The 576,716-nt window shown below is 36.1% G+C and overlaps 1 protein-coding gene and 1 pseudogene across 1 annotated transcript; one reads left to right on the forward strand and one right to left on the reverse strand.

The window, feature by feature from the left end:
- Positions 1–2,641: 2,641 nt before the first annotated feature.
- Positions 2,642–3,280, reverse strand: LOC146545536 (uncharacterized; annotated as a pseudogene).
- Positions 3,281–117,480: 114,200 nt separating this feature from the next.
- Positions 117,481–377,782, forward strand: NCAM2 (neural cell adhesion molecule 2). The gene is made up of 18 exons (XM_085241440.1): positions 117,481–117,806; positions 243,539–243,613; positions 244,349–244,555; positions 246,798–246,941; positions 250,137–250,274; positions 253,602–253,719; positions 259,303–259,463; positions 268,468–268,613; positions 289,351–289,501; positions 301,273–301,460; positions 304,505–304,601; positions 313,708–313,881; positions 331,017–331,136; positions 332,677–332,798; positions 339,836–340,016; positions 364,113–364,317; positions 367,476–367,595; positions 371,645–377,782. Exons 1-18 carry the CDS (start codon positions 117,755–117,757, stop codon positions 371,754–371,756), a joined length of 2,511 nt encoding a protein of 836 aa, XP_085097566.1. The 5' UTR covers positions 117,481–117,754; the 3' UTR covers positions 371,757–377,782.
- Positions 377,783–576,716: the final 198,934 nt, after the last annotated feature.

Raw genomic sequence — 576,716 nt, forward strand, 5'->3', positions numbered from 1 at the left:
TATGTTCTCTCATACCAGCCTGGAAAGAATTCTGTACAACTGGCAAATCTGAAAACCACCGAGTATTTCAGGAATAGTTTTGACATAACTTTCATCATTAAAAAAAAAAAAAAAAAAAAAAAAGAGATTCTCTTAACAGAAGTGAACCAAAAAGGAATGTTGATATTATAGACTAGCTGAAAAGTAATTCACAAGTAATTCACAAAACAGTAAAAAGCAATGCTTTTTTCTGAAAGCATTATTTGTTTCAAAACGCTCATTCAGCATTAATTACAACTCAAGCTGTTGGCTTCCAGTCTCGAGTTCATACTCCTGCTTCCCCTGTGCCACACACTGGGGCCTGTTATTCCCATTATAAACACACGTAAATCTCACAGGCACTAATGGGCTTATTGCAACCTTGCATATGCATTGAGGGAAGGATAAATGTCTCTGCTTTTGCCTTCTGATAACCGTAATTGTTTCACAACTTAATGAGATAATGTTTCTAAAACAGAAAAAAATCAGTGGGTGTTTTTCTGTGCCCTTTTACATGATTTAGCAAGATTTTCAGTTGAAATCATTCTAGATTTCAAGCATTTAGTAGTCACTTTTACAGGCAAATAAAAGGCTATGCTCTACCTGAAGACAAGATAGCTGGAAAGTGAGGGACAGTATTTAAGCACTTTCTCTCATTCTTTTGTGGAACTGACAACAACAGCAAAATCTCAGTTACCCTTAACACGATCATATAAATGGGTAGGTGAATTCAAATAGGACAATGTATAGCAAAAGATCATCCACAAAGGATTTTTTTCTCATGAAAGATAGACAAGAACTTGTTTCATTAAACCAGAAAAGGAAAGGCTGAGAAGCGATAGGATAGGCTCAACAAGAGAATAATACAAGGGAGAGAAAGTAACCACTTGCGGTAAGGGAGAATAATGGCACAGGAGCAAATGGACATAAGCTGAACATGAATAAATTTAGGTTTAATTTCTAAAAAAAGTCTTCCAGACTGTCAAAATTTCAAGCAGCTTGTTCCTGAAAATAAAGTAGATGAGAAGTAACCGTCTATAAGAATCTCAGTACATCTTCAAACTAGTTGAACATTATAGTGCACGCAAGGGACCAATTTCATAACCTAGAAGCCCCCTCACTATTCTATCTGTGATCCTATTGCTTCTCTTGTTTTTTTCCCTCAACATGGAGAGCACCAAAACTGAAGATATAAACCCCATAAGGCAGTTAAGGTAATTTCCCTTCACTAAGCAGAATTCAGTAACAGACACATATGTCACAAAGCACAGTGGCACCAGATGACTGCAATAAAGATGTTGTGAATTAATAATACTTTTGTTTGACCTTCATATAGGTGTGCAATGAAATACTCTTTCCATTTTGTTATTTATTTATTTACTTTTTGTGTTTTGGTAATCTCTCGGTATGAATTTACATTGTCTCATTTGCAAACTGTGGCAAACATTGCCTGAATAGCAGAAAAATTTACTTTGAGGGTCATTAGGATCTGGTTCAGCATCATTAAAATAGAATATACATCTGAATGAAAAACAAGGGTAAATTGTGCTTGCAAAATAAAATTTGGGAAGAACAAAGGAAGGAAAGGGACCTCTGCAAAACAAGATGTAAAAGAGTGGAGAAGAGTTTCAGTCAAAAGGATTTGGTTAAAAAAAACCTTACCTTGCAAACATATGGCAGGAGATGCTAGCTTAGCATCTGCATGTAAATCTTGTTTGCTAGGCAGAACAGAGAGTGATAGATTTTACAGGATGCAAAGATAGTTCTAGTTGGGCAAAACAACAAACTCTGAACCCAGATCACAAAGTATGTATAAACAAAGGAAATGAAGGGTGTTACCTACTGGGGGGGTGGCTGATAGGAGAATTGAGAAGACTGTGAACCCTGAGTACCTCAGTCAATGCGGAAAGGTGGGAGGGCTCGCTAGTGTCAGGGTACAACGGATAAAAGAGGGGCTGTGTCCCCCAGTAATTTGAGAGACTCCACAGGGACACATACCTGTGGAATCTCTCTTTATTAGAATAAAGAAAGCTGAAGTCTCACTTTTGTCTCTTTTTGGGATAAAGATGATTGAGCAAGCATACTGGAGCAGAAATTTTCCTAACACATCTCATTAGGCAAGCTGATAACAACAGACAAGGAGAAGGCTGAGGTACTTAACTATTTTGCCTCAGTCTTCTCTGATAACTGCTTGCCACAGAGTCCTGAAATGTTTGCTTTGGAAGGAGGAGATTGGAGAAGCGTCCCTCCTGTAAAGGAGGGACAGTAAGGTCTATGAATCCCGATGAGATGTATCCCAGAGTACTGAGGAAATTAGCTGATATAGTCACCAAGCCACTTGCAATTAGGTGAAATCCCTGGAGACGGGAAAAAAGGCAATATCACACCCATTTTTAAGAAGGGTAAAAAAGAGGACTTCAGGAACCTATTAGTCTCACCTCTGTGCTGGGAAAGATTGTTGAGCAGATCCTCCTGAAAGCTATCCTAAGGCACATGAAAGACAGGGAGGTGATATGGGAGAATCAGCATGGCTGCACCAATGGCAAAGCATGTCTGACCGACTAGTGGTCTTATCTGATGGTGTCACTGCATCAATGGACAAGGGAAGAGCCACTGATGTCATCTATGTGGACTTCAGTAAGGCTTGATACAGTATCCCAGAACATGCTTCTCTCCAAGTTGGAAAGATATGGATTTGACAGGTGGACTGTTCAATGGACAAAGGACTGGCTACAGGATCAAGTCCAGAGAGTGGCGATCAATGATTCAACATCTGGATGGCAAGTGATGAGTGGTGTCCACCAGGGCTCAATGTTGGAACGAAAGCTCTTTAATATCTTCATCAGTGACACTGACAGTGGGGTTGAGAGCACCTTCAGCAAGTTTGCTGATAACACCAAGCTGTGGAGTGCAGTCGACACATCAGAGGGATGGGATGCTATTGAAAGGGACCTAGACAGGCTTGAGCAGTGAGCATAGGTGAACCTCATGAGATTCAACAAATCCAGAAGCAAGATCTTGTTCACCTGGGTCGAGGCAATGTCACTATCAATATAAGCTGAGGGATGAAAGGACTGAGTGCAGCCCTGCCAAAAAAGATCTAGGGGTACTGGTGGATGGCAAGCTGGACATGAGCCAGCAGTGGGCCCTCACAGCCCAGAAAGCCAACTGTACCCTGGGCTGTATCAAAGGAATTGTAGCCAGAAGGTTGAGAGAGGTGATCCTGTCCCACAGGATTATTCCAAGAAGGCAGGTGGATCATTTAAGCAGTGTAACACGTATAGATCCTTGATGCAGATTACTTTGCTAAAAAGGTGTACACAAAACAAGAAGTTTTATTATTATTTTTTGGTTCACCTTAGTTATTTTTTGACAAAACAAGTTGCCTGTGAGGAATGACAATGGTATTTTGTTGTTTTTTTTTTTTTTCCCAATAAATTACATACGTAAACTGATGTCAAAATGATTTTCTCTTAATCTTCTCCGATAATTTCAGAAGATAATTGTTGTTCATATTATGCAATGACATTAACTTAATGGCAAATATGCATAATCAATTTGTATTTGAAACTATTGTTAGATAAATAATAATTACTTGGTGAAGTTCTTGCTGAAAATGTAAAGTCAATTAACTTGAGCATTATTTTATATTCAGATGTAATTTATAAAGGATCAATAAGTAGTTCTTAATGGTATTTACATATATTCAGGCAGCTACACTATACACTAACATAGAAACAAAAGGAATACTTCCAACTCATTGTAACATTTATTGTTTCCAAATGCTAACTATCAGCAGTTTGATGACATCCAGTAAATGCAGCAACTGACACCAAAATACTGCCAATTTTGATCTGCTTTTAAATGTATAATGACAAAATCCTTAGAGTTGGAAGGGACCTTTGAAGGTCATCAAGTCCAACTCCCCTGCAATGAACTGGGACATGCACAGCTAGATCAGGGCTTGATCCAGCCTCTCCTTGAAACTTTCCAGGGACGGGACTTAGTTTTCCCACTTTGAGAAAGGTGGATCTCATCAAGCACCAGCAGACCTAGTGCCGTGTAGACCATCTCATGATCAAAAAACAAAATTTTGCCCATAATGCTAGTCACAAAATCAGTTATTAAGAAGCTGGGTATGCCTGTTTCTTCCAGTATCATTCCCTGCAACTGGAAGGATAGATGAAAACACTACCTGTGTTCTCGGTTCTTTAATCAATTGCCCAAAGGCTCTGAAGTATCTTTTGACCACCCTTGAACTTACTTCTTTGCTGCCTACAAGAAATAAAACAAAGCATAATAATCTGAGGGCCATATCAGTGCCTTTAACCCAAGCAGTCAGTAATTTCCCTAAGAGGTGGGTCTAGTTAGCACATTGAGATTTGCTACCCTCAGAAGGGAGTCACTGTTGACAATAGCCCATATACTCCTTTTCTTATTGGAGGTGGTCATAACATAGAGGGTAGGCTGATAGTGATATCTTCAACCTAGATGGAACATCACCTCCATCTCTGTTCAAGTTCCAGAGCCTTAGACATATTGTATGAGGGCACCTGGGAAGCTGAGATGGGCAGAAAGGTGATTCATCTGCCACTTCAAGCAGAAACGTGCTTCCCTTTCCTCTTATTCTTAAGCTACCACCTTCTGTCTGATGGTGTTCTGTCTGATGATGAGAAAGCAGAGGACCCTTCATTTCTTGTGCTATGGTGGTTGACACATCTGTTGCAGGAATAGCCCAGTATGATTCCACCAGTCAATTTCCAACACCTTGTGCTGCTCAGCCTATCCACATCCTCCCAGATCTCTGTCCACAGGCTGAGCAGTTCTGCTTCCTGGTCCCAGTTCCCACAGGTGTGCACATTATTGCTGTCAGACAATGACAGAAGCTCGGGTACATCCTGCAAACTGAGGCCTGGATGTTCCCTTGAGAGTTCTGTCTGGGTTGCATGTTCCTGTGGGTGCAGAGTTCGCAGAGGACACGCCTTCCTGCCAGGCGGATACCATGATTGGAGTACCTTGTATGCTAGTTTTACAACAGCACTTGAAGCCGGCCAGGTGGCAGCACCCTCCTGTGCACATTGCAGTGCCATGCCCTGCACTCTTGAAGGCTGCCCTTGTGCATGAGGGCAATGGATGCCATTACTCCTGGCCCCACCCATGTTTTAGCTCTATGAGAGCTGCAGGCCCTGGCACACTGCACACCCCAAGGGTTTCCCCAGTTCAGGATCCCTGTATCCACTGTTTCACTGCAAAACATGCAGCAATGGAGTGATCAACCTTACAGTCATCTGTTTGTAAGATACAAACACTCAGAGTGACTGGACACAGAATCACAGAATTGCAGTGGTTGGAAGGAAACTCAAGAAATCATCAACTCCAACTGCTCTGCTAAAGCAGGTACCCTACAATAGGTTGCATAGGTAGTTGTCCAGATTGATCTTGAATATCACCATACAAGAAGACTTCACAGCCTCTCTGGGCAAGCTGTTCCTGTGCTCCATCACCCTTACTGTAAAGAAGTTTTTCCACAAGTTTGTATGGAACTTCCTATGTTCAAGTTTTAGGCCATTACTCCTTGTCCTATCAGTGAGAAGAGCCTGGCCTCGTTTATTTGCCTTCCGCTTCACTTCAGATATTTATAAACATTTATCAGTTCTCCCTAAGTCTTCTCTTCCCAACGCTGAACAGATCCAGGTTACTCAGCCTTTCTTCATACAAGAGAGTTCCAGGCCTTTTATCGTCACATGGGAGTGTTGTCCCAACAACCACACTATTGGGTATAGGACTGTATGTGCAAATATCATGAGTTGTCTTGTTTTGCAAGGTGAAATCTAAGAACTCTGTGAAAAATACAGAAGACAGAGCATCATATGCAAGCCACTAATGTAGTATAAGAATGCTGTCACAGTTTAGCTAGCATCACAGACAAACTGTTAATTAAACTCTAATTTTAATGAAGCAACAATTGGAGAGACCTCAGTATGAGTACTTCATTAACATTTCTGATGAGTGCGATCACTGTACAGCAAGCAGGGACAAGGAGGTATTTCCCTCCCTCTCACTTGTCTCTGTACAGGCAGGGCTGAATGTGGGCTGAGAAAATCCTGATTGAAATAGTGCTTCAACAAAGTGGAAATTATTTTTTGTTTCTTGGTCTTTCATGCTGTGAAGTATTTAGTACTATTAATTTCATCCTAGTAAAGAAAGTTACTCTCAACTGGAAATTTTTAGACATTCATGCTTTGATCCCTCAGCCAAATTCACTGCATATAAATCTTGGATTAAAGTTTTGTTTTCTTTGAAAAGATTTCTTTTTCTCTTAATAGTAATTCAAATGCATTATATTAACTACGGTGCTGGACCATCTCCCTGGCACTAATGCATACAATATTAACTTATTTACGTGTCTACTGACATACACAATTCAGACTAACCTCTACTGTGCACAGCCTGGTTATCTTTTAGTGCTGTGGATAGGGTACTGATCTACTTTGTGGCCTGTTAGAGATTGTGGGTGGTATTAATCACATCATATCAAAGAAACAAACAGCTGGGTTTTTTTACAGTTACAAAGATGAAAGAATTAATGTATCTTCTCATTTTGCTCAGAAACTGGTTTGGTATCATCACTGAAATGATTTAGAAATAACGACAGTATGTGCAGAAAATATATAATCACCTTAAGTGTTGCCTAAATCTCCTCAAGCTTGAAAAATCAGTTATGTATCCATCATGTAGAGAATTGACTTGATCTATGCAAAAAGAACCAACTTTAATCATAATATAATTGGCGCTACGCTGCTGGATACTTCATCTGGTAGTGATTTAGTTCAATGACAGCATTATGGGGAGAGATTTGATTTGGAGACTGATTTTTTTCAGATTACACTTAGGAAGGTCTACAAGACCAAGGACATAAAGAAATGAAATTTTCCACCTCCATCTTTACCCGCATTCTGTTTGGATTCTTGCTCTATTTCTATCATATCTGTATAAATATCATGATGGTTTAATGCACTAGAAGGCTGTTGAAGCAAATTATGTACAGCACCATTATCCTCTCTTTTTGCTGTTCAGTTTAACTCCGCTGAATTGCAGACCAGATTTCTGCTTTGTTAAAAGCATTTTACTGTATGAAGCCATGGGGGTATTATTTGTAAAACTTCCGTGTTAAGATGTCCTCCTAAACTTTCATATGCAGAGAATACCATTCAGTTTCTTACTAATGGCGTAGCTGTGCTTCACAGTTGTTCTTGAAACAATCTCTGTAATGCTTATCATCTGTAAAGCATGTCTTTCCTGAGCTTGTGATGAACTGGTTGATTATGAATTGTTTCTAAAACAGAAATATCTTGACTGTCCCTAAAATAAGACAAATCCTGTAACTAACTTTTAGTAGCACATTCCTCATTCAGATTTATTTGGCAAATCCAAGGATCTGACATTAAATCTTGTAGTTATAAGTAGAGCTGTTGCTCTGTTAAAATAATCTGAAATTCTGTTAGGTGGTTATCTTTGTTTGTCTTCCCTTCTGTAAAACACAACCTTTGGTTTAGCACATTTCCACTCCATCTTCATTATCGGGATGTGGCTAAGTGTGACAGGCCAGCTGGCTTACCCACAGTGAGAATTTTCCATACAGCTTCAGAAAAACGTCTTAGTCTAGCAGCTCCCATAACAGTTCTACTAGCTCTAGGCATTTCCAGAACTTTCTCACAAGAGTGTCTCTCCACGTACTCTGAACATCTCCCTGTTTGCAAAGAAATTAAGGTGGTCTCTAGACAGACATTGCTAGTTCCTGGTGTAGTACCTAACCTATATATTGTATTAGGTTTTCCAGGAGAAAAAAATCTATGTGTCTGAAGAGTGCCATGACAGATAGCCACAAACTCCTCTGAAGGAGAGAAAAGAGACTGTGGATTTTATTATACTAACCATGACAAGTTTAGGCTTAAAAGTATACTCCAGATAAAATCCATCCTTTTCCAGCATTTATCTCCCTTTTGGGCCAACAATATCAAATGTAGGAATGTAACTCATGCATGTTACTCTGACGTGAAAAGTTTATGTAAAAGCTGTACATTACAATTAAAAAAAGAAAAAGAAAAAAGGTAACTAATAGTACAGGAAGACAAACCAAGTACAAGAGATCTGCACATGTAATTTTTAGTACTAGAATTTGTTAGAAATATCTGATAACTTAAAATAATAATAATAATAATAATAAAAGATACTCTTCCTATCAATGACATCTACTGGTCCCAGAAAGATGTTACTGCTGTACATGGAATGGATGTTTCACAGAATCACAGAATCATAGGGGTTGGAAGGGACCTCTGGAAATCATATAGTACAACCCCTTATGAAAGCAAGCTCCTTACAGTGGGTTGCACAAGAAAGCTTCCAGGTGGGTTTTAAATATCTCCAAATAAGAAGACTCCACAGCCTCTCTGGGCAGCCTGTTCCAGTGCTTTCACCCTCAAAGTAAAAAAAAGTTTTTCTTTTTGTTCAGATGAAACCTCCTATGTTCCAGTTGGTGCCCATTGCCTCTTGGTCCTTCGCTGAGCACCACTGAAAAAAGCCTGGTCCTATTCTCCAGCCCTCTAGATATTTGTAAGTGTTTATAAGTATATATCTATACATTTCATTATAGTGTATGACATTGTATACATACATCCATATGTAAGAACACAAACATATACATGTTTAGAGTCTTCTTTGCTGGTTTCATAAAAAGGAAGCACCAAAAAAGGGATTATTTTCTTTGTCTTCTTTTCCTCAGAAAAACAGCCAAGAATGGCCAGTAGCATAGCCAGGAGGTCATTAAAATTGGGAGCTGTAGGAGCTGCAAGAGGAGTGTGTGCAGGAAAACCGAAGCGTTAAGAAACCATCCTGCTTACAGGCAACATCAAGGCTACAGGCATGAGTGCCCTTGCTGAGCTTAGCTGTCATAGAGATACATATCTTTCAACAAAATAAACATTTCTGGAAGGCGATTAGACTGTTTCTCTACAGAAATCAAGCTGGTTTGTGGTACAGATTTCATGATGCATTATCATTAGACAAAGTGAGCTGATTATAAACACCTTTTACAATTGTGAAGAGTGCAGACTCAAAAAGGGTATTTTGTTTATCAAGAAGTCATTCCACAAAGCAAGTGTCCTGACAACCTAAACATCTTCTGCTTTTAAAAGTAATTCTTGAAGATTTAAATTACAATGGTACTATTTGTGTTCCTTTCAGTCTTCCTAGACATCTGCATCATGGCAGGTAGCATGTCTGTAATAATTCTAATTCAACCTGTCACACAATTGCTTAACTTAATTCTGGATATTGTATCCTGCACACCAAAGAAATAATCCCAGTCTGTAGAATTCAAAAGAGAAAATGAGATTCACCTCATTTCTTGCCCTTTGAAACACAGTATCCATGGAAGCTTAGAAATGAACCAGCATGGTGTTCAATCTTTAGTCTTGTTTTATTCTGCATTGTGCAGTCTTTTCTTTGAGTCTTGAGTGATATATGAAAGCCCATAAAGACAGAAGATACACGTAAGTGGCATTTCGGTTTCATTTCTAAATGGGAACTTTGCCCTTCTGTGATTCTGACAAATGTACTTCTCTCTCTCTGCCAGCCATTTCCTCTGGTAAAGCTTTTTAAAGGGCTTTTACCAATCACTACTGGCATTCCTAGAAAAGACTTCCGTGCAGAGTGAAGGAAAGCACTTGAATGTTTCAGTGGCATCTGCCTAAAGGTATATGTCAAAGAAGTAATATTCGAACAACAAGATTTATTAAAGCAGATGTCCAATTTCTACTGCAGAAGGTGTGACATCCCTAACCACAAACCATCTGGGAATATTCTGTTGCTTTCTCACTTTGTTCTTCTAAATCTGGATTTATATGTAGAGGGAAGGCATGATGACTTGGGTCTGATATGACATTTATCTTCACAAGTGAGGAGACTAATAAATCGCTGATGACATTAGCAAAAGTGAGTTTTAAGGTCTCCTCACAAGTGAAGATAAATGGCATATAAGACCTGAGCCAGCATATATTACATGAAAAGCCTAATAAGTCTCACTTTCAACATGGCTTGATATGATGGAGATGACTGAACTTATGTTGCATCTCAAATCCACCACTCTGAGCAAAAGAAATTAAATTTGCTGGCCAAATAAGATCACTCACCACTGAGACAACCTAAGTACATTTTAGCCTTTTGCCATGCTACTGCTCTGCAGTAAAATCAATTCAAATATGCTTATGAAACAGAGTATTAGTAATTCACCTTTTTACACCTGGCTTTTTGGGTGGTCCTGTGTGGAGCCAGGATGACAGGATTTGAGCTCATTGATCATGGTGGTCCCTTCTAACCTTCTATAGCTTACTTTCATGCCTCTAGCAATTATACAAGCTTATAAAGCATCACTTATGTATGTTCCTGTGTACAGTTCCATACACCTGAAATATGTATAGCTAGACTCTAGCCTGTGCTTTTCAGAGGGCAGTAAGTATTCACGACTTGTTGCCTTTCTTATGCTTGCTACTGGTTCCTTAGTTCAAAAGCTAAGAATTTCAAGAATTTGTAATAAATTTAGGAGTATAATATTCTTCTTCAGATGTGAGATCTGTCAGACACAAATGCACCAAAAGTCTACCTGAGTCAGGAGCGGAAGCCGACAGTAGGTGTTCAGGACAGAGTATAGTAATAGACCAGGTATACAGACTCTACTTCCTCTAATTTGGGGATAATTAATCTGTAAGTGACTTCCAAACTGGACACAGCATATGTATCATCATGTTAAGGAGACAGACATTTAATCTTTGAAATCCAAAGTCTAATGCTGATCCTAGCTTATTTTGGTGATCCTTCCAAAATTCTGGAAAGAAAGTCCATCCTGTCCCACTTAAAATTATTATAACATTTCCAGGTGTATTCCTTTTTTAATCTAAAAATCTCCTGGGGTCATGCTGTACTTACAAACAATTTCTCTGCAAGAATATTGTATTTTGCATTAATTTTGTGTACTTGTAATCAACTCCCTTCACAGCAGAAGATCACCAGAGTGGTATATCAAGTAAAAACTTGTGATTTTTACATTTTGCCTAGAATGAGTGCAAAATGAGCGAGAACCCAGGTAACTGCTAATCAAGGCATTCAGCATCCTGTGAGGATAAGAAGAACAGAAATGGTCTTAGGCAGTATCAGGGAACATCACAGAGTTGGCTAGGGATACCAGGCTAGGGGTGGCTGGAAGGCTATCAAGGTGGTGCTGTGCCCACCTCCCCAGCTATCCCACAGACCCGGATATAAGGTGCAGAGATCACCTGACCCACAGGGAGTTTGAGTAGGGTTGTAATAACAGAGTTTTGGAGACAGTTGTTTTTTTTAACATAGACTGGTCAAAACATTATTTTCATCTTACTTATAAAAGACTGAAAGGACATAATGCAGCTAGATAACTTAGCTACTATCAGAGAAAGAACTCAGTGTTTTTAAAACTAACTCTCAGCTCTCAAAAAAACTACTCCTTTACTCAAATTAACTTGCTTTCAACTATATTTATCTTCTTGTCTGTCATGCATACTAAAATAGTAGACATTCGCAGACTTTAGCCTAGAATTTAGATTTTGCAAAGATGATCGAAAACTCAGATTAATGAAAACATTTGTCATTTGTTTTCACAAAGGGCTCTCAAAGACTTGAATAAATGAGGTAGAAAGCTGAAGCAAACTTTAAATCAATTGAAAACAACATTAAAAAAGATTTATCTGTATTCATTACGAAAATTAAGAGACATGAAAGTAGATGGGAAAAAAAAAGAAACTAGGTCAGACTTTAAAGGAATATGTTTTATCAATCTTCTTGATTTCTAATATTACTAAGAATTATTAAAGTAAACTTTTCTTTCTGATATCACTTGAATAGCTGCACAGAAGTTTTGCCTTAGAGGAAGGTGAGAAGAAAATTGTTTGCGCACGATTATTTTGTGAAGGCTTGTGTAGCTAATGCTAAATATTGAAAATAAATAAAATCAACTAATAATAAAACTTGTGAAAAGAAAATACTTTCCACTTCTCTTTAATGATTTTAAGATATTAATTTGTGTTGAGGTTCTTGTTTGAAATTTGATTGATCTTTTTCGATAAGTTTGACAGTAAGAAATGCATATTGCAACCAAATCTTTGAAAGACAAGAAATATCAAGAGACTTCTTCATCAAACAAAACAGTGAGCAATATTCAAAATTTAAGTGGAAAATTGCTAAATTTCTTCAGCTGAAATTGTCTCTGTATGTATAAAGATCTGAATTAGCACATATTAACATATATTACTGCTTTTTCTTTTGAAGACTTTTTTTTTTTTAAACTTTGTATTTCTGTTATGGAAACACTACCTAGTTGATAAATAGTGGAGTTCTGGGGCAACTGAAAAAAAAAAGAGAGGCTGTTCTGGAAATTCCAGATCTCATGAAGGATAAAAGAACGGGCCCTGTGAGAATTTTCATTATTTGAATAATAATTTACAACTTTTTCCATCTGCTTGTAAAAGTAAACAACAGAAAGCTTAAAGATATTGCTGAATCCTTTCTAACATTTCCTCACTTGTGGGAGTTAGACTAGGGCTTATAGTATCCACTGAATTCAAAATACAAGCTAAATATATACCTTACCTTTAATAAAGACATTTTCTCCTGTTAATTCTTCAATTTCTGTATCAGATTTTTATTTTGACATGGCCAGTACTTATAGTAGGCTTCTCTGAAAGTAATGCCTCTTGTTTATTTCCATGGAAATTACAGCAGATAGAAAGAGCACACTTGTCAGCTATGAAAAACTATTTTTTAACATAGTCACCACCATTAGCTATGCACTTTCACCAGAGCCAGCAGAGATAACCAGCTGTTGCTGTCACTATGGCTGAAACACATCACTCACCACCTCACTGTGCTCACATACACTGTTTGGTCTCTAGAAACATTCAGTCAGCACCAATGAATGTCAATGGGTGCCATTTTTTTCACATGGAGGAATTCAGTGGTACCTCTTTCATACACACTTCCATATCAGATGCCCTTGTGTCAGACTGTCCCTCTGCTGCTATCTGTCACACAACAACAAAATGTAACAGAATATTTGGTGGGAAGGTTCAGCCTCTACTGCCATACTACCAATATCCACCTCTGATGTTGTGGGTCAACATATTAAAGTAGGAGACATTACTTTCTGATTAACCCTCATAAAATATATAACATAGTTAATGCATAAAATAAAATAAAAAAACTTATTTTTTTAATTAAAACACATAAAAATGAGAACAACAAAAAGAGATCACTTCTATTAAATGATTGTACATTTTATTCAAGAAGTTTATCTTGAATTTTGCTAGGCACATTTCTAGCATATTACACTATTGCTGACTCTTTCCCAGTTCCATTATCACTTGTCTTATAATTTCCTTTTGTGGTACATTTTGACAAACATACTCTTGTTTTAGCCAAACTTCATCTAATTATTTGCCTAAATAATGGTTACTAATAGTAAGTTTGAAATATAATAGATTTTAAAATTAAATAGGATAGTTTGAGAAAACTGAACTTGTAGTAATTTCCCAAAGGATTTGCCACTTCATTCTTTCATTCTCTGCTGTATTGGGCTTACCGGCAAGTAGCAGGGGGGAGCAGGAGGGACTTCTGTGTACAGAGTCCAGTTAACCCACCATGCGCACATATATATGCTTTGCTACTATGTGATTACAGGCATGGACTAGTGTGGTTTTTTTTTTCCTCTTGTGAGTCATCTATTCCAGCCCAGCATGGCAGAGGTACTGATTTGGTGCCTACACACAGCCCCAGCATGTGGGTGTCTCGTCTAGCACTAAGCAATCCACTGTCGACAATTCTACAACATGCCTTGGCTGGCTTTCCAACAGACTATATATACTTATGGTAAAAGGTCCTTCTTTTACCTATTACCTAACTTAAATTTTCATGTCCTAGAAGGAAGCTATGTTAATTACATAATTCAATGAAACAGTAAAAGCAAATACTGAGTTAAAATACCATCAAGTAATACTTTGAATGGCATTTGACAGATATAGAGCCTTTTTTTTCCTTTCAAACTAATGATTCATCATGAAGTAATTGAACAATTAAGCAATGTACATGGATTACATGTATTTTTAAAAGGCGTATTTTCTGTACTTAGCCAATAGTGTTGACCAGTATATTCTCATAATTAAATGTCTCAGCACTAACACTCCCTCTGGGTCACTTTTAATGTGAAGGAAACTATTCATAGACTGCTTAAAGTTTGAAGGGACATCTGGAGATCATCAAGCAGGGACAGCAAAAAGAGGTTGCCCAGGACAGTGTCCAAATAGTTTTTGAAGATCTTCAAGGAAAGAGACTCCACAGTCTCTCTGGGCAACCTGCACCAGTGCTATGTCATCCACAGCGTACAGAAGTGCTTCCTGCTTCATTGCTGCAGAGACTGGCTTCAGGGCAGGTAAAACTGCATTGGGCAAGGGATCTGAAGAGAAAAGAGCTGACAAAAAAGCTCTTCTTAGGGCTTTTTTAAGCCAGCAAAAGTGCTGTGCCTGTGCCAGGGTGCTGGCAGCTTGAGGGCAGGCTGCTGAGCTAGCAGCGGTGGAGATGGCACTGCCCACCCTTGGCCTTAACCTTGACCCAGTTGCAGTTGCTAGGCTATAAGCAGCCCCTGAAGGCCCTCAGAATACATAGGGCAAGCAAAGGATGTTGCTGCCCACTGAGAACAGGGAGGGGAAGCCCACACTGCTTATACCGTACTGCAGCAGCAGGTACGGAAGGTGGGTTGGGCGGCAAGGCAGATAAGTGCTATCCCTCTTTGCTCAGACCTTTTCTATTGGCAATCTCTGAGACCACAGGCTTAAACATTGTATCCATCAGACAGCAGGCTTGCCCCAAGAAGAGTGAGGCAACCCAGAAGGAGGGTCTGCCAAGAAATGTGGCTGCTCAGGTCTTCGGCTGCAGGGTGTGCCTGAGCCTGCTGCTACTGGGGGAGGGTGGCAGGAGTTCCACATGTGTGAGGTGTGAGCAGGTGGATGAGCTACTCCGCACGGTGGTAGAACTCAAGGAGGAGGTAGAGAGACTAAGGACCGTCAGGGAGTGTGGGTGGGAGATTGATTTGTGGAGTGATTCACTGGTGTGCCAGAGGGAAGGGTACCAGGGAGATGCCCCCTGAAAAGTAATGGACCCTCTGCCCTGTCACAGTCAGACAGAAACCTGACAGATGAGGAGGTTTGGAAGAGGGCCCCAGCTCAGCATCACGGGTGCATCCCCTGCCTGCCTATGCTGTTTCCTCAGGTCCCCCTAAACAATAGGTTTGGGGCACTGGAAATTGAAGGGGAGGAGAGTGAGGAGGTGAGTAAGGGTCCACCTAAGAGTGTGCCTAGGACAGGGCGGTCATCCCCATGCCTTGAGACTGTCTCTGTCAGGAAAGGCAGGAGGGTAACTGTGGTAAGTGATTCCCTTCTCAGGGGAACAGAGGGCTCCATATGCAGACCCGACCCATAGGGTGGTGTGCTGCCTTCCTGGGGCCCAAGTCAAGGACATCACCAAAAATCTCCTGTGTCTGATTCGTTCCTCTGACTAATACTCATTATTAATAGTTCAGGCAGGCAACAATGAAATCACTCAAGGAAACCTGCAAGCTATCAAAAAAGATTTCAGGGGCTTAGGGCGGTTGGTTAAGGAAGTGGGTGCTCAAGTGGTATTTTCCTCTCACCCTCGTGGGGTGGTGAGCGACATAGAGCTAAGGCTTTGAAAATGGCTGAAAGGTTGGTGCCACCACCAACTTTGGGTTTTTTGACCATGGAGCAGTTCAGTTGGACCTGACCTGATGGTTGCAGACAGGTCTCACCTGTCTCCAAGGGGAAAGCAGATCCTAACCCAGGACCTGGCAGGGCTCGCTGAGAGGGCTTTAAACTAAGTACGAAGGGGGAAGGGGATAAAATGATGCTCACTAGGATTGAGCAAATAGTTCAGAGTTTTCAACTAGATTTGACTGGGGAAGAGGTCAATGGAAAAGAGAAGGTCTTGCAGATGTCATTTTAGGAGATTGCAGGGGAAAAACTCTGGATTGTCCCGTAGGATCTTGTGAGGACTCCTCAGAGGAGGTGCCATTGCAAATTCCCCACCTGCAATCTTCTTGCATCCTTTAGGGATACCTGCTTCTGCTTCTTCTGTAAAGTATCTATATACTAATGCAAGCAGTGTGGGAAATAAACAGGAAGAGTTGAAGATCTGCGTATGGTCACAAGGCCATGATTTCATTGCGATCACGGAGACATGGTGGGACAACTTGCATGACTGGAATACTGTCATGGATGACTATGTACTTTTTAGGAAAGGCAGGCTGCTCAGGCAGGGTGGTGGAGCTGCTCTTTATGTGAAAAAGCAGCTAGAACATATCAAACTCCACCTGGGGAAGAGTGATACACCTACCAGCTTATGGGTGAGAATTAAGGGGCAGGCTAGCATGTGTGACTCTGTTGTGGGTGTGTATTATATGCCCCCTAATCAGGAGGAGGAAGTTGGTGAGGCAACTACTACAAGCAGCCTTGTGATCCCAGGTACTGGTTCTTATGGGGGACTTCAGCTGTCCAGATATTTGTTGGATAAGCAACATGGCTAGGCATGCACAGGTGGTTCCTGCAGTGTGCTGAAAATAACTTTCTGATGCAGGTGGTAGAGGAATTGTTGAGCGGTGGGGTGTTACTATACCTTGTTCTTACTAATAAGGATGGGCTTGTTAGGGAAGTGAAGGTTGGGGGCAGCTTGGGATGTAGTGATCTCAAGATAGTAGAGTTCAAGATTTTGAGTGGAAGAAGAGACCCAAAAAGTAGGATTGCCACTCCTAGACTTCAGGAGAGCCAACTTTAATCTCTTCTGGGACTCACTTAGAGCTATCCCCTGGGCTAGGGTGTTAGAAGGTAAGGGGGCCTGTCAGCATTTAAACAAAACTTCCTTCAAGCTCAGGATTGGTGCATCCCTATGAGTAAGAAATCAGGGTAAGGTGGCAGGAGACCTGTGTGGATGAGTGAGGAGCTCATGCATAAGCTCAAAGGGAAGAAGAAAGCCCATGACATGTGGAAAAAGGGTCTGACCACTTGGGAAGAGTATAAGAATGTTGTCAAGCCTGCAGTGATGTGATGAGGAAGGCTAAAGCCCAGCTGAATTGAATCTGGCAAAGGAGATAAAGGATAATAAGAGGCTTTTTAAAGTGTGTCAACAGTTAAAGATAGACCAGGGAAAATGTGGGTCCTCTATTAAATGAGGGGGTTGTTCCCGTAACAGGGAATGTCAAGAAGGCGGGGACACAGAATGCCTTCTTTGCTTCCATCTTCACTGCAAAGACGACCCCTTGGGAATCTTGGACCCTAGAGGTAAGTGAGAGAGTCTGAGCAATGGAAGGCTCCCCTTTGGTGAGGGAGGGGATGGTCTGAGAGCATCTAGATGACATCTGTGTGCATAAATCCATGGGTCCTGATGGGTTGCATCCATGCATGCTGAAAGAGCTATGCAGAGGTGATCGCTGAAAACTCTCCATCATCTTTGATAGGTCTTGGAGAATGGGAAAATTACCTGAAGACTGGAGGATAGCCAGTGTCACTCCAGTTTTCAAAAAGGGCAAGAAGGAGGATCCAGGAAACTACGGTCCAATCAGCCTCACCTCTGTCCCTGGAAAGTCAATAGAACAGCTTGTTCTGGATGCCATCTCCAAGCAATTGGAAGAAGTTTATCGGGAGTAGTTAGCATGGGTTCATGAAGGGGAGGTCACACTCGACCAACCTGGTAGCCTTCTATGATGTCATCATTGGCTGAGTGGATGGGGGGAGAGCAGTGGATGTAGTCTGCCTTGATTTCAGCAAGGCATTTAATACTATCTCCTACAACATCTGTAGGGGAAGATGTAACTGTGAGCAAGTCAGCAAAGAGTTTATCAGACTCCTTGATAGACCCTATCACTGTGAAACCTTGGGAGTCTGGAGTGTAAGACAGAGAGCAAATGGCAGCTGTCTGCATCTAAGGGTAAACAGAGGGTCTTTTTGTATGCATTGTTAACCTTATCACACTTAAGAAACCTTTCATCCTTTATCACTGTGTTCTGGGAAAAGCTAGGCCAATTAACTGATTAGAGGGACAGGAATTCCTGGCTTGTAAGTGAATGATATATAAGATGTATGTTGAACACAATAAAGCAGAACTATTCTGAGAACTATTCTGATGCTACAAGAAACTGTGAGAGCTCTCTAACTCGACTGAGCACCGACAAACATCCTTATTAATGAAACTGAGGAAGGGTGAGATAGATAAGTGAATGGTGAGGTGGGCTGAGAATTGGCTCACTGGATGAGCTCAGAGGGTTGTGATCAGTGGCACAGAGTCCAGCTGAAGGCCTGTATGTAGTGGTGTTCCCCAGGGTCAGTGCTGGGTCTGATCTTGTTCAACATCTTTATTGGTGACCTTGATGGGGGAATATTGTCCACCCTCCACAAGTTTGCTGATGATGCGAAGCTGAGAGGAATGGCTGACACACCAGAAGGCTGTGCTGCCATTCAGCAAGACCTTGACAGGCTGGAGAGTTGGGCAGAGAGGAACCAGAAGAGGTTTAATAAAAGCAAGTGTAGAGTCTTGCACCTAGGGAAGAATGACGGCATGCACCAGTACAGGCTGGGGGATGGAGAGGAGCTCTGGAGAGAGGGGCCTGGGGGTTCTGGTGGACGACAGGTTGGCCATGAGCCAGCAGTATGTCTCTGTGGCCAAGAAGTCCAATGGCATTCTGGGGCACAATGAAAAGAGCATAGCCAGCAGGTTAAGGGAGGTGATCCTCACCCTCTACTTTGCCCTGGTCAGGCTGTACCTGGAGTATTGTGTCCAGTACTGGGCTCCACAGTATAAAAAAGACAGGGATCTCCTGGAAAGAGTCCAGCAGAGGGCCACAAAGATTATAAAGGACCGGGAGCATCTCTCTTATGAGGAAGGCTAAGTGACCTGGGCCTTGAGAAAAGACTCAGAGGGGATCTGATCAATGTCCATAAATATCTAAGGTGTGAGAGGCAAAGGGATTAGGCCAGACTCTTTTCAGCAGAGCCGGTGATAGAACAAGGGGAAAGAACCACAAAGTGAAGCATAGGAAGTTCCACACAAATGCACCTAAGAACTTTTTCACATTAAGAATGATGGAGCACTGGAACAGGCTGCCCATGGAGGCTGTGGAGACTCCTTCTCTGGAGATATTCAAGACCTGCCTGGGTGCCTACCTGTGCATCCTGATGTAGGGAACCTGCTTTGGCAAGAGGGTTGGACTTGATGATCTCTAGAGGTTCCCTCCAACCCCTCAGTTCTGTGATTATGTGATGTTTAGATGAAAACTCACTTTCCAGTTTGTGCCCATTGCTTCTCATCCTTTCACTGGACATCACTGTGGAGAGTCTGGCTCCATTTTTGGGGAATAGAACAGCTATTTTTCCATTAATACCTCAGGCTATCTACTGCTTCTGGAACAAAGTAAGCATTACTAGGCTTACCAACACTAGTAAAACTGATGAGTCCTTCTTGCCCAGGCTGATTTTAGTCAATTCCTTTTAAACTCTTAAGCTGCTCTTGTCTTCCCCTAGACTTCTCTGTCTAGGTTTTAATGTATGTTGCATTGTTTTGGCAGATCTATTTTCTCAATCTTAAAAACAGCTTCTCAGTACATACCAAGGTTAAAAATTGATGCTGCAACAGACTAAGCCCCATATAGCAGGCAACTGAGTCCCTGTGTAGAAGGTTATTTAGTTGCCAGCCTTTTAAAGCAGATTCTTTCAGCCTAACTCATTTGCTTTCATTAAACATATGTAAAAAATAGCATGCATTACTGTCAGCACTTAAGATATCATATGCTGTCTCTATTATAATAAATCCTATAGGTTATGCTTGACATTTTGTCTAGTGATTCCCCCTCTGTGGAACTGTCAGATGATGCTTTCCTTTTTAGATGAAGCATATCGCTGTAAGTCTAATTTTTACTTCAGCAGATTACTGTTACAGCCTCTGCCTGCAGGTCATATCCCACAACTTGGAAAACATTGCCTGCTTCCAAATATTCCATACCATCGTAAATCCTGTTATGACAGAAAAAAAAGACAAGACAAAATCCAATCTTTTTAGTTCTCAGAACAAATTAGACATTGAAACTGCACAAGTAGTAGAAATTCAGTAAGCAAGATCTTTCCAGACTCCTTGAAATTAAACCATGATCAGGAAAGTTATCTGCTAATTGGGGCTGAAAGGAAAGGCAGAGGCATTTTTACACCTAACCCATTAAACCTTCACTTGCAGCTAAGTGCTTAATTGAATTTCTTATTAACACAGTCTCTAGAAATCAATTAATCAGCGGACAAAGCAACTTTATTGTCTAGAACAACCTCAATCCAATGCTCTCTACCTCTTGTGAAACAAAATATTTGATTGCTATTACAAACTCTCCATAGTTTTTGCAAGCTCTTTATACCTTCTGAAAAATTTTACTCAGTGTGTGAAATGTTTTCCCTTTAATCCAAAGAAAGGAAAAATATGTTGGTGGTGGCAGTGACATGTAGGTCAGTAGAGTCATTTACTACCATCACTACATTATCTATTGAGATTTGATACTTTGCTGTAGAAGATCTTTTTTACACTTGCTCTTAATTTCGGCAAATGTTTTCTCAGCATGTATTTCTTCCTCTGTCTGGATGTGATGCTCTCAAAAGTATATAAGAAAACTTCATTCACAAGTATTTAGCTTATTCAAGGAGCAGGAAAGGTATAGAATGGAATCATAGAATCATAGAATGGCCTGGGTTGAAAAGGACCACAATGATCATCTAATTCAAATCTCCTGCTATGTGCAGGGTTGCCAACCACTAGATCAGACTGCCCAGAGCCACATCCATCCTGGCCTTGAATGCCTCCAGAGATGGGGCATCCACAGCCTCCTTGGGCAACTTGTTCCAGCGTGTTACCACCCTATGAGTGAAAAACTTCCTTCTAATATCTAAATCTCCTACCTAGATCTCCCCTGCCTCAGTTTAAAACCATTCCCCCTTGTCCTATCACTATCCATTCTCGTAAATAGCTGTTTCCCCTCCTGTATATGCTCCCTTAAAATACTGGAAGGCCATAATGAGGTTTCCCCAGAGCCTTCTCTTCTCCAAGATAAACAATCCCAGTTCCTTCAACCTTTTCTTAGAGGAGAGGTGTTCCAGCCCTCTGATCTTAGTGGCCCTGCTCTGGACCCGCTCCAAGAGCTCCACATCCTTCCTGTACTGGGGGCCCCAGGCCTGGACGCAGTTCTGCAGATGGGGCCTCACAAGAGCCCAGTAGAGGGGGACACTCACCTCCCTCTCCTGCTGGCCACCCCTTTTTTAATGCAGTCCAGAACACAGTTGGCCTTCTGAGCTGCAAGCACACACTTCTGGCTCATGTCCAGTTTTTTGTCTACCAGGAAAGGTAAATCATGCCATTTGCCCCTTCCATTCCTTCTGTAGCAGCTAATATATCCCATATACTTCAGAAATCTGGCATAACAATTCCTAGATTATCAAGATTCCCACTTCAGCATTTGACCTGAGTTTTAACACATTCTGCTTCTCCATTACTGCTGAAATACCATGCAGATCTGAGTGATATGCATAGGAGGGTCATACCTCTGACTGCTGGGTGAAGCTGTGCTTTCTACCACATTCCATTCATCAAATTGACTTCACTTTTTTTGGAAGGTAGGAGTCTAGTCCCTTAGTTTAAATTTACATTTAGTTTATTAAATGTAAATTAGTTTACAATAAATTGACATCAAATACCTGAGATAACGATCTCTGTTACATAGAGTGGCAAGCTGACCAACATGAAAGTCAGACTTTCAATCTGAGAAAAGGACGACTGCTCTAAATAATTTCCACATTGGTCCTGCAAGTATAAGAAAGGAAGCTGACCACTTCAAACACACAGAGTGGAAAAGGAAAGGGAAGATGTACAGTGTGTAGACAGAAGAAAGTCTAGAGGTTCATAGGATTAGGAGCTTACCTAGAATGAAAATTTTAGGGAGAGAAACCAGCAGACAGAGCAAATCACCCATTGAGAAATATTGGGAATGGGAGTTGGTAAGGTCAGAGGGAAGGAAAGAAGATGGAAAGATGATGGTGACAGGAAGAACAGGTTTGATCTCTGCTTTTATCTATAATCCTCTGGCCTCTTCAGTTACATAGAATGGTAGTGGGAAGTAATTCCATCATTACGAAGTATACACTAGTACTAAATTGTGATAAATAGTTAGTATCTCGCTGTTGTGTGGAATGAAATATTCAGAGATAATTACACTCAAAAAATATCCATAACATGGAAATGTAATGCAAAATAATAGCATATTGTATCCACCTGAGCACATGCAAGTCAAACAGGAACAAAGTAAAACATTTTAATATTGCTGGAACTGCATTTTGAACTGAATATTGTTGTTGAACTACTTTAATATGTTTCTATATAGAGGATTAAATCTTTTGACAAACAGTTCTCAAGTCAGCTGCCTTCAGCCTATTATACCTAATGCAGCGTCTGGCTTCTTTCACTCAGGTTCTGAAGTCCTTCCTCCAGCAGAATTTTCCATTCAAATGCTAGAAGGTTTTTTGCCAGCTGGATGTTAACAGAGTACACAGAAAGGAACCAGCCAATTCCTTACAATATTTGCTCTAATCTTTATACTCTCTTTCATATTACTTCCCTTCCTCCCATTCTTTGTCTCGGCGGAATTCTAAATCTTCATACAGGTCTCACTGTATTGATAACGTGAAGTTATTATAAAGCATAAAATCCCTTTTCCCTAGCCCCATTTTCCAAAGAAGATTGACTTAATAATCACTACATTTCCAAAAAAGAAAAAAATGATAAAAAGGAGGAAAAAACACCACACACATCCACACCTTAAAACTAACAGATGTATAAGAAATTAGTGTCGTTTTTTTGGCTTTTTTTTCCCATAAATTTGTTTTCACTGTTTTAAAGTCAGTTTCAGATTGTTAGCAGTGCTGGAACAATTAGCAGTTTACTTCCTTTTTTCTTACTCTCGTTCCATGATTTGAGTTGTAAAGAACTGCATCTTGGGGGTGGGAAAACAGCACCATGAAAAAACGGGAAAATGTGCAACAAAATCTCACAAAATCGAGCTCTGTAATGTGCTTCATTTTCTACAAATGGCCATTTTTGCTGTTGTCATTATCAAATATTTAGCACTCAAGTGGTATACTAGAAGCATCTGGAAAATAAGTAACATTAGCATATTGGGCATATTAGGAGCTGTTCAGAAGATGAGCTAATCGTGCATGAGGGCTGCAGCCAGATCAGTTTTACAGCAGAAGTAGAGCAGGATTTAGTTATTCACCGCCTGCTTAGCCCTGCTGTGCTTCTTGGAAGGACGCATCGTGTCCTGCTAACATTTCTGCCTATGACCCTGAGCCTTCCTATGGTGCTATAGATCCAACAATCTCTCCAGAATAGGCATCCCAAGTACACACGGGGAACAGAAGGTTTACCATAGCCTCAGAACCTGGTCTTTCCACACTTGTGATACCCATGGTTTCTGAGCACACACGGCAAATCTGTCTCCTCACTTTCACTCACATGAAATGAGGCTTCATACTTTCAGTACTCCTTGTTAACACAGAGTAATACAGCCTACAGTCATAAAACCCATACCGAAGGCAACCTTTTAAAATGAACTCAAATGGATCCATCTGAAAGTTTAGCCCTGGTACCTTGCTTTCACGGAAATGTTTGACTGGCCACCAGTAAAGCAAATTTCTGCTCTATGACTGAAAGGGAGCGGTACTTATAAAGGTAAAGGGTTAGTGTATCTTTACTAGGTTGGAGAAAGGGAAAGTTTTTCTCCTGATGAGTTATACAAGTAAGAGCTCCTAGCTTCTTTCATGAGCATATCAAGGTATAGAAATCTTTCCATTAAGCTTGAAGCCTCAAATAATTATTTTCTTGAAGAAAGATATAACTTGTAGTAATTACCATAAGTAACTTTTTATGCCTGCTGCTGAACTCTGTATAAGGTAGGAAATATTTGTAGGTTTGTGGTTTTTTGAATTAGCAATAGACTTTGTTTTTAGAATTGTGTCAATATTTTATGCAGCAGAAGCTACTCTGCATGACTTATTTAAAGATTTAAAGTTATGAGAGAAGTCCTTGTCAGTTTTAGTTTTTCATATTAAGTACTGTTATTTTTGTGTTATTATATCTGCCTATTCCTTTGGAAATGGAAAGAGGATATAAAAATGAAAAACTATTACCCAAAATTTCCAGAACAGTAATGTTTTTCTGTGTTCATTCATTTTTGAGTTCTTGATTATCTCCAAGTGTAAATCCTATTAAAAGTGTGAAATTAGAACTATCTTTTTTCTTTAAGAAATGCTTTAAATAGTAATTCTGCCTGCTTATTCCTTTTACTCTTTTTTTTTTTTCCTTTTCTCTTTTTCCAAAGCACTTGTTCAGACCTCTAGACATCAGTTATCATAGGATAGTAAAGCATAAAAAAAAAGTAAAAAACAACAAAAATCAGTAGTGCTTAAATTTAAGGCAATAAATGATAAATAAAGAGAAAGCAGATTGAGAGTGGGAAAAGAGGGCAATGAGAGAGCATTTAGATGGATGTATTTACCAAAGCTAGTCACAAATGGCCATTAGTCTAAACAGTCCCATCTGGCAGAGATTTGTAGGCATCGCAGGGAAAGCACATTTTAAAGAAGGATTTAAATGAGGATAAAAATGGTATGATCTTCAGGATTACCAGTGACGGATGAAATAGGCAAGGACTTAAAGCGCTAGGGAAGTTTTTTAAGACTCTGTACCTTTTCATTTAAGACTTTTAGATGCTAACTAATAACTAACTTATCATCTCTAGTAGCTTGGAGTGTTGGCATGGGTAGCAGTCTGGAGAGGTTCATTGGTGGTCTAGAGAACTACGTGGATGCTTTATGAGTATAATACTTTCCTACTGTACTGAGAAACAAAATGCCTGAGGCTTTTTTGGACAAGTTCAAGTCACGTACTTGTAAGGCAAGCTCCTATCTGTGTGTAAGGGTCAGAGAAAGTCATGTTCACTAACAATATAAAAGCTTGTTTCTCATTCACTGGTGTACTTATCCACTGAACTAGTACTTTGTTGTAAGCATTGTGGTGTGTGGTATCAAGTACTTTGATAAAAAGAGTGTTTCAACAATGCCCTCTTCAAATTTTCCTTTTTTTTCCTTCTCCACTTTCTTCTTCATAATCCTATCTGGAATCATAGTGAATTCTTCATTTAGAAGGTAAGAACTTTATGGCATAGCATGTCAAAAAACACAACATAAGAATGGCTTTGCTTAAAACATCATATGCCTGCATGCTGCTCCAGTACAAAATCGAATTTGTGAACTTTGTGTTAAAATATCTCTTAGTCGTGCATAAATTTAAAGGTGGTTTGGTCCTAGTCTTGTTCTTTTTCTCCCTTTTCTTTGCCCTTCCCTCTTGCTGACAACACAAGTACTATGGCTCTTTGATAAGTATCTCATGGAGTTCAGTGCTGACTAGAATTTGTTGCAGTACACTGCTTTTGGAAAAACTTTCTAAAAAGTAGATTTTGTATTAAGAAGAAAAGGGGAAGGGGGGGAACAAAATCAAAATGCAACAAAAGCACTCTTCAGAACAGTCTAAAGAATTGAATGGTGTGCTTAAGGTAAATGATACCATGTAAAAGTTCAGCATGCTAAGGAGATTTCTGAAAACTGCTTAAGGGGAAAAATCTCTGCAATGAAAACCTGGCTAATCCAAAAATATTCTGCTTTCTTCCTTTTTACATATGAGCTTCAATAACTTGTTTGCTTTCAGCAACTTACATGCTGAAAAAGAGGACACTATAAACAGGTCTGCCGAAGGTTCTGGGGGAAGGGTAGGGAAGGAGTTCATTTTTAAAGAAAACTAATGCTCTTTAATGGTGGAGCTGCCAGTGCAGCAATCACTGCTGTTCCATTCTGCCTCCATTTGTACTGTTGTTTTCTGTTTGTTTTATCTCCAGCTACATAATTCTCCTTCTTACCTATTCAGTTCTTCTATCTTACCTGTTAAACTTTACTCTCGCAAGGAATTCCTGCAAAGACTGTGTAATTCTTATCATAAAATGCAGGTTAAAATACTAGAAAAATAACAGGTAACATATAGCTGAAACCTACTTTAAATAGGAAACATCCCAATTGTTATTTTCTGGCTGTGTCTTTGACAATATACAAAATATTCTCATAAGAAAAGGAAAACTGTCCTTTATTCTATTGTAACCAAAGAAACAGCACTGCTAACTACAATGGCTCTTGAAATTCTACTTCTTTATAGTGAGTTTCATCTAGATTATCAGCCTGCTAGATCAGAGCACTCTGATGAGTGTATGAAGCTAAATGTTAGCAAACTTTTTCCATTATTTGCTGCTGTAACTCTTGTAATGCATGTGTGAAGTGTGTGTGGGCATCACCTCTGTCTTAAACAGAGGTTCTTTTAAAGGAAAATACAAATGCTTGTCCTTGGGATCGTGGGCCTTAATTAAAAACTCAAATGCTCACAATCATAACTGCAAGCAATTAAGAATCCATATAACAGAAATCCATATAACTTTTAGAATAATTAGCACGTTTACTTGACAAACAGCAGCATTGTTGTATACAGACTCAATGTTAAAGTGCCATGTAAAGAAATGCATGCATTAGAGAATAGAATATAAGTTCAAAGTATTTTTATATTGTGAGCTCAACATCATAACATAAAGTCCAGAGGAAATTTTACGGTAACCTGTCTACTTCTTTTGCAAAACAATATGCTTTACAAATTCTAGAGAAGAAGTAGATAAATCTTTTTTTTTTTTTTTTTTTGTTTTTATTTCTCCCCTCCCCACATTTTGCTTTCCTCTGGTAAGCTGCGAAAAAATAAGAGGTGAGATCCAAAATTTCATACTAAGTGGTTGGTGTGAAACACTGTTCTAAGCAATCATACTCTTCCAGTTGTCCCATCTCAGGGTACTGTTGTATTATACAGCTTCAGTTTCCTTCCAAGGAAATCAAATTCCATTAGGAAAGGACATACCCTTATGGGCTCTTGCAAACCAAACTTGTTTGCTTGTCTTACTGTAATTCCTGAAGGATCAAAATGTGCCTGCAAAATTGATAGCTGAGTAAAATTAGAAATAACTTTTTGAAGCAAATAATAAATCATATATCTGAAAACTATATGCCTGCTCCAGGTTATTTGAGCTTAACTCTAGATTTCCCCCTACAATCAATGAGAGATGATAATCGACTCAAGACAGGAGAGTCTAAATAACCCGCGTCAAGTAAATCATATACTATGACTACCCAGTTAACTTTGGCAGTTTATGTCAGATGATGCAGTTATCTTCCTGCTTGTCTGACAATTGTACCGAGGGGTTAGCAAGTATCTTACGCACCTCAAAACATCTAGTTTCAAATACAGTCTTTGCAAGCCTCTTCAGGGTGTTGATAGTGGAATATATCTGAAACGTATGGGGTTTCTGGGCTAATTCTCAGAGTCGTGCAGTCATACTTGTAATGCTGTCTGGGATCGTGTTTAAGCTATGTGACTGTGATTGTATTCTGAAAGGTGATTTGGTGAGAAGCTGGCTTTTCATTCTGCCTCGCTATTACTCTGCTCTTCATTATCAGTCTCCAAACTCTTTAAAAAGTTAAAACAAGTACACGGAGTTCATTTGCACTGCTTATCGTTATACTGGAGAGAAAAGCGTTTGGTTTCCCACTACTGTGATGTCAATAATAAACTGTAGTAATGCATACTTGAACTGCATATGGGAACTGCTGAACCACAGCCAGAACCTCTGATTGATCACCTGAGGCGAGCAATGAGTCAGCCATGGGAGCACAGATGAAGGCAATTTATCTGTGCTGCCGGAAGGGGTGGAGCCTGGCTCCACCTCTCCTAGACCTATTTAAGAGCTGACTACCAGTGAGAAAGGATGTCTTCTGGAGATCCCTCTGCTGGAGTTTTGTATTAAGCCTACAATGTGGGTAAGTGTTCATCTATTCTCTTTTTGTTATTATAATCTGCTTTGCCAAACTCTCTTGTTTTTTTCATAATTGTAACATCTTTATGTTCATTGACTATACAAACTAGTAACTGGAGAAATATTTGAGTTGAAATTCTCTGAGGTATGAACCCTTATTCTACTTAAAGCTTTGTTGTATTCTCACATAAGCAAAAAGATTAAGAAAGCTACAGAATCTTCATGAATGTTGATAATCTGTTGTTACATATACATATACAGGTGAAATATCAGGTAATATATATCTGTCATGATGCTACTGTGGGCTTTCATGCAGTGGAGAAAAAAGTAGTAGTTAACAATAATAGCTGTGTAATGTAATTTAGTAACTTTCTGTGCTTCAGCTAAAATTTTGCATTTGGCGATACTCAGATCATCAATCATCAGCAGATGCTTTTCACCATCATGCAGCTTTTTGTTGGGTAGAGAAACTGATAGTTGGTAGGAATGAAAAAGTTTGTGGAGAAACAGAACTGATTAAAGTAGGGGAGGAGAAAATATACTAATTGCGGGGGGGGAGGGGAATGGGGAAGTGAAGGAAAAACTATTGCTGAAAAGAATAAAAATGAATTACAATGTTAGGATTTGTAGGATTTGTAATGAGGATGTAGTATAGCTATTGGTCTATGTATGGTGTTGTCTATGGCCATCTGCGTAAACGCAGTGAGGAGCACAAGTATCTAGAATTTGAGAGAAGACTATTTGCAGCAACAGTACACTAGAGGCAGCAGCAGTATTTGCATCTGTCTTTCTTGATTTAATTATTTTGGGTTTTATATTAACAATTTGCCTTGGTGTTTACCCCAACCCCTGTATGTCACTGCCTATTTCCACTTTGTCACAGTCAAATCAGAACTCTTTGTTTTACCCTTTCTTCTGGAAATCAGTGGGTATAGACTGTACATTTACCTACCACCTAATCAATTATTTCCAGTGTAAGGAAATAGTGAAAATGGAAGAACATTTGGAGTAAAGTTACTTAAAAGGACCTCTAATTTACCTCAAAGCACACTTTGCTGGGGTGTGGGTTTTCAGAAGAATATAAAATTAGCCTGTGGAGTTGGCTTCTAGAGAAAACTGCTTAGATACAAAGCTCAATTCTAATGCACAGTAGAGAGGAGGAGAAGAGGACAAAGACCTCAAGCAGAGGGCTAGAAGAAGGATAAGCTGATGAGGGAATATTGCTCTGAAGAAGTAGGTTAGCAAAAGGACGTTTTCAACCTTTCAGTATGCTACAGCTTTTCTGTGCACTTCATATACTGAATGCAGACTGTGCTAAAGCTCTTACAAAAATAGAAGTAGGCAACTTATGCTGCATCCTACACCCTTGGTCTTCTGAGAGACAAGAGTGACTGAGGTCATATTCACTGGTAGCTTCAGCAGCTGCATGTTGCCTAGAGTCAGTGGAGCTGAACACCCACTCCTGGCAGAAGTAAGTTATCCTTGTAGACTCTTCACAGCAAGAAAATAAAAATAAATTGAAAGTGTTACTATTGATAACGTATCCAGGACATTACATACTGTATTATCCCCTTGCTTCTTTGTGTAGATCTTGTTTATCACCTGAGATGAAATAATATACTCAAGACAAAGAAAACTACTTTTGGTTTTAGAAAATCACCTTGTAAATGCTCTTAAAGAGGAAGTTTTGGTTGTCTGTAGAACAAATTCCTCTGTATGGACCATTTTCATTTTCCCTTTACTGTGATTTCAGCTCTGCAGAAGCGTGACTCTGGATGGCAACAGGGATTATCTAGTGATTATTGCATAAAGGTGCGTGCATATAATATTTCAATGCTATTATGTAAAGTGCAGCTGCTGCAAAAGCACAGTTACTGCTTTTTTTTTTCCTCCTTCTTTTCTTCAAGGAAGAACACCTAACACAGTGCTGAACTTGCTAGTGATTATATCCAGTCTGGTTTTTTGGGAGGTAAGGTTAGTAAGTGTAGTGCTTCAGTCTCTCTGAAGATATATCTTCAGATATACAACATTAGCTGCACCAATCTTTCAAACACTGTACCTTCATTGGTAAAATGTGGATATTTCAGAGTGTTTGAGGATGGTTTTGGTTTGGAGTACAGATCTGGAGGAGTGAGGGCTTGGTTTTGTGATAGGAAAAAATTCAATTTCATAAAAACAAGAAAAGTCATGAGAACAGGGAGAAGAGTAGGAAAGGGCTTATAGGTGAGAAGAGTCAGAGTAGGAGAAACTGTGAGACGTGCGATTTCAGTTCAGAATAAAGCAGGAAACAAATTAGTGAAGATAGCTGATGGGAAAAGGGTGTGGAGAGTGATGAACAAAGCTAGACATGAGAGAAAGAAACTTCAGGGAAGAGAAGTTATGGCTGCACAGCCTTAGAGGAGCAGACTTGTTCTTCCTTCTTCATTCTCATCAGCTGCTAACTCATCCTAGGTCTTCTTCCATGACAATACAGTCACTGAACTAAACTTCTGGTATTAGATAATGGCAAATAATCAGATTGAACACCAAATGTCTTGGGAACAATACAAAGAGCTTTGAGCGTAACTTAAGTGTTCAATGAAGGTTGAATAACAGAATCTGGAAAATAAAAACCCAACTCAAAGAGAAGTCACTAATAAGTATGGTAACATAGAGCAGGTAACATACTAAACTTCTGTATGTTAACATTAAATGTATTCAACTCTGGATGGGGGTGTGCCAAGTTAAAATAGGTTCAATGGGCTGTGAAAGGAAAAATGATAACACTTGAATTTTCTTTCATTCTCTAACAACTTAACTCTTCTTCTAGAGAAAATGAAGTGGAAAAAAAAAAAATGAAGAAAATGATGTGCAAGGTGTTAGTAGAAATGACTTATTTTAGCAACACAAATTAAAATAAATGAAATGTTTCAGTAAAATGTTCAGTTGGAGATTTGTTGGTGGTAAGTGCTTGCTTAAATAAATTCTACAGATCTGAAGTCCTCAACTGCTAAACTTCATCTCCTACCAAGATAATCTGTGTTGATTTTTTTTTTGTATATAATGAATATGTTAGATTTTCTTCTATTGTCTTGCAATAGAATTGTCTACAAGCACTGTAGAGAGCATAGAAATTATTGACACTACTATGCAAAGATCATATCTACAGTAACTGAGTATTAAATATCAAGCTACAGCTTGATATTTCATGTTTAGATAGAGAGGGGGAGCATGCAAAATGATGCTTCAGGTCAGGTAAGCTGGTAGAAACAATATCTGCATCACAGTGAAGTTGAGAGATAGTCATGTGAGTTAGAATTAGAAAGTGACTATGAAGCTCCTATGCCATGATGTAAAACCTTGGAAATATTACTGATTATCTTAGCAATTTAACTGCTAGGGAGGCAGCGAGAAGGAGGATGGCAGGATTTCTTCTACCTAACTGTAGCATTATACTAAATACGTGTAAGTCTCGGTAAATCATATTGCAGGTGAGGCTTATCTTGACCTGTTTCAGCCCTCACCTGAAATAACATGGATCTTGTCCATGACACTCCTGATTCTCTCTCCTAGCTATATGGACCAGTATGATTACATCATAGATGTCAACAGCTGAGTTAATACACTTCTAGCCTATCATAGTCTAATAGGGTAACAGAAATGATGATTTCTTTGAGATTTGGCATCATGTCAAAGATGGAATAATGTATGGCACTTCTAGACTTAATGTTTCTTGTCTGCAAGCTACTGAGGATGAATTCCATGCTGAAAAGAATTTAGGCGAATTCTTCTCTCCTTGCATGATGTCTTTGCTGATGTGTAACAGTTTATGAGCTCATGAAAAACAGTATGTATTTTTTGTTGTTGCATAGTCTTATAAATCATTTTCCTTAAATTATTTTTTCTTAGAAAGAACTATAAAGGGTTTTTTATGAATGAAATACAAAATTAAAAACAAAAAAGCCTTGCAGCAGATGCAATTAGCTAGATCTTCAGTTATGCTGATGGAATTGCAGATATCCTTAACATGTAACAGTTGATTTGCACATGTACAGTAGACACCTGCATTTGTAAACTGAACTTCCATAAATTCTAGAATGCAGCATTCAAATATCTAGATGAAATGTTTTACATTTGTGTGAATTTTCTAATGAAACAGTTTATTTGAGAGGGTAGAGAAGGGAAATGTCTTTAGAGTCATTCTGTAATCACAGAACCATAGAATATCTTGTGTTGGAAGGGACTTTAAAGATCATCTAGTTCCAACCCCCTATCATGGTCAAGGCTGGCCAGGGCCCCATCCAACCTGGTCTTGAGCACCTCCAGGGTGAAGCTCCCACAGTTTCTCTGGGTAGCTGTGCCAGTGCCTCACCACTCTTTGAGTGAAAAAAATTCCCCTAACATCTAAAATAAATCTCTTCTCTTTTACTTTAAAGTTGTTCCTCCTTGTCCTATCACTGACAGACCATGTAAAAATTTGATCTCCCTTCTATTTATATGCTCCCCTCCACGGTGATCAGTATTAGAAATATTTAAAAAGGTATATAGTAAGTTCAAGTACATGTACCAAAATGAAAAACAAAAATCAAGTGCTCTCTCGGGACTTTAACCAAAGCTGTATAATTCAGAGTTAAGCCTCTTATTTACTTCTGTAGGATGGAACCAGTCATTTGTACGACTTCATTATTAACTGGGAGGAGAAATGTAGTGTTAAGGATATTCAAAATTTGTCATAAATTGAGAGGCGTTGGTAGTACTGACTGAGAAGATATTATAAAAACTGACAAATGCAAGCCAAGTTGCTTAAATGTAAACTAAAATGGGCAATCACTGTGAAAGAGGAAGGAGGTGAAAAATGTGCCTTAAAAGGGGTATGAGCTGGTGTTAGTACATCCAAATGAGTACTGAAAATTCTCAAATAATTAGAAATGTGGTTCTCTACTGTAGCCACAGAAATAAACTAGTTTTAAGTAGGAGACTGCAGGTATTTTTACAGATTCAGTCTTTATTCTATAGTTTTGAGGCAGTGTGCAATAATTATCAATTATTGGAAGAAGTTTGGATAAGTGATGAAATATGGGAACTCTGTAAACGTGTTTTAGGGTTAAAACCTAATCTAAAATCCTTTGAGGTCAGTGGCTCCCAGAAAGCTTACTGAGGGGGGGGGGGAGGGGGGAAGTAATTATTTCCACATACCTAGACAAGCCATAGGATGTTTGGTAGGTATGTAGATAGGTCAAGCATCAGAAGGATTATATAAAAGCACAAGTAGGGAACTTAAGAAAGGACAACTTTTAAGTACTCTTTTAAAATATATATGTGTGTAAATATATATGGAGAAGGAAAAAAAGATAATCATAAAGTACTTGAAGTTAGATCTTTAGCTCTCATTTCACTTGTTTGTTTTTCTAAATTATGATTAAGACTTGAGCAATAAAAACAAGACCAAAAACCTCAAAGCTCAAATTCATTTACTGTTCCATGTTGTCAGTTATGTGTTTGAACATGTTAGATCCTGATTTCAGGTTTTCAGTAGCTATTGAGGCCCCTGGTAGGGCCTCATCTGGAGTACTGTGTCCAGTTCTGGGCTCCCTAGAACAAAAAAGGGATCTCTTGGAAAGAGTCCAGCGGAGGGCCGCAAAGATGGTGAAGGGCCTGGAGCATCTCCCCTATGAAGAAAGGCTGGGTGAACTGGATCTGTTTAGCCTTGAAAAAAGAAGACTGAGAGGGGACCTGATCCATGTCTATAAATATCTGAGATGTGGGGGGGCGGAGTGGCAAGGCCAGATTCTTTCAGCAGTGTGTGGAGACAGGACAAGGGGAAACGGCCAGAAACTGCAGCATAGGAAGTTCCACACAAATGTGTGCAAGAACTTCTTTACGATGAGGGTGACGGAGCACTGGAACAGGCTGCCCAGGGAGGTTGTGGAGTCTCCTTCTCTGGAGATAGTCAAGACCTGCCTGGACGCCTACCTGTGCGACCTGGTGTAGGGAACCTGCTTTGGCAGGGGGGTTGGACTCGATGATCTCTGGAGGTCCCTTCCAACTCCTACAATTCTGTCATTCTGTAAACAGTACGATTAGTAGAACTTAATTTCCTGAATTTCTAAAATGGGAATATTTTCTTGGTTTGCTTTCTGTGCTGCAGGAATAAACAGGGTTCTTGCTTTTTTCCTTCTTTAGTTGAACTTTGTAGGTATAGTGCCTGTTATTTGAAAGTGATTAACTGAATCAAATTGCTCATAGAAGACCATAGTTTAGAGGTGTGCCTTTGGAATTTTAAATGAGGTGGAGGGGAAATGTCTTCTAATTATCTATGTGAATAGTTATTAAAAAGCTGAGAAGCACTGCTATGCTATATATTCAGGGAAGTTCTAATCAGAAAAGTTGTATGCAAATTTAAGTCTTTAGAGCTCTCCTTACATAAATACTTAATTCACAATATCCTTATACAATTTTTTAGTAGAGAAAATGCATCTGTAAAGCACACATGAAAGGTAAAATATTAGCATTCAGTCTCTAATCCACTCTATCTCTTGAGTAAGGATCAGGTTTCCTTGATCACAGGAGGGAAAGTAGTCTTGATTTCCCAGTCTGAATATTCTGTGAGCTTTCACAGCTGTAGGTTCTGTATCTGGACTAGAGTTTTAGAACTAGCATTCATAGATAACTTTTGCTAAGCAAATATATTGGTCGTTACACTGATATAGTGATCCCTATTACTAAACAAACCAGACTATAACAGTTTCATTTTAGAAATGCTATTTTCTATCAATTAAAATCTCATCATGATATTTAGGTAATTCAGTGTAGGACACTCACCTGGTAACTAAATCAGAATTGAAGACTTTAATGCTGTCTTTGGCAATGTTGATCTCTGGATTTATAATCCACAAAATGAAAGAATTCAGGCAATGGATAGGAGCTCCTATTGTCCACAGTTGTAAATGTTTTTATGTAATAGGTACTTTTTATCGAAATAGGCACACTCAATAGCTCTGGAGATTGGTTAAATCATAAATAGCTAAATTCACGTTAACCATTTCAATTATAACCTTTTAAAAATCCTCAGTATGGATTCCACTATTATTTACCTGTCTATCATCCAGTGAGGCTAGAATGGCTGCCACTGAATGCTTGTTTCATAACCTTTTGAGATTTTGTAAAGTACATTTTGTATATTGACATTGGACAAAAGAGGAAAGTCACACTTGGAGCATACAAACAAGACAAACCACAAAAGCCAGAGTATTCAAATTTAAATATGTAATTGAAAAGATGCTCTTGCTTTAGAATTTGCAGAGTTTTGTCAGCACATATCTGAGCCATAGTGTGATTTAAATGCAGGTTTTTGTCTACAACAGGTTTCTGATTGAAATAAGATAAAAAGCTCTTTGAATTCATTGTTCATGTGCATTTGTAGCAAAAAGCTATCCCACACAAGTGTCAAGATAATTTTTTTCCTTCCATTTGATTCATAAGACATAGGGATTGTGGTTCATTTTACGTTTAAGACACAAATTCTCTCACTTGAAAATGACATTGTGAAGATCTTTCTTTGGAGCTACTTAATAGCATGTTTTTGACTTTCAGAATATAAAGTTTTCTCTAGAAAGAATAATGAAGACATGCATAGTAGAACTAATTCATACCATTATATAAATATGATATGCTTTTATGTAAGTATATAAATTTTCCTTGGAGAGGTCACTGTAGAAAGGTCAATTCTTGCCATATCAATTGAAGTTTATCCAGAAGGTGTGCTTGTATATCTTCTTGTTAAACGCCTTGATGTTGAATCATTAGAAATAGCAAAATGCAAATGGAAATCTCTGAGTTCAGCTGCTTCCTTGAGTTGCTACCTTTAAACTGCCTCACAAGCATGGTATGTTTAACTCTTCAACTCTTTCTGCAAAATTTTTCCTGTCTCCTTGCTTTCATGTTCTTTGAAATCAGTGCGTAAAGCGTTTACTTGAAGTTTTTTGATTTCTTACCTATTTTTATAGCCAATGCAAAACACTTTCTAACAGCCCTTTCCAAATAATGTGCTCCATAGCATCTCTGAATTCTGTTTAATAATTCTCCTTAAATTTACATAGTTAAAAAAGTGAACAGACTTCCCTCTACTGCCTTTAACTTCTCAGTTTTTTAATGTTCCTTTTCTCATTCTTACTTTGCAAGATATAAAGTCTTAGATTCAGACTTCTTCCTTAATCTTAGTGGGAAATCTCACATCCACAAGTGGTATTACTTACTAAATCTTTGCCAGTAACCTGGTGCTCTACATCTGCCCTCCGTCTCTTTTCTTCTGCCCTGAATCTCATTCTGTCTCTGATGTTAGTCCTGTATAACTGACTGCCAGATTAAACTCATCAAAGGTAAACCAAATTAACAGTACTCCCTGGAGTTGTTCTTGTTTTGTTTTACTTGTTCTGATTTCTTCACACACTGAGGTGGTGAAAAAGGGATGTTTTAGAGGTGGAGATTTTGTTTGTTTCAAACACTTTCTTGAATAGTTATGGACTATTCAAGAGCAGTGGAAAGTAATTCCAATGCCTCATCGAAATCAACAGATTATTTGACAGAAAGGCACTTTGCAATAAGAGGCAAAATCAAACTGTGTCCTCATCTAACTAAAGTCTTGCTATGCAAAACAACCTTTCCTTTAATACACGCTTCTGTGAAGTAGAAGTATTTTTCTCCTTCTGCCCTAAGAACTTGAATCTTGTGAAGGTTTGCAGTTAGGTATTGTTCAGTAAAGTTCATTAAACAGCTCTTCTAAGGTAAGAGACTTGTGGACAGCTGATCAAGGAAGCTCAAGAGTAGTAAGATGTGAGAGGAGGCTTAAACTACTATTTGTATAATGTTGTCTTATTTTTTTAATAAAGGCAACTGCTGTCAATGAAGTATGTAAAATGTTTAAAGCTTAATACTGTTCCCACCTAATTGCTTTTTGAAAATCAAGTGTGTATCAGTAAATAAGAAACTTCCTTAGCACGTACCATATCTGCAGATCTGCTCGTGCTGTATCTCTAGCAGACTTCCTTTATTACAGGATAGTAGTTTTAATGTGGTGTATTGAAAAATGCCTTCTGTCTCAAGGATGGTAAAGAATATGCAGGGGATAACTAAAGTAGGGTAGAAAATGGGTGGAAAATGCTTTTTTTTTTTTTTTTTTTGCTGCTTTATTTTAGGAGGAAAAGAGGTAGTGCTACGTAGAGCATGGAATGTACTGTTAGCTTAAGAAGCACCCAATACATAATTTCCTGCAAGCTCCTTCACCTCTTTTCAGTGGTTTGTTCTGTGGCAGACTTAGTTTACTCTTTTTTTATTTGTTTTACATTACCAGTGCAATCTTAGAGTTAATAAGCTTAGCTTTCCTAGAATAATCAAAGATCCATCTGGAAGAAAAATCCTCCTGGATCTGCCCATTGTGGTTGATTAAATGCATTGCCAAGGAGAAAAGAGAGGAAATCCATCATATCCACCTCCCAGCCTGGATTTTTCCTTAGTGGGTTGGCTGATCAGATACAGAAAGATTTTTTTCCTGTTCAGTAACAGTAATTTAATCTTTAGCTCCTTAGAACTTATTGGTAAAAACATTATAAGGAGCACTGGTTTGCTACCACATGTATTTGTTCGAGATTGCCTGATGGGGGAAACAAACAAATTTAAATTCAATTTGAAGCTATTGTTGTATCCATCAAGTATCTTCTTGCTAAAAACCTGACACCAGAACTAAAGGATAAAAAGGAAGGCAGGTAAGAATGCCAGGAGGCCTCCATGGATCAACAGGGAGCTCCTAGATTTAACTTAATGCAAAATGAAAGTCTATAGAAAGTGGAAGCAGGAACAGGTTACCTGGAAGGACTATAAAGAAGTTGTTCAAGCAGCCAGGGATCAGGTTAGAAAAGTTAAACCCAGATGGAATTAAGTCTAGCCAGGAACATAAAGAGGAAGAAGAAGAAATTCTACAAGAATATATCATTGATAAAAGGAAGGCCAAGGAAGATATGGGCCCTCTCTGGAAGGAAATTGGAGACCTGGTCATGAGGAATGTGGAGAAAGCTGAGGTGCTTCTTTGCCTCAGTATTCACCAGCAAGAGCTCTAGCCACACCACACAAGCTGCGGAAAGCAAAGATAAAAACCTGGAGAAGGTAGATCTACCTGCTGCAAGTGAAGATCAGGCTCAAGAACTGAACTGAAGGTGCACATGGAACCCAATGAGATCCATCTACAAGTTCTGAGGGAACTGGTGGATGAAGTTGCCAAGCTGATCTCCATTGTATTGGGAAGGTCATGGCAGTCTGGTGAAGTTCACACTGATTAGAAAAGAGGAAACATAACCCCTATTTTCAAGAAAGGGAAAAGTGTATTTCTCTGGATCTTCCCACCAGTTAGTTTCACTTCTGTGTCTGGCAAGATCATGGACCAGATCCTCCTGAAGGCCCTACTAAGGCTCATGGAAAATAGAGATGAGGTGATTAGTGGTAACCTACATGGCTTCAGCAAAAGCAAATCATGCCTGACAAACTTGGTGGCCTTTTATGATGGAGTTACAGTATCAGTGGATAAAGGAAGAGCAAATGTTGTCATCTACCTGGATTTGTGCATAGTGTTTGACACTGTCCCGCATAACATCATGGCTGCTAAATTGGAGAAAAATGGATCTGATGGATGGACTTCGCTCTGGATAAGGAATTGGCTGGATGGTTGCGCTCAGAATTATAGTCAACAGCTCAATGTCCAAGTGTAGTCCGGTGATTAGTGGCACTCCTCAGGGATCAGTGCTGGGGCCACTGTTATTTAGTATCTTCATAGGTGACATGGACAGTGGTATCAAGAACACCCTCAGCAAGTCTGCAGACTGCATGGCACTGTTGACATGCTAGAGGGAAAGGATGTCATGAGGTGGGCCTATGCCAACCTCATGAAATTCAGCAAGGCCAAGTCCAAGGTCCTGCACCTGGGTTGGGGCACTCCCAAGCACAGATACAGGTTGGGCGGAGAATGACTTGAGAACTGCCCTGAGGAGGAAAACTTGGGGCGCGTCAGTTGTTGAAGACTCAACATGAGCCAGCCATGTGCACTTGCAGCCCAGAAGGCCAACGGAATCCTGGGCTTCATCACTAGAAGCGTGACCAGCAGTCAAGGGAGGCTATTCTACCCCTCTACTCTGCTCTTGTGAGACCCAACTTGGAGTACTGCTTCCAGTTCTGGGGCACCCAATATGAGAAGGACGTGGAGCTGCTGGAACAGGTCCAGAGGAGGGCCATGAAGATGATGAGAGGGCTGGAGCACCTCCCCTACAAGCACAAGCTGAGAGAGCTGGGGGACCTTATAGTGGCCTTCCAGTACCTGAAGAGGGCCTACAAGAAAGCTGGAGAGTGACTTTTTATAAGGGCAGGTAACAACAGGATGAGGGGAAACAGTTTTAAACTGAAAGAAGGTAGATTTAGACAAGATAGTAGGGAGAAATTCTCAACGGTGAGAGTAGTGAGATACTGGAAGTTTGCCCAGTGAAACTGAGAATGTCTGCTCCCTGGACACATTCAAGGCCAGGTTGGATGGGGCTTTGAATAACCTGGCCTAGAGAGAGGTGCCTCTGCCTATAGCAGGAGAGTAGGAACTAGATGATCTTATTAGTCCCTTCCAACCCAAACTGTTCTATGATTCTATAACCACGTTTGTTGTTTGCACCAGGCTCTATCTGGAGCCTGCAGGCCTATTCTGTGAGGTAATACACTGCTCATTCCAGCAGGCTCCAACTGCAGGGCAGGGCCCAACAGCTGCCCTGGAGATAGCCTGAGAGGGGATGGCGGGGCAAGGAGAGGTGAGGGTAAAAGGATGAGGAATGGCCCTGCAGGCTAGGTAAGGCCTAGAAGCCAGAGGCCAGCCCAGGGCAGTGCTGTAAAGCTCTGTGTGCTGAGGTTGAGGGCGGTCAGCAGAAGGGTTACATCAGTATCCCTGAAAGAGGTATAACTGGAATAGCTCTTCTAATAAATTACTTTCTCTAAGATGCTTTCACACGCTTCTTTGTTCCAGATGCATTCTTTCTTCTCCTTGGTATAAAGGACAAATAATATAGCACCAGTATTATGTTGTTCCTTGTGTAGCTGCAAATGCCCACAACATCCCGGTAGGAGAAGATGGGGGAATGGACAACAGCAGGTGGATTTGTGTAACATAGTGTCTTCTAAAGCTTTAATTAACATAAATAGACCAGATATTTGAAAATGAAAAACAATAAACTACTAGAATACAAACTATTGGTCTCTATGCTTTTTTTTTTCTTATAGCTTTAAGGAAACTTTTGATTGGGTTTGAAGCTGAGGAGGTGATATGAAAGCTGGACTTCCCAAGTCACCATAGTTCGTCCTCTCTGGCATTTGCAGGTCTTATCTATAATTCCTGTTTATTTGGGCTAAGCATCACAATATGTTCAGTACATGTCCAGCCATGTTTGAGCTTGAGACAATTCCTTTTAAAGTCCTTTCTCTCTTTTATTTTTTCCTTTTCCTTCTTTAATAAGGTTGCATTCTATATCATGGTGTTCCAGAAATATGTAGTAGTGCCTGTATCTGTCTTTGTACTGGTCTGTTAGCTTCCCTGTCTGCTTGTCTGCCAGGCTATCAAGCAAGTTTCCACTATGAAGATGCTGAAATTATACACTTCTGTCAGTAGAAGAACACTTTATTCCCATTACGCGTAGCCTTAAGTATACACATTACTCATACCAATACTGTCACTTATTGACAGTGTTGAACCGTCAGTGATCTAGTTAGCACAGTTAGGTACTGTAACTTCGGTTGCTAGACAGAATGACATTTTCCTCATGATGCTTATTATTACTTTCTGATTTTATATGCTGGGGGGAAGCCAAAACACAGGCTGGCTCGTGGAGGAGAGTGGTGTAGGAAACAGGAATGGTTAACTGCATGACACAGAATTCAGTGGACTCAGTTTGCAATTTTCTTTCTCTTCTTTTGAAGAGGCTTGCATCTATTGATGGTGAAAGTAATATTAGCTTCAAATTGCATCATTTGAAGGTTAGAAGGGAGTTCATTCTGAATTCAGAAGGTAATTCTGCAGGAGCTAGTGACAAATTTGAAGATTGGTATGAATACAATATGAATAGGATGATGATGTGATTAAGAGAGGTTAAAAACGGTTTGTGTTGATAATAAAGAACACAGTTCCCAGTGCACTGTTACTGTTTCAAGTAATAAAATGTAGGAGTGTTGCCTGTATTGAGATGTGTGGTGCTACCTAAGCATGAGCTTTCTCTACAGAATATAAAGCAGCAAAGGATCTTGCACCCCAACACCAACCTGACTGCCACAGACTTGCAGCATAGTACAGAAACCGTTCCTTTTTTGTTGACTGCTCCAGTCAAGCAAGAGATAAGACTGCAAACAGCAAATTGCCTCAAGTTTATGGAGACTTAGTAAGCAAGAGTCTGAAGCAAAAAGCAGCCTACTGTTAATTTCCCATAGGGAGGACCTGACAGCTGTCATCTTCTTTTCCTTGGATGTGTGAACCTTGCCAAACACATAGATGCATTTCCTGGTGGCTTTTTCTGTTCAGAAGCATCATGACTAGAAGACTTAAAATATTTTTAATTATTTATTTATTCTTCTTATATATAAAACAACCCATAACTTTGGAATCCTTGATTGTCCATAAAGACAAATTTACTGACTGACTTTAATGTAATTTCTAGATTTCAGGAATTCTAAGACATAAGACATTTTGTTTTTACCTGCTTGAAATTTTCTGGCCTGGCTCTTGTTAGACCACAGCAATGCAAATGGATTTTCAGCCGGTAGAACTCTGCACTGGTAAATTACAGTAGAGCTAGAGTTCTGAATGTACATTTCATGAATGATGGAAGGAATGCCTTCTAAAATTAATCTTAGGGTAAGAAACAGTATCAATTCAATCTACTTCAACTGAGTCCAGACAATTTGGTTTGTATTGAATACTTGCAACATTGAACTATATAGTGCTGGTAAAATAAAATTTCTTTTGTTTTCTGCCTTAAATGTTAAAAAATAAATAATATTAATAAAAAAAATTAGGCTGGTCTCTAAAGGTACATTCACTTCCTAAAAACAAGGTGCAATTTATTACTTGTCTGGTTTCAGAGTCTTTAGAATATACTTGGATCATGATTTTTGCTATACCTTGTTTGCTAGACTCCTCGTTATCAGAGTGCAGTGTTCATTTTTAATCTGAAATGCAAGCCTTTAAGGGAAATACCAAATTCTGAAAGATAAATTGAGCTTTCAAGAATGTAAAGCATAAATGCTTCTGTATGCTACAGGAGAGTCCCTTTGGGTTTCTTATTGCTTTACTGGGACTTGCGACTTAGTGCATGAACTGAAGCTGAACACAATCATCACTCGCTATTTAAATTTTTAAAAAAATACATTTAAGTTTTGGCTCCTGCTATATATTTTGGAATAACATCCCTGAAGTTACAGCAGTTCTTCTGTTGTTTCCCACTGTGCTCCTGCAGTTCTGTTGAGTGGTGAATATCCAAGACTTAATCTGATTGATAGGAAGGGACCTGAACACACAGTCCTCTCACATGTTAGACATATCCACAAGAAGTGCTCATCATGTCATTATAGTCAATCATAAAAGCTACATTCATGTGTCATTTTTCACTCTACTCAAATCAGATATGCAATGACCAAGATACTCTTAAAGATTTACGTAAGTGTTGTGAGAAATATACATAGTCTAACCAATGTATTTTCATATCAGAGTCTCCTCTTTACACATATGCTATTTCTCCACTGAAGATACATGCATAATTTAGGACTAAACATATCAAGTTGGATGCTGCATCTCTTCTTTAGCCTGTTCTTCATACTCCTTGTGCAACTGTAACTGTCTATCTTCCAGAAGCTGTTTTTTCAGCAGAAGAAGGGAAGGCTCTCATTACAGTCAGCATTGCTTTAGCTGTTTGAGGATGGGAATAGAAAGATTTTTATATCTTTATTTAGGAGTTAAATCTTCTTTTCTTGGCTACATGTAGCCATAAGGAATACAACCTTCCCTGCCTGCGATAAGACTGCTTACTCTTCTTAAAACTGTCTTTGTCTTCCACCATCAATACCACAAAGCAAAAGAGAGATAAAATAAAAAAAATATTTTCTGAAAATATATGGGAGCTTAGTGAGAAGCTCTAGATAGTGGGGGGAGGAGGGAGGGTGGAAAAGAGAGGGAAATTAGAGAGTTTATGAAGTTTATGAATTCTAAGCTCCATCCTAGCATGTTATTTGATGTTCTCTAATTCATTTTCCATGCATGTAATGTTCACTGTGTACCATCATCCTTCTTTAAAATGATAATAAATGTTGAAACACAATATGAAGCACAAGAGTAATTTTTTGGCAGGTTGTAATGTCATAACATTGTTGGACACTGCACATTTCTGTTCTTCCCATATTTGTAACACATTAGGGGATTTTTATAAAGCTACAGCAAACTTGATAGCAAAAAAATGCATTTTCTTCCAAAGCCTGCATTTTGTGGTAGAGCTGCCTTTCAGGTTGGGAAAGGATGTGCTAACAGCATAGTGTGGGAATGTTTCTTTGCATGCATTTCTATCAGCTGTCCCTTTAAATATGGCAAAGTTAAGAAATTGCAGCCATTAATTAGCCATCTGGTAGCTGATGATTCATCTCTGTCAATTAGATAGTGATTTGTTTTTCTTTTCCTTAAAACCTGAGTTTGCATGTAATCACAAGAGAATAAATATTCAGGGTTTCATCAAGTTCAAGACCACTATCATCCTTGACATACTCTCTCTTTTGAAAGAGTACTGACAGAAGACAGGTGTTTCTGGAGCAAAATTGCCTCTTTGTGTTATTGCCAAGACATTGTGGTTTCAGCCAGCCATGGATTTCAAAGTCCTGACCCCCTTGCTGTTAGCGCTATGGACCAGAAGTTCCCCTACCAATATGCACACCTATAAACATCCTGCATATATACAGTGTTGCTAATTCTTCCGCTCTTCTTCAATCTTGTTTAAAGACTATACAGGAAGCCGAAAAAGGGGTTGACTTAGGTAACATCCTCTGCCCTGTCTTGCCTGTTAGTCTTTGAGAAAATTAAATGTGTATAAGAGAGGGCAGCGAAAAGAATCATTGCTTAATCTCTACAAGACTTCATTTTACAGGGAAGTGACCTCTTGTTATTTTAGTACCACTTCACACACACACACACAAATAATTGATTTGATTATAAATGTTCTGGTTCTGCATTTACATAGGAATCTGATATTTGTATACTGAAAGGTGGTAACTACTGAAGTTATAATTAGAATGTTTGGAAAGAGGGGGGAAATGGTATAGTAATTAAGGTTGAGCTGTCCTTTAAATTCATCTCCATAACATTTAAATGCATTCATTATCTCAATACATAATTGGGAGGCATGCCATTAATGCAACAGTTCTGAATGTTTATCAAATTACTTCCAGTCATCAGTGTATCTTGATGACACCTCGAAATCCGGTGTATGGACATCAATAAAATACTAATTATGAAATACTAATTGTAATCACTCCATAAGGTCTAAAATGAAGCATCACTGTTTAAATTAAATTAAGTTAATTTTATTGATTTAATTATTGAAGGATGAGCTGTTCCAAGCTGTAAAATTCTGAAGTGACATTTCAAATTATTTCCATATTTATAATTAATGCCAATTCTTCTAAAAGAAAAGACCACAAACAAATAGATGCTGGAGATATTAGGTCATGCAAATTAACTCTTGCTCACCAAGTGTTGAAAAATTATTTGGTTTAAAATGTTGTTCGTTTTTTTAAAAGAAATTGAAATATCTACAATATCCAGGTGTTTTTTTTTTTTCCAAACGAGCCTACTGTGTTTGTCATGTAGTCAGATAACCTACAATTGAAATAAGAAGTGTGCATTAACAGCTAGGCCAAGTGTGTCTGGTAACTTGCAGAACCTGATTTTGTTTTTTTCTTTTTCTTCTTTCTGTGCAACTCATTGTCCAATATCTGGGTTCATAACTAAACCAAAGGCAATGTACTCAATTAATCTTCTCATTCATAAATTCTAGAGCATTAATAATGTAACAAACAGTCTGAGTTGGAGGAAATTAGGAAATGTTGCTTAGATATTTAGAAATTAAAAGATATTTCAGTAATCCTAGCATTATTTTCTACTGCTTTAGGAATTATCTAACCCACATTTAGGTTTCGGTTGTAATAATTAAGCAATTATTTATAAACATGATTTTATAGCCTTTATTAGGAATTGTTAGCATTTAACCAACTTTTTTTTTGTACAATAATTGTGCAAGTAAATAGAATTCAATATTCAGATATTGTTTTTGTTTGACACAGCAGAGAATAATTGAGCAGTTTTGTGGGGATAGGATGGATATACAAGGTACTCTTCTGTGGGGCTGTGACAAGGTTTTGGTGCTTCTCAAGAGACAGTAAAGGCTATTAACTGCAGACTACTTAAAAGGCATAAAGCTGGGCTCATGTACAGGTTTGTCCAACCAGCAGCCCATGGGCTGCATGCAGTCCAGCACAGCTTGCAATGCAGTCTCACCATCATGGTGCTGCTGCAGCTTCCTGCAGAGTGGCCTGGCCCCAGGGCACAGCCATCACTCAGCACCAACCGCTGTTAACTCTATCTGGGCTGAGATCAGGGCACGGAGTGCAGTGCTGTGCTAATTCAAGTTATAGTAAATCAATTTATGGATTTTGGTACATTGGCTAAACACAGTCCTGTGAATGGTAAAAATCATGCAGCTGTGCTTTCTGTTTTGGTGAAGAATCTTGAGAAGAAATTACAAGATTGCAAAAAAAAAAAAAAAAAAAGAAGGTTATAATTTTTTTGGTTTATTTGCAACTCCATTTTCAATCAACGTAAATACATTACTTGCAAATTTTTGAATGGAATGTATAGAGTTGCAATCTAAAATTTGATCGTGTCTCTTTATCAGACTTTTATAAGCCGTCTCTTACCAAAGAGAAATAACCCTCATCTCACAGTCATACCTTACTCACGTCACTACTTCTGGCAGAATGTACATTTGCAAACGACTGCTTTCAAGGATGAAGCACAGGGAGACTAAAATTTCATCAAGAATCTCTGATGAGAACCTTGAGAATTCAATAAGAATTGCAGACACTGCCATCAAACCAGATTGATACAGTAGTTTCACAAAAACAATGTCATACATCCCACTAATTTTGTTGTTTTTTTTTTTTTATGTTTTACTTGAAAACCCATTAAGAATTAAAACAAGTTTTATTACATATATACTGTCTGTATTGTATGTTTTATAAATACCTCCTGTTTCATTATGTTGGCCTATGATATTAGAGACAGGTGTTGGTGGTACGGCAGTAGGGGTTGAACCATCCCACCAATATTCTGTTACATCTTGTTGTAGGCAAATACAGAGAGCAGCAGAAGTGCACATGAACAAAAAGTGTGTTGTTGAATTCCTCCAAGTGGAAAAAATGGCACATACTGACATTCATCAATGCTGGCTCAAGATTTGTGGTGACCAAACAGTGGATGTGAGAAAAGGGAGGCAGTGGCTGGAGTGCTTCAGCAGTGGTGACAGAGGTAATGTGTCACTTCTGCCAGTGCAGATTGTTGTAAGCCAGGCTCTTGTTCATTACTGGTGAAAACACATAGCTAATGCTGGTGAATATATTGAAAAAAGAGTGTTTTGTACCTGAGAATTTGCTCTACTAACTAGAGATACTGTGCTCTTTGTATCTGTTGTTTCCATGGAAATTACTATTAGGAGTTACTTTCAAAGCAACATTTGTAGATGTGGCCCTAGACAATTCCTCTTCACTCAGTGTGGACCAGGTAAGCCAAAAGGTTGGACATAAGTGCTTTACACTATGAGAACTATCACATATGTGCTTATGAGAGGATTGTCTGTCAGATCTTCTTTAGCATAGAATTGAAATCTAAGGTTTATTCTCAAAGAATAAATACAAAACATTCCCTAGAATACTAAGAAGGAGAAATGGAACAGAGATAAGATTTCTCTGGTGAGCTAGGATATAGATTTCAGCAGAATGGGAGTTGAGGATAACTAGAACTTTATCTGTTCCAGAGTATTTCAGAGATAAACTTCTATGTGCATATAGCTTGTGTCAGATATCTTGCAAAAACTTTGGACATCTTTAAATCTGTATGAAATGTATTTCAAGTTCTCTGGATTTTCACCTATAATTATTAATAATTGAAGCAAATGTGAACTTCCATTACTCTGAAATAATGAGGTAAAATTATATTGTGAGAATGTTTTCCAGGTAAGAGCAATCAGTTATGACTGCGAAAGTAATATCTTTCAGAACTTTTAGTATACTTCTCTTTGGAGAGAATGTCTTCAAACTGCAGAAGAGCAAAATGTTATTCAGAAGCCCCAACAAAATACCATAAGTTTCAAAATCTTGTATTTTTTAAGTGAACAGTTTACTGTAAAATCTATTCCAATAGAAGCATATTTGTATGCGGAATTGGATGTGTACAGGTTCAAGCAAGCATCATGAAACTTTCTACAGCCTTGTAATGAAATTACAAGCTTTTTTTGGACAGGGTCATAAAGTCAAGTCAGTGTCTGATCTCATAAGACTCTCAGCAAGGCATCTACCCAGAAGATGAAAGGACAGAGCATAGCCCAACTAAAAAGGACTTGGGGGTAGATGGCAAGCTGAACACAAGCCAGCAATGTGCCCTTGCAGCCCAGAAGACCAGCAATATCTTGGGCTGCATCCAAAGATGCATAGCCAGCAGGTCAAGGCAGGTAATCCTGTCCCTCTAATCTGAGCTGGTAAGACTTCATCTAGAGTATTGAAGCCAGATGTGGAGTCTTCATAACAGGAGATACATGGATTTATTGGAGTGCATCTTAAGGAAGGCCATAAAAATTACCTAAGGGATGGAACATCTGCCGTACAAGGTCAGGCTGAGAGAGATGGGGCTGTTCAGCTTGGAGAAGAGAAGGCTCTGGGGAGACCTGGTAGCGGCCTTTCAATATTGAAAAGGGGCTGTGAGAAAGAAGGGGACAGACACTTTAGCAGGATATGCTGTGATCAAAAAAGGGGAAATAATTTCAAACTAAAAGAGGAAAGATTTAGATTGGATATAAGGATGAAGCTTTTGTTGCTTATTTTTGTTGTTTTTGTTTGTTTGTTTGCTTGTTTATTTTTGTTTGTTCTTTATGGTGAGGATAGTGAAGTACTGGAATAGCTTGCCCAGAGACTTGATGGAAGCCTCATCCTGGGAGACATTTGGGATCAGGCTGGCCAGTTTGATCTAGCTGCTTCTGTCCCTGTTCATTGGTGGGAAGTTGGGCTATATGACCTTTAAAGATCCCTTCCAACTCAAAAAATTCTGTGATTGTTCTTAAAGAAACCTAATACCTCAAAGGAAACCGCAAAATCCACAGCCATCACAAAACAGAATTGTTATTACTACCTTAGTGTATTGTTCAGAGTCAATGAATAACTTTTTTTTTTCTAGGTTTACAGTACATTTTTCAGGGCAGAAAACGGTAAGATCTTGGGCTGAGGAATTCCCTTTTTATGATATAAATACACATCTTTGTGTAAACATGCAGCAGTATTTACCTTGTGTAGGTTGTTGTTTTTTTTTTGCATTGTTTCCACATCCTAACCTCATTTTTGTAAGTAATTATTGATTACTAGTCAGTATCTTTTTTTTCTTTTCTATCTTTTTTTTTTTTTTTTTTTTTCATAAGAGATACACCATCTTGCTATACTGTATTTCTGGTAGATTATTTGCATTCCAAAGCTTAGTAGTTGTTTAACCTGGGGATGTCTCATGCTGGGACCTAGTCTAAGAACTATAAGACTTTTTCCTGGATCATCTCATTCAATTCCTTTTGTGTGAGCTATTTTTAAACTGCCACTGAGCTGTTCCAACAGGTATTGATGATGGAATGGGGCTGGAATTGCAATCGTGACAGTCACCTTAAAATGGAATCAGCCCAAAAGCATATTTCTCACAACTTGGCATAGATTAAATCAATTACTTTAGTACAGTATTCCCAATCGTCTCTAGCTGGAAGGCAGTGGACATCTTGGCCAGTCACCACTCAGTCCAGAACTTCATAGTGGAATAAAAAGTACAAACGCTTGCTCTTGTTTTCATCCTGCTATGGTGCTGGTGATACATGTACTGTCTCCAGCCTTTTTATGCTACTAACATACTTAGAGTACTCACTGTGATTTGACATCTTGTTACTTGAATGACTTCAGTGTCCTTTTTCTTAAGACATTTGTTACTGTGCTGATTGTTCAGATTTCCAGATGTGCAGAATATTCTCTTCCTCCATGAACACAGGCATATCTAAACTTTCCTTCAACTGAAATCTGAAGGTTTTCTCTGTACAGTCTTCTGCTCTCTATGAGAAAGTTTGCCACTTTATCACACTCTTGTAACAGATTTTCCTTTTTTAAAGTCCTACTGCATTGTTGCAGAAGGAATTCCTCCCATAATGATGCCACTGAGACTGTACTCTATCTTCAGAGTTATCACTGGGTAGTTTCAAGATCTCCAGTTCTATCAGACTGGACTGACTACAAAAAATGGATACAGATAACTAGAAGTCAGCTTCCACAAGAATTTGTGCAACTGTTGAATATAAATTTTGTCTTAACAAGCATGTACTTTGAGAGAAAAAGAGTGTGTGTGAGAGAGGGAGAAGGAACAGAGTAATAAAACTGCATTCTAGTAATTCATCTGCTCTAGTTTTTCAGTATCCTTCTCCCTCTCCATGCTTTCTTAATCAAGACTAATCAATGGCATCAAAGCTGGTTTTCTCTTGTAAAAGATCTTATAGCAGCCAGGCATGCAGTGTCATCTAACTCTGAACAAAACAGTTACTTAGGCTACATTTAGAAAGCATGCGTATGGCTTTCTTAGTGCCACTTGGCTGTTCCAGCTGGAGAAATCAAGGTAGGTGAGATGCTGATCTCTGTGTCCTTTGTGACATGCAAAAAAATTTTATGGAATGTGCAAATAATTACATGATAATTACATGAGTCGAGTGGGAGCGGGGAAGATGGGATTAGATGCGGTAGACAGCAGCAGTCCATATATAAGGATCTTGGTCCTATCGCAAACTCTGTACTGCATATAACTGCACTGGCAGAAATGTCTAGGGAAGTACTTTGCTTATGGTGTATGGGGGAGAGAGAGAGAAAGAGAGAGAGAGAGACAGGGAGGGAAGATGTGCTTGTTTTTATTACCACATTTGAGCAAATTTGGGGATAAAACAGAGTCTTAAGGAAAGTACAAAATCAATAGAATTAAGAGTGTCTTCAGGTGTTTATGGATAGCTTTACAAGTTCATAGTTCTTGGATTAAAGTGAGGACATGTTTGGGAACTTGTATAACAATCCTCTGACTTTGTAGCTCAGTGGGGTCTGTTTGTTCAGAATGAATCAAGGCAATGCTGCTTACTGTGAATTCAGTAGTGTTGCAGATTCAGTGATACTAATATTACAAAGGGCTACAAATATTACAAGAGCAAGAGAAAAATAACAAATGGAAGTTTTTCATAAACTAACAAATAATGAAAAATCGGAAATTCATATTCATTGGTTTCTTAATACTAGGGCTTCTGATATTACTCTTGTTCTTTGTAATTGAGGCTTTTCTTGTCTTCCTTGGCTAGTGAAATATTTTAATGCACATTTGAGTAGATGAAAAGTTTATTGTTCTATAGTCCAAGCAGTTTTAAAATCACAGTATACACCTGGAAAGCAGAAAGAGAAAGGAAATATTTAATTGCCATAAAAACACCAAGCAATGTCTATATTGTATTGTAGGAGAGTACTGTATTTTGTATGATATGGCATATCATTTTGTACACTGATTGCAGAGACCCTATTGTATTGAACCTTTCCTCATAAAACACTGCACAATTTCAAGTAAGTTTTCTGCAGTTCTCTATGACAACATATGAAAAATTTTTGATGAATCTTCATTTGCTTCTTAGGAAAAATACTGCTTAAACAACAGTGCACATGCTAATGATTTTAGATGGACAAACTATCTGTCAGAATATGAAAAAGCAAAGCAAGTCACGTCTTGAATAGTCACATAATAAAATGGTTGAAATTTTACAATATGAGAGTCACACATACATGCTTACATCAAGAGAAAAATGAAGACTTAGAACTGCAGAAACTAGTCCTTCCCTGTGGCAATGTCATCTCTGAGGAACAAGGTGGGAGTTCCAGAACTGTGTTTTCATCATCCTAGGTCATAAACCAGGCTTCTGGGCAAAGACCTGTGGAGGAAGCTGCTGCAGAGTTCACAGTTGTGCTGAGGACACAGCTGGACTGTGACAATACTGGTACTTGTGATGTTCGTGGAAAATATGTTTTTAGAAAAATATTCAGCAAAATCATTGTCTTAGACCTGCTTTTGCTCAGTCCCTCATCTTCTCCCTTGTCACCTGACTCTCTTTCTTCGCATCAAGGCTTTTTTTTTAATCTTCCTAGGCACAGAATGGGAGTATGGCCCCTGAGATTGGCTGAATGTTTTTCCAATCAGACCAGGAGTTTTCTGGCTTTGGCTATTAGTGAGACTGAGCTTTTATGTTTTTAGAAAAGTTGATGATATTTAATAACGAGTTATTTCACCTCTTTCAGTTTCTATGGGAACACTGGTAAAACATTTCACTTCTTCCATAGCATCTTCTTGTTATCTTCCAGAGGATAAGTCATCAACTACCTAATTTTCTGGTCATCTTAACACTTATTTCAAGTAATGAAGTTTATTTATTTATTTATTTATTTTAAGATAAAATTTGGGAGCTGCCTGTGTGCTGCTCATATGTTCTCACCACAACTGACTGTTAGAAAAAAAGGATGAACAGAAATCATAGTTTGTAAGTAGAAATTGACATGAAAGTAGAATAGAATTAGGAAATGAATTGGTATTCCTTCTGGACTGGAGTGAGAAGCCTTTCCATCAGAGATGTGTTATAAGCAACTGAAGGGACAGGGTTATTCATGCATTTAAAGGGCAGAGCAGAAGAGCATCTCGTATTTCTGTTCAGCCCAAGAATGCTATGGAATTTTCAAGATCCTGAGGTTAATAATAAGATATGAGTTGTCACTGTTTCATTGCATTTGGACAAAGGTGAATCGCTTTGGTTGTGAAGTAAACTCAATTCCAGCTGACTTTTCTATAACAGAAGACTTATGATCATCTTGGCTGATGGCTAGCAGTCTCCAAAGTACCACTCCAAGAGAAGTGAATGAAAGATCTCCTTATATGCTAGGCCATGCCAACATCTACTCTTTAAGTGTTAACTTGCAGAAATTAATGTTTATTAATGCCCTTTGGAGAAAGAAAAAAAAAATTGCTATATCCAGCTTCTTCCTGTTAGGGCAGCTATCTACCTGGATTGCTGTCAGAAAATCTTATTTAACTAAGTGGATCAAGAGTTCTGTCTTTGCTGCATTATTGAGTACAGTCTAGAGAATGTACGTTTTTCCAGACAGGCTGTTTTTCTACAATACCTATTGTTGTTTATGCAAGTATGTATTTTTTCTTTCCTGTACCAATGTACAGGAAAGTGTATCATAATCATAGAATCATAGAATTGCTCAGGTTGGAAAAGATCATCAAGTCCAACTGCATCCTAACCGAACTACCCTAACTCTAACAAACCTCCACTAAATCATGTCCCTGAGCACCACATCCAAACGGTCTTTTGTCTTAGAAGATGTGAAGGCAAATGTGCCGTGATCATCTTTTTCCTATCAACTCTGGAAGAGAAGAGTTAAAATACAAAATGAAGGAGTAATATAGTCAATTCAGGAAAGTATCTGGAAGACTGCCAAAATAATACAAAAGTTATGCATGAGCTTTCCTAATACTGAACTAACAGAAAGAACTTAATTCATTTTAAAAGCCCATTTGAGGATTTGTACCAACTGGCCAGATAGCTCACAGTAGGGACTGTGGTATATGAGCAAAGGGAATTGCAATTTGAAGGGGGAAAAAAAATGGGTTGATGTAAAATTAAATCTGTCTTGATAAGATCTTAAACACTTGTACCTTCCAAACCTTGCCTTGACTTTGTGAGGAAATATTGATAAATTAAATATAGAATAGGACATGTATTTTTTTATTAATGATAATATTCGACTCTGAAAGCATCTCTGAATATTTAAAAGCACAGATTCTTTCTCCATTCCTACCTTCATTTATTTTTCGTTGTCATTATTCTTCAGCAATTGTTTCCAATCTCCTAAAAAGATTATTCATTTAAATGATCCATGGTATGGTACTGCAACTGCATATGACCAAATTGTACTATTTGTATTTTGTTTACCTTCCTGTACTTAAATCTATTTAAATACCCTATTCTGTTCTGTTCTGTTCTGTTCTATTCTATTCTATTCTATTCTCTTTACTTTCATCTTTTGCTTTATTTTTCCCTGCCAATGACTTCATCTACACGTACCTGTGCAAAACTTGACAATGTTCTTAAATCCAGACAATTCGCTACCTGTTCATTCTTCAGAAAGCATTAGAACTGTTAAGTTCTGTGTTTTCTCCTTGGGACTCATCCAGCAGGAGTTTTTGGAGTACATTTAGCAATATTCACATCATTCAACTTCTGAAGGCTGTCATAGATGTCTTGAATCTACATCACTCTATTGACTACTTAAAAATAATGACTTTAGTAAAAGATCTGTTTTTTTTTCTATTTATACATTTTGTATTTTCTTTCACTGTAGAAAGTGATTGTCCTAAATACAGCTGTAATTTCCATTGTGGATATGAAGTTTAAAGGATTATGCCTTTGTCTTATTCTGTAAAGTTCTGCAAATTAAAGCATTGACATAAGACTTGAATCAGCTTTCCATAACACTGTTATGGGCTATATGCCACTGGAATCATAATAAAAAGTGCTTCTACTTAGAAACAAGGTGAAATACTGGGTCAAATTCTTGTAACTCCAACAAAAAACATGAAGATAAACTAATGAGATGATAGACACTAGACAGTTATCTATATAGATATATCTATATTGACATATTAATATAGATATTAAAAATAATAGGTATGTTGTTGCTAAATTGATACAGAAAATGGTTTGTAAAAATACTGAAGCTTTTAAACACTGCACAACTTCATATTCAGAGATCTTTTTATTCATTCAGCATAGTTTAACCTTAAGTCTAAAAGTTGCAAACTGCTCAGTTCTCCAAATTGCTACTAATTTCTTACTGGCATTTTTCCAAGGGTCCTATAAACATTGGCAGTCATTAGGATGTATTGCTCCCATGAGTTTTCATCCTCTTTCCTGCGGGTTTGACACATAGCTGGAAGCCTTCTCCCTAGTCAATTGACAAAGATTTATTTCTGTCTTACAAGCAGAATGTCATCTCACAAGAAATAAACGCATCCGCTACGTGCTTGATTGAATGGTAGGCAGCATCTGAGCTGGCTGTGACTGAGTCCATGGGATGCACTAGGCAAGAAAGCAAAGGACTACAATGGGAGGCTCCCTGCCATTAGGGATGGAGGTCACTGTCTACCAACCAAACCTGCAGCCCAGGGGAGTTTGTGCTTTTCAGGGATCCAAAGGGGATATTGTGGAGAGGTTAGTGAGGCTTTACCAGTTGTCTGCTACCCTCACTGCCATGTGAACACCAACACTATACAGCCAAGGGAAGGGATGAAGTATATCAAGCGTGTCTACGTGGCTGTAGGGTAGAGAGTCCAGGGCATGTGAAATTAGCTGGTGACTTGATTTTGCTATTGAGACAGAAGGGATTGAGGAGAAGTGAGCAGATCTTGTGGGTCAACAATTGCTTTCACAATTTGTCAGCAAAAGAATTCTGGATTTCATGACTATGGGGACTTCTGATAATTGCAAACTGCAAAAGAGATGAAATCCACCTGTGGCCAAATGCAGCTGCGTACCAATAAGTTGATCAGCCTTGTGAGGACAGATTTAAATCAGGAACAATGAGGGAAGGTAAAAAGATAACCAATGATCAATTGAGGATGTTTGGAACTGAGTTGACAAACCAACCGTCTGGAGTCAGTTGAACAGAAGGCACTCCATGATCTACCAAAAAAAAAAAAAAAAAAAAGGGTGAAAGGGATCTACTGCCAGCAAATGCATATGCATTTCAGAATGCTCTGAAAGTAATGCCTCCAATTTTATTATATTGGCAAACAATATCAGTAGTGGATGTTGGCAGTATGACAGTAGAGTTTGAACCTTCTCACAAATATTACATTATATTTTATTGCTGTGTGACAGATGGCAGAAGAGAGGCAGTCTGACAAAATGGAGTCTGACATGGAAATGTGTATGAAGCAAAGGTGTGTCACTGAATTCCTCCAAACGGAAAAAATTGCAACCACTGACATTCATCATTGCTTGCTGAATGTTTCTGGAGACCAAACATTAAATGTGAGCTTGGTGGATGATGTGTTTCAGCAGTAGTGACAGCAACATGAAAGAGAAGCCACCTTCTGGATGTCCATGTATATTGTTATGAGCACAGCATGCAGGCTCTTGTTCATCGCTGGTAAAAGCACATAGCTAATGGTGGTGACTATGTTAGAAAATCGTCTTTTGTAGCCGAGAATTTGCTCTATCAAATAGCATTATTGTGCTCTTTGCATCTGTTGTAATTTCAGTGGAAATAACTAGTAGGGATTAATTTCGGAGTTAAAATTCTGACTTTGAATGGTAGATAAGCATGCTGAGTTCTGTTGTTTCAAACGTAGAGCTCAGACTAGTGTGGATGATTCTGGGTGGCTGTCGGCTACAGAATACCTGACAAGAAGCAGAATAGCTGAAGTAAAGACTTAGAGATAGAAAGATACTGGAAAAGCAGTTGTTGCAAAGGTATATTTCAGATAAGATCAAGGTACTGTTGTAAAAATTTGACTAGGTTCAAATGAGAGAAGAAAATTTGTGTTGTTTTTTTTTTTTCCTTTGATAGTCTCAAAGTACTCCTAGAATACAATACATCAACTTTGTTGTTGTTACAGCCAGCTATGTAGTTACTCCTCAACACTGTACACTCATGAAATGTAAGAAATAAGTTCCATCATTCAGCTTAGAGGAATAAAAGATGGAGTTACTGTTGATTTAGCCTAGCAAACTCTTTTTTCCCAAGCTTGAATTATTTAATTTATTTAGAGAGTTAGAGAAATATAAGTATACAAGGCATAAATGCGGTATTAGCATTGAGCTGCAAGTACCACATAACTTTAATAGCCTGAAACACACTTTCCTTATTGAGATGTTCTGTAGCAAAAGCAAATAATAATGGTAATAAGGGAAGAAAAGGGGAAATTAAGTGAAAAAGCTGCTTCTGATAGATTTGAAAGCGGAGTTGAAAATACAGCTAAGGAAATTCAAAATGTGTTTTGGTGGTCAGATTGCTAGTGCTGTTAGAGGAAATATTGTTTCAGTGCTTCTTTTTTCAGGCTGTGTCCCACTCTGGCAGCAAGCAAAGAAGGGACTAATGATTAAAAATAAAGCTTCTCTTTCAGCTACCTGTATTGATGTTAAGAAGTTATTAATATTTATAACTTATCAGTTATAACAGTTATCAATATATTAACTGTCTATTTCTACATCCCTGGGAGAAAACTTGTGGTGATTATTTTTAATTCCAAAATAGTGTAGCTTAGATTGAAGAGCAGCACATGCTTCAAGAGGTGCCAAATGACCCGCTCTTGTGATGCAGATCTCTTTGGAGGAAGAATAACAAAAGTAATCCAATTCTTAAATCACAATATCTCAGCTAAATTTTCTTGTTATAGTAGTGATATCATTTGGGTATCATAGAAAATGAAAGGAGTAGATAGGTTTCACAAATAATGGTGAAACCATTTTTGGAAAAATATATCTCAGACCATAAACAAACAAATACATCTGAAGTTTCTTTACATTACTGTACCTGCTACTTCAGTTGTTTCCCTTTACAAACTTTTTTTCTTGATGACTGTTCTGCTTCTCTTTTATTTTCTCTCACATAAAATAGATAACACCAAAATTACTCAGATATTATTTATTTCTCTGCAATGGAAATAAGCAACAAAAACCTGTACTTCATAATTATTAAACATAGTAGAATATCTGACGTTTTAGAATTAAAATGGGAAGTTGGTATCAGTAAGTTAAAGGTGAGTCAGATTAGTGTCCTAATTTAACCACTGATCTCAATTCTAGTTTTACATGCCTGAGAGAGAAGAAGAGTTAATGATTGTTTCCTCCTCTTGGCATTTTGGATTTTCCAATTTAATTCTCTAAAGGTCATTTGTTCAGTTGTATGTATTGTTTTTTCTTGTTTTTTCTTTTGTTTAGGCTTGAGGTTTTTTAGATGATATTTTTTTGATTGTGTATCCTGATGACTGTTCAAATTCTCCTCCAAGAAATGAGGTAACTGGAAAACAATTTAGCAGTGTTTAAGACTTATCAATATGAATGTATCTAGGCTAAAATACTTGTTTAGATAGCTTTGCACTCACCAATTTTTAAGAGCAGGTATTTGAATAGTTCTCTCTGAAAGTAGTGCCTCCTATTTATTTCCATGGATACAAAAAGCATAATATCACTATTTGATAGAGCAAATTCTCAGTTACAAAACACTGTCTTTCAGCAGTTACCACCATTAGCTATGTATTTTTACCTGCCATGAACAAGAACCTGCATGCCGCAGTTATCAAAATCTGCATCAGCAGGGGAGCCCCGCTGCCACCACCACTAAAATGCACCACCCACCGCTTCACTGTGTTCCTCTCATCTACTCCATAAACATTCAGTAAGTGTCAATGCATGTCAATACCTGTGTTTTTGTTGTTTTGTTTTGTTTTTTTTTGCATGGAGGAATTCAATTACACACCTATTCTTCATACACACTTCCATGTCAGATGATGTTCTGTCAGACTACACCTTTGCTGACATCTGTCACACGCAACAAAACATAATGGAATATTGGTGGGAAAGTTCAACCTCTCCTGCCATACAACCAACATCCACCTGTGATGTCACGGGCCAACATAATAAAATAGGAGGCATTATTTTCAGAGCACCCTAATACTAGCTTGTTTATCCTACTGCCATTCAGTTAAGCCCCTAATACAACTAGTGCTTTAGGTACTGAGAAAGTTCCTCATTAAGACTCTCACCAATCTAAAATTCACTTCATTGGAGTATGGGTGTGGAAAAAAAAGAAGGGTAACAGTTCTTCCAATTACTGATAAGTCTGTTGCATTCAATTCTTAACACCACTGGTTTCCTCAGTGACTTTTGTGACCAAAATGAAATCTGCAATAAGTCAACGTAACCCATTGGTTCTGACCATGGCTTTATACTGTCAGTCTTGGCTATACTCAGTTCTCATCTCTTTTATTTCAGTATTCTTATTAATTTATACTGAAAAGAGTTCTCCTTTTTAGTGGAATTAAAACTAGCATTCATACATTACTTTTGAGCGTAGTAGAAAAGGGCAAAATATCTAAAAAATTGAGTGAGGAAAAAAAGTAAAGGCTTTTAAAGAACTGTAAACACAATTACTGACAAATCACATAACAGTGTGTTTAGGTGACTCCCACATACAAGTAAGGGACTAAAGAAAAAGGGAAAAGAAAAAATCACAACTAGATTATACTTTAGAAGTGCAACTTAACAAAACTTTCCCTTTCTTTCCTCTGAATAAGACTGGCTAGTACTAATGCCCATGGGCTAACTCATCTGATTGTTTTAATACATCGTTGTCCTTATGCCTCTAAAAGACGCTAACTCTTATTCTTCCTATAACTATTCCTATATTCCTATAACTATTGCTACCTCATCCGTAGCCATAGTTACCCTCTCTTCCATGCTGTGAAAGCAAACGACCTAACATCTCACACTCGGACTAAATATTTTTACTAAGGGTCAAATTTGAGATGGCAACAGCAGGCAACACTGCACTAGCAACAGACTTGCCATAAAAGCACACAGCATGGTGAAGGCTACCTTGCTTTACTTCTCTGATAGTGTGCTATGCTTTAAAATATTCTACAATGTTATTACATGTTGTCTCATGACAAATATAATTTAAATCTACACACAATTAAAACTGCACTGCTGTCTATGCTTAAATTCCTGTATTATAAAACCGGTACAAAACTAGAGTTGGAACTTTAAGAAACAAAAGTGCAGTCTTTTGAACAAACTGCCCATCCAAACAGGGCAAGTCTGACTGCCTGTCCATCTAATTATGTATCTTGCCCCACTTAAACAGTTTTTAATCCCATTGGAAAATGTATCCAAGGCTACATACCTCTGTATTATTGGAGAATACAGTGCTTCTGTATACCTTCTCCAGCTACTTACAAATTATTATAGCTTAATCTACCCAGACCTTCATTTTACTGGCTGTACATTTAGCCAATTAAATCTTACACTGATAGAAATTTCCATTACTGTTAATGGGAGATACCTTTTCATAGTCAGGAAAGACTAATGCTCTCAAAACTTTTGTTTTGTGGAAAAAACTTTTAAATGTATTTTTATATATGTACTGTAGCATTTTCTTTTACAATATTTGACTTCTAGTTTTCTACAGAGCTCAGTCTGATGCTTTGGACCTTTCTGAACCTGTAGTTACTGGCATTTGGGTCTTATGTGGTATCCAGACCTGTGATTTGTGATGTAGAGAAATCTACATTTTATATCTGGAGCCTAAATCCTCCAAGGCTTTCAAAAATTTACTAGCCAAAACCTCAGCAGCATGTTCTGATTCCAGAGCTGAACCAGCTTTGAGCAGTGGGTTGGATCAGAGACTTCCAGAGCATGTATCTTATTATATAGCAATATATAACAAGATATATAACAATATCTTATTACACAGCACATCTTGAAAAGATGCAGTTCTCTAACAAGCAGTTTGTGAACAAGTGTTATTGAAGAAACAAATTCAAAGAATGAATGGCAAACATGAGCCTAAAATCCAGATTCTACCATATCAAAAGAAGTGTGCTAAACAGTGCTGCATTTCTGAAGGCACATGAAGTGAAATTGTGGAGGAACTTCTTTTTAAAGCCTGTAATAAATGTGCTTCACTTTAAATGGGATACACTGGAATTAAGATGCCAAATCCAAAACGTGTCTATGAAATACTCTCTTCAGCTGCTACTTAGCCTTTGAAGGGACTCCATTAGGTTTACTAAGTATTATAATACAATGGCTTTGCCTGTCAATCATTCCGATTTAATACTTTTGAATTCAATGGAAAAAGAAATATCAGAGATATTGAATATCTACAGATTTCATTTAAGTAGAAGAAGTAACTGTAGAATGAAAGCCTAGTAAGTAGATGCTTCATCTCACCATGCAATATAGGAAAGTCTATCCTTTGGTTGTTAGGGGATTCACCCATATGAAGTGCTCTTGGAATTACTCTTCATTCAGGATAAGCACTGAATATAGATAGACTGTGCTTAAAATCAATTGACTGCAAGCCATAAATCAATAGGAATTATAATCCTTTTATTCTAGAACCCACTTCGAATCTTATTTCATTGTTCCATTAAAATTCACGATGTCAGCTGTATTTGAACATTTTAAACATTACAAAAGCATGTTCCAGTATAAAAGAGACTGTTGTAGAAAGTAAAAGTGAGAGGAGAAAGAAGCCAACACCCTGCATGCACAGCTTCACTGGCAATTGTAATGAGAATATACTTTGCAATTTTTAAGTATCTCTCTGATGATTGCCTTTATTTTTATTGTTCATCTTCATAAAAATGTCTGTTTCCACAAACATGGAATGTTATTATGGAATATTCATCCTCCCTGCAAAAAGTATCAGTAGCGTGGATTTATTTGGTTTTCAAGATGAATTTTCTATAGGAGAAAGTTTTCTTTAATAAGTCTGCAAATATCAAATAGAAAATGAACAGATTAGATCAGCAACATTATTTTGAATGAATGAATAACAGCTGATCCCCTTTGTGGTATTTTTTTCCAGGAGCTGTAGCTGTCTTTCAAGGCAATGCTATTTCCATAGATTCCCAGTTAGAGAATAAATCAATAGCAACAACTTAAGTAGAAGATATTCAGTGAGAAAGCAGCCTGAAAAACTTAAAACACCATGAAAGGAATTTTTTTTCATCATCTTTGTTAAGATTTTTGGAAAAAAACAGTTGAAGTTGGATGCACTAACTTATGGAATAACTGTTGTTGTCAGCACTAGGTAGTGTATTAGCAATGTATTGCCCAAATGAGGTTTTGAGATTAGAGCATATTGTTTAAAGTTCTGAGATTATTTTTTTTTTTCATTCCTTATCAACTCTTAACTGCAACCTTCGTTATTGGTACTATCCATGTAGATACTGCAAACCTGATCTGAGCCTGCTTTTCCAAACTCCCATCTCCTCTTCACTTCAACTGAATTGTAAAAATCCTGTCTATCTGGAAATCATGGCTGTGGAGACAATGCAGATGCTGACAATTCTTATGCAAATGGAATATAACTGTAGCCGCACAATCTAGCAGTGCTCAGAATTACCTGATTTCTCCCAGCTGAAGAATCACAAAATGGAAGTATACTTCTTTTACTCTTCTTACCTAGATATCAGTCAGTAATGAGTCTTGTTTTCATTTTGGTGGCTTTTATCAGTTGATTGGTCTTTTGCTTTTTGGGGGGAAGTGAGGAGCCAAATCTAATCTAAATTCTAGATTACAATGAGAGTAAGGAGACAGTAGACATCAATAATATCAAATATATGATATGGCATGCTGAAGCAGATGTTAGTATAAATGTCAGTAGACTGTGTTTCTGCATCACTTTGACAGTAAGAAGAAATGCTTAAAGCAGTAATCATAGAAATACATGCCATTGCTCTAATTCTTATAAACAGTATAGCTATGACTTCAAGAAATAGCATTCATGTTAAAAAAAATAAAGTGACAAATTGAAATAATAGAGCAATTTCTTTGGACCGTAAAGTAAACAAGTGGAATTTTTTTCCAATTCCCTTGTTTCTGCTCCAGAATTGAAAGTACATGCAATATAGAAGAAAGTGTTTTCTGCAAAACGATGCAGAAAAAAAAAAAAGTGGCAAACCTTTGGAATTGGAAATGAGATGAAAGAAAGTAATTATTTGTTATTTTCCCTAGTCCTGCAATATATTTTTCTGTATCTATTTTACATGACATTCAAGCATTCTCAAGCAAACTTGTTTGACACCCCAGCAGTGACTAAAGGCTCTTTTTTCTTTCAGTACAGCAATAAAAAAATATATTGTAGTAAGGTAAAAATCTGGTTGATAAATGACCTTTGAAATAAAGCATCCACAGCAATACTCCATAGATCATGTAAAATAAACTCTGAAGTTTTGTTTTTATTTTTATTTTTATTTTCCTGGAGAAAAGTGTAAATGAGCACAGTAAGTAAACTGTACTGCTGCTGCTCATCTCCAAGAGTACCCAATGTTTAATTCAGTGACCTAAGTTTTCAAAAACCTCAGAAAGTAAAGAGGAGCAGAGTGTGATAGTCTGCACATGGAGCTCTGCCATGTGTGGGTTCCTTAGTGAATACCCAGCTGAAAAGTCCTTTTTACAGCTCTTGCATAAGGCCTTCACATGACTGCTAAATAAATCTATTGACAGAAAAAGATGTGAGTCTCTTCCTTCCTCCATTAAGAGAGATGATAAAAACTTGTTTGCAGCTGCTTTCATTCAGATACAACTTCTGGAACAGTATAAGAAGTCTTCGATGTTTGTAATTAGGCAAAATATAAAAGCCTGTTGCCCACCCCAAAGGAAGAACTGAGCTGAAGTGCCTGAGGTGTGTGACATAGTCAGACTGTTTCCTTACTAACAGAGAGCTTATCTGTTGCCCTGGAACTACAGTTTGCAATTGCAGAGCTGTTCTTGCTGCCATTCTGCCAGCAAAGCTTACAGTGATGTGCAGACTGTGTGCAAGACTATGATAAAATACATAATGCACAGATTTTGCTGGTGACTCTGAGGAAACCGGGTACAAAAAAGCACATCACAGAGACTTCAGAGATCATCGTGTTTTAATTCAGAAGTGATATTAAATCTGCAAAATAGCATTATTATTGAATCAGTTATATCTGTTCCGGTCTTAAATGTAGTACTTTCTGTCACAGTTCTCATTCTTGAACGTTAGTTTAAGATGGGAGATGAAAATAATTCTAGATGCTGATATGGAAGGATGTGTCTAAACAATAAATGTATCTACCAGCATACATCATCTGCATTTGATTTCTAGCAATGAATTTTGGACCATTTGGTGTCTTGTGATTGTGATTTTTTCCAGTGGTTCCTTTGCCATTGTTGATTTTGCCATGTATTATTACAAGCAAATTTATGCTTTGAGGTGTGTTTCCTAAAGAGATCTCTTGTGCGGCATGGTAGCATAAACTGCAAATAGTTTGGACGGTGAAGTACATTTAACTTGAAATCTGCCTTACAAGGAAAAAGATGCTAAGTGCGTCATCACCTCTGCTCTGATAACAGACCTTTTCACCCCAGTAACTGGGGGGTCAGAAGCATGTGATAGAGATTTCAGTGTTCCAGAGTACGGCAATCTACACAGGTAGATACCTGACCATATTTCTTTTTTTCTAAATTTCATATCTATTTGTTTATTTCAAAACATTTTATTTAAGCTAGGGGTTACTTTCAAATAAATATGTGAGAGAGATGGAAGAAATAGCATGCATAAACACTTTTGACTTAGATATTTCCTAACCTCTCAGAAATTGCATTTAGAAAGTTGTTTCAGGTTTATTTGTCTGTTTTGAGAGGCTTGGGAGTTTTCTTTTTTTTTTGAGAGAGAGAATTTCTTAACATTATGGATGTAATTCATATATGGAGTTACCTTTAATTATGACTCCGGGGGAGCATGAGTGGAGAGCATGAAGAGGAAAATACTCTCCTCATTGCTTCCATTTTGGTTTATAAATGAGTCTAATTGATATAGCTGGAATCTTTTTATGATTAGGAAGAGGACCATTTCTCATAGAAGAAAAATAGCTGAACTTTTCATTAAGATTATTCAAAATGTTACTGTGGTGATGGATCAAAAATAAAAAAGTGCTTTAAGCAGTGGATTAGTGCCCTAAATTGCATGGGACTACGTTTTAGTTCTCTTATCATGTAAATAATTATCTTATCCTGTGAAATCTCAGCATTTCAAACTTTTTCCTAGTGCCGTAGTTAAAAATAAATAAACAAATAGAAGTTGAGGGGTAGAAATCCGAACATGTCTAATCTGGAGGGGGTTGGATCACTATAGACTCAATCTCTGCCTTTAAGAACAGCTCCCAAGAATGAGATCTGCAAGAGGACAGCAAATTGGCTATTAGTGTCTTCCACGATTTTTCCTCTCTCTTTTTGATTGGAATTTCCATCTTTCTCAAGAAAGGCTTTCCAAGACAAAAGTTTTTACGAAATAAATAACTTCTCTGTAACAGTAAAGACAGCCTATTTTGTCATAAAGTTTCTGAATAGCTCTGTTTTTTAATAAAACTCTTATTTTTAAATTCAGGAATGATTGGATTAACAGCAGGTGAAAATCTTCAAATCATTTCTGCTTTAAAATGTAACACTCTATCTCCTCAAGGAAATAAATTGGAATTCTGGTTCTGAAGTCAGAAGAAATAATTTCTACACATTTTTCTGTGGAGCCAGAATTTCATTCACTTATACTTAAAATCTTATTATGGGCAAAGAGGAAGCAAACGTAAAGCCAAGAATTCATTGCTAGCATGACTGACATCTTAACAGTCTAATAGTTATTAGTCCAGTTGTATCATTACACAGAAGAAAAAAGAAAAAAAAAAAAAAAGCAATAATTATGCAGTTTAATCTAGTGCAAACCTTCTCTACCCCTTCTCCTGGAACTGTGTTCACCCTCCAACTTCTCCTCTATGCCCTGAGGTCAGGGGTTTCAGGCTGGTACTGAAGGGGGGGGAAGTTGGGGAAAGAGAAGAGGAGTGTTAGGGAGCATCCTCAGCATCTGCAGCTCTTTTTTGGCAGGAGGATGAAGCTGATGTTGGCCATTGCTAGGATCCACTTTAGGCTCCTAGCGCACTTTGCTAATATACTTTTACAACATTCTGTTTCTTCATGGGTTTGTGATTCCATATTACATCTGAATTTACTGTACAGGTTGCCTATTACGTAGGTTAGATGCTTTGTCTGTGCTGTCTTTTTTACCCCTACAACCAGTTTTGACAAGTAAGAGATGGTGCATGAGCTGCATGTAGTCATGGGGCCTCCAGAGCCACCTGGCATCCCATAGCCAACCATCCCACCAACAATCCCACACTCGTGTGCTTTGCTTCTCCACGCCTCCGTTGGGGTATCAGGGCTGTGTCCTGCGTCTTTGTGTTAGTCATAAATACCTCATTCTGTACAGAATATGTGTGACTGCCATCTATTTAAAACCCCATTTGTACCACACAAACAGAAGAAAAACAAACTATACCAGTGAAGCTGCTAAACCAAGTTAAACCAAACACAATGAAGCTGTAGGCAAGTCAAGAAAAGTTTAGGACTGACAAATCTCATTCCTGAGGCCTTACGAACTCAGCACAGTGCTTGTGGCCCATTACTAGCAATGGCAATGCTGTGCTACAGGGCTACAATACTACGTGATAAGAACACATGCCATAAATGTTATGAGATGTTGAGACCATCCTGTCAATCTGCTGCTAGAGATGCTTAATAGCCAATTTAATGCACAGATCATAGGGATGCTCCATATTGTGAGAATTGATTTTCAGGAAATTGCAAAGACCAAGTGCATTACAGAAAAAGGGATAAGAGACTTGAAGCCAGAGCCAATAATGCCTTTCTTGGCTCTGACCTCCCTATGGAGTTCAACAGTCGCCTTCTAATTGCTAGCAGATTGGACACAATTTTCAAAAACCACAAAGAGAATGAAGACCCTGATCATCACAATCTTCCAGAAGACTCTTTAATCTTGTGATGTTGGAGAGCAAGTCAGAAGTGGAAGAAACATTGAAAACTTTGATTAATTAACACTTGCAGTCTTGAGCTTTTTCCAGGTGAAAGACTGCTAAGTAGCTGCTCTGTCCTATAATTGAAATGAAGTGTCAGTTGCCATTCCTCTTGGTAAAGGGAGCCCAAGGCAAAAACAATTAAATTGCTGTTACTTCACACCTGTTGTTGACAATGTTCATTCATGTGTAGCTGGCTACAGGTGGCTGGTGTTACAAGGTGTACAACATTCACAAGCAGGGGCAAATAAAACAACATGGCAGTAGCTCCCTTTTGCTATTCTGTCTGAAGATGTCTCATTAAATCACTGTTACATATAGTGCTACACCTGTGGGGAAAACAAACAAATCAAGTAGCATGTAAATTGCTTCAACTGCTGTATGGAATAGGTGTTGTTACAGACGTACCTACATTCATATTTGAAGGTTCAGAGACAAATTAAACAAATTTGATTTAAGTAATTTTTCTCTGCTCATCATTAGAAAATCCCTTTGGATTTCATATGGAACTCTGTGGCTTCTCTGTCAATGAGTTGAAATTTTCATATTCACATCTTTTGGTAGATACTGCGGTATTTATAATGGAGAAGGCATCAATTTTTTATCACCTGGTTTTTCTATGCAGGAGCTTGCTTGCTTTTACAGATCAGTATGTTTCATACTCACCCAAAATGATTGAGAACTTACAAAACTTGCATTAATCTAGAGATTTGCCAGCAAAACTGGGAAATGAAATCATATACCACAAGCTGAAGTTTGTCTTAAGAGTCACATAGTCATTTGCTTCATACTTCCTTTGTGAACAGAGAAGCATTAGGTATACTGTGAATCTCCATAGAAAGTAAGTAAATAGTTTATCTCTCTTTTTTTTCCATCATGATTACTACTGGTTATATCCTCACAGCATAAGAAAAGACTTGCTTTAATTTTGTAGCTTACGTTTTTAAATGTGTAAATATTTCCTTTTCTTTTCTTTCTACATTTCCCCAGACCTCAGACTATTGGAAAAATTGACTGGCAGTGCGTAGTAGTATTCAAAAGAAATCTCACAGAGATAGTGCACACATACTTTTGAAACGATTAAGCACCGTACACAAAGAACATAATCAATATAGAATTATCATAGTAACTGCAGAATGTATAGTACTTAGTACATTCTTGTAGCCTTTGGGAAGGAACTTGCGTGTTCCCTCGACTTCTGCATAGCTCCAGGGGTCAGTAGATGTTATCTGTCAGGGAAAATCATGATGACAGTTTTCTAAGGTTATTATCTCCTGACAATAACTATGCACTTTTCTTACATGCATACTACAGTGAAGTTGTGTTGTATGAGGGAAGGGAAGATCTTGTAGGATTAATATGGGATTTTTAATCATTACTTGGTACTCTCTAAACTACTTTCATGTTACTTACTATTTTCACATTTTATAGACTGTCATTATACTATTTTCCAAGATAAAGATAATTCTGAATAATCTATGCTCCAAACTTTTCTATTATTTATATGAGAAAAACTGCTTTTCTGAGCTTTCTTTGAGAGTGGCTGCTTGTCTGCTAGGAGATACACAGCATCACTCAGCCTAACTCTAGAAAAATAGGACACCAGAAGTACCTTATTTCTGAGTTTGCTAGAACAAAAGTTTCTAGAAATCTCTCTTCACCAAAGACTCTGAGTAAAATGAAGCAAGAAAAATCTTTCATAAATGTAGATCTAACAAGTTAGACAGTAGGGTGAACTGAAGAAGCCTCCACAGTGTAGTGCAGAATGGAATGCCAGCATGAGGGAGCCATTAAGCTCTGATTTTATTCCCTCCTCATTTATTTCTTTTAAGTATTTAGGATGCTACTGATAGTGACAGAGTGCCAAGCCTAATGGTTGAATGCTTATCACTACGGTGTTTAAAATCTATTAAGAATTGTGAGGTTTTTGTTTATTTATTTATTCCTACCCCGGAGAAGATATTTTTTTTAATGGTACGCAGAAAACTATGCCAGAGTGTGTTTTCTGCATTGTATCCTGAGAGTAGCAAGATTACTAATCAATCTGAATTCTGGTGCTAATGAGTTATTTTCATGTAGACCAGCTTTGGCTAGGCATGCTTTATCTTAACATCTTATTTGTGGTCAGACAGAAAAAAAACAGTACTGAACCTGGAAAATACAACGTTGGTTTGCTTGACAATAATAAGCTGATAAAATTCAATCAGTAATCAAATTGACATTGTGTCTCACACCAAACAAGCACCACCAAAAACTTACAGCTGACCTACTTTTCAAGTTGTAAGGCTCATGTAAGAATGGCCTGAAGCATCTTCTTTGCGGATTCAGATCCCCATCAACCAGTTATGAATCCAGGAAGATATAATATGAAGGAAGCAATGATTCATTGTCAGAATTCAATGAAATAGAATAACTGTATCTCCTTGTAATATCCAGCTAATGTTTTTTTAGCTTGCGTAATGCATTATTAAACTCTTATTAAGGCAGATGATGAGAATTTAGAGTCTGATGAGTGTACAGCCATTATATCAGTCACCTGAACTGGTAATTCTCAGAAGTGATATTCAAAATAAGTCCAGCACTTTTCTTGTCCTTTTGCCAGTTCAGATTTCTAAACAGGCAATAAACAGGTTATTCCTGATTTCTCTATATCTTGGGGGAAAACCAAAAAGACATGTGGACACTACAATGTGGTTGAGCTTAAAAATAAAATAAAATAAAATAAAATAAAATAAAATAAAATAAAATAAAATAAAATAAAATAGAAAAGGACAGAAGTGCATAGATCTGAAGAAGGTCTTTTGGCTAAATGAAAGATAAACATGTTACACATAGACACATTTGACTCTCTTCTGTCTTTTCACCTGTTCATACAGAAAAAATCTGCTCCTACTCTCACCCTGGCCACAAAGAAAAAAATATTTTGAGCTTGTCTGTGGCATTTACAGATGACCTAAACCAGAAAGAAAATTTACTGTCTTTGAGCTTCCTAAGTTCTTAACCTTTTCAGTGTTGAGAAGATAGCAGTAATGAATGAGCTTTAATTGTAGCCTACAACTTATTGCAGCCATCTCTATCAGAGAAGTTACAGTGGCTGCCATCTTACAGTGTTACGCTTAAAATTCTGTCAGTGCTGATGTAATAAATCCCAACTGTCTGCTGTTTGGAACTTGGCTGTAAAAGATGTGCTTCAAAGTGAACTGTGCTGTGCATGGCTTTAGACTAAGAGCTTTTCTACTTTCTTCATGAATATTTTAAATTAAATGGGTTTTCAGTAAGAAGGAATAAAAGAAAGCTATACTTACGAAAATAGGAGTTCTCAGATTAATTTATTAATTTTGTCTTTATTGCCTGGCCACTGAAGAATAAATAGATAGATCATTAATTTTCCTTCTTTCATATGCCACTTCTCTCATGTATGAGTTTATTTATCACTACCATCAGCCAGACATCCATCAGCCAGGATCTCTTCTTTTTCCTGACCATGTTCACATTTTTTTTGTTTGTTTTTTTTTTGTTTTCCATATCTTCTCAAGACCATCTCTGTTTTTCCAAATGGCTTCTTGGTTATATTGAATTACAGTTATACTGCTGTCACAACAGAAATCTTGGCAGGTTTTTAACTACTGCAACTACTTCCTTCTTTATTTATTTTTTTCAGTGTTTCTCACGTAATCTGACTTTTGGATTCTCAGCTTTCTACTTCCTGTTGTCATTATTAAGACTGCTGATTGCAAATCAAACAGGAAATCTCACTTATTTATGTCTTCCTGTGTAATGTAGATTAGCAACACTTGAAGCAAAATTTATATTGCCTGTTTTTCCCTTTCTTGAAGGATTTCTTCCCATTTCTAAAATACTATCTCCTGTGCAGGTATGTTCCACGCTGAAAAAAATCTAAACATCTCAGATTGCAAACATTTATAAAACTTATATTCCCGGTGAAAATCTTGGCTCACCAAGAAATTCCAGCAAACTTTCCTAAAGTTGTTGCTACAGTCTGATGTAAACACACTTCAAAGTGGGCAACAGATAAGAGGAAAATAATAATAGTAATAATAAAATAATATCAATTCTACTTACAGACGGGGTAAAATTTTTGTTTAGGCAATGTTGCAGAAAGAAATATTTTAACACAGATGAATAACTTAAGACCAAGAACACCTATACTTGACAGAGGAACCATAGGAAGTGACTTACCAAATCTGTGAATTTGTGCACAAGCACTGAGATGTTTCGTATTTTTTGTGCATTGTATAGGGAAAACAAGTAGAAAACAAGTAAATAACTATCAAAATACATCAAGAGTGGCAATGATTGTACCGTAATATTAGAGAATTCCTTGGGAACTGTCAGTGAATTTTACTCACTATAGACGAATTGCACCTCTGCTATTACAAGTATAAGGAGATGGAGAGGGAGTAGAGAAATTAAAAAAAAAAAAAAAAATCAAGAAGGTTTGTGAGAAAACAATAAATTGAGCTCAGTTCAGTCTTCTTCATTAATCACATATATTTGAACAACATCTTAGAGTATAATATGATTAAATAAAGGAAATATTCTCAAGAAATGCTAATATTTTAAAACATTTTGTTTGTTCTTCAAGTCCAAGTGTATATTAGTGTCCTTTTGCTCACTGTATTAATATCCAGGTTTTCATGAAAAGGTGAAAATCAAATCCCATCAATGATTCTCATAGAGGCCCACTCTTAATTTTATCTCCTGTGCCTACATTTATAAAAGAAAGCTGAAAACATCTTGTGATTTGCCATTTACATTTATCACCCACAATGTATTATCTTCATTACTTTGCCTTATAAGTGCATTAGCTGAATGATTTTTAGAGATTAATATTTACTCTGAAAAGATTTTGACTTCTTCCAATTATATCTCTAAAATATAGTAGTCTGACTACTGACAGAAATAATTACTAACCTGAATTTTCAGAAATGGACTTTATTTAAAATATTTCCCCAAATGAGCTTTAATTTGGTGATCGTAAACTACACCTAATGTATTTTGCTAACCAAATGTTTCAGTTCTAGCATCAATTACTAGTTAAAGTACTGTATAATATCACTACAAATGATTACCATCTGTCAACTTGATAAGTATCAAGTTTGGTTTTTCAAACAGGTCAGCTTTTCTTCTACTAGAGTATGTGAGAGAGTAGGCTGGTTGAAAATAAGTCCAATTTCAGTAAACTGGTTATTGGTACATTATGAATAATAAAAGGACAGAATTCTGCCTTCAGCAGATAATACAGTACAATAGCACAATAGTATAATTAAATAATGTGTTAAGTATGCCTCCATATATATTTTTTTTTACCACTTTTAAAAATAGCAATCTATTACAACTATCACAGATGTATTTTTGTTTAGTAAAGGTCAGTTGTTCACCATTCAATTTTCTTGTGGCTACTGGTTGGCCATTCAAAGGTTACATATGGTGTCTTTCCAATTTAGTCTGAAATCAGGAGAAAACTACCTGTGAACAATCTCATCTACTCTTGTGCCTATCAAGAGTGATTTTTCTCAGCTGTAATAATGGGAAGAGATACAGGAAGGTATCTGGTCATCATAGTTGCAGTAAGCCTGTGAGCATTCCCTGCTCTGGCAAATGTTCTATGGAAGAGGGTGTACAGAGGAGGTTTTGGCCTGTGTGCACGTTTTCTTTTTTCTGTCTCTATTCAATGAGTCTAAAACACAAAATGAAGTTGATAAAAGTGAACAACATTGTTGTTTGGGGAACTTTAACCGATGTCTGCCACTACAGTATATGACTGTTTTGCCCTGTACTGTGACATCTGACTTAAGCAGAATAATAGGCACAAAACTGAAATAATTATGCTTAAGAATCAATTCAAGAAATTTTAAGTCATCCTCACCCTCTATATTTGAAGAAATATCTGAGTTATACTTTTTAAAGTTTGGGCTAGTAGTTACGATGTACTGAATGATAGTTCTGAATAATAAAATATATTAAGATTTCCTGCATTATTTCAGTATTACTATAAACACATACAGCAAAGAAAAAAGATTTTTCCAGTAACTTAGAAATGGTCAGAAATGGTCAAATATGTCTTCTTTTGATTGTCTGCTAATGTGTTTGAAACTGTCTTCTATCTCCATCCATGTGTTTACAAAAAGCAGGAAAAAAAAGGTAATTGGTGAAAGAAGAAGGTTTCTCAGACTTCTGCACTTGTCCCACAGGAACAAACCAGAATAGAAGAGAAAATAATGTAATATTCTTATCACAAGGCTGCATTGTGCATGTATTTGAAATGTGAGGGAGCTTTCTCCTTATGTGAAATGAGAATGTTGCCAAAACAGGTCGAATTAATTAGTTACAGTATTTGCCAGTTGTGATGCCAAGACATCCCCAAATTTTATGTGAGGGAGGAATCACAATGAAAGTGCCAAGGTCTCAAAACATTCTTCTTGATCTCATAAGCATTTTTCATCTACTGACTTATATTTATTTAAATTCACTTTGCAACTTCATAGAAGAAAACATTTGACAACATGCATCATAAACTACATGGCTACAGTTTAAACCCCTGATAGAGCAGGTCAAATTAATTTGCAGAATAAGACTATGTGTTTCAATGTGTTACTTCCTGAAGCAACAGACACTGAAAGAACACAAAAAATATTGATTCTAGTTCCCCTTAAGAGTAGTGGGGTCTCATATAGTTCAACTGTTAATCACCTGCTGATTCATCAGAAGTGATTTTCAGGGAGTTCAGTCTTTCCTGGGAAAAGAAGATTTTTGATGCAGTGGGAATTATATAGTTAAGTATTTATAATATAACCAGCCACACATGATCTTAATGCTTGAATGTATCACTGGCATTTCTTTTCTTATTTCGTAAACCAAAGTAAATGAGAGTATTTTGATTCTCTATCTGTGAAAGCAATCAAGCTGCCAAGCATTGTGGTAATGATGGGCAAATTTTAATTTATTTTTTTCCCCAATGAAAAAAAATTCTTTTCCTTGTTGGAAATTTAAGGATATACTACTGGATGACATCAAATCTTCCAAATGTTTTGGACTTGACATTATTCCAATTATTGTGCCATAATTTTATCTGTTTAAATTTACAAACTTTAAACATCGTCTTTAATTCCTTATTGGTCAGTACAACTTACCATTGTGTTAGATCATTGGTGGAATTGCAGTACTTACCATTAGTAATTACCATTGAGTGGAGTCAGGTGAATAAAATAACCTAGGAAACCCATACTTCCTGATTTTTTTCCAGTGGCAAAAGGTCTGTGTTGAATCTAGGATGAATCATTTATGTATGTCACCATCATTTCGTTTCTTTTTGGCTAGAGTGTTATTACTCACTTCCATAAATTAGATTAGAGTACAGTTCCCAACTGACTTATTTTATTTTGGAAAAAAAAAAAAAATCTTTTAAACTCCTTGATACTCATTAATGACATTGCTAACTATACTATAATGTCCTTGATTCTAATGATACATTAATTGTACTTTCTTGTTAACGATACTTTTATTACATCTCTTCGTACTTTCTCCTTACTTTGTTATATCCTTAAGTCACAGCTAAAGTTAAGATCACATAACTTTAACTGGAAAAATATTCCTAAAGTCAGTTTCAGGAGTCCAAGACAAGCCAGAAGTAAATTAACTCTATTCCAGCTTCCTTTTCCCAATAACTTTATTTATGTTTTCCTATAGAGAAATTAAAGTCTTTTAACTTTCTGAGGACAAAAAACTGTATTTTGTTGCTGTTAGCAACTTGCAAAAAATGAACAATCAGAATGTTTTATTAAAAATGTATGCAGTGTTACTCTCAGAGTCATATCAATTAAAATTTATATTGAAAGTTATCTAATAGTACACGAAACAACTAAAATACTTTAAGATCTAAGCATAGATTCAGTCCTTACACAAAAGAGCATACAATCGAAAGCAATTTTTAACAAATCCAGGCAGTGAAGTGAGAATGGGCTGAGCTGTAGAAGTGGTACAACTCCCCCAGCATCCTCATCTGTATATAAGATTTACTCACATTTCTTATCCAAACTGAAGTAGGAATTAGTGCTTATTACTTGCTTAGGCAGAGGTGTTTAAAACTGCCACTTCACTGAATTAGAGGGATACCAATGGAGAGCAAGCTGGGAGTTTAGAATGATTTGTAAAAGCAATGAGAAAAAGGAATTAAAAAAAAAAAAACAAGATATGAAGAGTAATGAACAAGTATTTTGGTAATCAACACTCAAGAAAAACTTTGTGGTTGACTAATGGATAAAATTCTACTTTTGAGACTTTAAAATTTACATAATTTATGTTGTCTACATGTCTTAGGACGATACAGGAATATTGAGTTCTAATGCGACTTGGTGGAGGGTGGTGTGAGGCACAGAGCATCTTTTCATCTCTGTATCTGCAGCTAAAAGTTAGTACCCTGCTTACAGACCTAAGAACTGCCATGGTTACATATTCTTCGTGTTTCCTGAGCCTCTTCCCTGTGCCATATATCCCCTTGGTTTGCAGAGGAACCCAGAGTAAACACGAAAGAAGAATGAATGGACGCTCCATATATGAAATGGGGATGTTAATTAGGCAAAGACAAGCCTGGTCAGACATGTCAGGTTTGTTCTTAGTGTATTTGTAAGGTTACATTGTAGATTGCAGGGGCTCTTGCACTACTGCTCTGCTGATTTTACAGTTGTTGATGAGATACATGCATTTTTCTTTACAAGGAGCAAATCTATGTATATTTAACTGGATTCTTTTCTTGCTTTTATATACAATTTTCTAGTAAATTCTCTTGAGGAGCTTTAATAAATCAGATTTGAGACTGGAAATAAACTCTTTCAAATACAAAAGTTTATGGAGTATATTTGAAATGTAAATGTGTTTTTTTCTACATTTTATGATATACTCATGTCTGATTTTGTGGCATTGTGCTGGTGCATGCTGCTTGAGTTTCCAACAGGACATACTCTTGATGAAATCTTCTGAAAAGTTATCACTCAAGTTCTGTTCACTTGGAGCTCTCAGTGGGTTTGTCAGCAAAGGAGCAAGCTGTGGATAGGGAAGAAAATGATGGAATGCAGAGAAACAACATCCCAAGTTTGAAAGTCTGAAAAGATCCACCATTGCCAAAGCCTTACAGTAGCATTGTAAAGGTACTTGGGAAATGTAAATGGTCACAGCGTGAAAGCCAAAATTGTCACCTATTTAACTGAATTAGAACAGTGGAAATTGTGTTGTTTGGTGTTCACGGTGGCTGTGAAAAGGAGAAAAAAAATTAAAAGCACAAACCAGACCCATAAGATTAAAATATTTATATGATAGACCAAATAAAATATTTCTGAAAGAACATAAATCCTTAAAATTTTTCCTTTCCTTAAGGTAGTAATACCGTAAAAAATGCATATTAATAACACTCAGAAACCAATTACTACCTAGGTAGATCTGTGCCGCCCGGATACATATTATCATTATCTAGTCCTTCCCTGAGAAATGGAAAAAGATGGGGAAGGGAGGGGAATAAATATTCCCTTATTCTATTCCTCCTCTTTACAGTGATACCTTTGGTAGCTGTTGTGTAACCCCAACAGGCAGCCTAGCACCACACGGGAGTGTTCCATCACTCTCCCTAGGTGGGATGGGCGAGAGAATTGGAAAGGTACAAGTGTGAGAACTTGTGGGTTGAGATAAAGACAGAGTACTGGGTGAAGCAAAAGCTGTGCATGTGAGCAGAGCAAAACAAGGAATTAATTAATTAATTAATTGGCAGGCAATTGTTCAGTCACTCCCAGCAAAGCAGAGCTCATCATGTCGTTTCTCAGGAAAACAAATGACCTGCCCCTCTTCCTCCTCCTTTACTCCACCTTTTGTTGCTGAGCATGATGCCATGCTGTGTGGGCCATCCCTTGGGCCAGTTTAGGTCAGCTGTGCTGGCAGTGTCCCCTCTCAGCTCCCTGTGCCCCTCAGCTCCTCGTTGGCAGTGTGAGAAGCAAAATGGTCCTGGGCTTTGTGCAAGCACTGCTCTGCCACAACTAAAACATTGGTGTGCTATCAATGTTTTCATCACTAATCCAGAACAAAACATCATACAGGACTCTAGGACGAAAATTAACTATTCCAGCCAAAACCATAACACTAAACCAAACTATGCTTTGAAAAATAGGTCTGCCATCATCTAATCATTTGGAACTAAATGAGTTTTCATAACGAAGAAATTGCTTTTTACTTTTTTGTGCAGGTTTACTTTGAGGCCTGCAGATTTACTTTTATGCACTTAAATGCTTTAATACATTTTCTTGTACTGTGAGATTGTATTGCAATCTTTGGAGAGGATCTTATTTCTAATTGACGCTGTAAAATATAACAAACTGTACAATGAATTAAACTTCGTGTGAGAGAACTATCTTCTCTATGAATAATGGATTAGGCTTTGTTTAAACCATATAGATTTTATTTGCTTTTTATTGACTTATTACATTTGACGCTGCTTCTGCATTTCCCTTCCCCTCCTCTCCTGGGGAATGACTTCTAATAAGGCATTTCATAAATTCTATGTTTTCTTTCCTTTTCTTTTTCTTCTTTTTAATTTTGTATTATTATTATTATTTTTATGCTAATAGCTCTAAATGCAAGGAAAGCACTTTGTTATCATAGAAGTGGTATGTTTATATCCCCTGGGTTGGAACTGCTTGATATGGATCACTTTCAATTCATTTGTATTTATATCAAATATCACATAATTTTTAAAACTTTGGACGTAATTTGTAAAACTTATTACTGCACATAATTATTTGCTATTTTACGGACCCTCTCTAGATTACTATTACTGTTTTGGCTTGATTTTGGTTTTTGTAAGTACAATTATGCATAGAAGTTTAATAAGAGGAGTGTGACAGGGTGCAGGGGATGTCCCTTGTCACGTGTGCACCTATGAGAATAGCTATTGTCGTCTATTATTGTTTTATCCAATAGCACACTGATCTAACTGTGGTCTTCTGCTCTGCTAAGATAACACTGCTGGGTCTATCTGTGCATTTATCTGCATGCTACTGCCTGAACAGTTATGTCAGTGCTTGATTTTGCTCTCCCTATCTGTTGTGGAGAAAAGATCTACTACCTCGATTTTAGAGATATAGAATTGATGCATATGGTCTTTTCTGAAGTTAACAGAGGCATGTGGTTAAGCCAGTAACTAGAAATTTTCAACTCTGGTTTCATGAGTTCCTGAATGCTAATGGCCAAACCAACTCCATTTAGGTATAGTACCATTCATGAAATAGATGGAGTACTAAATGCACAATGCATCAATTTCAGTGATGTATTTCAATGACCAGTACCGTATGGGGCTTCGTAGAAGATTTGTGTGAGGTCAGACTTTGCAGCTACTAAAATGAATAGTAACATCACATACATTTTGCATATGGTTTGCTTTCAGCTTGGGAGCATTAGTTGCCATACAGATTGAAAAATTCTGGTGTGTTAGAATCTTATTTCTGCATTTTGCAGTGTCTCTAGATAGGGCACATCTCAGTTGACCTAAACAAAATTGCAAACCTCTGTTTTTGAAGATACTTGTTTTTTTGATGTTCTTATATCCATTGAACATATGAGCATTTCTGGGGCACAGTCGAAAGGGCATCACACTGTAAGAGTGCCTCTTTCATTCTACTGATTATAAAGGCAACCTTAAGGTAATTCATTCACATACTGATGTCTACTGAATCCTTTGATCCCTACGTCTATGCACTTCGAGCTGATAAATGGCTGACTGACTTTAAGAAGAGTGACTCCCTCAAGGTGTTAGCTTGGTCCTTATTTGCTCCCATGGAAAGCCACATGCACATCATGCCTGCCAAAGCAATGCTTACTCTGTAGGAACAGCACTCACTCTTTAAAAAAAAAAAAAACAACTATATATATTGTTTAGCTTTTTTTACTTGACTTTTTATTCTTCATATTTACTTACATTTTACTTCAAATCATCTGAGATTCCAAGTTCAAACTATGAAAGAAAATATATATAGTGGTTGAGTAATTATAGGAAACAGTAAGGAGATAAGCAAGAAACATGAACCACTGCAAATATAAACATTGGTGTATTCTGTTCTGTCATAGCACTGTGTGGATTGCACAGTGTATCCTCTTGCACTGCACATTACATGTGCACACAGCTTTGTGCAGCTTTGGTCAAAGTTGTTGAAGGTGCAGTTGCAGTTAGTCTTTAAGATAAGAGTCTTACTCTGAGCCCTTTTACAGCCTGATTCAGCTGTGTAAGGACACAGTAGTACCCAGTTAGAGTACTGCAGCATCTCTCCTTAAAATTGTCTGTAAGTGATCCTCACCCCTTCTTTTAATCCTCACTGCCTACATTCTCCTGTCTTCTTTAAAAGATTCATGGGAGATATAAAACTATTTTCCTGCTGTTGTATTTCTAATTCTTATTACTGATGGTGACTTATTTCACCTCTCTATTCTTCCTCTCTCTCTGCCTATTTGGTTTCAAATGCCTGCTTCTGTGGTGTCTTCTTGCTTTCTAACCCTTCAGGGAAGACTGGGCACTTAAGTCTATCAGTCTGATGAGCTAGAGGGTAACTTTGGAGGAACCAGAAATACTGGATACTAGCCAGATTTCTTTGATGGGAAGTATATGCTTTATTTCCTTTCAATAATGTGCAAAGACAATAGGTGTTAGACTAAAATGTACACCGATAATGTGTTTCAAAATCAAGGCATGAGAATAAAGGCATCTCATTTTGAAGTTTTATTTTCCTTGCTCATTGGACAGTGTGAGAGAGATTTGAAAAAAAAAAAGAAGAAGAAGAAAGGAGAGCAAGCAAGCAAATTGGAGGGGGAAGTTTTTTTCAGAGATTCCATAGAGGTAGTGGGAACTTATCTCCCAACTTCACATGACTGAAGATAATGAGGTAATTAGCAATGCTTATCCATTAGTTCTCAATATCCTCTATAGGAACCAAACAAACTGAAATATATAGTAATTCATGAGTCAGCTGATGCTCGCATCTTGGTTTACTTCATTCCTTATTTTTTTTCTTAAATTAAAAAAAAATAATAAAACCAGCCAGAGTTCAGTCTTCAGCATGTGCCTGAGGAAATGTGTGCTTTATCCTACATATTAGCTCTAAACCTGTCATTGAACTGATTATTTCTTTTTCCTTGCAAATTATAGTTTTGTATATCTACGTCCAAAGTGCATGGGTACAGCAGTGCCTTATGCAGTAATTACATCAAATACAATAATATCCTGACATGCAACAAAAAGATAGGTCATTAGCCTTGCAGTGATATTTAGACAAAGATGATACTTCTTGGATTAATACTAGATGATATCAACACATTTCTAATTCTTCCCTACAGGGCTGAATAATTTGTTTATATGCAGAGGGATTTGCATCTTTAGAGTTGTTCTCCACCACATGTTTCAGTGTAAAATCTGGCACCAGAACAACACTGAAAGGTTTATAATTGAACCTATTTGAAAGCGTGTGAACTGAGATACAGAAAGGCTGTGACATGTCCAGGATTATACAAGTCAGTCTGAAGAGCGAGAGCAGAACTAAACTGGTAACACAGTCAGCCTTGTCTTCATTTTATTCCCTGCTGTGTTCCAGCTGTCTAATATTTGAGATAAATTGAAGCCTGGAAGAAACCCAGAGTTTCAAAGTGGATGTGAATAAGATATGGTGGGTAGAGAAGAGAAGGAAAACATTTGAGGAGCAAGCTGAACTTATGACTTTATTTTCTTCTGAGGAGATTCATCTTCTCAGTTTTGTGAAAATATCTCTATTTTTCATTCTTTAGGAAGACAAACAAAAGATCCAGTGGAGTACATTTTTTTAGCTCTTACTTCAGTGGTAGGATTTTTGTCTTCCATTTTCCTGATAATGACTTCATAAAATCTGCAACTCTAACATCATCTGAAAGTATCTCAATATCTGCCATATGTTATGTTTCCTCTTCTCAGTGGACAGAACTCTTCAATCGTGCCTGCAGTAAGCCTCAGGAAAATGATGCTTCATTGCAGCTTCACAGGAATGCTGTTGTCATCAACTTCTTTGGGAACAACCATGGATGAGGTAAATCCAGTCTTTCTTCTGAGAAGTGCCCTAAGAGACGCAGGGTCTGAAAAATTTTCTTTTTTTTTTCTTTCTCTTTTTTTTTTTTTTTTTTTTGCAAGGATGATTGATTTTCTGCTTTGTTTCTTTGTTTGTTTAATCCACTTCCACTTCCCTAACACTTTTTTTCTCTTTGGAAAAAGAACAGGATTTGCTCCCAGATTTATTTATCTTCTTTACAGTTTGAAGCCTTTCTGAGTTAGGTCCATTGCTGCAGCTTATGAGCATTTCCAAGTACAAATCATATCCATAACAGCTTTCACCAGCAAATTTCATTGGTAAGGATCATAAGAAACTTTGTAATCAATGGAGTGCTACTAATCAAAGTAAGGGTACATATACCATTAGATACTGCTCACAGTACAACATAAAGCTGAATCTTGCCACTGCTTGGATATCGCATGACTACTCTTCTTTGAATGTGATTGCTCAAGTGCAAAGCTGCCAAACTGTGCAAAAACAGTACTTACCTACCACTATGGTAGATGTTCTGCAGTGAGCTTGATCATGATCAATACCTGAATTCCAGCCCAAAAGAGATGTAATTCAGGTATGCTCTGCAATGTACCTAGCAGTCCTTCTTCCAGGGACTGCATCACAAGTCACTCTTTGTTGTAGTCAATGATTTCTCTCTAATTGAAAACATGGGCATGAATACGAGAACAGTGTGGAATCCCCTGGAAGGATGCAGTCAGGACACAGCTCAACATGCACCTAAACTCAGCCACTGGTAAGCAATCCAATGTCCTCCAGTTTAGGAGTAATATCATGCTACAGAGCACACCATCGTTCTTTTTCTGTATCCATGAGGCCACTGTCTAGCATGTGACATTTTCTATTAAAGACCTATGGTAATATTTAGTAACCATTGCTAGCAGAGAATAAGAAATGTTCCTGACTCTGAGGCCTGGATTTAGACTTCATTTCATAACGTGGACACTTCAATTCTTTGCTAAAATTCTGTATGTTGAAACTTGTGAGAAGAGAGCAACATGCTGGTGGATGACCCAGCATTAGTTTGTTCTTCTGTGAAAGTAATGGATTCTAATCAACATGAAGTACTATGGATTGCCACAATAGGGTTAAAATAGTGTTGCTAAGTACTGCTTAGAATAAGTAGAGACCTGAAGTGTCACTGCAACAGTCAGGACTGTATTCTATATAGGGAAAGCCTTGGACTCAAAACGCTGAGGATATATCCGAGTTCTATAAATTGTTCTACTCAATAAATAGATTGATTTGTGAGATAAAATATTATTATTACATCATCTCTGATTCATCTTTCACTACTGTACTTCCACTTAGAAATTAATTGCTGTCTTGGGTTAAGATTTGTAGTGTCACTGACAAATGTAAAGAGACATTGCAAAGACTGAGGAGAACTATTAACAATTGTTATTTTCTCCTGATCTAGCTTTTAAGAAATTGTTTTATTCTTTGGTACAGATAGTCTTGCACAACAGAACTTTATACAGGGCCATGGGTTTTCTATTCAACTCCAATACCTGTAAAATTATTTCTTTAAAGTTTTTGTCATGTTAAAAAATAAGTTATGCAAGAGGAAAGCAGCCATCTGTGGGCTGCAGATAAAAGGTAGTAATATGCACATAATGACAGTGTTAAGCAGCTACGCTACACTAACTGCTATATACAGTCATGCAGTTGCAATTACACATGAAGTCATATTGGGATATGCATTTGCTGCCTAGTTATTATAGAAATTTAACTTCTGCACAAGGTCTGTACTGACACTTCCACTTTTAATGCTCCTGAGAACAATCCAGAACATAATAAACTTAGAACAGTGGAAGTAGAGGTGCTGAGAGGAGAAGGGAACTTATAGTGATTTCTGTTGATTCATTTGAATTACAACTTTGTGAGTGAAATCAGATTGCAGACATGGGACAGAATATAGCTACGGAAAAAAAAAAGTAGCTGTAGCTTGAAATTCAGGATGAAGTTGTGATACTCAACTTTTTAGAAACTTCTGACACAGGAGCAAATAGCTAAAACAGAACAAAAACAATTTATTACAACCCTCTAATTTTTTTTAAGAGTTGTATGATAGCTAATAGAGTATTTTAAAACGAACTTAAAAGTGGTAAGTTGTTGGTGGATGAAAATATGTTGATATAGGACTTCTTCAGAGCTGGTACATAATTATAAAATTTGTTACCTTTTAGGTCTGTAGTCAGTACAGATCTAATTAAAAAAAAAATAAACTCCATTAATTATGTACACTAAGAGGAAAAGAAATTTTTCCACAATAGTCTGTTAGGACATTCTTACACTATCTTCTTAATTATTTTTTTTTAAATAAATGTTTAATTCTTTTAGTTCTTATAACAACTTCAATTTTATAACTGCTTTTTTTGCGTTAAAAAATGTTGAAGTCTAAATATTTTTACTCTTTGAATACATAGACTACATAAATACTCCAGTTTTATTGCTGAAGAATAAGGAGTGACATTTAAAATTAAATTAACATTTTTATAAATGTTCACAAGATGTAAACATCCATATTTATTTTTAATAGATGACATTTTCAATATTTTTATAGTGGTTTTAGTGTTATATAGTTTTCACTGAAAAAAAAAATCCACAGAATAGTAAAGCATTCTGTATTATGACAATTTTTATGTATTACTGTTATTGTATTGCTGTTAGTAACAAATTGGTTAGTGCTACCTGAGAGAGTGAAAAAGATCATGCATACTTGCACATTCTCACTACCTACTTAATTCTCTCCACTCTCTTCTCTAAATATCTTTTTTTTCCATCATACAGATGAATTTGCAGAATTGGATTATCAAATATATTTGAAATGTGAACTGAATACAGTGTAGTTAAAGCCATCAATAATCAGCATCTTCCATTCATGCAGTTGGAAATGCCAATGTGGTGATAGGAGAACTTCTAGTTTAATTTCATGATTGTCTTAATCTCTTACAAAGATCTGTTTGCTTTTTTTTCTTTTTTTTTTCTTTTTTTTTTTTCTTTCTTTTTTTTTCCCTTCTAAGGGGGTCTCGTCCAACTCAGTGGGTTTGGAGGGAGGTGAATCTTTCTATCTCCTGAGTCACACCTCCTCTTGACAGCGAGGGGTTGCTACTGTGATGGAGGCATCCAAGACTCAGAGGAATAATATATATCCATTTATTGAGAGCTTTCTTAACAACTAACAACAACTACTTGGAGGTAAACTTGGCTATTTGGCTAATTACGATTAACAAGCATTACAGGTAAGACAACAGAAAAGATAGAAAACAGGGAAAGAGAAAAAGACAGATATATAAATACAGTGAATCTGTTCACCACCCTGGGACCAGCGATGTTTTGGTGTCAGATGCTGATCTTTAGTAATGATGAGTCGCCGCAGGTTGTGTTGTTCAGCTGACGATGACTAACGACTACAATGCAAACACTTACAGTCTAAAGTGACTGAGCCAGCTCCTTTAGAGTGATAGCTCCTGGCTTTGGGATCTCAACAGGAATTCCTTTGTTCCCATCTTCCGAGCCTTGCAAATTTAAGTCAGTATTTAAGAGAAAACAGGGAGATGCCAGGTTGTACCTTCTCTTGATAGAATACACCAATATCACCTCCCAGTCTCCCATACCAAGCTGGAGTTATTTGCTCACTGGCCAAATCTTCAGCCAGTTAATACTCCTGAGCACTCCCTTTAGAAGGCAAGCAGCTCCAAAGAAATGCTTTCAAATGTAAAATTGTCCACAAAGTGATGTTGATGTCTCATGTTGATTTGAGATTCTCCCTCCAGGTCTCCGACAAAGGGTTTGTGGGTGAGGAGGTTGGTTTTGTTCTTTGTTGTTTTGCTTTGTTTTCAGTTTGAGGCAGAAATAAACCACTAGTATTTTTCCTTCCCCTTCCAAAGAAGAAAGTGTAATGAAAATTTTTACAGTGTAGTGAATGAATCATGTTTACCAAAAAGTCATCACTGAGATTAGGTCTTTCTCAAAACAAAGTCTTTTACTTTGTAATACAGTGAGTCTGTAAACTACTCATAAGTCCTGTGTCTTATGAAGATGCAATCTGTGAATCAGAGCAGACTGTAGAGCTTGTCTCACATTAAGTTATTTTCTGAATCAGCTTTCCCTTTCATAATTTGACATTTGTATGTTTGACATTTTTAAGGCTGAGTTTTCATACAAATCTCTGTGTTCTTTGGCATCTGAGTGGGAGGTGATGTTTCACAAGGGACCCAGAATATACTTAATGAAATGAACTTCATAAAAGCATTGTAATGACAGGTTTTGTTTGAGGGTAGTGAGGCAATTTTAACAACAGAGTTAACAAAAGATATATGTGTGGTTTACTATCTCAGAACTTTATTAATAACAGCAAATAATATACTATTCTACTACTTTGTGCTTTTTTAACAATACGTAGATAGATGTGCTAGTTCTTCAGATTGGGCTTGAGATATCAAGAAAACCTCAGTAAGAAACATATATAAGAAATTATCAGATGGTAATGCTTGTGGAGAAGTAACAGTAGAAATATTTGTAGAATATTGTAGGAAGATTGGATTTTGAAACTCAAGTATAAGGCAACAAATGAAAGTGGGCCTTGTGTTTTATGAGCAAGTACACAATTTTTACAGTTATGTCTTTTTTCAGAGTAAGGATAAAAGTATTTTAAATCAACGTTCTAGGGGAAGATACCATATATGACCTGCTGTGAACAGTACTTTGGAACAACTGATCACTTTGATCATTCAGTTTTATTGTAACCAGACCTTCTATTCATAGATTATTTATAAATGGTCTAACAATTTCAATACTATAAGCCTAATGGGAATGTGGCTGAGAGGGAGGAGGTGATGAACTGTCATTTGGCTATTCGATGTTTGCTATTCATAAATCATTATGTGCTGTCAGTCACCTAAATCATATGCTTTTGCTCTGCTTAATAATTAATTGAAAAAAAAAAATTTGCAACTGGAACTTGATGAAAACTCCTATTGCCATAGGGATAATGTTGTTCATGTGGTAGTACACATATATTTACTTAACAGCAGGTTTTTTTTTTTGTTAAAACATTCATGCAAGCAATAATCCATTCACACATGCTTTCAAACAGCAAGAAACAAAAGTCATAGATAAATCAAACTGCCATGTGGTTATCAAATATTTTTTTTCAGTTTTGCTGTACTTAAGAATTACCAATCCAAGTTTTATAACTGATTAGTCCTGTGTCACTGATAAATTGTTTATTATTCAAATTTCAAAAGTGCTATGAAAACTGAATGACAGCTCGTTGACTCAGGAAGTTGTGAACACCTAGCTTCTCTGAGCCTCCCACACACCTTAACTTTTTTTGCTTTTTTGCTTTTATCTGTAAAGGGAGAATAATCTTTTTCCTAACATTTCTTAAGGCTGGTATAGTGAATAAACTGTTATTTATTATTACACACAGATCTGAAAAGGTATAGGTAAGCCTAGGTAGCAGGTCTTCCCAAGGGAAAGAAAAAGATCTCAGACCTAATCTCTCTTTTAAATGTACCTTCTTCATTAAGTAGATAAGACACTATAGAAAGCTCTATAGTGTCTTAACTATAGTAACTTAACTTAACTTCAGCTACAGAAGTTAAGTACTTTGGTTTTGATATACTGAAAGCATTTCAAATTGTGATATTAATGGCTTTGCTTTTATGACCTATACACGCTAATAAAAGCTGAACAAGATCTTTTTTTTCCTGTGACGGAGTCTGGTATAAAGCAGAACCAAACTTTCAAAACAAAATATTCTTTGCTCTATACAGTATCTCTGGCTTCCAATATATGCTATACTTACAAAGGGGTACCTCAGACTATCAAACGTGCAGGTGAATTGTGTATCAACTGTGATAAAATCTCTTAACATAACACTGAACTTTCACAAACTTGCCTTATTTGCTTAAATTTTACTAGTGTTTGAATTTTCTTAGGAAGTTGTTCAGACTGTAGTATTTTGTCTTCCCAAGCTTACTTGATATTTTCCTCTATTTGCCTAATTAGTCAATGAAATATTTCTTCAAGCACTGGTCAGAACAACTTCCTATAGTGATATCCATCCAAAATTTAACAAATTACATTTCAATAGTATGCTTTTTTTTTTTTTTTTCAGTGATGTAACATGATGATATCAAGCAACTATTGTTGTTATCCCCCTTTGTAGAGGGTATTAAGTCACAACAGAAAGTTGAGTGACTCACCTTGAGCAGTGCTAGTGATCTTTGGAAAGAGCTTGTATAGTTTTAGTAGTGCTAAATCAAGGGGCAAATGAACAAGAATAGCTAAGCTCTTAATGTCTTAATTTCATACAGAAATGTTCTATGAAATTTTGTTCACATGAACATGCATGCTCAGTTGTTGGGAAATCAAAAGGGAATTAAAATTTTGGCTATTTACAGACTACTTTCTGCGTGTAAGCATAGACTTGTTATGGAAATAGGTAACTACATAATTTCTGAAATTCAGTCTGCCGTCCCCCATTTTGTAAGTCAAAGAGATAATTTTTGTTGTGCAAAAAAATCACTTGATACCTTTGTTTTGTTTTTACAAAGACGTGTAGTGATGGGACAAGAAGTAACAGTTTTAAACTGAAAGAGAGGAGATTTAGATTAGATATGTGGAAGAAGTACTTTACTCAGGATGATGAGGCACTGGCACAGGCTGCTAGAGAAGCTGCGGATGCCCCATTCCTGGAGGTGTTCAAGGCCAGTTGGATGGAGCTTTGGGAAACCTGAACTAATGGGAGGTGTCACTATCGATGGCACGGATTTGGAACTAGGTGATCTTTAGGGTCCTTTCCAACCCAAACACTTCAATGATTATATGATTGATTTTAATGAAGGAGACATATAAATAAGTCTGAGCCTGCAAGTTTTCTGGCCTGAATTTGATGTGATAAGTCAGTTCTGACAGATTCCAGCACAAGCTGGAGATCAAAGAGCTCCCAAAAGGTTCCTGTCCCATGCTCACTTGGTTGTTGCTGATGGTTTATTCAATTCTGAGAACCATAAGATCTGACTAGTGATAATGCTTCTGCTCTCTTTGGCAGCAATCACTTGAAATCATCTTTGCATGAGACCAAGACTTCCTACTGTTTTCCTAGCAAAAATCAATCCACTGTTTCCTAACTTTCAGGCTACAAGCTCTATTGCACGTGGAATGATGGATGACTTCTTGTTATACACACAATTAAATATTTTACCCGTAGGCAAATCTTTGTTTTGACATTCCTAGTACAATTCAAGGTGTTTTTGTGACCTTTAAAACACTGAATAGACCACAAGACTGTTACTGCAGCTGAGATAAGCTGGAAGAAAAGTCATGTCTGTGTCTCAGTTTGAAAGTGCCATTCAGAAGACTGCTTCTGAAATCTGCTTCCTTTGGCAGTTTATCAGAACTCAAGTCTAGTGACCTTCAGATAAAAAAGAAAAAAATGAAATGCTAAACATAAAAAAATAAAAAGAAAGCAAACCATACCTACTTTTTCTTCTGAACTTTGTAGTTCAACTCTTGATTGCCATAACAATAGTCAGAGTTGATATTAGTAAAAATACAAAGGGCCTCCCCCCTTTAGATTATTTCTTTTCCATGTCTTTTCAAAACAGAACTTGTTTACAGTACAAAATATTCTAGTTTTTCTACACAAGGTAATGTTAGCGGATATGTTTTCTCAGTAGCTTTATTTTTGTTTTCCCATGGCTGAATATGTTTATTCTCCTCTTTTCCACTAGGAGACTAGCACTTATATTTTAAAATATTGTGTTATTAGTGCCAATCAGACTGACTGTCTTAAACAGTAATAGAGAATATATTGTTCCTACTTGCTCAAGAAACTAGGCTAGTGAGTATGGCATATCAGTAACTAATGGACTGAGTTGCTTCAATGCTTCTGAGAGTTTTGACAATTTCACTTGTATTTTTCACTCCAAGTTTATCATATTATTGTTAGAGTTTCAATGATCAAGAAAGTTGAAATGTCTGAGAAAAGAAATATGAGACCATTGCAAAAAAAAAAAAGCATACTGTAAATATTTGTAACATATGCAGTTTTGAGGACACATATCAGAAGTGGATAATGCGATACAAATCTTAGGACCCAAAGGAACATTTACTCAAACTGTTAAACTGTCAGCTGCTTTGTGGCCCTCTGTTTGTATGCAAGAAGTGTTTTAAAGCTATTGAAAAAGATTAGATTCTTTAAAAAAAAAATCTATATCTATATATAAATATATATGTGTGTATGTGTGTCTTTCTTAGAAAGGTAGAAGGACAATATAGGAGGATTTCGTCTGCCCTTGGGATTTTGGAAAAACTCTGAGCATACAACATATTTATAGCAATAAGATCATGAAGTTCTTATATAGTCATATCACCTCTTGCCTTTGACAATGCTCCCTCAAAAGCTACTTCAACTTCCTGAGTCAGTAGAAAACCTTCTAGTGATTTCAAGAGAATTGGATGAGGTTTTAAATGCAGTTATCCAGCTGCACAATTAACAGCCAGAAAAGCACATTCTATAAATTATTTCGCTATTTAGGGATACATTTAGCATGTCCTAGCAATATCAATTAACTGGGAGAAGAGTGACTCATCCAAGCCTTCTCCAAATCCATTAAGTCAATATCTGACTCACTTTTTGTGGTATGAAAAATGGGTTGTTCATGTAAATTCACTCTGGATTTTAATCAGATCAAGCAAACTGTATAAAACTGAACTGCAATTGAGGCAAAAATTTGTGGTCAGAAAGCACCATGCTACAGTAGAAAAATAAGAGGAGCAAATCTGGCATTTTGCTAGGATTTGCCTTGCTGTTTGGCTGAAGACACCTTGGCCCCAAGCAGTGCAGGAGCTTTAGGAGGATCACTAAAGGCCAGGCTGTGCAGCAGTGCTTGCATGATGCCCTGGTTGCAGATGCAGAGTACATGCAGTCACCCTCAGCCCCTCTGTAGCAGTCATAGCAGATTCCTTGCAGCAATGCATTTGTGAACTCTTGACAAATTCCTAGCAATTACAACCCACTTTGAGGAAAATGTCTTCCTTCTTCTTCAGAAATTGAGGACAACCAGATGCCCTTTCCTGATGGTCAGATTGATTAAGAATAGCTTGTTGTCCGATGTCAGGGAACTTTTGGAAATAGGTTTAAGAAAGCAAGAGGTTAAGGAAAACAAATTCCCTACAGCAAGACCTTTTGGAGAGATGATTGTTGTGTTAGGGCACTCAAAAAGCAGATTTTTGACAGATAGCTTAGGAACTTTAGCACCATCCACTGTTGCTTAAATACACAAATCTTTTCAGCACATTCCTCATGACAAATTTTATGAGGAGCGGCTGAGGGAATTGGGATTGTTTAGACTGGAGAAGAGGAGGCTTGGGGAGACCTTACTGCCGTCTACAACCATCTGAATGTAGCTGGTAGAGAGGTGGGGGTTGACCTATTCTCCAAGATAGGATGAGAGGTAATGGCCTCAAGTTGTACCAGGGGGATTGTTCAGGTTGGATGTTTGGAAAAATTTATTCTCCAAAAGAATAGTCAGATACCGGAATGGGCTGCCCAGGGAGAAGGTTGAGTCAAGGTCCCTGGAGGTTTCAGGAAATGTTCTGAAGGACATGGTTTAGTGGGGAAATATTGATGGTGGATGGTTGGATTGGACGATCTTTGAGGTCTTTTCCAACCTTTGCAATTCTATGATTCTGTGATTATCCACCCACATTTGTGTTACGCTTAGAGAATATGACCATGTGTTAAATATATTCTACATTTTTCAAATTACTAATTGCAAAAAATAACTTAATATTGATGTCAAAACATGCAGAGACAATGTTTTATTAGTCAGCTGAAAAATTATCCTTAAGGAGGTAGGTTTACATATCATAATTCACTAAAAATATTCTGCATGGATTGTTTCAAAATTAATGCCTCCTATTTATTTCCATGGGAACAACAATGATGCAAAGAGCACAGTAACAGTATTTGATAGAGTTATTCTCAGCTACAAAATACTATTTTGTCAACAGTCACTGCCATTAGCTACGTGTGCTCATAAAAATCTACATGGCTGTCTTGAGCATGGCTTCTCTCTCATGTCGCTGTCAACACTGATGAAACGCAAAACTCACCACCTCACTGTATTCACATCTACTCTTTGGTCTCCTTAAATGTTCAGCAAGCAGCAATGAATGTCAATGGGTGCCATTTTTTTCTGCATGGAGGAATTCAGTGAAGCACCTTTGCTTCATTTGTACTTTCATGTCTGATGCCATTCTATCAGACTGCCCCTCTGCTGCCATCTGTCATACAGCAACAAAATGTAACAGAACACTGGTGGGAACCTCTACTGCCATACTACCACCAACATCTGCCTCCGACATCATAGTGCAGAAAATTAAAATAGGAGTCATTAATTTTGAAGAAGTCCTTGAATAAGGTAGCATTTTGTGTGCATATTCAAATAATTTAAATGCACAAGCAAAGTGAACTTCAGGCTATAAAGTTATTTCAGTGAAGTTTTCTTAGGAAACTGTTGTGATTTTTTCCCATTATTATGCTATTGTGTTCCTATGTTATCTCATTTTAGTTAACTTTCCCCTTGAAAATCTGAAGATATTATATTGAGACTCATTCACTAGGGACCTAGTGAATGACAAAGTTCAGTTAGAAGTCCCAGCAATTTTTCGCCTTATCAAAAGCACATTGTAATTCTAATTTATTAAAAACAAAACAAAACAAAACAAACAAACAAACAAACCCAAACACTTATTTGGTCCAAGTAAAGATTTCATGTCACACATAAAGATTGTATTATCTGTGTTATCATTTTCATTCATAGTTCTTTGTCACACAAAACTTTCATAGCCTTCTATTTACTCTAATGTAGAAAAATATCTTTTGTGTTCATCTCAGTCCAGTATTCTGTTTTCACCACAGTTATTTTTCTTTTTTTTTTTTTTGCATATTTCTTCATTAAAACTTTCTTCATGTGGTAGAAAACACTTTATTCTCTGTCTTTGTGACTGCTTGTGATCTTATTGAAGAATGCTTTGGTTTTTCTGATTTGATGGCACTATCTTAAGAAAGGGACATGTCTGGATCATAGGAAATAGAGGGAGTTAAAACTCTAATATGTTTCTTTATTGTGGACATAAGGAACAAATTATCAAATTATTTTCTTTCTTATAGGAAAACCTTTATGTATCATGTATAAGATTTCCTCTTTTTTTTTTTTTTTTTTTTTTTTTTTTTTTCTCCTGTTAGCTCTACAAACTCATTTTAGTCATTGTCTGTAAATGGTGTCCTTATGGTTTTCTCTGAATTCATTTTAATGGGTGCACTTCTTTTTGGACTTCAAAAGTCAAAAGGCTATAGCATTTTTTATCTGCTCCAAGTCTTCTTTATACTTTAAGATCATACTAATGCAAAATTAAGTAGTGTTAATATAAGTTTACATTCTTTTCTTATTGTCCCCAGTTTGCCTGAAATAGTTGGTGATCAGTAATACTACAACTCCCTAGCTTCTCTCTTAAGAAAGCTAATGGCTGCCACTTATACTCAAGTATCACATTCTTTCAGGTGAACAGTGAAAAAATGTGTTTTTTCTTTCATTCTTCAAATATTATTTTTCTTTTTTTTTTTTTTTATTTAAATCACTTCAGCTTGTAAAGATTATCTTGATTTCTAATCCCAGTCCCCAGAATTTTGCAATGCCTGTGAAGATGTGTACTCTGAAGTCCTGGAAGTACCAAGAGTAGGTAAATCAAGATCAATTTAACTCATCTTCATGGGGAAGAAAACATTCCCTAAAAATGCCACAGAATGCACTGAAATTCAGGCCACAGGAAATTCATTCTTTGCCTTTGTGCAGTGCAATTTATTGCCTTATGGTACTATATGCAGTTCATTTTCATCAGAAGCAGAATGGATATATTTGTGTGTTAATTATTGTGTACCTAAGTATATTTATTAGTATGTCACCTGGTATCTGGTCATGTGTTAGCTGCTCGCAATTCTCTTCAGCTCATTAGAAGCCTGTAGCATTGCATTTTCCTGGAAGCCAGGAATGAAGATGGCATACACTTCTGGCTAACATTTTATTGTCTGGCAAACACAGAAACATGAATGCAAGCCATACATTGGTTTGCTAATACTTCTTTGAAAATGACTTCCAACTGCTTTGAAACAGATTCTGTTTATAAACAGAACTTGCTACTGCTGGAAGCAGATTACTTCCAGTTCATCCACTCTCCCACTTTTTTGCCACGTTATGTTTCATTGATAAAGCACTGCAAGCAAAGAAAGTCACAGGCTGTTTAAGCAACATTTAAATGTCAGCCTTTCTTATTTGCTACATTTTTTTCCTTATATTATACACACTACAAACCCAGGAATTTCAGCATTGTTCCAGATACATTTGTCTTGAGATTTATGATAAAGTCAATGATTAATGCATCATAAGAAAAGTAAATAATTTTATTTTACTTCCTTTAAAGTGCACAGTCTATTTTTCACTAGGAGGACTGTACTAGCTCCTGAACTATGAATATTACACACTTTATAATCATTCTAATGTCTTACTTGCTTTGCCAGGATTAAAATACTGGCACATCCCCATTGTGAATCATTTTCAGAATTAAAATAAATCTTTCAGGCTTAAATTGAGAACACTCTCATAATTTGTTTTGTTTTTAATCTAAAATGCTTCCATTTGAGAAAATGCATGGTAAAAATAATAATTCTTTTCCTTTAAGCACTCTTGATTTGAAAGTGGTGCTTTCAAGATTACTGCAACTACATATGTATATATATATAAATTATAATTAAAGATAAGGTGGTAAAAATTGCCTGGAAAAATATCTCTAACAATGACATTTTGATTCAGCAGGAAGAAAAATCTGGTGTTGTGCTGAGATGGTGGAACTTTTAACTGTCTTAAAGCAAAGTAGAATTGCATTTCTGTGATTAGTGTTTGCTCTGCCCTCTTGTGGGTAAAGAGTCCTCTGGGGCCTTGACACAACTGTCTAATTTTTAAATATTCATAACTCCTTCAAAAAAAAAAAAAATAAAATTGTATAGTTCAATTGATGCCCTTTTCCCAGTATCTGTGTAGACCATGGACACAAGGAAAACATACTGATAAACAGAAGTCTTCAGACATGAATAATGGATGGATGAATGGTTATAATTCAAAGCAATTTTGCAAAATAATTTTTTTAGGTTATGGAAGAAAGCTTTGAAACTTTAAATATATGCAACAATTTCTTCAGAATGTAATACTAATGGAAATAAGATCGAAATAAAGAGTAATTTCAGCTTTAAATACAGCTTTTCCACTGTGGTTTTACTGATATGACTCAGCAGTAGGGTTGATTTTCTTTCTCACAAGAAAAAAAAAAGTAATTACCTTTGAAGTCAAATTCATCTGGAACCATAATTCATATTGTAACACCATTGCATCTACAAAAGTGCATGTATGTGTTCAATATTTTCATTTATATAGATAAATTCTGGAAATATTTCACTTAATTGTGAGGAGACTCCACAGTTTTTTTTTATTACAGGTTAATTCTTGGATAGCAGGTCAGACTTTAATATCAGGAGATGATGTAATAGACAAAGTTAATGTCTCAACATCCTGTTGATGATGGTTCAATGTAATTCAAAGACTAAATATTAGCTGTTCTTAAAGAGAAGTTTTCTTAGACTTTTCCTGTTAAACAGAAGATATGGCAATATTACTACTTCATTTTCCTTCAAAAATTCACTAGAAAATTTGTTAAAATACTTTATTTTTATAGGGTAATTTTTTTTATTATTATTATTTCCAGAATACTGACTCAATCATTACATGGTATTGTTTCAACTTTTATTTGAAGAAACAAAATAACCACATTTATTAGTCTTCATTGTTTCAAAAAATTCCACTTCACTTGCCCTGAAATCCATCCTTGTTTCAATGTAGCTTAAAAATACCTTGGCAACCTAAGTTCTGCCTTCTTTATTATTGAGTTATAAGTACTAGTAAACAATGTAAGAAGAATTATAATGTATAGAAAGTTAAGACAAGCCTCTCTCATCTGTACACACTCATAATGTATATAATGTTATACTGTGTGTAGCTGAATTTTTGGAATTTATATTTTTCTTTATCTTGTGGCATGACTGTAATTTTGTAACCATCAGCTCTATCTCAAATACTTCAAGCCTTTACAAAGAGGGTACATTGAAATAACTCCACAGATAAATCACCTCACTGAGTGACTCAAAAAGAATCTGAAATAAGGGAAACAGAGATTTTGAAAAGAAGTGTGTTCTTGACAAATCTGTGTAACACAAATGTATTTACAATAAGAAATCTGTGGTTTCTTTTGGAGAAATGTATGTGTTATATGTGAATGTTAGAACACGGTACTTTCTCATATTCTCCATGGAAAGCAAGTTGAGGTTAGCTAAGTTTAATAGCCACTGCAACTATCAGACAGTTGTGAGCCTTACAAAGCAGTTGCACAGCTTTCCTTTCTCGCTGCTCATCCATCACCATACAGCATTCTGGTGCAGAGCATGTAGTTGTTTGTGCAGTTTTGTATTCATCTAATCTAATGCATTTCTAATGAACCCTTCACTGTGAAATTGGTGCATTCTTGAATATAAAAAGAATAAATCCTTGGAATCCTTGCCTGATTTTCAGACCAAACGGAGGCTATGTACCATTAAGCATTTGTATTCATGAATATTTAAACATATTTGTTCTTGTATCGATTTTGTACAATGCCTTTGGGTGTTTCCTAGTAGGATTTCCTATGTAAACCTAAGCAAGTGACTTATTGGAGGCTGGGTTTCAGAAATCCATAAATACGTACTTACAAAAGTAAAGGATATAGTCAGTATGTTAACATTTCATTCCCTTCATTCCCTTGCTGAGTCAAGTACTAGTTTTTCTTTTTTCTTTTTTTTTTTTTTCATGTTCTTGAAAAGTCTGATATGCCTACAAAGACACCTGATGTTCTACATTGCATAAAGTATACATTCTCAGTCTTTTAAATCCATTCCTCCAGACTTTTTTTTTTTCCTATTCTTTTCTTGAATCTTTTATCATGCATTAACCTTGTGAAATGTATTAATAGACTTCTGTGGAATAGCAAGTACAACAGGCTCCCAACTTATTTGGAAGGAATGTAGGAGTGAGGAGAAACTTCTTCCACTGCAGTATTCATAAAGTTATATAGTTTGCTCTTACTGATATGTTTCCACTTCCATTTGTAATATATAGCTTGTATTCAACTCTTCACTGTTATGCAGGATAATCTCATCACATTCCTCTTCTCCAAATGTTTTAGTGAAACATACAGTATTATTTACAGATGTCAGATTACAAGATATTCCACAACCTATATGCTGTAGTTTTGTTGTAAATTAATTAGTTTATTGTCATTTTGTTTACTTTGGTTAACACAGAGCCTCCAATGACATAATGGATGGATTAAAAAAAAAAAAATTATAACATGGAAGGTTACCTCCTGTATGACTGTACATGATGAGTGCTTACCTACATCTTTACAACACATAGCAGGTGCTCTAGAAACAGCTGGCAAGAAAGAATTAGCATAACAAAAACACATTGCAATGCTATATGATATTTTCTTGAGCAGTGGGGGGCATCAGCATGCAGCATCCAGATGATGTTATGTATTTAAGCACATCATTCTGAAATCTTCTTTCTCTGCACATTAGCTCAGATGGAACTCAGATGATAGCTTCACCAGCATAATTGATAACATAAGTGATGGAAATTATTTTTATAAGGTTGAACTGTCAGTGGTGTCACTAGCTGCCATACACAATCTCTCCCCAGGTAGCACATCCAAAAATCTTTGAATTCAACTTTTCTGCCGATACCTTCTGTGCTGACTTACATACTTGGAGAATAACAGGCTTACTTTTCCCTCGTGGGGTGAAAGATAAGTTTCAATGTTGAAGAGAAAGATTAAATATTTTGGAAAACATGAAACTGTTTATTTTTACACCTGTTATTGAGATGTTACATAAAATACATTTATGTGTTCAGAAGAGAAATTGAGTGAATCAGAGTCATATTTACATTCTAAACACTGAAGACGCCTGTTCAACAATTTTTTTTCTGTTGAGAAAGCTGTTGAGAAACATCACATGTTCTTTTCTACAAGGAATAGAAAATGATTCAGTGCAAGTTACATGAGTTTGAATAGTAAAAAGCAAAGACTGTCTTCCTTTCCAACTATTTTCAGTCTTTCCTTATACTTATCCTTGAAATCTTGCTCTTTTCTAACTAAAGTTTTAACAAGCAGTATTTAATATTACAGCACCTTCTATGAAGATGTGACACTTCTACTGAATTTCCTAATGCTTTATTTATGTCTAACAGTTGCTGATGGAACTGTGGAGATGCTAGATTTTCTTAGCCAGCCATGAGAACCTTATCCCTTATTTGAAAGTAGTTTCTGAGATATATTTGGAATATCACTTCACACTATCTGCTAATGCTGCCACTAAAATGTTCAGCAAGAGTCACAACTTATGACTTAAGCTCACCAACTCTATCTACGCTCCTGAACATTCATTTCAACTTCTCTTGAATTGAAATTATCCCAAAGTACAAGGCTGTCTAGTGTTAAGCATCTAAAGAATCTGATGATGTTTAACACTATCTGCAGCTAAAATAGAAATGATCTGTACTTCCTTAGGTATACATTATCTCTACCATCTATGGAATAAGATTTCATTGCAGAACTTTCATAATTCCTCCTCTACTTCTTTTCATTTCTAATTTGTTTAATAAGAACTATAGTACAGTATCCTTATTCAGATCATAAATGTATTATCATTTACAACTGTGCAAATGCATTTTTATTTTCAATTTTCAACATTTTATCTGTAAATAAAATGCCCCAGAAAAGCTGAAGAGAATCTTTCTTAGGCACTATATGCAACATTAAATCCAATGTCATCAGCTGATACTACTGAATTCACTCAACTCTATACATACAAACTGCATGAATATTTTGATAGAATTTTGCAGATATTAGATTGTGAAGCTCTAACACATTAGTTTCCTGAGAGCTTGAAATACATTCACTTCTTCTAATGTATTTTAAAGTCCACTAAAAATAAAGTATTGTGAGCAGCAGTCTAAGAAGTACTCCTGCTTTTGCAGGGAGACTAATAAAATAATCCAATAGGCTTTCCTCATCAGTAATTTTTGTGATTCAGTTAACTGGGATAATGTGGTTAATTATATAATTTTAAATTGATTAAGCCTGTAAACATTCACTTCTCAAAGAGCTTTTGTGCTTTTATACTCTGTGACAAATTAAACAGGCTACCATCACTAAAGTAAAATCTATTCTCATATGTTTTTGTTAAATCATTTCATCAATTGTTCTTGAAATCAGTTAGAAATGCATACGAGAATTGCAGACTTTGAAAAAAAAAAAAAAAGAAAGAAAAAAGATCCTTTTGGTGAGTTTTTACTTGCAGGAAAGCCATGAAGAAAAGAAACACATCGCAAAGGTTAGATATTGGCACAGCATCTTAAAATCTAACATAGCATGTCATAATTTACAGAACTGAGTAGTTATAATCCCCTTAGCACAAAACAAACATGTCAGTATGGAAAGATTAAAAGGTTTAGCACTTACAATTGGATAGAAAGCAAAGTCTCTTGCTGGAGAATAAACTGTAAATGAATTGCATCTGCATTGGATTCAGATGAATTTTATCATCCACAAAACTACCTACAGTGAAGCTATTCTTGCACCAGTACAGTCTAGAGAAGATGTACATTGGACACAGAGATCCATCTCCTCTGTGCCAACCCAGTGCTGCACAGGATGCTTCACTCTCCCACAGCTCCTCTGCTTGGGGACATAGCTCCCTTGCCAGCACCCACCTCCTGGCAAGGATGCATCTCCCCCAGGCCCACTGAGAAGTCCTCACAATCCCCACAATGCCAAACCTGCAGAACTGTGTCCTCCCTTAGGAGCTGGATTGAGTCACGGACTCTGACAGGCTGGTTAGATGGAGTAAGGGTGTGCTAGGGACTGGGTCCTGCAGGGCCTCACCTATGCTATTGAGTGTAGGGACATAGGGATGCTGCCCTCGGCAGAACTGCTTGCTTCTTTCTATGCCCCCTCCAGTGCCCCCCGCTCCACACACTGCTGCATCTTTTGGCTGCCTCGGCTCACAGTGCAACAAATTGTAAAGGATTGTATAGTTTCCTGAGATGTGGTATAAAAAGTGACTTCAGATGTTAGCTCTTTTCCACAAAAAACCCTAAAAAAATAAAAAAAAAAAATAAAAAATCAGAGATTTACTTTCTTATATACTGGATCAAGCTACCTTGGATTCTAAAAGCCTTAGTCCTAATGCTATAAAGCTTTAGGAATGAAGCTTCACAACTACTTTTTGCTCCATTTTTATTCTACTTCTTTGCTAACATGTTATATTAGAAATATATCAAAAGCAGTAACACAGACAGGTCAGGACCTGGTATTTTTTCTATGGCAATAAAAATGAAATAAATGGATTCTGAGGGTCTTTTATTACGATAAAAAGTAAAGCAAAAGCTAATGTAAAGATTAAAACTAACTGTCAAGTGCCTCACAGAGTTGGATATATATCCATTTTGCAAATATTTACAAATAGGAACATTTTAATTTACTGAATGGTTAAAACTTGCTAAAATTATGTTTGCTTACAGGAATAGCTAATGGGAAAAAAAAAAAATCGAATGCCTGAAGTGCATAGTCACTAACCTGTTCAATATGGCAGCATATGAATCTTATGGCAATATACTTCTACAACTATGTAATATTTGAAAGAAGTAAATAATGTTATTAGGAAAAGCTCTACACATTCAATTTATTAAAGATAAGTGGAAAATCCGTCCAAATGAATGGATTTTTCAATCCTTCATCTCTTTATTCTACCTGTACAAATAAATCCAGTGCTGCCATAATTGCTCGTTATCACAGATCAAGGAAATGCTCTGCAAGATACCAGAAACCTGCAATAATTGCCAGCTTATAGTCATGACTTAGCAAGACGTCATTAATATTTTAAAACAAAATACAGCCTTCATTACAGAAGTACACTGCTCACTTGCTAATTTCCCCCCAAATACCTCTTCTTTTTCCTGAAAGAATTTAGCCGTGAACAACTCTTTTAATATTTATAAACTCAGTCATGATTTGATCATTTGATCATGAATAAAATTACTTTGTTCTCACTACTAGACGAAGTATGATTCCAACTATACACCTTACAGAAGATAATTTTGGTTTTTCCAAAACTTTAAATTTGAAATTTTATTTCTATATTTTAATAACATAATCTGGGTAGTTCTGGACAACAACAACAAATAGTAATTACGTTTTAATTGTGTCTAAGCCAGTTTACTCTTTAGGTGATTTTAAGTAAAATTAATTCTTCTCTGCAAACTCCCACATTTCCTCTGCTGTCATTTTGCTTTCCCTTTATAATTGGGAATAAACATAGCATATCTCTTCCTCAGCATAACAAAAAGAGTGGGAAATAATACCAATATTTGCCTTTTTCAACTGTCACATATATCCAATTTCTGTCTCCTTCCTACTTATGCTATTGGTCTTTACTTCTCAACAAAGCTCTCTGTCCTTATAAGCTGCATGTATCTCCTGCAGTACCTCTTGACCTTCGTGAAAGTCTTCTTAGGTTGGTCATGCAATAGTGATTTTATAAATATTTTTAAGGCTCTAGAGTTTGTCCAAAATTCCCCAGACAAATCCTGTCTGTTATTCGTTCATACGTACCTGTATGTTTGTCACTCCAGTCTTCTGTGAAGCCATGCTAATAATACTCAACATTGCTGCTAATTCTTTACTGTTTTATCTTTAATCAGCGTGATCTTATTTGCTCTTTGTACCTTCAGACTTGAAAGTTTTTTTTTCTTTAATCATTACTTCTTACAGGATATCCCTTTGGATGACTCCCAACATCTCATTTATTACTTTTTTTCCCTGCTTTCTAATGATTCCTATTGATTTTAGTGTCTTTCTTACATATACTTATTTTTTTCCAAACTGTTAGTATTTTTCTCATGTAATACAATTTTGCTTCAGTTCCTGGGATTTCCCAACTATTAGTTCTCTCTTCAGCCTTTTTTTTCCTTCTTTTCTTTCCTTCTGTTGTCAGATATTGATCAATGGAGATTTCATAGAATCACAGAATAATATAATGACTTAGCTAGGAAGAACTTTAGAGATCATCTAGTTACAAATCCTCTGCTGTGGGCTGGTTGCGATTCACAACATCAGGCTTCCCACAGCCCTATCCAACCTGGCCTGGAACACCTTCGGGGACATCCACAGCTTCTCTGGGTAATCTGTTCTAACACTTCACCACCCTCTGAGTAAGGAATTTCTTCCTAACACCTAGCCTAAATTTCCTTTCTTTTAGTTTAAAGCTATTCTCCTTTGTTCATCAAACTGTGCAAAAAGTCAGTCTCCTATTTTACCCAATATATAGGTTTTCCCTAGATCCTTCCAATGCTCTCAGAAATTCCAGTTTTTTACACAATTGTAAAATCTAGTTCTATCATCTTCTGCCAATCCAGAAACATTTTTAGAGAGTCATATTTCCATACTTTTAATATAAATCAGTGCCTGTCTCTGCATAAAAAATTGTGCATTGAGCAAACATGAAATACTACATTTTCTAAATCTGAACTTGTCCTCTTAGCAATTCAGTTTATTTATTTATTTAATTATTTATTTATTATTTGCCTGAGAAACTACTCTTCACTTTTGGCAAGCAACGTTGCTTTTATAATATTTTTATAAGTATTTTCTTTGGAGAAGTAAGGGTGATGGAAAGGAAAACAACATTGTTTCTTGGATCTCTTCTTACAACCAAAGCCATGACACAAAACACCAAATAAACTCCCAAGGTGTTTCTGATGAGTAAATATTACTAGGCTTAGTTATGCCATCTGTATGGAAGAGATTTTCATCCTCACTGAAGGGTAAAATCAAAACACACATACTTTACCTCAGAGTGATTAAGGGCATCAAAATGTAACTCTTAGCTCTTTCCTTTTCAGACAAAGTCTTTCTGAAAAGATGATGAGAGAAAAAGAGAAGTAAATGTTGTCATTGAAAGAGATCTAATTTTAGCACCTATCTAGCTGAATATACTTCTCCAATAGTTGGATTCAGCTGAAGAAGTGTAGACTAAGGTCTTTACTGAGCAATTACGGCATCCCTACTGTAGCTTCCCAACAGTTGATGCATACCAGTGATGTGAATCATACACAGGTTATTGGTGCACTGAAACCTAAATGTGAAGGCTGAAAGAAAAATAAAGGAGAAAAACTTAGTCTCTTAGTCTTAGTCTTTTTCTTAATCATATTTTTATGTACACTAGCTTGTGGCATTTCCCTATACTTGGAAGAATTGTAAAGTAAAGTAAAGAATATCACAGAATCATAAAATCATAGAATGACTTGGGTTGGAAGGAGTCTTAAAGTTTCTAACCCCTGCTGCAGGCAGGGTTACCAGCCACTAAACCAGGCTGTCCAGGGCCTCATCCAACCTGGCCTTGAATACTATCAGGTATGGAGTGAATATCTGCTATACAGCCAGAGGAAAACTACAGTATCACATAGAACAGAAGAAAAAAAAAAGAAAAAAAAAAAAGAATTTATTAATCTTTAATAATGACCACCCTTAAAGAATTAATTCTTCTTCCAGTTGCTGCAATCTTTCTCTCATCCACTAAACCTATCAAAAGCTTTCTTAAAGATAACATAGCAGATGAAAATCAAGAGAAAATCTAAAATCTACAGCTATGTTTTAATGTGAGTTTAGAGTTCACACACAAAGGAGATATCTGATTGCTACCTTTGCTGGCAAAAACAGTTCTCTCATTTTGCTTGAGTTTGTTTCCAGGGAAAGCATCACATGCCATTGAATTCTCTGCCAGACTTGGGGAGATGTTCCCCAAGGCCACAAATCTTGACTAGCTTTTCACACAGAGCTCTTACTCTTAAATTATGAACATTTTGTGTTTGAATTTCTTTTTGCAGTGTGCCAGTTTGAGGCTTGGTCTTTGTATCTGGCAGATGGAAATAGCATTAAAGGGACTGTAAACTGACTGAAGATGGAGTTGGATCTTTCTGCCTTTTCATCTGACTTGCACGGGTGTCTTCCCAGTTACGGTTATTTTTCCCAAATCAAAAGAAAAATGTGATGTTTTGTATACAAATTTCATCAAAACAATGTCTGAGAAACACTTCTTCTTTTAGTGAGAATGCTCCAGTCTTATAAGAATGCTTGATTTGTATTCTTCTCTTCAAAACTTAGAAGGGAAGTACAGAGGAATACTTCACTGTTAGATAACTGATTCTAAAACTGTTACCTCCCCATGGCTATGCTACGAAATAATAAAGCACAGAGAATTGTACAATTGTAGAATCATAGAATAATAGAATGGTTTGGCTGGAAAGGAGCTTAAATACCACCAATTTCCAATGCCCCTGCCATGGACAGGGTTGCCACATCCAGATCAGGCTGCCCAGGGCTCCATCCAACCTGGCATTCAAAGAAGCATCCACAACTTCTCTGGGCAGCCTGTTCCAGTGTTTCAACATCCTCATCATGAAGAATTTCTTTCTTACATCAAATCTAAAGCTACCCTTTCATTATCTCTTGTCCTGTCACTACACTCCCTGATAAAGAGTCTCAACCCATCTTTTCTGTAGGCTCTTTTTAAATATTGGAAAGCCACCACAAGATGACCGTAGAGCCTTCCCTTCTCTAGGTTCATTAACCTCAGATTACTCAGTGTTTCTCCCTCGGAGAGGTGCTCCAGCCATCTGATCATTCATGTCTTTCTTAAGCTGGGGGCCGCAGCAGTGGGGTTTCACCTGCGTGGAGAAAATCACATCTTTCAGCCTTCTTTTGATGCAGCCCAGAATACAGTTGGTTTCTGGGATTGCAAGCACACTGTTCTAGCTCATTTTGAGTATTTCATCTATTAACACTCCCAAGTCCTTCTCCTCAGGGCTGCTATCTATCTCCTTGTCGCCAAGACTGTATTTCTGTTTGAGACTGCTCTGACTCAGGTTTAAGATCTTGCACATGGCCTTGTTGAACTCAGTGTTGTTCACAAGTTATATAGTGCCAAACCAATACTGATCCCCTGAGGAACACTACCTGTCACTGGTCTCTACTTGGACACTGAACTGTTGATCACAATTCTTTGAATGCAAGTATCCAACCAATTCCTTGTTTAATGAGCGGTCCATCTATCAAATCCATGTCTCCAATTTGGAGACAAGGGCATAATGAAGAACAGTGCCAAATGATTTGCACAATTCCAAGCAGATAATGAAAATTTGCTCTTTCCCTGTCCAACAATGCTGTCCCCCATTGTAAAAGGCAATTGGAACAGAGGTTATTGGTGATAGTCAGTACAGTTACATTAAAAGCAAACGATTTAATAAATCCTGTGATATTCTACAGTGGGCTTTTTTTCTCCTTTTCCAGTCACAGTTCAGAAATAAAGTTGTGGAGTAAGGTGGAGAAGAAAGTGAATGTTTCTCAGCATGGCTGCTGAGGCAATGTGAATTGTTTAATCTTTTGCATGTGAGACTTGAGCTTCAGTGAGAAACTCTCTAAAAATCTAAAGCAGAATTTGCAGGGTTCTTAGTGTCTCTGACTCCATAGTTCTCCTAATATCTCTCAGTGTTCATCCACAATTTTATATAGAATAAGACAAAGTTTATGTATATCACTTTCTAGAATACAGGATTAATGTATTCCTACATCTTGAGAAAGTGTAAAGGATGACAAGTATAAATCATTTTGGACTTTGAAGCTGAATATCTCTGTCCATGCATGTCTTGGGGTATCTGTTAGGATCTGGGATGGTTTACAGGGTGCTGTGAAGAAGCTGAGGCGCAGTTTCCATATATCTGACTAGTAGCTACACCAAAATATGGATATAATCCTGCTGCAGACTTTTCTCAAAGATGTAACTGTTCAAAGAAGGTCTTTTTCAATAAATCCACCAGAAGCATCTTATTGTTTCCAGAAACCAATCTACATATAAACAGGGAGAATGTTCATACAAATATACTCTTTCTTACGTATGTACATACAGAAATACTATCTATGTAAATATAAACCTGCAACCATATCATAGAAAAGAACACGGAGCCACAAATATATGTACACAATTCTCTCTACCTAAATATATCAATACTGAACAGATGTAGGACTGAAATATATCTGCACAGCTATGTTCTAGACATGCATTCTGTTAATTCTTCAGCAATAGAAGGAATAGGCAAATGCAACTTATTTCTACTGTTACAAATTGTGCTTTTGAGTGTCTAATGAAATATTGATATGCTACTTAAAATGAATCATTCTATCCTGTATCAGATAAACACGAAAGTACATAAACATGTCTTGTCTTTTCTTTCTCTCACTATTCTATCCACTCCTTAAAACAACTTTAATTCAGATTTTTACTGCCAAGAAGAAATTAAAGAAAAAGTAACCTTTATGGAGTGCAGTTACTCTTTCAAGCAGTCAGTAAACACTTTGCTGCTTTTAATATTTTCATGCCTTTGGCAACCACCTGTTTTGTTTGTATGCTAAAGCCAAAGAGAGTTCCAAGAAATAAACATTCAGCGCATAGTTCAGGGAATTCAACAGATCATTCCTATAACTGATAATTGAAGAGCACCCTTAAAACAGAATGTGAAAATTCTGTGTGATGGAAAACAATGTTGCAGTGCAACTAGGGAACTTTCTTGAAAATCACCCCAACAGCGAGAGCACTTTCTTACTCAAGCATTAAAGACCAAATATCTTGCAGCAGCTTCTTTTTCTCCCCCTCACGATCAGTAATCCAGGATTTGATTATGTTTGTTTCTTTATAATTTATTAATCTCTTCAATTAGAGGAATGTAGTAGAGGAGTAGGCTTATTCACATGTAATAGTAAGAATTGTTAAAATCAGTTACAGGGCACAAGCAGGCCAAATGCAAACAGAACTTGGTTTTAATAGACTATTTATTGTTTTCTTCCTGTTTCTTTCATCTCTGAAAATGAAATCTGTCTTTGCAAATGGTATGTCACTTCTGGACAGTCAGTCGAAACGGAAAGTATCTCTTTTTTTCTTTGTCGTATTATTCTTCAGAGGAAAGACAGTATAATAAAGATTACAACCCGACATGGACATACAGAATTCTCCCCATAATGTTCGCTGTGCAATTGATTCAGGTTTTTTTTTTTCTTTTTTTTTTTTTTCCAAATTAAATATCAACTTTTCATTTATAATGAATTAATATCCTGGAACGAAAATAAGCTTTCATTTGCACAAATCACATTAGGTTAAAGCCCCATTTACTGAATCAGACAGAGGCACTGAAATTACGTTGGGTTGCTATATCCTCATGAATGGTGGGCACTCTGTTCTTTTTGTTGCCTAAAACAAAATGAAGTGTTCCAGCTCTTCAACATGCCAGTCTGAACTTTTCGTGGCCAAAGTGTGTATTATAATATTTTGTAGATGTAAGGCATTCAATTAACACTGTTAATTGAAATAAATTATTTTTTACTTAAGTTTTATATCTGTTTTATTGAAATAACATTCTTACGTCAATTTTTAAAATAAAGTTGATCTAATATTTAAAAAATTGCTTATAATTTTTTTTTCTCTTTAACTTGCCAATTACAAAAATATTTTCCTGATTTTAAAGACTTAAAAAATACCTCATCTAAGACTTACTTGCGTTTCATCAGACTCCTTTTACATGGTTGCAAATTCCTCTTTGATCATAATTCTGGAGTGCTCGTTTCCTCTGTTTGTCAGACAGTCATACCCAAAGATGCTCTCTAATAATCAACCTTACTTAACATGATGCTGTTTGAGATTGTTTAAATCTGACTATTTTATCAATATTCATACCTTTGATTTTTCATAGGTCAATTTAAAAACACAAGTAATTTCAGAAAAGAGGAAGTATACTGCCTTTGCATTAGAACACATTATAGTGGAAGGCATTATAAATCAGAGTTAAAGTAAAGTTAGGCTTTAAAGATAATGTTATGTGTGATGCTATTTATATTTGGTAGAATTTGATTCATGAAAATTCTGAATGAATAAAGGAAATATTTTTGTGCACAACTTTGTAAACTTTGTTGTCATAAAGATTTGCAAAAGCTGAAAATGTAAAGAGACTTATAAAATGAATTAATCTTTCAAGGATATATTTAATTATCAGCTATTGCATTTGTAGTAGCCATATACCAGGCTACCAAATACTGGCTTGGAGGTCATCTGTTGACTACAGGTGGATAAATAACAAGGAACTAAATGGACAAATTTTCTGTTTTCCTAGGGCAATTCCTTTGTTTCTACATTAAACTATATGCTCAGATGTTTCAAAATTCGTTTCTCTTTACAGCCAAAAAAACCCCCCAAATACAAGAATATCTTTCCTTCAACAGCGTTCTGATTCTTACTTAAAGGAGTATAATTCTATTGAATGCCTGTCTTCTGTTTGCCACTCAGAAGAACGTCAATCCCTCTGTAGCACTGATAAAGTCCTAAGTAATCTAATTTGATTTTAAAATTATAATTTTTGAAGTAGAAAAGGGTAGACAGACTAAATGAGCTCCAGAGGGCCTTTCCAACCTAATTGTATTTTTTTGCTTGCATAATTTGCAGTTGTATTCCAAGCAAACTACAAATAAGCTGCTCAAGCTAGAAAAGATAGAAAACGTACAAAGTGGACTTTTTTGATGAACCAAATCTAGACTACAGAACTCCATATTCCAAGAATAAAACTCATAACAACCTGACAACAAATAGAATCATATGAAAGGTCCATTTCCTTCTTAAACTGTTTAAAAGTACCTCCCTCCTGTAAGTGAATCGACTTGTTAGTTTTCAAGGGGAAGAGTATCTCTTTTCCCATATGAGGGTTTTTGAACACTAAGATGGCAAGTACTTAAATTTAGTTGTTTAAGAGTAATTTGTTCCTCAGCATATAACTAGAAGTACATGCAGGAAAGTTAAACAGTTGCTTTGCTTGAATTGTAGACACTTAAGGGAAAATATTGCAGCAGTTCCAAACATACATAAAAGCTTAACATTACAGAGTGCATAGATCATGGATGTACTGCTTAAGAAATCCTATTATTTTGTTATTTAAAGTTGTATAGCTATAAAAATAGAGATGTACATCTTTGTACTTAAAGCAGTTAGATAAAATGTTTCAAAACTAATGTAAAAGGAGGGGTCTCTGCTTGGCTCTTCCCTCCCTCCCTTTTTTTCCATGAAGAATGTACAAATTAAAAGAAAACAAGTACACTAACAGTACTCAGAAAACAGGGGGGTACATTGTTTTACATACAAGTCTTAGTAATACATTCTTGTAAACATTGAAGGAAAGAAAAAAGCAAAAGCAAATTCTCCAACATTTCCCTTTTCTTTTTCTTCTAAAAGCATCTGAGGACAGAGGATCCCTCAGAGAATGTATGCTTTGTTGACACTAGTAGAAACAGTTATGTATTAAAAGGCCCCTCTCAGCTCTGCAAATTTTCTTTACTGTGAGTAGCAAAAAATCTGAAATCGCACTGTGGAGCATAGGAGGTTTTGCTTGATCACAGTAATCAAAATCCAGACCCATATTTCCAAATCACACTTAGAACAGAATTAAAACACTGATCCAAAATAACTCTTCAAGCTGACTCCCAAAAAGAAATGCTGAAAACCAGAGCAATAAAATAAACAGGAAAGGCTATTTTATTTTTTTTTTTTTAAAGTAATAGTGCTATTGTACAATGTATTACCATCTGTCGGGATGGGGATTTTTGAAATTGTTTAAATAAATGAAGTGTGATTAACAGGAAGTTTGGCTTAAAGTCATACATACTATTAATCAGATTTTAGCAATCAGATTTAGCTGCAATATTCATTAAAATATTTTGACAAATATTAATATTGTGGCCAATTAAGATTTCTAACATACTTTTTATGTGTTCGTGTGCTACACATCTACTCAACATGTGAACAGGAGCTGTATGAGAATCACCATGCTATCTTCTATAAATGTCAGCTCAGTGAGATTCCTATCTGTTCTTGTTACAGAGTAAGAAGATGTTTCTTTGCATCCTGAGGCCATTAGAAGTTTTTTTTAAAGGTGTATGCTCCAGTTCAGTAGCCATTTCAGCACTGTGGATGATATCTTGGGGCACAAAAATATTTTCTGCACCCTGCCAGTGTTAAAGTCTGCAGAATTAAAAAATAAAGAACAAACATGAACTGCAATCACAAGTAGCAGTCAAATTATGTATTTTATGGGTATCAAAGGCTGTTAAAGCAACATTATAATAGGGACCACTAAAGAAAAATACCATGAGGACAATAAACAACTCATCTAAAGAGCTTAAGAAAAAAAATGTGGGAAAATTAAAAAACAATACATAGAAATAATGAAAATGAATTGTGATATCGATATCAGTGTCAAGATTGAGTGTAACTATTGGCTTGGAAATCACCCTGAAAAGAGTTTGATTACAAGCATACATGACACAGGATAAGGCTGATTGCCCTACCTCATGCAGGTACTGAGCAACTACTCTGGTTAGAGGTATCTCAAGAGGTCAAACAAAAAGTATTGGATATTGGTTCTGATATCTCATAATTCTGCTTAGGAGTTTCCCCAAGTTATTCCAGTATTGATGCTATGGACAACCTTAACTGATAACAGTAACTTTTTAAAGTGATGCTCCTAATACATAATACGACTAGTCTGTATCAGAGTAATTCTTCTCTACCTTTAAAAAAAAAAATAAATAATAATTGCCAGTTTTCCTGGATCTTATTAATAATTATTATTATTTTTCAAACTCATTGTACATACAAAAGGTAACTCAAGACCTCATGCTGGTCATTACATACACTACTGTTTGTAATTTCACAACAAGGATTCTATTAAGAACTAAAAAAAAGGAATAAACACTTTCATGTTTCCTGTACTTAAATGTTTTCAAGTGGAGATTTAGTTGGCAAATAATGTAAATGAAAAAACTAAGAATGCTTCTTAACACCCTACATGGCTGCTATCTGTAGCTTCATAGAAGTCAGACAATAGGAGGGAAAGGTTCCCGAGGCAACCAGAATGCTGAGAGAAAGGAAAAAACTGCAGAAAGATTTAAAGCTTTCTTTCTCTTGTATCTGCGGAGTCATATGATAGTCACATAATCACAGAGTCTATGAGGCAGAAACGGACCTCCTGAGATCTTCTGATCCAACACCACTGAAAGGAAGGGTCAGACAGAGCAGACTGTCCAAGACTGTGTCCAGTCATGTTTTGAATAGCTCCACGGATGAGATTTCAAGTTTCTTGGACATACTGTTACAGTGTTGGAAATTCATCACACAAAAAGAGACTTTTTTTAGTTTGAAGGAATGTAATTTGAAGAAACATAGGAAATGGAATTTTCTATGTTCAGTTTGTTCACATTGACCCATCACCAGGCACCAATGGAGAGAGAATGACTTCATCTTTTCTGTCCTCACTTTCACACACTGATAAAATGCCCTAGAGCCTCCTCTGTTCCAGGCCATATACTCCCAGTTCTCTTGGCTTTCCATCACATATCAGATGCTCTGAGTCCTTAATGGATCCTTGTGTCCCTGTGCTGGACTCACACCAATATATCCTATTGTCTCAGCGCAGGACACTGCACTCTGGATGTATCTCATCTGAGTTGAGCAGAGGGAAAATTCACTTTTCTTGGCTTGCTGGCAGCTCCCTGCCTAATGCTGCTGGAGGCTGTTGGCCTTCTTTGCTGAGAGTACATTGCTGTTCCTGACAGATTGATGTCCATCTATTTGTGTTGTCACTGCTGTAAATTTCTCATCAGTTCTGTGAATTAAACTTTGACCAAAATTTAATGTAGGATCCTTTAAGAACTTTGCTAACAGAGATATTCTCAATTCAAAAAATAATTTTTACTTCAGTCAGTACCCTTGGTCTAAAGCAGACGGTGCTATGGAGTTACATACAAGTCTTTATTTCCATATACCTCCCATCGGTTTTATTCCCTTATATATTTGAAAGTATAGGGAACAACCTAGTCCTGAAACAGTTTTGAATTCTTGACATAGGTTTTGGCTATGTTCTGCTGATTTGCAAAGATAAACAAATAAACACAAAGCCTTAGAGAAAAGTAATATTTAAAAACAAAATAAATGCCTTATATAATATTTCTCCCTTTCTAACTCTCATTCTTCTAACAAATATTGATCATTCTCAAACCTTCTGCCTTTTCTTTCTCCTATGAAGTACAAGACAGAGCAGCAGTATATACAGTACACTGATTCCTCTTGCTTGTCAAAAACATAACTGATGACTTCATCAGTGTTATTGGCTTAGTTGTTGAAAAAGAAAGCTGTAATGTAAGTATTCTACAGCATAATGTGGTTATTGGTGGCAACTATGAGATTTTAAAATGTTCTTTTTATTTTCAAGTAATTTATCTAAAGCTTAGATGCTTCTACCTACAATTTTAAAAATAACGTTTAATGCTGAATCTAAATTACAGCAGAAATTGCTAGAAGGATGACCTGAGTTCAGTTCTCTGTATTCATCTCATTTCCTGTGTTTCTATCTGATTTGAGGCACAAATAAACTATCTCTGTTGAGCAGATCAAGTTTAAAGAGTCTGAATATATGCACAGGCATCGTGTGTACCTGAAAACAGAAACTGGAACACCTGGAAACTAGACCATGTTTGAGGGCCTTGTTTTACAAGCATTTCAGTAGAAAGATATAATTGTGCTTTCACAGAGTAAAATCTGCAAAGGTTGAGGTCTGCTCACATAAAACAATCAATTAGGAATATTTAGGCTTTCATATATTTTTAAGATCATTCTTTAGCTGGATTATTCTCAATTTTTCATCTTGGTAATCCTATGGAACAGGATTCCCTGTGTGATAAAATTCCCAGATATGATGCTTCTGAAATTACAAACCAGCACATCATAATAGTTATTCATGTAGTATCAAAAGCAGACAAATATTAGCTCTGCTAAATTTGGTAGAAAAATTCTCTTTCAAAATTTATTTTTCACACTGTTGTTTACTTATAACTTTACAAGAAACAGATTATAAAAAGGTACAAGCAAATGTGCAAAAGTATTGTGAAACTAAGTATGCTATTATTTTGGGTATTTTCAATTTTAGTATTTTTCTAATCAATATGTCTTATATGTCCTTTTTTTTTTTTTTTTTTTTTTTTGCTATCCTGTCTTAAGTTCAATATCTCTTATAATCTCTTATAATATAGATTTGATTAACAATACAAAACTTTCCCCCAGTGTTTAAGACAGTCTTCATAATACCTTAAGGTTTTCCAACTTGAGTGGTTATTAGAAAGTACTCATTTTACACTGAAAATCTAAACAAGAAAAAAACAAAAAAGTATTGTGAGCAGGATGCTTATTGCTATAATGCAGTGTTTAGAGGAACCAAATTGAGAACTCCTATCTTTCAAAACTCATCAATTTAAAAATACTGAAGGAAATGCTGTGTAGCCAACATAGCTAGCCTTCTAAACTGTTCGCTATATCAAAATGCTAGAATGTGTCAGGAGCTTAGAATATTTCAGAAAAGGAGCAGATGTCTGCTCATGAATAAGAACTTCTGAAGTTGTAGGTCTCAAATTAAATTAAAAGGTAAGCGCTGATATAAAATCTGCTTTTTAGAATACACTCCTTTGTAACAGCTTGGAGACAAAATCTACAATCTTTTGGCTTTTACATAATTGTTTAGTTAATACTCTCTACCTAAATTCACAACTGAACTCTTTTAGCATGACCTTTCCTATGTGTTGACAGCTGGAGCTCTGGACCCAGTTCTTTTAGCACATGGATAAATTAATAAACTTAAAACAACTTATCCTTTTTTCCTAGTCTTATTTACGTATTTCTAGGTCCTCCACAAAGATTTCACTGGCTGCTGACATCCTTCATTTTGGCCATCATACCTCTTTTCTTATTTGTATGTGGTGTAAGTCAGCAGTTGCTTGGTTCCAATGAGAAATGGGACAGCGAGATGGATCTGGGGTAGTTAAATTGCGAATCTCATATATTCTGTTTAACCCAGACAGTGCTTTAAATGTGAGGCACATTTAGCATCAGGACATAGAAGTGTAACTCAAACGTATTCATAAACTTTCTAATTTCTATTTGAGCTCTAATTTCACATTCTGGAGATAGCTTTTATTTCTTTGGTCTGGGTTTTAATATCTTTTTGGTGTTTGCTGTTAATGAAAGAATGGATGGCTGAATAAGTGTGATTTAAATTTTGTTCCAAATGTCTCTGAAATTTATGATGATTCCAAGCACTTCTGGAAACAAGTTCCACAGTCATAGAACAATGGTCTGTCTTTTGCACACACAATCACTTTAAAATCATCTGTTGTTCAAACTCTTACCATTCTTTGCTACTCCACATACTGAAATATCTTTTGTACATCTCGTTTAGGGACAACAATCTTCAATGCCACCATAATTAAATATTCATGAAGAAATGTCTACCTAATATTAGAAAATTGTGCTAGCATGAAAAAAAAGGTGGCAGAGTGGTTGTAAATAACAACCAAAAAATAGCAGAGGTAAAGTACGCAAATGCTATGTTGCTGAACATGTGAGCAGTTACACTTGAGACAAGTGGGGCACCACCCCTTGCACTGGCAGCTTCATTCTCAGGTGAAATAATCAAAGTCTCCAGGACCCCGCCCACACATCTGAGGCTGGCAGTGACTGTTGAGAGTTTGTAGCTATTTGAGTGACTGAATGGAGACGAGCAATGAAGTCATACATCTAGAAATGTGGTAACCTGGAAGATACAAAGATTTTACTTCCAGAATTCAGACAAGTTACCTTTTCCGATCTCTCAAATACTACTTTTGCTGCACTACAATATTTCCCTCAGACATATAAATTCATTGTATTGATTTTTTTTTGTCAGCACAATGTTCTATATTGTGATCAAATTAGCACACTGTACTTCAAGCAACCTTGCTATCTTCTAGAATTAAAATTAAATCATCTTACCTGGAAAAATAAGAATAGAATTAAAAAAAAAAGAATAGAATTATAATTAAATCATCTTACCTGGAAAAATAATTTCACACATGCACTTGTCATTATTCAATTCTAGGAGTGGTACAGGAATTTATCCTCTTTACACAAAATCCATGAGTCTCTTCTTAGCATCTGAGTAATCTCAAGATCTTTTTATGTTTCTCTAACGGGAAGGAGAATTCTTTATTTAAAGCCACTTGAAAGAGAATGGAAACATTTTTTTTTACTTTTTCTCATAAAATTTTAATCCAAAATGGCAGTAATTTTAGATCTTTATAAAAGTTTTTATAAGATGTTAAGAACTTGAAACATAATAGTGGTGCAAACACTTATGAAACTGCCTTTTGTTTATTGTGCATCATTTCCTCACCACAACAATGCTGTTATTCACTGTTGTATAATTTATCCTAGTGCCACTTTAATTGTGCTTTCAACGTTCGTAGGAACGCATTCTATTTGGGATAATTACTCACTTTGGAGATGATCAGCAATTTGGTTCAATGAGCACCTCTGAAAATTACCCTAAATGTCTTCAGAAGGCGTTTTCTTGCAAGCTCAAGATACTAAGTTTGTGAGAAGGTTGTTGTTTTCTTTCTCTCTTTTTGTCTTTTCCTTTTCTCTCTCCTTTCCCGTCCAGAAAACATCTGATGGCTGCCCTAGAGCATTCTGTTTCTGCTGCTTACCAGTTATTTCTTTTTGTTTCTTTTCTTTGTAACTGCGGCACAAACCTATGACCCCCCCCAAAAAACTCAACTAACTTTAAGGGGCTTCCTTAACATTTAAGTTTATTTAAGACAAGTAAGCAAAACCAGATGGATCCATCGGCAACTTGGGTGTCCGCAGGGAAACATGTATTTCAGTATAAATATCCATTATGAAATCATCACTAAGATTTAAATTTCTCTATCTAATTACATTTGCATCGAACATGCAATCATCAATCAATTTAAAAATAAAGTAATCCTTGCTGTTCCTGTTTAGACTGCAAAAACACCATGGAGACAGGTCTTTATAAACAAGTTCAGTCACAGCAAGTTTATGGATCCCATTCTTCTAAACTGACTTAAATGCAGTGATGAAAGCTTAAAACAGTTTTGTTGCCAGAGCCCATTTCTGACACAATTATTCATGCCAGCTGATAGGCTACCAGGTAGGCAATCACTTTGAGTTAAACAAGTAACTTACATGGGGAAAAGGGCATTCTTGGTATCTTTCTATCTTTTTGCTAACTTCACAGGTAGTAAAACTTTTTAGTAGAAAAGATGTGTATGACAGCACAGTGGTGAAAGCTGGGGAATATGGCGTGAAAGAAAAAAAAAAAAAAAAAACCATGGAATTTACAGATAACTCTTTGATTCTGAGTGTGGTATAGATCTCATAGTAGATCCGAAGTATATCTGTATGTAATATTATGTAATATTTTCCCTTCTCTTCCCTGAGATTCTTCCAGCAAGGCTTTTCAATCTCTGTATTTTAATTTGCTTCAAGAACACGTCAAAGTTAATGCCCCCACCTTTGAAATATCCGCCTGGGTAAAATCCTCCTCTTGAAGATACATCCCTTGGTAGTTCATCTGAGATGCTGCTCAATGCAGCTGATTTCTGATATGGTAGTTCTAAAACAATCATAGCATGAAAATGTATTTGTTTTCTGCCATCATGTCTGATGGTCTACTCCAACCTAACTGATTCTACGTTTATTATGCATGTGCTATTATCCATAAATGTCTTCTAATTCCCTAGTTTAAGCACAGCCACAAAACTTCTTGTCAGGTTTTCCCCCCAGTAAACAGCATTCTCTTTAAAGAAAAATACCATTGTACAAAGAATGGCAAGAATTACAGGCGTATCATCGACACGGATTAGTGTTTCACAGCACTTTGAAATGCTCATCTTTTGATTCATTTAAAGTATGGTCACAAATACAGATTATTTGTGTATTTTGTATGATCTATATAATATAGATTATAGAGCCATATAGATAAGAATGGCAGAAAACCTGAGCACATCTTTCTAATCTCTGATTGCATGACCTCAGTGTGATCTGCTGCTCTGGCTCAGTGTGATACATATTTTGAAATCCCTCTTCTGTAAAAAATGAGTTTTCAGTAAGAAATAACGAAACCCCACATACTTACATATCTTTTCCCCTGTTTCCCTCCACTCCATAGTCTTAGGATCCTTGCAACATATCCACTAGGTGAGAGAAGATATATATGAGCATACCTAGACCTCTTTGTCTACTGATGGACAAAACAGCTGCTGCCTCTGGACCTGTGTGTCCACTGATGGCCAAACCAGCTGCTGCCTCTTCCTTCAGTGATGAAGATTTATCACAATACCATTCTTTCTATTATGTGTATTTCACATGGGAGAACAGTTTGCCTGCTTCCTTTTATATTGTCTGTGGGATGCCTGCTGTACATTGATTTCATGTCTACGTACACGTGGAAACCAAGGTGCTTCTGCATTACTTCTGGCCCTTAACTAAAGCAGACTGGTTGTCTTGGTTAACACTGTATTTGTTGCACATCTGCTGGATGATAATGTTCCAAACACATTGAAACTAAAGATAAATTTGACAATAGCATCTTACATACTTCATAGTGAAGGTTTCTTGATTTCTGTCCAGTAAGATTTACATTTCATTAAAGGTTTTTTGCATGATACTTGATTTAATCTTTCTGTATCACTTCATTAATGATGTCTATTTCTGCAGTTGGGCACTGTGGCTGACATACTATTTTTATCTGATGGGAAAACGGTCATCAAAAAGCCTCCTTTCATTGTGCTTTCCTGAACCTGGTATAAGGACCCTAGCCAGAGGTGTCTGCAAGACATCCAGCAGAACGGCTCCAAAGTAGAAATCCTTTTCTCAACTATAAGTTTCAACCAAAGCTGACTCATTTTGGATTTCCAAAACTTAATGAGGAATTACAGTACCATGTCTGCTTACAGGTACTTGAAAACTAATCTGTTCATTTTAGAATAGGCTGAAAACACTTTTACTTTCAAGGGCAGGGTTCCTTGTGATGTCATCAAGCCATAAAGTCCTGATGGACATCCCACAGATTCACCAAGAAATGGCAGAGAGCTCTCAACGACTTGCAGTGCATGTCTCTAAGTATCCTAAAATGTCTCCTCCAGATGAAAGACTTCCAGTTTTACTGTGTGCCTTGTTCATCCCAGCAAGACCTGCTGAGCGTCTCATTTCTTCCTCCTACATCTCATAATTTTGTAAGACTACTGCGCAGCAAGACTCAAGCTGACGGATTTGTCTCCCTTCCCTCCCTAAACCCAAATCCTGTTGAAAAGGGGAAAAAAAAAAAAGGAAAAAAAAAAAAGAAAAAAAATTATTAGGGGTACGCTAATTTGGATTAATCTTTTATTAACTGCTACCACTGCTCGACATTAATATAAATCCACTTCTGTCTCCTCTCACGTATCACACAGGTGGCACGGCTGCAAATTTATAGAAGCTGCTCTGGAGACTGCGGCTTAATTAATGCAAGGCAAAGAATTACCTCTGGATGAAAATCCATCTCCTTACTTTAAAGCGGGTTTTTATTTGTTACCGAGTAAGATTCTCAGTCAGATAGCGCAAAAGTACAGTAAAGGTAAGCGAGTTACTTTTTATTGGCTTCCTTTCCTACGCAGCCGTCAATAGCAGAGGCATTCTCCCTCTCTCTAACTAAAAAAACTCAAAACGCGCGAGTGCCAGCAGACCACAGAACGGTCTGAAAACACGGCGGCGAGGCGCAGCCACCCGCACAGGGTCCCGCAGCGCGCTGCCTCACGCCGCTCAGCGCCGGGTGCCGAGGGTGGCAGAGCCCCGCCGCACGCCACGCCGCCCCGTGCGGACCGCCCTCCCTCTGCCCGCCGCCCCTCAGGCGCGAGAGCAGCCCCTGTGGGGCCGCGGTGACCAGGCTGCCGGCGAGCGGGGAAGCAAGCAAACAAGCAGGCAGGCGGCAGGCTGCAGGCTGGCTACCATCACTTAGCTCAGCGGAGGAATCGCCCGGCGGTTCTGCGGCCGTGCGTGTGCCGCGGAGGGATCCGCGCGGGCCGTCGTGTGCCCGCCTCCTGCGCGGTGCCGCTGCCTCCCGATATAGTGCGGCGCGGCGCGGTGCGGGCAGCAGTTGGCGGGCGGCGCTGTGCGGTGTCGGCTGCGAGCACATCGAACTTGGGACTGTCCGCCGGCGCCAGCTGCTGAACATGAGCCTCCTGCCTCTGTACCTGCTCGGATTGCTCCTCAGTAGCGGGCAAGGTAGGAGCGGGATTTTATTTTATTTTTTATTTTATTTTTTATCGCTGTCTTCGCGCTCCGTCACTCAGCGTGCAGCTGGGGAAGGAGGAAAAATCAAAGCGGTGTGTCAGCCGGGAACCGAATTAAAGCTGGTCTCAAAGTTGTTCCATTTCCTCGCCCCTCCCTTTCCTAGCGGTCTTCGAGGTGCGGAGAGAATCGCTTATTAGAAGGGGGAAAAGCTGCGAGGCGCTCCGCGCACTTCGCCGCTCCAGGTTGCGCTTTTTTTTTTTTTTCTTTTTTTTTTTTTTTTTTTTTCGGAGATAGATGTAGGAGGGAATTCAAACAAATTAAAAAAAAAAAAATAACCAGTTGGGGATCGCGCTTTAAAATCCGCGTCTGAGTGAGGCAGAGGCAGCGTGGGCTCCGTTCTGGGTGCGGGCGGGGAAGCAGCCGGCCGCGGGGAGCCGCTCCCTGGGGCAGGTGTGCGGGGCGGCCCCGTGTGCCCGCGGCTCCGCGCTGCGCGGTGGTACTTTTATGGGGGGGGGGAAGCAATGGGTGGCTGTCACCTGCGTGGTTACCTAGAGCTCAGCCCCGCCTGAGGAGGCGGTGGAGCGCGGCCGTGCGCGCGGTGCCCTCTGCCAAGACTGCCCGCCGCGCTCCGAAGTGTTGAGGCAAGTTTGAGCGCTGGTTTCGGCAGCCGCCGAGCACCTGGGAGCAGAACGCCCGCGGGAAGGGCGGGCGGCAGCTCGCGGCTTTTTTTTTTTTTTCTTTTTTGGAGGAGGTGTCAGGGAAAATAATTAAAAAAAAAAAAAAAAAAAAAGCGCTCGATGCGAGCGGAGCTCCGCGTGGGAGCGGCGGGGAGCGCCCCTCGGGCCGTGCCGGCGCCCGACAGCAGGGGGCGCCAAAGCTCCACGGCGCCGCGCGGTCGTCGGCCCCGGGCACTGCCCCGCGCTGAGCTCCGGGGCGCCGGGCCGGGCGGGGGTTCTGGGCGGGCGGCGGACCGTGGCTAAAAGCCTCGGCTGGACACCGCCCGGTGCCCTCCGGAACGACGGTGCTGCCCGTTGCGCTTGGGCGGGGTGGTGAGGGGTTCAGCCTGAAGGTATAGAGGCCGCTGCTCCGAACGTCTCCTCCTTCGGTGTACTTGCCTCCGAACCTCCTACCATGCAGACATTTTGTCTCGGTGTTAAGTAGTGAGACGCTACCGGCTGCTCACCGTTTGCAGTGAAATACTTGTCCGCTTTTGTCACCTCGGGACGAGCTCGGTGTGTTTCCAATTAGGGATTGAGAAGCAGTTCGGAGGCTTTCCAGCGCAGCTAGCGCTGGGATGGCAATGGAAATGCATCTCCGGGTCTTTCTGTCGATCTACCTGAGTGTAATGGTTATAGGGACGTGGTCTGTGGTTCGTCTAACAGAGGAACGGCAGAAGGGTGGTTCATGAAGTGTGATTATTGCAGCATAGAAAGATCGCATAGTTTCAGTGTCTTCCTATTGCAAATGTCAGGCGTTAAATAATGGAGTGTAATTCGAGATGCCATTAAGCAGAGTTCTAGAAATGATAGCAAGACAGATACGGTAGAGAGACGAAGAGGATGAAATCTGATTAAATATAATACTGATAGTAAGTTGTAAGTGTCAACGCAATGAAATTAGTCCTTTTGTAAATTGATTTTTCTAATGAATGGAGCGCAGTTATTTTAAGGTGGGAAGAATTTTTGGAGTAGTTGTGGAAATAGTCACACAGCCTCAATGCACAGTGAGGGGATAGTAAATGCAAGTGGGAGATACATCTGCGTGTGGGAGATATTGCCTTTTAGGTTGGTAGGGGACAGGGATGTTCTGCAGTGATTGCTTTGAAGATAAGCATAGTCTTGGTTAGGGTTTTATCATTGCTTTCTTTATTTTATTTCTTGGCATCTTCTCCAAGTCAATCTTGACATATCTTGAAATCATTCAAATAATCTTAGAGGCTGTTCCAAATTCTCTAGGGGCTTATCCTCTTGATATATTAATGGAATTATGATAGCTTTTTTTCTTTATGTTGAAGACGAGATAAAGAAGAATTTGGATGGTTAAGAAAAACCCAGTAACGGGATTTGGATTGTTTGCTTCAGAAATATAGAAAATCATAGGCTGAGGGTTTGTATTTTTAAGTATGTAGCTGCAGTAGATGTCATGAAAAATGACTGAAGCTTCTTCAGTGTGAAGTGCTGTTGTCTAAGACTGAGGAGAGGAAACTGTGATGCGTTTGTTCCATTTCAGAAAATTGAAGCAGTTTGAAAAACAAGTGGCTGACAGCAGCCCCTTCTCCCAGCCCCCTTGCTTTGAGAGCTTATGAATGTCATAATTATCTACCAGGGCCAAATAGTCCTGTTCCTAATTTCACCACAAGGGAGGAGTTTAACTGACGATGTTATTATGCTAAAACAAAAGGATTTTTCTTTCCTTAACCTTTCCAAGCTGTCCAGAGTGAAAGGCTCAAATTTAATTAGCTTTGCTTTAATAAATAAACAATAAACAAAACTCTCCCCTTTTACTATGTATAGTGATACAATGCTCAGAAGAGCGGGCTTCATTAGTGTTTTTTTTTTTTACCAGTGTCTGGGGACACTGACTTAGAGTGAATGAAATGGATACCTTCTGAGATAGCGAAATCCTATTTCTTCTATTGTTCTATGTAACATACAGTTCTTCAGGTTAACAGAAAATTTGTATTTGTATGCTGCAGTGTAAATTGCTTCACTTGCAGAATTTAACCCGTTTTGTGTTCATCCTCAGTATTTGTTTTGGTGAGTACTTGCTCAGTTATTGTGCTCTAGGTTTCCTCTTCTTTTTGCATTGATACAGAGCTCATTTTTGTTTTTAATGAAGCATTCCTCTTTACAAGTGCTTATAAGGAACTGTTTGTTAATAAGGACTGTTCCCTAGAAGAGATACCAAATCTCATTTACCATGGTATAGTCACTTCCTAGAGACTTGCAGCTTTCTGCTTTTTATGTTGGAAACACATGAAATCTTGAATTGTCAAAATCAATGACGGTATGTCTGCTGGATTAAGTGGAACTGGTATTATAGCTTGAGATGTAAACTGAAGTCTGAAACCTGTCCTGTGACTTCAGCTAGCCATTATTTTTTGTTACCAGTTGATTCATAGAACTGCAGTAGAATGAAAACAACTTGTCTACTGTCTTCTCTCCTTCTCACCCTTCAAAAAAAAAAAAAGTATAAAAAATGTTTTGATTTGCTTTTTTGTTAAGCCTTTGTAACTTTGTAACTTCGTGTATAAACAAGAATCCAAGTGTTTGCTTGAAAATAAATTGGCTGAGGTGTTCTAGCAGATTTCCTTCAGAATGGATTCTTAAGAAGTATGTAGCTTTGTTTCATGCAATCCTATACAAAATGCTTTATTTAAAGAGATTTTTTTTTTTTTACCACTTTTGGTGGCTTCAAATCATGAAAAGTATGAGATAGTCCTGGAGCTGAAGCTTCAGTCTTTTGTTAGAAGTTGAATAGGGTCGCAGTTGTTATCTATGGGAGTGTTCCTGAGGTGTTATGCCCAGTTTGTGTATTATTTGCCTTTAACAGGTGTTTCTTACAACATTCAGAAAACAAATAGAGATTTGTTTGCCCTTTCATTGACCTTTTGAGGTACCCATCCCAGATGATTCATGTTTATTTGCTGGTTTCCTTCCAACTTACTGCAGTAATCCTCTAGTTATATTCAGCACGTGGCATTTGATTCCAGGATGAGATCAATTTAAGTTAGTATGGTATTTTGGAAAACACATGTTTTCCAAAATACCATATACCGTATACATGAGTCTTCAAATCACAGCCATCATTATTGAAAGAGTAGGACAGACTTATCTAGGTAGACAATATGGGTAATACCTCATATTTTGAGCAGTTTAGAGTAACTAATTTATACCAGATTCTTTTTTCTAAAGAGCGTGCCTTAGTTCTTATAAAACAACTGTAGTATACTAGAGGCGTGCTGCAAGGTATTGCATATTGCAGGTAATTTGAAATTGGCTTGAGAGCTCTTGAAATTCAGAAATAGAGGAGGGCTTATGAATAACCTCATAAATGGGCCTTCGGATTGGAATTCAGTAGATTAGATCCAGGCATACTGGTATCTAGCATATCTTCACTTATTTATCATTAATTATTATGACCTAATAATTGTGTAATGTTCCCCTTTTTTTCCTACCCTTAGTATACTTAGGTGCTTTCTAGTGTATGTAGTTGACTAAAATCATCCAACTTCTGGTATCTGTTTTAAAGCTCAAAATAGTTTTGAGTGATAAGAATTCAAAATACAGTTTACTCTTATTTCAATAATATCAGTAATCTAAGGATGTCCAGCTTCAGTAATGTAATTCTGCATTCTCTAATAAAATCTTTTTATTGCTTTTAAGCTCAGTTTAACTCAGTACTGTGGTTGTGATTTTAGATACTTTTAAAGGATGTCAAGAAAATTGCATTAATTGGAGAAGGTATCTTTTTTTTAATTCAATGTAGGTGAGATAAGAATCTGACTCTTAATTTTTTTTTGAAAGGAAAGCATAAATGAACTAGAGAAGTAAACAGGAAGAGTCACTTACCTGATTATAGATATTTGTATTTGCAGTTATGTTATTAAAATCTTGTTCTACAAAACAATGGCCCTGTAAAACCTGCTTAAATATAGTATGGAGAGGGAACCCCAAAGAATGCATGTATGCATACAGGAGCCTTCTTTTTAGAACACTTTTGTTAACAAGAGCCTAATATAAATAGCCTGCATTTGGGTAACTATGAGCAGTGCTGGTTGCAGTAATGCAGAAGCTGCTGTGCTGTGCAAGAGTCAGTTGTCTGCAGTGGGCTTTGCATCAGGCTGTGGAGTGTGAATGCATCACTTGAAATGGCAGGTGTTGAATAACTTTCACTTGTGAAAAGATATGGGATGGGGTAATGTTATCCGTTCATGGTGCTTTTACAATTTAGGAAATGTATGGTTTTTCTAAGTAAAGGAAAATTTATCTGTGTGTTGGAACTTGGGTTGTTAATAACATGAGATGTCACAGGAATGGTGGCTACAAATGAGATCCTATAAGAAATTTGATTCTACAGGAAGTCTTAAAGGCAGCTATTAAATGTGAAGATGACTGCAGGCTTTGTGGCTGAGCTCTAATACTTCCAGTCAGTGGATAATTTCCACTCACTTAAGCTTTTGTTTGCTTGAGAATGACGCAGGACCAGTTCAATTATTTTATTCTCTCATCTAAGTTAATTTGCGGTGAGGTAGATGACAAAGGGTATCAACTAAAAATTCATTACGTGGCTTCTGTCTACATAAAAACAGCACTACCATTTGAAACAAAAAGTTCTGAAACATTTTGTGACCCCAGTTCTTAGAAAAGGAATCATCATCTATTTGACTTCATTCCTCCTTAATGAGGTACACCAGAAGCACTGAAAGTGGGATGATTGAGTCTTTTAAAGACATATTTCAAGAAATAATTCCAGTGAACCTGAAGATCTGCTAAGCAAGGTGCTCGCATACCACCAGTCTCCCTGCTGTAAGTATGATCTGATACGATCAATTCGTGGATGTAAACTGTCTCAATAAACTTGCAAAGCTACATTAAATATTATAGGTATTTAGTCAGCTTCTTTACAGCTGTGGTAGGTGGGAACAACAATAAATTTCCTCTTATCCACGTCCTACATGTGTTCCTTCAAGAGCTAGCTCTGCATAAAAAGCATAAAGCATCAACATATTCATTTAAGATATAGTAGTGCTTTTTTTTTCCCCAGAGAAAAGGGTAGAGGAGAGCAGAAGCAGCCATTTTTCTATCTTTTTTTGTGCTTTTAGAAGCATACACTGCTTTCTATTTACTATTCTAATCATTTGAGTAGTGTTGCTAAACAGCAGACAAAGGTTGATGAATAACTTCACAGTCCAGAAATAAGCAAAGTAATACATAATAAACTTGTAGCACATGAATAAAATATTAGGATGTGAATGAAAATTTCCTTCTCAAAATGACTTTTCCAGTGAGCTACAATTGCAGCATAAATATTCAGTTTAATATTAGCTTAAGTAACAAATACCAATTGTTTGGCTATAAGCTGAAATTCTTACTTGGAATTAATGTATGAAATTCATAGAGTTGCTGTCCTCATGGCTTTGCCCAAGTGGTACCATTTGAAGCATAGTCTGAATTCAGTTTTAAAATAAAATCGTTGCCATCAATTTTCTTACTACTACAATGCTTTGCACAATATTCAGTCAAGCTGCAAGCAATTGCAAACCCATTAATTTCACAGACCATCGTGCTGCAGTTGAATTTGACTTGTTTGAAGTCAAGTCTATACTTAAAATGATAGAGTACTGAAAAGGAAGCATAAAGCAGTGCATGAAGAACCTTTTAGCATGTGTTGTAGATGGGTGTGAAGAGATAAGAGTTTATTCTGTCTCTTGCTGTGAAATAGTGTCCTGATTGTATAATGTGAATTTTCTTCACAACACAAAAGATGTAATTGTAGTGGCAGTGTTACCGTGCCGATTGTTTGTCTTTTTGTTATCTTATTAATCAAAGCAAAATAAACTAAATATCAGAGATTGGAGGAGAAAGTAGAAAAGAAAGGGTGTCTTAAATGTACTTTTGGCCAGTTAGCAGAAGTAATACGATGCAGCTTTGTTTTTGAAGTTATTAAACAAATTTATGTGCCTACCAAGTCAGAATTGATATATTCTGACCTTGTGATCTGAGGTACTAAAGACAATGTGGAAGGAAACAGGATAAGTATAGAATGAGTAGTATGTTACTTCTGTTGGTTCACTCTATAGCATTTGGGGATTTCTCAAGTTATGTCTGTGTGATTTTCCTTAATAATCTCAAAAAATCTCTGGTGTGTGAATTTGTTTCTAAACCTTTTGATACTCTGATCTACTTGGTGCCTTGTCAGTGACTCTTCAGGAAGATGAAGAGAGACTGAAAAAAAAAAAAAAAATGCACATTAGGTTGCTTAGTTGCTGTGTTTAAAGTAATCTAAGGAGTAGATTATGCAAATGAAGTGTAATGAACAATAATTCTTTACTCACCTTTTCTGTGACATCATACGTACCATAGAGAAGCTCTACTAGAGAAGCTATTCTAAGAGGCGTTAGGATTAAGTACTGTATTTGTGGACTTCTTAGAGGCTTTAGTACGCTATCTAGTTTCTTTCCTAGTTTTCTTTTTCCCTTAGTACTTAGTTTCCTAGCGTTTTGGTAGTGGTTATCTTTACATTACCATTTGTTAGATAGTTAAATTACTTTAATCTCATCTGCATCAGACTAATTGTAAGCAACCTCTTTGTTTATAAGACTGTATTCTTCTGGGGATGGGAAGGGCTGTAATTGATGTTGTGGGGGCGAAGGTTTCTGAGCAGTTAATGTAGTAAAATAAATGCTGAGAGGCTTAATTGCAAGGAAGAAAACTCCAGGAATGAATATGTGGAAAGCACGGAGGCAGTTAGAATCATGATACAAGAATAAATGTCTGAACAGACCAGAGAATGTCCAGTACAAATATAAATTACTGGTCAAAAAAGCAGCAACTCTGGAGCGTTCCAATAGTGGGAAGGAAGGAGCATGATTATTCTTAAGATGGTCTTTATTAATTTATTGAAGTATTACATGCAGTGAGTTTCTGGAATGTCCCAGGAGATTGTCTCAAGAGACATAAATGTTCCATGTGAATGTTGTTGATGTAGAGAGAAGTGACTTTCAGACTGCTGAATGATACTTTGTAGACATTATTATTCCAGTGTTTCTCATCCTTTGTCGGTTTTCCATAGCAGAAACTATTTCTGAACATGGTACGAATTGCTGGAGTTTCTTCCTTACTACCTTTTGCAGTTCCTGCTGATGTGACTAGATGTCTGAATGTTTATAGAGAACAGTTGAGCCCTACTAAGCCATTTCTAGGAAGACATTAAAAAAAATAAAATAAATCAGATGCTTGGCTATCTGAAACCTTTTTTCTGTGTCTTTGAATATTTCTTATCACATGTTCAAAAGTGAAAGGAAATTGATCTTGGGAAATGGAGCCTTAAGTTATATATGTGTTTACATGCACAAAATAATAGATAATTACAAAGATAAAAATGAAGAACACTTTGGCTTTTGCAGTTGCTTAAATGATTTTGTCAGACACTTGTATTTCACAGTAGAATTAAGTTTGTTTTTATTAGTTTTTAGTTTTATTACTTTTTGCCCCTCAATTTTAATAATGTGACTCTAGTCTTGGATTTGAAATTATAGGTGAATTATACTTAAGTGGACATTATCACCAATAATAATTTGAATTTTGTGAATAAAACAATAGTTCGTATACTCTGCATTTGCAAAATAATACTCTAACTTCAGATTTATGAAGAACTGCAGGCTTTTTCCAGTAGGCAGCGCCTGTTGTGTAATATGAATGCAGAGTTTATCTTCAGCCTTCACCGTTTATTTTAAGAAAATTATATTATGTGAGGTGAGTTCTGCTGACAGAATTGTGCATACCTGTGATCATAGAACTGAAGTCGGTGGGAGGCTTGTGTATCAAGAGTGCTGTTTCAGGGGTTATACTGATTGCAGCTTTCAGGGCCTGATTGAAGCTTTTGGGAGTTGTGTAACTACTGTGTGTGCGGGAATTTCAACTTAGTGAAGAATAGAAAATCAAGCTCTGACTCCATGTATATGTAAGTAGTAGGCATGTTTATGAAGAAGCACTGATAAAGCAGAGCAGTAATCCAACAGCAGAGAAGAACTAAGATCTGAAATTATGTTCTGATGTAACCAGATTCTATTCAAGATGTGAGACAAAAAAAGATGGCTTTTATTTTAATAGTTAAGAAAAAAGTCTTATTGTAAGGCCCTGACTTTTGTTTCCCCCCTCCAGGAGCATATGAGTAAGTTGAGCCTTGTGCAGTTATTAGTTATGTGCCATTAGGTTGTTCCTGTTCAGGCATAGCTGCATTGGGGAGTTTACTGTTCAGTGTAGAAATAAATAAAATCACCATTTGTTTTTGTTCTTTTTTTTTTTTTTTTTGAGAGATGTGATTTACTTGTTACTTTTGTTCTGTGACTAGTCAGAATTCTTCCTTGGATGTTTAGTATTCAGAGCATGCCTGTAGGTCTGTAAGCGTTCTGTCTGAATGATAGATATGAAATGGATTTCTGCCTGTTTATGGCAGTTACGGACATTGGGTTCAACAGCTTTTTAGCACTTAGTCAAAATAATCTTCCCCAGCACCTTTTGCATTACATTTCTGTGAGGAGTTTTGCATTTTGCAACCAGAATACGCATAGATTCATGTTACTGAGTCTGGGAAATATCGTGGTGTTTTCCTGTACAGTTCCCCTAAAGTCACTGTAGACTTATTTGAAATTTTAACCTTCTTAGAAGTAGAATTACAGGTGTTCATGTAATTTGGTGATGGTAGTAGTAGATTTAATTTGAGTGTATGATGCAATTGAAAGAACATGGAATTGTAATTTGCTTACATGCTGCTTATATTAAAAATGAATTTTGATATTATGTTTACTTTTTCTGTCACTTACAAATGTTAATGTTAGTTAAGATTCTTGTATGTGTTCTGAGACCTCAGGAAAGAACTATCTGTGCATGCAGCCTTTATAGGTGCCATGTTATATTTGCTCCTTAGATGCAGTAGTGAATTTGAGCAAATTTGGTTGGGGATATGATTGCTTCTGGGGAGGAAGAAAAAAAAACTTTGGAAGAAAATGCTTTCCTATGAATAGTAAATGTTTCTCTTTTAGCTATTCATGAGTAAATAAAACTGAGAAATAATTCTTTACAGAGAGAGTTTCTTTCCTGTTGGATGGGAGTTTTGATACTGGTTTCTTTATCATTAATTATACTGCATAAAATGACTGAAGTCACTGAATGGACTGAAGACTTACAAAAAATTATTTTATTTTATGAATATTATTGTAGAACACTATTCTGAGTATTTTTATATTTAGTAAATATTGATATTGCTTAATGCAAGTTAAGTTTTTGATTATTTTAGAGACTACTGAGTTCACTGGATTCAATCATGTAAAAATTTTTAGGTATGTTCCACTTTGAACTTAATGAAAACCAGCCCTGTGGAAAACCTTTTATACTGTTTATAGATCCACACTGGATCTATTACACGTGCCATGCAGGTTTTAAAGTAATATTTGTATTTGTCAACCACTAAAACAATCTATCTGCACAGCAGTACTCTGTTTTTTACCTCTGAAAATAGTGTAATGAATTTTCTAACTATATTTGTAGACATTTAATTAGAAAAATCACTGTTTTAATGAGGAGGAAAATGGATAACTCGGACAGCAAGAAGGAGATAACACCAAACGCTTAATATTTATTAAAGATGTGTGCTTTAATCAAAGGAGAGATTTTTTTATATTTTTTTCTGGGCAGTGGGAGATGAGGATGTTTTTCTTAAAAAAAAAAAAATCTATCTATCTATATCTATATCATGTTTTGTTTGCATAGCTCAGTTATTTTCAGTTTCTCTCACGAAATTTCACATAAAAGCTCTGGAAGGCTTCAATCTTAAGACTAGAAAACAGGCTTTACTTAGAGACAATGTTGGCGTTTTCACAACTGTTAGATGGCTTATTTGACCTGTAACCACATGTGGTATTTGTGAATGTTCTGATCTTATATGATAATTTGAGCAATAACTTTTTAAAAAATAATATTGCAAAACATGACCTTCTTTATAATCTTGCAACTCTGTCCTAGAAATAGCTGCAGATCTGTGACAAGGAATTATTAAAACAGGAAAAATGAGTAGGAATTTTTTGAAGGATTTATTAGGGAAAAAAAAAAACATAGCAAAGCAAAAGCTATTTTTGACAACGCTTTTCTACAAAACAAACATTCTTTCAGTCTAAGTTTAATCATTCATGAAATATTTTTGTGTAAGGCTTTATTTTTTTTATTACTTAAATGATTCTGTTTTTTAGTCTTTAAATTACAGAAGTACCTCTGTGATCCCAATGCCTTACAAGAAGGAAAATAAGCATGGGAACAGTTTACTTTCTCAAAGATTCATTCAATTAACTCAGCTTTGCCCTACTTCTATTGGCAGGATTTCTCTTCTCAAGCAGTGCTTCTTTTCAGTTACGTTGGATGGTGTAACTGCATAATCAAAGCTGCATTTTTGAGGTGTGATGTCATAGAGGTAAATATTTTTGCGTTAAAACTTTTGGTTTCAGCCTTTTTGCATTTTGTAGTGTCCATGATCTACAGAAAAAACCTGGCAAGATAAATAAAAAAAAAAAAAGCTGATCTAAGGAATGAAGTATGTGACTTGTTGGTTGTGATTACCAAGTAAAATGCATTTATTATCAGAATACAGATTTCAAACTGTGTTCCTAAAAATACACTGTCCATCTGTAATGCAAGTGTAAGCTTCTGTGTAAGGTTTGCTGATCCTGAAGATAGTAGCAGCTGCAAGTTAACATGCAACTTCAGTAGAGAGGTACTCTTGGAACCAGAGGTGGCTGGCCAGTCAAGTCTCTGCCAAGTTCTTAGTACCAGTGGTGGCTGGCCAATATAGCATCTGCCCTGGGGTTATCTCCAGTATATACTGGTGGTGTCAGCCTGGCAAAATGTCTTCTGATCTCCTCTTAGTACTGTAGCCATATGTATAGTAATGGAAAACAACACATCCTATATCAGGATATGCAAGGTCATTCATAAAAAGCAAGGATACTTATGGCTAAAGAGCAGTTTCTCACAACGCTCTCACATGCTGAAGCTAAAGGCAATTTATTTGTGTTCCCAAGCTAACACAAGTTTGTTTTTTTTTTTTTCTTCTCAGGGGCTAGTCACCTGTTCAAGCTGTGATCTTTACTTTTCCACTTGTTCCTCTCCTTTGTGGCTTGAGCTGGGATGTAGTCTGTTGGAAGATAGCTGAAGTGTGCTGCATTCTGATAACACATAGGCATTAGAGAGTGCAGCGACAAATAAGACAGAATCCAATAATACTGTACAACCACTTCCTCCAAAATGAAGGTATGGAGGCTAACCAGGCAGATGAGATTATTCTTTAGTTGTCTGATTTGAGTAAGTTGACTCTTCATCTGTGTCATCGTAAGAGATTTTTTTTTTGGAAACATGAGGAATGTATATGCACTAATTGGGCTTGATGATTCCACAGTTACTCTAATGGGCAGTGATCAATATGTCTAAAACCATGTGATTCTGTGATGCAATTTTTCATGTTTATTCTAATTCCTAGTTAATCAAGCCAATGGCTTATTGGATTAAATTTAGTCCTAATGCAGTATAATTAGCTAATGCTGATACTTGCAATAGCAAAGAACTAGCAAGCTGTCAGCTAATAATGGTGGAGTTCATTGACAACAGCTCTGGTTTCAGTATTGGACAGACCCACCAGAAATGAGTGTTGCTGGACCTGTTGCTCACCAGTGCAGAAGAGGTCATAAAAGAGGTTAAGATTAGAGGCACCCTGGACTATGATGAACGTGGCCTAGTGGAGTGTGGTCTTGAGGCTTGCCAAAGAGTAGAGTCAGGACTGTGAACTTTAGGCTGTTTAAGGAATTGCTGGATGAAATCCCTGGGAAACTGTCCTTAGGGACAAAAGAACAGAACAGAGCTGGCAGTGCTTTAAAGATGCCTTTGAGAGCGCAAGAGCTCTCCTTCTCCCGGAATAAGAAATCAGGCAGATGAGACAGGAAATCGGTGTGGCTGAGCAAGGACCTGCTAATCAGACTGAAGAGGGAAAAATGGAAAAGTATCCCTGCTTCCACTGCTTATAAGTTGTCAAGGAAAAGCATAGGGATGGAGTCAAGAAAGCCAAGGTACAGATGGAATTGAACTTCGCAAGAGATGTGGAAAAACAACAAGAAGGGATTTTTTTTATACATATTTGGTAGAAGAGACGGGCAAAGGAGAGTGTACCTGCCTCTGATAAATGAAAAGGCAGAGCAGACCTTCTCAGGCATGGAGATGGCTGAGGTACTTAACAAGTTCTTTGCCTCAGTCTTTACAGCCAGTAAGGCTTCTCATACCTATCATTTTCCTGAAGTTCTAAGTGGGAATCAGAGCAAAATCTCTGTAAGACCAGAGCATGTCTGAGATCACTTCATGGGGCTGAATGTGTACAATTTATGGGGTCAGATGTCATGCACCCCAGGGTTTTGAAGCCACTGGCTGATGTGGTTGCCAAGCTGATCTCCATCAAACTTGAAAAGTCATGACTGTCAGGTGAAGTCCCATGTAACTGGAAAAAGGGAGACATCACTCTCATATTAAGGAAAGGAAGAGAAAAGAAAACCTGAGCAGCTATAGTCTGGTCAGCCTCATGTCTGTCTGGGAGGATCATGGAGTGGATCCTTTTGGAAGAGATGTTAAGATACATGGCAGATGTGGAGGTGATCTGAGATAATCAGCACAGCTGCATCAAGGGCAGATCATGCCTGACCAATCTAGTGGCATTAGTGATGGCATTAGTGCCAAAGAAAGACAAAGAAAGGGCACCTGATGTTGTCTATCTGGATTTGTGCAAGGTGTTTGACGTGGTCTCACACCACACTTTTATCTCTGTGTTAGAGTGAGGTGGATTTCAAGGCTGGACTACTAAGTGGATAAAGCAACTGGTCATAGAGAAGGAGTTGTTGTCAGTGGCTCTGTGTTCAAGTGGAGGCTGGTGATGAGAGTTGTTCCGTGGGGGTCAGTGGTGAGACCAATGTTCTTCAACATCTTTCTCAATGACATAGGTAGTGGGACTGAGTGCACCTGTAGTAGGTTTGCTGATGACACCAAGTTGTGTGGTGCAGTTGACACAACAGAAGGGAAGCACACCATCCAGAGGGACGTGGACACATTCAAAAAGTGAAAACGTGAGACTCTATTGAGGTTCAACAAGTGCAGGGTCATCCCAGGTCTCTATACAGGCCATGAGAAGGGCTCACAGAGAATAATCCTGCAGAGAAGGACTTGAAGATCCTGATGAATAAAAAGCTGGTCACGAGCCAGCAATGTGCTCTTGTGATCCGGAAGGTCAGCAGTATCCTGGGCTGCATCAAAAGAGGGTGGTCAGGAGGGAGGGGGAGGTGACTGTTACCCTCTATTCCACCTTTCTGTAAGGCCCTACCTGGAGTACTGTGTTCAAGCCTGGGTCCCCTCAGTACTGTAGGGATGTGGAACTGTGTGAGTAGGTCCAGAGGAGGGCCATGAAGACAATCGGAGGGCTGGAGTATTTCATTGCAAACTTCTAGTACTTGAAGGGAGCTTAAAGGCAGGATAGAGACTGACTTTTTACATGATCTGATAGTGATAGGACAAGGGGAATTGCTTTAAGCTAATAGAGGGTAGATTTAGGTTAGATGTTAGGAAGGAATCCTTTACTGAGGGGATGATGAGGGTCTGGAACAGGTTGCCTGGAGAGGTTGTAGATGACCCATCTCTGGAGGCATTCAAGACCAGTTGAATGGGATCCTGGGCAAGCTGATGGAGGGGCTGGCCACTCTGCCTGTGGCAGAGGGGTTGGAAGTAGAAGATTAAGATTCTCTCCAGCTGAAGCCATTCTATGAAGATAAATGTTGTCACCAGCTGCAGTAAATTCACCTTCCGTGGTAATATACAGGCAACACTAAAATCTTGAGTCAATGCTCCTGCTTGAGTAGGGGCATTACCAGGTCTGTTATACCAGAGTTTTTGTTCTGATAATAGGTGCTGCACAGATAGATCTGGTAGTAAAAGAGGGACCTGTATCTGCCATAATAATATAATCAGTGGTCTGTGTAAAATAAAAAATCATTGCTAAATATTTTTGTGGGCCAGGTACCAAGCACCTGGAGGGTACCAGTAGGCAGTCACACTGTTATCACTGCTTTGCTCCAACCTCTTTTTTTTTTTGCCCCATAAAAATGTGAAGGAACTATTTGTAAGAGTTCAGTGTGTACAGCATGAACAGTGTGGATGATAATTGGTTGGTTTCCAAATTAGCTTTATCTTCAGAAATTCTACACTGTGCAGCAGCAGAATTTGGATACTTTGGCACATCTATAACTTCAGCATTAAAAATGTAAGAGTTGTGCAAACTGTGAGTACCTGTACAATATATATTCATGAAGCAAAAATAAAACCATATCCTTTTAGAAGACAGTTCAGTGCTAGATTGAAATTGAACTAGTAGTGAGAAAGGAAAATCAAGCTTCACTAAATCCTAGAAAATATTCTGAGTTATTATTTTATTGTTAATCTTCTGTCAAAAAGTTTTACTGTTCTCCATAAAAAAATCTGTAGGTCAAATTTGGTAGATTAAATACCGTTTCTAGATAATAGACTAGATACCCATTTAAATAGGGAAGAATTATTTTTATGATGTCTAAGGCATTCTAGTCTTCTTGTTAGAAAACCTGTTTCCTCTTGTTGGGAATACTTGTGATTTAGTTCAGATAACTTTATTTATGCCTTGGGATTTTACATATTGGACCACATAAACATGTACTCTGGATCAACTAATTCAAGCACTATAAAGAGATGGTGTTGCACCTTTGCTGATAATTCTCTTAATGTTGTGTATCTTGCTTTAGTTCTGTCCTAGCCTGTAAAATAGAACTGTTTGAATTTACTTTCATGGTTTTGGTTAAAAAAAAAAAAAAATTGTTTTTTTTTTTTCATTAAAGTGAGCATGTGAGTACTTCTCAAAATGAGTGAAGTCATACTCCTCTCTTGGATTTTTCTTATTAAGATTTCCCAAGTTACTGGCATGAACTGAGTCACAAATGTTTGACCTTGTTCATGTTCAAGTCCTCCGTGAATCCAAAATTGAATTAGCTTTTTTAATTTCAGTCCAGAGCTTCAACAGTCATCCTGCTTTTCTTCTGTGATAAGATTTAGAGTCAACACTGGCATGAAAATGTGTTGACTGTAAGCTGATTTCCTCTGTTCTTTAGGGGGTATACACACTGATTGCAGCAGCTGCCTTAAATAGGTTTAATCTGTGGCTAGTGTGATTGGGGTGGTGATTTGTCCTTTCTTACTGAAATCTGCAAATTAACCAATGGAACATTTCACTTTAGAGACAATAATGAAGCAAAACGTAAGTATACTTGTTGATGCTTTTCTGTATTCTGTGTCAGAAATTATTTTTCTTTTTTAGGTTTTTTGTAGTTTTGAAGTAAAAGCACTCATGATTCTTTTGAAGAATGAAAATGAGTAACAACACTGTTTTGTTTCTATGGCCAAAGAGGCAGTTTTGGTGTTTCAGGCTGGTTTTGAATGTTAAGTGGCTATCACTGCAAGTGATTGAAATTGGACAAGAAAGATGCTGTCAGTATCAGTAAGATCAGAATCTGACAAAATTTTTTTCCTTTGCTTACAAACTCAGCTTACTCAGCCTGAATGTGTTCCTGTGTGACCTGATCTAGGTGTTCCTGCTCCAGCAGGAGGATTGGACTAGGTGATCTTTTGAGAGCCCTTCCAATCCTTGACATCCTGTAATTCTGTGAAATTGCCAGACTAGACAGCTGTAGTCTTGAGTTTTGTTTCTAGTTTTGAAGTTAAGATGAACCTTTCTTTGTCTTATGGATGTTTTTTTCCCCTTTTAAATAAAAGTGGTACAGTGTGACATTGCTGTTTTGCAGTAAGTTTTAGGGTCATACAATACTAGTATAAAAACACTAAATAAAACTATATGAATTGAACAACTGGTGACATAAAAGCAAGCAATAACATTATTTATGCAAACGTTTTGAATTGGTGTTTTACAGTGTACTGAATGCTGCTACAGGCTACGTAGATGCTTTAATCCACACACAGTAAAAGTAAGGACTGTAAAATGCTCTCTGGAATACATTTTCCCTGATTACAAGACCAAAACTTGTGTATTCCCTTTATTGTTTGTACACATAAGTGATCATCTATTGCTGTAAATGGGATTAGCTATTTGAACAGCAGTATAACTTATTTAAAGTCTTGAAGAAAAGTAGTACAAGAATGAGAAGAAGGTTGTAAAAAGCAAAGAGTGAAGCTGTAATTATGAGACTTACTAACTTCAACAGGTTATTTGTTCAGCTATAGCTGAATGTATTGGATTATAGCAAAATTCTTAACCACTGACAATGCGAAGAGCTTAAGGCTCAAAATGTCAGCAGAACCTTTAAACCTGCATCTAAGGACTGTTGAAATGACACTGAAAACCAGTCATATTCACAAGTTTGTAAAATCAATTGCTGCTTTCTGCAGAGCACATATTCATGCTTACACTTTTTCCCCAAATGGCTTGGAGAAATCATGATGTGCCTTCCAAATGCATTTGTATAGTTGTCAGTGAAGTCAGTAAACATTTATTTAACTTTACTTGTGCTTTGATTTTGTTTTTAATGTGTTCTTGCTTAAGTACTGAAAGGAATGTTTTTGGTATCTTCCTAACTATGACAGTGATGATAGCATGAGAGCTGTGGATATGTGGCACTGATGAGGTCCATTAGAACATGCATTATACCTCTCCTGGGTTCCACAGGGCTGGAAAGAAGAAAATATTTTTCTTCTTCGGGGACTACTTTAATGATGAAAAGCATAACTTATACTAACACAAACAAGTTAAATCAGTATTGTTGTTTATAGTGTTTAAGCATAGAGTTACTCTGCTGGTAAAAGCAATGCGACTGGGTCAGCATGCAAGGACATTGGCTGACAGAACCATGAAAAACACTCGCATTAACCCATTTTGCAAATAAAATGGATTTCTGTTTTGAGCATCCTTTTTGGTATTTTTTTTTGGGGGGGGAGGGAATAACTTATCTGTTCAATTAGATCTTTAATATCTGTTTTTTTTTTTTTTTTTTGAAACTGCTCCTTATTTAGAATTTTCTCCAGTAAGGTACACTATGTTTGAGGAAATTTTAGAACTGAGTGCTTCTAATTTTTTTTGGATTTTTTAAATGTGTATATATCTCTTTTGCTAAAATATGGGTGTTCTAGTAAAAAGTGTCCTTGCTGTTTCTTAGGTGAAAAAACCTTTTTTCATGTGTATTTAAAATAAGCTGCTTGATAAAATAACAGCTAATCTTATTAGATATTATTGTTTCATGTAGTATGTACCTTGTTTTTTGTAATCTTGATTGGGGATCTTGCACATCAAGCCTGTCAGTTTGGTAAACTAGAAGTTGTATTTAATCTGTAGCCTTTATGCGGTTTTCTAAAAGAGGGATCTTTCTGAGTGCAAAGTTCGTTGTCATGTTGCTAGTGTGTGTTTCTGACCAGAATGCAAAGTAGTTTCAATCCATACATTCTTTTTTCCCTGGACTGGGATAGCTGCCAAAACTATGTCAGTAGATTACCTTCTAAACGTGTCAGCTTTTACAAAATACAGTTCATTGTTTTTTTGACCAGTTAGCAGCTAGTTAAAAGGCAAAAACAGTTAAAATAGTTGTGTATCTAAAATACTCAGGGGTTTAAAACTACCAGAAGAGAGGGGGGTGAAAAATCAATTATTGGAGTGATTTTTAGGTAGACAAAAATACTTAACAGACTCTTCAAATCAAAACATGTGAAATCACTGTGTAAGGAAGATGACCAAATTATGACCAATTGCCTTCAATACACTATATTATTCAGTATTAAAGACTATGTTGCCTGCGTGAAAAGCAAAACAAAACTATCCAGAACAATTAAATTTGTCTGGAACGATTTAAAAAATATCTGACATTAGGTAGAAAAAAGAATAATACAAGAAACAAAATGCCTGAGCTTACTTAAGGAACCAGAGAGTATGAAAGTTACCTTTGTGCAAAGCAAACTGCAAAATAACCTTTTTATGGAAGTGAGGTAATGATGCTCTTCTTCCACACAGACATATATACGTGTTCACATTGGCCATGTCTCTTTTTGCTTGCATACTGTTTACACCAAGACACAACAATTGGATGTTAATGCTTTGTATTATTTTCAATACATTTTGTTCTGCAGGTGGAAAATGAGCAGTTGGCTGTAAATACCTTAAAGTTATGTACTTTGTTATTTAAGCTTCATGTAGACTTTTTTCTAAATTTTGAATGAACTGTCCCAGCAGGAGCTAAGCTTTGCAATGCAAACTGCGTTTTTTGACTTTTTTTTCATAATTAGATCTTAAAGTTTATTGTCTCTTCTGTCTTGCTGTAACACATTAATAAATATTACCTGTAAGAAAGCAGATTTTGTTATTTTATCATAGTGATGACAGGTGCTAGGTGCAAAGAGGCAGAATTATTTTTGTTGACTGGCTGATTTGACCTCTGTTATTTTAAGTTACATTGACTGAAAAGTTTGAATTACCTGTTAGGCAAAGCAAAGACAGGAGGTGGTGCAATGAAAAGTCAGTAACCTTAACTTGAAGTGAAAATTTATATTGCTATATAAAAAGAACAGAAAATCTCTGGAAAACGTATATCTGTAGAATGTTGAATATTAAAATTACTTTACGCATTGACAGCCAGCTAGCTGTACTAAGTGAGTTGTTAAATGCAAGGAGTTGGGGGAGGGGGAGGGGTGAGGAGGCGGAAATCATGTGCTTAACTATTTTTAAAACAAGTTATGTAACTTAAAAAGAAAATGAAGAGGGAAGATGCGTAATGTTTCTGCGTAGCTAGAGAATATAGACTTTCTGTATCAATTTGTGGAATTGAATCTTCTCAACTGATTGACAGTGGAGTAGATTATACAGTAAAGTAGTATTTATACCTACTGTGTAGATTGTGGATCTGTAGATTCATTCCTTTGGTACTTATTCAATCTGTTCTTCCAGGACCCTACTCTGCCACCCCATTCCCCTCATTCTCTTCTTACAATGGAGTACTGTTTGATTTAATAAGAGACTTCAGACAGTGACTTACCCTATGCATGAATCACTAGTTTAATGTTCAAAATGCGTAATTTTGCGGAACAGTAGTATTTCTATCTGTAGAACAGTAGTTATGAGTCATGAGCTGCATTTGTTTATCCTCAACTTAAGAACAGCATGCATGGTGGAAGACAGGCATGGCTCTCTCCTCCTGTGACACATCTTTTTTTTTTTTTTTTTTTTCCTTCCACCCCCTTCATCTTCTGGTGGAAAAATCTGTGAGTCTTAAGATACAAAAAAAAAAAAAAAGTTGAGAGGAATATATCAAGAAATGTGGTAATGTTGATTTGGCATCCAGACTCTCTTCCAATAAAATTAAATGCTTCTAGCTCACTTCTTTCTGAAAGCTCAACTAGCTTCACCATTATTTTCTATCACTACGTTTTGTAACTCTTCGTGAGATGCTGATTATAGTGGAATTAGTTCAAGGGTGTCACATGCATTCATTTTCTTGAGTTCAGGAGCTCAGTACTGTTTTATTCCAATATCAAGTTTTTTGTAAGGAAAAGAAAGAATTAAAAAAAAAAAAGGCATTGGAATGTGGAGATAATGGTAGTTTCTGCAATGTAAGTGAAGTGAAAATGAATGGGGAGATATAGTGGAAATGCTAAGTCATGGCCTGATGCAGTGATTGAGCACCTGGTGAGAAGCTCCCCAGGGGAGCTCAGGTGCAGCTAAGTGACTGGAAGGGATAGAGCCAGGATCCATCCCTTCCCTGGGGATCCATTTAAGGGCTGATAGTGGAGGTAAGGGATCCCTGCATACCTGGAGCCCGATGGTAAGCAGCTTCTTTATTTGTGTGTCCACAAGTGTTGCATTTAAGCTAATCCTCACTTGCTGCAGCCTGGGGCCTTGCTACTCTGATGCTACTGCTGTGCTCTCTGTTGCATACAGTGAATAATCTCCTATCATATTGAAATCATAATCCATAGAATGATTTGGAAGAGACCTTAGAGAAATGTGCTTTACTGTGTGTGGGCAGGGATGCCTCTCAGTAAATCAAGTTTCTCAGATCCTGTAACTGAAATGGAACAGGATTCAGTGGCAAATCCTTATACTTTTGCTTGAAAGGTAGAAGAAAAGATGTCTGACTGGTTCAGGCTTTCTGTTTGTTTTGAAACAGTGTGTGAAGCTGTATTTGTGTAAATATGTATCATATCATGCAATTTTCACAGACAATTTCATTTGTGATTATACTGTTGTCCCAGATTCCAAGGAGGATTCCAATGAGTTCTATTCTCTTAATAACTGTATACAAATCTAGTGATTCATTTGCAAGAGTAAGTGCTCTTGCAAGATGAGGAAAACATAAGAAAATGGACTTATATCCTTTAAAATAGAGGGTGATATGCTTGAAGACTGAAAATTCTGGAGCAGTATGTGGAAGGGAAAATTATTCCCTCTTGAACTGGAAATACGTGCTCAGTGCAGGGACAGATGATTATGGACTGACTGAACAATTTTAGTCTGAAAATGTAAAGACTGTTTTCATCTATGAAAACAATAGAACAGCCTTGGAAGTTTAATGGTTGTATTAAAAAACAAAAAAAAAAAGACTTTTAAGGAGGAAAAAACTGAGTAATACAGTGCCTGCGGTAGCAGGTCAATAGATTGTTTCAGTTAAAGTTGTTCTGTTCTCCTCAAGAACTCCTTGATTTAGTTTTGGAATTTAAAATTTTTCCTCTTAGATTGCATTTAGTAAATAAGTACATCTAACTATTTAATTATGTAATAGTTTCAGTAATCCCTATTGAATAATAGCATATTTATTTGTTCAGGAAATTATTTCTGGAACTTCAAGATGTGTAAAATCTGTTCAGTGAATTCTCACGCAGTGAGAATTACTTCTGTTTTCATACATGTCATGATCTCGTTATGAATTGGTGATGATTAACTTAGTCTAGAATTTGAGATTAAAAGTAGTGTTTTGGTAGTTCTTTGAAAGTATGCCTACAGAGTTTACTCATGGTCTGAAATAAATGTTTTCTAAATGCTAGAGAGAGAGTAGAGCAGGAATTGTAATGCCTTGCAAGTTGAGTATGTCCAGCATGTTGAAGGCTCGTTCTGTCAACTTAAAAGGATGAACAAATGAAATGTGGGGGTCATCTGCATTGTTTTTAATATCCTCTTATGAAACAGCAGTAACCTTGCCAGAATGTACTGTCCTGATTTTGAAGTTTCCTTCTTTTACTGAAAGATGCTCTTCTCACCTTCATCAAATTGAAGCTATTTGGGCTCTAATTTAAACTTGCATTGCTCTGTCACTTGTATTTTAGTAGCTATTAACTGTATTAACATAAGCTAGATATCTATGTATATTTGCCACATTTTTTCTAATTGGGAAAGTCCAATTTCCATCGCTATTATCAGTGAAGGAAATAAATTTGTTTCTACTAATGTTGAAGTTCGTATTATATGAAAGTCTATCAAAATATCCATCTTTATCCAAGTGCATTATTTATAGTTACAGTTTGTGGTGAATACTGATTACCTTTTATCATCTTTTTTTCCCCCTAATTCTGTTGAATCCTGTTTATTAACTAGTAATTGCTTCAATGCCTAGCCTTTGTGTTGGAGCACGTCCCAGCATGCCATAGAAGGTCCTGGATTATAGCTTGGAGGGCTGAACTCTTCCAAGTTCATGTGCTTCGTGTAATTGCTTTTCACTTGACAAGAATGTCTATCTATGGAACATTAGTACAGATCTGGAGTTCTCCAAATGCTGGAGATACCTGGATTCTAGCTCTGGTTCATGTTCACGTGGTTTTCTAGGCTGATATTAAGTCAATAACTGGCATAACATCTCCAGTTTAGTTCCTCCTTACTCAGTACAATCCCATCAGCGATCCCTCAGTAGAAATAAATCTTTCTATTAAATGTCAACTGAATTTCAAATGAAATCTCTAAATCTTTAACTCATTGAGAGAGCTTCTATTTTAGAAATGACTTGCTACTTGAAATTAAAAAAAACACCTTCAAGATGTGCAGTTTTAGCTTTCATAGCTGCTTATTCATTCTATGACCTATTAAAACTTGCATTTAAGGAATACAGTGCAGATATTTTAACGTAGCTCATCTTTTGTTTATCTCTGCTTGCAATGCTATAATTTAGTTTTTTAAAAAAAGTAGCAGTGTATAATTAAATATCATATGCCTCTTGATATCACTGTTCTGTTGTGCTCACTGCCTAGAGAGGAAATTGTATGTTACAGATTGAAGCAAAAAGAGTGCTCTTAAGTACCTGCTTTGAAAAGATGAGCATGAAGAAAGGGTAAAGTGGGTGTTCTCAAAAATAACTACAAAGGTGAATATTTGTTTACTTAAAGGCCTGAAGGTCTAAACCAAAAAATAATAGGAAATGACATACTGAATAGGAAGGAAAGACTGATAACCAGTTAGTTGAGCTTGTTTGTTTTATATGGCATGGGTAATAGTAAATATTTGAAAATGTATGCAAATCTGCAGCTGGGCATAAAAATCAATGAGCATTCTTAGCATGAGCAGTGCTCTCCATCTTTGCTTGACTATGCATCTGAAGTAAAGATAAATTGAAAGCTTGATGCTTTTAATTTTGACTTGGAGTGAAGTTTATTATCAGCTTTTCCACCAGCCTAACTTCTTATAATCCTCATGATAGCTTTCACTGCTGGTATCTACATATTGGCTTGTGAAGTTGCAATGTAACAGTGGCTCAGCAGGCTTTGGGAGGGGGGGGGAAAAAAAGTTAGAGAAGCAGCCCATCTGGTGCCTCAGTTCTATAATGCTAAGCGGTTATCATCTCCCCTCTCCTCACTGGGATGGCATATCATCACAGGATTGTATTTGGAGTGGTTCTCTGCTTTGTTGGCAGTTGCTGAGCTCTTGTAATGAATTTGTTCTAAACTTATCAAATCAGAGAACTTCCAGAATTTTTTTTTTGTAAGATACAGTGTCTATTAGCTTGTATTTGAAGTAAATACAGGATGTATGCCCAAGTTAAGCAGTTTTAATTGAGGTTGTTTACACTTCTTTTACAATAGTAATTTTAGGTTATGAAATTCCCTCCAATGTCACAATATGTAAATGGACATCTTCCTATGAAGTGATCTCCACCTGGTGGCAGTATGTCATAACTAGCAACAGACTAACAAGCAGAACTGGAACACTTCTTATTTTGCAGAAAGATAACATAAAAGTTAATTAAATCAGATGAGTCATTTCTTGCTTAAAACAACCTGTAGATATGCATGAAATATTTTAAAACTGAACTGTGGTATGCCTTGTATGTAAAATGAAGTACTGGATGGCTACTTAACTTGTAGGTATCCCATGTTGGAGTGCCTTCAAAGTGAAGTCAGTTGCAAAAAGCTCTTTTAGCATAGCTGCGTTAATGCCTATATTATTGCATTTTAAAAGGAAGCAATAGAAGTATTTTGATGGGTAAAGTCAAAACTCAAAAGCGTAAGGTACGTTCTGCTTATTCCTGTCGTAATAAAATATGGATGAGTTTGTGCAAAGCTTGCATAATGTGTTTTCTTCAAGCACAATTTTGTATTCTCTTGCAAAGTGTTCTTTCCTGATGTGCTGATTTTCCTCAGTGAAGAAAGATTTTTTTTTTTTTTTTTTCCCTCAGAAGAATAAGCACAATATCAACTTAGCAGAATATGTAGGTTGCTCTGAAAGTAATAATACTTGTTTATGTCTATGGAAACAACAGATACAAAGGGAACACTGACACAATTTGATAGAACTATTCTCATCTACAAAATGCTTTTTTTCCTCAACTTAGTTACTGAATTTAGCTATGCATTTCACCAGCAGCTCACTAGTGCCACTGATGGAATGCACCACCCACTGCCTCACCATGCTTACATGCACTGGTTGGTCTTCGTAATTGTTCAGCAAGAGTCAGTGAAATGTCAGGGGGTGCCACTTGGAGTTCGGTGTCACGCCTTTGCTTCATACACACTTCCATATCAGACACTCTTCTGTCAGACTTCCCCTCCGCTGCCATCTGTCACATGGCAATAAAATGTAAGGAGATGTTGGTGGGAAGATTCAACCTCTACTGCTATATCACCAACATTCACTTCTGATGTTGTGGGGCCAACAGAATATAATAGGAGCTATTAGTTTCAGAGCAGCCCTTTTTAAGAACTTAGCTTGGCTTTTCATATTCAGTTGTCAGAAGAACAGAGTTTACATAAAAGCTGTACAATCAATTCCATATTAAGAAGAGCCATCTATGATTAAGATTCTTAGAGGGAAAGCAATTATTTAGTTATCTACAGTTGAATAGTTGTTTTGTCACACAAGTAGTCACCTTTCAAGTGGTGTTTACATATCAAGTTTCAAGAGCACTCCAGAGTGATTCTTGTTTGGAAAGGAAGTTAGAGATTATGTTGTATTTTCAATACTTCCTATGACAAAAGGAATCTCCAGCATCTCTGGGTGTTAGAAATTGCTTTGACCAGCTTAATCATTATAGGGATAGTTTTTATAGTATCAGGGAGTTTTTAGAAAACAATTAAGGTTTTTCCTTTGGAAAATACTGTGGTGTTGGTTTCTTTTCCGTTGTTGATATTGTCAAAAAATGCTAAGTACTTATGGTAGTCTAAAACTGACTAGTTTTGAGGAAATTGTGAAAAATATTTTCTCCCAAACACATATGTAGAGCTAGTTAGCAACTAAAAACTTACAGCAAGTCATATGTTTAATGGTTTAAAGGCTCTTAAATACTGAGTGAATTATTTTGTCTTGTTACATTTAAAAACAATGAATCAAATACAACCAACTTATTAATATAGTAATTTTGTTTACCTTCACAGTGCTGGTGGATACAGAGACTTTGACTTTAATATTTCCATTTGCTGTCTGGACTAAAGAAGAGGGAGGTTTGGAAGTGATGTTTGAGAAGTGTTGTATATTTCTAGAATGATCACTTCAAGTCTAGACTAACAAGATTTTTTAGGGTAATACTGGAGAAAATTTGATAGCCCTTTGCCTCATTTTTATAAGTTTTCAAATATTGGTTAGTAATATAATCTACCACTGTTGTAAGAATATCTGGAGCTTGTGAAGTCCTTAGGAAATATGGAAAAAAGTCTTTTGTAATTGGCTTGGTAATTTAATACCATTGGCAATGTTTACTTCAACTTTTTTTTACTTTTAACTTTGCTCAAAACTTTGCACTGAACTCTGTTCTTAGGACTTTTATTGCTTAGAGTAGAAACAAGAGATTCTTTGAGAAAAAGACAAAGGTTTTTACAGAAAGTATTTTTCTTCACTAAACTATTTTAACCCGAACTAGTTTATTAAAAGAAAAATGCAAAGAGGAGAACAGCAGAAATATGGCCAAAAATATATGTGGTTTTTGAAGTGACGTTCTTGCTTTTTATCTATGGGTTTAGACTGAGGTGGTATAAGAACTAATTCTATAAATTAACTTCTAAGCCCTAAAGTAACAGTTGTCTTTGCTACATGGCTGTGGTTATATGGATGCTCTTTATAGGTGTCTGTGTAGATTGACCTTTAATGAAGTTTGGGGCTATGACATGAAATTTTATTTTTCATAAAACCATTCATTAAATTTCTTCAATATTTAGTAAATCTAAACAGAGTGATTATAAGAATTTTTCGTAATGCCTGCAGAAATTAGCAAGTCCTGTCTGACTATTAAAATGGACTTAAGGTAGGTATTTTAATTTGTTTTATTTGAAACTTCGGTTATTTTGAAAGCATGAGTGCAATTTGGTTCTGAACAGTTAATGTATTTCTGAAGGCTTTAAACATTGTCAGCCCTGGGTAGTGCTAAAACTTATAAGCTACTATCTCCCTGTTCTTTCAAAATTTGAATGTAAGGGGTGAAAATTGTTAGCGCTAGCTTTTTACGGTAAACTAAATCAGACTTGCAAGACTAAATTGCTTTACAGTGTCTTTACCTGATGCCTTCAAAAAATTCAATTAATGAGTTTCCTGGAAAATCTTAGGATGAAGTGCTGTATAGTTTAGGTGCAGTAGATCTTACCACATCCCTCTGGAGTTCTAAGGAGTTATTTCCTTACATACTTGAAGCTGGTTTGTAGACATCTGATAAAGAAAACCACTGCAGTACAAAAGCGCAGTAATGAACTCCTGTCCTCTCCTCACTCAAATCTTTGAACATCTTGTGCTTCTCCTTCTTCCAGTATGGGAATGAACTGAAATTACCATGTGGTGTCCTTGTCTGGTACTTCTTGTTTGTATTCTTGCATTTTATGTCACCTTATAGGAAAAATGTTGAGTTAGATTAATGCTTTTAGACTAATAAAAAGCAACACCATAAATTGTGCATTTATTTTGTACCTTTACTTAGCATCTGAAGCACTAATGAAAATCTTATTTTTTGAGTAAAACTAGGACTGCTGACTTACTGCTGATATTTCCATGATGATTTCATCTTGAGGAGATAAAACTAATGCAGTGTCAAAGATAAACTATTATACACTCAGCTTTTTTGTTAGTTTTCAATCTTGAAGCTCATCTGAGTATTTCATGGGCATTTCAATGTTTTCTGGAACTTTATGGTGAAACTACTTTTTCTCGACTTGCAATATTATGCAATACTGAGAAGCATTTCTTGCTTTCTTGTCCTAAAGCTAAATAATTCTAGCTTTTGTGGGAATTCATCAAGAATACACGGTATTGTAATTAAGTAGCTACAGTGTCGTAGGTAGAGACATTACTTTCAATAACAGTATAATCTTCAATTTTTTCTGCCTCTGATTTAGTAAAACGCTTTGACAGCTCATCAATTCGTAGAGGAATAACTACATTAGACCTCCCAAGAAGTGTTTGTGCTATTTCTTAATTAGCTTTGAATTATTTGTATGCATTTGACTTGAGTTACTGAGGAAAAAGTATTGTTTGCATATGTAACACTGCTATTTGACAGTTAATATTGGCTGACTATGTACGAGTCTGTGTAGAAATGCTGCATATTTTGGCATTCTTTACTCAATTACTAAACATTTGAGAACTGTGAAGGATGCATAAGACAAAGGCTAATGCATGTATATCCCAATGTGAACTTTTTCAACTTGTGTGGGGCCTAAAAATGCTGAAATCTTTGTTTTGATAAATCTCTACTTCAAGAAATTTCAATAATATTAAAAAGCAGCTACAATCTTGAGCAGACCAGTATAAGATAAGATTATGAAGGGAATAGCTGCATTCTAGTGTTGATAAACATACAAATGTCTGTGCCTGTGGAGGCTGTATGTGCAAGGGAATGTGACATATCTGTAGCCAGTCTCCTGGAGTACAGCTCTTCTCCATAGGCATTTCAAAGTAGGGATTTGAAGATTTTTGGAAACCAAATGGTTTGGATTCTTTAGATGATGGTGTGGTGTTGACCTCATCTGAATATTCTGGGTGGTGGTGGGGGGGGGGGGGGGGGGGGAGGAGGGGAGGGTGTGCTACAGTGCTGAAGGGGGACCTCTTATAATAATTATCTATCATATAATCACATCTACATTCAGTAAGTGAAGTGTATGCTACTTCAATACATCTGTGATTATAATAAGATATTTATACTTTTGCTCCAGTGGAGGAAAAACTAAATTGCTGAGTTCCAGCTGTCTTCCAGACTTGTCATGACATAGGAAGGAAGTGATGGAAGGAATCTTATCCTTCCTAATAGCAGGAAGTAGTTTAACTTGCAGTCTGCATATGTGTTGAGTTTGGGGATTAAAAAATACCCATATACCCATCTCTAGCTTGGATCTGAGCAGCCATTGTTTATATTCAAACAAGATCTATCTCTTATGTATTAAAAAGTTTTTAATCTGTCAGTCATAGCACTAGGAAAAACACAGGCTTAAGAGGATGAACTATGGTAGTTTTCTATATTACTGTCTGAACTGGAGATGAAATAGGTGAAAGATGTTTCGAAAGCCGGAGAAAGCCTTTTCAATATGGAAAGTGACCAATAGCATTCAGTGTAAAGAAAGAGAAGGAACTTGATTGACTCTGAGAACTATTATCTTTTCCCTGTTGGAGGTTCCAGACTTGAGTATCACATCCTTAGTTCTTAATGTCTCCTGCACCTCATGCATTACATACTAGGAACTAAAGAGCATTTACTGTCTTAAACAACTACATGGGAGGAGTGTGGTTATTCTGTCTGATTCAGATTCTTCTCAGGCAAACCATACTTCCTCATCCCTCATTAACACTGGGGATGTGATTCTACTGTGTCATCAGGGGAGGACAAGTTGGGACACTTCCGTGTTGCTGTAGGGTTCGGTTCTGTTACTCACTGTAGTGATGTGACTAATTATAAAGCCGTTACCTCAAAGACTGTTTCTATTCTGTGAGAACTTCATGAAGTTTGGAGATACAGATACTACTGACTGAGTGTTAGACAAATTTAGGTATGTTTAATTCTTACAGGTATACAGTAAGGGGGAGGATAAGGAAGAAAAGTAATAGTTGCTTGTGATGAAGTCTCTGCCAACAATATACATAAATCTGCTGTGTTTAAGAAATTCTTTTAATGCAGGACAACTGACAAAACAAAAGATATATATTTATACTCTTGTGTAGTTTTTTTAATTAAAAAATGTCACTATCATATTGTTGTTTTTATCAAAAAAAGTTATTGCTGAAGTTTAAAATGTTCAGTTACAAGGTAGGCTTGAATGTAGACTTCTGGTTTGGCACTTCTGTCTCCAGAGCAGAAGATACTTCTGCCCTTCAATGCTGAGTTCTGTCCTTTGCTTCTTTAAATGTCACCTGCTAGAAATTTTAGAAGACTGGCATTAAAATGTGTCCTTATACACACAATTCTGTTAAGGGCAGAAAAGAATCATGTGATATGTCAAGTCAATTTATTGTTAGTTCAATAATGTTTAATGATGTAGTCTTTCCCTCCAGAAACTGTAGCTAGCATTTATTAAGGTTGACAGCTTACATCTTCCTTAATACTGGTGGGAAGAAAGGGTTATGAGAATTAGTCAGCATCCTGAGGTCTCTGTCAACCGTATGCTTTTCACAGTAGTGTTGTTTATTTCATCTGAAAACACATAGATCTGCTATTGTGTTTTTTCAAGTTTACTGATGACTTGATCATTAAAGAACAGAAGATCTGTCTGAGATTTTAAAGAAAACTTTTTTTCTGCTGAAATGCATTTATTTTGAAACTCTTTAAATACTATCATTGCAAGAAGTGTTAGCTAGTGGGTGCTGCTTGACATGAAATGACAGGTCATTCAGAATATAGGAAAAGATTTTCTTGTTCAACATGAATATTTCATAATATTGAACTTGCATCATTCTTCCAATACGGAAGGTTTATTCATCTGAAATTCACCTCAGTGTAACATGTATTGCATTCCAATAATAAAAAACATAAATAACTGAAACCTCATAATATCCTTCTAAGACATTTTAAGCAGTGTCATGTCTTGGTGGGGAGGGAAAGAGTGATGGGGTTCACAAATACTTCTGATTGTATCAAGGTAAAATGATATGCAGAGGTCCACACACATTGTCAGTTTCAATGAGAGCTTATATACTACGATTATCCCAAAAAATTGTCACTCTAAATCTTAAAATCTACCCTAAACTGAGAAGCTAAACTATATAGCAGTAAAGAATGGAAGTAAGTCTTGCAATTGCTTAAAATTACAACAGTTAGAACTTCTAAGAAACTGAAATAGATCTTGCAATTGATAATTTTGTGAGAGAAAAAGAATGAAAGGGGAAAGCTGAGGAAAAGGCAGAAAGAACAAGAGTCTGATTCTGTTTCAAAGGCCTGTTTTGAGGAGTTGCAGCGTTGGCCTGCAGCGATGGAGAAGGGATGGGGCAGTGAGTGTGTTGATCTGTAGATTATGGTTTCAGGCCAGCAAGTACTAAATGATGACCATAAAAAGATGATGATATGAGGTAACTTTCAGACATTCTTTTATGCCTGCTAGGTTTGTAAGTGCACAGCCCCAAGGTTGAAGATAAGCAAGTTTGCAATAGTAAGTTTCTCAAAAATAAATTTGTAGCAAAAACTTTCCTATGGGAAAATTAAGGCAAGTTTGTCAGTGAAGCAAGACCATCATGTGAGAGAACAGGATTTCATACTTGATATTGGCCTTCAACTGGTGGTCATGTCAATGACCTTGCCCTGCAAGAGTTTGAGACATACTTATCTCACCCCAAGAAATCGAAGTGTTTTGTTGGTCCTTTACACAGAGTATTTTAATTGTTTTCTATGCATTTCTGCTTAATTATATTTATATATGCTTTATAGTAAGAGCAGAGGCTTAAGAAAAGGTCTATTCTTGAGAGAGATCTTTTTCACTTAATTCTGTAACTTTGAAGACATAAAAATCAAACTTCAATAGTCAGGTTCACATTATGGCTTAGAAGATTAGATGACTGAATACAAGCACTTCAGCAATCCTTAGAGATATTGTTATTGGTTTGACCATCAGTTTTTTATGCTTTTTGTTATCAGGAAGTGACTGGAAATATTTCCTTGTTTATGCCAGGCAGTAATTCATTTTACCTTTCCATTTAAAACTTTGTTTACACATCAAGTTCTGTGTGAGGTTTTCACCTAAGGATGTAGTTTGTAAAAACATTGTCTAAAGACATGGAAGGGGAAAAAATGTAGCTTTCGGAAGTGCTAGAATATATTACTCATTTAGTTTTCTGGGTATTTTGTATAGAGTAATTCAGATACATTAGTACTTGGCTACTTTTTAGGTAGCTAGATCCCTTGCAAATTGAATTTAATTTATAAAGTAACTATCGAAGTGAACTAAGAGTGAGCTGTAAGAAGCAAAGTTAGTTTTCTGTGTTCTGAACTCTCTTTTGCACATCCTGCAGAAAATTTACTGGTTTGTTCAAACCATCGCTGTGCTCTGTGGAGTAGGTAAAATTAATTAGCCTATAATGTTACCTCTTAAAACGTGAAGTATTTCAGCTACTCACTTTTTCTCTTTTCTTATTCTGGGTTTTCAACTACCTTTCATTTCCTTTTTGCTGTGATAAAGGTAACTTCATTGAATCATAGAATTGTTTGAGTTGGAAGGAACCTTTTAAAGGTCATTTGGTCCAACTCCCTCCCTTGCAGTGAACAGGGACACTTCAGTTAAATCAGAATGCTCAGAGCTTGGTCCAGCCTGACCTTGGATGTGTCTGGGGATGGATAATCCACCACCTCTCTGGGCAACCTGTTGCAGTGCATCAGCACACTTACCATTAAAAAAAAAAAAAATAAAATCTGTTATATCTAATCTAAATCTCCCCTCTTGAAGTTTGAAACTATTTTCCCCTTATCCTGTCACAGCACACCCTGCTGGAGAGTCTGTCCCTTTCTGCCCTCCTTTTAAGTGCTCAAATGCTGCTACGAGGTTTTCCCAGAGCCTTCTCCAGGCAGAACCATCTCAGCATGTTCCTGTAGGGGAGGTGTCCAGTCCCTTGAATTATTTTCTGTGGCCCTCCTCAGAAGGCACTCCAGCAGGTCTGTTTCTCTTGTACTGAGTACTTCACATCTGGATGCAGTACTCAGATGAGGTCTCACAATTGTAGAGTTAAGGGCAGGACCACCTCCCTCGACCTGCTGGCCACTCTTCTGTTGAGGCAGCCCAGAATACATTTGGCTTTTTGGACTGTGAGTGCACATTGCTGGCTCATGTCCAGCTTGCCAAACACCAGTACCCTCATGTCGTTTTTGGTAGGGCTCTGCTCTATCCAAATGTCTCCCATCTTATGTGGGTAGTGGGGGGTTACCACTATCCAGGTGCTAGACTTGGCTTTTTAGAACCTAATGAGATTATCCTGGGCCCACTGCTTGAGCTTGTTTAGGTGTCTTTGGATGGCATACTTTCCTTTGGTTAGGTATAATCTACAGACTTGCTGAGAGTGCACTTGCACTGATAGTGACATTGATGAAGATGTTAAAGAGTACTGGCCTCAGTACTGATCCCTCAGGGACACCAGTTGTCACTAATCTATGTACAGACATTGAGCTCTCCGGGTACGATCTCTCAACTGGTTTCTTGTCCAACGAACTGCCCATTCCTCACATCTGTATCCTTCTGATTTGAAGGATGTTATGGGGGGGCCATGTCAAAGGCCTTATTGTGGTGCAGACAGATGATATCATTGGCTCTTCCCTTGTCCACTGATGCAGTTACACCATTGTAAAAAGCCTCAAGATTGGTCAAGCAGGACCTGCTCTCATTGAAGCCATACTGATTATCCCTTATTACATCCCTCTTTCCCATGTGCCTTACTGCTTCCAGGATTGTCTGCTTTATGATCTTCCTTGATACAGAGATGAGGCTAACAGGTTGGTAGATCCCTGAGTCATCCTCTATTCTCCTTAAAAATGGGTGTGATACTGCCTTCTTTCCAGTCTCCAGGGACTTTTTCAAGCTCTTGAATGGCAATGTTCAATTTAGACTCATAAGCCCAAAATTCTGTTTGTAATGTGTTTTATCCTGTTAGCCAGCTGTGACAAAAATACCATGATAAATACCATTGTAGACCATGAAGATAGGGATTGTTCTTTGAAGACTGCTGAATTCTGTGCCTATGAGTGATTGGTAAGCTCCCTGTTTGCGAAGGTGGAATAGGCATATCACAATGCATTTTATTTCCTCACTCTGATAATGGAAAAAAAAGGTATTTTCAATAGAAACTCAGCTGCTCCTGTGATGTTTGAAGGTGCATTCATACTATCATTTATCTTACCATGAGTGGTTTTGAATTGTGCTCTTCAACATCTTTATCAATGACATGGAGTGGAATTCAGTGCACCCAGAGCAAGTTTGCTGATGACACCAAGCTGAGTGGTGCACTTGGCACAATAGAAAGGATGCCATCCAGAGGCACATGGAGAAGCTCGAAAGAGGAACTGCTGTGAATCAAATGAAATTGGACAAAGTTGTTGCAGTTGTGTTTGGGAAGTTCCAGATAAGTATACAGACTGGGAGAAGAACAATTGAGAGCAGCAATGTTGAGAAGAACCTGGGGATCATCCTAGTGGAGGAAAAGCTGAACATAAGCCAGCAGTGTGTGCTTGCCAACACTTGTACAATTTGTACTCTTTTTCATTAAGACAAGGAGCTTCTTAGTGGTACCCAAGACAGAAACAATTTTCTTTGACTTGAGTTTTTAAATTCCTAAAGCTCGATTGAAGAACTCAAACCAAACAAGCCAAGTAAATACTTCTTAAATGTCATTCCTTTAATAGAAAAATCTCTTGGAATGGGAACAGAATTCTTGTTTCTTACTGCCATGTAAGCAGAAAGCACATCTTAGTTGTTCATATTGCTGTATTAACTGTCAGATACTGGCTTCTTTCTGCAAGATTTCTGATAACTTGGAAGGGTCCTTTTTTTTTTTTTTTGTCTCTAAGGTCCATTTGAAATGGCAGAAGAGCAGCTTCTCTGAGTCAGTACTCAGCAGTCTTTAACCCAAATCTTATCACAGCTAACCACCAAATCCAAGTTGCTGTTTTTTTTTTTTCATGATGTGCTGGCTAGGAAAAGGGGGGAAAAAAACAAACTTCAGTTTGCCTCTGATGTAATGGACTAACATAATAAAAGGTATTACTTTCAGAGCAGCTCTCATATATATTCCTTTGGTCCTCAGGAACGTGTTTGAAAGGGAGCAAACACATAAAACAACCAGTTTGAAAAGAACTGCTGAAAAATGTTATTTGGAAATGAAATTAATTAACACAATCTTACTAGAAATGTAGCCTCACTAAATTTGTAAGAAGTAAAGTTTAAATAAGGAAAAGTAGTTTTTTAGATTCCGCGCCTGGGGAAGGATCTGGAAAGGAAGAAGCCTATACAGTAGATTACATTCTGGTAGAGATCACTAGACAGAAGTGATGTAATGAGAAAATCCACTTGTAGCCCTTAAATCCTAATACTAAAAGGAGTCACTAGTATAACGATGTTTCTTACCATTTTATTTTAAATCCAGGGCTTCAGAGTACTGTAAAATTGCACCCAGCTTAAAAAAAAAAAAGTTCAAGGAGAATAAAGAAGTAGTTCAAGTCATTACCTTGTAACTCATGAAGAAATCTCTGCTTGCTCCAGGTTCTTATTGATGGGTTCATCCAAAAAATTGATTATTTGTATCTACTTTTCCCTGCTTTGGTGGACTGGGGTGGCATCCACCAGAGTAGTTCTAGTTTGTCTACATTGTTGTAGAGTCCAATTTAGAAAACAAGTCTTTATGGAGTAGGAAACCCAAATATGGGAGTTCTATTTTGCTTTCATTATTAAAAAAAAAAAAAAAAACGCTATTAAAACAACCTTCACATTTAACTGTCTTTTTAGTGTAATAAATATGGAAACATCATGATGGTTTAAATCAGGTCACATGTTGTGGCTGTGGAAAAAAAGGAACAAATAAGTTTAGCTGGTTTAATATACTTGAGAGATTTCTAATGTCTAAGAACTGTACAGCATAAGGTTCTGTCTATGTGTTTGGAACAAGTGTTTTTTTTTTAAATGTCAGGGCTTTATGCAGTTGTCTTACAGAACTTATAATATGAATGCTACAGTTTTTGTTGTGGAATCTTAAGGCTTAAAATACAAGTATACATTGTGCCCTCTTAGGAGTTTTGTTTTGTTTTTACTTTCATTAAGTGAGTTGTGTATTCACAGATATGCTGAACTTTCTGTTTTTTTTCTTTCCAAGTTAAAAGATTTGTGATGAAATCAGCAGAAGGCTCATGTGGTTTTCACAGAACCATGATAAATCATTCTTTTGGATACTTTCTCAGCAGAAAGCCAAGTCCCTTTAGAAGATTTGATTCCAGTGGCAGAAATATGTTCTTTGAATTTAATATCCTGAAATGCAATTTTGTCTGTCAAGCAAATGTCAAAGGAAATAGAAGTTATATTCAGTCTAGACTCAACTTTGACAGTAGTTTAAGAATAAATCTTGCAGATGAGTTGCACTTTCTCACTCTAGCTAACACTGATGTGAAATTCAAAAAGTATATTCTTTGCTTTTTTTTTAGTTTGTGCTACTGTAAAACATCGACTGTAATAATGTTCTTAAAATATACAAAACATGTTTTGCATTACCTTTTATTTTTCTGCAAGAAGCTGACATCTTGAAAAGCACGTATGTAAGATTTAAGTAGATTATACTTTTTACTTGTATTTTTAGATTTAAAGTTCAGATTTTTAACAGGGTGTTATTTCAGTTTGAGATGCCTCATGACTGGAGATGCCTAAAGGACAGAAGGTTGAGAGACTTCTCTGGAGAGTTAAGATGAATTTACTTAACTGAAAATGTGTTCATACTGAATTACATATATTGTTTCATTGTAAATGTTATGACTGAGCACAGATCTATATCAAATGTTTGTTCTGGAATGTAGGTGATTGGAATGTTCAGTATACTGGACAGTATAATCTAAACAATGAGATCATTTTCCTTAAGTTAAGGTGATTCTACTTTGGACTGAGAATTATTTGGTAGTATTGTAACTCTTTTTTATTTCTTTCTTCCAGAGTTTAATGTTTTCTTGTTGATTAAGGTATTAGTATAATTGAAAAGATTATTTTCAGATTGGAGATAAGGAAGACAAAATAAATTTCTCAGGTAAATTTATCATTTCAGTGTATGGTGGAGTTACTGAACATTTAAGGTTTTTTATTTTAAATACGAATGCACAAGTCCATAACTAGGCAGTGTTTTGTTTTCTTTTACTGGCTACGCTGATTGGAAATGCGCGCAAGTGAGATTTGCTGGAGTCAACATGGTGAGTGTAGTGGGAAAGTTTGACCCTGCATTTTCCAAAAGGGAAGCTATGGAACTATTAGATAACAGTAAAATTGGAAGATTTTTTTGTAATGATAGTTTCTGAGTTTGTTGGGACCAAAAAATTGGTTAGGGTTTGTGTTCTAGTGGTCCTGCAGGCTTCCATGGAAACCTAGAAATCTGTTTGATATATTTCTTTAGGTGGGTAATTATTTTTTCAGAGATATGTAGTCCTGCTTTGTGATACTAAAACGGAAAAAATATTTGTTATGCAAAAGCTGTTGGTATTAAAGAAAAACTAATACCTAGGCAACCTTCTCGAGCAAGGAAGCCAGACGAGATGATCTCTGGTCCCTTCCAATCTCAACTGCTCTGTAATTCTAAGGAGAAATCTTGACTGGTAGTTATTTCTGGTCTCCTCAGGAATTTGTTTTGTATATAATTATACACTGTTAGTGATATGTCAGGATGGCTCTTGGCTGTCAAAGTTTTAATTTGGATTCTGCCTTGTTGATCATTTGAGTCATATTCTGAAAATGTATAACCTGTATGTATACCATCTACAGAGGAAGACCTGAAAGTTGCTTTGTATTTTCTTCTCAGCTCACTAACCTTTATCAAGAGTAATTGTAGTAATAGAGCTTTTTTTACAAGAAAATGTTTCTGTCCAGTTGTCTAGACAAATGAGAGAAAAGATGGAAATTGCTTTCATAATCAGTTTTCAGGCTTGCAAAATTAAATTTTATTGCCACAATATGTTCTCAGATAATATGGGAAGGGGAACTTAAAATAGAATGCATAATTGCACGGCCAGTAGTAGGCTTTATTATTGTTGTTGTGACATCATGATGAATAGTGCTTTGTAACCTATAAGACTGCTGCATACAAACAAAAAGCTTTAATGCTTCTATATGTATTTCATGTTCTTGGAGTTGACTGAAGATACAAAAACCTTACAGCCAAAACATGGAGTCTAGAAGCTGTTTGTTATTGATGGACATAAAAGTATTATGAAAAGTCTCATGGTTTTGTTCTGTGGAACATATGAAATTGAGAATGGTGGAAGGAGGAGAAAGTGAAGGGTGGATCTTGGTGGAACTTGATGCATCTGAGAAAGCCAGAAGGTGCTCTTAATGGTTGATAGTGTTCATAAAAGCTGCAGTTTTCGTAGGTCTTAAGAGGAAGGGAAAGAAGAGGGGAGTGGGAGGAGGAAAAGCTGATGCCTAATGGTAGATATTCTGTTGTTCAGTTAATTCTCGTTACTGCTCCCTTATAATTAAGGGAGGGATATGTCATACCATTTCCGCACACATTGTAAGTTTTTCTATAACTGGAAGAGTTTCAGCAACAAGTACATTTGTTCTTGAAGTTTTTCTGCCTGTTTTTATTGGACTCCAGTAGGTTTCTGAAATCAAACTTTGTCTATTCATTTTCACAGTTGTTTATTATTTAGGAAATTGACTCTGCTCCAGGATAACCTAATGGTAAGAGAATTTAAAGTACAGTGGTTGATACTTAATAGATTATAGGTTAACTCAATTCACTGAGTAGAAAGTGAATTTTAAGCATTAAGTCCTTCTGCTTTATCTCTCAACTGTTTACCCTATTAGTTAGTATGGCATCAGTATGTATACATATGGAGTACAAGTACATGCATGATATGTCTGCATAACCAATTAAGAGCAAATGTGGAGTCTTACACCCAGGGAGGAGTAACGACGTACATCTATTCAGGTTAGGGAATAACCTGGTAGAGAGGACCTCTGCAGAGAAGGGCCTGGGTGTTCTGATGGACAACAGGTTGACCGTTAGCCAGCAGTGTGCCTATGAGGCCAAGAAGGCCATTGGTATTCTGAGGCGCATTTAAAAGAGTGTGGCCAGCAGGTTGAGGGGGGTGATCCCATCTACTCTGTCCTGGTGAGGCCATATTTAGACCACAGTGTGCAATTCTGGGCTCACCATTCAAGAAAGACATGTATCTTCTGGAAGTCCATTGGAGGGCCTCAAAGTTGATAAGGGCCTGGAGCATCTCCTGTATGAGAAAAGACTGAATAGCCTGGGTCTGTTCAGCCTGTGGAAAAGACTGAGAAGGGGACGTGATAAATGTTTATCTAATAGGAGATGGGAGGCAAATAGATGAGGCTAGCTCTTTTCAGTGGTATGTAGTGATAGGACAAGGAGTTGTAGTAGTTACTTGGGAAGATGAACAATTCTGAATGTTTTCCCCCCTCTTCCGCCTTTATCACAGCTTTTACTATTCAGGATGACACCATATGGTGTCAAGTAATGCTTTGGCCACTTCGGGTCAGCTGTTGTGGTGTGTTCTCTCACAGCTTTTTGTGCACCCTCAGCTTCCTTGCTGGCAGGGCAGTGTGAGAAGCAGAAAAGGCCTTGAGCTGAGAAGTGCTTACACAGCATTAAAACATCTGTGCGCTAACAATGCTGCTTGGGTCACAAATCCAAAACTCATTGCCATATGGGTTGCTGTAAAGAAAATCAACTCTATCCTGACCATAAAATCATGACTGAAATTTTATCAGGAATTGTGAGCAGTAGTGTTCTATTTTTCTTCTTCCTGAAATGCAAAATAAATACGTAGCTGATAGTTTGATTTCATGAAATATCATCACCTTGATCTGCGCATCCTAGAAGGGTGTTGTCAATGTTCTTGACTGGACTTGAGGAATTGATCAGAGCTGTCACAGTTGCCTGCTCCTTAGTTTCCCAACCTGCCATTTCAAAATGGAAGGCTTGTACCCTTCAGTGTTTTCAGAACAACTATGTTTAAACATAAAAGTAGCAGCACTGTGTTTTCTAGCTATAGTAAGTAAAGTACACTGAGAAAAGAATCTGGTGGTATAAAACTAACTACATTAAGCTAATCTGAGAGTTTAGTTGCATAAGGCAGAAGATGACAGTGTTTTGTTTCTTCACCTATTAAAAAAAAATTCAAGATTTACAACACTAAAATAGTTCTGATACTACATATTTCATGGATATTTATATTATACCATACTATTACACTACTTACTATACCTGCTATGTATTATTTGATGTTAAATTATATAAATAGCCATTTTCCAAAACATGCACGTGAATAGAAGTGACCACACATGCATCTTTTGGAAGGACAAAGAGATAATTAAGTTTGTAATAGGACATAAGGCTTGAGAATGTGGATGAGAATGCAGAGCTTTGCTCTAGATCTGTCCTTTATGTAGTGTCAGATAATGTGCATAAGTAGAGAGTATAGTAGAAAATGGAAGCTATGGAGCATGCACTATTAAGGAAATGGACAAATTTTGGAGAATAAAATGATCTATATCTTAGTGCTGCTGAAATCATTTAATTTGGATAGTGGATGTGGAATTAACAGTATAGCATTTGCTTTAAAACTGATACTGTCAGCAAGTACGCTGAAAACACTGACATCATTTGTACTGTGAAAACTTGCACTTCAGATATTTCAAGTAAGATGCTGATCAATGTTTAATGTACAATACTTTGCAAGATATACTTAATGCATCTTCCAGTCTAATTATTTAAAGGTTAAAACTTTTCTTTTTAGTTGAGTTAATCTGTCAACAGAATCAAATTCAAGATTTGTAGTGTTTATGATAGAACATTTCCAATTTTTGTACATGGCTAGTTGCCAGTAAAACATTAGTGTTTTTCTGTCTGAATGATAGTATATTAACTGAAAATCAACAAGAAAGATAAAAGGTCACTTAAAACAGAAATGAACAAGTATGTACTGAACTTCATATTTGTTTAGAGGATTTTCATTGTAAAGATGGAAGCAGGAGTGATTCCATCTATAACAACAAGAAGAAACGTCTGTTACTAATTCAAATGCTCCATTTTTAAGGCAATAAACTTTTTTTAACCATTCTTCAACTTGTAACTTTTCTTGTAACTTCTTGTGTGGTTTTTAAATGAATATCACTTCCTGTGATACCTGTATCTTCTGGTTATTTTGGAAGGAAAAACCGTGGGGTGTTGCTCTTTGAAAACTGAGGGGGAAAATGGTATGTAAAGAATAATCAGGGCTTCTACTTTAGCTTTAGCTTGGGGGACTGTAGAAGAGATTGTGTATTTCACTTGTTTTTTGAAGCCCAGAAAATTGATCTTCCGGACTAATAGAGAAAATACCATCAATAGCATGTATTATAGCCCTTAATACTTAAACTGTTTTCTGAGAAGACTAACCACTGTCAAAAGGTTAATACTTAGTATTTTCAGAGACCTAGACAGGCTTAAGCAGTGAGTTCCAGAAAGCCTCATGAGGTTCAACAAATAAGTGCAAGATCTTGCACCTGGAATAGTGGCAACCCCTGCTATCAGTATGAGATAGGGGATGTATGAATAGAGCACAGCCCTGACTAAAAAGCCTGGAGAAGTGGTGGATGGCAAGCTGGACGTGAGCCAGCAATGTGTCCTTACAGCTCAGAAAGCCAACCGTATCCTAGGCTGTATTAAAAGAAGAGTAGCCAGCAGGTTGAGAGAGGTGATGCTGCCCTCTCCACTCTGCACTGGTGAGGCCTCACCTGAATACAGTGTCCACATGTGGAGTCCTCAGTGCATGAGACACAAACTCCAACTCAAATGATTCTATGATTCTAAACAATTTTGGTGGTAAAAAATGGAAATGATTCCAAGAGTTCCAAGGAATGCTAACTTTCTCTGCCTCTTAATGCAGAGCTTAAGGGAACACCTTAATGTGCTGAAAGAAAGCAAAAGACTATAAAATCAAGTCATTGCTCATATAGTGTGTCCATACTGCATAAGGAACAGCCACTGGGGTTTCAAAATGCATGATCTGATGTACCAGACTTTCAGCTATCTCTAGGTTGTTTACTGGCTTCTTTCAAAGCTGTGTTTTGGGAGGAGGAGGACTATTACTGGCATGATGATCTATCTGACTGCTGGTGCTTCTTGTCTCTTTTTTTTTTTTGTGCTGCTCATTGTTCTGTAGTTGTGACAGATTGTCATGTTTACAGACTGTCACCAGTAGGAAGATGCACCTACTCAGAGTGATGTCTCAAATCATAATAGTTTCTGCCTCCCTTTTTGAGATCATTTTCAGTATTAGGATTGTTTGCTTTTTTTTTTCTTTTGATCTGATTTCTAGTTCTTGTACTAAAATAGTAGTTAAAAGCTTGTTTATTGTTTTTTTTTTTCTACCTTCTTCCAAAGTGTTTTTTGTTGCTGTAATGACCTGTGTGTGAACACTATGGAGCTATTAATTATCGGCATTTGTGAGAGGTATTTGGACAATGTCCTCAATAATATGATTTATCTCTTGCTTACCCCGGTGAAGGTTGGGCAGTTGGATTCTTATCTTTGAAAGTCCTTTCCAACTGATCTATTCCACTATTCTAAACATCTCTCGTAATTGAATGTGTGATATCAAACATTTCAATTGGCCATTGCATCGGTTTAAGTGGAATATATCAATTTTAACTTGTATGCAAGTTGGATACAACTGAAGCTGCTCTAGTAAACTCAATGCATTTTTCTTCACTCCAGGGTTATTTCTGTATGCAGTGGTTTCTAGGGTATAATAGTAAACTAAATGTCAAAGGAAAGTGATGTATAAATGTATTTCACAATATTACCCATATTTGCATCTTAAATGTATTAAAAGATGATAATGAATTTTAAGATCTAGATTTTAAGTTCAAGATCACACATCTTGTGTGCAATCTTAAACATGCTTGTAACATTTTCTTAATGTGATTTTTATTAATACTTTCCATGTAAAATTGACTAAGTACACGTAACTCAGGATTTTTCTATAATCCCCATGTATAACATTTTGTATGTTAGCTGGGTGTGAAACTATATTGCTGCTTTTCTTTAACTGTCTTCCAAAATGTTTTGAAGTCTTTTCTAACTACTAATTATATATGTATGCATATCTATATATAAATATTACAATTAAATGTATTTAAATTTACCAGTCATATACGTGATACATGCACAAACTACATTCCTTCATCCTTAAAATAAAAACTTTGATAGAAAATTCTGTTCTTTTTGATTTTTGTTACAAAAATCATTGCAACTATGCATATGTAACTCATACATTATATGGTTTGATAAAAAAATGTCTTAAATACACTTTTAATATTTTCGTATTGCATCAGAAGTTATTCCACTAACCATACAAAACTTTTGATAACTGATTATGGTATTTTAAATGAATCATAAAGGGTTGGATGAGATCATAAAAATCATCTTATTCCAACCCCTTGCTGTGGGCAGCATTGTCACTTCCTAGATCATGTTGCTCAAAGGCCCATCCAGTGTGCCTTTGACCACCTCCAGGGATGGGACATCCATAGCTTCTCCAGAAAGCCTGTTCACTGCTTACTATCCTCTGAGCAAGTAATTTCCTCCTGTCTAATCTAAATCTCCCTTGGTCTACCACAACCCCACAGGTCATTTTCCACAGGGCTGCCATCAGGAATTTTTTTCTCCTGGTCTGTACACGTGGGATTGCTCCAACTCAGAGGCAGCACTTTGCTCTGAGTTCACATGGGCCCACTACTCAACCTTGTCCAGAATTCATTAATGGTATCCCTTCCTAATAGTATGCTGGTGCCATCAGCAGACTTGCTGTGTATACAGTTACCTTATGTCTGTGTCACTGACAAACATGTCAAAGAGCACTGGTCCTGGGATGGATGTATGAGATACTCAACTTGTCACTGTCTTCTACTTGGATGTAAAGCTATTGACCACAGCTCTTTCAGTGCAACCATCCAGTGGTTCCTTGCCCCTGAGAAGTCTACCCTTGAAATCCATTTAGAGATAAGGATGTTGTGTGGGGCTAAGTGAAACACCTTACACACTTCCCTGTTTTTGCTCTAAGAAGGGTGTCCTTAAAGAATTTCCATCTCTGCTCTGTTCCTTTCTCCCGAAGGACAGTGTCCCGGGACTCTCTTCCACTAATTCTTTTAAACAGGCTGAAGTTTGCCCTTCAGAAGTTCAGACTCCTGACTTTGCTTTTTGCTGGGCCCATCTTCCTTGATCACAAACCCAACTAGGGCATGGTCACTATATCGTAGGTTGCCTCTCATTTGTAACCTTTTTAATGAGCTCATTTATGTTGGTGAGCACCAGGTCTAGTTTTCCTCTGGTTGATTTTTCTATGCTCCTTGTGAGCTGAAGCAAGGAGGCCTTGTCACCAAGTTCCTCTTGATCAGTGGCCTATAGTAAGTCCTGGCTACCAGATGACCCTGACTGGTCTGATCCCTAATTATTACCTCCATGCTCTCAACCTGTTTGTGGGTATTTCTCAGAGGCAGGTCTTAGCAATCTGTTGATTTATAAACGTGGAGGGCAACACCTCCCACTACACACAGTTCCTGGATGGATCATGATGAAACTGTTAGATTTATTAAGTAAAATATATCTGATATATATCTTTTCACTGTCGGTAAAAGAGAGCTGATGTGTGGCTCAGTTTTTAATTGGTGCCTACCACCCATCCTTTTTCTAGAAGTATAATCATCTAATACTATACAAAGCCAGGTTGTTCCATTATAAAACAAAAAAACATCGTGTGCTTACAGAGAGAAGATAAAAGAACATTGGTAGTGTACACCCCACCGTATTTGTCCTGTTGAATCAAAGATGCTAGTGTCTACTGTTTTTCTAGAATTACATATTTTTATAATTAATCAAACATTTTATATTTTTATAATTAGGTTATTTCAAAACTTGGTATCAGCATTTTTTTGGTGGTAATAATCCAAGTTTGCAAGTCTGATTAATCATTATCTGACATACTTGTAGATACTTTCAGGATTTAAATTTACCATTTTAGTTACATCTAATTACTTTTAATAGTAAAATGTGCTACTTGTGTTATATGCAAGTGGTTTGCAGTAGTAACAGTAATGCATTTCACCAAGCTCTCTGTGACCAGTATAGTAGCACAAAATTAATTCTGGTGAGAAAAGCTTTCTTTCAAGTCTGTGAAACCGTTAACCAACCATTGCTTCCTCTATCTTTAGCAAACCCACTACTGAAAAACGGAGAAAAAGCTGTGGAAGCTGCTCAAATTCTTTGTATAATTCCCTGTAATTCTTGGCTTCTATTAGATATTTTCCAGCTTGGCAGCTCCATTTGAACTTGCTTAACTGTTGTTGGTTTTGGAAGACTTTTTCACTATTTGGTAGTAGCGTCTAGACACAATTGTTCGGTACCTAAATCCAATTACATGTAAAGCTTTCTGAGAGTTCACTCCTGTAAAGCGCGCGTACTGAATCCCTTTATCCCTGTAGTAGGGATAACTATTAAATTTAGAGATACTAGAGCATCAAATAGAAAGGATACTTGATTTGCTTTGGAACTGAGGGAAGCTAATTCTCTAATTTGTAAGTATTACAGCAGCATCTGTAACGCTGCTTACTAGGCTTGCAGTACTTCTGGGAGAAGAGCAACTCTTCTATTATTTACAAGCTCTTGAGATTTCTGAGCATGTTTGTTGCTTTAAATGTCCTTGAGTTCCTATATTGCCCTCACACAGAACTTTTAGCGTTAATGTTAAAGACAAAGGTTGCTAAGAAGCCATGTCAGCTAAGACCAGTGCTGAAAAATTCCAAGTGAAATACAGAAGTATTTAATTGTCCTTCTGCAAATTGATTTATGGAGGAATGCATGTGAGATATGATAGTAAGTGGGAAATGTTGTATCAAACAAATATGTCTAAGAATCTTCCTGTTTGGAGTGCTGACAAAGAGCTACTCTGTAGCAGTGTTGCTTAAAAGAATGTGTAACAGTTAATTTTGCTAACAACAGTAGTAATTCTTACATACTCAGAAGCCCTAAAAGCAATTTTAGGTACCTTAAGTTCTAGTAATGCTTTTATGGTATTAAATTTGGAAGCAGTGGTGTCCTTGTTAGCTGAAAAAGTATGAAAGTGATGTTCTGTTACTTAATTTACAGTGGCAAAAAATGTAATAGATTGTATTAGTTGTGCACATAGTGGATTGCAGTTTTAAGATTTGACCTTTTTCAAAGCAGTGTTTTCTGTACAGTACATTGTTTTGAACTCCAATCAAGAACATAATCAAATGATTTATTTTATCATGAATTTACAATAACATAGTGTTATTGTATCTTTATATACATGATCTTTTTAAATATTGATACTGCATGGGAAGAGGGGATGAACATAAAGAAAACATCTGCAATGGAAGTGGTAGTGTTATATTTCATAGTGGCAAAACGAGATGGAACGAAGTTCCTACATGAACTAATGCAATGTGGGCCACTTTTTTTTTTTTTTTTAAATTAAATCTGATTGATCTCTAACATAGAAAGAAAGACATGTTTTAATAAAAAGCTTGTTTGTTCACAAGACTTAACTTGGTGTTAATTAAGAAGAAGCTTGCTAATTGGCAAACAGGTCAGATTCTAAAACTGACTTCTGGTGCAAATATTACCAGAGGGATGGGGAAGGAAATTTGATAGTTTTTGATAACTGTTGCATTGAATCAGAGAATTTACTATCATAACGTGGGATGGCTCTCCCATTTTTAGGATTGTAGTCCAGGAATTTATGAGAATATTCATCCTGGCTTTTTGTATATGGGTAAAACTGAAGTTTCAAAACAAATAAATTAGAGGCATTTAGTCAGGGTAATTAACATTATTATATCATGAAGTTTTTAGAAGATACTGTTGTAGGACGTAAAAGTATATAGGAACTTAAAACTTACTTGTTTATAACCAAGTGATCAGGAATTAAATTGTATTGTTTGCTTTTCCATCTTGTGGAAATGCTAAATCATGACCTGGAAGAAAGACAGGGTAGATCCAGGGGAGCTCAGGTGCATGGAGTGCAGCTGAGTGACCAGCAGGGGTAGAGCCAGAATCCACCCCTTCCCAGACCTCATCTAAGGGTCGGCAGTGAAGGTGAGGGTATCTTATCTGAAGATCCCTTCCTGCCTGAGGACCTTACAGGCCTTCCAGAGGTAAACAGCTTCTTTCCCTTATTTCTGTGTCTGCTGCTGTTGTGTCTGAGCAGATCCTCACTTGCAGGCTGGGACCTTGCTATTCTGCTGTCTTGTTACGCTTTCAATCATGTTACGAACCTGTATTTCTTATATAGTTGTTGCTGATTGCTTTTTCACTATGGGTGGAATAATAGGTTTGGAAATGTACTTCAACTTTGTCATTGCTTTTCTTTCCACTATGAGGAGATATCATCCTTCACTCCCTTTTTCTATACAACTTCTCTGTTTTTTTTTTTATCACTTCTAACTGCAAAAATTTCGTATTCTCCAGAAATAAATTATTCTGAACTTCATCAAATAATCTTGATTTTTTTTTTCATTTTAGAATTTAAATTCTTTAAATTAGTCTATGCTTCTGTAAGCAAATAATTATGGTCATTAAAAAAAAAAAAAACATTCAGAATTTAAAGTCTCTTATTAATTACCATATTATACCCTAGCAAGCCTGAAAAAGTATTAAATTTTGCTAACTCTTTTTTAGTGGAAGTATACTTTTGATTTTACATGCACTGTGTCTTAATGTCATAATAATATATCTGTAATATGTAACTAGGTGAGAAGATTTATGGTATGTGATCTTGCTCTAATTTAAGTTGGAAGTGAGAACAAAAGTAGTTTTTTTTTGTTTTTTTTGTTTTTTTTTTTTTTTTTTGCTATTGAAAAACCTAAAAAGGTAGAAAAGACTTGTGTGTTTTCTACCTGTATCTCACAGCTCTGTAACAAGAAGGGTTAGGAAGGGGGGACTGAAGTTAAAATTTTTGTATCTTATAGTACAAAGTCACCAGAGAAACACACTGCAATGTATGTCTTCCTTCTGTAAAGATGAGAATGTCTTCTGGATAACCAAGGCATCTGAAAATGGTGATGTTTTCATTCTGGATCACTTTATTGTTACTGTAAAATAAATGTCTTCTGTATTTTGTGGAATTCTGAACTTATTAGGCTTTTTCCATTTGCTTTAGGTATTTAGGAGTGCCTCTGCATTTGTGTCTGCTGGGTTTCTGACGTACAATTTCCATTACTGTTAATGGTAACTCACTGCATAAATTCTCATTGGTGAGAATGTGTATATATTTGTTTTCATTATTTTAGCATTATTTCATTTATGGAACTTCTTAAGAAAGAAAATCAAGAAAAATTGAGTGCTAGTAACTTAAGAAATGAGCATAAACATGCAGAAAATATAAAATATAATAAAAATCCATTTAAAATATTGTAATGAAAATAGGGATCTGCTGACTTTCTTTTCCCTAAGTGGTATGATAATGTAAAACTGCTGCCATTGAGACCTTTTTTGTAACTACTCAAAAACAGCATTTCCTAAGAACAAGACTGTACATGTGATCTTAATATTTTTCACTAGGTTCTGTTGACAAAGATTTGTTTATAAAGTGTTCTGTATGATTTTCGAGAGGGAGGAAATTTCTCTGGATCTTTCTGCGTTTATTATGATTATATACTTCTGCCTTTTTTTTTTTTTTTTTTTTTTTTTTTTCAGGTCAAGTGCAAAGATTCTCAAGAGATGTCCTAATAAGCAATAGCTTTGTCAACTTAATCTTTTGTATAATGTATTTTTCTAATGTTACTGTTCTGGAGGAGCAAGTTAAGATCTAGTTTCTTTACATTTAACAAAGACTTTTTAAGTTGAATAATTTTTATGAGCATTTTGAATGTTACAAACTGTTCAGAAAAATAAGGTTTGTAGATTTTGCAATGGATTTGAAAGTGTGCTTGTTCATTTTAAAAGAACAGGTATCATCTCTGGCTTGTTCACAAGTCATAAAATTTGATGAGATAGAATTTATTAGTAAAACAAATGGGGAAATAATAGAAATGTAGCTAGTAAAACTTGGTAATGCTTAGATTTCTATGAACAAATAATAAAATCCAAAGTAATTCTGGGCTCTTAGAGGCTGACTTATGAAGCTTAGTAATTTATTGGCATCAAAGGTGGAAAAATCTTAAAGGAGTTGATGTAATGCTGATCTGCACTTCAGTCTTCTGAGCGTTGTTTCAAGCTGGCTTAAATTGGTCACTCAAGAGAGGACACAACAGAGTTTTCTGTTCACCATATTAAAATTTTGACTATCTTAAGAATTTAGGAATGTATTTAAACACTAAACTTTGAAATGTGAGCACTGTGCAGTTGTTTGTACTTTTTTTTTTCCAACCTGAACCTTTAGATTATCTAAATTTCATATAAAATGTGTTAAATAAGAATAGAATAAAACTTAATTCCTGAAGTTCTAAGAGAAGCACATGTGGACTGATGAAATATTAGCCTACGGGATATGCTGTCATTATATTAGCTTTTACATATTTACATTCTAATGATAGATCTAAGTAATGAAAAATTTTTCAATTAGAAAATTGATTGAAGACAAAATGGATTATTGGCAATCTGAAGATGTGTGAAGCGTTGTAGAAATGGTTGTGAAATGTGTAGCAGTGGTAAAGGGAAGCCATGCAAGGAGTCAAATCTTATTTAAAGTTGAGAATTAAAAGTAGAACATTTTCATTTGCAGTTGGTTTTCTTGATAGTGTCTGGTATGATTCCATATTTTGACTTTATGAGAAAAGCATTGTTGATAACACACCAATATTCTGGTAGTTGCTGAGCAATGCTATACAGAGCCAAGGGCATTTCAGTGTTCTCAGTTTCTCATACTGTCCTTCCAGTAAGGGCTATGGTGCTGCAAAAGGAGCTGGGAGGGGACGGAACTGGGACAGTTAAACTAAACTTCCCAAAGGGATATTTGATACATGTGACATAATGTGAAAAAACTATCTGTGAGCATCAAGCAATTGTTTCGTGCATTATTTTTTTAAGTGTATGTGTGTGTATATATATTATAATTACTGTTATTTCTCTCTGTGGTATTCAAGGTCTGTCTGGATGGCTATCTGTGCAACCTATTGTAGGGTATGTACTTTAGTACAGGGGTTAGATTTGATCTCTAGAGGTCCCTTCCAACTCCTCCAGATCTGTGGTTCTGCAACTCTGTCATTTCTTTAGCAAAGAAAATACTGAATTCAGCATAGTGTATACTTTTTATATAGAGAAAACTGCTTATCTAACTTGCATAAATCAGAAGTCATTTCCACAGAAGTTGAACAAATCCTAAGACTGATTACTCAATTTATGGATATAAATGTAAGCACCGTGGTTACTTGTAGTAGCATTGGCAATATATGGCAAAAAAGGCCATGACAGTGCCTTCTAACAGGATACAAACACTGTGGAGCAGTAGTGGGTAATGAAGAAAAATTGGCTCACCTCTTCTTACAACCAGTGAAGGCTCAAGATGAGTGCAATCTGTATTCAGGGAAATGCTGCTCCTTTGACTGCCAACCCTGAAATGAGAATGAGGAAAGGTGGATCCAAGCTCCACCTCTTCTGGTCTCTCACTGCATTGCTTGCACTTGAGCTCCCTGTGTTGGCCATGCCTTCTCAGCTCAAGCATTGGTTCAGACCGTGATCTGGCCGTTCTGCTGCAGGGCGAATCTAGTAAATTGTGTTTTACCACAAGCTTTTTCATTGTGAGAATTATCAGCCATTACTGGCTGTGGTAAGTGAGATGACAATTTCTACTGGACAGGCCTTCTCACTGCTTCTGAAACCCCAGAACCAAGAATGTAAGACTTCACTAATTAATTATAGCTTCTTTGTACAGAAGCAGATATAATCACAACTCGTTGGCACATACATGATGCGGAGAGAAATGTTGACCGTCTATTAGTCCTAATAATTTCTGAATGTGTGCAAGCTGTCTAGGATTTGGCACTGTCCTGGAGTTAACCAGATCAATCTATGCCCGTGACCGGGGGACAGTCAACCCCTGCCCCTGTCACCTGGCTCCAAGTAGAAGCTGTGCCCAGGGAGTGGACTGAGGGACACGAGCAGATGGTAGAGGACATTGCCTTCAGGGGCACTCCATCCTTCGTATACACAGGCCATCCCAATGTCCGTCTGCAGAAATGGCCTGAAGGTGTGGCAAGAGAGTCCTCGGCAGGCCTGAAGATTGTCCACCAGCTCCTCTGCCATGTACGGCGCCTGCCACTGGGTGCTATAGCAGGCACTTAATGGCATGGCCACTGAAAAGATCAGGAGCTGTTTATACTAGTTACACATGCATGTGTGTTAGTAGGTATGAGATATCATTTTTGTGGTGTACTTTCTTACTTTTTACTTTACAGTCATTGTCCTAACATAGTTCTTTACCGCTACTAGTTATTTCCAGTATGTAGTGGCACAGCCAGTGCACAGTACTGTTGCTCTATGATATGTGGAGTTAGGAAATTGCTTTATAGTAGGTGAGAAAGCTCTCCACGTCTCTGAATGTTACGTGCTAAATATCTCTCTCTTAATCTTATGTGTTGCTAAGTACCTTGTGGTTACTTGTCCAAGTGTGTTACTTGGAAATGTACCGAGTGAATGAGGTATAGCAATATGTGTAAGAGACACTTGGTTAGTTGTGGAAAAAAAACAGAATAGAACAACTATCTTGGGATGTAAGCAGCAGTGGTACTACAAGACTTGTTACTGTGGTCATCTTGTATCAGGAAAAACAATATAAGCTTCTGTCTCAAACTGCTCTGAAAGTAAAACTTGTATTATGAATCCCTACTACTTTCTTTTCCTGTCATTACTCTTTGCATACTTTTTGGCTTGTATCTTTGAATATGTTTACAAGGATAAGTACTTTATATGGTGCATCGCAGGAGGTTCTTGATTTCTGCAGTATTATTTTGTTAGAAGAATAAATAAAAGAAAAATATTTAGGCTTATTGTAATAGGCTATATTTTGGCCTATGAAATCTGCCATTTTGGGGAAAATACTGGGAGTCTGGAACCAGATGTGCAATCTGTCTGAAGTTTTCTGGCTACCTCTTCCTCCATTAGGACTTTTAATGTCTGATCTTAGCAGTTCACGGTACCATTGAGTTTCTCATTTATTTACTCCAAGTCTAAAATAATTTATTAAAGTAAGTGTTTTCATATATATGAACAATCATTATGCATTGTTGGTTTAATGATTACCTCATGGACCTTGATTGTTGGCTTTTTTTTATGGAGAGGCCTGTGCTATTTATTTATGCAGGTTTGAAGCCTGAAAACTCACGAACGTAAATGAATTAAGCTTCAGTATCCAATGCTGCTTGTCCGTTTTCATCCAAGAGATTTCTAATCTTCCCGAAAAATTTGTAGGTTAAGATATATATGTTCCTTTAGTCCTTCATTTTTCATTTTCAGTAGTAATGTAAAGGCTGTGTGTTGTTGCCAGGAAAATAAAATACCTATTTTTTTCCCTCAGAGAGATGAACTTGAACCTAGTTTGAACTTTTCCAAGCTCATCTTGTTCACCTCGAAATCTTATTAATGCATGACCTTCAGCTATTGGGTTAAAACGTGATCAAAAGTGAGTAGACTTGGGATTACGTAAGTTGTGAAATCCATTGAACTTTCTGCAGCTTCTGTTGCATTTTCTGTGAGATGTACTATTCAAAGAGCAAATTTAATTTATGCATTGATATTCAAATTCAGCAATTAAGATTACGCTCATCTGGGCTCAGTAGCAATACTTCTGTGATCTCAGTCTCATGTTATGCTTTGCTCTACTTACTCAACTTGAAGTGATTTTAAATCACGTGTGCTAGTTAATTCACGAGCATCTAGTGATTTGTTCTTAGAAGCTATGTCATGATCTTGTGTTACAACATTTTGAAACCTTAACCATCCATTAAATCTGCCATTATTTTCTTGAAACAATCTAAACTTCACTTACTATTCCAATTTCCGTTTCTGAGTAACTTGTGTCCTTGTTCAGAGATAGCAATTGCTACAAAGTTTTCCTCTGACAGTAGTGAATGTCTCACTCTCTACAGTTGTCAGTAATCTTAGCCTCTGGCGAATCAAGTCCATAATTTCTGTTCTAAATCTTATAGATGAGTGCTTCTGAGCTTGCAATATTTTTTTAAAGCAGATAAATTCAATATGAAGACTTTCCGAGTGCTTAATGATAAAATGATGAAATATTGCCAATTCACCAGTCCTGTGATTCTGTAATGACACTCATTGACTATGGTTGACATATTTATCTAGTATAAGAAACTGAAGATCTTCTGAGAATACCACAACAAAAACTTGTCAGTTGTATTAGCTTGTCTGTGTTGCTTTTTTCAAGAAGCATCTGACTTTGCCGTGTCCTTGTATGTGCTATTGATTTCTCAAATAAATAAATAAGTCCTGATGATAATCAGTGAGCTGTTAGAGAGCACGTTTTGCCAAGCATTCATTGCAATTGACTTTTCTGTACCTCATCTTGTCTCTATTTTCTCAGTAGGAAATACTGTTCTAAAACTGGCACAGTATGGACAAACTTTCCATTTATGGAGGTCCAAAGGTCTTAAATAGCTTTAAAAAATACTTATTAAAGTAGCAGGATTCAGCCTGACATGGCTTTACTTTGCTGAAGTTGATTTTTGCCTATTTGTATAATGTAAGCACTTTGTTTTGGGAGATGATAAAGTGACATATATATAAGAAACAGTAGAGGTGATTTTTTTTCCTTTTTTTTTTTTTTTTTTAAATTTCTCCGCAAGTGGATTCCTGAGATTTACTCTGTGTAGCAGGTGACAGTGGATGCTAAGAAAGTGTCTGGTATTCTTGATGTGGAAAAAGTTCAGCATTTTCTCATTTTAATAGAGGAGTTTTTTTTTTTTTTCCCCAAGACCATTAACTAACTGAGCTTTTCTAGAAAATTCTTTTCTGATTACCAATATACTGAGTACCTTGACATAACTATTTAACCTAAGAGATTGGTATTCTGAAATCCTCCTGTAGCAAAAGGAAGTGGATGAATTCATTTTCTAGTTTTTGGGCTTATTCCAGACTTCTTTCTGCACTTGCAAGTCTGTTTTGAATAAGAAACATTATGAGTTTGTGCTGAAGAATATCACAGCTGTGTTCTGACGGTGGTATTGTCATCACTTTTAGAGTAGCAATACCATGATGGAAAATGGTCATATTTGTTTGAAAGTATGTAGAACTTCATACTACTTTAGACTTGGTCAGTGGGAGAGTCAGTTACTGTATATGGTGTCATTGCTCTTTTACCTGGTTTTGCAGCATTGATTTAAAACTAATTTCTTTGTTGGACTTTGTTGGTAAGTTTGGGGAAGTTTAGTAATTGTGCTTTGAAGGAGAGACAGTTGAGTTAAAGGTAGTTAGTTATTATAAAATACCTTCCATGCCCTCCTTAAATCTGCCTGTCATAAAGGTGTCAGTACCTTTTTTTTTTTTTTGCCATGATACAATCAGTAGTTGAATGGTGACCAACCCAGCTGCCATCATAATTTGAAACAAAAGCATCTGGCATGCTCACCTGTAACATAAATAATCAAAGTCAATCAACCAATCCCTTCAGTGCTACCTCTCAGAGCTAGTATAGACCCCTGTACGGGTCTGTAGCTGTCTGTAGTAAGTCTCAGTAAAAATACTAATTTCATTTATTTCTATGCTGCTATTTCATCTTTTTAGATGTTACCTACCTGTGTCTGCTCATCTGGTTTGACACTTCAGCTACAAAGAGATGAAAACTGTCTGCGTCCAGATTGTGTATAAATATTTTGTCAGTAGTTATAACATTGAAGTTTTGATGCTTGTGTGAAATGACTGCGATCATAAAATACTTGTTTTTTCCGGTCTTCTCACTATTTAATTACTATTAGTTTGAAACATTTAAGCCAGTGACGTGTGTTGTGGGTGTCTTGTAGTCTGTTGGTGTTTCCTGTAATATCTGTTAACTGTGCTCATGAGCCCCCAGAGAAATTAGAAGCTTGTCATTGCTGGGTAATATGTGCAGCACCTCTGAGAATTTGCAGGAGTTAAATAGTGAAATGTAGCATGAGAGTTTGTATGCTGGAATGGCAGTTCTGCAATTAATCTTTGAACCTCTTATCCAAAAGTGCACGGAAATTTCTTGAAAATTTTTCACAATGGTAATACCAACATACCTGCAGCACTACTGTTTATCTCAGGTATTCTGAGTCCTTGAAACTGCAGTGTCAAATTAGCAAGTGGCCAAATGCTCCTGACATTTCATAAGTCCATTATCAAGGGATTATTAAAGATCCTGTGGACAATTCCTGGAATTACGCTCACATCTCAGTCTTTGCCTTCTGTATATTGTATTCCTCAATTTGGAACTTAATAGCCTATTGTTATAATTTAATACCTGCAGCCAGATTCTTGAGCATCTTCCTTCTCTAAGGAATACTAACTCACATATATTAATTCTAGTAAAATTTCTGTTACATAAAATCCATCCTCTTAGGATAACTGCGAGGTAGTAGCTGAGTTCAGTAATGGAAGAAAGTACATCAGGTTGTGCTACAAGGAACAGTAAGAGTGTGTTATGAAAAACATATGTGGATTTTCTCTTTGGTGAAAGCAATATCAAGAAATCCCATGGATAGGGCATTGTGAAAGTATTTGGGAAGATTTCACTGATCAGTGTGCGCTTAAAAAAAATGTTGCAATTCTACAGAACTAGAAAAAATGGTCACCCTGAAGAAAATATTTGAAATATTTCCTGTGTGTTGAGTATGCAATGCTTACCGTAAAATAAGAAAAGTATTCTTTTATATAGCACCTAATCCAAATGTGAAATGCTCTGTGTATAATGGAGACAGACAACTTAACAAGCTGTTGAGGATTTTACAGTTAATATCAAAAGGAAGTGAATGCTAATCACCTTCATGGGTTTGAGTTTTTTAAAAGGTACATTTTCAGTTCAGTCAAAAGTATAAATTATTGCATGCTATTATATTTGGTTGAGCTTTTAAAAGTATGTGATGATTTGAAGTGAAACAAAAGTTCTGTGTTGTAATTTATGTAATGTGAGGTAAATTGGTAGAATTGGTAGATAGGTTCTTTGTAAAGCTTTGTTGGAAGTGAGTACTGTTGTATTTAGTAATGTAGTTTAGTTTCTTTGTCTTGCGTTTTAAGTATCAGTAGGCTCTGAACTCTGCAAACCAGTATAGTGAAAGACAACACCAACTAATTAAAAACCCATCAAGTATATAATTAGACGAAGGATTTTCTTATTAATTTGTATTCCTAAACAAAAATGGAAGGTATCTTTTTCTATACCTTTTTTACACACAGGCTTTTAAAGGGTAAAATATTCATAAGGAAAATGTCTACTATAAAAAATACACAAATAAGGTACTATAAAATTTTAGTTTCAGCATGAGATGATAGCATTGAAAAAAAGCAAAGAAATATAGCTGGTACAATGGAAAATGCATATCATGATTTTTATCTTTTTTTTCTGTGATTGTGTGAAATATGAGACTTTAAAATCTAATTTTAGATGTGAAAATCTGGTAAGTTTTGATGAGAAGTTGCAATACTACATCTTTATGCTTCTAATGTACTTTATCATTCTGTTTATTTTGAAGTTAATTACTTGTTTTCTTGTGTAATTTAAGCTCAGTATTATTAATGAAGGACATGCAAGTGTCCAGTTAAATATGGAAAACATACTTGTGGTTGAATAATATTTTCATTACATTATTCTTTGTCACATGCTTTGCTTGTTCCATCCTATTATATTAGTGGATACTTACAGCAATATATTATTGTACAAGAAGTTGTATATGTTTCTCTTCCTTTTTTTCCTGTGACTTTTTTTCTTAATATGATCAAATATAAGAGCTGTATTCCGCTAGAGATTTATTTAATATAACTTCAGCTTTGTAAATACTGATTTTTTTTTCCTGCTGCATTGAAAACAATGCAAATTCAAGTAACAGAAGTAATGTAGTGATTCAGAATCAATTAATAATTAGAAATAAAAATAACAAATAATAGTAATGAATATAAGACATTAAACATAGCAACGTGGAAATAAATACAGTGGTCTCTGATGTGCCAGACTGTCTGAGAAGCGTTAGCTAAAATACAGAGGTCAAATTCTGCCCAAAAGTAACAAATCCCCTTCTCTGAGAATAGAATGTATGCATCAAATTTTAGCAATGTTTGAATGCAGGAACGCTGCTAATAAACCCCTCTTACAGTGTGTCAAAGAAACATATGAAACAACAGAAAGAGCCTTTAAAAATTCATATTACAGTTTCCTAATCAGACTTTTCATATATTTGAAATGGAAATCCACATACTTTTCTTGTCAATTGTCAAAGTTCTCATTAAAAGTAAGATCATAAATTACACATGAAAGATGGATTTTGGCCTTTTGAGAATGAAAAGATGACGTTGAAGTCTGCATGTAAATTATGTTATTTGCATTTGCCTTTATTACAAGGACATTGAAATGATACACATATAAAGCATACGCTTATTGCTAAGAGCCTTTTGTTTGGTTGCAATCTAAGTCAAGTATCCTTCTAATGTTCTTTGCTTTTAACTCATCCTTCCCAAATAATTTTTTGTGACGTCCACTCCTGCACATTTGTTTCTTCCCAAATCCCTTAGAGAAGACATTGACTCTAGCAGGGAAGAGAAAAGGAATCAGAAGGGTATCCCAGATTTGAGATACAGGAACCTAGAATAGCTTGGCTGAGAAGGGTCAGTAATGGCAATCTAGTTTCAACTCCCCTTCCTTGGGCAGAGTTGTCTCCCAATTAGATAAGGCTGCCCAGGGCCACTTCTTACCTGACGTTGAATGCCTCCAGGGATGCGGTACCCACAGCTTCTTTGGGCAACTTGTTCCAGCGCCTCAACAGCCTCCTAGTAAATACTTTCCTCATAACGTATTGTAGAATCATAGAATGGCCTGGATTGAAAAGGACCTCAAAGATCATCTAGTTTCAACACCCCTGCCATGGGCAGAGTCTCCAGCCATTAGACAAAGCTGCCCAGAGCCACATCCAGTCTTGCCCTAAATACCTCCAGGGACGGGGCATCTACAACTTATCTGGGCAAAATATAATCCAAATTTCTCCTCTTCTAGTTTAAAACCATTCCCCCTTGGCTTATTACTGTCAAGAGCATTTAAAAAGTTGGCCTCCATTTTGTTTATGAACTGCCTTCAAGTACTGGAAGGTTGTAATGAGGTCTCCCCAAGGCCTTCTCCAGGCTGAACAAGCCCAGCTGACTTGTTCTTCCTTTGTAGGAGAGGTGTTCCAGCCCTCCGACAATCTTTGTGGCTCTCCTTTGGACCTACTCCAACAGCTCCACATCCTGTGTTGGAGACCTCAGTTTTGGATGCAGCCCACCGAGTGGGATCTCACAAGGGCAAAGCAAAGAGGGACAGTCACCTCCCTTGCTGTGCTGACCATGTTTCTTTTGATACAGCCCAGGATACTGTTAGCTTTTCAGGCTGCAGATGCTACACTTGCACATTTAGTTTCATCAGGTGGTTTCAGACCTAGTCTTACAGCAATGAGGATTTTGTTCCCTCAGTTGCCAACCCCTGCCTAGAGGTTTAGGGATTTGAGAAACACAGGCAACCTGACTGCTGATGAAGACTGAGGCAAAAACGTAACTGTTTCTCAGTCTTCTCTGTGTCTGTTATTGCCACTTGTCCCTTTTCATTTGTCAAAGGGGGTATGTTCTCCTTGGCCTTTCTCTTCTTACTAAAGCACCTATGAAATCATTTTTCACTGTTATCTGTAACAATCAATGTATCAAATTCATTTCCATCTCTGTGTCTTGTCATTCCTGATCCCATTTTTACATATCTGCATGGCATCCCTGTACTCTTCTCAGTCCACGCATGTCCTCTTGTGGAAGAGCCTGTGTATTTCTTGCCCCTCAGTTTGAATAGCAAGTCCTTGCACAGTCATGCTGGTTTTCTGTCTGGTCTTCCTAAGCTGGGGGATGGAGAGCTCTTGTGCTCTAAGGAAGATGTTCTCAAAGAGCTGCTGGCTTTGTTCTGCTCCTCTCTCCTTTAGGAGAGCTTTTCAAGGGACATCTTCCACAAGCTCTTTAAATGGCCCTTTGAAAGTTCAGAGTCCTGATTCTCCTCCTTGTCAGACCGTATTCCTCAAGATAATGAAGTCATTCATGACAGGGTCACTATATCTCAGACCGCTTCCAATCTTAGCCTCTTTAATAAGCTCATCTGCATTGGTAAGCACCAGGTCCAGTAACGCTTCTCCTCTGATTCTTTTAATTTGTGATGAGGTAGTTATAGATAGATATAGTCTGTTAGCATCTTCCTTTTCTGGTTGGGCATGGTTCTTACTAACCTCTCTCAGATCTCCCAGAAACCACCAGCCTAAGATATGAGAAGGTGGCTTTGGAGCCTGAAGGACAGAGAAAAGTAAATCTTAATAATGCTCAACATGTTTCACTTCCTGTCCTTCCTTTGCCTTATTTTCACACCTTTGAGTTTTTTTCTCAAATGATATACTGCATATCATTAAGAAAGAGTTTAGATTCCACTTGTTGTATATGCAAATAAATTCAAAAGCTTAAGTGTGCTTAAACCCATTAAAATACAAGATAGATAAATTTGGACATATTTGGAAGTTACTTTGCTTTGGTATCAAATCAAGTATAGAATTAGTAAATTTGTTTGCCAGCAGTGGAAAGAGAAAACATTTGTAAAATATCTGGTATTACTTGCATAATTTTTATCTTTAGAAGAAAAAAGAAAGCAAAAATGGAATGAATAATTGGATATGCAGTTATCTTTGCACATATAGGTTTGATTTAAATTTCTTTCTAAGTAATTATCTAATAATTTAAAAACTATGCATATATATCTATGTTACAGTCAGTAGAGAGTTTATATGGTGCATTTAAGAGGTCATGGATGTCAACGAGCATTTCAAGTATTTTAAAATTAATCTGTTTGAAGTTTCACCACTGATAAATCAGAACTGGTTATAGAGGTCTTTGATCATGGAAATAATGTCTAATAACTTTCTTGAGCAGTTGCATTTTAGATACTATTTATGTATGTCTTAATTTTTAAATATTTGAGGTCATGAGAAAAAGCTTTATAACAATTTCAATGAGTCATGTCTGACAATTGTTGTATTAAATATTCGAGATAAGTATCACAGATTTAGTAGTCTGGTCTCTTCAGATCAGCATTGACAAAGGCAGTTTGCTTAGGACTATCCATGTTCAGTCAGGTTTTGGATATCTATAGAGATGGAGACTTAACAGCAAGTGGTTGGGCAAGCACTTCCAGTGTTAAAAAGAGTGGTTTCTTTTGTTTAAGTGGAATTTCTTGTATTTGTGCTCTTTGTCTCTCTTCTCTTTGATTAGAAGAGTTTGGCTCTGCATTTTCTCCCATCAAGTATTATGTGTATTGATAATACCCTTGAGCCTTTTCTGCTCCATGCTGAAGAATCCTAGCTTTCTCTGTAAAAATGCATAAGGCCCTTAATTATCTTTATTGTCTTCCATTTGACTCACTTCAGTATGCCTCTGTTTTTTTTTAATGTGGAGCACATCACTGGAACAGATGTATTTCACCGTGGCTGAATAGAGAGGAAGAATCGTTTCCTTTCACATGCTGGCAACTCTGCCCAGCCCAAGAGGCTGTTGATCTTTCTTTCAAAGGTGCCTTGGTCAGTGATGTGACCAGCGGAACACTTTATATGCAAGCAGTTAAAAGCTGCTTTCCAGCTGGTTCACCTTCAGGCTCTTCTGGTACATGATGTGCTTATTTCTCCCCAAGGCAAGACATTTCATTATTTCCCATACTGAGATTCCTGTTGGACCATTTCTTACATATAACCTGCTAGGGTCCCTTCAAGTGGTAGCAAAACCTTGTCAACCACTGCTCTCAGTTTAGTGTCACACGGGCTTGCTGAAGGTTGTATGCTGTCTGATTAGCCAGGTACATTACTGGCCTCAGTATTGATCCTGAGAATTGCCCTTTCATTTGATTGACTGAGCAATTACTTCAGATTTCTGTTGTCTTTCATCACCACGTCCCCTGCGCAACTCAGAGTTAACATTTTCTATCATTTTTCCTTTCTTTTTTTTTTTCTTTTTTCTTTTTTCCTGCTCATGTTTCTGTAAACATCCTTTTTGTTGCTCTGCATATCCCTTGCTTGGATTCTACTCCAACTGGACTTCAGCTTTCTGAACCTCATCCATACAGTTAGACAGTGTCACTGTTTTTCTCGCAGTTATCACACAGAATCACAGAATTGTAGGGGTTGGAAGGGACCTCTAGAGATCATCGAGACCAACCCCCCTGCCAAAGCAGGTTCCCTACAACAGGTCGCACAGGTAGGCGTCCAGGCAAGACTTGAATATCTCCAGAGAAGGAGACTCCACAACCTCCCTGGGCAGCCTGTTCCAGTGCTCCGTCACCCTCACTGTGAAGAAGTTCTTACGCACATTCGTGCGAAACTTCCTATGCTGCAGCTTATGTCCATTTCCCCTTGTCCTGTCTCCACGTACCACTGAAAAGAGACTGGCCTCACCGCTATGGCCGCCACACCTCAGATATTTATAAACCTGGATCAGGTCCCCTCTCAGTCGTCTTTTCTCAAGGCTAAACAGACCCAGTTCACTTAGCCTTTCTTCATAGGGGAGATGCTCCAGGCCCTTCACCATCTTTGTGGCCCTCTGCTGGACTCTTTCCAAGAGATCCCTGTCTTTTTTGTACTGGGGAGCCCAGAACTGGACACAGTGCTCCAGATGAGGCCTTACCAGGGCAGAGTAGAGGGGGAGGATCACCTCCCTCGACCTGCTGGACACGCTCTTCTTAATGCACCCCAGTTATTTGAGGAGTCTCTTGGGCTCCTCTTATTCCTAGGACTGTATCCCTGGGAGTTCTTCCCCAGCTTTTTTTCCCCACACATGAGATTAATTAAATTAAAGCTGCAATAGTATCCTTCTCTTCAATCATTACTTCCTTTTGTAGTCTACCAGTGTTCTGATACATTCTGATACCTACAGGTGACTCTTGGGCTGTTTTGATTAGTGCCAGGGTGTTCTAGTGCTGTTTTGTTTTTGTTTTTTTTTAAATGGAGAATTTTCTTGCTTCTTTTCAGGTAATAGGTTGGAGATACAAAAGAACGTTTTGAGTTTCTTATGTCCTACTAAGAAAAAGTAGTAAGAATACACAAGAGCAAGTGGAATACGTTCTACAGTAATAGGTAATCAAAGTACCTATGCTACAAGGAATTCACTATAACATGCGTATGTATTTCTCACAGAGCGAGAGTCTTCTGTTGCATGAGGGGGCCTAAGGCATTCCCTCCCCACTGCAGGAAGCTAGTGGAAAAGTGAAAAGGAGAGTGTGACTTGATTTAGATGAAAAGAAACTGTTTTACTAAAAATGGTTAAAGGATGTGAGATAATACTATATAAAAGGAACCAAGAGTCATAAATTAAACAAATAGGAAAGTGAATGCCTCTGAACCATGCTACTCAGTAATACAGAGAGGAAAAAAGAGATGTCCTTGTGTCGCTATCACTATGTCACTGTCACTTCTTCCTGGAAACCACGTCGGAAGTACCAGAACATCTTGGGAACTGTAGCTCTTCCTTAGCAGCTGTCTCAATTCCTCCAATTCATTGCATGATGTCACAATATGGAATACTTAGGAAAACCATGACAGTATTAAACGCACATCCTTTAAAGAGTTAAGGAAAACTTGTTTTATTTTAATATGCGTTGCTTTTCCAGTGAGCAGTACAGGCTTTGTCTCAATGTGTTATCATTAAAGGAATATTGAAGTGATGTAAATGGAAGAGAATAAATAAGAAATTAAAACATTGCACTTGAATCTAATCAGTTAGTGTAAATGGCCGTGCATACTGTAGCCCTTCTATGTGTCACTTATTTTTTCAGAAACAACTGCTAATTTGTTTCATACAGTCAATGAGCAGTTTTTTTTTAATATGTTTTTGTAGGGCTAACTGATCGCAAACATTAAATATCCAACCAATAACAAATTATTTCTTATCCTTTTAGATACTACAGGCTTTTGGGGCATGCTTTCACTGATGCATGCTGTTTTCAGAGTACAAAAACCCCTAATTGGGTTACCTGCTATTTATAGTTATTAAGATTTGGGACTTGACCACCATGATTCAGTGTACTGATCGACTGGTGATTCCTGAACTAGCTCCAGGGTTCTGGTACATTTACCAGGTTCAATACAGTGCTCAGCAGAGATATCAGCTTCAGTTCCAAAGTAGTAGTATGATCATGTCTTTAGGAAGCAGAGATCTTAAAGTTTCTCTCAGGAACATTTTTCTGATTGTGGTTCTCCAAGTAGCTTGAAGAATGCTAGTTTGAAGTCGAGAACAAAAAGAGAAGAGTGGTCAGACAGTTTTGCAGAGGGTGATCGGTGGTGGTTGCCTTTACAGTTCACCTTATCTATTTTGTGTTTCTTATAAGGGACAAAAAACTGCAAATCTGTAGATTTTTCACCTGTAACTTGAATTCTAAAGAATTGGAATGCAAACTTACTGTGAACTTGGAAGTACTTGAAGTGATGTATGGCATCATTCTTCCGAATGAGCCCCAGCTTTACCCGTGGCAAAAAGAAAGTATTAACTCATCCAGTAAATGAGTCTGTAGTGTCTGTGAAGGAAAAAAGTTATGATCTAAATTCCAGTGAGTATATCACCATAATCAAGGAAAAACACCAATTTTAGTAATACCCAACAAGAGCTGGACTTTTTTTTCTATGTAGAGAAAGGAGTAAATGTAATTAATGTGTATCAGTATCCTGTGGAATTTACTAAGGAAGTAGAGCAGAATATTGTTCTACAGCATTGTAAAATAGAAGACATTGCCATGTAGATGGAAGAAGTCCATTTTGTGCGGAAGAAAGCTGAAACTGGTTTTGGTTCTGTACTAATAAGTAAGTTCATTGTAAGAGGCCTTTTATAAATGAATGAATGAAGTGTTTCAGATGTGAGGAAATGTGAAGAAAAAAACTACAATAATACTGCTTATAAATAAATTTTGATTGTTTTCCTGTCTGTATTAAAGGAGTGAAAACTGGGAGTTTGAAATGTGGGTTAGACAAGGAAGCAAACAAGGAAGTAGGGGAAGGGTAAGCAGGGAAGGATAGAAGAGACCAGACTTAAACAGTCAAAACCAGAATATGTTTGTGGGTATTTCTGAACAGAAGTTACTGAATATTTACACTGTTTGTTCCACATTCAGCAAAACACTATTCAGAATATGAAAAATTAATCTAACTTGGCTCCTGCTCTGAAAAGTCCTGTTTTGTATTTTTTTCCTTTTTTGTGGAGTGGGGGGGAAGTTCTCCTGAATTGTCTCATTTACAAATGTAGATGAACTATGATATTCAATGTAGAAAAAGGAAATTTATTTGCATACTTCATAGATTTATGTATGCAGAACTCATGTTTATTCCAGACTCTACTGCATGTATTTCAGTATTGAATGATCAAGATTCCACTTTGTTGATCATGAATCAAAAGTCAAAAATCTGTGAAAACAAATTACAGGAATAAAAACCCAGGAGTCATTAAATGCAGTTGCTCTTACAAATGAAGAATGTATTTCAAAGTAAGCCTTGCATCTTTAAAATTCTTCTTCACTCCCATTAATGTACACAGTATAATCATTTTTCTACCCGTAATCCAACCTTAAAATAACACTGTGCTTACCTATGTGAAAGTGATTTGATTTTTCCTCAGCCTTTTCATTTGTGGGCTCTTTTCACTGCTGCTTTAGATTATAAAAAGAGTATAAGAACTAATAAAACCACTATATTGGAATTCAGTGAGGTGATTGAGGTGATACAGTGATATAATTTATGTATCATTGTGTGATGGATAAAAGCAAGATGGGAATCACTTTGTGAACTGGCTTATTTTACTTGGAAAACAAAGTTTTCCTACGAAGGACAAAAGTAATTAATCCCACTATTGTCTCTATTAAAATTTCTTGTTTCCTAAGATTTTTTACGTGGCTCTTAAAGCAGATAAGACAGGATCATCTTCAGTACGCTAGGCTGTTCACTTGGATTGTATAGATATAGCCTATTGGTCTTGGAAACAATTATATTTGTAACTGCTTAGCTTAGTTTTTTCTTGTCATCTCGAATTTTCCTTTTCCCCTTTTATCTCTTGATAGCTCCAGTATGACAAATCTACTGTTTAAAAGAGTTAGGTTCATTCTGGCTGACTGCTAGAAAACAAGCTGGTAGAGTACTTTGCCTGGCTGGCGTTAGTTATAGAAATGATAAGGAGATATTTCTGGTATTCATCCTGACCATTACCTTGTCGTTGGCCAATGAATGGATTGTGTAAGGAATTAAACAGTGACTTAAGCTCCTAGTTGTTTACAGTAGCAAGCTTATAACAGCTGAGTGGTTAGGTAAAAATCTAGATATCAAAATGGGTTCTAACTTCCTTCTAAAAACAAAACCCTGAAAATATTCTGTTACTTTTAGATCAAGGTGTACAGTTTGTATGCAATAAATAAAAATATGCAGTCAAGTGCTCTTGTTTGTAGGAGGAATATTAAGTTGATCATCTATTATAAAATGTGTGGAAAAAGGTTCCCATTGAATTTACATAATTTTAGGTTTCCCGTTTGTTTACCACATGTTCTGAAATATTAAACAACTTCTGATTTACACAGAGGATATCTATCTATCTATCTATCTAGTATACTATATACACTATATAGTATATAGTATATAGTATAGTATATAGTATACTATATACACTATATACACTATATATATATACACACTATATATATATATAAAGTATATATATATATAAAGTATATATATATATAAAGTATATATATATATATACACACACTTTCAATATATCTATTCTCACATTTTTTTCAATACATTTGCATATTTTTCAGCTGAAAAGATATTTATTTACTGTTAATTGCTTGACCAATTGTTTTAGTGACTCTTTTTAATCTTAGGATCTCCCTTCTCCTAAGTATGTTGAAGATGCATTGTTCTGCACGATCTACTGACGTGCATAAAGTGTTTTTAGGGCTGAGATTTCAGTTTAATCCCGTTGAATAAAGTAAACTTTTTTTTTACTTGTCCTAAGGCTAATTAAGATTTTATATAGTCACTATGCAATAATAAAAATAGCTTTTGTATTTTTTTCTTTTCTAAGCTTATTAAAAATAATCAAGTTTTTTTTTTTTTGAAATAAGCTTCTGAAAATTTTTGCAAATACTGTATACATGGATATCTGATTGAACTGAAGACTTGTCTAATTTTGAAAAACATCTGCATAGAGTTTCACTTATATAGACCAACTATGAAAACTTGACACTGAGATAAGCTTGCAGTTTTGTTCAGATGTGTTCCTTGTGGAACATTCAGAAAATTGGAAGCATTCTTTGGCCTGAAACATGCAGACAGTTAATATACATAAAATGCCAGCATGGGCTCTGACCAAAAATAGTTAAGTCCAAGTGAGGTGAGCCCAGTCCAATATTAACCTCTGTTTAATGAGTTCGAATGAATACTTTGTTATTGAAACTGAATATTATAGAAATTCTTTCTAAACAACGCATTTTAAATGTCAAATCGGTTCAGTAATAAGGTTGTTAGACTACATGGAAGACGTGTCAGTATAACAATCTCTTTGTAGCTTTCTTCCTCGTCTGTAGGCTGGAGATGATTATCCTTCTTTTTGTCTCCGTTTGACTTCAGATTTTTAGAATATTGAAGTTTGCCTTCTGCATGCAAGTAGCCTGATTTTTCTGTGACCATAAGATAACTTGCATATCTTAAAATACGATGTTTTATTACAATATGTTATTTAGAAAAATTGATATGACTTACGTATCTTACAATGCTATAAAAACTACAGTTTTATTAAGAAAAAAATGTGGTTTAATCCCGGCAGTCAACTAAGGCCCACTCTCTTTCTCTCCCTCCCCAGGATTGAGGAAGAGAATCAGAATGGCAACAGTTAGAAAACTTGTGGGTTGAGATAAAGAGAGTTTATGAAGCAAACATATATATCACACACATATATATATATATATTTTTTAAAAAGGAAATGAAAAAAGAAAAAAAAAAACACAACACGATCAGTAAAACAAAGGGTAAAAAAATCAACAAATAAGTACTGTAAAACTCAGTTTTTCACCACCAGATAAGCAGTGTTGAACCCGTGCTCAAGCATTAGCAGCCCTGGCAGACTTGCTTCATATTTTTATTGCTGAGTGCAAGGTCATATGGTGTCAGACATCTGGGTCAGTTGAGGTCAGCTGTCCAGGACGTGTCCTCTCAGCTCACTTGCTAACAGTGCAGCATAAGAAATGCAAAGGACCTTTGTAAGCACTGCTTAGCGATAGATGAAATGTTGATATCATATCAGCAGCTATATTCATCTCAAGTCCAAAATATATCACTCTATTAACTCTATCCCAACCTAAACCCAGCACAAATTGTTACAAAATTAATGGACTGCTTGAAAATAAGAATGTCTGGCTGGGGATAGATGGTAAAATTCACACAGAAAATCAAACCACAGAAGTCTCATTTAAGTAGAACAGCATTAAATTGTCTGTTCCTGAAATACTTAATCTGAAGGTCAATAATTGAGATATTTCTTTTTTTCTACATACAAATTCAATTTTTACTTATTAGTGTGATAAAACAATTTCAACTGTCGGAAACCACTGGAAGTGGGAAAACAACATGAATTATTTCCCGACAGAACAAATATTGTTTTCAGTAGTTTCAGTTGTTTTCAGTAGGAGTTTTGCTGTGTCTCAGTACTCAAATCCTGTAGCTATTTAATTCTTCCCCCCCCCCCCCCATCATCTATTTTCCTGTGTTGTTCCTTAGCCACTTCTTTTTCCTTTGTGAAATTGTGGAAATTCACTGATTTCTAAAATATATATTTTTTTTTATCCTTTTTTTCCCCTCTTTTCCTTGACCCTGACACCGTATGCTTAGAACAAGATGCCTGTACTAGTTCTACTAATCGTGCATAAGTAGCTTTTTAAGAGAGTTCTTTTTATAGATCTTAAGACCAATTTCATAGCATGCCATTTTCTTTGCTCCTGTGCAGATTCTTACATGTATTCATCAAAGCAGTTTTCTTCCAAAACAGGTCATCTAATTTGAGCGGTAATATATATATTTTTTTTTGTTTTACTTTTGGAAGAATGAAAAAGCTTTTCCAGATTACTGACTTAACAGTACAGCTTTATCTGTACTGTGATTTTTACTGTAGTATGAAAAAAGTATGTTTCACCTGAAAGATGAATTTTTCTCTCAGGGATTTAACTTGGTTTAACTAGACTTCCAGCCAAACAATGACTTTAGGCTTCCACGTCTTATATTTTCAGAGGCTCCGAAGAGATGTTGGTAATGTCTAGAAATTGTTAATTTCTTGATAAGGACATGTAAGTTTATAAATAAATGCTTTAACATTAATTTTTGAGGAATAACAACAGGGATTTGTTTGTGTGAATGTCATTAATGGGATTTGAACAATGAAAAAAATCCTTGTGTACTGTATTGTAACTCTCTTTTTATGTGTTTCCTGTTCGATTTGTCATTGCTCCTTCCTATAATGCAAAAAGACAAAAAAAATAAAAAATAAAATACATGTGGCGCGTAGGTTGCAAATCCACATTCATATTGCAGTGTCACAGGTCAACAAAACATTAAGGCTGGGGGGAGCAAATGAACTAACAAAAATCACATTGAAACAGATGGTGCTTCTGCAAATTTTGGCTGTAATTCGGAAGGTCCTATTGAAACAGCATACCCTTGGCTTGTAGCTCTTGATAATTTTCCCCAGTGGTTGTTCCAGACATCCAAGGTTACTTTCAAGAACAGATGTTTTGCACAGATTGTAACAGATCTGATGTCTGTCTGATGGGTCCAAGAGAAATCTTCTAAGTGCTGCTGAGAAGTCAGGCTCCTTCAGGAGTGTCATAAACAAAATGCACTTTGTGGTCCAGAATGTATCTCCATGAATTGAAGTTGTTTTTAGGTGATTCTTCAACCACTTCTTCCCACTTCTGTTGTTTTAAGCAAAGATACTGCTGTAAAAAAAAATTGTCAGGAGTGCAGATGTGGGTCGTTTAATGTTAGTTCTCTGTAGATTATCTCCTAATATATGAAGGAAAAATGCCCAAATAGAAGTGTTTCCCTCATGACACTGGGGCAGTGTGAAGCATTTAAGATGCATACAACACAACATCCTATTTAGTATGAGTCCATTTAATTGTCATTTCTCAAGACAAATTTGAGAAATGAGAATCTTCACTTAAACCTATACAGTCTACCCTGTTATTACTTTACAATCCTCTTCAGTTATGATTATGTTTAGTTTAGTGAAAGAGTGCACAGGAAGTGTTTTCAGTGATAAGGTCACTGTTCCCTGTTTTCTATCAACCATTACAATTCTGGAGCATATATGCAATTTTGGGAAAAACCATGCAACTGTTCACTGTATCTGCCACTGTACAATAGTTGATACTATTTTTCATTTTACAATTATGTAAAATTGCATTTTACAATTATGTATCAGCTATCCTTACTGGAGTTCTCTCATTAGTAGCAATGCAGCTGGTATAGTAGAATGAAGGGTTGCCATTCAGAGGGACCTGGACAGACTCAAAAAGTGGGCGTATGAAAACTTAATGAGGTTTACCAAGGCCAAGTGCACTTAAGTTGAGGCAGTGACAGATATGAATACAGACTGGGAGAAAAACTTGATTAGAACAGCCCTGTGGTGAAGGACGTAGGGAATTCTGGCGGATGGAAAGCTGAGCACAAACCAGCAGTATGTGCTTGTGGCCCAGCAGTATCCTGGGCTGCATTGAAAGAGGAGTGGCCAGCAGGGACAGGGCGGGGATTGTCCCCCTCTGCTCTGCCCTTGTGAGGCCTCAACCCAGGCCTGGCATACCTGGTACAGAAAGGATGCAGAGGCTGTGGTAGTGGGTTCAGGGAAGGACTGTGAAGCTGATCAGAGATCTGGAGCAACTCTCCTGTGAAGAAAGGATGAGAGAGTTGGGCTTGTTTAGCTTGGGGCAGGCTTTAGGGAGACTTCATTGTGGTCTTCTGGTATTTGAAGAGAGCTTACAAGTACGAGTGGGAATGACCATTCCACTTGCTTAAACTAAAAGTGTAGATTTAGCTACATGTTAGGAAGGAATTCTTTACTCAGAGAGTGATGGGGCACTGGCACAGCTGCCTCGAGAAGCTGTGGTGCCCCATCCCTGGAGGCGCTCAAGGCCAGGTTGGATGGGACCCTGGGCAGCTGAGCTGGTGGGGGTAGCAACTTCTGAAGTTGTGTATAGGAGGTATGATTTCATTCCAGTTATTTTTGACATACTTTCATTCTGAGGAGAGCTGTTGTGCATCTTTGAGCTCTGGTTGATAGGTTTGTGAGTTTTTTTCCTCATCGTTTTAGAGAATGCAGTTTTTATATTTTAAAGGCCATTGTCTACGGTTATAATTGTTCTATAGGCAAGCTTATAGTTTGGTTTTACTTAGTTCTTCTTACCAAATCTGCATTGTATTATCTTTGGAAGAGTTTGGTAAGCGAATCGTTTCCTATCTCCCTATTAGTAGTTCTACTAGTAAGATTTGAAAGTAGTTTATGATTTGTAACTATTACACTTTATGTGCATGTGGACAGTTCTTGTTTGTTTGTTTTTAATCAAAACAAAAATTGCTTTTCTAAAGCAAAGTGACAATAACTATTAAAACTAAATCAGTGTTTCTAAAATAAGAATCTGCACATTTGAAAATATGGTACAGCATACTCTAATATACTCTAAATAGGATTACTGTCCATTTTTTTTTTTTTTGCATCATCTGAATTACTAAGCAGTTTCTGTATTGGATATATTAGTAGGGAGATGAAACTCTTAAGAATGAAAAGTAGAAAAATAATTTCAATGTTTATTGAAAATGATCAATCAGTACAATTTCTATAACAGAAGCTTGCTTCCCTTTTCCTTGTCTTGTTCCTCTACTATATTTTTAAGTCTCTGAAAGAGCTTGTGAAATGTTGTAAAGTTCATCATTTTTTTCATTTCTCAGATTTTTGTGTTCTTAAGGCAATATGAATATGCTTTTTTTTTTTTTTTTTTCCTTTATGATTGCTGATCAACTGAACTTGCCTAAGGCCAAATTGTTGTTTTAAAATAATTGGTTCAGTATAGTTACTGAGTCATATCTATGATCGTCAGGACAATGTGGTTTTTACTGAAAGGCATTTGTTGAAATATGTATGGCATTTTCCTACTTCAGAAGAATTTATGATTCTTGTAGCACAAGTACTGCTTTGCAGTCTAGTCTCCTATTTCATGTAATCATTAGTGGAGTAAGTGGTCTTCAGAAAACATGGTGAAGAAGATTTTTGAGTCACTACAGCAGAACTTTGATCTTCCTAAGTTGCCTAAATTCATATACTGTGTAGTCATCTCTGGCTACACTGTGATGGATAGAGAAGTTCATATGAAAAGGAACCTCATTGCTTTGTAGCTTAAATGTTTTAAAATATTTGGTTAAATATTTCAGTTAAATTTGTATCCCATGGCCCCTTTTAACCTTCTTGTGAATACTTAATTTTCATAGTCGATACATATTGTGTACTGCTAACTTTTTGCAATACTTCTGAAAAATTCTCATGTCTTTAAAGTAAAAAATACCTAGAAAGGACTCCAAACAAGTGATCTGTTTTATCCCTCTCTCTCTAGATCACATAATTCCTGCCTTACCTTCCTTCTTCAACCCATGCACGTGCCTAAACTATTCTGAAAGACCCATAATGATGCTGCTTAATAATGGTTGTGAAGATGGTTGAGGAACTTGGGAGTTCAAGATGGTAGAGTTTAGAGAGTTGTTTTTTTTTTTTTCCAGTTATCTAACCATATCAGCAAATAATTCCCAAATTAGCAAAGTAAGCAAGGACACACAGTAAGAACTATTATATCTGTTACTAATGTACAAGAATAAGTGGCAGATTTAAAAAATGATGGAAGTATCCTTCTGAAGGCCAAAAATAACTGCAAGATACTATTGTCCACTGAATGGGGAAAAAAGTTCTTCTTATGTTTTCTATAGTATCTTACACTTAAATTTATGTTTAAAGTTTTTTTCTAAGTTTCTTTATTAAAATTAGGTTTTATAAGACAGAACCAGCTCTTACGTGTTTGACTGAAAATAGCAGCAGTTCTTTTATACACAAATCTTAAATTACAGTGCTTCTCTTAAGATGCAGCTTGTTTTTATAATGCTAAAACCACACAAGATGTGACAAGAAAGTTTCAAAAATTCATGTATGGCATAGAAAGATATTTGAAAGTGCTTTGGCTGGCAAGCATGGGCAGATTAACAAAGTATATTCAAGTAAAATGAAGGAGTCAAGGAAAATATGTAGAGAACAGTAGAGGAATCAAGTCTTATTTTTTGAAAGGAAAAAGAAGAATCTTTACCTTCTTTGGTTTTTATTAGAGATTTTTGTTATGTAAGCACAGACTAACTACCTGGCACTGTTTTTTGTTTTTTTTTTGTGTATGTTTTTGTTTGTTTTTTTTTTGCTAGTACTATAATCATGAGTGTCGTTGACTGATTATAATTACAAACGTATTGTTAAGCCAAGTGAAGTACAGAGATGCAAAGGCTGTGACTGAGTTTTATGTTTCTGTTTTATTCTTCGTTGAGTTTCTTTTCGAATAAAGATAAATCTAGGAGCAATATTTAATGTCTGTGGCTGTGATGAATGATTAGCAAAAATAGTAAATTTTATCGTCATTTAGCAGATTATCACCAGGTTATGAACAACATATGGGCTAACTTAAATCAGCTAATCTGTCTGCTGTAGTTCATTCATATTATATGTTGATTTTATGGCAGAAGAATAGAGTGAATCCCCTTCACTTCTGAGAGAAAGTTCATTACTGACAATACAGAAGGAAAAAAGAGGGAAGTGGAGCAAAACCTAAACCGAGATGGTGAAGGTCCTTAAATAATAACTTGTTTATTAAATGGTAACTTAAATGGTAACTTGTTTATCCAATGGCAAATTTAAAACTACATTTTTTTTTTTTTTGCACTTGAAAGACATTGCAGTATTGGTTTTGAGGGATAAATGAGAAAATAAAGGAATTGATTTGTTAAGCTATCCTTTGCAGTTATGATTATGTGGGCAATTACTAAATGCCCTTTCCTTCTCTTCCATTTGTGATACTGACATAATGCTACCTGGAATAGTTGTGTGATTTAATGTTGGTTGAACAAACAAACAAACTAAAACCAAAAAAAAATAGCATTTTTGAATTATCATGGTATGTTAAATTCACAGATGCTATAAAATCAGAGTAGATTGAAATGTAGCTTGTAGTTTTGCTGAATACACCTTCTTTCTTGCTTTTGAGTTGATACCTGTAGGTGTACTTGGACTTCGTTTCTCCCTGTGGTAATGTTTTTCATACTTGCTATTTACCTATGTAATCATTCTATTCTTATTTGCTGGTAAATACAGCTATATGGAAAGAGTCAGGTGAGACTACTGACCCATAGCCATCTATACTGCCCTTTTTAAATGTTTTGTTTTCCAATTAAGCTATCTTAATCATCCTTTTGTTTCTTCTTAAGTTGCCGTGCACAACTGAAGGCAAGGACAGAATAGCGTGATAGCTGACTGTAGGTTTGATTATCTTCTGAACCTGGATTTTCTCGTATTTGAGAAATTCAAGAGCCCAAGTTTGTCAAATGTAGTTCCTGTCTACATTTACAGAGGTATCCTGGATATTTCTTGGTGTTCATTGATACATGTAGTACTGGAAAGAATGAGACAGAAAAGAATTCTAAAAACAAGTAATTAATTAACTTACACTTGCATTGCATAGAAGATAATTTTTTAGGCATGTATCGTTTTTTCTACACATGTAAATAAAAATACTTTTGATGAAATGCAAATGCGTTGCATTATAAACTGTTGATCACATTGTTCTCTTTAAATTTCTTCCAATTCTTCTATCTTTGTCTTGTGCAAATAAAACAATTATGTATTATTGCAAAATTTTAATTATAAAAATAAAACGTCTTCAGTTTCAGAAATAGAAAAATCGTAAAATTTTGAACGGTGTGTAGAGGATTGTAAATAGTTATCTTCTCGTATTTGTAATAAATACAATTAGAGGGAATGTTAAAAGTCTGCTCTTTCCAGGTAGTTTCTAATCCATTGAAAGCTTGTAAGCCAAACAAAATCCCTTCAAGTTTGTAAACAGGTTAGTTCTCAGTAAATGCAATATAACTGGGCCTTACTTCTTTCAGAACTATACAGTCATCTCAGAGTGCTGAAGTTTTAACCATTGTATTTTGAAATATCATAGAATGGCTTAGGCTGGAATGTGCCTTAAAGATCATCGAGTTCCAATCTCTCTGCTGTGGGCAGGGCTGCCCGCCACCAGCTCAGCTGCCCAGGACCTTGAGTGTCTCCAGGGATGGGGCACCACAACTTCTATGGGCAGCTGTGCCAGCGCCTCACTGTCCTCTGAAGAAAGAATTTTTTCCTAATTTCTAATTCTAAATTTCTTCTTTTTTAGTTTAAAGTTGTTCCCCTTTGTCCTATCTCTGTCAGACCATGTAAAAAATCATTCCCCTTCATGTTTATAAAGCTCTCTTCAAGTACTAGAAGGCTGCAGTGAGGTCTCCCTGGAGCCTCAACCTTTCTGGGATCTAGAGCTATTTTTTTTTTGCTAAGATCTGTCAGGTGTGGAATTTACTACATGAGCCGCAAAGCTCTGTGTACATGTGCATACACGCTTGGGAACAGTCAACAACTAGCCAAAATGGGACAACTTTCTTGTAGTACACAAGGGAAGGCATGAAATGATATAGCTGAGAAAAAGTGATTAGTAGTATAACTAAGATAGCTAAAACAAATTTGCAGATTTAAAATATTTACAGTTCTGAATGTTGTTCATGTACAAATAGTTACATAGGAATTCTTTTTTATTATTATCATTTTAAGATGGAAAATACTATTACTGAGTAGGTAAAATATAATTGCTGATCAACTTAACACTATTTTCAAGGTGTATTAAGTGCTATTGCTCACTTTTCTTCTCATGCTGCCTTTTGGACTGCATCCATAAGGTGATGTGTATTCTCAGACTGGCTTCTGATCTTTTTCTAATACAAATAACATGCTGAAAGGTCCAATTGTACCTTATCAGAGTTTCTCAATTTTAACCTTTGTCTACCTGATAAAATAAATACTGAAGTTGGTGTTTTGTTTCTTGCAAAATTACTCTGGAAATTAAACTTAGGTGTGCACACGCACACACTTTGTTTTGTTAGGTTTTAGTCAAGGTTTACTAGGCTCACTTCTTCAATCCCTTCTACAGAAGAATCCTGTAAAGGTAACTGGCTTTTTCCTAGTGGAGAAAAAAAGAACTTAATTTTTTTTTTATATACAGTTTTAGGATGAGCAATTAGTAACTTCAGTTTTATGATTTTTTGGAACACCAATGAAGAGTGAATCTGCAGTCACTGACAAGAAATACAGGTGGTTAATGTTGAAGTGGTTTTGGTTTTGTGCAAATGAAGAGAATTAGAGCTGGCATATTTTATCAGAATTTATACAATAGAATTGTTGGCTTAACCAGGATGGCTGACCAGGAACTGATTACCTGGAATGTATCTAATAGCATTTAAACTCTATTTTATCAAGAGCTGTGAGACCTTGTGTTGGATTATGGGGACAGCTGTTTGCTGACTTGCTGGGTTTCTTAAAAATGTTCCTTTAATACTGTAGCCTGAATTAGAGTTATACAGAGAAATTAAAGCCCTGGTAGCTTTTGGCACCTTTTTTGTGTGCTTATCTAGAATCAGAATCCTTGCAGAGTAGGACATCAAGGGTCCTATTTCGCTAAAGTTCTAGCTTATTAAATAAGTTATCATAATGTTTGATATGCCTGATGTCTTCAATATAGGAAGAATCAGTAATGAAAATAAAATGATTTTGTCCTTAGCTTGTGTGAATTCAATCAGAGAAATGCTCTTTGTGTCTGAGAAATGAGACGTGTTAGTGTGTAACTCAAACACGTTTGCACCTTTGTTAAAAAAAAAATGTTGTTCTGTTGTCTACTTAAGCCAGGACGAATCCTATGCACAGTTGTGCTAAGGCTTCAGGCAGACTACTAGGCTGCTGATTACTTGCATCAGGAGTTGGAATCAGTGATCCTCCTGGGTCACTTCCAGCTCAGGATATCCTATGATTCTGTAATCTGAAGTTAAGCTAATAGAACAGGTAGGAAACTGATGGCATGAGAAATTGCTATGTGTGGCAAGTAGCTGTGAGAAGCTGACAAGTTACAAATTGTGCCTTTAGGAACTGCAGAATTTCTCAGGTGACTGAAGAGGAATTGTGACAGACTTCAGAGAAAACTGAAGGAGATTCTTGGAACCCTTTGCAGGAGAAGAACCTTTCAGAGAAAACAGTGTCTAGACAACCTAATTGGTGATACCATGTTAAGCTGAGAGTGTGTCAGAATTAGCTGCGTGACTGTGTCAGAAATTGGACATGAATGTAGCAAAACCAGGTGCTATGCATTAAAACAAACTGGGGATAGATTGTTTATCTGGAAAGATGAGAATGGCAAAAGGAAAAAAACTGAAAGGGCAATAGGGAGCAAAGAAAAGAAGCAGCAAGTCCTGTAAGTGGTGCTTTTCAGGATTCTCCATCAATCAGTCCTACATCTAATCACTCCAGTTTGAAGCAGGACAATTAAAAATATTGTTTACAGTAAAAGAGGCAAGTCACTGGCACAGGTTGTGCCAGAGAGGTAGTGGATGTCTCATCCCTGGAGACATCCAAGGTCAGACTGGGCAAGGCTCTGAGCAGCCTCGCTGTACATGTCCCTGTTCATTGCAGGGGGGTTGGACCAGATGACCCTTAAAGGTCCCTTCCAACTCTGTGTTCCTATGAATAAACCTGCTATTTTCATTATTCTCATATCTGAATTTCTTCTGTGCTCAGGAGGGATCTGACAAGTCTTTGCTTGTATCAGGTTGTGAGGGAGTCCTGTCAGTGCTCTTTCTACTAAGAGGAGGCATGAAAGGTGTCACAGCATCTTTATTCCCAGCCTTTTAAGATGACACAAATCTTCTAAATCTGCGTTCCTGACTCTCACTCGTATTTTAGTTGTAGATCTATGTATTTATTGGCATTGTTTAGACTCTTTTATTTAGATGAATTATTTAATTAATAGTTGGAATTGTTTATTAAGAATTTATTCCCTAGAAAGAACATTGATAGAACAGTTCACTTAGAGCTGAAGAAACAGGATTTGAAACTGATATTCAGTGAATATATTTTGAAACTGGTTTGGAAGAGCAGACTATACATCATACATTGTTTACTGTTCCAATGAAAGATTGATCTTGCTTTCATTTTCAGAATACTTTCTTACTGAAAAACTAAGGACTTCGTAACATTTTTACACGTTCCATTTGTTACCTAAGTACCAGGTCCATTTAGAACAGGTTTCCCAGAACCAAGCTGTCTGCAGACAGCTTTTGAAAATTTCTGCAGTAGGAGAAAACCTTCTCTATGCAATCTGCTTCAGTGCTCTGTTCTACTTCATAGTGAAAAAGTGTTTCTTAGTATTTGTGCCCATTGTCTCCTGTCCCTTCATTGAAACCACTCAGAAATGCTTGGCTCCATCTTCTTCATATCCTTCCTTCAGGACTTTGTTGAGAAGAGATTTGAGAAGATTGACCTGAGGCTTCTGTTCTCTTAAGCTCAACAGTCCCAGCCTTACCTCGTAGGAGAAATGCTTGATTCCTTCAATCGTTCTCATGGTCCCTTGCTGAGCCCTTTCCTGTATGCCTATGTTGCTCTTGAACTTGAGCCAACACTCCAGTTGTTGCCTCACCAGTGTTGAGAAGAGGGGGAAGGATCACCTCTCTGGACCAACTGGCAGTGCGTTTCCTCATGCAGCCCAGGATGCTTTTATCCTTCTTTGCCACAAGGCACATTGCTGCTAATCCAGCATACAAGAAATGAAACCAGAGTTATTTATGCAGTGCAGAAACGTTTTGTAAATGGTTGAAGATTTACTTGAACTTTAGGGGGCTGGATGAAGTGTGGGAATTATAATGTTTTCCATATTTGTGTAGCAAGTTGCAGGATCTCTAAGAAATACCAGCTTGCATTTTATGTATTTCTAAACTTTATACAATTGAGTCCAAAGATGAAGGATTTGGCTGAATGGCTTTTTGCTTTAATTTGCAAAGTAGAAGTAGAACCATAGGAGAAAGTCTGACAAAGGTTTAGAAGTGATACAAACCATTTCATATCAGTGCTTTCTGTTGGTCAGATTGTCAGAAAAAAAAGGTAATTTCCAGCACCATGTCTGAAACGCTTGGAAGCATTTTTTGTTTTTTTAATCTGAAGTACTTGGAGTAGACATCCAAACCTTTTCTTTTAAAGTGTCTATTTTAGAAGGCCATAGTTCCTTGTAAATTAAGCCACTGGATTTTAGGGTAAAAAAAGTCTATCGATTGCAGAGTTTGACTCCAGTCTTTATTTCAGCTGTACCTGGGAAACGAAGATTGATTTTCTTGGTATGCATGAGGCAGTGGTTAATGCTGGGAGCTACTTAATCAATTAGAGATGCGATTAGTCATGAAAATTGGGGCTATTTGTGTGAGTTTCTAGGGGCACACCTCTCTATGGAAGGAAGACCATCAGAGGCTTTCTGCTTATCCTTCTTTTTCCATTTTCCAGTACCTACAGATAAGTACTAGGTGAATGGAAGTTTCTTCACCTGAACAAAGTGTAAGAGGTTTAAGAACAGTCTAGAGAGTCCATAAATAGAAGGAATAGTAGGCACACATTCCTGTTCTTACTGAAATCTATGGCTTCTATAAATCCCTGTCAGAGATTTTCCTGAAGAAAATGGATTCTACCCAGGTTTCTAAAAAGTTGTCTTAAATTTGGACCAGGACCAAAGCCAAAAAGCCTGTTGAGAATAGATGGCAGCATAGGTGAAAGGAGAAATGATTACTTACAAACTGCTCATCATCACTATGCGTAAAGAATTGTTGAGATTCATTTATTCCTCTATCAAAATGTTCTTTTGAGCTCTAAGACACTTTTATTTGTGTGTCATTTAATCAAGTAAAATGCAAAATTTATTTTTAGGAATAAGAAAGTAATAATTTTTATTTTTTTCCTTTTTTCTTCTTTAAATTGGAGGGTGTTGTGCTGTACTAAGTAGGTAGTATCCCTGCTTGTTGAAGTATACTCAAGCTCTAGTTCTTTAACACTAAGTCTAAACTCAGCCTTCCCCTTGATGTCTGAAAGGAATGCATATTTTGATGCAAATAATGCTTAACAGTTTTAACTAGTCTTTCTGACTTGTACTCAAAAGCAGCATGATTGTATGTTCATTTCTGTTGTAATTTGAAGACGTAAAGGAGAGGCAGTCTGTCTAGGCTCTGTTGAAGCTTAAAGACCTGTATAAACCAGGAACTGAAGACAACATAATGGAAAATGTGAGATTGGGAATGAAACTCATTGAAAATTCCATAGATTCCAATGGAAAAATTCTTGTGCCTTGTGTTGTTCTGTTGATTTCACTGTCAGATTTCATGCAACATGCACTTCCTGTTGAAAGGCCTTTAAAATATGTATTAGTTATATTTTTCATTTATTAAAATTTAAGGTGCTGGAAAAATATTGCAGGCTATTTGGAGTATCTTGACTTCTTGGTAACTCAAGCTAGAGCTTATTTTATGGAACAATTGGTATAGAAAAGTTGCTAATAATACTTAAAGGCATCTGAATCATTACGATTTGTATATACCACCTATAGTCCCATTTTTGCCTCCGTAATTTCAAATTAAGACAAATAAAGATTTCTAAGATCAAGAGGAAAGTAAGAAATGCTTAAGAAAAAGTTATCTGGGAGCAGAGATGGCCACAAAAATGATCCAAGTGATGGAATACCTTTCCTTTGAGAACATGCTGAGAGAACTGGGGCTGTTCAACCTGGAGAAGAGAAGGCTCTGAAGTGACCTGATAGCACCCTTTCAGTATCTAAAGGGGAGCTAGAGGAAAGGAAGGAACTGATCCTTTAGCAGCATCTGTGCTGACAGAACAAGAGGAAATGGCTTCAAACTGAAAGAAGGAAGAGTTACACTGAATATAAGGAAGAAGATTTTTACAATAAGTGATGAGGCACTGGCACAGGTTTCTCAGAGAGGTGGTGGATGCTCAGTCCCTGCTGACATCCAAGCTCAGGCTGGATGGGGCTCTGAGCAACCTGATCTACCTCTAGGTGTCCATGTTCATTGCAGTGGATTTGGGCTAGATGACCTTTAATGGGTCTCTTCCATCTCAAGGAATTCTGATTCTAAATCTTTGTATAATTATTTTCCTTTTTTTTTTTTTTTTTTAAACTGACTTCATTCATCTTTCATTGACTTGCAGTATGGTTGATGACTTTCTGCAAACAGGCAAGCTAGAACTATTTTTCTGTGTTATTATATAAATAATTAGAATATGGTAATTGTATTTGATGCTAAAAGATAATGTTTTCCTGTTCAGTATGAATGCTTTTTTTTTTTTTTTTTTCTCCAAAGAAGGTAATGTGTGATATTACCATAAAGTATTGATCTGGGTTTGCAGATTGTCCCAGAATTATTGTACAAAATCCCCCAAAACTACTCTTTAAGAATTTACTTAATAATTTCCTCTACTTTACTGGCCAATTTGGTTTTGGAGTAGCTTTCCCTGTATTTAAAAAAGATAAGCATGAATGCTTTCGGATTTTGGCTCCAAATGCATTTACTTTATAATTCAGAGACATTTGGTCTAAAAATGGATTGCTATCTTTTAAAAAGAAATGCAAATGAGTTTACAAATGACAGCGGCTACAGTCTCTCTGGGTTTTTTATGCCATAGTACTGGCTACATACAGGTCCATGAAGTAAAAGTTGGCAAAGCCTTCATCAAGCTTTGAAAAAGCAGCATTTAAAAGAGTTTTCTGATACTTGACAATAAATGTTGCTAGCAGATAGAAATAGAAGCTGTACTTCTAAAACAAAGCAAGCACTGCATTTTAAAGAGTGTTGCAAGCTGTGGAATTATAAGTCAGTTATCTTTGCAGTTGACCTGTTGATGGTTTTTTTTTGTTATGATAATTTTCATAGTGTTTGGAGTTGTTACTAGGAAAAAATGAACTGAAATTGAATTGATTCCTGTATCTCAAGAATTGAACATTTTTCTTTCTTTATTGTTACGGTTTATTTCTTGTTCAGCGCACTTATGTTGATGGATTGGGAGAAGTTCTGTAAATGAGATGAGCTCAAATAAGAAACGGTGTGTGAGAAAACCTGTAATACTAAATAATGCATCAACTTCAAATAATTTAATTTCTGATGGGACTTTTTTTTTCCCATAGTAGCAAGAAAAATTAGGCTAAATGTTTATTTAAAATACATTATGACTTTCTCTTTTCTTTTTTCTTAATTATTGAATGACTCCCTGGCAAAATAGATTGTTGGAGGATATAATTTAGTACCTGTCAGTCAGATAATCTCTTTTACTTCTGAAAGGCTGTGTTTGTGCAGATCTCATGACAAGAAAGGATGTTAGCATGCTTCCTAAATTAGCAACTCATATTCAAGGCCCAAGTTTTACACAGCTTGAAAAAATGCATTTCTTTAACAGTTTATTAGAGCCTACCACAGATAGTCAAAAACTGGTAATAGATACCAATTAAGAAAGGGAAAAGCATTTGGACTGTTAGAACAGAGAATTTACCAGCTATCTTTATAAGTCTAAGTCAGAAGAAAGTGTAGTGAGAAAGGTTTTTGTCTCTCAGCTACTTTCTCTGGTGATAGATATTTTCAGCCAATGTACTTTTTATTTGTTTAAAGCAATATACAAGAAATTTAAGCAATTCTAAACACGGCAAGGTTTGTTTGCTTGACTATAGACTTCTGTATCTCAGCTCCTGTTATCAGCAATGGAGAGAAGAACTGTGAGAAACTTAGTCATGATTTTCCTGAAGTATGTGCCTTCCCTAGGATGGAATGGATTTGTACTAATGAATCTATTCATTATAAGGACAAGGCTTTAGATTCTCCCTGTTAGTGCCAAATACGGTTGCTCTTTTGGTGCCATATTTAGAAACCACAGATAATCTATTTCATGTATCTTCAATTTTTCACCATTTACTCATGCTGTCAGCCTCTTCTCTGATCTAACTGTAATGAGGAGTTTCTGTCTTAGATGCTAGACACCTGAGATCCTGCAGGCTTTTCCTGTTCGTGCTTATTTGGCAGATGTACACAAGAAAATGCCAGTTGGTATACGTCTGTTTTATAGTTAATTCTACAAGTTATTAGTTGGAATATAATAATTTAAGTATCATAAGAATTTAGTTTTATTGTATTCATGTCCTTCTTCTTTTCAAAAAGATGCAAAATGATGAGTTATTTTTGGAAGTGAGTAGTGGCAGTCTGTACTGAGTGAGACCATACTGTACCCATTAACAAAGTGGTTGCCCTTTCAGCAGCCTTTCACTTTATATCATAGCCTGTGCCCTTTAGTTTTTAATGATGATGAATATGATGAAAGCAGTCCTGCTAAGATCCTACCGTGTGTATTTCTCAGTCAAGCTACTGGGTATAAACACTTGTTACAGTTAAAATTATTTTAAAGAAAAATACAATCTCTTCAATGTATTGACATGGATATGTAGTTTTCATTTAGAAAAAAAATCTGTGTGGACTGAAGCTTTTTATAGAAGGTACACTTAAGTCTGATTTTTTTTTTTTAGAAGACTTACTAAAATAAAAGCTTTTCTCCTTCAGAACCCTTCTGGCCTGTTCTTGCTTTATAGTAAATCATTTTTTACAATCCAGTAATCTAAAGTATACTTAAGACCTATGCTACCAGGTTTTGAGGTATTCAGTTTTCAGTTTCTTAATTCTTATAGCACTGATGAACTGTAGAAAGGCTAACAAAAGTGACTTTTCACTTCTTTTTGGAAACTAATTTGCATGCGTCTGTGAAATCATTCACTGGTAACTGTCATGGCCCATCATAAGCATTATCTCTTCATCACTGTCCTCTCTCTACCAAGTCGGAGTGCAACAGTTTGAAAATTCAAAGCCCAACCTTCTTCCCTTTTTGTATGAGTTTTTACATTTTTACATATGCATATTTTAAAGATGCAGGAGATGGAAATTAAGAGGTAACTTCTGCTATATCTTTATTTCATTTCTGCATGTTTAATTAGTCTAATAATATAATCTAAGTGTAGTAGAAAAGCCTGAGGCTTTCGGCTTCCAGAAATTTAATTTCATATGTAGTCCTAAAAAGATTCACCCATCTCAGTGACATTAAATGCAGATAACCTTTTTCTGAAGTTGAGACCTTGCTGTCTCCTTGCGACATTTTAGATTGCTTGTTGCCTGCATCCGAGTTATAAAACTTACATAAAGGTAGAGGGAGGGAGGGAATGAGTTGGAGCAAAATATGGATGAACAGTTGAGCAGTTAACTCATTAAAAAAAAGGAGCTCATCTTAATTTCCTGTCTCCTTTTGGAGACGCTAAGACAATAACAGCAGTGCTAGGTTTTATTGTGACATATTTTTTTACACTTAAATACATAAGCGCAAAGAATTATGTATGCATTTGTGTACTGTGTCTATGGTCCCTATTTTCAGAGTTAGCTCTTCTCTTTTGAAAAGGAAAAAAGAATAGCAACTCTGCTAGGAAGAATACTTTGGACCTCCTGTAAACAGGGTAAAAACAAGACAATAAATCAAGGAGGTTAATATCTTTGTACATGCTGACATTTTTAACCAGAGAAAAATAATTAGGATAATTTCTTCTTGGGAGCCAGCCACAAACTGAATAAAGATACAGGGCAAAGTAAAAGAAAATAAACTTCACTCTCTAGGCTGACTGGCACCAAATTCTACTATAAATTTCCAAAAAGGTAAGGTAAGTTTGGTTAACTACACCTTCCTCATGTTTTTGTTCCCTGTCTACTCCATTCCTTTCCCTTCTCTCCATCCCCTCCATGTGAGCTCCTCCTGAGAGCTCATTCTCTCCCTTCATTCTGCACCTATGCAAAATGACTGGAACAATTTTTTTCTTTGGTTGGTTGGTTGGTTTGCCTTTGAAACATTGTCCCCCTGGGTAAGCATGCAACGGGTTTTTACAAGCACTTCATTTTATGTTTGTAAATGTGTCAGATCGAACAACTGCAAATCTGTAGCAATCTATGTGAGTCCTGACCAAAATAGACTAAACTACTTAAGATTCAACTTTTTTGGCATAGTATGCAGTTTTGACCCTTCTTTCACACTGTTATAAAGATTGTGTGCATCTGCTGAAAGAGATTAAACTATAGGAAACTGCATTCAACAGAGGAATTAATGTAATGTAAATTAAATTGGCAGATACATAACCCATTGGCATATAGTATGTTTTATTTACATTATGCATATGTTTAAATCCAGAAGAATTGAGCAGACATCTTTAAATATTCTTTAAACAGCACTGAAGACAAGAGCAAATATTTGCAAATATGAACAAATTATGCAGCCATCAAATACAATTTTCTATGATTAGTGGGTAAGCAGAAGTTGTTGACTTTGTAATTATATGACAGTTCTAAAGGAAGTTCCCCTTTAATTTGTCTTAGCAAATACCTCCAATGCTGTCAGAATTAAAATGCAACACTGCTTTATTTTTATACTCATCAACTGTAAGGCTAGCTAAACTACAGGAAGAAAGATACACAGAAGCACAGCAGGAATAAAGAGCAGAAATTTATGCTTTAGAGATTTTCATATATTACAAAAGATTTTACTTAATTATCTGGAATTTTTCCTGCCAGAACTGAAGAAGTGACTCATTGAGTATATCATGAAAGAAGTAAAGTAGTAATTGCAGTTTGGAACTGGGGAGAAATTCAAATGGTTGGTAATGTTGGGAAGAAAATGAGTGATGTAGAAAAATACACTGACCAGAAGAAGAATTGAGAATAAAAGGAAACAGTTTTCTAAGCTGTGGCATTTTGAAACAAACAAGTAAGAGAAAAGATAATGAAAAAAGGGTAAAAACAAAATTAGTGTTGCTGTGAGAGAAAAATCTTGGTAAACTCTGAAATATGGAACATACCTAGAAGTAGTAGTTACAGTGTCAAGTTGACTGAGTCATGGAGATATCTGTCCATGTTAAATATATGAAGTCAAAACTGAGTGTCAGCTGGATGTAAAAATGTCTTAATTTTAAGTATGTCTTGAAAGAGAGCTGGAGGTTGCTGTGTCTATTAGAACAGAGTAATTTATCAGCAGAACCTGTGGGACAAATTTTTGAATTGTTACAAAACAAATTGCAGAATACTAAGGGATATACTGAGACATATACGCTGCTGGATATCTGAATATCTTTTCATATTTTTTCTGATAAGCTGAGAGATTCCTCTCACAAGACAAATGACCAAATGAATTGCACATCTTAGAATGAGGTAGACTAGAAGAACTATAAATGGCTAGTGAATTATTTTCTTCTACAGTAGGAAACCGTCGAGGAATAAGGAATGAAGGAAAAGTAGAGTTGCTTCATTAAGAAAATGTCAGTATCACTTAAAAAAGCAGTGACCTGTAATTAGAAAACTCAGTACGATGGAGAATTTTTATTCACAGTAAGGTGATTGTGGGAAGCAAACTTAAGAATAAGCCAGAATCGTTATAAGCTTTACTAAGAATAGACATAGAAGTATTAGTTACAGGTTTCTTTGAGAAGAGTGTAATTGAGCCATTATACATAATTTCTTCAATACAAGATCAAAGGATTCTTTTAAGAACATAGATGTTCTTTACTCAGAGGCTGGTGATGAGTTGGAACAGGTTTTCCAGAAAATTGGTGAACACCTCATCTCTGGAAGTGTTTGAGGCCAAGTTAGATGGGGCTCTCTGTAGCCTGAGCTGGTGAGTGACAGCCCTGCCCACAGCGGGGAGTTTGGAGCTTAATGATTTTAAAGTCCCTTACCACCTAAGACATTCTGTTTTTCAATGTTTTAGCATCCTGAGGTTAAATTAGGAGATTGGAATATACTTTAAGCAAGGCATGTCCAATGTGCAGGCCATATGTGATCCAGCACAGCTTGCAATGTGGCCCACCCAATTCCCACGATTTAAAGGTGGCAACTCTTCCCTGCAGAGATATTCTGGGCACGTGTCCATCACTTAGCAACAGCCAAACGGTCAGTGTGCTGTTAACAGTGTCAACTGAAAGCAGGGCATGGGGAGGGCAGCACTGTGCAGTGCTGACTCAAGTAATGGCAAATAACTATATGCTTTTTGATACATTGGCTAAACACAGGGCTCTGAACAGCAAAGAATACACAGCTGTGCTTTCTGTTTTGGTAAAGGAGTTTGAAACTAGAATCATAGAATCATAGACCTTAGAGTTGGTAGGGACCTTTAAAGAACATCTAGTCCAGCTCTCCAGCAATGAATAGGTACACAGCTAGATTAAGTTGTTTGGAGTCTTTTCCAGCCTGGCCTTGAATATCTCCAGGAAAAGGGCTTCTTCCACATCTCTGGGCAACATGTGCCAGTGCCTCACCACCCTCCCTATAAAAGACTTTTTCCTTTTATCCAATCTGAATCTCCCCTCTTCAAGTTTAAAACCATTTCCCCTTGTCCTATCACCACAGACCCTGCTAAGGAGTCTGTCCCCTTCTTTTCTCTAGCTCTCCTTTTGATACTGAAAGTCCACTGTCAGATCTTCTCCAAGCTGAACAGCTACTGTTCTGTTGGTTTGTTCTTGTAGGGGTGGTTTTCCATCTCTTAGATCAATTTTGTGTCCCTCCTTTGGATGCACTCCAATAGTCCATTTCTCTTCTGAACTGAGTACTTCACATCTGGATGCAGTAGTCCAGGTGAGGCCTCACCAGCGCAGAGCAGAGGGGCAAGATCATCTACCTCCCTTGACCTGCTGGCCGTGCTTCTTTGGGTGCAGCCCAGGATACAGTTGGCTTTCTGGGCTGTGAGGGCACATTGCTGGCTCATGTCCAGCTTCCCATCCACCAGTACCCCCAAGTCTTATTCTGCAGGGCTGTGCTCAATCCTTTCATCCCACAGCTAGTATTGATGCCTTGATCCAGGTGCAAGATCTTGCACTTGGATTTGTTGAACCTCATGAGGTTCTTCTGGGCCCACTGTTCGAGCCTGTCCAGTCTCTCTGGAGGGCATCCTGTCTTGTGAGCATGTCAACAGCACCACACATCTTGGGATTTCAAGATTGAAAGAAAAAAAAAAAAAAAAAGGAAAATTTACATTTGCGCAACTTTTTTCAGTTGATATAAATATATGGCACATTTTTAAATGATACGTATAGAATTCCCATCATATATTTAACTCAAAAATCTGATCATGTTTCTTTACTGGACTTTCATAATCTCTAATTTAGCAGAAAAAAAATACATTTTCCTTCACAATCACACCTTATTCATGTCATCGGACAGGGCACACATTTTGAACAATTATTATCAAGGATGAAGTACAGGAAGAGTAAAATTTCATCAAAAATCTCTGATGAATACTTTGAGAACTCACTAAGAGTTGTAGCCACTGCTATCAGACCAGACTGGTACATCAGTTTCTCAAGAAAAAAAAAAAAAAAAAAAAAAGGTCAACTATTCCCAGTAGTTATCCCCAATAGTCTTTTTTCCTCTCTCTCTCTTTTTGTTTTTGTTTTTTTACTGTTTTAAGAAAAACAATTGAAAATTAGGATGTTTAGTTACTTACGTATTAATGATTTTGTATATTTTGCAAGGGCTGCTCTGAAAATATTTATTCCTGTTTTATTACGTTTGTCCATAGCATCAGAGGTGGATGTTGTTGGTATGGTTGAGGTTGAATCTTCCCATCAATATTCCGTTAATGTTTTGTTGCTGTGTGACAGGTGGCAGCAGAGAGGCAGTCTGACAAAATGGCGTCTGACATGGGAGTGCATATGAAGCAAAAGTGTGTTGAATTCCTCTGTGTGAAAAAAAAAAAAAAAATGAGACTCATTCATCATTGCTTGCTGAGTATTTATAGAGAGGAAACTGAATCTGAACACAGCAGTGGGTTCTGTGTTTCATCAGCGGTCACAGTGGGTCACCTCCGCTGGTGCAGATTGTTATGAGTGGTGCCTCCTCTTGCTGTTAATGAAAACTATTCTCAGCTATAATGTTGTCTTAAAACTAGGGCACATTTCTTAGTACGTATTTGTGGTAAAGGCAAACTTTGGTTACATGTCAAAGTAGGTGGAATGGTATAATAATCATCATTTGTGAGTGACTGTGGAACAAAATGCTGTACTCCGCATAGCTAGAACCAGGCCTAGTGATTCTGCACCACTTCAGAGTATCCAGCAGCCTTGCTGTGCTTCGCACTGCTATTGTTTTCTCAATGTTGTGTGTTGCACAGGTTTTGGTTCCCACCAGTAAAATGTCACTGTGAATGAAATTTTCCTTCCAAACAGTTTCTCTGAGATGTCATATCTACATTTTCCCACAGTTTTCCCCCTTATTCATCTGTGACTTTTTTAACTAATAAATTAATTCTAGTTGTGAGAAATCAATTCTTAAACAGATGTCTATTATATCTGAACATCTTTGTTTTCTGCAAGTCAATATATATTGGATGTCAATATACACTGAAACATATCTTTTTGGGACTTACCTTCTTCTCTGTTGTTTTTCTCTTTTTAAAGAAACCCATGTACAGGCATAAAAGTTAAAATTGGAATTTATTTAATGGGATACTAGAATTTCAGCCACTCTTTATGATTTTACAACAGTTTTGTAGCCTGTTTCTTAAAATTTATTATATATGACTTTATATGTGACTTTTGGGAACAGTTGTCTAATTATTTTGGGAGCGTGCTGTGTATGTGTATGATTTACAAAAAGAACATTGATCTATATCTGTATACTTTAAGTGTAATTTTTAACTGGGTTATTATTATTATTATTTTTAAATATGAGGTATCAGCGTAGTCCATATGCAAAGAAGTTCCCCCATCCTTCAAGATCCTAGCATTAAATAAACTTTCCTCACTGCGGCTTGATAGTTGCAATTACTTACAGCTTTTCTTGACTAACTTAAGTGACAAAACCAGCGAAGAATAATGGTACATACTTCATTTATTTATCAGGCATAGCATGTTAATGGATTATTGTTTCTTCACACACATTACTGCTTGATATTTAGTAGTGGCTAACGTGTAATTAAATTGAAACTACATGGAAAAAAATTACATATTCATAGTGACTGAGGAAGAGTCTGACACTGCTTTGTAAGCCATGTATATTGAAGCTTTGCTACAAATGTCAGCTTTCCAAGGGTAAACTTTTAACGATTGTCAGTCATTGTAATGATGATTGATCAGCACCTCTTTTCTTTTTCTGTTATGAGGAGGCGTATTGAGAAGCTGAATTTTGAAATAAAGACTGTCCTTGAAGCAAGAACATCCTTAACTCTGTAAGCAGTGTAGTATTTGTGGCATTCTGCCTCATATATCTCTCCATTATTTCTTCTCTCTTTAAAATGAGCAAATGTCAATATCTACTTTTGTTTGTCATTAAGAAATTTGATGAAAATGTTTATATAAATGCCATGTATTTTCACCCTTTTTCCATTGTACAGATATATGTCATCTGCATCAATCAGTAGAAACTTTGGGATAAGATGGTTGGGCTAGACCCCATTTTTATACACTCACAGAAATGTGAAGATTTGAATCCTAGGCCTGTTTGTCTGCAAATATATGTATCTTTTTTGTTATGATTCAGAAGCTGCATCAGAATATGAAAACTAGAAATGTTGACCATGATATTCCGAAGCAGCAATAGAATATTGAAGGTAGTAAGTTGCAACCACGGTAGGTCACAGTTTGTAATAATAAGGCTTACAAGTCAGCGTGATCTTTTTTGTTACACTGCTTTAACTGAGGGGAAATACTATATTTTGGAGTGTGTATATGTCTTTTGGGACATAAAAGTTTATAAATATTTCCAGCCATATTAATTACACTGATGAAAAGAAAAGGAAGAAGATCACTCCCTTAATCCCGACTCCATATTAAGATGATAAAAGAGGAATAGTAGATGCTGTGAGATTGTTTTATATTTCTGTTAGCAACTCACATTATCATTTAAAAACACTGAGTTTTCTTTATTTTTGGTTTTAATTTGTGAGTTTAATCTTGCCCATCTTTGCCCAATTAGTAAAGTCTACTCTAGCAAATTGATAGGAAATAGGAACTGTTTCACTGAGTTGAAGAAGAGACTAAAGAAGAAACTGAAGAGTTTTTCTAATTTCATAGTTAAAGCAGTATTAATCAGTAGCTAGATAATACGTCTGAAAATCAGATGAATAAAGTTCATTTTCATAAGTTTGAAAATGGATAAAATAATATTTAAGTAAAGCTTTAAGAGTGCTTCTGGTGAGGAGCATAGCACAGGCAAAGTGTAGCAGTATCAGGCTATTTTCAAGTCAAATCAACTTGAAAATTTAGCTGAATTAATGGTCTCTCAAACCATTAGAACATAGTTCTCCTTCCTCTCTTTATCTTCAATTCTAGAATCTGGTTCTCTAATGCAATTCTAGAATGTAGTCTGAACATTAGTTAAATTGATGCACTCTCTTATTTTAGTAAGGGTAGAATGCAATAAAATAAATTATTGAAACTATAATGATTTTAAGATTATCCAAGCTGAAATTCAGGAATATTATTTTTATTTAACATACAGTTATTTTGAGTTGTGATGACTTACTTTGGACTGGTTAGTATAGTAAACTTGCTGAAGAGTTTGAAAACAATTTACTTTGGTATTAGTAATGTATAAAAAACTGTGTTTAGTTCTCTTTTCTTTAATAGCCCCAAAAGTAAATGTGCTGTATGTGAAAACATGGGTAGAAGTAATCAGACTGTCTTTCTGTGTGAACTGTTGGTTTCAGTACTGTTTAACACTCCTATAGAGCAGTGAGCGTCTGGAAGTCTGTTTTCAGCAGTTTTCTTTGAAGAGGAGTAACTATTCTCAGGACAAGTTTTTAGGGATAGATTCTCTGGAGCCTAATAGTGACTAGATTGTTTTTTGAAATAAAACATTTCAACTGGTCAAACGGAAGTCGTTTGTTGGGTTGATTTGAGTGTGGGTTTTTTTGTTTGTTTCTGATTTGGTTGTTTTTTTGGCTGTGTTTTGTTGTGATAAAATGTAAATGTCAGAAGAATTCTGTGTGAAAGCATTAGAAGAAGAACTCCTTTTTTTTTTTTTTTTTTTTTTTTTAGATCATAAACTAATTACAGACCCTTGTGAACCCGAAAAGATCTGATATGTTTTCTTGCCAATAGATGTCTCTTCAGTCTAAGCATATTTTAGTCCCAGGTAAACAGTAGATCTTCATGCCAAAATCTTGGAAATGTTTTGTCCACATATTTATTTGGCTGCTGAGATTGGTTTGGTTACTTGATTGGTTGATGGTTAGTTTCAAATAAATACTCAGTGAATAAAGTGAACAATGAGCTCATGTGCCATGATGAGTTTCAAACTGTTCCTGAATTATGGCTTTTTTAGAAACTGTTTAATTTGGTTTATAAAATGGTAGCACTGATGAACCAAAAATTATCTGGTAAAGAAACGTTATTGTAATCTTGGAAAAATTTTTTATTTTTATTTTTTTTTCCTGGAAGTGATATATTTCACAGATCTTTATTGATATTATGTACAACTGTCTATAACGTATTGGGATAACTCTTGTTGGATTAGATCTGAGTGGATCAGGTGAAAATACTTGGCCATATTATTCACAAAAAAAAAAGGACAGTTAAATATGAGTGTGAATATGTCCAAAAAGAGCGAAGTTAAGATAACTAATGCTTCTAACTTATTATGCAGTATTTCTCTTGTCTTTAAAGAACTTCAGGTGAAATTGAGAAAGTAGGTAAAAGAGTGGCTGCACTAAGGAAACACAAGTTCCATTTTCTTTTTGGCAATAAGCAGGATTGAATTTTTTTTTTGCAAATGTATAAATGTGTAAATGTATAAAACTTCATAAATAAGCAGTATTATTTTCTGAGTTTCTAACAAAACATCTTTTAAGTCACTAAATGCAATGTATTTATTGTGACTAAATGACCTTCTGACATACATGTATAATCAACCAAGATTTTTCATTTCATTTTATTAGTTCTAATTGTACCGATGTATAGAATCTGATAACCTTACATTTGCACATTAGCATGTGCAACATCTATTATGTTTTGTTCGCTTCTCTCCCTTGAGAACTCTGATGAGATTTTGGTTCAATTATTTGTAGCTCATGCACACAGGTACATATACACATGTACTCTGGTGTATATATTTTAAGGAGAGTCTAGGTCAAAGCCATGTAAATAGAGATGAAAGCAAAGGAGATACTGTTTCTGGCGGCTCTTCTTCTCTACAGGAATAAATTCCCTGGTCTTAGTCCAAGCTCATGAAGTCTGTTCAGCAAATGGCCTCATATTAGTCTTAGTATGAAAGCTTTTATTGCCCTTTTATTTTTTTTCCCTCTATGGAAAGCATTGAATCGAATTAATTACCTAAATTGATGATCGATCCAATCAATATTCAAAATAGGAAGAAAAAGTGAAACCATATTTGTATTCAACATCTGTAGAAGTTGAGACTTCTTGGGTTTAGAAATGCAGACTATCATATCTACTCAGTTATTGCCTGATATTGATGTTTTGTAGACCAATACATAAGAATTTTATTGTGATAACTAATTTGCGGAAATAATTTTATTGTGATAAACAATTTGTAGGTAGAACATTATACATTATCCATACGTTCATTCAGAGGTACATGAGACAACATCTAGATCGACAATTCCTTTTTAAGCATTCCAATATCGTGTATTCTGAAAGGCAGAAGACCAAAGAGTTGAAGAAATGACATGGGTATAATTTTGTAGTTCATAGAACACAAATGCTTTTATTTCGAACAAACTATTTTGGTTGGCTTGTTGGTGAGGAGAGTAATCCTCACGAGTGATAACTCACATTATATACCTGTTCATGTCATACTAGGGTAGGATGTGGATTGCTGGTTTTAGTCTTTACTTCCCTTTTATAAAGTGTTAAACACTTAGGAAGTGTTAGAAAATGCATACAAAATTAAAATCCTTTGTAGTTATATAGTGTCTGCAGCTTTAAATAATTCCTGAATGCCTTTTGGATAAAATGGAAGAGCAACTGTGATCTGATGTGTTTAGTTGTCCGTGTGGGAGATCAGAGGAAACGTTCTAATAATCAGAGTTCAGGTAGAAAGAGCTTGTAATTTTAGGGCCAGGAACAACCAGTTTGTATGACTTGTGTATAAATCTGTGACAAAATTCCACAAGGATTCTAGTACTTACACAACTGGGTTTCAAAAGATCCTGACTTTGAAACATAAATAATTTCTGGACTTCTGTAATCTTTTATACATGCCTGTTAAAAATTGTGAAGCAGTATTGAACCAGTTAAAATAAATGGCTTTGCCAGGTATGTATTTTGTATCAAAAGATAAGTCTTCACTTTATCGGGTTGGAGTAGTGGGCACGTACATGTGACAGCTGCAGGAGTTATACTGTCCTTTCCAAATTTTCATATAGTGATGAAATGCATGAGAATTTTTTTGCAACTGAAGAAACTAACTCGAATAATAAAAATTGTTCATTGTGATCCCTTGTAAAGTCACATCTCTTCGACTGAAATCTGCTTAATCCTTTTAGAGCAATGTAATATGAACCTTATGAGTAGTCCATAGTATTAAATCATGAAGAATTTACCTCATTGGAATGTATTTGTGTCTTTCTACTATTGGAGTAACACCTGGCCTTTCTCTAATGAATAGGTTTTTAGCTAATGAATAGGTATAGTCTAATCACTGTGAAATTAAGTTACACTGGAGCCTATTCTGAGGGAATCAAATCTAGTTGTGGTCACTGTCTTATCTAAATACTTCCTTGGCTTTTTTCCTTCTTTAGATATAAATCACTTATAAATAAATAAATATATATATAAAATAAATCAAACTGATCTGTTATCTGTTGGCATTTGGCAGGAAACAGTGAAATGTTGAGGATTTGGATAACACAGCTGAAATTCATTAGAACAATTGAAGGACATTGAACAATTAAGGAATTTAATTAAGCTGTTTTCTTAAAGACCTGTTAACTTCAGTTTGCTGATTTTAGGGCTACTTGCTATCTTTTATTTGAAAATAATAAAGCTTTCATTGTTTGTAATGAGGCAAGAATAGTGCGTAACTTGTGAAGCAGTTGGTGTAACTCCAAACCTGGACGCTTTCAAGTGATTTTTGTCTCCTTGCTCTACACTGCTTTGGAAATCTTTTTTGATTCTAGTACTTTTATCTTAAGCTTAAGTAAACAAAAAGATGCTGTGCCCCTGTATTTTATTTATCATATATATATTTAAGATTTACAGTGGTGCGTTGGCTTAACCCTGGTGAGCAGCTGAGCCCCACACAGCGTCCTTCTTGCTCACCCACAGTAGAATGAGGGAGAGTATCATGAGGGAGAAAGTGAAAAAACTTTTGGATCAAGATAAAGGTGATTTAATAAGTGAAAGAAAAGCTGCTCTTACGTGCAAAACAAGGCATTCATTCTCTCCTTCCCATTGGCTGGCAGGTGTCCAGCCATTTCCTGGAAAGCAGGTTCTCAGCATGTGTAGTGGTTGCTTGAGAAGACAAAAGCTGTCATCACAAACATCCTTCCTTCTGCCTCCTTTCTTAGAGCTCATGTTGCTGAAGGTAAGGTCCTGAAGTGTAGAATATCTCTTTGGTCACTCAGGGCTGCCGTGTTGCCTCCCAGCCCGTATCCTGCCCCCAGCCTACTCACTGCTGACAGAAGGAGAGAAATCCTCCATGTTTTACAAATGCTGTTCAGCACCAGCTAGACACTGTGCCTTATTAACACTGCTTCAGCCACAGATGGAAAGCAAAGCGCTGTGCAGGCTGCTGTGGCATAAGTTAACTCCATCCCAGCCTGACACAGTACAGATACTTACCTATAATTATGTTAATTCTGTATTTCACTTTCCCACTATCCCTGGAAGCCATTTATAAGGGTAGGTGTCCCATTTGCCACCTTTCTTTAGTTGTAGGGTTTCATTGTGATTTAAGGAAGGTGTCTTTAGTTAATTGTTTGGTTAAGTGCTCAGCTGTTTTATCCTGCATTCCTTCTGAATTTGGTTGAGTATTCTCCCTTTTAGGTCATCTCTTCCTGCTCACACTATTGCTCTGTTCCACAGTTACTTCCATCAGTGCTTTGATCAGAGACATACCCTTCAGTGTGTCTGCCATTAGAGAAGGCTTCTGCTGTAAACTTCTTCCATGGTACACAAGGTAGCAAAAAATCTTTTTTTTCCTGTCACCATAGCTTCACACAGTGCTTTCTTTATCCTGTGACTACATATTGGTCCAACACACTCTTTGGTGAGCTTTCTGCTTCTAACATATTTTGTGTAGAATTTATTAATAGAATTTATGTCTTTTCCAAGCTGTTTTTTGGGTTCTTTTTTGACTGCTTCAGTCTGTTGTTACATTAAACCTTGCAGAGTTTGTGGTCCTTTCTATTTCTATTTTCAACTTTTAAAAGTACTCTTTATTCTCCCATTACATTTACATTTGATCTTTCTTAATTCTGTCTCACTAAAGATAGAATGGAGTACAAATTTGCTGCAGCTCTAATAGTTTCACTTAGTAGTTTCCCTGCTAGAAGCATATAAATTCTTTAGCCATTTTTTTAGCTTCTTTCTGACAAACTTGCTTGTTTTTTAATACTCATGCTGTGTTTCAGTGCAATTGTGTATTACAATATTTCTTGCAATTTCTATACTTTGAGGACATTGGATATGAAAGAATGGTACTATTCTTTATTTAAGTGGTAGGAGAAGTCATCTGTTTAGGAGATGAAAGAAAGAGGGAATATTTGAATTAATTAGTCCAAGAGGACTCTTGTTCTGTTTTTGGTTGCTTTTTTTTTTTTTTAATAAGAATGACAACGTTTATAGGTTTCTATAATTATGTTTTTGGGCAGCACATGTAGGCCAAAATATTCAAATGAATTGCTTATTCCTTCCTTGTTTTTAAAGCAATATGCTACAATATGCTAACTTCCTTTAAGTGTAGCCCAAGGGAAAGCTGTCAAAAAAAACTACTAAAATGTTTGTGTGCTTACTGCCACTTACTGTGAAAATACCTTACTAACAAAATACTCCTACTTAACTATCCGTGTGTTCTGAACAGAAGAAGCATCTGTGTGTTTTCTATTATTCCACATTTAGCTGAAGTTCTGCATTTAAAATCAAAGTAATATAACATTTTTAGAAATTTACACAAAACCTTGAAGTTAACACAGAAAAACAACTAGTTTGGAAGATTGTATTCTCTTGTGGAAAAGAATATCTGAATATTACAGATGCTTATAAATATATAAATAGATATGGTTGAGGACCTACAGCTGTAAGAAGTTAGCATATTTCAATACATTTTCATGTTGGTGAAGACTCAGTGTCTTTACTTAATTACAGTTCCAATTGATTGCAGTGCTTCTTTTCCTAAAGTATTTATTATAGGTTCTAGAAAGCAAAACAACCTTCATTTTAAAAAAGAGAAAAAAAAATAAAATCTGTATATGTTCATAAATTAAGTAAGATTTTAATGAGACGTTAGTCTCATTAAACTAACTACACGTTAGTCCATAGTCTGTTTAAAAAGAAGCTTGCATTAGTGCTTTGTTTTTATTTTTTTTGTTATGAAAGAAGTTTTCAGGGAAAAAATATTAGTAGGTGCTCTATACTTTTCATGGAAACATTCACGTTTCTGATGCCATTTTATTATACTTTATTCTGTATTCTGGGAAAGTTTATTTTTAGTGGTACAGAGAAAAAGAATTCCAGTAAATGTGGTTACGTAGCTTAATGTAACAATACATGTGACTCACCAAGACTTTTGGGATAAGTCATTTGCTTAAGTGTTTTTTGCTAATTGTTAACTTTAATAGACACTTTAAAACAGTATTTCTCATTTGTGAGGTTTAGGAATATTAATGTAATATAATGATATTACAGTTCTTAAACATCCTTTAAAATGTGATAACAAAAATTATTTCAACGTGTTCTAAAACTTATTCTTCATTTAATTATTGTACAAATACAAATATAATGACACAATATCCTGTTATTTTCTAGTGGTTCCAACAGTATGCAGATAAGGACATATTTAAACAAGTTTAACATATAAACTTCAAGAACACTTTCTGTGTATAGCCTTGCCCTCTGCCGTTTATTGGTTTCTGTAAAAAAAAAAAATAGATGTGTGGTTTTTTATGTGTGCGTGTGTGTACATTATTTAATTACGAATCACTGTTAGACTGTGCATATAACAGAAGAAAATGCTTTCCTCAGAGGTGAGGTGCTGGCACAGCTGCCCAGAGAAGCTGTGATGCCCCATCCCTGGAGGCGCTCGAGGCCAGGTTGGATGGGGCCCTGGGCAGCCTGAGCTGGTGGGGGGCAGCCCTGCCCATGTTGGGGATTGGGGCGGTGTGGGCTTTGAGCTCCCTTCTAACCCTAAGCTGTTCTGTGAAAACAGCGTAACTATATTACATCGGTGATAGGAACGCATCAATAAGATAGTACAATGTAAATAACCAAGTTCTTATCCTGAGTGTACTTTTGTCTTGCCTTCACAGTGACTCTGAAAAGTTAAGCTTAATAACGTTTTGAAATGCTTTATTCAAAGCGATGTAAGACAATTGTCGTTCTTTTAGTTTTTTAATATTGGATGATGCATGGCACATTTTACTGTCATTTGTTTACTGTGATCACAGGCAATGTAAAACTGTGTTCTCTTTGAACTGTGGCAGACAAAACACAGTGAGGCATAACAACGTAATCTCTTTGCCTCTAATTTAGTCTTTCATGTGTTTAAGCTGTAAACTAATTGAGCAATACTGTATTGAGCTTCTGAATTTTTCTTTTCTCCATATGCAAGAAGTGAGTAATAATGAATAGATTAAATAATGAGTCAGACAGCCAGCAGACTGAAGAATGTGATATTAGTTCTGATCATGAGGCTGGTTTGCTAGATTTTTTTGCTGTGGTTTCAGCCAGAGTTGTTCACCAGAACTTCCACTTAAATGGAAGTCTGAAAGTGAAAAGTTGTGATTGTTATTCTTTGTTTGCTATCGTAATTCATTATAATTTCAATTAAAAATGGCAAAAAAAAAAGAAAGGAAAAGTTGTCTGTGAAATAGCATTTGCTGTCTGACACGTGTAGAGGTCTATTTATTTCAAAAATGATTTATAAGCAGAGTATGTTCTCTTATAAATATTATGTTAGTGGCATGTTAGCCATGAAGTGAAAGCTATTTAAAATGCGTATAATTTATCCTATCATGGATATTTACACAGAGCACAAAAGAGGGTACCTTTTGAGATTGTCCATCTTGCACTTAGTTTACTTCACATCAAAGTTATGCTTTTGTTAATAATGGATACTAAAAGTGTACACAGGATTTTAAAAAATGGTGAGAGGAATTAGATTTATGATACAGCAAGAAATGGATAATATAATCTACTGAATATACCATGGCCATGTGCAGTGAATACTAAAATATAAATCATTGAATATTATCATCTGAGAAGTCTTAGGTACATGAATTTTGTATTATTGATCCCTAGCTCCTTCTCCAGTATGGCTGTTCCATGTAGGGGAGGAGTCTTAAATATTGTCTGCTCTTTGTAACGGCTGTGCTTTCTCTCACTTCTCTAGAACAATGACTTCCATAGTTGAAACATGCCTTTAAATTCTTAAACATTATAGGATGTCTGCTCACGCTTTCTGCTCCAGTTCTCTCATTTTTTCTCAGTCCAGACTTACAAAATGAGTTTTTCTTATGACTTGTTTCTTCGCTCTGTGATGAATAAGATGAGAATATTCTTGGTATGGTTTTGGCCACAGCTTTTGACATGCTTGGGAAATGCGAGAAGTAGAGGCCAGCGTGTCTGACCTTATAAGAAACACAGAACTAGCTGAAGTTTCTCTTAATTGAAGGCATAAGACACTGTCTATTTGACAGAAAAAATGCTTGTTTCAGTAGCTCGGTCTGGGAAAATACAAGATAATTGTCATAGTTGTCCAGTGCTGTTCTATCACTGGTATTGAATATGTCTCTGAGGTGACATATTTCAATTTTTCTGAGGGACAGTTACTGTGTTTTATGTTTGATTTCTTTGGAGAAGTATTTACCAAGTATTAAAAGAAGTATTAAAAGAACATAGCCAGCAGCTTGGACCACAGCAGTCAAATTGGTCTTTAATTCAGATCACCTTTTTCTATTTTTGTATGTTAAAGGCATGCAGGTGAGAGAAAAAAAGTTGCTTCCAAGTGCAAAATTGAAAACTGAAGCATTGGAATGCAGTGTTCCAAGTAGGGGGGGGGGGGGGGGGAAGCAGCGGAATGAGTTATTAGTAAGCAAAATTGTTGTAGAAGGAAATGCACCTGAAAAGATAACAGCCAGAAAGGAGATAATGCTAGAGTGCTTAGAATAACGCTATTTCATATATAATAAAATCAGGTTTTCAAAGCAGCCATTCCAGACCAACAGATAGGAGAGAGTTTAAGTGCTAAAGAATAATGGCGTTTAATGCAAGTAAATTGTTTTTAAGTTTTATAACTTAATAATACTGTCTTTGGGCTGAGATGCATAAATCAACCTTCAGTAAAGCTAGCACAGGTTTCTGTCCCAGGATTTTTTTTTCTTTTTGTACTATTTGCATTTATCTTATGCACAGAATACCTGTCTTTAAATAATAGTTTGAATAATCTCAGTAGAGGCTATTTTTTTTTAATAAAAAACAACAACAAAAAAACCCAAATATTTATTCCAACAACAGTACAAAAGCAGCAGCTTTGGCTCTCTCAACTAAACTGTTAAGTAAGTTGAGAAACTTCTGTAGTTCCTTTAACAGTTTTATAATTTATTCTTCCAAAATAATATATATTCTCCTTTTGGGAAGCCTTCAGTAACAGTCAGTTACTCAGAAATTAGAGATAAAAATTAAAATTTGCAAAATACACAGGCTGCTCCAAAAGTAATGTTTCCTTTTTATTATGTTGACTAACAGCATCAGAGGCATTGGTGGTATGGCAGTAGAGGCTGAACCTTCCCACCAGTATTGCATTACATTTTGTTGCTGTGTGACAGATGGCAGCAGAGAGGCAATCTGACCGAATGGCATCTGACACGGAAGTCTGTGTGAAGCAAAGGTGCCGAATTGAATTCCTCCATGTGGAAAAAATTGTACCCACTGACATTCATCAATGCATGCTGAACGTTTATGGAGATGAAAAAGTGGAGTCCACAGTGAGGCACTGGGTGGTGCATTTCAGCAGTGGTGACAGAGATGTGAAAGAAAATTCATGTTCTGGATGGCCAGGCACAGATATCGCTCCTCATTTCCTGGTGTGACTCAGTCAGCTCATCTCAGTGAATTGGTGGATTACTATTGGGGAACTGAATACAGAACTGAATATCAGCTTCGGTGCATTGGAAACAGTGGTGGCAATGTTACAGTATTACAAAGTTTGTGCCAGGTGGATCCCGTGAGTGCTCACACAGGAACAGAACACCAAGTATTGGTGAAGATCACTGAAGCAAAATAAGTTTGAAGGTGACAGTTTCCTGAATCTCGTCGTTACTGGTGATGAGATGTGGTGTCACCAGTACAAGCCAAAGTCAAAACTTCAGTCTCTGATGTGGTGCTATATGAATTCCTCGTTGATGAAGTTGTTCAAGATGCAGCCTTCAGTGGGTAAAGTGATATCCTTATCTTTTGGGATAGTAAAAAGGAGATCCTTCTGAATTTCCTGGAACTCAGACAAACCATCTACATCGTGATGCTGACTAACCTGAAGGCTCGAACTTCCAGAGTCAGGCCTGAGAGGGAGACAACAGTTCTCTTGCAGCACCTAACACCAGGCCCCATAGCACTTTGAAGACTGTAGAATACATTGCCAATCTTGTCTGTACTGCCCTGCTATACCCACCATATAGTTCAGATTTGGCGCCTTCTGACTTCCATCTGTTTGAGCCAATGAATAATTGATTCTTTGGGCAACATTTTCCTAGCAATGATGCCATTACATCAACTGTGAAACAGTAGGTTACCTCCACTGCTGCAGATTTTTGTAAGTGTGACATGCAGGCTGTTCATTGCTGGCGAAAATCCATAGCTAATGTTGGTGACTGTGTTGAAAAATAATATTTTGTAGCTGAGAATTTGCTCTATCAAATAGTTTTATTTTGCTCTTTGCTGTAATTTCCAGCAATGGAAATAAATAGGAAATGGAAATAAATAGGAGGGTTTAGTTTCAGAGCGAGCTCCATATTATAACCCATTCCTTTAACATAAACTATTTTTCATCAACAGGGGCATTTATCTGAACCTACTCTTAAAGAGCATGCCTAACTACAGTTCCAGAATGATGATTCTGCCCACGCTCAAAATAAAAGTAATGAATAGGATTCTAGTGAATCCACAGTTTGCCTACAAATTAAGTTGCTACATTTTCTTCATTGCTGTCAACTTTTTTAAAAACATTTTCATATGTGTATCTGAAGTCATTATTCTGAAAGCAAGATTCCTTTTTTTTTTTTCACAAAGCAAAGTGCTTTCACCAGCATGGAGTACCATTCTGGGTACTGCTAAATACTGATGGTAATTTTCAGTTTTAGAATAAAAGAAAAGCAGGCTATATATACTTATGTATGTGTGCACTTGTTAAAATATTCATACACATATGTAAGTGTCTGCAGATTGCCTCAGCGTGTACTTTAGCAAATAGAATGAAACAGCTTTTTTGGAGCTCCTACTGTCAAGAAGGATATCAGACTTTTGCTTCGTTTAGGCAGATTCAGTGGAGGCTCTGCACAGATTCTGTGCTGTAGAATACTGATAAGTCTGAAAAGCAGGAGATATCACTGAATCTGGCTTTTTGATAGAATTCGTTCTTTGGAGATAAGTTGTACTGGTATCATGTCCTACTGATTGAAAGATAATGCTGAACTGGTATGTCTTAGCACATGAAGTGTCTGACTATGTGAGAGAATATTCACTGTAAGGCAAGACCTATTTTACTTTATTTTTTTTTTAAACTAAAATTTGCTTTTGCATATTTGTAATTTATTCCAGGTTGATTTCTATATAATGACAAAAAATTGGAGTGGCATTGTAAGAGTCATCTATTATTCTAGTGACCTGAAAACCACACTAAAACTGTAGTAGTCCTGTAAAGACTGATAAATTCATGAAGTGAGCAACTAACAAGATTTGCTAGTTCAGTCAGTTGTCTTAGATCTGTTATCTGTTTTACTGAATTTAAAAAGTAAATACTGCATTTCAGTTGTTTGCTATAAAGTGCACCATAGGTATTGCAAAGTTCCATAAGACAAGTGAAATGTCTGTGGGAAGGTCTTCAGAATATCCCTCTTAATGTTCTGTACTACTGTATGGGTAGTATAAAAAGCATTGGATAGGTGAACAAGACAGTCAGGGATTATGAAGCAGCAAAATGGTCTTCAGAGTAGATTATTAGCACAATCTCTCTAGCAAAGAGAAACTTATTTACTCAGTGAAACAGTTAATTTATGTAGCACGCCAAGAAGGTAAAATTCCAGTACTCCAAAGATTATTACCAAAAATAATACTATAGATGATTAACAAATCAGCTTACTGATCACACTGTTCTAATAAGAAGTCTCTGGTAGCAAGTCAGAGCTGGTTCCAAGGCTGGTTCCAACTCTAAGCATAAATATGCTTTTGTGTAGCACCTAAGAAGATTGTAAAGATGCTCGGAATTACCCTTTTTTTTTTTTGGAGGGGGGGGGAGGGGGTTAGGGTTAGGGTAATATAAGATAGTGGAAAAGGGATATTGTCTATCATGTTCCTGGAATTTACTGGCTCTCTGCTAGAACAGAGAAAATTTCATTTTGTCATTGTGACAAAATTATCTTTAGATACATAAGAACTTCTTTGGAAATATATTGCATATAAGATTCAATCAAATTTATGTGTATGGTTTTTTTGTTGTGTGTGTGAATTTTCATATTAATTGGGGGAAAACAATGTATGGAGAATTATTTATATGACTTTCAAGACTACCCAGGAACACATGTAATACATGAGTTCTTGACATGAGTATCTTTTGTAGGCAAAACATACCCTGTCATAGTATCTTGTGATCTGATGCAATTCAGATAATGTAAGGGAAAGCTGTCAGACAGGATAAACTGTTGTATAATCATTTGTTAGTTGTGCTGTTCCAACATTATTGTTCACGAAAAGGAAGTGTATATGGGCTGGAAATAAGAGAGGCATCAGAGGAGGGATATACAGACGTTGCCTGAATGTGCACTATATACATACCTGTACAGAATTTTTTGACAGATAACTCAAGTTGTCTATAATAATTTCTTTCTTTTGTCTTTATTAATTATCTTGAGGGGATTGATGCACCCTGAGTGAGTTTGCAGATGACATGAAGGTGAGCCGGAGTGCCTGAGTGGAGAAAGGCACTACTGAGGGACCTGGGTAGACTGGATCGATGGGGCCAAGGTAAACTGCATCAGTTTCAATAGGGCCAAGTGTCAGGTCCTGCATTTTGGTCACAACAACCTCAGGCAACCCTGCAGGCTTGGGGAGGAGTGATTGGAAAGCTGCCTGATGGAAAAGGACCTTGATGTACTGATGGAATATGAGCCAGCAGCGTGCCCAGGTGGCCAAGAAGGCCAATGGCATCCTGGTTTGTATCAGAAATGGTGTGGTGAGCAGGACTAGGGAAGTAATCCTGTACTCAGCATTGGTGAGGCCTCACCTCGAGTACTGTCTTCAGTTTTGGGCTCAGTACAGAAAGGACATTGAGGTGCTGGAGCAGGTCCAAAGATGGGCAATAATGCTTGTGAAGGACTTCAAGAATATGCCCTATGAGGAGAGACTGAACAAACTGGGGCTGTTCAGTCGGGGAAAAGGAGGCTGAAGGGAGACCTCATTTGCTCTTTCAATATCTGAACGGTGATTACAGCGAGAATGGGACTGATCTCTTCTCACTGGTGACAGGTGACAGGACGAGGGGAAATGGCCTTAAGTTGCACAAGGGTAAGTTTAGGTTGGATGTCAGGAAAAACTTCTTTACAGAAAGGGTAGTTAAGACCTGGAATAGGCTCCCCAGGGAGGTGGTTGAGTCACCATCCCTGAATGTGTTTAAAAACTGTTTGGATGTGGTGCTCAGGGACATGATTTAACAGAGGGTTGTCAGAGTTAGAGTATGATCAGGTCGTGGTTGGACTTGATGATCTTTAAGGTCTTTTCCAAGCTGAGTGATTCTATGATTCTTTGTCTAAATGACATTGCTATTGCTATTCTCTTCCAGTATTAGAAACTGATATGATCACATAAATAATGTGTGAAGCACAATGCTGTATTAAAACAAAGATAATGACTAGTTTACAGTAGTCTTGAAGGACATAATTAACAGTGTTTGAGAAATTTCTTTTTTTTCCTGAGGGCATTTTTCAAGAAATGATGATCTGAGGATGTTATTTGCAAATACCTGTCTTCAGAATTCAACTGTTTTTAATATTTCTACTTTATTCACTGATATATTAAGGGCAAAGGTAAGATAAATGGTACATGTTTTGCAGTGATTTTGCAAATGAATCATTGCTAATAATACAGAGTCTGTTTATTGATTTTCATTTAAGAAGCTGCCAGAAGCAGCCTTTGTCTCATTTCTGTCGGGATGTAGAGTTGATTCACTAGCTCAAGGTGTAGTAAATTTAACATATCTGCTTGCATATAGTGAGCATATGGCAAAGTAGTCAATATAACTTGTCTGTTAAATCAGAAGAACTTAATAAACAATGCTTAGATGTATTACTTAATATAGTTTTTGCTTCTCTAGGCAGAAGTAACAGGGACATTCATCAATCATTTTTAATCATTAATATTGCACAAAGCATGTAGTGGGCTTTATTCTAAGAAATTAAAAATATTTTAAATAACAAGCAAAGTCTAATATTTGACATTTTGTTTTCTTCAATGCACGGAGATGATCTTAATTAAATTTACAATATTTATAAATGTTATTGCATGGAATAGCTAGTAATATGAAATTGGAAAGATTAACATGTTCATTGTGCTTGCTCATCTTTATCACTTAGATTTAGCTGTTGTTCTAGAGTTGTTCATTTGCACTTCCAGATTTGAAAGTAAATGTCGTTTAAGAGTAAATGTACTCTTCTGAAGATAAGCTGTATTCCACATGTGTAGCTAATCTGATACACAGCCTTTTTCTAAATATTCTGGAGCCTTACCTTGTTGTGATTATGAAGCAGGTATTTCAGAGCACATTCAAGGGTTTAAAGCATATTAGAAGTCTATTTCTGCTTCCAAAATTGGATCAGTGTTATACAGGAGGATTCATTTCATATTTTTTGTGTTTGCACTGCAGAGCAGTAGCAATTAGAGAAACAGTTGGAAAGAAATGAAGGCACCATGCACAAAACTCCTCTAATTTGCTGTTTTCTGGAAGAATCTATGCTTTGTCTGGGAGATCGGTGATGATTTTCGCAAAGTCAGTCCCAAGGTAATAGTCTGTCAACAGCAAATCACAGCTTTTTACTAGCCAAATGTATCACTCCCTCTCTTCTCTACACAAACCAATCTTGTTTTAATGGAGAGTGTTCTAAAAACAAGCTCATACCACATTCCGTTCTATGCCTGTGTATAGAATTATAATGAATCATTCAAATGTTTTAAACTTTAGAGTTTAAAAATGAAAAAATAGTGATACCAATTTATCACATGTTCACTGCATATACTCTTCTATTGTGACTTCAAACATACTTTTTTGCTTTTTTTCTCCCTTGCATTTGGAGCATGAGGCAATTAGTGTTGTGCATCTCCAATCATTTCAATTTTTCTCAATTACTTTTGCAAGAGAAAATACGTTTTTTCTGTTATTATTAATAACTGACAATAGGACATGTAATTAAAATCATTTGTCCCTTGAGTGAGATTTATTAGCAGTCAGTTTTCTGGAACTGGACTTTTAAAGTTGCAGTGAAGAGATTTAACTTCTGTGTCCAGGGAGTTCAGCATTGAGACAGGCTCCTTTATCTTTCTCTCAAGGTTTTATGTTGGTAGACTGTGTGAAAGGTTTCAAGCACAAAATACACATATCAAAACAGACAGGACACCAACTAAGAAAAGATATATTTCTAAATAATTTGTCAACATTGAAGGAACACAGGAAGTTTGGTGAACTGGCTTCCTCTGTCTGTCTTTCTCCACTGATATGAAATAAAATTTTCTGAGATCACTTTCTGAGATTTCTAAAGTAGATTTCCTCAGTGCTCCACCTCACAGCCTGTATGCTGGATTGCTTTCATCACTGAATAAAAAATGGAATATATGGAGACCTCTTAATATTTGAAGAGGTCTGCTATTCCTGTAAGTCTGCCTTACTGTGTGAGGCTGCTGATAACTCATTAGAGAAAAAGTCTAAATTCTTGATCACTTAAAGAGCCATAGCTCTTCAGCTTACCTCTGGTGGGTGTGATATCTCAGTTTTTCTAAAAAAAATTATTGTAGAGTAGCTCTTACTGTCTCTACATGTGAAAAAACTGCATTCCAGTGGAAAACAGAATCCTAAAATGATATCCCTGACTGTATGACCTCTGCTGATTTACTTAGTTATAGCCTAGTTATGTTCACTTGTGTCAGTGAAAATGTCCTGTTTGAGGACACTTCTGTCAGAAAGATAAAGATTCAAACTTTCTGATAATTTGCAGTGTACAGTGTTCTTCCTAGATAAAGTACTGTGTGGAAGTTATTTGCAACTCTTCTAAGGTATTTTCAGAATTTTTGCTGAACCAGGAAATTAATTTACTGGCTTCTTAAAACAATTAGAAACACTTCCAGTGCAGTTCCTATGCATGTTTCTCTCAAGAAGTATTGTTTAGCATTCTTCTAAACAGTAGATCTTGAAAAAGCTATCATAACTCTCTTAGCTGGATTTCTTAAAATCTATGAGAAATTTCTTAAATTTTTGTTAGATTTTCAGTATTACTAAATCATTCTGCAGTATATAATAGTAGGATGAATGCAGAAGTATCTTAGATTTAGTATTATCCAATAAATAGTGCTTGTTTTTATGTAAAATTAGCTTACTTAGCATTATATGTCTCTGTGTGCTGGATGTGGCACTTGGTTTTGTTGAACTTGATCCCATTGGCCTCAGCCCAGCTATCCAGCTTGTCCAGGTCCCTCTGTAGAGCCTCCCTACCCTCAGGCAGATCAGCACTTCCTCCCGGCTTGGTGTCATCTGCAAACTTACTGAGGATGCTCTGAATTCTCCTTGTCTAGATCATCAGCAGATATTAAACTGGACAGGCCCTAATACCGACCTGTGGGGAACACCATTCATGATTGGACACCAATGGATTTAACTTCATTCACCACCGGTCTCTGGGCCCAGCCCTCCAGCGAATTCTTTCCCCAGTAAAGAGTGTGCCTGCCCAAGCCACAGGCTGCCAGCTTCTCTGGGAGAATACTGTGGGAGTATAAACAGTGTCAAAAGCTTTGCTGAATTCTAGTTGAACTATGTCAACCTTTCCCTCATCCACCAGGTGGCTCACTCGATTGTAGGAGGAGATCAGTTTGGTCAAGCAGGAGCTGCCTTTTTGTGAACCCATGCTGGCTGGGCTTGATCTCCCCATTATTTTGTACATACCATGTGATCTCCTTAAGATAATCTGTTCCGTAACCTTCCCTGGCACCAAAATCAGGCTGATGGCCTGTAGTTTCCTGGATTTTCCTTACAACTTTGCTTGCTGAGGGGCAGAGTGGAGAATCTGTCCTTCCCAGACACTCTCTGTGAACTGGTGCCTCAGGACTGAGCATACTGGACATGCAGGAGACACTGCTTGATAGGTAGGTAATGGATATTGCTCCTGCATGTTTTCTCCATAACCAAGTTCTGGGGAGCTGGATCCCATACAACTGAAGATAATGTTATATAGAGGCTTGCAAAAGAGAGAGTTGTTTTAACATCCAGGCAGTGACCACCCAAAATTTCAGTCCATTACTTCTTGGAGCTTCAGCTTATGCACGATACCAGTAATATTTTTCCTGTGATCAAACGCTCTGTCAACATCTGTGCAGAATTTTGGGGGGCAATGTGGCCATAGGGTGCTGATTGCACACTAATGCTGCACAAGTGAGAAGCATTTCCAGAAAAACAGAATCACAGACTGACTTATGTTGGAAGGGATCTCATGAGGTCACCTGGTCTTAGAAGTGTAGCAAGGAGAACAGAACTATTTTCAACTGATGTTAATCTAAATTTTACAATCCTTTCAAGTTCCAGCATGAGTTGCCTTCTTATTGTTTTCTGAGGTATGTAGGTAAGAAATGCGGTTTCTCGCAACCAACACAGATACATGTGGGGAAAGTCCTTTCTAATTAACTTAGTTTGCTTTTACAACAACATTACCCATCTAGATGTATAAGGGAAGATAGTAGATACAATCTTTCTGGATTTCAGTGAAGCATTCAATGCTGTTTCTTACATTACTTTTCTGGAAAAAGTGTCCAGCATACAGCCAGACAAAAACATACTACAACAGGTGAACAGTCTGCTTATGGGTCAGGCTCAAAGGGTTGTGTTAAATGGGGTACATAAGGCTGGCAGTCTGTCACTAATGGGGTTAATTTTAGGGCCAGTTCTCTTCAGTGTTTATTATAAGTGTCCTGGATACAGGACTTAGATGCTTACTAAATTTGTTGATAGCATTAACTTGGGATAAAATTTTGACTCTTGCTGTTTGAGAGAGAGAAATGGTGGAACAGGCACTGATCTGTTCCTTTTGGCATTATAGGTCTTGTGGGAGTGGTATGGAGCTGCATCAGTGCAATGTCAGGTTGGGTATTATTAAAAGGTTCTTTGCTGCTCGGGTTGTTGTACACTCCATCAGGCTAGATAGGGTGGTGATCATGACACAAAGTCTACTGCAGTTATGTATTCGTTTGAGCAGTGCTTTCAGAAATATGTTTTTTTGTCCTCTTTAAATCTAGGAGTTGTACTTGATGGTTCTTGTGGTTTCCTTCTGTCTCAGGATATTCTGTGGTTCTGTTTGATTGTTTGATATTGTAGACTATATTTTTTTCTTCATGTGATATCTGTAACTAAGTTAGCTTACACTGCCTTATATTTATAGGTCTTTATTTTCATTATGCATAATGCAATTAAATATTTTCAAGATGTATTTGTAATACATTAGTTAGGGATTCAATTAATTCCCGTTCTTTCATGTAACAACTATACTGAAGTTGTCATATTGATACCAAGAAAAGTATCAGTTGTGTGAACTAGAATCTTACAGTTGATTTGAAATACTGCAGAGATTTTGCCATTGCATTATGTAGGATGACAAACACTAGAAAAGAAATGCTTCATGTTCTGAGGAGCAACACTTCTTATATGTTAAGGCCTCTACAAGTTGTGTTACAGCTGCCTGGTCTGTACAGAAATTAAATTAATTGTAAGGCTTGGCAAACCATCTCTTGAGAGATGAAACTTCACAGAATCACAGAATGGCCAGGGTTGGAAAGGAACCTCAAGGATCATGAATCTCCAACCCCCCTGCCACATGCAGGGCTACCAACCTACTCATTTAATACTAGCCCAGGCTGCCCAGGGCCTCATCCAATCTGGCCTTGAATATCTCTAAGGATGGGGCACCCACAGCCTCTCTGGGCAGCCTGTGCCAGTGCCTCACCACTCTCATAGTAAACAACTTCCCCCTGACATCCAATCTAAATCTTCCCTCCCTTAACTGAAAACCATTTCCCTTTGTCCTGCTGTTACCTACCCTTTCAAAGAGTTGATTCCCCTCCTGTTTGTAGGCTCCCTTTAGGTACTGAAAAGCTGCAATTAGGTCATCCTGCAGCCTTCCTTTCTCCATGCTGAACAAGGCCAGCTCCCTCAGCCTGTCTTTTTAGGGAGGTGCTCCAGTCCCCTGATCCTCTGGATCCTCTCCAACAGCTCTCTGTCTTTCTTATACTGGGGACTCCAGACATGGATGCAGCACTTCAGATGGAGTCTCGCAAGTGCAGAGTAGAGGAGGACAATCACATCCCTGTCCCTGCTGGCCACCCCTTTTCTGATGGAGCCCAGGATACCATTTGCTTTCTGAGCTGCAAGAGCACACTGCTGGCTCATGTTAAGCTTTTTATCCATCAGGACCTTGAGGTCCTTCTCTGCAGGGCTGCTCTCAAGGACCACTCCTTCCAGTCTTTATGGATGTCTGGGATTCCTCCGGCCCAAGTGCAAAACTCTGCACTTTGCCGTGTTGAACCTCATCAGGTTCACACGGGCCCACCTTTCTAGCCTCTCGAGGTCTCTCTGAATGGCATCCCTTCCTTCCACCGTGTCAACCGCACCACTCAGCTCGGTGTCGTCAGCAAACTTGCCAACTGTCATCGATGTCGTTGATAAAGATGCTAACGAGAAACTAAAGACAGACCTCTGAGGGACGCCGCTTGTTACCGGCTTCCACCTGGACATAGAGCCATTGATGACCACCCTCTGTCTGCAGCCTTTCAACTAATTTCTTATCCATCGAGTGGTCCACCCATCAAATCCACATCCCTTCAATTTGGAGATAAGGATGTGGTGGGGACCACGTTGAAGGCCTTGCTCAAGTCCAGGTAAATGACATCGCTCACCTTTCCCTTGTCCACCGATGCCGTCACTCCATCATAGAAGGCCACGCGTTTGGTCAAGCATGACCTTCCGCTGGTGAAGCTGTGCTGGCTGTCTCGGATAACACACTCATTCCTCATGTGATCAAGCATGTCATCCAGGAGGATCTACTCCATGATCTTCCTAGGTACAGAGGTAAGACTCACTGACCTGTAGTTCCCGGGTCCTCTTTGCTCCCTTTCTTGTAAATGGGAGTGACGCGACCCTTTCTTCAGTAATTAAAATGGTAAAAACAGAAATGGGAAAGACTTGTTTCTACATCTTATTTCATAAGCTTTTTTCTTTTCGATAAAACTTCAGGGATAGTCTCACATTCCACTCAGTGGGTTGCAAGGAAGGTGATTCTTTGGAATCCCACTGAATTAGTGCAGACCCTCCTCAACTGGAGTTGCTGCAACAACAAAGTCAGATAATGACTCAGAGGAATGATACAAGACATTTTACAGAGCTTTCTGTAAACAACCATTTTTTAACTACTCTGAGGCAAATATAAATAAGGGTATGTGGTGTAGGTGTTATTTCCCTATCAACTACTCCAAGACAAATATAGGCAACAGCTACTAAAGAAGAACGAGTAGAAGAAGATCAAGAAAAGAGGAAAGGGGAGAGGGGAGAAAGATATCTCACCACTCAGATGCGGCACTGTCTTGATTCAAGGGTCTTGATTGAAAGCTGGTGAGTTGACAAAGGTAAATGTATGTGTTCACCATTGTATCATCTAGCTGTGCCGAGAATACGTGGGATTTTTCAGTGACGATCTCTGGTGGTTGATACTCATGTTTCTTCTTCTGCTGATGTTTTTCAACTATAGGAGGTAAGAGATACTGTCTAAAAGAGAAAGCAAAGATAAAAAGCTGTCATTCTGCCTTTGCAAAGTGAGGATCCATAAATCTTACAGCTTCTAAATCAAGTCATTTAGCCTCCATTCTGTATTGTTGTCTAGTTGTTTGAGTCAGCAAAGTCCTTGGTCTTAGGTAATTTCGAGTTTCTATTCTTTATACAGACACAGTTTCCTGTTCCTTATAGGTTTTAAAATGTGATTCTTTGTGTTTTAGAGTCTGCAACCAAGAGCAAAATACTTGTGAATCCATTTCATTCAGTGGTGAAGTTGAAGCACTACTCGTAGCTATTGCTAGTGATCATATTATTCCTGAAAATAACATTTTTATAAAGGGTATATTTTTATTATATGAGTGGACATGTTCTTAATTAAATAATGTCAGCAATTACTCCACAGCGTGCCCAGCCTGCGAAAATGAACAGTTAGTCATTTAGCTCTCCCTGGATTTCCTTAGACAACAAGCTGTAAAAAGAAATTCATAGTTAATCATAATGGATTAAGTCAGGTAAAACCAGAGATTATTGATTAATCCATTAGTTTAGTAGGCAATGTAAATATTCTTTAAAATGAAATACTTGTTTAAAAATCTGCAGAAATTTATAGGCATTTCTTCATAATTAAGAAAACTTCTTTTCATGGTATCTCTGTATTTAGTTTTTGTATGTTATACTAGAAAAGAACTATAGCGTTTCTGGTTTTATGCATAACAAATATATACACAAGACATTTTTTTTTTAGAGTTATATGAGTTGGAATTCTTAATTTTGCAAGCATTGGCTTCTGTTGCTTAAGCTGCTGGACCTCACAGTTTTTTGTAAACTATACTGTGGGCAAGATTTGTGAAACTCAGTATGATGAGTTACAATAAAGGTATAATAAGTATGTAGCAGAGTTATATTGAGAGAATATTACTTGTTCCTATTAAAAGATATGTGCAAATCCCTAGGGTTTGGGTATAAGAAATAGTTTGAGTATTAATGATGAGGGATCAAGGCAGGCAATCAGTAATAGGAATAAAAAGTAAAAGGGTGGGCATACATGAATATAGATATGTATGTTCTTGTAGGAACTATTATTTCATTCCTAATACATTCAGTCATGGATAGAGCTTCATTTTCTCTAATTTATGTTGCAGTTCTGTGGTATAAAGTGCTTCTGCCCTAGAGCTTGTTTCACTGAGTTTGCTAGTGGTGTGAAACAGTGATCCATTTCCCCCCTTCCCTCCCACCTGGTGGAATTGCTAAGAAGAAGCTGTCATTCAGAAATATACAGTGTTGGCCTGAGGGCTAATTAGAGAGCAGTAAAGTGTCTGGCCACTGACCTCATAAAATACAGACTCATAAAACATATAAATAAAAATATTAATTACATCAGTGAAAAAGAGACTTTCAAATTCCTGCAGTGTGGAAAGGTTGAACGCTTACAGAAGCATACAACAAATTTATTGCTATTTCCATTCCACAAAGAAATAATTCATTAGCTTATTGAGCTTTCTGACTCACCAGTATTTTTCTCTCAAAAAGAGTTACTGATGTGCTGCAATTGATGGGTGTCAATGAGGAATTTTGAAAAATCTCTTTGGCGTGTTTTTCCCCTTTTATGAACTAAAACATGAGAAGTGAAAGAAAAAAAGTAGTACTTTATTCTGAAGTTGTAAAGGCCCCTCATATCTGATGAAAATAATCATATATCTTGAGATAATTACTATGAATGCTGCTTCAAATTACAGCTCGAGGGTGAAAATGGCTCTGCAGCATATCAAGATACTCACGTAGAAGAATGTAAACCCAGGTTCCATTTTGTATCCAGCGTATGTCTGATTATCTACAAGAAGCAAACATCCTCAGGTGAGAGATTAAGAGTACTTCACCACAGGCTGTCCAGTAGCTGTGAGGTAGAGATTTTATCTTCGAAAGTGGACAGTCCAAACTCAAATGCCCTTGCTAACACTCAAGATATGAGCAGAAGGGATTATATATATGTAAGTCCTGATAAAATTTAACTGTTGTATAGTCCTAACTAGCTCAGAAAAAAAAGTCAAAATTGTGGTATAAAAAAACCTTTCAGATTTTTATTGCTTTTTTTGTTACTTTGCTCTGAGTTCTCTCTGGGCTCTAAGGCTGATAGGTTCAGTACTCCGAAAGGAGATGAGATGGTCCTACAGGAAGAGGCTGAGAACACTTGATAAGATGTAGAAGTCTGAGAAGCAGAGGCCAGGAGATGACCTCATTGCTTTCTGCAACTCCCTGGTGTGGAGAAGTGCAGAGGGAGGTGCCTCTTTCTTCTCCTTGGTAAATGATTGTAGAAGGGTATAAAGGTTCTCCAAGGCAGATTCAGACTGGACATTAGGAAAAATTTGTGTAATATGAGTGTGGTCAGACACTGGAACGGGCTTACTAGAGAGGTGGTTGATGCTCTGTGCCTGTCAGCATTCAAAAGGTATTTGGACAGTGGCCTCAATATTTAACATTTGGTTAGTCTGGCAGTTAGTCTCAGGGTCCTTAAGGGTTGCTGCCGACTGGTTTGGTTCCATTCCATCAGTCTGTCAGGAGGAGCTCCATATTGGCAGGATTGGAGTTGATCTTACTGTTACAAAAGTAGCATGAGGAGGATGCTTCCTTCCAACAGCACCCTGACTACCCTTGGATTTGCTTTTGTTTTCTCATCAGTCCTGTACCCCCAGGTAACGTTGCCCTCAGGGATAGCCTGGGGCTGTCAGCCCTTCCCCCTGTGGCAATTCCAGAGCTGAAGCTCAGCCAGGCTGGGCAGTGTGCTCTTGGTTATGAGGCACCAGCAAAACCCAGCTCGTCCCTGTGTAGGCTTAGGGCAGCTGCCCCTACCACCTGGCACAGCTTCAGCCTAGGTTTCCAAAAGCAAATACAACATGCTGTCTGGGCCACACCGGTGGCAGGAGGCTGGGAGTACATTCATGTAGTTTCCATAAGCCTTGGAAAAAGGAGCTTGCGGAACAAGACTCAGAATTGTATTCCATGCACAAAGAGACAGTTCTTCATAGGCAGTCTGGCAAGTTGGTAAAATTCAAGATCAAATTATGATTATTAAGTGGAACGGCAGATTTTTTTATTATTATTTCTTTGCTACCATTATGTATTTACATTTTCAGTGACTGGATAACTGCATAAAGCTTCACATCTAGAAAATGAAGCTTATGCAGGTATTCTTCTTATCATTTCCCTTAGTGGGTATACAGTTTTACAGCCAGTTTCAGCCAAACCTGACAGAAGCTAGAGGCCTGAAGGATGCAGCTATTCACATGAGTTTCTTGGAAATGTGCAACAGGATATTAGTCTTTCTAAAGAAATAGCTTTCGGTTAATTGCATGAGGAAGTGCCCCCCTGCTGCCATCTGTCACACAGCAACAAAATGTAACAGAATATTAACAGGAAGGCTCAGTCTCTACTGGCAACTACAACATCTGGTATCATGGGCAAACGTAATTAAATGGGAGTCATTACTTTTGGAGCAGTCCTTGTACTTTTTTTTTCTGTATATTTTCCGGTTTGGTATTTAAGCCTTTTTTTTTTTTTTTTCTTCCACAGGTAAATGTATTTTCACAAGTGTACTATTCAGTATTGGTGTGTGGTGGGTGAAGTAATTTACCTTCTGTAAAAGAATGAACTAAAGCCTACGCTTTGTCAGAAACTGACCCTTTAGTTATTTTGTCTTTCCCATCAATGAGCTCTTTGCCTCTATTGTTATGAAAATTAGAGTTCCCATATCCCATATACTCCCTCATTCCAGTTTTTCTTAAGGAATGATTTTTGCTGGAGAAAAATAATTTATCAGAGATGCGTTATGAAAAAATGGAATTGACTGTGAAAGAATACGTTATTCGTATTAAGTTCTAAGCTTAAGTTGCTTTTTTTTCTTTTTTAACTATTACTTTGTTTACTTGTTAGACCTTGAATCAAATTCATCAGTTTCTGTTCCTATTGAAACAGATGTGCCATGTAACACGAAACTAGTTTCATAATTCATTTAATCCAGCACAGACTTTCAGCATCGCTGAAATCAGTGGTCCTGCTTTTCGGTATCTGTTTTCTTTTACTGGAAGAAAGTGGAGTAGTCTAGAGGGACAGTCCTACTGAGGGACTGTCTCGCTCCAAATTATAGCAGGGAGATGAGGTTCTTTTAATACCTGTATACACGGCGTGAGATTAAGAAACAATGGTTCAAATGTTGGTCCGACTAGTTTATTATAAATCCTAATCAGGGAGACAGGGAAGGAGGCCAGTAGAAAAGATAGGAAAGAAGCAAGAATCGCATAAAGAGGAAAAGTCACCACCAGGATCCAGCAGCGGTCCCGTTGCATGACGTTTCGAAGGTCCGAGGCAAAAGCCGTGGGGGGAGCAGCAGCAGCGTGGCCAGCCTTGGGCAGCAAGCAGGTAGCAGGAAGAAGTCGCAGAGTCAGTCTGGGAGGAAGCAGCAGGACTCAGGTAGCAGGCCCAGGAGAGTCTGTTAGCATGTAGGAATTCTGTAGTGAGGAGTCTGATGGCAGATACCTTTTTGTTCTTCAGCATCGTGATAGAGCAGCGCAGAGCAAGTACAGGAAGGAGAGAGGCAGGTCATGAGGCCTCTCATGGCAGAAAGCTCTTCTTCTTCATGAGGGATCAGTTGCCAGAAAACTTAAACCTCATGATTCAGGTCCCCATTTTATCCTTCTTTTTCTGCCTAGGTGACATCCCTGGGTGCTTGAGCAAGAGTCATGTGAGTACCCGGAGATGGCCATCATCCTGAGATAAGCCCACACAAAAGACCACTTCAGGGCCATTAAGCTGCAGCTTATCTCTCTCTCGTTGCCCCTGGCCTTGTCCATCTGTGTCTCCAACAAGCTTTGAGACAATGATGTAGAAGAATAATCTCTTACAGGGGTATATTTGGAAATATTTACATCAACTTTTTTTTTAATTAATTAATTTGTTTTCTAAGATGTTTCTCTTAGGAAAAAAAAGAAATCAATTTTGTTTTGTGTTTTATACAATGAAGTTTTGTAGATAACATTTCTATGTTTTTTTTTTTATTTAGAATATTGTACTTGATTAGTTTTCGTAGTAATTTAAAACGAAAATTAAAATCTGAGTAGCTTATTGATTATTGGAGATGGTAGTTGGAAGAAAAAATGTTTCTTCCATAAGCCAAAAAAAAAAAAACAACTTAGAACATCATATTTTTTTTTTAATAGAATTTTGCATAATGGTATTTGAGAAAGGATATTAATGGTACACAAAGTAATTCAGTAATCAACAGTGTTACTTGCTACAGATTTTGTTCAGGGATTTGGTAGTAGAAGTAACAACAGAATCCTCATTAATATTTTTCTCACTCTATAATTATAATGAAATGTATTTCTTGTTTGTTGACACAAACACAAATTTTGTTTATTCTTTGCATATTCCAGCATATCATAATATGTAGAAAAAATTCTATTATTTATTAAGTGTCATCTTTAAAATATATAGTTGTCAAGCATACATGGGAACTGGAACTGCATTTTACCCTTCCTCTGTGATTCTGTCTAATATACGTTACTGGAGAAACTGTGATGAATTATAATAATCTGGTTGAACATTATCTTTCAGTTAGAGAAAAGATCGAGAGTAAAATTCTGTAATATCAGGAAAAATTGGGGAAGGAAATGATAGAATCCTTAGAGTTGGAAGAGACATCTGTGGGTCATCTAGTCACACTCCCCTGCAATGAATGATGTTCTACATCATGTACAAAAGCGGAAGAGATAAACGCTCAGTGAAGTAGTCTGGCACCAACTGTACAAAAGAAAATATTTTTGTAAAGTATAAATTAATAATGTAATTAATTTTCAGTAGTTTTTGAAGAATGCAAAGTTTTAAGGGCTTAGAAGATAGTGAATGTATTGTAATAGAGAATGGATCTTGCAGGAGCTGTTAAAAATGAGCGCTACATGTAAGTCTTCGGACAGCTAAAAAAAACCTTCTGTAAAAACTTGTGCTGCTTCTTCAGACTGTCTTGTTTAACTGTTCTAAAAACTGTAGCACTGAGTAGTAAGGTATCTGACCTGACCTGTTTTGTGTTATTGAGACTGAAATTCAAAGTTTAGTTGCACTTGCTTACAGAAAGTATTTGTAATCCTGAAACTAGTTATAACCTGACCAGTAAATATCTAAACAGAAGAGTTACAGCAACCTTAATGGAAATGTTTTAAAGTTCATGAAAAGACTGACTTTTTAAAGCCTATGAATATCTGCTGCAGTAAGTTGTTTGCTTATTCATTTGTCTTGTTATTTTCATATTAATTGCCACCCTGTTGGTTCTCAATTAGAAAGGCTTCAAAGCAATCCTTTGAGGGGAAATTAGTTTCTTAAATCACGATAATTAAAAAATGGGAACTTGCTAGTACCCATACAGTGACACTCAAAGATCAAAGAGCTTAAGGGTTAAAAGAAAGAGCTTGAAAAGCCGGTGTGATTTCTTATGATCTCTGACAGTGTCAGTTATTTATGAGCATTTCCTTGAACTTCTAATTTTTCAAAACAGAAAGAATATTTATGCTTGAAACTATCTTTATAATCCAGATGGGGCTCAGGAGACCATTCTGACATTCCTCCTAAGTCAAAGAGAATACTTCAACTGTATGAACAACAGTAATTTTTTATACTACCTTAATATGAAGTGATTCTTTTTAGGTAAAATAACTAGATTTTCAGTGGATTTTCTTTTTAATAATCCTTCCAGTACCTGATAAGAATGTCTGTTATTTGCCTATTTTTAATATTTATGTTTTGTAGTTTCAGGTCATTTTCACGAGAGATCAAAACTTCAGATACATTTCTCTATTTTCTAATAAAATGGTTCAGTGAAGGTGATTGAAACAAAGCTCACATATGTTGATAAAAAATAGTTTAACCAATCCCTGTTTATGATTTTAAACCTCTGAAGTTCTCACTATTGTAACTGTAATTCTTAAATTATAGAGTTCATCTATATTAGTTCTTTTTGTATGAATCACTGGTGTGCTTTAGAACTGTATTTCCCAGATGTCCATCCTTATTACTGTGTTTTGTCTGACATTGTGGAATGATCACAAAGCAGGCAGACTGGGTTCTTTATTGTGAAACTGAGCTGAAACACGTATGTTTGAAGTGACAGCTAAAGAGTTAACCCACTGAAGACCTTTTATTTCATAGGGCGAAGTGAAAGACCAAAATATCACTTCTGAAACACATCTAGCATCAACTTCAGCACCAAAGATTCTTGAACAATATTTTAGCTCCATATTGTCCTAGCAGAAATATGGATCATAGACTAAAAATTACATTACCAGTAGAAAATTCACATAGCGTGGAGAGATGGCTGCCAGATTTTACCTGGTGTTAACAGATAAGCACACATTCTGTGAACTGCTTTTAGTGTTATCTGTTTAAATATTCCATTTAAAGAACAGCAAAACTTGTTTCAATGAGTGCAGTTCTGAACTCTTTTTTCCCAAAAAATTTTCTGATACTGTATTTAATTACTGTTTTTTTTTCTCCCCCTCATGGATTGTGTCATGCCATTCACTTAAAACTGTTGTTTACCTTTTGATTTCATGAGTCTTGAAAGACAGTAGTATAGATGGATTAACAAAGTCTGTCTTCCATGCGTAAAGCATGGATCTGTTATTTAAATATGGAAATGAATTTTTGAGATAAGTAAAAAAACATCAGATTTCATAGCTCAGTTAAAACATTCTATATTTAAGTGTGATAGTTCATGTACATGCCTAGTTTTAGGAAGAACAGAAATACTTGAAGTAATTGAATTATTTATTTACAAAGATTATCTTTTCTACACTTCACAACAGACTGTTGTGGTTCTGAAGCTGCAAGACAAATTCTTAAAATGTATGCTTTTGTGTATTTGTAGAAATGGGATTGGTAGTATTCACTGCTGTGGAAATTCTGTGCATGAAAGTGTATTATCTTTCCAGATAACAGTGGTGTTAACAACGATAGAGACAAATTCTGCTTCCACACATATAAGGTGCAGTAACTCCAACAGTCATACTTCCGTAGCAATGACTTCCAAACCGTTTTTGGATAGATGTTTCTTAGATCTAATTTTATGCTTAGATAAGGTTTCACTGTTTAAGCAAGGCAAGACTTTGTGATGAAAGAATATTTGTCTATAATACTATTATCTTCAGTTAATATTGAATATGTTGATTTGATTATCAAATAGAAGATTATCAAGCTTCAGTATTTATACCTTCATTGCACAGTAGTGGATCACGTTGGTTGTCTTATATCATGCATTTCATCCCTAACCTTCTGTTATGCCCCTTAAAGCAGTTTTGACCATCATGTGACTTCTAGCTCTTCTCATCAGGGAATGACGCTTCAAAATGACACTTCAAATAAAACATCAGAACTTCATATCAGGATTCTGTTTCCTGATGATGCAACCCAGTAAATGCTAATATAAGGGAATGGAAAGTTCAGTTAGTCTGAGGCGCTTAGTTGTGGAACTTGCTAGTTACATTTTAATTGTCTAACATCACCTCTCAGTACTGTCATACTGTAGAGAAGTGATGCTTAATAATTTAATAGTAGCCCATCCTTCTCAAGGAAGAAAACTATCAGTGTCCATAGAGTTTATTTTTTTGTTTATTGGGAACTGTAGATTCAGTTTAATTTTCAGGTATTTCTACTGAAATTGACATCTCTTCCCAGAAGCATTCAGGACCATTAGATAAAAGACAGCCTATCATTAGACCAGTTAGTGAATCTTAAATCTTATAAAAAAATAATAGTAATAATAAAATTTGAGAATATAGTGTTATAATGTTTATAAGATATTAGAATAGTGTCTGAATAGCAAACTTCATTTAATTAACTGCTAAACAGAAATTGGAAAAAAAAATCCATCAGTATCTCAAAACAATAAAGTGTTGAGTAAATTAAACTTCAGTAAGCAGTTGGGATTAAATTTTTACCCTTAGTCCCCCCCACAATACTCTCAATCACTTCTTTGCCAGTGCTGTTACTTAGAAAGGATTACAAATACTTGAAAGCACCAGAAAGAATATCATCATTTCCTTTATACAGATAAACAGATTCCTTCCCCATAGATGATATACTTAGATATAAAAGAGGTGTGACAGTACGTGATGAAAACCTGTTTCTATAGCTGTTACAGTCAGAAGGATTAGTGTGGTGGAAAGGTAATACAAGAGTGAAATGGTAAAAGAGACAAACAGGGAAAGAATACTCACCTGCCTCTGAAGATCTAGGCTCTCAGGGAAAAACTCCACAAAGAAGAGATCTCCAGAAAAGAGATCCTTCCCTAGTGGCAGTCAGCCCTTAAATGGGGTCTAAGAGAGGTGCAGCCAGGCTCCACCCCTTCTGGTCACAAAGCTGAATTTCCTTCACCTGTGCTCCCAGGGCTGAGCCAGTCCTTTCCCCAGTTGATCAGTCAGTGCTTCAGGCTGTGATTCAACAGTTCCCATACAATAGCATTTTCATGTGTGTCTGTTCTTTTAATGATGATAGTTTTAATAATGATACTGTTAATTCTAATGGTCTTCCTTTGTGTGACATCTGATTGCGTGCTCTTCCTGTATAACATCTTATGTGACTTAAGATATCTTTCAGCATTATTTCTGTTTGCCCCACTTGCTCTTTCAAATACAAACAGTTTAACAGAGTCTTAACTCTATTTTGAAATGGGCACTTTTGTGGAATTCTTTATACAGAGGGTTGCCCCTCCTAATTGTTTGGTTTCTCACTGGAATGACTCAGATTAGATGTTTTCTTACCAAATTGTAACCGTGTAGAATTCTTAACATCTTTATAGTTCTTACTCTGCTGAACTATTAATTAAAATAAGTTTTATTGTTGTTCTTGTTGTTGAATAAAAAAGTAAAACAAGCCTCAAAGAGCATTTGTTCTAAACACCAAATGCCCTTGAACTGTTAATACTTTTCTATTTCCTTGTTTCAATTCAGGGTACCTACAGGAGTAAAGTATGTAGAAAATAACAACAACAAAAAAGAATTAAAAAAAAAAAGAAAAAAAAATTGATGTTTCAAAATATATCATTATATATTAGCATTAGAAATTTAAGAGAGAATCAGTTTCTGTGAGAATTATGTTAGTGTAATTTACATGCAAAACCCATTCACTGTTACCTGGAATCAGTAAAAGCTAAATGTTTTCAGAAGCCTGTATAACAAATGGAAAGAAGATTAACAAGGTGAATGGTTGTTCTGGTTAGGAGTTGGGTACTAATTAAAAACTTAATTTCTTCGTGCTTCAGAATAAGGTGTTTTCTAAGCATATTTAACATTAAATGATACTGTAATCATTTGCTGAAAGCAAAAACATATCACTCAAGGAAGTTTAACTGCTACTTGAAGTCAAAGCATACCAATATACTAGCTCATAATTACGGTTAGAGAACTCCAGCTTGAATTATGATCTTTACCTTCCTCTCAGCTGTATATTGCAGTCATCTTTTTTGTCTAAGGGGCCACTGCCAAAGGCACCTATATTATCTGCTGTAGCTATCACTCCTCTCCTTGGATGCAGCTTGATCCCCAGCAGTGCCTTATTCTGTTTTCATATGTGTCCTTTCCTTTTTACTGACTCTTGTCTTCCAGTATATCAGCAACCCACTAGGTTTAGAATGACCTCTCCACAGTAGAGTGCTGCCTCATTCCTCAAAAACAGATTTGAAAAAAGCATTCAGATCTATCAATGTAGCATAAAACTGCTAATTATGTTGTAATAAGTTTACACTGAAGAAAGTGGAGAGGCAGAATATGTGGTTTGTTTGTTTGTTGTTGGTGGATTTTTTTATTTTTTATTTTTTTGCTGTTTTTATCTGTATTGTGTCATACTTTTAAATAGAACTGACTGACTTGAAAGCTTTTCAGGATTTTTGAAGTGATTATTTTTTGTTGTTTTTATTTTTACTATTTTTTTTTTAAGAAGCGGAATTCTGAAGATGTCCTGGAAAATAATTGGAGCACATCTCTAACCAACAATTTTCAATTGTTATCCAAATACTGTCTCTTTTTCCTTTTTGATATGACATAAATTATATACGTATGCTTTGAGTATATGTGTTTTAATATATTGCTATGCAGCAGTAATAATGAAACTTTATCAAAGCTTATACTGATGATAGCTTGCTTCTGTTGTATTCAGAATTCATCTATGTAGACAGAGATATGATGGAATATGGATATATGAATATAATATGATGGAGATGGAATTCTGAAATGTGAGGTATACTAGTGCAAATGGCTTTAAAATCAAGTAGTCTACTAAACATTAAATCTTATGAACAGAGTCAACTGTCTCCATATTTAACAGAACAAATGGACCCCTTGTTACTGTTCCTACTTACCTTCCTAAGTGATTTTTAAACCCATTAAGAAATAATTTGACAGAATCCTTTTAGCATAGATAATAATTATTTTGTAATGACTATGACCAGAGTGGAAGGGATTGCTTATATCACCTACTGCTAACTGCTTTATTTTGATGTAAAATTGCATGTTTACTGAAGACTTAAATGAAGCCCTCACTAACTTTACTTTTTCCCAGAACAGGAGATACTACTAAAGGAGCATCATGCTCCACAGTTTTCCACTTCAACTAATGCATTGCCTTTTATATGTGTGTGTGTGTTTGTGTGTGTGTATATATATATATATATATATAAAACTATATGTGTGTGTGTGTGTAATATATATATAACTTTTTGCTAGTTTAGTAATATCCTTGGAAACATGGGAAGAGGCGTACTTTGTCAGGTCTAGTCAGAATCTACTATTCATTTCTCAGTTTGTTTGAACATAGCTAGACACAGCCTCTACTGACTTGAATTCTTGGAACAGCTTCAGTGACTTGATAAAATAAGGATTCGTTTGTGTATTCAAAGACGTTCAAACCAGTCTGGTACAAACTACTCCTTTTTATACTTATTCATTAGCTGCTAGCATACAGCTAGCATTAATATGAATAGTATGCACATTGCGTACCGTCTTCATCAGAGCCTATAATAACCTAACGCACCTATGTAATTCTTGAAGTACATTTGAAAGCAATGTAAAACTTTTGGGATATGTTGCCTCTGTGCAATATTTACTTTTAATTGCATGTCTTACTTGAAGAAACTAATGAGTGAGCCTTCTAGGATGCTGTTTTATTTGCCTGATTACCTAGTATGTGCAGATTGCTAGATTAATCACTTGGGCAATATTTTTCATTCTCGTCTGCATAAAGTGATATTTTTCTATTTACATGAAGCTAGTAAAAGGATGAATCTGAAAAAATTGGGCAGATGGTCTTTTATTTTGTAAATACTATATACCGTGTATGGAAGATATTATTTTCATTTTGTTTCAGAGATTTAGCTAGCATATCTTCTCAGTGTTTATAACTGCACTTATGCTAATAATTTTAAACTGTTCATCTCTTTGCCAAAATTGTCATGCAGTATCAAATATATATCATATAGATGAAGGAAAAATATTTTCTAACTTTCTTTTTCACTTCTTATCACAGTTTCTTAAATTTTGGATGTTACTTATTTCTTCCTCTGTTGCCTTTACATGGCTGAAGATCAGATATTACAGTTTTGTTTGTCTTTTTGATTTTTGTTCTTGACATGACTGTTAAACACAAATTCAAATCTGGCTTAGTTCATGCATATCCAGGCTGATTATATGCAGATATTTAATTTAATAACAAATCTATTTCATGAGGGTTTCAATTGTATTAATTGCCACATGAAGATTTATGCAATATTACTTAAACAATATTTTTCTGTGCTCAACTATTCTTTATTATTTACTATCAGCTGAACAATACAATTGTTTTTCTAGCAAGTTTGTAAGTTCTGAGATATCCATGGAGAAATTTTGGTGTTCAGAACATTTGATTTAGATTTTGATAGTTCCTGCTTCCAGAGAAGTTTGTTCTGATGGTCCTTTGTACCAATTAACAAAAAGGAATCTAGTAAGGTTAGGGTGTTCAGTATATGCTGAATACAGTCATTAACATTCACTGTAGTTCATGTTGTGGTTTTCAGAATGGTAAAATATTTCCACCATAATTCCAGAACTGCAGAACTTTGTATTTCAAGATTCCAAACCCTATGTTTGTGAAACAGTACTTTTTTTTTTTTTTAAATCTCGTGTGAATCCCAGTTCTCTACTATGTACAGTACTAAAATAAAATTAGTAAGTCTTCTTCCCTAAACAGAGAGTTCTTTTCTGCTTACCTTTATATGTGTTGATTAGAGCTTGCAATTAACATGACCTTTTTTATCCATTGATTCATGAACATTTATTGGCCAATTTTCTAAGATAACGAATCTCGAAGAGCTACAGATACTGTAAGGCTTTATCCAGTAAGCTCTTGAAACTTGCAAGAACTGAGACTGCACAATCTTTCTGGGCAACCCCCTCCAGTACACCATAAATAATTTTTTCCTTATGGCCAGCCTGAACTTCTCTTGTTTCAGTTTATCAGTTGCCTTTCATCCATCTTTTTAATAACTTCCCATAGGCATGAGCACTTGACTGTTTAGTTCCTCTATACCTCTCTCCTGTTTAAACAAGTCCTCCCAACCTCTCCTCATTCATTGAGTACCCAGCTACACCCACCATGTCAACCCACACTTAGCTTCACTCATGTGAAGCTTAAAATCATTCTTATATTCTGAGGTGAGGGTTGGGGGAGGGTGTATGTAGAATTCTGCATTTGGCCTGAAGAGCACCTAGAAGAGGTATTAATTGCTCTCCTCCATCTACTAATGTACATGATCACCTCGATCATGATCCTGTGAATCATGATCCTGTGAAAACCCAGTTGGCTTCTGCTGCTGCCTGTGCACTCTTGTCTTCTATGACTGTCCTCAGCTTGAATGACTTCAGTTTCCTTATTTCCTACCAGGTGCAAAACTTAGCATTTATCCTCGCTGAATATCATGATGTTCCTACAGATGTATTCTTCCAGTCTTTCTAGATCAATTACCTCATCCAGGTTATTGATAAAGATGTTAAATTTGGAAATATCTCAGGCAGAACCCTGTGGTACTCCACTTGTTACTGACCTCAAGGTAGAGAATGATCATTTAACTGCTGTCTTCTAAGCCTAACCATCCAACTAGATTCTTAAGAAACCTACCTGTCTCCTTTCCAGAGTTTATGGGGATTTGCCTTGGCTGGCAGCCGAGAGAGCTTGTCATATTCTGTATGCTCCAGAAGACAAAATGCTGAATTTGATATATACACCTTATATAGTATGCTGTATAGAATAAGAAAATAGAAGATATAGACATATGAATGAGAATGTGTTCACAACATACTTTTTATTTTTCAGCTCTACTTCAGGTTTCCATTTCTCTTAGCAAAGTCGAACTCAGTGTCGGTGAATCCAAATTCTTCACATGTACAGGTGTGTATTTTTTTTCTTAGATTTTCAACCTTACGCTTAATTTAAAAGTGAACTAATCAATTCACAGTATTAACTGAAATTTTGCATATTTTTATATATTCATATTGACTTGTGAGAATTGTGAGAAATAGATCTTCACTGATTTCACATTTGCAGTCTAAAAACTGTTGATTTCAGATTCCCACAAACCACATTACTTTGAATAGTTTGAAATTTGTCTGTATTGGTGTAGATAATTTATATCTACCATGGTTCTTATTTGGTTAAAATACTTCTACTTGCTTAAACTAATGATTTAATAAGCTAATAGGTTAGGCTGTTGTATCCTTAAAAAGTCTTTTCCATAGTGACAGAAGTAAGTCAGAAGAAAAGAGTTTGTTTTTGCTGCTGCCTGAAATGAATTCTTAATGTTGCTGATTTGTGAATGTCCATTGAGAATGACGTATGACCAATTATAAGACAAAGAGATTGCTGACCAGACTTCCTTTCCTTTAAAATTTTATATGTTTCTGTGTCTATTTTTTCCTCATGAATTCTGGAGCTATTAATTAACCTGTCTCAACAATCATAACTTTGTCTGCAATTTTACCTTTCTTATCTTTCTGCAGTTTCTCAGAACTCCTTCTCGCAGTTCAGCAGTCTATGACATTGCATAGAGATTGTGCATATGCATTACTTAATGTCTCCTTGAACTTATAACGTTGGATATTATGTATTTTTTTATTTATTTTGCAGCCATTGGTGAGCCTGACAACATAGATTGGTACAATCCACAAGGAGAGAAAATTGTTTCTAGTCAAAGAGTGGTTGTTCAGAAAGAAGGTGTTCGATCACGTCTCATCATTTATAATGCAGATATAGAAGATGCTGGCATATATCGATGTCAAGCAACAGATGCTAAAGGACAAACTCAAGAAGCTACTGTTGTTCTGGAAATTTATCGTAAGTACAGTAATATCAAATAGAACATGAAAGAATATGATTTGAGAGCCAACTGCTGTTGAGAAAGCAAAGCCTATCAAAATATTGTTCCAGGCTCAGGAGGGTATCTTCCAAATAAATGTGTCTCCTGCAGTTTAGTTCACTGTTAGGAAGACAACTTTATATAATTATTGCAGATTACTTTCTGTTTGTCTCTTAAAATACCATCTCTGTGGGGTGCACTACATGTTCCTCGTGGAAAAGATGGACTATGAGGGACTACCAAGTACAAGTACATATGCAACCTATAACAAATATGTACATAAATAAAGAAGTAAGAAAGGAAAAGTAGATTATTAATTAAGTGAAGTTTAGAGTGAATTTATTAGTTTTATATCAGTCTTCTCATATTCTTGGCCTTATCGTGGAACTTGATATAGAGCATTGAAGCTTAATATGATAAACAGCTAAAATGTATTTCAATTGCTAACAATTAATTGAATATATGTTAAAAGCAAATACATTCTATTATGGCTAGAGATTCTCTGAGAGTTTTTTTTCTTTCAATTTCATTACATTTGCAGTATAATATATTCTTTAGATTTAATCAAAATGACTAAAAGCTAATATTAAATAAATACAGTGAAAAGATATAAGCTAAGGGATGTCTGGGTGAAAGGAGGGGGCATTTGCTGACATCCTTTCAGCTGAATTCTTCAGTAATTTCATTGAGAGTAGTCTTTCATAAAAAATACATTTCTGGTTGGATTAAATGTTAAGGAATTGCCTTGTGACAGAAAATAATCATAAAGCACTGCTTCTGAAAGGTATAGATAACTCAGATAACAAAAGATACACAATTTTTCTTTTTTAAAGCTATTGATAAAACAACCATTAGAATGATGATAGCAGTCACAAGCAATTACATGATGGCTTGAAAGCTGATAGTTCAAAGGATTACAGGTTCCGTGGAATTCATTTTTATGCTTAAAGCTGCCAGTCACTCTGTCAGCAAGGAGCTGAGCATAGCTGAAATCTTTTGAAGTGTGTGCATGTGGTAATTTTAATAATTCTGAGACAAGCCCAGAGACCTACACAAGAAATGGAAATGTTTATGGAAACTAACATATAGAAGTGTCATTGTTTGTATTTGCAATGTATTATAAGGAAAAAGCAGGATGTACTGTGTAACTTGTTTATAAGAGTTTTTCTTCTCAGGCGTAAGCGTAGTCAAATACTTCAAATATTTTGAACAAATACTTTATAAAAGTGGGCAAGATGTGTATACAACAAAAGCTTGCTCACTGTACTGTGGAAAACGTATGGATTATTGGAGGCTGCACTCGTTAGTACAGAAAGAATTGCATTCTCTGACTTACATTCTTCAAAGCATCCTCTTAAATGGAATTGGCAGTGTTTGATTCTAGGGAACATAAGTCAGTTTGTTTCTTCTGCATGCAAGAAATTCTTGCAGAATTCTTTTGCAATTATTTTCTGCATTAGATCTTAGGTGAGACTGTGTTTTAATGCCATCTTGAAGTTCTTTCGCTGAATTTTCATAATACTGAACTTGTTAAACTCACTAATAAAACTAAATATTACATGTGATTACTTGGAACCAGAATAAAGAAAAAGCCTTATCAGAATCCTCAGAATCTTAGTGCTAAAAAAAACATTCTTGTGACAAAAATAGAAACTTTTTTCATAAAGTTTCCCATTGTTTTTTAGCTTATGTTTTACTCAGTTGATAATATATCATAATCAATGAGGCTGTAGTTCCACCTTTCTAATAAGACTTTTTCAAGTGGTTTCAGTGGACGTTTAGATGGAATGAGAACATGAGGAATTAATTTAATAATAAGATCATGAGAAATAAAACACAGAAGAGAATAGAAAGAACTATTAACCTGAATATGTAGACTTCTGAAAAACTAGAGCTTCAAAACTGGGCTCTGGAACATTGAAAACAATGAAAAACATATAAAGCATGCTCAGTTTGTATAAATAAAACAAACATTTTCATAATGCCAAATGATTGTAAAATCATTCCTAGAGATAGAGTGAACGTTCTGTCTTCAGGACCATTTTGAATTTTGAAATCTTAGAATCTTTGAATCTTAGAAAAATGTATTATGGAAATAATTCTGTACTGTGCACACGATGGAGTCTTAATGGTTAACTACATCTAATTTGATACCACATTTAACTTCAGTGCTGAGTGAACTGGGAAGTACTAATGGTATTCTGTTTTCTTCCTTTTTAGAACAGCTCACTTTTCGGGACATAGTATCACCACAAGAGTTCAGGCAGGGAGAAGTTGCAGAAGTTGTTTGCCGTGTTACTAGTTCACCTGCTCCCATTGTCAGCTGGCTGTATCGAAATGAAGAAATATCAACTCTTGCTGACAGTTAGTATTTTGGTAACTCTTTAAGTTATACATTTTAACTCACATTGAAATGTTGTTGTTAAAGAAAATGACATTATAACATTATAATTATGGAGTGAATTTTGACTAGCCCATCAGTTAAGTGGAGTTTAACCAGGTGCTGTGTTCTATTAAGAATCCATATGCTGTAGTATCCTTCCTTATTTTTCTCAAATTGGAAATTTTCTCTAGATAGACCATGAAAGTCCAAATAAGATTATTTGAAACTGTTCTGCAGGAACTCTTTCTGAGCTATCATGCATGTAGGAGCTGAACATGTTTTTAAAACATACTCAGATAAAATTCTTCATGCTGGCAAAGTTGTGATGCTTGCTCAGAGTGTAGAATTTACTGAGCAAACACTGATGGACTTCAGTATACTTGCATATTAGCTCTGAGACTTATAGGTAGATCGGCTTGTTGCACTGTTGTATTAACTTATGTAAGTGTAAGCTGCGTTTAAGTTACATACAGTAGGAGATATAGGTGATCTGTTTAGGCTAGATTCCTATAGCTAGACTAAGATTAATTGCAGATGACTCTCTCTGATTCTTTAAATTGACCTTCTTGGAGAAGTTTCTGTAGAAATGGAGCACAGTAATACAGATGATGTTAAGATTTGCAAAACTGAAGTAATCATAAGTCCATGCTGCAAAATTCCTACCTTTAATATAGAATAAAATGCTATTACTTTATAATACTTGCTTTACTCACGAGAGTATCTCCTACTAGCTGTTAAGCTGTGTAGAGGCAAGGTCAGGAAAGCCAAGATCCAGCTTGAGCTAAACTTGGGCAAGAAGAATGAGAAAGGCTTCTACAAGTACCTCAGACAGGAAAGGAAAGGAGTGTGTACTCCCCCCAAGTGAGTGACAAAGGCAAAATGGAAACTACAGATAAGGAGAAGGCTAACTCAAAGTACTCTACAATTTTTTTTGCCTCAGTCTTCTCTGATAACAGATCATCACTCAGTCTTCAAACAATTGGATTGGAAGGAGGGGACTGGGGAAGCAGTGACCCTCCCACTGTTAGGGAAGATCATATTTGTGACCACCTGAGGAAACTGAACATCCGCAAAACTCTGGGTCCCGATGGGATGTATCCCAGAGTCCTGAGGAAATTGGCTGATAGTCACCAAGCCACTCCCAATGATATTTGAAAAGGTGAAGTCCCTCGTGACTGGAAAAATGGCAGCATCACACCCATTTTTAAGAAGGGTAAAAAGGATGACTCTGGGAACTGCCAACTTGTCAGTCACCTCTCTGCCGGGAAGGATTATGGAGCGGATCCTCCTAGAAGCAATGCTAAGGCACATGGAAGACAGGGAGGTGAAATGAGAGAACCAGCATGGCTTCACCAAGGGCAAATCCTGTTTGAGCAACCTGCTGGCTTTCTATCATGGTGTCACTCCAAGGACAAGGGAAGAGCCACTGATATCATCTATTTGGACTTCAGTAAGGCACGGTACTTCTCAACATACTTTTCTCCAAATTGGAAAGATATAGATTTGATGAGTGGACTGTTAGATGGATGAAGAACTGACTGCAGGATCGAACACAGAGTGGTGGTCGATGGCTCAGTGTCTGGATGAAGATGAGTGACTAGTGGTGTCTTCCAGGAGTTGGTGCTGGGATGAATACTCTTTAATATCTTCATCAATGACCTTTGGGCAGAAGGGCTGAGTGTACCTTCAGCATGTTTACGATGATGACAAGCTGTGGGGTGCAGCTGAAATGCCCAAGGGACAGGGTGCCATTCAGAGAATCCTAGACAGGCTTGAGCAGTGGGCCCAGGAGAAAATTTCATGAGGTTCAGCAATGCCAAGTGCAAGATACTGCACCTGAATCAGGGCAGCTTATACTACCAGTACAAGCTGAGAGATGAAAGGTTTGAGCACAAACCTTTCAAAAATCGAAGAAGACATAAGCCCACAATGTGCCAGCTGTATCCTGGGCTGTATCAAAAGAAGTGTGGCGAGCAGGTTGAGGGAGGTTATCCTGCCCTTCTACTCTGCACTGATGAGGCCTCATCCATGGTACACCTGTAGTGTATCCAAGATGTGAAGTCCTCAGTCCAGAAAAGATGTGGACCTGTTGGAGTGTATCCAGAGGAGGGCCACAAAAATGATCCAAAGGATGGAACACCTGTCCTACAAGGACAAGCTGAAAGAGTTGGGGCTGTTCAGCCTTGAGAAGAGAAGACTGCAAGGTGACTTGATAGTGGCCTTTCAGTATCTAAAGGGGAGCTACAGGAAAGAAGGGGACAGACTTCTTCTTTAACAGGGTCTTCGATGAAGGTCCAGGACAAATAGTTTCAAACTAAAAGAGAGGAAATTTAGATTGGATATAAAGAAGAAATCTTTTACAGTGAGAGTGGTGAGGTACTGGCACAGGTTGCTCAGAGATGTGGTTGATGCCTTGTTCTTGGAGACTTTCAAGGTCAGTCTGGAGCAGGCTCTGAGCAACCTGATTGAGCTGTGGATGTCACTGTTCATTGCAGGGAAGTTGGACTAGGTGACCTTTAAAGGTTCCTTCCAACTCTGAGATTCTATGATTCTACTGTATCCATTTTATTATTCTTCATCAAGAGTTGAAAAAGTATGCAGTCAACATCCCCCATTCCTTTTTTTCCATTGATAAATGAGCTCTCAGTGTTTCAACATTTTACAGAAATGTTCTCTGTTTCTTTCATCTGTCTCGTCTCACACATTTAACAATTTACCTTAACAAAAAGTTCACCAAAGTTAAAAGAGGAGACCTCAACTTTTCAAAATGTCTTGAAGCACAGTTCTCTGGGAATTGCAAAGCAACAGGAAAGGGAAAATGAGTTCATTTGTTTATGGTAGTGTGTGTAGTGGCATTAATTTTCAAGCTTGGCTTTAAGAATCTACACGTCATTAATGTAAACACATTGTCCTGTAAACCTCCATCAGATGAAGCACAATTAAATTTTCTCATTACATTTCTGTCTTCATTTTCTGATGGAGTTCCCGGTAATGAAACTAAATTCACACAGCATTAAAAAAACTGTTTTTTTTTTTTCCTGTGAAGATGTATATATGTATGTTCTATGAATAAACTCCTAGCTTAAGTTTTAATAGTGTAATATAAACACTGTGTTTGTTTTGTGTTGTGAGGAAATGGCAGTTAACACCACTTAATCTTTTACATGACTTTCTAGATCGATTTGCAATATTAGCAAACAATAATCTTCAAATTCTTAACATCAATAAAAGTGATGAAGGAATATACCGTTGTGAAGGAAGAGTGGAAGCCAGAGGAGAGATTGACTTCCGGGATATAATTGTTATTGTGAATGGTAAGGAGTAAAACTTAATGAATTGACTTCTTAATTTAGCTGATTATCATAGCCTTAATTATAAAACATATCAGTTTCTAACTGTCCTGATTAAATTGATTAACATGGCTTTCATGTTTGTTCAGTGTTATTTTCCCATAAAGGTAATTGCTTGCTATTAAAAAAAATAATCTATCTTTTACACTATATAAGTAGAATTCATTGCACTTCATAGTATCAGAGTATATTATTATAGAAAAACTCATTATTAATCATTTGGAGAATACTTACTAACAGTCACTATGAAACTTTAGTTTCAGATTACAATGTGTAGTTATTTCAGTGTATTTTTCAATGCTAGTGTTACTTACTGTTAAAAACCTTTTGATTTTTCATAGTAGTTCATCTTTGCTCCATTGTACGTGTTTTATTAATTACTTCTGTTTAAAACCATCCCAAAAATAATGAATACATTTTATTAAGAAGTATTGCTTATAGATCCTTAACATTTTATTTTTAATGTAGATTAAAAGGGATTATCTGATAATTGGCATTTTAACATTTTATTAGTTTCTTAAAAAACTCTAGGAAGGAATATGAGAAAATGTGGACACAATAGAGCATTTAGTCACCCTCTCTCTTAAATTCAAGGTTGGCCTGTTGAAAAATAAATGTCTCTTCATATGTTCTCTAGAAAAGACACAGTTCATGAAGGGCATTTTTTGTCCACCCATTCTGTTTAATGTTAGTGTTTCAATGAAGCTGCTTCCATTGTGCCATTATATCCTGAGTTATAAATGCTTTATCCTTGACTGGTCCTCTGTACATCTCGGTTTACTTAAGTCATTATATAAGTTGAATTCTGGCACACATTATTTAATCCATGTAGTCAAGCAGCAATATTTGAAAGAGAACTCTAGGATTTTTTAGACAATGTGCAGACTGTGACAAGCAAATGAGTGGTTAACTTGTGTGTTGTGATAAAATATAACAGTATATGCCCCATGCAGTGAATATCGTTAAACTAATTACTGTTTGTTTTTAAGCAGATTACCCCTTGACTCCTGAGTATATTCCAACAGTTCCTACACTTGATAATATTTAAAATGCTAAATGACATTTTATTCTACTACTATTTGTATATATATATACAAAGCTTTTGAACACCTGTCACTTCTCTGTGATATATGCTGTTGAGCTGAGTGAGAGTGAAACCTGAAACATCAGATTTCAAACTGTGATCCCACATCACATCTTCTATTGATAGATTAGATCTACAAATTTATTTTTTTTATATAAACTTGTTATTACTCTGGACAAGAATGCCAACACTCACTTCAGTCTAGAGTTTGGAGTTCTGTAGTGTTGTGAGGAGAAGAGATTTCCAGCAGAGATTCTAACATTGTTGCTCATGTAGAGTGGTATCAATTAAGAGCTATTTTCCACTTAATTTGTATGGGAATAAATAGCTTTTCAGAGATAAAAGTGAGTGTATTTAACCCAACCACAAATGAGTTTTATATTAATATTGAAAATCAGAAAGAAACAAAAAATTTTAATGCTCTTTGGTGAAAAGATGAAAAACGCTATCAGTGAGTTGTACTTAAATGTATTTAAAGTCTGGTCTTTACCATTTTGCTTTAAGTTAGAAATGTGAGATACTTGCTAGTGTCTTGCTTATTATATCCAAATCCATTTAGCTTTTCCTCTTTTAGGTTCATTCTTTAGTTGTACATAAAAGTGCAGAACCGAGATAAACAGACTTCACTTCCCAGAAAGAGCTGTAAGAAAATGGATATTTGATTTAATTGTCATCACAGTGTCTCTGGGAAGATTGAAACACTAAAGTAATTTGCTGAAATGGGTCATGGTCCTGTAGTTCTTAGTTGTGAGTAGAGAAGAAGCTGCTGCTTTGGGGGAAGGATTGATTAGTTGTCTCATGTCACTAACCGTATTTTCAGATCTAAATGTTAGAATGCACTACAAAATGTCTAAAATCTACAAAATGCTTTCTGTGCAACACTTTGAAATGCAAGATGGACAAATTATTACATCACAACAGAATGGTTTTTATAAGCTGAGTACTGCAATTTCAAGTAGGAAAGAATTGATCTGTGAAATATGTAAATTTCAGCACATGATGACAAAGAGTCAAAAGTACATAAGAACATTTACTTTTTCTTTTTTTTTACATTTACTCATCAGTGATTCTGGGTCACTGTTTTAATAATTTAATGTGTTCAAAGTTCAGAAGTTGGAAAGGTTTCTGAGAGAAAAACTTAAAGCTAAAATATCTGCATTGTTTAAAAACAACAGAAACTGATTCTCAACAGTTTGTGAGAAAAAATGTGGAGTTGCAATGGTAAGTCATAAGCAAGTTCATTGGGGTCGCCTTCTGTTCTCTATGGAAAATTAAAGCTAAAAAGGATAAATCTGGCCATTCTAATGACAGGGTATATTTACTAGCAGAAAGCTGTATTTTGTGTATTTTTTCTTCCTCTCATTTATTTTCCATGTATCTTACTTCCAGTTTGCTGGGATTGTTTTTCTTTGTTTATTTACGTGAGGGTTGAATGGAAACAAGACAAGTGTCTTAAAATTTAATATGAGCAGAGATATTAAATGCATCCTGTGAGTTGTTCTGTTAATATTATTGCTATTTTTTCTGTCGGGCAGAGGTTCTCTGTGAATAGTTTTAATTTCATTACTGAATTTATCTCATAAAGGACAGACAAAATATATGATCCACAGAACACAATTACCAAAACAGGTTGCAATTCCTAAATAGATTACTTAAAATAGATAAAAATAATTCCTAAAGTAGATTGTGTCCATTGTGTCTGTCACAGTTTATATTCTTTAAGCTGCTTATAGTCATACCCAGGAAATTCAGTAAAAAGAATAAAGTATATTTAGGAGATAATGCTATATATTGACACCTATTTTTTAAGCAATGTCTGATATCATTGTATAGTTCTATGTCCACTATGTAGTTGACTGAAAGAGACTATATTTTCATTGAAAATAATTAAAATACCAGCAGTAACTCTTGTGTATGGTAGAGTACATACATAACTGCTAGCTGTGACTTCATTAGCTTTAAAATGCTTTATAAGAAAATTGGCAGCTACCAAACAAGACTTATTTTGAATTTATCCTAGTGCAAAGAAATGCCTGGCACTATTAGAAGTCTATCACTGTCTAAGAAAAATAAAAAAATATTGATAACTGATTCATATTGTGTAAGTATAAATTCCAAATTTAGCAAAGGATTCTGTGCTTTAAATTTCTTCAGAAACAGAGAATCTTATATCTTCCATTAATGGGAAATAATGTTTTATTTTCCAGTTCCCCCTGCAATTACCATGCTACAGAAATCTTTTAATGCTACTGCAGATCGAGGAGAAGCCATAACTTTGTTTTGCAGAGCTACTGGATCGCCTCCACCAGAAATAAGTTGGTTTAGGTAAGTTCAGTTGAGCTCTGCGCATCATAGCATGATTTAATGTAACACTCCATGAAGTAAGCTATGCAATCTTAATTATTTACTGAATTTTAAAACCATTTGCTGTTTAGTTATCCTCTTAACTTCTAAAACTAGATTCAGCATTAACAAGTGAATTATTATTATTATATATGTATAAAATATGAATCAGTATAGTAAGTGAAAACAAACAGAAATGCAGTTGTACTCAGGTTACTATGGAAGTGAGATAAATTAAAAATGTAAAATAACATATTTATTTGATTTCTTCGTATTTGAACAAAATCGAGGTTGAAGCAATTAGTCCATTTCTCCAAGAAAATACATACAAAAAACTTACAACTTTTGCACAGGAGTACTTCAGGTAAAAACTGAACATACATATATACATACAAACATATACAGTTATGCAATAAATAAATAACCAATACAGATCAGCAGTTCTAATAACAAAAATAACACTTTATCTTTCTGTAAAAATAACACATTTTTAAATCTGATTCTAATCCTAATTCTGCATTTCAATTACATTCTCATTCAGAAGGAGATCAGAAGGCTTTGAACAACCCTACCATTGCGAATAAGTTTGAAGTGTTGTTTATATTTTTTTAAACACGTAATGTATTTTGAAATATGGAACTGCTTTTTAAGTTCGTGTGGGTTTTTTGATGATGTCATTGGAATGAACAGCAGAAATTTTGGGGAACATTTACTACGTAACTGCTGTAAAAATGCAAATAATTGTATCCATGCATTTTATTTCAGGTGAAGTGAAAGGTTTCTACATTTTCTAAATGACTTAGGGATTCCCATCAGTTACTAATCTTCTTTGGAGTCTTTGAGTAATTTTATTAATTTTTAAATGTTAGCTTCCTTTGACTGGCACCTTTATCCTAACATGTCATAAGACAAACATGGAGTTAAATTTTTCTCTTATATGATTTCAATGGGAGATACAAAAAATAGAGCAAAAAGTTAATTCCTTAGTGTGGCCTTTTTTGTAAGACAAACCAGTGCTGATGTTTTTCATTGTTATGAAAGAAACTCTCTGTTTAAAGATGTGTTTTTTCCAATGCTTAAAAGTATTACAGTATGTGTACAGGCTAACTGTCTTGGAGAGACACTTGCCTGTGTTGATCTACTACCTTTTTAATTTTCCTTTAGTTTGCCTGTCACTGGGACAACCAACTGTTTTACACCACTCGTTATCTTTCATACAGATTTTACAGAAGTTTTTCAGGTAGTGTAGTCTATACTAGATCTTAAACAAGAACATATTTAAATACACATTCTTCAGAAACCAGGTGAGCATTATTGGCTTGTGTTTCCCTTCTCTGATTATTTTATTTTATTTTATTTTATTTTGTCTTACTAGGCTGTATATTCTGGGTGGATAGAAAATATTCTTTGTTTTTTTTTTTCCTAGTGGTAAGAGGTTGTAAATTAATAAGTAGAAAAGGTCCCCAAAGTCTGTGACAGGAAATGTGACAGGTATGGAAACAGGGGGAAAAAAAAGATGGAAGGAGCTCAGTGATTATATTCTGGAGGGAACAAACTTGATCCAATATTTCACAGAATCATAGAGTTATTTGGTTTGGAAGAGATCTTAGAGGACATCTAGTTCCAACCCCTGCTATAGGCAGGGACACCTCCCACTAGACCAGGTTGTTCAGAGCTCCATCCAGCCTGGCCTTGAATGCTTCCAAGGAGAGGGCATTCACAGTCTCACTGGGTAACTTGTTCCAGGGTGTCACCACCTTCACAGCAAAGAATTTCTTCCTAATATCTAGTCTAAATCTACCCTCTTCCAGTTTAAAACCATTTCCCCTTGTCCTGTCACTACGTGTCCTTACAAAAAATCCCTCCTCAGCTTTTCTGTAGGCCCCCTTCCAGTACTGGATTGGCCACTGTAAGGTACTTCTAGAGCCATCTGTTCTCTAGGCTGAACAGCCTCATCTCTCAGCCTGTCCTAGCAGGGGAGGTGCTCCAGCCTTCTGGTCATCTTTGTGACCCCCCTCTGGACCCAGTCCAACAACTTGATGCCTTTCTTGTGTTGGGGGCCCCAGAACTTTATGCAGTACGCCAGGTGGGGTGTCACAAGAGCAGAGCAGAGGGCAGAATCACTTCCCTCAACCTGCTGGTCACGCTTCTCTTGATGCAACCCAGCATACAGTTGGCCTTCTGGGCTGCGAGTGCAATTGCCAGCTCATGTTGAGTCTTCATCAACTGACACCCCAAATCCTCCTCCTCGGGGCCAATCACCTCATCTTTATTTTCCATGTGCCTTAGTAGGGCCTTCAGGAGGACCTGCTCCATGATTTTGCCCAGCACAGACATGACACTGACTGGACTGTAGTTCTCTGGATCTTTTTTCCCTTTCTTGAAAATAGGGGTTTTGTTTCTCCTTTTCCAATCAGTGGGACCTTCACCAGACTTCCATGACCTTTCAAATATGATGGATTTCAAATTTGCAACTTCACCTCCCAGTTCCCTCAGAACTTGTGGATGGATCTCATTGTGTCCCATGAATTTGTGCACCTTCAATTCAATTATTGAACTTGATCTTCACTTAGAGCTGGCAGATCTTCCTTCTCCAAGTTCTTACCTTTGCTTTCTGCGGCTTGGGTGGTGTGGCAAGAACCCTTGATGGTGAAGACTGAGGCAAAGAAGTCATTGAGCACCTCAGTTTCCTGGGGTGTGCATCTATGGGTCCCATTAGTCACAGAACTGGGCTGAACTGGCCCATAAGCCATTGACATCCTCCCCCTCACCCTACCCTTTTCTGGACTGATGGGCCTGCGGGCCTGCTTTCCCCCTGTCATGGACGCAGACAGATCTAGAAATAACAGTGACAATTTGTCAGTGTGTGTTCAGACATTTTATTTAGCTTGTCTCAGGTTATCCATTTGTAAAATGAGCAGGTATAGTGAAGTAATTTAATGGAAGTCTGTTGTATGAATTCATGGCTATGCTAAGGAAGAAAGTACAGCGAGGTACAAACTGTTATAGAACAAGATGAAAAAACTTGTGGACGTTCCTGTTGTTATTTAGGCCTAACCACAAAATGCACTAAATACAAGGAATAGCAAATACACTTAATCCCTCTTAGAACACTCAAAAGTATAATGAGTATTCTGGAGACCTGATTGACAGAAAGGATGTGGACAAGTTCTGCTCCAGTTGTTTGGAGGATTTTCATTACACTATTTAGAAAGTAGTACGTCTGTACCTATTGACGTGGTTCAGCAATATCAAGGAACAGTGGAATATTCTTTGTATCTTTTTCATTTTTTAAGATATGCCCTGACTCCTAAAAATCTCTCATTGGCTCTAGTGAAGTTTCTTTAACAAGGCTTGCATAATTTGGCTCTCTCATTGTAAAGCCCTACTTTCCTTACAATCCTTTAGTATTTTAATCAGTTGAAATCTGATTTTCTTTTCTCTTGATTCTTTTTCACTTTCCAATGAACTGATTTAATAGAGTGTTAAATTCTGCCCGGACATTGAAATAGTCTTGAAAATCAAATGCTAGTGATATTGAAGTGGCTTATATTCTTCTCTATTGAATTAATCAAGTTGCTGATCAAAACTGTAGTTTCAAGCTTAAACATCTCTTTAGACCGTATCTAGTATGACAGAGCTTTAACTAGTTATGTTGACCCTTTTTATTTCTAGCTGCTGACTTTTTTTAAGATTTTATCATTCTAGAATGGAGGCATCTGAACTGTTGTGTCAACATTACTCAAAAATGTCATAGATCATTTTCTAGTTAGTCTGAGATACCTAACAGAGAAGAACAAGATTGTCAACATTTAGTTTTAGTTCACTGTATTTAATATGCATATGTACTTTGTTAATATTTCATGGACTAAGGGAATGTAATTCTTTCACTGCTTAAGTGATATTACATTAAACCATGGCCTTCAGAGAAACAATACGCTAATAGAAATAAATTAGCGGGGGCTGATATATAATTTAAACGTACAGGTCCTGGACTGGTAATGTTTACTCATGGGAATAGTCCTAGGGAAAACACAATTATTGTTTACATTTGTGGAGATCATTTACAGTAATAAAGTTGTGTGGGATCCGTTCCCTGTATCTTTACTGACAGGGCATAGAACTATCTAACAAGAGAAATAATAAAAGAAACAGTCTTCTTTTAACATGTTGTGTTTTCTTGTTCACCCGTATCAGTGTTAATCTGAACCTTTCCTTTTCCCTAGAAGGTCCATGATAATCTTCATGATCTAATTTCTTCTCATCTGTGGTCATAGATGTAGGTAGTGGATGAGATGAAAGGCACTTGGACACTACTTTTGACACTGAGTATGGTCTCTTGTCTCCTACAGAAATTATTGTAATTTTAATGAAAACACTTAGGTGGAAAAATAACAAAAATGTTAGTGAAATGCAAGATAAACAGATGCCAGGGTACACCATTAATATTCCCAAGGAGGAGAAAAAACAAACAAACAATAAATGGTGTTTTCACTTTTGGGGAAAGTATTATTATAGAAAATATGAAATATAGCAATATATCAGCATTCTGTGAGCAGAAAGAATGTGAACATGGTTTCTGCTCAAATCTTGAAATAAAATGGCCATGAAAACAAGGATATGCATTGGTTTCCTTTCACAAACAGCTTGGCCATCAAGTTTATTAATGCTTATGCAAATCAGGCAGTCTTCATGTAGGTGCATATGAGAACAGGCTGTTGATGATTCAACATAAGTAAGGACAAAAGAATCCTAAATCAAAGAAATCAGAATGAAAAGAAATAAAAATTCAGTTAGAATTGCTCCCATTTAGAAGAAACCATTACAATAAGCGTGTGTATGCCAAGGTACTGAGATGGAGTGGTCAAGCCTTGATCAGCCCTCAAAATTGTTCACAGGTTTTATTATTTCTATACCATCTGGTCAGAGGTAATTATTATGTCTGGAGATATGTCTGCTTACTAAATTGTGGCTAGCTAACAACAACTGAGAGGAAATAACTCAGAAGAGTTCTTTATGTGCCAGGAGGCTCTATGTGTAAGTAATATAAAATTATTTTTATAAATCGATACTAATGTGAACTGCAATGGTAAACTTAAAAATGTGCTTTTGAATGTTTCTTTTATGCAACTATGTATTGTCTGATTTCTTGAGTGCAAGTCATGTATTAGAGTTCTATTCACAAGTATTTTTTCTACCATTAAGTCATGAAAATTTAAGAATAAAGCTATTATAGTATTTTTAATACATATATTTTAGAACCTGACAATAAAATTGTGAACCTGGGGTCTTGAACATCAAAATGGAGTCCAGAATGCATTGCTTATGTCTAGAATGTGCACATTCTTATGGAAAAAAAAAACACTAATCCAGCAGAACAGTTGTCATCATGCTCAAATTAACTCCATTCTGCACAACTGCCAGTTTATGTCACGTGAGTTAATGCATTTTTGTTAACAGCATAATAGCACTTTCTTACAGGATTATTTAAAATTGATTGGTGCTTTCATTGTTCAGTATTTCACTTTGGATCCTGCTGATTTTTTTTTTACTTTTTTTTTTTAGGAATGGTAAACTTATTGAAGAAAATGAAAAATACGTATTGAGAGGGAGCAATGCAGAGTTAACAATAAGAGATATTAAAAATATTGATGCAGGTCCTTATATCTGCAGTGCTAAAAACAAGGCAGGAAATGATAAAAGACAGACATTCCTTCAAGTTTTTGGTAAGTACTGTATATAATGTACCATCCTTCCTTTCACAAGAGGGATTTGAAGTTATAATTCCCAATTTTCAATGGAGCAGTATTCCTGCAGTGTGTCTACTGATGCAGTAAATCACTTCATAATTTTATAACTTTTTCCTTGCTATTGACCACTTTAACCTTTAATCCTGAATCCAATTTTGAAAAGGCTATCTTTACTATTGTACTATTCAGATACAATAGAATGGCATGTTAAATTGTTAATTCACTTTGGTTTGCCTTTAGAAGTTGGCTGCTTGCAAGAAAACCAGAGAGAATAAAAGAAAACTATTGAAAGGGGCAAAATGGTTATTTGTCCTTTCAATCACATTTTGTTGTTGTTTTTAAAGAGTACCATAGAGGTGTTCCTGATTTTGTATCTGTTTTTGTCTTTTTAGTTTTGCTGTTTTTTTTTTTTTTTTAAGTATGTGATTGCATACTCACTAAAAATTCTCTGATATTAAGAAAAATGAATTTCAAAAGCAAAAAGTAATAAAAACATAAAAACTTACCTCTCTTTCTATGCCCTACTACCCCAATCTGTTTCCATGGCTGTATCCTTTACACAGAACAATTGACTGTTTTTTGAACATTTGTGTAGCTTTGGCCTCATAAGAGTAGACATCTGTAAGAGTATAGATCTCCCTCAGAATCATTCTGCAGGATCAGGGCCATAGCTTATTTATGAAAATGGTGCAAATTAAGCAATCTGATTTTTTTTTTTAACTTATTTTTTCTTATGTGTAGTACCAATGTATTGTTAGTGTACCTCTACGCTATATAATTAACTATAGCTTTTAATAGAGAGGAAGGTCACTTAAAGCATGTACTGAAGGCAGTGGGAAATGAAATTTTGCACCCCTGCTAAAACTAGTAGTTACCTATACAAAGCAAAACAGTTCCAACAAAAGAGGCTAATCTGATGTCTTTCACTTAAAGCTGATGGATTGGTTAATGCTATTTTCTGCATTTGAAGATTGAGGCTGAAGCCATCTGCAAACTCAACAAATTAGCTGTCTCTCTGTGTCTTTCCCTGTCTTTCCTTGGGAAGCTCCTTATCATTCGAGACTGTGCAGGTTCCAGTCCTCCATACTCATACACATACAAAGATGTGTTGCCTAAATATTGGGGTACTTACTGTTCTGTGATGATTGAGTGTTCTTCTGAATTACTTTTCAAAGGAGTGAAAATTAAACAGTTTTAAATTTCATTCTTGCCAAAAGTTATAGAGCCTAGTGAAGACTTCTGGACAAAAGAGAAACTTTTTATTAAATTGTATTTTCAAAATTGATAAAATATTGAAGGAATAGAAATGACTTGCTAGTTTCAGTGTGAGTTTGGGGACATTTGTAACAGGAATATTTTTGCATGTAATTTTAAGTGTGGCTGAAGTTTACTCAGTTTTGCTTATGGTAAGGTAATTTATTAATGCAGGTAACAGTGAAAGGAGAGAACGCTGGACTAAGAGTGAATATTTCCTATACACAATATATAGAAAATATACATTCTTACATACAGTATATAGGAAATACTTTCAGCTGCCACTGGTCTGGAAAATCCCTGGAAAAATAAATTCAGATGATTAAATAGATATCAGGAGTTTGTTCAGTCCTTTTGAATCTGTATTTCCTTTCTGCTTCCACAACATCCTACACTCCTAAAATCCTTAGGTAATTTCTTTCTTGCATGAAAAAAAAGGTAATTCTTATGCTTAATCTGGAGCCTGTTCATTTCTTTGGCTCATTTTAAGTTAAAAAAAAAAAAAAAAAAGTATAATTCTGCAAATTCTTTTCATCAAATGCAGTTTTACATCACTAGTTCATTTCTTTAATAAGATGAAAAATTCCAGTTTAGAAATTTCTCCTACTGTGAAAACCATGATAAACCTCTGATCCGTGTATCTCTGTACCTGTCTAATCGTAATCCGTTGTTTGTGGAATGGCAGTACAAGAATAGCATGCAGAAGTCATGCTGGGGGGAACCTAACTGCTCAGCTGCACAGTAGTGCTTCTGTTTCAATCTCTGCCTACTTTTGCATTCTTTTTACCTCTCTGGCTTCCCAAGTTTTGAACTGCTGTTTCCACAAAACAGTGGGACTTGTCTCCCAAGTCTCTTTCCTGAGTCTTGATAACAAATTTAGAGTATATCATTGAATATGTATATTTAGAGCTACTTTTCCTGTGTGCTCTTCTATTGGATATATTTCAATTAGGTTATAATAATCTGTGTACTGTCAGTTTGACTTGGCTTTGTATCAGAAAATAAGCTTCTTACCTCATTTGTAGTCTTTAAAGCTCACTGGGATTTTAGTCTAATATTTCCTTTACAAAGATCACCTCTCACTCTGAAAATGTGGAGCAGAGTATTTTCTCCTACTAATATCTTTCCTTCTTTTGTCTCTTCCGTCCAGATTAAACTTGCAGACATGTGCACAGCCAGCCATTATTATACTTTTCTTCCCCTTAAATGCATTCAAAAAACTACAGGCTGAAAATGGCAAGGCAGATGGCTAATTATTATACCTCAGTAGCTCACAGACAGTTTATGTTAAAATAACCTGTTAAATTACATATATATATTTTTTTCCACTCTATTAGCTTGTTTATCTCACCTACCTGCTATCTCTAATCTTAATTTACAATTGAAGCTGCTTGAGACTATTGTCTCTGTGAGTACATCAGGGCTCTGGCAGGACTGAAGATTCTAATGGCTACTAATGTAACTGTAAAGCAGTAATAATAACAGTTATGTTATGGAATTCATCATTTTAAATTTCTTGTGCTCTGCATTTTGGAATGGGTGTGGCCTACATAGTGCCATCTAATATCTGCAGATATTATGTGATTTTGGTTTTTGTTCTTTTTTTTTTTTTTTTTTTAATTGCTTCCAGTATCAGTGTTTTAAAAGCTATTTTATGTTCATATCAAATTCTTATCCAGACTTTTTCTGGAACCATAACACATATATAAAGTCCTACATACTTCTACCCTGCTCCCTTCAGTTTTTAACCATAATTACTGCATTTTATTTGTTCTACATAATAAATCTTAGAGGAGAAGGGAAATCCCTGTCACTGACGATTTCTTAATGATCATGCTTATAATTATAGTGTCATCTGACCACATCCTATTTCTGTTTCCTAGATTTTCTTAAGTATAATCTGAAGCTTGTATAGCAGGAAGATTTATGCAACTGTGTGCTATGTAAATTTAATTGATTATTGTGGAAAGAATATGCCATCATTCCTGTATGATTTTTCATCAGACAGATGAGAAGATAGAAAATGTAAATGACCTCTTCTGACTTATCCCCTCTTATACTTATTCCAAATAATTAAACTAAAAATATTTCTCTTTCTTATGCTCTCAAAAGCCATGGGTCTTTTAACTAAGCAGGCTAGAATCTATACTGAAAATGTGTTGTTAAGGTTGCCCACATTTTTCACTATTTTCAAGCTTTATAACTATATACGTTTTACTTTTCCAGTGCCTTGAGCACACCTGGTTATTTTTCTTTCATCTTAACAAGCAGATAAATGTATGTTTTGTTTTGTTTTCTGTGGTAGCATTCAATACATGTGTAGGTGCACTTTGTTTAAATCTACTGATATATCTACATAGGGAATACTATGTACTTGTTTATAAAACTATCTGTGCTTGCTCATCCCCACGCCAACTACAGTTTCAGGAAGTGCAAGTCATCAATTAAAGATACAGTATTAAACATTCATACTCTTTCTATATTCCTTCTTCTCTCCCTCTTACCTGCTTACATGTGTGGAACACATCTAATTCTTAAAATAAAAATGATGCGGTCTATAAAAGCGATTATGCCATATCTGTCAGAAGACAAACCTTAAATCCCTTCAAGTGGAAAGTAGTAATACACAATAGTGCATTTATCATGTGCTAAATCAAGCCCTAATGTATGAGTAAGGTTGTTGTTTTTTTCTTTTTTTTTCTTTAAGACAGGACTCAAATTTCAAGAATCAATTGTTTTTATATTTCCTTGTTGGGCTCTAGCTTATGTACAAAATTCAAATTGTACCAGCAATTTTCAGGAGGACAGAGTTGCAGTTTTGCTACCTGATTCAGCTGTGGATGTGCCGGAAAACAGCGTATTAGACAATGATTTCACCATATAATAAGTGTGTTGATAATAAATCCACATTTGCACTGATAGCATTTATTTTCAACGGATATAATCAGGACATTCTCAAGCTTTCTATTTATTCTGCTTCTCAAGTCTGATGAATCTTTTGTTAATGATATGGGTGGAACTCTGTCAATTCATTAAAATATATATATTTTCAAGAAATAAGTTGTAAACAGCAAATAACAAATCTAGATTCTCAGATTGCTATCCATGTTCTTAAGCTTTGTGGGGGAAGCTGTAAAGTACACAGCAATGAACATAAACTGTCAGTTTATAAGGTATTCTCTCCTTGTTTGAAATCAATTCAGAAGAGACCAAGAAGGAAATTTTAAACTAATTTATTGAGAAAGTGGTAGAGATCTGAAGACCAGACTTCTCTCCTCAGAGAACAAACTTTCCAGCCAGCAAATGTTATTTCTTTATTTGGCAGCATCACTTTTGCTGATATTTCAAAAGTAACATCTGTAGTGATGAGCACTGTAGTGATGAAAATTGTAGAATAGCTGAGGTTGGAAGAGATCTCTGGAGGTCATCTAGTCCAAGTCCCCAGCTCCACACAGAGGCACCTAGAGCAGGTTGCCCAGGACTATGTCCAAAGGCAGTACTGCTGCCTTCCAAGTAAAATCATTTTAATGAAGTTCAAGCATAACTCCTTTCTCAAACATAACTCCTTTCTGAAGTGCTCAAACCTACTTTCAGTCAGATCATTTGGTTGAAAATTTTTTAAGTACATTATTATCAGATTGGATAATAGGAAAAAATTCTTCACTGAGATGGTGGTTTGGTACTGGGACAAATTCCTCATGGCAGTGTTGTTGTCACCAAGCCTGTCAGAGTTCGAGGAACATTTGGACTATGCTCTCAGAGATATTGTTTGATTCGTAGGTAGTACTGTGTGTAGCCAGGAGTACAAGTTGATTGTCCTTGTGCATCCCTTCCAACTCGGCATGTGTTGTGATTCCATGATTATAACACAAATGCTTCAATTGAAGCATATTTTTGACCGAAGAAACTAGCAAAGACCGGGAGTACTTCTGGACCAACAGTCCAAGACCCTTTATTTTCATCTGTTTCTTTTTTGCTAGAATACTGAAAGTAAGTACCATTTCAGTTTGAGAATGATCATGTCAGTTTAGAAAGGACAGTTTAAGAACTGAAAAAAAATAAATCCATTTCAGTATTTCTGTCAGTCGTAGTATTTCCTTTCTTGAATAAATGTTTTTTATTTCTATGCAAAAGTATTTTGATATTTTCTAATGCCCAAAATGTAATTTAAAAGCAGTCAAACTATTAGTCAATAGCTTGTGACCTATTAAAATTAAACAATTAAATAATATCCTTTCCCATTTTTCAGCTCTCTTCTTCCTAGTAATAACTGTCAGCTAGATACATTTGATGATTAATCAGTGTTTGTTCCTTTAAATGTCAGCCTTCGTGTCTAAAATGTCAAGTTAAAACTTTGCCTTGTAATAATCTATTTGAGGAAGACTTTAAAGAAATTTAGAATATAAATCAGAGAGATAAAAATATAAATACTTTAAATTTGCTACTTTAGAAGATGATGCATCATCTTGAGAAAATGAAATTGCCATGTATATATGGGGAAACAATCGTTCTGATGAAGATAATGCCAAATTTTGCAAATTTCTTTCATAAAATAGTATGTATGATGCTTTTATTTGGGTGATGTATCTGCCATACATTTTTCCTTGTTTTCAAGAATGATAATATATCAAAAGAAAGAAATAACTGTTTATACTGTAGCCAGAAGACATGGCTATAGAAATAGAGTATCTGAGCTTAGTATCATAGAATGTTTCATTGACATTTGAATGATCCTAGAAGTGAGAGTTAAAACTATAATTATTATGATGTTATCTATTATCTCAAATTCTTCTTTACTTATTTCTCCAAAGTAGCATCCTCAGTTATACCAGTGAGAACAGTTACAGCTTTTCTCAACTGAATTGCTATCCTACCATAATGCTTTGCTTACTACCTTGTAATGTACTAAATAAAGCTGGATCCAACTGATACTTATAGAGAACCCTGCTCTCACAGGATATTTCCTTCTTGTGCAGAGTGTCGCTCACCTTAGATTTATCTTAATGAAGAAGGACATTAGAGCACTACTTTGCTAGGGAAAATATTACTTGATTTTCATCTCTATTCAGTTAACATAAAGTAGATTTTTTGTAATAGCCAAGGATGAACAGATTGTATACAAGCAACGGAAGGGCTATGGAGATAAGGAGTGAGAAGTGAGATCAAGAATGATGTGGTAGAAATGAAAGAAGATGATCTATCTATAGCAAATTTGAACCTGGTTTTATTATTTTTCTTGGTAATACAGACACTAATAATAAACTAAATAGTGGTAAAAAAAAAAAAAAAAGAAAAATGATACCAGATATCAGGGAAAAAAAAATCTATACCATGAGGACAATCAGGAACTGCAGTAGGCTGGTGAGAAAGATCATGTAGTCTGTTCTTGGAATTTTTTTAAGATAATCCTCAACAAATCTGTGATCAGTCTGATCTGAACAGGGTTTGCTGAGTCAATTTTGATCAAGGAGTTGGAAAAGATGACATCCTAGAATCCCTTCTAACTGGAATAATTCTCTTTTCCCTTCTGATCTATGAATGCAACATGATTACTTTTCTACATAGTATGTACTTCTAAAAATCCATTAGAAAATACATTGCCTCACTGATAATTTTGTGCTTCATGTAGACTATAATCTAGCAGCATTTCATCAAAAACAAAAGTCAAAATAACTGCATGGAAAATATACCATTAAATTTACTCATGGAAATCTAGCTCACTGCTTTTGAATATAAACATATTGAATCATATTCCCATTACAGGGTTACATACTTGGTTTTCCAATGAGACATTCGTGTCACATTCAGTTTGCAAAGATTTGGAGAAGCTTATTAATGGTTAAATATGACTGAATATATAGTGCCAACACATTTTTTTTATGAAGGTACTTGAATGCAATGGAAGAGAGTAACATTCTATGCATAGTTCTGCAGCAGAGTTCTTTTATGATATTGTACAGACAAGTCCTCTAAGTAAGTGTTCCCATTTAACTGGAAATGGCATTGCAATGTAAATAACCTGTCAAGACACAATATAGCTTGAGAGATGTATTTGCTCTGCACCGGTATCTGTAAACTGGAATGATCTGAAGAATGTGAACATTATCTGGACTTTTAAAAATGGACTTTTTCACCAATTTACAGAGTAAGTAAAGATGAATATTGTGTCAGGACTTTTCAATTCTTAATAGTGTTAATAGTACAGTATGTTTGTTATCAGGAGATATTGTTAAACTCAGTTTGTGTAAGGCAGCTAGATATTTCTAAAGACTCAAGGTAAACAATATTGTCTTTATTTCAGCAGGGATAGAGTTAATTTCCTTCACAGAGGCTCATATGTTGCTGTATTTTGGATTTGTGGTGAGAGTAGTGTTGATAACGTACTGTTTTAATTGTTGCTGAGAAGGGCTTTGAAAGATCCAAGTACTTCTCTGTATCTTACACTGCCCTATCAGCAAGGAGCTCTGGATGCACAAGGACTTGGGAGGGAACACAGTCAGAACCTAAACTGACCAAAGGGATTTTGCCACACTGCATGATGTTGTACTCAGTAATAAAAGTTGGTGAAAGAAAGAAGAAAGAGGGAATGTTGAATTAGGCCATTTGTCTTCCCAAGTAACCATTACATATGATAGAGCTCTGCTTTCCTGGAAGTTTATGAACATCTGCCTGCAAGATGGGAAGTGGTGTTGCTTTGCTTGTGCACACAACTTTTGCTGATCTAATAACTGTCTTTTATTTCAACCCACAAGTTTTCTTACCTTTACCTTTCTAATTCTCTAATCCATCCCAATGAGGATGCTCTGCTGCCTACCAGGGCTAACCCACAACAAATATTAATAATCCTGTATTATTCCAAGTCTTTGAAGACAAGCACAGATTATCTTAGAATCACAGAACAGCTGAATCAGGAAGGCATTTCTGGAGATCATCTAGTGCAACCCCACTGCTTAGAGCAGGATTAACCCGAGCAGGTTGCTTGGGACTGTGTCTAGCTGTGTTTTGAATGCAGTCAAGGATGGAGACTCTACAGCCTCCTGAGATTGCTTTGGTGTTCGAGTACTCTTCACAGTAAAAAAGGGTTTTGCTCTTCTTAAATGTTATTTCAGTTTGCACCTATTGTTTCTTGACCCGTCTTGGCACCACTGAGAACAGCTTGTCTCCACATTTATTCACCTCTATCGGATACTTACACCTGTGGTTAAGATCCCTCTGAGTCATTTCTACTCAGGGGCACCCTGCTGGTTCACGGCCAACTTCTTGTTCACTGGGGACCCTCTTAGGCCCTCTCTACATAGCTGCCTTCCAAATGATAAGCACCAAGCTACTGCTGTGGCAAGGAGTTACTCCTACTCATGTTCAAAATTTCCATGGAGGTATTGAGTCTTTGTTTCATTCCGGAAATGTCCTGTTCCCTAAGAGACAGGAAGCCAGGAGAAAAGCACAATGACAGGACCACCAGAGCAAGTGCCTTGTTGACAAGGGCTTATCCCATTGAACTGAGGCAGCCCAGGGGCTGGTAGCCATTCTTGGACGAGAGTTCAGGTTGTCAAACACAGAGAAATAGTTGTTCTATGACTTGAAGTCAGAAAAGTTGATTGCTCTTATAGATGGTCATGTTAAACCTTTAGGTAAACTGAAGTAAATGAATATAAATGCACTTTTTTAAAGTAAAAAAAAAAAAAGTATTTTGACAAGGTGAATAATGTAATTTGTATTTTAACAGTACAGCCTCAAATAATACAACTTAAAAATGAAACCACATTTGAGAATGGGAAAGCCACCCTCATCTGTGAAGCAGAAGGAGAACCTATTCCAGAGATTACTTGGAAAAGGGCCGTTGATGGAATAACTTTCTCTGAAGGTGACAAGGTAAATCAGCCTTTACAATATCCAAATATACATTGTTTTGCTACTCTTCATAATCAGAAAGTGAACTTAGAGAAATTGAAGTTAATTTTAGGTGAAATTGGAAGGAACTAATATTTCCTAAGGTAATAAAAATATGTTTAAATTCCAAATTTTAAGTTAACGTTTAAATTATAAAAACATAAAACAAAACAAAACAAAACCACAAAAAAATAAAATAAAATTTTAGAAAGGTAACACTTAGATTTTCTTGACCATACTTGGAATTCGTCCAGTATTTCTCAAACTGCTGTAGAGCTTACAGAAGTCTGAAATAAAATAAATAAATAAATCATTTCCAGATACTTTGGAAATCTCTCCTTTTCACCTTAGGGTTTGTTTTTTTTTCACTTTTCTTTCTCTTATATTTTTCCTGCCAAAGAGTAAGGCTGTCTTTTACTACAAATTGAGCCCATTTTCCTATTATGTTTCCATTTTCATGCTTTATTACAAAAATAAGTTGAGTAGAAAAAGATTGTAATGAAGAAAGTCAGTTGCTGTGGGAACAAAAGCTGTGAGTAGATGAAATGGTAAGCAAAATGGAAAGGTGTGACGTTATTCCTAATGAAGTAGATCTGTTTCTCAAGAGTGCTTTAAAAATAATTTTCTTTGAATATTTGAACAAAAATTTGCTTCTTAATTTCCTTAGATAAAATACAGATCTTATCTTCACTACTTGAATTGTGAGATAGCATCTGTATGGCTTGCTAATTCTGAATTTAGGCAAAATAATTAAACAGACAGTCTGCTTGCAGATGTTTGCAAATTAATAGCTGTCACTTAAAAAAAAAAAAAGTGATCAGATCAATCAGGGAATTAGATACAAAGTAAGTTGCTGAGTTTTATAGGGAGTTATTGTGCAATGATTGCTCCGAAAGTAATGCCTCCTATTTTATTCTGTTGGTTCATAATGTTAGAGGTGAATGTTGATAGTGTGGCAGTAGAGGTTGAACATTCCCACCAGTATTCCATTACATTTTAATGGCCAGCAGAGCAGCAAAAACAGCAGAACAGTCAAATGGTGTCTGACATGAAAGTGTATATGGAGCAAACGTATGGAACTGAATTCCTTCAGCTGGAAAACATTGTACTCAACAACATGCATTGATACTTGCTGAACGTTTATGGAGACCAAACAGTGGATGTGAACACAGTGAGATAGTGGGTGGTGCGGTTCAGCAGTGGCAACAGCGTTGTGAAAGACAAACCATATTCCAGATGGCCATGCACAGCTGTCCTACTGTGAAAGATGAAGATCTTGATCAGCTCATCCACACATATCAGCAGTTTATGACTACCGAACTATGTATGGAGCTGAATATCAGCTTCAGTGCATTGGAAACAATGGTGGCAATGTTGGATTATTGCGAAGTTTGCATCAGGTAGGTAACATGAATGCTCACAAAGGAACAGCAGAAAAACTGTATTCAAGTTTGAACCAATACGAAGCTGAAGATGATGGTTTCCTGGATTGCATCATTACCAGTGATGAGACATGGTGTCACCACTACAAGCCAGAGTCAAAATGACAGTCTGTGCTATGGCAACATATGAATTAGTCATTGAAGAAAATGTTTGAGATGCAGCCCTCAGTAGGTAAAGCGATATGCACTCTCTTTTGGGATAGGAAGGGGGCGATCATTTTGTATTTCCTAGAATTCAAGCAAACTATCAATTCTAATTGCTACATTGTGACACTAAGCTGAAGGCATGAACTTCCATGGACAGGCCAGAGAAGAATGAAATTTTTCTCTTTTAACACTGTAACACCAGGCCCATACCAGTTGGAAGACCATGGAGCACGTTATCATTCTTGTGCGCACTGTCCTACCACACCCACTGTATAGTCCAGGTTTGGTACCATCTGACTTCCATCTGTTTGGGCTAATGAAAGATAGACTGAGTGGGCAACATTTTCCTAGCAACAGCACTATCATAGCTCCTGTGAAATAGTGAGATGCCTCCACAAGTGAAGATTTTTCTGAATGCTGCATGCAGGTTGTTGTCCACTGCTAGTGGAAATAAATAGCTAACAGTGGTGACTGTGTAGATAAATAGTTTTGTGGCTGAGAATTTGCTCTATCAAACAGTATTATTGTGCTCTTTGTTATATTTTCCATAGAAATAGATAGGAGGCATTACTTTTAAAGCAACCTACATGTATTAACGAGTTATTTAGATTTATTGTTTATGTTCTAATGGAGAATGTTTTTTCTTGTCAGTTCTCCTACTCCACCTCTCCTGGCATTGTGGCAATTCATATGAGGTTGTGCCTATCATTTTTCTGTTCTGTGATTTCCATTAAAGAGAAACATCTTTTTTTTTCTTTTTTCTTTTTTCTTTTTTTTCCAAGTAGTTTTGCATTAATCAAAACAGTCTCTCTCCTCCTTAACTATTTAAAGTTGAAGATGATCTTTCTAATGTATCAAGTCTGCACTTGGTTCAAATGTTAAAAATGTGTTTTTTTCACGTATGTTTGGAATACTCCTAAAATAGTTATATCAGAAAATGAAAGCAAATTGCAGAAACAAGCTAAACACATTGATTGTCTGAACTGATGCCATTGAAATCTGTTATTTATCCAGTACTCACATAGTATGGTATTACATTCTTAATTCAAACTACAGGTTATTAAACTCTTTAGACTTGTCAGTGTCATATAGGTATCATTTTTTGTGTGTGAAAGATAAAAAGACCAAGAGTAGTTAGATGGTTTCATTTTATTCTTGCCAGTGAAGGAACTTCCAACGTATTGCTCATGGGAGGGTTTTTATTGAACGTTAAATAACTGTTCTGAAATACTTTATGTTTCGAGCAATAAAAAAAGCTTTTTAATTTTCCATGTGGTTCTGCAACACTCTAAGGAGCAAAGACTTATTTAACTAGACCTTTCCTACCAAATTTTGTGAATAGGTTAATAGGAAACCAAACTGGTGGTGAATAAATTGTTGAATATTTCTTGAGTAATACAGGAATATCCTGCAACAAGAAAGAGAAGTAAAAGGTGAGTTGAAGAAAATAGAGGTTTTTATAGACAATCATAAACTCAAGTTATTTATTATATATGTTATAACTTGAAATAGTGTCCAGTCACCAGACTTATTTGCATAAATATAAAAAAATGTTTCTACATTCAGTGAATTCGTCTTTTGAATTTTTTAGTAGTGAAAAAAAAAAATAATAATGGTGCAGAGTGTAGTTCATGAATATTTTTTGTTGAACTAAATATTGAGGGGATGGTAGTGATTTTTTTTTTTTTTTTTTCCTGTAGAAGATGTTAGATTTGCTGTCACGAGAGCAATTACCATGATAGTGATTAAAAATCACAAAATGTTAATATTTTTACTTATTGTTTTATTATTTTTAGAACGTAGCTGCTCAGTCTTATTCTTGTTTTGCTAAAATGCAGGTATAGCTTGTATAGTTAGTTACAGGATGGCTGTCTGAAATGTTTAACAGTTTCATACATTTGGAATGTTGCCTGAAGGATTTCTTTGCCAGAAAAAAAATGCAATGGCATTTTAATTTCTCAAAACCAAAATTAATTTGATCAAAGAACATATGGAAGACTTATTATGTAAGATCCAAATTATGTAATAACTCCTTCTTTCCTTTCTCTTCCTCCCTAAACATAGTGGATTGAATAAAATACTGCAAAATTTGAGGCATCCTTTGGTTTATGGGATTCTGATTTAACAAAGATTAAATATCAGTGAGAGATATCTATGTCTTTGTGATTTGTGACCATTATTTTTTCCTGCATGAAAGCTTTTTATTACTGGCTAATATGATTGCCTTCCCTTATAGGGTATATTAAATCAACATTACCAAAATTCCAAGTTTTTCCCAATTGGAAAGAAACAGTAGTTTCCTTGAAACTAGCAGATTTTATGAGATTGCTCAGATTGAGGCTGCTGTATTTCTCATTCAAAGTATTTTCTATCGTCTTCAAACCATAATAGAGTTTGTCTTCAGACATGACATTTCATAGGGTTATTGCTGGCTGCTCCAAACTTGTGGTCCTAAACCTCGAATGTAATCACTTAGGCTGGTTACCACAATTTTTATAATGATATCTGGATGTCGTGATCTATAGCGAATTAAGCTTGTTTGATTTTTATTTCCTTTACTGCTACTGGTGGACCCTTTATACTTCTCAGAACTGTGCAAAAGACATTGAGCGCTTTCTACAGCTTTTTGTCATTCACTTTGCAGACTTTGACACCTTTGTGTTGTCTAGTTACAAGTTTAAATGCATTTATGTAGGTGACTCACATAATATATAAAGGAAGATGGCCAATAATGTTTCAGATTTGTGCTGTTGATTCCTAGTAAAACCTAGAACACTCTTGAGTTCCGAAGTGCTTGGAAAGAAAAATGAGTGTGGCAGTAGCTAAAAGGATAACTGAAGTCTACATGACTAATTCCTCAGCAAAATATTAGGAAAACTGAAGTAGATGCAGTACATTTTTTTTTTTCAGTAATGTAATTATTGATAGTTGCCATGAATTCACTGCAAATAGATATTGTCAAACTGACTCTGCATAAATTAAAAATCTAAATTGTTTTACTACCAAAATTAATTGAGTCAGTGTGCTAAATGCTAAACGTTTTTGAGGCAATAGAGTTAGTGACAAAGCCAGTAGGTTGGAAGCCCAGCTAAAAATACGGGTGCATATTTCTTTGTACTGTTTTAAGGCATGAAGGATGGATTGTTCTTCCTTCATGCTTGCCATCTTATAAGTTTCATATAGAAAAGCTTTGGGACACATGCTTGATAATAGCAGTCACTTAAGACTACATATTTAAATTCTTGATATAGGGAAAAAAATATTAACAAGATACCAAATTTGATAGATACACTATTATAGTACATCTATATAAAAGAAAGAAGGAAAGAAAGAAATTGATCCAGGGAAGTGCAAATTTCTAAGAGTGAGATTTTGAATACAGGTTACGTACAGGAACAGATTTAAGCAACTTGGGTATTCCTGTGCTTAGTCATTACACACTGTGAAACAGGAATTCAAATTCTTCAGTGAGGAGAGAATCACTTGTCTTAGAGAAGTTCTTCAGAAGCCATGTACACTGAACAGAGATGACTGTTAAGGACGGTAAATCATAGAATCATTAAGGTTGGAAAAGACCTCTAAGATTATCTAGTCCAACCATCAGCCCATCCCCACCATGCCCAGTAACCATGTCCCTCAGTGCCAAATCTGCATGGTTCTTGAACACCTCCAGAAATTTCTTCAGGGACTCCACCACTTCCCTGGTCAGCCTGTTCCAGTGCCTTGCTTCTCTTTCTGAGAAGAATCTTTTCCTAATATCCAACCTGTGTCTCCCCTGGCACAACTTAAGGCCATTAACTCTCATTCTATCACTATTACCTGGGAAAAGAGGCTGACCCCCACTTCCTGCAACCTCCTTTCATGTAGTTCTACAAGAGCAAACAGGTCTCCCCTGAGCCTCCTTCAGACTAAGCAATCCCAGAAGTACACAGTCTGCTCCTTCTCTTGACAGCTTTGATGATAGCATCAGGCTGCAGATAGACATTTGGTGCACTGACTATCCTGGCTACATAGTCCTGCTGAGGATAGCTACCTAAGAAATACCCTGTCAAGTAAATGAGTGAGATGTGGTGAGTGCCTTTTAAATGATAGCCTTGTTTTAAGAGTAATCACTGAAGAAAGAAGAGGTCTGAATGTAAGATCATTTGTACCCTTCACAAAGTCAAAATGGTTTTATTTTAAATGATGATTTTATAACTGGGGCATAGATTTTTCAAAGTTTTGAAATGATTGTGCGCAGAAGAAGGGAAAATATGCACCAAAGTCATAGATAAAAGTAATAACCCTACTGGGCTTAAGAAACACAATGTTAATCAGTAAGAGGTCTGTAATGATCTCTAAAGAAAGCATAACTTTGATAAAGAATTTTCAATATATCAGATCTGTGTATTTGAAAATTGAAGCCCAGTGATTTCAAACAAGACACGAAGAAACTTTCTCCTCTCTCCTTTTTTTCCAGTTAGCCTTTGGAACAATCTGTAACAGTGTGGTCTCCCTTTCATTGAAGATTTGAAATAAAAGTGTCTTTCCCCTTCCTCTGACCTCTGCTGAAAGTTTAAATGGAAAGTTTTCCAGGCAGCTACAATAGATGACCTCTATAATCCTTTTATAGCTTTATAACTCATAACTGCATAAGAGCGGGTAAGCCTGAGTAAATGAATGATTATGTGTGACAGAAAGCATTTGGCTCACCCTTTAAGATTTGAAAATTGAAATGGAGATTTACTCCATGATTAGAGCTTCATCCATTGTTTCAGCGTCAAGCCAAAACTCCGTGTATGGTGCATGTACTTTGTTTCTGTGCTTCTATTGCCCAGCTCCTTCCTCAGCATTGCACGTCCTGATACTGACGTGCCAACCTGGCCATTGCCTCTTTTGTCTGCGATTTAAAATGGTCTGATCCTACAGACTTCTGTGCATCCAGCAGGCCTGGACCTTTTCCCGGTAAAAATGGGCATGGAGAAGTTGCATTTTCATAGAACAGAAGGAAGGATTTGATTTGCTGTAATCACTTATAAAATGTATTTGGGATACATACACACACGCACACACACACACACGCACAGCCCTGCATGAGGGCATATTCCGATTCTCTGAGACAAAAACGTCATTGATTTCTGTGCATTCTGCAGTGTGAAGACAAGGTTTCATGATGTATTTTCCTTAAGTAATTCTAGCACAATTATGAAAGCTGACCATTGTAGTTTGTAATTACCATTTCAAGCTCTATTTTGGAATACTAATAACAATAACAGATGGGGATTGATTTCAGACAGTAGCTCTCTGTGTGCAAAGAGACAATCTTTACCCAGAAGAATTTGCATTCCAAACATGTAAAATGAATGAAAGAAGAAAATTCACTACACAGAGATCACATTCCTGTGTCCATCCAATACTCAGGTTTTGTAATGCCTCATTATCTGGACTAACTGGTTTGGCATATGCAAACTGTGGAGTACGTATAGGTAATATATTCTTACCAGTCACCAGATGCAATGAAATCTGTGTGTATTGGGGCTTCTTCATCTTTTCTATGGCAATTTCTTACGGCACAGTTCAGATGCAATATTTGTAGTGTTGGGATAAATTATTCAGGAGCTAAAAATAAGCGTGTGCAGTTCTGGGAGTGTTTTGGTAGGATGATTGATTTCAGAGGTCTAAGATAATGTGCAGTTAGATGGATGAGAAAATAAAAAGCAGCTTTCCTGACCGAGCTGATGAAGCATTGCATTAGAAAAGCCGCAAAGCATTGTGAATGTTTCAGAATCCATAAGCAGTACAACCATTCATCTGAGTTCCCCTCTCTCTTTTTGGTAACAGTATCAGCAGTGATATGTAAGTGAAGCCAAAACTGAAGTTAGAAGTTATTTTGATATACTGTAACATCTTCCCTAATGCAGGTTTGACCAGTGGCTGTATTTGACAACTCCATACGAAATCTTAGCCACTTGACCAAAAGGCCCTTAGATTTATTTCTCCCTTAGAAGACAAGTTAAATGCTCTTTGAGAACAGAACAGAACAAAATGGCTATGTATGTATGCATCTATAAATATATTCAAGTTGTACTGATACTTGTTTTGGTTTACACTAGTTCAGAATTTAAAAAAAAAAAAAGAAAAGAAAAGAAAACCAAAAGCACAACAAACATAAAATATCCTGATTTTGAAGGGACCCACCAGGGTAATCAAGTCCAACTTCTGGCTCCACGCAGAACCATCCAAAATTCAAATCCTGTGTCTGAGAGCATTGTACAAATGCTTCTGGAACTTCAACAGCTGGTGCTGTGACCATTCTCAATTTTTCCTTTCAGTGAAACTTTGTATGTGGGACCAAATTAAGTAGGCAAAGTTGTTGCTTTTTGCATTCTTGAAAAATGACAAAAAGCCAAGAAAATGTAGATTTTAACACCTCTGCTTTATTAAAAGCTTAAGCAAACTAGGGAAAATGGAACATAACTACTTTAATCAATTGTTTGTAATGAAATCTAAACTTAACTGCAGCTTTTTAATCTGTAAATGAATAATCCTATTTCTACCTAAGTTATATAATAAACTTAAAAAATGCCTTCTATTTTTAATCCATTTGCTTATGGAGCAGGTATATATTTGTGGGTACTTTCTCTAGGATGTGGTTTACAGGCTGAAATAAAGCTACACAGGCTTCAAAATGGCACACAATATTTGCTCTTTCCATTTACTCATCTGTGGGGATAATCTGTTTGTTATACTGAAGAAGATTAAGATTATCAGGGAACTTTTTTAGATCAGTATTTCCTATGATAGCTTGGACTTGAATATTCTTTCATTTCTTCTGCTATACTACAGTTTGCTTTATGAGCTTGTAATAATCAGTTGTATTATATGCTCTGTAATAATATTATTAAGATATAGATATAAATGATTATACATTAAGCACTACAGCTACATGTTATAAACTGATCTTAGTTGGTAGTGTTCACTGATTTAACAAGATGTTCTCTAAAGACTTTGGAAAGGATAAATCTTCTAGATGCCATGGAAACTCATGTGAAATGAGAAATACAGGCTATGACACAACCAGCAGTGGAATGCTGGAAAAATGTATTTTTCTGTAACCTGTAATCAGTTTTCCTGACATGAAAAACAGTTTGAATATTAGGAATATTCTCCGTGCATGTTAGAAGAAAGTGAAAGGATTTAGACTTCTGGCAAAACCAGAATGATTTGAAAGCAAGGATCCTGGCTCAATCTGTTGTTCAGTTTGCTTAACAAACTATCTAAACATAATAATTAGTTCTTAATATGTTTTTTAATGTCCTCTATCTGCTGTTAAGAAATTTATTTTCTTATCACATTTTCACAATATCATTTTCCTCTGTGCATGTAGTCATATGCTATTTTTCTATTAATACTAATTGTAAGATTTCAAACAGTCATGTTTTGATGGCTTAATAATGTCGGATGAACTGGCCTTTGTCATCTGTGGTAGTTGGGAGACTGTGGAACCAAACCTAAAGCATAGTGGAATATTTTCTTTTATTTCCAAAGGGAAAATTGAAGTCTGCTTGTCCTGCCCTTACTGGCAGCCTCTAACGTTAATACTTCTTAAGTCTGCATAACTGAATTGTTTGTCTGAGCTCTGATCCACGGTCAAAATAGCAACACTAAGTTATGTGTGGAGTAAACCTGTGTTATTAAAATTTCTGTGTGTCACATTAATATGAGTAATGGTTTTAACAGTAAGATTTTTTTCTTTACTTTGCATAAATTTCTGCTTATGCAAATCAAGTTGTGACAACTATGTCAAAATTCAATTAATTAATTGTATATGGTAATCTTTATCTTACTGAAAGCTGACCTTTTAACATGGTTCAATATACTTAATAGATAGCTGATACATAATATTGAAGTGTTATGGGTTTCATTACATGGTAAAAATTTACTGTTTTAACACACTATTATACAACAATAGTTTCTTAATTCAGAAATTGGCAATTAAAACAATTAAAAAACTGTTGTGTGAATATGTAAAGGTCTAAATGGAAAAAAAAAAAAAAAAAAAAACACCACAACACTCTTTTACCAGCATATTTCAAAACCGACTTGGGGTTACAATCTATTGATTGATAAATATTTTCTGTTTTAAGTTAGAAAATGTGAGAATGAGTGCAGTCTCATTGGAAGCCAGAATGACTCTACAGCTTTTAAGTGGAGGGAAAAAAAAAATTTACAGTATGAATATTGTTTAGGCCTTGGCCACAGTTGTCAGTGCTTCTTTATGGTTTTTTTGTTCATTTGATTTTTTTTTTTTTAATCATACATTCAAAGTGATTCAAGTAATACCAACATTGCGGTAAGACTTTATTCGGATAAAAATATTACTCGCCCAAAACCAGTATTGTGCGTGTTTAAGGGCTCTTTAAGTTTCATAGATTGGTGTTAGAAATTCTCATGCCCTTAGGTCATTGTATTTAGGAAATATGTTCTCATTAAGTTAAAAAAAAAAAATTACTAATTCTGTATGAAGAGTGCTGGTTTATACAAACAGATAAGTCCTTGTTTACCTTCAGCTTATTTGTTAAATTGTGTAATCATAAAACATTAAAACCTAGTCATTTATCTTGTAGCAAATGCCCAGATATTAAATAACATGAATGTTTTTCGCTCATGAGATATCCTCAACAAATGTATTTTTTGACAGTTTTATTGTTAACTGCATTGGGTAAGACTGAGAATTGGTAGCTGTACAAATAAAAAGAAAGAAAACTCTTACACCTACTAATGACCCACCAAGAGGCTGTTAGCTGTTGTCAGCCTCCTCTGAAGCCAGTTGGGGTGGACTTAGGCCAGCTCCCAACTGCTCACTCAGCCACTCTCTTACTCCCTCCTCAGCAGGACAGGTGGAGAAAATAAGAAGGAAAAGCTCCTGGGCTGAGCTAAAAACACGAGATTACTTATCAATTACCATCACAGGCAAAGCATGTTCAACTTGGGTGAAGTTCATTTTTTATCAGTTTAAGAATAGAGTATGATAATGAGAAATAAAGACAAACCTAAAAGAGCTTCCCCCAACTCTTTTTCTTTCCAGGCTCATCTTCACTGTTTTCCTCACTGAATGCTGTCTCTTCCACATGTTCTCCTGAGTGTTACAGGGAAATGAGGGCAGCTTTTGTGCTTGATGCATCTTCCTCACACTTTTCTAGTATGAGGTGCCCCATTGGCTAAAGTCCTTCAGAAGCTGCTCCAGCAGGGATTCTTTCCATTGTAAATTGACACTTGAATTTTTCGTGCTGCCATGTCACAATCTCTGCTGTCCATCTTTTTTCAAGCTCTAGTAGTAGCAAGTTTTTCCATAATAGTGTCCATCCATTTGATTGGTTTTTACAGCGTAATCTTTTACTTATATCTCTACATATAAATAAATTCAGAAATATAAATAGAGAAGCTCAAATAATAATAATTAAATAAAATGATTTGAAAACAAATACTTCTGTCCTTTCAGATCTGTCCAGGTTAGTTCTTCTCTTTTTTTTTTTTTTTTTTTTTTTTTACTACTTCAATAATTTCCTGTTGTTTCTCAAGTAGTGAAAAACCTTACAGACTTCTCTGGTTTTGTGAGCAGACTTTTTGATCTTTGAGGGCTGATATTTGGATCTGTGTCCTGCTGCATACAATTCCCCCACCCCTCATCACTCAGGTTATGTGTTTCTGGCTTTCTGTGCCTTTCCTTCCCCTAAGGAAGCCTTGTTGCTTGTATATCGCTGCAGGGCTCCACCTCATTCCAGTTTCCAGACAGACTTTCTATCTGCTGTCTAGCCTAGTCATTTTAATAAAAGATATATCACCTTTACAGAAAACTGGAGAGAATCCCAAGCTGCATACAACTACTGAACAAATCCATAAGAGAATTTCAAATTCTGTTACTTTTTGTTTTAAAGAAAGCAGATGCTGTGCTATTCTCTATGGACTGTTCCACGCTGTAAATAACTGCATACCTTCACCATACTAGTTATTCCTGCAACTAAAGCAGTGAAAGCAACTCAGTCATGGTTTGAGCTTAAAACATACTAAAATTAAATAAGCAAATTTACAAATGCAGTAAGTTCAGCTTGAGGTTCCTGGAGTAGATGCAATTAAAGGGATTATTTTATATGGTTACAGAAGAGCTTAATGAATAAATAAGCATACAGCCTCCCGATAATTTGTTACTGATCCAAGTAATGCTATTAGTTAAAGCAAAATAGAGGAAAACATTATTCTTACTCAAGTTACAGTACCAACAATTTAATTCATAAATATACTACAGAAATAATAATTAATATTATTGTTAAAGTTATTAAAATTATAAAAGCTTCCTAGTTTTTCTTCACGTTGTTATAATCATCCTTCCAGTCCTACCCTGAGACTTGTGGTTGACAGTGCTAATTTTCCTCAATAAAAAATAAAAAATTGTGAAGAAGAGTTCAATGAAAAATAAAAATAGCTCAAGCTAACATATTTAAATGAAACATAACTCATACTATGTTTCCTTCCCTACCTCGATTAGGTTGATGTCTATTCTGTATTGCAGGCAGTTTACAGGCTTTTTTTTTTTTTCCCCCATTGGTTTGACTATTAGACTATTGACTGATAGAAGTGATCAGATTGATTAGATTGGTGATTAGATGTTAGTGTTTAGATACAGAGTTATAAAGCCACCTCCTTCAATCCCTAATAAGATAAAAAGGTAATAACTTTTCAGCATTTGCCATACAGGGGTGCTCATTGCTAAGAAACAAATTTAGGTAGTTACGTAATGACAAAGGATCTTGTAATCCTGAAACAAGCTGAAATTACCTCCTACCAAGGCAACTCCTGATTAAGTCCTGAGAGAGTTCTGCACTGCTGGATCAATACAGAGCCTTTGTAAATAACAGTGAAATTGTACTCACTGGGTTACAATTCCCGCTTGAAGGATAGCAGGGTCCTAGTGCTTAATGTTTCCATGTTCTCACACTGTTTTCTAACAACTCATAAGGAGAACACTGCATGGGCACTTCAGCATAGGACAGTGGATATTTTCATTTCACTAATGATTTCTACAGCTGATCTAATTAAAATTTGAATAGATATGAATAGAAACAGGACCGGATTGTAGTTCCCTTTCTGAATAAGCATATTGATTGTTACTTAAACCCTTTATATTTAGTAGTGAAATTTATTTTTTATATGCACAGAGATCAAGTAAGCGCTGAAGAATAAATTCTAGGAAATCACAATATTTTACATTTAAGCAGTGCTTGATACCTTGTTGATACTTGTTTGAAGCCCTGTGCTTCTGCTGAAATATTCCCGTATTCATTCTTTGCTGTAAGGCTTTGTGACTAATCTGAACTGAAGCTGGACACATTTCTCAGTCGTTTTAAAGATTTATGGAGGTATCCTATAATCATGTATATGTTATTCTCATTTATCCAAAGAAGAAATCAACAAGATTTCATTACAAAAGTAAAACATAATTGTGCAGTAGAACCATTATTTTTAGTGGCACTCTCTCTCTCTTCACTCTTTTTTCCTTTATTATTATTATTATTATTATTATTATTATTATTATTATAAGTCTGTTGTGGCTTAATGGTCTTATTCCTGAGAATTTTGCAGATGAGAATTCATCTGAATCACTTATGCTAATGGCATCATAGCTGAGGTAGATTCAGATCAGTAAAATTCTGAGAAATGAAACCACAAATTACACTATTATTTGTCAGTGAATCAGAATTTCTAATTACAAAGTATGTATGTAGTTAGTACTGATGGAATATTATCCTTCTACACAATTGTTTGTGGATGTTGTTGTTATTTTTATGACTAACACTACTGCACGTTTTCCTCTACAAGATTTTATCATATAATGCTAAAATTTTTGCCATTAATAATCATAAACGGATTCTTTCTTGTAGTTTGCCTATTCAATGGAAGTAATCTTGAATGGCGGATCATCTTATTTTCTCTATTATTTTATTTTATTCTCTTTTGTGAGTAAAATCCAAACAAGGGAAGAAGGTTGTTTTTTTTGTTGTTGGGTTTTTTAGTTTAGTTTTGTTTTGTTTTGTTTTCATGTCTTACTATGTGCTTTTGGTGAATTGAATATCTTGTGTCATCTCATTACTTAGTTAAAAAGAAGTACTGGCATAAATCAGTCAAATACCAGTTCATAATTTCTAAAAGTTTTATGAAGCTTGCGAGAATACATCTTTTCTGATATTATACATGCTGTTAGAAAACTGCATAGAACTTCTACAATTTTCAGTCTGAGCTCTTTAAAAGTAGCTGCTATATCTGCAGATGAACAGAAAATCAGAACAATTTCTTTTTTTTCAAGATTCTTTTTTGGTGACTTCCCTGGTGTTACACTATAGATCTGAAAGCAGTAGGCTCTTCATTAATGTCATCCTTGTGGAGAACCAAATTCCTAACCAATTCAGGAATTTGCAGCATGCTGAAATATGTATTAAATGAGCTGCAGTTCTAAAAGAAACACTGAAAAAATCACTGAATTCCAAGACACTACTGTAACATTATTCTGATTCACTGGACATTAAGGCAAATACACATAGCAATACTCTGGAATTTTCTACTGTCTCCAACAGGTGCATGGATAGAATACATTTACCTGAAGAGAATGGGGAAATATTGTGAATATGCCATCCATAATCCAGAAGGGAGCTTCCATCAGCTTCTACACGATGATGGCTGTTGTGACTAACAGCCGTTTCTCATCATCAAAGGTAGATTTTCAGACTAGGAATTTTGGTCACATATTTAATCGACTTCTAGAATTTTATCATCATTCAGTATCAGCATGTCAGCTTGCAAAAGGTCTTGTCTTTCATGCTGCTTCAAGGAACAGTTTCATGCACAATCTGCTTAAATTTCACATATAAAAAACATCAATCTGAATTACTTGTTATGAAGATTTCCTCATGTGTATCCATCAACACAACCTGAAATCAGAAAGCTTCCTAAAAAAATTGTGATTCTTGAAATTCCAAAGGTGATTCTTTTAATCAAGATTTGTTTACATTTAGTGATGCATACACAGAGCACAACTAAGACAACACAATGTTCTTGCTTTGGCAATTATTACTCTTTGTTCCGGAAAAGGAAGAACTGTACATAAAATTAAAATAGATTCCCTTTTTTGTTTTTCTCCTTTTTTTATTCTTTTTTTTTTTTCCCCTTTATTCAACTATGTACATCTGCAGCAGCTCACTTGGAGGATCTTGAGAAACTCCTGTAGTTTTTACTGAAGTTATATATTCCCACATTGACTATTCTTGATTATGTTTCACCATGTTTTATAAAGGAAACAACACTCTGAAATCTAAGCCACTGTTTCTTCATTTTTTCTGTTGTTAACACGTGCAGTCTGTATCCAGAATAGCACTAAATTACACAGGATGTCAGAAGACATAATTGACAAAACTGACCTGTGGTGGCATAACTATTGGGAGTAATGGCACTTCGATCACAAATAAATCTTAAACATTAGGGAAAAAAAAAAACAACAACACAACAGAAAAGAGTTTCAATATATCCAGATTTTAAATGCAGGGTTGTTTTTTATGTCAGTCTTGCACTTGGACTTCAAGGCAGGAGTACTTTATCAGCCAAACCATGAAGTCTAAGAGGGAATATAATTGACACAAAGTCACAGTTGCTTTAATGGTCAAAGTGACATTATCTAAAACCAGCTACAGACAAGTCACCACTTTCTGCATCTGTTCTCACCTTCCACTTTTGCTTTCAGCCAGCTCCAAATGCATGTTTTGGCTGTCATACAACTTCATCTCATTTGGTACTACAGTTCCTCAGTGAGAGATGGAGAAATGGTTGATAAATCAAATTCAACTGCTAACTGCAGCATTCACCTCTTCTCAATTACAGCTTTCTATAATTCAAAAAGAATAACAGTCTGAGCATCATTATCAGCTAGTTCTCCCCTCCTGAGAAATTACGCTTTTTAAACTACAGCACCAATGGGATTGTACAGATTTAACCCTCCATGATATCAGCCTAGGTTATTCTGTCCAAGAAGCTGTTCATGTAACTTGCAGGTGTTATACTCACACCTCACTATTCTGTCATTTCCGGAAAGCTACATTCCTCTTCAGCATGTGGAACCCTTGAAATACATGGTTATCATCACTCTGATACCACCTTGGGAGCTCTAGGACATGGTTTTGGAGCTGTGTGCTGTCCAGACAGGTCAGCATTAGCTAGTCCAGAAGTGGGAAATATTCATGTGTGAAACTGAAATCATGTCAGAAGTACAGGAAGAGCTTAACAGAAAAAGTCCTGTAATAGAACATGTACAGCATTATAAATTCTTGTCATAAAATAAAAATTATTTACTTTTATAGAATCTATACTTAATCTCAAGCAATGAGATAGCACTCATAGCACTCATTTTTTAATTATTGTTTTGCAAGTCAGAATATTGAAATTGTAGAAAAATCTTCCTTTTTTTTTTTCGTTTGTTTTGTTTTGTAGTTAAATGTTGCTGTTATTTATAATTTTACTGTATGGAACAATCTTGTTCAATTTTGTTTTCTTTGATAGTGACAAAAGACTAGACTGCTATCAGTACTTGAAATACCAAAGGTTGTTTTTTTTCTTTGAAACATTATATTTTAAGTTAGGAGTTTTATATGGATAGAATTATAGAATCATATGATCACCAAGGTTGGAAAAGACCCCTGAGATCATCTAGTCCAACCATCCACCTACCAACAATATTTCCCCGCTAAACCTCATCCCTTAGTACAACTTGTCAACATTTCTTGAACACCTACATGGACAGTGACTCAACCACCTCCCTGGGCAGCCCATTCCAGCGCCAGACCACTCTTTTGAAGAAATTTTTCCTAATATCCAACCTGAATCTCCCCTGGTTCAACTTGAGGCCATTCCCTCTAGTACTGTCACTAGTTACTCAGGAGAAGAGTCTGACCCCCACCTTTCCACAACTTCTTTCAGGTAGTTGTAAAGAGCTGTAAACTCACAGAGCCAGCTACATGTGAGTAAAAATTTGTCAAAGCCTGCACTGAAGATAAAACTTTTAATGACTCTTAGAAAATTATTTGATTAACAGTTATGTTGGGAAATATTTTGATTTTTATTGGGATTTCCAAAATGCTGTAAAAAAAGTAACTTCTAAACACTTTGTTTTTCTGTAGCATTTGCGAGACGCGCAATGATCTGTTTACTGAAATAATTCTTCTCGTGCCTTTAAGTGTAAGTGCCTTCTAATGTACGTGTTCGTGGATTTAGAACTGTGTTGGTCATGTATGTTTTTTCAGACTTCACTGATTATTCATAATCTGCAGTTGTACAGAGTAATTCAGTGAGTCAGCAGAAGTCACGAGTGTTGAACCACATGGACTGTTTTGGCTGTCCACATTTTTGTTTTGTCTATTTTGTGCATTCTTTAATACTACTAAGCAATAAAACCATGTTCAGTTTAGCAGAACAAGAACACATTGTAATACATATTTTAAATCTCTTCCACTATGGTATTTGAAATGGAAAAAATAGAATATCACCATTCTGTAAGTGTCCGTATTCATTTCAGGCAGATTTGAGAGTAATTAACATTATCAATTTACAGAGATTATGTCTATGTTTTGAGTTCTCATCTATACTATTTCTCCAGCCTATACTACTTCTCCAGCGAGGATGCGGTGTACTTCATGTTCCTATGTGTGATTCCTCTTCCTTTTCCAGTTCTGGTCTGCTACTGTGAGAGAAATGGTGCTAATGTGTGCTGTCCGTACTCACTGCTGGAGGAATTAAACCTTGGAAAGATTTTACCAAGGGATTTCAAGTTCTGATTGGCACAATGTCCAAGATTAGGGCTGTCCCCGTTTCGCATTTTGTATTTGCAGCTCCAAGTTATATAAAAAGACTGACATTATGGATGAAAGCAGATTACTTCTTTCTCAGCATATTTTAATTTTGATAGTGCCATTTACAAGATCAGGAAAATATAGCGTGGTTTCAGTTTTTGCTTCATGGTAAAGTTGTGCGTTATATTTTTTCCCATCTTCTTCACTGCTCTTCAAAGGAGTCCAAAGCAGTCAACTTCTGTCACTTTGCTCCATTCTTTCCAAGCTGTGCTTCAGTGTGTTTGTGTTGTTACTGTACCTGTTTATAGTATCCCAGTACGTACTTCATTTATTTACCCAGATGCCTATTAGCCAACTTACTTTGTAGAATGATGAAATACAGACACAGTGGTGTTTTTGAAGTCTGTGCGGAAAATGATCATATTTTCTAGCATTTCTAATAGGCATGCATTTCCCTTCAGGATAGTCTGGGAATCATCCTTAGACATAGACAACTATTTCTATTTATTTATTTGTTTGTTTGTTTATTTGAGAATTTTCTTGGAATATATTTGCATTCACATCTCATATATTTTTGTTTGTCAGGAATGTTTGCTCAACAATGTATTTTAGTGAAGTACAGAATAATGAATGGAATTGTATCAATTAGTCTTGATTCTTTGAAGTGCTGTAGTAAGGCACCTGCAGGATAGGACCAGGAACAACTGCCTATGAAGTAATCAGAGGAATATACACATTCTATGGACTGCAGCAAAAAAATATCACATATTTTGCATTATTTTATGAACAATTTCAAGGAGGTCATTCTCAGACAATTTTGAAAAACTAGAGATTAATTGTTAAATATTGATATTTTATGAATCATCTGGGCCAGATTATTTTATTGCCTATAATTGTTACACATTTTATTCATTTTTGTGGACTTTGAATGAAAATATCTCATTGGTTTTGAAATCAACTGAATCAACTCATAAATCTGTCTGAAAATGCTTGTTAGTAAATATTTGGTGATAGTGAGAGTAGATATTGTGATTGTAATCTTCTTCCATTCAGAGTATTGATTATATTTTGGTTTTCTTTTTCCCTAGAGAGATAAAAAATTATTTTCCCTGAGACTTACTATTTTTCAGTCATTCGTGTTTGAATAAAATATGTTTTCTCATACATGCATACATACAACTTCAGAAAGGTACTCTGGGTAAATGTCTATGTAGCAAAATATTTGGAGTATTTTCCAGCAGTAGAAAATAATGAGATAAAACAAGAAGGAGAATCTTTTTGTGATCTCCATTTAGAGATCTTTGTGATTTTTTTTTTCTTTTCTTAACATCAATTAACACTCATATCTCTGCTTTAGAATGTATAGAGTCAATTATTGTAAATGTATTTTATAGTGATTTATATCTATATCTATAGACCAGGGGAGCCTGGTCTGGTGGTTGGTGACCCCCCACATAGCAGGGGGGTTGAAACTAGATGATCATTGTGGTCCTTTTCAACCCAGGCCATTCTATGATTCTGTATAGTGATTTTCAGTACTTGGTACTAGTGTTGAACTGTAAAAAATGTCCTTTTGATGTCCCGAAAGTAGCACTGTTTCTTTGAATCATTGTTACACGTTGTTTCAGTGTATATCTTTTCACAACTTAAACTTTGGCTTCTTTGAGAAATACTTCTAGCTAAGTTAAAATCAGAAATAAATTGGCCAAAGTACATGTAATATGTAATAAGGAAATAATCATTAGATAAATTATATTGTGCTTGTAAATATAGGTATATCAGAGATTAGAAAATTGTTGTGGCTTTTTTTTTGTTTGTTTGTTTTAAAGAAATTGCATTTTAGTTATTCCAGGAAATCCTCTTCCCGCAGTTTATTACTTTCAGCACTGCAGTACTTTAGCATGTTTAGTAGTAACTTCATAATTTGTTCCTTGTTTTAAATGTATAATGAAAACAGAATGTTCAGCATTAGAAATTTTGTAAGAGAGAGCTGGACTTATTAATGGTTACCAATCCAAAGTAATTTAGATTTTCTCCTGCATTATGTTTTCATAGCCATGTGTCTGTACTGTGAGATTTTCACAGGAAATAAAATTCAGTGTTCATGGAGTCCGATGCTCTTTTCCTTCTTAGAAATCTGATATAAAGAATACTGTATATGACTGCTTTATTTTGAATATTAGTATTCTTAAGTGTATGCATATTTTTCTGCATTCACTGACAAAACAATTTGTGTAAGGTCATGAATATATGTAGTTATAGAATTGGACATTAAATTTCTTTTCTCTCCCTTTTCCACTTTTCTCAGTAATGAAGGTAGGTATATATCACTATTTTTATCAACCTTTTTTTTTTTTTAAATGAAATAAAAATGAAACAAAGAAGTAAAGTTTCCCAATACTATGGAACAAGTAATTTGTAGAACCAGATTAAAAATAACTTTATTTTTTTCTCTCAGGTATACTGCTCCATGGAAGTTGAAGTGCAAATGACTGGATTTTTTTTTTTTAACTGTTTTCCCTCCTCTTTTATAGTCTTGAAGGTCAAATAGGTTTGGGTTAGGGGATTGGGATATTATTTTTTATCAAGTCGATGAATATAAAAATTATTTTCTAGAAAAAGTAGAGCTAGTATTATTTGTTGTAAAAATTATTTTCTAGAAAAAGGAGATAGTATTCATTTTTATCTCCTTCCTTCTTCCTTGCAATGATATAAAAATGAAATCCAGAAATTCAATTTACATTTTTGAATCGTGTTTTTAACAATTCTAAGCTTCTGACAAGAAAATATGAGTAACGCAAATTAGAAGTCTGTGACTGGATTTGTATTTTGATCATTGTTTCGTGGGGTCTCAGGGGCATTTTAAGAGCAGAAGTGATAATGCCAACTGTTATATGAGACATGATTTTACACATAGTATTTTCATTAACCGCATCATCATAGCAAAATGAATGAGGTCATAAACAGGCTTTCAGTATGTCATTCACCGTGCCATTTGATAATTTTTGTGATTTACCTTGACTGTGTTCCTTTAAGCATGTACTTATTCCCATGATTATAGTGCGTAGAAGTAGAACAGCATCTTTTCTCTATATTTTTAATTCATTTGTCAAATTTTGAAATTGCCTATCTGTCAGTAATAGTTTCACCTCAGGTGAAGAAATGCTTTCAGTCATACTATATCAATCGTGTTTAATATATAAAGCATATATAAATATACACACCTGTATAAAACCTTTCTTTTTCCTAAATCAATGTAAACAGAGCCCAGATGGCCGTATAGAAGTCAAAGGGCAGCATGGAAAATCGTCACTGCATATTAAAGATGTGAAGTTGTCAGATTCAGGGAGATATGACTGTGAAGCTGCAAGTAGAATTGGTGGGCACCAAAAGAGCATGTACCTTGATATTGAATGTAAGTTCCCATATTTTGTTTTCTCTTTAAAAATTGTTCTAAAAAACAAAAGTACATTCTTAATGGAAGGTCATTTTTTCCTTGATGTTTAAACTTGCATAATTTAAGAAAGTATGTACTTCTGTAGTCAGTGATAATGAATTCTGTGGAGGAATCTTTGCTTTATTGAAGTTTACATGACTCTTTGTCAGGGATTTAAATGCAACAGGGTTTCATCTCATATCATATTCTAATGGTCCTAGCTACTTAATTAATGCCAAATTTCAAGTCTTTGGGCTAGGGGAGACTGCTGTGGGGGCAAAGTATTCAGTAAGGACTGATTTGAGCAGCAGCTGAGGCTGGAGCTTAAACTTCTAAGATTAAACACTCTTTGGTTTCGTTTTGTTTGGTTTGGTTTGGTTTGGTTTTGTAGCTCTTTTAATCCCCTAAAAGTATCCCTTTGTTACATCTCCTCATGGAGTTCAAGGTTTGTGACAATTTTACTTACACACAGTGCTTTGTGGACAGAGCATTTCATTCAAAACTTTTGTCTAGGCAGTAAGTAAGATATACTTTTGCTTAGAGAAGAGTCTGATGTTTTAGAAGCCATCAGAGGGTTTTTATTTTCAAATACAGGAAAATACGGTGGAAAATTGTAGCTTAAAACACCTTTTTGTTCAAACTTCTGAAGCAAAAGTTCTGTATCTATGATACAGAGATCAGTAATGATTGCAGACTATCGAATGATGGATTTCTGGAAGGGTTCTGAAAGTTACTTCAGTATACTGTTGCATTTCCATTATTTTTTTAATGTTTATATAGGAAAGAAATCTGAAAGAAAAACAAGAATTTTTCTACATTGAAATTGGATGTTAGGAATGCAGCTCAGATGTCATAGAAGAAGTAATTACAATTGCTTTAACATAACCGCTTTAAAAAAAAGATATTTGAAGGAATTTGAAATTTGCAAAACATTATTACTCTTTTAGAAGCATGTGAGTTTAAAATACTGACTCAGGACTTTCTGGTGCACTGATAATTATTTATATTTTATGTATTCAAGGGAAAAATTCTTTATTAGATAAAAATGAAAGTTCATTGAAGCTCCTTTAAAATTTCTGTACCGTTCTAGATCACATCTTACGCTACACGTAAAATGACATAAATCATATTGTTTGATTAATTTTATGTAGCCATTATGACTTAAAATTTAATATTGTTGTGGTTTTGTGGGTTTTTTTTTTTTTGTATTCACAAGGGAGTTATAGAATGTATTATATTTTATGAAACATTGGCAACAGAAAATGAAGAACTCATTAGAAACACAGAATTCATATCAAAGGCCACAACAAAATTTCTGTGTTTATACACTTAATGACATTTTAACATATTTCAGGGTGAAATTTTTGAAGAAAATGCTATTAATTTAAATATTCCAATATGTTCCAATTGAATTAATGTGACTAGTATGACACGCTTAATTTGCTGTATGTATAGAAGCAATCTATGTGTGAAGATAGATTAGCATACTGTTTTGATTCTGAGTTTATGCCTTAGTACAAACACTTTTTGACACAACTTAAAACATTGCAGTTTAGAAATCTGATAAAAACAGTTTTTAAAATAACATAGATGTATTATTCTATCATCAGAGAGATTATTCATTGTGATGATTATTTTTGATGTATAACACAAGATTTTTATTTAATCTAGTGTAAAATGAAATTTATAGAACTGGAATCTCCAGTTTTGAAAACTTGAACTGACACTGAAGTTTAAGCCAAATAATGTGGTTTTTTTTCTAGCGCAGGTGTTCTTTGAATACCAAAAATAGAAACATTTTCATATCCAATCAGTGTGGAGTAATTTTATAATGCAGTGCTAGTGTATTTGAGGAGATACAATGTAAGTCTGGCTCTGTTGGCATTCTGACTAACCCCTTAGAGCAGTTTTAAATTTGTGTTCAAAATAACTTTGCATCAGTGTGTGAACTGCAACTGTAGGTTGCTTGTCTTACCCAGGCAAAAAGAACAACTTGTCTAATGGAAAAGACTTCTGCCCTTTAAAATAGTGTCCTCAGAGGACAGGATCTTCATTCTGGCCTCATCCTCCATCAGTCTCATTCCTGTCATAACCTTCTGTGATGAAACAGTCTTATCAAGTGATCTGTCAGAAGATGATTCTTATCACTTTTTCCCCATAGTTTTTTGTTCCCAAAAATAGCAGAGTGCTTTTCTCAAAGTGCTTTTTCCCCCTGTTTTGTGTGTGTTTATTTTGTTTTGTAGTAAGTGCCATAATTACCTTTCATTCATTATTTCCTTTTATAATTAGCAAGTTAGAAACTTTCAGCAAAAGTTACATGTTCAAAAACTAAATAACTGATTGGTCTTCACAGCAAAAATGGGAAAAGAGGGGAATTTTTTGAGATTCTGTGAAGTTGATATTGAATAAATGATTTGACCTTCTTTCTATTGTTGATCTTTTTTTCAGTATATTGTTTATATGAACATTGCTATCAGGTTTGCTTTTTTTTTTTAATATTCATTTACAAAATTACAGATATGAAAAATAATGTAATTTCTATTTCATTGATTTTGGTTTTCTTCTCTTCAGACTGAATTTTGAGATCAATTTTTTTTCAGGTTCACTCTTTGCATAATCACTAGTAGACCATTTTATCAGAATTTTTATTATTTTAATAATATTCTTGTATAAATTTCAGTATTTTAAAATTAAAACATAAATAAAGAACTGAGGCCTATTTGTACATAGTGTTCCGTAGCTCCCAGACATGAATAACTGATGCACCTAATGTTACTCCATAATATCAGTAGTCTTCTTTATATGTTTTTAAGGCATTTGGTAGTTTTTGTTGTCAGGAGGGAAGGCATGTTCTTGGCACATTCTCAAACGACAGTGCAGTTAAACAGCCCTAATGGAGACACAAAGTGCCCTGGTATCACTGTCTCATCCTTTACTTACTGTCCTCTGTCAGAGATTTAAACTGACAGTGGGATTGCACAGAATTTCTATACTTTATCCTTGTTCTCTGTTGAGGTTATTTTTGATGATAAGAGTAGTTCTCCAGGACAGAAGGAGATTATCAGGTTTGATACCATCTGGGTGCAGTTAACCCTGCCTTTTATCTGAAGTAAATGCTAGACAGCCATAAATTGTTTGGAGCCCATAGGCACTTCAATGATTTCTCCCTACAAAGTCATCTTTGTGTTCAGTTCTCTTTGGTTTTCCTTATATTTAATATGTAAAAAAACAAGTACATGAAAAATAAGATATCATTCTTAATATGGTTCATTAATGAATATAATCAACTGCAAATTTTGATTATACATATTAAGCTGAGTATTGGGTGTTATTAACATTAATCATAATTACTACTGCCAATAATAATAATAATTGAATCAACTAATTTTTAAAAAATTAGATATAGCAGAAAGTACTCTAAAGGTGGGGTTTTCAAAAGGACCTAAGGAGATAAAATGTATAAATCCCAGTGAATTACAAAGTGATTTGGACATACAAATCAGGTGCCTTTGCAAGTCACAGTTTTCAGTACAAATGTTTGCATTTCTATGTGGTACTGTTGTGGTTTTAGCTGAGATATGTTTATTCTGAAAATATACACTTGGGATATAAGGGAGTCTTAAAAATCCCAATATAGATCTGATTAAAAGAAGAAAATTTTTGCTGAGAGAACACATTATTTCTTGGGTGTTTTTCTATGAGTTATTCACAGCAGTGATTAGAGAATGAAAATGCATAATTTTGACATATTAGATATGATGGGTAATCTATCTTCAGATATTATTCTCAATAAGCATGCATTACTAATTTGGAAAGGATTTAAACAATCCAGTAATGATTAACAGACTATGACTCCTACAAGCGGTTCTCTTCGTTGTGTTTCAACTGTCATTAACACAATCAGAAATATTCAAACCACTTAATTGTTTACACCTAGGAGCAGGCATGTGCATGCTACAGTAATACACATGTATATCCAATCACTTTATATTACCAAAGGGAATTGCAAGTTCCTTTGGAGAATACATCTCTTACCAGCAATTACATGTTTTCGCATCACTCAGTTCCATTTGAAATTCTCCATTCTGCAGTTATTAGATATGCTGTAAGATCCAACCTCATGGTAAGCTAGTGTTGTGGATAATAGACTATCAATCACAAACATATTACATTTGGTAATACAGTACATTTTTATATGAGACCAGCCACATGAGTGGTTGAAAAATATGATTTCTTAGAAAACAATTTCTGGAAAACATTTAAGTAATTAATAATTTCATCCATAAATGAGAAGATTTGCTTACTACTGTTCTTTTTGTCCACAGCTGAAATTTGTAGTTTTATTCCTTATTACATACCAACATTTTTTCAATTACACAAAAAAAAAAAAATGTGTAGCAGTGCAGAATACTATTTATCAGTAAATTAACTTTTGCAGTATTTATTATTTTACACTACTGCTTATTAAAAAGTTTTTTTTTTTTTCTTCTCAACTCGAAATCAACCTCTTTACTGTTAAATTAATCGATTTTTGCTTTCTAAATAGGTTAACCTTTTAGGCCTTTGTTATGTTAGTCAGTTGCACTGCAGTTATTTCAGATGCTTTCGATTCTTGCTATTTAATTTATACCTTTGCAAAAAACACATTTTTTGCAAAAAAACAATTACTTAAAAGCAGACTGAATAAGTTGAGCCACAAATTCTACCTTACTTCAAAGAAGGAAGGTTTTGAATTAATGAAAATAACATTACTGATTACTGATTCCAAATAGAATTCCAGGTATGTACTGACACTATAAATTCTACAAATATGATCAGTGTAGGAACAGCCCATTACTACTCATGTAGTCACCAAATGTTTGAAGTTGGATGGGATTGCCTCTTGTCCTGTCACTGGCACCATTGAAAAGAACCTGATTCCATCTACTTAAACCGTCCTTTTGGATATTTGTGTGCACTGATGAGATCTCCACTGAACCTTCTTCAGACTCAGCAGTCCCAGCTCTTGGGGACTCCGTTACCACATATGAATGATTATGATCTAGTTAGCCGCATCTTGTTAGCACTGCCTGAGAACAATGCTGGTAAATATATTTGACCTAAGAAAAAGTAAATATTACCAAAAGCAACGAAGTCAAACAAAATACTGAAATATTCTGGAAGATTTTGCATCTTTTCTAAGATATTTGTGGTTTTAGTTACATTTCTTCTTGTTAAATTTACAGCTCAAATGAGAAAAGAAAGATGGTTGAGATCAATTGTTAGCATCATGACATATATACTGTTATTATAGCATAAGTTTAGGGCTCAGGAGTGACACTGGTTAAGACAACTTTTCCTTGTCTACCTTTTGTTCATACATAGAAATAAATTTGGTATTCTGTTTCAGTAATTTAAAGGGAATCAAATAATTAAATGAGCAAGAATGAGGATTGTTGCATAAAGTCACTTGGCAAAAAACATTTTACCAAGACTGCCTGTACTGGAACATAGATGAATGCAGCTTTGTTTTCTCTTTCTCATTCTGCCACAATAAATGTAAAATGATAATTTCTTCATCTATGCAATAAATCAACCTATTACTTAAACCAGTAATTTCCATTTTTAAAGATTTTTGACCTATGTATGCCTACAACTTGTTAAAATACTACGTTCACGTCAAGAATATCTCTAATTTTTTTTTTCCAAATGCAGCTCTGTATTACATTATTATATAATGGTCTCGTTGACATTACAGCGTGCTTGATGTCATTTTAAGTAGATTTTTAATACCTTGTTGGCTTGAATAAAGTATTTTGAATTTTATTCTGTTTCTTTTCAGATTTAGTAGTTTCATTCATGTTTACATAAACATCTTTACTTGCCATCATTATTTTTCATGTATTCAACTGTGTAAGTAAAGATTTAAAATATATATATATATATATATTTAATATTTCTTTCATCCTCATTTTGCTTCACGAGTTTTTCTTGTAGGGCTAAAAATGTAAAATAAGTGATAGCAAGGACTGAAATTTTAAACTGTAGTTTTCATAATTTGAAAATTTAATAGAATTTTGCAAGTAATTTTTTCCTAGATAAAATCTTTCTTTTTTTGTGCTCAGAGGATCTTGAAGTGATTGAAACATCTACAAATGTATCATCTACCTGGTATGGATCTCACCACAGAACTTACCCCTGACCTGCTTTTTCTTCACACACTGGGAGCATAGGGCTAAATTAGGGAGGGAAACAACAGGTGAGTTTGAGAAACCTCTACTGAAGGTCTGTGGGTTTATAGGTATAGGCTTAGGAAAATCAACCTGTTGGAAGCTGAGTTGGATTTACAAGGTAGTTTCAGCAGTGCTATTATTATTTTTAAGCTGTTCCTAAAACTTTCATGGAGATTACTGTTCTTTTCTGGACAACACTGACTGTAAAGTGAAGGGATCCAAAGGCTGAATCCCTGTTCCATATAGGAACAACTATTATGGTTTTGGGAATATGGAATGGAAAGGGAAAGCAAGGGAGAGGGGAGGGAAGGGAATAGAGGAAAGAGATGAACAAGAGTTGTGTTGTGGATCTAAGGATGACAGGGAAGTACAGAAGGTAAAGACATGAAGCTGAATTTTGTTCTTAAAAGTATGAAAAGTAGGATAGGAGTAGACATGGAGTCAGAATCCTGGTTTGAGAAAGGCATTGCAGTTTTTTACTTCCAGCTGTGTGAGAATTGTGTAATCAGAAGTCTAAATTTCTCCAGTAATTCTATCCTGGAATGCATGTAGTGATTGAAATTTTGATGCCAACTGATGCTATCCAAAAATGATGTTTCAGTAATTGGCAGTATGTGAACATTTCTACTATTATGAGAGATCTGCAGAGGGGGAGAGATTCTGCTGTAATTGATATAGCTAGTGTACCTGGACATGTACTATCAGAAAATGGCCAACAGATGTATGTTTCCTTTAAACATCATATTAGCTTATATCACTGAACTACAATTTTATTGTCTTTTTTTCTCCATCTGATGGACATTCCCTTCGTGTTTTGACCCCATATGAATCTTTGAACACTAAAACTCTTGTACTCAAATAAACTCACACTGAAAGCACATAGTAGAATTCACAGCAGTCATTTGCAGGCAATGACTTCCCTTTATTTCTGGTTGTTGAATAAGAAATATGTAAATATCAGAGATACTTACAACTCATAAGATCACAGATTTTCAGAAACCATACATTAGTAAATCAGGAAGCTATGAATTCAGATTAAACTTAGTGAAATTAGACCAGCTGAAGATGTCAAAGTGCCACCTTGAAAACTGTATCTCAGCAGTAGCATAAATATTTTAGGCAGTTTTAGATGATTTTAAACAGGTTTATCCATTCACAGCATATTTTTCTACGAAACTGGTTTCTTTCTTTTTTTTTTTTTTTTTGTCTTTTAAGTGATGAACCAAATACTTTTTCATCATGCCAACTGAAATTCAGCAAAAATTACATTGAGATTTTGTGTGTCTGGCAGCACGAAGCACCAGAACTATGCAGACATTCATTACTCATAATTTGCTAACGTCTGATGGTACCATCATAAAAAACACACATTGCATCGAGCAGAAAGATACCTTATCTTCATTACAAATGATTTTGTGTCTATTTTTATGGAGATGAAGAAATCAGTGCGATGTTTGGGTTTAAAAATATAATGTCGTAGTTTAGGTGATCAGGGACTAGAACTTGGTTGTCCTTACTGGAGCACTCCTACTCTTTTATGAACTGTATAATTAGTAGATAGTCTATCTTACTACTATGTGTTTTATTGTATGCATTTGAAGAAGAACCAAAAAGGGAAGGGGAAGGAAATCATTACTGAGGTCAAGGAAAACACTAGATTTGTTAAAGTATCAAGTTCTTGGTAATGGGAAATATATGCCAGTGTTAACAAAATAAGAGAGATATTTCCAAAAGTGTAGTACAGGAAGTCATTGAGCATCTTAGACCTGACAATCCATTATGTATTTTCACTGTGGGATTTTGGAAGATTAATTATTTGAGGAACAAATACCAAAAAATTGAATAGCATATACTTTTAAATAAAGTGCAAATCTGATTCACTAGTTTGCTTTTATGGCTGTCTGGACACATGCACTGAATCAGTAATCTGCCTTATCCAATTATTTTTTTTCAACTCTGAACATACACCAGAACTGGATCTTTGAAGTTGTTAATTGAATTATTTTCTGGATGAGACAGATGATTTATTGATTTGTCTTGAATCACTGTTCTCAGACATTATACCTAATACGAATATCTACATACCAGAAACAGTTTTCAGCATCTGCTTCTCTTACGCCATCTTTGTACACTGTTTATGAGTAACCACTCTTCCTAAATGTTGTGCTGTGCTGTCAGTTTCTTTCCCATTTAGGAAAATGACAAACTTGAACATAGCTGGTGCTGATTCCCTAATATTCTCAAGTGCCATTCTGAAGTTAGAATTGCTTACAGAATCCTACTCTAATAGAGGATTTTGTTTAATTTCATACCTATATGGCATAGTGTGTCTTCATTCTAAGCATATTTTTAATTTGGGTTACCTCATCTCTCCAAAATAATACTCCATGTTTCATCATTAAAGCTTATAAAGTACTTATATTTTTTATTTTTAGTACAGTCATAAGATTTAAGTGTAATAAATATCTGTGACTCAGTTTTTATTAAATTTGTGAACATTTTTTTTTTTTATGAAGTGCTTTCAATCTCATAGTTTTGTATTTATCCACTTAAAAGTCAAGTATGTTGTTTAAACTAGTAGTATTCAATGGACAAATGCTTAAAAAGAATGGTTAATTTATGAACAGCCCTGAACTGATTTGTTGGCTGGCACAAGTGAATCTTGAGTTACATATTTCTATTTTTTTTGTTGTTGTTTCACCTTTCTCATGTATCTGGTTTTTTTTTCTTATTATACAGTACATGCATTGCATTTAAATATCCTACATCACTGTATGACATAGGATATTTATGTTACTCAGTTATTTTAAAAGACTGAAGACATTAGATTTTAAAGCATCAAATAGTCAGTGTTATGTTTTCAAAACTTTGAAGTGTTTCTTTTTCTGTTCACTGCCTTATGCTAAACATATTATGTGCTTCCCTTTGAAATACCAATTTTGTAACCATTTAAGCCTGCTATACTACAGTTAATGATGAAGAATGTACAAGAAGAGAAAGAAAAATCTCTCTATAAAACAATTATCTCCTTTCACTTCAGCATTTTTATTTTAAAAGAAATATTATCTTCTATACATACTTTAATAATGATTTCCAGACCTTTTTCTTCGTATGAAACATCATTCCAATTATCTATTACTGACTAGTGAATTTAAGATGATTTGTCTGAATAAAACCATTAATGTTTCCTTTTCCCTTCATTGGATCTATTAACTAGTAGAGAAATTACTGAAAAGCCTTTTTTTTCCCCAAGGCTTTTAAGAGGGACAATGAAAAGCTCATTTTGTTTAGCAGTGCTTTACATTTGGGAGTTGTTGATTTTGGTATATCTTTATTTGAAGGACTTCTAGTAGTATTTGTGATTTTGAATGTTAAAACTGCTGTTAGTATGTGTAGTCATATATAAATCACAGCCCCAAACCCCTTGTAAATTATTCTTTTAAAACATAAACAGATACTGTACGCATCCAATAAATATGTATCTTGAGAAGATAGAGCAGTCTAAAATGAAAGTTCCTGTTCTCCTAAATGTATGTAGAGCAAGTGTGCAGTCCTTTTTTACCTGTAACACTTACATGTAATATAAATTGGCCAAATGTATACTTAAGACCACAGTAAGCATCAAATTATGCAATCTTACCTAGGAAGGAAAGTTGTTTGGGTTCCCACAGAGCATTATTACATCTTCCATGTTCATGCCATTGTTCATGGACAGAATGAACTTATCATGAGAAATTATGCATTATAGAGGGTAAAGCTTATCTAAAATCTGTTGTGTGGTAACCACATTTTGTGTCTCATGCACACTGTGATGAGATTTTATCCATACATTTGTCACATTCAGTACAAAAGTGTCTGCTAGGCAGAGATCAGTTCACGAAGTTTTCCTTCAAGTGACTTCTACTGCTAAATTATTTTCTAGAGGAAAAGGCAGGAGTTGGACTTTTGATATTCCAGCATTCCATACTTGAGTGTAAAACAGATATATGCAAAGGTTTGTTTTTTTCAGGGAGGTCTTATGTTTTGAAATGTCAAAACATCCAGAACACTTTTTAGTACTCTATTCTTTGCATGATGTTTAGATGCTGAATTATGTATTTTAAAGGTCTATGAGAATCAATGGGCAGTAGAATTTCTTGCTATAACACTTGAAAAAAAGGACAAGCTTCTGTGTCTTGTAAATAAAGCCATGGGAAGACATACTTTGTTTATTCAAAATACGTTGATTGTGTTGATCAGTATAGCAGACTTGATTTGTACTTGGAACTGATGACAGTTGTCTTGTAAAAGCCTGTAAGTATGCATGCACCAGCAGCATAGTAACACCAAAAAGTTAGTTTTGCAGAAAGGCAAACACATAAGGAAGTTGAAAACATGCACTACAGAAAGAAGAAAGCAGTTTCTTTATTAAAATATACATGTAAATATTTCAGGTATTAAAAAGAGATTTCATGACACCCATTATAATTGATGATTATCCTCAAGAATTGTGTTCGTTTCCCTAACTTTCAGTAATATAAAGAATACTCACTTAATACTCTTAAAATATAATGAGTGGGATTAAAATGAAAAGGATACTTCAAAATACTCAGTAGACAAAAAATACTGTTTTACCCAAGACATACGCAGAAAAGCAGGGGAAGAATTGCTCCCTTCTTCTCATTTTCTGGAGGCCATCGGGGTCTCCAGAAAACTGTGTAGAGTCGAAGATCCTTGTCACTGCAGGCACTGTGTTCTCAAAATTATAATTAGTTCGCAAACCAGACATTTTCTCTCTATCTGATTCAGTGTTTAGCTACATGTTTAACATAGCCATGTACAGCCAGATTTGCAAGGAAGATGCATGATTTTTTGATTTTCTGTAACTTTGTTTTTTTTTAAGGAACTGGTACGAAGATTATCTTAAATAGAAAGTGTATTCATGTACAATATTTTACCTGAAGTTGGTAGAATACATTGCAATATTTTAGGTATTCTTTTCGCTTTCATTTTTTTTTCTTCTAGGTTTATTCTCACTGCTAAGCATCTTTAGAAGGATTTGATAAGGTGAATGGTAATTCCAATAGAAAATTGGTGATAGATATTCTATGAACATTCATAGTGAATGTAATTTCTCCATGGCAAAAGTGGACACTATAAATTCAATCACTAAACAACTTATATAAGTTTCATAGTCCAATTACATTTGTCACACAAGGGTCTTACTGAAGAGTTTCTCATCCTTGGGAAGAAATAATCTTTGTCATTTCTGAAACACGTCTTTTAAGGGACTGATGTTGCCTAATATTAAATATAATTGATAGGTCTTCTCTTCCTGAGAATTTCATCTGAAACAATTTCAGCAGAGGAGGAGCATATGAAAATTAGGTCTCTAGAAACTCAAGATTGTATACTGCTGTTGTCATGGTTAGTAATAAATTGAAACAGAATTCAATTAAACTTTCTAAAACGTTAATGTTTCAATAGGTTTATATAGCTTGTTTTACTGAAACAGTTAATGTATTCGTGTATTGCTTCTTTTTTTTTTTTTTTTTACAGATGCTCCAATGTTTCTGTCAAATCAAACTATGTATTTCTCTTGGGAAGGCAATCCCATCAATATAACATGTGAAGTACTAGCAAATCCATCTGCCTCAGTTCAGTGGAAAAGAGGAAAATTAGTTCTACCAGTAAAAAATTCAACGCATCTTAAGACCTACAGTGCAGGAAGAAAGCTGATTCTAGAGGTAAGGCTTAAAAAGGAAATCAGTTCAGTGAAATTAGCTAATTAATTTCTTCTTCAGTGTGGCATCATTGCAAGTATTACACTGTGTGTGTAAAGGTAAGATTTACAATCTAATAAGTAAAGCCCTTCAAGACAAAACAAAAAAAAAAGGTGAACTGATTTATCTCCACATATCTTATGAACAGTTAAGAAATAAACCTAATTTACATAGCTTATATTTAGGTTTCTTCTGGCATTGAATGTAATTTGCATGTATGGCAAGTAAATAATGGCATAAGTATAAAATTAAACCATCAGATTGAAATTTAAAAATTGTCTTAATGGAAGGTGCTTGGCATATACAGAACTGTGTATTTGGCTTCAGTCATAACTATGGAGGAAGATAAAGTGGCGAAAGACTGCAGTTGATTTGGTGGTTGCAGAGGCACTGGAAAACAAAGAACTATGTTCCTTTCTTTTACGTCAAATGTGCACTTAAGAAAATAAAATCCAAGAAAGGCAGAAGACAAAGAATGGACTTTAATTTTCCAACTACTATATTATCTTGAATAAATAATAAAGTGCTGAACAGTAATGCACAGCAAGCCATGGTCCTTAAATATTTCATAGAAGAGTGTCTGTAACCACTATCTTCATTTGTAGTTTCACCTGTTATTGTGACTAGATATTCTCTCCTCACTGAATGTGAGAAGTGTTGAGGAAATTAGGTTTCTCAGTTGCCATAGGAAAATAGTTCAGAAGCTATAGGATTAATTCTATAGAGGGGGGATGTACATCAGATCCCAAGCGAGAGGTGTATGGTGTACTGAAATAAAATCATCTTTCTAAAGTCCAATCAGTGAACTTCTTGAAATTTCCTTTAACTATATTATTTTTTTGTTGCTTTCAGAAAAAGCATTACTTGAAATAGAAATGCCTAATTTTCCATGAGAAGTGATTGTCTCATGGGAAATTGGGGCAGAGGAGAAAGACAGAATGTGCATCATTATGTAATACAATGTCAGGAGAGCATAATGACACAAAATTTTAAAATAAATAACAAGCTGACATGCATATATGTTGATAACTCTATTCATTTTTCTGATGAAAAATAGTCTTTGATAGCAAATTGTATTCTGCTTTCTGGAGTCCTTACAGAAACTGACTACAAGTTTTCAGATCTACGTTGTGTTGTGGGAAGAAGAAAGCAAGGAAGTATTCAGTCATTCTAATAACTGATTCTTTGATTTGCCTGAGATGGCGTAGGTAGCTGAATTTACTCGGGTTAGCTGAGTCTTGGTAACCATGCATGGTATGTACTTACCTCATCGCAGGTGAGGTACATCATATTAACATTATTCTCTCCTAATGACTTTTGAAAGTATTCTGGAAGCAGTCTATCAGTTATTTTGATTTGACTGATAATGTTGTCAGCGTAACCTTAGTAATTCTGGGGAAAAATGAAATGACAGATGACAGGGCGAGGGGAAATGGCGTCAAGTTGCGCCAGGGTTAGTTTAGGTTGGATATCAGGAAAAAAACTTATTTACAGAAAGGCTTGTTAAGCACTGGAATAGGCTCCCCGGGCAGGTGGTTGAGTCACCATCTCTGGATGTGTTTAAGAACCTTTGGATGTGGTGCTCAGGAACACAACTTAGTGGTGGGTTGTTAGAGTTAGGGTAGTATGGTTAGGCTGTGGTTGGACCTGATGATCTTTAAGGTCTTTTCCAATCTGAGCAGTTCTATGATTCTGTGATTCTATGACATTAACTGATTTAATTTAGGCATGAAGTTTTGGCTATCTGATTCAAAAATTAAATTGTACATAGAAAAGAGGCAGTTAGTAACTTCACATTTCCATAGCCACAGCTTTCCATGAAATAATCTCTACAGTTCCCTTAAAGAAAATTTTGGACTGTCACTGAAATCTGTTCATTTATATAGATTGGTACTTAATCCACCCTTTGGTGCTGTTTTGGCACATCAAAACAGAATAATGTCACCTAGCAGAAATATTATTGAACCTCTAGTTAACTACAAAAAAGTCAAGTTTACAAAGATTTTATGATACGGTTTGTCGTCCATTTTTCTTCTTTTACTCCTCCCTGGCAACTTATGGATATGGAAACCCTTCCTTTTCCATCTTTTGCTCAGGGTTTTGCAAATTAAAAAAGAAGTTGAAATATCTTCCTTCAGGTAGGGAACTCTGGTAATTTTTACTAACTATTTGCGCACAGGGTGTAAAAATGAAGATGCTACAAGAACACAGTTCTTACTGTCTATCATATTGTTGTTACGCATGTATGTAGATTAACAGTAGAATTACAAGTTCTCTGTTCCTCATAAGACTTGAACAGAAGTTGTATATTTAAAAAAACATAGTCTTACCCTTGTTTGAAGTTGATCTTTAGAGTTTTTAAAGGAAATCTTTCAAGAGGCTTTACTTAACAACACAAAATATTCTTTACAGCCTATAGTTTTTTGAGTTTTTTTCCATATTTCTATCACCTGAACAGTTGGATGGGTTGTGATTCCAATAGGACCCTAACTTACTGTGATATCCATTACCTGTTCTGTCTCACATCTGTATTAACCTGAGTTTATAGTTGTCACATACTTATATCTTCTTTTTTTCTTCCTGAATGTCTAGTATGTTGTGAATCTTGTAAACAAAAGCAGTAAAATATGATCCTTGCAGTATTTGTATGAATGAGCAGATTCCAGACCTATCATTGTTTAGTTCAGTCCAGTACAAGCAAATACCATCTATCTGTGTGAACAAACATGCAGCTTATTAGATGTTTTTCTTTCTTGTTCAGAAGTGAAATTATAAAACCAAATAATATCTCCATTTTTCATTATTTAGTTTCCACATTTCGTTTTGAAAAGAGGGAGTTTAACTTGAAAAATGATTAATTTAGATCTGTATTTTGAGGAATATCCTAGATAGGCTAAGTAAGAACACATCTCAGTGTTGATTACACAGAACGTGTTTGCATTTCTGATTTTTTAAAAGAAATATACTTGATTAAAAAGTAATATTTACAAATTGTTTTCATTTTAAAGATTGCTCCTACATCTGACAGTGATTTTGGACAGTATAATTGTACAGCTACAAACAGAATAGGAACAAGATATCAGGAGTACACACTCGGTCAAGCTGGTAAGTTATAACTGTTCATTTAAGTTCGCTTAAACCTTTTTTCCATTCTCATCACAATAGACTTCAGACTTTTCTTTGTTTACTTTATTCCAATAGAATGCTTGCAGTTAATTTTAATCCTCTAAAATTAGGGTAGCAGTACAATGTAAAATAAGCCAGATTCCTCAGAGTATGAATCTTCTTTAGATTGAATTTTAATTCCTTCTGAAAATTGAAAAGAAATCTAGTAAAAACAAGGGTGGATTAGGAAAGACTTTTCCCTTTTCCTTGCCTGTATTTTCTTGAGAAATCAAGGATGTCAAAAAAGTTCAGTGAAGACTTATTGTCATTTGCAGTTCTAGTTATTTAAAAGCAGAATTTGATCTAGAATGATAGATTGGATTAATTTAAGCTCAGAAATATTCTAGAACCAGTTAGAGAATTTCTAAATATTTTTAGGTCCATCTATCATTGTTGAGAGAAATACAAAAATATTACTGTATATTTGTTTTTTTGGCAGAATTAGCTGTTAACTGAGAGTAAATGAGAGCTTCTTAGCTTTTCTTTCAGTGTTACTTGTTATGATATGGACCAATGCTAGTTCAGAAAGTTTTCAGGTCTCACAACTTGTTGATCTACATTCTTAGGTGATGCAAGTGATGCAAATTGTTCCAGTTTTAATGAATCTATAAAGTTATAATGTAATTTACAGTCACAGAATTTCAACCGAAACAAATGTTTTACATCCCTTGTGATGCGTTGTTATCGATCATTTTATACTACTCTGCTGACTGACAATTACACTTGAAGGGTAGAGGTAGAAATAAGGATCAGAGCATTTAGTCTTGCTTTTTTTTTTTTTTTTTTTTTAAATTGGACTCATATTTTTTACGATCTTCATTGTTTCAGCTGTAACTTCTAGTTCTTCTAGTTACATTTTTTGAAATAAGAAAATAAATTATTTAGACTCATTCTAGCAGGACCTTTCTGGGTGCATTGCTGCAATGTACATGTCTAATCATAGGAAGTCTCTGTTACACTACCTAGTATTTTAATTTTTTTAATACTGCTCAATAGGGTAATTATTTTCATTTCTTCAGAGTTATAAAAAATAGTTGTTTATTAAATTTCCAAGATAAAGCAATCGCAGCTTTGAAATTTATTTCCATTATCTCTAAGGAAATAGTTACTAGTACATCATTTACCTAGTGTATAGTTTACCTTAGTGTATACTACACTTTTTGTCTTTTGATGGTGAAAATGACTGAGCTTCCTCAAAAGGGAAATACAGTTTTTCTCCTAAGAAACAGCAGATTTTGATGCGGCGAGATTTGTGTCATCCAGGAGATCGATCCTCGTTTTGAGAACATTTTTTTAGTTACTCTATTGCAGATCTGATCATCCTTTGATAGCTACATATTACTAATGAAAATATATTACCGCTTCCTTTTGCATGTAAATATCCTTTGTCTCAACTAAATTCTAATTTTGTACAGTAAATTATTTATATTCTGCCTTACAAAACTCTCTCCAATTTAAGGACAGTCACAATCTAATCCATACTGAAAATCTTTTTTGCGTATGTGTATGAGAAAAGAATTTCTAGAAGAGAACAGGTTGTAGAGTCTTCATTCATGTTCATGATCATTTACCTAATTTGTCCCATTTATTTCAGTGGATCTACTTGAAAAATTTCTATAAAAAAGGCTAAAATTAGGACTGTAACAGTTCATCAGTACTACACATGGCTTTAAATGTATAAGATGAATTATTCCTGTAATGTTTGAAATTGAAGTAGTAAGAGAAAAGCTCTAACTAACTATGAGCTGTTCTGTCATAATTTAAGAAATAGGCTTAGCCGTCTGAAAACTCAGGACATGATTTTGTAAATATTAATGACTGGCATAGGATTTGCAGAGTTGCATTAAATTCATCAAACTAGAAAACTACACCTAACCTCCTAACTTTAGTCAGGTTATATCTATTTCTCTTTGACCTTGCTTTCTCTTTGAGGCAACACATGCATCTCTTAATTGAGCACCAGCATTTCCTCTATCTATCCTGGTGCACTAAGTGCTACATTGGCCTCTGGAGTATCATCCCTAAGGTTTGATACATGCAAGGATTCACTGGAGGAGAAAAACAGTAAAAGAGCAGAATGGAATCTGCTTAGGATGGTTTCGCAATTCTTTTCAGAAACAGAAATTATGCCAATGGAACTTTCTTAAAGCCATGAACAAAGATTTTAAGAAATGTAAGGAAAATTCCTTCTGGTGTCTTAGCTCCTGGGACAAAAGAAAATGATGAAGGAGTTGTGCCAGTGGGAACAGAGGCAGTTAGATTCTGCTACTGCTTTGCATGGCTTTTTTTCATAAAGATGTGTATACATATGATAGCATCTCTATAGATATTTTATAAGTATTAAATGATTCCTAGATTTGCAAAACAGTAATACATCAAAACTCAGTGATACTACATGATGATTTTAGCTATGCATGTATTTCCTGTTTTTATAAATAATTGATCTTAATACAAAACAATTATCATCATTAATTGAAAAATAACATGATTTTGGTTATGCATTTTATTTCAGCTAAATTTCACAGGAGAGCCCCTGGAAATGCAAATGAGAGCAAATAACTCCAATTCTAGTTTTCAGCTACTATTATTATATACTAACAGCTTACTATTCTCTATTTCTGCAACAATTTGTTTAAGATTTTTTAGTCACTTCTACAGAAGATTTATCAGCTCTTTAGAAAATTATTTATTGAAGTTATTAACAGAGGTAAATTAATACATATTTAGTGAAACTAACAGATAAAGAACTATGGGAAGTTACTGTGTTAAGCATTAGCTATATATGGACATTCATTTCATATGAAATGAAATAGAAAATAGAATAAACTCATATTTTGTAGAAATTATTGTGAATGTATACTCTTAATATATCATTTTGGTGTAATATTTGTATGACGTTTGAAGGTTTCTGGACTCCAGTATTCTAGGTATTACTTATAGTAGGATAACCCGTAACATTCACAGTCCTGAAACATTGACATTGTTAGCATTTGTTCCTAAATAGACTTTTTTGGGGGGAGGAAAGTAAAAAAAAGACAGCAAATAACAAATGTAGTTAACTGTTGATTAAGCTAGCGTCAACAGAAATACAAAATAGCCAGGAAGACAGAGGATAAAACCATCATTGTAACTACAGGAATAAAATGTTGAATACAACTTTCTTCGTAATTTTCCTACATCTATTGTTTTACTCCAGTAAATTAGGAAATCTTAATGACTGACATTTCACATGTTAAAAAACCTATAAAATTTTCATGCATTTAAATACAGCCTAGATTTCCATTGGCTTTGATTGTAAGTACTAATGCTAAGGTGTAATGTACTTTTATAGTGGATCTGTCAGGGAAAATTAATTACTATTTCCAGCTGGGAAATATTATTAAACAAAGTAACCTGCTACAGTAAATTTTACAAATAATGATCGTTTTACAAAATTATTTTCTCTTAAAATCCTGCTGGAATGACTTGTTGAATGTTTTGTTCCATTTATCTGCTTTGGTTGGTTTTCAGCGGATTCAAACTGCTTTTTTTGTTGTTGTTATTTAATTAAATTCTGGCTGAAAAGCAATCATATGGCACAATACTGTTATCTTTATTTCTTTTCCCATCCTCAAGAAATTAGGCTTATTATTGACAGAAGAATATTTCTTTCACAATTTACACTTGCCTCTATGCCATTTTGTATGACAGAAGAACTATATCTGTTTACCCTAATTATACAAAGATACTAAATTAGCCAGAACCTCAGATATTGTCATTTAAACCTTTCACAATTGAACTGTAACATATTCAAGGCTTCACGCTGAAAGGTTCTGACCATTACTTGCAAAGTGCTGAGAATCTTCCATGCTTATTGAAGACCTCTTTAGGTATGTTCAGCACCTGAGTGGTGGGGATCAACTTCAAAAGAGTGACGTACTCTTTCTTATTGCTTAAGCATTTAAATCTCTTTCTTAGTAAGCATAAAATACAAGAAGCACCACAGTCTTTTCCATTTCTTGCCACTGCAAATGAATTACCTCACATCACATCCACAACTTTTATTTTAGAAGTCTACTTATACTCTGTTTTTTTTCCATGACAGGCTTAGTCTATGACAAGCCAGGTGAGCTTGACAGATTGTTCCAATGGCTTTCAAAGCCTGAGGTGAGCACAGATATTCCTAGATTTACCCAGATATAGTTTAGTCATAGTTAATGTGAATTGTTAGTGTTTAGGGAGATGGTATAACAAGTAAAGCATATTTCATTTCTGTCATGATCTCAGTATTGTTATTTCAAATGCATGGGAAAGATAATAAATGAACTTCACAGAAGTCCTTTAACTTGTTTTTTTTAAATCACTTCCTGTTCAAGATATGATAAGATTGACCCATAAGTGACAAAAACTTCAGCATCAAATTTAACTATTTACTTATCTGAATTTTTGATGCTGGCACTTTGGGTCTGGCTAATGGATATTGCTCCTTGTTTCTCCATATATTCCTGTTTTCACACAGGCAAAATAAAATCAAAGGAGTAGAACTTCATTTTCCCTAGAAAATGACATAACAAAAAAGATGTTCTGTGCCAGAACAGTGCTTTTTGATCTTACCGACATTTTTTTAGGATTGCTGGTTTTTTTGTTTTGTTTTGTTCTTTGTTTGGTTGGTTTTTGTTTGGTTGGTTTTTGTATAAATTGTGCCTTGCTGCTGCCTAAAGCCCATTTATTTTCATAAAATATAGACAGATCGCAAATGCGATCTCAATCCTAAAACTTGCCATGCACGTCTTCTGTAGTAGCATCAACTAAGGTATTTCTACTAGAAAAAGCACCGTAATATTTTCAATGAGCATGGAGTAAAACTGTTAATAAACAACGTGGTGGGTGGGTTTTTCTTTTTTTGCTTTGTGTGCACGTATTTTATTTTTATTTACTATTTATGTATTTATTTGCTAGCTGTGGTCCAGTTTCCTAATCCATTCCTTATTTTCAAGAACCCGCAGCGATTTGATTAAATAAATCTGTTGTAGCTGTCACCAGTGAAAGGCATCAAGGCAGTACTCCTCATCTCTTTCCCTGCAGTGGTCCTGATACTACTTACATTCAGCATTTAGACGTAATTACTTTCTCTGAGTTACACAACTGTAAGCTGCAGAACTGTACATAGTAGGAACATGCTGACAGGAGATAAGGAGAAAAGAATTAACTGGAAGATAATTCTCTGACCTCACAACCTACTTCCACAACCTACTCCCACGCCATTACTTCTTCCCTCCATTTTTACTGCTAAACTCTCAGATGGAAAATTATTTTCTTCTGCAGAACTATCAAAGAAATAGCTTGAAAAAAAAAATCTTTGTTGATAAAGATTTGGTCATTCATTAAATGTGTTGGATAAACCATAATAGACTTGAAATAATATTTACATGGCTGTGGAGAAAAATATACTCAAAATTGTATGTGTATTTTTTTTATCATCTGCAATACTATCCTTGGAACTAAACCAATTCTGCTTAATTTAGGCCAATGGATCACAAAGTTCATTTGTGCTAACCTGCTTTATGCACTGAATACAAAATGTATTAAGTGCAACTTTACACTTAATGCTATGGGGTCTTTTTATTTTATTTTTTTAATTAATACTTTAACATCATACATGAGCTCATTTTTTCTGCAGTATATTTTCTACTAGAGCTTATATAGAGCTTATAACAGAGTATGAAAAACTAATCACTGTCTGTAGCTAAACTCTTAAAAGATTCGTTGGTTAGTTTGGCTTTAAGGGGAAAAAGAACAGCAAACACCCACTGTTCTGCCCTTCAATATGCAGACTAAAGCATATACATACAGTCTTGAAAATGATTCTTTATTTGTGCTAATCATTGAGACAGAGCCCTACAATTGTAAAATAGTATCATATCATGACAGTGCTCCAAATAATTGCAACTGGTGGGACATACAGTTCAAATGCTGAAGTGTAGATCAGGACCAGAGGGCTGTTTACTTTGCTTGATGGATGAAATTTATGCTCAGTATAGAACTACCAAACTGGATTCAGTTCATGCTGATGATGATCTTTGGGAAAAAGGTGCAATTGTACATAGTCAGTTCATGCTGATGATGACCTTTGGGAAAAAGGTGCAATTGTACATAGTCTGAAAGAGACAGCGGGTATTTCATTCTATCCCATTAGAATTGCTATTACTTGTTCGCTATTTTGGCTAGGAATTTGTCTTCTCTTCTGTTTTCTTCTAGTGATTCTTTACTGAAAATAAGATGCTGATATAGTTCAACTCTGAAAATCACATGAATGTTACTACACATATGTGGGTAGCCTGGATTATGCATATCTGAATGCATATCTGAAATAGTATTGTGGATGCATTTCACATACTGCATTATGCTAATTATGTCAAATATTTTATTAGATTTTCACTGGAGCTTCAGTTATTGCTTATTTCTAAATGCAACCATATCTTTATATGGCATAAATCATACTTGAATCTTCATTGGGGAACATAAAGGTACTTTAAGGATGTCTGCTTCCCAATGCCATAGTTCGGACGTTTAATCATGTACAGACATAAATACAGGGAAAAGAGATTTCCTAAACATCTTGAAATTCAAGCAGAGTGGATGTATAAATAAAGTATGTTTGATTCACACCATTGACCGAAAAATTGTTTTGATCCAAACTGAAATAACAGTGAATTGACTCATAAAAGGAGCGTACAGAAACTAACATGAAACTAATCTCAGTGAAATTAAATATTCACTCAACCTTATAAAAAATAATTTGTTTCTATTTTCAATTCTTTTAACAACAGAAAAGGAAATAAATTTTTTTAGGAACTATTTGTAACAGTATTGGTATCCATAGCAGCTTCTAGCTCATAATTAAATGTTAAGGCCGTTCATCTTCTTTGCTGGAGAGCCATATTCATCTTCCCACATGTTTGGTATCTGTATGTCTCATACAGTACTGTGTCGCTTCATTTTGCTATCCTCGACTGCTTAACTCACATACTAATGCTGGCTTTTTGCTGCTTCTGTCAGAACAGAACAAGAGGAGTGTGTCCAGGGGATGGTTCTTATTTCCTACTGCTAGCAGAAATAAAACTTAGTGTTTTCAGCTGTAGAACAATCTGGAGGAGAGCAGTCACAATCTAGTATTAATTCTTGACCTCTGAATTTGAGATCAGTGCTTATTTAGCAAGCAACTCATATAGCTCATTTTTCTGTGTGATCACAGAAAAAAATAACATGGTTTTTGAACATGCTTTCCCTTTCTTGAAAAACAAATTTTTTGATCAATTTTGGTTTAAATTGTGGATGTCTTGATTATCTAAGCAAAGCATCCTATTAGAAAAGATTCAAAACCGTGTTATGTTCTCCTAGACACACAGAATACTGTGTTACATTCTGCCATGCCCAGCCTGACTGTGAATGTTGAATTCCTTTATGCATGATAATACAACTTCCATAAGAAGAGTGGACTTTTCCTGCGACATTATATATCTGGCTGATAGGAAAGTTTCCTGGAATGCAGAACTGTTTGGGGTTTTGAATCCCTCAAGATGACATTTGCATTCTGCCCATATTTTAAATTTCATGGAGCTATTTAGTTGTGTCCACATAAATAAAACTGTGTTGTTTTTAATCCAACAAACACCAAGCACTGGAAGTTTCAGGAGACCTATTTTCAGAAATTTTAATTGTAGGAATGCCCAGAGGTACAATCCCAGAATTCTTCTGGGAAAATATACGTACCTGATTGTTAAAATGTTGGATAAATCCACCCCTATATAGTGTCTTTGCCAAGCGTCCTTTCCATGAGAATTCATGGATGTATGTGTTCTAAGGCCCGTTCTTGAGTATTTTATAACAATTTCTAGCTCATTTTTGTTTAGGTACCAGTATTGACTGAATTTCAGATTGATTCTTTTTATTCCCAACTGCCTAGCAGTCCTTGAATAAAGACTGCGTTTTATGTAAATGGTTGAATACCCAGTGACCTAATGATCAGCTTTGGCTCAAGCCCTTGCTTGTCTTTAGAACGTAACTTCTGTACCAGAGATACAAAGAAAATGCCACATCTTTAATTAGATATGCAAGTAATTGTGAAATGTATATGAAGTGAATACTCAAGTGTTTCAAATTCTTGATCCTCTGTCTACAAAACTGAAATTCATTCTAGCATTTTCAATACTTTTTTTTTTTTGTAATTGTAATTAAAAAAATTATAATTACATTTTTTTTGTAAATGTAATTAAAACCTAGAACAATTTTATAAGTTAGTTTTTTGTCTTAGTTTGTTAGTTTGGACATATATTAACAGTGAAATAATGTTTACATTATTGAAGATGTACTCACCTTTATTTCATATTTAGTGTTTCAAAGCAACAGACTACTACTATATTTCTCTAGTTCTTTTCTATTTTAAGAGCTATGCACTTACTTTTTACTTCAGAGAAAATGTGTTTCTTGCATGCTATTATGAAAATTAATTCTTAAACTGAAAAGAGAAATTTTCCTCTAATATTCCTTTCTAGTAGTTTGGATTCCAATCTATCAAATACGAGAAAAACTTTTGTTTTCAGCTGTACTTCAGTTTCAGAAAAATGGCCAAATGATTTCTACAATTTCTTGTCATAATCTCATTTTGAAAAATTCAGAATCTGAATGATCTGTTTAGCTGTCATTGTCCCCATTGTTAAATTCTCAGTTTGTTATTCTCCTTCACATAATCGTTTATCAAACAAACTCATCAATCAACATTTTCATTTGCCTACAACAAAGTTAACTATCAAAAAGATTATATTATAAAAGGCACACAAAAATGGAAAATATTTTTGCGTATCCTTTATCCTTACCATATAAGGAAATAAATGTATCTGTCTTACAGCTTAAATTTTTTACCTGAAGCGAACATCATTTCATCACATTCAGTAAGTTTTTTCTCCCTTCAAGATGCTAAGCAGACTTCTTGGGGTAGATTATCAACTGTTAGTTTAGATCTGTCTAGTTGCTGCTGATCATTAAATTGATGTTTGTATTTTTCTAGATGTGCCATCAAATCCTTACGGAGTACGGGTTTTAGAGTTGTCACAGACCACTGCCAAGGTTTCATTCACTAAGCCAGATTCACATGGAGGTGTGCCCATTCATCACTACCAAGTGGATGTAAAAGAGGTAGCCTCAGAAACCTGGAAGATTGTTCGCTCCCATGGAGTTCAAAGTAAGTTTACGAAAAATAAATGGAAATATTTTAACTGATAGAATATCAAGGGAAGAGAATCAACTGTGTGTTAATTGATTCTCTGTTTCTCCATTAGTCCTAGCTGTATTTCCACTTAATATGGGGTAGTCAGACCTTTTTGCACCAATTAGAAATCTTGCTCTGATCAATTATCAATTTTTAGTTTTACATAAGTTAGATGAACAAATTTACTATTATTCCCAATTTTCTCGCTGTTTTCAAGTAGAGACAAAGAATATTTGTGAAGCTGTAAATTTCAAAGACAGTAGAAATTACAGAGGAGTTAGTTTGAGAATGCATACACAAATTAAAATGTTGAATAAGCATGTGATGTTTTATCTGATTTTATTTTAATTACTGATTTTGAGCTGCTTAGTAACCTTTATACATACCTGTCAGTATTCATTATATCTGTTTCAAAAGCGTATCTATAGAGTATTGTTCAATAAGTGATGCAAAAATGCATTTGCTAGATATTACATTTATTGATTGTTAGACTGGTGCTAAAATGCTAAAAATCAGTCCAGTTCATTGCTGGGTCTCTGCCTTCATTGCAAATCTCTAAATGCAGAAAACAGTGTAAGCATACAAGAGTTCTTTAAGTACATGCATATGCAGGGTATTTTGATAGAGTAACATTAACAAGGTCTTAATAGAACAGAAATGCCTTCCATCCATAATTTGCACTTTGGCATTTTCAGCAGATAGCGCAAGTCAAAATAGTCCCAACAGTCTTCTGATTCGTACAGCAAGAGGTGAATTGTTTTGGAGCTATCACCACACTGAGGTGATCGTAAATGTAGTAAATGATCTAATGTGTCATCACATCACAGCAGCCACACAAAATCTCTGCACTCAGTGTGATCCAATCAAAAAAATAGAATTGTTTCAAAGAAACATACGTGTAATTAACAAATATCCAAAACAACATGACTTTTTATCTTTTCTTAGCGATATTTGGTAACTATACCAGTAGTACTGGCAGCATTCATTTTAGCTCATTATAATGTGCGTTTTTTCAGTACTAGGAGACCAAAAGGAGGACAGTAAGTTTCGTCTAATGGCGAGGCATACACATTAATGGATATTGCTGTGCCTCTTTTAAGATTATGTTTCAAAATGTATTCAAGTCTTTTTTCTCTTAGCTGTTTTTTTTTCAATGAATTGACAAGAAGTTTCTCTGATGACAACTACAGTGTAACACATAATAAAACTTGTGGTGACCTGTCTGTGTAGTAGGCTGCAGTGTTCTGAAATGAAGACTAGCCAGTGCTACCATGCTTAATTTAAATGCAAAATCAGAATGACAAAAAATCTTCAGTGTTAACTTTGTACAACAGTATACTGACCTTAGTCCTCATGCTTTCCTATTACTGATGTTAATGTGAGATTTGTAAAAAGATTGACTATGTAGAAAAGATGTATAACTTCACAAACTTCTGTTACCAGAGTTGCCTCGTACTGCTTTCTTCAAAAGTTCACAGCTTTTTGAAATATTCTATCAGCATTACATGTTCCTGAAATGTTGCCTACAGCTTATTTTGGAGTTTGCTATATCACATAAGTTCATCTGCTTGGAACTACTTTAGTACAGTGTCTGATTGCATTGTACCGAAACTTATTTTACAAGTGGGAAGCAGTGTGACGGATACAAATACTTTCAGTACTTATGAACACAGTACCTACGTGAAGTAGATTTTTACAATCTCTGCCTCCATTCCCACTGCAATTAAAGACAGCTTAACTGAGAAAAAGACGATGTTAGTTCCTGCATGCTGTCACATTTTCTCCATTGTCTTCCTTTTGTGCCATTCATCATACATCCATTTTTTCTCTTTCCTCACCAGTAAGCTTTCAGGGTTTTTATCTTACCTCAAATCAGTGCTTTCATTTTAATTCCACTGTCTTCTAACTAGCACTGAGAGTTTTTGTGGGAAAAAAAAAAAAAACGAAAAAAAAAAACTGGTTTTGAACATTTTAAAGGTAACTCATTATAGCATGTGTGATTAGAGACTCCTCTAAGTGATGGCAGAAAGCTAGTAATCATAGAAGTGACTTGAAGAATCATCTTCGACTACAAATAGTTATATTGGATAACAGGAATAGATATTGAGAATGTGAACTTTACTGAGAGAATGGTGGACAATGTAAAAAATTCATCACAGATCCATAGTTAATATAGCCTGTTTTGAGAAATCTCTTTTTGTATTTCTCCTGCACAGAAAGATTGAGATTGTCTATATTTCTCTGAATTTATTTCTGAACTACTTTAGAGATCAAAAGCTACCTCAGAATTTCAAACATTGGCTAAGCAGGAGACATCTTTTTTTTTAAATACTGTTGATTCTACACCACAGAGTAGCATACAGAGTAGTACAAAAGACATCAAAGAAGAAAACAAAAGACATCAAAAAAGCATTTATCATAAGTTGTTGAAGATATTTCATGAGTTAAAAATATTTCTAATGTGTTATATGGACACAGCAGAAAAACAAGATATATTGTCAAAACAAAGACTGAGCAATCCAGAGGAGAAAAAAATCTTCCAAGATGGAGATGTTGAAAAACACTATTAAAATCTTTTTCATGAGAGTACTTATAACTGTAACTGGAACCTTTGTGAAAAATTCAACGTTTTCCTGTTTCCTGATCATTCAGAGAGTTTCAGGAAGTTTTCTAAAACATCTGCTTATACCTTGCTTCATTTTTTTTAGCCTATTTATGTTGTCCTTACAGAAAACACTGAGATATCCTCTTCTGAATCCGTATTTTTGGTTCATGGAAGAATTTTTAATGAAGGTTTTGTTAGAGTGAAGACTTGTAATTTTCTTTACACGTTCCTAAAACATCAAAAATACTTCTAAGTCTTTTAATTGATAAAAATACTATCTGCTTTGAGACAGTTTCTAATTGTACTTGAATATGTAAGAACCACATTCGTACTGTATCGTAGTATCTGGCTAAGTAAGACCTGAGGTAGAGGGATACATACTGACATACAATCAGTGTTCCATATTACTATTTGTAGTTGAGTCATTGTAATTTCCATGCTTGGTCAAACATTTTTTAATTGAAACAAAATCACTGTTTTCTTCTGGTCAAATCTTTTCAAACAGGTTTATGGTTAAGATTCAGATATGAATGCTTTTACACAGAGATAGTTAACTGCTCTCACAACTCAAGTCATGATGCAAACCTAATGCATGAGTCATGACTATTTCCCAGCAGCCAATGATAAACCATGCTCCAATTTCACAGGAGGACTTTTTATCAGTCTGATTTAAATCAGGAGTGATAAAACAGCACTGCAGCCCCTTCTTTCCACAGTGTAGTCAATGGGTGAATTCCAAGGCTGCATTTTAACAGGGGGAGGCAGAAGATCCTACATTCTTTAGAAAGTAATGCCCAAAAGACTATTACTCTTCCAGTATGGAGACTGTCAAGACTAAACTGGGTCTTCTGGTCCCTCTGTTCTGTGACCATAAGCAGCAATGTGGTTGTCTTTGTACAGCCAGAAAGAACAACCATAAACTGCTAAAATGGATGATGGATGTATTTTAAATGAAACAGACATCTATCTTGACAACGTTGCTGCAGAAATTAGTTTTTAATTAAAGTGTTACCAAATGATTCATAGGTGTTTGAAAAAGTTGCTGAAAGGAATTGCTACTAACACTATCAAGTCATTAATTTTCTCACAGTCATTACCTAAAAACCATGTATAAAGCCTTCTAAAAGTAGGATTATAACTGTTTTTGTTTACATGAAAAATACTAACCAAAGTTGTTAGACATTCTTATGAGTTCAATCAAGAAAATCATGTAATAGGAAATAAATTCTGTGCCAATCTGTTCAAACTGCTTGCAGTTCTCTTCATCTGAGATTCATGCTACTTCTATTTCTTCAAAAACTACCTCAGAAGACAACTTTTTTTTTTCTAACTGTACTAGTTTGAGATATTTTCAGATCAAGTTAAGGAGAGAATTGCAGGGTCCAGGAGTATCTGATTCCCTATTCCCTGTCCTTTGTCTTTTATAATGAAGAAGATTTCATTTGAAAGGCTGGGCTGGTTACAGCTATTGAATGTGAACACAGAAAATGAAGCAATCATTCTGATACACCAACCTCAGGCTATTTAAGGATTTAAAAGTCATAATCAATACTAGCATAGTTCACTAAGAGATCAGTGAGCAAATGGTAGCCAGATTTTTCTACACTTGTTGAATATTCTGTTGAATATGCAAACTTTTGTTACGAGTGACCTTCAACCTTATGGCCACAGGACATGGTGGGGCTCCTCCCTGTTGGCTAGTGCTCTGAGGGGCCTAACATGACCTGAAACTAGGTCCCATCCCACAGCCCCAGCCTGCAGCAGTACAGCCAGAGGTGCCTCTTGGAACTGAGCATCTCCCTGAGACCACGGTTCAGCTGAGGCTAGGCTGGGACATGGGCCTGCAGGTGGTCCAGACTGGGAAGAGGCATGGCCAGGCAGGGCAGGGATGTGGGGAGCTGGACTGTGGCCCTGCTGCAGCTGATCTGGGGCTGGGGTCCCCCAGATTGCCTGGGGCCCTGGGCCTGGGCAGGTGGGAGAGCCCAAGGGCAGGGGGTGACAATTCCAGATGCGGTGTTTTATTTTTTTAATTTTCTATACCAATAAGAAAGTATACATGCATAAATCTTACTTCAATCTTTATAATAAAAAAAAGCATTCAGAACATTTAGAATATAGTAATACCATTTTCTCTGTTACTTTTTAGTTTTTATATGTTATTTCCAAGCATATGACTAATGAAAGTGTGTGTGTGTGCAGCTCAGGTTTTTGGGTCAAACTACTGAAATTTGTCTTCTGTCTTTAAGCGAGGGTTTTTGGTAGTTAACAAACAGACATTGTTTCAGAAGATATGAAGAGCTTACGATGTACGATTTTCTGCTGAGATTTCAGAAACACAAATACAAAAGAATTTATTTTTTTTTAATGTTAAAATACAGCAATTATGATGTCTTGTTATTGTCCTTGGGGAGGAAATGTAATATATAGGTTAATGATCATTCTCGTGTACTACATCTTAGATTGTAGGTTTTGTACTACCTACTTCTTTTATAGTGAAGTGTGAAAGTGCATCCAGTTGATTATTGGAACAGTTACTGATAGCATAGCAACGCTTCACTATTTAACTTGGAAGGCTTTCAGATGGACTCTAGAGAGATGAAGCCCATATAAATTAATAATTTTATTAATGCATTTAATTATTAAGTAAAATATATCAGCATAATTTGTAGATCAAAGAAATTATAATATTTTGGAAGTGTAAGTCAGCATTCAAAATTATTTTAATACATGAGAATCTTCAAGGCAGTAACATCTATTGCAAGCTGCTAGAGCAGAAGGAAAAATAAGGTCATTAGCCAGTTGCAGTGGGAGAATGTATTTTTAGGAAGTATTTTTAAAAAAACTTAGAGGATCATTCCCTGTGTCAGATAATATGATATGATTGCTGCCTGTAAGTACACAGGATTTCTTTTCAAAATAAACTGGATATTTGTCTTGATTGAAATTTAGTTTTCACAATATAAACAAGCTTTGAAAATTATCAGAATTTGGGAGTGTGTGTGTATATAAATATATAAGCTAAAATGAAGCAGGATGAAACTACAAATGACACGAATAAAATGACCTTAATTTTTATAAATGAAAATTTTTGGGATAAGATAGCTTGATACGATTTGCTACATGTCATACAATTGGAAAAAGTTCAAGAATAGATGCAATTTATGAGCAATACATAGATTATATTTAAATGAAAGTGTTAAAAAACAAACCTTTTATCCAAATTAGTTTGTGTGTACATCTGCATATATATGTAAGTTATTAATGTCTCTCATTCAATCCCCATACTATTCTTGGTCTCACTCCACTTTAATCTCTGGTTTAAAAGTCTTATGTGGGTAGAAAGGTTGATGAGCAATAAATATCTTATAGAAAAATGCATGGACAGATTAGGAAAATTGCAAAGTGAAAACTGCAAAAGGAAAGCTATGTTTAAGTATTCCAGGTTTTTATTCAAGAGAATGAAATGTGCTTTTCATATTCAAAGGCAAATAAGTTGTCATAAGAAGTGAAGAAAACCCAGAAAACAAGTTTATAGCTAAAAGCAACATGAAGATATATATACCACCAATATCTGAGGCTGTGCTTCAATAGTTTGTAATTCTGTGCTTGCAATTTCATTTAGTCAAATAGTCAAAGCTCATTGTGAAGCATGATTTATGTTGAATGTTTTAAAAAAGGAACATCTGAAAATGTATAAAATCAAATGCAGTGTGCTTTCACAGAATCACAGAAACACAGAATAACCAAGGTTTGAAAAGACCTACAAGATCATCCAGCCCAACCATCCACCTATCACCAACAGTACTCACTAAACCATTCCCATCATCGCAAAATCCAAACGTTCCAGGGTCAGTGACTCCACCACCTCCTTGGGCAGCCCATTCCAGTGCCTGACCATACTTTCAGAAAAGTAGTATTTCCTAACATCCAGCCTGAATCTCCCCTGGTGCAGCTTGAAGCCATTCTCTCTAGTCCTATCACCAGTTACACAAGAGAAGAGGCTGACCCCCAGCTCACTACAGCCTCCTTTCAGGTAGTTATAGAGAGCAATAAGGTCTCCCCTGAGCCTCCTCTTCTCCAGACTGAACAATCCCAGTTCCTTCAGCCATTCCTCATAAGGCCTGTGCACCAGACCCCTCACCCGCTTTCATTGGAAGATGTACATAGTGAATGTATTTAATAAAGAGTTAAATGGAGAATCAGTTATTCCAAATATTTTTCACCTGATGTTCCTCTATTTTTTTCCTGCTTTGCTGATAAATCTTGCCTAGGCTGTATTTAGACCTTTTCAAGCTTTCTGTGATGGTGCACTCTCAAGTAGATTTGCAGCGAACATGCTGATCCACTGTACAGGTCTTGCTGATCTGGCTTCTAAGCGTAAAATCTCATTAAGAAAAGTGTTGTGCAATGCAATATTGGAAATGAATAGCTGATAAGTGGGACACGTGGTGCAGCTGCAAATTTTGCCTTTCAAATCAGCATTGTATTCATTTGCATCCAGTTTACATTGCCAATGTGCTTACAGAAAGGTACAGTAAATTTTTGGAATATTTATGCATATAAACTTCATCTGCATTTTGTAATATAAGCTGGATAAGTGTTATTGGAGGACAGACTATTCTTCAAGCATTGTCAAGGTCATCAAATGACAGAGTAACTTTGAATGGAGTTTTCCTTCTATCATGCACAAGAGCTGGCAACAAAACAGATAGCTTAGCCTATATGTGTTACATTTTATGGTATCATTAAATGAAACTGCTTTTTGTCACTTTTCTTCTCCCTGCTCTTTTCATTCTCTTTTGGCAAGCTGGAAAGCATAGCATGAAAGAGTAGGATGGAAACAAGGAGGAAAATCTATGAATGAAAATTATCTTTGCATGCAAGAGCATGCTAGAATTGTTGAAATTGTATTCGTGACAGTCTTGAGGCTGCTTTCTTGCAGTAGTGAAAATCATTGTAAAACACCTGTTTGAAATAACATTTTTGTTCTTTAGCTTTTCACCCTAATCCAGAGTTGATTCTAGCCTTGATATAAAACACAGAATACATAACAGACATTTAAAAGCTTAGAAAAAGTCTAACAACTTTAGAGTCTCATAATCAGTGGGATTTCCTTTTATCCTTAGAGGAACTTCTTTTATTTTCTGGGTTGTCTCACAGAACATTGCTTTTAGCCTTGAAGGGCATTCGTAATGGGAAAAAAAAAAATGGGATAAATGAAATGATGTAAATTATTTTAACAAAGGTCTTAATCGCTCTTCTTCAATGAGATTAACAGTTACTGCTTTACTGCATAATGCAGTATAGTATATTAACTCAATAAAGTACTACTTACTTTAAAGGACTTAACTGTTGTCTCTGTGTGTTTACACTGTCAATCCTGCATCAGTGTCGTAGAAATTTTTATTATAGAAGAATTTTAAAATTAATACCTACAGAAAGTAAATTTGATTCATAGAAAGATTTAACTTCATAGGATGTTATATTTAGCAGTAAATGTGAATTTTATGTAATTTCTCCAATTATAATGGCAGTAACAACAGTCATAAGTATTTGATAATGAACCTTCATGCCTGTGTACTGAGAACATTAGTAATATGTTAGAAAGCATTTTGAACAATACCTTCTTTTTGCATGAGTAGGGGAATACCAAGTACCAGTCCAAATCCCCACTCTATTCTACTGTTTTCTTGTCTTGTAAAACATTTTAATTGCATGTGATAACCTATTTCTTCAATCTGTGGGCTTTAAAATCCTTGCATTAATAAATGAAGGATAGTTTTATAGCAGAAGAGAAAACTGGACTCCAAGAACTAAGATGTTATACTTCCTAAGTTTATATAATCTTGTCCAGCCTCTTGCCTGAAGCAGGAATAGTGCCAGTTTTGGATCAGGTCAGGCGTGGCTTTGTCTAACCTCCAAGAGGAAGATTCCTCACCTCTTTGCTTGGTGAAATCTGCTTAGTGCTTCATTACTCTCCCATTGATTAAGCTTTTCAAATATCCAGTTTGAATGTGCTTAAGCTACAGCTTCTGACTGTTGAGAAGAGTCTCACACTGCTGTTTGTGTGTCACTCCTTGGCCTCTTCACCAGACCAAATAAGCCTCAACATCTTGTCACTCATGTTCTAGGCTGTTCTTGGTTGCTGTCTGCTGGATCCTCTCCTGTTTCTTATTGTTCCTGGACACCAAGTGTTGCCCCAAAGTCCTTTAGTTATCTTATATCCAACTGAGGTTTCTGTTGAGTATCATATTAGTGCCTGCATGGGTGAACATCAAAATGGTATCTGACATGGAAGTGCATATAAAGCAAAGGTATGGAAGTGATTTCCTTTACTGAGGAATTGAATTGCACCCACTGACATTCATTTACACTTTCTAAATGTTTCTGGAGACCAAACAATAGATGTAAGAACTGTGAGGTAGTAGATGGTGTGTTTCAACAGTGGCAACAGTGGCAGTGGATCACCTCCGTTGGTGCAGATTTCAAGGAGCACACAAAGGCATGGAAGCTCTTGTTCATTGCTGGTGAAAATGCATACCTAATGGTGGTGACTGTTCTCTCTGTAGCTGAGAATTTGCTCTCAAATAGGGCTCTTGTGTCATTTCCATGGAAATAAATAGAAGGCATTACTTTCAACAGAAGTAGATAACTTAATCCTAAACCTTCTACTTCCATATGATCTAACCAAAGATATTGATTCCATATTTGAGCAACATTCTACAACATGTTTTAATGAAAAATTGAAAATGTTTTGTTTCATTCAAGTGTAAACCATGTAGCATAAGAAAACTATTCCAAACTTGGAGTGAAAACAGTTTTCTTCCAGCAAATTTAATGTAGAATAATGCAATTATTTTAATATAGATAGCATGCCTAATTCTTGGATGTGAAGAGTGGACAAATGAATGAAACTATGCATAGAGAGCTGAATTTTGAAGTTGAGATTATTTATTCTGTCTGACTCCTGTACTCACAGAGAAGGAGAAAGGGAGTTATCAGTCACATATTTATTATACAGGAGGCTGAAATTACATAGGATAGAAAGCAAGAAAAAAAAAACACTCGGAATCCACAATGTACTAGAGTTCCCGTAGGCCAGAAATATTGGTTTTATGCATTCCTGTCCTTTGGGATGGGGTATGGCATGCTATTATCTGAGTCATCTGCAGCTTTGTTGTTAGAGAAAAGAGCAACAAAGAAAACTTGAAATAATGAACAACTGAACTACAAATACCTCAAGGAACTGTACCCACTCTGCAAGAGATATTTTGTTAGTAATCCAAAAGGATTTTACCATACCTTGAAAGCAATGGAGAGTACAAAGTATTTTAGACAGATTTTATCCTAATGAAAGTATACTTGGCATAGTTTTGTTGAGGTTAGAATGTGCTTAGATTTAAAAATCTAAAGAATCTAAATTCTATTTTACTGGTGAGAAGAGCCAAAATCTGCCAGAGATAGATCCTAGTTGCACAGGATTGTTGATGGAACAAAAGGCTGTGAGCAGTGGTGATGCAAGTGGCATAATTTGTTCATAAAACATTCTCTATGTAACACAATAATTTAAGTGTATATATATATATATATATATATAAAAAATAAGGGATATTTTAAAAATGGGAGTATTAGTGTCTTTCATAGGTTTATAGCTTGAAAAATTTTCATTCAGTTAGTAGCTTCTCTTTTTTTTGTTTAACATTAGTTTGTGTAAATGCATCATTTGAGAAGCAATTCATGGAAGTACGTTTCTATTTTGAAACAGGTTATGTGAGCAGTTTATTGGTATAATGATCTATCTCTGTAATTGGTTTTGTTCCAGGAATGCTTCTCTTAATATTTTTTTTTTTTTTCTAAACTGTGCTACACTGCAATTTAGATTAAATATGAAAGTGATTTAGATTAGATACAGAAAGGAAGTTGCTTTTTAAATAAATAAACTAGAAAATTAATATGGAATTATAAAGTCTTCTAAACATAACCTGTTCACTGCTACCGTGTAAGTGATGTAAAACGACAAAATCCTTCTTCTGAATTCATATTGATTCAATGTATTTGAAACCATGTTGTCAGATCACTAATATGCCGTTTACTAGGAGCATTGTAATTGCTTACTTCATTTTCATTAATATTTCATTAATATTATTTTCATTATATATGATTGTACATTTTATAACTATAATTCTCCCACTAGATTGTTTCGACTTCTTAGTTTTATTTCAATTAAAATAATTACCAAAGTAATCTCTTAGTTGACTGTATGTAGCTGTTGTTACTCATGGTTTAATTTGTACACCTGACACCTCAGAATCCTGCCCAGTAAAAATAAATAAGACATCAGAACAGGAGCTTAACAGAGTCATTGTGCTTTTGGGACTGATAATAAATTGCTTTTTAAAATGAAGTTTTTATATCAACTACTGTGAACTATCTTCTAATGAAATTAGTAATGATATTGAACACTATTAATTATATTAAATATGTATGATGTACAATACTACATATTTTTATTCACAGTTGATTACTTACATTCAAAATGAACTAAGCGGCTGCAACCTTTATTGCAAAAGATTGCAATAATTATATATTACAATGCAAGAGGGATGGAAAATTATGACAAAGCCATTCTCTCTGATTTTTAAAATGATTGTGTTCTTTTCTGAGTACACATATGAGGATATAGCTTAGGGCTTGATCCTGTCTCCGTACATACTTACGGAAATTATATCAATAATTTCTGTAGCAGTAGGATTGGCTACTATTGTTATTTTCGTATAATGTACAACTTGAAATGTTTTCATTATTGAAGTTCATTTCTTTATGTTAATTGCATTCTGACATTTATGGACAGATGTTGAATCAGTATTTATAAAACTGATTGTTCTTCAGGCAAGGCAGACAGATGGAGCTGAAGCAGTGTGACTTTTTTGCTTATGAATAAACATGTTGCATGTTATGTAGCAAAAACACTTATGTTGCTTTTCCTGTATTTCTCCACCAGTGGCAAGTTCTAACTTCATTTGGCCATCATTTCTGTCAGCTAACTCTGTAAGCCTCAGATAGAAAAACAGCTTTTTACTCCTCCTATTGTGCATACACTACATGAAGCCATATTGCTCATCCCAGGCAGACAAAGGTCCTGTGCGACATCTACACAAGAAGATGTCCTACCTGACATGTACCTGAACTTAATGCTATTCTACCACAGGTTCCTCACTGCTCTGCTCACATGTACTACTACCATAAGTTCCATTCTGCTCCCCTCCAGCATCCATTTCTTCTGTCCTTAAAAGAAAATGTGTTGTCACTGCAAAGAGAAAACTGCTTTAAGCTCCATAAAAATGCTATTCATTTTTTTCTCTGAAAGAGATTCAGGTATTTGCAGGGAACATAGTTTTTCCTTGAGAGTTGTCATAAATGCGTAAAAGGATCAACAAAATTTTGCAATAAAAACACTCCACTTACTAAGCTGCAAGATATTCAGTGTGTGTAGGTAATGGAGATTCAGACTAAGAGGAAAGAAATAGGAAAAACCCATCCTAGAATCTGTAATGCTTCCTTGGCAGAAATATTGCACTGCTGCTGTTATCTGAAGTATTTATGAGTGAATATGATATTTCAACATTGACCTGTATCAGCTACTTTGTTTCAGAACAAATTTATGTTCTACTTCAGTTAGAGTTGACATCCTTAAGGGATTAAAATCAGGACTAGGAGTAGAACTTTGTTCTATTCAACAAGTATCTCTCCAGTGAGTATTGATACAATATGTCTGTTAATTAACCTCATATAAGATCTACTTTGGGATTAGTGTAGTGTAACTGCACTATTAGATCCTTAACCTTCTTTACTTTTGTGATGGTTTATGTAATATGTAACAGTCCTTAGAAGATTTCTGAGCTAGATTTCCTTTGGTGAAAAGACAGTTTAGTGTGCAAACCATTTCCCATGTCATTGTTCACAAGTAAGGTAATGTAAACATCCTACCTCTGGACTAGAAAAGCAACTGGTGATTTTTACCTTGTTTTTACTAACTTGGCTTTATGATACAATTTATTTCACAGTGAATCTTGCGTCAGATGTTATTTTCCTACAGTTCATGTTGATAATAATTTAAATTTTAATATTCTACAATAAAGCTTTCCTAGCTGAAATGTATACAGTCAGCATTTGAAATAGTTTAACTATTCAGTTCTGAATTTTTACCTGTCTAGTATGCCTATTTTTTAATGACTTTTTTTTGTACTTCATTCATCCTTTAATGTTTCAGATTTGTTTGCAAATTAGAAAACTACATAAGGAAAAGTAAGGACATAAATACTACTTAAGCTTGAGAATTCTTGACACAGAATAGGTTGATATGAATTTTATTATTTGATAAGTTTTAATTTTTTGTGGTCATTCTGGATTTTTAAAATTATATACTATGAAAATGAAAGAGTATTCCTTTCATAACATGTTTAAAACTCTCTATATAGTGTAAGAAAATAAATAATACTGGTAATTTGTTATGTCATGATTTCCTGCAAGAGGTAGTTCTGTTTGGAGTAGTTCTGCCAAGTCTACTATTCAAAATTGCCATTTACTTTGTGAATAATCCCAGCAAAATCAATTGCTCTAAAAATAGAGTGCTTCAGATTAAGCATGCTGATACTGTGATTAAGAAAACGATATAAAAACAGAAGCAAGTAGAAAGACTCAATAAGCTTAAGCAATCTCAATTCTTTGGGACTTAACGTATGCCAATGAACATCATTCATACAATGGCATCATTCACGCATATACTATACAATGAATTACTTTTTTCACTTTCATATCCTGAAAGTGAAATTCCTATATTTGCTTCAGAATGTGATTTAAAATTTTACTGGTAATAACGTCAATGATAATTGAAAACTGTAATCAGAATATCCATTGTCACCAGGACTGTCAGCTGTGGGCTCATGTAAGAGTTTTATTTGCATAAAGAAAGATGAATAGGCTGATTTGCTAACAGATACACAACTTGGGGGGAAAAAATAAATTATTGTATTAAGTATTTATTTTCATTCTCAAACTATTTTAAAAAATGTAAAATACTTAATAGTCTATCAAAATTTTAGTTAATCTTAGATTACTCTTAAGACTTGTATTATTGTAGTGTAATTTGGGAAGGTTACTTAATCTTGCTTTATTATTCTAGATTTTCTTTTATAATTTGTTTATTTAAATATTCTGCTGAGTAATGGCTCTTTGCTTTGCTTTCCTGGAAGATATTTATAAATTTCCTGCTATTACATTATGCCATCACTGATACTTAAGAGATTCTAGCTTTTGAGGGTATATGATGCTATCAGATTTTGTTGTGTCAGTTTAATAAACGTATTGGTAAGAGTCATTGTATCCAGACACATGGTGTTGTTCTGGGGATTATAAACTAGATACTGATTCTTTAAATACTACATACATAAGAAATTTTATTCATTTATATAGGCCCCAGGAGTCACTCACGTGTTTCTAGAATTGGATCCTTAGGTTTTATGTAGTTAACACATCCGTGTTTCATTAAGCGTAGAGTCATAGCCATGCTTTGCTGTTGTTTAAATTTTAAAAACATTTACAGTAACACTAATTTTTAGTATGCCCTAAGGTTTATTTTCAGTGAAATTATTCAGCCTTGGAAAGTAATCAGGGCTGAAAGACAAATCAAATGCTGCCACTGCTTTGTTTAGATTTTAAATTTCATCTTACCGTAGCTGAAAGTTATATATCATAATCTTTCTCTGAATTTATTCTTATTCTCTTGATAGTACTTTATTATTTCCAAAATGGTTATACTTGATACTTCTAAATCTCTTGAAAATTATTGTTTGCTGGAAGAGGTACTGCTTTGTTTATAATAAAATGATTACTGTTTTTCAGTAGCGAGTTTGTGTGAAGTGCTCATAATAAAGTACAAAATTTGGAAGTTACTATTTTCCCAAAATTCATTAGATCCCTTTAGCTCCACTTATAATGGGACCTCTGTTTGTCTGCTGCACAAACAAAAGTAATAGAAATTCTAATAAATCTGGAGTAAAAGAAAAAGAATGCTGACTCTCTTAGGTATAAAGAGTGTCAGGTATAAAACTTGAAAAGCAAACTTAAAGCAACTATTGAAATACTCCTCTAATGAAAAAAATAATAAAAAACAAAACAACAACAAAAAAACAACAAACAAACAAACAAACAAAAAAAAAAAAAAAAAAAACAAGCAATGTAGACTAAGTAGAGACTGGGAAAGATACTACCGGTTCTACTGGTTCTTTCTTAGGACACTGGAGTTCTGTAGCTTATTGTTAGATGATATTGGCCCCATTTTTCTGTGCAAAATAACTATTGATATTCTTCAACATAGTTATCCTGGAGAAGCTGGCAGCCCATGGATTGGACAAGTGTGCTCTTCACTGGGCAAAAAACTGGCTCGATGGCCAGGCCCAGAGAGTGGTGGTGAGTGGCTGGCAACTGGTCATGAGTAGTGTTTCCCAGGAGCCAGTACTGGGGCTTGTCCTGTTTGATATCTTTATCATCAGATTTGGACAAGGGGATTGAGTACACCATAAGTAAGTTTGCAGAGAACACTAAATAGGGAGGAAATGTTTCTCTACCCAAGGGAAGGAATTTCTGCAGAGAGATCTGGATAGGCTCAGTCGTTGATTTATGATTTCAGCAAGTACTGCTGAGGCTGTACCTTGAGTACTGTGTTCAGTTTTGGGCCCTTCATTACAAGAAAGACATCAAGGCCCTGAAGCATGTCCAGAGAAGGTCAACGAAGCCAGAGGGGAGTCTGGAACACAAGTCTTATGGAGAGCAACTGAGAGAACTGAGGTTGTTCAGTCTGCAGAAGAGGAAGCTCGAGGTAGACATCATTGCTCTCTACAGCTTCCTGAAAGGAGGTTGTAATAAGGTGGAGGTCAGCCTCTTTTTCCAGGTAATTGGTGATAAACTAGAGGGAATGGTCTCAAGTTGCACCAGGGGAAGTTCAGGTTGGACATCAGGAAAAAAATTATGTGATAGAGTGATCAGACACTGAAACAGGCAGCCCAGGGAGGTGGTGGAGTCACCATCCCTGAAGGTGTTTAAGAACCTTGTGGATGTGGCACTGAGGAACATGAGTGGGCATGGTAGTGATAGATTGATGGTTGGGCTAAGTGATCTTAGAGGTCTTTTCCACCTTTAATGATTCTATGATTTTATGATTCAACTAAAGTCCATCCAGTGTATGTCCGTACCTTAGAATGAATCTTACATTGTGAGAGCTTGCTACAGAGCTGGTAAACAAGAAACTGTCAGTTTATGTAGAGATAGCAAAAGATAGCTTTCATGCAAAGACATGGTAGTGGTCCAAGAACTCTTTGTGGATCTATGTTTCCAGGTGCATATTCGATACTGGTATCAGTATATGTACCCTATTATGGTAATGTACAATACTGAATTCATGTAGAGGGTCCTTTTTTTTTTCTGGATTTTGTTTGTGGATTTTCTGCTGTACATCATCAACTGCAGTATTCTTAGAGGTATACGATATTTTTTGGGCAAGATTCTGTGTCCTTTTTTCTGCTGCTGATGGCATTTCCTGGTAGATGTTTTCAGGCTATGTGAAATTCTGCTGCCAAGGCTTCAGCCTTGATTTCTGAAAGCATGGTACTTAATTGATGTGCATAATACAAAATTTGGTCTTGATCTTAAAGGATTTTTTCCAACATAAATGGTTCAGTCATTCTTTGAAGTTAGTTGGGGAGTGAGGAAGGGATTGTTTTGTCTTTAACGTTACAGGAAAACCCTCTTTAAGTCTGAAATTCAAACATTTTTGCTTCCCACATCACTTTTTTTTGTTATAATTTAATACACATTTCCATTCACCACCTGTTGAGTATCTACAGATATGCCTAATTCACTTTCAGGTCTTTAGTAGATAGCTTGGAACTCTTCCTCTGATCATCATAAAACACCTGTCATGTTAGCTTAAACTGTCAGTAATTCAGCATTGATGTGCACATTGCTGCATTCAGTAGATGCAGCTGCCCAGCTTCTAGTAGACAAATTGGTTCTGCTGTCCAGCAGATAATGTAAAAAATAATGACTTGACAGAAATATCAAGTCATGAACTGTATGAAGATGGCTTGAATGTGTGTTAGATGTCCATTGCCATGCAGGATACAGACTCGTTCCTCCTGTGCTCACAGTCTGAACACAAAACAACAAACCCTTATTAAGTTCCTTAATTATTGCCTATGGTTTCTGTATCACTGGCATTAAATTCCTCCAGAAGCATAAATTATTCGGTCACAATGTTTGCACACAAAAATGGGACTAAGTAAGCAAGACAGCTAATTTTGGAACCACTGTAATTGAAATTAAACTGAAAATTGGACTCTTAGTTGCAGGTAAAGCAAGTAAATTATGAAATCACCTGGCTTTAAAAAAAAAAAACCAAAAAACTTATTACTTTTTCTTTCTGTATTTTTTCTTTCCTTTTCTTTAGCAATGGTTGTTCTCAGCAATTTGGAACCAAATACGACATACGAAATCAAAGTAGCTGCTGTAAATGGAAAAGGGCAAGGAGAATATAGCAAAATCGAGATATTTCAGACTTTACCTGTCCGTGAGTAATACCTGTGTGATTAAATGGAAATGTAAATACTTACATTCACTAGAATATGTTGCCTTCATATCAGCTAATAATTTCCACTATGATTTTCCATAGATAATATAGACTGTTTCCCAGTGTATAACATCAGTCTTCTCTACATTGTTTCTCTGAAATTGTGTTATGTTCTTCTTATTCTCTCCACTTATTAGTATGAATTGACTTAAATTGGAGTAGTTCTCCAGTTGTCTTCAGACAAGTCTTCATATTATGTTCTAGAGCACGAAGCATGAAAGATACTACTTAAGGATGTTTTCTCATTTACACAGAATATTACAGACATCTGTGAGAAATGAACAGGCCCTTTCCAGAGGCATTCCTCCAGCAAAAAACACTTCCACAAGTTTTGCAGCTATAATGCCTAAAACAAAAACTATAGACAAATAACCAGAATACGTTGTTTTAACTGTGATTACACGGAAATAACATATGATGCAAAGACATTTCTATGTTTGTGGTAAAATTTATTAGCAAGAAATCCTGATGTTAACAGTGAAAAATATTTTCCCCAAATTAGTTTTAAAAAGGCAAAATTGTAAGTAAAGAACAGTAAAAATGCAGCAGCTTCGAAAACCACAAAATATTTGTGTTGTTTTATTATACTCCCATTGACAAGGGTTTTCTGTCCAAAACAAGTCACTTGTCAGCTTTCAAACTTCTTTCTGTTTAAAGCACATGCATATTTCAAATATATTGTATGATAAAACAGTTTGCTGTTATTCATATGGCACATTATACCTGATAGAAAAGTGATAGGATTTGACAGAACCAACACATACATTGACTGAGAGAAAACTAGGAAAATCGCCGTTGAGATTTAAATAGATTATTCTTTTCCTTAACAAGAGATAAATGCAAATATAACTAATATTATAAATATTTTGAAATTAACAAGATACCTCTGCGTGAATGGAAATTGACATATATTTTGAGTTGGAGACAGTTACGACATGTTCATTTAGGATATAAAACTTTACAGTAGGCATTGCATAAAGAAATGACAGTTGGTCTGTGAAATATCATTAGAAAAGTAATTAAAGCTAGCTATTAACTCTTCAATTTTATTTTTGTCCTCCCATTGCAGAGAAAACTTTCTGATTTTTGAAATTTTTTCTTCATGCTCTTTCTTAATATAGTCTATTTTAAAAGTATCTAATGTTGTCTTGGCACAGTTATTGTATTAATGGCTAAGTCATTTCTGATGTAAATTACATTTGAAAATATTGAAGTCAGAAAGTCTCAAAGAACCTTAGACTTACTTGATATCATTTTGTTTCATTGGGTGAAATAATCTAGTTTAGAACATACTTCAAGCAAAACATTTGGCACACTTATGAAGGATGTTTTGCAATACTTGAAAGAATCATGCTGATTTTAAAGATTTTGATTAATAATCTTATGGGTGAACTCCCAGCTGTAATTTAAGGTTTCTGTCATTGCTTTTTTTTTTTTTTTTTTTTTTTTTAAAGTTATTTACTTTATTTTCTTTATTTAGGCGAGCCAAGCCCACCGTCAATTCATGGACAACCAGGAAGTGGAAAGAGTTTCAAACTTAGCATAACTAAACAAGATGATGGAGGTGCCCCCATTTTGGAATACATTGTCAAATACAGAAGTGTAAGTATTTCAGTGAATCAAAGTAGGTGGGATCTGCTTAGTTATATCTCTTGACATAGAGAAGATTGATTATGTTATTTGAAACATTAAAAAAATGGTTTGTATAATAGAAAAAGAAAAGAAGAAAAATAATCTAAAATATAGTATAGTATGTTTTCTTTTGTGACTAGGTTACTAATGCCAGATTATTAAAAAGAAAGAAAAACAGGAATGAAAGAAAAACACCCTGCTCCTCCTAAAGGTATAACTGAAAGTTCTTTCTAATAAGAAAGCTCTTTTCTCAGTCTTGTTACGTGGTAAATAAGGAATGTTCAGCTCTCAAAGGTGCAGTCAATCAGCGGACCTTAAATTACGTAATTAAAAGATGTTTGAAAAAGAAGTTTCATGTTACAACTGTATCTGTACTGATAGATGGCATCCCGGAGATAGGATGCTGTATTTCAGTGTTTCATGTTCAGTTTAAAAGAAATTAGTTAATCTTTCTATATATTCCAAGGCTCGATTTAAAATATCAAAATGAAATCATTTACGAATTGCTATGACTTTTGGAGTTTCAATGTACAAATCAGTTATTTAAGACACATCATGGAGAATTCATTGGTCTTTTGTCAACAAGAGTCTCATTTGTTGGTCTCTTGTAAAACCTGGCAAGTTTAGAATGCAGACTTGCTTGCAGTGTACAATTTTTTTAAAGAAAAATCTTCTATATTTTTTTCTGAGAAGTGTATATATTTTATATTTAAGTAGCTAAAATATAAATTAAAATAATTAAATTAAATAAATTAAATTCTAAATGTAGCCTAATAAGCTACGTTTAAAAATGATTGCATTGAAGAAGTACCTGTATAACTAGCAAAAGCAAGGAAATTAATTCAGAAGTGTTCATATTCTATTAAGGTCCTTCTATTCTTTCAGAAAGCATATACATATAAGCATATACCATGCTTATTTGACCAGACCCAGTAAGAAAACATTTTAACAGAGTATAGTCACAGATTTATATGTCCACTTCAAGAGTCTGAAAGAGATTAGACATACAACACCAGGTATTTAAAGACATTTAACAGAAAATAGAGAGGACCATATTTCGTGGAAATTAGAAAGCCTTGAGAGATCAAATGCAGAACCTGTTTTAGCACTGCCAGAAAGGATAAGTCAACACCTGATTTTGCAGTAATTTCTGTTATCTTTCCTGATGTTTTCTATAATACAACTTTTTGATGGTAGCTCTAGGATTATCCATGTGCTAAGACTGGCATGTAAAGTGATTTCCTAAATCATTTGCTAAATAAATTTACAATCAAGGTGCGGATATTGTACATACATGTGATCTGAGAAATTTAATCTATTTCTCTGATTTTGGTAATGTGATTTTTGCATCTGTTGTGAATAACTTCGGAAACACGATTAACCCAGTGTTTTGACTAAAGTACACCACTATAGAATAGAAGTTCACTTTTTGTGTTTATTGTTGAAAGATAAATGTACAGTTTAAGCACTAACTGAAAACATAATAGGTTACAGAAGGAGATAGCTTTTACTTGGAGCTGAAATCCATATCTCCCTATGCTTTCAATTAAAAAAGCAGTTTGACTAAATTAAAGGTCTTCTTAAAACAAAAAAATAGCACAGTATTTTTTTGGTGTTTTAATCAGAATGAATGGATGCTATTTAAAGTTCTAAATCATTTGTTGACTGCTACTCTTTTGTCTTGCCCATTGGTCATATTTAATTGGCTCTCCTATAATTCTTGCCAGCCTCATTACTAGTGCCTGGACCAGTGAATTTGCTTGCAAGTATAAAGAGCATGTTAGATAACAAGTTACATATCAGTGGATTCCTGTTTTTTGTTTCATAGCAGTTCATGTCTTACTAGGGGACAATTCCTTCATACTTAGGTTTTATAAAGATTTTCTTGAAACAAGGAGTAGAACAGCCTTTAAGATTACATTGTAGAGTTATTATAGCAGAGTCTAAGAACTAAGAACTGGTAAGTTTTATTTTTCTTAGGAAATCATCTGTTTCATTCTGCCAACTCTTGCTTTCTTAAGATTAATTAATTCTTATTATGGGAAGATCTTGCTAACTGTAATGAGGACCCATTCAACCTCTTCTCTCATTCCCAGTTACGGCACTACTGTTTTTGGTTGGAGTGCGCATGTCCAGGTGCTGGTGTTGGGCAATGGGCATTAAGCTTTATCCATGTCAATTACTGGGGAACTGTGTGCTGGATTTGTAAATGGCTGTTATCTGTTGTGCTGCCTGCCAAGTACAAGAGCAGTAAACTAGGAGTTATCCAGGAGCGTGGAACAGATGGTAGTATGGAGTTACAGTCTAAGATGAAGGGTGAGAAGATAAAGATCACATGGAAAAAGCTTTTGGAATACAAGGAGTTACTGCCACAGCAGCTTAGGACTGGTGGGTGAAAGGACACGTCTGCAAGAGAAAGACAGGCTACAAAGCAGCAAATGGAAGGTATTAAGCAGGTTGAGACACCGGAAACAGCATGCCAACAAATCCTGATCACCATACAGGATTAGTCGTTTACACTATTCACAGTCACAAGGAAAAGTGCATGCTTGTTGCTCGAGTGTATTTTGACAGTGGAGAATATTCTGAAGCTGGACATGTTGCAGTTGTGAATTTGTGATTGGTGCTTAATGTTCCCTGCAAATAAATGTCAGCATATTATTTTGAAGAGATCTAATCCAAGTCTTCAGTTATAAATTTGATACCGTATCTTAAATTGGATTTCATTTGTGCTTAAAAGAGAAGTTTTGAAACAGGCTTCTGAGTGATTGTAAAAGGGAATTCTGTTTCTGTAGTTCAAAGTGCAGAATGCCAACAGTCAGCTGAAGAAATGGTAGGAGGGGTATCTCCTTCATTCCAGGTTTCAGTAGAAACTTAGAATTACAATAAAGTAGTAAAAATATCCATATTTTATGGTTACATACTTTTAGGTAAAGGCAAGTAAAAAATCATATTTTGAGAAATAGTGACTGCACAAAAATTCTTTTTTCCTTTAGCACACCTAATGATGTCTGGAGGATACACAACATGAGCAATTAGCTTTTGCAGGCATGAAAGCTTTTGGTAGTGTTGACCTGTTACAGTGTTACTATTAATGCTTTGAATTTTCGTACTGGCGGTTGTATGATTTCTGGTTGTATGCTTCAGTCGTGTTTGATTATGTTGATGGATGACCATGTTCATATTGTGGCTTTATTATGTGTTTTAGAAAAAACTTGTACAAGATGAATACAAATAATTTTAGAATAGAGAATTTCTCATTCACTCCTGCTATAAAACAGTTATGTGTTTTTATATCTCAGTTACGCATTACCTGCCAGATCCTTGATCTTTCTGTGCATTTTAGCATTATGTTTTCAGCCATTTTGTTCTTTGTTCAGCATTCATCTTGTATTATTACCTCTTCTAAAACATCACCCAGACCTATAAAGTACCATCCTTAGGTATTGAATTCTTGTGAAGTCACTGCTTTGAACTGTCAGATTGTCTTCCCTGAGAATTTCTTGATTTTTTTCCTGTGCGCTTTCAAGATAGTATGGCATCTCCTGCCCTTTTTTTGTCACAGTGACCAGCATAATAAGTCTTTCTGAGCTGAATTTACAGTGCAAACAGTTTAGAGTGGATGGAAAAAAGAAAGAATTGAAAGAGGTTAATTAGATTTTTTTCAAGTTTCCAGAGAAGGTAATCTTAGGTGCAATGTAATATGACCATTAAATGGACAAATATTATTTTCTAGACTAGTAAATAGTTCAGTTCCCAAAAAAAGTGTTTCGCTTTACTTCTACCGTTGTCAGATCTGGCCTCAGTTTTGAGAAGAAATCAAGTATATTGAAGTTCTGCTATCATTTTTTCATGCTTTTTTTTTTTTTTTTTGTCAAGTAATTTAGGTGCTTAAGCTACTCCCAGGTGTCTTACAAATCTAGCTCTTAGATACTTAACAGAAAAATTTCATTAATGCTTACATTTAAATGCAGTGTACAAGAAATAAGGATTAAGAAATAATTGTAATTTTTTAATGACTTTAATCTGAGGCATTGTAGCAGGTTTGTTTCAATCAAAGATTGGGGCAGGAATGAGAGCAGTGTGAATTTAAGGTTTATGAGTAATGGCAATGAGCAGTAAGATCTCCAGAAATTGCCAGTCACTGGTCAGTCTCACACTGACAGTGACCTTCTGTGAAAAAGTATTTTGGAATTATAAAAACAAAACAAAATAGAAATGAGGGAACAGTTGAACCTCTGTGGTTGCAGATCTGATTCCAATGTTTGAAATATCCAGTGTCTGGATTATCTAATGCATGTTAATGATACAATTGCAAATAGTAAATAATGATTGAAGGCATTTACAGTAGAGCACTCCTCAACTTAGACTTAAGTTCACAATTTCAAAGTTCCTTGCATTTGTTATAAAACGCCATGCATATTTGGAGCCTCCTATGAATTTTAAGCAATATTAATAATAGAGTAGCCTAATAAAGTGATATTTCATAGTTCTATTTTCTGCTCCTTAAGCTACCAATTAAAGGGTCTTAGCATAAACAGGGAGATTTGTAGGAATGTTTAACTGGCAAAATTTGTGTTCTCATCCCTTTCCAATCCTACTCTAATAGTAAAATTAATCTGGGCTCATTACTGATCTCCACTTAAACGTACTTGAAAATGCATGTGAAATAATAGAATGAAGGATATTGCCATTATTCTTAGTCTTTAAAATGCCAAAAGTAGACTGTATTTTAGAAGACTTCCTCTTTTCACCATTGGAAGACTACCTTCATTCTTCTTCTTTCTTTCAGCTTGTGTTTGTCACTTTTAGTGAAAGGCTTTAATGCCTTTGAGTTCAGTGCTTGGACTCTGCCTGTTTCGTTTATCTCAATCCATCTAGTAGGCATCACTTTCAACTAATCTTAAGGTGTCACTTCGCTGGCATAGCACACAGATATTCTGTTATGTTTCAGCTCTTTCATTGTTCTTTCCCTGACCAAACTGTGAAACAATTGCTTTGTCACTTAATGTTATGTTTGCAGAAGCAACCTCATGTTTATATGAGCAGCTGGAATATTTATTTTCCATTTTGATATCTATTTTTTTCTCCTGTGAATCTGATTTTCTTCTGAATTGCTTATGTGTTCACACAGCTCTGTGTGCATGCACTAAGATCACAAGTGCACCCTCTAATTTGCTCATGTTTATATTCTTTGGAAATTAGTTCTAATATTTTCTAACTCTTCCCAAATTCAGATTTAAACAGCCTCTGAAATATGGTACTATGCAACAATGCTGCTAGTATAATTACTACAGAGTATTTGTACATGCATGTTTGCAGTCAATATTAATTCTTAATATTTTATCAATGTTACGCAAAAATACAGATTGAAAAATTAGTGTGATGTGAAAATATATATTGATTCAATCAGTGGAATGTAAATATAAAAGGATTCATGCAGTAGTATATCAATAACGAACAGAGAAGTCATCTGTGAGAATTAAAACTTTATTAGAAAATTGAAAAAAAAAACTGATAGAAAATACTATTTTCACTGTGTTGTGTAAACTATTTTTATTCCAGCGTATTCAGTCTTTTTTCTTGATATGTAATGTAACAACCATTCTGATGTTTTTTTATTGGTCTATGCTGCAGCCACTTTCACCTTGCTACAGATGTTCCTGAAACTTTTTGTATTTTAATTATCTCAGTACTACTTTGTGTTGATGAACTTGCAGAACAAAAGGTGAAGTCAGTATGGAGGACTCATCATACTCAGTGCTGATAGCAAATAAGTTATTGAAGCAGTACATATAAGGGAGTTCAGTATTTCACTCTATTTTCTGGAGGCTGAGGACAAAAAGAACAGACAGGCAACATGGTTGGGCTGTCAGCTTATCTAATTTAGGTATTATCTTTTTGGACACTTGTATCAGTCAAGAGCAAGATGCTTCAGTGAAGAGCCTAAATGTAAGCTACTGAAAGATGGTGGACCATAGCAAAAAGCTGCATTTCTCCCTATTTGATTTTTTTTTTTTTTCCAGAAAGCTGTATCCATTGACTGCACTGCTGTGTGGGGTGGATGGCCAGGATTTGGCTCTCAGCCATGGTTTTTGTCAATGCATTGTACATCTGAGTTTAATAGGACTGCATGAATTCTTAGTGTTACTGAAAATCCTTTGATCAAGATGGCTTACTGTTTGCCAATACGCATTATTTTATTGTTTTACCTATTAGTTACTTTCTGAATATCATTTGTATAAAGAGTAATTTAAATATATTATGCTTCAAAAATACTAAAAGAAGAGATTGCAAAGGTAAGTACTACAAATTTATAAAATGCATTTTAAGGTTGCTGCCTGAGGCCTCAGTTGTTCCCTGTGTAATGATGTCTTATAACTGTGTGAATTACTTGAACATTTTTTTCTGTATGATACCATCTGACTGATTTAAATGTATCCTCTCACCAGTGTAAACATAGACCTGCATATGTTTTTAACAATGTTTATATTTTTGCTTACAGCTTCTTTTGCAAAATGGTACAATATACTGCTACAGTTAGTTTATGTATTCAGTGTGTAACTAATATATAATACAAGCATAGCTTGCATTCGTGAGCTATTCCTGAATATGGAATATGGTTTTGATGAGAAAGTTCTCTTGAAGAACATTTGGCAAAATGTAACTGCAACATCTGTGTAAAATAAACAAAAATTATTCTTAGCAAAATTTATATGTAACTGTCCTCCTGTTTCCTAAATTGAAATGTATATTTGTGTAGAAATTCAACCCAAAAGGTTGAAAAAAAGTTGCTGACAAAATCCCTACGTCCACATTGTGGAATGATGACGCGTAGTCATAATCACAAAAAGCCTGGATATTCAGAACTCCAAAATTAGATGATTCGAAAGTCTGTAACCTTTGGAAATTAATTTATGTAGTTTTTTTACTTCATGTAGTCAGATAGTTTAGACAAATCAAACAAGAGATTTTGAGAATATAAACTAATGTTTGCATCTTTACAGAAAGATAAGGAAGACCAGTGGCTAGAGAAAAAAGTGCAGGGTAGTAGAGACCACATCATCTTAGAGCATCTTCAGTGGACCATGGGTTACGAAGTACAAATTACAGCTGCAAACAGACTGGGTTTTTCTGAACCAACATTGTACGAATTTAGCATGCCACCGAAGCCCAACATTATTACAGGTAAGCTGATTTTGGAGTATTTTCTCTTTTTGAATTGCTCATACTTAGTACATAGTATGTTAATGTGTGTAGTTGAATGGTCTGTTAGGGTAACTGGAGTCTTCCTTAACTGACAAAGCTTGAGACTGCATACTTTGTTATCAGTAAAGAAAACTCAGTTAAAAATCCTTAAATGGGACTTTCCTTTTCTACTTTGCTCTTAGTAACATTATTTCATTTTCAACATTATTTCACAGAACAAGCACTGAATTTTCAACTCAGATAATGACAGTTAAAAAGAAATATATTTAAGATGCATTTGTTTTACAATTTCTAAGTTGTCTCTTACTCCATATATGCCTGTTTTCAGTGAAGTTATTTGTTAGAATTCTCTATTTCAGCCCAGCCCTCTGCATGTGCTTTGAGGAATACGTCTAACAAGGGTACTCATTTTAGTGACTGATGAAATTAAGACTTCAAGGAGAGTAATTTAGATATTGTCTTACTGATTAACAGTACTCAGTGATAGTACAGTGAGCGTGCAGCCTTCTAATTGGCCTATTTTCAAGCTTTGAAATAACTAAATACATCGTTCATATTTCTAAGTGTCTAAATAGGAAGATTTAGAACTTTTTAAAAGAAAACTGAATAGGAGGTAAGAATGAGTGATTTTCAGTAACTAATTCACCAAGTTTTAGTGCTTCTGAAGTTATATTTTGGAGTAACAATGTAAATTATTTAATTCAGAATAAAAGCAAGTTGTGGTCGTAATTTCTGATATTTTATGAGTAATTTTAGTTTTTATAAAGCAAACGATATGAAGCAAATGATATCTAGCTTATCAATTAAATTGCTGTAGACAGTGTTGATTTGCTTCTTGATTGAGATTCAGGGCCTTCATAGGTCAGTGTACTTCTTTTTAAACTGACAGTATTTCATGATTGCAGTCATTCAAATTAAAAATTGTACTGCACAGTCAAAAAAAAAAGGGAACAGAAATGTGGGGAATCTGATTACTCCAAGGAAATGATAATACTTATCAAGTAGAAAAATAAATAGAACATTACTTCAGTAAAGACTTAAGTCTTTTTAGTTTTGCTCATTGGAATACCAGAATGTAACTTCTTTTGCACTGCAACTGATCTCTAACCTTTAAATTATTCCCTGTTATTGCTACAGCTGCTGTAAATGAGAATCATGAGATGCCTGTTTAAATTGTAACATAAATAGTTTCTGGATGTTGAAGTAAAAAGTGCTTTTTTTAATTTATCCTGAGAATACAGAACATTTTTCTCTGTACGTAGCTTTATAGCTGTTATGGAGCATTTTCCTTTCAGCACTCTCATAACCTCAAAATAGTTATGAAGAAAAATCCGTTACAGTATTGAACATCAAGTCTCCTTTATATGAATCGTTACTGCAGTTATGATTGTGGAACTAATTAGTTTCCTTGACAACTGTTTTTGCAAAGTGTGAAAGAGTGTGAAATTCTCTTCATAAGAACATCCTGTAAGCAATTTTAAAAAATATGTCAAAAGATTCTTAAAATCAGTGGATACTAATATTCACATTAATGAGTCAGTATGGTTATCTGGTTATGAAATTGCATAATATTATACTCTTAATAATATTATTACAAAAGTAAAAATTAACTGTGATAGAATATGTATATAAAAAGCTCATTAAAGCAGATCAGTTCTTTCTGATACCAGTTAGTCAACTCAGATGATGCAACATTTATTTGCTGTAAACCTCTTATATGTAGGCATCTACAGCTAGGTCTAAAGAAGGAATAATCCAATTAGGCAGAATTTTGAATGAAATCTGTATCCCCTCTCCTGTGCTCTCTTAGCTGCTTGCGATGACTGAGATTCAATTTTCTAATTCTTTATGTGATTATTAGAAAATTTTGTAAGACTCATGAATGTTTTCATCAGTATCTATCCAGATCTGGCTGAACTGTTTTTGTCTTGCTCTTAATGTCATTCAAAAGCAAGGTATCTGTAGGTCCTATGTACCCAATCTCATGGGCATAGCAGGAGAATTTTGTGAGTCCTGAATTATCATCGTGGTCAGCTATACCTAACATAATATTACATTGCAAATGTGTACAAGCTAATACAAACCATCAGTGCTGTCCTCTCCATGGAAATGGGTGTTATCACATGAAATAAGACTTCGGTTCTGATTCTTGCAGAAAGAGCCTGATTATGCTCAAAGTGCTATTGGATATGTCAGAAGTCATCCCTGAGTGCAGATACGGGAAGCTAAAACTCTTTTTCAGTGAATATGTAATCCCTGTGGGTACAGAACCCACAACTTAAATTGGTTAGAGAAGTGTGAATGAGGACCAGCAGGTCCTGGCTGACAGTCAAATTTTATAATAAAACAATGTGATAATCTTCCACTATTAGTCTTAGCTGTAAATTGGCATCAGTTAGATGTGTAAATGATACTAACATTCCTTTAAATTTTTGCACGATTGACCCTTGGCAGCCTCCAACTAGCTATACTTCATTTTGTAATTTCTGTGCCTAGGCCTATAAAACTGTCTCTATTCACTGAATCACTCACATCTGTGATTAGTTCCTCAGAATTCATAATTCTTCTCATAAAATTTTCCGGGTTTTCCAAAAGGTTGGAATGTTGCACTGTTTTTGAGAAATACTCAGTGGATGGACTTGTTAAAACATTTTTCCTTAAATAAATGTATGTGTAAATACATTAATGTGTGTGTATATATACATATATACATTACTCTAAATTTTAACCATATATATAATTTTACTTCCTACCTTTTTTTATTTTTGTATTCAGAAATTCCATCTATTTGACTGCTTAAGTGTATGAGTATGTATTTAAGAATCACACTTTGAAAGAAGAGTGACCTATTCTTAAGTGTAGTATTTTATGTATTCCAGTATTTCACTAGGGTTGTTAGTTGGCACTCCTTGTAGGCAGGTCACTCTTGTAGGCAACTCTAATATTAGTGTGCTTGCCTATGACTGAAGTCTTTACCAGATTTTGAGCACTGATTTGTGGTATTTTAGAAAATCTTGTTTCAGTTTCTCTGTACTTTTATATCTTCTTCTAATTTTGTGGGGGAAAAATAAAAGCATTCTCAAAGAAGCTGTGTGCCTTAGCTCATAGCTATTTATCAGTCTTTGGACAGAATAGCCTAGCCTCTGCAGCTATAACAAATTCTCTGAATAGGTGTCACTACAAGCAGATGAAGTCCATCAGCTTCTAGAGGTGACAGCACAGCCCATTCCATTTGTGTGGCTCCATTTAATGTCTCTGAGCAGAGCAGAGATGCATACCCTCTCTTCTCGTACAGCTGGTATAAAAGTGTCCAAGTCATAGCTATCTTTCAGAAATGTTACTATTGAAACCTAAAAATACATCTGCAGTTCTATATTAAACAAAACTTAAACAAAGATAAAATGAATGATGTTAAAAGAGGATAATTTGTGCAAATGTTAGACATGTTTTCAGAAATTAGTGGCAAAGATTTATACAGGTGCAGTCTTCCAAAGACTTTTATCCAATCATTGCTGTTTCTCTAGAAGTCCGGTATGTATTAAATCTGGCTGCAAATTTTGTTTTATCATAACAGTTTTTCATCAGCATTGTAGGTTAATAAATCGGTACTATGGTAGGAAAATCAAAAAGTATATGAGAACAGTAAGAAGGCTTTAGAACGACTTCTTTCTCTGTACTGTTTTTAAAAAAACTTTTAATACTGCGTGAACTGTTGCGATCTTCTTTTTGTTAGAATCCGTGAAAAAGTTTAAATCCCTTATGAACACCATGACTGTTATAGTACTGAACATATTTACTTTTTTGCATTGTATATCTGTCAATAATTCTTAAAATCATACAGTGATAGGTGAAGAGGGACAAGCTAAAACATAATATTTTCTCTCACCATCACTAGCAGCTAAGTTAATATTCTGCACCAAACATGGCTTTTGTCAGTAGTATTTAGAGAAATGGAGTGGTAGGATTTTTCAGTGATCTCTTGCTGAATGAAAAATGAAAATAGCTCATACAAATACTATACATATTATATATGTATATATATACATATTTGAATGTGTTTATGTTTATCTTACTATTACACAGCTATATCTGGGCTGTCAGAGTCTACATCCAGTGGTTTATTAGAATATAAGCTAGGAAAATGTACTTTTTACTCTGGAGACTGAAAATTTCTAAGTACAGAAAAATAGAAATAACTTTCTATGATGCCTACAGTCTTCTCTCAGGACATGTCCTTTTCTTTAATGTTGCTCTCAGCCAAACAGTTCAATGACTTTTTAGAATTGAAATAAATTCAAAATTATTCCATCTGGGTCACTGGGGAGCAGACTTTGTTGATCCAGGTGCCCTCTATGCCTCTCACGCCCTTCAGTCTTGCCACTCGGAAAGGAAGAGGCACCGTGGGGCAAAATCTACCTTCCTCTGAAGGGAAGCATAGCCTAACTTTTCTCTAGAAGGTTTCCTGTGTCTCCTCTGGGTTAGTGATCACAGAATCACACAGTGGTTGAGGTTGTAGGGGATTTCTGAAGGTCATTTTATCCAAACCCTTTGCTTAAGTAGGGACAATCAAGTGTCCCTTGATATCTGTGTCCAGATAGTTTTTGGATGTCTCCAAGAATGAAAGCTACACAACCTTTGAGGGCATCTTTGTCCAGTGCTCAGTTATCTTCATATTAGAAAGGCTTCTCCTTATGTTCAGAGAGTGCCTCCTGTGTTTCAATGTATGCTCATTTCGTATTGTCCTTGACTGAGAAGAGCTTTGCTCCATCTTCTTACACCATTCCTGTAAGTGACTATACACATTCAGAACCCCTCTAAGTCTTCTCTGTGCTGAATACATCCAGCTCTCTCAGCCTTTCCTCAAAGAAAGATGTTCCAGTCCCTTGAATCCTCTTACAGGCCCTGTGCTGGACTCTTTCCAACAGCTTCTTTTCCTCCATGTGCCTAGAAATGGTTCCTAGGATTAACTGCCCAATCATCTTCCCAGGGATCAAGATGAGGCACGAATAGCATACAGATCCCTTCAGCCCTTTCTGAAGATAGGAGTGATATTTCCTTTCCTTCAGTCATGTCATAGAATCATAGAATGGCTTAGGTTGGAAAAGACCTCAAAGATCACCTTGTTCCAACCCGCTATGCCACGGACAGGGTTGCTGAATGCTAGATCAAATACTAGATCAGGTTGCCCCATTCATCCTGACCTTGAACACCTCCATGAACGGGGAATCACAAGCTCACCGGACAGCCTATTCCAGCACCTCACTACCCTGTTGGTGAATTCCCTCCCATCATCACTATCAGACTATGTAAAGATTTGATTTCCCTTCTCTTTATAATCTCCCTTTAAATATTGGAAGGCCACAGTGAAGTCTCCCCAGATTCAGAGTCTCCTCCAGACTGACCCTCAGCCGTTCTTTGAAGGATGGTTGCTCCAGCCCTCTGATCATCCTCATGGCCGTCCTCTGGACACTCTCCAAAAGCTCCACATCTTTCCTGAGCTAGGGGCCCCAGCACTGCATGTAGTACTCGAGACAGAGCTTCTCAAAGGCAGAGTAGAGAGGGACAATCACCTCCCTTACTATGCTGGCATCAGGCATTTTTCCATGATCATTCAAATTTTATTCTGAATGCCTTTACAGTGACACCTGCGAGCTCCCTCAGTGCTTTTGTATGTATACCATAAAGGCCCATGGACTTAAGAATGTCTAATTTGCTTAAGTATTCTCTACTTCGATCTTTGTTCCAGACTTCTCCGTGTCTCTCAGTCCTTAGATTTCTGAAGTCAAAGATATCCCTTCTATGTCTGTTTTCCAGTTTTCTATTTTTCAGTCTTCTACTCATAACACGAAACCAGATTTCTTCCTTCCTCAGTTTCAGTTGAGTAGAAACAACAGAATTCTTCAGACCAGATTGAATTCTTAGTTATATTTGTGGCATTTTATTGCCTCAGTACACAGTCAGTAACCCATGTGTTTCTGCAAATGTAAATTGTCTGGTTTTTGAACTCTACTCAGCAATTCTGTAGGTAATGAAAAAAGAAACAGCTGTAGATACCACCTTTTGAGTATTTTGAAAAATAAGTCAGTAGTCATCGTATTTGAAGCAAATCCCTGGTTATTTGTTATTTCTATTAACTGCCTATTTTATAGGCAGAGTTAGCTCAAAGGTAATGTCAACAGTTGGCCTCTTTTAATTTTTCTTAATTCTAGGAAAAGGTAAGTTGCATCAGTAAAAGTTAAATTAGGTGGCCTGGGGGAATGTGTAGTTCTTTTTCTTCTGTAGACTCTTTCCATTTAACTAAGCTAGAAAGGCTGCCAGTGGGTACTTAAGCCAGAACTGTAAGTCACTGCTCGAGGCTTGTTAAGTTGCTGTTTAAATCTACAGGAAAATGCTATAGAATTACAGCATTTAAGAAAAAACATTTTGGCCTGACTTTCAGCTAATGACTTGTGACTGCACTGCCTGTGTATGTGTGTGTGCATGCATATCTCCACAAAAATCCATCTGTTTTTCTGTGTGTCTTCTGATAACTATTGAATGCATTTCAAAAACAACGCATTCCTGCAAGCATTTTTAAAACTTGGCAGATAAGAATATAAGCGAAATGTTCTGTACCCTGGCAAGAAAAAGACTGAATTAAAAATGTACTCACTTAAAAATCAGTCAGAAACATTTGGGAATGAATGGTTGTATCTTTCTGGCTCTTAATCCTTGAAGCAGCTTGGAAAGCACCAATAAATTTAAACCTAAAAGAAAAAGGAAAAGCACATGAGTTTGAAGACCTTTCCAAAGGCAAAATTTCCATTATGGGCATCAGAAATTTTAAGACCAACAGAGTATCTCTTTTGTACAGTTTTAATTTTATGAAGGCAGTTAAAGTTTATATACCTACATTCAACTTTGTTCCATTTTAAAGTGACAACCTTTTCCTTCAAGACAGGAGAACACTTGTACATGCTGGAGGATTGTAGGTAGACCTGGTAGCTTCCCTAGATAAGCTACCAAATGCTCACTTACAACTCTGAAAATTAATCTCTTATTAGACCTCTAAATCAAGAATCCGTGTAATATTTTAATGGAGATGCACATCTATAGTCTAGGTGACTTTTTCTTTTAGAATTTTCTTAATTATTTCAAAGGAAGAGTAGAACTTTTTTCATAACCTAGCTAGTATTGACTAATTTACATACTACTCTCTAAATTAGTTGGGAGAATCTTCTCTTTAGAACGAACAAACTTGAGAAAAAGGTCTTTGGATTTTTTATCATGTTAATATGCACTAAAACCCTATGTGCATATTTTAGTTCATATGTATTTTAATAAATGCCAAAATGTATAAGTCCAAATCCTGTTACTTTCAATAGTATGTACAGTACATACATAGATTTTGTATCATGTTCCAGTGAGTTTGTGTAATAACCAGAACTCAAAGATTATTTTGTTTTGTAAAGCCTTTATAGCTTTGACTTGTTAGCTTTTTATTTAAATCTAAAAGGAAGAGGGAAATACTGCAGGCAAAAAAAAGGAAAGCCTTGTGAATATTACTCCCTTTACAGCTCTGATCATACTGCCAAGACAAAGAAGAGCTGCAGCGCTACCCTACTACTAACTCCATCATTTTCTTGTAGGTTGAAGAACACTGTTATTCCAAAATCAAAAATGAATACTTCTCTGACTGTTACTTAGATCATAATGCTGAGCTAAAAATGTAAAGCAAAGTCATCAGCATGTATTGCTTTACTGAAATAATAATTTTTCTTTACTATCCGAAGTTCTGAAAAGAGCATAGAAAAGAGATTAAATGTCTTTGTGATCTCACATTTTGAGAATAATAGTTGGTGGTGGGAATCACAACCAGCGAAATCTATATTCACAGCAAGATGATAGCTCCCACAAAACCTATTTGCAATTTTTCTTGCAAGCAAATAACAAAATTGCTGAGTAAGAGCTGTTTCTCTTCAAATCCAGGAGATTACCATTGTTTTAAATGACAAGAAATAGTCTTACTTTAGGTGAAAAAGAAGCTGAGTTTGCTCCATTTTCTGCTGTAGTGGTTTTTACATGAAAAGGGCGAGAGATTACTCCTGAAATTATTAGAACTTATCTGATGTAATCAGACAAGCAGTCTTACACTATCACTACAATCATATATGTTTGTAAGCAGAAATAAATTCAAGAAAAAAAATTATTTTTGACAAAACATATCTTACAGTATGACTTCACAGGAAATTACTACTACCAAATACTAGAAAAGCAATGAATGCTAGAAAGTACTAGTGATAATTAAAGAATTACTCTGTATTCACAGAACTTCTGTTTCAACAGCAACTGAATTCGCTTTTTACCTTAGGAATTGAAGTTTGCTTATGTATTGAATGCTGAAAAAAAAAAAAAAGTTGAAGGTTGAAGTTCTGGGTCACACTTTACAAGTATTATACTCTTATTCACAGTGTAATACTTGTCATAAGTAATTCCTAGTATTATGTTGCTTTGTAATACTAATGATTTTTAAAAGTATATATTAAACGATAAAATCATTAGGTTCATTTTCTAGTAATATAAAAAGGTATTGTGAAAACAGCTTTTGGAAGTTTACTGTGTCAAAAATTTTCTTAATATACACATAAGGAACAAACTGTTCTTAATAAAAATAACTGATTTTGAATTCTGAACAGCTTGAACATCATTATTTCTTAAATAAACTTCTATCATTAAAAACACCACAGTAAGGATATGTGTTAGGATTGGGTAAAGTACCGTCTTTTCTACTTGTTTTGTTACACTAAGATGTGTATTTGTGAAATAAGAGCAGTCATGTTATAAGTGCATAATGCTAAACATTATGCAGCCAAGTCATGATAGCAAGTTTCCCACCAGAGCATATTCATAAAGCAACAGATCTGTGTTTGAAGATTAATTTGAATGGTATTGCAGCAACTTTATATGATTCAAATCCCCAAACCTTTGATTTTGGGCAGTGTTTACATTCTTCATTTCTTAGTGTCTATTTTTCGAGATTTGTCTAGCAATTGCCTTTCTCTTTACGCTGTGAACTCGTAGATTGGAAGAGATACCATAATATATTTGTTCTAAAATCTAATTCATTGTCCTCTACTATGATTTTAACTTTAAATAAATTGTTTTCAAACTTAAATAATTCTATTAAGGAACAGAAATATCACAGTTTAAATGAAAATGGAGGAACTTAAGACTTTTTATCTGCTTTCATTATAGTTTCTTAAAATGCACTTTTTTTAAATAGGTTTAGATGTAAACAAGGTTATTGTTCACTCTACACAAAATTTTCCACACTTCAGTTTCTTTTGAAATCTGTCTTGAAACAGTAGCCTTACACTGATTCTATTCACTATCCATATAATTACTGTATCACTGTACGTAAAAGTTAAAAATATGTATATATATCCAGTCAAGGAGATTGAAATGCTTAAACCTACACTGTATTGTATAAACTTGACTACATCATCTGACAGAAAATGAGCTTTCAATATAAATGTTAGTAGAAAATATATGTGCTATATATATAGATAGAAACTTAATATATTACATTGGATTGCATCCAGACGTACTGTAAAGACTTGAATATCCAAGAAGTTGAATATTTTGAAAAGCGTCTTTGTTCTGATCACACCCTGGTATTAAAGTCAAAATCTAAGTAATTATACAGCTGCTCTTGCTAATTGCATTGGTCCCATTTTGGGTGGACTTATGTCCGTGTTATTAAGGTCTTTTGACAATGATCTGTTCTAGATTTCTCCAGTAATTCAGAAACAGGATAAACTTTTTGGGGCAAAAAGAAACAGCTCACTAAGTCTGTGTTTTCTCTATGTTCATGCATGATGGGAACCTTTTTCTGAATGTAATTCTTTGCTTTTTCTACAGTTTCTTCTGTCATCCAAGTCTACTATTTGTTAATGGTTCAGATATCCAGTATTTCCGATTGGTGTTGCATTGTAGTTTCCTCACTTCCATGTACCTCCAATGCAAAAAGCACATGAAAGCTACTATTTAGATTGAGCGTGGTTGAATAATTTTCTATCTTTTGAGGGAAAACTCAAGAGAGTTGATCATATGCTTTAGGTTGAATGCTTAAGTGAGTTGCTTTAAAGTTAGACAAAAGAGCTTACCACTTTATCAACTGTGAAGAGCCACATGTTGCTGCTACTAAGGACCATCTTTTTTTTTTTGTGGTTTGAGAACTGAGAAATGTATCCAGATTTGTCCATTCTATAGCTCCAAAGCACCTCAGTAGTTACAATTTCATACACATTTTAATCATATTTTAATGCTTTTAGTATAGTGATGTTTTTCAACTGATTGTATTTGGCAGAGTGTTACTGGTGAATTAATTCTTTTTTCCTCTTCTTTTCTTTCCCACTATTACTGTTTTTTTCCTTTTGATCCTTTATTTTTAATGTTTAATCTAATTTTTCACTTTTTATTTTCAATATATTTCTCTTTCGTACCCTTATTTTCTCTAACACTTCCTATCCACACAGATAGATGCTGTGAAGCTACTAGACGTGAAAATGGAGGCCAGTCCCTGCAGCTGAATGCTGCTGGTTTCTCTTTCATTGTAGTCATAAGTTTCTGGTGCATGTTGTGAAGCTGTTGATGAGGCAAGAAATATGTATTTTTCCTCTCCCTCTTAATATTTAGAGAAAATAAATGCAAACCTGTAAAGACATAAATAAATGTACTTTTCTATAGCTCTTCTAAAATTTCTAATACAAGATTAGAAACAGTGTAATTTCTTCAGTCTATGCATGTAAAATTCTTCATCCAGTTTTTTGTAAACTTGTAAATGCTGAAACAAATTCAACAGATTATGCTTGGATTTTCTATCTGACAGAAGTTGGAGAATGTGATCTATTCAGTTTCATTTGATTGATTTGAGTCAATGATGTTTTCTATATTTTGGTGTTAAGAAATCTATGCCTAGACTTTAATCTCAGTAATACAGCTTTCTAGATATGACATCAATTGAACTTCCTTGAGAGCATTTTGATTCTGTGTTAATCCCTTTTACAGTGTTGTGCTTATACTTACTAGCTCCTTCCATGATGTACTTAAAACTTTGTGCTTAATATAGACATCTTTTGTACTTTCTACTGGATTTTAAAAAGCATTTATTCACTGATTTGTAGTCTACGAGTTGCTTTAGTTCATAGAATTTAATTTCCTATAATTCCAGTGTACCTCTCTGCAGCCATGCTTCAGCACGTAAAATACATTGCTGTCTTCCAAACTCAGTTCTGAAACTGGAACAGTGCCACATTCAAATTCATGGCATTTGTTGGTCTTGAAATTCCAGTGAGCTTAATCTTGACCTTCAGTAAAGAATAGGTAGAAGCCTTTTCCCTGTTTCATATGTAAAATGTATGTTCTGTGTAACATAGAACATAGGAAGATGGAACAAAGAATACAAAGCCTCAGATTTTTTTCTATATTAATTTAGTAAGTATGTATGTAAAAATTGACCTGCGTATATCTGATATTAGAATCTATGTAGTTGACTTTTTTAGGTACTTGCCTTCAAATCATTACTGAGCATAGCAAAAATAATACATTTACAATATATGGTGTTCTTTTCTTTCTTTCAGGGGGTTATAACCATTAGCTTATAACTTTGAAATTATTTGGTCAAATATAAATTCATTTATCTTCACCAGTGTAAGGGATGTTCTTATTTCTTAGAAACAGCGATTATTGTCAGTTTTGCCAGTTCCTGGTTGTTCTCTGAAGTCATTAATACAACATTAATAGACCCTCTTTCCATCATAAAAATAAACAAAAAATCATTTTAGAAAACCAGCTTATGTCATGAATGAGATGTCCTCGTAAGTAAGATGTCCTCAGAATGCATACGTGTAAATCTGAAGACTACTTTATTTTATTCACAAAAATGTATATAAATCTGCGTATTTAATATAACGAAACTATAGCTGGAATTCAAGCAAATGCAATTTTTGGCTTTCATACAATCTTCAGAAGAACTTTCACCCCATTAAGTAGGGCCACTGTTTCATTCACAAACATTGCCTATGCACTTTATCACTTTAACCCAATGCCTCTTCACTAATTTGAACTGAATCGCACTGACATGTGCTTGGCATAACATGGCAGGGAATAAGATATCTATTCAAATTTTGTGAGAATGCAAGCTGTTGGTTCCCAGTTAAAATTAGTTGAGTGAAATTCTGTTTTGCCATGAATAATATGAATGTATACGTTGACTTTTTTACTTAGTTTTATAATTGTTACTTTTATAACACTTTATCTATTTCATGCTTATTGTCCCTAGAGACAACATTGAATGAATCTTAAATTAAATTAAATCTTAAATTAATTCTTAAATTAAATCAGGAATCTTAACACCAACTTTTTTTATTTTATTTTATGAAAACTTCTTTGTTTAACCGTGGTTTGAGCCGCTAGCTGCACCTAACAGTTACAAAATCTTCCAAATGCAAAAATATATTTTCAGTTGATTATAACTGCGATAAGTGCTATTGCTTATGCTAAATAGTTTTAGTGAGGAATTGTCTCAGGAACTTTTGCAAGAAGCTTTGTTTTTTTCTAACCATTTACAAAATCTAGTATAGAAAATTTTTGTTACCATGTTATTATCATAGGAAAAAAAAAAAAAAAAAAAAAGGCAAAAACGGCAACAGAAAAACATCCTGCAAGTACATCTGTACTTATAATCAGAGAACTGACATTTAGCAAATATGTAGAAAGTAGATGCTGCTTACATTCCAAAGCAAAAAGAAAAGATATCCCTGCTGAAGTCTGGCCTCATTATAAGTCTCTGAAAATCTCAGTCCAAATTGATCAAAAGAGAACTGTTTGATCTCCACTGGGTGTGCCTCAGCACAAGCTCGTCATAATCTGCTGCAAGGAGCTCATTCTCAGTTTGCAGAAGCACAGTGGTATAGACACTGTGGCTCCTTGTAAAACCAGGGCAGCAGCAAATCCTTTCAAGAAGCTGTTCTTTTCATTGTAAGGTAGGCAACAGATGCATTTAAGGAAAATAACTTTCTTTTGTAGACGCAATAGAGCACTCGCTAATGCAGTGCTGAATAACAAAGAAAACCAAAATATGGATACCATCAGAACTAGTCAGTGCCTGTCACTGGGTAACTAGAATGTCTAGAATAAATCTTAGATGATCTCATAAAATGAGAAGTAAAACAGATTCTCATTAAGGTTGCACAGTCAACATTCAACCCAATTATGATGTTTCCTTATTTTGCAACATTTTCCTAATCTAAAAGCTTTATGCTCTGCTACTGACTTTTTTATTATGCATACGAAAGATGTCATAAACATTTCTCTGTTCTTGGTAAACATTTGAAATGTTCTTCACTGGTTAAAAATTTACTATTCTCCCATTTCGTACTGGTATATAATATGGCAAGGTAGGAATTAGGGCACAGAGAATGATGAGCTCTGCACTCTCCAGTCATATTATGAAAGGGCTAATTAAATGCTGTGAAAAATTTTAGAAGCTGCATGTACACTGTGACTGAAAAGTTTTCTTTTATATTCAGTGTAACAGTGCCAGTGGAATAGACAGTTTTCATTTTTCTAATTGATAGTAGATTTATCTGAAGAATACATAATCTTTTGAAAATGATAGAAAATTTTGGTCTACTGCAATTTATGTTCTTCTGCTTTATGTATTTTGAAATTATCAGGCATTGTGAATATTTAGTTTTCTTTTGTCTCTACCCTTCCCAACTGAGTCCAAAGAGTATGAATTAAGTCAGTATTATAGGGACTTTGTTAGTTATTATAGGAGAGCCAGGCCAGTCTAGGCAATGTCCCTAAACTACTGTTAAGAGAAGGAAGAAGAAGAGGATAATATCCTTGGGTTCTTCATCTGTCTCCAGACATTAATAATTAATACAGTTCTATTTGAATTTCATTTCAAAAAATCGTAATTCATTCTTTGAAAACAATGAGAACAAGATTATTTTGCAGTATTTTATACATTCTGCAGGAAGACACTGAAGATTTTAAAATCTTGTCTTCCTACAGACAAGAATAGGGAAAAGTGGAAAGAGACATTTGCAAATTAAAATATAATTGGTAGATAAAGACTGAATAGCTTTTAAATTGTAGTTTAGACTGTATTAAAATGATAAATATGTCTTCGCAAATTGAATGTGATATTCTGCTGTCATTAGTACTTTAATGTTAGATTAGTAAATTTGTTCCTTTAAATATAGTAATTGTGAAGGAGATTTTAGATCTTATGATTGACAATGTAAAATATTCCCATTTTTCAACATTGTCACATATTTTGAAATGCTAATATTCGACTGTCTGCAGGACTGAAGCGCTGAAATGTTCTGCACTGAACTTACAGCCTTAAATTTAAATTGATGGTGCAGAAAAGTAAAGAAGAATAATGATTATTCTTTAATATAGCAGTATATCTCTAAAGAACAGTATTTTTAAAATCTTCTTATTTACAATTTTTTTAGTCTAAGGCTGTTTTCTTTCCTAATCAGATTTTAGTTGCCTTCTTGCTTCCTGAGTTTGACAAGTTACAAAATAGTTTAATGGCTTACTTAGTAAAACTTCAGATATGATCCTATTTTTTACTGTAGGGTTATTAGAAGATAAATTGCTGTCTAGATAAATAGGAAAACATTGCCCATAAAAACACATACTGCCCATGTAATCCATACATTTGTCAGCAATAAAATATGTCTGTCTATATGATTTCACAGGATATACAAAGCATACCATCACTAAAGAACAAACTAACATTCCATTTAATGTTGTGATGGAAGTACAAGCCAAACACTAATGTGAAAAATATGTTCATGGAAAAATAGAATGAAAACAAATACACTAGTTTAATTAAAGATGTAAAAATATGATCAATATTCAGTTAGATACCTGGGCCTTACTTAATAAGTTACAACATGGAAACTTCAGGCACTAAATTCTATAGCTCCACTCAAATCTGTATGTAAATGTAAGATGAATTGATTAAGATGATAAAAGAATTTTTATAAAAAAGGTAACAGTGATGCATTTACAATTTGTGACTGGACTAATAGTCTCCAGTCTTCTATCTGTTGTTCATTATGTTGATGATTACCATTGCTCATTTCATCAGGATTTTTAGGGAAAAGGGGAAAAACAAAGTTGTTGAACAGTATCAAGAGAAATGTAGCTTCTAAGGTCTGTAACAGCATCACTGAAATGCTACATCCAGGGCTCTGTTGAGCTTATCATGTTTTACTTCATCCATCACATTTCTCCAGGCATACAAGGAATCTTCAGATTTCCTTTGCTATGCACATAGTGGACATAAAGTGTAAGTGATGGAAACTTACAGGGAAAATTCTGTTTGTTCTAATGCCAGTGACAATCTAATATAGTCAACGATGTCAAATAGCAAACATAGCAAATCTGACAACTTTCCAGTTGAGAAACAGTACCTGTACGGTAGATGTATGTTTGAAAGATATGTTAAGTATAAATGATTAACAGGCACTATGTCAAGCAGCTGAGGTAGGAATATCTATTTTTGTTCATTTTCTATATAGACTGACTGAAGTTCTCAGAAAAAATTGTAATTACTCTTGTCTTTGTAATTACATTATTAAGTATGATACTGTTATTAAAGGTTCTGAATATTTATTATTTTATACCCAACATTTTTGTAGAGGCAACTCCTAGTAAAAACATCATTTTCATATAATTTTAATAAGGATACATTTTAAGGGAGTTGTAAGACAAGCAAAATAAATCTCCTGAATGAATGTTTCCAAAAGAATTGCATTTAAAAATGTATATACAGCGTACCCTAAACTATTTCTCTGAAAAATATTGCAAGCAGCACTGTTACTCTAAGTTTATTGTTTCAAAATCAACATAAAAGGCAATTAGAAAAATCTAGATTTAAAATAGTTTAATTTGTACAGTGATTACATGGTTTCAGTTCATGACATTCATGTTTCACTGCCACTTTGTTCATTGGTTTCTTTCATGCATGCAATACCTGCTGTCATCTCTCTGCTTTGTCCCTGAAGAATGTCTGAATAGTGTCAATGTAATGTCCTTCAGCATATTTCCAAGCACAATGTCAAGAAATGTATGTAACTTTGTGTGTCTTTCATCTGTTGTTCAAAGTTCACATTTTGTGCAGCTTCTGTCTTCATTTTTTTGTAATAAACAAAACTGACTTAAACCATTTCTATCTGTATTTTCTTTATTACTGAAAAATACTATTTTTCTGCATTATCTATCTTATAACTGGAGAGATTTTTTCATGTTGTATCAATATTTACATTTTCACAGTAAACCTCAGTGTTTTATCCAAAAGCAAATAGATCTTTTGAAAAAATAAAAATCATTGAATTAAAATTCCCTGATTTTTGGTTTGGATCATGCTAGATTGCTGCCATGCTAGTCAACTAATAGAGCAAATATGTGAAATATATGTATAAGTATGCTGTCAGAGTATTTGATCCACACCAATGTAATCTGTCTTCTTGAAACAACTGTATCTCAAAAGGCAAGTGTTTTATGCTAGGAAAAATTGTAGTGGTGCACAGCACTTCCATGCTGTGTCAAACTGCTGACATTTGCAGTTGTAACTATTTCAAATGAAAACATGCATCATATACTGCCAACTCGCATAACACTAAACTTATATTTTTATTGCTAATGCTATACAGTAATTATGTACTTAAAATATTATTCCAAGTAATACTTCCAAGCTCAAAACTGCTGTGTTTGCATATACCTCTGTAATGAACTAAACGAAAGTGCTGTCAGGCCTGAAATATTTTATCATTTCAAATACATACCCAACACAGTTTGACTCTTAGAGGCCTCCTGACTATATTTCTCTGGTTGCAGCTGTCATCCGCCATAAAGATGCAAAAATCTCTCAGGTCTCTGTGGTATATGCACATAATTAGCACAATAAAAATAATTTCATCTTTTATGCAATGACAGTACTCAGAACACCCATAATTGTATGTTTTCAATACACACGTCATTCTTAATTAATCTTTACAGATTTTTAGAAATTCCTTTAAGAAATGTTCAGTAAATCTGTTGTCAGTTTGGATTGAGGAAATTGGGACACAGTCATTTCTTCAAGACCCTTTAATATCCTGAGCATGGAGCTAATGCCACAATCTCCATAAACTCAATGTCTTTGCACAGCCATTCACCACTCAATGTACCGGAAGGAAGGCCAGGCTGTCTGTCCTCATTTTGAGGTGCTTTTTTTGAAAGCAAAAAGTGATGCATTCTCGTACATGTGAAGTGCTGGGGCTTTCTTCCTTGTCTTTTTTTGCCTTGAAAATACTGGGAAAGATGTATTGATTGGCTGGCTGAAGTGTGAAACAGATTGCCCTGGAAATGTATTTCTTCTCTTGGCCTTGTCTGGCTGCTGTTACCATAGGAAGAGTGGGGATTTCTTCCCTGTTTCCTCTAGGGTTGCCCAAGGAAGTAACCAATAGCAAAAAAAAAACAAACAAACAAACAAAAAAAAACCTGTGATTTAGTATAGTTGCAGAGCAAATATGCAAAAAAAAGAGCTGTAGTTACCTGATAACTCTTTAGGTGCGCTAGAGGTACTTCTGAAGCTGCTTGAAGATAGATTGATGATGCTAGGAGTAAGTTTTAAAGCTCTGCTTAAAAAATGTAATTGACAGCTTCAAAGAATAACTTCAGTTCCAAACCTAGAACTTTTTCTACTTAACATGGCTTTATTTCCCTTCTCTTCTTACACCTAATCAGACACAGACAAGACATCCACGACAGGAACATTCAAGCTGTAATTTATACTACAGCGCTTGTTTTATTTAGCTATTTCAATTGCATCTCATTTAAGATACCTTCATATGAAAAAAATGAAAAAGAAAAAAAAAAAGGCCATTAGAGTAATTGAGAATTTGAGTACTATTCAGTACCCAGAAAGAGCCATAAAAGAAATTTTCATCTGAAATGAAAAAAGTAATTTCAGAAAACTTGTTGGCTAGAAGATATCCGCATAGTAAAGAAAAACTCCTTCACTTGAAGGAATATCAGAAAAGCATAACATTTCTGATAAATATAATTTTAGAAATGCTTCTCTGAGTAGCTTACATCTCTCAAGTCAGTAATGTTTCTGGCACAGCAGACAGCCTTGAATGTGTGTGCATCTTGTGCTGTCAGTTTAAAGCTCTGCAACTCCACTGTGGGCAGGCTTGGTGATGAGCCAACTGGTTGGTATCTTCCTCACAGTGAAGATACATAATTTATGGCCACAAGAGTTGGAGTGATCCTTCACTCTTGCTAGTCAATTACATCAGGATCAATAATAATGTCCCTTTATTTTCCACAGCTATGTGTCAGGCGTGTCTGTCAGCATGTGTTAGTAGTGCTGTACAGAGCACATATCCTTGTGTGCTTGTACACTGCCCTGCAGCAGTATAGCAGTATCTGTCCTAGGAGAAGGTGAAGGAAAAATCACTACAGAAAAAAATGCATTGAGACTTGTTGTTTGATACTCCATAATTGTTGATTATGGAGTTATCATATTTTTGTATTAAAGGATGAGATAGAAAAGAATCCTAATGACTGGAGTGGTCTCTTTTGCGTCATACATTCTCCCAGTAAATGTTTGCACAGAATCATAACAATTGTTTAAAAGTTGATACTGCAACTGTATTGTATTTTTTATTTCATCTGGAGGTAGATATGTAGCTGCTGGACACTTAACGACTCAACAGACCAGTTTTATTGCTTTAAATCACTGAGACCAGCACACGCAGCTTCAGCTCTGTCAGACAAATTATTGGAACTTGTTTGGATAGGAGAGCGGATTATTGGTTGGTTTCTCGTTTCTGTTTCAGTAAGGCATAGGACTGCTCAGTAGTGGTTAGCTCTTGTACAAAGCTTAAGCATTCTCTTCAATCATCAAACTGTTTCTTTGAAGGCTTTGCTACCAAAGCTCAGTACATGCTGCTCTCATGTACTACCCAGGATACAATTCACTCGGTGAGTAAATGTGAGTACATGTTACTTGGGAGATTCACTGGGTGTCACAGAGTCTTTGCATCCTGATCAACCTCCTTAAAGGAATCACAGCACACAGCACTCCCTTCACATTTGTCCAGGAGAACGCTTTGACAGACAGCAAGCAAAGTACTACTTTTGAAGTGTATCAATTTCCAATACAAGAAAATGCAAGGAAGCGTTATATATATCATTATATCATTTATAGAAGAGTAATGAGTCCTTTTTAGCTGCTATAAATTGATTATTGTTTTATTTTGTACAAATTCCAGTGTACACATATATCACCAAAGGAAAGAAGGAAGCATTTCAAAATATTCAGAAACAAATTAATAATTTCAGTGATTATAAGGAAAAACTGGCTTTTCTGTATTTTGTCATACACCATCTCCAAGACACATTTTAGGGTATTTGCATACATTTTTATATCAGGACTGGACCCGTATTTCAGATCCATGTTGTCTGTCTGGAATTTTGTAACATTTCTGATAAATTCTTTCATTGCTGCTGTTATTTTTATCATGATGTACATGCTGTTTAGCTGTGTAAACGAAAACTTGTACAGCTGTTCAACTTTTTGGTACAATGTTTGTTTGGATGCTGATCAACAGATACTGACTTCTGAAATACGTTACCTTTTTAGAGGTTTTGAATAAGTGTCTGAATTTTAGAAGCTTTTGATTCCAAGAAAGGTTCCAGATCAGATAAAAATTAAAGACAACATTCGTAGTGCAGAAATAGCCATCGTGGATGGACAACCTATGTCATGGAAAGTTTAGGACAGTTCAAGAGGATGACAAACCAGATTAAGGTTTTTACCTCCCACTGCCCAGTGCAGCATTTCAGTTTCATCATTTCTCCTCTAGCTCATGATTTTCAACTATTCAGCTGAAAAGAAGTTCTAACTTTAGCTTCAAACCTGTCTGAAAGAAAGGATGATGGTTCAAGTATAATGCCCCATAATGCACGCACATGGACACCCTTTCAGATGTATCTGTCAGGTACTACCCTGTGAGCTTACTGAAGTATTTCATATAATTGCTTTTTCTTTTCCTTAAAAATGTAAATGGCCATGAAAGTTAAGGACTAAGTAGAATCATCTCCTTTCTTTAATCATGCGTCCACCTCTAATGAGGTGGAGAAGGGAATAAAGGAACAAAAAGGCACTCCTTTAAATGCTTTTCAACAAAACTTAGAACCACTGAATGACTGAAAATGTGAGAGACCTCTGGAGAGGCCTCCTTCTCGTCTAACTCCCTTGTTCAAACAGGATATTTCATACTCCACTGGCAATTATTTTATTTAATATTTATTATTTATTTATTATTCTATTGCACAAGCAGTTCAACGTATACAATGTGATTCCATACGAGTACAGAAAACTTCTGTCATGTCAAAGGATTTATGTAACGTGAGGGTGAGTATACGAATGTTGCGTATGAGGTTCTGTCTTCTTGTGCAGAAGCAATAACTTTAGTTTTCTGTATATGAAGTGTACCGTGCTCGTATAGTCTGCAGCCATTTTGGTGATTGTTCTCACTTCAGATCTGCTTCCACTTAATGTATCTGATGTAAACCCCCAAAAAGAATTCACTCTGAATTTAAATCTGTGTGCCTATAAAATTTTCCTTTCCAGTTATCTCTTCACTGGGAAATTCTGCTTCACTTGCCAAAGTTCTTCATTGGTCTTTCCTGTTATTTAGATGACTATTTAAAAAAAAGAAAAAGTTCGGTTATGTTTTTGAAAATTAAAAGTAAATTTTGTAGAATAAACAAGACCTTGAAAATTGCCAGTAGTTTCCACAGCATTTATAGAAACTTCCTTCATTTTTTTAATACATTTCTAAAAAGTTTGTATTTCTGTAAGTATTCGTTGATAAATTTGAATGAGTAAAGAGTGAAGTGGCTTTGCTTAAAGTTGGCATTTTTCCTCATTATCATGACAAGGTATATTGTATTATTTATGCCACATATTTTATAATAAAAATCACATTGTTTTGAATCTAGTGTAATTTTAATGAAGTTTAATGAAATCTCCTCCAGAACTTTGAACTTAAAATTGTTTTTTTTTCAGTCAGTATTTATAGTCTTATTAGACTACTCAGACAAGTAGACAATAAACTTTTCAAAACAAAAAAAAAAAAGTTAAGATCATCTTCACTCACATAACATTGAATTTGTATGGTTTAAAATAAGTGTATTTTCAACTAGGAAAAGAATGTACCTAATATATAAATACATTATTGTGCTACGGCACAAAATGGAACTGATATTTTGACTCCATTTGGACCTCAAAGCCCAACCAGCCTAACCCCTGCCATGGGCAGGGCTGTCCCCCCAGTCCCCCACCAACTCAGCTGCCCAGGACCCCATCCAACCGGACTTTAAGTGCCTCCAGAAATGGGGTACCACAGCTTCTCTGGGCAGCTGTGCCACTGCCTCATTGCTCTCTGAGTCAAAAATCTCCTTCTATCTAATCAAAATCTCTCCTCTTTCTGTTTAAAACTAAGTCCTTTTCTTATCACTGTCAGTAAAGAAAAAAAAAAAAACAGTGTAGAAAGCCCCTCCTTACCTTTCCTGTAAACCTCCCTGAGTTACTGGAAGGTCACTATAAGGTCTTCTCAGGGCCTTCTCATCTCCAATCTGAACAAAGTCTTTCTTCCGAGGAGAGGTGTCCAGCCCTTTGGTCATCTTAATGGCCTTCCTCTGGACTCATTGCAGCAACTCCACATCTTTTGTGTGCTAGGGGCTCCAGGCCTGGAGGCAGTACTCCAGGTCTTTCATCAGCCAACACCCCTGGCCATTCTCCTCAGGGCAGTTCTCAGTTCATTCCCCACTTTGCTTGTATTTGTGCTTGGGATTGCCCTGAACCAGTGGCAGCATCTTGCACTTGAGCTTGTTGAGCTTCATGAAGTTCACACAGACCCACTTCTCAAGCCTGTCTAAGTCCCTCTGTGTAGCACCCCTTCCTTCTGTTGCATCAGCTGCACTATTCAGCTTTGTGTTGTCTGCACACTTGCTGAGGGTGCACTCAATCCCACTATCTGTGTCACCATCAAACATTAAATAACACCAGTATCAATATCCTCAAGGAATACCCCTCTTTATTCATCTCTTCATGGACACCAAGCCATTGACAGCAATTCAGAGTGCAACCAGTTAAATGTGTGGATATATGAATACAGTAAGTTTTGGAAGATGTATAAGAAATCAGACTTGTAATATTTAACTAAGATTATTGATGTTAAAAAAAGGGAAAGTAAATTTGCGAAATGTCAACTTTCAATGCATAAATGGAACAACCTTTCATTGCTACACCATCATTTTGCTTATTTGAAAGTGTTCCTTTGCATTTTTAAAAAGGGAGAATAAATTTGAAGTGATGTCTGTCTATCTACTGATCCAATCACCCAATTAAATGTATATATTCAATGTTGGCTTATTACATGATACCATGATACCATTCTGAAGAACAGTTCTGTAAAAGAACAGCTGATACAGTAGACAATGAAACAGATTGCATAAAAAATAAAATTCTCTCCTCCGATTGGAAAAAATTTTTAATTTTCCATTTAAGAAAGATATCAAATAGCCTAAGAAAGCATATATTTCTGTTAGTATGCATTGATGTAGAAGTCATTAAGAAAATTATTTTTAAACTCTGTTTGAAAAGGTAAATACATATTTTCTTAAAAATTAGCTAAGCAAAACATATGAAAGCTTAAAATATTTCCTTAATTTTCATATCCGCAGTATATTGTAAAAGTGGGAGAAAGATTATAGCAGTTATCTTGTTAAAACATTTATGTTAATAATAGCAGTTACCTTGTTAAAACATTTATATTAGTAAATCACATTGTTATGTTTTTATGTCTGTCAGCTGAAACAGTACTTATGTAATCTACTGTGAAAAAATCCTGGTCTTATTTTTGGTACAGGCATAGACAGCTGCAAGTGGAAATGTGCCATTGCACTACTGACTCATACTCCCAAGACATGGTAAAACTAAGCAAGGAATGCTGATGCAGTACACCAGCATGCAAAGTAAAAGTTTCCCTCCCCAGTGGTATCGGTTCAGGACATACTACCACATCTGCAATGGTCATTAGCCAACTCCTGTGATAGACTGGTACCTTCTTGAGCTAGGCTGGCCCATGAACCATTACTAAGTTCTGTTTTTTTCCCTTAAGTTACTGATCAGATGCAATTCCTATCCTTCATAATGGTCATCTGAATTCATAAAGCAGTATTTGTTAGTTCAGAGTCACAGTGTTCAAAACTATAGCATTATTTTCTACTATAGAAATATCATTTGAGACAAAATGAGATAAGCAGCTTTAAAGGTACAACTACAGAAAGCAGTATCAGATGTGAAATATATTTATTCTGAAATGTATGACAGTATTTCAAGGTTCAGAACTATACAAGATGAGGTCTTGACCATACAGTCATTTAATAATACTAGTTTTCTTCATGTTAATTTATTTGACAGTTTGTCTCTGTTTGCAGACTATACCTTGAAAAAAAATGTTCTCTGACTTCTTCATTCTGCTGTAATTTAAAAGATGACCTTTACAAGAATATTGTTTTACCACTGTTTAGTAATTCTCCTTAGCACTACTGCTAATTAATTACATTTGAAATGTGGACGGTGACAACTTACATCAACTGTTATTATGTTGAAAACGTATAGTATTTTTCTTAGGATCCATACTTGGATATACTTGGTTTTGAAATGTTAAAAGTATCATATTGTTTATTATTAAATAATGTGATTTATGCTCTGTGACTATATTGGATTTTCAGCAGTGGGAAAATGTTATGTAGAAAAGATAGGTCTTAGGATTTTTTAATTGTGTTGTATATGAGCTTCTTTTTCAGTACTGCTTCTTTCCTTTAGTTTTTGAATGGTACATTTGTAACATCCTTTAGCCTCCTGATCTGTGACTTAAAAACTTCAGAAAATTTTATTCTTTGGGATTAATTTTATTAATGAATTCAAATTTCCTTTCTTTCAAGACACTCTTTTTAATGGTCTTGGACTTCGTGCTGTTATTGGCCTGGGAGTGGCGGCCCTTTTGTTAATCCTTGTTGTGACTGATGTCAGCTGCTTCTTTGTACGACAATGCGGATTGCTAATGTGCATCACCAGGAGGATTTGTGGGAAAAAGAGTGGTTCAAGTGGAAAAAGTAAAGAACTGGAAGAAGGAAAGGCTGCTTACTTGTGAGTATTATTTACATATTATAGAAACATAATTAAAAGAAAAACCTTGCTGTTCAACTTGAACATTTTGCAGATTGACAAAGGGATTGTTATAAAAGATTTCAATTACTTGGAAAACTGTTCTGTTGGAGCTTTTAGAGCATGTCCAGAGGAGGACCGCTAAGATGATCAGAGGGCTGGAGCACCCCTCCTATGAGAAAAGGTTGAGGAAACTGGGATAGTTCAGCTTGGAGAAGAGAAGGCTCTGAGGAGACCTCATTGTGGTCTTTCAATACTTGAGGGGAGAATATAAACAGGAGGGGGAATGTCTATTTATGAGGGTGGATAGTGATAGGACAAGGGGGAATGATCTTAAACTGAGACAGAGGAGGTTTAGGTTAGATATTAGGGAGAAGTTTTTCACTCAGAGGGTAGTGACACACTGGAACAGGTTGCCCAAGGAGGTTGTGGATGCCCCATCCCTGCAGGCATTCAAGGCCAGGCTGGATGTGGCTCTGGGCAGCCTGGTAATCTAAAAGATTTTTTTTTTTAATGTACAATGTAATATCTGTGACAAGCTGTATTTTGTGGCATAAATAGTGTTTACAAGTATAGCTCCTATGCAATGCAGCTCTCCCAGGACTTAGAACATGCACTTCATTCCTCTGCACCTTCCCAGAACCCATCTTTCCCAGATGCAGATTGCAGAGCAGATATGGTGGCCCTTATTATTCATAGCTACACTGGAGTTCTCTGTTGCTAGTGCTGGAAGTGTAGAAGTTTCTTTTATGGTTTTAGTTCTGGGTATTGTGATTCAGATACTGTGTCTTTGTGAGGTAACCTGATTGCATTTCTTGGTGGGGTTTTGAAACAGCTGCACAGAACCAAAACAATCATAAGCAGGCACACAGTATTTACATCAAGTAATGTTTCTGAATAAAAGAAATTATGCCATAAAACAGATATTTCCTAATTCTCAACAGGTTACAGTCATAGAAAGTATAACACAGTTTTTCTATTGCGTGAAGCCAGCATGTCCTGTTCAATAGAGTCAGCATTTACAGCTTCTGGCTGAGATTCAGCTGTCTTTTCCTATTGAGCACAGCACTTCAGTTTGTGTTTTAATTTCTTTTTCAAGAAGTAACCACATGTGAATTGGTGTACAGACCCCCTCTGAATGGGAAGACCTCAGGGAGCTGCAGCTGTAAATGTCATTTGACAGCAGTTTATGCATTGCTATCAACATAAACAAATGCAACTCCATGTTGTCTAGAGCTGGTCACATAACAGTAATTCCTCCATGACACTTTTATTTATTTTTTTTTTTTGCGAGAACAACTATACTATTTAATTATATTTCTTTCAATATTTCTAAGAGTCGAAATTTGAATTTCTTTCATGCCAAATGCCATTCCCTAAAAGACGCTGACATTTCCCTCATTTGAATATGTCAGATCACATTTTGGATCTTTAAGTGGCTTTTTGATATTTTTTTGTTGTATTTTGATTGGTAGGAAATGTATAGTCATTAGTTATATTCTATATGTAACTAATGTAGATAACACTATGCATGTAACATACACACGGCATCTGGAACAGAAACGCTGAAATATGTTTCCTATAAGGAGCATTCCCCTCCATGTAATTTTTAATTATTACACAGTTTGTACTTTTTGTATGGATCAATTCCTCAGCTGTGAAATATGTGCAATAATGTACATTTATCCATACGATTGTGCATACACAGACATAACAAGTAGAACTTACTGTTCCCTCTGCCAGCCCTGTTATGAACCATTATATTTTCACAGATATTAGACAGCCATGACTCCACTTGTAACTATATGGCAATGTTATCAAACAGCCGACTCCTAGATAGCACATAAATTAAATGCCTCTGTTACATGCATTGTCTACAGAAATGAGCATGGCATCCATTTATGTATGTTAAAATCAAATTTCAGTTGAATTGATAAATAAGCACAAATTATGCATCTAAAATTAAACATATGTTTTAGGATTCTACCTGTGAATTCTTCCTTAGTCAACTTCTCAATTACACATTTTTGTGTGCTACAGTCCCGTTAGCCTGTAAAGATTTCCTTGAGTATAATTACCAGAAGATGCTCAAGTTTCCAGGTACTTTCTGAATAGATTGTTGTACAGCTTTTTTAAAGGTGATCTTTTCAGAAATGATACAAGTGTGAGAGATTAATTAGACAAGGATTTAATGAGACTTGTTCTATGATGCACAGCAATCTGACTGCTCTCTGTGACACCTGTATTTGGTTACCCCATGTTTCTAGACTGCAGCTGATAAGTTACAGGATACAATTCCTGATTGGATATCAGAAGTAGGAAAGAAATGTATACATGGAAAGAGATTTTATTTTGAAAATATCAGATGTATCTTGGATATCCTTGGATATCCTTTGATCTGTCTTTCGAGATTCAAAGTATGTGCTAGTCCTATTAATTAATACTGCTTTAAATGCAAACAGTGCTTTGCATATCAAGACCATATTACCAACAAAAGTGTAATGACAATATTCACTGTTCTATCCTCTTTACAATCCATTGTCCAACTGACACAAAAGTTATTAATTGCCTTGTGTGTGAAAAATTAGCACCTGTTTCTAAAATGGGGGAATTGCCACATAGAAACAGAATTTCTTCCAATCTAAATAGAGCAGGCTTGGTTCTCATCACACAGGGGCTCTTTGACAACTGAGATTGTCAGAATTTTAGAAGACTGAAAACACATTTAGGCAATGTATATGTTGCAAGAGTGGCTCTTTATATTTCCAAGAATTTCAAGCATAATTTGGCGTCAAGTTCTATACTTACTATACTCTGTTAGCCAAATTTATGTCTATTCCCATGAGGAGGTCATCCATTGTCTTATTATTTATTTGTAAACAAAATGCTCTTTTGAGATGCTAATCCATGATTTTTTGGGGATAGGGAAGTAGCCATGCATACTTTGATACTTTGAAAGATACTTTGAAGACTTCAAGGAATTGAGGACATGCTGTTAAATGTGTCTCAGTGGTGTTAATTGTTGATAATTAGTTCCACTTTTTCTCTGCCAGCTTTTGAAGGAAGAGATCTTGATAATTAGTTAAGTGCAATGTAGTTAATATGATGATAAAAACTCAGACTCTTTTAATAATTTTTAGGAAAGATGGATCAAAAGAGCCAATAGTGGAAATGAGAACAGAGGATGAAAGAATTACCAGCCATGAAGATGGGAGCCCAGTAAATGAGCCGAACGAGACTACTCCTCTCACAGAACCGGAGTAAGTAGCCCAATATTCCCCAGTGTCTTACTCAGAATCTTGGCTGCAAGGCTGCCCTCATACTGCCAGGTAGAGAGGTACATGACAGCCATGTGCTGTGGCAGTGTAGTTCACCAGTGTGGTTTTTTACAGTAGTCAATCTAAACCACAGTACCCCGAGGGCAATGGCCAGGATTATCACCAGGCATTTTTCTCTTCTTTCTGTGACGCAGACTCTTACTCACATCAGCCCTGGGATGGCAACATAACAATTGTGGGAGTTCTTCAACATACCTGGATGTTAGTGAACATCTTAAGGAACTTTTCTTGCCTTCTCTGCCACTCTGACTCCCACAGAGCTCCTTCTGTTCTCTTAATGAAGACAGCACCCCAGGGACATGGGCAGGTACCACATGCAACGTGGTACTATCCCTCACTGTCCTTCATACTATTCCCCTGCTGATGGCCCAGGAGGCCCCTCTCATCTCCAACAATCTCAGCAACCCATGCCCAGCTCTGGTGGGACATGGGCCCACACCCCAATGCCATCCTTGCTCTGCCTGCAATGCTGAAGGGTGGGAGCATGAGGACCAGGCCCTGCCTGCCTCCTTGGATCAACCGTGTGCCAAGTATTGAGAGAACTCTTATAGAATAGTCTTTTTAATCTTCTGAAAAGTACTTGGAATTTGTACTGAGGGGTACTGCAGTGAATCAAGTTATCTAAGGAGTCAGTGGAATGTAACTGTAAACATTGTACAAACTACATTAGGCCATGGCTGTATTAGCAGCTAAGCTTCTGGTGCCAAATTATTTAATGTCTTTAAGACGTAGAAATATGGTGGAACATGATAGTAGCAAAGATTTAGTTCAGATCTTTCTGCTTGTCCAGGTCAGTGGAACAGCTGGCAGACTGAAACATGAAACAGTTAAGATCAAAAATGTTTTATTTTCTTACTGAGGGAGAGAGTCAGTCACTGGTTGCAGGGAAGATAGTTAAATCATTGGTACAACTGATAAGGTGTCTGATGGGTATTAGTCCCTGAGAGAATAGGGTTGCTGAAAGATACTAGTAATGATGACGATTTCTTTCTTGTTCATTTCTATTCTGACAACAAATGGCAAAAGGCAGCAGTGCAAGGCACAGCTGGATGAAGGTCAGATGGGTTAGCTAAAGTTTCAGGGCAGTGTCACTTAGGAAACCAAAGATGAGTCAAAAGCATCAGGCAGTCAGGACATCTGAAGGGACACTTGGCTCTAGGGGAACACTACAAGACTTTCTGCTCATTCACAAGTCATGACAGATAAAGCAGACAAGCAATATAAAATATGGGTGAGATGCCACTGAAGAAAAGGAGAATGCGATAGGATAAAACTAAGTCTTTCTGGAGGAGTAACACACACACACACACTGAACAACAGGTGCAACAGCAATCTTGTAGGGAAGAGCTTAGCTTGCAGGAGGGAAGAGCTTCAGGGACGAATCAATCAGGCAGTGTCCATACAAGGTGGGATTCATTATGGCTAATTTAGGCTGCCTTAAAGACATCAGAGTTAAATCTTCAGTTTAAATTAGGTAAAATTTGTACTCAGCAGAGGGAGACAGGAAATGTCTATGTATTTGAAAGGGATTATTTCAGCATAAGATGTCTACCTATGTGATGCCTGTCTCTTTCTTGACTGTGAATTCAGTCTAAGTTTATGCCTTACTTTCAGGGAGCCTCTCTTGCATTCTGTTTTTGAAGCTGAGCTACATATACCCAGGCACTATATTGCTTTGAATGTAAAAATTTGTGTAAAATAACTAAGAAGGAGATTTTTTTTCACAGTAATGTAGTATTTTCATTATATTTACTCATCATATTACTCAGTAACGTTTATTTAAACTTAACTCACTGTTAAGGCAATATTTGGGATCCATTTGTGACAGATTAGCACAAAGCACTTTTACCTGGAAGTAAACAAGTTTTAATAATACTACCAGGGAACCAATATTGTTTGTGTATTTCTTACTGTATTTCTGAAATATGATTAAAATACCACGTGCAACGTGGTACTATAATTAAATTGTTAGTCTGGTATTGTTATACTCCTAGTATTAGTTGAATTTTTTCTCCATATTAAGGAAGCTAGGTGAATTTCAGTTTCAAAATGGCGAGGAGCCATTTTCCTATGAAACAGTCATCTAATAGAGAAGTAAATATTCTAAGTGTTGTGTCGGTAATATCAGCAAAATATTGTGATTAGGCCACATGCAGTGCTAGAGGAACTAAATATCATTACTGATTGATAATAGACAGTGTCTGAAAAACAAGGTTTTTCTAAGGTTTTCTAGTCCTTTTTCTCTTTGAAAATACTTTGATTTTAAAATATTTTGATTTGAATAATTATTTGCCAGCTGAAAAATGTAGCATGATTTCAAATAGGCACAGCTTTTATAGCGATTAAGAGTAATAAAACTAATGTAATTAAATCATTTAAACTTGATGTAGTTAGTTAAAAAAGGAAAACTACTGAATCTCATAATAGAGATTAAATATGAATTAATGTTTGACACAAAGGGAGAGGAAAAATTTCACAATGGCAAAAATGTTGTCCTCATCACCGTAGGTGAACTGATCACACCATATCTAAAAAAACACAAGTTGTTTTTTTTTTTGAGACATTAAGGTCATAGAATGCTGTTCTGACTTCTTCAATGGGGAAAATTTATAAACACTTTATGCTTGTTTGTTTTATTTCTCTTCTTGCTTGCATTGAAAGCAAGGCTAATTGTGTCATACTGTTTGCATTAACCTGGATTTTTATTATATCTAGTATTTTTCAGCAGAGTTTAGCAATATCTTTCTATTTAAAATACTTATAAATTATTTATGACATACCTACTTCTCCAAAAGTATCTTATTTGAATTTACATTTAATATATTGTCAATTGCTCAGTTATGACTTAGGCTGTATGTTTCCTCCTTTTCAGCACCATCATTTCAGTAACTACTCTGATCTTACATAAATCTTGGTTAAATATGGTTTATTTTTTTTAATACCAGCTCATTTTGCTTTATTAGGCCTATAACAGAAGTGAGTCTCATGAGTCATGTTTCCTCTGCCTCCGTGGTTTTTTTTTTCTTTTTCAAAAATAGATCTACATTAATTCTGTTGTTGCCATTCTTTCAAGTCTTGTGTTATGGGCTGTTTCCTTTGTGCGTGCCATGTGGAACAGACAGTTGCTTGACAACATCCTTTGTGTTCAAAGCCAGAGAGCTGATGATACACATCCCATATTTTACTATAACAGGAGAAGTTAGTCTTCTCATGGATTTTTCTTAAATAAGATTATGCTCATTCTTTAACATCTAGTTAATTTCATACAGATTAAATGTCATATATCTGAGAATTTGCATATTGTTTTGTTTATTGTCATTAAATGCTGTTATTACAAGACATTCCTAAGGGATTCCTGATACAGAATAACATATAGCACACTGGGACATGAAAGCAATCACAGTGGAAGATTACTGAAACATTTAATGGTTGTTATGAATGGAAAAAATGCATAAGCATACTACTCTCTAGTTAAAAAAAATACAGAAAACAAACTGGAATCAGGATAAACAGCTACTATGCCCAAGAGATACTATTACAGGAACATCTACCTAAACCATACATATTTTTCACAGCTATATTTTTGACAGCTAATTAGCATCAGTAGGGAATGATTTTTTAGAACTTTTTGAAAGGAATCAGTGTTTTGTTTTCCTGTAAATAAGAGTGGGGATTCCCTTGATAGTGGAATTTAGGATTGTACGATTGTAAGACTGAAAGGAACATTTCTGAAATTAAAATACCATCTGAATGTCTTCATGCGTTCGCACAAGAACTGGAAGGGACTAATATTAATTTCTTTGAAAACAAAGAACGTCAATATTCATAATAAAATAATTGTATATTATTTTCATTGACTGATGTTTCTGTAAGCACTATGGACTGTATAAACAATGCACTCATTGTGGACTTAAATTCCACATCATTTGTTACTTTTTGTAATGTCCATGATTTCTCTTTTTTTCTGATAGGAAGCTGCCACTGAAGGAGGAAAATGGGAAAGAAGCTTTAAATCCAGAAACCATAGAAATCAAAGTTGCTAATGACATCATCCAGTCAAAAGAAGATGATAGCAAAGCATAAGATAAACTACAGCTTTCTGGATAATACATTTGGATAAAAGCAACCCTGTGACCAAAACTTTACAGCTGACCTTAATTTCCTGGGAAATTTAAGCTTGGAATAGTTACTACATGTGTACATATGATAAAACAGTTTCTGTCTACAGTTCTTTTCTATTTTTTTGTTAATGGTTTTAGTATGTTGTTTTGCTGACAGCAAGTCCCATGGTATAAATTGGAAAAATCTTCTGAATTAGAACTAAAACGTATTATATGAAAAAGTATGTCTATTTAGAAGAATACTTGGCAAAGCACCCCTAACCACAAACAACACATCATGTCTCTCCAGATCTTACAGGGCAATCAACATACATAAAGTGCCACTTGTTATTGTATTTATTTCCATTTATAATCAAGGAAAAGTTGAGGTTGCCTTTTAAAAAATGAAAACCAATCTCAGCATAACATTTAAGATCTTATCACTGGCAGACACTCAATAGTCGTTCCAACTGTGCATATCACTTGAAACAAAAAAAGCAACAAACTGTCTTCAACAACACAAAGCCAGCTCCACCCGTAGTTTTACCTGAGTTCTCTGCTATCATAAAAATTTGATAACTATGATGTACAGATTTAAATCAAAATAGCTGAATATTTTATCGAGTATTGGCCTCATCCTAACTTTAGAGTGTGACTGAAAGGCCCAGGGTTTTCAGAATGCCAGATTTTCTACATTAACCTTTGGAAGGTGGTGTGTAAATTAGAATGTAGGATATATGTGGAAAGGGAACTCTTTTTTTAATAACTTTTGGCTTCAAAGGAAACCTTCTAACACAGACTCACATTAGTTGCCCCAGTGTATTTATGCATATGAGTATTCAATCTTCTAACCATTCAGTCAAGGGATAAACTGCATTTAGATTTTCACCACAAATCATTATGTGAAATATTTGAAGTTGGCCTTATTAAAGAGGTTCTCGCTATGTTATAAATTTTTATCTTATAACAAGAAACATAAGAACAGATGGAAAGACTTTGGCTAAGTGGTTAGGAACATTTTAAAATTTTTAATTAATCAGAGCGTGTATTAGATGAAATACTTGTTTCCTGTCAAGCATTTTTTTAGATGATCTATTTTATTATTATGGGATAATATGCACTACTTAGAAATTTGGCTAATTTATTTGATGAAAAATAATATATTTATTGATTTAATTATGTCACTAATTGGAGTAATACATCCTGCTTCCATTCCAGCATAGTGTATCCACATCTACCAACCTATTCAAAATATTTCTTTGGAAGAAGTAGATAAAATAGTGAACTAGATTAGAAAATTCTACTTGTTAGGATCAAACTGTAGAGTACCTTGTGAATTTTTCACATCTAAATCATACTCAAGGTCTAAGTGTAGCTTTACTCAGCAAATTATGTCCTCTCCATACTGTATCTAAATTTTGCTATTAGTTGCAAATTTCTACCTAATTTCAGAATGTCATCAACTCTTATATGATATTTTGTAGTTATGTCAAAGTGGTTGACTTTTGTGCAGTAAAGCTAAAAGTGAAATGTAAAAGAATGTTACATTTGAGGATAATGGCACATTAACCTTCTTGTTAACCCAAACATTACCAGATTTGAAAATGATGAGGAGATAATGAATTTTCAGACCTTCCTTATTTTTCAAAGTCACTAATTTTATCAAAAAAAAAAAAAAAAGGAAAACCAATTACTTTTAATCACTTTGGGAAAACCTACAGTGAAGCTAGTAGTTGAGAGCAGAGGCATAATGCTGATATGGCTAGATGAGAAGCCAAATTCCCACAAAATCGGGACCAAAATGAAAAGTATGAGTAAGAACAATGATTGACAAAAGTAATGAAAAAGAATAATTTTAAACTGCTGCATAAGAGTCTCTTTAAATGCTAAGGAATTACTTCTGGATAAAAGAAAGATGAAGATATTCCTCTATAGCCTGTCACTGTTGCTCCCACATACTGCAGGCAGTATTATCAAGTATCTGCTTGCCTGTTAAATTTCTGTCCTGTTTCTTTCAGAGTAGTGTACACAGTGAGCAGAACTGCCTCCTACTTTATAATTAAGGTTGTCTTGTTTATGTATTTGAATATACATTCTTTCTACAAAGTACATGTATGCAACTGGGCTTTCTCCCTCTACTGAAATGCAAGGAAGGGACCTGGAAAATTCAGGTAGTTGGATGTGATTGATGTGGCTCGAACATCCATACCCCGCATCATCTCATGCAATATTATTACTAAGATTAAGGTAATGGACCTCCTTTCCTCTTCTGCCTGCCATCACAAAGTTAGGTGGTGCTGTGCATTCTCAAATAAGTCAAGGTTCACTAAGCAAATGGTGCTTTTTCTGAAGCCAGCACAATCATTTGCACAACAAGGTTTCTATACAATGGATGCAGGGCTAACACTGTCTAGGCTCAACTGTAGTTGCATTTCAACTTTTTAGTACTTCTTGCTAAAAAACTTACGCAAAAAACTTAACATGGCTTAACAATTAAAAGTTGGATGTTGTTTTTTTCTTGTTGTTTTCGTTTGTTTGTTTTTAATATAGCCTCTAATCCCAGTGTGAAAAAGATTAGAGGATTTAAAAGGTTTCTTCAGCAGATTTAGTATTAATATTCCTGTCCTACTATCTACTAGTAAAATATGCAGAAAATTATTTCAATAATGGAAGCAAAAGCATTTCCTACTATATTGGAATATAAATCAAAAACTATTTCCAGAAGTATTTCTTTTCTGCCTGATTTTAAGTCTCTTGCCAGTTGGGCTGAGAATTGAACAGTTCATAATTACTGGTAGACTGCTCCAAGCATGCCCCTTAGTCTGTGGATTAATAGGTTATCTCTTGTGTTTTGCCTCTGTGCTTTACAGGAGAAAGCCAAACTAGTGATAAACTTTTCAAGACCACTAGTATTTGCAAATGTTTCCAAATGAGGGACAGCGCACTGTAATTTGTAAGATATATGTAGAACTGGAGTAACCTCATGTCTTTATTTTCTTTTCTGATTCTAGATTTAAAAGAAAAAGAACCAGGTATCTGTATAAATGTCACTTTTACTGTCTAAAAGTAATTTTAAGTGTTGGTATGAAATGTCAGAAGAGTTGACAGAATATAACTATTTGTAAAAATAATCTGAATTGTTACGCCAGCGTCCTCCAGGGAGGAGTGTGAGAGGGCACCACTGAAATTACAGACAAAATGGAATGTGGCAGTGACAATCTCTCTTCAACGAAAAATGAGGAGTAAAATTAAGTAAAATGGCTTAGTTTCTTTTTTTGTTGTTGTTGTTTTTAGTAGCATTTTGATTTACCACAATAATAACAAAAGAAAAAAAAAATTAACCTTTTACAAAGTAGTATACAAATGTACTAGGAAGAGGTTTTCTGGTTTTGTTTGTTTGCTTTTTTTTTTTTTTTTTTTTACTTCTAAAGTTTGTGGGGTTTTTTTGTTTGTTTTTTGTTTTTTGTGGTTGCAGAAATATTTACTATTCTGGTGATGCTAATGCCTAATGTGACAAAGTTTAATTTATTTAGGCCTCAGGCCTTGCAAGAAATTTTTGTGTGGCTAAACCCATTGCTCATATGGCATCCAACTGACACTAGCGGAGTCAGTGTGAGCAGGAGGATGGATGTACTATCATAGAAAAGCTTGCAGGACTGAGCTGACTTTGATATATACAACGTAGTTACACAGTGACAGTCACATACAAAGGCTGTTTGACAACAGTCCATGGTATAGTAAATTCCACCTCCTGTCTTCAGCCTCTACGTTGATGTTCATCCAAAAAGTGGCTTTCTTTTTATGATGGTATTTATTTATTTAAGTGCCAATCATCAAACTGTAGTATAATAATCATGCCATTTTTCTGTTTCCTAGACCAGATAATGGAAATGTATTTGTGCCTTTTGATAGCATGCCACTTTGCTTTATTAAAGAAAAAATCTTCAATAATTTGTCTACAAAGCCTGTTTAAAGTATTTGAAAGCTTTACCATGACATACATTTCTGCTCAGATATGCTCAAATACTCATCTAAAGTAAACTGGAGACAATACTTTCAATTCAGTTTAATTTTTTAAACACAAAATTGGGAAAAAAAAAGCTATTGAGATCACAGTTCTAGTGAGGGTCATTGTGGGTGTGTTACTGCTGAAAAGATTCAAGTAGATGGAGCACATGGGGAGTATGAAAGGGTGTTTTGACCAATTTTTCAAGTTAAAGAGTCAGATATAAAGTCTCTTTAGTTTTATTTAGGCACTTAGATATAAAACATTAGTATCTTTTCTCAAATCTTAAAAGATGACGAGGAACATACTCCCGCCATTTTACCTCTGGAGTAAAACTGCAGTGAATATTTGTTTTGCAGTCATTTGTGGTCTCACCATCCCTGTGTAATCTGTCATAGGAAGTCATACCTTTGTAAAGTGGTTGTCTGCTGGGCGGCATTCACTCTTGATTAAAGGAGAGGTCTACCAAGAGGTGCAGAAAACACTATGAGTAGGGCCTTGGGGGAATCCAGGTCTCACTGTGGTTTAGGACAGAAATTCACTTCAGTGGGGCCTGAATTTCATCAATTTGTCTCTCTGAGGCTCCACATGTCTTTGTCCAGTTGAATCATCTAGGCATAAGCAGAACTTAAATATCCTATGAAGTTCCTGCTAACATTTTGGACAGGAAAGGCTTGCCTGTGGAGTTTGTAGTGATCAGGAAACAGGGATAAAGGTATCTGACCATGACTTATGTGTCCGGAATTAAGAAGTAAAGCATCCTTTCAAATAGTCTGTTATGATTGCAATGCTTTAAGTAAAGACATTCTACAAAGTATTGTTTCTTCCTAAATCACATTGTTTAACTTCAGATGCTTGTGCTGATCAATGCAAAGCTATCATGGTTGAATGGATAATGTAAAAAAATGTTCCGTCCCCTTTTTCAGATTGTTTCATATCATTCCCTGGAAAGCACTCACTATATTTTAAGTGACCTTCAATATTTCCAGTGTGTTCTTAGATCATTTCATTTGAACCTGAGCCAGAAAGAAACCTTTCTGTTACAAATTTGGCTTTGGACGCAGTTTGGAGAAAACACAGTTTACTTGTCTATTTCTTCTCTCAACAGGCATTGTGAACCTCATGATGTTTGACTTTCAAACTTGAATATTGGCCATTTTTAGCCCAGAGAAATGAAATAAATATTTATTGCCAAATTTGTATTGGCAGCTTTAAGTCACAGGTGAGATTGGAAGTGGGCAAGATGACCGGCTTCGATGCTGACAGAATTAAGAAAAGGATAACAAGTGCAAACGAATGAACTGAGAGAGGGCTCAGAAACTGGGAGGCCTTAAAGATACTGGTGGGCAAGTGGAGAGCTATTAAAATAAAAGAGGCTGCTGCAGACTGTAAAAACTAGAGAAAGGGTAATGTTAGCCCTGCTGCATCCTTTAAGTCTGCTGTGTGAGAAGGCTATGTTTTTAAATGCAAAGGACAGAGTTGGGGAAAGGGAAAGCCCCTGCAGATTGGTGGCAGACAGTATAAAGCAGTCAGATCCCCCCAGGAAGATAATTTGGTTGCTCTTCTTGTAGAGTTCTCACTACGAATTTTGAGCTACATAAAAGATTTAAACAAAACCAAAAAAAAAAAAAAAAAAAAAAAGCTTTCCTGCTACAATGAGCACTCAGTATGTATTTGTATGCTGTGTACAGTATGAGCTAAAGCATACCATATATTGTTTTTGTTATTCCACACGTTGTCAACAGCCCACTTGCGATATATACCACCTGAATTATATATTAATAAGTTAGCTACCACTGGAGCTAGTTTGTTTCTTGTTTCAAAATCTTATGTCCCTATGAAATGCTGTGTATATATATATATCTCTATACTGTAAAAAGAAGTAATATCGCAGATGCTGGTTTTGTATTTATGAAAGACATTGAAAGTATGGCTTAAAGTATATCAATTATTTGTCACTCTTCACCATTTGTATATTAATAGTAAAGATACTTTTACTTTAATGAAGTGTTGTAGTTCACGTTTATTTTTGCTAAGTGTCTTTCTCCCAACTATGTCTGATTCATTAGGAGACTTGTTGCCAAAAAGAAGCATATAAATTGCTTCTTTTCCTCCATTATAGAAGTACTGAATAATGCTGAAGCACTTATGCAATTTATTATTCTCTTTTCTGTCAAAATACATCATTGTTATTAAGAACTACTGTTGTTGCATCCCCAGTCTCCAGCAGAGCTCGAGGCCCATTACAATCAGCCCCTATATGTTAGCATTGAAAGGTAATTCTTTTTCTGAAGAATGAGAGTGCAACATTTTAAAGGCATTTAGTTTATTGAAGCCAAAGAGCAGAAACTAGCTTGTTTTGCCTAACTTTGAGCCTTCCTAAAGGCTTGTAAATGTGTTAGGACCACCAGGAGTTGGTCATAACAGGCTGGGCACTGTCTGCCATGAAATGGGCTTTTACTTCATTACTGGTCTCTTCCACTAAGGCAGAGGATGAGTGAAGCACATTCCAGACAGCAACTTTTCTGAAAAGGCAGAGGAACAGCCATGCCCTCTCTTGATACCAGTAAAATGAAGAGGCTTGACTTGCACAGACACTTGCTGGATTGTGTTTTAGTGCTCAAGCTTTCTCTAACAAATCGTATGAGCCAAAGGATGGAGGGGGGAGTACATATGAGGAGGAAAAAAAAAAAAAGGTTTCACAGAATCACAGAATTGTAGGGGTTGGAAGGGACCTCTAGAGATCATCGAGACCAACCCCCCTGCCAAAGCAGGTTCCCTACACCAGGTCACACAGGTAGGCGTCCAGGCGAGACTTGAATATCTCCAGAGAAGGAGACTCCACAACCTCCCTGGGCAGCCTGTTCCAGTGCTCCGTCACCCTCACTGTGAAGAAGTTCTTAACGCACATTCGTGCGAAACTTCCTGTGCTGCAGCTTATGTCAGTTTCCCCTCGTCCTGTCTCCACGGACCACTGAAAAGAGACTGGCCTCACCACTATGGCCACCACACCTCAGATATTTATAAACCTGGATCAGGTCCCCTCTCAGTCTTCTTTTCTCAAGGCTAAACAGACCCAGTTCACTTAGCCTTTCTTCTTAGGGGAGATGCTCCAGGCCCTTAACCATCTTTGTGGCCCTCCGCTGGACTCTTTCCAAGAGATCCCTGTCTTTTTTGTACTGGGGAGCCCAGAACTGGACACAGTACTCCAGATGAGGCCTTACCAGGGCAGAGTAGAGGGGGAGGATCACCTCCCTCGACCTGCTGGCCACGCTCTTTTTAATGCACCCCAGAATGCCATTGGCCTTTTTGGCCATGAGGGCACACTGCTGGCGCATGGCCAACCTGTCGTCCACCAGGACGCCCAGGTCCCTCTCTGCAGAGCTCCTCTCCAGCAGCTCATCCCCCAGCCTGTATTGGTGCATGCAATTATTCCTCCCTAGGTGTAAGACCCTACACTTGCTTTTGTTGAATCTCACCCAGTTTCTTACTGCCCAGCTCTCCAGCCTGTCCAGGTCTCGCTGAATGGCAGCACAGCCTTCAGGCATGTCAGCCAATCCTCCCAACTTCGTATCATCAGCAAACTTGCTGAGGGTTGCCACTATCCCCTCATCAAGGTCATTGATGAAGATGTTGAACAAGACCGGACCCAGCACAGACCCCTGGGGGACACCACTGGTCACAGGTCTCCAGCCAGACTCTACACCACCAACGACGACCCTCTGCACTCTGCCAGTCAGCCAGTTCTCAACCCACCTCACTGTCCACTCGTCTATCCCACACTTCCTCAGCTTTGTTATAAGGATGTCGTGGGAGACAGTATCAAATGCCTTTCTAAAATCAAGGTAGACTACATCTACCGCTCTTCCCCCATCCACCCAGCATGTGACAGCATCATAGAAGGCCACCAAGTTGGTCAAGCACGACCTCCCCAACACTGTTTCACACAACAGTGTCTTCACAGCTGTATCTTCTTTTTTCCACAGTTCTCATTCAGCAGATGTCTTAGCCATGTGCTTTCTTAAATGTCAGTGACAACATCAACAATTAGCAAAATGGTTGAAAAAACTGAGCCAAAGAGAACTGATTTGGAAGAGCTGACATCAGCGTGAAACTTTTTCATGTAGGTATGTGTCTATCTCAGAAGTCATTTTCATCAGATTATGCATAAATTCAGATCAGCTATCTTGATAGTTAATCATCTCAGTGCACTGGTGGTAAGAAAGGTCCCCCTTTAATTTACAGGTGAATGGTAAATACAACTATTGTGAATTACTGATCATGCAAAGATAATGTAAGATACCTTCAGAAACAGAATCAACTTTTTAAAATTCAGCCTTGATGCTCTGGTGTATTTCAGACCTACTACTGAAAATACAAGAAAATCTATTTAAATGTGGATTTGGATAACTTCCTAAAGACAATTGATTTACCTGTGTTATTGCTAATAACTTAGACACAGATAACACCCCACCAAGGAAATGAATAAAATGGAAGAGATATGACACTGTGTATTTCTGGCTAAGCAAAAGATAACCTTTCTCATTTGGGCCCTGACAGACCATGATAAACCAACAGTATTTGTAAATTCATTCCTATGTGGAAAACATATATGTTTGAGGATGTGGTTTGAACTTACTTGGTTTATGAAACATTATATATAACAGTGTAACACTTAAATTTCAGTAATTAAACCATTCCACAGTCGTACCAACATAAAACATTGGCAACAGCACTGCAGGAAAAACAGAATTAAGTGTTTGTCAGCATATGGATCAGGTCATGCAGTGAATTTCTAGAATTCATTCTGACACTCATCAATAAGATGAACAGAAAAAATTTGAATTAAAAAGTTTTCTTCTATTAAGTAAATGTCATGAACAAATGATATCTTTCAAACAGAAAAAAAAAAAAACACAATTTCCTTGCCTTAGTCCAAGACATGATAAACAAATTTTACTTCAGTACAATTTTATTATGAGGAGGAAGAAAGTAATAATTTATTTATATCTGAAGGGCTCAGTCACCTTTAACCATTCAAAAGAGGAAGATAAGTAGTAGTTCTAGGATACTTTCCAGAACTACTACAAAAAAATAAATGCTATGACTTCTGAAACAATTGCTTTCAAATGGATTTGAGAATTTACAGATATATTTTAAAAGTGAAGATCATGCAAAATGTAATGACTCCTTGGACACAGCATTCTCCAAGTTTTATTAAAAGGTCATTTGCAATGCATTCAAACTGTTATCTTCTAAGTATGGTCAAATGAAACTGGTGACATTTTTTAATGGTTTCCTATGGCTTTTCATTGTTGATGAGTGATCTAATGAAGCCATTGCTTAGTAGGGTGTGAGCGTTGAGCGTTACACTGCAGTGGCGCCTCTGCCTTCATGTTGTTCTCAAGGTGCCCGAGGGTTGCAGTCTTTTGTTCTGACATATATAGAAAATATACACTCACAATATACAAAGCAGTGTCTTGAAAAACTAAAGATACTCAGTCTGTAAAGTAATAATTTTGTGTCTGTGAGTGAAGGAAAACAAATAAACACCAGCTGCATAATCTGGTGATAAAAAATCCAATTGTAAAACTACTATTGCTTATATTGTCACTTCTGTTCTTCACTGATACAACATAAACCCCTTAAGCTGAAACACCTGAAGGATTCATGTCGTTGTCCTGTGCTGAGGGATGGGGACCTAGCAGTGCTGCAAATGTGACCAGGTGTCAGGCTGTTATCTGAGGGCTTGTTCCCTGCATCACTCTGGGGCACAACTTTGCAGATCCCACTCACTATCTGCTGGCTGAGGGTATGGCAGTGAAGCAGTAATGAACAGACATAAGAATCACTGAAACCAATCTATCATTTGCTGATGAATTTACAGCTAACCTCACTAATTAAAGCTAGTATTGGTTGAATTTTTCTGATGATAGTGAAAGATAGCCACCATGAAGCTGGCATGAGGGCTGGCAAATCTCTGAGACACCGTGTGTAGCACACAGGGCGCAGCAAGATCTGCTGCCCAATTCTTCTCAACACTCCACCAGGAGCAGCAGGGCAGCAGCCTCATGCTGAGTGGGCTGGGACACGGTTCAGGCTGTGGGCCCAGCTGGTGGGGCCATGACTGGGCAGGGCAGGGCGTTGGCCTTGCTGGGGCTGGAGCTGATGCTGATGGCCTGGGGTGTGGGTAAGCTGGGGAGAGCCCCTGTGGTGTGCAGGGACTGTTAGGTCTGGGAGTGACCTCGGCGCCTGCAGAGCAAGAAGAAAATTCACAGAGCAGTAAGAAGGTAGCATACCTTCGCACCAGGGTTAAAGACTTAGAAGGAAAACAACATTTTGGAGATAAGAATTGGGTAAATGTCAATTGCCAACATTTTAAAGAACTATGATGTTGCTCATTCTGGCAATTTAGGTTGATCTTTTTTTCCGCGGCTGAGAAAAATATAGTGCTATAAGTAGATAAATCCATCTTAGCAGACGGATCTTGTTATATTTCGTATTAGATCCTTGAGAGATAAGCTCCTTGTCATTTGTAATTTGTTTTAAGTGGGAGAACAGATGGCTGTCATGGAGATGGGAGAAGCACAGGGCTGAGGCTCAGGAGGCACGGTTTCCATGCCGGGCACTGGCTCCTTGAGCTGAGCAAATCAATGGGCAGGAGAGAGCAATGCTTCTTTTCTTCACCTTGTCTATTTTGTGCTTAAGATTTATGGACCCATTTATCTCGCTGATTTCAGTGAGACTACATGCAATAAATATAAGAACAAGTCTGAACCATTTGCAAGATTTAAGCCTTAGATTAAAACTGGGTATTGTTTGGTCTCCTGGCAAAGAAATCTTCTTGCTGCCACTTCACGCCGTGTTTGCACGTTTGCATTGTGATATATTACAGCATTCAGTTCTCGTGGCACAAATTTTACTAATCACTTGCTCAGTACTTCAGTTGTTGCTGCTACTCGGGGATGGGAAACCAATTCGTGGGCATAGCATGTGTTCTTGGTGTGTGGCAGTGTTGGATTAGACGGCACAGACCTGTTACTGTTGATCATGATACTGTTACCTCTACCCCAAAGAATTCTGAATTCCAGTTACAAAAAACTGAATGTTGATGTTCAGCTCCAAAACAGAAGTTATCTTGACTGATTATGCTGTGAGATGTGTGACACATGCATGTCTGCACTAAAGTGCAGCTGTTGACTTCTGTGAGAGACGGCAATTGCATTGGCTCACTGTGACTATTCCTCCCTACCAGATTTTCCCCAGAAATACTGAAGTAATATAACAACTAATGAAGCACTCACTTAGTATCATTATTTATATCTGAAAACATCCATACTACCTGTAGCTGTAAAATCAACCTCTTCTAAGATTTTATTTTTGCTTGGTAGTCTCTTTTCAGGGTGGCACTCAGGCATCAAAGGGATTAAGAGGCAGAGGAGAAAGAATGGAAAGTTTATGTTAATAAACCACAAGAAATATGTACCGAGGGCAAGAATTTTATGTTTAATACTTTTTGATCATGTTTTATTCTGAAAAGGAGTAGGATGGGTGAAATGAGTAGAAAGAGTTCAGTATGATATAGACTTAGGCAAGGAATGCATTACAAGGTTACTGAGAGAGATAAGATTGAAAGTTTGTTAAAAAAAAAAAAAAAGTTTATTAAAACCAAAATAACCCATTTGATGGTAGAAATTATTTTTAAACAATTAAAAGCAGGTGATAGACATCATAAATTTTGGATAGATACCATAAGAAGTCCTAACTTCTGCAACTGTGTCGAGGGGTGGGAAAGATATCTATGCAAAAGATACATGGGATGTCTGATCTGATTATTTTCCCTGATAACTAAAGACTGTGATTAGGGTAGAGTTATCCAAATTCCTTGTAACTTTCTGAATATATCTCATTACTCTACTGTGGATTTTGATTGGGAATGGGAGGCTTTCATACAGTGGCTGCATTTCCTGCATTGCTGGCTATGGTCTTCCTTGGTGTGCATAGTGGCGGCAGCCATCTCAAGTTCTCAGTGAAGACCTGGTCGTGCCTTACATTGTCATACTGGTGAAAACTGACAGGCCTGTAGAGTTGTTTATTATAAATACAGAAAAGAAGCAGAGGAGTGTAAGCCCCAAATTCATACATTTCTTTGGTTTATACTGATGTAATTGACTGTTTCTACTAAAGCAAGCTGCTCTTTGTGGAGTTCTTTGTTCTAGTGCTTGTTTGCTTGTTTGTTTTCCAAATATTCCCTGAGGTTTCTGACGTGCCCTGTGTTGGCCTGTTCCTGTAGTACTGAGTATGTAACTGCGATTGAAGTATTTTCCTTGTTCTGTAAGCAATTCATCTCTTTCTTCTCTAGCTCTATTTCGCTAATTCCACTGACAAGCTTGGAGCAGCTAGGTATGCTGTAAAGCCCTGCCTGAGGTGGAACTTTTGCAGGCTTCAGATTAATTATATTCCCTGTGTCTTCTCTTTTTTATGGATGTTTTTAGAGTATCCTTGCAGAGAGATTAAGCTCAATTTGTGTAATTGGATAATTATTCTTCTATGAAAGCTTTCTGCTGTCAAACTTGAATTTTAAAAACAGCAGACAGGAGAAGCACACTGCTGCTTCTGTCTTCCTTTCTATCTGCACAGGTCCTTTCTTGGACTGATGGACCATTCCCAGATGTAGTCATTCATGGCTCCATTGCATGACCTACAGATCTTACCAGACTTGTCCTTGTAACAGCTTCATAGCTTAGACTTTAAAAGGTTGTCAGTTGGGCAAAAGGTTGTGTTTGAGCCTTAATTGGTATGTTTTACTTCAATAATTTACCTGAGCAAGTAGGCAGATCAGAGGAGTATGCTAGACAATAGAGTATATGTACCATTAAAGGTTTTTGGTGGTACTTGTTTATATCTGAGCTAATGGTGCTTCTGACAGGAATGTCCAATTTTGAGTGAAATAGAGGAGAACTTGGTGGTGGGCTGCCAGGCTTTGAAAATATTTACTCTATATTTTTGTTTTGTTTCTAAATCAAATTCCTAGCTCTCTCCAGACCTGCTCAGAATGATCACATGATATGAGTCACTTAAGCGTCTCTTTGGTAGAGTGAAGTAACAGGTCTCCATTTCGAAAGTGACTAATTCATGCATCTTTGATTCTTCATACACTTTCTTTTGTTAACCTTCATTCATATCAGTTCAAATGAGTTCAGAGTAGGTTGTGATTTTCTAGAAGCAGAATAGACTGCAAGTATTTTCTAGCAGCCTGAATGCATTGCAGTAGGTAATACTGTTAAGACAGTAATGGAAGTTGCTGCATCCTCATAGCCAAGGGTTTTGGGGGGTGGATTGTTTTTTTTTGGGGGGGGGTGTTGTTTGTTTGTTTGTTTGTTTTAATGTATTTAGTAATAAAATATACTCTCAAAGAATTATTTCAAATACACGATTTCTGTGCTGTCTTTTTCATAGGCAAATTGATCACTGCTAATTTGCTTCATATTAGCGAACTATTAGCAAGAGATAGTCAGTCTCATAGGTGTGTGTTAGCATGTGATAATCAAGAACATGTTAGAATATAGCAGAGACTTGCAATGCTAGTTACAGTCTCTCCTATTACTAACTTTCTGCAACAATACTTGTACTTAGGCTGCCATTGCATCATTCTGCATTTAAAACTGCAAAGAATGACTTGAATTGGAAGGGACCTTAAAGATCATCTATTTCCAACCCTTCTGTTACGTGCAGAGACACCTTCCACTAGTCCAGGTTGCACAAAGTCCCATGTAGCCTGGCCCTGAACACCTGCAGAGATGGAGCATCCACAAGTTCTCTTGGCAATTTGTTCCAGTGCTTTACCACTATCGTTATCAATAATTTCTTCCTTATATAAATCTATGCTCTTTCACTTTAAAACTACTATCTGTTGTCCTATCATTACATGCCCCTCCCCATCTTTCACTTCAGGTCTTAGATGGCCACCATAAGTTCTTCTCAGAGCCTTCACATCTCCATACTGGACAAGCCTGTTTGCCTCAGCCTCTCTTCATAGGTGGGGTGCTCCAGCCCTCTGATATCTCCATGCCCTCTTTTGCACCCACTGCAACAGCTCTGCAACCTTCTTGTGCTGAGGGCCCCAGGCCTGGATGCACTACTCCAGGTGGGGCCCCAAGAGAACAGAGTACAATAGTACAGTTGCCTCCCTTGCTCTGTTGGCCACACACTTCTTGCTCTGGTTGAGCATAACATTGAGTAGCAGTATAGTTTAAGTGGTTTTTTTTAGATCCAAATTGGTTGGATGCAGACAATATACACATAATCTCTAAGCCCAGCTTCTCTTCATTATTTTTTTGTCCCATTAAATGTTACTCTGTTATGGTAAGAAAAGACAGTATTTTCCCAAAGAAAAGGTTTTCAGCTTGCTAGATTCAGACATATAGATACGGCTTGTAGGCTTTGTTTGTTTTTATTTCTTAACAGTGTAATTTTTTCAATGCAAAATCTCTGTACTTGCACATGAATTAAGATAGATTCATCACTTTCTACAAAGTATTTGAAAAATAAATATCATAATTGCTTCCTTTTCATCACAGCCGACTGCTTCAGCTAGCCAACCTCCTCAGACCATCCAGAACTGCCAAAACATCTGAGATAATACACATTCAATTACAGTATTGTGAAGATGAACCATCTGTGCTAGGATATCCAGTGTTGCATGAGAATGAAAATAGGAACATGCAAAATTCCAGCTAGGTTATTGTGAGTCCCAGTGTGACATAAGTGAATTGGATTCAGTTAGTTCCTGCCATTGTTAAATAACCATCATTGATTTAACCACTTGCAATTAAGGCCAGAATTAGAAAGAGCATGTCGAGTATGCTGTGGAATCCACTGAGACCAAAGGGGAGTAAAGTCCTTCAGCATACTCAACAACTGGTAGTAATTTTATCAAAGCTTCACTGTACTAATGGAACCAAATTCAGTCCGTATTTAAGGAGTCTGGAAGTACGCTTTCTTTCTGTTAGCTCTTACTCCAAAGGGATGGAGCAGATAATGAAAACAGTTCACTATCAATGCTTTTTCACTGTCCGCATTTCCTTATGCCTTCCCCTTAACTTCAGTATATGTGTCTTTAAACAAGGATAACCTACACCTTATCCTGCAGTATCTCTGAGATTCCTATCACAGGGATAGGAGCAAAACTCTGTGCCAAAGATGACGTGCAGTCAGTGCTTTGTATTCACTGATGGCATATAAATAGGTCTACTTCTCAGTGCAGCTCTTTCCTGGGATTTTTAAGTGAATATTTTGGGTTAAGTGGGCTATATTTGCTAAGGTAAAATAAATTTACTTGTATGCAAGGATTAGAGTATGGAAAATACTCTAATTTAAAGCCATTTCTTTTTTCAAAGATCACTAGATTTTTAGCTTTTGTTAAAGGTAATTAACATCCTTTACTTCTGCAGCAGCTCAGTAGGCTGAGTAGAGGAAGAAAAAAAATTTTGCTGGTTAGCTGTTATCCTAATGACATTCCTAATGACTTAATAGAAATGCAGTGTATACCAAATGTTAGCTAGAGTTACAGAACAATTTGTGTTATATGCATACTGTTTTACATGAGAAACAAAGCAGGAAAAGAATGGAGCAGGAAGGCAGAATAGTTAGATGCTGGAAAGAGAGTAGTTCCATAAGAATGAGTCCAATTTCCAAGTCAGAAGATAACCTCTTATTCTGTGATGTAGTATTAGCCCATGTCAGAGTCTGCTCATTTTGTGCCTGATTTCCTCTGTTGATGGAGAGAGGATAATGAAGTTCCACTGCTATTAGATCCTTCACTCTCTGTATGGACCAGACAACTCTGGATGCAGAGCATGGGTGCCCTGGCCATTCTGGATGACCTTTAGATTTATTTGGGATGATAAGCTCTGTCCTACTCACTGGCTAAGAGGTAATTTACAGGCATCCCTACTCTTCTCACCCATCTCTTCAGCACATCTGAAGCAGGATCTCTGTAGAGTTGCAAGATAATGCCTTTGCACTTGTTCACACTGTGGGAAAGGTGGTTTTCAATAGTTTCACAGTGTCCTACAATACCGTCTCTGAGCCAAAAAAATCCAGATTTTGAAGACTATTCTGCTCAGAATATAAGACCTGAAATTGGAATACCCTTCCCGAAGTGCTAGGCATTCCAAGATGCACGTTTCTTTTTCCACTGGGTGCATTTAAAGCTGCAGCGCTGTGAACCCTGTGACCCGGGTGTTTGTTCTGAAGCCTGCCTCATGCTGCCCTCCATCCTCATTTGCCATTTTAGCCCCCCTAGGGACACCTAAATGTGCAGGCTACAGCATCTCCTTCGTGCACAATTCAGATGAGTGTGCTGATATGGCCATCTCTGTCCAGCTGACTGTCTTGAAAAGGCGTTTGCAAGTCTTCTACACCATGTGCAGGCAAAGCCTGTGAAAGCAAAGGCTTCTACAACCAGGGAGGAATTATATTTATTGGGCCAAGCTGTGAAGAAGAGCAAACCTCTGGGTTTTATGAGAAGGGTACAATTGTTATTACTGCTGTTTTAAATTGCATTGATTGACCCCGGTCTTCCATTTACTAAAATATTTTTATAACAGGTCCACCCATAGCTTGCTGCTGTCATACAAAGCTTTCAAAATGAGATGGTGAGCCTGAATATAAAGATATGTTGAAAAGTGATTGAATCAGTAGTATGACCCTGAGATTTTTCAGAGACATGCATCAGCATGCACTGGTTAATATTATTTTCTGAATCTGCATGTATACCAAACCCTTCCTGATAGTTCACAATAATCATCTGCATTATTACAGTTAGATGTATATTCTTTGCTGAAGCAAGTTGAACTGTTGAATCAAAGTTTCCACATCATAAAATTTGTGTATTCTGATGTGATAGTAAAAGCTGAGTTGATTACAAAGTTATTGTTTAATGGAGAGTTCATGGAAATGGAATGTGATATCCCATTGAATCACACCATTTCTTTTCCAAATAGTGCTAATATAATGGATTAAAATTAGTCGTCATTTTTTTTACAGGCAATGTTTTACTCAGCTTGGGTATTCCTATTTGTGTTTAAGATAAATAGTTGTTAATTTTCTTTTCTGTTAGCACACAAAAATGATTTTAAATTCTCTTTATTATTTTGCTGTTCAGTGACTAATGGTCTTTCTAAGATGCTGGGACATATTTTTACCTACATATGAAATTCACAATATCCTACTAATATCATCTGAAACAAATAGTTATAGGTGAGTAGGGTTTAGGGGGAGTTTGGGGTTTTTGAGGTTTGGATATCCAACTACGGTTTGTATATAAACACTGCTGGAAGTGCTGAAGGCACTGGACCCTCTCAATTTTCTTCTATATTTATAACTAATACTTTATTACATCAGGAGCTAGTGCAGAAGAAATAAATAGCAAACCATTGCGTATGACTTGGTTCCATTTATCAATCAGACAAACTGATTTCCAGTCTCTTTCCAATTGCAAAAAAGGCCCCCTGCTAAACTCACTCTTGTTTATGCTTCTGTCTTTGGAACCAATTAACTCTTCAGGTACTAAGTCAGCCTGAACTAAAAATTTTCAGTATGATAAGGCATGCTTAAAAGTTTCTCTGTGCTTTTGGGTGTGCAATTCTGTGTATGTTTCCAAGCATCTTTTCCATGTGTTAGGAAAACAATTTATTTTTTCTCTCCGAGCCAACCTTTTTATTTCTTTCCCTCACAGGAAAATACAGTAAGTGAAGAGGCTGTTTCTGCATGGCCCTCCCTGTGCCTTGGTACTGCAGCAGCCTACAGGGCAGAAGCAGGGCCCAAACGCTTGGGCATTGTCAGGGCCTTCAATTCACAAAGAAGAGGCTTTCTGGGAGCTGGTTAAACTTCACCTATTTAAGTATTTCCAGAAACATTTGTGTTCTGAAGAAATAAGTTGTGTATATCTTTTTATGCAAACAGAATACATGCAAAATTCCTGTATTCACTGACTGTCCTGAATTTTTGGAGGGACTCCTAGTTAAGTAGATACAGATCAGATGGTTCACCAAGGTGGAGAAGAGAATGGCAAAATATCTCAGAGGGATTTGATTTTAAGATTTTACCTTCATGGCATAAATACCCTATTTTCTAGGTGAAAATTACTTCATGTTCACATACTTCAAGAATGACAGCATTTCAAAGTCAATCACTTCTGAAATCTGTTGCAAAGTCAACACTATTTTTAATTTATTTAGTATTATATCCTACTGTGAACTTGCTACAATGGGTGCTCAGTGCTGACTAAACAACTTGCTATTAGGTCTGCTTTTTTCCTCAGCTGAGTCATAGACTCTCAGGAAAACTAAATTATAATGTGCATCTGTGCAGCCATTTAATTGTCAAGTTTTAAAATCATTTGAGATCATTTAAAATGCAGTCTAAAATTCAAAGTGAATGCTATTTGCCATCTAGATCTCCCATCTCATTTTTCAAACGAAGCATTCCAGTATTACTGAATAGAATACAACAGGAGAGAACCTTTTGTGTGTCTTGCTCTCCATCTCTTCAGAATTTTCCTTTGACTTGGTAGTTTAGCCCCAAAAGAAAAATATTGGAATGAAGAGTATAAGGTAAACATACACGTCAGTAAATAAACCTAAGGTAAGTACCTCTAGCTACTTGGCTTGAAGTTTTCATCAATTTGTAAAATAGAAAAAAAAAAAATCATAATTTTAAGGAGTTCCAAGAGGCACTTTAAAAGTTTCAACACACATAAACTACACACAGTTATGTACATATTTGTATATATACAAAAGCCCCCCTACTCCTAGAACTTGCTGATTAATTTCAAATGAATAATTTATTTGAAATTTTCTCTTTTGCCTTTTGAATTTATCGGGAATACAATGTAAATAGCTATCTGTTGTTCAGAAATGTCGATGTAATAGTTTGTGTCATACATTTTGCCCTGAAATTAAGTCTTTGCCAACTATCAACAGATCTTAGATGACAATGGCTGGAAAATACAAATGGAACAGATGTTTAAAGGTGCCTATATACACATATATACAGGTGCTTAGACAAAAAAAAAAGCACAGACAATAAAAAGATTGCAGTGATAAAATACTCCACTGAAACCATCAAGTTCTCAACTCTCCATGCTGCCATGGTGCCCAAAGTAACTTTGAGAAATTATGGTTGTTTCACTGACTCAATATCCTTACAACACCCTTGGCCTTTGCATAGTATTACAGAGACAGGGATGCTCTACTAAATTTATACATATTGCCTGTGTAACTCTACGTTAGAGTAGCTTATATAAACTGGCAAGTTTCATTTTCTTCTTACATCTTAGTACAAATCTTTCTTGTGAACTAGCATTACCAGATTCCAGCTGGAGCCTCTGTTCTCATGCAATTAAATATAATAAACTACCGACACTACCAGTGATCTATCTTTCTCATGTCTTTGAATTAAAGGGTGGGAATGCTATTATTTTTGGGATTCAATATCTCTTTTCCTATACTTTCAATTTTTGTTGGTTGCTTATTTTTGACAGCAGAAGATGAGATGTGCATTTTGAGATCATGCATATGTGGCACAACATCAGTGCTCATGTTAGCTATGAATGAACCACAATTTCTCTGGATCCTTAAATTTACATGCCCCATGTGTAGAAATAATATTTATGACAGGTAATGTGATGTTTTGTTGTTTAGATTTCAAATCAGCAAGTTGTGAAAGCTGTGTGGAATCTGTCTTTAAAAGCAGACCAGAAAAGAATTCTGGAGGAGCACTTGTCTCTTTTGTGTCAGTTTGCAGTTCTACCCTAGATGAAGGATGTTACTTGACACAGTAACCTTGAGTCACTTACAACATTTTATTGACAGCTGCAACCCTTTGCCAAATCTCTCTTTATTTTTACACAACTTCTGGCTGTCCTTGTTAGGACACGTTAGCGTCAAGCTGAGAAATACTGATTGGGGAAGACAAGTCATGTACAGTACACAGGCTTTCTGTTGCAGTCTCATTTAAATGAAGGCATAATGTCTTTTGGCTCTTTGGAGCAGATATAATTTGAGATGTGTTCTCCTTCCTCCCTCCTCCTCTCTTTGATAAGTAGTAATTTGTGCAACCGAAGGTAACAGTGAAAATGAAATCTCTACCAAGGTTAAGAGGAAAGTAAATCAGCGCAGCTAGGCTTGGACTGGAGGCAGAACAGCAGAGCAGAAAGATGTGCTGGATGCATGCAGTGATGGAGGCAAGGTCAGCACAGAAGTATATGAGTTGTTCTTAAAAGGCAGCAAACAGATCTGCTTTCAGAGTGAGGGCCCAAAGCTGAAGGTCTGGAAAGATGCACCTGGAATGCTCTCTCCGTGAAACTGCCTGCAACTTCTATGACTAGAGGTTTTAGTTGGGACATGGTGATTGCTCTGTATTCTAGCACATCTTCAAAAAGCTCATCTTCTGCAGTGTATGAGTATATGAACACACATACATACCCACATATATGTCTGGTTGCTCAGTGCCTCCAGTCTAGGACTGCAATGTGATAGGGTTGGGGGAAAAAAAAAAAAAAGCATCTGAGTTGTGGCAACTTCGGCCAGTGAGAATCTAAATAATAGTAACTAATTGAATAAGTCCTAGAATTACTGAGAACAGTTCAGTTCTTATGCTGTCACATCATGGTATTATATTTTGCTGCTATATCACAAAAGCTATACTGTTGTTAATGTGCACACTTGTCTCCATCGATGTATCACATTTCAATGTGAATGACCAGTAGTGAAAACCTTTAAAAATTCCTATAGCTGAAGCTTTCTTTACCAGTATTCTGTACTCTGAAATTTGACAGAAAGCATAGCTTGTCATACAAGGTGTCTTAGATGAAACCTAGCTCTTCAGCATAATGGCTGCTGTTTTTTCCAATGTCACAGCTCAGTATTCATGAACAGATCATTAGCTTCCGCACTGCAGGAGTACTATCTCCAGAAAATCTGTATGAGGGCAATTTCCTATGTAATTTATTATATTTTTTTCAACGGGGAACTAAAATGAACAAAAAACCAAAACTATTTCCACTACATTTATCAAGGATGATGTGTGAAGCTAGTGATACTAAACTAAATAGACATAATAGGCAGAAAAGGTTGAGAAGCATCATAACATGATAATTTTGTCATAATCCTGGACTGTACATAGGAATTCTAGGAGTGCTGATTCCTTCCCATTTTTTGCTCCATGGATTCTTCATTGAGGGCTATAAGAATGCTAGCAGAAATGACTATATGTAATCACAGCAGTGGAAATGGAGCAATTATTATAGTGCAAACAATATGTCAGTGATCATCCAGAATCCCACATTAGTTTGAAGATATTTTGTGAAAGGAAACTGACAAAATAATATTAGGGAAAAAAAGCAAGAGAATTCACATAAAAAGTATGAGGAAGAGACTGTAGTGGGAAAGATCTAGAATTTTATAATAAAAATACTCAAGTATTTAAAGAGCTTGGTAGAGTAGTAGAGCAATTCATATTTGTGAATGTCATCAAACTATTGCCTGTATATACTGCTTCTCCCTCCTGTCCTGAGAAAACTTATGACAGTAAATTTTCTTAAGCTGTAAACCTCAAAAAGAAGATTTTGTGGTTCGCGGTGTTTTGAGAAGGGATAATTCCTTTCAGTCATGTTATCTCTTCCCTTTTATAAATATACCTTCTAGAGTGATTTATTGTCATGTCTTTGGCTGATATTAGTAATAAGTTGCATGCTACACATCAAGGCATCAGCTGCCTGCCACTGCTGATAGAATTCTGCAGTGCGGAGGGCCCTCCAGCAGTTTATGGGTTTGACTGTTTTGCTGTATAAAACAGCTAGGCAGAAAAGCTTCAGAACAACCCATGTTCTGATGTGGCTTTTCAACTTTTTTTTTTTTTTTTTAATACTAAGAGGCTATAGGTTGCAATTGAAAAACTGCATCTGTAAGTGATTGGGCACTCTCTAGAAAATAGCAAAGAGCCTGTTCACATGTTCTTGGTAGCTGTGTTTTCCACTTATTTCTTCTTCTTTGACATACACTTGCAAAAAAGGTGCTGATTTTCTTACATCTGAAATTTAAACCCTTACTTAAATAAGTCAAGATAAATATCAGAGAGGTTTTTTTCACTTTCTTTGTCAATAATGAAAGAGAAAATAAAACTAATTACAGTAAAAAGAAGCCACTAAAATGTACAAATTCCAGGAAACTTTCATGTGGGCTCTAGCAACAACAAATTAGAGGTGACACAACTACCTCTCAAAAGTATGCTGAAGAATTGGTTCAGAAAAGCATCTCTATTTGTAGCTCTGCTCTTGAAAAATCAGAAATTTAATGTTAACTGAGCTATTTTAACATTCACTAGATAAATTAAATGGAAGGACAGGAAAATTGCACTAACCTAATGGCACAGAGGATGGTAATCACCTTCCGAGTGTCAATGACTTCTCAATGCTGAACTTCACAGAGTAATTTAAATGTACCCCTTCAGGAATGCTTAAACTGTAGATGCTTTTACTGCAAGAATGCTTTCACAGATAATACGGACAATTGCAGAAAACTGTGCTTCAGGGATCATCTCTTTGGTACTGCTCCTGTCTGTTTGGATTTTGGCAGAGTTTTGGTGAGCTGCAAATGTGTTTGCTTCTCAAGCAAATTATTAGTAAAGAGTCAAATTTAAAAACATTTGTACATTCTTGAAAATACATAAAGACATCCTTCTTTGCCGACAAAATGTTTTTAACTCTAAATTAGCAATGGTCTACTGGTTGAGGTGTAAATTCTGGACTAAGAATTTTATCTGATATTACTCATTGTCATGAACAAACAAAAGTGAATTTGAGCTTTTCCTGGCAGGATTCAGCTTTTCTTATCAACAAAAAATTAGATGTGTCTTAGTTTCAAAGAGTTCTTTTCTTCCTTCCTTTGCTTATGGTGGCAGTTTCAATCTAATTGTTATTTCTTGTATTCAGTATTTAGAGTCCAAGTCTTGGAGAAACACTTTGACACCACAGTTAAAAAATAGCCTTTGGTTGTTTCTCTTCTAATCATTTTCATCCCACAAATCTCTGTTGTGTGAATTTCTGCTTATGTAACTTAAAAACAACAAAAAACAAAACCAACAAAAAAAAGCTCTCATTTTCAAATGGCATCTTCGGACTGTTCTTTTTGTAAGATGAAAATGAAAGAGGAAATAAAATCTTTGCTCCTATAGATCATATGCTGCTCAGCAGTCTTAACAAAGTACGTGCAAAAGGAGATTTTGCAGAACAAATAGCCACTCCCCACACAAAGTGCCCAGAGACCCTTCTGGACTTTTATCTTTCATACTTCAAACCAGCTAGCACATGTTCCTGGAACTTACGTCTGGCAGTACCTTTGAAAACCAGGAAGTATCTCTAAGTTCACTGGATTTCAAATCATGACATTATTACCGCCAATGACAGCTAACTTATACTTACTGAAGCAAGTCCTTGCAGACTTACATTCAGGTTGGGAGACTGTCATCATGTTGGAAACTGCTCAAACACTATCCAGAAAGGCACCTATGATATGACTTTTAAAAACTCTTATGTCCTATTCTCTGTTGGAGTGTTTCTATGCTATCCATCAAAGAGGTAATTAATAGAATTTCATATATAAACCCATTGGAAACCAAAACTTAGATTTAGCAACATGAAACATATATTTTGATCTGATCTCCTGAAGGAGTTGCACATCTGTAATAGAAAACGTAGTACGAGAAAGTTTGGATGCTCAGGAAGATGTTAATAACTCCTCACCCCCACATTGTGACTCTGAAATAAAGCCATATCAACTGAGCAAGAATTTCAAGGCTTTGATAGTCAAGTCTATGATAAATACTGAGAGAACTGTATTTTTGTCCTCCCCATACACCACTTTAATTAAAAGTAGATCTTATTTTTGTGTAGTTCTGCAATCTTCATATTTTTGATAACTTTGAGCTGACTTTCATCTCTGCCCAAGTAAGTTCAGCATGGTAATAACGTTTTATAGTCTCTCCAAGTTTTCATTTTCACCTGTTTTATGAACACCTTCATAACAACCTAAAGGGCTCTTCTTCAATGCCAAAATGCTAATCAAATACCTACTCTATAACTAATAAAAAATGAAGGATTTTTTTTCCCGTTTAACTGAAGATTCTGTGTATATATAACACATTTCCTGATGAGTCTATCAGGAAAAAATGGATAAAAGATTTCACAAATCCTTCTACTAGCTTGTTAATTTAATATTCCAAAGAATATGAAATCCATCCAGCAAAGCACATACCATGTAAGTTTAAGCATGTACTTATGTTCCTTTCCATTCAGCACAGTACTAAAATCATGAATTTAAAATTAAATATACAGTTAAGAGTTTAAATAAGTGCTTAATCACTATTCCCATTAGGGGTACTATTTTGACAGGCGGGCTCTAATGATTAAACTCCTCACTGAATTAGAGTCTTAAGAATCTGACTAATTTAAGCACTAAATCCTATTGAAGGCAGTGGGACTTATCCTGATTAAGTCTCTTACTAAACTACGGTGAAAGTGAGAGATGGATAATCCTGAGCAGCCTTAAAGTCTGGCAAGGAGGCACCAAAGCTGGCTCAGGCAAAGTATGAATTACAGTTCCCCAGCTAGTCATGTCTGTAAGCACAAATTTCAAATAGTGCCAGTCTCTTCATTTAGCAGATGAATCACACTGCTAAATGTGTTTCTCTAGAGAAACATCATATAACGCTATTACTATATATTCTATAACTAGAATAATGCTATTGAAGCAGGTATCTCGGTGCAATCTGAAAAAAAGCAAAAATTAAAGTTTATTCCACTCATTCAGTACCTCTGCTCTATGTTATCTTCACCAAAGTTCTGAATGTTGTCACTATTTTGTTCTGTGCTGGGCTTACCCAGCAAAGTTTTGGTGCTGCGAAGGGGCTCTCTGTGAGCATAGCCCTGCACTGCCTCACATCCAGCGGTTCCAACAGGGACCCCCTGCTGCCAGAGCTGAGCCGTGAGAGATGCCGGGTGCTCTGGTTGAGCGGAGTTACAGAAGGGAAAATGCCGTGCAGCTGCATCTGGGAGAGGGGTGCGAGATGTGGGAGGAACGAATGCAGTAGCTCCCTGCAGCAGCCCAGGACCCTGAAGTCCGTGGGCACCGGAGGGATTGAGGGAGTTGCTGCCCGGAGGGACCATGTGGAGCAGTGCCTGAAGGGTAGGGTAGGCCCCGCGGTGCGAAGCGTTGCTGGGGTGGTGCTGGGAGAGCTGCAATTTGTGGGAATCCTGTGCGGGATCAGTCTGGGAAGGACCAATAGAATACCAAAACTGCAAGTATAGAGTCATAGAATATCCTGGATTGGAAGAGACCCATAAAAATCATCAAGTCCTGGATGCACAAAGGACCACCCAAAAATGAGACCATAAGGTGTACTTACTTTTATCCATGTCATGGTTTCATGATTTTTCATTATCAGTATTCCACATCATAACATCATGCAATGCACTGGGGGTTTGACTGCTGATGCTCAAGTTCCGGGTGCCTGTCCAGAGGAGAAGAGCAGCTACGTTTCCCCAGGGGGCTTTGCGGTCAGCGAGGAGATATAACTCCCGGCAAGGTCACCTGATGCTCTCTTCTTTGCCTGCACTGCTTCGCTTGCGCTTCTCTGCCTGCGCTTCTCTGCCTGCGCTTCTCTGCCTGCGCTTCTCATCTCAGCGTTGTGGTAAGGCCGATCCACCATCAATTTCACATTCTCTCTCCTTATAAAATTCTGTTGATACCATATTTAGTAAATTACTTTGTTTTACCTCAGATTGTTGCCACTGTTTTCAATTATTTCGGGGTCCCTTATTTTCTTTTTTTTCTGGGGGCGCGGATCCGCGGATCCCTCCGCCCTTCTAGTCACGGAACCAGCCCGTAAACCGTTGACAATCCACAATGTGATTTTTGAATGTTACATTGCCTACCAGCACAATTTGGAAATGCGTGTTTAGTTTTTTCCTTGTCACATATTCATTAAAAGCACCCTGTTTCCGCTTCATGGGGACGTGGGAGGAAAGCTTTTATACCTCACTTTTAAGAAATTAAAACCAAGGTTGTCACGTTGCCTGGTTTTTGATCATTTTGGAGTTAAGTCTCCTTTTTATTGAGTAAAGATAAATATACTTCGGATGAAAGCTGTCTGGAGTCCAACTACCATCTGGAACAACACTTTCTGTAGATGTTTTGTTGTCTGTTTAGAATTCCTAGGGAACTTAAGATGTAATTACAATATACATGTTTTTGGCAGCTACTGCTCCTTTTTCTGTTCTTTTCTCAAAATGACATTGACTGCTGCATTGTGAAGGCTTGTGTGGGTTTTTTGTTTCTTTTTCTTTTAAATAACTTTTTTGAGAGTAGATGAAATGATGTTTATATTTGTAAAGTATCTGTGCATACTGTCCTATCACTACACATCACTGAGAAGAACCTGGCCTAATCCATTTGGCTCTCATCTCCCTTTAGGTATTTATAAACATTAAACAAATCCCCCCTCAGTCTTCTCTCCAGGCTGAACAGACCCATGTCGCTCAGCCCTTCCTCATATCAGAGATGATCCAGGCCCTTTATCATCTTTGTGACCCTCCATTGGATTCCTTCTAGGAGATTCCTGTCTTTTTTGAACTGGGGAGCCCAGAACTGGACACAGTATTCTAAATGTGGCCTCACCAGGACAGAGTAGTGGGGAAGGATTATCTTCCTTGGCCTGCTAGCCACGATGTTTTTTATTGTGTCCTGTGATACCACTGGCGTTCTTGATCAATAGGGCACACTGCCAGCTCAGGTTCTTTGACCTGGATCAATCACATAATTGTTTCAGTTGGAAGGGACTTTTAAAGGTCATCTAGTCCAACTTCCCTGCAATGAACAGGGACACCTACAGCTAAATCAGGTTGCTCAGTGCCCAGTCCAGCCTGACCTTGAATATTCGTCTCCAAGGACAGGTCATCTCTCTGGGCAACCTGCTCCAGTGCCTCACCACCCTTATTGGAAAAAAATTCCTTACATCCAGTCTGAATCTCCCCTCTTTGAGCTTGAAACCATTTCCCATTGTCCCATTGCAACATTTGGTTATTTTCTGTCATAACTGCATAGTGCACTCTGCCTAGTCATCACCAGCACCACTGTGAGAAGCAAATTCCTTAAAGGGCTTCCTGCTGACAATAAGGTGCTGGTGCAGGTGCTTTTGGTTGATGTTGGTGATCTTCAGTACAGACCTAGAAGAGTTTTTCCCCATTTGAATGATGTGGCAGTGTATCTCCTTCAGTAGCACAATTTAAAGATTAATATATTGTGTTCTGTCACACAAAAATCTTGTGCGTCAAGCAGCGGCAGAGGTCAAATGCAGTACTGTAGCTTTGCCATGAGGCAGCACTGACTGCAAGCAGCTCACTTCCCATCTTCTTCCTTGCTTTTGCAGGCTGGGATAGATGGACTGTGAGACTTCACTACATAAAATGCTAAGTACTGTTTTGCAGTAAAGGTTTTTTGCAAATCTCCATTTGTTTATGTATAATATCTGAATGAATAAATATCTTATTCCAGTTTATCACTTTTTAGAAGAATATAACAACCACTCCAGGAGTTGGTATTCCTTGAGTGGAATGATGTGTACTGCACATTTATTTAAAATATTAAATAGAATTTTAAATATTTTAACTTCTGTATAAAATACTGTATGCTCATTTGAACATAGCTTTTTATTTAGATCATTCTGGCTTCTCTGTATTGTCTGAACAGTATATTCCTTTTTCTGATAATTATGCTTTTGAAGTATCAGATTTCCCAGTTAGATGTTATTAGCTCCTGTGAAGGCTTTTGGTGACACATAGTTTTTGTCATGGTCATAAACAACTGCCCCTCCTTGAGGGTTTGTACTGAGCCAAAATAGTCTCTGTGTATTGCTATTTCAAGCAACAAGGATAATGACAAAATACTTTTTTTTCTTCATAGATAACTTCATTTCTTCCTTTCACATTTTTTTGATCCATGTTGACTTGTTAGTATCACCATAGATCACTTTAAAACAGAAAAGGAAGGGAATATAAGAGACAGAGAAATAGATACTAGCTATAAAAAGAAAATTGAATTCCAGCTTCTTTAAATAAACTGTTCTTTTTAGGGCTGTGATAAATGTGATTGTATGTATGCCAATGAATAGGAATCAAGTAGGGCAATGAAAATATCTCTGTTTGTTACCTAGACTCTCTTCTTACTCTTCATTCCTTTTTTCTTTTTCTTTTATTTTAGAGTTCATCATACTTGCTTAATGAGGTCAGGAATGGAATCCTGAAATGTATCTTTTCTTACCATTTTTCATTTGTTTGCTTGTTTCATTTCATATTTTATTATTTCATTTGTTTGTACTGAGAAAACAGTGGTGGTTGTACCGCGTGGCTTAATTCAGTGGTCATTCTGAAGTTTATTCCTACTAGAACACACTTAAAAGAAAGCCTCTTCTTTCTTGGTGTGGTATATCTCTTACAAGGAAATCACTTATTTCTCATGCAACATACATTTTTCAAGCTTTATTGGAGTGATAATGGCTGATGACACTGAATACGCACCTTGGTCTTGTACTAAATAAGGCTAGAAGATATTGGAAGAACTAGCTGTATGGTCTAGTGTGCAAGCCTAGTGTACTTCTAAGTTAAGTAGAGCTATATTTTCTCCTTCAAACCAGCAAGTTAATCTGGAGATACATTAGTAGCTTTATATAGGACCCTGTTTTCAAGTAAAAAGAGAGGTGCTTATAACATGTTGAGGTTTGAGGTGCCAGTATTTTTTCCACTGATGCTATAGGGATGTTGAGGATTAGTACTGAGCTAATTAACACTTCAAGGCTTCCAGCTCTTTTGGAAAGGAGCAGGTATTGCCAATGTGTTAGGCACTAGGAGAGAGTGCAGCACACTGGAATGCCTCCTTTTTCCTTTTGAGTAAATTTTAGTCTGTTCAGATATGGTACTGGATGGTCTTTTCTCATGCAAGAGTCACTACCATTTGGGAAATCATGAGGAATCTGTGCCACTAGTAGTGAAGAATGTGTTGTCGCTGCTGTCTTCTTTGGTCTATACGATGTTGAAAGTAGAAGGGAAATAGAACATGTTTGAGCAGCTCCCATGGAGTGGGATGACAAGTTGTAAATAGCAACTCAGGGAATTGCTTAGGTGAAGGAAGACTGCAGCGTATGCTTTGCCATGCTCATGAGCTGAACATACAGGCAAATAATGTTGTGTCTCAAATGTGTTTGAAAAATTAATTAAATTTCAAAAGTGTGTGAAAATTATGACCATTGACAAAGTTTCCAGAAAAAAAAAAATATATATATATATATATAAATATATGTTCCCTCTAGTGTTGTCTCAACCATATCCTCCATATCTTTTCAGGTCATATCCTACATTTAAAAAAAAAGAAAGAAAGAAAGAAAAAAGAAAGGAAAAAAAAAAAAAAGAAGTGAATAATATAAAAAATGTTAAGTTTGCAATTCCAACATCATTGTTTCCATTAGTTATGGGTAGAATGATAAGTTGATAAATGTATCAATTTCATCAATTTCAGTCTGTGGCATGTACTGACAGAAGATTTTTGTGCTGTTTTACAAATGTAACAAAAAATTGTTGTTGGGAATGTACTTCTATGGGAGTAAATAATTTGGAGTGCATTGCAAAAGATGAAGGTATTTCTGATTTTCAAAAGCAGCATTGGATCATTGGGAAATTTGTAGGATAGTGAAAGTGTAGCACTCGTAAAAAGAGAAAATAAATTAGGCTTTATCTAACTGGCATTTTTGAAAAGGGCAAAATAGAAACTGAAGATAAAATATTAATGATGGTCATAAAAACAGCTGATCTCCTTCAGTATTCAAACTTTTTTTTTTTGCTTCTGAAATGACAACACTTGTAATAAAATGCATTTTTGCTCAGAGATCTTTTTCTTGAAAGCTGAAATAGGGTATTTTAGATATTTTCCCCTCTAATTGGGAGGAAAAATTGCATCCTTTTGAAAAGTCTTCACAACTGTGTGCTGGCGGATGAGATTTAGTCTATCATATATTCAGGAATACAAAAAAAGCTTAACATAATTGTGATGGGTCTTGTTTTTCTTCAAACCTTTGGTTTCAGTATAGAATTATATTATGGAGGAAAAAAAAATCTGTTGACAGGGAACTATGTGAGGAAAAGGAAAGAGGAAATAAAAATGAAGTTCAAAGAGTAGAAGGGTTTGTAACACTTTGAGAGGAAACTGTTTGGGTTTATGTATGTGTTCATAGCTCTGTCAGAAAGAATAAAAAATACAGTGAAAAAAGCAGGGGAAGAGAGCAGAGGTTGACATGGGAAGAAAGCATTAAGTTTCATGACTCCTTCCAATAGTTTGTTAGAAGTATTTCAGGCAAAGGATGAATATCTTCAAAGGGAATTTTAGCTCCCATTGGTAGTGAATTTTTGTAAAGAGGCTTCATATTTTCCCTGTGGAATCATACCTGATTTTAATCACTCCAGTAAGCAATTGGTTTCTTTTATAGCCCTTAATTCAGTACGCTTTGAATCCAAACCTTTCTTCCTCATGTGAGTTTTGGCTGAGTGAGATGAGTGGAATTAGGCTCTAAAATACCATGATACTTGGTTTAAGTAGGCTTTAAATCATACAATAAAGCATTTAGAAGTTCATGCTCTCCATGGCATGCATATGTAATTCCTCTAGACATTAATGGAAATTCTTATCATTACTTTCAAGGTCAGGGTTGTATTAAATGGTGAATTGGAGCCCTTAGAGCATCTTAGCACTCCAGTGGTATCTTTGTAACTTCTAAGTCAAAGGCATTTTCTTGAAGTTTTTAACATGTGAAGGACATAAGATGTAAATTACAAGAGTCAGCTTAAGTGCTGTTGAATCAGGTTGTGTGTAGACTTTGCTATCAGACAGAGATCATTCAATCACTGCTGTCTATAGGGAAGTGAGAAGAGCTACGACCTTTCCTGGGGCTATTCTTTCCTCCTAGGTTGTGGGAGCTTCTTGGCAGCCTGTCAGGTAGGCTCTTCTTCCACACCTTTCTGATATCAGAAATCGGCCTCTTAAGTTCTGACAATCATTTCAGTGCTTAGCTAGATGGAGGGTAAAAACTTACTGGTTGTAAGCATTATGCTTGTGAAGAGAAAAAATCCAGCAACTGGGTCAGGGGAAGCATTTGTTGCTTATGCGTGTTCTAGAAGATAAATGTGCAGTGTAGTCAAGACCAGAAATCTCAGTCAGAAACAGAAACAGTCTAGGTTTTTGAGATAATGAGTTAGTGTGGGATATCTGCAGTTGTTGAAGTTCAGGCTACCTAAATATGTTTTCATGTTTATGTTTTCTTACTGTTGGCTGGCGTTCTCATTTATACCTCTATGGATGAAGATAGTTTTTTTCTGTGTAACAAAGCTATTTTGAATTACACTGCTTCCCTTGGGCTTGTTAATACTACAATTCATAACGTAATGCAAGATAACAACATTACATTAATACCTGAAAACCAAAGCTCTTTGCTTAGAGGCACAGAATGTAGAACAATGCCATTTTAGTGACATTGCTGCAATTTAACACTGTTCCTGGAAAGTCCCCTCTCCAGCAAAAATAAATGCTAATATAATCTTAATTGCATTTTTATAGTTTATTTCTGTTTCTCTTATTGCACTTTAGCAGTTGGAGTAATGGAGAAATAAGCTCAACAGGGGAGTAAGTTGAGTGTCTCACACTAGCTACAGGAAGCCTGGGCACAGCACTGTGGTTAGTTGTGTATGTAGTCCATCATACTATGAGAGTGGAGCTGGATGGGTAAGCTTGTAGAATTAAAAACAATTTTTCAGTGCTTAGTATTTTTTAAGAAGGAAGTAACACACTTTATATGCCATTGGCAAAAAATGAGGAACTCTGTGTAATTATGGAAAAAACAACTTTTAAAAAATATATAACCTCTATCCCATTTCCCTGCCCCTTTACATCATAGCATTTTTAGGGTAACTGTGAAAAGGATTCTAAAGAACACAGTTCAAGTATGAGGTGTGGGCTGACATCATCAGATGTATCTAATTATACATGCTGTTGGTAAAAATCTTAGTTTTGAAAGCTATGCAGATAATGTCATCACTGAATCTGTTGGGAGGTTTGTCTATGTAAGAACAGGAAAAATCTGTATTTTGGTTCTTTAAGTCCTGTCTGTTAGAGTTAAGTCGCTGACATAGATGACAGAAATTTTTCTGTACCTTCAGGAAGACATTCCTAATCCAGTCTCCTTATTGGAAGTTGATAAAATTTCACACTTCATATCTTTAATTAAATAAAGGAGCAGGAATTGTGCTCGACTTTCACTTCTATGCTGCTTACAGAGCTTGAACATAAACACTGTTATAAGATTTTGTGCATAGCAGAGGGATTATTTTTCTGAAGTTTCAGATATCTGCAAGCAAGTTTAACCTCTCCATTTAACTTTGAAAATATGCTCAACTGTTTTTTAATTTCACATCTTCGTGCTTCACATTCAGTGTAGATGACACAGACGAGATCGCATATATTCACACAGAATATGTCATGTTTCGGTACTAACCAATGTGTTAGTAACCAACGTTTTTAGGTGCTTACTCTGTATGCCAGAGAGTCAGCTGTCTGGATCCTGTCTCCAGAAAATATTCTGAAGCAATGAGCAACAAAAATGTTCTTCCAAGCAGGATAAATGCAGATTGAATGGAAGGAATTAAGTGATACAGTGCTTTATCTTTTGGTTTGTAATGTTACCGTGACAATGTGGGGAAAATATTTATGTATACTATATGAATTTGGTTTTATGTTAGGGATTCTGCATGTTACTGTTGGATTCCAAGCTCCATTTTTGAGGTGAGGATTGTTTTCCTCAATTTCTGTTCTTAAGTTGAGCTAAATTCACAGGAGGTGGTAGAAGATCATGGAGCTTCCAATAGGGAACAGTCCAATTTCTGTCTATTCAAATTAAATATGTTTTGGAGAAGAAAAAATGACAATTACCCTTTGTTAGTTCATGCAGACAACTCATTACCAAGCAGGAAGCTGTGATCAGTATTTCGTATCAGCATTGATAGGTCGACTGAAAAGTTTTCACAGCCATGTTTTGATAGCAAAATAAAGATGTGTTAACTGGATCTTTGACATATGGAGGGCCAGTGTTTGGGAAAGAACCTGAAAATCAAAGGAAGCAGGGAGATTGCAGTCTGCTGAGATTGATGTAAGCTAATTTCACGTACTTCCCTTGTATAATTGTAATAATGTTGGTAATGCTCCCCGCAAATACGTTTGCAAGCATCCTGACCTGATTTTGGGAAGAGAAAAATCACTCTGCTTGGACAGATTTTTGTTTTTAAATAAGGGCCAAACAGTCTGAAAGTATTTATTCCCTCAGTGTGTGGAGAAGTGCAACAAGTTAGAGTGAAACCATACTTTAAAAATCAAGTAATGCACTGAGGTTTTTTTTGTTACACTAATCCTGGAAAGGGGTAGGTGAGAAAGAAGAGAGGTTGAGAAGGAGAAAGATGGACATTCATCAGATGGACAAAATTTTCCAGTTCTTGATATACATGCAAGAAAAATAAATATCCTGATTGTTTTTAGTTTCCTGTCATTGTTTGCTTTTAAGGTATCGATTAGATGGAAATACTTGTGGTTATGAAAGAGAGGTGGGGAAGTTGTCTCTCTGGGGATGTGCTGTTGAATAATAGATGTGGCCTGTCAGACGGATACTTGAAATATGTACTCATGACTGTTGTGTGATGACCTTTGGTTGGATGCCTGTCAAACGCTAAATGACAAAATTAGATATTGTGTTATAAAAGGTTCCAGTTTTTGTCATCTGGCTTGCCTGTGACTGTTGCAAAGATTATTTTAAGTTGTGTTCATACTGATAAGACTGTGGGCCAAGTTTCTATTTTATCCCTTTCATCTTTCATGCTGGTAGCTGGTCTGTAAGCAGGCTTAGTTGGAACTTTCTGTCTCTTTTAAATGAGGATGGACTGGCCTCACCTGAACCAATAATAATACTCCAAAGGATTTAGGCTTCAGTTCTATGCAGTTGAATTCTCAATGCTCCAAATACTAATGTTAGAATCCTGTATAACTTTTTCATGAAAGGCTTTTCTATTGGGAAGATTTTTCTTCATCCAGACATTGAATTTACCTGAAAGATAAAAATTCCTGAAGAAGTTCTTGTGGTTATAAAAGTTTTTATATTCTTCATTGGTCTGAATATGTGTATACATAAGTCTTGACTTTAGTAGAATTCCATGCAACCCTTCCCATTTTGTGTATTAAAGTGTTCCCAAGCCATACCAAAAGCATAAGGAGCAAAGACAATTTGAAACTCAGAGGACCTTGGTAGACATGAAAGTTTCCTTTAGTTGGAGGAACCTTGGTAGACTTGAAAGGTGAGCCCTTGTGAACATAATGAGGTTCAACAAAGCAAAGTACAAGGTTTTGTACTTGGGTTGATGCAATCCCAGATATGTATACAAACTGGGAGAAGAATTCCTTGAGATCCTGCTGCAAAGGACATAGGGGTCCTAGTTGATGAAATACTAAATATGAGCCACTGGTGTGCAAATGCAGCCTGGAAGGCCAATGGTATCCTGGGTTCCCTCAGAAGAGGGGTGGCCAGCAGGGTGGGGGAGATGATTGTCCCACTCTACTCTGCCTTCATGAGGCTCCAGCTGCAGTACTGACTCCAAGTCAGGGGAGCATAGGAAAGATGTGGAGTTTTTAGAGAGGGTCCAGAGGAGGGCCACAAAGATGATCCAGGGGCTGGAGCACCTCTCCTATGAAGATAGGCTGAAGGAACTGAGCTTGTTCACCCTGGAAAGGAGAATGCTGTGGGGAGACCTCATTGCGACCTTCCAGTATTTAAAGGGAGTTTATAAACATGAAGGAAATCAACATGAGGGCAGACAGTGATAGAAAAGAGGGAATGGTTTTAAACTAAAGGAAGGGAGATTTAGATTAGATGTCAGGGAGAAGTTTTTTACTGAGAGAATGGTGGAATGCTGCAATAGGTTGCCCAGAAGGGTTGTGAATGCGTTCCTGAAGGTGTTTAAGGCCAGGTTGGGTAAGGCCCTGGGCAATTTGATCTACTTCTTGATCTAGCGGCTGGTAAATTGCTAGCCACTACATTCTTGAGGTCCCTTCCAGGCCATTCTATGATTCTGTGATTCTCAGCTACAGAGTTGTGCTGATTGCTTCCTTTTCCATTAATGTGTTCCATACATAAAGGCAGTTACACACAATATTAGAACAAATCTTAAAATCCAAATTAGTAATACTCTGTGAACTAACAGCTCAGTTTCTGTCTTACGGGGTTAGAAAGCTGTAGAACTGCTATTAGGTGAATTAATCCATTTCTTTTTAATGGACTGTAGTCTTAGTTCACATTTTTTAATTGAGGCATGACTTTCTTATGTGGTTGTACTCCCTTTTTTTAATAATTAATGAGTGCTTTCCAGTAATAATTTACAATAATTTACCTTTTTTTATTGGTAGACACTCTTCAGCTCTGGATTTACTGCTTTGTTTGTAGGAGTACTTGGTCTTGGTTGTGTTGTTTAAATATTTTTTTTTGAGATGCTTAACCTTGCTTCTAAATTATTGTTTTTTTTCCTTATCTCTGCTAAGGCAACAAGACTAGTTCATTTGTAGCGTGAGATTAATACGCTGCTAATGTAGTATATTTGTCTGAAATTGTATTAATTTTATTAATTAATTTATTTAATTTTTTGTTCACTAACTTTAGTGGGAACTGTTTCAATATGGCTTACTTTCTTAACTTATAAGGCTCACAGTGATTCAATCAATCTTAAAGAGAAAAAGAAATTAGAATTGAACTAATATTGAAAATAAGGAAAGACTTAAAGAAAATCATTAATCTGAAATATTTATGAAATATCAATGCAAATGACTAGACTTGAGCTGGTCTATGTTTATGTAGAGGATTTTGTCTGTTAATTTTCACTGGCTGCAAAATAAATCTGTATTTGATGACAAGAGATAGATTTTGTTTTGCATGTGGTGTCTAAAAAACTCACTTGTGGGAAAACTATTACCCAGTTGCATGAGTATTCAGAGGGATATAGGGATGCTACAGAATATAGAAGTGTTATGCAATAACTATGCCTTGCTTTAATGAAGCTTAATCAGTTTCAATTAATTAAATGATTAATTGATAGTGACGCCCTAATGCTTGCTTCTTGACGTAGCCTGCATTCTGAGATGCTGATTCTGTATTGGGTACATACTGATATTTGTGTTTAAGTGTACATGTATACCTTTCTGAGCAGATGATACATAGAAAACATTATGCTGAGACTTGTGTGGTGCAGTGCCAGTTTCCTGACATCTCTGAAAAATTCTCTCAGGTTTCTGTGTCCTCATGCTTGGTTTCGGAGTGTTATTCTCTTGCACAGTACTTCCTTTTCTGAAGAAAGACAAAGCCATTTACCAATTACTTTGATGCCGTATATACTTTGAATAGCTGAATGTCTCTTAAATATAACATGACTTGAGTAATACATTGGCAAGCAGAAACAAGCTAATTCTTGTATTTGAACTCTTCCAGTTCTTGTTTTTCTTAATACCTTTTCTCTTTGTGTTGGTCAAACCAAATAACAGTTTCTTGAACTTTGAGACCCTAATAGTCATTTCAGGTATAAAAGAAAATCAAGCAATTTTTTCTGCATTTACACGTACTCCCCTAGAGTACAGAGGAATCCAGTTATCTAGCATATGATGCATGGGTTGACTGAAAAGGAAAGGAGAAATAGGAAGGATTATTTACGTTCAGGAAATCTTACTAAGCTGGATGGTTCCAGAAGTTGTATGAAGCTCATCAGGAAAAGTAAGAAGGATCGAATTACATCAAATGTTTTCAACTAAAACCAGTTTAAAAGTTCCAAACATAAACTTTCTGGTAGTTAAAAACTGAATTATCTTTATTGATGGAAGTCCAGCTAAACCATGGTGTTTATCTTGCTATAATCTTCCTTCTGTCTTTTATTTATTAACTGTCATTCTTAAACTTTTTTCCTTGGAATATCAACTTACAATGCATTACATGACTGTACTATATATTCTGTGATCTTATCATATTATTTTTCATCCTGTTTCTTAAATGATCTTACTTTGGTTGCTTTATTAACAGAGGTCCTCAGCAAGGTCTGCAATAAATCAAATCTTTACACAGTTTGAGACAGTTAATTTGGATCCAGAAAGAAGTATGGGTACTTTTATTGTAGCTTCATCAAGATAACAGTTTAAACTTAACACCAGTTTCAAAGTGAGGTATTGTTGCACTTCTTCTAAACTGTTTATCCATCTTCTGGGAATTAATTGGCAGCCTTAGTCTAGCTTTTTAGAGGCAATATATCCATACTAATAAAGCCATTGCTAAACTTGGGAATATAGCTCAGACAAAAAGAGTGGTTCTGGAGACCTCAGCCCACACAAGCAGTCCTTTGAAACACTGATGAAATAATATATTGAAGCTTTTAGGTCTAGTAATTCTTCCTGTTCTTACTCAGACACCAAATACAAGGCCGATATTAATAACAATGATGTTAATGAGGTTGCTGTTTGCTATGCCTTAGGATCATCAAAGAAAACTGAATGTTTCCTTATAGTGCTCTGACAGAAATTTGACCATGGTAAACCTTGATGATGAAAAGGATACTATGGTGCTGACCAATGTCAAATTACTGTCTAAATCTGGTATGGTTATTTTCAAAGCACTGGTAAGGACACTAAAGTATAAGCTTTTAGAGGTAATGAATTAACTAAATCCTCTGAAAAGTCTCAGTTCTCCAGGTTCAGGGCTTCTTGAAGTATCTGACTTACATTCAGTTTGCATATTCAAGTTTTCAGTTTCTATTTCTCATCTTAAGTGAACGTATCTTGCATACTGTCTATGACATATACAGTAAGAGATTGATTGAATGAATTGTGCATTTGTTTGTGGCTTTTTTTTTTCTTTTGTGGTAATGGTTGACGTATAGCAGGCTTTTGATTCATTCTTAATAGAAGTCAGGCTCAAAAAATGCTGCTGAAGTCCTTGAGGAAAGCCACTTATCCTAGGAGAACTTTCCTCACATGATTTTGAGTGGGTTATTCAGCAAGGTATGGTCATATTGTAGGAAATTGTGTTTAGCTGTACTGAATAAGTACTTGTAATAGGTTTTTCTACTTTACTGTCTTTGCGTTAAGTAGAGAGTCAAAGTCAATATGAAAATATTAATTGCCCCTCTACAAGGATTTGTGATGCATGCTATTTGAAACAGAACTTACGGCTCACATATAAGCTCTTCTCTTTGCCAAATTTTCTTAAATTGTCTGCCTTAAGAGTTTTTTTTTCAGGTTTTGTATTCTCCTAAATCTGGAGTGACTCGAGAGTAACTACTCTGACAGTCTTCAAATGCTGTTAATTGTGAGGTGTTGACACTGTAGAACTCTTTATATTAAACCTGCTTATATTTTATAGAGGTGAATAAATGACTGTTCATGGATGGCTGGAGTCATCTGCGTTAGCAGCACAGGTTTTGTTTTTATTTATTTGCTAACCAGTGCATCATATTGTCTGGTTCTTTTAGAATGCCTCTTCATAAAATACCCAGCATACATTGGTTCTCTTTGGGAAGCCAACAATTATCAAAGCTTTTATTACTACTACAAAGTAAAATGTAAAGTAGGTCTAGTCAATACAAATTTCTTCCCTTATTGCTTGAGGAAAAACTATTCCCGGAATAGCTTTGCAAGCACAGGCAGACGAGGGAAATGCTTTTTCCTACTTTGCAGTTAGTTTGTTTCCTGGTGTACTTTATATCGGCATATGCCTCATCCCCCAGATGGGTGCAGAAAAATAAAAAGTTTTACGATGTGCAGGTAGATGCTGGAGGAGATATGTCCTTTATACATGCTAGAATCAAAAGGATAATCTTTCACAAGGGTTTCTGAAATATTTTCAGAAAATATTTTGGATCCTGAAGAAATCAAGAACTGTACTTCTTAAAGTACAGTGTCCTTTTTTCAGTACTATTCTATTAGATCTAGGATTTTTATTTCCCCATTATGAAGCGCTGGAACAATATTTGCTCCAGCCAGTCAGCTCACATATCACATCTTGATGGGTGTGTTAAACTCAGTGAACTTATCCCTTAACTACTGTTGGAAGCTTAATGGATGGCTGAGACTTCTGTGCATGTACTCTCACTCCTTAGTGATCAGAATACTGTCCAGAGGGCCATAATAAAACATACGACGAGGGGGTGAAAGTAGTAGTGAAACCTTCCTCGTTTGTGTTTGCTCTGCTCTGATTAGATTGACTGTCCCCTCATTCAGTAATGTGAGTATGAAAGTCCATCATATTTACACTCTGTCTCACAAATCTTGGGACCTGCATGTCAGAAATATGTTCTACAAATGTTAAATTACATAACTTGATATACTAACTTCTTCACATTTATCTGCAGCTTAAAATGTGTTAGACTCTAACCTCTGAAATCTAAATGGAAGAGATATGTGCACCTTGTATCAGTATTCATTGCAGACTTCTATCAGCAACACATAGCAATGAAAGCGTGTTCATATGTGAGAAATTTAAGAGCATATTAAATTTGCTAGTATGGTTGTCCTTAGGGGAAATGATGGCAAACTTGAAATGGTGCTTCTGTTGACACTAATTGTAATATGTTTTCTGTAATCTAAAATGTCCTTCAGAGTGAGGTTAAAGTTCCAGTTGGAATTTACTCCAGATGTAGCTGCTCATAGATATTGTTGCTCTATAGAGGCTTTAACTTATTTAAAATATTTGGGTACTATGCAGTATTTGATTTATAATTCCAGGGTGACTTATTACACTGACTCCTGTGTTTTTTCAAGGATCAAAACATATTTCCCAGTTTGAGTTATTCTGCCCAAGTCGTGCATTCGTGAACTCTCCTAAAAAAGGTTATTTACTTCACAACAGTGGAAGAGTTTCCATTGTCTGTTAATTTATGTTCTGTTAAATGTTCTTGTTAATCCTGAACTGATATGCAATACTGTTCTATAGGGACAAGAAGCAACCATGCTGAAACAAAATGCTGATTATTCTATTTTGTGGATTACTATTTATGTGATCTCAGTTGTCATGACAATCTCATTCCTGAGGTTGATTATAATAAATTGCTTTCTTAGATGGTTTCTATTGTTCTACAGCACTAAGACTTGAGGCTAGATAGCCAGGTAGTAGAGTCACCTGGAGCTCTGCTGACTATCAGCAGCTGAGGATTCCTTGAAAGAAGAGAATTGTATCACTCTGAGTACGGATGTTAAATGATTGTGGATGTGTTTCATTTTTGCTTTGTTAAAGTGTTTTCAGATTCTAAGAAATATTTTACAAGATGCACAGTGGGCCTCTAAGATGTAGCAGGTGGACAGTAATACTCAGAATTGACTGTGAAATGTATTTGACAGTAGCTTGGTTGTTGTCATTGCTTACAAGGAATATTCTTAAAGCCCAAGTAAACTGAAGTTTAGGTCTCCTAGCTCAAAAGGCCTAAAAGGTATGGTCAGAACTGCTGCCCTGTAGCTCAGTGCCCACATCCTGGCATTAATCAGTGCCAGACCTTCATCTCAAGGATTCTTTTCAGCTCTGCTCTGCTCAGTTAGCTGATTAATAAATCAGCTAATATCACTAGTATGCCTGCATCTACAGTCTTTTTCATCTGTACTGAACTGATTAGGATATCAATTACAATAGATTACAATAGATACATTAATTTTTCCTTTTTCCTTATCTTTAAAATTAAGTTTGTAAATGTGGAAGTGAAACTGCTTGAAGGTACTGACTTAAATCAGTAAACCTCTGACAGGAAATGCAAATTTAAGGCAGTGAACTGCCATAACTCACTGTTGCTCCTGTATGTGCTATGTTCATTCTTGTAGTATTCACAGTTTTCTGTAGCTCCACTTTTCTGTGAACCACGTACCCAGCTGCCACTGTGGCAGAGTTTTGGACTTATTACAGACCACTGCCACGTGTTTCACTGTCAAGAGTGTTTCTGACCATATGGATAACACAAAATAATAACATTTAAAATGTATTTGTCCCTTTTGTCTTGGCAGTAGTATTTATTTTTTGTTGTTGTTATTGTACTGTTTCGTGGATAGCTTTGAGTTATTTTCCACAAAGGCATACTGATTTCGAGGACTGACTTTGTTTTTTAGGAGAGTGGTCTGCAAAAACTCTGTAATGGAAAAGAAGCACTGGCAGTGGGTTTGTTTTTCAGCATTTTCAACATGACACATCCTCACACCTATTAAATGTAGTATGAGTGGTCAGTTCAGACAGTGAAGCTGTTTTCTCAAAATCTTGACCAGATTGCATTCTATATTAGAACCTGTGGATTTTGAGATACTGTTGGTTTATTCCCTTAAGATAAATGAAGCAAATGGATCAGCATGTATTCGATAGATCAATTTAAAATGTGTGCCAGACTTCAAATTTTATCATGTTCTGTGGCACTTGACAAACAATCAGTGTGAGAAGGTCATTGCTTTCAGACAGAGAGCAAACTCCTTTAGACAACAGTAATTTTTAGTATGGTTCAGTTCTCATACCCATATATTTGTAGGTATTCCACTACAAATAGGATATATCTTTCTTCATATAACATTTTGAAAATAAACATCTATTTTATTCTGTCTGAGCTTTGTGTGGCATCCATATTACCTTCTTTCAAAACCCCTGTTGGATTTATGTTCTCAAGTATGATCAGAGATTCTAGTTCCTATTTAGTTTAGGCGCACTGCGTTGCTCTCAGTGCATGCTAATGTGCAGTGAGCATTCTTATATGTGAAGAATCCTTATGTATTTAAGATCTTGTGTGTAACTGCATAGATGTAATCTTAGTGAGTCATATTAAATATTTTAATTTAGTTTACAATGGTGTTCTTGTATTTTCTGCACTAAGGGCATAGATTACTAATGGGAAATGGATTATGAAGAACTGAGTGTTATCTTCATTAAATAATAGCTGTTTCATAATTAAGAATGCTGGAAAGGTATGATTGACTCATAAAGCAATAGCTTTAGGCTGTCTTTTTTGTAATGGGAGTCCTTAGAATTGCTGAAGTTTCAGGTTGTCTTCTCAACTGACAGGCAGAATTAAGATTTAGGAATTAACACTGTCAGTGAAGTGAATGTGGAGGGACATATATAGCGACTGTATATTTAATATGCAAAATATGTGTTTTCATAAATAATTTGAATTTCACTTCTTCTGAATCAGTATTACCTGGTAGTGTAGATGTTTAGCTCAACATCAGCCATAAGGAAAGCACCTTTGTGAGATTCAAGAATGTTTTAATATCTATTTAAACAAAGATAAATTTGAGGAATTCAATAAACACTGACATTCAGTTATGAGGCTGAAATATTGTCTTTACAATGTATAAACACTTGAAATACAGATAAAAAGTTTTTTTGACTGTCAGCAGTCATTACTGCCATAGTCATTACCCATCACAGACTGAAAGAAGGCTGCAGGAGTAACTTTGTGTTCTCAGGGCATTTGTCCTCATCCCCTGTTTGAAGCTCAAATTTTTTTATGCAAAGATTGGATGGGGAACTTCAGAGAGAAACAGATCACTTTCAGCACATTTATTAGAAATATTAGGTTTACAGTAGACCTAATTGATGATTAGTTTCTAGATTACTTATTTTTAAAAGTCCTCTGTAGTATTAATGCAGAGAGGACCTCCTGGATACCCTTACAAAGGATGTATTTCATTAACTTAGATCCTAAAAAAACTCAAAAAGCAGCTTCTTGTTAATGTAAGAGACTCCATGTTTCTTTCACATAATCTGGTTTTGCTGCCATGAGGGAGAGCTAGACATTAGGCCCATCTGTTCTGTAGCATTTTTGTTACTGATGTAGTGACCTTCATTTCATTGTTAAACTATTAATTGGTAAACTATTTTGAAGCCCATATGTCTTGAAGTTTTCTGCAAGTAGCACAGATACACATTGTGCTTCCACATATGCATTGTTACACAAACATATTTCTCCCTCCCCTCCAGATTCAAATGAATCACAGATCAAAGAAGTATGAAAAATAGCAAAATATAGGCTTCTACTATGCTCTTGAGAGTTTGGAACAAATTATTAAGGTAAGTATGCATTAAAATGCACAAGATTACGTGTCAGGCAAGGTTTAGAATGGTAAGGAAACAAATGGACTACATATGTCAAATTTGCAGTGTCCTGAATATGAAGACAAACCATTTCGATTAAGCTAGCATTCCATCAGTATGTCAGAACAGTGTACAGCAGATTATATGTTGATTTAGCCCTAAATAAAAACTTAAGTGAACAAGGCAAAGTGTATTTCCCTCTTTGAATGCACCACTGGCTATATTAGCTGCCTGCTCCTATGAGTGTTGCTCCATTCAACTTGATTCATCACAGCAGCACAAAATTGTAGTAAGAATGAGCACCCAAATATTGTCCCCAACACCCACAGAAGTTCAGCTGATATTCCCCTTGTGGAATGCAGCATACACTCATGGGACTTGTGTGCTGATACAGTACCAAGAGGACTGCTTGTGTGTCACCTGTGGCCAAGGGAGCATGCCACATTTGTAGCTCATCTGAGATGCTGATGAAGGAGTGTTCTTTCTAAGATTGCCTCCTCCTTTTTCTTTTGTGCGTATGGTAGACTTTTCATGTGACAGGCTAACATATTTTGGTATTCTTAGCTTCTTCATTTAAATTACTTATCAGTAGTAATTTCTACCTTCTTATTACATTTCTTATAGCCATACATATTAAAAACAGCACATAACCAAGCCACTAGTGAATAGTATGTGGCTCAAAGCTGAGGTGAAACTTAATGATCCTTCGTTGGTTCATTATACTTCAGTTGCTTTGTATATCCCCTGCAATATATTAAGGACTAATTCTTACAACTAACAATCTGAATTTTGTCAATTATTTGATATTAAACATTTCAACCTCCTCCAGATAAGTGGTGGAAGCATTTTAGCAAACTGTTTCTCTCTCAGTACTTACATGCTTAGAAATTTAATGAAAAATAAATGATTCCTGTTAGCTACAAATGATGAATGATGAGAAATGTTGGTTTCTGAGATGCATCTCAAATGAACCTTTGAGTAATTTCTGTTAAATGACTATATATATTCAAATGTCTTATTTAACTCTACAAGTCAGCGGAATCTAGCAGCATTCTTACTGGAGATGCTTTTATCATGATAGTCAACATGTGAGCCTTCAATTAATAAAAGAATAATCCTACTCATTTCTGGGAAAAAAAGGGAGAAGAGAGAGAAATTAAAGACAAAAGCAAAAATTTTCAGTGGAAAATGTATACCTTAACAAAATTTTCATTTGATACCCAAACCAACAACACATTAGTTCAGTGATTTGTACAATAGAGTTATCTAACGGATAAAATCTATTTCTGTATTTAACTACTTAGGAAAGTCAGGCTTGCATGCAAAGGTCTTACTTTGGTTTTGTTTATCATCATGGGGGATCAATACAAGTGAGAACAAAAGTATTCACTGCTGTGTAATTGGGCATACTGTAGCTCTTCATGAAGATTTGCAGCTCAGTGAAACACTCTGCAGTAACCCAAATAGCATTTGGGTGGGATTTTAACAACTGTAAAGATTTTATCATCATAATTAGAGCAAGGTCTGGGTACGATAGAACTCTGTTCAAGCGTGCACAGAAACTGCTGTTGCTGTTGCTCAGGTAAAATGTGCAATTTGACTTGGGTAATTGTTTACATGAATCAGAATAAAGAAAGCAGAATGCTGCAGTGATACCTGCATTGATGACTGTTTTGGCAGTCCTGATCTAGGTGAGCTCATGCTTCTCTCATGGCCCCTGTGTAGGTCTTTTCTTTCTAAGATCAAGAGGCTAAAATACACGTGTACTGTGCTATGTATCATCGGTTGTGTTTAAAAAATAGACAAGTGGGAAGATCAAACAAAAAGTTGTTTGATCTGGATGATTAATAAAAATAAGCACTCTTCACCTTCTCGCAGAAGCTGTGCTGTATTGTATGCTGCAGTACTCATATGTGATTTACTTTCCACATGTTATTCTCGCCCCCACCCCAAGAAATCTTAGCTCCCCTATTGCTAGGGGTTGTAGAAAGGTGCATTGAACTTTGCAACATAAGCTTCTTGGAAATTGGAAAGGAATTTGATAATATAGCACTGAATTTATTGCACAAATTGAAAGGTCTATTGTGAACTGAGATTTTCTTCTTGCCTTGGTGTTTTCCTTATTACTAAGGTTTTCCTTTTAGCATTATGGTGGATATTTCTTAATAAAACGCTATCACCAAACAGATCATGAGATAAGTCTGTAAGGGTACCACTGAGCTAAGTGAGCTACAAAAAAACATGAAGCCCAAACATAACCCTGCATGCCCGTGAAAGCAGCATTTTTATGAACATTCTAGGGAGTAGGACAATTTGCAGTAGTTTAAACAGATCTTAGATGGATTTAATAGTAGCTTTTTGTGTTCTGGTTTCAGCCAAAACAGTGCTGGTCCTCATGCTGATATTTGTTGCTGAGTGATGGGAATGTGTCTGAGGTTGGGCTGGGCTGCTTGGTGGGACAGAGCTGCTGCCACGATGGTGTGGGGCAGGGGGAAGGATGAAGCCAGGACAGGTGCCTGAATTAGGCCAGGGCTTATTCCACACAATGTGACACCATGCAAAGGGCCATAACTCTGTGGACAGTTGGCTGGAGTATGCCCCATACTGTACACCAAAAGGACTGTTGTGGTGTAACACAGCAGCAGCTCAGCACTACACAGCCATTCATTCATTGTCCCCCCTGTATTTGAAGCCTGAAGCTTTGCTTGAGCTTCCTCTTCCAACCTTTGTGGTATGTTTCAGAAGAATTTCAGATATAATAATTGCTCTTCAGGGGCTATTACCCAAATATGGATATATCAAATGTTTTAAGTGGATATCTTTTCATAGAATGCAGTGCTCCCACTAAATGGTAAAGTCAGATGTGCTTGATGGCACTTCTGCTGTAGTCTGTCCCCCTTCACCCCCCCCAGACACAGATGTAGAAACATACTTTTTCTTTGTTTGACCATCATTGCAGGCCTCCTGGCAGTCTTTAATGTTTTTACCTACTTACAGGAATGGAGAGGTCTTAAGTTTGGAGCAGATGATCCTTGAAGATCCAGATTTCATGAGCCACTCTTCCTTCAAAGTCTATATTCACCAGGATTTTACCAAGCAGATCCTTAAAAAGGCTAGAGTCTGCTTTCTTCAAATTCATTTTTATCTTGCATTCTTCTTTGCTCCCTCCTCTCGGGGTCTTAGACTCTACCATTGTACTGTTGCTGTGACCAAGGCTGCCTTTAACCTTCACCTCCCTGACAAGCCTGCTGTTGGTGAATGAGGCCTGGCAGAGCATCACTCTGTCTTGGCTTTTCTTTCATCTGAGTCAGGACATTGTCATGAGGAACCTACAGGAACCTACAGGAACCTCCTGACTTGCTTATGATTTTCTGTGTTGCCTCTCTAGCAGATATCAAGGTGATTAAAGTTCTCCATAAGGACCAAAGCCTGTCAGTGTGGGGTTGTAGAGGATTTCATCCATTTGCTTTTCATTGTCAGTGCATATAGCAGAAACTTGTTAAAATGTGACGTTTAACTGTTTTCTGTTTAATTCTCACGCGCAGACTCTCAGTTGCGTTGTCCATCCCTAACCAGAGCTCCATTTACTCCATCTTCTGCTCTTAGTTACTGAACAACTCTACCTTTTTATCTAGCTAGCCTACCCTTCCTATAGAGCCTGAATATGTCTTTTGCAGCACTCAGTCTCATGAGCCATATGTCTCTGTGATTCTGGCAAGATCAGTCTCGCAGGTGCATGCAGTTCTATAATTCCTGACGTTTATTCTCTGTGCTGTGTGCACTAGCGTATAAGCAGTTCGGAGAGGCATCCTAGCATGCTGATTTCTCAGGAAAAAAAGGTTGGTATTTTTTTTTCCTAATGGTGTCTTGCAGGCATTTCCTTGGATAGGTTAACAGAGCATGTCTGTCTGTCAGAGCGTACAAATACAGCTGAAGTTGATAGATGAGTTGCTGCATTTGCTCTGTTTGCTGTTGAATAATGTGTAATACTTGTTTTGCTTTTTCTTAAGTATTACCTCAAATAACTCGTTCTTAGTTTTGGGCTGTTTTTCTGTAATTTTGTTGCATTATATTAAAGGTGATCTTTGCAAGTATTACTTTTATTTTTGATGACTGCAAACGCTTGGTTAGTAAGTTATGCATATTGGATAATGTACTTGAATAGCAAATTGGTGAAAATTCAGCTGGTCTATAAGTTTGTTTTTCTTGTTGGCCTCATCCTACTTCAGATAGGAAGCATGAGCTTTCAATAAGAAGTTGGCTATCAGATGCTACCTGAATTCCTTGTTTTCTCGGAGAACCCTGCTCTTTTCTCAGTCTGCTTTATTAGTTCTTCATTTCTTCTGCTCTATTTTGTTCTACTGAAACTGCCTGTCAAAATTAGTACTTTGTTTTGATGCATTGTTTCTGCCATGTTTTCCCTACTAGCTCTGTCAGAAATTTAGGTATGCTATTAGAATTGTCACCAATGCCTTCTGTGTTCCTCTTAGAACACAAGAACAAAATCACATTAATATAAATTCAAATCTGGTATATTTTACTTTGCTACAGTATATTACCAGTTGATAATGGATAAGCTTTCTGTGAAGACCATCTTGATGACTCTTGTTTTCACTGAGTACCCTGTATTTGGAAAATATTACATACTACTTATGCAGAAAGACTTGGTACAATCTTAACTGCACATCTCCCTTTGTGGTTAATTCCCAGATGTCATATTTGTGATTTTATGTCTTCCTAATCAACAAAAACTTTTATTTGAAAACTTGTTCTTCATTTTCAGTAAGTTGTTTTGGCATAGTTTTTTTGAACAGCAAAAGAAAGCAGTAATAACAAAAGTTTTAAGCAGCTGAAGAGCTGGGAGATGAAGTTCCTGCCTACAATTTTTTATAACTCATGCTTTCATAACTGAAAGAATTAGGCTGCTGTATTTGAAGCTTCTGATCCTGTACAGGAAAACAGCAGAGGAAGTTAACTTTCTCATGCTTTTCCAGAAGGCTTTAAAACTAAAGGTGTCCCTTCCTTTCATATCTTAAATGGCAGCAGTCATTCTTTTCATTTTATCAGAACTGTGTTTGCTGTTAGGATGGATAGAGGTAGGTGATTGATATTCAGGTTGCTGCTGTTGATCAGTTATGCAAAGACATGACAGTGTACTCTCTAAAACAACTAGGCAGCACTGAAGACTACTTGAATGCTAGTAGGATAAATTATTTCTGAAAGCTAATATAAATGCAGATTCTCTAAAGTACTTGGCTAGGTTAATGTGTCCCTTGCTGTATTCTGACAGAAAAGACTATACATACAGATGCTAACCTCATTCAAAACTTGTCTAAGAAGTTGATGTTTGATATTAGAGTAATGCATTTTCCTGAGAAGATGAAAATGTCCTGGAGTGACAAAAATCATGCAATACTTTACGCACATATGTAATTCTATTTAGAGCTTTGTAACAACAGGAAGAAACTTCTATAATGTACATCACACACACGCAAGATCTGAGCTGGCTTCTGCACTGTATTCTAAAGATAACAAGTGTTAAGACATAAAGTGGCTAACAACAACATGAATTAAGGTGGAACACCCCTTAAGAAAATAAATACTTGACTTGAGGCAGTCAAGATTTCAACAAAGAAACTGTGTGCTTTGTACATCACTTCCTGTAAGTTATGCTAGTAAGTCTTTCCAGGTGAGAAATACAATTATTTTAATTTGCCTTTCATAAATAAACTGCTTTTTAAAATCTAATTTCTCTACTTAGGATTAGGATCCTGCTGATCACTTCAAATTTTCTAGGTGAAAGCTAATAGACACATTAATTGTGCATGATTTGTAATTTTTTGCCAATGAATTAATTCTTGAATCAGTGTTTGTCATTTTGCCATTTTAAGACTAACACTGACATCAAGTAGGCTTCTCACAGTTTCATTTTATTGAACAATTGCTTTCAAGTGCCAGCTAAGAGTATGAATTGTCTTTTATTCTGAGAGTACTAGCTCTCAAGACAATGAAAAAGTAAAAAGTAAAAATTCTGCATTTATTAAGCCAATTAATTGATCTTTTGTAGGAGTCTGTCTAGCATATACTAGTTGTTTATGTTGCTTATTTTCTACTTAGTATTAACAGAGAATGAGGAGTATCTTAAGGACTTCAAATTAACAAAAAAATGAACCACAAGCAGTCACTTAGTAGAACTGTTTTTTTTTCTTTTCAGTAAGTAAAACTTTGTTACAGAAGTTACCAAAAACTGCAGGCAAACCTTGTGTCTTTCATAGAGATTAATGTCTTGGAGATCATATTTTTGTATATTATTTGTTTTGCCAGAACCATTCCTATTTTAGATCTCTGAATATGATCATGGCACAACTCTCTGCCATTATGGATCCAGAAGAGTCCAGTGATAATATATTAAGTGGAGTCATCTTGAAAAGGGAATTAAGGATAAATGATGAGAGTGAACTTTTCCTGGAAAAGAATTGGAGGAGTAAAAAGAGGACGACTAAAAGGGAGTGTAGAAAATAACAAAACAATTAGATGAAGACGAAACAAATTTCGAATGCATTTTCCATATTCTTGCTTTGGACTTCAAAGAAACCTTGGAGTACTACTGTGGATAAAAATTGGAATACATAAAAATTAATACAGGAAGCATAATTATGCTATGATTTGTATATTTCAGACTGAAGTTCTGTTGCAAGTCACTTGTAGGTGGTAAATCTAAAAACTATCATCTCCATTGAAAGGTTTTTTTCAATTCCTACTTTCCTGCACTTTTTCTATCACTCTTTTTTTACCTGTCACATTCTGAAAAGAAGTTGAATGAAGAGAAGGATGTTTTTGACTTGATTATTATAATCAGAAAAAGAGTTAATTCTTATAACTGTGATTGGCAGCTTGAAATCAATTTAAGGAATTGAATACTTGTGTGTGTGCTCTGCTGCGTTCTTTACCACATCCTGCCAATGAAAGACAATTAAAATGAGACTGTTTATGATTAAATACCTGACGCTCCTGCATAATTGTCATGTTTTTCCACCCATGACTTGGGTAACTTTGCTAAGTAAAATGGATGTTTCTCTGTAGTTATTTGTGGCTATGTTTTCATAGGTGATCAAATAATTGAGACTGAAAGGAATCTTAGGAAATGTCCTAGTCCAGCTTTCTGCTCAAGCCAGTGTAGTTGTGAGCAGAGTGAAGCAGGGTGGTGTTTTTCAGCAGGGGTGACAGAGACAGTGCATCACCTCCACTGGTTCAGATTTTTACAAGCATGTGGCATGCTGGCTCTTGTTAATCTTGGCAAAAATGCATAGCTAATAGTTGAAAAATAGTATTTTGTACTTGAGAATCTGCTTTATCTAACAGTGTTACTATGGTCTTCATTGTAGTTTCCATGGAAATAAATAGAAGGCATTACTTTCAAAGAGGCCTATGTAATTCCCTCTCACGGATCTCTGCAGATTGAGCAAGCCTTTGCCTACCAGTGGCCACTGTTCCAGTGCACTCGCTCCAAAACAACCACCTCAAACAAAACAAACAAACAAACAAACAAAAAAACTCACAGAAACATATTTGAAGTTTCTCTGTTGAACTTGCACTTCTTTCCCATTGTCTCTCATACATAGGGAAGCCTAAATCTGCCTACTATATATTCTGTGATCTTGTGCATGAAAAGTAAAGGGAGATAATTGTATATCTTTTAATGTGGTTCTGTAAGTATAGCACAGGCTGCTGCTATAGCTATTTTAGCTGTTTATGCAGTCAAGAACAGGTCACATTTCACTTTACTATCTATCCCAACCATCATCTCAGAGCTTCTCCCTAGCCAGCCAGGCCTCAGCCTATCCCACTGCAAAAGCAGGGGCAGGACTCTGTTCCAGTTAAATTTCATAGTGTTCATCTCAGCCCATTCTTATAAACTGTCTAGGTCTCAGACACATGAATTTAGTCTCATCTGCAGACTTGGTGTTCTCTGTTTCCCTGAAGCAACTAATAAATATATTCAACAGGATAGGAACTGGGATAGTCTTTTGTAATAAGCACTGCATTTGATATTGGATTTTGGTGGAGCACAACACAATAACTCCTCTCTGGGACTGACTGTCTAACCATATTTTATTTATCTAGTGAACAACTTCTCCAGACAAGAGCATCCTAGCTTTGTCAGAAAAATACTGATGGAAACTGCCAGAATCTTTGCTAAGGTTGAAATAACAGCCACTCTTCTCTCTTCATTTAAAAATACTGTTATTTTATCCTAGGCAAGAAGGAGGTAGGCCAGGCATGAATTCTCCCTTGGTTGATCCATGCTAATTCCAGTCACTTTCTCATTTATGTGCCCAGAAATGAAGGCCTTGATCATTGTTTTTTCCCAACCTTTGGTAGCCAAGTGAGTAAGTTACTTGGAAAGAGTATACACATTTCTTGAATATAAATATATATCTTTGTTGACTAACTCCTGAAACAGAAAAAGCTGTAATCACATTTACTTCTCCAAATTGCAGTTTGGGAACAAGTAGTCACAAATGGTACATATTTGAAGTGGAAATTAAGAAGATTTGAGCCATTTTAGGGCATTAAATGAAAATAAGAAAGGTTTTGCCTAGATATTTGTTAATATAGCAACTTTCTGGAATGCACTGACTAGATTAGGTTTAGGAAAAAAAATGGCTTCCACAGGATTCCAAATGCTAGGCTCCCAAATATGTTACTTTCAGAAACACAGGCCCTAAGATTTGATGCTTATTGGATTAAACCATATGAAACTAAGTTATTTGGGAACAGTTTTTGTTGTTTCAGGAAGCTAGGAATTCCACAAAATGGAAGCAAAGCATCTTAGTTCTGCACAATCTTTAAAGATCACAGTTATTGCTCATTTTTTTGGTTTTTTTTTTTTTTTTTTGTTTTTTGTCTTTTTTTGTTTTGTATTAAGATGATAGTCATTATATAGTATTCTAATGTTTGACTTCAAAATTCTTAGATTAGAGACAGGAAGGAAAAAAAGAGAAATTGCTTCAAGCAATTTACAGGTAACCTCTAAAGCTCAGAAGAGTAGGAGTGAGTACAGTAAGGAACAGATGAACAGTTACTGTTAAAGCTGGATTGTTTGTTATAACAGATGGATTTTGAAGAGAGCAGGGACCAAGGGACTGCTGGCATATTTTATTCTGCAGGTGGTTTAGAATTAAGGACTGTTGTCTGCCCAGTGTAAAGTTTTCCAGGGACATTCATATGAAAAAAAAAGAATTTTCTTTTCTGGTTTATACTAGTTGATCAAGGGAGAATAATCTTGGAATCAGAGAATATATTGACTTGGAAGGATCAAGGATCATTAAGTCCAACTCCTGACTCCATGTGGGATTACCCAAAATTCAAATCCTATGTAGAGAAGATCTGAAAAATCTGTATACTCAAACTTAAAACTGAAGTTCATTGAATTATATATAAAGATATTTGCTCTAATTTTACTTGTAACAGTACAGAAGAAAAAAATAATTCATTTAAATCTACAAATATGCAAGAGCAGGGAAGATCATTTTTTGTCACAAATGCATTAGTCTGTATGAAATGTAATTAACAAGGCACTCTTGAGAGAAAGATTTGAGATACTTTAAAAAAAATGTTGAAAAATGTATTGAAGTTTCTTAAAAATCTTAAAAATCTTACTGAAGATATTTATGTCTGCCTAGAGCTTTTAAAAATTGATGGAGACCAGTTTAAGTATTTCATTTAGTGACAAATTGTATAAAAGTACATGAATCTATTTCATACTTGTAAATAAGGAACTTATCTTTAGGTAAAAGACTCTAGAGTTCACTCTTCGATGAAAGGGAGATTGAATAAAATGTAAGGCCTAGGTTGAAGTAAATGATCGAAATTACTGAATTTGTTGGTCTAAATACCAAGTACATTTATGAATTTCATTTTAATGTAATTTTGTCTCATTGTAGATATTATCTGTGTTTAGAGAAAAATTATGGATTATGTAATGCACACTATTTTCGTAGTATTCTTGTAGAGTACTACTCTAATTATGTTACCATGGCAAATCAAAAAGGGTCCTTCTTATCACTTGAAAAAATGGACTTAGTATCCACAGAAGTGATTCAAGCTGATTCTTTCCTTTTTTTTTTTTTAAATATAATATGTATATATAATAAAATACATATATAAATATTAATCACAGTTAGAATGTGATTAGGCATTGAAAGATGTTACCTCCAGCAATTCTACTCTTTGAAATCTCCCTCAAGGAGAAGCACTATCTTCCTCAGGCAGATGTTAGAACCACTGTCAGTTGCTGAAGTTCTTCCCTGGCTGTATGCCTGGTCAGTATGGAGGGAAAGAGCTTGTTCCCAGTTTTTCATATTACTAATTTGTTATGCCAATTAGGATCCATTTTTCTTTCTCAGTTAGGAATGCTGATGTTTGCTCCACAGCAGTTGTCAATCCCAAGCTCCACGTAGGAGTCCAGTAGCAGGGTTTTCTTTGTGGTTACAGAATATTGTCAAAAAGCTGTAATCAGCAAAGCATGTAGGTTATGTACTGAACTTAATGCACAGAACAGTGATACATTTGAGTCCTTTCAGATGGGATTTACCTTCTTTCCTCCTCCTTCCTAGTGTAAGAAAAGGTGATTACTTCTTCTTTCACTCAGTTGAACTCCACCTCAGAAATCCTTGTATTTTGAGACAGCAGGTATTCCAGGCAAGTTTACAGGTATCATTATGCCCTGAGAACAGCAGAAGATGTTTTCTTTAAATTGGTTACTTACAGATGAATAGGAAAACTATTCCTTGAGCTTTGGAACTCATTCTAGAAGGGGGAAAACAACCCGCTCCATCTCAATTTTTTTTCATAAAGAAAGTTAAATTTAGGGCGAGCAAATCTACTATGTCTAAAGTTCTGCATATTTGAAATTGAAATATTGATAGCAATTATGTTTACCAATTGATTTTCTCGATAAATCTAGTGGATTAAACAGAAGGACCCTTATAGATTGCATTATTACATTGGTAACAGCATTACCAGATAAGCATAGGTTATTGTGGTCACTAAAGGAATTCAATTAAAAACCATTTCGCAATTACAATCAGAACTATTAGCTCAAATTATTGCTGTTTTGGTACCATAATTTTTACTGTATATTGAGACATTCTGTAGTGTGAAAAGAAACAAAACAGTACTTGATTTAGTTGTAACTGATGGAATTAGTTTCACTTTTAGGTTAGGAGTTCTCAAAGAACCTACAAATTATTTTTTTATTGCCATTTTTTAAATACAGTTCTAACGAAAACTGTGTTTGTGACTTAGCTTAGGAGTGCATGTGCATCCATGAAAAAGGTAGAACATTTTTACTTTATGTTAATCATTACCTTCAAGTTAATCCCATGCAACATCAATTGCAGAAGCTTTGTCTAATAGCTTTTGACAGTTCTGATGCATTGGGATGTTTTCTTAGAGGGGTGTAGAGAAGTGGCAGTGTATTATGTTTACCTGAGGACGTTAATAACAGCTCTCTTAATGGCATTTCTCTGCAATTTCAAATGCTTGATTTCTTGATTTACATTCTAATGGATAATCAAGTAATACTTATTAGTAATATGTGTAATCAGTGAATGTACAGATGTTATAATTAAGAAATATACAGGAAAGTTAGGCTAAACAGGTTATCATACTAAAGAATGGATGGAAAGCTTATCCTTGTCCTGGGCTCACTGAGAAGACTCCAACAGGAGTAATCCCCAAAAAGAAACTTCCCCAGTGGTAGTCATCTCTTAAAGAAGGTCTAGGAGACAGGCTCCATCCCTTACAGTAGCACAGGAGAATTGTCTTCACCTGTGCTTCCAGGGCTGACTCATTGCTCACCTCAGGTGGTCAGTCAGAGGTTCTGGCCATGATTCAGCAGTTCCCATACAGTCATATATAGATACAAAGGTGTATTTTATATACGTAGTACATAAAGTGATGCTGCTGAACCAAGTGGAAAATTTCCACATGTGTATATAAAAACATATATATACATAACATGTAAAATAAGTATGTGCATATTATAAACTGGATCAGGGAAAAAATAATAGCAAAATGATTTGTATGATTCAGATGATTTTAAATAGAATTTTGGTACAAGTTGAGCTGAAACAATTGCATAGAAATTAGAGATAGAGACATACTTTTGCTCACCTGATGATGACAATGTACAAGCATTCATTTGCAAATGCTTGCTTTGTTTGGTTTTTCATACAATTATTATTCTCATGAGAAGGTTATTCTGAGTTGTTATTTGTAAACTACATATTTAGTCTTCTGTTTTTCAGTAGGATAGAAATTGAGTATAGTTTGTTTAATTCTCATTCAGTTCTCTTTGGCTACTGTGTTACAAGTGGGTTTTCATCCCTTGTTATCACTTATTACTTCATTCTTTTATATAGTGTCATAGATTAAATGCAAAAAGCCTTCTAACACTCATGCACTTTTGTCCTAAATGCATGAATTAGTGACTACAGTTTTATGGATTTTTCTTCCTTTTTGTAATATCTAATGACCCCATAAGTTTTTTTTGCTAGGGTATAATGAGGAGAAACAGTTCACTTTGGAAATAACTACGAAGTCTGAAGTGGCTGGTGGACTTTATTTTGCTTTCTATTGGCAATGGTGCATTTTGGTTGCCTTTACTCAGATCGAGGCTTTTTTTTCTGCTTTGTTCATGCAGCTTTTTCCCAACCCATTTCTAGTCTTAATTGTGATTATCTTAATGTGTCATTTTTAGTTAGATCTGCAGGCTAAAACAGATCATATCTGTAACAGCGTTCATGAAATTAAATTGATTAAATAAACACTTAAATTAAACTGTATGGATGTATGGTAGCTGTTTGTGTGGAATGAGAAGGGTCAGTACTGGCATGCATGATGGTTCCATGTAGTTTCCCTTTTTAAATTTTCAAAACCTTTGCCTGCTGTGTGCCAGTGAGGTAAGATGCAATTAGCAGTAGAAGCTAATTTCTGCTTTTTCAGGAGAACTTAAATAAAATAGTTGTTCTCATATATTTAAGTGCATAGGAATTATACAGTATCCAGCAGTATTATGTAGGAGATTGATTGCCAGTTAATTATGCATAATTGGCATCATATCTGAAGACTTCCATTATGTTTTGTAAGAAAATAGAGTAATAAAAATCCCAAAGCAGCAAGGTTCTGCTTAAATATTTAATAGACAATCATTAAAAGTTGTTCAATGGAATTGCCTAAATATTTCCTTACAGATTAATTCCGTAGTAGTACAGTCATTTTAGATACATGGCCAAACTAAGTCCTTAGGCAAACAGTTACAGTTCTACCAACTTCCATACAGCTGGATGTGAATCTAGCTGTGGTTTATGATATTTCTTCCTTCTGCTGAAAAGGTGACAGGCAATTTGCAGTGTAAAAAATTATTTTTTCCTTAGTTCATAATGAAAGCTAGAAGTTGGTTTTGAGGTCCAAAGATTATCCAGTTTGGAATTGTAAGGCACATGTGCACTGAAATGCAACTGTCAATTTCAGCCTCTTCTTTGAATTTGGCTAAATGTTAACAGAACATAAAGCGAATGGAGGGAAAGAAAAGCACGGTAGTGTTTTACTAAGATCTGTAATGATAAATAATCTATGGATCAACTTTGTAATATATGAAAGACATGGATTTATCAGAAATCACCACTGGTAACAAAGAAAAACAGTGAACCAAAAAAACCCAACAAACAAGACAGTGAAAAGGTAGATGTTTCTAGCCATGGCAGCTTTTTGTATTTCAAAGTTTAAATAATGTGGAAAAATCTGAGTGCAGATGGCAAGATTTATAGTAATATATCTCAAAATAATCTGAATATTTAACCCTGGGCTACATGACCTTAGCTGAAACAAGTGGCAGGCTCATCACACAAATGGATGAATGAGATGACTGAATTCTGCCAACAAAAAAATCTTATTAGCTGTATCTCTTATCCCTTGAAGTCTATTCTTTTCCAGTCTCATTTTCCTAACTTCGCTTACTCTTTTTGAGTGTATGGTTGTTAAATATGCATATATTTTCATAAATAAAATCTGGCTTAACCAAGACTGCCTGATGGAAAAGAAGCATTAGATGAGGCATTCAGACAGCTGCAAGAAGCTTCATGTTCACAGACTCTGGTTATTATCAGGGACTTGACCCGTCCTTAAAGATGTTGGAGAGACAACGCTGTGATGTAGTGAAGGAGGTTTCTGGAGTATATGAAAACTTTATTACATTGGTGATGGAGGGTTTGATGTTGGGAGATGCTCTACCCAAGCTGATAAAAAACAGGAAGGACTGACAAGAGATATGGAGGCAGGGGCAATCTTGGCTTCAGTGACCATGAGATGGTGGAGTTCAGTATGTAGAAGAGTGATAAGGAAATCATGAATGATGAATCTGCAGTGGATTTCTATAATTAGATGACTGCCTTGATGGGTGGAGGTAAAGCTGTGGATGTTGCTTGTCATGACTTAAGCAAGGGTTTCAGCACTGTCTCTTGTGACATGAGATGACTGATAAACTCTTGGAGTGTGGACTACTTGAATGGACAGAGAGGTGAGCTGGCCGCCTATAGCAAAATACTTCAGGAGTTGATACTAGATCTAATATCGCTTAGCTTTTTAATGAGCTGTTTGATAGGATAGAGTGCATGCTCAAACTTGCAGGTGAAAAACAGGTGGTTGTGCAGCCTTCTGTCAAACTTTGGCAGACCACAGTAATGAGCAGAATTGGTGTCTGAAGTTGAACAAAAGGTAACATGAAGTTCTGTGCTTGTGGAGGCAAAACCTGAGGCCCAATTACAGACTAGAGGTGGCCAGGCTGGGTAATAGCTTTGGACGTAAAGTGTGGAGTTGTGTAAGGAGTTCCTGGGGAACCCCAGATTGACTGCGCACCAGTAACATGTGCACTCATGTTGGGGAAAAGAAAAAAGAAAAAAAAAAGGATGCTTTTATTCCTGGAGATTCTCACATTTCAGCTATTGTTTTTGTCACCTTGACTTGCTGTGAACAAGATGTTGGGCGGGGCAGTCTCCAGAGGTACCTTCTAGCCTCAGCTGTTCCTTGAGGATCCTTAGAAGTCTGCAGGCTGCCAGCTCTGTTTTGGTGATAAACAGATTCACAAATCCTTTCTGATAACCAAAGCTTTATTTTTGTTGTTGTTCTTTCTGTGTCAGTTTAGAAAAATCATTTCTCTTTTTTGGAGGTTTCTAGTAAGGACAGATACATTCATCTCTTTTAAGTATTCAGGCATAGTATTAATAGTCTTCAGAGAAGAACTTTAAATATAATGGTACTTTGTGCTGTAGTCAATTACAAGTTCTGTTTTATTGAATAAAATATCAACATAGATTTCAAGTACTTGAAGAAAGAATCTTCTATGAATTATTAGTGTATGTAAAATTTGAACCTCAGTACAATTGCTGTGATACCTTATTGTCCTTTAGTTTTTCAAAATCTGTGTTAATGTGCTGCAGTGGTACTTAATCTTAGTGTCATGCATTGTACTACTTTGTGAATAATTTTGTGTAACCGTAATAATAAGCCATGTATTTTTTATTTGTATCACCTCATTTTGTTTTCTGCTGGTTTACTGGGAAGGGGAGAGTCATACCTTTTTGCTATAATAGAGAATGAGATAGTGATTCGATTTCGTAGTCTCTATGTGGCATAGCAAAATTCCATACTTGGATCATTGAAGAGAAAAGTGCAAAATCAGTAGCAGATATAGGTGCTGCACATGTGAATTTAGAGCAAATAGTTGATTTATCAGCATAAGCAGAGAGTAGTGACACTTTCAACTGCTGAAGCAACTAAGCTGCTGAATATGCTGGCCAAATGTTTTCGAAAGGATAAGTCATCCTCCTGTACAGATAATTGAGCTCATACATGGTGTGCTAGTGTTCTGTATTTATATCCATAGTCTATCACAAAGAAATAAGTGATAATAGTCACAAACTGCAGGGGTAGTCTCTGAAAGGGGTTTGTTTTTAAGGCTTTGTGGGAAGAGATCTTTGAAAAGGAAATTCTCTCCTGCTATTTCCAGCATGACATTGTTTTTTGTATTTTTAAGTGTAGACATCAGAGAGAGGAGGAACAAGAAAGATTCTCTCTGCCAAAACAGACAGATGAAAAGTGCTTATCCTCTAAAAAGCCATTGTATATAATTAGTACTCATCATTGTGACGAACAGTAATTAATTTCTGTGTCTAGAAGTACAAAAGAGAAGTATGTGATTTCCTTTTGATATTTTCAAAGAAAAGATAAATGGCTTCTGGAGCAATCTAAACTATTCCTTGTTTGATAACGATGGTAGTTTAGAAGATACAGATCTCTAAAATAAGAGTATAAATGGGACAAAAACATTGATAGGAAATATTTTCCAGGTGTTTTACTAACATTGCAACTTTTTTTCAGCTTGTTTTCACTAAATTCCAGAAATCATCAGCAAAAAATATTAGCTTACTCTCATACATTTTCAGGCAAGCTTTTGGCTTTCAGTTGAGAACAATAGGTTGGAAGTTCTTCTCTGATGTGTTCTGTTAGCATAGAGATCTCATCCTTGCATATAAATATTGCAATCATTTTCAGTAGGTATTAAGTATTTTTGGCTGTAGCTTGAGATAACATACATTTGTAGCAATTTTAAATGGCCTTTTAAAAATGAAACCGTGAATAATGGTTACTAATTTGTCAACAACAACAACAAAAATGAACTATTTACCTATCAGTATTCTGTGCAGCAATTATTTTCCTTTCAATTAGTGCATTTGAAGGAAATAAAATCCCAAACATCGTAATGTACCTTCTTAGAGGATTTTGTTATGTTCTCCTGTTAGTAGGTGCTGCCAGATTCACATTTTTTTTTTTTTTTAGTAATTGATGGCTTGAGTTGATTGTGGCCACATGAGCAGTTCAGAACCTTAGTTGCAGTGCTGTGTATGATAATGTAAAGCTTCCTCTCTGATACAGTGTTCAGGTTAGGTTTAAGATGAAACAGAAATACTAAAGGAAATCAAAGTTCCAGAAAACTTGCTACCTTTGAAATCTCTAGGAATTGACTATGTTGAGAACTAATGACACATTGCCAAAGGAGAGTGCAGAAGTGATGGAGTCACCAAAATACAAGCACACCACTTTCTGACATAAAATTCAGTATGTTCTTACTAAGTTGGGTGAGCAAAGAAGGTAGTAAGCTTCTCATTGCAATAAAGACTTTTGGTGTGGTTATAACTGGCAGGGGAAGAGTACATTTACTTGAACTTGGCAAGGTTTCAGAGTCGTGTCAGGAAACCAATCTTCTTAGTCCCCTAGCTAAAATCTGCTGCTTTCCTGTTTTTGTGGCTTTCTAATCCATGTGGTTCACATACACTCACATTGGTTCACATTGGCTTTGACTTGCACTCGATGTTATTATGTTTACTATCTCTTGGCTTCTGCCTCTGGTATGTCAAATGGATGTGAATCTGAAAAGAGTTCATCTTTGCTGTTTTGTTTCTTTTTCTTGCATACCTAAAGCCTTAAAACAGGATAGAGTAAGGCAAAAGCTTTTGATTGAGCCTTTACCAATGCTTAATCTTTTCCCAGAGCATACAAGAATAATCTAGAGGAAGAAAGCTGAAATGGTATAAGGCCTTCCTTAGCTAAGCAATACTTTTGGGTAGATTTATGGTGACACTTTCCTTACAACACTCCTGCCAACTTTCACAAAGTTAGAAAAGCTTCATCACTGAATTGAGAATGTTCAGTTGGCCCGAGTGCTCATTAGCTGTTCTTTCAATTGAACATTCATTATGGAACCCAAAGGTAGGGATATGCTGGACTTTAGAGACACAAACTATATGGTTACAAACCAAGTTGACTATGAAAGGAAAGTTTCTGACTAATAAATTCTTACTGTGCATGATGTATATGCTGTACAGTACTACTAGAAATAAAGGTCTATTTTATGCTGTGCATCTGTGTAGGATCTTGTTGGGCTTTTATCATGTCAGACATCTGTAATTTAGGCAAGGATTTAATAAGCTGAAGTCTAGCTTTAAAACAAGATTTCAGTCTTTTAACAATAATCAAGAAGCCCCTTTGCTTTTCCAAATCAGAATATTGGAGCTTTGAAATCTGTTTGAATTCCTCTTGAGAACAAAAATGAGTCTTCTAAATGATTTCACAAAATAAGGATATAACAGTAGCCTGAGACTTTTTCATCAATGCAACATTCTTGAAGATTAGAGTACTTGAATGCATTTCACAATTTCTTGGAAGTCTTTGCTTTAGAGAAGCAGGTTTTCTGTATTTCTGATTTGTTACTTTGTCAGAGCTACTGGGGATTTTGAGTATGAAAGGGGATATATATGCTGTGAGAAGTTTTGTAAACAGTTTCATCATAGACCTTGTAAACTGTTTTGTGCGCCTGTTGTGAGGCTGTCAAGTTAAAATCGATTGGGTTTAATACAGTAAAACCTTTCCATGGAGAAAAATATTTTTTCATTGAAGCCTGTATCCTTATTTTTTCTGGCTATTAAATGTGCTTCGTTATCTCTTACCAATGAGATGAGTTATGCCTTTTTGAAGGAGGAAGCTTGTATTTCTAGAATACCAGCATCACAGGTTTGTCTGCTGTGTATACGTAACGTGCAGACATTTATCTCCATATACATGTGACCTTCCCATGGTAGATGTAGCACTGTATACTTTTCTGTGCCTCTTCATGTTTTTCTTATATCTTAAGGCTCCTTTTCACATATTCTTTTTGTTTAGTATGAGTTGAGTTTCAGATTCAAGTATTTCAGGATTTCTCATCATACAGCTGGATGTTTACTTCCATGTGGAGAAGGGACTACTCCTGAGTAGAGCGAAGTGATAGAAATTTATAATAGCTCATGTTTAAAAATAGGATTTCTAATGTTTTGTTGATGTTTTTATTAAAAGAAAGGTTATCTTCTGAAAGCTATTGGCATGTGAACTCAGTTCCTTTAAAGAAACCGCCCTGTTATTGCCTTTAACTATCAAATATTGTATGCAAGCAGGAGATTCAGATGGTTTGAGAAGCACTATAACATAGTAAAAAAAAATAAAAGAATCTGGAGGAAACCAAAACTTGAAGAAAAGTGCCAGGATAAATACTGTAGGTGTTCGGTGGAGAAACTGGCGGCAGAATGCATAAGCTGTTTCTCTGATGATTTTTTAAATCTACAGCTTTATCTTAGAAAAATTTGTCTTTAGTCTTGACTAAGTTCATCTTTTGTCAAATTCTTTTATTTTCATCTACACCAGTAAAACAAATGTTATTGAGGACTCCTGAATCAGAATAAACTTTCATAAGTCCAACCGCTTGTCTGAGCTGCAGGTAGCAACAGCCAGCAAGGGCACCAGTAGGGACTTCCATGTGAGATTTGGACAGTAATTAACTTTCCTCAATTCTATCAGCAGATCTTTTTGAACCTGCACTCTATTTCTCTCTTTCTTTATGAATAGATTCCTGGGAAAGAGTAATTTCACATTCACAACTTATGGACAGAGTAGGAGGATGTAGATCACATGCAAATCTCTGATGACTTTGTCACCCTTACAACATGAATTTACTGTCACCCAGTATGCTTGCCCGAAATTGTTTTTAAATATCTTTGAAACCTCCCATGCTAACCTTAAAAACAAGATATGACTACTGCATTTTGTTTCTTATTTCAGCTTTTAAATCAAATTAATAAAGAAACAGATCTCCACAGTCTGACTGTGTCAAAACATTGTTGCTTTGAAAGCATTCCATGCAAAGACAGTTATGTCCTGTTTTAAGTCTTAGTCCATGGAAACTATCATCTTCCTGAAGAAATTAGACTATCCCAGCCTTGTGGTTCTTGTGAAAGTCAGTCCTTTTTCCCAGGGCATCCTTTTGTGACCTTTTTCTTTGAAAAGGATTTTTGAAAGAGTGCGTAAACTAACGAAATATCTTTAATGGACATTTTGTATTAATAGCTTCCTTTTTTTAAAATGGCTACTTGGGTGTGAAAAATACATTTGTATCTGTATCCACTTAATTCATAGTCACATCACACACAGCATTCTGAGATTGAAGATGCGATGTCTTTAATAATAAGAGAAGGTACCAGACCTTGTTTAGAAAGTAGGAATGAAAGGCAAATTGTCCCGAAGTCATTTAGTGGGCTAGTAAATTCAGTATAACTCTTGGAAAGAAAGAGAGTGTGAAAAGCTGCTCTATGAACCATTTTTTATGTCTGTTCTTTCTCATTGGCTCATAGAATCATACTGTTGTAAATGTGCAAAATGATATCGTATAAGAAAGAAGAGAGATGAGAAGAAACAAAGAACAATACTTCTGAGGGTTTTTTTCTTGGTGATAGAGTATTCTCTGTTTTCATTTAATTATTCCTATATTTTAGAAAAGAGGAACTGAAGCATCATGCCAGTTTTCCGGAAGGTAGATAGCTATTATCTTTAATAAAGATTGTTAAAATTGAGTTAACTAGTAATTCAAATTCCACAGTCTTAAGATGTTCTGTTGGTCAAAATAAAATTAAAATTAAAAAAAAAAATCAAAAAAAAAAATCAAGGAATCATAGATTAATAATGTAGTTGACAAAATTAACTTATTTATGAAACATAATCTGACAGATCATTATCCACAAAACTATTTGTTGCTTAAATATGAGTTTGAGTTCTTCTGCTCTATAATCCAACTGTTGTCTTTGTACCGTTTTTCTTTGCATACTTGTTCACTGTGGTGATTGCTGTGTCCATTGTTGAAGTTCGGTCACTACAGTTGTGAGAAAGAGGTACTTAATGTAGATAATGCACAAATTTGACTTGTTCCTGGGATCTGAGCAATCTTGCTCAGAAACACCTTGATTTCTCTGTATTGTGCTATTCTGACATTCTGTTCTTGGAATAAGTGTTGAAAATTGTCTTGTGCTAACTGACAGATGGTGAACTAGTGAAATGTACAGCTATTAAAATGTTCTGGTTCATCAATTTTATTGCCCTTTTGTCAGGAGTTACTAGTCCCTCTGCTCAGCTAATAGAGCCACTTGTCTGTATGATCTCCAATTTTCTTTAGGCAAAATCAGTCAGGTTAATCTAAATTACTTAAACCAGTTATTTAAACTAAACCAACGTATTTATCAGTAAATGAATAGAGAACTCTCTTCCTCTATCATTAATGGCAGTAGTTCGTGACTGTTGATGTGTGGTGGAGGAGGAAAGTATTTAAAGCTATTGCTGTATTAAGAGTTGTGTTAGAGTTTTATATCTCATCTAGCTTTCTTAGAAGTTCCATATTGCTCACTATCCTTGCAGTCTTTGAACTCCTTCCATGAAAAACTGCCGACAGTATTTGAGAATGCCTTCACTTTTTGGTCAAGCAAATGAGATAGCATAATGCCACAATGGTACAGAGAAATCTATGTCTTGTTTTACTACATGGCTTTGATCTTTTTTATGATAAGATGTTAGTGACAGAAGAAGTAACCCAGATGGTTGCTTCAAACCTAACTTTTTATCTTGAGGAAAAAGAAAATTTCTAAAATAGGCATAGTTATATGACACTGAGTGACTGTAGCTAACCCAAATTTTTCTCTAACTTTCATGGTAAAATGTCGTTCTCCTGCATATCATAAACTTCCGTGTCTGTTTGCATATGGGTAGTTGCTAATAATTAAGTTAGTGTGAAATTATCCACGCCTTTATCTTTCTGTTAAGATACATCTTCTATTTTATCAAGAAAATATCTGTCTTATCAGAAAGGAGGTGGATAGCTCAGGAGAAGTGAGTTTGCCTCCATACTACTTAGTTCTGTCTCAGTGAATCCAGTGACCATGAAAATTGACCATTATATTTCTGTTCTTGAGGTACCTGACAAAGAATCTCATCTACCTGTAGCTGGAATTAACATAATTGCATTTTGCTGCTTAAATTCCTCCAGAGGTTCTTGGATATAAATGCTTCAGGACTCTGAAGCAGAAATCTCATTGAGTACCCCCTAACAGTCATAATAGTTCTGATGGAATTTTTTGAGTGTAGAAAAAGTGGTTTTCCACAAGGACTGTGATTTCTTTAGAGCTACTGCAAATTCTCTTTTGCCATCTACATGAATTATTGTGGACATGTGACTGAGTTACTAGACATTCACTGTCCTGACAACATTTATCTGCTAAGTACTTACTGAAAAAAAAAAAAAAAAAAATTAAAAATTAAAAAAGATCAAACAACTCTCAAAGCATATGTTGCTTGGTAAGCTGGAGGAGAGAGGAAAATGCTTATGGTTTTGAGCAATTTTATTACAGTGGTGATGTCTCTAAAAAATAATATCTCCATTTTTCTTAGTTAGCTATGTAGACTGTTTTCTAAGAATTAATTATGATACTTCCCTCATTTTATAAAGGGAAATCAATCCCACATCCTTTCTTCCTAATAATAAGGTAAAGGACCTCTCCCATGCTTCTTATACTGACTAGAAACTCTGATATTTCTCTTCTTACCATCATAACTTAGACTTTTCACAGACACATTTGTGACTTCTGAATTGTTTACTGTTCCATCAGTTCGATTACATATATCTTGAATTTGTTGAAGTGAAACTACTTTAGAGTGCTTTCTGTGGTATAGCTTAGGGTTTCATAAATTTATGTTTAGTAGAGGTTGAAGTTTATTCTTTGTTTCTGCATGACATCTGGAACTTCTTCATTGTATTGAAGCTTCAAGTACCTCCAAAAGAAACAAAAACAAGTTATTCAGAAATTGAAGAAAAAAGAGATAAAAGGAGAAAAACAATGTTGAAAACTAATTTTAATCATATGCAACAGTTTATGCTCTGGGATATAATTGTCACATATATCTTAATTTGAAATAACGAAGAAAAGTAATGCAGAAAATGTGCTGCCTTGTATTTCTCAAGGGCTAGTGTGGTTATAAACATTTCCTGCAGAAAGTAGATAATTTTAAAATGTTGACAGCTAGAGGTAATATTGTGTTAAGCAGCAATGCAGTGGAATGAAGAATGGTGTTGCTACACAAAAGCTATATTTACTGTTGAAACTATTAGTTCTTTAACATGCCACCGAAAGGTCAGCCTTCAAGAGTAATGGAGAAATTATTGGAATGAATGTTAGGAAGTGAATTGCAAAGGATGTACTGGAAGAGCACTCCAGCTTTATTTTGTTCATAAAGAGACTGACAAAGCTGTTTCTTTTTTAAAATACTAAGAATAAAGAATTCTTTAAATATGTAATTTTCTCCACTCAGAGAATCATAGAATGGTTTTGTTTGAAAGTGACCTTGAAGATCATCTAGTTCCAATCTCCCTGCTGTAGGCAGGGACACCACCCTATAGAGGAGGTTGCTCAAAACCCCATCCAGCCTGGTCTTGAACGTCTCTAGGGAGGGGGCATCTACAACTTCTATGAGCAATCTGTTCCAGTGTCTCACCAGCCTCACAGTAAATAATTTCTTCCTAATATCTAGTCTAAATCTACCCTCTTCCAGTTTAAAGCCATTTCCCAACCTCCTGTTTTTACATACTGTTGTAAAAAGTCCCTTCCCATCTTTCCTTCAGGAACACTGTTACAGTGTCCCCCTGGAGCCTTTTCTTTTACAGGCTGAAGAGCCCCGACTTTTTCAGCTTGTCTCCATGCTCAAACTATTCAAATCCATGCCTGAATTTTAGGATTCCTAAGTGCTTTTTATCAGCATTCAATATTTTCTTGATTCCTTTCAAACACATAGTAAGTATGGTTGTTAGCTACTTTAGCCATGGCATGGACAATACCTTCCAGGTAAACATTCCCAATACATGCCAGTACCAGAACTGAAAAATTCAGTCTTGAATGGGAATTTAGCATAAAGCTGTCCTTGTACCTAGCATTCATGTTGTCAGCATGCTTTATAGAAAGACTGCCATATATGAGTAGTTCTGATTTGGTTGCTCTCAAATAGTTGTTATCAATGGCTCAATGTCCAAGTGGAGACCAATGACAAGTGGGATTCCTTAAGGCTTTTGTATTGATACTGGCACTCTTTAACATCTTTGTTGGTGACACAGGCACTGGGATTGAGTGCTCGCTCATCAAGTTTATGGATGACACCAAGCTAAGTGGTGCAGTTGATGCATAGGAGAAAAGGAATGGCATCCAGAGGTACCTTGATGGGCTTGAAAGCTTGGTTAATGAGAAGCTAATGAAGTTCAACAAGGCCAAGTGCCAAGGTCCTGAGCTGAGCTGGGCAATTCCAAGCAAAAATACAGGCTGGGTGAAAAGCTGCCCTTAGGAAAAGAATATGGAGGAGCTGGATGATGGAAAATTCAACATGAGACATCAATATGCACTTGCAGCCCAGGAAGTTAACCATATCCTGGGCTGCTAAGAAAGATATGGACTTGTCGGGAAGAGGAAGGCCATGTGGATGATTAGAGAGATGGAGGACCTCTCCTTTGGAAACAGGCTGAGAGAGTTAGAGTTCTTTAGTCTGGAGAAAAGAAAGTTGTAGGCAGACCTCAGTGAGGCCTTCCAGTACATAAAGGGAGCGAAGACGAAACCTGGAAAGGGACTCTTTATTGGGGAGTGTAGTCATAAGACAAGAAATAATGGCTTTAAGCTAAAAAGGGTAGATTTAGATGAGAAATTAGGAGGAAATCGCCTACTGAGAGGGTGATGAGGCACAGGAACAGGTTGCCCAGAGAATGTCCTTTCCCTGGAAATATTCAGTGCCCAGGGCTTTGGGCAACCTGGTCTAGTGGAAGGTGTCCCTGCACGTAGCAGAGAGGTTGGAACTTGATGATCTTTAAGGTCTTTTCCAACACAACATGTTCTATAATCTACTGATCTGAAGAGCTGCTGATTTTTCTTCCACCTAATAAAGAGAGTATTTTTAGACTATTACATGAGTTCTCAAATTTTCCACCAGGTTTGTGTGTTCTCTTGGTTGACCACATACTATATATTCCCTCTTGATTGTTGTAGAATGTAGAAATTGTTGGAGAATGTCCAGCATGATAGCTTTTTAAGTAATTTGTATTAATGTCTCCAGAAATTTAACGGAGACACCTCTGCATGAAAATTTCTAAATGTATACTCTTCAGTTATCCCCTTACTTGCAAGAGCATCAGTGAGCTCTGTAGAGTGTTTTCTAGTGTTAGAAGGCTGAACACAGCACTGAAGTTGAATAAAGGGAGGAAAAAACCCAAAGGTGAACTGGCTAAACACAAGTACAGTGAGAATGGGTCATAATAAATATGCTTAGTCAAAGCAAGAGATGAATGCAAAGTGTCTTTTTCCTATTGTCTTCTATTTAAGCAAGTGAGAAAGTGACAGCTGGAAAATAAGATGTTAAAAAATACGTGCTAAATTTGAACTTTCTCATTTTGTAATAGTGATGGGAGCCACTTTCATTTCAGTTAGACATGAAACATTCAGGAGGCACTGACAGAATTTTTTTGTTCACGTTCACAGTTTGATTCCGTAATACTCATATTACTGTAATTTTTTGGCTGTTGAATTTCTTTTCCATAGTTTCTGCTTTGTACTATTCCAGTTACTGCTTAGAGAATTAAGAATTGCTTGGAACAAAGTTTATTTGTTCTGGCTTTATAGTACAGAGAACTTAGCTATTATGCAGTGTTCTGTCAGCAAGGCTTTAAGCTAGTGAATACCAATGCTTTTTCAAGTTAGTCTGGGAAACAGAATGTAACCCATATGCTCTTCAGTTGTTGAAGGTCTTACCCACCAAGCAGGGATTATTTTTTTTTCTTGTAGCATCTCTCTTAGTTGATGTTCTTTCTTAGATATTGTTACTTAGCATATGTCTTGAAGAACGGAGTAATAGTGTATGGCTGACTGTAGTGTTCTTCCTCTAGAAAGATGGAAGACCGTAAGTCTGAAGTGTCCATTGGAAGGTAAAAATCTGATCTCTTCAGTGTAATGAAGTGTCTTCAGAAATTATTGCCATTTTGGATATATATATACACCGAACAGTGGTGCAGGATCTTAATTCTGATTCTTTTTCTTGATTATTTAAACTTTTGCTATATTATTTGGATGATAAAAGTCTGTTTTAACTGCAAGGTGAATATTTTAATTGCATTCTGTAACGTCAGTATTATATTACTAATTACTAAACTTAAAGATAGAATGCAGTAGACTCAGTATACTTCACACAATAGTACTTAATTACAAAAAAAAATTAAAGCTACAGTAATTTTTTCTATCTGTGAATGTTATAGGATGACATTTAAGTTGCTAAATTTATCTCTGTCACTACTCCTCCACCTATAAATTGTATTTGGGTTTGAATTACTGCAGCACACTTTGTTTTTTCAACAGTTCTTAATGTTATGCTGTATAATGTTAGCTATGCCTACTAACCTTGCCTACAAAATGATCAGCATTTGGATAGAAACAAGTTTTATAGATGCTATCAGTTCTGTGGCACCTCTAGGAGAACTGTTCTCAACCGTGTGGTGTTTCAAAAAAATATTTGCAGCTGATAGTAATGTCTTCTGTAGAAATAGCTATAATTAAATTTTCTTATTAGTTGTCATTTACAAGCAGTTACAGGTGACTGTGATTTAATGTTTCTGTCATATGACAAGCTATACGTTCTTTGGAAAAGCCAATGAAAAAAGGTACTGAGAAAATATGTACATGAAGTGTGTGGCTACTACAGTTGATAATATTCTCTTGTTTTTTGAAAGACCTCACCTAGCATTTTGACTGAACCCTACACCCAGTGGTGTAGGATTGGCCCTGAGCTTGCTGTTGGGCTCCCTCTGTGCTGTTTGAAGCAAACTTCCTCACTGCAAATACTACATTTATGGGGCTGGCTACAGAGCTCATTTCTCCATCTTCCTATCTCTAATCCTGAATCAGAAACTAATTCACAAAGGGATTGTGCTGTTTTATTGCCAGCTTACATTGATCCTAGTTTGATTTACTAAGGACTATAGTGGCAGATGCTTCTCTGCAACTGTGCAGCAGTTCCCTGTGAGACTGGGAGAGTTAAAGGCATTGCATTGAGTTTCTGACATGTTTTTGTTGCTCAGCAGCTTGTGCAGGAGTTTTCAAAAGCACCTGGGTGATTAGCTGTGATCTTTTCTTGTGAAAAACATCTGATCCTTTCTGAACAACTTAAGTCCATAAAGAAAAACAAGAGATGAGACTAAATAAAAGGAGGCAGATGGAGGTAATGGATTTCAAAATTTTCATTTAATACTGCTTTATATTGGTTTAATCATGCTGCACCCTCAAAAACTCTGTGCTCTGTTTCTACCTTTTCCTCACTTTCCTTTAGGAATTTATTACTCACAAGCTATGAATAAGCATTGGCCTAGATCACTGATGCCAGTAGTTCATCAGTGGTTTCCAGTCTTCCACTTGTATACTGTTTTTTCATTCCTTCTAAGGAAAGCAAACTTAAGGGTTTTCTGTATTACAGTTGATACATTTGCCAGTCAGTGAGACAAGGAAGGGATTATGAGAGCATACCAGTATTGTAGGAAAGCTGCTTAACCTTTGTAATTGAGAAGGAAAATGCCACTGTGGAAGAGGAGAGGGTAGTTGAATGACTTGAAGAAAGAATATTAATCTTTGTTTGTGTCAGTATTTGGAATGTAGTTAAATTGTTTCATTCTAAGAAATCTTTATTGATGTCATTTTTTCACCTAGATAGGCTGCCTGTGGTCTTCTCAAGTATAAAAAGTATTTGGAAAAAAGTATATTTTTGAAAGGTGATTTAAAAATAGCTAAAGCAGTCAAAAATGGTAAGAGTTACTCCTGCTGTAATTTTTATTCATCTGATTATTTTTAAACTCTTTTGCACCCTGACTGCCCGTAAATCTACAATTAACTTTTTCTTTTCCATTCATAAGTTAACTTGCAGAACATGTCGTTGTGTGGAGTAATGAGGTCTTCAAGGTGGTTGAGGTCTTTTAGCACAACTTTAAGTTCTAGAAGAAAGTTGAGGTTTTAAACAGGCAAAGAGGAAAAGTCTGAGAACATCAGGAAGATAAGTGTTCAGTCAAGCTCTGAAAAGAGACAGAATAATGTAAGTGATTAAATTTATAAATGTCTTGCAGCTATCAAAACAAAATTGCTAGCTTTCTGTAGGTGAGTCAGAATGCCTAACAAACGGGAACACTTAAAATTTTCTTGTCAGCTTGAAGCTTGTTCATGAACCATTTGAACAAACTGGTTTTTATCCAATTTTGTGGATTGACCTGCCTTTGTTATGAAGTTCATTTTTTTCATTCACTACCTCTAGAGAAGACTCCTGTAAATCTTTCTGTGACTTTTTTCTTGCTCCTGACTGCTGACAGCAGTCATTACTTTGTCTTATATCTAGGAATTTAAATAATTTATGTGTTTGTTTTTTTTTTGAAGTAAGGTGTTGGTTGCAGGGTTTGATTGTCCAAGCCAGTATACCCCATCCAGGAATAGCAAAGTCAGCGTTTGAAGGAGAAATTTTTTCAGGGAAGCAAAGTATGCTTTTTAAAAAAAACAAAAACAAAAACAAAAAACAAACAATGGATTTCAAAACACATTTGATAATTTGTACGCTTATTGCTAAAGTATGGGGGTAATATGAGCAAGTATTATGAATTTAGCTTTGTTTTCTTACCATACAAATTGATGGTTGAGCAAGAATCAGATGCCAGGAAGGCTGGAACTGAAGCCTGCCATTTTTCTTAGAAGCTAAATAGATGAAGTTCTGTATAACTAAGGTTAGAAGGGATGAGACTCTTTTGATTGCAGTAATTTGATTTTTGCTCCAAACAAATGAGAATATATGCTCCTGAGTCACACTTGTGATCTATTTAGCCTGTTTTCTCTTGCCAAATGACAGAAGAAGCTATGCAGGGACAGCTTTAGACCCTGCTCACTTTCTGCATTCCATTCTCTCAAATCGTTCTTCATGTGTGGTGATGTTATGGAAATCACAGGTTATTTCCCTACCTAGCGATATTTAATACACTTTTATGAATCTGTGATCCTTGAATTTGTCTAAAAGCCTTCTGTACCTGCTTTCACATCCTGACAGAATCAAGTCTCAGATGTTTGCTGCCTGCTGTGTAATCCATCTTAAATCTGCTGTTAAGAGCCTCCCTAGTTACAGTATTTCCAAGGTTTTGGTATATATGACTAGAGTTTTGGTCAAAAAGTTTTGTCTTTACACTACAGGCTGTCTTCATGGTGTTATAAACATGGATCACCTCCCCTTCAGCTTTTTCTTCTTCAAAAGTCAGGTTCAAGACCTTTTTATCTTCTCCACATAAAGCAACTAAAACGGCTACTTTTTGGCTTTGAGATCAGAACTGCATGCTGTGGGTGCTTTCTCACTGTTCTACCCTTTCTAGTTGTATCCAGTCTTTTGTTGACTCTTTTGGCTGCCTCTGCACATTGTTCAAAAGTTTTCAGAGAGCTGTTAGTGATGAGTCCAGGATGCAGAGCTGTCAGAGTAGTCTTCTGGTTCAGAGTTCAGCATCACATAGGAATGCATTAGATTTTCCCATTGTTTACAACCTTGTATTTATCTGCCCTGAAGCTAATCTGCAATTTTGTGCTCATGCACTTAGACTGGTAAGATCTTCATCGTTGTTACAGCATTTTCTACCTGGAAAATTTTAATACCATCTGCACACTTGGATCTGGCAGAGTACTGCCTCTTCTGTGTCAAGTTTTGATTAACTATCATTAAGCACAAGTACAGGAAATTCAGATCAGTTCCATGAACAAACCTTTGTTTTGATCATTATTTAGGATGCTTTATCATCAGTGTTTTCCGTGCACTTTGTCGGACAGATGTAATTCTTTAAGTCCTTGAGAAGCTGCTTCCATGCCTTAAGGAACTTACAGAGACTTTATATTTGCTGGGAAATTGGTGTCACTTCTCTATTCCTAAATGTCACAGATACACTTTTAACACAGAAACTGTGTAGAATTACATAAATAATGAAATACTACGGAAATTTTCCAGAAATATAAATCCACAATCTCACGAAAGTTATTTAATCAATTCCTCACCTCAGCAGTGATGAGGAAAGTCCAGAGCATTTTTTGAAAGTGTTACCATAGAATCGCAAGTAAATATGAAGCAGGGGAGCTTGACAAAGGCTGGATGTGGCTCTGGGCAGCCTTGTCTAGTGGCTGGTGACCCTGCCTATAGCAGGGGGGTTGAAACTAGATGATTTCTGAGGTCCTTTTCAATTCTATGAGAAACATGCATTTGTACCACAGTAATTACTGAAGCTGTACAAAAGTACAGTGTGAGTCATTTGTCACTTTTTCTAATGTGGGCAGTGTTTCTAATTTATATGTTGATTTGTGGTACTTTTCGCGTGATGCCTCACAGGTCTTGTGAGGCCCCATCTGCGATTCTGCTCTGAGGCCACCAGCACAAGTCAGACAGAGGAGGCCACAAGAATGATCAGAGGGCTCCTGTGAAGACAGGCTTCTCGAGAAGAGAAGGCTCCAAGATGATTTTTAAACAGTGTTCCAGTACCTAAAGGAAACCTACAGGAAAGCTGGAAAGAGACTCTTTATCATTAAGGTGGTTAAGCGTGATAAGGCAAAGTATAACAGTTTTAAACTAAAAGAGAGGATATTCAGATCAAATCTTAGGAGGAGATTCTTCACTTGGAGGACGATGAGGTGCTGGCACAGCTGCCCAGGAAGCTGTGGTCCCAATGCATGGAAGTGACCAAGGCCAGGTTGGATGGTGCCCAAGGCTCAGGTCCTGGACAGCTGAGCTGGTGGGGGACAGCCCTGCCCATGGTAGAAGGTAGGGGCTGGGTGGGTTTTGTGTCCCTTCCAACCAAAACCATTATATGGTTCTATCGTCTGCTTGACCATCACCTTGCTGGAAAATACAGCTTAAAGTAAAAAGCTTGCTTAAAATTGTTTTCCACATTTTTATCTTTCTTTTATTTATATTTGAAAATCCATCAAGAAAACCCTTTATTTTCAATTTCTCCACCTTAGCAGAATTTCTGAGAAGAAAGACCAAAAGACCACACTCAATTTTAGTAATGCTTCTTGTATAGCAGTTTTGCATTCAAATGGGAGTTGCATACAAGTGATTACTAGGAAAAAAAAAAAAAAAAAAAAAAACAATTTACCTGCATAAACTGTGATATAATTTCTATGCTTGCTGAGCTGGCAGCTGTCGCAGGCAAACACTGCATGATTAATGTAGTTTACCAAATCAGGATCAAAGAGGTTTAATTAATTTAGTGATTTATTAATGATGCTTAATTAGACAGCAATCAGTGGAATACACATTTGGGATCGATATGACTAATAGAACAGATGAACTAGAATTAAACATTAATAAGCTTTACACTTTCCTAAACATCCTTTTCCAACTAATATTCTTGCAGTTATAGTCATCCCTCTGTCTGAGCAATGTGGATTACCAACATATATACCCTTACTAGGGATTCTTCTCTTTGCATACACCTGTAGATGTGAGTGCGCAAGCTTTCTGTGTAATTTTGGTGCTTCCTAACATCTGATTAAAGCAAGAAGTAGTGATTCTGGCACTAAGAAAATGGACTGGAGAAACCTCAGATAAAGATTTCTATTTCTGCTCCGTATTTAGACTTATGACTTCAGACATTGGACAGTCGTGTTTAGAATAATAGTCTCCGTAGCCAATGTCTATGAAATTGTAAAGGAAAAAACATTAGCTGTGATAGTCTAGGCCATTCATTTCACTAATTGAAATTGGAAATTGAAAGCAGAATCTCCTCCTATGGAATATATCCAATTAAAATATTGATCTGTTGACTAGACTGCTTCTGTGGTTTTTGGCAATTATTTCCCTCATCTATACCAATTTTGTGATCTTGTCAGAAACCAGTAACTTCTGTAGGTAGTTTCTGTAACTTAAATGTATTTCACTTGAGTAGCTGATCTGTTGCTGCAAGTAGCTTTTGCAGGTCAACGGGACTTTTTAAATCATTGTAAGTAGATATAATTGTCTTTGTACATGCTGTAAGTCAACAAAATTTACCCCAGTTTTTATAGTATGATTTTATGTTTCAATGAAAAAATCAGTTTGCTGTGTTTTAGGTAAGTCCAGAAATTCTGTTCCTCTAAAAATACGTTGTTTGGTATGTTGTGCTTAGTTATAATCAGCAAAAAAGATGAAATAACTACCCTTTCATCTGTGGTGTCCTGTTGTTACTATAATAGCATATTAACACACATTTTCCTGCAATTACTGCATTTAATTTTAAATATTCCTTCTGACATTTTTCTGCTATCAATACAAAATTACCTTACTTCATCTATTTGATTTGTTGACACGAAGTACACAAAACATGTTGAATCTTCTTATCAGAACTTTTTCATTTATTTGCACATCAAAGAAAACATCTAAAAATGTGACTAGAATAAGCCTGTTTGCTGGAGTGGGCAACAAAAGCTTGAAGACATTTGATGGGAAATGAAGAATTGCATATCAAATGTCTAATTTAAATATTTCAAATGCTGGTATTTCTGATATCCTGCTGCTTGCAAGTTATTAAATCTAGCATCCTTCATGGTGAAGATAACAGGAGACAAAATGTGAAGTAAAATGGAATTTTCAGTATGCAATAGCATAGTTCTGAATGCATTTTAAAAGCGAGAGCTGCAAAGTTTCTTTGGGTCCCTCAAGCAAGGATATAAACCCACAGATGACAGTTTAATGGGTCTGCATAAGTGTGTAAGGTCATGGAAAATCAAGATAGATGGTACAGAATCCACAGATGGATTCAGTTTACTGAGTGTAAAGATCAATATTACTGCCTGCAACCCTTATTACTATTTTGGGTTTCACCTTTTGAAAATCCCCCCCTTGTGTCACAGAAAGCAGCATATCTTGAAAACAAACATTCTTCCAAGTTGTCACAAGTGAGAAAGCAATCATAATGGTGACTTACTGCTAAGGGATGCACGCTTTGGTGCTGGTTTAACAGGTAGCATTCAGGAGATAGATTTCATTCCCAGATATTTTGACTTAGCAGGTGAGGTCTTGCTGTATCTACAAGAATAAAGCTGTTTCCCCCTTCCTGAAAAATATTCAGAACAAGCATATACTATGTAAACACCTGAAATGTGTGCAAGCTGTGCTCAGACTATCCTGTCTCACAGGCACCTTCTCAGAGAGCTGTCATGCATAGTGCTTTGCTGTGGAAGGTGCCTATTTCCTTTGGAGCTTAGAGCTAGCAGAGACTGACTCAATAAAACCAGGCTTTTTCACTTGTGACAGTGTAGAAGAACATCTGCTTTCAAGATATACTGCTTTCAGTGACATGAAGGAGATTTTTTTAGAGGGTCACAGTGAAAACAGTAATAAGGATTAGAAGCAGTAATATACACGTATATATTTAATCATCCATTGTAAGGCTTCTTAGTAATGTTAACAGATGCTGTTTATCTTGTTTAGGTAGAAGTTGATTATAGCTGTAACAATTAGGCAGATCAATATGATGGGAAGATCAGCACAACAGAAAAATGCTATAAGGGAAGGGTACCTGTATCAGAAAATTCCAGGTTTACAGGAGAAAGCCCCACCAGGAAGAGATCTCCAGAAAAGATATCCCTCCTCAGTGGCAGTCAGCCCTTAAATGGGGTCTAAGAGAGGTGCAGCCAGGCTTCACCCCTTCTGGTCACAAAGCTGAATTTCCTTTACCTGTGCTCCCAGGGCTGAGCCAGTCCTTTCCCCAGTGATCAGTCAGTGCTTCAGGCTGTGATTCAACAGTTCCCATACAATAACTTAATTAACAACTGATGTGTCTTCCCTCATTTGTTACGTTGAAGTAAAATAGCATCCTCCTTGAGTTCTTTTCCTTAATTTTATAAGGGTGGAAATAGCACCCGCTTAACTGAAGACAAACTAGGATATTGTAGAATTTTTCTAATAGTGATCTAATCTTTCAAGACTTGTAAGTCTAATCTTTCAATGAAGTTTTGTGCTTTAAAGTGAGGACAAAATTACTTACTATGGTTAAATTTTAGAATTAATGTGTTGTTTTTTTTTTAATAGGTAGATTAAAATTCACCACTGTTGTCCACAAAGTTTATTAATTTGACTGCAAGAAGATGGCTTTAAGGAGAGATTCAGATAGATACGTAGCTATTACTGATAACATTTTTGTCTTCTGTTTAATTCAGTTCTGCATTTATGTTTTAGACACTTCTGCACAATTAAAAATTAGCTTAATCTAGAATTATTATCTTGGAAGTGTAAGCAGTTAGAGTTGCATTTGTAACTGTTTTGACAGAGTCTTATATGTACTTTAAGTTGAATTTTATTTGAATATTTGAAGTTTGAAGTTTATAAGTGAGTGATATTTTATATTCGGCCCAAAAACTAGTAATACATTGTAAAGGGAGCTAAAGCTGGTGTGTTAGTCTTTCCTGATGGATTTTCTTCTAGTCAGCTGAACTTGGCAACCCTGTGTTCTTACTGTGGAATTCAAGCAGCAAATTTGTTGTATGTGGAATCTAGGTAGTTTTTGATGATGAGCTTTCAGTGGTTATTACATTAAAAAAAAATTAAAAAAAACCTGAATGCATGTTCTGAAGGCTTACTGCTAATGTAAAAAGTTCTTTGCACTAGTAGTGCTTCATGTTTTAGTATTCAGTAACCTTTTTTTCCAACACAACTGCCTTTGAGTTTGGTGGGTAGGAATAAAAGATATGTTGAAAAAATGAGGAGGATTAAATACACAATCTTGAGTGTTAGTCCTTAGTGAATTAGATGTTAAAAATTAGTCCTTTTAAAGAAATTATGTAAGAGAATAAAGGTAAATTATTTATGCAAGGTTACGAGGCTCTCAGTGAATTCCATTCTGGGAAAAAGTGATGGACTGATTTGTCTGCTTTTGGGTTTCCCTTGAGATAGAAATGAATTTATTAAGAAATAAAAGCTGAATTTAGATCTTTTTTCCAAAATATGTGATCCTGGGAAATCTGCCAGGTTTAGAAATATTCTTCTAGGGGAGATAGGGGAAAATTATGATAAAATCTGAAGCCACAAGTTATGTAACCTGGTTTGCTGGGATTTAGGCTGCACATATATGTGATATGAGGAGTACCACTATTAACGGTTGAAATTAGGTATCAGCAGACATTTTAACAAATGATCTCTATGAGGTGATTTTTTTCTGAACTCTTAAAAATATTCTGGAATGCTAAATTTGCTGATATGACTTCAAGGATAGGTAGCAATATTTTTATAGTATTTTTATGTAAGGGCAGAAAAAGACATTTAGTACTCTTTTCAAAAGGGCTTAGATTCCAATCCTGAATCAGAATAAAAAGGAATGAGTTACCCAAACATAAATGTCCAGTGCTGTTTATTGACTTGTGTTCAGAGATAAGAAGAAAATACATCAGTGTGTTATCAATCTCAGTGGAATAATTTGATTAAAAATATTTTGGGATAAAAAGTTTGTTTATCTCTCTCAGACAATGCAGTCTGTTCTTTGATATCTTAATTCCCACTCTTGTGTGTACTGATAAGGGGCAGTGTTTGCACAAAGTAGCTTGCTTTATTTGAAAGTGACTAGTTTCTTTTATGGAGCAAGACATCCCAACAAATCAAGACAGGTATGTGATCAGACTAGATATACAATGAGGAAAATTTTGGATTTCCTTTAATTATTTTTTTTATTTATTACAGCTGTAGGGATTTTTAATTTTTCTTTTTTTAAGTTCTGGAAAATTACCCTTAGCCATCAAGTGTACAACTGGAGCCATCAGAGAGAGAGAAGCACTGTTCAAAACAGCTGGGTTCCCAGTGTTTTTCAAGTATTGTTCATGCCTAACCAGCTCAAGGAATTCCTACTTTCTTGTCCTCTTGTCTCCAGGCCTTATTGCATGCAGCCTGTTCCTAGCAATGAAACTGACAATTTCAAAATGAGCAAGACTTTGTGTCATATAAAGAAAAACAATTACAGTGTTAACGCTTTTTTTTTTTTTTTTTTTTTTTCAAGTGGAGAAGGGTTTTGGTCAGTCCTAGGGATAATTCCATTAAAAAAGTAAAAAGAAGAAAGTCAACATGGTGTATTTTTGTAATCGTGGAATCTGTAGCGGTTGAATAGGCCTCTGGAGATCATTGAGTCCAACCTCCCTGTTAAAAGCAGGTTCCCTACAGTAGGTCGAGCAAGAAAGCATCCAGGCAGGTCTTGAATATCTCCAGAGAAGGAGACTCTGCAACCTCTTTGGGCAGCTTGTTCCAGTGCTCTGTCATTCTCACAGTAAAGAACTTCTTATACATGTGTCTTGATCCAATTTATAGGAGGGAGAGGAGGTTTTTTGATATATGTATTCCTGGCATGAGATTAAGAAACAATGGTTCAAATATTGGTCCGACCAGTTTATTACAAATCTTAATCACGGAGATGGGGAAGGGGAGAAGGGCGATAGAAAAGATAGGAAATAGAAGCAAAGAGTCTTTGTAGGAAGCAAGAGGGAGACAGTAACCACCATAGATCCAGTGTGGTTCGTGGTTCAGTCACTGGTCTTCAGTAGTGGTGGGTCATCTAGCATTGTTGTTCTGTTGACAACGATGACTTTTTAATGGTAGTACAAACTCATTTTTATAAGTTGTAATGTTCAAAGTGGTCGAGTCAGCTCTCTTTGCAGTGACAGCTCAAATCCAAAGTGGTTGAGTCAGCTCTCCTTGGAGTGGCAGCTTCTGGCTCTGGGACCTCAGCAGAAACTCCTTTTTTCCCATCTTCTGGCAAGGCCCAGAAAATAAGAGGGAGCAGGGAGGTGCCCATCTTGTTTTTCGCAGGACATGATGGTATCATTCCCCAGTGTTCCTATATCAAGCTGGAGCTACTTAGTCACAGGCCAGATTTTCTGCCAGTAAACACTCCTGAGCATTCTATTCCAGAGGCAAGCAGCTCATATGTCCACGAAGTTATTGTCACATGGTAGCACCTATCACTTGCCTCCTCAATAAATCAGTTGGAGTCTTATCACAAGAAATATTCAGGAAGCAAGCTTTGAGCCAGAAAAACAAAGAAGGGTTCTCACAGCATGTTTGTATGGAACTTTCTGTGTCCCAGTTTGTGCCTGTTGCCCCTTATCCTGTTGTTGCGCACCACTGAAAAGAGGTTGGCCCCATCCATTTGACTTCTGCACTTTAGATATTTTTAAACATTGTGGAGATCACTTCTCAGCCTTCTCTTCTCCAAGCTGAACAGACTCAGGTCTCTCAGCCTTTCCTCGTACAGGAGATGCTCAAGACCCTCAATCATCTTTTACCCTCTGCGGGACTCTGTCTCTCTTCCTATCTTTTTTGATCTGAGGAGCCCAGACCTGGTTACAGTATTCTAGATGTGGCCTCACCAAGGCAAAGTAGGAGGGGAGGATCATCTCCCTCAATCTGCTAGCCACAATCTGTTTAATGCCAGGATACCATTTGCCGTTTTGGCTACCTGCACACTGCTAGCTCATGACCAACTTGTTGTCTATTAGGACACCCCAATCTTTATCTGTAGAGTTCCCATCCAGCAGATCAGACCCTAACCTGTACTGATACTGATACATGCAGTTATTCCTCCCCAGGTGAGGATGAATACATACCTTTGTTGAACCTCATCATGTTCCTCTCTGCCCATCTCTCCTCCCTGTCTAGATCTCACTGAATGGCAGCACAGTCTTCCAGTGTGTCAGCTACTCCTCCTAGGTTTGTATAATCAACAAACTTGCTGCGGGTGCATTCTATCCTTTCATCCAGGTTAGTGATGAAGATGTTGAACAAGACTGGACCCAGCACTGATCCCTGGGGAACACTGCTATCTACTGCTATCTCCAACTAGACCATGACACAGATCACAACCCTCTGAGCTGTCATTCAGCCAGTTCTCAACCCATTGTTTTCTCATCTATCCCATGCTTCCTAAGCATTATTACAAGGATGTGGGAGACAGTGTCAGAAGCTTTGCTGAAGTTAAGGTACACAACAAAGTCTGTTGCTCTCTCCATATCTGGTGAGATCAAGTCTCATAATTTTTCAGATAAATGAAAGAAGAGAACATTTTTATATCTGCTTACTGCTTCTGCTTAAAAATGGAACAAAAAAACCCCAAACCTGAGTTTGCACATAGATGTTCATGACTCCTCTCATCCTCATAAGAATGTACCAGAACGAATTGCCTTCTAATGGTTGTTTTGTAAAGACAACTGAATCAGCATGGCAAATGTAAGTGTATAAGTGAATACAAAGCAATTGAGCCGACTCTCATTGGGTAATTGTGTAGCAAAAGGATGTTATAATTCAGTTTCAAACCCCACTAGTACATGTGCAAAGTGGCTGTTTTGCGTGAAGTTTGATAATCGAGACTTGCTTTGATTGTAAATGATGAATTGATAGATTCCTTGAATTGTAAACAATTCTTGTAAGGATGAGGAAATTGATTAAATACGTGTACCTCAGTGTACTACAATATTAGCACTTGGATATAAAGACAGATTTCTATAGATCCCTCATAAACCTTTTCAAGCTATCTATTTTCTACTGACTTAAATGGTCATTAATTTATGGCATTAATTTACTTTCACCGATGACTGGGGACGATAACATTGAATCTCTTTGGGTAAAGATCAGAGGAAGGGCTGACAAGACAGGCACCCTGGTGGGCGTCTGTTATAGACCTCCAAACCAGAATGAAGAGACAGATGAGATATTCTATAAGCAGCTGGCACGAGCTGCACAGTCGCCAGCCCTTGTCCTCATGGGAGACTTTAACTTCCCTCACATATGCTGGGAGTACAGCACAGCACAGAAGAAGCAGTCTAGGAGGTTTCTGGAATGCATGGAGGATAACTTCCTGATGCAGCTGGTCAGAGAGCCCACGAAGGGAACTGCCCCACTAGACCTGCTGTTCATAAACAGGGAAGGTCTGGTGGGAGATGTGGAGGTTGGAGGCTGTGTTGGAGAGAATGACCATGAAATGATAGATTTCTCGATTCATGGTGGAGCCTTGAGGGGGAATAGTAAAACTGCTACCTTGGACTTCAGGAGGGCAGACTTTGAATTGTTCAAGAGACTAATAGGGGGAGTCCCCTGGCATTCAGTCTTAGCGAGTAAAGGGGTCCAAGAGAGCTGGTTGCTCTTCAAGAAGGAAGTCTTAAGGGTGCAAGAGCAGGCAGTCCCCCTGAGCTGCAAAATGAGCCGGCAGGGAAGAAGACCGGCGTGGATGAATAGGGAGCTATTCTTGAGGCTCTGGGAGAAAAAGAGAATCTACCACCTGTGGAAAGAGGGACAGGCAACTCAGAATGAATACAAGGAAGTTGTTAGGATGTGTAGAGGTGAAATCAGAAAGGCAAAAGCCCAGCTTGAAATTAACCTGGCTGCTGGAGTGAAAAGGAATAAGAAACTCTTTTATAAATACATTAACAGTAAGAGGAGGATAAAGGAGAATATCCACTCTTTGCTGGATGAGGCTGGGAATGTGATCACTGAGGATAAGGAAAAGGCGGAGGTTCTGAATGCCTTCTTTACGTCTGTCTTTAAAAGTCAGACCAGTTATCCTCAGGATACTCGTCTCTCTGACCTGGTAATCTCGGCTGGGGAGCACTAACCCCCCTGTGATTCTGGAAGAAACAGTCAGAGACCTACTACTCCACTGGACTGCCACAAGTCTATGGGGCCAGATGAGATCCACCAGAGAGTGCTGAGGGAACTGGCAGAGATGATAGCCGAGCCGCTTTCCATCATCTATCAGTGCTCCTTGTTGACTGGTGAGGTCCCAGAAGACTGGAGGCTTGCCAATGTGACTCCCATTTACAAGAAAGGTCATAAGGAGGATCCGGGGAACTACAGGCCTGTTAGCCTGACCTCGGTGCCAGGGAAGATTATAGAGCAGATTGTCTTGAGGGAGATCATGCGGCATGTGCGGGATGACCGGGAGATCAGGCCTAGCCAGCATGGGTTCATGAAGGGCAGGTCCTGTTTGACCAACCACATCTCCTTCTATGATCTAGTGACCCATCTGGTGGATGAGGGAAAGGGTGTTGATGTGGTTTACCTAGACTTCAGCAAAGCCTTTGACACTGTCTCTCACAGTATTCTCCTGCAGAAGCTGGCAGCCCGAGGCTTGGATTGGTACACTCTTGGCTGGGTAAGGAGCTGGCTGGAGGGCCGGGCTCAGAGAGTGGTGGTGAATGGAGTTAAGTCCAGCTGGTGACCGGTCATGAGTGGTGTTCCCCAGGGGTCGGTGCTGGGGCCTGTCCTCTTCAATATCTTTATTGATAACCTGGATGAGGGCATCGAGTGCACCCTCAGTAAATTCGCAGATGACACCAAATTGACTGGAAGTGTGGATCTGCCTGGGGGTAGCGAGGCCATACAGAGGAATCTGGACAGGCTGGAGACTGGGCTAAAGCCAACGGGATGAGGTTCAACAAGACCAAATGCCGGGTCCTGCACTTTGGCCGCAACAACCCCAGGTGACGCTACAGGCTTGGGGTGGTGTGGCTGGAGGAAATGGACCTGGGGATATTGATTGAAGCTCGGCTGAACATGAGCCGACAGTGTGCCCAGGTGGCCAAGAAGGCCAATGGCATCCTGGCTTGCATCAGAAACAGTGTTGCCAGCAGGAGCAGAGAGGTGATTGTCCCCCTGTACTCAGCATTAGTGAGGCCGCACCTCCAGTACTGTGTCCAGTTTTGGGCCCCTCACTGCAAGAAAGACATTGAGGCCCTGGAACGTGTTCAAAGGAGGGCAACAAAGCTGGTGAGGGGTCTGGAACACAGGCCATATGAGGAGAGGCTGAAGGAGCTGGGAATGTTCAGCTTGGAGAAGAGGAGACTCAGGGGAAACCTCATTGCTCTCTATAACTTCCTGAAGGGAGGTGGTAGTGAGCTGGGGGTCGGCCTCTTCTCTCATGTCATTAGTGATAGAACCAGAGGGAATGGTTTCAAGCTACGGCAGGGGAGATTCAAGCTGGACATTAGGAAGTATTACTTTTCAGAAAGGGTGGTCAGGCACTGGAATGGACTGTCCAGGGAGGTGGTGGAGTCACCGACCCTGGGAGTGTTCAAGGAAAGACTGAATGTTGTATTGAGGGACATGGTTTAGTGGGAGCTATTGGTAATAGGTGAATGGTTGGACTGGATGATCTTTTAGGTCTTTTCCAACCTTGGTGATTCTATGATTCTATGATTCTATGATATTCGTATTTCAGTACTATAGCATTTTTATTTTTTGAAGAGTTGCCTAGAAACCTGGTTGAAGAACCTTGGAGGGCTTTTAACTTTACCTACTGTTTGGTTATGAAATGTACAGAAGAGGAAGTGTGCTGAAGCATTTGGCAGACGGAGCATTGATTTCTAAAAAATAAAAAAGCTTGGAAGAAAAACAGTGCAGCACTTTCAGCTGATCAATTTATTTTCATTGGATAAAGAGGGAAAGATACATATACCAAATGCTTTCAAATTAGGGAGAATATCAGTATTTGGAGAGTATAAGATGTTTTTCCTGACTATCTGAAAAGTCATATGATGATCAGTTTTTCTTTGTTGTCTGTTTTTTAATGAGTATCAATATTCTAAGACATTTTGGAATTGTGACTAACACAGTGGCTCAACATTTCAGTGCTGTTTTCACTTAGCAAGATTTATAAAATATTAGTTTTATTTATTAAATCATTTTAGTAGGCAGTTTTCAGGGAGCTGAGTTTTGGTGATTCACAACTGTGTTTATCATTAACTGTTAAATATGTAATTTAGAGATTAAATGGGCACTCTATGATATGAGGGAATGTACAATTTGGAAAGCAAGCAAACAGCAGAAGAGCTATAAACACAGCACTCTCATCAGCCTAAATTAGAAGTGAGTTGCAACAAATTTCATGCAAATATTTATGCTGAAGTTATACCATTTCAATGTAGTATCCTAACGAGGACTGGAATCAGTCTGGCCAAATAATTCATCCAATCTCACCATCAATAACTTCAAATATTCCTTATTCCCTAAAAATGTATTGTCTTAAAACAGAATGTATGCAGTATCTTTTTAAAGAAGCAGGGAATTGTTAAGATGATTTTTTTGCACTTCATCCTAAGACAAGTTCATATAGGTTTACTGACATGCTTGCTTCCCCAGGTCTACTGTTATCACTTAGATGTTGAAATAGAATAACCTTCAAGAAAAACACATTTTAGTAAGATAATTTTTAAAAGCTAGATAACCATTAAAGCCTAGATTAGGTGTCAGGAATGTGAAGTCTCATCTTGTCCAAGACTAGTGATAATGTGTATGCCATACAGGTGGGTATGCCTATGAAGTGCTGATTTCCCCTCTGATTCAGGGGAGCAGTCATAAAGTCATGAAGTCATAAAATTGCACTTGTAGTAAGATGTGACTTCACTAATGTCTGAAATGGGAAAGCTGTAGCAGTGTTTGAATACTGCTATTACACTAGATTCTTCCAGTGCCTGGATTTTTTTTGGTTATGGCTATGTGTAGCTTTGAGTACAGGAGTTTTGATGATTGTCTCTGTTCTTTACTAAAATATTCCATAGTAAAATCTTCCAAGAGAAATTATTAATCTACAGCTAATTAGGACACTTTAAGAATGGCATTAACAAAATGTTATATACTTTTTTTTACAATTATCAGATTTCTGAAGTTGCAAACATTTTTCCAAACTAGTTTTTACCAGATCAACAATACATTAAAAGCTTCTTGATGCCTAGCCTAAATTAATCCATTTAAGGGTCAAGATTTTACTTGAAGATCATTCTGATATAATTAAATTATGCTTCATTTAATTACTAGCCAGAATTACTTTATTAATGGGAGCAGGGGAAAGTATAGGAAATATATTGTTCAAATGTGCTTCTTAGTGTAGTCTGACTTTCTTCTGGTTTTATATTCTGCTTTTTAATGCAGTATTAAATAGAACCAAATCCTTAAAAATCACAAACAGATATTGTGTTTATTCTGAACCTGACATTTTCACTTTAAAAGAGGTTATGTAACAACATAGTCTAACACAGCATTCATTTTAGTTCACTTTTAAATTTTTTTCTGTTTGGTAATGGTCTTTTTCCTAAAGGACTTTAAATGCCCAGGAGGATAGTTTGTCAGCCAGTTTTGAGAAAGTTCCATAATATGGGTATGAGGGAACATTTTAAGCATCCTCAAATTAAATAACATGACTGTAACAGAAAACTTGAGCTGTTTTTTTCTGACTGTAAGGCCAAAGTACAATGGTGATTGCTCTTGCTGTTCAATATAGAATCCTGTTTTCCTACATAATTGCAAAAGACCATTTGATACTGCTAACTGCAATTCATCAAAATTAGAATTGTTCAGCCTAACTATTAAAACTACAGTTTTTAAAAACTATGATTGAGAGAGTAATACAGTTTTGGTTTTGCGTAGAAAATCTGAGAAAGTGTTAAAGGGAGACATGGACCCCAAGCCCTAATTTATAGAACTCCTATATTGTGTAAGTAAGAATATGTGAGGTTGGTTTCCAGTTTGTACTTTTCCAGTGTATCATGAGTCATGATCAGAGACTCTTATCAAGATCACTTCATTAAAAAAACAAAGACATGAGAACTATTCCTGCCTCTCAGAGTAATACAGAAAAGCAGAACACTATTAAAAAAAAAAAAGAAAAAAAAAAGTGTTGAATCTTCTGTCTACGTGCAGAATTCCTCAGTCTTGTCTTACAGCAGTTCAACAGTAGTGATGATTAATTTTTTATTTGTTTGTTTGCTTGCTTGTTTTGTTTGTTTTTAGTTGGGATCAAACTGCAGAAATCCAAAAAGAAATCTTTAAATCTGCGATGGTGTCTCGTTTCTGTGGTTCTTGTGTATTGACAGAAGCAGTGTTTTCATCCTACCTGCCCCTTAATCAGCTGTCATAACTTCAGATTTAGACTTCAATTGTAAGAGTTGTCATAATTCCAAATGGAATAAAAGCCTCTAGTCTTGTGATGTAGAGTCAGTCCATGTAAGTTTTCTGCTCTGGGAGCTTCTAGGACTCAAGTTGCTGATTGCATCACTGGCAGGTATCCAAATCTGTAGGTTGAAATTGAGCTTTAATTGAATTGATGATAAGGACATGTAACTCTGCCACTTGGGGTGCTATGAGAAGTGTCTTGGAGCCAGCTCAAAACACAAGAAGGTCGTGTGGAAAGAATGTGGTTCTTAGTCTGAAATTCATATATAAATTGCAGAGAAAAGAGAATGCCCTTGTATATTTGTTATTACAGTATCCCTGATGATTAGCAGTGATTGGTAGCTATTTGCTCATATCTGTTTCTACAAGACTTCTGAATATCTTCCCAGTAATTTTAAATTTCATCCAATAGCTGTTTATTTCTATCTGCTTTTAAGCTCTTTGCCATCCCACAGTACCAGTAAGAATGGATGTTTATTAAACTGGACACAGTAAAATGTGTATAAGTAATTTAAAAAAATAAACAATGAAGACCAAAATTATGAGTGCTGTGCAAGAAGAATGCAGTATGTCTAAAATAATTGAAAAGTGTCTGTCAGCTGTATTCTTCTTTATTTAAAAGTATCTACTTGGAGAAGCTACCTGTAGAAAAATGTTTAAATTTGTGTTCTGTCTCTAGAAGCAGCAGTATTTTAGTGTAAGTTAGCAAGATAGAGATATTTATCATCGGATTTAGATGAAAATATGTGGATTGCACTGAGAACTCTAATTCCCTCTTGACTTAAGAAGAACCTATTTCTTTTCTATTTCTGTCAGTTCCAGGATTCTCTTCTTGTCTATTAGTAAAGTTAGAGATGATCTTCATCTCATTACACTGAGAAAACTGGTTCAGCATGTGTGGTGCATATGAAAAAAAAGGGCAATTAATATCTATAGATAAGAGGTGGGTGTAATCATATCAGCTTGATTATAATAAGGAACTGGGTAATTATGTTTAAAACTGAGCTAAGAGAAATGCTGTTTAGTTTAACTGAAGGCTAAATAAAGCTTTTGTAGCATGCTGAATTCATTAGAAAACTGAAATTGCTTAAATATTTAAATTAATGGTGGGAGTTCTTTTTTAGTACTCCATTTTCAGTTTGTCAACAGTTAAAGATGGTTCAATCAATTTTTCACTACGTTAATCTCATGCTAATGAGGTTAACATAATGAATAACCCACCATTTCACAATATTACATTTATTAGAGTGCCCAACTTGAGTACATTATAGATAATTGAAACAGCAACTGAAGAAAGATCATAGGTTAAAAATGAGACAGGGAATGGAGCTTCCCTAGCATTTTTGATCATAGAAGGAAAAAATTAAAATAGTTACAATTATAGTCTTAAATACAATTGAAAAACAAGCAAGACTGGTGTGTCTCTGCAGAAGCAGACAATGTCTGTTTTTGTGTAAATGACTGGCTTTCTATGTTTGCAAAGAATTTGTTGGGCTGTGGTTCTGTGATGAAGAGCACCAGTATTTGGGAGTTGGTGGAGCTGCTCTCAGACCTCAAGTCCTGGAATTTTCATTCCACAAGACTTCACATACCAGGTTGAGGTAAACTTTCAGTCAAATTAGTAATTACTGTGATCATCCAGAGGAACAAGAACCTGCTACAGAGATGTCCTGGAGTACTTGGCACACAGTTCTGGAATCATTCCTCTGCAGTGTCTGCAGAGGAAACTAGAAGTACTGTGTTTATATATTTTGGGTGGAGTCTTCCAATGCAAGGAGTTATATGATACTTTTTGAAGCAAATGGAAACAAGAAATGAGATTATTGTGCTGTGCCTGGGCTTGCTCTTTTGTGAGGCTTTGTGAAAAGGAATACAAGATTCTATTCTTCATGAATTTTGAAAGCTAAACTTTGGACCAAACTTGCAATGCATTTGATGCCACTACATGGAAGTTGTATGATCAGGAAAAATAGTGTGTAAAACAACTGTTGTCACATTGGAAACTTCATTACTCCATGAGTTCAATATTTAATGAATTCATATGAAGATATATTGTTACATTATAGCTGTAATGCATGCTGCTAAAAATTTTATATCACCAGTGGGTGCCTCAGTGACATCTGTGCTTACCAGTACTCTGTTTTTCTATGCTAAGTAGTTTATAGTGGCCAGCAAATGTTGATATTTTTTATAGATTATTTTTCATACCATACTGCACAGCCAAATAAGTATGTACCACCTTGTGAAGAAGCTAAATTTTATGTGACTAATTCTGTATTTATGAGGCAACAAGAGGGATAGTCATGCAATAGGAGTTTAAACAACATGTGGAAAACTGTGTAAACATTTTGATAGCAGTGATAGCAATAATTACAGTGGTCTTTATTTTTAAAAACAGATACTTAGTAAAAATTGGTAATGCTTGTTCTTTTGAAAAAGTAGCTACTAGCACTTTCTGGAGATTGTGAAATATTATGCCGCCTAAGAAAATGGAATCTCCCATATTCTCACCATTAAAAAAAAAAAAAAAGTCCCTCTCCAAGAGTCAAGACATTTCTCTTTTTACTTTTTTAGCTACAAAAACAGTTTATCTTATCCAAGTACAAGGGATGCTCTGAAAGTAATGCCTGCTATTTCATTGTAGTGGCCCATGACATCAGAGTTGGATATTGGTGATATGGCAGTATGACTGAACCTTCCCACCCATACACTGTTACATTTTGTTGCATGTGATAGATGGCAGCAAAGGGGCAATCTGACAAAATACTGTCTGACATGGAAGTGTCTATGAAGCAAAAGTGTGTCATTGAATTCCTCCATATGGAAAAAATGTCACACATTGACATTCATTGTCATTTGCTGAACACTGATGGAGACCAAACAGTGGATGTGAGTACAGTGAGGTGGTGAGTGGTGCATTTCAGCAGTGGTAACAGTGACAGTGGGTCACCTCCACTGGTGCAGTTTTTTATGAGTGTGGCATGCAGGCTCTTGTTCATTTCTGGCAAAATTGCACAGCTAGTGGTGGTGAATCTGTTAAAAAAATAGTGTTTTGTAGCTGAGAATTTGCTTTATCAAGTAATGTTCTTGCATTTTTTGTGTAAAAATAAAGGAAGGCATTACCTTCGGTGCAATCTGTGTATGTGTAGGCAGCAAAAGAGGAAAAAAAAAAACCATTAATTTCAGAACTTGTTGGGAATGCTATTTGCTTAGCATTTTTCCTTTTCTTTTGATAAAATAATGCCAAATTTAATACTGAAGTAGAAATATTTTTATATTGGTTTCTTTATGTGGGTGAAATATATTGCCACCTTTTTCACTGTAAGTCTTATGAGAGTATGGTAGGATTCTTAGGTAACCAGTCATCTGTCAATTAGTTCAAATATACTGTTATCTTTCATTTCTCTGAGATATGTGGTGCATGCCCTGTTTGCAATATGTAGGTTTCTTCAGGACCTTCCTTCCTTTTGACCAGGTCTGAAATTCAGGCAATTTTTAGGAGGATCGATTATTGTTAATTCTATTACAGTACCTTGTCATATGTGAATATAAGCTGTGAATGTTTTGATTTACCACACTGGCATGTAAGTAAAACTAGTTTCTAGTAACTGTAGGGCTGATACCTGAAGTAGTGATTTGGTACTTTTACAATCATTTAGACTTTGTTTTGTGTTATTAATTTGCTTAAAAGACATGAAATAGCTTCTGCATTTTTGATTTTCACAATTTAGCTCTTTTTTTCCAGAGGATAACTAAATGAGGGTACTGGACACAAGTGTAGTGAAATCTCTGATGACTCTTCTGCAGTTATATAATCAACTACTGTAGGCTGTAATTTGAGATGAAATGTTATGTTTATTTGAATTCCAAGAAGATTCTTTTATATAGAATTTTTGGGAGAGAAATAGAAGGAGTGAAGTTAGTAGAAGAAAAAGAATATAAACTTAGGGAGATGAGTTTTTGAGCCTTACTGTCATCAGTGTTGTGATGTACAAGCTCCATCTCAAAAATCTGTTGTTTTCAGAAGAAAATAGTTCATCAGGAGCTTCTCTTAACACTCCTTTGCCAGGAATTGTAGCTTACACTGCCACAAATGCTTCTCGACAGCTTTCCTCTGAGACGTGTTTAAACGTAGATTTCATCACTGTGATTGAACAGCAGAAGCTTGAAGGGTCTATGTCCTTAAAGGACGGCTGCTAATATTTGTTATTCTTTCTATCACAACTTGTCACCCTCATATTTTATATATAAAAATGAGGGCATGCCATTGGGTGCTATTAACCTTTCTAAAAGTCAGCCTTCTACATTTAGCTTTGGGTGATAGAGAAGCTTTCTTGCTTGAGATGTTTGAATACCCTGAAGTGAGGTGTTTTGCAGTTAACTTCTGCTTCTTTTCAATTTTAGAAAATAAACCCTGCATCTTTAATTTGCAAGATAGTATTTAAAGTATTTCTATTGTAATTCTCCCTTAAAATTAAATTTATTGAAGCATACTCCAAACTGTGAATATTGTAAGGGTAATTGAACACTTGCATTTCACTTCAGTGTCTTATTCTAAGGAATAGTATTTTGTTTATTGAAACTATCTGGGTTATGGTGAGTTTGGTAGTATACGTTCTATAAAACACTGGATTAATTTGTCATAATTGTTCTAGGTCTGTGCATTGTATTAACAGCAGTTTGTCACTTCCATTTTTCTTTTCATTATTGATACTCAAGCTGCTTGTGTTAAATTGAAATTGGAAGTTAATAGTATATTAGATGTGGAAGACTAGTTCAAGACTCAGAGTTCATGATTTGGATTATAAAAGAAAGTTCACTGAATGCTTTAGGGATTTGAAATTGCTGCTTCAAAACTTCCTTTATTGTTATTGATTATTTTCTCAATTATTGTTATTGGTAAGCAGAAGAATTAGTGGTGATTTCACTAGTTTGTCTGTCTGGCACATTTTTAAATATTTTGTATACCATTGCATAGATTTATGATGCTCTTACTGCATGAAATGTTACAGTTTTAAAAGTTTAATTATTTGTATCACTGGATCACTGGGTTTTATATCACTAGATCAAGAACTCCCTGGTCTCCACAGCCTTTGAAAGACAGTAGTATCCTTGAGCTGGCACTGGTGATTTCCCCCAGAAACCTTCTTGGTTGCTTGTCCTAACGTGTTTCCTTATCAGTTGATGTCAAGAAAGCCAAAGCTGCCTAAGCTGTAGCATAATGACAAAATTTTGTGACCGTATCTGGACCTCTTAATTCCTTCTGCTTTGTTCTCAGGCAAGAGAATATTCATATATGTAAATTTTTGAGGTCCACACATATTTTCCTTGCTTTACCAATATTGAGGTCTCTCTTACCCTAACCTCTTGCACTGAATTCTCTTCTGCACTGAACCCACCCTTCATCTCTATTTATTGTGCATAATAGTAAATATTATGCTTGAGAATTCCTCCTCTTGAAATCCATCCACAGTGGAAGTTTCTTTGAGAATCAAAATGTTTTATGTTTAGTAAACATTGAGGTTTATTAAATAGTTGATTATTACTTGGGTACTTTGTTAAGGTTTCACGAGTGAAGGGATTTCTTCCCTGCTGTTGCTTTTGGCCCCCAAATTACCAAGTAATTAACCTCCAGACTGCTAATCCTCAATCCGGAGATGATGCAAGCATTATGATGTATTTCTCTTGCAGTGAATATTTTAACACTTTAGAAAAAATTGTATTAGATTTGAAATATTAGTTCTGTAGTTTTTTTTGGCTTACTGAAGATGTATGTTATATATCTAGTAGCAGTCTTCTGTGATGTATATATATTAAATAAATTTTAATATAAATATATATTTAGACTAGATAGATAGTTAGAATAGATATTAGGAAGAAATTCTTTGCTGAGAGAGTGATGAGACACTGGAACAGATTGTGCAGATAGGCTGTGGATGCCCTCTCCTTAGAATCATTCAAGGCTGGATGGGCTTTGAGCAACCTGGGCTACAGGAGGTGTCTCTGCCTACAGCAGGGGGGTTGGAGCTAGATGATCTTAAAGGTGCCTTCCAACCCAAGCAATTCTGTGATTCTATGATTCTATGATATTAATATTAATATTTGTACCACAGACCCATAAAATAAACATTCTCTTGAATAGACCCCATTAGTCATTAATCTAGATGCCTCTAAGAATGTTCAACAGGTGGAAAGTCTGGCCTTTGTAACAAATAATGTCTGATGCTGTTCAGTGATGGAGGGAAGAAGAGAATTGTATGTTGAGCTGTTCAGTTCTTCAGTGGTTTTGTTAGAGTGGGAAAAATAGACTCATGGGAAACTGAAGATTTTCTGAGTGACTAAATAGAAGCAAAATAAAAATAAATAAAATCAGAGATAGATACTTGAATTCTAACAAAGTTCTGGTTTAGTTGTTATTATACATATAAAAATAAAAGTATAGATCTGATTTAAACATGAAAGTAATTGTGATATGTTGGAACTAGCAGTGTTTAAAATGGATGCATTAATATATTTATTGATATTAGAAGAATTATTATTTCTTCAAAAAGAATTACAAGATCATTTGTTAATGTTTTCCCCTAGGAATTATGATTTTAAGAAACTTTCATTTTTTGCTTTTTATTTTTTACAGCCTATAAAGAGAGCATTACTGTGAATACATTTTTGTTCAGTAAAGCATTGAAATTTCAGTATGAATTATTAGATTAAAGTGTCCCATGATTCATTCAGTTATTTGTAAGTTGAAAACCAATGCATTTTTTATCACTGAAAACCGTCAAGGACCTCTACAGTGAGAATTTTAAACTCTAGAAGGCAAAGCTGACTTACCTGCATTTAAAGTTTTCTGATCTGGCAAAATAAACATAAAATTGAGAATAAGGAGATTATTCGTTTGTAAGTAGCTTTCTGAGTAACCTTATCTATACGAGAAAGGAATATATGAGATTCTGTTATATCTCTTCCTACTCTGTTGTTTCCAGTCTTTGCACAGGAAACAATAACTCAGCTTTATTAACCAGTCTGCCACAATTATTTAGTATTGTAGCTACAGAATTTTGATCATTGAAGGCACATCCCAAGTGTAGCTTTATTAGCATTTCTATGAAATGTATCTATGAATGAAAGCAATTTCAGGTACTTGAAATGGTACTTCAGTGCAGCTTTGTTCAAAGTCTGTGATATGAAAGGGAAAGCAAGTCAAATGATTCTGTTGCAGTGCATGATTATTGATTCAGGGCACAGGAAGAAGATTTTAAAAATGTAAATCATGCTCATTTCTGAATGTACTCTTAAAGGCTAATATAAAATTCTAGTGTATGTATTTGTTCAAGGCTTTGCTTTCTTTTGTCATTATTCAATGGTAAAAGAAAACTGTTGAGATAATACTGGATGTTTAGTATCCACACTAACGTATGCACATTACCACATCTACTCTTAAAGTAGACTTCAGTTCTCTGTGTGCCTCTGCCTTAGCCCTTGCTGATTGTTGTGCTGTGACAAGACTGTGCTCTGAGATGCGTTCTGACCAGGACAACTGTGAACTGATGTGTGATGTGGATAGCTGCAGCTTGTGGTGAGACTCAGTATCGTTTTTTCTCCTTGCTGTTGAAATTGGCTGTCAGTGTGTTTTGAAAGACTATTGAAGTTGTTACAGGTTAAGTATGTAGGATATTGCCATGGGAAAGCAGGAAAGGATCATCCATTCTTGGTCATTCATTCTTATTTGTCCCAGTCTCCTTTAGGATTCCCTTGGCATTAGCTTGTTGCAGTTTTACAATATTTTCTTTAATTCTAAGCATTCTTTGGTTACACTTTAGCACTGCTTGCTCCATCATTGAAACTCAGTACATTCCTTAAAGTCTTACCATGTGTGATCCTGCTACTCTGTTGAATCTCTGAGATAATGGATCCGTCTACTTTAATTTCTCTAAACTTTAGTCTGCGTATGTCTGTGCTCTATTCAAGTCAGAATCAATTACACTGTAAAAGTTAGCAGAAATCCTGAGGGAATAAACTATCAACTGCTTGAAGGAAGGAGAATTGTTCATAGAAAATCTTGCACCTAACTTTCTCTCTGTCAGCTTGGAGACGTGTTGGTGAATCCCGTGACACCTCCAGTGCTTGTGGTTCAGGACATGTTAACCAGCCAGGGAGAGCATTCATCCTTGCAGAAGATGGAACATGAGATGGGGAAAAGACTTGTGAGGAGATTTTTTTGCTAGGGAAAATAAATAAATAAATAAATAAAGATCAGCTTTTGTTATGAGCCAAAGTGGAATAATTTCATAAAATAGAAGAGTGAACACCTGGAAATTTTCAGTCACCTAACCAACTATCACAGGCATGAATACTTAAAAAACCAAAAACATTATTAATATAACAATACCAAAATAATAAAGGGGATGTTTGGCTATGAGGAAGAAAATACACTACTTCTTTGTCCTCAGTTTGTGTGCTGCATTACCTTATGTAGAGAACAGACCAACTGTTTGGTGTTTTTTTTCCATATGGAGAAAAATAATTGTTTTCATAAGATGCACTTTCAAATTTATGCTGTGACTGATGCTAGCCCTCAAGGAAGCAGACGGTTAATTACAGGGTTGCTTGACGGGTGCTTACAGGAGTAACTCATGTATAACTTCAATCAAGTTTTAAAGTTAGGGCATCCTAACTTTGTTGTTGTTTCCTTGCAAACAACTCCTTTTTTTTAAGGCATGCAAACAGGATGAGAGTAATTTAGATGAGACAGAAGGGGATAGAGAAGATGATGAGAGGTGAGAAGGTAATATGTGTGCCAGAGACTGTCAGTTGGAAGTGAAATGAAATAAAGATTATTTACATGTTTATTTGCTCCCTGGTAATCTTATAATTGCTGTAAACAATGTGGACATGTGTTAAGAACAGATGTTTACAAGGGAGTTTAAGATAATTTTAGTTTCAGATGTGTTGGTAGCATACAGTTTTATATCTAATTCTTTTTCTCATTTGTTAAACTCTGCAGGGGGATGTGAGTCATAACAAGTTGCTTGACTACATTACTGTTATATATGTATGTTTGCACATATGTGAAAATTTATATAATTTATGGGAAGTTAATGCTAGAGGGCACAAAATGACAGGTATTTAAATGTCTGTCACTTTCACTTTGGTCAAAATGATTCTGGTAATCCCTGCCCAGATGAAACTGGATAATACAAGGACTATATCTTGAAAAGGTCAAATTGTTGAGGAGGGCTGAACCCAGATAACTTCTAAGCAATCATCAGCCTCTTGCTCACTCCACACATTTAATCGAGTGTGCATTGGAACATCCAGTAAAGCACAGGCATGATGCCAAGAGGAGCAGTGTTCTATACCAACTGCTTCTGAAAAAACTTGAATACCTTTGTGTGGGTAAGTATCATCTTTTAAGTTGAGATGCTTCAACTTGTCCAAGGTACATTCTGCCAGAGTCTCTTATTTGAGGCCATACTTCCTAGCTCCAGTGTTGACTTCACATTTCTCACCTTGTCCTGTCTAGACTGGCCCAAGAGCTACTGCATGAATTAGACTCTGAACAGATCTATTTGGATGTGTACATGCCTACTGCCATTTTGTTTACTGAAACTGGATCTTTTCTGCAGGTCCTTTGACCTTGCTTTTTTTTAGGCAAAACCAGCTTTTGGAAGGATTTGTTTTTTCAAACAGTTCCTTTGTTGTGTTGACTCACAGGATGATATAATAAACATACTGGAAGTGTTGAGAGGCTTTGTCCTGTTCCAGTGCAGTTTGTCTCAGTCTCTAATAAATAGTAGGGCTAGTCTTGTACCTCTGGTCAGTTGTAGGTATTGTACACCTTTCCAAATGGAAGCATGTTGTGGCCTGTGCTCTGCTTCCAAAAGAATTGAGAAAAAATGTGTTTATCACTTTGTTCACTGGTGTTCCCACACCATGACCCCAAAAATGGAATGACAAGAGGGATGTTCACTTTATCATTGGTGATGCTAATCATATTTCCAGTGGTCAGGAGCAGAGGGCACAGGTCACAACAGTACAGAAAAAATGAAGATTTTCCAATCTTTAACCAGATGTCTTAAGAATCTACCTATTATCTGTATGGAAAGTGTTTTGTTTTGTGCTACTGTCTGGATTAGAAATTTCAGGAAACTAAAGTTAACACTACTCCCAGAAAATTTGGAGTAAAAAGCTCCCCTGAAACCCCCTGGTGCAGCTTGAAGTCATTCCCTCTAGTTCTATCACTAGTTACATGAGAGAAGAGGCTGACCCCCAGTTCACTACAACCTCCCTTCAGTTAGTTACAGAGAGCAATAAGGTCTCCCCTGACCCTGCTCTTCTCCAGGCTGAGCAATCCCAGCTCCTTCAGTTGGTCCTCAGAAGATTTGTGCTCCAGACCCCTCACCAACTTGCAGCTGGTGAGCTGAAGGAGAGAGGACTTCTTTTTAACCAACTGAATATGTCTATATTTTTCTCTGACTGTAAGTAAGACATGAGATGAACATTCATATAACTCATATTATAATCTTATGAAAAAAATAGGTGTGAATTTTTGCTACAGCTATCAAATGGTGTCCTATTAAGCTTATCAGAGCTTTCCAGGGGAGGCCATTTCTGGCTTCTATTGACTGTTGACTTGACTTGATCTAGTTATAAAGTCATGGACTAAAGCATGTTTTGTTATGCTTCAGAGTTTTTGCACATCTTTGGTGCCACTGATGCATCCTCTGTAAAACACTGTGCCTGTAGTCTAACATACTCACTTAAAATTCTGTCGCTGTGCACAGCTGATGGATGTGAAGAGATTTTACTAATGTTACAGCTGGATAATATGATGGAAGCTGGAAGATAACAGCAGTGCAGAAAACAGTGTGGTCAAAATAATAGGTCAATTTAAATAGAATAACTTTGCTAGCTTGATCACCAAAAATATATGCTCATAATCTAATATCTCACAGATTGAAAAAGTATGTTTATTACCAAATATTATGATGTTCTTAGGAGAAGATTGAGTTACTTTTCCTCAAAAGATATAGCTTCATAACTTGTTTCTGTAGAAATCAGTGTTACCTGTCTAGTAAAGAGGGAAGAACCTGCCCATAATTTTTCATGCTAATTCATTTTTTTACTGCCTTTTTAGGAATTATGCATTATCATTTCTTGGAATTATTTTTCAGGCTAGAAGCTTTAAAATGTTTGCTACAGATTTGAATAATTTTGTATTCCATCAGTATGAGTCCATCTACTTACTCAGATACTTATTACTATGTTTTGAGGGAGAAAAATGTGTTTTATGGATCAGATCATTTAGTTTTATCAATGAAGGGAAATCATTTTCCTAGAATCACTAATAATTTTAAGCATGTAGATTGGAAACAGCAATGCATTTTTATAATATAAGATAGTGACTGCTAATTTTTATTGTGCTTGTTCAAAAAAGGAAAATTTTTGTGTTTTCAAGTTGCCGAAACACATTTTAAAAAATGCATGGGCAGCATGAGGTTCAGGGTATGTCAACCTTTCTTCCTCCAAATTATTGCCCTCTATTTATAAAAACATCTGCGTGGCAGGGATGCAGTGCATCCATATTTTCAAGACTGCAGTACAGTAAGAGGTCAAGCAGGGGAAAAAAAGTCAGATTTAGTTGCATTGTTATTGCAGCTTCTGTATTCTTTAAATCTGTGCTTTCTTTTGGAGGGGGAGAAAAAGTAGTATCCAGGATATCCAACAAGTCTTTGTGTCCAATAACCATAACTGAATGGTCAGTAGCTGTTGTTGTCATGTTCTTTCATTTATCCTCTTCTTATATCCATTAATTCATGTTGATGCTTTTTCAGGTTCTATAATATTAAGTATACCTAATAGTGATATAGTAGATATACCAAAAATGAATCCATATTGCTTCATGTAGTCATGTTTTAAGATGTTATATAACTGAAAGATATCATGAAAGAACTATCATGAAAGATAGTTTATCTGCTACTGAGAAAAATCTTTTCAAAATGATAGTTTTTCATATGCAGTCACTCTCTGTGATTCTAAAATAACCTTACATGTGGAGCAAGTTCTATTTTGGCTTTAGAGGGCCAATTTACAGAAATTTTCTAGACCTTTGAGAGTGTCATGCAAGGATGATAAGTCTTCAGAGAAAAGAGTGATAAATTACAGCAGACAAAATAATCAGGCCTTTGACATTTTAATAAAATGTTTCATAGTCCCACTAGATCTCTCATTTGTCACAGTTCTCTGTATTCTTTTGATCTTGGAAGAAATAAATCATCCGCTTATCACATTGCTTTTCGTCATCCAGAACTGCATCAGCATGCATTGCACATACAAGTAAGCAAGCACTAAACAGATTCTTAGTCAAGAAGCCTACAATGCAGTGTTTTTCTGCCCACTACTTTGGTGGTACCAATGCACCTTTGTTGTAGCACAAACTTTGCTCTCATTAAGCTTGATAAACTTAGAGTAGGCAACTGCATTTTCATCTCTTGTTATCAAATGTTTTGTTTCTTTAAAACAACAACAAGAAAAAGAAAACAACAGAAAAACCAAAACCCAAGCTGTTGCCACAGATTTTTAACTGAGTAGCCCAGAGTCTACACTAAATTCACAATATACTCCATACTTTCTCTAGAGTAGGTAGTTAGAATTTGCCAAAAACAGTGAAAAGCAGATTCAGTATGATTTTGAAAGCTATTGCTTGCAGTTCTTACAGCTCACTTCTTAAATTAAACAGTGTGCTCAGAAATGTATTTAGTTATGACTGAAGCTCTTGAGAACAGGAAAGATAAAATCAGTGAATAAAAATCACCTTAATAGTTATCTTGATTGAGTGACTCTTTAACACCGTAGGTATGAGAGTGCTGGGTACATTTTGTTGTGTGTGCAGTTTCAATCTTTTGTACTGTCTTGAATGCAAAAACCTTATTGGAGACAACCCTGTGAATTAGCTATTCTTCATTGATTATGTGAGCTTTCTCCACTGTCATGGTCAAGGTTTTTATGTGATTTTCTTGACTGTAACTTAATGAGTAATAATAGAAACTATCATTTCCAGTAAAGTTTATGGTTATAACAAGTTTGAGTGAATTCATATCAGTTGCAGCTATGAATATTTAAAATCCCTCTTCTGCAGAAGTTCCTTCAAATATGACAAGAATTTTCAGTACAGAAGAATTTAGGAAAACACTTTCAGGCGTTAGGAAGCTTTCTTAGTAAAATGCTCAGTACTCTAGTCCTTTAGCATAGCTGCAGTTCAAAAAAATAAAAAGCATCACAAGAACTGTGATACAACTACAAATACTGAGAAATTCTAGAAGGTCTGATTGTTTTATAATCTTAGATCATGAGAGAGAAATAGAGAAAGAACTATTTTTCACTTTTTATTTTGGTTGAAAAATGAGCTCTTGGAGCAATTCAATACACTTTCATTTAATACATGCTTGCTTACTGTTGTAGCACAAGTGAAATGTATCAGAACTTGAGTTGAATCTAGATGTTCTTAAAATCTGTGATAGGACAAGAAGGAAAGGTTTTAAATTAAAAGAGGGAAGAAATAAATTAGATCTTAGGATGAGATTTTTCACTTAGAGGGCGGTGAGGCGCTGGCACACCAGCGCTCAGCCCAGAGAAGCTGTGGCACCCCTTCCCTGGAGGTGCTCAAGGCCAGGTTGGATGGAGCCCTGGGCAGCCTGAGCTGGTGGGGGGCAGCCCTGCCCACAGCAGAGGATTGGAATGAGATGAGCTTTACAGCACCTTGCAGTCCAAGTCATTCTGTGATTCAGTATTTTAGTTTAAATATGCTATTCTGTAATGCTGTATTTATATCAACATGTAGTCTTCAAATTTGGAAGCTCTTAGTTTAGATCTATTGGAAAATTAAAGGTAAAAATCTACTTTGTTTTTGAGTTGAATTTTGCTTTATGAAAAGGTGCTGCAACTTCTGGTATTCTGTAGGAAGTATTTGCTTTATCAGACAAAAAATTCAGAGAAGTGGACTGTGGAGATTGTGCTCTTGTGAATTCTAAATGCTCCAGGTTCCTTACTTTGTATCATATTTGCAACCAATCATCCATTTTTATCTCAGCGAAACACTTATTAAAGTTTACATTTTGATTAATATATTTCTCTAATTCTAATTTGAATGTTCTCTAATTCAAAATTAAAGAAAATAAGAAGAAAATAACCACGCAGTTTAAAACTAAGAAAAGCCACTTATGTCTATGTATTTCTGATAGCAGCTTTAAGGCAGCAGAGTTCAATTGATGAGAAATTAGAACAGCTTTAGCATGTAAATTCTAGGATATCTAGGATGTCAAACAGGCATAACTTCCATTTGTTTAACTGCTGTCACCTTAAGCCATAAAATGTCGACAAAAACCAGGAACTATTCTACTGTTTTCCAATATTCTTTATAGATGTAGGGCTCAATCTTACACAGTACAGTAAGCTTTAAGTATGAATTCATTACTTGAAATTAACTCTGAAAAGTTAATGAAAAAACTGGTTATAATCACAAATGATACATCACATCATTACAATTGCCAGTCGTAAATTATTCCACGGCATTTTAATATGCTTTTGACTGTTTTTTTTCTTAGAAATTCTCTTAGCTCATCTTACTTGTAATGTTTTACACTCAAAGCCCTAGGGAATACAGAACTCATTTTCACACAGAGATTTCATGTAGGTTTTGCATATTGCTTCTGCATGAATTCAGTGCCTTTTTTTCCTGGAAAGGATGGGAGATTTTCCTTTGACTGAGGTATCTGGAGTCATTTAGGCAGTCAACAGAGAAAGGCAGGAAATTTCTCATTTTTAAAGATGTTTGTACTGAAATGTCCCTTTAGAAAATGTTGCATCTCTTCTGTGACTGTAGAAGTCATCTGGACCATGAACATGGACTGGGAATGTTTTAGATAGCTGTTTGGGAGAAGAATACAAGCAAAGATGTGCATCTTTCTTTCATAGATAGCTTCTCTTAGCGATGAGAGTTTTCTCCTCAGTGAGAGCTTGGGTTTTCTGACAGTGAAAGCTTCACTAACTATTTACGGCTTATATCCACCAATGTAAATTAAGGAACTAGTTAATATATTATAGTATAATAACTGTAACATAAATATAATTCCATAGATTTTGGAAATAGAGATGGTTAAAAGACCACTTCCACACCTTCACCATAAAAATTCTGCATTTTGCCAGTGCCATGCATGTGCCATACACCTTTGATTGTCTGCTGATAACAATAAAAGGTAGTTTTCAAAGTACATCTTTCTTATGGACATGATGTTGATGTGAGAGAAAGCTTTGTTACTAATTCAGTTGTAACATTTTGTTCTCCTATCTTAGAGATGCATAGAATTTTTGGATTCTAGTTTACATGTGGTAAATCACACTATTTTGCTTGTAGGTCATAAAAATATATTTGACGGAAAAGTTTCAGCCATTTCTTTTTCAGTACACCTGTAACTAATCCTGTTTCTACCCACACTATACAGGTAATTATGGTTGCCTTAGTTTGCAGACACATTTCAGTGCTCAGGCAAATTTTAATCATATAAGAAATTACTAAAATAAATCACTTTAAAAATTCCTTTTTTAGTCTGCTTATTATTTAGCAATAGGTTATATGACTCACAGGTTAAATTAGTTGTATTTAGATATCTTAGGATATTTTTGCAGCAGTGCATCTATAGTTACTAAAACTTCTAGTAACAAGTAGCTCTACGAAGCTAAACCTTCAAGTTCTGCTAAGATTGAAGCATCACTTAGATTTTGATGAGTAGCTTCTTCCTGGAGTAGCTAACTAATACAGATTAATGCTCATTAAGTATTGTCCCTACAAGCCATCTTCTCTTCTATCTGTTTCGTTCCAGATTTTTTTTTTTTTTGGTATATCACCTGTTTGTACAATTAGTTCACTCTTCAAACAATGACTGTTGGAGCAAAGTCATGATTTCTGCCAAGCATTTGTAGCAGTGAATGATTTATCACAGAGTCACTGTGTAAGATACCTGGCAACAAGAAGTTTAATTGTTATATTATAGGATGTCTGCTTTAATTTGCTAACATTTTTGTACTCATATTTTATAATACTCTATTTCATACTTAATCTACTTTTACAACTTGACCTATTTAAAGTATTTAGATTAAAATATTTATACCAATCACAATGCAGTCTTGAATTTAGAATATCTTGTATGCTTCAAATTTCATCAATTTTCAAATTGTAAAATTTGATCATATCAATATTAAACCTATATTGTATAATTCCTGTGAACATTACTTGTTAAATTCTTTCTTTCAATAAGGTGATTTTTAATGAGTTATATATCAGAGTCCTGGAATTGTGGAGCATAGGTGTTGTTTGAGAGCAGTTGTCATGCACAGGATAATCTTATTTTTTTTATTAAGTTACTCTTCGCCTTTATTATTTTTTGAGAACCCATCTTGTAACTTCAGTAAAACAGGCTAGAGAGCTGGACAGAGAGGAACCAGATGAAGTTTAACAAGAGCTAGTGTGGAGTCTTGCGTCTAGGGAGAAATAGCCACGTGCACCAGTACAGATTGCACAGCAGTATGCTCTGGTGGCCAAGAAGGCTGAGCATGAAAAAGAGTGTGGCCAGCTAGTTGAGGAAGGTGATCCTCCTCTCTACTCTGCCCTGGTCAGGGCTCACCTGGAGTATTGTTTCTGGGCTCCCCAGTACAAAAAAGACAGGGGTCTCCTGGAATGAGTCTAGTAGAGGGCCATGAAGATGATAAAGGGCCAGGAGCATCTCTCTTATAAGGAAAGGCTGAGCAACCTGGCTCTGTCAGCTTTGAGCAAATAAGACTCAGAGGGGATCTGATCAATGTCCATAAATATCTGGGAGGCAAAGGGATGAGGCCAGGCTCTTTTCAGCAGTGCGTGGTGATAGGACAAGGGAAAATGGCAGTAAACTGAAGCTTAGGAAGTTCTACACAAATGTGTGTAAGAACTTCTTCACAATGAGGGTGATAGAGCACTGGAATGGGCTGCCCAGAGAGGTTGTGGAGCCTTCTTCTCTGGGGATGATCAAGACCTGCCTGGATGCCTACCTGTGCAACCTGGTCTAGGGAGCCTGCTTTGACAGGGGTTTGGACTCGATGATCTCTAGAGGTCCCTTCCAACTCCTACAATTCTGTGATTCTGTAAAAATGTTTGAAGTCTTAAGTCACTTAAGAAAATACATAAAAATATAATAGACCCAAAAAATAGAATATATAATGAAGTGCAGCTCAATTTGTCACTTAATAAAATAGCAAATTATTTGTTTTAAAAATAAATGCTGACATGTTGATTATGGAGTACATATGCAATTTTTTTGTTTGTTGGTTTTTATAAAAGTGCAAACAAAAAAATACCTCTCAACAATCCTCCATAAAACTGGGAAGAATCCAATTTTTATTAGCAGTTACTGTATACAGAAGGCTCTTAGCAGGTTTACACTTCTGCTTTATTCACTATGCACTTGAACTGAATTAAAACTAAGACTGCAGACTTTCTTGCAAGTATAGTAATTCAAACTGCATATAGTGTTTTCTAACAATAGTTTGCAATAATAAATTTAAAGCTCTTACCTTGTCTACTGATCTTTAAGGAAGGCATGACAGTGGGGAAGATAAATAGTTTTATTGGAGAGGTTATACCTTATCATTATAAGGTGTTCCTTTCTCTTTCGTTATTTTTTTAGCAATTGAAACTGAAATTTGGATATAAGGGAAGAAAAGCCAAAGCACTGGAATTCTTTAGGAAACAGCTGATACCTGAGCAAGATGCTGTTATCCATTTGTCTTATTTTTCCTGAGTCAAAACCAGCAATGAGTAGCTGCTGCTTCCACCTCCACAAACAGATGGTCGTCATGGTATCCCAGCACCTTCCTGATATGGTAGGCTAGGCACTGGTAGTGGCAAGTGAATAGCATTGGACAACTCAGCCTGATACCAGTTTTATCTGGAAGAAGAGCTGTCTGCTGTCTGATGGAGAGAAACATGGTTTAGATGTGCAAATATATGCATTTCCTGTAGCTGAATGTGAGCTGGTTAGCTGGTTAGTGTAGCTGCATTACCATGAGTAAATCTTCTGCACTTGTCAATGTGTAGTGCAATAAGTGAGATATATCACACACTGAAAAGTATCCAAAGTATTGAACAGACTTCCAGGATTTTTTGTAACTTTAGAGTAAGAAAATAGAATGAAAAGGGGTTTAATAGAACATTGTAAGGGATGCCCTGTCTGATTTGCCAGACTCCTTGATACCTGTCATGACTATATTTTTAGAAGGCATACTGTACATTTATTAAATATTTTGGTTTAAAAACAGAAGTCTGGGATTTTTGCGGAACTTTAAATCTACTCTGTGAAAGGTCTGTTAGGATGGGAATAAAAGCTTTCTTCAATGAATTGATAATGGCATATAAAAGTCATTCACAGACTCAACAAGAAGGTGAGTAGAGTAAACTAGGTATGTGGATCAGTTAAGGATAGAATTAATAGTAGAGTAAATCAGTTACGCAGATAATTGGCTGGAAAAATATGAACAGTATCTAACAGAATTTCTGTAAGTTTTTCCTTTCCTATTTCATAAATAAATGTAGACATCTACCTATACATGCATGCACAGACATATTTATATCTATTTGAATTTTACAAGAGTTTTTGGAGACTGTGTGGATGAAGTGGATTATTAAGAATGATTTTTTTGCTGTCAGTGCTGTTTGGTTGCTTAAATCCTACGTTCTTTCGTAAATTGGAAAACTGAAGCTTTGTAAGTGAGAAAAAGTAATGCACTAGCATCATGCATTTTAAATAGTTGCTCACTGCTGTAAAAATGTCATTAATGAAACTGGAAGATTTAAGTAGGTGATTGTGTTAATATATACTGAAGCTGTAATCATGATCTTCTACTGAGCAGTAGAAATTCACATTCACAATACCATTGTTTCAAAGCATTTTTGTAATTTTAATAACTTCTTTCAATTACTCTGAATTTTAAAGCAATTGAGCCTGTTTGTGTTGATAAGTTGTAGAAAGTGAGTTGAAGCACTGACAGAAACAATGCTCAGAGAGTAGTCTGTCCTTGTCTATTTTTCTAGCAAACATAACATAAGCATACAGTATGCTAATCTGTACCGCAGTAAATTAATAATTTTGTTATGAACACATTTCAGCTACCTGTATTTGTCATTAAAATTATTGGAAATGCACCCCTGGGAAGATGTCTCATTAGCACTGCATTAATTTGAGCCATTTGGGGAACTAGTCCATTATATTCTGCTTGTCTTTCTTTTCTGATCCTCTTTGTGCAAAAGTTATGTGCCCCCCTCTGTATTTCAAAAGAGGATTTCAGGTTCCAAAATATGCGGCACTGTGAACTGCATATCAAGATTCTGCGGTGTAGAGTTTGTATAAGGAGAGAGACTGAACAATGTCAGAACGGTGTGGAAATTTTAAACCATATCTATGCTTACGAGGAATCACAAGTAGCTGCTAGGTCTCATGGTCATGGAGAGAGCAGCTCTCCTCTAGATTCTCTATGTCTCAGACCAAAGAGTGCTGATGGGGACAGAATGAGTATCCACTCATGTAGACAATCATGGTGGTAACCAGTTTTAAAGCTGTAAAACATGTAAAACTACCAAATAGACTTTTCTGGAATTTTATAGCGTTCCTCTCCACACCAAGGCAGGCTAATGGTGAAGGCCATAGCTGCTTGCAAAATGGGCAATTGGTGATACCTGGAATCTATATTAGACTATGAGAATTTGCAGTTAGAGGCTCAAGTTGCAATGCCTAAGGCAGAGGTTCGGGGCTTACAATAATTTGTGATGCTGGAGGCCACTGATAATGCACCCTTCTAGCCAGTCTTTTTTCCAACAGCAAAAATAATATTTAAATTTGTATCCTCAGAAATTTGTTTTGTTGCTGTTCTGTCTAGCAGCGTGCAGCATTGCAGCTCACATGAGGTACATTAACTCCAAAGGAATCTGGCAGTTTTCTGTTGCACAGTATCATTGCTCTCTACAAGTAAATTATTATCAAATGTCTGTATATTTCATTACTGCAAAGGTATAAAAGCTGTTGTCAGTAGGAGAAGTGACTCTAAGTAAAAAAATCTGAATTGCTAAAATTTTATTTACCTTTTACATTATTTGAAATAGTCGTTATAGAAAATTGTAAATGAGGGACAATAATACTTACCTTTCTGTTTCTCTGGTGATTTTTCAAGGCCAGTGTTGGAAAGATTGAAGTCAACATACAATTGGAAGTCAACAACACTTTTGTGGTAAGAAGAAAAAAGAATGAATTGGATGCTGCTACTATTTGGGATGGCAGAATGAGATTTCTGTTTGTGGGGAATGGGAGGTGGGCAACTGCACCTATTGTGATCTAGTCTCCACAAATGGGGTTACTACTGATATCTCATAGAATGAATGCTGGCAACAGGCTAACATCAGTGTTGACTAAGGAAAATTTTGATTAATTAGAGGTGTTTGTGTTAGTTGAATCTGTTGATAATCATGACCAGATACTTAATGAGCTCAGAACATCTCAAAGGTGTTAGCAATTGTTTTCAAGAATTTTTAAAGGACAAGTAAGCCACCAAATGTCTGAAGAAGGGGAAATATTTTGCCTTTTTTTTTTAAGCAGTCAACTTATGAACAACTTATTATGAGCATTTCTCTTGAAGTTCCAGAAAAGTATCTAAGGAAATAACTACAAAATTGAGTTGTGTTCTTTAGAAGGTAGTGAGAGGAATAACTCTCATATGAAAACTCTGAAAACAGCAACAAAACATGAGTACCTGCCAAGTACAGTGTGTCAATGATTTTTGACATTTTTGTTATCTTTCTCTGTAAACAAGCATGGTTTATTTAAATTTCATGCAAGATGAGAAGTAGTATATAGAATACTCATCTGGTGTACTCACTGTCATAAAGAATGTATTAAGTGAAGCTCTGTAAAGATCTTTGATTCTGTTTTCACATTATGTTAATTAGTGATCTGAATGAGGCGAATTACTACAGTTTCAGATCATACTGAGTGGGAGCTGTGTGATGTGGTACGTTTTCAATTTCTTCACTGCAAGGATGCTCTTGCTGTCAAGCTGAACTAGACCAAAATGGTCTCATTGCTGCTGTATCTAAGCCCCAGAAAATGTATGATCAATAAAAACTGCAAAATCACAATAGCCTCAAATCAAGACATATTTTTCTCTGTAATGGAGAAAGTATAGAATAAATTGTTGCTGAAGACTGCTCTAAGAAGGGAACTCTGTGAAATGCTTTGAAATAAGAAATGCCCATAGCTAAGTTGTTGTATAACTTGCAAAATAATTCCGGTAGACTTATCCCAGACCAAGGGTATCTAGTCATCTGTCATGGTTTTGAGTTTTTTGGTTTTCGGTATTCCACATCACAACATCATGTAGTGCACTGGGAGTTAAAGTGTTAATGCTCCAATTCCAGGTACCTGTCCCTGTACATCAGCGGAAGTCGTAGGATCTGGCCCTTCCAGGTGGGGCGGTCTCTTACTGCCTTGCAGGGGGTGCTGGAGGGTGCTTTCCTAGCTGTACCAAGCTTTTCAGGTTTGACTTGGTCTCAGGAACTCTCTCTCTCTCCTATCTTATTTGATTTATTAGTCTCAGTTTCAATTAGATTGTATTATATTATGTTATCTTGCATGCTGATATCATAGTTAGTAAAATAAGTTTTCCTCCATAGATTGTTGCTGCTGTTTTTTTTTCCTTCCTTGAGCCCAGCTCCCATCTCCCTATTCCTTTTCCCTTTTCCTTCCCATTTTGAGGGGCCAGAGGGGGGCAGGGGCCTACTGCCCCCCTGTCATGGGCATAGATTGATCTAGTTAACTCTGTGACATCACTGAAGAACAATTGCTGTGTAGACTGTACTTGAATGCCCTGCTGACATGGAGAAATGAGAATGCAAATTAACGTATGAGTGTCTTTCTCCTGTAAGTAGAAGATTTAAAGAAAGCCCAGCTATTCTTAGTTTAATAGTTAGGGCCTTTGACGTCTTTAGGAATGATGAAAGTAGCCATAGCATGGCAGTGATTATGGTGTGGTGCTGAGCTTTAATCTGTGTGTTTCCCTTCATCCTGTTTGCAGGGTGAGCGCAAAACTGCAGTCTTACATTGAGAAATCATAAGGAGGGAAGGCCCCGTCACGAGTCAGGGTCATAGCATGAAATCTGATACAGAGGCTTTGATTTGCCTTGCACTGGTCATGGCTCAGAGCTGACTGCATACTTTGAACTAGCAATCTTGTTTCAGTCAAAGCCCAGTGTAGTGTGGGCTAGTCTGTGCTTTGAATATTGCTTTCAGTACAGATAATACCTCAGTCTCATTACATTTCTAAAATAAGTCAGAACTTAGCATGAAAAGGGATTTTGGAACATGTACCTTTTCTCAAGCTGTTTTTTTTTTTTTTTTTTTTTTTTTTTTTTTATTCCAAGTGGCAAACAATATGAAGTCTTGCTCTAAATCATTATGGTACATTTCTTCTCTTCATCAACTCTTACATTAACACATTCTGTCACAGCAGATCTTGTGTTTTTCAGTGAGTATGATGAGCTGTAGAAAACACTCCTGTCAAATTGCCTTGAAATATGGGCCAGAACTAATATAACGAGGTACCTTGTTACTAAGTCAGCACAAAGACATAAATAATTATTTTCAAAAGCAGTATATCTGTACGCTTTGTGTCTCTACAAATACATCAAATAGACATTTCTGGCTTCTGTCATGAAAAAATTACCAAGAATGTGTATATCAAAGGCAATTATATTTGTTTCTGCCCCATTCTGCTTTTCAGAGGAAACTAGAGAAATATTGGGCCTGATTATCTTGCGTAAAGCAATTCCAGCAGTGAAACTGATCTGATGAGTTTTAATTGGTACAAGTGATAGCCTTTTGTTTCTAACTCTGAAATGAGTTAATGAGTTCATTTAACATGACAGAGTCTTGTGTGCATTGCTAATATAATGGTACCTATCATATGTATTTTATAACATATGATGCATCACTTTTATAATATATTTCATAGGGAGAGCTTTTCTTTATTAGTCACCAACCTAGCTTGTGTGAAATTCCCTCAATGCTGACGAGAACAGTTATAATTGTTGTGATGGGATGTGCAGAAGGAAAGCACTGTGAAGTTTAATCCAAATGAAATCATCACAGATGCAGAATCTGCAGAATTTTAGTCTCAGTTATAGCAATGTCTGTATCTAACCATCTACAGTCTTTAACTGCCTTAAGTTGAAGGCAGGAGATACCTGGTTTGTTATTAGGTACTCTTGTTTATTTACAGGTACAGTTTGCCTGAAATAAGTGATATGTGGTGACTTTCTGTATTTTATTTCTATTTCAGTATTCTATTTTGAATATTCTGTTTTTGAACATGCTAGATCTACTTTTGAATACATAAAACAAATGGAAATAACTGGACAAAAATAGGAAATCAGAACATAAGTGGCTATAATTCTGCAGATGAGATATTAAATGTTGTTAAGAGAAATTAGCATCTTGGCTTTGTAAGTTTGAAATCTGCTCAGTTCATTAAAAATATGTAATGCTTGAATGAGCAGAATACATAATTATAGGTCTTTGGATTTTGGAGGTGCTTATGTATTTCAATGTCAAGTTTCAGTTTTGAAGTTTGCTTAAATATTTCTTGCTACAGGAAAATACTTATTAGGCCTCATTTACGGAAATATTGATTTACAATACAAAATTCAACAGTTACTTGCACTGAAACAGTGTTAATTGCTGTTTTCCAACAGATAAAAGAAACAGCCAAAGATACTAATGGTATTATTTTATAATCAACAGTCAGACTTGGAAGATACAGCTAGCCTGAAACAAGAGTCAACGATTTACTTAGTCTGACTTCCATGATTTTTGACTACAAAAATGGCTGGTTGTAAGGACTGGAAAACTTTGTACTCTGCAATAATAACTAGACTTATTTATTTTTCATGCTCTCTGTGTTCATTACATGTTGCTAGTGTTAAACATGGCACTTCACAGGTCATACCTGTATAGTTCTCTGGATGATCAACTGCAACTTACAGCAGAAGAACTTCTAGTACTTCAGGTGCCAACTTACCACTTGTTTTTTTTTTTTTGTTTCTTTTTTGTTTTGTTTTGTTTCGTTTTGTTCTGTAGATTCATGCATAGAGGGAGCATAGAAAATATTCTGCCTTCTAATGCAGTTGTTAGAGGGAATATAACCCTATCCTTATAGCAAAGATAAAGAAGAAAGATAGAAAGGTGAGAGGGATGGGGAGAACATGAATTTAAGAGATCAAAAGAAAGACGAAAATGTAGCAGGAAGAAAAGATGCTAACTGGATTGTCAGTAAAAAGGAAAATGCCTAGTAGGAGCTCTTAAAAATGATGTAGTATTTTTGAAAAAGAAAAATTTCAGAATATTTCCTCTACCTGGGGGTATTGGTCAATGCTTGGCTGAATATGAGCCAGCAGTGTGCCCAGGTGGCCAGGAAAGCCAGTGGCATCCTGGCTTGTATCAGAAATAGTGTTGCCAGCAGGAGCAAGGAAGTAATTGTCCCTCTGTAGTCAGCCCTGGTGAGGCCACACCTCCAGTACTGTGTCCAGTTTTGGGCCCCTCACTGCAAGAAAGACATTGAGGCTCTGGAGTGTGTTCAGAGAGGGGCAATGAAGCTGGTGACGGGTCTGGAGCACAGGCCTTACGGGGAGTGGCTGAGGGAGCTGGGATTGTTCAGTCTGGAGAAGAGGAGGCTCAGGGGAGACCTTATTGCTCTCTATAATTAACTGAAGGGAGGTTGTAGTGAGATGGGGGTCGGCCTCTTGTCTCATGTAACTAGTGATAGAACTAGAGGAAATGCCTTCAAGCTGCACCAGGGGAGATTCAGACTGGACATTAGGAAATACTACTTCTCTGAAAGAGGGGTCAGGCACAGGAACAAGCTGCCCAGGGAAATGGTGAAGTCACCAAACTTGGAAGTGTTCAAGGAATGTTTAGACGCTGTGTTGATGGATATGGTTTAGAAAGAACTATTGGTGGATGGTTGGATTGGATGATCCTGTACGTCTTTTCCAACCTTGGTGATTCTATGATTCTATGATTCTAAACCCATTTATTTCCAAATAAAAGAACAAGTATTAGTTTTTCTGGAAAGAATTTTAAGAATCAAGAGATTTGTAAACAGATTTTTCTCAGGGATAATTGATCAATCCTCAAAGGTAAGTTTTGCCTTCAGAGCAGTTGCTGTAAGTACACAACATAGTAGACTTTTATTCCTCAAAGTTATTGAACTATGTTCTTCAGGCTACATTTTTGACCTTAACACTCACATGACTGAAAGAGAAGTCAGAAAAAAAAATCTCATTTGAGGAGGCAGACAAAATGATATGTAGCTAAGAACACAAGCCACTTAATGAAACACACATATATATATATATATATATATGTGCATATCAAAGCACATACATGTGCTTATATGTATATGTATGTATATATAGATAGATCTATGTATGTGTAAAGGGAGAATAAAGAAATGTGAGAGAGAATGCCTACCAGCTGATCACTTAATAGATCCAGATGATCAGCTTCATTGTCACTTTAGAGGACACAAAGATAATTTGTTTTTGTATTATAAAGCTAATGTAAATGAAATTTAAGAATCTTGGGAGTAGTAACTCTTGGAATATCAGTGACCACTCCATTAGGCTGAAATTTTCAGTTCTCAATTAACAGCTAAATAAGCACACCATTTAAAAACGTCATTTTGCAGAAAATAGACCTTGCTGGATATTATGTTTTTCCTTTAGACTAATCATTACATACTTCTTTCATATCTCTCACTAAATACAATTATGGGAAATCAACATTTTAGCTGATATAATTATTCTTATAGAATATGGCGTTCTATTTTCAAAATGATCTCATTGCTGCTTTTTCCATCTTCCCACAAACATCTAATTACCAGATCTAATGTCTTTTGTAATCAGAAAATCTAACTTCACTGAGAGTCTTCTAACTCCATGCTGTGAAATTATTATTATTTATTTTCATCACTTCTTATCTTTACGTGCTGTAGGAGACGAGAGTTTGCTTACTTTTCTGATCAGGTAAATGGAAGAATCACTTAAAGACTGTGCATTTTTGTAAAATACATAGTATTGTAGGCATTTTTCTCCTTGTCACTATCTCATCAGTATGGTTTACAGCTCTTTGTTAAAAAGATTTTTATTTTGAGGATTGTTGCTTCAAAATTTGATTGAATGTAAATGTCAGGAATAGTCTCAGAGATAGCACTGCTTTAAAAACTGTGTAAGTTTTGTTTATTCCATACATTGAGCTATAAAACTTGTATTGCAGTGTTGGAATGTCTCTGCATTTATCATGTGATCGCATTTGCATGGAAATGTTATGAAGCTTCATCCCTTATAGCACCTGTGATTTTTGTGGTATAATGCACATAGCAGATCAAACTGATCAGTATTTCTTGGCTGTGACATTGTGAGAAAAGTAATTAGTTTGGCCTTCTGGGAAAAATATTTTAAAAATAGATTGGTTTTTTTAGAATGGTTTATAATAATAATACCTGCAGAGCAACTTCAGGAGAACTGCACAACCATCTCAAAATTTTTAGTAGGATGGCAGTTTTAGGCCTTCAGGGTCTTTCACAAAGCAGTTCCAATAGCATCCCTCAGACATATTTTTCTTACTGGCTTTTATTTGTTTGTTTGTTTGCTACTTTTTTTTTTTTTACTTTTGGAGCTGTCTTCTCAATTTCTTGTCTCCTGGATAATCAGAGTAAGTGTACCATTTATTAAAATGGTTGGTAATGCAGGGAGAAGATACACTGGAGCTACAGCGTATATTTAAAAAACAAACAAAACAAGAACAAAAAACAGAATCTGAATTTGATACCACCCACAGAGTACATAATATATGTGTAAGGATAGGGCATATCTTTGTTTTCAGCAAAATTAAGTATTTGTATTTGCGTAGAGAAGTTCTATTTTGTCACTTCTATATTGTTGAATCTATTCTTGAAAAAACTGCTCCGTTGTCCTTCAGTGGAAAAATTGACCTCTAATTAATGAAGATCACACAGAAATTACAGTAAGTGTTGATTAGCTGAATGTCATGGAATTCACTGGATAATTTCAGACAGTCAAGAAAGTTTTCCGTACACTTAATAGACATCATGACCCTGTTTTAGTTAAAATGAAAGTTTGAACAAGAGAGCAAAGAGTACAGCTTTCTAATCAGGTTACATGAACCACTGTGAAACACGAAGGTGTGTCTCCTGAAATGGATAGGCGTTACCTCAAAGAAATTGTTAATCTCATTTAGCAGCAGAAGTAGTATCCACTGTGTCTTTGAACAATCTTCTAATCAATTTTACAGGTCTAGTATTTCACCAATGTAATTATAGTATGAATAGATATATGAATCTAATGAGAACAGGATGACTTTGTAAAATGTGACCTTTTCTTTAAAATTAAATTCCAGATTAATTTTATAGAAGCAGAGGGTTGCTGATGCCAGTTATTGCCATTGAGCTGATTCCTTGTTAGTTGGCCAAGGCCAAATAATTAGTAATTGACTGGATGTATAGTTTAATCTTTTTAGTTAATAAGGGACCGATCACTGCCTGGGAGGAGAAATCTGGAAATAATAATTATTTCTATAATCCTGTAGTGCTCTAAAGGCTGAGAGAAACTAGAACTGTTTTTTGGAAAAATATTTTAAAAACTTTCCTTTTTTTGTGTGTGTTACAGAGGTAGTATTTTCTCTTTAGGCTTTCTACTTTGTTTCATGATTTATATCTTTTTATAGAAGTAAATTTCCAATTAGGATGAGATTTTGGAGAGCTTGTACTTCTGTTCAGAAGTGTATATATTGTTTTCATGATGCTCATAAGTTGTACAGATATTAAAGGAAAAACTTCAACCAAAAAGCAGTGACCGATAACCAACAAGCTGCTTTCTGAAGGCTGTTCTGACTTTGGGAACAAGAGGCCCTGATAGAGAAGCACCCTCAGCTAAGACCCCTGAAATGGAGCAAGGATGTTTCCTAAGGAGCATTTCATGGTCAATGATGTCTAATCAAGCAGCTACTACAGAGAGCAGCTTTGTGAGCAATGAAAGGTGAGCAGTGCCATTGTTCCTCTCAGGGGATACTAAGAGGGTCTGCTTGTCCCTATGCAATCCACCTGAGACCTCCACTTGCACTGCCTTGGGCCAAGGAGCCCGTTGCAGCTCAGCTTTGGCCCAGCAGCTCCTGACCCACTGACAATGTATGCAGCCCTGTCACAGCTGGCCCCTATGGACCTTGTTGATCTTGACCTGTGGACTCTGCACAGCTTGACAGTGTATCTGCTTTGTTGTGATTGACCTGCTTGGAAATCACTGGGCTGTCTTGAACCCTGGTCTGATTCTCACTTCCCAGCTTGATCTCACAGCTGTCTCATCACCATGAACTCGGCTGCTGATAAGAAATTCAGGCAGTCCTACATCTCCCCCATCCTGCTCCTTTGATATGGTGATGGACCCTGGGTGGTGATGCCTGTGCTATTACAATGCCGAGATCTCCCTTGCTACTGCTTTCCCCTCTACTTAGGGTACAGCTTGTCCCTTGCTGTGCTACTGGGAAAATAATCATACTTGTGATTAATATCTATCAGTAACATCATATAAAGCTGAGATTGACCAGCAAATGGTATATGAAATGCCGAATTGAGGTACAGATGTAGAACTGGGAGGAGACTGCCTGGAAAAATAGTGGTACAATTATGGCAAAAAGGAAGGTCTAGAAATGAGGGAAAAACAAGAATGTGATATGGAAATCAGGCAGCGAAGAATAGAGGGAGTACCTTGCTGACCATAGGAATGCAGTTGTTTAAGGAGTGCAGAGGGTGATCTAGATCTGCAAGCCCACCTGGAGAGAGTCTTCTCAGTCAAAGCACAGGACTGTCAGTCAGATCATTCTATTCTCAAAAGGCTTGGTGTGGAAGCCTAGAGCAAAAGGGAATTGTCCTCCACTGTAAACTGAAATAATTCATAGATCAGTAATTGGGTGGTTCATAAGTTTTAAGTGTAATAGTAAATTTGTAATTATGTGTGATAGGATGTACAGTGATGCAATTGCAAATGTAGCTATGTGTTTAATACTTAAGTTTTAGGTTGTTTATTTATCTATTAGTTTTGAAATGTCTTAAGTTAAGTAATGAACATCACAGTTATCTTAATTGATCTACTTCAACCAGCAGACTAAAGAGGAAAAATCAGAACCCAAGGAAACATTCTTAGACGTCTTGTGAAGAGCCACTGGTGGTTATGTGTTACAGTATAGCATACAGAAGGTCATCAGCTATCGTATTTCTTCCCAACTTCCATTCGTAAATGAGAGCTTCCTGGAGGAAGGAAAGAGAGTGGTTTCTTTCTTTCATATAAAGTTTTTTCAAAGGAAGGTTCAAATGTGACTCTGAATATTGTATCCTTCATATAATTAGTATATTTTTGTATTAGGACTGTTTTCTAATTTTAGAGAGTGTCTTAATCCTTTGGGATCTTCTGCTTCTCTTGAGCTTCTTTAATATTCCTTTGTCTTGTGTAGTTGTCCAAAGCAGTTTATGCTAAGATTCCTAGATCCTCAGGAGCATTGTACTTGAATAATTTGCTCTGTGCATGCACCTTCTGTAGTTCAATAGCAAGCAATAGTTTGATGTAAACAAATTTGTATAGCCTCTCTTTTGAAGGGAGAGAAGAGAGAGCTGAACATGTTACTCAAATTTTCAACTTAATATATGCACTGTCATGGTTTTTAATAGATGAAAGTGTAAGTGCATGTGTCCTGTATGTATGTGTTCATACTTGGCTGCTATTCAGTGAGATGATGATTGTTATGAATGACAAATTATCCATAAGAAATATTCCTCTTTAAATTTGTTGCTTAAATTGACATTTATGAGGAAAAAATCATGAACAATTAGCTGGAATGAAATTCATAGATTTAAATTTTACTGTTAGCTCTTCAGATGATTTTTTCAGTGGGTATTTCATATGCAATTTTTTTTTCACAATGTGAATTTTTTTGATGTTTTTGACAAGTAACAGTCTGATCGATGTTCATTCAAATAAACTATTGAAGAATTTACTCTGTAAAGTAAAGAATTTACAGACTCTGTGAAGTTTTACTTTAATTATTACCACTGCCCTTGGTTATCAAATAATCACAGATTATTATAAATTATTATAAATAAAATAATCACAAATTATTTTATTTTCTTTTATGTCTTGGGAGTTGGATTGCTGAGGAGCTGAAAATTTATCTTAATTTAAACATAAAAGCATCATAAATGTTTAGTGGTGATGGTAAAGCATTTCTTACCTCTGTAAAAATGATATCAAGAAGAGAAATAAATTGTAATTTCTTGTCCTTTTATTCTCTGAATAATTTAATTTTACAACTGTCTTTTTTCCTCATGACTTGTCCACACTAATAATGCTGTTGAGCTCTTAAAGTTTTTGACTCAGCCTTTTGTTAATTATAACAGTGAAGTCAAGCCGAGACATAAAAAATAATAATTTAATATTTGAAAACAAAGTCTATATATAATCTTCCCTGTTTGTTTAATGATTGCTTAATAATGTTTTCTCTGTTTACACAATACAGAAAAATGAAGGTACATTAATAGGATGATTTCAAGCCTAAGAAAACTGCAATTTTATGTGGACTGTAATAGCCTCCTGAATGTAGATGATGTTGAAAGTAATCTGAGTTCACTGTACCCTCTAGGTATAGCTGTTTAATGTTGTTTGTATACATAATTCCTACATGCAAATATTTAAGAATTGTATTACATCTTCCAGAATGTTTTTTCAACTCTGACATTTTCCTTTATTTTCTTTGTTGCATTTTGAGTGCTACAGTATTGTAGGTGTGGATAAAATTGAATAAGGCAAAAATTAGGAAATGTTTGCTTGCTTAATGTTCTTAGAAATGTTGATGTATATGTGTATTTTATTTTAGGAAATAAAATAATTTAAGTGGATTTATGCTTGAGAATGTTTTTGAAAATAATTAACACTTTCACTAGTGCATGTGTTGCAAATGTTTTCTGTGCTACTTACTCATGATAGAAATAGCTAGTAGACTAAGAAAATGGAGGTAGCATTTTTTATTTACTTTAAAGAGCTATATCCCTACTTGAACTTATAGGAGTAGTAAATATAACGGGAAAGTTATAATGTGTTCTTGTTAACTATGTAGTATTTGTGCATTAAATCTTATTTCTCTCTATTGATTCTCACTTCACTTACAGTCTTGGTAACAAATTCTCTTTGTTAAGACAATGAAGGGTGTTCTTCCAAGATCTGAATGATAAATTATTTAAAAATTGCAGCAGCAGTTACCACTTTACTTTGTTTCAGCTTTCTGACAACATCAATTGCCCCAAATTAGAACATAAAATAAAACAGTGCTGACAGTATGTTTTTTATAAGGGACTCATCAATCATTTTATATTTTTATTGTGCCCTTTATTCTAGAAGTCTGACAGTATGATGTACGGAGGCCTCACTAAAATTCAAATGAGACCAAATGCAGTTGAGAAATGTATAATCAGTTTAGTGAATAGACTAGCCAAGATTTAAAAGCTTGAGCACCTCCCTATATTTAACAATAAGATGCAGAAAGGCCCAAGCAGGCAAAAACGGACATTGCTTCTTGGCCTTTCTTTCATATATTTTTTGTATGATGAATGACAACTATGCCCTTGTGGGTAGGTGTAGTAATCATTATAAACAAACTAACATCCTTTCCAAATAAATCATAGGTGATTTTTATTGGTAACTTGAAACCTGGAAATACTGCTTTATTAATAATAGCCTTGTGGCAGGAATAGGTCACCAAAGTGTTACATCAAGGATAAAGACAGATTAGTGTGAACAGATACAGTTTGACAATTGAAGCCCTAATTCAGTATTGATCACACTGTTCAGAAGGGTTCTGATCTTTAGGCCCTGTTACTGGAACACTCCAGTTGTAGCAGTTGTGGTGCATGTTTTTCTATACTTGATGCAGCAGGGAATGTGGTCACTGAGGACAAGGAGAAGGATGAGGTCCTCAATGCCTTCTTTACAACTGCCTTTAATAGCCAGACCAGTTATCCGCTGGGCATTTTATGCCCTGATCTGGAAGTCTGGGACCCTACTCAGAATATACCCAGAATATATTCAGGTGGAGACAGTCAGAGAGCTTCTCCTCTGTCTGGACTGTCACAAGTCCATGGGACCGGATGGGCTACAACCTCGGGTGTTGTGGGAGCTGGTGAGGGTGATTGCTGATCCCCTCTTCAGCCATCTATCAGCGCTCCTGATTAACTGGAGAGGTTCCAGAGGATTGGAGGCTTGCTGATGTGACTCCCATCTTCAAGAAGGGCCATAAGGAGGATCCGGGGAACTATAGGCCTGTTAGCCTGACCTCGATACCAGGGAAAGTAATGGAGCGAATCATCTCGGGTAAGATCGCACGGTATGTGCGTGGTGTCCAGGGGATCAGACCCAGACAGCACAGGTTCATGAAGGGCAGGTAGTGCTTGATCAACCTCATCTCCTTCTATGACTGGGTGACCAGTCTGGTGGATGAGGGAAGGGCTGTTGATGTAGTCTACCTAGACTTCAGCAAAGCCTTTGACACAGTCTCTCACAGGCTTCTTCTGGGGAAACTGGCTGCCCATGGTCTGGACAGGTATACACTTCTTTGGATAAGGAACTGGCTAGAGGGCCATGCCCAATGGGTAGTGGTTAATGGAGTTAAGTCCAGCTGGCAACTTGTTACAAGTGGTGTCCCCCAGGCGTTGGTACTGGGGCCCATCTTGTTTAATATATTTATTGACAACCTAGATGATTGGATTGAGTGCACCCTCAGTAAGTTTGCAGATGACACCAAGTTGGGAGTGAGTGGCTAGATGACTGTGAAGTAGAAAGAGACCTGAGGATGTTGGTTGATGCTCAGCTGAACATGAGCCGACAGTGTGCCCGGGTGGCCAAGAGGGCCAATGGCATCCTAGCCTGCATTAGAAATAGTGTGGCCAGCAGGAGCAGGGAGGTGATCATCCCCCTCTACTCAGCACTGGTGAGGCTGCACCTTGAGTATTGTGTTCAGTTTTGGGCCCCTCATTATAGGAAAGATGTTAAGGCCCTGGAGTGTGTCCAGAGAAGGGTAAGAAAACTGGTGAGGAGTCTGGAGCACAAGTTTTACGAGGAGCAGCTGAGGGAGCTGGGACTGTTTAGTCTGGACAAGAGGAGGCTCAGGGGAGACCTCATTGCACTCTACAACTTCCTGAAGGGAGGTTGTGGTGAAGAGGGGTTTGGCCTCTTCTCCCAGGCAGCGAACAGGACCCGAGGAAGTGGACACAAGTTGTACCAGAGGAGGTTTATGTTAGACACGAGGAAAAACTTATTCTCTCAGAGAGTGGTCAGGCACTGGAATGGCCTGCCAAGGGAGGTGGTGGAGTCACCGTCCCTCGCAGTGTTCAAGAGGCGTCTGGATGAGGAGCTGCAAGATATGGTTTAGTAGCTTGTGGTAGCAGTGGTAATGAGAAGATGGTTGGACTAAATGATCTTATAGGTCGTTTCCGACCTTCTGATTCTATGATTCTTTAGTGTGTTTTTTCTTTTGCTGTTGTTGCTTTTTGTTTTTGATGTTTATTTTTTTGAGGCATGTTTTCTTTTTTGAGTCACTTTGAGTCATTTTTTTTGTCATTTTGGTAGTAATTGAGATGTGATCTCTGCTATAAAAATGACTATGCAGTTTTGGAATGAGGAATATATCACCTAGACACTTGAGATTTTTTCATCTAGATTCTTCAAATTTCTTTTCCATTTGTCTCCTCTCTTGCAGTTGTTCTCTGTTCAGTTACTTTTTCTTTTATACTGACCTATACCTCAGGACTATTCAGAAGGGCCACTCTCAACGTGATCTATATCTATATGGATCAAGTGGATGATAATTTTTGTTGTCTGCTTTGACTGAGGAGTGGAAAGAACTTTTAATTTTGTTTTGAAATTTCAAGTAAATGGTTTTACCATTTTATTTACAAGTATTTCACGTTTTATTGCAGCTCTTATGAATTTGTTTCCTTTTAATACCACATAAATGTTAACTTCCTGTCCTTCTTTACAGTAGTTGTCCATCATGATATTCCCATGCTAGGATTTCATTTATTTTGATTGAGTTACTGAGATATTTCAATTGCAGTCACTTACCTTCATATTTTGATAATTTGGCCTTGAATGCTAGTGGCATACTGTATGGGAACTGATGAATCACGGCCTGAATCTCTGATTGACTACCTGAGGCAAGCAATGAGCCCTGGGAGCACAGGTGAAGGCAATGTATCTGCTCTACTGGAAGGGGGGAGCCTGGCTCCACCTCTCCTGGATCCCATTTAAGAGCTGACTGCCACTGGGGAAAGATTTCTTTTAGAGGTTGCTTCCTTTGGAATCTTTTTAGTGAACTGAGGATAAGGGTAAGTTTTCCATCCATTTTTCTTCAGCGTGATAATCTGTTTAGTCTAACTTTCTTGTATGTTGGTTATAGCATCCATATATTCATTGATTATACACATACTTCTATATTTTATGTATTGGATTAGTTACCCTGGTTTTATATAATAGTATTCTTACATTTTTTTGCCTGTGTAAGTTTATTTTTGGTTTTATTTACTTCTGCCTGCAATTATATGTGACTCAGTATCTGATGTGAGATGTTGTTTACATTACTGGTTATCTTATGTATTCCAAGTCCGTCTGTGTTTACCTGCTTCTTTAAAAAAGTGATAGTAACACTTTCTATAGAATATTTTGCTCTCTCTCTTACCAAATCCCTGAGCCTCCAGCAGTTAACACAATTGATATGTATTAAGACTTACTCATTTTATTCTCGTTCCCTTATGCCCCTTCTCAAAATGTTCAACTGGCAGAATCCAGGGTCTTGACATCTTAATGCAGATTTTTGGGAAGATGTTTCATTACCTGTCTTGTCCATGCAGCAAATCTGACTGAGCAGCTAGAGATTTGATCACATTTGGTTCGTTTGCAAATGGCAATAATAAAACAAGTCAGAACTAATAGAAGCCAAAAGAAATAAAACAAGGATGTCTTTAAGGATGGAGGAAAATACAGGATAAGCCTACTAATTACTGACTTGCTTTTACAGAGTGTGTTTTATTTGAGGAAAAAAGAAAAGGGTTTCTTCTACAGTATACTGTGTAGGAATACTTTGTCTTATGTTTATGGAACTACACTGTATGCCAGTACATTTGTAATTTAAGAAAAGTTTGTTCAAGATTAGTTGATGCAATTTTGCTCATGGAGGGTTAGCTAGTGCTTAAGTATATGGAGATTATAGCATTCAAAATGTACAGTTAATTAGTCTTTGTAATAAGCAATAGATTCAGGGCTAAAATTTATTAGAATTTTATATGTAGCAGATTTTTCATCACATATAATTCTTTTAGGTGAAGAAACACAATATACTATTTTAATATTTTCTTGTAACTTCTCTGTGATTAACATGATACACTATTAATGCCTAACTCAGTATTGTGAACGTTTTTCTCTAGCTTAAAATAGCAAGAGTGCTAACCGCTTCATGAATTACAAATATTGTTTTTGTTTGATAGATCAGGATTTAATCAAATAGCCAAAGACTATTTCTTTAGTGCAAACAAAGGTAATGCATTCTTTTATCTATCTGAATTATGGAGGAATTATGGGATATCAGCATTAAACAGTTATTTTTTCCTTATGAGACTTGTGAGGAATATGCTGATGGAATCTCAGAAAAATGCATCAGTCTTAATTTGGAAGTATTGATAAGAGCAGTATCACTACTTTGTGCTGACATGGCCATCAACTGCCCAAAGATGTTAACTGCTCATTTTAAATTTCTTATTTTTCAGCTGTCGGTTCTCGTTGGACTTTATCTTTGTTAAACTGAAATTCACTATCTGAAATCCATTTTCTTCCTGCAAAGGTGCTTTGATGTTTTTAGTTCTTAGTTTTGAATCTGGAGAATGAGAGTTCATTATGCCTTATCTGTTAAATTGCCTTATTTTAGATGTAAGAATAGTAAGAAAAATTTCTCATTGTTTTTTGTTTTAGAAACTGCAGGATGCCACTGAGAACTCGGAGTTATATGTTCATTGAAGCCTTAAGCAACAGGATTTTCTGGAAGATGGTCCTCAGTATTTTTCCTCACTTGGTTTCTGGCACAGAGTAATTTGGATGTGTTTAGGCTGATTTTATTTCTTATACAGTGAAAAGAAAGAAAATTCTTCTAATTATTATCATTGAACAACCCATTTAGTCTTTCTTGGAAATCAGAAGGTTTTTTTCCTTTAATTTTCTTCCAAAGCTTTGATGAACCTGAGGCATTGTCGCTGAATTCAAAGCACAACATTTGTGAGATGGTCCCATGTTTGGCACCATAATTAAAAGGAACAAAGCAGTACCTTCAGTATGTATTCTCTTTCTGCTTTAAAGTTGCTGCTTAGCTAAATGGCTGTGGGCTGTGTAGTGGGAACACAGTTGCTTCAGATTCACTGCACTATTTTTCCTGAAAAATAGTTCTTTAAACTTTTATGAATGTATGAACATCAGCTCATCTGAGAATAGTCAAGCACACAATGTTGATATGAATTTGAAATTTCCATCACCATTATGACTGGGAGGAAATGACAAGGAAAGTAAAGTTTTCATTTTTGGTATACCAAGTTACACAAGCAGAAAAATCTCTTCTTGGAGGTACTTAGCTTGGTTACACATTAGTGGAGTAAAAAGGAGAGGATGTGCATGATTCGTTTGTCTTATTCTTTGTCTTGCTGTAGTTTGATACACTACATGATGCAGACAGAGGAGGGTAGCATGTGATCGTTAAGCTGTCATCTATTTGTAGATGTAGCTGAGCTCTTTGGCTCTAACTGATTTAAAATTACATATTTTGTTCTGATTGAAACTCTCTGGCAAATAATATTTGTGATTTCATCATTTAGATATTTCTAGAATCATCCAATAGCTTCACACTTGCGAACGAAACAATAATAGCATAAATGTGGTAGTATGGCATATGTGCTGGAGTGAATTAACCCTACACTAGTTTATTAGTAATTTCACGTATTTGTACTGTAGACTGAAGTCTGAGTGACACATTGAATGTACAATCTGACAGTGTAAACAGATCTTGACAGGAGCAGCTTTAGTCCTGCTGTGGTTTGCCTCTTTAGCCTTGTTGTTTTTACTTTGATTAATCAGGTCTGGTAAATCTCAATTCCATCCTCAGAGGTAAAGCCCCTTAGAACCCACCCAAACTGTGCAAGCTACCTGTTGTACAGGACAGGGATTGAGGCCTGTGTAACCTCAAGCAGAAAGCTTCTAGCTGTCGGGTAGCAGTGGAGTAGACTGCATGTGACAGCATAGCTGGGGGTTACCTGCTGGTGCATTCAGGATTATGGAAGATCTTGGGCATCATGAGTTTTAACTGTGAGATCCTTACAATTATCTGCTGACTATACAGATATTCTGTGATGGTTGCACTCCAGGATATGATTGGCCTTCCTGGCTGCCTTGCCACACTATTGACTCATGTTCAACTTGCTGTTGATGAAGACACCCCCAAAGCCATGTCAGTGGGACTGCTGTGCAGTTGTCTCATGCCCCAGTCTGTATGTATGGAAAGATTGCCCCTTCCCAAGTACTCTTGTTAAAATTCATGCAATTGGTGATTACTCAGCTCTCAAACTTCCAGGGCCTTTCTTCTTTTGATGGGATCAACAACTCCAACCAATTTAGTATCGGGAGAATTGCCCAAAACACCTTATGTCCTACCTCAGGGTCATTTATAAAAACCCTGAAGAAAACTGGTCCTAAAATGAAGCACCGGGAACCACACTAGTGACCAGCTGCCAGCTTGATATAATCCCATTTGCTATCACCTATCACATTAATATCTAGCCATATCTTTGACATCTTGTCCAGAAGGATGTTGTGAGAAACAGTATCAAATCTTTACTGAAATCCCAGAAGATAACATTAATTGGCTCCCCTTGGTCAGCTAGGTCTGTGACCTTGTCAAAAAGGAAATTAAATAAATTAAAAAGGACCTTCCCTTCATGGACCTGTGTTGGCTGTGAGCAATTGAGTTTCTAACCTGAATACCTCAGAAAACAATAAGTAGGCTACTCATGCAGGCACTTCTATGTATTGTGAAATTTAGGTTAGCATCAGCTGAAAAGAGTTCAGCTCTCCTTGTTACTCTTGAAGGACTGGGTGACCTCAAGAGGTCCCTTCCAACATCGGTCATTCTGTAGCTCTGTTTTTCTGGAAACGATCCCTGGTTGTGCGACAATGCTACACTCAGCACCCTATGGCCACATTGCACCGTGATGTTCTGCATAGGTGTTCACTGACAGTGTTTGTTCATAGGAACAATTTATTGGCAAAACTGCACAGATTCAAGCTTCCAGAGATAATGGATTTTGGGTGGTCAATGCCTGGATGTTACAGCTCTCTCTGTTGCAAGCCTCCATGCAACATCATCTTCAGCTGCATGGGATCTGGCTCCCCAGAATGTGGCTTGGCACAGCACTGCTGCATTGCCTCTTCTATAGTCTCCTGACACACCCTTCTTTGTGGCTCATTCTGCTGATGTCACAAACACTGCTGCCACATCATTGTAATTCTCGTCTCTCTCCTCTCTCTCTCCTTTCTGTAGCAGTCTATTGTTTCTTGTCTTTCTGCTTGCTATCCAGTTCTCTTTCCTTTTGACTGTCCAAATTAGAGAGTAACCATTTTGCTTCCATCATGCAGGAATAGAGTCTGAGGAGGGAAGAAGAGAGAGTCCAGTAATCCGACTTAATTCCTTAACGGTGAGTTTTAAAGATGTTAGTTAAATGTCTCGTGAGAGCTTAGATCTTAGTTCCTGAAATATCTTAATCATACAGACACATAATGGCCACTGAAAAGATCTGGAGCTGTTTATACTAGTTACAGATGCATTTTTAGTTTGGCACATTTGGCATTAAGTATGAGATGTCATTTTTATGGCATACTTTCTAGCTTTTTACTTTACAGTCATTGTCCTAACATAGTTCTTTACTGTTACTGGTTATTTCCAATATGTGGTGGCGTTGCCAGTGCACAGTAATCTTGTTCTATGATATGTGGAGTTGAGAAATTGCTTTACAGTAGGTGAGAAAGCTCTCTGCTTCTCTGAATGTTACGTACTAAATGTCTCTCTTTTAATCTTATGTGTTGCCAAGTACCTTGTGGTTACCCATCCAAGTGTGTCATTTGGAAATGTACTGAGTGAATGAGGTATAGTAATATGTATAATAGATATTTGGTTAGTTGTGAAAAGAACAGTAGAACACCTATCTTCAGATGGAAGCAGTGGTGATACTTGTTACTGTTAGTCATTGTGTATCAGAAAAAGCAATAGAAATTTTGATTTCAGACTGCTCTGAAGGTAAAACTTACTTAAGAATCCCTACAACTTTCTCTTCCCATAATTTCACTTTACATACCTTTTTGTTTTCTACACTTAATGATTTCAAGGAAAAAATATGTTCAAGACAAACATACTTTATGTAGTGCAGCACAGGAATTTCTAGTTTTCTGCAAATATTTGTTAGAAGAATTAGTAGAAAGCAAACAAAAAGGAATATCTCTACATGAAAAAATAACGTAATGTCTTCATTAGAAATGTCTTAAGTACCTCCAAAATATCTCCTCCTCATGTTTGTGAGACTACGCCATTCTAATCAGTTGCTGGAAATTTTAAGATAGTTGATAGTTATCTGAAGTATTGTGCTATCTGTGTTGCAGTTTCAAAGGGGTTCTGCTTTTCTCCTTCCAAGCAAGTTCCCACACATGACCTGAAACAGCTGGTAGACTCCAATAATTGCCTAGGTTTGCAAGGAAAAGAGCATTTGAGACTGTATAGCTCTCTACTGACTGGTGCAGTCACTTTCTGATGACAGGAAAGAAGCTGATGTAGCCTCATCAGAAAACCAAATATGTTAAACTTTAAATGATGTTCTTATTTGTTTTGATACCTATACAAAGCTGCACTAAAAGGCTTTATGATGTTCTTTGCAGAAAACTATTCTTGAATGTGTTTACACTATGGGCATGCTAAAATGTTTAAAATGTTTTCTTAATTTAACCTTCATGTTATTATATATGATGGACTTGAGCAAATATCAAAAGCAGATTGAGGGACTTGAAAATTTTTGCTGTCACAGGAAAGTAAGCTGCTCTATTTTACTGGTGCTAACCTGACAGCTTTCGAGTGTGTTTTAGTTTTTTTTTTTTTTTTTCCTTTATCTCACATGGATTGAAACATTGCAGCCTAACTCATGTGTATTAAGTACAGGGAGGTTATAGGCACATGGGAAAACTATGAAAAAGAGCAAGCAGTCTAAATCTGGGAAGAGCTGGGAGACAGCTTTAAAGTTAAATGTTTTCCAAAGGCTTCCTGAATGCCACAGACTTGGGGTCGTGGCCCTGCCCTGGGGATCCTGTTACAGTGCCCAGCCACCTTCTGTTGAATAACCCTTTCCTAACCTGCAACTTGACCCTTCCCTGACACAGCGCCATGCAGTTCCCTCAGGTGATGTTGCTGCTGCCAGAGAGCAGAGATCAGTGCTGCTCTTCTGCTTCCCTCACGAGGAGCTGTAGGCTGCCATCAGGCCTCCTGTCCACCTTCTCTGCTCTGGGCTGAGCAAAGCAGGGGACTTCAGCTGCTCCTCGTCCATCTTGCCCTCCAGACCCTTCATCTCCGTGGCTCTCCTTTGGACTCTGATATAGTTTTATGTCCTCCTTATATTCTGGTCCCCAAGCCTACACACGGTATTCAGGTTGCCTTATCCCAAGTGCAGAATCCAGCACTTGATTTTGTTGAAGCCTGTGCAGCTCACCCTCACCAAGCCCTCCAATTTGTAACAATCTCTCAGCAAGGCCTCTGTAGCCTAGAGGGAATCAACACCTCTTCCCAATATAGTGTCATCCATAAACTTAGTATGCATTCAAGTCCTGCATCCAAGTCATTTATAAAAACATTGAAGAGAACTGATCCTAAAGTGGAATCATGAGGCTGCACTAGTGACTGGCTGCTGGCTTGATCTAACTCTGTTTATTACAATCCTTTGGACCTGACTCATCCACTAAGTGCTCACCCATTTTATTGTGCTTTTTTTTTTATTGTCCATATGCTGGACATTTTCTCACTGGAATATAGCGAGAAACTGTCAAAAGCTTTACTGAAATCCAAAAAGATAGTACCAACTTGTTTCCCTTGGTCAGCTAGATGGGTGACCTTGTCATAAAATGAAAATAAGTTAGTTAAACAGGACCTTCTCCTCATGAACCTGTGTTGACTGTGACCAATGGCCACGTTGTCCTTCAGTTGTTTTTTAGTAGCTCCAAACATTAATTTCTCCATAATTTTTTCCAGGTTCTTTAATAAAACTGACAGGCCTGTAATTACCAGGGTCATCTTTCTTGCCCTTCTTGAAAACTGAACTTTTGCCAAATTCCAGTCAACTGGGGTCTCTCTAAATTCCCAATACCATTGCAAAAAAATAGAGAAAGGTCTCATGATGATATCAGTCAGCTCTTTGAGTACCTTGGGATGAATCCCATTGGGTCCCATAGACTCATATGCATTCAGGTGGAGCAGCAAATCCTGCACGAGTTTGGAGTTGTCTGGGAGTTGATCATTACTGCAGTCACAGTCCTCCAGCTTAGGGCACCTGGAGTGTGACCATTCTCATCCCAATGTGCACCAATGTTCTCTCTAGTCCTCTTTTTCTTGTTAATGTATTTTAAAAAAAATCCATTTTATTTTTCCCCAATGTTATTGGCTAGCTTCTACTCAACCTGAGCTTTGGCTGCACAACTTTTTTTTTTCCCTACAAAGACAAACAGCATCCCTGTAGTCCTCCCATGTTTCCTGGCCTTGCTTCCAGTAGCTTATTTTTCTGCCTAAGCTCAGGTTATTTTCTCTATTTGTGTTCTATCATTCCTCTTGTTTCCCTTGTATTAGTATCCCATTCCCAACTAAGTCAGTGGTAGTGCCTCCTTTGCTTTAAGTCTCTCTCTCTCTATAAATACATTATGGTGAAATTCATTTTTTGTGCAAGGTCTTCAAAGCTACAAGTCAAATATCTGGTGTTGCTATGATCTTGAGAGGAAGTTAGTGTTGCAAAGCGAGAGCACTAAATCTTTCACTTGATAGAAATAATCATCTGTCTAACAACAACAAAATCCCCAAACCACAATTTTTTGAAACTTGCAATAGTTCATACCTGGAGTGCTGGTGCCACTTCTGGGCCCCCACTGCAGAGGCCTGGAGGTACTCAAAGAAAGCCCAACAAAATCCATATGTAGGGACTGGGAAAAGCTGACCAAAAATAATGCTATTGCCTAGTTTGTGTTGAAACCCAACTAAATGTAGTTGTCTGATCATTTAGCACAAAGAACAGGGCCTGATAGGTTTTTATATCAAATGTGAATTAGTGATGAATGTGATTTATGCTTTGCGTTACTGACAAGGAAGATGTGCTTCTGCTTTTTTGACAGTGGTTGTGGTGTGACCAAGAGCTTGGCCAGATGGTATACATTCTTCCAAGTTCCACTGCCAGTAGATTAACTAGACTTAACTTGTTATCTAACAATATGAGATCTGACAGTTCATCATGCAAAGCGAAAACTGTGAAGCTATAATCCTGAAGAATCCTTGTTTTAAGAAATCTTTTTTTCTTTTTACAGAAACTTTCTTCCCCTGATTAGGCTGAGAAATCTTTAGGCCTGATTTCTAATCCTTAATATCCTGTTTGTAGTTTCTACACTATGCTAACTTCCTTAATTTGTAATTCTCACTTTTGTTGCAAGAGCATTCCACTGTACTCATATTTGTTTTTTGTCTGTATTACTCTTGATTTTGAATGTCTTTTTGTATAATTATATTTTATGGCAAAGCATCACTGGATTCTCTGGCTCCTCTGTTATTCCCTTTGATTTTTGAACTCTTAGAAAAACTAGTATGGTTAGAACAATGCGAACATCTGCTTTCTGTGTAGGATTTTTGTAATAGGCAAGCAAGGCTGATTTATTTTATTTTGTCCAGTTGGACAATATTGTCCAATATGCCATTATGACAGAAAATACATATATTATTGCTGGAGACTGATTATAACTTAATATTTCATTCACATATGTTTCAGAAAACAGTTATGGAATTAAGTCTGCAGTTAGAAGTCATCTAAGTCTTCCTCCCCTGACTATGATTACACTATTTAAAAAAGGGTGTTACAGTTAGCAGTGGAAATGCTAAGTCACAGCTTGAAATGATGATTGAGCACCTGGTGGGAAGGCATGGCCAACCCAGGGGAGCTCAGGTGCAAACACTGCAGCTGACTGACAGGAGTGGAGCCAGGATGCACCCCTTCCCAGACCTCGTTTAAGGGTTCACAGTGGAGGAAAGAGTATCTTGAGATTCCTGCATGCATGGGCCTTCCTGGGGCAAAGTTTTCCTTTTTTTTTTTTTCTGTTGCATCTAGTAGACTGTCCCTTACCTTAGTCCAAGACCTTGCTGCTGCTGCTTCTTGTAACATAGTTTAAATCAAATTATAAATTTACATAAACATACAGTTAATTGACTATTTCATTGTATCTGTATATTCAGTATTTTTTTCAGTCTATTAAGACATGCATTTTTAAGTCTCAGTACAAAGTAATGCCAAACTTATACTGCAGTTGACTTCTAATGGTTGATTGATTTTTTTCTTTCAAGCAATTTCAGATGATGCTAAACTAAAGGGGATGATTTAGGAGTGTTCAAACACATGAAAACAGTATGTTTGCAAATGCTAGTATCTCATACATACAAGATAAGGAAAAGGTAGGAAAGCAAGGAAGTTAGCATAAATAACCTGTGTTATAAGCATGTTAACGTGGCTTACCTGTGTTATATGCAGAAAGTCTAAATTCTGACTTGTATTTTGTTGCTGAGGAAAGTGTAGGAATATGCCATAAGAGCTAAATTCTTTCTAAAGGAAAGAAAGGCTTGCAGGACACACAGAAAAGATCCTGCTTTCATTTAAGGAAGATTGAGAAGAAATGTCATTTCTAAGCATATTAAGAGAATTATGAAATAAACTAAGCGTGAAAATCAAAGTAATTGAAAATAAATCAATATTAATTGACATCTGCCACTCTTCCTAATTTGCTTTGTTGCCTCTAGTAATTTGAAGGACTAGAGGCAACAAGTAGAATGGTACATCTATTTCCCAGGACTACCTGGGTAGACTTCCACTGAATAACAACAATCTTCAGTGCTATGGCAACTCATTTCTCAGTCAGACCACTTCATAATTCTTTATGCTTAAGTTGTATGCAATATTTCCATTTTGTGAATAATTGTTTCCTTAAACTGTTATAAAGTTACATCTCTATTTTCCAGTTGCAATATCATTGACCTATAATGGAAGAAGAATGTAGAAATGACACTTGCATAATCTAATTGACATCATTAACAATTTTTTCCATCATTAAGGAAAAAGAGGTGGTGATTCTTGCGAGCACCATGCTCCTGGGAACAGAGGAATCAATGTTTAATAGAGGTTGTAATGCGGTTTCTCTCTAGGCAAGAGTAGTCAAAAATTCCTACCACCTGACTATCAACAGCTTCTTCTGAAAGAAAAAGAAGTGTTTTCTTCTTAGGGGTGCTGGAAGAGCTGATATAGAACTATGTATCACAGAAGCCTAAATATGAGACTTGTCAGAGAAGTTGGAACCTGTTGGATTAGTTTATAGTGAAGTAGACATAAACCTAATTCTTCTGGGGACTAGCCAGAGCACAAATCTTTTCAAATGCCTGAAGAAAACTTTGTGAATGATTGCAGTGCTTCAAAGTCCAGTGACAGACCTCGACTGATTGCCCAGAGTAAAAATACTAGGTGTTTCGGAAGGCTCTGTGTTCAGGAATGAACCATAAAATTTTGAAACTTTCTGTTTCTTATAATGTCAGTGTGTTCTGTTTGAGTAGGGAATAATATGTAAAGGTATCAGCTTCTATTAACTTTAGAATTATTTAAAACATGATTTTAAATGATCTGTGGCTCTTTCTGTGTTGTGCATACTAATTTAAATGACATTTCAGCTAGAGATGTGCCAAACAAACTGAAGCTTGCATGCTGTAGAGCTGTCCTCTACAACAGTCATTGTTTAGTATAATGGATGAAGGTCTCTGAAGGACATACATATTCAGATGATGAGATGCTGGAGATAGTTTTGTGATCCTTTCTTAAAAAGCTAGATTATATTTTCAGTGCTAATCAAGTTAGTTCAAAACATTAATGTGACTCCTCTTACACAGAAAAAGAAATCAAGCAAATGAGAAGTGGTTTAGCTAACTTACCTGACAAGTCTGGGGCTGTACTCAGAATAGAGCTCAGTCGCATTAAGTCTTGAATTAATTTCTTCATTATAGTCATATAGTGGAGTTTTTCCTTCTGCCTGAACTTAAATCAAGAACCTAAAATACACTGGGTTCTAGCTAACGTGCTTTGATTCACCTGCTGTTATCATGTATTTTCATATTCTTTTGTTTGATAATATCACAAATGGCACCAAATCCTTTTGCTTAAACTACTGATTGTGGGGCTTCCTAAGAAAATTGCTGTATTTTATTTGCGTACATCCTACTGATTGCAGTCTAATCACAGAATCATTTAGTGTGGAAGATGCCCACAGAGCTTCGTCTAATCTGATATTCTGTTTCACACTAGCTTAACATCAAAGTTTGAGTAAATTTTTTAGAACTTTGTCCAATTATCAAGTTTGAAGGGGTTCTGCAACTTCTTTATGTTCTCAGTGCCTAATATTTTTCTCCTTCTATTGGGAGTTTCACTTGCTTTAATTTCATGGAATGATTCGGATGGGACTTATGAGTTCATCCAGCCCCGACCCTCTGCTATGGGCAGGGCTGACCCCTATCAGCTCAGGCTACTCAGGGCCCCATCCAACCTGGCCTTGGGCACCTCCAGGGATGGGACATCACAGCTTCTCTGGACAGCCTGTGCCAGTGTCTCGCTGCTTTCTGAGTAAAGAATCTCCTAACATTTAATCTAAGTCTACCCTCTTGTAGTTTAGAGCCATTATCTTGCCCTATCACTGTTCTCTCTGATGAATAGTCTCTTCACATCTTTCATGTAAAGCCCCTTTATGTATTCAAAGGCTGCAGTAACGTCTCCCTGGAGGCTTTTCTTCAGCCTGAACAACTCTTGTTGCCTTGTCTCTGTCAGAGACTGTATTGTCTTCAATGTGTTGAAAACATCTCAGCACCTTCGGAAGTATTCTCTGCATCCAAATACTTGTCTTGGATGAGGTTACTTTGTAAGTACTAAGGATGAGTACTTTGTAACTTGATTCTTTTCTGCAATGGGTAGTACTTTTCTCCCATAATTTTCGCTGTCATCTGCCGGGGAGCTGGGAGACCTACGAACATACCTGCTAGTGAGAGAGACACTGGGTATCTCAGCCTTTCCTATATTTATCAGTTAGGTTTTCTTCGTCATTCAGCAGGAAACCAACATGGTGTTTGTTTTTCTGCTGATGGGCTTGCTGGTGTGAAATTAGTGCTAAGAAGAACATCTTCCTCGCTATCTTCAAACTGAGCTTCAGTTTGACTTCTTGTTGCTGTCCTAGCATGTTCAGATGATACTTCTGTGTTCTTCCCAAGTAGATTGTTCCTGTTTCCACTACAGAGTCTTGCACACTCAGAATGCTCGTCTTTCACTGACAGCATGCAGAGCTTCTAGCAAAGTATGGAGTAATTAACTTGGACTTAAGGGTTTACATGTCAATACCCGGAGTTTGAAGATGGCATCTGCCACGGTGCTTTTCATATATACCTAACTTGTAAAAAAAAAAAAAAATCATATAATGAGAGTCTTGACTTTTCTCAGTTTTTGCACTGGATGGTAAACTCAGCCTTCTACCACTGTGGCTGTGAGGGTTCTTACCATACTGTAAATAAAAGCGCAAAAACCACAGGGTAAGTAAATTGTTCTCAAAATACATTTTAAAACATTACATCACTCAGAATTTACCAAGGTTTTATTTTTAAGATTCCCTTTTCTGGATTGTAGAGATTCAAAGTGGGTGATATTACTGTACCTATAGCAGATGCTATAGATACAGCTGCGTGGTTAAATATATGCAGTCTAAACATTTGACATAACAAATTGGAAACCATGATTGCTTACTCTTACTTGCATAATTTATCTCTGATACTGTTTATTATACCTATCGATTATTTCCTATGTATGGTGTGTTCTGTTGAATTAGTGCAAATTTTTGGTAAGCAAGTTTTAAAAAATTAAAGAAACAAACAAAAAAAAAAAGGCACAAACAGTATGTTCCTGACAATCAGAACAGTACTTTTTTTGCAGAATACTTGAAAAGTTTGTCAGGATCTTGAATTTAGCTGCTTAAAAGATTAAAGATAAAGCAGGAAGCATGAATATGATGGTAACTTGCTAATTGAAAGCATGAGTTAGTTAAGTGCCATCAGTTTTAAACTGACAAGAAGTTTTTTGTCATCTTGTCTGACTACCACTATAGAATATTTATTGTACCATGTCCCCTTTTCATTCTAATCATGACATCTTCCAGGAAAAAAAAAAAGTATGCAGTATCAGCTTGATGACAAGAGATTAACCTACTTTGAAGTTTCTGAAAAGAATATGAAAGGTTAGGAAAACAGTACTGCCCCCCATCACTTTCTATGTTTTCTTCCTCTCTTCTGCTGCAAGAGATACAGATATTGAGAACACTGCTATGTACAAATGGGCAGGGTGTGAAAAATTAGGAGGCTGTTGATTTGCTGGTACTGCTGAGAAAAAGCAAACATGGAACGGATTAGTAGGCGTAGCAGGCTAGTGTGTCCATGTGCTGAGTTATTGACCTTTTCACAATTTTTAGTCATAATATTTTCAAAAAGGTAAATCCATGAAAAATTAAGTTGAAAAAGTAAGGTGATGTTGACAGTTCAACACAATTACAATTTCATTTAAAAAATGAACAGTAAAATGAGTTGGGCTTTGATACATGCTAAATAAACTTTAAAGAGCTATTGAAATCCTGTCATTAGAAGCAATGTGTGTAGTACAAATACTTTCACTTTAGAGAGTATAATTATTATTAGATTAGATAGCATAATTGATTTTTTTTTAAAACATTTTCATCTTCAGGTACCTACCATTTTTTTAATCTTTGTTCCTATTCAGCATTAGTGCTACAGCTGTCTGCTTATAAACTATATCCACCTTCTCTACCATTTATACAGTTAGTAGTCTGCAGTACATACAATTTTTTTTCTTTTATGGCATAATATCACATGCTGATTACAGGAGTACATGTCTTAAGGGAGTATAATGCAATGTTAAGTTTTTAGTCCTTCTCCATCTACAACAGTGTTACTAAGAAAGTGAAGATGATAATTATTTTTCGTTCATTTGTAGGTACTTATAGATGTAAATATTTGGAAGGCCTGGTGGTTTTTGAGCATTATTATTAGAATTAAGGTTAAGTCAGTGAACGTATTTGCTTTAAAAGATTTTTTTTTGAATATTTGAGAAGGAAATTAGTTATACTCTAACCACACATTTTTGTTTAAATTCCCACAAGATTTTAATAATTTTCTCATTTAATATTTTCCTTAGTTGGTCTTGTTATAAAATAAACATTTAGGAACCCCAGGGTTTTTTCACCCTTTCTGTAAGGAGAAGGGTATTTTTTCCTTCCCTTCAAATGCTGCCTGTACAAATGTCAAAATTCACAAGTTATTGAGCTGCCAAGTCAAAGAGAATTCCATGACTGTATTTGAAAAGAGCCCTTTGAAATGGGAATGAAATGAACTTCTGAATACTGCATACCACTCAGTGATAACAAAAATTCATAGTGGAAAATGTCACTGAGCAGCAAAACTGGGTGTTTTTTGTAGAGGTATAATAGGTACGTGTTTTCCCTAGAAGTCATTTGCTGCTTACGTTTCTAAGGCAGGCCAGCGTTCATATCAGCAAGGAATCATACTGTTTGCATCAAAGAGCTGATCAGCACAATTCTGAGCCTGGTCTCTGTGCTCAACTAATCAGAATGATACCATTAAATGTGCATGTGAAATACAGACAGCATACCTTAACGTTCCTCCTAGTCAGGTGTATTGTGGATACAAGTAAAAGAAGAGATTTGCCTCAGTCTTTCTTGTATTTTTGCAGGATAAGGAAAATTCAGGAAGCATCCTATTTATCTAATTTATAGGACTACACTACAAGGAACCACAGAGAACTTAGTTCTTTAATTAATACTGACCAAATTTAATTTAAGAGACTAATATTTAAAATGAACTAGCTCTTTATGCAGTCAACACACTACAATATTTTTAATGACCTCAGCCATTATGCTATTATGATAATTCCTTGCACTTTTTCTTAGAAAATATTTGTGATTTCAAGCAAAAAATAAAAAAAAATTACTATTTCTCTGTACTGAAAATTGGCTTATTTTGTTAGTTTCAAAATGTAATATATCATCTTAGTTCCTTTTGAGCTTCTTTAAGCAACACTTTCATATTCTCATTCCTCTAATTTCTGTGGACTAATTAGTGTAAATAATATTTGAAATAGTACACATCTTTGCTTTTTTTCCTCTCTCCTAACTACGCAGAGGATGATTGAACAATGCCTTCATTGAGAGTGGTGTACAGGAGAAGACTAGTCACTTGGTCTGAATTTACAGAAATACAAAAGGTCTTTATCTTTGTGCTTCTATCCAGAAGATGTATAATTCTATACTTCACATGCTTATGATGTTCCAGGAGGTGGCTACTGCACTTGCAGATCATGTAAATGTCTGAAATGCTTTATTAGAAGAATAGGTGAAAATCAAGAGGGAAGCAAACAAAATAGACGTGCTAATAGGCTTGGGAATGTGAGTTTGCTTGCTTTTATCAAATGAGTTGAATTTATAACATTTTATTTACAGACTAAAGAAAAGCTACTATTTACATTATAAAGCAGTGATACATTTTATTGCTCTTACAAAATGCTGTGTATTCTTCAGCACCCTCTACTGGTCTTGGATGAAGCAAAAGTTGAGCAAGCAGATAGAAAGCACGCAAACAAAAATTGTTTTTCTTCCCAGATTTCAGTTATGACTCCATTTGTGCTTCTGCTTTTACCAAGATATAGTCTTTTGCTTGTGAATCTTCAAGTCCTGCAGCAGAGCGGTTGGAGCTTGACGATCCTTGAGGTCCCTATGATTCTATGAATGCTTTTCAGATATGGGTACATCAAGATGACTTAGTCACCTCCTTGAGATGCCTGCTTATCTTACTCCAAGATGTTAAGCAAGAACACACTTATCCACACCACAGTTGCCTCTTGGTCTCTTATTTTTGCTTAGATTAAGATTAGGAAGCAGAGAAAGGAGTTATGCTGCAAATGCAAGCAGTCTTGTTTTTTTTTTTTTTTTTTTTTTTGGTGTTTGTTTGTTTTTCTTTTCCCTCTGAAGAAGAAGGGAAAGAGAATATAGACAGAAAGGACCTTGGTTCTGTTGGAAACTGTTCCTAGGAAATAAATAATAGAGAAGTTAAGGGAAGCTAGACAGCAAAACGGAAGCTAATCCATCTTGCATTTTCCTTTTAAGAAGGATCTTCTTGGGCAACTCGCTCGTCTTTGAAGAATGTGTTAGTTTTTCTTTTTCCAATGTTACCTCACAAATAGCTAAACAGTTCATCCCTATGTCTGTGTGCTGCTTCATGTGAAAAGCTTTGTAATAAAAAACAATATTCTGAACAAAGCTGTGAGTACTGTAGAAAAAGTTTGCACTTTTGCAGTTGAATCTGAGAAGAAGCAGTCAGAGTTTTCTGTATTGCTGCAAAGATTTTGGCAAGTCAGAAGGTGGCTTGTCTGAGTTTCAGAGTTTGGGAATGCTGCTGAGCTGCAGGAATTTCTCCTTAGCACACTGCGGCTCTTTTTTTGAGTACAGGGACATATTGTGCAAGGTAATTTAGGAATGATAAAATATTCGTTTACACCAACTACAGCCACAGATGTGTTCATCTACCTACCATTGAATTTTAGTGAGAGAAGCTCATCAAGTCAGAATGTGCAGTTTGCTACATGCACCAACAGAAATTATTGTTGTTAATAAAGAGCAATCTTTATTTCTTCAAAAATCATTGAATTGTGCCTAGTTTCCATGATAAAAATCTTTGTAACTAGGCATGTATTTCAAATCACTGTGACAGTATTACTGTCTTGTGATTTTAGTACTTATTTGAAGAGTACTGCAGTTTAGAGAGGTATAAAATTTCTTAGAGCAGTTTGTATGCAATTTCAACAAAAACTTACTGCGTTTCAAAGAGATAGTATAGAGGTTAAATAAAGAGTGAATTACTCATCATTGTGCTATGGCAGGTGGCATTGAACTGGAAATCTATCTTCTCCTTCCTTCAAATATTAGAATTTATTGCTGCAGAAAATAATAGCTGCTAATTTTCCAACCAACCACCTGTAAAGAACAAGTCATTGAACAGATATGATGTGATTTCTACCTCTCTCCATGTACTGTCCCTTCAGCTAACTTTATTACCACTACTTGAATAAAAGCGTATTTCAAGTATAGGGCAATTATATGGTTCTGTGCCTTGTATACTTCTGGAAAACAGTCATTTCCTGACATAAAATTAATTCTGTGCTCAGTTCACAGATCTAACTAGCTTACCTAAGAGTATTTCTCATCTTAAAAATCTCAGAGCACTAGAGGATTGGTTTGGTGTTTACTATTTATATTGTATTTTGACAGAATATTGATTCTAGGGTAGATTTGTAGACAGCTGTGATAGTGATGCTATTATATATTGACAGTGTAACATAATTATTTTTCCCTGCACAAAATTTCCTTTAATCTAAATGTATGTAATTCCTTTCATCTGAATGGAACCATGAATAGTGGCGTTTGTACTTGCCGTAGGAGGAATTTAGCAGTGATAATGCAGTCTTTTATTGGTTTAAATGTTAGGAGTTATGTCTCTTCTTTCTGTGTTGTGTTGTGTAAATGCTTGGCCAGCTCAAAAGATCCAGTTTCATTAGTTCTTAACGTGGAAGATTCTAGGTTAAGAACGGACATGAATGACCATCAGCAGATTTCTAGAGATTTTCTCAGGTAAGACACTGTTGTCAGAGCTGGAGAACTGTCAGGAGGATCTTTGATCTTCTGGTATATGCTATGAAAGCTCCAGAAGGCGTCTTGGAAGATGAAGGAAACAGAATGTAGTATTCTGTGATTCTATACACAAATAATTTTTTCTAGTAAGTTCACTGTTAAACTTCTGCATTCTTTGCCTTGATATTCCTCTATCCCTAGACATGGTTGTTAACCTTATTCAGGAAGCTGTAGGTCATAAGGGAGAATGCCAGACAAGAAGCATTCGCTCAGTAATGAATGGAAACTGGAAGCAGAATCTGAATACTACTCTATCCTAGGTTTTAAAGTGTTTGGTGTCCCAAGTTTGTTTCTTAGAGCAATCTGAAGAACTGTAAAACATCACTTGTGTTCATATAATAGACTGAGGTATACTTTCAGTCCAGATGACTTTTTTTTTTGTTACTTCCATGGATCTATGAATAATTTCCTATTCACTTGTCTTAGGAAGCGTGAGGGTTGTTTATCTAAGAATATTTATGAAGTTCAAACACTCTCAGAACTATTTTGGGATGAGAACAGATGGTGAATGCATTACTCAAGAGTGATGAATCCCCAGGTGATCTATGAACACCATTTTGTTTTTGCGGATGTCAATAAGGAGCCACTAGTTTCTTGAGGTGATCTTGTTAATTTCAAATACAAGTTTTACAGTTTATCTGTCAGGCTCTGAAGAGCAATTAAATTCACCTATGCTCATCAAAAGACTTAATGAGCATCGTAAGTTTTGATGATAACGCTGTTCTTTTCTTCTTTTGGTAGTATCATTTGCTAAGAGGGCTATAGAATTTAAGCACATAAATGTCACATTTTCAGAATAAATATGCTTTCTTGCAGGGAGGCCTTTAAAGTTCTGACTTTGTTTTATATCCTACACAGGATAGGTTTTCTGCAGACAGTATGTCAGATGGATATTCCAGGCATAGGCTTCTACATGTACGTAGTATTGATACCATAACTTTTTTCAAGGGTGGCTTTTGTCTGACACTTGTTTCCTACTTACATCAAAAGCAACAGTGAAACCTCTGTAAATGTGTTAGAATTTACTATTAATTTTTAATAATTAACTTTAATTATTAATTTTATTATTAATTTTTAATTATTCTAGAATAAACCTCTCAAAGGATTTTTAATAGATTGTTAACGTTCACATGGATTTTCATAACCTTGACAAATCTCTTAGCTGTTAGTTGTGAGCTCTAGAATAAAAAAAAAAAACAAAAAAATACTAGTTGATATAGTCCCTCTGGTGTGAAATATTGACACTGTAATGTGAAAAAACTTTATAATAACATCTACAGTGTTTCTACATGATGAACACCAGTCTGATATCTCCCTGTGTTTTCAGATGTATCTAGACTTTTCAGCCTATTAATTTAGGATTAATTTCTTTTGTATCAATGTCACTTCAGTGTGAGTGAGTAAGTGCATAAAGGTGAACTTAAGTCATTCAGGTGATATTTTAAAATGTAATAAATGTCCCCAAAGAGCCAAAGTCATATTGAAATTTGTATTTTTATAGCTTTGTTGGCAATTGTAATTGCTGCATGGTAAAAGCCTTCATGGCAGTACACAAGTGATCCTGTAAGATTTACTGAATGGAAGAAGCTTTATGTTCAGGAAGAAATGGGGAGAGTTGCTGGAACTGAGGTTTCAGTAAAAATAAGATAAACTTTTACCAATTTAAAAAAAAACAAATTATTTTTATACATATTATGTGTGCAAACATATACACACACACACACACAAAAACAATTATTGCATTGTTTGTAGTTATTCAAACACATTTGTTGTAAATTTGAAATGCTGCTAGAATGCATTTAAAGCGCTGGAGAGCAGAAGGAAAATCTATATGGGTAATAGATAAAATGAAGTGTCGAACAGAGAATGAACATTTAAAATATCTTACAAACTTTAAAACAAACAGATATGTACTGCCCTAATATTTTTGGACTCCTCTTGTAGGCTTATATTAGTTTCTTGGAAAGGAAGAAAATATGTATATATAAGGATACAAACTCACGGCCTGTATGCTTATGAAATCAGAAGGAAGTTGAAGACAGACTTTTCCAAATACAGAGGGGTAACAAAGATATTGTCTATTAAGCTAACTTCTCTGATTCTCCATTTACCCTTCCTTTTTCATATTTCATCACTTCTTCAGAAATTGATTTCCATATGCTTCAAGACTAAAGTACAGTCTTTTTTCTCTTGACAGAAACTCAAATAGGTGTTCACATTACACTGGAATCAAACTGGAAACCCACCATTTTCTCAAGACTTTCAAAGATATGTTGGCTAACAGCAGTAGGCTAAAGAGGCATGATGTAGTGATAATTTTGTTGTACAGCAGGGAGGTATTTAAACAAATGAACTTCAGTTTGTGTGCAGAGGTGAACCTCACAGTATTTTAAACCATCTCAACCTATTTCTTTTTTCTCCTCTAGCTTAAACAGTTTCCAAAGTTTCTCATGTAAGGAAACCCTACTCAGCTTAGGTGTGGCTAACACACATGTTGATGGGCATCTTGGGTAGGGAGTATGAAGGAAAGAGGAAATATTGCTGTTCATCTGCTAATTCTATCAGCCCTACTATGTTCACTGAATGGGTGTTGATACTGGATATGGCTACCCTTCTGCTGAATATAAATATCTTTTTTGAAAGTTAGGGGGAAGTAGTGGAAAAGCTAAGAAGTAGTTGTCTTCATTTAAAAGAGAAACAAATAGAGGGAGTTAAATAGTTAGCACTTTCAGTTAGAGTCTGACTTTTCTTGGCTATAAAGTTACCAGTATATTGTAAAGAGTACTGGATGTGATGAACTAATAATAAGCTAATATTTTTGTTGGCTTCAGTACTTTCATCATCTTACTTATCATGTGAGCTTATGCAGTAGCTCAAAGAGAGTCTTTAATGTTGACTCTAACCTGAAGAACCGCTAGCAATCCTGAATCATAACCTTCCAGAATACAATTTTCAGGTGCTTAGAGTTAACAGTAATTGCACCCATTGTCATTCATTGGCACTTGCTAAACGTTCGTGGAGACAACAGTAGATGTGAGCACAGTGAGGTGGTGGGTGGTGAAGGACTGTGAAACAGTAGGTGTGGTTTTTTTGTGTGGGGTTTTTATTTATTTATTTATTTATTTATTTTACAAGTGCAACACGTTCACTGCAGCAAATGTATAGCCTACTGATGGTGACTAGGTTGGAAAACAGTGTTTTGTAGCTGAGAATTTATCAAAAAAGTTCTATTGTGCTCTTTGTATCTGGTTGTAGTTTGCATCAAAATAAGAAAGAGGCATTACATTCAGAGCAACCTCATGTTATTATTATCTTGGATTCTGTCAAATGCTAGCAGTATGTCAGCTCTCTGCAATTGTTCACTGTTTGAGTGTTAATATCAGAGACATCTCATTCTTTACTGTATGTGATATTATTTGTAGACTGCTTTAAAGAACAAATTATCCTTTATCATCATCATTTCTGATTGTTTCCTGTCAATTGTTACTACATTGCTAAAGTACAATAATGATTACACTAATGTATGAATACAAGGTTTTCAGATTGTAATTTTATAACATAAAATCTTATTGAAGAAAAACTTAGTATACAAGCTCTGTTCAAGAATGTATGGAGTTACGATTATCTGGACTCTTGGTAGGAAATTTGAACATCTAGTATTGTTAAGACATCAAAATCATTAAAAAGAGTCGAAACAGTTTATTTCCATTTAAACAAATTTATTTCTATTTTTGTATGCAATATTGTGGTAAAGATAGCACAATGCTATGTGCTAACAGGAGAGCGTAGCAACGGTAATACACCTTGTTAGGTTTAGATTTGGAGATGCTCTTAAAAGCCTGCTCATTTTTAACTCAATTTTAAGGCTAGTAAGTTAACTATTTTTCTATTGATTAAAACATTTCCAAAGCAGTTATCACAAGAGTTTACCACACATTAGAAAATGCTTTTCAGTATGAATTCTCGATCCTTTCAGTATTTTTGTCTTTCAAAACACTATTCATCCTTAGGACTTCATTTGTTCCATGCTGCTACAGTATATATTGCTAACTGCGCAGATGCATTAGACGAGATGATGCTTTCTGTTCTACAGTGCGTTCATCCAGACTATTTTTACAATAATTTCTTATGCATCTTCCACATAACCTTAAAACTACTGAAGAAAGATCCTCTGCAAAGCAGAGCAGTTGAAGAAAATGTAAAGATATGCCACGTGAAGACATACAGGCAAGGAGACTAATGTATTGAGAACTGTCTACAATATATCACATTGTAGTTGCTGTAAAAACAAAAGAAATTACCAGAATGTAGATCTTGTTACTGAGTTTTTTGTCTTAAGAAGAGTGTAAGCAGAAGAGTAATCTCTGCTTCTTAATATACTGTGCTTATTACATAACTTTAGAGGTCTGTTTTCTCAAAAGTAATAGACTTAAACTGGGGCATGGTCAGAACTAAAGGATGCAAAGATCGCAGTGGGTAATTAGCAAAGCTGCTTTCTAAGCCTTAGGGGGTTTGAGGTGCAGGAATCTCTCTACATGAATCTCTGTCCTGGTTTTTGATTCTGTGTCAAAAACTGTGCCATCAGAGCTGAACACCAAAGATTACTATTACACTCCTGTGATTTTAAAATTTACAAAGTAGAAGAGCCAGTTTTGTTGGTCTGGTTCTAGTGAGAATGCATCCCAAGCACAATAGGAGTGTGTGCCATTGGTATATGACTGAGATAATTCTGTTAAATGTGGATCACAAATAGATGTGCATTGCCCACTTCTGTACGTTTCTCTCATTTAAGGTCTTTATTAAACATAAGGTCTGACCTTTGTGGCACTTAGATTTTTTCTTTTATATTATAAAAGCAAACTGTGATTTCACTGCCTTGATTCTAGAATCTGCTAGGATCATTGTGGTCTGTTTGGTGAGCTGAGATGTTGTTTAATGTAGATACTAGAAAAATAGTCGGCTGGTTTTCAGTATCAATCAAGTTAATTCTTGCTTGTGTTACTTTGATAATAAGGGCAATAGCATAAACAGGAAGGAAGTGGAATTCTTCTACTCTGCGATAATTAGTCATGGGAGTAAAGGAAGAGCGTTGTTCCTGCATCTCCACTCAGTTAATGTTGCTGTATTACCATTTTTTCTACTCCTAGGCCTTGTCTCCCCTTTGCTGGAAAACAGGCATCACTTTATAACTGGCTGCTCATTGTGTTTCCTTATGGTTGAGTCAGGAATCCTGTTAAAAATTTTATTTTTATAAATCTAGTCAAGTATATTAGAAGTACAGAGAATAATACACATGTATTTTGTGGTCTGACATTCTCACACAGCATGAGGGATATCACAGCTCTAGGAGGTAAATTTGGATGCAATGCCTTGTGAGACATCTTCTGAGACACTGAAGTAAGGCTGCAGTAGCTGTTTCAGCTCATTTACCTTGAAAACAGAGAGGGTAAAGCAGGGTGTTGGACCCTGGATTTATAGGATTGCAGAAACTTTTTCCTTGCTCTGGAAGGAAACAGCTACTCTGATTTTGTGGATTTACTGAAGTTGGAAGGGGCACTTGAACTTTTTCAGTCTAAAACTCCTCTGTGCAGCGTCAACAAGAAGAGGTTGATAAAAACTTTGTTCGATCTGGTTTGGAATAACTCCAAAGATAATTTGCTATTCTAAAGATTAGGACTTAAGTCTTCATAATTTATAACAGATCTATTGTAGCAAGAGCTTCAAAGCTAGAACTCATATTCATATTTTTTTCTTAATTCTAAGCTCTAAATCATAGATTTGATTGAAATTGAAATATGTTAAATTCACATCTATCGAAGCTGAGATGCTGTAGAAAAAATAACCAGTTCATAAAAGCAAGGAAGAAGCCTAGCAATGAGTGGACCTCTGGTACCTGCCTCTCAACAGCCTTCAGCTAAAGATGTAATGCAATCCAGCCATGTATGAAATAGACTCCATTACTTGAAAGTGATATTCTGCTCTCCTTTACTATGCTTACTGTCTAATTTTGTTAATAGTTTGTTCTTGCTGCATAGTGAGAGAAAATGTACGGATTAAGTCTTTAGCTTAGCCTTACCTGTGTATGACTGTTGTGATAGGTGCAGATAGCTATATAATGAATGCATATGAACTAGATTTTTTCCTCCCTCAGAATACTTTGTAGAAAGGTGGGAGGTGACACAGCTGTGTTCTTTTTTCTGCCTTTTAAAATAAGCTAAACAGCTTTGTGTTTCCAAAACATGTATTTACGCGTTTGAATTTCAAACAGAAGCTTGGACTGCTGTTTTCAGTCCCACATATGCAACAATTTAAAGTACTGACAAGTAAGAATGGAGATTGTTTTAGAAACGTTCTGTCTTGCTTAACTTAATGTCCTTTTAAGATAAGATTGCCCACCTAGTTGATGAGAGGAAGCCAATTGTTGTAATCTTCTTGAAATGATATGTGCATATATATGTGTGTGTGCCTGCATATAAACCAGCAACAAGAAGTACTAACACTGATATCAAGCAGGTGAGGTAATACTTAATTTGCTTTCTATCAGACAAATGAAGCCCCATTTAATCTAAGCTCTAAAACAGAACTGCATTCTCCTTCATTTGTGAGACATGATTGTACTTGGGTAGAGTGTTTCTGAACATTTACAATGCATAGGCAAATAAAAAGTGTGACTTTGTCTATTAAAATCAGCTTTAACAACATCTGCAGATGTTTTAGGTGTGTAATTCCTCATTGTTTCAATTGGCAGAAGAATTTAGGTCATTAATATCGGATTCGGGTGAGAATTTGTGTTAAAATTAAAATAAATCCTTTGTCTTAATCTTATCATTATAGTTTCACTTCAGGGAGCTGATTTTTGACTTAGAGATAACCAGCTAAGAAGTTGTTTGCAGATAATTTACTGCTGAACCTTAAATACTTTCTTGCTGTGCTTTAGTTTCCTTTTTTTTTTTCCCTTTCCTTTTTTTTTTTCCTTTCCTTTTTTTTTTTCCCTTTCCTTTTTTTTTTTTCCCTTTCTTTTTTTTTTTTCCCTTTCCTTTTTTTTTTTTTTCCCTTTCCTTTTTTTTTTTTTTCCCTTTCCTTTTTTTTTTCCCTTTCCTTTTTTTTTTTCCCTTTTTTTTTTTTTTTTTTGAGAGAGAGAGAATGAGCGGAGGAAGAAAGAGTGTATGTTTCTACCCTTGCCTGAAATGTGGCAAAAAGGCACAGAAGTGGCTTTTTTCTTTCATAGTGTTTTCATTAGAGTTGCAGCAATGAGAAAAGAATATTGTGGTAGTAAGAATCCCAGCTGTTCAGTGCATTTTCCTTAAAGCACTTCTTTGTTGAGTCATTTTATGATTCTTTTACACTCAAGCAATTGTGTATGATCACAACTATATATGACCTTGTATACCAAAGCCAATGGAATAATACTTTTTATGCCCTTTAAATACCTCTCTTAGACAGTAAGTTTAAGGGAAATTATTTAGGGTAATCTGTTGAATTCCTTTGGGTAAAATTCATTGCTGTCTTAATTGCTTTTAAGCCTGTTGATAAATCATCTGATTTAAGAAAACATTACACTAATTCAATTTGAAAGTATCTTAAAAACTTACAATCTTTTTAAAAACATTTTTTGCACAGAAAATTTGCTATTTGAAGCCGTCAAGTGAACTAATTGAGTAGGTTCAATCTATCATACTTTGATTTCCCAAGATTGTGGAATGGTGATAGGGACTGAAATATGAACAGTAAAGCTGTCAATAGATGGGTGATTTTTGATTTAATTATGTTTTCCCTCTTATTCCATTTCAGGTAGGTAACTGAGATGGGTTGCAGAAAAAAGATGGATGTTTTCCTTGCAAATTGTTGAGAACTAGAAATTGGATACAAGTACAGTATACATTAAAGGAAACTCTGGAAACCAGAGCTTTTTATATTTCTGTAATTTTATTTTTTAACTCAGTAAAAGGTCAAAGCACATTCTTTACATTCAGTCATGAAATGTAGTTTGTGTGAAAAGTTTTCCAAAAATCTTCTTTGGAATTTTAAAATCCAGTTATATATTAACTTTGATTCTTTTGGTGATGCATCAGACTTAGTTTTCACTGGTAATTCTGAGCATATTTTTATTAACATAAAGCTGTCCCTTTAAACAAACAAACAAACAAAACCACACAGCTTTTGAGCATAGGCTTTCATTTTTCACATCTTCTTACGTGTCTGTGAGTAGAGAGTTGTAGTAGGCTATTTCCAGAAAGGCCTTCTGATCGCAATTTGTTGATTCTGCTGTGGTCATTAATTTGTGTTCTAGTGACTAGTTCGTCAAAGACAGTGGATCATGCAGTGGATGCTTGTTATAGACTTGTTTTTCATGAAGTGGGAAAGATATTTTTAACTGCTGTGATCTTTAGGAGCCTATAAAGAAAAAGAAATACTTTTTTGCCATCAGCCCTTTAATGTAGCAAGACTTAAGTGTACCAGTCTGTATGTTCGTGCGATGTCAGCTGCAGCAGTAGGAAGATCCTTACTAACTTGTGGTTCTTGAATAGGATTTGTGTGTAGTTGACACTCTGACTACATCCTATCCCCCAGTGGAGCATAATGGAGAGATCTTCTTCTAATTTTAGCTTTTATTCTCATTACTGTGAGCTATGAGTGTCACAGAATTGTAAATATCTCTCACTTCATGTTACATGTTCCTTTTAAAAAAGTGACCGTAACTCAAATTCTATTTTGTTATGAAAGATCAGTGTGTTCAAGATTGAATGCCATAGTCTGATTCTTAGTTAGAAACTCATTTTAATTTCTGCAGAAAGTGCTGTAAAAATATAGCTCAAATATATATATTTTTTTTTCCTGAAAATCACCAAATTCATCCTATTTCTATCACAGACTTGATTGTAGATTTCTTTAGGTATTGAAGCAATATCTGGATCTGTACTGGAAATCTATAAAGGTCCAAATAACTCCTGCCTGAAAGGGTATTTCCAGCGCACCTTGCAAACAAATCTTGGCAATGTGAATTTTGACCTTTCTATTCGGAGCAGTGTGTAGCTTATATTCAACAACAAAATGGAAGTTATTTGGTGTTTATCTGTTCAGAAAATGGATGTGTGCCAGTTGCCAAGCATGAAATAGGTAATACTGTCCCTCAGTTACACTGCTTTTGATACAGACAGTTAAATCTAAAAAGAGGTATTTCGTCGTGCAGTATATTAGGGGGAACCTGATACATCCCTTGAAAAACCATGATATGTGAACTCAATCTTCATCACAGTGTTGTTCTTGACCCTGAACAGTTTTGTTAAACAGTAAAACTTGATCTGTATTGCCTTCGTGTTTACTGACATTGACCAGCAATATTATTTCTTTTTTTCAAATTCATTCACTGAAAAGGAAGAATTTATTGAATTAAGTAGTCATTCCAGATGTACACTGATTGATAGCTTTGAGCAGTCTAACTCACAGGCTGGTACAGTTTTTCAAAATAGAGTAGTAGAGGCAATGCTCAGCTTTCTAGTTTCTCATCTTTGATGTAAGAAAACATTCAAAAATGTCTTTTCAGGTATTTGAAAATACTTTTCTGAAATCCTTGACTTAAAGAAAAAGAAATTGACAATCATAGTGAAAAATCTTCTCTGTATGTGCCTAGAATGAAATCTATGGCAGAGTTTAGAGTATTTAAAATATATTAGATTTAAATGTTTAAATAATGTTAAGATGTGTGCATATGCTCTTCCCAAGCATTACATATTGTATTTTATATTACTGAAAAATCAAATGTTGTGGTTGATTATTTCTTTCAGATGTAACTTCAAATTTTATGAACTCATTTCAATTCCAGTGTTTCAGATGATATTATGTGAAATCTAATCGAGGCTAATTAATGTATTATGTTTCTTTATCAAAATAGATCAACATGAAGATGTTCTTTTAATAAAAAGTGGATTTTATTTGTGCTTAGCTTTTTTATCTTCTTAAGAAGACTGGGAAGTACTTTACATCCTTTTGTAAACTGATAGTATTTACCATGAGGAATACTTTCATATAATCAAATTAGTTTCACTTTTCAGATTATTATATGTGGAAATTTAGGAATGCTATTTTTACTTCTACTCAAAAAATCAGTATCTCGTTGCATATAGAGCACTCTTAAAAGGCATTTTGGTTTTCGTGATGTTGAATGTATCACTATCTTGTGAAGTCTGAGAGAAAATTTAGGTCTTTTCCTTGTGATGCTATTGCCTTAGTGCCAGTGCCAAAACACCATGATACACAGTCTGTACTATACACTTGCTATGACATGCAACTTCTTCAGATAAATAGATGCATTCCACCTTCATTCATGAAGGTGTGAATATGTTCACTGGCATTTCATGGCTTTATACTCTGGACCCCTCCCTCTTTAATGTCTCCAAGTGTGCCAGGTTTGGTTGCACCTTTTCCCTCCTCTTGAATTACTGAGTTTATTCTGAGTGTATTCAGCTCGTGATTAGTGCCACTGGTTTCTAATGATGCAGTTATACAGTCACTGTGTATGTGTTTGACTAGGCTAAGATTTTCTTAGCATCCGGTTTGACAATTCTTTAATCTCTTCCTTAGAACTTCTAATTTTTTTGATCGTACTGTTTTACAGTACTTTAAACATTCAAGGCAGTGGCACACAGTTCCCTCACAGTTCTCCTTTGTGTCATAGTTGCCCACTCTTCTGATCAGATTTGGCTTCTGGCTACTCTTTCATTTTTCTTGTTCACCTCAAGAAAACTTCCCTATCAGACATGAAGTAAATATCTATTCTTTTACTTTTCCTAGAACTGCTAAACTTTCTCAAGATGGTAGATCTTGTATTAACAGAGTAACAGCTGTAGGATGTGGGGTATAGGAATTCACTATAAAATGAATCTTATGAAGAAATGCTACACTGCTAATGGAGATCTTAGAACACTTCTCAGGTATGAAGTACCCACATTCATCTTTGCTGTTACCATGCGAACATGCTTAAATGCCACTTCAGATGTCACCTGATTTTTTGGGATTGTAACAACGGGACTGTCACAGAATGACATTCCTAGTAAAGTGACTCTTCCTTTTTATTAGGGAGAAAATGGATGAGATCAGGTGTCTATTTTTTTCCTTAACACTATTTCCTTTAAAGAAGTGTAAGATGAGTCCCAGTGAGGAGAGAGAGAAGAGCAGTACTTGATACTTGCAATTAATTGAAGTATCAGAGTATTTTCTGAAATGACTACAAAGGACAGAGGTGATCTTCTGTTTCTGATGCGCTGGAACAAAAATGGCTCTGATACTGGAAGGAGCCAGGAGACTTGCTCATTATCTCTCAGCAGCAGAAGCAAGATAAAGCTGATAAACCTTCCCCTTCCCTTGGAAACAGCAGTTCCTGCTCTCTTGCAGCAAAGTTGCTGTGAGTTCTTTGGCACTTCTTACCAGAAGTAGGTATGACCAAAAAGTTGTGCCTTTCTTATTTGTCATTCTAGCTAGGCAATTATTCCCTGTACCTTCTTCTCAAGTGTGAAATGATATTCTGAAATTAAGAAAATTACTTCATAACATAATCCATTTTGGGTGTTGACTGCATCGAAATAAAAGGAACAATTACCTCTGCCTTCTATAAAAGTTAACTTTATTTCCTAGGAAATCTGAGAAGAAAGTGAGAGAAGGAAGTGTTATCATAAATGATAACACGAAAACCTATCATAATCTTCATAATCATAACATACGGCCTAAATTTTGCATGAATAAACTTTTGCTTATTCAGTGCCATATGCTGCTTTATGTTGTTAAAACACTTTACGTGTTTTATCAAAAGCGTAGGGAAATTATTTAACTAAAATGTCTGTCTTTTATCCTGCATCAGAATGCTATTCTGCCTGCTACTTGCATAGATTAGCTCATTTCCATGGAGGCAACAATAAATCCTTCAGAATAAAAAGGAAGATGATGGCACTGCAATTAAAGCCTAAATATCTAACAGCAATGTTTGCATCGCAGAGACAGTTTTTATGCAAACATACGACACAGTGAGAGAGCTCGTTGTCAAGCCTCAACACTTTTATGTTTGTCTCGTGGGTAGAATACTGCATGTTTTATACCTTGTACTAACAGATAACATGAATGTGAAGAAAAAGTAACATGGCATTTTGTACATTATATATGCTGCTGCTTTGTACTGCTTATTGACTGGAGATTCAAAGTCCTTAGGTTACCCACATATGACTCTTGCTAAAGTACTAGCAATTTTATTGCTTCAGGACATGCTGTGTTTCAGGATTATTATCAACACTGCTGCTAGAAATGCCATCTTTTAATTACTAGTGGAGTTATAACTGATGGTAAATTTCAGATGAAATAGAACTTAAAAAGACGCTGAATTTCATAATTTTGAAGCAGCTATTTTCAATAATCTAATCTGTTATTATTATTTTTTTTTAATTAAGGAAAACCATCTAAAATGTTGAAATTGGCTCTAATATGCTCTTGTTGCAGTTCCAGTTCTGTAGCTGGAAACATGAATGTTGTTCTCCACTTAAATGTAAGGCAAATAGCACAGACTATATTTTTAATCCTGCAGGGAAGAATAAATTTATGGACTACTTGAGATTTTAGAAAGGAAAATCCTCACCAGCAACATTGCACCTCAGAACTTGTGGAGTTCTAAACTGAGAGCAAAGTATTGTTTAACAACAGTTATCCTAAAAGATAAGTTTCATTCAACGCCAGTGTTATTTAATAACAGTATTTTTGGTAAGACATTGGAAGAAAACATGCAATGACCAAGATTTGTAGTGGCTAAAAGGAGATAGGACATGTATGTACTTCAGGAGGAAGGAGAAGTAACTGTTGAACAGCAAATCACAACTGAAAAAGGATTTCCTCAGTGCTGTGAGATATTTCTCAGTAAGCCTTACAAAATAAGGGCAAGGAGTACAAATTCTTTAGTTAAGAACTGTGCAATTTTTTGTCTTTTGAAATTTTAAAAAGAAAGAATAATTGTAATTTGTAATTAATAATTGTAATTTTGTAATTGTAACTGTAATTTGGTAAGGTGAAAAAATACTTCAGCCAAAAAGGTGGGGAGTGAAAGTGTGAAATACAAAACATATTGAAGTCTCTGTTTATGAATGAAAATAGTTTGATTTCTTTGTTTCTGAAAGCATAGTTATAATATTCTTCATTTTTAATAATGAGGCCGACTAAAACTTAGCCTATGGGGTTATGCACAGCAACAAATACTTTGCTTTCTATTAAGAATTTAAAAGGTGTTGCCATCAAGTTTTGGCAATACTTGAATTGTCACTTAAAATATTCAAATTTTGAGTTTTATTTTGATATACTGTTTATTTAGAAGTATTCTACTTGGAAGAAAAATTTTCTGGAACCTGAAACATTTTAATTTTTGATAAGAAAAACAGAAGGTGCATTCAGGCTGAACGGTACTTTCTGGAAAGGCTATGGAGTCCTTTTCCTGCCTTGAAGAGATGTGAAGCCTGACTGGACATAACCCTAAATAATCTGCCATGGCCATACTAGCTCTTAGCAGAAAGCTTGGAGTGGATGATCTCTGGAGGTGTCTTCTTGCTTCAGCTGTTGTGTGATTCTGCTACGTTAAAAATAGTGTTTTGCAGTGGTGAATTTGCTCTATCAAATAGTGTTACTGTGTTCTTTATATCTGTTGTGGTTAGGAGGCAGTACTTTTGGAGCAGCATATGTAACTTGAAACATACGCTGAAGATGAAAAGTAAGTAGATAAATATTACTATAAAGGAAAATCTTACAATGAAGAACTGTCTTCAAGAAAATACTTGAGACTTTCAAGTGTCATAGAATAATTCTGGAATAAATTCATTAGGTTCACAGAATCTTTGTTTATTTCAGTACTAAAGATGGTGGTTTATAAAATAGTTTTCTGTAGTTGTTGCTGATGATGAGATCTATAACTATTAAACATCTAATGGATGCATTAAGCTAGTTCTCAAAATTAGCATGATGTTTGTATTAAAGTTGTATGATTTAAATAGAACTTGAATTATATAAACTGATATTGTCATAGAGCTATCTAAATTAACTTTTTCCTTAGGAATTTGTTTTACTATTTCTCCACTGACATTAGATGTTTTACAAAAAATATGGCCAACTGTGGATCAGAATGATGGAGCTTTTCAAATCCAAGTGATGCACTGCCAGTTTGGTTCAGAGTTTGTCTTACAGTTAGTTCAATGGATTGAGGGGTACTATTCGCTTAGAATAAAACTAAAGAATCTCTGTCATCTGAGTTTAGGTGACTTTATACATTAAATATTTGATCTTCAGAAATGGAAGTACAATTGGAAGTACTTTCTTTTCCCCTGTACTAGATTAGCAAATGTTTTCAAGTTGTAAGAAACATTTTTTTCACTGTTTTCATGAGATTTGAGAGCCCATGTATTCATTCATCTCTTGAATTTACAGCCATAATAATGTGAATCTAAAAGTCAAATGTTGAACACCTGCGTGATTTTTATATACAGATTTTCTGAATAGATTTTCCTGTGCTGACATGCTAACTGTGGGTCTTCTGAATGCTGAAGTTCCAAGCAATGCCTTTCTCATTTCTCTATCTTACGTTTAGTCATCTAAATGACCTTTTTATTTCTTTTTCCATCTTCTTCCACCTTTTGCAGGAGAAAGAAAGCATAAAAACAATTTTCTTGATGTTTATGCTATTGTGGTGCATTGTGAGATGAAATTCTCCAGGTTCTAGATTGATTTTCTTTGGAATATCTATTTGAAAAGGCTCATGAGCTAATTCTGACCATCTCGAAGAAGATTGGTGGTTAACATATTAAGCAAATATACCTTTTATATTAGTGTTTTGTTGAAATAATTCACAGTGTACTGCAGGTTATCAAGAATGCTTTTCTTTATTCAAAGTATTATTCTTGCATCAGTTGTTTTGCATAGTTTTATCTGCTAATCTTTGCAACTTGATGCTTATGGAACAGTGAGGGCAAGCTCTCTACTAACAACTTCAGTGGAATGGAAGAGGTGTATTAAGCAATTAAAAAAATAGGTTCTGTACTCTTAATATTTTACAGTAATGAGATATGGTTATGCTTTAAAAAATGTTTATGATAAATTGAATGTGGAGATTATTGGACACAATACTGTTAGAAAGCATAAAGTATTCATTATCAACTAATTTCTACTCTATTAAATCTCACGCCAAATAAAAAATATCCTAATACATTTGCTCTTTTCAGTACAAGTCATCAGCATTATATGCCCTTAAATTGATTTCTATTGATATTACATCTGAATCACCTTTTGAGAGTGCTGTAAACATTGGAGAAGCCAGGTAATTATTCTTAATAACCCAATATCTACATATTCTCTAACTTCTAAAGTATTGCAGGGAAAAAATGAAGCAATTAGCAGTAATAGTATAGTGCTTCCAGAGAGTTCCATAAAGTTTAGAGTACAACAATGCGAAATGAAACTAAAATCCAGAATAGAAAGCATTTGCAATTGGAATGATTCCTGTTTGTTGTTTTCATAGTCCATCCACTCAGACCTCAGAAACTTCTCAAATGTTTTCAAGAGTACAGACTCCTGTTTCTGTTATGCTATAGACATGAGGCATTCTTACTACATATTTTAATGGCTTGACAGGTAACAATGCTTTTTTGAAGCCATATTCTTGCCTCTTGAGTAGTAGCAATTCAAAATAGTTGCATCAACTTGTATAATCAAAGGGCTTTAAGCCTTTTAGAATTAAAAATGAAAAATAGTTGTTTAAAACACACCTACCAATCCCACTTTGCTATTATCTGCTTAAATACAGAATAATAACATCTTAGTTCATCTGCTGTAGTTGTCAAATGTTCAGCCCGTATATCAAAACTCCATCCAGTTTAGGCTCTTCAAACACAGAATTTCTGCAACTCAGAACTGTGGAGCTCTTGTAGTCTTCTGGTGCCATCTGGTCTTTAAGTGAGAAGGCAATGGTCATTGACTTTACCTGTCTAAAATCTTCATTATTACTGTTTTTTTTTTTGTTGTTGTTTTGTTTTGTTTTTTTTTTTTTTTTTTTTTAGAGGCAGGCAAATAAAAAGATTGTTTACAAAACAGACTTGCTGGCTGCAAATGTTGGCACAATTGTAAGCATTCGAATGTGTCGTTGCTGCCACGGGGGCATGTGATCGGCTTGAGGTTATCTGGAGTCACCAAAGCATATCTAAGGAAAACAAAATTAGATGTTTGAAGATAGACAAGATATAATAACTGCAAAGTGGCAAGAAGTGAATAGAAGAGTAAGAAAACCCTGACTGTGCAGGGATGCACTGGGATGTGGTCCTGGAGGTGCATGCTGTCCACTGAGCAAAGGCACTATTCTGGCAGGTTGTGGTTTAGAAAGTCAAAAGGCAAGGAAAATAAAAACTTGTGTGGCCATTTTAAGAAAAGGCCACTGCTCTAAGTCAGTGATATGCAGATAATCGTTTTCTGGAATATTGGCATTGTAACATTCAGCTTTTTAGGTTTCAGAGCACGATGTAACATCATTATGAAAATATATGAAACACAAGCTAATTTTTAAATTACAAGGGTGCTTGTCTGTAAAATGTGTTTGAAAAGACTCATGAAATAATGGCACAGGAATTCCATCTATTCTTGAACTGTTGTTCTAATTGATCATACAAGTTCTCCAATGACTATATTAGTATTCTATATAATTCTATATTACTATATAAAGGACAGAGAACACGGTGCAGTATGTTTTCACAGGTACTTAGAGGTATTGCATATACTGATAGTCCCATGTTTCATATAAATATTTTGTGCTACTTAGAGATGGATGCAGAACAGTCTCATGGCTATTTGCCCTCTTGTAGAGAAGGTATTCAGAAGGGAGCAGCCAGACAAGAATAGAAGGCTGTGGATGTATGTGCATGCATTTATATTATAGTTTTATCACAACTTGAACATTCCTCTGTTCTCTGAACCATTATTTGTTGTTTTTCTCTCTTCAGCTTTACTTTGTGACAGCACAGATAACTTTTTCCTTAGATAAAAAAAAGGTGCAGATAAAGAACACAAATGAACAGTCACATTTCGAGGACATTAATGCAGATTGTAGTGTTAAACTGAGTGGTTTAGCCTACAGTAATGACTTAGATTATGTGCTGAACTGTGCTGCTCCTCTATATAAGAAAGATCTTAGTTATTAAAATATTGCAGAGGAGTGTGCTGGGATATTGGTTTGGTAGGCATGAAAAGCTTAATTCAGAATATTTTTGGAGTTGAAATGCAGTGACAGAAAATTATTGACTGCACTTTAGGTTGTCTGAAAGCACTCTTAACAGTTTAAAAGACTTTTTCTTGCTCAGTTTGAGGAAGTTGCCTGCTGTCAGATTTTGAATATTCCAATATTCTTTAGTTTGCATAATTGCAATAGTTTCAATTACTGTACTGACAAGAAAATGTGAGCTAAAGGTAATTCACGGTCAATTCTACTGCTTCCTCTTTCCTGTCTTCTCATCTCTCTACAGAGGGTTTCAGCCAGACTCCTTACATTTAATCTATGCATAGCTGAAGCTACTGTTGTGAACATCTGGTTAGCTAGTGTCACTTTGCTACAGTTTCTCAAAGGGGAATAAATTGTGTTAATGTTTAAACATAATCTTAACAACTGTAAATTAATTTTCTTTTTTTTTTTTTTCCCACAGTAACACTCAATGGCTTTATCATTTAAACATGGATGTTGTCTAGATTTATCAGATATAAGTTCTTTAATATTAAATACACTCTTGACAGTCAAGTAAGGAATAAAAAAAAAAAATCTAAATGGAAATCTAATTCTGCTGGATATGAGACCAGTGTGACATTCAACAGTACCTCTTGAGTTTTGACATTTCTGAAATGAACTCAACAGTTTTTAAGGTAGTACACTTTATTTCACTTGCATTTAAATTTAGCAGTGCTTTCCCTGAACTGTTCATTTTGCATATAAGATTTTATTTTAGAGGGATGCACCTTATGAAAACAGAGAAGAATCAGAAGCCATTTTTAGTGTTTCCCTAGGTTTTGGGGGCTTAAAATATGTCTAGACTATACCCACACTCTGTCCCTTCATAAAAACCATCCCAAAATATGAAGGAACTTACTGCAACAGAAAGGTGTGTTTTCATGCATGTGCTACAAAATCTGTTCCTTGACCAAACTGTCGTAAAATGTTTCTACCTCTCAGTAGTGCTGACACATTTGCAGACATAACTGTGAAGCTGAAAGATAAAGTGAAGTAGTAAAATGTTTTTTTTTTTGTTCTTTTTTTTTGTTTGTTTGTTTTTTATTTTTTTGATGGAGGGGGAAGGAAGAGATTCCTGTGGGCCAGTGCATGCCATGAAGTGCTCTGATGTGAGTGCTGTAGGGAACGGGATAGTGAAATAAGCAGCTCTGCAGTGTCCACCAGTGAGAGGGGATTCTATAGAGGTGAGGACAGCACTGGGAGTGGCCATGTTGGACTGCTCCTCTAGCTGAAATAACTTGACTTTATAGGCAATTAATTCTGTAGATTTGAGAGGGCAGCCTTTTGATTCACTTCTATGTGGTTCTGATGATTTAGGATTTGGCGCAGTTAATTGTTCATTCTGGAGATTGCTATGTTTTGTCATACAAAATTTGTTGTGTAGAAAAGAAATGTTGGATTCAAAACTTTCTTCCTTCCTTGACACCAGGGAGGACTCGAGCCTTGAATGTCTGGTGTCTCATAGGCTTAGTCACAGGAATCACAGAATAGTCAACACATGCTCGTTAAGTATTGGATGAAAATATACTATAAAATTCATCTTATTTTTGCTAGCATAGAGGAATTCACAAAGATACCTCTCCTTCTCAGACATGAGTCGTTGAAAGTGGGCCAGGTACTGGCAGTGATTTAAAACAGCGGGTAGGTGAGGAAAGATGCTAATAAGGCTTGGTGGATGGAAAGCAGTGATGAAAATCAGCAAGAGCTGTTAAGCAAATGTGTACTTCAGACTAAATAGACTGTGAATTTCTTTCCTAGCATGGAGATTATTGTATTTTTGAATGTGTGGATGCAAGGGTTTATCCCAGTTTTCTCCATCCTTGTTTCAGCAACTGTTAGGACAACAGAAGGCTGTACATATGGTCTTCCCTTCAGCTCTATCCCACCAGGAGGTACCCACCTACCCACCTGGTTTCTCTCATGCTGAAACTAAAATATAATAGAAAACTTGTGTATCTGGATAGACCAGGTATTGACAAGGAGCACACAGTCCAGTCAACTTTTTCTTTAGAAAAGGAAGTTTGGAAGATCACCTGGCAAAGTTCAGTTCGTAACTCCTGGTCTTAACTGTGTAGAACTGTTACTTCTATTTAACTTAATTCTGTAGATTTTTGGGAATTGAGTACTACAAAATTTTTGACCAGTTGAAATACAGCTTTTGGAGACATTTAACTGACACAGCATGGCAATGCAACCTGAATAAGTTACACATCTCTGTGTATATATATATATATATATATATAAAAGCATACAAATAAATAAAATATAAGGCAAAAATAGAATCATAAGGCTACATTGCAGCAATCTCTAAGTATAATTAAATCAGTGGTTTGTAAAAGGGCTTTTTATTGTATACAGTTATGTTTTATTACTTCAACTGCAAGATAAACTGCCTTTTAAATTACAATGAAAAAGCTATTAAGCAGAATAACAGCATCACTGCAATTTTAAAAACCTGAGCTTCAAAATATTTATTCCTATGGTTAATAGCTTTGTGTGTGCTGAGTTCAGCATTAAAATTTTTATCTAAACAAACTTAACTGTAAGTGTGCACTATCAAGTACAAGAAAGTAATTAAAAAAAATCCCTAACTACTATGTATTTTACTGTAGCTGAGCTATTACAATTGGTCCTTATGGAAAACAAAAAGAAGGTATGTAGCACAATCCATTATGTATTCTTTCAGCTGTAGTTTCATATGCATTTAAAAGAAAAAGGCACTAAATACTACTGGCAGAATCGCGAGTACATCTAAACATTTTTGTAAGCTGCAGAACAGTATTTTAGGTAAACACTGTTTTTTGTTTTGTTTTTTTTTTTTTTTTTTTGTTTGTTTGATCTTCACATTGTTTGAAAAATGTGAATTTGACACTATAGAGCTTCTCTTCAACAAAGTGAAGTTTGTTTACAGTGAACTTACTGAGTCTGAATATGGAAACTTTTCCCTGTTTTCAACATGCACATTAACAAAAAGGTATACTGCTATTTTGGAATCATGCTTTAATGGTGGTTGAACTGATTAAACACAATTAAATCTCTGTACACAGTCCCTTTTGTTCCTGAAATAATGCAAACTTAGAGTAGGATACACTCAAGTTGGTTTTGTCTCTAGTTAAATATTCATGGAATCATTAAGGTTTGAAAAGGCCACTAAGATCATCTAGTCCAACTGTCAAGCCATGACCCCCATGCTCACTGTGTCCCCTTATTGGGGTACCCTTTTATTGAACACCTCCAGGGATGGTGACTCCACCACATCCCTGGGCAGCCAATTCAAATGCTTCACCACTCTTTCTGAGATGCATTTTTCCTAACCAAGCCTCTCCTGGCACAAGTTGAGGCCATTACCTCTCATTTCATTGTTACTGGGAGAGGAGACCAACACCCACCTTGCTACAGTCTCCTTTTGAATAGTTGTAGAGAGTGGTAAGGTCTCCTCTGAACCTCCCCTTAACCAGACTAAACAATCCTGTTTCTTTCAGCCTCTCTGCGTAAGACTTGTGCTCCAGACTTTGCACCAGCTTCATTGTCAGCTTATTTTATTTTTTGCACTGGCAGTGAAAAGGTTTAATGATGTCTCTTCAGCTTTCTGGCAGAGAACATAGGCAAGAAAAAGAGGAAGCATTAGTCATAACTACATACTACTAGTAATATCATACAATCATTAACTAATTTGAGTTGGAAGGGATATGGACCTTTTTAAGGTCATGTAGTCCAACTCCCCTACATTGAACAAAGACTTCTCAGCTGGATCAGATTGCATTTGCAACATTCAGGCATGCTGTGCTACTGCATGTTGGTATAGTTACAGACATCCTGCCATCTTTTAAGATACCTGGCTCACTGTTCTGTAGAATTTACTGACCTGCAGGAGAGGTGATAGATTGGAAAACGTATCTCTGCTAGAGCAAGTCAGCCCAAAGTACACGACAGACTGAGTATAATAACCATGTTGCTTCTATCAAGTATGCTGTAGCACAGGATTACAGTTGAGCAGACTTGTTTGCTGTGGAAGAGGAAACAGTAGCCAGTTTGCATAGTGGTTGGATAGGCAGGTGGGAGCTGTATGTTAAATGACTACTTAATTGTTTTATTAAATCAGTTGAGACCCGTCCATTAGTCATCCTGAGGTGATCTTTGAGTGTTTGAATTTGATGTGATTCCTTCTTCCAAGATCAGTGTCTTATCTCAGTAAAAGTTTCTGTTTCAGGAGAAAGCAAATTACTCTTCACTATTAAACTCAAAAGTTCCCTGGAAGGAATGTTGATTATTTTAGCACTTGTAGGTGCTGGGCATCTGACAATCCAAATGAAATTCTTGAATCTGATCCTAGTTAAAGGACACATGAAGCTTTTAGAGAAATGTTTGGAGTTACACCACATAAAAGAATGTGTATCTTGTAGTTGTTGCATTATTAAATACAGTAATTAGGGAAAATCAACAATGTCCAAAAGTAATAAAACAGAATTCTAACAGGTTTTCTCTTCTTATATCAATAAGTATTGATGTCTGTTATATCAACAAGTATTTTAAGTAGAGTCAAAGTGCAATTACTACTGTATACCTTGAGTCTTTTGCGTGAGGAGTCTCTTTTTTCTGATGACTTGCAAATGAAAACTGTAGACTTCTTGAATATTCATAGCACAGAATGGTAAAGCAGTGCTATTGTCTGCATTTCTTCTTCACTCATCACTTTGCAAATATACCATTATAGCATGCAAGTCACCTAGGCCTATTTATCTGTCACTTTATCTGAACAAACTGTGAACAAAAGGAAAACAAATAATGAAAAATCTGATCTTGCAGACATTTATACATGTATTTTTAATAAGATCATTCATGTGAGTAAAGTTATCCTGAAGTAGGACTGCTGAGCTAGTGTTGTCATTGCTTTATCTGATTTCTCAATGTTTTCCACTTTCCACAGTTCTTCTTGGTGAATTCTGTGCTGTAGGAACTTCTACCCCATATGCCATTATTTAATATGTAGCATTATCATCTAATGTTAAATTTATTACAATTTGGTAGAGTGCTTCATCTAACTCATCTGCATATCATTTTTTTTCACTGAGAGAGTGGTGAGGTGCTGGATGCTCTGTCCATGGGTGTGTTCAGGGACATGTTGGATGGGGCCCTGGGCAACACAATCTCATACTTGATCTAGCAGTTGGTAATCCTGCCTGTGGCAGGGAGTTGGAACTTGATGATCTTTGAGGTCCCTTCTAACCCAAGCCATTCTATGATTTCTATTTTAAATATTCTTGAAAGATACCTGGATTTTTTCTTTTCTCAGGAAATTATTTTTACAAAAATACTGTCTTCTATGTGCCTTTGTATTTTGCAGAAAGGTTGAGCATAGAACATTGCTTTTCAGCCAAGTGAGTTGAATGTTTTTGTTTTGTTTTTAAAGAAAAAAAAAAAAAAAGGGAAGCCAAAGAATGTATGTAACTGGTTAGCTTATGGAATATAAGCAAAAGCAAACTCAATAATGTTTGAGTTCAGTGCCACTCCTCCTCCTTCCAGAAAAACGTTACAGCAAGTGATTTCTTGCAAGGATACAAGGAAGAGTGCTTCAGTGCTCAGATCTGATAGTAAAGTGTCATTTTCTTGTAGTACAATTATACTACTTTGTCTGATCTCCAGAAGGAGAAGGAACTGATGCTGTGCCATATTATAGAGCTTTTTCACTTCTTTATTGATTTAAAAAAAAAAAAAAAAAACACAAAAAAACATGCAATAAATCCCTACCTCATATTTGTTCTTAAAATGACTTACAGTCCAATTTCTGAATGGTATGTTAGGAAGGAACTTAACATATACACTTTTATATTTTGACAAAACAATAAAGGATTTGAGCATCCCTTCATAGTTTCAGCCTTGAAAGTCAAATTTAATAAAAATCACTATGGCTTTCTGTAAGTCCACTTTTAAATATTGTGGGGTTTTTTTTTGTTTGTTTGTTGTTGTTTTTTTTCCACATTGAAACAAGAAACAGAACCTTTGGGAATGGTTAAACTTGTCCAAGCTGCCTGAAAAATAAGTCAAGTAGAACTGCGGTTGTTTTTTGTTGTTTTTTTTTCATTTTAAGCATATAAAAAGGAAGCTTTTATGTATGTGCACACATATGTATGTATATGTTTACATATCTTTTTAATAAGCTATTAGAGATTATTTCTAGGAATGTTGTGGGGAGAAGCACTGGAAGGTCAGGCAGGGTGCTTTCAAGACCCTTATGTCATAGATGTGCTAAGTTATTCTATTTGAGAACATATTTATCCATCAGGGTTTGAAAAATGGAAAGGGGAGAGAATAACCCAGTTCTGTGCGAAGAAGAGGATACAGAGACTTAGTGAGATAGCATGTATACATCACCATTGGTCTTTGCTCCTAAGAGGAGTATCAAGATCTCTTTTAGCAGATGCTTTAAATTTAAACGGAAGGCAGGTGGGTGGGGATTCTCAGGGACGGTAACCATGGTATCCTGGTATGGTGATGGAAAAGAAAGAAGATGGTGGCAAAGAGTGTTATGCAAAGAGGGTAATATAGAAAGTGAAAGGGGGGGGAGTACAGTTGATAAATCAGGTACACTGAGAATTTATGTCCTCGTTCTGGAGTGTCTGTTGTTCACAGGCTGTACATTATTTAGGATGTTTGGTTTAATTTTGTTTATTCCTTTCAGCACCAGCTTTGCTGTGAAAGTTTTTCTGCTACTCTTCTTGTACTTGTGCATAATTTTATGATGGACCTCAGTATCTTTTGATGTAATCCTATACTGACGTGCATGGATTCATGTATAGGGCATACAGAAGGACTCCACTCTGAGCGTGTATGAAGGCAGGATACCCTGTCCCTCATCAGTAGAATATTAAGTTTGAGTTCATATGCCTGTTTCTAGTTTAACTTGCCAAAGTTAAGTGATACTACTGCCTAATTTTAAAAGACTTTCATTTCAGTTTGGCACAATGTAGTAGAAAACCAGATGAAGCACTGCACTGCACAAAACTAAATCAGTTTTTTTTTTTTTTTTTTTTTTTTTTTTTTTTAGAACTCTTTGGATTGTAGCTGAGAGATTTGTGGCTTCTGGATGCTGTGGGTCTTTTCACACAAGCAGTTTTTGCTTGCTTGAGGAAGTGTCTCAAACTTGATAAAACTGCACTGGTTGGCACTCGTCTGCTGCCTTTGTTAGAAAGGCACGTTGTGGGATTAATTCAGCTTTAGTTAGGCAGTAAAGACAAAGGATTCTCCCGCCATCTAACCACCATCTATCCTGAGTGATTTGTATTTATACTTTTTGCATACAATTTCTTATGTAGCATTTTCTATTTAAGCAGTAAGCTACTGGAATGAATTCTTGGACCTTTCTTTGTGTAAATTTGAACATCAAATCAATTTGTAAAGCTCAGATGTCTTCATGGATAATTCACAAATGGAAAGAATTGTATTCTGTGAAAATACTAATGGAAAGAGTTCACCAATCACTCTTGGAAACTTAATATGTAATTCAGCTCAAATCAGTGACCTGTTGAATACTGTAACATGAAGAAAAGCTGTTTGAGGTAGGCATGGGAATCTGAATGCTGTGATTTTATACAGGATCTATGCCAAGGTTTCTGCTGAGATGAGATGAATTTTCTGGCAACCAGTTACAAAAAGGAGGAAAAGGTGTTTTTTTTATTGAATTTTACTGTTTCATTTATGTGGTTGAGAAGACTTTCAATCCCTTTGTTTACTGTGGCACTGCATTGTTAAATGCTAGCTTGTACGCAGGTTTTGTTTTAGAATTAATTGGCATGACTCAATTATATATGAAAGATTTATAAATATCTTAATTTTTTTTATTCACATCCCGTGCCAATTGGATGGAAAAAAAACTGGAGTTTCTGCTGAATTTCAGGAAAGCTTGAACATCATTTGAAGTGTGTTTTTTCCAAAGTTGGTCTGGATAAGAATCCATTTATATCAAATATTTTATTACTTATTAAGAGTTTTACAATACTTAAAGAAAGAGAAGAAAAGTGTGAGAGTCTAGTGATTTGTGGTCAAAATGTGGGGTGCCACTGACATCTGGGGAAAGTCTGCAAATTCTAGCTAGTTCAAAGACTTATGTTTCCTATTCATCTGAAAGACAATTTCTGGAAAGATACAGCATAGTGTTGTGGTTTAACCTGGAAAGCAGCTAAACAGCACACAGCCCTTTTCTTGCTTCCCATCAGCCTCAGTGGGATAGGGGAGAAAATCAGAAAGAATGTAGAACTCATAGGTTGAGATAAAAACTACTAAGAAGGGAGAAATAACGTAATTACTGTAAAATGTGTGTGCGTATATATAAATTATATTCATATACACCAAACAAGTGATGCACAAAACAATTGCTCACCACCTGCCAACTGATGCCCAGCCAGTTCCCAAAGAGTGGCTGTGCCTCCCTGCCTCTGGCCAATTCTACTCAGTTTTACAGTTATTTCACATGATGCTATATGGTATGGATTATCCCTTTGGCCAGTTCAGGTCACCTGAATCGGTTCTGTCCCCTCCCAGCTCTTGTGCCCTGCAGTCCCCTTGCTGGCAGGATGGTACATGAAGCTAAAGAAACTGACACACCCTCAACTTTGTACAGTACTGTTCAATAACAGCTTAAACATCAGTGTGTTAGCAACAATGTTTTTCTCCCAAAGCCAAAACATAGCATCATACTAGATATTATGAAGAAAATAAACTTTATCCCAGCTGAAATCAGGACATGTAGCTAATAATGAAAATGAATTTAAATCTTAGAAAAGTGACACTGGTGTTGAGAGAAGGTGTTTTCTCAAGCAGACTTTTGACTTTATCATCATTGGACGCTTCTTTTAAAGTCAGCTGCAGCTGGCTTATGTTCGTGCAAGAGGACTGGCAATAGCAACCCTACTGCTGTGTGTAATTGTCACAGTAATTTAGAGTTCTATTTTTGACAGCTGCCCAGGATTTTGTAGCAGGGAATTCTCAGATGTTGGCATATGAGAAGCAGTACACCTACAGTGACCACTGGTAGGTTGTTATAGACTTTTATTGTTTTGTTTTTTTTTTTGAGATAGAGGCCAGAATGGTACACTTGTTTTTTATTGAAGCCAATCAATCTACAAACACTCCCCAGTTAGGGTGTACTCTTTTAATTTCCAGTTAATCGAGGTGAACAGCTTTTTGCAGGATGGGGATACGCTTGATTCTACACTTGTGTAAAGCTCTAATCCATAGTTTAAAGCTCTTAATGTGAATTTTGATAGTCTTTTGTTTCCACCCATCTCTTCTTATTTTTTTCTCCCCATATTCCACTTCTTTTTTCCCCTCTTGGGCCATTGCTGGCAGGCAGAGGAGAGTAGTTCCTATGAAGCTCTTTCATTTGAAAAGCTGAAATGGAATCATTTGCACACTCTTGGGTATTCAGTCCTTGAATTATAATTGTGCAGTTAACACAAAACACGGAAATAAAAATATCAAAGATGGCATATTTATCTTAGGAATACTTATGTCACATCACATTCTTCTTTGATTCCCTTTTCATCCCACATTCTTCACAATTCCCTTTTTATAAAAAATGCTTCAATTGACACATTTTACTGTAAATAACAAGAAATCTAATGCATCTCACGATGAATTCCATTTAGAGATATGCTGTAAAATTAATTTAGATTTTCATGTTCTCACTGGAGATATCTACCAAAAGCTCTCAGTATCTGTGATGTAATTTTTTAGATTTGTGAGGTTTGGTGTTACATGAATCGCCCACAGTAGAAGCCTGTACTCATAGACTTGATAGCTTTGACTTTTTTTCAGTATGTGCTCAGACGTACTTGGTGAAAAAGAAGGAAATAAAATGAGCAGAGATCTAAAAAAAAAAAAAAAAAAAAAAAAAAAAAAGGGAGAAAAGGGAGAGATGAAGTTGGTGGCTTTTTTTTAAATATGACTTTATAATATAAGGGAAAAAGTCTGCAGAGAGACTTGGGCATCTGCCTTCAACAGTCTTGGCTCTTTGACAGCAAAATTTTCTTCTGTATGTAGTACAGAGGGAGAGAAAAAAAGAACATATATATATTTTACTACAGCTTTCCAAACTTCAGTCTTATTTAATCAGATCTAAATTTGTCTCTTGATAATAGAACTAAATTTAAAATGAGCTGACACAGACAATATATGACTACATCTAACTGATGATACTGGGTATCCTACTGCCTGTGTAGTCAGTAGGAAAAGGACACCATTTCCAGGGGAGAATTAGAGGAAGTGCTTTGGAGTCAACAAGTGATCAAAATATGCTGTCAGTACTGCAAGAAGGGACTAAGAGAAACCTGCTCCTGCAATAGGGAAAGAATGAGAGGAGGGATGGCTCAGGAGAAGGTTGGTGAGCTGAGAGAAGAGCTAGAAAATCAGGCTGTCTTACTGCAGAGGGGTGGAACAGGTCAAGGTTGATTGATCGAAGAGTCTTCTGATGCTTTACTGGCCAACCGACCCTTTTGGGACATTAATATTAGTCATCATTACTGTAAAGGCACTGTGAGGTAACGTTAAATCTTCAGAACACGGGGAGAGGGGAATTTCAAGTAGCTGTGGTATTTTGATAGACCTTTGCACTTAAAATAGGATCAGGTCATTGTAGAACTCACAGTCCTGATCTTATATGTGCGCTGGCTGTATTGCCTAGTGAAGGCTTGGTCCAACAGTGTTCTCTTGTGGCCTACAGGTTCTTTGAAGGAAACATAAGAACGTGATTGTAAGAGGAAATTTGGTTTGTTGTAGAATGTTCTTGGGACAGGTGCTGGTGTACTTTATAGGCTGCTTTATTCCAATGGCCAGTGCTACCATTGAAAGTAAGGTCTGAACTAGGGCACTGAACTTATTTCTTTATCTCCAAAGTAATTGTGTCTCTGGAAACAGCTATTGTATTCTCCATTATCAGAGGACACTCTTACTGAGGAGAGAATGATTTCTTCATGTAGCCTCATTGTCAGCTTGAGGACTCAGGCTTTCAGCTTGAGCAATGTAGATAAGTGATTGTGCTCAGGAGGAATAGTATCAAGTATTAGCTTGCTTTATCTGTTATAAGTGTACAGAACTACAGGGGACAAGATTCAGTTTGTAGGTGGGATTGGCTGAAACCAGCCTCAAAGACATAAATTCCTTTGTTTAATTAAAAACAAAAACAAAAAACATTTGCATCAATTTATGTGTTCCTCAGCAGTTTGACTTCTAACTGATTAAATAAAACTTTTCTTAATTCTAGGTAATATGAAAAAATTGGCAGAAAGACAATACACTCAAACCTAGTCATTGGATGGACCAGAAGTCACATTCTATTTTATTTTTTTCCTACATGATTAGAGCTTTCATGGCTCATCTTATACTGTAACAAGTAGTGAGCACTGAAAATAACATTAGAATGATTGAGAAAATTTGTCTTATGCTTTCGGCCAGCTCCTCCAGTTAGGACAAGTGATCAAGTTGACTGTGAAAACAGGATTTCAGTCAGCTCACAAAAATGCAGATCTGGCAGATGTTATTGCTTCAGCTTTTATGAGATGTTGAGGTTTAGCAAACCCATGATGAGCATTTGGAGTTGAGCAAGTAGAAAGAAATGAAATTTGAGAGGAATGAAATCTATGAGAGGACTATTACAATAATTTATTGACAATACTGAAATGGTGGTGGGAAAGTTGAAGAAGCTGTAGGATTTTTCTCAGAAAAAAAGAATATATATATTTGTTAATTTGCTAATTGCTAGTATGATGATATAGACACATAATATATTAAAGTTGTGAATTGGAATTTCTGTGGATTACCTCTTCGGATGTATTTTATTTATTAAATAAGATATGGATAAGACTGGGCTTTCAGACAACTGGAGTTTTGCTAAAGTAGTTCTCGGATCACTTGGGTTTTCAAAGTGAGGAAGTGAAGTGAGTACGTACTTGCTTCGGTATCTCCTACTGTAATGATATAAATTACATAATTGAGAAAAAGAGATGTTTTAAGAATAGTTTGAGAAAACTTTACTTAAGGTAATATCCCACGTTATTTGTTAGTCACCTTATTTTATCAAGCTAAGGATGTTAAGACAAAGGAGATTACACATTTTTGAACTACGGAAATGTATTTTTGGTTCTAGTAAGGGATCAATTTTGCCTATTCATTTCTTCTTAAGCAAATATGTGGTTTTCTTGGATAGATTAGACTCTGAATAGCTGTATAAGCTTCCAAAAAATAACATCATTTAACTGAATATCATCTGACTCCAGTCTAAACTAACAGCCAATGTGGGAAATGTATTTTTACTGACCATGACAGTTACAGAGAATAGCTTTTTAGTGTATCCTTATCCAGTCACTGTAACATGGATGAAAATTATGACACCCTCAATTTTCTTTCAGTACAGAGTCTAAAGATATATAAATTTAAATTTGGTGAGTTGTTTTATAGGCATATACCTTTAGTTTTAGATGCCTTGAGGTTTCCACTTCTGCCTTTCTTCATTCTTGTTTTTCGTATTTATCATCTGAATCATGATTAAAAGTACAAGGTGAATCTTTTGATTGGCCTACAGATAATTCTCTACAAAAATAATGTTTTTCTGAAGGATAGACCAGCATAATTTTCCACTTTCTTGTTATATAAAACCAAAGAATAAACTTCCTGTTGTTTAATTTATGTGTATAACTGTTTTAATTTAGGTGCTAACTGGTGCGTTAGCACTTGAGGATCAATAAATACTAGTTGTATTTGTGTAACTTGACAATTATTATAACCTCTGGCTAAGTCTTTAAAGATAAATTTATGTTTAATCTTTAGTTAACCAATGAATTCTTATCCAGTTGGAAAAAATATCTGGGAGACAGGAGATAATTAATTACACTTTCCCTCCCCACTGGATGAAAGGACAAAAGATAAGGGTTATCTCTAGGTGATGATGTGGCTACATTTTCAAAGGAATTTCTTAGTTTAGGAAGGGAAGAACAAAGTAAGTTAAATTTCAAGTCTCATCTAAAGCAATCAGAGAAATTGTTAGTGAACTGGGTAACAAAAATAATTTTTTTGTATAAATCTCTCTATTTTACATTGAAGCAGAGCTCAGTTTTGATGCTTCTCGTTTCATGTAGAGTGGAAGAGTAATCCAACTTGGAGTTTTTCCTTGCCACCCAACCAGGTTGCTTAATGAATCTAGTTGTTTCTCACAAGGAATCTATGTACATTTTTCTATCTCTGTCATCCATTGGATTTAGGAGATGAAGTGTTGATAACGTGTTTCAGCTGTTGCTGAGCACTGTTTACAACAAATCAAGGACATTTCAACTTCTAACACTGCCCTGCCAGTAAGGAGGCTGCACAATAAGCTGGTAGCAGGCACAGCTGGGACAGAAAACCCAAAATGGCCGAAGGGATTTTCCATACTGTGTAGAATCTTGCATAACAATAAAACTGGGAAAGCAGAAAGAGCTGCTGCTGCTCAGTGACTGGCTTGAGGGGTCAGAAGGTGGTGAACAACTGCATTGGGTATCATTTGTTTTGTACATCCTATTATTATTATTATTATTACTTTAGTATTCCTTTTCTGTTTTATTAAAGTATCTTTTTAGTTTTATCTTTTTCTGATTCTTTCCTCCATCCCACTGGGAGTGGAAAATGGCTGTGTGGTGCTGAGCTCTCTACCAGGCCAAACCACAATAGGCTGTAACATTGCAACCTTCATACATTTCAAATGAGAGATTTTCTTAAAGCAATGCTATTATTTTAACAATTTATTGTAAAGACATTGATTTTATGTTGCTTCAGGGAAGATTCAATTTATTACTGTTAATAATGCTTCCGTGATTACATGAAAAGATCCTTGTTGCCACCAATTAATTAACCCATCAGAAAGTATCCTTCCTTTTAGAATAGATAATGATTTTTTTTTTTTAAAACATCTGGCATTGCTATTTGTCAGGGGGAGCAAGAATGTGAATATTCTGGAAAACCTTTTCTTGCTTCATTTTCCTGTAAATGTCCTGTTAAAATTAGTCTCAGCACAGTCAGGTGTTGGACAAATTATTTGCTTGATCAGACCTTCCGGTGTCTGCTTTTCCAGTGGAATCTTGGTCCATGCTTATACTACTTCTGCTAACTTATGTGTTTAAACTTCACTATCTGTTGAATAAACAAGGTTTCTTACTGAAGAATCAAAGGCTTTTAAACTCTCTTAAAAGTCTATATAGAGTGATTAAGTGCATGCGGCTTAGTACTGGTTAGTACACCTGTCTGTCTGAGTTTGATTACCACTGTTTCTACTATGTTCTTAAGTCCTATTTCTAATCTTCCTTCATTTCTGTCTCTAAAACAAGCTGCTGGAGTGGCAGGCAAAATCATACATTCCAGTTGCATGCTTGATTGTAATCAAGCAGGGACGAGGAAGATCAGACTATTCCTGTTAGAGGGTCTCAGCCTGTTGTGGATACTGATAGAAGCACTGCTCAGTATATGATGATGTGTTTGGCTGGTCTTTATATATATTTACAGTGTATATCTGTTTAAGAGTACAGTGGAAGCCTTGCTTCTGACTCCATCTGGAATCACCACAGTCTTGAATCAGTCCAGCTGCAATGAGAGGACTCTTGGGTCCTGAAGCCCACTGGCTTCGGCATCCTCTAGTTTTTTTTTAAAGAAAGCTAAGTAGCTTAAACACATGCAAAGTGTATGATCATTACAACTTGTAACTCCATTTTAATTGTAGATGTCTAGTGCTTTATATGTATATATATACTTGTCATTCTTTCTGCTAAATTGGAACATGATTTAGAATAAACAGCAAAGTTGAATACAGAGCAACAGATACTAACAAGTTTTAACTTACCGTACTGTGTAAATGGGCTCTGATTACCTTCTCTATGCTGATCGCTAAAGGAGACTTTCTGAATAGGAGAGTCACGTAGACTTAATTCGGGAAAAGACTGATGCAAAAATTGAGCTTAGCTCACTGGAAAGTATAAGCTGAGGATTCCTAAAGAGATAACAAATTACCTAAGAATAATTTGGCTAATCAGTGAGCCATTGAAAGTGCTGCACCATACTTCAGTGTTCTTAGAGCTTTTGTGCACGCTTATGTATTTTAATTGGAAAAAATACAGATTCTTACCACCTGGTGTTTTTACATGCTGCTTAGCTGTAGGATGTGAATAGATTGCAGTGTATGAGCTAATAATCTAAGTAATGACAGCTATTAATTCAATATTACTGTAAAAAGGAATGACACAACTTGGGTATACCAACTGCATTCCTACCTTCCTTTCTCACAGAGTTACTATCTACTTATAAAAATTATGTTGAATTACTGCTTGCAAAGGAGGCATTGACCACATAGGGAATGATGTGATTACTTGATAATAGTGATCTTTTATTCCCTCAAGCAAAGATATAACAAGATCCAAAAGCTGGAAATTTAAGTCAGTAAAGTCCACAGTAGAGAGATGATAAAAACAGCCAGCAATGTGGGCAAACATTAGTTGGAACACATTACTAATAGACATGGTACTTTTTTTTTAATGGTTAGCCCTCTTTTTAAGGAATACCATTTGATTTGTCAGATACTGAAGTTATGTGTTGGTGTTCAATACTCTATGTAATGCATAATGTCATGCTTGTTATATATATGAAAATATCAACTATAAATGTTGTCTGTCTAACCTGTCAAAATATCTACAGAGATAAAAAAAGTTCAATTGACTAGCCGGTCACAATATAACACTACTTAGACAAGGAACTTCTTGTAGCCCATAAAGTGATTGAGAGGCATATTTTAGTGACAATATAAGAGGAGGCTACTGTCAGCTTCTGCTTGAGTCAGGACTTCCATGCCATAGAGGAGATGGTGAAAGGTCTGCTACTGCTGGCAAAATATTTTTGGTCTTACTTTTCTGGGAAAGATTACTCACTTTTATCGGTTACGGATTTGTGAGTGTTGCTAAGATAGTCCAGGAAGAGACAATATGGTGACATTTGTTGAACTGTAATTGCAATAATATGCTAAAAATCTGTTTTTGTTGCATCTCACCAGCCTTCCAAATGAGAAGTGGAGGAGAATGAACTACTGTCAATATGTTCTGCTGTTGGTCTTTGCTTTTGTCATGGCCAAATGACCATGTGTAAAATATGCCCATCAGTGAGGAATGTCATTCCCTTCAGAATGAAAATTTATTTTCTCTTTGTATCTTTAAGATGTCTTGGACAAAATAAATGTTTATTGAATTCCACTGTGACTTAGACAGTACCTAGATATTAATATAAAATATATAGGCCCTTGTTGATTCTTTCTTAAATGTTCAAGCTTACTTTTCAGAATGATGATGCAATGGATATTCTGCTAACTAGACATTTCCACAGAAAAGTCTTTTAATATGGAAAAATTATGTCCAAACACTTTTATTTCTTTTTTGTGACTACTTTGTTGTCACATTTTTATAAAAAGAAAGTACAGAACAGGCCTGGTGTAGAAGGACCTGCGTAACAAAGAAGAGTTATTCAAAACTGCTGTTTGGATAGTGTTCATATAAAGCAAAAATTTCATCAGTTTAATATAATTTTTGACTCTTATCAAGATTTTAAAAGAAGACAGGAAAGAAAATCTCCCAGGTCTTGAATAGAAACCTGGCTGACATGAAGTGTAGAAACTTGGATACTTGGTGTGATCTTACAAATATATCTATGCTTGAATCTGAAGCATATTATTATTTTTTATTTTTTAAAAATGCGGAGTATATTTATTGAGTAGTAATTTGCTTTTTTTCATTTTTAAAAATACTATGGTGATTAAGTTCCTTTTACTGCAATTAATAGCAATGACTAACATAAAATGAAAAAGTGTAATTGTCCACTTTTTGATGAAATGAAGCACTTAGAATAGGGAATAAAAAAAAATGTGGTGACAGTCAGAAATGGATAATAGAGGAACTGTAATAGAAGGAAGGAATTCAGTTAAATTGTGTACTTTAAAACACATGACTAATAGATGGGAGAGAGATACATCAGTTATATGAAAGTCGATCAATAATTGGTCTTTACAAAGAGGAATGAGAAACAAGTGTGTGCCGTTAATGAGAAGGAATTAAATACAGTCAAGAAGTCAAAAGCATACATCATAAAATATGAATAGTGAGACTGAATGATGAAACAAATCAAAATTCTATTCAAGATGAAGTCCTGTGGTCTCACTAATGGAGACTCCATAGCTTCATCAGAAAAGAGGAATAACCTTTCTGAAGAAATAAATGTGCTTTCATTTGAAAGTATAAAATGAATAGCTCTTTAAAATTCAGAACAAATTCTTGTCTCCGAACTAACGAAGTTATTTGTTATCCAATGCTTAAATGTGTAATGGTGATGAATATAAAATATAGTTAGAATTTTGGACAAATGTAATTAATGAATTAAAATGCAGTTAGTTTAAAAAACAAACAAGCAAACAAACAACAATAACAAAAAAAAAAAATCAAGACTGACAGATGAAAAAAGTCCAGTGCAGATATTGAAAATAATGGCATTTCTTGTTTCACTAGTTGTTTGTACCAGCATCCTTAGTGAAGAGTGAGGAACTGAAAACTTAAGACAAAACTCAAGGTATACAACATCAACTTTTATGGTTGTCTCTATAGAGAAACAGAAGTGAGCAATGAGAAAATAACAATTTTTATACACATTGTGTAAATTAAGTAAAGTTATTGAAAAAAGAAAAAAAAAGTTATGAGGAAGAGAAATACTTTTTGTGAGTAGCAGTTTCAGAGTTATTTACTGAAAAACATGGTGTACACTTAAACTGGCATAATCACACATGAATTGGAGGGTTAAGTCCTTATAAGATACATCTAACTTGTGTGATTTTGATATCTGTTAAACACTCGCTTCTACTTCAGTCAGTCCTTCGCCTTTGCCTTCAAATCCTGATAGTTTCAGTATTCTCTATCTTTGATTCATCCCACTGTTATGAAAATTTTGGAAACTGTTGGTTCCATACAGGATCTCTGTTGAAAGGAAATCTTCAAAGAAGTCTGAAAAAGCTCATTCTCAGCTTTCAGCTGAGAATCCCTGCTGTGTAAGGACACTGTACCTGTCCCATGCTTATGAGGCTCAAAGTTTTGTTTTTTTTTTCTTTTTTTGCTATTGACAATTGGAAAGCAGAATGTGATATTTTCATGAGGTTTTACATTGAGAATGATACATACAATTAGTAACTGAATGAGGTGAGTTCATAAATAAGACTTCTCATTAAAGGCATCCACATTTGAGTTTTTGTCTGGCTTCCTGTGTTTGTTTTTCTTTTTTTTTTTTTTCCCCAACAAACTTTTTAGAGGGAAAGAGAAAAGGATGAACAGTAGGATTTAATTTACAGCTGGCTGTAATTGATGAATCATCTACGACTTTTGAATTCAACATTTAGCTTGCCAGTTTTGGGTGTTCAGTTCAGATTTTCTTTTTGATGTTATTTGACCTAGGAAATTCTTCAAATATCTTTATTTATTCATTAAAAAATTTGTAAGTTAATCTTACAAAAAATGTACTCTCTGGATAATAAGTGTAGCCTTCCCAAAATGCTGGTGTGCTTCATTGCACCATCTTTGCAGCAATAATCATTCTACAGAAGAGAAGAGAGAATAACAGACACTTCTCTATCTGGAACAGTGTGTTATTTTCAGTGTGTTTTAATGGCTATGTGCCACCTAGCTTGTGTTGTAATAGACTCAGTTTCCCCTTCTTTTTAATATCTAAAGTTTATCAAGTCACTTGTTCTAGCATCCTTACCTATTAGCATTTGCCTGTCTTCAGGTACTGACTGTAGAAAGTTTGGTAATGAAGAGTGGTTGATATCTGGAGGAGGTTGAGGGATAAAAACCCTGACCTGCCCTGTCTACCTGCTACAAGCTCTTGAAGGTTCTTGCTTTTAGAATAAGAGTACTTTACCTTTTCAAAAATATGATGATCAAAATCCTTTTTTTGTTTTTTTTTGTGCTATTCCTGTCCTGTATACTCAATCTCTAAGAATATCTATTAAGTATTTCAATAGTCAAGATTGATGTTAATTGTTTTCATTTTTTTATGTTTGAGATTTACAAAAACTCTTACACTGGCTCTCTTGAACCTGAAGTTGCCTTTTGCTTTTTCTTTCTCTTCCCCTCTTTGCATGTTCCATGGTGCTGAAAGGAGTTATTAAAATCAATCAGCTGAGTATGGCACAAGTACTGCTTGAAAATATTTCCTATTGTGCCTCGTAACTTCTGAGTACATGAATAGCTGGCATCACTTACAATACTAACATTGATGATGTGGATGCCTATCCACTAGATGGTGGCCTGAGAAGTGTAGATCACAGTATGGGAGCTCATAATGATAGAAATTAACTTTTGAACTGAATTTGAGTCAGTGTCTTGCAAAAGATGGTCCAAACCCCAAGAATAATACTTTTTTTTTTTTTTTTTTAATGGGAAAATTTCTTTAAATCAAGGCTATCATGATATTTTCCTTCTGTTTCTGTATTATCATGTTTGATCCTTGTTTTAAGTTTTACAGAATGTGTTTGAATAGGAGACAGAATGTATATGTAGAACATCAAGCAATAAGTGGTATTCAAAGGGTGATGAGGCACTGGAAGAAGTTCCCCAGAGAGTTGGTGGATGCTCTGCCTCTGGAGACATTCAAGGTCAAGCTGGATGGAACTTTGAGGAATCTGATCTAGCTGTAGGTGTCCCTGTTCGTTGCAGGGGAGTTGGCTAGATGACATTTAAGGGCCCTTTCCAATGCTAAGGATTTTATTATTCTAATTAAAAATATACTTTCAATTGCATTAATGATATATATTCACACAAGTTATAGAGAGCTTTTAGAATGAACTTGAAATTAAAATTCAAAAAATATAACATTTTTAGAAGCAATATCACCTTTGGTAGAGAGAAGGACAGAGTATGTGAAAATGAAGAAAAAAAAAAAAACAAACAAGGAATTCTTCTGTGCATTTGATTTTGTGGCATTACCAATAGATTATTTTCCTGTTGTTGGTAACTATTTTCATTAAAAAAAAAAACAAAAACAAAACAAAAAAACACATAACACATTGTTCTACTCATAAACACATTTTTTATTCTGTTTGAAAGTAATTTTTGCTAGTATCAGTAGAATGAAATAATACATATTTGGGTATAATAATCATTGTTCTATTTTGCTGAATCTCATATTTAATGCTGGGTTAGCTGGATCAATTTTTTGTAGGCAACCATTAGATAAATTGACACATTTCATCTTCAAACTCTATCTATTTAAAAATCTGGTAACATTTTTTGGTGATTATGAGATTATGACTAGTATAGAAAAAAAAATTAATAGGGAAGATAGATAAACCACCACAGAAAGTTAGAAGGTTAATCTTAAATTTTTGCCCCAAATTTACACATTATCTGCAGGTGGCATGTGTCTAAATGTGTTGTCAGATCAAAAGTGCTGGTTAAAAAAAAACATGTGTTTCTTAGATGAGGGATATTTTATATGTCTGGCTAGAGTCTGACATTTACTATGAAAGTAGTATTGTATGAGGAAAAGCATTTCTGAATTATAAGCTCACCAAAAATCTTCTAATGAATAGGGAAGGTCATACTGCACGTGCGAGCATGACTAGATTTTTAGCGTGTTGAAAATTCTAACAGAGGTGAGCAGCTAAGGCACTACACTGCTTTTATGTTCAAGAAGTTTCTGAAATGAAAGCTATTCCACTATTTCTGTATGCTCCTTTCTGTATTTTGATAGTGAAAACTGGTTATATGCTAAGGGAACACCCTTTTGCGCCTATTAAAAGATAATTGTTGTAGGAGGAGATATTCCTAACAGTGTACTGGAAGAAAACAGTAGTTACCTGTAACTATTTTATTCTTTATAAATCAGCCTGGGGGAGAAAATATTGCTGGGGCAGAGGGAGTAGGGAGAAGAAGAGATACACGGAAGCTGATATGATTATGCAACTATCAAATATTGTTGAGAGGCATTAATAATTAATCTTCTACTGTACTTTATTTCTTTGTATTTGGTAATAAGCTCCTTATCACCATATCAGTGTGATAGGTAGGATCAGGAAATATACTATTTATGTGCGTGCTTGAGTGGATGACTGCATGCATAAGAATTAGTTTTTTTCTTAAAGCATTCAGAAACCGAGACCCAATATGAGATTTTATATTACATAAACATGTGATTATATTGGAGAAGATTGAACTAAGAACATGTTTTGCTGTATTACCTTAGTGCTATAACTAATAAGATGAATGTTAACTATATGAAGAGAAATGTTAAGATGATAATATTTTACCCAACGGTCTTCATATGACATACTGTTTAAGCAACATATACTTTAAAGGTTTTACAATATATATTACCTTATACTTTTAAATGTATCTTCATTTTTTCAGGTTCTGGCTCTCATGAGGAGGAATGAAGACTTGTTCGTGAAACAGTAATTTCCTTAAACATATACTGCTAGATACTACACTAAATGTGCTGTGTTTTACATTGAGCAATAATTGTAACGGCTATGAGCTGAGAAGTTGTGAAGTGTTGAAATGCACTACTTACTGCCTTTTGTTTTCAGTTTTGTTTCTAAGTACAAATCTCTGAGGACTCTGGCAATCAAAGTCAGACAAAAGACATGTAGATAGGAGTGAAAAAAGATTTATTTTGACAAGTAGTTTGCTAAAAAATGTTTCAATTGACAGAGAATTACCAATTTCTATGTTGAACATGCCATTTGATTTTTTTAACTGCTGACAAAGGAATACAAGAGCATTTTCCCAAGTTATCACTGGTGACTGCTTATCCTGAGTAAGAGAGGCCCAGATTTTTTTTTCCTTTTTAAAATACTTTAATTTCAGGAGTTATAGTGGATAGAAATAGTTGTCTCTCCATAGAGATGGCTTTCTGTGATGTAAATAACTAAGTATTTACTTGAGAGAATGTCCCGATAACATCCTGTTGACTTACATAACATATGCTAAGCTGACTGTATTCTGCCTTGCATTATAAATTTATTTAGGGAAGCATACAGATCAACTGTTTTTTAAAATGGATTGAAGTTACATTCTAAGAATTTTTACCAGTGTCTGTTGCCATTAATCAGCATCAGTAAACTTGTATTATTTTATTTTAGCAATTGGTACATTAAAAGTAATTTTTCCAGATAAAGCAAGATTTATTTGTCAGAACATATTCCTAGGAGATGAGAAGTTCTGGGTAGGAGTCGCTTCCCCAGTTACTGTTGCATTGAATGGTTAAGCTGAACAGGATAATGATTTAATCAAAACTTACAATGAAATTCCTTGTAGTTTTGTGGTTTGGAGGAAGTGAAAGATATGACATAATATTTTCCCCAAAAGTGGGGATAGTTGAACCTAAGTTACTGGATAAAAGGAAGTATAGTCTTTCTCACCAGCTGGTATTGAAATGCCATCTAGGTCACTTTTAATTTGTTATATATCCTCTAAACTGAAGTTTCTAAACAGAAGGGAGGATTTTTTTTTTTTTCGTAATTTTGGTAATTTTTGAGGGGTGAATAATGTATGGAGCTGGAAAATCAAAGCTAATTATTATTCCCTCCTTCAATTCATTAACTGAACTGGTGAAAATTCATTTACTTGAACAGTGATAAAGTGAAGGCTGTATCCTCTTTTCATCTGGAATAACCTGTTTCCTCATTTTCTACCACATGCATACTAATAATAATCACAATGGCTGTAATAAAGGTTTCAATGTAGTGGTAGCAATAATTGTTCTTTCCCTGTAAAAAGCCAACATCAGGAGGTCTTGTAGTACTTAGTCTCTTTATAGCACCTCTCCAGTGGGTGATCTGGTGGGCAAGCTGGCATTATCCACGCTGTCCCTTCTTGCAGCCTTGATGACTACTCTGCTAGAAAATGTATTGTGGAACTGTCCCAAGTGCTGGAAAGAGCAGGATCTTCACTGGGTCTAATTCTTCACTGTAGTACAGAATTGTGAAGGGACAAGACAGTGCTAGAAATAAATATGTTTTCAGCAGTGGTGAGACAAGGTCAGTAGAAAACTCTCAGTGTCATTTTCTTATCTAATTCTTCATTTCAACCATTCTATAATAAGAACACAAGATAAAGTCTTAATGATTCGATATTTCTTGTTACTGCCACAGGCCAAGAGGATGGAAGATACGTAGCAGTATTTTATGGGATTTTTCTGTTAGCTTCGATTTTGCCGAATCCTCAAATGACTGACTCAGCTGATTTTAGGAGAATGTTTCAATGAAAAAGTGTCTGTCACTATTGAAGGGTGCCCAGTTTGGGATTATACTATTGCCTACTATAAAAATGATTTAGAATTTCTGTAATTTCCAAATTATAGATTTTAGAAAATGAAACAACTTTATTTTTCCTTTTAGTTCTTTGGTGACTGTATTATTTGTTGTGTCATTTGTTGTGAAAATGTCTGAATGCGATGCTTGATGTGACTTCACAGATTTGAAGTCAGATCTTCATTTTGCTTTGGACTGTGGTCTGATTGCTTTGCTTCTGGATCTTTGAAAAAATAGAAATCCATCATTCTGTTTGTTTTTCCTGTGCTAAAATACTGAAGAAATAACAGTTTAATTGACTTAGTTATATTTATAATTCTATCAACTGTCAAAACATGTGATTGGAAATTACTCATGTGAAAGACTGTTCCTGTTGTCTATACTGGCTTTGGTTTTAGCTCGGATTCAGATCTCTTCTTTTTCTTGTAAAACAGCACAGGACTTGTTGTGAACTAAATGGAAAGAGGACACAAAAACTGTATGTCTACTATGATGGATTGATTATAAATAACAGTTTTATTTTAAATAGGTGAAGAGTTGTGTTCTGCCTTTCAGGACTTTGATCATAATTTTTTCTTAGTGTACTTTTGGAAGGGAGCCAGCTGCCTTCAGGGTGACTTGAACCTCTGCTAATTTTGCTGGCATATCTCACTCCAGTCTCCTTTGTTTTCCTAGCTGGAGTAGTGTCTCAGTCAACTGCTTTAGAAATCTTCTAGAAAGGAATGGAGAGAGAAACTTTCTTTCTGTTCAAGACAGTCATGTTAATGTGCTTTTCAGCGTTTCCAAGATGATAGTTTACTCTCTCTCTTGCTTCAGCTGCTGCTTCTAGGCTTTTGCCTGCAGCTTTTAGATCTCCAAAATATATCAGATAATATTACTTAAACAATCTGGTGCTGTTGATTATTCCTTCATTTGCACCATCTTGGATTCTAAATATAAAAACAGATGGAGAAATGTCTTTCCCCTTCATTTCTTAGTATATACATTTTGCCTGCAGTTATGCTCAAGTGTGCCTGTTGGAGAGCAAGTACAACAGTGGCTGCTGGTATGCACAGCTGCTCAGGATGTTCTCCTGCAACCACCTAAGGCAAGGATGGTGCTGTGAATCAAAGGGGACTCATATACATGTTTTAGGTACAGATTTCAAGCAAGGCAACAAATTCACTGAGCTACATTATCAATATGAATAGAACTATTTCTTCCCTTATACCATGGCATTATGGATGACGCAGTAAATTTATTTTTATAGAATACAGGTGCTTAGCAATCTTTAAAAGGTATTATGGATTAATGCCAATACAGCATTTCTAGTACTGAATAAAGAAAAAAATAAAAATTGTCTCATGTTCTTTGTCTTTCCAGGGCCTTTCCTGTAAGAATTTTCTAGAGCATGGAAGATTGGCATTCTGAAATGCAATGAGTCAAAAATATTGGTATTGAAGAAATGTGTATCAAAAGCTGCTGAAAATAACTTCTAAGGACATGGATAATTTTAGTTTATCTTGCTCAAATAGAAACACTGCATACACTTTTTTTTTTTTTTTTTTTTTGCAGTAACATTTAAAGTATATATTAAAGTTGAACAAAAAGTTCAATATCAGCATAGACAACAGAAACTGACTACTTTCTTCCTTATAGAGCCTCTCAGGGGATACCTTGTACTTCACTTTCTTGTTTCAAAGCAACCTGGGATAAAAACAGGATGTGCACGTGAAAAGGAGGAAGAAACTCCCATGTCCTATGTAATGTATGTACTGTAGGAATAGTTCACCTCACCTGTCATTTATTAAAGGAGTATACTGTACCTGTAGTAATATTTGCAGGGAAACTATATTCTGAAATAGTTCAGACCCCAGTCTTGCAATATATTAATCTGTACAGAAAAAGTTAATGAAGTGTTAGTTTGCTAACATACTTAGCACAAGTAGCCAAAATATCCATGAGTGCTGAGGAATACAGAATTTACACAGTCTTAGCATCAAAGGCTACTTTTTTTTTTTTTTTTTTTTAACACTATTATATTTACTGTTACTTTTCAGAACTGAGACACTGTCTTATTTTTAAGCAACTATAAGATATTATGTATAGTTATTAGAGCTAGTCAAGCAACTGATTATAGGAAATCCATAAGAGGAGACAAGCTTCAATGTTACTAAAAAGCTACGTACAGGGGAGATAAGAATGCTTACCAATTCTACCTTACATAAAAGTGCAAACTAATTATGAGAATGTGTGGGATGAGAAGAGAAAGGAAGGAAGGTTTTCTAATATGGTCTTATTTCTTTCCCTTTTAATACTTTCTAGAAGATAGAGTAAGAGAGAGGCATCATTTACCTACTTAAGTGGCCTGCTAGTTAATGTTTGGGGTTAGACCTATCTCCAGACATAAAAAGGGCACCATTCAATAGTGATTCTGCTGTTAACAAAACCTCTCTGATTTTAGGAAAATAACCAAGATGATACATGGCTTTAATAATTTTTTCTTCTATGATTTACCTGAACTACTTACTAGGTCTAATTTTCTCTGGCATAGAGATTATGTATGTTAAGATAACACTGTAAAGATGATAGTGTAATATCTTAAATTTTCTGGTCAAGAAAGTATACCATTAACATTACAGACTGATAGAATTAGGGTTAGTATAGAGGATGTAAATTCCTTCTTAGCCTGGAGTTAAATTTGACTGGTTAAATATATTTTTAGATCACTAAATATTTTATAAATGTCAGTGAAAATTCCAAATATTTCTGATGATTTGAAGAAATTTGGTAGTTACTTTACCTATTTATAACAAGAATATATTTTATCCTTTATTTTGTATGGATTCAGGTTTAAATCTCAGTAACTTCAGCAGGAGAAATATCTTTATCTAAACAGGAACAAATATTTCGGGATATGTAAGTAGAACTAATTCTACTTTCTCACTACTGTCCCTTTCTTGAGTATTATGAATACAATTTATTAGGTTGTATGAAAACATTACTTGAAAATTCACTGCTTGTCTGAACACAACCAGATGGATTTTAGTACTAATTACATGCCTAAGATACCATATTTATGCAGCCTGGACTTTGAGTTGTATCTGAATCTTTCACAGGGCACCAGCAATGGAAAAGCAGTTAGTGATTTTATTCAATCCTCAAAACAGATCCGTTTGCTTTTGTGTATTTGTGTGTGAGAGAGATAGGAATTCAGCTTAAGTAAGGATATTCAAAGGAAAAAATTTGGAACCTAGTTTGCCTATCTATGCCTTTGGAAAGTTGTCTAGTTTGAAAAAAACTAACGTTGTCTTGTTTTTCTTACTTCCTCTATGTTATGTGTTTACATCTAAAGAAACCATTTTCAGGACTTCATGGATACACAAACACATTTTCCCAGGGTATGAACATTTTTTAAAAGGAAAGCAAAATTCATTTTTTATTGTGTTATCATCTACTTGCAACCTGAGGGATAGGTTATCCTTTGTTACATCTTTTAAACTGATCTCAATATTTATCTTTTTAAAGAATAATAACTGTGCCGTTGTTCAAATGCTTAAAACAACTACTGATGAAGAACACAAAGCTTCAAGGAGGCCTGTAGGGTGATGAGAAAGGCTAAGGCCCTCTTGAAATTAAATCTTGCAAAGGAAGTAAAGGATAAAAAGAGAGGTTTTTTTTGAAGTATGTTGCCAGTAAAAGGAAGACTAGGGAAAATGCAGGTCTGCTACTAAATGAGAGGGGTGTTTCTGGCCAGGGGATGCTGAGAAGGAAGAGATAAACAACACCTTCTCTGCTTCGGTCTTCAATGCTAAAACTAGACCCCAGGAATCCCAGATTCTGGAGTTAAGAGAGAGAGAGAGTCAGGAGAAAGCAAGACTTCCCTTTGGTTGAGCAGGATATGGTCAGAGAGCATCAAGCCAAAATCAGTGCACACAAATCCATGGCCTAGTTGGAATACATCCACGTGTGCTGAAGGAGCTGGCTGAGGTGATTGTTGAACCACTCTCTATCATCTTTGAAAAGTCTTGGCAAATGAGAGAGATGCCTGAAGACTCAGGGATAGCCAGTGTCACTTCAGTCTTCAAAAAGGGCAAGAAGGATCTGGGAAACTGCGGGCAGTCAGCCTCGCCTCTGACTCTGGAAAGGCAAAGAAACAACTTGTCCTGAATCTTGTCTCCATATAATTGGAAGAGAAGATTATCAGGAGTAATCAGTATGGATTCACCAAGGGGGCATCATTCTTGACCAACCCAATAGCTTTCTATGATGTCATCACTGGTTGGGTAGATATGGGTAGAGCAGTGAATGTTGTGTACTTTGTGACCTCATTGTACCTTTAGCAAGGCATTTGACACTGTTTCCCATGTCATCCTTGTTACGAAGCTTAGAAAGTGCAGAATGGATAAGTGAACATTGAGTTGGATTGAAAACTGGCTGTCTGGCAGAGCTCAGAGGGTTGTCATCAGTGGCACAGAATCTGGTTGTAGGCCTGTAATTAATGGTGTTCCCCAAGGGTCAGTGCTGGGTCTGGTGCTGTTCAACATCTTCATCAATAGTGATCTGCATGAAGGGATAAAGTGTACTGTCAGCAAATTTGCTGATGATACAAAGCTGGGAGGAATGGCTGACATACCAGAAGGCTGTGCTACCATTCAGAAAGACCTGGACAGGCTGGAGAGTTGAGCAGGGAGGAACCTGATGAGATTTAACAAGAACAAATGCTGAGCCCTGCACCTGGGGAGGAATAACTGCATGCATCAGTACAGGTTAGGGGCTGACCAGCTGGAAAGGAGCTCTGCAGAGAAAGACCTGGGAGCCTGAGGGACAACAGGTTGGCCATGAGTCAGCAGTGTGCCCTTGTGGCCAAGAGGGCCAATGATATCCTAGGGTACATTAAAAAGGACATGGCCAGCATGCTGAGGGTGGTGATCTTCCCCCTCTACTCTGCCCTGGTGAGGCCACATTTAGACTACTGTGTCCAGTTCTGAGCTCCTTGGTTCAAAAAAAGACAGGGATCTCATGGAAGGAGCCCAGCAGAGTGCCAGAAAGATGATTAAGGGCCTGGAACATCTCTCATGTGAGGAAAGACTGAGTAACCTGGGCCTGTTTAGCCTGGAGAAAAGAAGACTGGGGGGTGTGGGGAAATCTGAGTAATGTTTATTAATATTTATGCTTTTTGTCGAGGTACTCACCTCTGTAGCAGATCATTCCACACTGAGGCAGGGAACGGCCTTGGCTGGCTGAGGCACGGCCCTATCAGGCAGTAGCTGCCGGACACCATTGTCCTCCATGTGGTCAGGGAGGTGGTTGGGTCACAGGGAGGTGTTCATGAAACATTTCAATGTTGTACTGAGGGAAAATTTAGTGTGAAATATTGGTGATAGGTAGACGGTTGAACTGGATAATCTTGTAGGTCTTTTCCAATCTTGGTGATTCTATGATTCTATTATTCTATGGTTCTATAAAGGGACACGGGAGGTAAATGGATGAGACCAGACTCTTTTTAGTCATATACAGTGATAGGACGTGTGGGTGAAGATGTAACTGTGAGTGAGACAAAGTGGTTTTTGGACCGTTGCTCAAAACCTTACTTTATTCAGCATATTTGCTCTCACTCTTCTCTGCCTGGCCCCACTTTTTCAAGGCAATGCACAGGCAGACAAACTAGCGGGAGCTGTTGTTGTTCCTGGCCAGTTTGGCCAACCATACTTATCTCATGACTTAACCACCAAAATGCAAAAGCATTGCAGCATGCTTTTCAGATAACCACGGACAAGGCCAGACATGATAGGTATCAATTCCTGTGGATTGAACTCCTTAGAAATTTGCAGAAGGATGTTACATGTTTACCAGAATTTGGAAAACTCTGCTACATTCACGTTTCCATTGATACCTTTTCTACCTGCATTTTTGTATCTGCTCATACAGGAGAAAAAGCAAAAGGTGTGTAAACAATTTTTATTAGCATCTGCAGCCCTTGAGGTCCCTAAAATGATTAAAACAGACAATGGGCCAGGATACATAGCCCACGCTACCCACTCCTTTTTTCAGCAGTGGAGTATTCAACACCAGACGGGCATACTCCACTCTCCCACAGGTCAAGTCATTATCGAACAGGCCTGTGGCACTTTAAAGGCTATGCTCCAAAAACAGAAAAGGGGACATGTGAGTATGACTCCTCTGGAATGAATAGCTAAAGCATGCTATGTTCTTTATTTTCTAAATTGCTGCACAGAGGGGGCCCTCCAATCTACAGGGATTTTGATCATAAAACTTTAACTCCTGTCAAGGAAAGAACACAAGTTATGGTAAAAAAAATCTGAGCACTAACCAATGGGAAGGGTCTTACTCATTGATAACTTGGGGTTAAAGTTATGCTTGTGTCTCAATAGGAACGGGTCCAAGATGGGTGCCAGCACAATGGGTCTGGCCATCTGTCTCGTCACCTGCTGTAATGTGATCACAACGCTCTCATCAGCAGTTTGGATTCCAGCTCAACCAAAACAGAATATATGGGTCACCCTAGCCAACAACACAGGACAAGACACACTCTGTTTGTTGACTGCGTCACCAGAGAACCTATTCTTGACCTGTTTGGTCAAGGAGACAACCCCTAGACAAATGGCCCAACCCAAGTGCCCCTTTTGGGGTAACATCCAACACGAGCAATGTGGTTGACAGAAGGGATGGATACATACCCTATCAGCAGCGGAACAATCTTGAACCATAAGAACTGGAGCTGTTGGGATCTGTTAAAATGGGCTATTGTTTGTACTTTAATTATAGTGGAAAGAATCAATCACTAATTCATTGTGTTAATTCTAGTTTAACTGTTTATAGGAATCACTCTGCTTGGTGTAATTATACCTCAGCTAACATTTCAAAATATAGTAACCACCTGCTTAGCTTGCTAGCAAGTGTTTTTCTCATTTGTGGGAGCAGGGCATAGCCTGCTATCCCCTCTCACATCAAAGGAGGTCCATGCAGTTTGGGAAGACTAACTTTACTAATACCCAATATTTCCATAATTACTCACCACCAAAAGCACCTTAGGTGAATTACTCGTGCTTTTCAACCAGGCTGCAAGGATATTGTAGAGTTGTGGAACCCTGGAAGGATAATAGCAGCATCCTTTTTAGGCCCAGGTGTTGCTTCAGCTAAAGCATTGAGCGCGCTTATCAAGCTTGGATGTTGGCTGGCCAAGCAAACGAATGCTACTTCTCTGGCTTTAAGCAGGCTTCTATAAGCATGCTACACTACAGAATTGTGCTGCCATAGATTTCTTACTATTAGCTAAAGATCGTGGGTGTCAAGACTTTGATGGTATGTGTTGTATGAATTTGTCCGATCATTCAGAATCAATACACAAGAGCATTCTAGATTTGCAGAACAGGATAAAAAAAACTGCAGGTTGACAATGGGTGGAATGTATTTGGGGATCTTTTTGGGGGTCTTGCAGGATGGGTATGGAATTTGCTAAAAATAGGGTTAGTTTGCCTCATTGCTTTTCTTTGTGTTCTCATTTGTGTTCTGTGCTTATTGCAAAGTATACAGAAAATGATAAAAATACTATTAACCACACTTTTTTTTATTAATAAAGAAGGGGAAGATGTGGGTGAAGATGTAACCACCATGGGGCTCAACAAACTCCATGGTAGGTCTCGTAGCTATGAAACCTTGGGAGTCAGCAAACTAAAACAAACAGCAAACACTGCAGTTGAAGAATAACAGGATGTTCTATTTACCCACTTCTCCTGATAAGCACAGTTGATCTTGTAACGTTTAGGGGAGTTGAGAAACCTATTGTCATTATTGCTGTTGCTTCGTATAATCTTAAGCCAATGAACTGTTTGTGGAAGATTACTGCTTGCTAGTGGAGGATATATAAGATGTATGTTGAGCACAATAAAGGATTATTCCAATACCATGATAATCAAGAGAGCTCTCATTTGGGTTGCACTGCAACAGGACAAGGGGCAATGGTCTAAAACTTGAACATAGGAAGTTTCATGCAAACATGTTGAACTTCTTTACGGTAAGGATGACGGAGCATGGGAACAGGTTGCAAAGAGATGCTGTGGAGTTTCCTTGTATAGAGAAACTCCTCTAGATGTCTACCTGTGCAACTGATTGTAGGGAATCTACTTCACCAGGAAAGGTGGACTTGATGATGTCTTGAGGTAAGACCTTGCAACCTCTGCAATTTTCTGAGTCTGTGAGGTCAGTCGTAGACCTAGTACAAGATGATCATAGTTACCTTAGACCTGAATTAAGCAGGAAGAATGCATGGCTAAGATTTTCAAAGTTATTTGTGACAGACATCCTGACTCTGAGCTGTGGTCTAGGTTTTATGTAATCTTGAACAGGGTGCTACTTTGAAGAGAATTGTATGAAATCAAGAGATTTGTGGAAGAGACACCTGTGAATTATGTGCTGAGTAGTTGATTCAAGGGTAGCCAGCAGAGCAGCATTGGAGAAGAGTAGCAGGTAGCAATTTACTCACTAGACTTCATGTATAAATTGTTGTGTGTGGTAGGATGCCTGTCTTTCAAAAGAGTAACTTTCCAAAAGACCATACATTTTTCTTTTCTGTGGAAATGACTGATTAGCCTAGATGGCATATGAAGTGAATTTCAGCATAAGATTAAAAAAAGGAGAAAATAATGACACACTTCCTTTTCTACTTCCATGATTTTCAGGCATTATTCAGGTTTTTAATTCTACAGCAGGGAAAACTTAATCCGTGATATAGTGAATAGTGACTGGTTTACAGGTTAGGGCAAATTCAAACTGTCCTCCCCTACATTAGATCAGAGCTATGTTTCATTTATTAGATCAGTTGATGCATTTGGAAATTCTTTGAGGGAACAGAGAAAGTCAAGGATAACAAGAGGTGAAATGTTATTTGTTAACATTAACATTTTCTGACTAATCTTTAGACTCTTTCCACTTAAATGAGTTGCTTTCATTGTAGTCTGTTTTATAAGTTCGTGAAACTCTGGCTTATGTAAAATAGATTACACTATAGCTGTGTAGTCTGGAAGTTTCAGCACATCCGTCCACTGACGACCTTCAGGGAATTCAGAATAAGCCCTTCCCTAAGCTTGTGAGTGCTGCTCAGCATGGAAGACAAAATGATGAGGAGCTCTGAGCAACATGGGGTCTTCAGCAGGTCACAGGTGCTTTACTAGGGAAAAAAAATAAAAATGACTGAAATTTTCTTGAGTTTTGTTGAATGTTTCAATAACATACTATCTTAGAGAAAACTCTTTCCTTTAGTGAATCAACAGGTTTTTGAGAAGGTAGAGAAGAATGTATAGCATGGGTGTCCAACCTTTTGGTTCATCTGGGCCATGCTGAGTGAAGAGGAATTGACTGGGGCTGATGTTGTGGTTGTTACTGAGTGATGGATATGTGCCTGGAGCCAGGTCAGACCATTCAGCAAGGAAGAGTGACTGCCATTGTGGTGTGGGGACAGGAACTGGGGCTTATTACTAGCTGTCCTAGGCTGCATGCCTGATGCAGAGTATTTTTGGCAGGCTATTTGTGGAGTTATGGCAACACAGCATGTGTTCCATGTGGTTGGATTGCTCACTTCAACATATTTCTGAAGGAGGAATGATTTAAGGAATCCATCTACAGTTAAGTAGTGTTTTGTTGCTGTTGCTGTTGTTGTTGTTGAACTTTTGATGATCTCAGCTCACTTCACATTCCCTATTACTGTGAAAGTCGAAGAACTTCTAACTTCAATCCAATAAAGGAAATCTACTTAAAAAGAACAATCCTGTATAAAGAAAATCTGAGTCTTCCGAGTTAAGAAAACAGTCTTTCATTTAAGAAACCACAAAGTAATAAGTAATTCTACCAAGGCATAGAGTATCAAGAAAATAAAATTTCTTCAGAGGTCCTTTAATCATGCAATGCCAAGCCCTCAGTTCTTCCCAAGGAAACTGCCATATTTGTTGCTTGAGATATTGCTCCTCATCCTAAGGAGGAAATCTTTGTGCCGAGAATCGAGCCCTTGAGCTCAATCCCATCTTGCATCCATTTATCTCAGCAGGCAGGGTCAGCTGTCTTTCTAGCTTCTTAGAGTCCTTTATGCTCTGCCAAAGGTGTATCACACAGTACTTTTTCCCTTCCTAATCATATAATTCAAGGATGATTCTCTCTGGCATTGGAAAGGTTATATTGTACTATGGTGATGAATATCAAATGAAACTGCCTCTATCCATTCAGTTAGTAAGATGAATAAGATACTTCATAACTTCAGCTGTAGCCTTTAGGCAAAATAAGCTATGCTTTGAGCAAAAGCGCATATTTGGCTTCAAACGCAGCTCACGTTACATGTTATTCATTAAACAATCAATTTACTGTACCTAAGAAAGAAGTTAATTTTGAACACAAGAAATACTTGCAAAAAAAAAAAGACTCCAATTTAAACTTAGAATTTTCAGATTCTGCTGTTGGATTTTTAATATTTAAGAAAAAACTGCTGATGGATGTTATAGAAATGAAGGGAAAACTACATGTAGATGAGCTCTGTCATTACCACTCTCTCTCATCTAATTCAGTTCATTCATGGTATATTTGTTTGCTTCACCATTCTTTGAGACATGGTAGATATTACCACGTGATATCAAATGATTTTGAACTTTGTATCTAATTTTCAAACCAGTACACTCAACGCTTTCCCAGAAGATTAAAATAGTTCATTAGTTCTTTGATGTCTGCTGTGAATCCAGTATCTACAGTTGTCTTTGTCATATGTTCTAAGTATTGAAATTGGTTTGGCCTGATGGGTATTTATCAGCTAAATAAGGTACTGTAGATAATGCATTTGTAACTATTTGGATTTAAAAGTCATTATTTGTGAAATTGTTCCAATGTGGTTTTGAAAATGAAATATTTGTGAATACTGCTATTCCTTTTAACCTCAGAATTGCCACAGTGAACTTGATGACTCTCTGTCTAGCCTGATGACTTGTTCCCAGCAATATTCCGTAGTAGATGCTATGAAAAGCTTGTAGAAACAGAATAAGTCAGAGGAGCCCTTCTCCTTCAGTTTCAAGCAATGAGCAGATGAACGACTTTATTAACCAGAGGCTCCATCAAACCACTGCATTCAGTGGTTTGAATTGATATCTCTTTTATGAATTTATCTCATCCCTTTATAAATTCATTTGTACATTGTGTCTCTTGTGAGTTTTACTGTCTAATCACATTTTGTGTGGAGAATATAATTCCTTCTGACGATTTTGAATTGCAAACTGGCAGTATTATGAGTTTCCTCTTCTATGCTGTGAAAAATAAGGAATAGTTGCTACTGTTTAGCTCTCCCTATATCCACCATGATGTTCCAGATATTTTTTCTGTGCCTTCACAGTTCCTACCCCCCAAATTGCATTCAGTTTTTCAACTGTTCATTCAACTGAATTGCAGTCAGTTGAATTATTCTTAAGTACAAAGACAGTTATATATCTGTCCATTCTCTTACCCTTCTCTGTTCTTTTATTCCATTCTGTACTTACTTAGTCAATTTTGGGAGGGAATGGCCAAAACTAGCACTGATGGCAATGGATATTATGCTCCATGGATTTCCATATTAGTACAGTCAAGTCCTCAGTTATTCTTGTTGTAGCTCCTTGCCTCTTTCTCTCATTCTTGACCTCAGCTGAACACTCACTACATTGAAAAGGATGAGACACTTAATTTTCCTTTTTTTCTTTAGAAGATAAATTGCTTCTTATATGGTCAAGTTTGATGAAACTTTGTTAACATTCAGAGAAAGGCCTTGTGTTAAGGCAATGCAACACTTTAAGGCTTCTCAGCAAGTAGTGCTGTATCTCTTATTCCAAAGGGAAAGATTAAAAATAGAGAGGCAAAAGTGAATATAAATTTTTTAAAAGCAGCTCTCCAGAATTTGACCTTCACTGCAGTTTATTAATGCTGAAAAACTAAGTAATTTATTGAGAACCTTTATTGTTTGGGGCAGGGATATGAGGCAACAGGCTAAATTAAAAAAGAATAAAAACAAAGAACAACATAGTTTACATATATGTATCTAAAGAATGCTTCCTGTATAATTTGCTGTCATGTACAGCAAGTGTTATGCTTCCTTTGGTTACTGAAGGCCAATGGATTCTGAAAGTGACACAGTTCTTTAACGGAAGGGAGTGGCATAATTATCACCATAGTGGGGCAAAATACTAGTTCTTGTCTGCTAAATATTATGTCTGAATTGCATGGCCAACAGGTTCTGTTCCATCAGAAGAATTGACTTTTGTTTTCAAAGGGAAAGGAATAAGGGAGATGGAAAATAACAATTCTGTTGCCTCTCGTTATCCTCTTTTAGTAGGGGTACACAGCTGTAGCCTCTTTCTTAAAATTTAGGACTCAAAAAAACTTTGAAAGTTGTTAGATTTTATCAAAAAAGCAAAGTAATAAGGTATAACTTCTGAAACTTTGTGCATGTAGTAGGATTTAAATAAAGAGATTTATAAGAAAATTGTCCTGCCCATTTATGTACAGTTCATATGCTTACTCTCAAACCATCAACTTTCCATAGCTAGCACAGTTGTAAATAAATTACTCAAAATTCTCTAAAAATATTCCCATTTCATGATTACTGGGGCTTTTCTGCATGTCCACTCCCCAGAATTCTGAGTCACCACCTGCTCTCTGCAAGTGCAGCAGCTTTTCAGTTTTTGGTCTAGGTGAGCTCAGAGGCATTCTCCTGAAGGTAGTCATAAGCCTTTCTCTGCTAGGAGCTGACATCAATCAAGGAAACAGCACTTTGTGGGAGCACAAGTCAGTGGGAAGTTCTTGTGATTAAAGGGATTGCATAAATATCCAAAGCATAATTTTGAGTTTATTAATTTAACATGCATACATCTGTATGCTCTGTTCTAAAAATAATCTAGAAAACAGAGTATCAGAAAAAAAAAAGTTTTTATTTCATTTCTGAGTTGCTTTACTACTGTGTTTTGTTTGTAGGATTGTTTATTTTTTATTTTTAGGAAGATGAGGGGAGATATGAGATAGAACTTGATATTAGGGTTAAAAGTGAGAAATGCAAGAAAGTTATAAATATATACAGAAGAACAGATATATTTTTTCATGTATTCTTTGTCTCCTTGAATTGAATCTTTAAGTGCAAACAATGTTGAAAAACTATGTCCTGTAACTTCTATTTACTGTATCATGGGGTAGCTCTTTCCTGCTGAAAGAACTTCAGTTAGGATGTTTCAGATCTTATCATTTATTAAAAATAAATATAATTTTTAAACACTACTTAAGAGATGAAGATCTCTCTTGTGGTCAGAAGTCTGTCTTCAGAGGGGCATGAAAGAAGCCAATTCAAGAATTTAATTATCTTGGTTACAGGCTTGAAAGGTTTCATATGAGTTTCACATGAATCACTGGAATGTCCTGGAAATGTCCTGGAAACACTGGAAATTCTTTCCAGAGTAGAACATATGAAACTATAAGTATACATAATTCAGAAACTGGAGAGACAGCCAAGGAGACTTAATTTCTGGTAAATTACTTGCAGGAAATAAATTCTCAAATGTTAGCATTAGAGTTTAAAGATAAAACGTGTTTGTACAGAAACCAAGTGTTGTTAATAGCTTAGTAATTACTTTCCATTCTGAAATGTGAAGTGCTGGTATGTAGTGCATCATGAACTTTATTGTTATTACTAAATTATTAGGGTATATAGTTGCAAAAAAAGTATATGTAAAGTCATCAGAGTTTAAGACTATGAGAGAGACTCTTTTATTACCGCCTCATTAGAACACCACAAAGAAGCATCCTCGAATGAAGGGATGTGACTAGGAAAAACAGAAACAGGCTCATTAATCTCTTTTAAACAAGCTAACAAAGACTTTATGTCTGATAAATTTATTTATCTCTGCAACTACAGCTGTTTAAAATGATAATTCTTCATTTGGAAAGAAATTACCTGTGGTAAACTGCTAAATAAAGTCAAATACAGGTATAATGACCAGTCTTTTTCCCTACATAGGGAAAAAGCATAGCTTCACTCCCTCCCATCTCTTCCAAACAACAACTTACAATTTAACGATTACAGAAAATCAGAAGGATTATTTAATGGAGGAAATAAATCAGTAACGTTATTAGAGCATGAGATCAAGAATATTGAATGTAAAACAGAACCCCTATCTTATGTTTAGCTCAAATGAATAGACTTATCAAAGTCAATGGAAAGATGGGCATAAATATTCCTTTTCCAGAATTAAGTCCTCAAATAACTATTTTATTGTGTCTGAATGTAATGGTAATATTGAAAATCTAGTTGTATCATAGTGTTTACAGCTCCTTTGTTATCTTGTTAACGTTTAACTTGGCTTATTAAAGCTGGTCCAGTCTCATTCAGAAAATGTTCTAAGCCTTTGCTTATGTCTGTCTTTAGATATGAGGTAAGCTGGATTTGCCCTTTTAGCAAGGGCTTGAACTAGAAGATCAACCTGTTATTCTGTCTTGCTTCTGTTGCTACAAATTTCTATTTCTTGTATGCTACTTGTCATTTTGTGTCCAAGGTATTTCACTTGGAATATGATAATTTAGTTTAGAACAAAATGTTTGGATGTGTTGTTTTATTGACTCATGACTGGGATTAGACAAACACAGCTGTATTGATAGGATATGAAGAGGTATACGTAAAATCTGAAAAGAGATGCATAACTATGTAAATCTCAAAGCTGACAAGGTGGCTAGTTCTGATGTCATGGTTATATCATAAGCAACTTTTATCACAGTGCAGTACTCATGCAGTATTGAGTTGCTTGATTTCTTCGCCCATTTAAAAACAAAGGAGCAATGAATGGCAGATTGCTAATTGTGCTATAAATAATTTAGTGTTGTTGGAACAAAAAAGTCTTCTTAAATGCTGTAAGATATTATTCTGTTAACATCGGTGTCTCAAAGCTTGCTGGGGACACAGATGGACTTGTCAGAGTCCAGGCAAGTCCTGGGCAAAGGTTGTGAAATCCTTTGTCTGGAGAACTTTGATGGACAAGGCCAGGGGCAAGGAGAGAGAGATAAGCTGCAGCTAAATAGCTGTGAAGCGGTCTTTTGTGTGGACTTATCTCAGGATGATGGTCATCTCGAGGGATACCACATGACTCTTGCTCAAGCGCCCAGGGATGTCACTTAGGCAGGAGAAAAAGGAGGATAAAAAGAGGAACCGAAAACCATGAGAGTAGGTGTCTGCCATCAGATCCCTCACCACGGAATTCCTGCGTGCTGGCGGACTCTCCTGGGCCTGCTACCTGAGTCCTGCTGCTTCCTCCTGGATCGGCTCCGCGACTTCCTTCTGCCACCTGCTTGCTGCCCAAGGCCGGCCACGCTGCTTCTCTCTCCCCCCTCCCCCCACTACTGCTTCTGCCTCGGACCATCAAAACGTCGTGCAACGGGACCGCTGCTGGATCCTGGTGGTGACTATCCCCGCTTTACGCAATTCTTGCTTCTTTCCTATCTTTTCTATCGCCCTCCTTCCCTTCCCCGTCTCCCTGATTAGGATTATAATAAACTGTTTGGACTAACATTTGAACCATTGTTTCTTAATCTCACGCCGGATATACAGATATTAAAAGAACCTCATTTCCCTCCTATAAATTGGAGCAAGACAAATGCATGGTATAGTCAAAGAACTGTCATGAATGTATACTTTGATGTTTACAAATATTGAGGGATTGGAAGGCCAAATATATCCTGAAACTCAGAAAATTATAGATGATTTTTTATTATATAGCCGTTTGTATAACATACTTTGCTATATGCTGATGTCTTAGAGTTGGGCAGTTTTCTGGAAGGAAACCTGCAACTTGCTCTTGCTTTCCATAAATTGCAGTAAATAAAAAAAAAACAACCTGAATGTTATCCTCTGTAAGTAAAGACTGGCAGAGCTCAAACTGTTTGATTGTAGTACCATTTCTGTATTTTCAGGTGGTTTTGGTGCAATATTATTGCTTTTCTTTTGATTGCATAATGATGGTCTGTTATAAGATACATTTCTATGTTTTTTGTTAAAAGTGGTAATAAAATGGGTTTGTCCTTGTTTTGTATGTCTTTAATAAAAAGACTTTGTCATACAAGTTAGCATAAGCTATTTTTACAGTCAGTTGGGAAAAATAGAACACGATTCAGCCACTTACGTAGAGTTAGATAAATTGTGCCCAGAGGTTATACTTTTCCTTTCTCTAAATTGAATGTAGGTGACTAGCTTAAGTGGAGATGTCTGTACTGTTAAAAATCTGAAACTTAGGGAAGTGAATCCTGCCCCAGATTTCTTCATGCTGAATGATGGGATGTAAGCAAGAGCTACTGTATGGTTGTGGGCCAGCAATGCACTAGGAAGCTTTCCCCTTTTCTTGGTTAATTATCCATCTGATTTGTCATGTGAAAACAAGAGAAGATATCAGAGGAGTAAAGGATAGATTTTTTAGTAAAATGGGTTGTTGGTACCCATATACATGACTAAAAAGACTTTAGCTTGTGTAGAAAAAAATGTACAAATAGCTTCAGTGCAAAATTCTAGTTCTATGGAGAACTATTTCCAGTGTGCCTTACTGTTCACCTGAGGTGATAGTGTTGACAAAGATAATCATTGGACTTGGTGTGGTGGGCTGATGTTTTGGGGAACAGGGAGGGTAAAATCTGTCCAAGCACACATTCTCCTCTGTTCTCTTTGTGTTCATCTTCAAAGTAGTTATTTTGTCTTTATCCACAAACTTTGAAGACGAATTTAGATTCAGTCCAGTTAAGACCTGGGACATGCCAAAGGAATCATTTAGAACATTTAGAAGTTTTAAGAAAGAGAAGAAAAGTTTTCAGAATGATAATGAAACAATGGAGATTCAGCCATTAGAGAGCAGGAAAGTTACACAGAGCATTCCTTTGTAGAGAATTTTACTTTCTCATATTTATACATATTTACACTGCTTAATCTACTGTGTCTGTTTCATGTAAAATTTTCCTTACAATGTCTGAAGATGTTCATAGCTTCTGAGTTCTGTGTTAGGAAAAAACTGCAGTCTTTAAATTAATATGCTGTAGCATAACGTATGCCTGGGGGAAGCCAGATCAGAAATAAATAAATATTGAAGGAGTTTGTTCTTCATGGTCTTCTTTGCATAAACATTAATGAAATGAAGTAGAAAACTACAGAATATGTGATGAGAAGAAGGGATTGTTTATTTACACTAATATAATTTATTTTTGAGGTCATCGAATAAGGAGTCCACATAGTTAATGGGAAGGGAGTCTGTTTTCATTACAGCTTCCAAAATAATTTCTAGAAAAGTGTGGAAAGCAAAGGCCATGGTTTAATGCAAATCATCATTTAATGTGTTTTTTTTTTTTAATTCCAAGTGAATCAGAATTTTAAATTATTTGAAATAAAACCTCTCAATTTCTTCAGAGTTTTCCAAAGATTTACAAAGAATGAAGTAATTTGGTACTTTTAAGTCTGAAAGAGAAAAGTAAAAGTATTAGAATAAAAACTGAGTCAGATACTTAAAGTGGTGTTTCAGATGTCCAGGTGTGACAAGGAAGAGATCAGGCAGTCTCATATGTGATGCTGCAGTGATTTAGAGAACAGCAAGGTACACGTGTTTAATTGCAAAGGGGTCATATCTGCATACCAACTTAAATGACCGCATTTGAGTCCTGGGATGTAGAGGAAATGAGCAAATTAGGCAGGTGAGCTTAAATGAGTTGAAATAAACTGTTTCTGAGTGGCTGTTGGACTGCTGTGGCAAAAGTGTCTTGAAATGAAGAAGTACAGATCAGAAATATCTGAATTTGGGATGTAACACTGAATGTATAGTTCAGGAAGGTAATGCCTTGTATTAATAATGATTGGAGCCTAGAAGAAAGCAAATAAAATTGTTGTGGTAAAAAGTGATATGTTAAAGCAAAATGTTGACAAAATCTACTAAGTGGATGCTCATTAAGAAACACTACACTCATAATTTTCAGAAATGGGTGTTAGTGTATAACAAAGAAACTTGCTTGTTGAACAAGCAAGGGGACAGGAAGAAGAGATAAGAGGATAAGAAACTATGAATGATTAACAAGCATAAAGGATACCAGTCATTAATGCACTACATTGTGTTCCTATAAAAACTGGAGAAAATACTGATTTTAATGTGTTTTGACAAAGTCAGAAGTTCAGTTGAGTAGTGAACTATAGTTCTGTAATAGATAATCTTGTGCCTAGGTGTGAGCAATTACTGTTGCCTTCCGTGTAGACCAGCATACCTATAGAATAATATGATGACATCACTGCTGTATAATCATTCTGTGATGAATGGGTGCATATATTCTCAAATTTAGCACAAACCCTTTTGACTGTAGTATCTGGAAGCTGAAATTAGTGAAGTCCTGGAGACATAGGTCCAAAACAGGTGATCCAAGTCAGAATTTGGGTTTTTGAACTATTTTTTGAATGGCTTCAACGCATCTGTTGTTTTTGTTTTTTTTCCCCTTTGAATCTAAACACAATGTTATCTTGGGGATATAGAATATGGGAGAAAAATTGGTCCTTCAGAGGAAGAGCATGTGACCGTAAATCCAAATCTATAACCAAGAATTGCCTTACTTGGCTAGTCTTCATGCATGGGAAGTTTGTTTTCTTATTTTCTCCTGACCCCCGCACCATGCTCCTTCACTTACAATAAAGATGTAAATAACAAATATGTAAATTTATCATCCACATTTTTAGTTTTCTGGTAAAAATGAAAAGATAAGATGACCAGTCTTTTTTTTTTTTTTTTCCCTCTACATTTAAAGCTACATTTAAAGTCAATACCAGATTAAGCCTTCTGCTATTCAGATCATTATTTTCTTAAGTCCTTTTGAGGAGGGCAGTATAGTGCAATCTCTCTCCCTTCACTTAAAGTGGATGCTAGTTTCAAAATACTGCAGGCGGCACAATGAATATTCAATGAGAAGTTTGCCTGTGACACCTACATCTCTTGTAGAGCTTTCAGACCGTCTTTAAAAGCTGACAGAGGAATGGTATTATGTGCCTGTAAAAGCAATGAGTTTCATTTAAGAAGATATATATTAAGGCTGTCATGGATGGCCTGATTAATGTAGCACCTCAGTGAATTTATTATTTCCCATGAAGCAGCACCAAGCAATATTTTATGTCAAAAACACATATCAGGATTGATCCTCCTGTTAATGCCTCAGTTTTATGGCTAATCTTCTGATTCTGTCAGCAAAATGGGTCTTATTTCTTAGCTGGAATTTTTATTTTAAAAAAAGTTTGAAGCAATGTATATGTTTGTGTTACTACAGAGCTGCTCTGTAACTAAGTGAAATTCACTGAGTTTTATCATGAAGTAGTGAAGTTCAGATACGCAACCATGAAGATGAAATCAATCACACTGTTTTTAATCTGCTTAATCATTAGGATTCTTCAGAGGTAACTGGATCTCATCTCTAGCACATACATAAGTATTGCCCACTGACTGCAGTGCAGTACCAAAGAAAAACAGTGCAGAATAAGAAACTAACATGTTATACACAATTTAATAAATGCTTGATTAAGCACAAAGTGTCAAGGACTCCCACTACAGTAGCTAGATCTTCTTGTGGGATGTCCAATTAATAAATACATATACATGTATAATTATATTATATATATATGTGTGTGTGTGTATATTTATATTCTTATTCTTCATAGATAAAAAATAAGATGCACATAATCTACATGGAGACTAACAGCTTGATAAGTGAGGAAGAGATAGTGGAGAAAATCTTTTCATCTGCTCAGGAGAATTAGCTAAATTGCCTTCAGAAAAAGTTTTCACGGGCATAAATGAATCTGAAAACCGCTGATACCTTAAATGTTTCCTTCTTTGAATCCTAGTTATAAGGTCTAGTAGATGGGGGAACTTACTGTCTCATGGAATGATACCTGGTGTTTGCTGAAACCTAATTATTTACAGTGTTGACTGGGTTATTAGAGGCGAGAGCTCCCATGTCTTCAGTGAAAACCAGAGGGCTACTAAACAGTCTGTAGCTTAAGTTTTTTAGGTGAAAAACTTAGAGTTATACCAAATTATCTTTTTTTTTTTCTTCTTCTTCTTATTTCTGGAATCTTAATTCACAGCTTTGCTAAACTCTACATTGCTCAGTTAACTGCTGTGGTAGAAGGATACTCCATCTAGTTCAGAAAGCAGGAGCAGCTTAGTTGTGATAGAATGGAGTGGGAATGTTTCTGTCCAGGAAGAATGGTTAGATGCTCTGTGTTGTTTTCCTTCCTGAACCTCATTCATTGCCATCTGCCACTGCTCAGAGAGGGATAGGGAACAGAGATGAGTGTGGTTTTTCAAACTCTTCTTTTTGACTATGGTGCTTGTGAATGGTAAGGGAGATTTCTCATTTGCTCAGGACTTTCACATCTAAAACTGTGTTAATCTTTTTGTCATATGGTAAAGCATCAGAAGATAAATTATTAGAATGGAACTGCTTGTGTAAACTTAACTATAGATGTAAATATATTCGTGTGTATGTTCAGGGACTATAAGCCACTTTGAGAATGCCCTCAGTAGCAATTCTGAGAAATTAAACTTATTTGTTCGTTGTGCTGTTGAGAGTATGAGGAACTGTGGATGAGTATGAGGAACTGTTTATGCTGTGTAGCAAAAAGGCTTTCTGTTTTCTATCATTGCCCTCCAGACTGGTGTGCATGGTTATGATGGTTTTGCTACTGCCAAACTCTGATGTTTCAGACTGAAAAATGAACAGATTTCATTTAATGATGTAAATGTATGTGGGTGATGGGAGGCAGGAGGGGAGGGAGGAGGATGTTCCTGCTTCTATTTTTTTTTAATGCTCTTGGCATAATTTGATAAATAGTAGTTGTGAATACAGTTCTGCTTATCTTTATGTCTTTTTTTTTCTTTTTTGTTTTTTCTTTTTTTCCTTTTTTAAAAATGCACAACATCCAGGGAATAACTCTCCTTTCTCACTTCTGGATAAATGTTTGTAAAAGCAAATCTTTTCCTATATCATATATGACCCCTTCTTCCTTCTAGGACAGAGGTTAAGGTGACCATGTAAATTAAGTGTTAAGATGTTCTCTGTATTTTCTTTATACAAAAAGTTAAAGGAACTAATAGTGGGACACTTAGTGCTTACCAGCTTAGGAGTATCTTTAGATATTCTTTAGAAAAATCAAGATAAAAAATGTTTTCTGCCAATAACAAATAAAAGAGAAGAAATTAAAGGAAATGTGCTCCCAGGGAACGGTTTATGTGTTTCTAAGAAGGGAGGGTAATTTAGAAACACGTAATGGAAGTAGCATGTGGGCTTTTACTTTGCCTTTTCTCCAGCTTAACTCTTATTCTTCTTACACAAGCAGTCTCAGAAGAGATAAGGCATTTGGCTTCCAAGTTCTCGCTCCAAATCCATCTTTCCATGTGTAACATGCTTGGCAAAATATATAGTATAGGGCATCAAGCTGGCTGTTCTCCAGCCAAAAAACAATTCTTATCTCTGCAGTCTTCCTACTGTAGTTCGGCCCCCATGTTCTGTGGTTTGCAGTGTAGATTGCTTTCTGCACATGTTAGCTATAGCACTGTGTGCATGTGGGTGGTGGAAAGGTACGCTCCCACTCTAATTTAAGTTCAGATTTGAAGCTTGAAAGCAGAGATTGCCTCCCAATCAAGTAATATCTAATTTTGTTGCTCTTTATTCTTACAAGTGAAAGCATGGAAACCAGATATATTCACAGAGACAGTCTGAAGGCAATAATTCATTCAGCCTTTAGAGTTACATGAAACTTAGTCACTATCAGCATGTAAATTCATGGTGCTGCAACGTTTCTGCAAGTAGCTGAGGATCTTCATCTTTAAATTGTCATATATTGGTATAGGCTAATTGAAGATGCCATATTCAATAGGCTGAGGAAGTCTTGCAGCTTTACTTTTAGTTCTCTGGTCCCCAGATGCCCCAGAATCACTGCTGGGCTTGTTCCTGTGCTGGAGCCAATGGGAGCCAGCTGGAACAGTCTGTGTCTCACCTCATGGGGCAGCACCAACTTTGCCTCACACTACAGTCCCACAGTGTCCTCACAACAAGAGGACACCCACACTTCTACATAGAAATTTATATTATTGTAAAATATAAGGAAGGAGGAAGGGGCAAAACGTCTTATTGTTAGTCTGGAAAATTTGTTATTTTTACTCAAAGCATCCCAGTAAATGATGCTACCATGGAATCAACATATCAAGACAGCTAAAAGTGTGTTTATTTTGTACCACATATAATTAGCAAGAAAAATTAACATTTTGCCTGCAGGAAGCATTTCTGCAGCTGAGTATTACTTCAAACAAAGAATAAACAAACAGAAGTAGGAGTATTTTTTAATACATGAACTAATGTACTACATGAAAAAAAAGTTGAGTTTCATGGAAAATTTTGCTTTGGAAGTGGCAAAATTGAGAAACACAATTTCAAGCATAAGTTCTTTTGCAGTAAGCAGAAATGAAGATTGATAGGAAATCAGCAGGTGAGGGCAGCATGATGAAGTTGTGAGTGCTTTCATCCTATCTTTTATATAATTTTCTCATCCAACATTTGTCTCATCCCATTTAAAATGCTTGATCTGCTTTCCAGTCTGAGCACCAACAGGAGCACCCAACAGAAATGAATTTGCTTCTTTGATCAGGTTGATTTGCAGGTGATGTTCTGGGGCTGGTAGCACTGACTCGACAGCCCAGTTCACACCTAAAATGGTGTGCAGTTCCGAGCCAGTAGTCAGAGCCTGTCTTGTCACATATCACATCTTCCAGCACAGGAGAAAACTTCTCTGCAGACATTACTGAAAGCAAAGCTGTGGGTGGCTTAAGGCCCTAAGTGGATAAATGAGAATGAAGCCAGGCAAGTGCATGTGGATGTCCAGCACAGAAGCTTATTTTCATGGAACAAATCATGAAGTCACTCAGAGGGTGGTGACGCGCTGGAACAGGCTGCCCAAGGAGGTTGTGGATGCCCCATCCCTGGAGGCATTCAAGGCCAGGCTGGGTGTATCTCCGGGCAGCTTGTCTAGTGGTTGGCGACCCAGCATGTAGCAGGGGGTTGAAACTCGATGACCATTGTAGTCCTTTTCAACCCAGCCCATTCTATGATTCTGTGAAACTGGAACTTAATGTTGGCATTGGAAACAGCATTTCCTTTTAAAAGGAATAAAAATGTAAAATAATCCCTGTGTTATGGTTTTCTGCCTCTTCTCTTTAATTGATTAGTGTTAGCATCCTCTGTTGACCTAGACAGGCTGAGTAAGATGTGAAGAGGAAAGAATGGTGGTTTAGATAAGTCTGTTGGCATGATAAACAACAAAAACTGAATGTCGCTTAAGTACCTTACTGAAATGGTATGAAATAAAAATATAACAATGTTATTCCTGGAACTTTTTTCAATTGCAGAAAGGAATACCTGCTAGAAAATAAGAAAAACACCCACTCGTACAGCAGCACAGCTTTGATGACCGTCTTTGGAAGGATAAAGAAAATCTGGCCTTAATACTCCTAGAATTGGGTCAAACATGTTATGGCTAAACAATGGCAGTGCTGATTAATTACTTCTTAATTCTTTTCCATTACCAACTATTTTCTAAAGTTTAATTTCTTAAGAATATATTATAAAATCCGGTATAAAAATAGGGAATCTATAAAACAAATCTCATCTCGGTGATATCTCGCTTCTACTTGAGTTCTTGTTTTGGTTTTATATATGTAGAGACAATTTCTGAAATTTTAATGTAAAATGCACCTAAGCAATCATTTTCAAAACAACTCTTTTTTTAACTTGTCCTGCTTATCTATTTTTTCCTAGAAGTCTTTTATCTCAGGCAAAAAGTTATATTTTCCACACAGGAGATTAGATTTTCGGAGAACTCGTGATTTTCTACAACCTTTTGATAAATACGACAATCTGCGTGAGAAATACATCAAAGGAATAGTACTTCGGAATACTGGCATAGTTTTGTTTCAATACTCTCAAGATTTATTTATTTTTATTATGCAATGTATTTTTATGTATAAAAGTGCATGCACATGTATGTCAAAAGGAAACTTCATGTATTATTTTTGTTTCTTTTTTAATTCAATAATATTGAAGAAATTAAGTATTATACAACCAGTGTTGAATAATAGAGAAAAGTTGCTGGAGCAAAAGAAAACATAAAATCAAGAAACTACTAATGGCATGGTGAGATTAAATTAGAAAATTTAATCAGTTCCTTAGCTTTTTAGTCATGCTTGTATGCCCTAAAAGATGAAACACAAAAATCAGAAAGAGTGTAAGAGGAATACTGTTTAAACTCTAATGTGCAAGACCAAGAATCACAGCTGAACAGGTTTTTGAGCCTGTACCAATGTCAGCTAATCTGCTTCCTCAGGGCTGCAGCTTGTGTTTTTAAAGGCAGTCTTCATAGCACTTCAGCTTCACAATAGCTCTTTTTTGTCCAGTCCATAGGAGCTACAGAAATGGATGGAACAACACCTAATCTGTACCGTTGCTGAGCTAAAAAAGAGACATATTGATTTATCTAGACAGGTGCAAGGGAGTATTCAAACTGAAACACTGAAATAGTAGGCAATGAGATCTGTATTGACAGATGTCATTTAATACACAATGCTATGAGGTTACCTTAAAATTCAATTTTTTTTT

The sequence above is a fragment of the Meleagris gallopavo genome, chromosome 1 (assembly GCF_905368555.1).
Source record: "Meleagris gallopavo chromosome 1, MGAL_WU_HG_1.1, whole genome shotgun sequence".
Lineage (NCBI taxonomy): Eukaryota > Metazoa > Chordata > Aves > Galliformes > Phasianidae > Meleagris > Meleagris gallopavo.

Excerpts from the sequence above, each read along its gene's own strand:
- NCAM2 (XM_085241440.1), top strand. The coding sequence starts at position 117,755 with ATGAGCCTCCTGCCTCTGTACCTGCTCGGATTGCTCCTCAGTAGCGGG. Across the intron at positions 250,275-253,601 it reads TATAATTGTTATTGTGAATG|TTCCCCCTGCAATTACCATG; the intron begins GTAAGGAGTAAA and ends TTTATTTTCCAG. Across the intron at positions 259,464-268,467 it reads GACATTCCTTCAAGTTTTTG|TACAGCCTCAAATAATACAA; the intron begins GTAAGTACTGTA and ends GTATTTTAACAG.